Here is a 421,896-nt window from a genome sequence, read left to right as displayed (position 1 = left end):
CTAATAATAGTATTAAGATTAAGAGCTTACCTGTATATACCTATAAACCTAATAGAGGAGTAGAAAGAGTAGGGCAAGAGATTATAACAAAATTTATTAAAATAAGGACTAGAGCTAACCTACTAACAAAGCTCTAGCCTAAAATTATTAAAGCAGTAACTTAGCTCTATAATATAAGCCTATCCTATACTTATAATATAATATTACCTAACAAAGTGCTAGAATATTAGTTTACTAGATACTTTAGGTAGTAGTAACTAGAGTAGATAAGGGAAGCAACTACTAACCTCTGCCCTAATTAGAGCAGAATATACGCCTATAGCTATTAAGCTTACCCCCTTAATAGAGATTAAGCAGCTAGGCGTTATAGGAGGGTTTTTAAGGTAAGCCCTTAGCGTTATATTACATATCTAGTAGGATACAGAGTATTAAATATCTATAGGATACAGATCCCCTTACTTAATTAAATTATTATAACGCAGAATATTACTTTTAATAAAGATCTTTTCTATAAAGAAAAAGATCTAGGGTAGCTTTAATAGTTAGAAGCTTAAAAGATAGTTAATATTATTAGTAAAGATAAGATCTATAATATAGGAGGAGTATATAAAGAGCTTAATATCTTTAATTAGCTTTATATTATAGTAGAGTAATATAAGAAGCCTAGTAAGCAAAGAGGACTAAACCTAGTGTAGGAGCTAGGGGTAAGGTAAACCTAGAGGAGGTAGATAATTTAGAAGGCTAGCCTAGTAATTTATAACCCCCTAAGCAGACACCTCTAGCGTAGGTACTAAGTATAGCTAGCTTAGTATAAAGGATCTATATAAAGTCCCCTAAGCTAATAGGACTTTAAATTCCTAAGCTAATACTAGAACTAAACTTTAGTATAGGAGGTAAAGGATCTATATAGGATATAGATTAGGGATTAACTACCTAAGAGGATAGTAATCTAACCTATTTTAACGCTACAATTAGTAGCTCCTAGGAAACATCTAGAGAAGAGAGTACTATTAGTAGGTTATAGTATAAGAGTAGAGAGATAGGTAAGGGCACCCTATCTAGCTCTTATAGAGGTAGTAAGCAGAGCTCCTACCTACCTACTTCTAGACTAGATACTATATCTTCTATAGATCCCTTAGAAGCAGTAACTAGAGCTCCTAGTAGAAGTAGAAAAGTATAAATTAAAGGATTGCCACGAACGTGTGTTAGTAAGCAAGCTTAGGGACAGGATCCTAAGAAACTAAAACTACTAGGAGGCTTACTAAGTATAGGGATATACATAGTAATAGACTTATTATGTATAGATCTAATTAGAAATCCCTTATATAATCTTTTAGTATATCCTAAACTAAATACTATAATCTACGCTATAATTATAGTAGTAATAGGGAGTAAATCTCCCTAAAACCTTAAAAGGAATACGCACTAGGATACTCTATAAAAAGAGCTAAAATAATAGAAGGATCTCTAGAACTACTAAATAGGATAGTAATTTAGAGATGTAGTAAATAAAGAAATTAATACTCTACTAAAAGGTAGTACCTAGGAGGAGATTAATAGGCTAGCTAAGGGAGAGCGTCTACTCCTACTTAAATAGGTGTTTATGTAAAGGACTTGGGCTTATGCCTAAGCCTAGGTCTAACACAAGACAGACCAAGTCTAACACTACTACTAAGCGAACATATTGCACACCCATAAAAAGGCGCTAAGGGCTTACCTCTCCTTTAAGATACTAAATACTATTATTAACGCTTATTGTATTCTCCCTTAAGGCTAGTCTATAATATTTTAGTATCTTCTTCTAAATATACTATAATAGTAATAAGAGATAAACGCGCTAGATATTTAGAATAACTAGGTGCAACCTAATATAGTAGAAAGGCTAATATAATAGGTCTATAGATTAATAGAATAATAGGCTTAAGACTCTGCTATAATAGCTATACTATATTAACAGAATAAAGAAATACGCAATTAGATTCTATCCTAACCCTCCTCTAAGCCCGCTAGGTTTAATAACATGCTACCTCCGCCCTCTCCTGCCTTACGTTGTAAACCCTTCCTAGTTAGCTTGCTATATAATAGCACTAAGGTAAACTTCTCCTCCTAGTAAATAACTATAGAGTTTAAACTACGTGCAGACAAGGTCTTTATTAGGGATAAGGAGGTAAGGTTTATATATATTTAGTCCTAGTTATCGCCTATAGTCTAGCGCGCTATAGCACTATACTTTAAGGATAGTGCACGTAAGCGTTAGGATATAAGCAGGTTTCTTAACTACCTAGCGTTCTATTATAGCAACTATTATAGGCAGGAGCGCGCCTAAGTTACGTTAGAACACTTATATTAGGGCTAAAATTAGCCTTTTATAGAGTTCTTTATAAATTTTGTACAGCTCCTTATATAGTTAGGAGGTTTACACTAGGATAATAAATAGAAGCTTTTATAACTTTAGCAATCTCTTAATAGTTGTATGCGCTTAGTTTCCCTTAATAGGGGAGTCTCTAGGACAAACTACAACGTAGCTATAGAGGAATATAAGATAATTATAGTAGATATTAAAATAGCCTCTCTAGAACTAGGTTTTCTTTAGGCTAGTAAGTCTAAGGAACCCTAGTAGAAGTTTAACTTAGATTAGGATAGTAATATAAATATAGTAGAAGTAGCAGCCTTATTAAGTGCACCTACTAAACTGCTAATATTACGTCCTAACTAGATCTTACAGGACCTATTTAATATATAGAAACTAGCAAAGGTCTACACCTAGTGTAGATAGGGCGGTTATTTTATGCGTGCATATCCTAATACCCTATTGCTACAACTAGTAGGTGTTAAGATAGTTGCAGTATTAGCAAGTAGCCCTAATTTAGGAAACTAGCCGCCCCTAACCCTAGGCTAAGTTAGGGGTATAAGGAGGACACTATAATAGAGGAATTATTAATAGTAGAGGCTATTAAGTGTCCCCTAGATATTAAGGCAGGGTTAAATAATCCTCCCTTCTTTATTCCCCTCCTCCTAGGTAAAGTAGAGAACGTGCAAGCAATAGTTAATTTAGGGTGCTAGTGTTTTAGTATAGTTAAGGAAAAGTTAGTAAGATAGATTAGTAGGACCTTTATTAACATTCCCCCGCAACCCTTATAACATGCCTAGGGAATTACTAAGGGTACAAGAATTATATAGTTAGTAGTATTAGACTATAATTTAGATAGTTAGTAGTCTTAGCTTTTAGCCTATGTAGTACCTAGTCTCTCCTATTAACTAATACTAGGCAGACTATAGCTGTGCAGAGAGGGCGTTGTTATAGATATTCTACAAGGCAAATTAATAATTAGGAAGGCGGGAAATATAGTAGTATAGGAGAGCAGGAGACGCCTATATCCTACTTATATCTCTATTATCTTAGGTTTAGTTATAGCAGGGTTACTAAATTAAGGACCCTAATAGGAAGATATACAGGTACAAATTTTTGCAATAAATATACTAGATATTTTATAGGCAATATATAACTTGCGCCTAATAAAATATCTAGGAAGTATTAATAAGGGAAGTCCTATTAATATACACACTATCTATATTACTAATAGCACAGTTCCCTATAAGCCTAAGTATAAAACTAGAAAGACAAAGTTGCTACTAGAACTATAAGAGTTTAGGGACCTGTTTAACAAAGAGTTAGCAAGCAGTTTACTACCCTATTAGGGCAGTATAGATTACTATGTTTAGTTAACAACTCTCCTAGATAGAACCTAGCCTAACCCCCTATAGGGTCCCCTATACCCTATATCTTATAATTAATTACTAGAACTAAGAATATAACTTACTAGATTAATAGACAAGGGCTAGATCTAAGCAAGCTCTTCTATAGCTAGAGCTCTAGTATTGCTAGTAAAGAAGCTGTTAGGCAGTTAGCGCCTTTATATAGATTACTAGATGCTTAACAGCATAATAATATTAGACTAATACCTACTACTACTTATTAAGGAAACTTTATATACACTATCTAGCGTAAATTAGTTTATAAAAGTAGATATTTGCGCTACCTTTTATAAAGTTAGAATAGTAGAAGGTTATAAGTCCTTAATAGCTTTCTGTACCTAGTTTAGGATATATAAATAGTTAGTATATCTATTTAGTCTTAGTAGTACGCTATCTACTTTCTAATAATATATTAATACTACGCTTGTAGAGTTACTTAGATTATATATAATAGCCTACCTTAATAATATCCTAATTTACTTAGGAGGAGACTAGGTTAACTATATAGAAAAAGTAAAGCGTATACTTACGCTATTAAAAGAAGCAGGACTATACCTAGACTTAGAGAAGTGTGCGTTTAGTATTAAGGAGGTACACTACCTAGGCTATATTATTAAGGCAGGCAAATTACTTAGACCTAACCCTAAAAAGCTTAGGGTAGTATAGAAATAGGAATCCCCTAGGAATATAAGAGAGGTAAGGAGTTTTCTAGGTTTTACTAACTTCTACTATAATTTTATTATAAAGTTTTCTAAAGTAGTAGCGCCTTTAAACTAACTAACTAGGAAGGACACCCTATTCTAATAGGGAGAGAAAGAATAGAGTATATTTAATACACTAAAAAAGGTATTTATATCTAGACTAGTACTAACGCAATAGGACCTAGCTAAAGAAACGTTATTAGAAGCAGACTATTTAGGATACACTCTTAGGGGTTACTTGTTATAAAAAGTTAGGGGCGTCTAGCGCCTAGTTACTTACTACTCTATAGCACTAACACTAGAGAGACAAAACTATACTATATATAATAAGGAATTACTAGCTATTATTAAGTGTCTTAAAAGCTAGTTAGTAGAGTTATAGAGCGTTTATAAACTATTTATAATATTTATAGACTATAAAAACCTAGAGTACTTTACTAGCCTTTAAAGCTTAAGCAAGTAATAGTGCTGCTAGGTAGAGGAACTTTTAAAATATTAGTACATCCTATAGTATAGACCTAGCTATCTTATAGGATAACCTAATACCTTAAGTAGGTAACTATAAGACTTAAACTCCTCTAAAGTAACACTATAGTTAGTAATACACCCTAAATTAATTTAGGTTATAGTGTTAGAAGCAGAGGAGGCGTCTAAGTTACTAAAGGGCGCTAGCCTTTTTACTAACCTGCACATGTAGACACTATAGGACAAAGCAGTATTAGAAGATAAGATATACTAAGTGCGTCTTAATACAGTTTAGAAAGGCGCTAGGTCTTTCCTAGTTTCTACTAATATAATATAATAGATTAGGGACTATATAATTAGCGCACACAGCACTTTGCTTTAGAGGGGCGTTATTTAGTTACTAATATAGGAACCCCTTATAACTACTATTATATAGCAAGCATATAAATTAGGTTTAGTAGAATATCTAGGAAAGAATATAATATTTTAAATACTACGCTATAACTATTATTAGGATAGAATATTAGGAGACGTTGCGTAGTATATTTAGAACTACTATTATTATAGTGCTTATATCTCCTAGAAGCGCTAATAGGGTCTATTATAACCTACACTAGTTGCGTTATAATACTAGTCCTAAATATCTATAGATTTTATAGTTAACCTACCTATAAAAGATAATAGTAAACCTTAGTTCCTATTAGTTATTACTAATAGATTATCTAAATATATTTAGCTTAAAGTAATAGTCTCTATAGTAGCTAATTATTATACAAGGATCTTCTAGGATAACTAGTAGTAGTTCTAGGGCTTCCTATCCTCTATTATTACTAACTAAGGCTCTAACTAGTTAGGATTCTTCTAGATAACGTTATACTAGATAATAAAGATAAACTAGTTACTATCTACTGCATATCACCCCTAGACAGACAGCAGGATAGAGCGGGCAAACTAAGAGGTGTAGGTGGTGCTACGCATAATAGTATGCTTTAAGCAGACTAACTAGCCTAACTACCTTCTAGCCTACTAACTTGCACTTAATAATAGGGACTCTAGTATAACTAGTATTAGCCTAAATCTACTTTTAAATAGGTATACTATAGACACGCTATAAAAGATAATATTACTACTAGTAAAGCCTAAGAATCCTTATAGAGAGGCTATAGCATTCTTATTACACCTATAGAGGGGTGTAGAGCTAGCGCAAGCTGCTATTATATTCTAATAGCAATAATAATAGGAAGTAATAAACTAGTCCTAACGCCTAGCTAAAAAGTTCCTAAAAGGTAATATAGTTTAGTTTGCAATATGCAATATAAAGATAAACTAACTAAGTAAAAAGTTTAACTAGCTATAGGTAAAGTATAGAGTAATAGAAGTCCCTACTCTACTTATAGTAGTATTAGATTTACTAGGGAACTTATATAAGACTATATATATAGATCTACTAAAGAGAGCTACTAATAACCTACTACTAAGCTAGAGGCTTTAGGACTTATAACTAGGCCTAATAGTTACTCTAGAAAATAAAGATATAACGCTAGATAAATAGGAAGTAGAAGAGATCCTTTGTGCAAAGAATATAAGAGGAAAAGGAAAGCGTTAAGTCCTAGTAAAATAGAAGGGGTATATTAATCTAATATAGCACCTGCTAGAGGTAGTATAGGATGCTAAGGCTCTAGATAGGTTTAAGGAATAGTATAGGGATACCACGTATAATAATAGCCTAATACGTATAAAAGCTAGGAAGTAAGGGTAAAAGAAGACTAGAATAATAACTTAGACCTTTATTATAATTAAGAAGTAGAAAGGTATTAGAGATATCTTTTATTTATCTTAATAATACTCTAAGCAAGTGCCCTACTACTAAAGTTTTATAATATAGCTAATAATTAGGTAGTAGTATCTATACTATTACTATCTATAACTAACCCCTCTCTAGCCCCCCCTAAACTATTGTTTATGTTATTCTAACGCCTCTATATCTCTTAGTAATAGTAGTAACGATTACGCGTGTTGCAGGTAGGGGAAGACTTAGTTAATAAGTATAAGCGGCGGTAGTAGCAGTAGCAGGAGGAGGGTAGTGCTTTAATAGCTTACTAACGCGCAGCACCCTAGGCCTAAAGGAAGCAAACGTTAGAACAAATACAAAGGGAATAAGGGAAAATTAATACTAATAATAAGGGTCTTAATACTATAGGTAGTGCACTTAGCAGCGCTCTTAAGCTTATTAATATAAAGGTTAGTTTAGGCCTAGGTCTTGTTTATACGCTAGTTAATACGCTAGAAAGTAACACTAGTAGTAGTAGCAAGCTATATAACGTTGTTGTTGCTATAACTACTATATAAAGGTGTAATAGTAGACTAAAGTAGAAATACTAGAGCACTAGTAGTAGATAGAATAATAGTACTAAGCTAATACTAATTATAGGCGCGTAAGTAGGTAGTAGGGGCAAGCAGAGCAACAGCGTTATTAGTTTAAGCCCTTAATATAAGATCCTTAAAATAATAGTAGAGCTAGTAGAACTATAGTATAAACTAGTAATAGGTGCCTTTAGTAGGTTTCCCTATAAAGGTACTAAGGGTCCCCTTCTTTGCAATATAGAGGCGATCCTCCTAGTAACTATAATAAAACTAAAGCTAGTTGCAAAGGGCTTAGTAAATATTAGGATTATTAGTAAGGATAGCTTCTAATTAAGTATAGGTCTTGTAGCTATAATAGCAGGACTTATATAAGCGCCCTAGATATAGTTAGAACTTGCTATAGAGAAAATAAAAATTAAGGGGAACTTACTACTACCTTCCTAATAGTTACACTTACTAAAGAGATAAAGCTAGTTAATACACTAATTATAGGGAAGCAGCTTTACAAAGCTACTATTATACTCCTTATTATCTAAGTTACTAGAAATAATAAAGCTACTAAGCAGCTATATTTAGGGAGGCATGTGCTAAGCAAAAGTTAGTGCAGGAAACATAGGGAGAACACTAGAAGTACGCACCTTATCTTAGTAGGCCTAGCGCAGGGTTTAACTGCCTTATAGTAGATCCCTACTACTAGCACTAGTAGCTGTAGATAAAGATATAATAGGAACTAGATAGGCAGGATTAATAGAAAAAGATTAAAGAAAGGGCTAATTAGTAGGGAAAATCTGTTGTATAACAAAGTAAGTTTAGGAAATTTATAGTAGGGTAGGATAGCTATATTAGAACTTTTATAGTAGGGTGCTAAAATAAGCGCATAGACGCTACGCGCGCGTACTGCTTAATATATAGGCCTGTTACAAATTAGGAAGGAATATAAAGATATAACAACAAAACCTAAGAATATATAGAAATAAAGCCTAAAATAGATTATAGGGTACAAAGATATAACCCTAGACCCCTAGAAAGACAATTTTATAATAGTTTATAGGGAAGGTTAGGGGTATGTGAAGGACTTAGGCTTATGCCTAAGCCTAGCTCTAACACAAGACAGACTAAGTCTAACACCACTACTAAGCGAACACATTGCACACCTATAAAAAGGCGCTAAGGGCTTACCTCTCCTTTAAGATACTAAATACTATTATTAACGCTTATTACATTCTCCCTTAAGGCCAGTCCATAACAGTTTATATACAAGCTTAATTAGGATAGTTACCTAATTAAGTGCAAAGCAAGGATAGTAGTAAGAGGAGATCTATAGCTTACTAACTTAATTTATTTAACCTACGCAGCTACCCTAGTAGCTTGAACCTTTAGGACTACAATAGCTATTAGAGCTAAGTTTAACCTTAAGATATATTAATATAATATTATTAGAGCTTTCCTTAACGCCTTAAGGGATTAACACCTAATAGTTATCTGCGAGCTACCTAAAGGATATTAAGTGCCTAGGAAGTGCGTTAAGCTTAAACAAGCTCTATATAGATTAAAAGACTCACTATTATTATGGTATAATAAGCTCGTAACTACACTCTAAGAAAATAAGCTTATTACTTCTAAAGAGGAACTAAGCCTATTGTTTAATAGAAATTGGAGTATCTTATTAATATTCTACATAGATAATATCCTATCGCTCTATTACTAAAACTATACAAGCTAAGCTTATAAGGTTATCTAAGCTCTAAAGCAAAGATATACTATAGAAGAGAAGGGACCTATAAGCTAGTTTCTAGGGGTAAGAGTAATTTAGGATAGAAAAAGAAGGATAATAACACTTATTTATAATAAATATATTAGCAAGATTATAGAGAAATTTAATCTAGTAGAGATAGGAAAGTTCCCTACTACACTACTACTAAGTAGAGATATTAAAAAGAGCACTAGAGAAGCCACTAAAAAGGAGATTAAGGACTATTAGGAGCGCGTTAGATTAATCATTTATACCTTAATTATAGTGCAACCTAATATTACCTATATAGCCTTCTAGCTCTCTTAATACCTTACTAACCTATCTAAATAACACTTTAACGCAGTTAATTAAGTAATTATCTATCTATGCTATGCTTAATACTAATTAATTAAATATAGGAATAGTAATCCTAATAAGCTTAGGATATATAGTAATACATTATTTACTAATAATACTAATACTTAGTAATTATTATATAGATACCTAATCACGCTCTTTAGAGGACCTATTATTTAGAAGGTAGCTTAATAAGTAACTATTACTACCTTAACTACTAAGGTAGAGCTCCTTACACTTAAGTAAGTAAGTAAAGAAGTAATAGTGTTAAAACACTTTCAACTAAAATACACCTTACTTTTGATACTACCTAGATAATTAATTATAATAATTAATAGACTATAAGGTTAGTAGTAGGTAATAATAAAAGGATTACTACTAAGCTACGCTATATAGATATTTAAAAAATATAGCTTAGATAAGAGTATATAAAGGGATCTTTCTATATTACCTACCTACCTACTAGTAAGATACTAGCTAATAGGCTTACTAAAAACCTAACTATATAATAATTTATAAGGTTTAGGGAGTACCTAAAGTTATATAATAGTAGAGTATATATTATAGAGCGTTAATTAAAATAAGGGGAGTATATAAGATTTATTAATATATAATATAAAAATAACTATAGCCTATCTCTCTATTATTAACTAAGTAGCTTCCCTAAGGAGCTCTAGTACACGCGTATAGCGTGCCTTAGAGTCTATAGGGAGCTACCTAGGTTATCCTTACCTAGGATCTATAGGGGGAACCTTAGAGGAGCTAGAGTCCTTATCTTTAGATAAAGAGCTCTAGGCGCCCTTAGCTATAGTAGTAGCCCTACGCGCAAGCTTAGTAGTAGTAGTAGTAGTAGCTTTTACTAGCTCCTGCTATTTAGCCTTACTCTCCTTAAGAAGCACTAAGATTCTCCTCTTCTTATCCTTAAGAAGATCTTAGCTCTTACCTACCTGCTTCCTTGCTAGAAAGGATAGCGTAGAATATTAGGTAAGCTTAGGGCTAAATTAGTTTATTAGTATTTAATCTTACTAAAAGTATTATAAAGGAGAAATTCTGATATAGATAATATATATTAGGATATAGCTATAACTAGAGAAGCACTACTAGTACTAAGTCCCCCTACTAGAAGAGTTATAGCACTTGCTATTAGACTTATTAAAAAGCGTAGAGCGTAGATAATTTAAATAAGTTTTAGTATAATAAATACTAGGCTCTCTACAGTAGGAGGATCTTAGGGTCTCCTTAGAAGCTAGAGAGGGAGTAAAAGTAGGAGTAGGGGCCTTAGTTAGGGTCTAGGGAGGAGCGAGAGCTAGAGAGGGAGATAGAGCTAGAGGAGGAGTAAGAGCTAGGATAGGGACGTACCCCTTCCTTAGCTTCTTAATCTTAGCTAGATATAACTATATATACTTTTTATAAGCAGTATTAATTAGAGCCTCCTTAGTAGTAGTAATAGTAGCCACGCGCTTAGCAGCCACGCTCTTAGTAGCAGCCTTACGCCTAGTAGTCGCGCGCTTAGCCTCTTTAGTAGCTTTAGTAGCAGCACGCTTAACCTTAGTAGTAGCGGCTTTAGTAGCGCAGGAGGTATTAAGGGTAGTATAGGTAGAGTAAGCATAAGTAGTAGATTTTAACTTTAACTAAGAAATAGGTTAGTAGGGATATAAGTATAGGTTAGATCTTTAGGGTTATATAATCTTATAATTTAAGCTATAGTAAAGATTATAGTTAGGTAGATAGAGTTTAGAGCTTAGTCTAGATAATAGGTTTATAGGGGACTATGTTACCTATACCATAGAAGGTGTGTATATTAATAGGACTTCTATTATTAACACTATAATAATTAGTTAGATATTAAGGAATATAAAGCTACTACTTAAGAAGCTACCTAAACCCTAGCTAAATACGTTATAGTTACTAATTCTTAGACTAAAGGTATAGAGGCTCCTAATATCCTTCTAGCTACTTACTACTTTACTATATCTAATTTATATAGGTTTTATAATAGTATCTTTAAGATAGTATTAGTAGTTTAGGGTATTATAACAATAAGGCAGAATTGCTTGCCTATTATTCTATACTAAGTTAGGCCTAATAAAGGCCTAATGTTATTGACTAGCCTTAAGGGAGAATGCAATAAGCGTTAATAATAGTATTTAGTATCTTAAAGGAGAGGTAAGCCCTTTACGCCTTTTTATAGGTGTCTAGTGTGTTTACTTAGTAGTAGTGTTAGACTTAGTCTATCTTGTGTTAGACCTAGGCTTAGGCATAAGCCTAAGCCCTTTATATACCCCTAACCTTCCCCTATAAACTATCGTGAAATTCTCTTTCTAGGGGCTTAGGGTTATATCTTTATCCTCTATAATCTATATTAGGCTTTATTACTATATATTTTTAGGTTTTATTATTATATCTTTATGTTCCTTCCTAATTTATAACAGGCCTGTATATTAAGTAGTATGCGCGTATAGCGTCTATATACTTATTTTAGCACCCTACTATAAAAGTTCTAATATAGCTATCCTACCCTACTATAAATTTCCTAAACTTACTTTATTATATAATAGATTTTCCCTACTAATTAGCCCTCTCTCTACTCTTTCTCTATTAATCCTGCCTATCTAGCCTCTATTATATCCTTATCTACTACTACTAGTGCTAGTAGTAGGGATCTACTATAAGGTAGTTAGACCCTACGCTAGGCCTACTAAGATAAGGTGCGTACTTCTAATATTCTCCCTATATTTCCTGTACTAACTTTTGCTTAGCATATATCTCCCTAAATATAGTTACTTAGTAGCTTTATTATTTCTACTAACTTAGATAATAAGGAATATAATAGTAGCTTTATAAAGCTACTTCCCTATAATTAGTATATTAACTAGCTTTATCTCTTTAGTAAGTATAACTATTAAGAAGGTAGTAGTAAGTTCCCCTTAATTTTTATTTTCTTTATAGTAAGTTCTAACTATATCTAGGGCGCTTGTGCAAGTCCTACTATTACAGCTATAAGACCTATACTTAATTAGAAGCTATCCTTACTAATAATCCTAACGTTTGCTAAGCCCTCTATAACTAGCTTTAGTTTTATTATAGTTACTAGGAGGATTGCCTCTATATTATAAAAAAGGGGACCCTTAGTACCTTTATAGGGAAACCTACTAAAGGCACCTATTACTAGTTTATACTATAGTTCTACTAGCTCTACTATTATTTTAAGAATCTTATATTAAGGGCTTAAACTAATAACGCTATTACTCTACTTACCCCTACTACCTACTCACGCGCCTATAATTAGTATTAGCTTAGTGCTATTATTCTATTAACTACTAGTGCTCTAGCATTTCCTCTTTAGTCTACTATTACGCCTTTATATAGTAGTTATAGTAATAACAACGTTATATAGCTTACTACTACTACTAGTGTTACCTTTTAGCGTATTAACTAGTATATAAATAAGACCTAGGCCTAAACTAACCTTTATATTAATAAGCTTAAGAGCGCTACTAAGCGCACTACTTAAGGTATTAAGACTCTTATTATTAGTATTAGTTTTCCCTTATTCCCTTTATATCTATTCTAATATTTATTTTCTTTAGGCCTAGGGTGCTATATATTAGTAAGCTATTAAAGCACTACCCTCCTTCTAATACTACTACTACTACTACTTATACTTGTTAACTAAGTTGTCCCCTACCTACGCCACGCGTAAGCGTTACTACTATTACTAAGAGATGTAGAGGCGTTAGAATAATATATATAATAGTTTAGGGGGGGCTAGAAGGGGGTTAGTTATAGATAGTAATAGTATAGATACTACTACCTAATTATTAGCTATATTATAAAACTTTAGTAGTAGGGCACTTGCTTAGAGTATTATTAAGATAAATAAAAGATATCTCTAATACCTTTCTACTTCTTAATTATAATAAAGGTCTAAGTTATTATTCTAGTCTCCTTTTACCCTTACTTCCTAGCTTTTATACGTATTAGGCTATTATTATACGTGGTATCCCTATACTATTCCTTAAACCTATCTAGAGCCTTAGTATCCTGCACTACCTCTAGCGGGTGCTATGTTAGATTAACATACCCCCTCTATTTTACTAGGACTTAACGCTTTCCTTTTCCTCTTATATTCTTTGCATAAAGGATCTCTTCTACTTCCTATTTATCTAGTGTTATATCTTTATTTTCTAGAGTAACTATTAGACCTAGTTATAAGTCCTAAAGCTTCTAGCTTAGTAGTAGATTATTAGTAGCTCTCTCTAGTAGATCTATATATATAGTCTTATATAAGTTCCCTAGTAAATCTAATACTACTATAAGTAGAGTAGGGACTTCTATTACTCTATACTTTACCTATAGCTAGTTAAACTTTTTGCTTAGTTAGTTTATCTTTATATTATATATTATAAACTAAACTATATTACCTTTTAAGAACTTTTTAGCTAGGCGTTAGGACTAGTTTATTACTTCCTATTATTATTACTATTAGAATATAATAGTAGCTTGCGCTAGCTCTACACCCCTCTATAGGTGTAATAAGAATGCTATAGCCTCTCTATAAGGATTCTTAGGCTTTACTAGTAGTAATATTATCTTTTATAGCGTGTCTATAGTATACCTATTTAAAAGTAGATTTAGGCTAATACTAGTTATACTAGAGTCCCTATTATTAAGTGCAAGTTAGTAGGCTAGAAGGTAGTTAGGCTAGTTAGTCTGCTTAAAGCATACTATTATGCGCAGCACTACCTGCACTTCTTGGTTTGCCTGCTCTATCCTGCTGTCTATCTAGGGGTAGTATATAGTAGATAGTAACTAGTTTATCTTTATTATCTAGTATAATATTATCTAGAAGGATCCTAACTAGTCTAAGCCTTAGTTAGTAATAATAGAGGATAGGAAGCCCTAGAACCGCCACTAGTTGTCCTAGAAGATTCTTGCATAATAATTAGCTATTATAGAGACTGTTGCTTTAAGCTAAATATATTTAGACAATCTGTTAGTAATAACTAATAGGTACTAGGGTTTGCTATCCTCTTTTGCTAGTAGGTTAACTATAAAATCTATAGATATTTAGGACTAGTATTATAACGTAACTAGTATAGGTTGTAATAGACCCTATTAGCGCTTCTAGGAGATATAAGCACTATAATAATAGTAGTTCTAAATATACTACGCAACGTCTCCTAATATTCTATCCTAATAATAGTTGTGGCGTAGTATTTAAAATATTATATTCTTTCCTAGATATCCTACTAAACCTAATTTATAAGCTTACTATATAATAGTAGTTATAAGGGGTTCCTATATTAGTAACTAAATAACGCCCCTCTAAAGCAAAGTGCTATATACGCTAATTATATAGTCCCTAATCTATTACTTTGTGTTAGCTAGAACTAGGAAAGACCTAGCGCCTTTCTAAACTATATTAAGACGCACTTAGTATATCTTATCTTCTAATACTGCTTTGTCCTATAGTGTCTATATATATAGGTTAGCAAAAAGGCTAGCGCCCTTTAGTAACTTAGACGCCTCCTCTACTTTTAATACTGCAACCTAAATTAATTTAGGGCGCATTACTAACTATAGTGTTGCTTTAGAGGAGTTTAAATCTTATAGTTACCTACTTAAGGTATTAGGTTATCCTGCAAGATAGCTAGGTCTATACTATAGGATATACTAATATTTTAAAAGTTCCTCTACCTAGTAGTACTATTACTTACTTAAGCTTTAAAGGCTAGTAAAGTACTCTAGGTTTTTATAGTCTATAAATATTATAAATAGTTTATAAACACTCTATAACTCTACTAACTAGCTTTTAAGATACTTAATAATAGCTAGCAATTCCTTATTATATATAGTATAGTTTTGTCTCTCTAGCGTTAGTGCTATAGAGTAGTAAGTAACTAGGCGCTAGACGCCCCTAACTTTTTATAATAAGCAACCCCTAAAAGCGCATCCTAAATAGTCTACTTCTAATAACGTTTCTTTAGCTAGGTCCTATCACGTTAGTACTAGTCTAGATATAAATACCTTTTTTAGTATATTAAATGCACTCTATTCTTCCTCTCCCTATTAGAATAGGGTGTCCTTCCTAGTTAGTTAGTTTAAAGGTGCTGCTACTTTAGAAAACTTTGTAATAAAATTGCGGTAGAAGTTAGCAAAACCTAGAAAACTCCTTACCTCTCTTATATTCCTAGGGGATTCCTATTCCTATACTACCCTAAGTGTAACAATGGGGCAGAATTGCCTGCCTATTATTCCATGCCAAGTCAGGCCTAATAAAGGCCTGACTCACTTATGTATATAGAGAACAGCTTACCTATAGTTAGGATAGGTATATTCTTCTTATCCTTTTGTACAAGACCTATAGGTGTAGGAATCTTATCCTTTTCTATATAGACGCGCACTCCTATATACCTTTAAGTTGTATAGGATACCTTTTAGATGCCCTACCTACCTAAGTTATTATATTACAAGAAGAATATTATCCTAGCTAGTAATAGTATTTAAGAATATCGCACTTATTGTTATTTTAAGCTACTAATTTAGTTCTAGTAGCTACCTAACCCTGGACTCTATAGTTAGAATAGCTATTAGAACTTCTAATAACTAAAGCCTATAGGCTTAGACTTCTAGACCTATAGGTAGTGCTAGATTACCTTTAGAAAAATCGCGTTAGATTGCGTTAAGGTAGAGACCTAGAGACTACTAAAAGCCTAGAGGAATTAGAGGTAAAGCTAATATCCTCCTACAACTAAACACCCTAAAAAGAAAAGATTTATTATTCTTATTAACTACAAAATATTAGATAAAGGTAAAGGAAGGGTATCTAGTTTAGCCGCGTTTAAAAGCTTATTTACTAATAGAAAGAAATTAGATAAGGAAGACTTAATTAATAACGCCCTCCTTAAAGGACCTACTTCCTATCTATCTCTTAAGGTACCTTATACTCCTAGGAAATCTTAAAGTAATACCTCCCTTAAAGATAAATATATATTAACCCTATCTAAAAAGAAGAGGTTAAAGGAATAAGTTAAGCAACTTACTAATTAGTTATATAACACCTCCCTCTATAAGGAGATATAGGGTACTACCTAACCTAGCTAGTCTTTAGCTTCTATATTAAACCCTATAGTGTATACTATAAAAGCTAAGAGATAATCTAAAAAGACGCTAAATATCTCTATACTTAGTAATAGTGCTAATCCTACTTTTAGATAATAGCAAGTATCTATTTAGGATAGGCTAGAGATTAACACTAATTACTACCCCTCTTCTAGAGCTTAGATAGCGTTAGTCTAGGGACACTACTTAGGACTAGCAAGAGAATACTTAGAGCCACGTTACCTATCTAATTCCCTAAGTCTTTAATTCTAAAAAGCTAAGGAAATAGTTACCTTTCTTTAAACTTACTTTATTACTAGAAATAAGATAGCTAAGAGTTAGACTATATTTAACTACCTATATATAACTAATATAGAGATATTCCCTGCTTTTAAGTTATAATTCTAGAGTCTTGCTATTAGAGGAGAAGTACCCTAATTAGAGTAGTATTACTACCTCTAGATAAAGATTACACCTTCCCTAAGGATACTAAATCTTGCTTTCTAATAGAATTAGTATAATAATTTTAAGGCTATAGTAGATTATCTTACTACTTTTAATATAGAACGCTGCCTATACCCTACTTTATCTGCTCCTACCTAGACTACTCTATTATCTAGAAAAGGACTAACCCCCTTCTAATACTCTAGAAACTAGTCCTATTTAGACGCTAATTAGAAACCCTATAATAGACCTTTAATAGCTAAACCTTATATACCCTACTTATAATAATAAGGCACTACCCCTTTGTAATAATAAGGTAGAATTGCCTGCCTATTGTTCCATGCTAAGTTAGGCCTAATAAAGGCCTAACTTACTTATATATATAGAGAACAGCTTGCCTATAGTTAGGATAGGTATATTCTTCTTGTCCTTTTGTACAAGACCTATAGGTGTAGGAATCTTATCCTTTTCTATATAGACGCGCACTCCTATATACCTTTAAGTTGTATAGGATACCTTTTAGATGCCCTACCTACCTAAGTTGTTATATTATAAGAAGAATATTATCCTAGCTAGTAACAGCATTTAAGAATATCGCACTTGTTATTATTTTAAGCTACTAATTTAGTTCTAGTAGCTACCTAACCCTGCAACTCTATAGTTAGAATAGCTATTAGAACTTCTAATAACCAAAGCCTATAGGCTTAGACTTCTAGACCTATAGGTAGTGCTAGATTACCTTTAGAAAAATCGCGTTAGATTGCGTTAAGGTAGAGACCTAGAGACTACTAAAAGCCTAGAGGAATTAGAGGCAAAGCTAATATCCTCCTATAACTAACCCCCCTAAAAAGAAAAGATTTATTATTCTTATTAACTACAAAATATTAGACAAAGGCAAAGGAAGGGTATCTAGTTTAGCTACTTTTAAAAGCCTATTCACTAATAGAAAGAAATTAGATAAGGAAGACTTAATTAATAACGCCCTCCTTAAAGGACCTGCTTCCTATCTATCTCTTAAGGTACCTTGTGCTCCTAGGAAATCTTAAAGCAACACCTCCCTTAAAGATAAATACATGTTAACCCTATCTAAAAAGGAGAGGTTAGAGGAACAAGTTAAGCAACTTACTAATTAGTTATATAACACCTCCCTCTATAAGGAGATATAGGGTACTACCTAACCTAGCTAGTCTTTAGCTTCTATATTAAACCCTATAGTGTATACTATAAAAGCTAAGAGATAATCTAAAAAGACGCTAAATATCTCTATACTTAGTAATAGTACTAATCCTACTTTTAGATAATAGCAAGCATCTATCTAGGATAGGCTAGAAATTAACGCTAATTACTACCCCTCTTCTAGAGCTTAGATAGCGTTAGTCTAGGGACACTGCTTAGGACTAGCAAGAGAATACTTAGAGCCACGTTACTTATCTAATTCCCTAAGTCTTTAATTCTAAAAAGCTAAGGAAATAATTACCCTCCTTTAAACTTACTTTATTACTAGAAATAAGATAGCTAAGAGTTAGACTATATTTAACTACCTATATATAACTAATATAGAGATGTTCCCTACTTTTAAGTTATAATTCTAGAGTCTTGCTATTAGAGGAGAAGTACCCTAATTAGAGTAGTATTACTACCTCTAGATAAAGATTACACCTTCCCTAAGGATGCTAAACCTTACTTTCTAATAGAATTAGCACAATAATTTTAAGACTATAGTAGATTATCTTACTACTTTTAATATAGAACGCTGCCTATACCCTACCTTATCTACTCCTACCTAGACTACTCTATTATCTAGAAAAGGACTAACCCCCTTCTAACACTCTAGAAATTAGTCCTATTTAGACGCTAATTAGAAACCCTATAATAGACCTTTAATAGCTAAACCTTATATACCCTACTTATAATAATAAGGCACTAGCCCTTAAAATAATTAACCCCTATCTACTACGCTAGCTACTCCTAGCGCTACTATAATAGGAACCCTAGTAACTTGCTATAATTATAGAAAGCCTAGGCACTTCTCTAGTAACTACCCTAAACCCCCTAGGATTTAGGCTATAGATATAGAACAGGTTATTAAGAATTCTAAGGAAGAAGATACTACTAAATTAACTAATTTAGATAGCTATTAGACAGGAAACAACAACGCCTAGGAGGATCCTCCTTCCTAGGCCTAACTTAATATAACCTATTAAACCTTTCCTTAACTAAATTATTTATTAGTTCCTATTTGCTTATACGTACGACCCTACGCCTTAATAGATCTAGTGTTTACCTAAACACTTTAGTAGATACTAGGGCCTAAGGTTACTTATTTCTTAATTTAAAAATTACTTATAATATCTCTTCTACGCTTAGGGTACCTATCTAAAAGCTACTATACAAGCTTACTATTAAAGGGTTCTAGGATTAAATTACCTCCCTAGTTACCTACTATATTTAGCTTCACATAATAGTTAGTGGCTAAAAGGTTCACAACTGCCCCTTTATAATAGTAGATTTAGGTTCTTAGGATTGTATTATTAGACAACACTAGCTAAAATAGTTCTAAATCCTAATTAATATAGATAAATCTTGACTAATCTAGCTAGAGAAATATCCTCTAACCTACGACCCCGCACCTCCTATTCTGGTACGACTCCACCAGCAAGTGCCGTCTACTCTAGTCTAATCGCTAACCGTTACCCCACCCGCAAAATTCTAAATTGCTACTATTTCTGCTAATGCTTTCTATTTTAATATAAAAAAATCTTCTAATAAATTCTTCACTACTAGCCTATATAAGATTAAGCGTAGGATCTAAACCCTATCTAAATAGAACACTCTTAACCATAGCCTGCTAGATTAGAAGCTCCTATCTAACTATAACTCCTATTAGGACGTCTTTAATAAGGCTAAGGCTAACAAACTTCTAATCTACTAGCCTTATAACTATAAGATAGTCCTAGAGGAACCCCTTCTAAACTACTAGAGTCCCCTCTATTGTTAAAATACTAAGGAACTCTAGGCTACTAAGGAATATGTACAAGAGCACCTATAGAAAGGTTTTATTAAGACTAGTTAGAGCCTATTCACCTCTCCTATCCTATATATTAAGAAGCTAAATAGAGGCCTTAGGATCTATATAGATTACTATAAGCTTAATAGCTTAATACAAAAGGACGCGTATCTAATACCCTATATAGATAATCTATTATCCTAGCTAGCTAAAGCAAAAATCTTTACTAAGCTAGATATTTGTGCTGCCTTTAATAAGATCTAAATAGACCCTAACTTAGAGGAGTACACTACTTTCTGTACTAGGTATAGTACCTATAAATATAAAGTCCTACTATTTAGGCTATATAATAGATATGCAACCTATTAGCGCTATATAAATAATATACTAATAGATTATTTAGATAACTTCTATATCACCTATCTAGATAATATCCTTATCTACTCTAAAAACCTTGCTACTTATAAGGACTATATTTAAAAAGTCCTTAAGCGTCTTTATTCTACTAGATAACAGGCTAATATTAAGAAAAGCAAATTCTATACAACCTGTACCTATTACCTTAGATATATCCTTACTAATAAAGGCTTAGAGGTAGATCCTAATAAAGTTAAAGTACTTAGAAACTAGTCCGCTCCTAAGATAATAACTAGAGTAAAGTCCTTCCTAGGATTTACTAGATTCTACTAGTAATTTGTAGAAAACTTCTCTAAGATAGCTAAGCCCTTAACTACTCTCTAGAGCCCTGCTACCCTATTTGTATAGACTTTAGAATGCTAATAAGCCTTTAACTAGCTTAGGAATGCCCTACTAGCAATCCTAAGCTTAGCTTACTTCTATCCTAAGTACCCTCTAAAACTAGAGATAGACGCCTCTAATAGAGTTATTATAGCTATCCTCTTATAGGAGCATCCTAATAGGAAATAGTACCCTATATCCTTCTTTAGTTAGACCCTTACTAGTTCTAAACTTAACTAGGAAATCTATAACAAAGAATTATTTATAATAATCTACGCCTTTAAGAAATAGCGTGCTAACCTAATAAGTACTTAGCACCTTATTAGAGTATACACAGACTATAGAGTACTAGAGTACTTTATATCTACTAAAGTCCTTAGTGCTAGGCAAGCTAGATAGCTAGAGGTTATAAGTCCCTTTAACTTCTAAATTAAGTATACTCCTAGATCTTACAACGCCTAAGCGGATATCCTAAGTAGAAGGGAACAGGATATAATTAACCTAAAGACTACTTAAAGGGATAATTACTTATAAGTAATAATTGCCCTAGATAGGTTACACCCCTAAATTAACTCTAACTTAGCGCAAGACTACCTAGCTAAGCGTTCCTTACTAATCCTTGCTTTAATTATAGTAGTTTAGAACCCTATAACTCTTAGATCCCTAGAACTTATTAAAACTCTTCTCTAAGAAAATAGGTCCTTATTCCTAATAGAAAGATTAGAGTTGCCTAAGCACTATTAGATAGAAAATAGACTCCTTCTCTACTAGGATTAACTTTGCGTGCCTGCTAGATTAGTCCTATATACTAGACTAATTTGTAAGGCTTATAATTAAGTATCTACTACCTACCTATTAGCTACTAAAACCTATTAGATTCTAGCCTAATATTACTATTAGAAAGGTATAGAGACTACCTATAAACGCTACGTTTAGAACTGTATCCTATATAGGAGAGGGCACCTAAGATAGCACTAACTCCCTAGTATACTCTACCCCCTTCCTATCCCTAGTCTACTAATACAACACCTGTGCATTAATTTTAAGGATTTTCCCTAGGATTAACGTGGTTATAATTAGATTATAGTTATTATTAATTACCTATTAAAGCAAGCTATTACTATCCCTTGCTATAAAACTATAGACGCCTAAGGTATAGCTACCTTATTTATTTAGTAGGTGTACTAATTTAGATATACTCTAGATACTATTATTTCTAATTAAGGCCCTTAGTTTATATCTAGTTTCTAGTCTAAGTTCTATTAGATTATAGGCACTAAAGTTAAGCTCTCTACTGCCTACTATAAATAAACTAATAGACAAACTAAGATTATAAATAAGTATATTAATTAGAGACTAAGGCCTTTTATATCCTATTACTAAGATAACTAGAGTAACCTACTACCTATAATAGCCTATGCCTAAAGTACTCTTCTATATTTATCTATTAGTATAGCTCTATATTAGCTCCTCTTTAGTTTCTTACTAAAGTAAAGTTAGTATTAGAAACTAGAAAAGACCCTATCTACTATACTAGAGAAACTAAACTATAAGGACGCCTTATCCCTTGCTACTTAGATATATAACGCCTAGAAGATTACTAAAGAAAATATAGAAAGAGCTTAAGACTAAATACGCTCTACTACTAATTACTATTATTATCTAGTTAACTAGAAGGTTAGTAACTATATTTATCTATCTACTACTAATCTTGCTATTTTATAACCTAGCTAAAAACTATCTAAATAATAGGAAGGTCCCTTTAAGGTATTAGAATAAGTAGGAAACGCGTATTGCCTCTAATTGCTACCTAGTTCTAAGATCTATAACGTTTTCTCTCCTAATATACTATATAAAGATCCCTAAGACCTATTACCTAGATAAGAGGCTCTAAAACCCCCTAGTACACCTATACAAGGTATAGAGGAATAGGAGGTAGAAGAAATCCTAGCTAGCAAATTATATTAATCTAAGCTAAAATATAAGGTTAAGTAGGTTAGATATAATCCTAATCCTATTTAGTATCCTGCCTCTAACTTTATAGGTGCTCCCTATAAATTATAGGTATTCTACTAATAGTATCTAAATTAGCTAGGTCCCCTACACAGCTTACTAAAATAGATTTAAGCCTAGGAAAAGGGTAAGGAGGATCTAATATTACTTTACAACAATTATACCTAATATTAGAACTAATTTACATCCTATTTAGCTACGCATCCTCTATTAACTACTATCTATTACTATTATTCTTATTACTATTTATTATTATATCCTATTTAGAACTAACCTAGAACCTTAAAGGTACCTAGGATACTACCCCTAGGAAACCTCTTTATTCTATATCTATCTCTCTATTAGAACCTAGTTTAGACTCTATATTAGCTAAGATAGCGCCTAGACTATCTTTCTTAGCTAGCTTCTAGATAACTAGTGCAGTAGGTGCAGGAGTAGGGACAGGTGCAGGGACAGGAGCTAGGACTAATTTAGACTCCTTCTCGTGGAACGCCTTTATCTTAGCCTACACTAGGAAGGTTACCTCCTAATTTAGTGCTAATTCCTCCTTAAGTTTATTAATAGCCCTTATTAAGCCCCTAACTACTAAGACTATCTTATAGATACTATTCTAAAGCTAATATAAATTAGATATAGTAGTATAATAGGTAGCTATAAGGATTTTAGTAGCTTTTATACCCTTAGTCTAAGTATTAGTAATAGTAACGCACTTAGCTAGGTTTTAGGTAGTTTCTTAAATAGTAGCCTTAAACTACTTAATATCCTTCTAATAAGTAACTATAGCCTCTTTATCCTTATCCCCTTTAGTAGGGTTTCCTATTAGGCTATAATACTCTTCTAGGGCACCCCTAAGGGCAGAGTACTCTTAGCTAATAAAAGAAGGAATCTACTAGAATTAGTAAAGGAACCCTATTAGACTTAGATACTTACTAGATTGCAATACTTATTCTAGGAGATACAGTACTAGCACTTCTTAGAATTCTTTAACTTAAAATTAAAATTATTAAACCTGCCCCTAGCTAGAGCCCTAACTACCCTTATATAGAGAGCGCGATAAGTAATAGGGAGAACTCCTAGTAGTACTAGTACTAGTATAGCTAAAGGTTCTAATTTAGATTAGTAACTATTTAATTATATAGATTAAATACTTACTAGATTTTAGATAGATTAGGTTAAATATTTAAAAAATTAGGGATATAGGAATAAGAAAGTTAGTAGGTAGAGGGCTAGTTATATACAGGCTAGGGATAGGGGTCTATACCCTAGGAAGAGGAAGTAAAGGTAAAGGTAGAGGTAAAGGTAGAATTATTTTGCAAAAAGCTCTTCTTTAATAAGGGATCTAAACCTAATCCTAAGGATAGGGACTATCCTTTCTCTACAGGAGGGGGTAGTGTAACAATAAGGCAGAATTGCCTGCCTATTATTCTATGCCAAGTTAGGCCTAATAAAGGCCTAACTTACTAATGTATATAGAGAACAGCTTGCCTATAGTTAGGATAGGCATGTTCTTCTTGTCCTTTTGTACAAGACCTATAGGTGTAGGAATCTTATCCTTTTCTATACAGACGCGCACTCCTATATGCCTTTAAGTCGTATAGGATACCTTTTAGATGCCCTATCTACCTAAGTCATTACAATAATAGTTGCGGCGTAGTATTTAAAATATTATATTCTTTCCTAGATATCCTACTAAACCTAATTTATATACTTACTATATAATACTAGTTATAAGGGGTTCCTATATTAGTAACTAAATAACGCCCCTCTAAAGTAAAGTGCCGTGTGCACTAATTATATAGTCCTTAATCTATTACTTTATATTAGCTAGAACTAGGAAAGACCTAGCGCCTTTCTAAACTATATTAAGACGCACTTAGTATATCTTATCTTCTAATACTACTTTATCCTATAGTGTCTATATATGCAGGTTAGCAAAAAGGCTAGCGCCCTTTAGTAACTTAGACGCCTCCTCTACTTCTAATACTGTAACCTAAATTAACTTAGGGCGTATTACTAACTATAGTATTACTTTAGAGGAGTTTAAATCTTATAGTTGCCTGCTTAAGGTATTAGGTTATCCTGCAAGATAGCTAGGTCTATACTATAGGATGTACTAATATTTTAAAAGTTCCTCTACCTAGTAGCACTATTATTTGCTTAAGCTTTAAAGGCTAGTAAAGTACTCTAAGTTTTTATAGTCTATAAATATTATAAATAGCTTATAAACGCTCTATAACTCTACTAACTAACTTTTAAAATACTTAATAATAGTAAGTAATTCCTTATTATATATAGTGTAGTTTTATCTCTCTAGTATTAGTACTATAGAGTAGTAAGTAACTAGGCGCTAGATACCCCTAACTTTTTATAATAAGTAACCCCTAAGAGTATATCCTAAATAGTCTACTTCTAATAATATTTCTTTAGCTAGGTCTTATTATATTTATACTAGTCCTAATATAAAAGCCTTTTTTAGTATAGTAAATATACTTTATTCTTCCTCTCCTTATTAGAATAGGGTATTCTTCCTAGTTAGTTAGTTTAAAGGCGCTACTACTTTAGAAAACTTTATAATAAAATTATAGTAGAAGTTAGTAAAACCTAGAAAACTCCTTACCTCTCTTATATTCCTAGGGGATTCCTATTCCTATACTACCCTAAGCTTTTTAGGGTTAGGTCTAAGTAATTTGCCTGCCTTAATAATATAGCCTAGGTAGTGTACCTCCTTAATACTAAAAGCACATTTCTCTAAGTCTAGGTGTAGTCCTACTTCTTTTAATAGCGTAAGTACACGCTTTACTTTTTTTATATAGTTAAACTAGTCTCCTCCTAAATAAATTAGGATATTATTAAGGTAGGCTATTATATATAATCTAAGTAACTCTATAAGCGTAGTATTAATATATTATTAGAAAGTAGATAGCGCACTACTAAGACTAAATAAATATACTAACTATTTATATAACCTAAACTAGGTATAGAAAGCTATTAAGGACTTATAACCTTCTACTATTCTAACTTTATAAAAGGTAGCGTAAATATCTACTTTTATAAACTAATTTATACTAGATAGTATATATAAAATTTTCTTAATAAGTAGTAGTAGGTATTAGTCTAATATTATTATGCTATTAAGCATCTAGTAATCTATATAAAGGCGCTAACTACCTAATAGCTTCTTTACTAGTAATACTAGAGCTCTAGCTGCAGAAGAGCTTGCTTAGATCTAGCCCTTGTCTATTAATCTAGTAAGTTATATTCTTAGTTCTAGTAATTAATTATAAGATATAGGGTACAGGGGACCCTATAGGGGGTTAGGCTAGGTTCTATCTAGGAGAGTTATTAACTAAATATAGTAATCTATACTACCTTAATAGGGTAGTTAACTGCTTACTAACTCTTTGTTAAACAGGTCCCTAAACTTTTATAGTTCTAGTAGTAACTTTGTCTTTCTAGTTTTATACTTAGGCTTATAGGGAACTATGCTATTAGTAATATAGATAGTATATATATTAATAGGACTTCCCTTATTAACACTTCCTAGATATTTTATTAGTTGCAGGTTATATATTACCTATAAAATATCTAGTATATTTATTACAAAAATTTATACCTATATATCTTCCTATTAGGGTCCTTAATTTAGCAACCCTACTATAACTAAACCTAAGATAATAGAGATATAGGTAGGATATAGGCGTCTCCTGCTCTCCTATACTACTATATTTCCTGCCTTCCTAATTATTAATTCGCCTTATAGAATATCTATAATAACGCCCTCTCTGCACAGCTATAGTCTACCTAGTATTAGTTAATAGGAGAGACTAGGTACTATATAGGCTAAAAGCTAAGACTGCTAACTATCTAAATTATAGTCTAATGCTACTAACTATAAAATTCTTGTACCCTTAGCAATTCCCTAGGTATATTGCAAGGGTTGCAGGGGAATATCTATAAAGTTCCTACTAATCTATCTTACTAACTTTTCCTTAACTACACTAAAACACTAGCACCCTAAATTAACTATTACTTGCACGTTCTCTACTCTACCTAGGAGGAGGGGAATAAAGAAAGGAGGATTATTTAACCTAGCCTTAATATCTAGGGGACACTTAATAGCCTCTACTATTAATAATTCCTCTATTATAGTATCCTCCTTATACCCCTAACTTAGCCTAAAGTTAGGGGTAGCTAGTTTCCTAAATTAGAGCCGCTTACTAATACTATAACTATCTTAACACCTACTAGTTGCAGTAACAGGGTATTAGGGCATACACGTATAAAATAACTGCCCTATCTACACTAGGTGTAGACCTTTGCTAGTTTCTATGCATTAAATAGGTCCTGTAGGATCTAGTTAGAATATAATATTAGTAGTTTAGTAGGTACACTTAATAAGGCTACTACTTCTACTATATTTATATTACTATCCTAATCTAAGTTAGACTTCTACTAGGGTTCCTTAGACTTACTAGCCTAAAGAAAACCTAGTTCTAGAGAGGCTATTTTAATATCTACTATAATTATCTTATATTCCTCTATAGCTGCGTTGTAGTTTATTCTAGAGACTCCCCTATTAAGGGAAACTAAGTATATATAACTATTAAGAGATTACTAAAGTTATAAAAGCTTCTATTTATTATCCTAGTATAAACCTCCTAACTATATAAGGAGCTATATAAGATTTATAAAGAACTCTATAAAAGGCTAATTTTAGCCCTAATATAAGTGTTCTAACGTGACTTAGGCGCACTTCTACCTGTAATAGTTACTATAATAGAACGCTAGATAGTTAAGAAACCTGCTTATATCCTAATGCTTACGTGTACTATCCTTAAAGTATAGTACTATAGCGCGCTAGACTATAGGTAATAACTAGGACTAAATATATATAAACCTTGCCTCCTTATCCCTAATAAAGACCTTATCTGCACGTAGTTTAAACTCTATAGTTATTTGCTAGGAGGAGAAGTTTACCTTAGTGCTATTATATAGTAAGCTAACTAGGAAGGGTTTGCAACGTAAGGCAGGAGAGGGCAGAGGTAGCATGTTATTAAACCTGGCGGGCTTAGAGGAGGGTTAGGATAGAATCTAATTGTGTATTTCCTTGTTCTATTAACATAGTATAGCTATTATAGCAGAGTCTTAAGCCTATTATTCTATTAATCTATAGACCTGTTGTATTAGCCTTTCTACTATATTAGGTTGCACCTAGTTATTCTAAATATCTAGCGCGTTTATCTCTTATTACTATTATAGTATATTTAGAAGAAGATACTAAAATATTATAGACTAGCCTTAAGGGAGAATATAATAAGCGTTAATAATAGTATTTAGTATCTTAAAGGAGAGGTAAGCCTTTAGCGCCTTTTTATGGGTGTGCAATGTGTTCGCTTAGTAGTAGTGTTAGACTTGGTCCGTCTTGTGTTAGACCTAGGCTTAGGCATAAGCCTAAGCCCTTTACAATTAGCTAGTAGTATCTATACTATTACTATCTATAACTAACCCCCCTCTAGCCCCCCCTAAACTATTATTTATATTATTCTAACGCCTCTATATCTCTTAGTAATAGTAGTAATACTTACGCGTATTATAGGTAGGGGAAGACTTAGTTAACAAGTATAAGTAGTAGTAGTAGTATTAGAAGGAGGGTAGTGCTTTAATAGCTTACTAATATATAACACCCTAGGCCTAAAGAAAATAAATATTAGAATAGATATAAAGGGAATAAGAGAAAACTAATACTAATAATAAGAGTCTTAATACCTTAGGTAGTGCGTTTAGTAGCGCTCTTAAGCTTGTTAATACAAAGGTTAGTTTAGGCCTAGGTCTTATTTATATACTAGTTAATACGCTAGAAGGTAACACTAGTAGTAGTAGCAAGCTATATAATATTATTATTACTATAACTACTATATAAAGGCGTAATAGTAGACTAAAGTAGAAACGCTAGAGCACTAGTAGTAGATAGAATAATAGCACTAAGCTAATACTAATTATAGGCGCGTAAGTAGGTAGTAGGGGTAAGTAGAGTAATAGTGTTATTAGTTTAAGCCCTTAATATAAGATCCTTAAAATAATAGTAGAGCTAGTAGAACTATAGTATAAACTAGTAATAGGTACCTTTAGTAGGTTTCCCTATAAAAGTGCTAAGGGTCCCCTTCTTTATAATATAAAGGTAATCCTCCTAGTAACTATAATAAAACTAAAGCTAGTTACAGAGGGCTTAGTAAACGTTAGGATTATTAGTAAGGATAGCTTCTAACTAAGTATAAGTCTTATAGCTATAATAGCAGGACTTATATAAGCGCCCTAGATATAGTTAGAACTTGCTATAAAGAAAATAAAAAATTAAGGGGAACTTGCTACTACCCTCCTAATAGTTACACTTACTAAAGAGATAAAGCTAGTTAATACACTAATTATAGGGAAGTAGCTTTATAAAGCTACTATTATATTCCTTATTATCTAAGTTACTAGAAATAATAAAGCTACTAAGCAACTAGGTTTAGGGAGATGTATGCTAAACAAAAAGTTAGTGCAGGAAATATAGGGAGAATATTAGAAGTACGCACCTTGTCTTAGTAGGCCTAGCGCGGGGTCTAACTACCTTATAGTAGATCCCTACTACTAGCACTAGCAGTGGCAGATAAGGATATAATAGGGGCTAGATAGGCGGGATTAATAGAAAAAGAGTAGAAGAGAGGGCTAATTAGTAGGGGAAATCTATTATATAATAAAGTAAGTTTAGGAAATTTATAGTAGGGTAGGATAGCTATATTAGAACTTTTATAGTAAGGTGCTAAAATAAGTATATAGACGCCACGCGCGCGTACTGCTTAATATATAGGCCTGTTACAAATTAGGAAGGAATATAAAGATATAACAACAAAACTAAAAAATATAGCAATAAAGCCTAATATAGATTATAGAGGATAAAGACATAACCCTAGACCCCTAGAAAGACGATTTTACGATAGTTTATAGGGGAAGGTTAGGGGTATGTAAAGGACTTAGGCTTATGCCTAAGCCTAGGTCTAATATAAGATAGACTAAGTCTAACACTACTACTAAGCGAACACACTAGACACCTATAAAAAGGCGAAGAGGGCTTATCTCTCCTTTAAGATACTAAATACTATTATCAACGCTTATTGCATTCTCCCTTAAGGCTAGTCTATAACACAGCGTAGTATTTAAAATATTGTGTTCTTTCCTAGATATCCTACTAAACCTAATTTATATACTTGCTATATAATAGTAGTTATAAGGGGTTCCTATATTAGTAACTAAATAACACCCCTCTAAAGCAAAGTGCTGTGTGCGCTAATTATATAGTCCCTAATCTATTACTTTATATAAGCTAAAACTAGGAAAGACCTAGCCCCTTTCTAAACTATATTAAGATATACTTAGTATATCTTATCTTCTAGTACTGCTTTATCCTATAGTGTCTATATATATAGGTTATTAAAGAGGCTAGCGCCCTTTAGTAACTTAGACGCCTCCTCTGCTTCTAACACTACAACCTAAATTAATTTAGGGCGTATTACTAACTATAGTATTGCTTTAGAGGAGTTTAAATCTTATAGTTACCTACTTAAGGTATTAGCTTATCCTATAAGATAGCTAGGTCTATACTATAGGATATACTAATATTTTAAAAGTTCCTCTACCTAGTAGCACTATTACTTGCTTAAGCTTTAAAGGCTAGTAAAGTACTCTAAGTTTTAATAGTCTATAAATATTATAAATAGCTTATAAACGCTCTATAACTCTACTAACTAACTTTTAAGATACTTAATAATAGTAAGCAATTCCCTATTATATATAGTGTAGTTTTGTCTCTCTAGTATTAGTACTATAGAGTAGTAAGTAACTAGGCGCTAGACGCCCCTAACTTTTTATAATAAGCAACCCCTAAGAGTATATCCTAAATAGTCTACTTCTAATAATATTTCTTTAGCTAGGTCCTATTATATTAGTTCTAGTCTAGATATAAATACCTTTTTTAGTATATTAAATACACTCTATTCTTCCTCTCTCTATTAAAATAGGGTGTCCTTCCTAGTTAGTTAGTTTAAAGGCGCTACTACTTTAGAAAACTTTATAATAAAATTGCGGTAGAAGTTAGTAAAACCTAGAAAACTCCTTACCTGTCTTATATTCCTAGGGGGTTCCTATTTCTATACTACCCTAAGCTTTTTAGGGTTAGGTCTAAGTAATTTGCCTGCCTTAATAATATAGCCTAGGTAGTGTACCTCCTTAATACTAAACGCACACTTCTCTAAGTCTAGGTGTAGTCCTACTTCTTTTAATAGCGTAAGTACACGCTTTACTTTTTCTATATAGTTAAACTAGTCTCCTCCTAAATAAATTAGGATATTATTAAGGTAGGCTATTATATATAATCTAAGTAACTCTATAAGCGTAGTATTAATATATTATTAGAAAGTAGATAGCGCACTACTAAGACTAAATAAATATACTAACTATTTATATAACCTAAACTAGGTATAGAAAGCTATTAAGGACTTATAACCTTCTACTATTCTAACTTTATAAAAGGTAGCGTAAATATCTACTTTTATAAACTAATTTATACTAGATAGTATATATAAAATTTTCTTAATAAGTAGTAGTAGGTATTAGTCTAAGGTTATTATGCTATTAAGTATCTAGTAATCTACACAAAGACGCTAACTGCCTAATAGCTTCTTTACTAGTAATACTAGAGCTCTAGCTATAGAAGAGCTTGCTTAGATCTAGCCCTTGTCTATTAATCTAGTAAGTTATATTCTTAGTTCTAGTAATTAATTATAAGATATAGGGTACAGGGGACCCTATAGGGGGTTAGGCTAGGTTCTATCTAGGAGAGTTATTAACTAAATATAGTAATCTATACTACCTTAGTAAGGCAGCAAACTGCTTACTAACTCTTTGTTAAACAGGTCCTTAAACTCTTGTAGTTCTAGTAGTAACTTTATCTTTCTAGTTTTATACTTAGGTTTATAGGGAACTATATTATTAGCAATATAGATAGTGTATATATTAATAGGACTTCCCTTATTAACCCTTCTTAGATATTTTATTAGTTGCAGGTTATATATTACCTATAAAATATCTAGTATATTTATTATAAAAATTTATACCTATATATCTTCCTATTAGGATCCTTAATTTAGCAACCCTGCTATAACTAAACCTAAGATAGTAGAGATATAGGTAGGATATAGGCGTCTCCCACTCTCTTGTACTACTATATTACCTACCTTCCTAATTATTAATTTGCCTTATAGGATATCTATAACAACGCCCTCTCTATAAAGCTATAGTCTACCTAGTATTAGTTAATAGGAAAAACTAGGTACTATATAAGCTAAAAGCTAAGACTACTAACTATCTAAATTATAGTCTAATACTACTAACTATGCAATTCTTGTACCCTTAGCAATTCCCTAGGTATATTATAAGGGTCGCGGGGGAATATTAATAAAGGTCCTACTAATCTATCTTACTAACTTTTCCTTAACTATACTAAAATACTAGCACCCTAAATTAACTATTACTTACACATTCTCTACTCTACCTAGAAGGAGGGGAATAAAGAAGGGATAATTATTTAACCCTGCCTTAATATCTAGGGGACACTTAATAGCCTCTACTATTAATAATTCCTTTATTATAGTGTCCTCCTTATACCCCTAAATTAGCCTAGGGTTAGGGGCAGCTAGTTTCCTAAATTAGGGCCACTTGCTAATACTACAACTATCTTAACACCTACTAGTTATAGTAATAGGGTATTAGGATATACACGTATAAAATAACTACCCTATCTATACTAGGTATAGACCTTTGCTAGTTTCTATATATTAAATAGGTCCTATAGGATCTAGTTAGGATATAATATTAGTAGTTTAGTAGGTGCACTTAATAAGGCTGCCACTTCTACTATATTTATATTACTGTCCTAATCTAAGGTAGACTTCTACTAGGGTTCCTTAGACTTACTAGCCTAAAGAAAACCTAGTTCTAAAGAGGCTATTTTAATATATACTATAATTATCTTATATTCCTCTATAGCTATATTATAGTTTATCCTAGAGACTCCCCTATTAAGGGAAACTAAGTATATATAGCTATTAAGAGATTACTAAAGTTATAAAAGCTTCTATTTATTATCCTAGTATAAACCTCCTAACTATATAAGGAGCTATATAAGATTTATAAAGAACTCTATAAAAGGCTAATTTTAGCCCTAATATAAGTGTTCTAACGTGACTTAGGCGCACTTCTACCTGTAATAGTTACTATAATAGAACGCTAGATAGTTAAGAAACCTGCTTATATCCTAATGCTTACGTGTACTATCCTTAAAGTATAGTACTATAGCGCGCTAGACTATAGGTAATAACTAGGACTAAATATATATAAACCTTGCCTCCTTATCCCTAATAAAGACCTTATCTGCACGCAGTTTAAACTCTATAGTTATTTGCTAGGAGGAGAAGTTTACCTTAGTGCTATTATATAGTAAGCTAACTAGGAAGGGTTTATAACATAAGGTAGGAGGGGGCAGAGGCAGTATATTATTAAACCTAGCGGGCTTAGAGGAGGGTTAGGATAGGATCTAATTGCGTATTTCCTTATTCTATTAACGTAGTATAGCTATTATAGCAGAGTCTTAAGCCTATTATTCTATTAATCTATAGACCTATTATATTAGCCTTTCTACTATATTAGGTTGTACCTAGTTATTCTAAATATCTAGCGCGTCTATCTCTTATTACTATTATAGTATATTTAGAAGAAGATACTAAAATATTATAGACTAGCCTTAAGGGAGAATATAATAAGCGTTAATAATAGTATTTAGTATCTTAAAGGAGAGGTAAGCCTTTAGCGCCTTTTTATGGGTGTGCAATGTGTTCGCTTAGTAGTAGTGTTAGACTTGGTCCGTCTTGTGTTAGACCTAGGCTTAGGCATAAGCCTAAGCCCTTTACAATTAGCTAGTAGTATCTATACTATTACTATCTATAACTAACCCCCCTCTAGCCCCCCCTAAACTATTATTTATATTATTCTAACGCCTCTATATCTCTTAGTAATAGTAGTAATACTTACGCGTATTATAGGTAGGGGAAGACTTAGTTAACAAGTATAAGTAGTAGTAGTAGTATTAGAAGGAGGGTAGTGCTTTAATAGCTTACTAATATATAACACCCTAGGCCTAAAGAAAATAAATATTAGAATAGATATAAAGGGAATAAGGGAAAACTAATACTAATAATAAGAGTCTTAATACCTTAGGTAGTGCGCTTAGTAGCGCTCTTAAGCTTATTAATATAAAGGTTAGTTTAGGCCTAGGTCTTGTTTATACGCTAGTTAATACGCTAGAAGGTAACACTAGTAGTAGCAGCAAGCTATATAATATTATTATTGCTATAACTACTACGTAAAGGCGTAATAGTAGACTAAAGTAGAAACACTAGAGCACTAGTAGTAGATAGAATAACAGTACTAAGCTAATACTAATTATAAGCGCGCAAGTAGGCAGTAGGGGCAAGTAGAGTAATAGTATTATTAGTTTAAGCCCTTAATATAAGATCCTTAAAATAATAGTAGAGCTAGTAGAACTATAGTATAAACTAGTAATAGGTGCCTTTAGTAGGTTTCCCTATAAAAGTGCTAAGGGTTCCCTTCTTTATAATATAAAGGCAATCCTTCTAGTAACTATAATAAAACTAAAGCTAGTTATAGAGGGCTTAGCAAATATTAGGATTATTAGTAAGGATAGCTTCTAACTAAGTACAAGTCTTATAGCTATAATAGTAGGACTTATATAAGCGCCCTAGATATAGTTAGAACTTGCTATAAAGAAAATAAAATTTAAGGGGAACTTACTACTACCTTCCTAATAGTTATATTTACTAAAGAGACAAAGCTAGTTAATATACTAATTATAGGGAAGTAGCTTTATAAAGCTACTATTATATTCCTTATTATCTAAGTTACTAGAAATAATAAAGCTACTAAGCAACTAGGTTTAGGGAGATGTATGCTAAACAAAAAGTTAGTGCAGGAAATATAGGGAGAATATTAGAAGTACGCACCTTGTCTTAGTAGGCCTAGCGCGGGGTCTAACTACCTTATAGTAGATCCCTACTACTAGCACTAGCAGTGGCAGATAAGGATATAATAGGGGCTAGATAGGCGGGATTAATAGAAAAAGAGTAGAAGAGAGGGCTAATTAGTAGGGGAAATCTATTATATAATAAAGTAAGTTTAGGAAATTTATAGTAGGGTAGGATAGCTATATTAGAACTTTTATAGTAAGGTGCTAAAATAAGTATATAGACGCCACGCGCGCGTACTGCTTAATATATAGGCCTGTTACAAATTAGGAAGGAATATAAAGATATAACAACAAAACTAAAAAATATAGCAATAAAGCCTAATATAGATTATAGAGGATAAAGACATAACCCTAGACCCCTAGAAAGACGATTTTACGATAGTTTATAGGGGAAGGTTAGGGGTATGTAAAGGACTTAGGCTTATGCCTAAGCCTAGGTCTAATATAAGATAGACTAAGTCTAACACTACTACTAAGCGAACACACTAGACACCTATAAAAAGGCGAAGAGGGCTTATCTCTCCTTTAAGATACTAAATACTATTATCAACGCTTATTGCATTCTCCCTTAAGGCTAGTCTATAACACAGCGTAGTATTTAAAATATTGTGTTCTTTCCTAGATATCCTACTAAACCTAATTTATATACTTGCTATATAATAGTAGTTATAAGGGGTTCCTATATTAGTAACTAAATAACACCCCTCTAAAGCAAAGTGCTGTGTGCGCTAATTATATAGTCCCTAATCTATTACTTTATATAAGCTAAAACTAGGAAAGACCTAGCCCCTTTCTAAACTATATTAAGATATACTTAGTATATCTTATCTTCTAGTACTGCTTTATCCTATAGTGTCTATATATATAGGTTATTAAAGAGGCTAGCGCCCTTTAGTAACTTAGACGCCTCCTCTGCTTCTAACACTACAACCTAAATTAATTTAGGGCGTATTACTAACTATAGTATTGCTTTAGAGGAGTTTAAATCTTATAGTTACCTACTTAAGGTATTAGCTTATCCTATAAGATAGCTAGGTCTATACTATAGGATATACTAATATTTTAAAAGTTCCTCTACCTAGTAGCACTATTACTTGCTTAAGCTTTAAAGGCTAGTAAAGTACTCTAAGTTTTAATAGTCTATAAATATTATAAATAGCTTATAAACGCTCTATAACTCTACTAACTAACTTTTAAGATACTTAATAATAGTAAGCAATTCCCTATTATATATAGTGTAGTTTTGTCTCTCTAGTATTAGTACTATAGAGTAGTAAGTAACTAGGCGCTAGACGCCCCTAACTTTTTATAATAAGCAACCCCTAAGAGTATATCCTAAATAGTCTACTTCTAATAATATTTCTTTAGCTAGGTCCTATTATATTAGTTCTAGTCTAGATATAAATACCTTTTTTAGTATATTAAATACACTCTATTCTTCCTCTCTCTATTAAAATAGGGTGTCCTTCCTAGTTAGTTAGTTTAAAGGCGCTACTACTTTAGAAAACTTTATAATAAAATTGCGGTAGAAGTTAGTAAAACCTAGAAAACTCCTTACCTGTCTTATATTCCTAGGGGGTTCCTATTTCTATACTACCCTAAGCTTTTTAGGGTTAGGTCTAAGTAATTTGCCTGCCTTAATAATATAGCCTAGGTAGTGTACCTCCTTAATACTAAACGCACACTTCTCTAAGTCTAGGTGTAGTCCTACTTCTTTTAATAGCGTAAGTACACGCTTTACTTTTTCTATATAGTTAAACTAGTCTCCTCTTAAATAAATTAGGATATTATTAAGGTAGGCTATTATATATAATCTAAGTAACTCTATAAGCGTAGTATTAATATATTATTAGAAAGTAGATAGCGCACTACTAAGACTAAATAAATATACTAACTATTTATATAACCTAAACTAGGTATAGAAAGCTATTAAGGACTTATAACCTTCTACTATTCTAACTTTATAAAAGGTAGCGTAAATATCTACTTTTATAAACTAATTTATACTAGATAGTATATATAAAATTTTCTTAATAAGTAGTAGTAGGTATTAGTCTAAGGTTATTATGCTATTAAGTATCTAGTAATCTACACAAAGACGCTAACTGCCTAATAGCTTCTTTACTAGTAATACTAGAGCTCTAGCTATAGAAGAGCTTGCTTAGATCTAGCCCTTGTCTATTAATCTAGTAAGTTATATTCTTAGTTCTAGTAATTAATTATAAGATATAGGGTACAGGGGACCCTATAGGGGGTTAGGCTAGGTTCTATCTAGGAGAGTTATTAACTAAATATAGTAATCTATACTACCTTAGTAAGGCAGCAAACTGCTTACTAACTCTTTGTTAAACAGGTCCTTAAACTCTTGTAGTTCTAGTAGTAACTTTATCTTTCTAGTTTTATACTTAGGTTTATAGGGAACTATATTATTAGCAATATAGATAGTGTATATATTAATAGGACTTCCCTTATTAACCCTTCTTAGATATTTTATTAGTTGCAGGTTATATATTACCTATAAAATATCTAGTATATTTATTATAAAAATTTATACCTATATATCTTCCTATTAGGATCCTTAATTTAGCAACCCTGCTATAACTAAACCTAAGATAGTAGAGATATAGGTAGGATATAGGCGTCTCCCACTCTCTTGTACTACTATATTACCTACCTTCCTAATTATTAATTTGCCTTATAGGATATCTATAACAACGCCCTCTCTATAAAGCTATAGTCTACCTAGTATTAGTTAATAGGAAAAACTAGGTACTATATAAGCTAAAAGCTAAGACTACTAACTATCTAAATTATAGTCTAATACTACTAACTATGCAATTCTTGTACCCTTAGCAATTCCCTAGGTATATTATAAGGGTCGCGGGGGAATATTAATAAAGGTCCTACTAATCTATCTTACTAACTTTTCCTTAACTATACTAAAATACTAGCACCCTAAATTAACTATTACTTACACATTCTCTACTCTACCTAGAAGGAGGGGAATAAAGAAGGGATAATTATTTAACCCTGCCTTAATATCTAGGGGACACTTAATAGCCTCTACTATTAATAATTCCTTTATTATAGTGTCCTCCTTATACCCCTAAATTAGCCTAGGGTTAGGGGCAGCTAGTTTCCTAAATTAGGGCCACTTGCTAATACTACAACTATCTTAACACCTACTAGTTATAGTAATAGGGTATTAGGATATACACGTATAAAATAACTACCCTATCTATACTAGGTATAGACCTTTGCTAGTTTCTATATATTAAATAGGTCCTATAGGATCTAGTTAGGATATAATATTAGTAGTTTAGTAGGTGCACTTAATAAGGCTGCCACTTCTACTATATTTATATTACTGTCCTAATCTAAGGTAGACTTCTACTAGGGTTCCTTAGACTTACTAGCCTAAAGAAAACCTAGTTCTAAAGAGGCTATTTTAATATATACTATAATTATCTTATATTCCTCTATAGCTATATTATAGTTTATCCTAGAGACTCCCCTATTAAGGGAAACTAAGTATATATAGCTATTAAGAGATTACTAAAGTTATAAAAGCTTCTATTTATTATTCTAGTATAAACCTCCTAACTATATAAGAAGCTATATAAAATTTATAAAGAACTCTATAAAAGGCTAATTTTAGCCCTAATATAAGTGTTCTAATATAACTTAGGCGCGCTCCTGCCTATAATAGTTGCTATAATAGAATACTAGGTAGTTAAGAAACCTGCTTATATCCTAACGCTTGCGTGTACTATCCTTAAAGTATAGTGCTATAGCGCGCTAGACTATAGGCAATAACTAGGACTAAATATATATAAACCTTGCCTCCTTATCCCTAATAAAGACCTTGTCTGCACGCAGTTTAAACTCTATAGTTATTTAATAGGAGGAGAAGTTTGCCTTAGTGCTATTATATAGCAAGCTAACTAGGAAAGGTTTATATTATAAGGTAGAAGGGGGTAGAGGTAGTAGATTATTAAACCTAGCAGGCTTAGAGGAGGGTTAGGATAGAATCTAATTGCGTATTTCCTTGTTCTATTAATATAGTATAGCTATTATAGCAGAGTCTTAAGCCTATTATTCTATTAATCTATAGACCTACTATATTAGCCTTTCTACTATATTAGGTTGCACCTAATTATTCTAAATATCTAGCGTGTCTATCTCTTATTACTATTATAGTATATTTAGAAGAAGATACTAAAATACTATAGACTAGCCTTAAGGGAGAATACAATAAGCGTTAATAATAGTATTTAGTATCTTAAAAGGAGAGGTAAGCCCTCTACGACTTTTTATAGGTGTCTAGTGTGTTCGCTTAGTAGTGGTGTTAGACTTGGTCCGTCTTATGTTAGACCCAGGCTTGGGCATAAGCCTAAGCCCTTTACAAAGAGGATCTAATATTACTTTATAATAAGTGTATCTAATATAGTACCTAATTTATATTATATTTAGATATAGATTAAGCTATTAACTACTATCTATTACTACTATTCTTGCGATTATTTATTATCTTATCCTATTCACACCTATCTTAGAACTCTTAAGGTTCCTAGGACACTACCCCTAGGAACCCCCTTTTATTTAGTGTCTATTAATTTATTAGAACCTAGGTTAGAATCTAAATTAACTTTAATCCTGCCTATACTAGATTCTTTAGCTAGCTTTTTAGTAACTCGCGCAGCTAGTTTTAGAGTAGGGACAGGAGCTAGATCAGATTTAGACGTCTTCTTAATAGTCTTTTCTAGCAAAGCTAAAGCTATCTAGGTTGCCTCCTAATTTGCTACTATTTCCTCCTTAAGTTTATTAATAGCCCGCGTTATACCTTTAACTACTAATACTATCTTAAAGATACTATTATAAAGCCTACCTGATTTAGATAAGGTAGTGTAGTAGGTAGTTATTAGGATCTCTATAGCCTCTATACCCTTAGTCTAAGAGTTAGTAATAGTAATATATTTAGCTAGGTTTTAGGCAGCTTCTTAAATAGTAGCTATATATTACTTAATATCTAACTAAAAGGCCTCTAGAGTTTCCTCTTCCTTATACTCTTTATAAGGGTTTATAAATAGACTATAGCATTTATTAAGAGCACGTCTTAGGGTAGAGTACTTATAGCTAATATAGGAAGGAATCTATTATAATTATAAAAGAAACCCTATTAAACTTAGATACTAACTAGATTATAGTACTTATTCTAAGAAATATAGTACTAGTATTTCTTAGAATTCTTAGACTTAAAGTTAAAATTATTAAACTTGCCCCTAGCTATAGCCCTAATAGCTCTTATATAGAGAGCGCGATAAGCTACTAGTAGAACTCCTAGTAGTACTAGTACTAGTATAGTAAATAGTTCTAATTTAGATTAGTAATTACTTAATTATATAGATTAAATACCTACTAGATTTTAGATAGGATAGGTTAAAAGTTTTAAAAAATTAGGGATATAGGAGTAAGAAAGTTAGTAGGTAGAGGGCTAGATATAGTTAGGCTATAGATAGGGGTCTGTGCCCTAGGAAGCTAGAAGTAAAGGTAAAGGTAGAGGTAAAGGTAGAATTATTTTGCAAGAGCTTTTCTTTAATAAGGGATCTAAATATAGTTATAAGGATAGGGACTATCCTTTCTCTATAGGAGGGGGTAGTGTAATAATAGGGTAGAATTGCTTACCTATTATTCTATACTAGGTTAGGCCTAATAAAGGCCTAACTTACTAATATATATAGAGAGCAGCTCGCCTATAATTAGGATAGGCATGTTCTTCTTGTCCTTTTGTACAAGACCTATAGGTGTAGGAATCTTATCCTTTTCTATATAGACGCGCACTCCTATATGCCTTTAAGTTATATAGGATACCTTTTAGGTGCCCTACCTACCTATATTATTATAACTACTAGGTTATTAGTAGTCTCTAAGTTTCTACCTTAGCGTAATCTAATATAACTTTTCTAAAGTTACTCTAAATATAGTCTAACTAATTATATAGAAGTTCTAAACCTATAGGCTTTAGTTATTAGGAGTTCTAGTAGAGTTCTAACTATAGATATAGAGGTTAGGGCATAAACTAAACTAAATTAGTTATAAAAACTACAAATAATAATATAATATTCTTTAGAGGCTATTACTAGTAGGGATAAAGTTCTTCTTATAATATAAGAATATAGGTAGGTAGGAGCATCTATAAGGGATCTAATATAACTTAAGGGTATATAAGAGTGCGCGTCTAGATAGAAAAGGTTATAATTCCTATACCTATAGGTCTTGTATAAAAGGATAAGAAGAATTTATCTATCTATCTATAAGTATAAGGCTCCTTGTATATCTAGAGGTAGTAGGGGAGGGGCCTTAGACTAGAGTTAGAGCTATATTCAGGCTTGCAATATCTTAGCTAGTCTAATACTGAACAACTTAGGTAGGTAGGGCATCCAAAAGGTATCCTATACGACTCAAAGGCATATGGGAGTGCGCGTCTGTATAGAAAAGGATGAGATTCCTACACCTATAGGTCTTGTACGAAAGGACAAGAAGAACATGCCTATCCTAACTATAGGCGAGCTGTTCTCTATATATATTAGTAAGTTAGGCCTTTATTAGGCCTAACTTAGTATAGAATAATAGGCAGGCAATTCTACCTTATTATTATACTACCCCCTCCTATAGAGAAAGGATAGTCCCTATCCTTAGGATTAGGTTTAGATCCCTTATTAAAGAAGAGCTTTTTGCAAAATAATTCCACCTTTACCTCTACCTTTACCTTCACTTCTTCTTCCTAGGGCACAGACCCCTATCCCTAGCCTGCATATAACTAGCCCTCTACCTACTAACTTTCTTATTCCTATATCCCTAATTTTTTAAATATTTAACCTAATCTATCTAAAATCTAGTAAGTATTTAATCTATATAATTAAATAGTTACTAATCTAAATTAGAACCTTTAGCTATACTAGTACTAGTACTACTAGGAGTCCTCTCTATTACTTATCGCGCTCTCTATATAAGGGTAGTTAGGGCTCTAGCTAGGGGTAGGTTTAATAATTTTAATTTTAAGTTAAAGAATTCTAAGAAGTGCTAGTACTGTATCTCCTAGAATAAGTATTGCAATCTAGTAAGTATCTAAGTCTAATAGGGTTCCTTTACTAATTCTAGTAGATTCCTTCTTTTATTAGCTAAGAGTACTCTGCCCTTAGGGGTGCCCTAGAAGAGTATTATAGCCTAATAGGAAACCCTACTAAAGGGGATAAGGATAAAGAGGCTATAGTTACTTATTAGAAGGATATTAAGTAGTTTAAGGCTACTATTTAAGAAACTACCTAAAACCTAGCTAAGTGCGTTACTATTACTAATACTTAGACTAAGGGTATAGAAGCTACTAAAATCTTTATAGCTATCTATTATACTACTATATCTAATTTATATTAGCTTTAGAATAGTATCTATAAGATAGTCTTAGTAGTTAGGGGCTTAATAAGGGCTATTAATAAACTTAAGGAGGAATTAGCACTAAATTAGGAGGTAACCTTCCTAGTGTAGGCTAAGATAAAGGCGTTCCACGAGAAGGAGTCTAAATTAGTCCTAGCTCCTGTCCCTGCTCCTACACCTGCTCCTAAGCCTGCTGCACTAGTTGTCTAGAAGCTAGCTAAGAAAGATAGTCTAGGTGCTATCTTAGCTAATATAGAGTCTAAACTAGGTTCTAATAAAGAGATAGATATAGAATAAAGAGGTTTCCTAGGGGTAGTGTCCTAGGAACCTTTAAGGTTCTAGGTTAGTTCTATATAGGATATAATAATAAATAGTAATAAGAATAATAGTAATAGATAGTAGTTAATAGATAATATATAGCTAAATAGGATATAAATTAGTCCTAATATTAGGTATAATTATTATAAAGTAATGTTAGATCCTCCTTATCTATTTCCTAGGCTTAAATCTATTTTAGTAAGCTGCGTAAGGGACCTAGCTAATTTAGATACTATTAGTAGAATACCTATAATTTATAGGGAGCACCTATAAAGTTAGAGGTAGGATACTAAATAGGATTAGGATTATATCTAACCTACTTAACCTTATATTTTAGCTTAGATTAATATAATTTGCTAGCTAGGATTTCTTCTACCTCCTATTCCTCTATACCTTGTATAGGTGTACTAGGGGGTTTTAGAGCCTCTTGTCTAGGTAATAGGTCTTAGGGATCTTTATATAGTATATTAGGAGAGAAAACGTTATAGATCTTAGAACTAGGTAGTAATTAGAGGCAAGACGCGTTTCCTACTTATTCTAATACCTTAAAGGGATCTTCCTATTATTTAGATAGTTTTTAGCTAGGTTATAAAATAGTAAGATTAGTAGTAGATAGATAAATATAGTTACTAACCTTCTAGTTAACTAGATAGTAATAGTAATTAGTAGCAGAGCGTATTTAGTCTTAAGCTCTTTCTATATTTTCTTTAGTAATCTTCTAGGCGTTATATATCTAAGTAGCAAGGGATAAGGCGTCCTTATAGTTTAGTTTCTCTAGTATAGTAGATAGGGTCTTTTCTAGTTTCTAATACTAACTTTACTTTAGTAAGAAACTAAAGAGGAGCTAATATAGAGCTATACTAATAGATAAATATAGAAGAGTACTTTAGGCATAGGCTATTATAGGTAGTAGGTTACTCTAGTTATCTTAGTAATAGGATATAAAAGGCCTTAGTCTCTAATTAATATACTTATTTATAATCTTAGTTTGTCTATTAGTTTATTTGTAGTAGGTAGTAGAGAGCTTAACTTTAGTGCCTATAATCTAATAGAACTTAGACTAGAAACTAGATATAAACTAAGGGCCTTAATTAGAAATAATAGTATCTAGAGTATATCTAAATTAGTACACCTACTAAATAAATAAGGTAGCTATACCTTAGGCGTCTATAGTTTTATAGCAAGGGATAGTAATAGCTTGCTTTAATAGGCAATTAATAATAACTATAATCTAATTATAACCACGTTAATCCTAGGGAAAATCCTTAAAATTAATGCACAGGTGTTGTATTAGTAGACTAGGGATAGGAAGGGGGTAGAGTATACTAGGGAGTTAGTGCTATCTTAGGTGCCCTCTCCTATATAGGATATAGTTCTAAACGTAGCGTTTATAGGTAGTCTCTATACCTTTCTAGTAGTAATATTAGGCTAGAATCTAATAGGTTTTAGTAGCTAATAGGTAGGTAGTAGATACTTAATTATAAGCCTTACAAATTAGTCTAGTATATAAGACTAATCTAGTAGGCACGCAAAGTTAATCCTAGTAGAGAAGGAGTCTATTTTCTATCTAATAGTGCTTAGGCAACTTTAATCTTTCTATTAGGAATAAGGACCTATTTTCTTAGAGAAGAGTTTTAATAAGTTCTAGGGATCTAAGAGTTATAGGGTTCTAAACTACTATAATTAAAGCAAGGATTAGTAAGGAACGCTTAGCTAGGTAGTCTTGCGCTAAGTTAGAGTTAATTTAGGGGTATAACCTATCTAGGGTAATTATTACTTATAAGTAATTATCCCTTTAAGTAGTCTTTAGGTTAATTATATCCTGTTCCCTTCTACTTAGGATATTAGCTTAGGCGTTGTAAGATCTAGGAGTATACATAATTTAGAAGTTAAAGGGACTTATAACCTCTAGCTATCTAGCTTACCTAGCACTAAGGACTTTAGTAGATATAAAGTACTCTAGTGCTCTATAGTCTGTGTATACTCTAATAAGGTGCTAAGTACTTATTAGGTTAGCACGCTATTTCTTAAAGGCGCAGATTATTATAAACAATTCTTTGTTATAGATTTCCTAGTTAAGTTTAGAACTAGTAAGGGTCTAACTAAAGAAGGATATAGGGTACTATTTCCTATTAGGATGCTCCTATAAGAGGATAGCTATAATAACTCTATTAGAGGCGTCTATCTTTAGTTTTAGAGGGTACTTAGGATAGAAGTAAGCTAAGCTTAGGATTGCTAGCAGGGCATTCCTAAGCTAGTTAAAGGCTTGTTAGCATTCTAAAGTCTATACAAATAGGGTAGCAGGGCTCTAGAGAGTAGTTAAGGGCTTAGCTGTCTTAGAGAAGTTTTCTACAAATTACTAGTAGAATCTAGTAAATCCTAGGAAGGACTTTACTCTAGTTATTATCTTAGGAGCGGACTAGTTTCTAAGTACTTTAACTTTATTAGGATCTACCTCTAAGCCTTTATTAGTAAGGATATATCTAAGGTAATAGGTACAGGTTGTATAGAATTTGCTTTTCTTAATATTAGCCTGTAATCTAGTAGAATAAAGACGCTTAAGGACTTTTTAAACATAGTCCTTATAAGTAGCAAGGTTTTTAGAGTAGATAAGGATATTATCTAGATAGGTAATATAGAAGTTATCTAAATAATCTATTAGTATATTATTTATATAGCGCTAATAGGTTGCAGGTCTGTTATATAGCCTAAATAGTAGGACTTTGTATTTATAGGCACTATACCTAGTATAGAAAGTAGTATACTCCTCTAAGTTAGGGTCTATTTAGATCTTATTAAAGGCAGCACAAATATCTAGCTTAGTAAAGATTTTTACTTTAGCTAGCTAGGATAATAGATTATCTATATAGGGTATTAGATACGCGTCCTTTCACGTTAAGCTATTAAGCTTACAGTAATCTATATAGATCCTAAGGCCTCTATTTAGCTTCTTAATATATAGGATAGGAGAGGTAAATAGGCTCTAACTAGTCTTAATAAAACCTTTCTATAGGTGCTCTTATATATATTCCTTAGTAGCCTAGAGTTCCTTAGTATTTTAATAATAGAGGGGACTCTAGTAGTTTAGAAGGGGTTCCTTTAGGACTATCTTATAGTTATAAGGCTAGTAGATTAGAAGTTTATTAGCCTTAGCCTTGTTAAAGACGTCCTAATAGGAGTTATAGTTAGATAGGAGCTTCTAATCTAGTAGGCTGTTGTTAAGAGTGTCCTATTTAGATAGGGTTTAGATCCTACGCTTAATCTTATATAGGCTAGTAGTAAAGAATTTATTAGAAGATTTTTTTATATTAAAATAGAAAGTATTAGTAGAAATAGTAGTAATTTAGAATTTTATAGGTAGGGTAATAGTTAGCAATTAGACTAGGGTAGGTGGCGTAATAGGTTTAGTAGTAGCCCTATAAGTAGCTAGAATTTTAAGTATACCACGTATCCTATTAATTAAACTAGGACTATTTTAGTTCTAGTTCTCCTCTTAATCCTAAAGGGCGTCTCTTTGTAAGATATTATAGGTAACTAGAGTAGATAGCACTTGCTAGTAGAGTTGTACTAGAATAGGAGGTGCGGGGTTATAGGTTAGAGGATATTTCTCTAGCTAGATTAGTTAAGATTTATCTATATTAATTAGGATTTAGAACTATTTCAGCTAGTATTATCTAATAATATAATCCTAAGAACCTAAGTCTACTATTATAAAGGGGTAGTTATAAACCTTTTAGCTACTAACTATTATATAAAGCTAAATATAGTAGGCAACTAGAGAGGTAATCTAATCCTAGAACCCTTTAATAGTAAGCTTATATAGTAGCTTTTAGATAGGTACCCTAAGTGTAGAAGAGATATTATAAGTAATTTTTAAATTAAGAAATAAGTAACCTTAGGCCCTAGTATCTACTAAAGCGTTTAGGCAAATACTAGATCTATTAAGGTATAAGGTTATACATGTAAGTAAATAGGAACTAATAAATAATTTAGTTAAGAAAAGGTTTAATAGGTTATATTAAGTTAGGCCTAGAAAGGAGGATCCTCCTAGGCGTTGTTATTTCCTATCTAATAGCTATCTAAATTAGTTAATTTAGTAGCTTCTTCTTCCTTAGAATTCTTAACAACCTATTCTATATCTATAGCCTAAATCCTAGGGGGTTTAGGGTAGTTACTAGAGAAGTGCCTAGGCTTTCTATAATTGAAGCAAGTTACTAAGGTTCCTATTATAGTAGCGCTAGGAGTGGCTAGCGTAGTAGATAGGGGTTAATTATTTTAAGGGGTAGTGCCTTATTATTATAAGTAGGGTATATAAGGTTTAGCTATTAAAGGTCTATTATAGGGTTTCTAATTAGCGTCTAAATAGGACTAGTTTCTAGAGTATTAGAAGGGGGTTAGTCCTTTTCTAGATAATAGAGTAGTCTAGGTAGGAGTAGATAAAGTAGGGTATAGGTAGCGTTCTATATTAAAAGTAGTAAGATAATCTACTATAGTCTTAAAATTATTATACTAATTCTATTAGAAAGCAAGATTTAGTATCCTTAGGGAAGGTGTAATCTTTATCTAGAGGTAGTAATACTACTTTAATTAGGGTACTTCTCCTCTAATAGCAAGACTCTAGAATTATAACTTAAAAGTAGGGAACATCTCTATATTAGTTATATATAGGTAGTTAAATATAGTCTAACTCTTAGCTATCTTATTTCTAGTAATAAAGTAAGTTTAAAGGAGGGTAATTATTTCCTTAGCTTTTTAGAACTAAAGACTTAGGGAATTAGATAGGTAACGTGGCTCTAAGTATTCTTTTGCTAGTCCTAAGCAGTGTCCCTAGACTAACGCTATCTAAGCTCTAGAAGAGGGGTAGTAATTAGCGTTAATTTCTAGCCTATCCTAGATAGATGCTTGCTATTATCTAAAAGTAGGATTAGTACTATTACTAAGTATAGAGATATTTAGCGTCTTTTTAGATTATCTCTTAGCTTTTATAGTATACACTATAGGGTTTAATATAGAAGCTAAAGACTAGCTAGGTTAGGTAGTACCCTATATCTCCTTATAGAGGGAGGTGTTATATAACTAATTAGTAAGTTGCTTAACTTATTCCTCTAACCTCTCCTTTTTAGATAGGGTTAACATGTATTTATCTTTAAGGGAGGTGTTACTTTAAGATTTCCTAGGAGCACAAGGTACCTTAAGAGATAGATAGGAAGCAGGTCCTTTAAGGAGGGCGTTATTAATTAAGTCTTCCTTATCTAATTTCTTTCTATTAGTAAATAGGCTTTTAAAAGTAGCTAAACTAGATACCCTTCCTTTGCCTTTGTCTAATATTTTGTAGTTAATAAGAATAATAAATCTTTTCTTTTTAGGGGGGTTAGTTATAGGAGGATATTAGCTTTGCCTCTAATTCCTCTAGGCTTTTAGTAGTCTCTAGGTCTCTACCTTAACGCAATCTAACGCGATTTTTCTAAAGGTAATCTAGCACTACCTATAGGTCTAGAAGTCTAAGCCTATAGGCTTTGGTTGTTAGAAGTTCTAATAGCTATTCTAACTATAGAGTTGCAGGGTTAGGTAGCTACTAGAACTAAATTAGTAGCTTAAAATAATAATAAATGCGATATTCTTGAATGCTATTACTAGCTAGGATAATATTCTTCTTGTAATATAACAACTTAGGTAGGTAGGGCATCTAAAAGGTATCCTATACAACTTAAAGGTATATAGGAGTGCGCGTCTATATAGAAAAGGATAAGATTCCTACACCTATAGGTCTTGTACAAAAGGACAAGAAGAATATACCTATCCTAACTATAGGCAAGCTGTTCTCTATATATATAAGTAAGTTAGGCCTTTATTAGGCCTAACTTAGCATGGAACAATAGGCAGGCAATTCTACCTTATTATTACAAAGGGGTAGTGCCTTATTATTATAAGTAGGGTATATAAGGTTTAGCTATTAAAGGTCTATTATAGGGTTTCTAATTAGCGTCTAAATAGGACTAGTTTCTAGAGTATTAGAAGGGGGTTAGTCCTTTTCTAGATAATAGAGTAGTCTAGGTAGGAGCAGATAAAGTAGGGTATAGGCAGCGTTCTATATTAAAAGTAGTAAGATAATCTACTATAGCCTTAAAATTATTATACTAATTCTATTAGAAAGCAAGATTTAGTATCCTTAGGGAAGGTGTAATCTTTATCTAGAGGTAGTAATACTACTCTAATTAGGGTACTTCTCCTCTAATAGCAAGACTCTAGAATTATAACTTAAAAGCAGGGAATATCTCTATATTAGTTATATATAGGTAGTTAAATATAGTCTAACTCTTAGCTATCTTATTTCTAGTAATAAAGTAAGTTTAAAGAAAGGTAACTATTTCCTTAGCTTTTTAGAATTAAAGACTTAGGGAATTAGATAGGTAACGTGGCTCTAAGTATTCTCTTGCTAGTCCTAAGTAGTGTCCCTAGACTAACGCTATCTAAGCTCTAGAAGAGGGGTAGTAATTAGTGTTAATCTCTAGCCTATCCTAAATAGATACTTGCTATTATCTAAAAGTAGGATTAGCACTATTACTAAGTATAGAGATATTTAGCGTCTTTTTAGATTATCTCTTAGCTTTTATAGTATATACTATAGGGTTTAATATAAAAGCTAAAGACTAGCTAGGTTAGGTAGTACCCTATATCTCCTTATAAAGGGAGGTGTTATATAACTAATTAGTAAGTTATTTAACTTATTCCTCTAACCTCTTCTTTTTAGATAGGGTTAATATATATTTATCTTTAAGGGAGGTGTTACTTTAAGATTTCCTAGGAGCATAAGGTACCTTAAGAGATAGATAGGAAGTAGGTCCTTTAAGGAGGGCGTTATTAATTAAGTCTTCCTTATCTAATTTCTTTCTATTAGTAAATAAGCTTTTAAACGCGGCTAAACTAGATACCCTTCCTTTACCTTTATCTAATATTTTATAGTTAATAAGAATAATAAATCTTTTCTTTTTAGGGGGTTTAGGTATAGAAGGATATTAGCTTTACCTCTAATTCCTCTAGGCTTTTAGTAGTCTCTAGGTCTCTACCTTAACGCAATCTAACGCGATTTTTCTAAAGGTAATCTAGCACTACCTATAGGTCTAGAAGTCTAAGCCTATAGGCTTTAGTTATTAGAAGTTCTAATAGCTATTCTAACTATAGAGTTATAGGGTTAGATAGCTACTAGAACTAAATTAGTAGCTTAAAATAATAATAAGTGTAATATTCTTAAATACTATTACTAGCTAGGAGGATATTCTTCTTATAATATAACAACTTAGGTAGGTAGGGTATCTAAAAGGTATCCTATATAACTTAAAGGCATATAGGAGTGCGCGTCTATATAGAAAAGGATAAGATTCCTATACCTATAGGTCTTGTACAAAAGGATAAGAAGAATAATGCCTATCCTAACTATAGGCGAGCTGTTCTCTATATACATTAGTAAGTCGGGCCTTTATTAGGCCTAACTTAGCATGGAACAATAGGCAGGCAATTCTGCCTTATTATTACAAATACAAACTAGAACAAGGGCTTGCACTTGTTATATTAATATTTGTATGTATTTATATATAGGCTAAAGTGCCCCTTAAAAGAATCTGTATTCTATGTTTTTATAGCATGCTAAGGCTATAGAATTCCCGAAGTGAGTCTGATCTTGTAAGTGAAAGCACACGGTCGTGCTCTAAGGCCTCTTCCTCCTTGAACTTGGAGATAAGGTCGATCGTACTCGTTCTCACACTAGCCATACTCGTGTTATCGTCTCTCGCTCCAACATGATTATCAGTCGATCTAAAGCTTGGTCGTACATTTTGAAGGCTGCAAGTACTCCTATGACTCCATTGGCTTGGTTGGCGAGAATGCCCGAGGCCTTGGGAAGTGAAAGGGGTCGAATGCCTGGTTACCCGTCTGTCGTCTATGCTTCTTCGCATCGCCAGACCGAGATTTGTGGAACCAGGGTCAGCTTCGAAACTTGCACGAGGAAATGAGGGTATACAATCGTCATAGTAGACTGACCAAACCCGTGCTTGATCTTGGGCATGCTCCAAGTCATCAGCCCCGTCGCGAAAGGAAAGTTCGTTGAGATTCGGTGCAGAGGAATTGCGACGTGGGCGCAGCGTCGCCATGGAGTCTCCTGCTAGGAGATTGCCGCATCTGACATGATTGCTAACCTCACCCGGATTCTCCGTGCCGGTCCATACGTCGGGGACAAGCTCCAATTCGGGAAATTCCAGGATGCCACCCGATGCAACGGAGCTGCGATGGCCCCTGCCATGCCGGCGGAACTCTGTACTTTGACTTCGAAACATCTTTGTGTAATTCTTCATCAACGCTTTACCGAAGGTCATGGAGTTACTTTTTGCCATTCGGCCGCTACCGACCTTCTTCTTCGTCTTCTTCCTCTTTTCGCCGGGGAGTAACACGGGCGAAGGCAAGCATTCAGTAGGATCGATGAGATCGTCGTCGTGGGTCTCATTCCTCGCTGATGCAAATCTGATGGCAGCCTCCAACGCAAAATCACGAGTCTCGACACGATCCATTCTACCTGCAGAGAAGGTACGGTCATGGCGTGTATGCGATGGATAACGCCCCCATGCACCTACCACCTCAGTGGCATCACCCTGCCCTTCGAATGCGGCCGACACAATGTGCTCTGATTCCACGTCTTCTCTCCCCTCTATGGCGCGGCGGCGAAGCATGGAAACGGGAGGTAATCCGGGATTCTGGCCACATCCCGGACCTGGTGGAAACAAAGGTCTGCAAGATTGTTCAGTCCCACCAAGGACTGAGAAAGAAGGGTCCAAGTCCTCCATGACGCTATTATGCCGGGCGTTGACGCTTCCACTACGCTCGCGAAAGAGGCTGTGAGGCAGTGTAAGATCCCTATCTCTTTGAAGGAACATGGAGGCTTTCTCCTCCTGATGCGCTTGCATAGCACGATCCCATACTTGATTTGCACCTTTGCTCCTTCCCAGAACCTCATGTTTAGCCTGTAAGCTAATCAACGGATGTGATTGCCGGTGTTCTCTATCGAGAGGAACAAGCAATGTGTCGATAGGACCGTCCGTGGACATGATAGTACAATTTGGCTGCAGGTTCGCCTCGCTCTGACTACGCAAACTGAGCCGCTTTGGGTTCAGAAACTTGGCGATCGATGATGAAGGTGTCAGCCGCTTCTTTGGCGGGGACGGGTTGAAGTCTTCTCGAAATTTAGACGTCTTCGTATCTGCAACGCTGTTTTTGCGCGCCAACGGCATAATTGTTGCAAACTTGGAATTCTCAGCACTTGGTGCGCGAGCGCATGTAGTGTCATCCACGGAATGTTGTAGAACAGGTCGCCGGCTTGCCCTGTCGGTATGCATTGCCTCGTCAGTAGATGGGCAAGATTGTGAACGTCGACAAGTTTTGTTATCGAATGCCGAGGCACTGAAGGTACGGTGGTGGCATGCACTTTGCGGAAGGTTGATTAAGGATCCACCAAGACTTCCTGGCGGACTCTGCGGTCTACTTAAGTATAGCGAGGACGCTGCGTCCGGCCGGTCGTCTCGATTGATAGGAATGACTTTTCCCCACTTACTGGGTACTTTGTTACTTGCAAAGCCGGAGCTAGAAGTTTGACGGTCGTGCCGAGGGATTTGCCTATGGCTGAGTGTATGGCGACTCTGGACTGGAACAGTGCGTTGCTGAAGCGGGGAATGCGTAGTAGGGAGCTCTGGGGCGTCAACAAGCTGATCCCACGACAGAAGTGAACCAGATCGTAGATGATGCGAGATACGCATGCTGTAGAGGTGTACAGAACGGCGAGGATTCTCCTCACTCTCCACCTCCTCCCCATCTTTTGATCCTTGACCATACTCTGTGACTCCTCCGGACATGATATTATCTCGCACGGAAGCACAAACTGATCTTGATGGCCGAGGGCTTTCGGTCAGTGTTGGCTGTTGCACACGAATTTCTACCGCGTGGGCTGAGCTGTCAGCGGATGGTTTCAGATCTGTACAATTCACAATTGTAGCGGAACCTTTTTCAACGACCAAGAAATTTCCGCTTTCGTCCCACCCATGGGTAGTGTCTGGCTTTGTCTCACCTGGTCTCGAATGTGCAAGATGTGGCGGAGCCGGAAATTGCGAGAGACGTAGACTTTTGTGCATAGCCTCGGACCATGGCACACCGTCAGCGTCATAGGTAGATAGACTAGGCAGCCTCAATGGCGAAATTGGTGACGGCTTTGGCAGGCCCATGGAGGTCGCCGAGTGCGAGCGTCTTAGCCTGTGGTCTTTTTCTCTGGGAGCATCTGATCGAAAATTGGGAGTGCTTAGAACTTGACTAACCCGATTTGAGAAAGACATTGGTATTGGCTTTTGCACATAGGGTGGTAGGATACAATTGGACTCTGCGCTGATGCGACCCTTGGTAGACGAAGATGGTGTAGGCTTGCTACATACCATTAGCAGGCGTAAAACTAGGCAGTCTGCGTGAAATACAGTACCTTCCAATAGACGGTGTCCACTCGATGCTATGTACGCTCAATCGTTTGCTTGTTGTCTTCTTGCCAATTCTGTTGGCAATGTCGTCCAGCATCTCGGCGTCCGAGTCATATCCGCCCTGTTCGGACTTCTTGTCACTGAGAAGATGTTTGCGGAGCTCCTTCTTTGCAACTCTGAACTGTTCATTGGGGGCCTCTCTCGGTTGTACAATCATCGTGCTGGACTCCTCGGTGATGGTCTCGTCGGCCTTGTGAGACACTGCACCCGGAACTGTGAGGTCATGGGCTGACGCTTCTTTGGAGAATTTGCGCCTGATAATAGATCGCATACTTGACATCTTGTGCAAACTGCGAAGACTCTGCATTGACGGCCGGCCAAAACGTGGGCGAGGTATGGGAGCGGGCAGGGCCCGTTTGTCAGAGCCGGCCTCAGCACTGTCGAATAACTCGCGAAGCACATGCAGATCCTCAGAGCGCGCACTCGTAAAGTGGGACGTAGGGGAGCCTTCTGCTTGTAGGAGAAGAGGACGGTTTGCAGGCGTAGGCTGGGGGACACGTGCGTTTGGTAACTCAGGGGAGTCGGCTCGAGCCTCATCCTCCTCTGCTATGCAGCATAACTTCGAGGCCATTGCTGCGAGGAGATTCGATTGTAAAGGCGAACGGAGACGGTGAGAGAGAAATGGGAGAGTCGTTACAGGCCGAGAAACAAGAGCACCAATGGCCAGGTAGGAAACATGAAAAAGTCTGCACGCTCTCCAAACAAAGAGGAGAATGGCTCTCCAAAGAAAGAGAAGAATGGCTCTCCAAAGGAAAGCAAATACGCTCGCAAAGAAAAGGGAAACTGGGGTTATGTCAGGTGAGAAGACGACGATGATGCATCGTGGCGTATGACCGCGACTGCCTGTGCGTCTAGATGAGCAAGAGCGACCAGATCTCACAAGCCGTTACTGCCTCGCATTTTACAGACTGTGGATCCGATACATCAATGTCCTCCTTCTAGGTGTGTGCAGGTGAACATGAAGAAACAGGTAGCGGCCGACTGCAACTTTGCTTCTACCAAGGCTATGTTTTCGGTACGGAAGCCCCAGACTCGAGTCTGGCAATTTCTCAACCCGTGTCTTCTTCCCCGACGCGGCTTCGGCATACAATTTCTGATGCTCAATCCACTCCGCCACACCTTTGGTGCATAGCTCGCCCACCTCATGCCATCTGCCCTCGCTCGCAGCTTTCCGTATGCGGGTAGAGCTCACCCCGACAGATCCCACAGCCTTGGTCATGATGATGTTGCGTGCCCATGCGGGATCAAAGCCCTGATCCTCCAATCCTCCCTCTCGGAGATTGCGTAGAAACTGGTCCTGCTCTTCGATTGTGCCGAAACGTGAAGAGGATGCGTCCCTCGCATCTGACGGCCGCTGTGTGACGAGCAGCTTGTGGTTGGCGGCGAAAAAGGGCTTGAGCGCAGAGAGGGGTGGGTTGTGGTTTGGATAGTATTTGGCATCGCAGAAGCGGATAAGCGTATCGTAGCCTACAAGGTGGACATGACTGGGGTTCGACGTGTAAACCAACGGTTTGCTTTCTGCTATTGCGGCCGATTTATCACTGTAGTATGGCTCTTTGGTAAGGCCGATGTCAATGGATACATTGCCTGTGTCAGTGTCCAGCTGCGGAGCTATACCGGTACCGGTACTCTTTAAGCTATGTGACAAGTCTTGAGCGAAGAGGGTCATGAGCGCGATGCGCTGCACGAAGCTTGCGGGACTCGGCGCCTTGTCTGCATTGTGTGTACTGAAGAGGAGTAGCACTCTACAAGGACTGGGTTCTAAAGGTGCATGCTGTCGGAGGGCGCCTGTAACGAGGGCCAAGTGGGCGACTGAAGGCGGATTGAACGATGAATCGAGAATGTATAGCGTCTTGGGCTGCGTCGCTGTTGCATTCACGGTTTGCACCACGCGGAATCTGGCAGACGACGACCGTGTAAAGGCGTGAAGTACCGCCTCCAGCTCAGGTAACAGTCCGCTCACGAATGCGGTTCGTGAAGCCATATCAGCCATTCGTGACGCGCAATGCTATCCAGTCGCAGCTCTGCATCTCCAAGTAGGTATCTGATAGTTTTAACTTATCTCATGAATCAGATGCTCTGACTGAAATTTGGCGTTCCGCCTATCCTATTTAGGCCTGGTGGCACGCAAGCGCGCCGCTAGTAAACTTATGCAAACTTCTAAACTAATAGGAGGGCAGGAATATATTTAATTATCTTCTAAAAACTTCTAGGCTAATAGGAGGGTAGAATAGCTATTTTAGCTAGAGCGTCTAAGGGAAACTAGGGCTTAGTTTAGTAATACGTGATTTTAACTTATTAGTAGCTAGGATTCTACCTTTAATACTATATATTATATCTTTAACTATATTATTTTCCTACCTTACTAGCACTATCTAATAGCCTATCTTCTATAGTGTAACTTTTGTTACCTCTTACTATCCCTATAACTATATACTATTACTTAGCGTGTCTAGAAATAGCATATTATTATATTACTAATGCTATATAATTAATAATATTTAATATACCTATTACCCCTATTAGACCTAGGCTAGATAGTAAGACGCCTAGTTAGTTACTTATTAACTTTATGCTACTATAAGGATACTCTTAATTTAGTATACTATACTAGAGCTATTATAGCACCCCTATTAAACGCACCTCCCTTAATTATATATAGCAAAGATCTACCTCTAATAGATAGCTTATATTCTCTTCCTGCACTTACTATATAAGTAAAGATACAAAGATAAATAAGGTCCTCCTATTATTTAGAGAAATAGGGTAGTTATTTAAGATATTTATAGCTATATTTACTAGTATTAGGGAGAATAAATACTTAGTTATATCTACTAGTTAATAATATAATACTATTAAGAAGTAATATAGGATTATAAAGGACGTCTTTTTAGAGCTCTATAATAAGGATATATTTAAAGAGTAGCCTATTATTATATAGTATTAGCAAGAATTAAGCGCGTTAATCTAGTTACTACCCTTTAGAGTATATATAACTAGGACCCTAGTAGAGGATTTTAACTTTAGTAGTGTAACTTATCTTATAAAGATAGACGCTCCTATTTTATACTATATACTTTATAGGTGTCTATAAAACTAATATACCTTTTTAACCTTATACTAGGCTAGTAATATAACTCTTATATATATAAAGCGCCTCTTCTTAGTTACTATAATCCTATACTATTTATTTACCTAGGAGAGCTCTAACGTGTTTATTACGTGTTTAGGTTTATATTTTTAAGCCTCTAGAGTTCCTTAATAAGTTATAGAGATATTATCTAGCCTTAGACTTATATATTTATATAGGTATATTAACACCTAAGCCTTAAGGCTAGCTAACTTTACTATAGTACGTATAACGCTAGGTTCTTAACTTATATAATTCCCTAGCTACTAGTAGCACTAGCCTCTACTAGTCTTCTATAACCTCCTATAAACTTTTATAAACTTCTATAACTTCTATAAACTTCTATAAACTTCTATAAACTTCTATAAACTTCTATAAACTTCTATAAACTTCTATAAACTTCCTAGGCTAGCTAAGCCTACTAAGCCTTACCTCCTCTAAACTTCTATAAACTTCTATAACCTCCTAGGCTAACTAACTAGCCTACCTACTAGTAAGCCTTGCCTCCTCTAAACTTCTACAACCTCCTAGGCTAACTAATAAGCCTACCTGCTAGTAAGCCTTGCCTCCTCTTCTTTATAACTATAAACGTATACCTATAGTATATACTAATATATAGTATAGTCTAAATTACGCGCTAGTATATTAGATCTATAGGTAGTTATTATTTATAATAATATTAACTTTACTAATTATAAGCGCTATAAAGACATTAGAAATTAAGTAGTATTCTAGTTATTTACTAACACTACGTATATTATATATCTAGAACTTCTAGTTAGTAGTCTATATTAAGGTATGCATAACCTAACCCTCCTACTATCTCTTACTAATATTATTCTAAGCCTAGTAGTATCTAGGGGTAATAATATAGGCGTGTAGATATTATAGTTTTTAATTATAGACGCCTTATAATATCTCTATCTAAGCGCTGTACATAGTATATTTAAGCAAGATCTAGACCTAGAGCTAATATTTCCTACTATTAATATACTACTACCTTATAAGACTAAGATAGTCTAGTTTATAGGAATTAAACATAACAAGAGCTTAATAGAAGGGACCTTTACTATTTATAATAATATATTTCTAGATTAGTTAGGCTATAAGATCTATAATAACCCTATACCTAATAATATCTTCCTTAAGTAGATATTCCTCCTATATAGTAACTAACTTACTATTAACTATATCTATATAGTTATATATAAAAGCTAGCAGGCTTAATATACCTATAATTAGTAATAATAGGTGTAGCCTATATTAGTATAGTTTTACGTATAGATAAACCTTTTAAACACTATTATCTATATATATTAGGCACTAGAGAAGGGCTAGTTAAAGTTAGATTACTACCTTATAATTAATATAATACAATAGGGCTGTATAATAAGTACTTAGGATAATGCAAAGTTCTACTTAATAGACCCTATTATTACCTAAGGATACTAGGTATAGATTATATCTCTCTTTTACTATTATATAGTCTAGATAGGAGTCTTAATAGTAGATAGCTCTAGGTTTAGTAGCTTTAAAGAAGTAGATATAGTTATCTCTCTATTAACCCTAGAGTAGTTTATATAAATAGTTAAGGATATCTACTAGTCTATTCTATTATATAAGGCGTAGAAAAGTCCTTATTCTAATAAGGACTTCTATTCTATATATTACCTCCTATAAGAGGTAGAGTTATTCCTTACTCTACGCCACGCTATAAGAGCAGGTAATATTAGTATACTCTAGCGCCTTATAGACCCCCTTACTATTATATTCTATAGCGCTAGCTAATAGAATTACGCAAAAGAGATACTATATTATTATTAGAACCTATCCCCTGTTAATAATAACGTCCTCTAATACTTAATCTTAGCTTCTAGTTTAGTAAATATAACTAGGTTACTAGGCAAGTTTAAGCTAATTAATCTTGTACTAAAGTATCTTAATAGTAGTTATAAGCTAGACCTCTATAATAAGAAAAACTCTATATATAATATTAAACACGTATTCTAGTAGACTGTGTTATATAGCGCGTATATAGGCAACCTCTAGAGGTAGATAGAGAGGATATTTAGCAAAAATATAACTAGTAAGCATACCTCTAATAATATAGTAGATAATATATTTTATCTTATATAGTTACTACTTATAGATAGTTAAGTAGTATAGTAATCTAACCTTATCTAGGATATACTATTTAATTTACTAGATATCTGCTAGAAGGGCTATAAAATACTAGAATAGAAGATTATATAGTTTAACGTGTAATATATTATTATACCTTTATATACTAATACTACTATAGGCCCTATACTTATATTAGATGTAGGTATATTTATAGATATTAGTAAGTTTATTTTTAAGTAGTATATATAATTAGATAGACTAGACGTTACCTTATAATATAAGGAGATTAAGTCTTTAGACTTAACTTAGTACTAATATAAGAGGGACTAAACTTAATTTTATTAAAAGTAACTATCTAGTATATTTACCTCCTATAGCTTCTAGCTACTACCTAGTACTCTAGGTGCCTTTCTATTTATTACTATAACCTATTAGTATAGTTTATAGATATAGTAATAGATATATATACTTAGAAGGGGGAGGTCTTTAATAGTGCGTACTTAAGGTAGCAACTACCTATTAGATTAGGTAGTGGCGCCTAGAGCGTAACTCCCCTTAGGTAAGGCGACGTGCCTACTATAGTAACATTACCTTACCCTTCTTAGGCGTGTAGGCAGGCGGGGCGTTATAGGGGTAGAAGGTAAGGGGGTAGGGTATTAGTAGGTAGTAGGTAAGGCACCACGCCTAGAAGTTATTAGAGGGGGGGGGTAGGGGCGTTATATTATTATTACTACTACTACTATTATAGTTATAGTTATAGTAGTAGTAGCAGAAGGAGGAGAAGGAGTTATAGATAGGAAGGGGTATATATAACTATTAAGTATTACTACCTATATAAGTAGGATATTAGTTAGGGCACTATAAGCACTCTTCTAAGGCGTTATATTTACTACCTACTTACCTTTATTAGATAATAGTATAGTAACTTTATATATATAGACCTAATAGCTAATTAAACTATAACTATACCTATAACTATAACTACACCTATAACTATAACTATAACTATAGCTGTCTACTCCTGCGTTATTATTGCCCCCTTCCCCTGCCTCTACTATAGCTCTCCCCCTGCGCCCTTAATATAATTAGCTAGAGCGCGTCCTAGGCGCTACTATACGCCCTACTAGCTTCTCCCTTGCTATAGCAAGGCATAGCTACTAGTTAACGTAGTAAGGTTACCTATAGGCTAGATATGCTCTAGCTAGATACGCGCCTACTATTAAGGCGTACTAGTACTACCTAGACTCTACTCCTAATCCCCCCTTTACTAAGTATAACCCCCTCTTATAGTTACCTTTATAGATATTATTAACTATATATAGTCTAGATAGTAGAGCATAATATATAGAAAGGCCCTTTACCTACTAGTTTTAACCCTTCTCTAGTTAACTATATACCTATATAGGAGATAAGGCTAGGTGTTTAGAGAGGATTATATATAGTAAGGTGTTATAACTACGTAGCGTAGTAGATAGGTCTCTAGCAAGTTAACTATCTATAGGGGGTTATGAGTTTAGTTAATAAATATATAAATAAAATAAGAGAGGAAATTTAATACTATATTACCTACTACTATAACTAGTATAATGAAGTGTAGCTTGCTATTATATTATAGAAGTAGAGGAGATATAATAGTTATAAGCCTATAGTTAGTTAATATAGAGGATAACAAAGGCTATAGGTAATAGAACTCTACTAGATATTTATTAGGTTAGCGCCTACTATATCTAATAGTATCTTATTAGCCTAGAAGATTACTAGTTTTAAGACTAATAAGAATAATTAGCTTAGAAGTCTTAAGAAGATTACTAGCCTTAAGCCTAATTAAAATAATTAGCTTAGAAGTTAGGAGAAGTTGCTAGCCTAAAACTATAGAGGTAATAGCTACATAGTTACTATTAACCCTCCTACTACCTATAATATAATAACTAATAACTCTAAATATAATAGTATTATTTATATTTCTATTACTTAACTATCTATATTTAATAGCTATATTAGGTATAGGCTTAACTTATAGGCTTGCAGGGCTTATACTTTAAAGACTAGTTGCCTTGCTTTGTGTTGCAGGAGGGATATCAACCGGATCACGGAGCATCTTGATCCGATCAACCCTGATCAAAACCCCTGTAGGACCCACTATCTAATCAACTGCCAGCTTACTGCCAAGTGCCTAACAAAAAAAGCAGGAGCTCTAGTAAGGAAGGTTTACTAATTATTCACCTTCTAGTAAGGGTAGCTGAAGCTCTATATATATAAGTACGATCGTAGTAGATATAATCTAATAATCTATCTCCTAAATTATTCCTAACCTTAGTGATCTAAATTTCTATAGTTATAAGCCTAGTTCGCGCTTTACCTTATTAAAGATTGTCCTATCTATTTAAGCGTATTGTTTAACTTAGACACTAAGCTAGCAAGCTTTACTCTTTCTTTATACTATTTCTTAAGCAGAAGCTTACTTATTACTCTTCCACTATAAGTAACTAAATCCTAAAGGGGGATATCCTACTTACTAGATTAACTAACTGGCCTACCTAGTACATTTAATTTAGATACTATACCCTAACTAAAGGGATCTAGGTAGAGGTAGACCCTAAGGCTTAGGATGCTAAAAACCACTTTAAGAATAGACCTATTAAGCCTAACATGCTAACAGATATCACGCTATCTAATAAAACGAGCGAGCAGTACAAACTTAAAATAGCTTAGTACTAAGCCTGCTTATTAGATTAGGTATTAATGTTATTAGCAATCTAGAACCTTTTTACATAGGTTAATAATATAGTAGATTAAGGGATCCTTACCCTAGCCTATATAGAGCTTATTAATTAAGGAAGAGTAACCCTCTAAGCACTTATCTAAGTGCTCTGTAATAACCTAGCGCTAACTAATTTAAGTGCTGCAACACTAGCGAGATTATAGTACAAAGCTTATCTTGCTAAGGCAAAGATAAGTAGATAAGATACTAATCGCTAGTAGAAGGAGTAGACAATCCTGTATGCACAAGCTAAGGTATATAACGTTCCTAATATTAAAGGACAGCTTATAGTACAGGATTATCTTAAAGCTCTATCTACTAGGATCTTACTAGATTAGGGTTAAACTATGTTTTAAAGGATTATTAAAAAGTTAGTAATAGGAGAGCTAACTTATAACCTCCTGCAGGTTACTAAGATCTATTTATTACTTCTCTAAGAAAATAATATAAGATTAAGCTCTAAAGGTCCTAGAGTCTTTACAATAATAGGAGCTCCTCCTTCTAATTAACTAAAGAAGGAGTCTTTATGCCTATATAGTAGATCTTACCTATAGAAACCTCCTAAATACAAAAATATTATTAAAGCTTAGACTAATATAAGTAATAAGCTTACTACTACTTAAAGATTAGAGATTAAGAAGAAGATTAATAGGAATTAAAAATTCAAAGAGTTAAGAAAAGCTCTAATTAAGATTATAGTAGTAAGGCAAGCGCGATTACCTATCTAGGCAGTATCTAGGCGGCACTAATTAACCCTATATTAATAGCGGAGAAAACGAACAGGATCTATTTAACTATAGACTTTGAAGCTTACGCTCTATTAAAGAGCACTATCTTTAACAACAGGGGTGTAGTGCACCTAGTTAATAATATAAGCTACCTAGAAGAAAGCTTGTTTAGATTAGTTAAATATAAGATAGTTAAAGCAGGAACTTAAGCTTTTCTAATCTTAGGCAGAGGGACTAGAGTGATCCCTAATACTCTTAATGGACCAAGAGGTCTAAAAACAGAAGATTTAGTGCTCACTAACGTAGTGTTAGTAGAAGGTTTTTATATAAATATTATATTAGAAGCTTAATTACTTAAAGCAGGAGTTTAGTTCCTTAGGCTAGATGCCACCTTGCAGTTTAGATTATTAGGAAAGAGCGTTGTATTAGCTAAGTTACTACGCAAGTTTAACTTAACTTTCCTAGAATATAAGCCCTCTACCCCTTATTAAATAATCTAAAGCATGGTGCCTAAATAACCCTAACAATCCTAGACGACTTACCTAAGACACGATAGTAAGGAGCTTTAGCACTAATAATTAGGCTATTTAGGACCTAAGGCGCTTAAAGCTTTAGTTAAGTTAGTAATAAACGTTAGGATTAAAGGAACTCCTAGGAGCAAATACAAGCACTGCGCTATTACACATGCCTAATAGGTTATATTAAGATGTGAAGGACTTAGGCTTATGCCTAAGCCTAGGTCTAACACAAGACGGACCAAGTCTAACACCACTACTAAGCAAACACACTAGACACCTATAAAAAGGCGTAGAGGGCTTATCTCTCCTTTAAGATACTAAATACTATTATTAACGCTTATTATATTCTCCCTTAAGGCTAGTCTATAATATTTTAGTATCTTCTTCTAAATATACTATAATAGTAATAAGAGATAGACGCGCTAGATATTTAGAATAACTAGGTATAACCTAATATAGTAGAAAGGCTAATATAACAGGTCTATAGTTTAATAGAATAATAGGCTTAAGACTCTGCTATAATAGCTATACTATATTAATAGAATAAGGAAATACGCAATTAGATTCTATCCTAACCCTCCTCTAAGCCCGCCAGGTTTAATAACATGCTACCTCTACCCTCTCCTGCCTTACGTTGCAAACCCTTCCTAGTTAGCTTGCTATATAATAGTACTAAGGCAAACTTCTCCTCCTAGTAAATAACTATAGAGTTTAAACTACGTGCAGACAAGGTCTTTATTAGGGATAAGGAGGCAAGGTTTATATATATTTAGTCCTAGTTATTACCTATAGTCTAGTGCGCTATAGCACTATACTTTAAGGATAGTGCATGCAAGCGTTAGGATATAAGCAGGTTTCTTAACTACCTAGCGTTCTATTATAGCAACTACCATAGGCAGGAGCGTACCTAAGTCGCGTTAGAACACTTATATTAGGGCTAAAATTAGCCTTTTATAGAGTTCTTTGTAAATTTTATGTAGCTTCTTATATAGTTAAGAGGTTTATACTAAGATAATAAATAGAAGCTTTTATAACTTTAGCAATCTCTTAATAGCTATATGCGCTTAGTTTCCCTTAATAGGGGAGTCTCTAGGACAAACTATAATATAGCTATAGAGGAATATAAGACAATTGCAGTAGATATTAAAATAGCCTCTCTAGAACTAGGGTTTCTTTAGGCTAGTAAGTCTAAGGAACCCTAGTAGAGGTCTGCCTTAGATTAGGACAGTAATATAAATATAGTAGAAGTGGCAGCCTTATTAAGTGCACCTACTAAACTACTAATATTACGTCCTAACTAGATCTTATAGGACCTATTTAATACATAGAAACTAGCAAAGGTCTACACCTAGTGTAGATAGGGCGGTTATTTTATGCGTGCATGTCCTAATACCCTATTGCTATAACTAGTAGGTGTTAAGACAGTTGCAGCATTAGCAAGTAGCCCTAATTTAGGAAACTAGCCACCCCTAACCCTAGGCTAAGTTAGGGGTATAAGGAGGACACTATAATAGAGGAATTATTAATAGCAGAGGCTATTAAGTATCCCCTAGATATTAAGGCAGGGTTAAATAATCCTCCCTTCTTTATTCCCCTCCTCCTAGGTAAAGTAGAGAACGTGCAAGCAATAGTTAATTTAGGGTGCTAGTGTTTTAGTATAGTTAAGGAAAAGTTAGCAAGATAGATTAGTAGGACCTTTATTAACATTCCCCCGCAACCCTTATAACATGCCTAGGGAATTACTAAGGGTACAAGAATTGCATAGTTAGTAGTATTAGACTATAATTTAGATAGTTAGCAGTCTTAGCTTTTAGCTTATATAGTACCTTATCTTTCCTATTAACTAATACTAGGCAGACTATAGCTTTGTAGAGAGGGCGTTGTTATAGACATTCTACAAGGCAAATTAATAATTAGGAAGGCGGGAAATATAGTAGTATAAGAGAGCAGGAGACGCCTATATCCTACCTGTATCTCTATTATCTTAGGTTTAGTTATAGTAAGGTTGCTAAATTAAGAACCCTAATAGGAAGATATATAGGTACAAATTTTTATAATAAATATACTAGATATATTACAGGTAATATATAACTTACGCCTAATAAAATATCTAGGAAGTATTAATAAGGGAAGTCCTATTAACATACACACTATCTATATTACTAGTAATATAGTTTCTTATAAACCTAAGTATAAAACTAGAAAGACAAAGTTGCTACTAGAACTTTAAGAGTTTAAGGACCTGTTTAATAAAGAGTTAGCAAGTAGTTTACTACCTTATTAAGGTAGTATAGATTACTATATTTAGTTAATAACTCTCCTAGATAGAACCTAGCCTAACCCCCTATAGGGTCCCCTATACCCTATATCGCGTAATTAATTACTAGAACTAAGAACACAACTTACTAGATTAATAGACAAGGGCTAGATCTAAGCAAGCTCTTCTATAGCTAGAGCTCTAGTATTGCTAGTAAAGAAGCTGTTAGGCAGTTAGCGTCTATGTGTAGACTACTAGATGCTTAATAGTATAATAACCTTAGACTAATACCTACTACTACTTTTTAAGGAAACTTTGCGTATACTATCTAGCGTAAATTAGTTTACAAAAGTAGATATTTGCGCTACCTTTTATAAAGTTAGAATAGTAGAAGGTTATAAGTCCTTAACTACTTTCTACACCTAGTTTAGGTTATATAAATAGTTAGTATATCTATTTAGTCTTAGTAGTGCGCTATCTACTTTCTAATAATATATTAATACCGCGCTTATAGAGTTACTTAGATTATATACAATAGCCTACCTTAATAATATCTTAATTTATTTAGGAGGAAACTAGTTTAATTATATAGAAAAAGTAAAGCGTGTACTTACACTATTAAAAGAAGTAGGACTACACCTAGACTTAGAGAAATGTGCTTTTAGTATTAAGGAGGTACGCTACCTAGGCTATATTATTAAGGCAGGCAAATTACTTAGACCTAACCCTAAAAAGCTTAGGGCAGTATAGGAATAGGAATCCCCTAGGAATATAAGAGAGGTAAGGAGTTTTCTAGGTTTTGCTAACTTCTACCGCGATTTTATTATAAAGTTTTCTAAAGTAGTAGCACCTTTAAACTAACTAGGAAGAACACCCTATTCTAATAGGGAGAGGAAGAACAAAGTATATTTAATACGCTAAAAAAGGTGTTTATATTAGGACTAGTATTAATATAATAGGACCTAGCTAAAGAAATGTTATTAGAAGTAGACTATTTAGGATGTGCTCTTAGGGGTTGCTTATTGCAAAAAGTTAGGGGCGTCTAGCGCCTAGTTACTTACTACTCTACAGCACTAACGCTAGAGAGACAAAACTACACTATATATAACAAGGAATTACTTGCTATTATTAAGTGTCTTAAAAGTTAGTTAGTAGAGTTATAGAGCGTTTATAAGCTATTTACAATATTTATAGACTATAAAAACTTAGAGTACTTTACTAGCCTTTAAAGCTTAAGCAAATAATAGTGCTGCTAGGTAGAGGAACTTTTAAAATATTAGTATATCCTATAGTATAGACCTAGCTATCTTATAGGATAACCTAATACCTTAAGTAGATAACCACAAGATTTAAACTCCTCTAAAGCAACACTATAGTTAGTAATGCGCCCTAAATTAATTTAGGTTTTAGTATTAGAAGTAGAGGAGGCGTCTAAGTTACTAAAGGGCACTAGCCTCTTTACTAACCTATATATGCAGATACTATAGGATAAAGTAGTACTAAAAGATAAGATATACTAAGTATGTATTAATATAGTTTAGAAAGGCGCTAGGTCTTTCCTAGTTTTAGCTAACATAAGGCAATAGATTAGGGACTATGCAATTAGCGCATACGGCACTTTGCTTTAGAGGGGTGTTATTTAGTTACAAATATAGGAACCCCTTATAACTACTATTATATAGCAAGTATATAAATTAGGTTTAGTAGGACACCTAGAAAAGAACACAATATTTTAAATACTGCGCCACAACTATTATTAGGATAGAATATTAGGAGACGTTGCATAGTATATTTAAAACTACTATTATTATAGTGCTTATATCTCCTAGAAGTGCTAACAGGGTCTGTTATAACCTATACTAGTCGCGTTATAATACTAGTCCTAAATATCTATAGATTTTATAGTTAACCTACTAGCAAAAGAGGATAGCAAACCCTAGTACCTATTAGTTATTACTAACAGATTGTCTAAATATATTTAGCTTAAAGTAATAGTCTCTATAATAGCTAATTATTGTGCAAGAATCTTCTAGGACAACTAGTAGTAGTTCTAGGGCTTCCTATCCTCTATTATTACTAACTAAGGCTTAGACTAGTTAGGATCCTTCTAGATAATATTATACTAGATAATAAAGATAAACTAGTTACTGTCTACTATATACCACCCCTAGATAGATAGTAGGATAGAGCGGGTAAACTAAGAAGTGCAGGTAGTGCTGCGTATAATAGTATGCTTTAAGTAGACTAACTAGCCTAACTACCTTCTAGCCTACTAACTTACACTTAATAATAGGGACTCTAGTATAACTAGTGTTAGCCTAAATCTACTTTTAAATAGGTATACTACAGACACGCTATAAAAGATAATATTACTACTAGTAAAGCCTAAGAATCCTTATAGAGAGGCTATAGCGTTCTTATCACACCTATAGAGGGGTGTAGAGCTAGCGCAAGCTACTATCGCGTTCTAATAGTAATAACAATAGAAAGCAATAAACTAGTCCTAACGCCTAGCTAAAAAGTTCCTAAAAGGCAATATAGTTTAGTTTATAATATATAATATAAAGATAAACTAACTAAGTAAAAAGTTTAACTAGCTATAGGTAAAGTATAAAGTAATATAAGTTCCTACTCTACTTATAGTAGTATTAGACTTACTAGGGAGCTTGTATAAGACTGTGCATATAGATCTACTAGAGAGAGCTACTAATAACCCGCTACTAAGCTAGAAGCTTTAGGACTTATAACTAGGTCTAATAGTTACTCTAGAAAATAAAGATGCAACGCTAGATAAATAGGAAGTAGAAGAGATCTTTTATACAAGAGGAAAAGGAAAGCGTTAAGTCCTAGTAAAATAGAGAGGGTATATTAATCTAATATAGCACCTGCTAGAGGTAGTGTAGGATACTAAGGCTCTAGATAGGTTTAAGGAACAGTATAGGGATGCCGCGCATAATAATAGCCTAATACGTATAAAAGCTAGGAAGTAAGGGCAAAAGGAGACTAGAATAATAACTTAGACCTTTGTTATAATTAAGAAGTAGAAAGGTATTAGAGATATCTTTTATTTATCCTAATAATACTCTAAGTAAGTGCCCTACTACTAAAGTTTTATAATATAGCTAACAATTAGGTAGTAGTATCTATACTATTACTATCTATAACTAACCCCCCCCTAGCCCCCCCTAAACTATTATTTATATTATCCTAACGCCTCTATATCTCTTAGTAATAGTAGTAACACTCGCGCGTAGCGTAGGTAGAGGACGACTTAGTTAACAAGTATAAACAATAGTAGTAGTAGTAGTAGGAGGAGGGTAGTGCTTTAACAGCTTGCTAACGCATAGCACCCTAGGCCTAAAGAAAACAAACGTTAGAATAGATACAAAGGAAACAAGGGAAATTTAATACTAATAATAAGAGTCTTAATGCCTTAGGTAGTGCGCTTAGCAGCGCTCTTAAGCCTATTAATACAAAGGTTAGTTTAGGCCTAGGTCTTATTTATACGCTAGTTAATACGCTAGAAGGCAACACTAGCAGCGGCAGTAAGCTATATAACATTATTATTGCTATAACTGCTACGTAAGGGTATAATAGCAGACTAAAGTAGAAATGCTAGAGTACTAGTAGTAGATAGAATAATAGCACTAAGCTAATACTAATTATAGGCGCGCAAGTGTGCAGTAGGGGCAAGTAGAGTAATAGCATTATTAGTTTAAGCCCTTAATATAAGATCCTTAAAATAATAGTAGAGCTAGTAGAACTATAGCATAAACTAGTAATAGGTGCCTTTAGTAGGTTTCCCTACAAAAGTACTAAGGGTCCCCTTCTTTGTAATATAAAGGTAATCCTCCTAGTAACTATAATAAAACTAAAGCTAGTTGCAGAGGGCTTAGCAAATATTAGGGTTGTTAGCAAGGATAGCTTCTAACTAAGTGCAAGTCTTGTAGCCACGACAATAGGACTTACACAAGCGCCCTAGATATAGTTAGAACTTACTATAAAGAAAACAAAAATTAAGGGGAACTTACTACTACCCTCCTAATAGTTATACTTACTAAAAAGACAAAGCTAGTTAATATACTAATTATAGGGAAGTAGCTTTACAAAGCTACTATTATACTCCTTATTATCTAAGTTACTAGAAACAATAAAGCCGCTAAGTAGCTATGTTTAGGGAGACGTGTGCTAAGCAAAAGTTAGTGTAGGAAACATAGGGAGAAACCTATAAACCTAATAGAGGAGCAGAAAGAGTAGGGCAGGAGATTATAACAAAATTAATTAAAATAAGGATTAGTGCTAACCTACTAATAAAGCTCTGGCCTAAAATTATTAAAGCAGCAACTTAACTCTATAATATAAGCCTGTCTTATACTTATAATATAATATTACCTAACAAAGTGCTAGATTATTAGTTTACTAGATACTTTAGGTAGTGGCAACCAGAGCAGATAAGGGAGGCAACTACTAATCTCCGCCCTAATTAGAGCGGAATATACGCCTATAGCTGTTAAGCTTACCCCCTTAATAGAGATTAAGTAGCTAGGCGTTACAAGAGGGTTTTTAAGGTAAACCCTTAGGGTTATATTAGATATCTAGTGGGATATAGAGCATCTAACATATATAGGATATAGATCCCCTTGCTTAATTAGATTATTATAACGCGGAACGTTACCTTTAATAACGATCTTTTCTATAAAGAGAAAGATCTAGAGTAGCTTTAATAGTTAGAGGCTTAAAAGATAGTTAATATTATTAGCAAAGATAAGATCTATAATATAGGAGAAGTATATAAAAAGCTTAATATCTTTAATTAGCTTTATATTATAGTAGAGTAATATAAGGAGTCTAGTAAGCAAGGAGGACTAAACCTAGCGCAGGAGCTAGGGGGTAGGGTAGAGCTAGAGGAGGTAGATAATTAGGCTAGCTAGCCTAGTAATTTATAACCCCCTAAGTAGACACCTCTGGCGTAGGTACTAAGTATAGCTAGCTTAGCACAAAGGATCTATATAAAGTCCCCTAAGCTAATAGGGCTCTAAACTCCTAAACTAATACTAGAACTAAACTTTAGTATAGGAGATAAAGGATCTATATAGGTTATAGATTAGGGTCTTACTACCTAAGATAGTAGTAATCTAACTTACTTTAACGCTATAATAGGTAGCTCCTAGGAAAGACCTAGAGGGGAGAGTGCTATTAGTAGGTTACTCTATAAGAGTACAGAGATAGGTAAGGGCACCCTATCTAGCTCTTATAGGGGTAGTAAGCAAAGCTCTTACCTACCTGCTTTAGGACTAGATTCTGTATCTCCTGCAGATCCCTTACAAGCAGCACCTAGAGCTCCTAGAAGAAGTAGAAAACTATAAGTTAAAGGACTACTACTAATATATATTAGTAAACAAGCTTAGGGATAGGACCCTAATAAACTACTAGGAGGCTATATAAGTATAGGGATATATATAGTAATAGATCTATTAGATATAGATCTAATTAGAAATCCCTTATATAATCTTTTAGTATATCCTAAACTAAACACTATAATCTACGCTGTAATTATAGTAGTAATAGGGAGCAAATCTCCTAAAAACCCTAAAAGAAATACGCACTAGGACGCTCTATAAAAAGAGCTAAAATAATAGAAGGATCTCTATAACTACTAAATAGGATAGTAATTTAGAGACGCAGTATATAAACAAATTAATACTCTACTAAAAGCTAGTACCTAGGAGGAGATTAATAGGCTAGCTAAGGGAGAGCGTCTACTCCTACTTAAATAGGTGTTTACATACAAGCTTAATTAGGATAGTTACCTAATTAAGTGCAAAGCAAGGATAGTAGTAAGAGGAGATCTATAGCTTACTAACTTAATTTATTTAACCTACGCAGCTACCCTAGTAGCTTGAACCTTTAGGACTATAATAGCTATTAGAGCTAAGTTTAACCTTAAGATATATTAATATAATATTATTAGAGCTTTCCTTAACGCCTTAAGGGATTAATACCCTATAGTTATCTATAAGCTACCTAAAGGATATTAAATACCTAGGAAGTGCGTTAAGCTTAAACAAGCTCTATATAGACTAAAAGACTTACTATTATTATAGTATAATAAGCTCTTAACTATACTCTAAGAAAATAAGCTTATTGCTTCTAAAGAGGAGCTATACCTGTTCTTTAATAGAGATCGCAGTATCTTGTTAATATTCTATGTGGACGATATCCTATCACTCTATTACTAAAACTACGCAAGCTAAGCTTACAAAGTTATCTAAGCTCTAAAGCAAAGATATACTATAGAAGAAAAGGGACCTGTAAGCTAGTTTCTAGGGGTAAGAGTAATCTAGGATAGAAAGAGACAGACAATAACGCTTGTTTATAATAAATATATTAACAAGATTATAAAGAAATTTAATCTAGTAGAGATAGGAAAATTCCCTGCTACACTACTATTAAGTAAAGATATTAAAAAGAGCATAGGAGAAGCTACTAAAAAAGAGATTAAGGACTATTAGGAGCGCGTTAGATTAATCCTTTACACCTTAATTATAGTGCGCCCTAATATTGCCTATATAGCCTCTTGGCTCTCCTAATACCTTACTAACCTATCTAAACAACACTTTAATGCAGTTAATTAAGTAATTATCTATCTATACTAAACTTAATACTAATTAATCTAATATAGGAATAGGGATCCTAACAAGCTTATAATATGTAGTAATGCGTTATTTGCTAATAATATTAATACTTAGCAATTATTATATAGATACCTAATCACGCTCTTTAGAGGACCTATTATTTAGAAGGCAGCTTAACAAGCAACTATTACTACTTTAACTACTAAGGCAGAGCTCCTTGCGCTTAAGCAAGTAAGCAAAGAAGCAATAGCGTTAAAACAATTTTTAACTAAAATACACCTTATATTAGATACTACCTAGATATTTAATTATAATAATTAATAAACTATTAGGTTAGTAGTAGGTAATAATAAAAGGATTACTACTAAGCTACGCTATATAGATATTTAAAATATATAGCTTAGATAAGAGTATATAAAGGGATCTTTCTATATTACCTACCTACCTACTAGTAATATACTAGCTAATAGGCTTACTAAAAACCTAACTATATAATAATTTATAAGGTTTAGGGAGCACCTAAAGTTATATAATAGTAGAGTATATATTATATAGCATTAATTAAAGTAAGGTAGTATATAAGATCTATTAATATATAATATAAGAATAACTAACTATAGCCTACCTCTCTATTATTAACTAGGTAGCTTCCCTAAGGAGCTCTATTACGCGTGTAAAGCGTGCCTTAGAGTCTATAGGGAGCTACCTAGGTTACCCTAACCTAGGATCTATAGGGGGAACCTTAGAGGAGCTAGAGTCCTTATCTTCTAATAAGGAGCTCTAGGCGCCCTTAGCTATAGTAGTAGCCTTGCGCGCAAGCTTAGCGGTAGTAGCAGCAGCTTTTACTAGCTCCTGCTGCTTAGCCTTACTCTTCTTAAGGAGTACTAAGACCCTCTACTTCTTATCCTTAAGAAGGTCTTAGCTCTTACCTACCTACTTCCTTACTAGGAAGGACAGCGTAGAATATTAGGTAAGCTTAGGGCTATTAGTTTATTAGTATAAGATCTTACTAAAGCGTTATAAAGAAAAACTCTTGTATAGATTATATATATTAGGATATAGCTATACCTAGAGAAGCACTACTAATACTAAGTCCCTTTACTAGAAAGGTTATAGCACTTGCTATTAGACTTATTAAAGAGTGTAAAGTATAGATAATTTAGATAAGTTTTAGTATAATAAATACTAGGCTCTCTATAATAGAAGGATCTTAGGGTCTCCTTAGGAGCTAGAGAGGGAGTAGGAGCAGGAGCAGGGATAGGGGGTAGGGTCTAGGGAGGAGCAGGAGCTAGAGTTAGAGCTAGAGTAGTAGGAGCTAGAGTAGGAGCACCCTTCCTTAGCTTTATAATCTTAACTATAGTAGTAGTAGCTACGTACTTAGCTGCTACACACTCTGTAATAGCCTTACGCTTAGTAGTAGCACGCTCTTCTTTAGTAGTAGTAGCTTTAGCAACTATAGCTTTAGCTACGCAGGAGGTAATAAGGGCAGCGCAGGTAGAGTAAGCGTAAGTAGTAGTTTTTAACTTTAACTAAGATATAGGTTAGTAGGGATATAGGTATAGTTTAGATCTTTAGGGTTATATAATCTTATAATTTAAGCTATAGTAAAAGATTATAGTTAGGTAGATAAAGTTATAGAGCTTAGTCTAGACAATATCTACGCGCGTAAGCGCAGGCTAAATAAGGAAGGCGCGCTAGTTAGTATCTAAAGGGTAAGCTAATTTAACCCTTTAGATATACAACGCTCTAATTAGCTACACTACCTACTAACTATAAGCGCAACTATAATAACAAAAGATCTACCTATACCTAGGGGGTGTGTTGCAGGAGGGATATTAACTAGATTACAGAGTATCTTAATCTAATTAACCCTAATTAAAACCCCTATAGGACCTACTATCTAATTAACTGCTAGCTTACTGCTAAGTGCCTAATAAAAAGTAGGAGCTCTAGTAAGGAAGGTTTACCAATTATTCACCTTCTAGTAAGGGTAGCTAAAGCTCTATATATATAAGTACGATTGTAGTAGATATAATCTAATAATCTATCTCCTAAATCATTCCTAACCTTAGTGATCCAAATTTCCACACTTTGTTATATAGATAACAGCTATAGCAGGCACAGCCTTAACTTATAGGCTTATAGGGCTAGTTATAGCTAGTATTATAATATACTAGAAGAAGAAGGTTAGTATAGCCTAGTACTTAATAGCATATGCTAACTTATATAGGGTCTTAACTTCTTAGAGAATAGGAGGCTATGCTATATATAACGCGTTTTACTAGTCTACCCTAGTATAACACGCCCTAGTGTAATATAAGGTTCTTTAGCCTTTAGGAGAATAGGAGGCTATATTATATATTAAACTATAAGCTATTAATCTTAATATTATAATCTTCCCTAATTTTAGTAATATCTTCTTTATACTAATACTATAACAAAGTAATCTACTGTTAGAGTTCTGTAATAAACATAAGCTATCCCTAGAACCTACTAGCTAGGAGCGCCTCTATAGGTTCTAGGGACAGCTTATACTTATTATAGAAGTTAGGAGAGGGTATAGATAAGTTAACTATATTAATTAGGTATATTAGCTTTCCTAGTAGTAGTAATTAAACTACCTAGCTCTAAAGTTTGTAGTAGTTTATAGAAGGCTATAGGGGGTAAGTCTTACTAGTAATAAGGTAGCTAGTTAGTCTAAAAGATTGCAGAATATTATAGAAGTTTAAGAAGTTTATAAAAGTTTATAGGAGGTTAGTTCATCTCCTAGTTAGAAGGTTAGTAATATACCTACTAATACTTTGTAGTGTTAATAACAAGGAGATAGACTACGCTAAAGTTAGCGCCGTCGCGCATAGATATGCACTTAAGTCTACTACCCTAGGTTAGAGCTAGGAATTTATTAGTATTTGTCACGCTAGAGACGCCTATAATCCTTAAGACTTATAAGGCTAGAGCCTATTAACGTTAATAGGGCCCTCCTCTAGTAGGCACTAAGAGTACACTACTTAATAAGAGCCTACACTCTACTTATTACTAGGATTTAACACTAGATAATTGCTTACCTAGTAGTAGAGTAAACCTAGATATTAATATACTCTTTAGGTACTTACGCTATAAGGCCTATATAGACACTTAAGTTTAACTAGCTAGTACTATAGAGCCTCCCTAAGGTCTATAACCTTGCTAGTAACGCAACAAGGATCCTAACTAACTAGTAGAGCTAGGTCTATTCCCCCTTAAGGTCTGCTAGCTTAGTAGTAATATAGTAGGGTTCCTTTTAGATAAGGACTACTAGGTATATCTAGTAGTTAGACTAATAAGAACTAATAAGAACCTAATAACACAAAGAAACCTAGATTAAAATATTAATATATTAGTTTATAGTACTTACCTTTACCCTCTATATACTATTTAACTTTATAATATTATCTATTAAAAATACCTAGCTTCTTTACCTATATAGGTATATTAAACTAACTAGGGAAGATTAGAAATAAATAAAGTAGAAGCGTCCTAGTTATATAATACTACACCCTAGAAGGCAATACTACTTAATAGTAGTAGTAGAGGTAGGGGTAGCTTTAGGAACAAAGTTAAATACCCTAGAGGTAGACTACCCCTCTTAGGGTGTAGCACTAGCTTACCCTTATATAGTGTTAACATTGTAGAGTTTAGCTACTGCGTAGTAAGCTGTGAAGGACTTAGGCTTATGCCCAAGCCTAGGTCTAACACAAGATGGACCAAGTCTAACACTACTACTAAGCGAACACACTAGACACCTATAAAAAGGCGTAGAGGGCTTATCTCTCCTTTAAGATACTAAATACTATTATTAACGCTTATTACATTCTCCCTTAAGGCTAGTCTATAATATTTTAGTATCTTCTTCTAAATATACTATAATAGTAATAAGAGATAGACGCGCTAGATATTTAGAATAACCAGGTGTAAAGGGCTTAGGCTTATGCCTAAGCCTAGGTCTAACACAAGACGGACCAAGTCCAACACCACTACTAAGCGAACACACTAGACACCCATAAAAAGGCGTAGAGGGCTTACCTCTCCTTTAAGATACTAAATACTATTATTAACGCTTATTGTATTCTTCCCTTAAGGCTAGTCTATAACATTTTAGTATCTTCTTCTAAATATACTATAATAGTAATAAGAGATGGACGCGCTAGATACTTAGAATAACTAAGTACAACCTAATATAGTAGAAAGGCTAATACAATAGGTCTATAGATTAATAGAATAATAGGCTTAAGACTCTGCTATAATAGCTATACTACATTAATAGAATAAGGAAATACGCAATTAGATTCCATCCTAACCCTCCTCTAAGCCCGCTAGGTTTAATAACATGCTACCTCCGCCCTCTCCTGCCTCACGCTATAAACCTTTCCTAGTTAGCTTGCTATATAATAGCACTAAGGCAAACTTCTCCTCCTATTAAATAACTATAGAGTTTAAACTGCGTGCAGACAAGGTCTTTATTAGGGATAAGGAGGCAAGGTTTATATATATTTAGTCCTAGTTATCGCCTATAGTCTAGCGCGCTATAGCACTATACTTTAAGGATAGTGCACGTAAGCGTTAGGATATAAGCAGGTTTCTTAACTACCTAGCGTTCTATTATAGCAACTATTACAGGCAGGAGCGCGCCTAAGTTGCGTTAGAACACTTATATTAGGGCTAAAATTAGCCTTTTATAAAGTTCTTTATGAATTTTATATAGCTCCTTATATAGTTAGGAGGTTTACACTAGGATAATAAATAGAAGCTTTTATAACTTTAGCGATCTCTTAATAGTTGCATACGCTTAGTTTCCCTTAATAGGGGAGTCTTTAGGACAAACTACAACGTAGCTATAGAGGAATATAAGATAATTATAGTAGATATTAAAATAGCCTCTCTAGAACTAGGCTTCCTTTAGGCTAGTAAGTCTAAGGAACCCTAGTAGAAGTCTAACCTAGATTAGGACGGCGACACAAATATAGTAGAAGTAGCAGCCTTATTAAGTGCACCTACTAAACTACTAATATTACGTCCTAACTAGATCCTACAGGACCTATTTAATGTATAGAAACTAGCAAAGGTCTATACCTAGTATAGATAGGGCGGTTATTTTATGCGTGCATGCCCTAATACCCTGTTACTATAACTAGTAGGTGTTAAGATAGTTATAGTATTAGCAGGCGGCACTAATTTAGGAAACTAGCTGCCCCTAACCTTAGGCTAAGTTAGGGGTATAAGGAGGACACTATAATAGAGGAATTATTAATAGTAGAGGCTATTAAGTGTCCCCTAGATATTAAGGCTAGGTTAAATAATCCTCCTTTCTTTATTCCCCTCCTTCTAGGTAGAGTAAAGAACGTGTAAGCAATAGTTAATTTAGGGTGCTAGTATTTTAGTGCAGTTAAGGAAAAGTTAGCAAGATAGATTAGTAGGAACTTTATTAACATTCCCCCGCGACCCTTATAACATACCTAGGGAATTACTAAGGGTACAAGAATTTTATAGTTAGTAGTATTAGACTATAATTTAGATAGTTAGTGGTCTTAGCTTTTAGCTTATATAGTACCTAGTCTCTCCTATTAACTAATACTAGGTAGACTATAGCTATGTAGAGAGGGCGTTGTTATAGACATTCTATAAGGCGAGTTAATAATTAGGAAGGTAGGAAATATAGTAGTACAAGAGAGCAGGAGACACCTGTATCCTACCTGTATCTCTACTATCTTAGGTTTAGTTATAGTAGGGTTGCTAAATTAAGGATCCTAATAGGAAGATACATAGGTATACATTTTTGCAATAAATATACTAGATATTTTATAGGCAATATACAACTTACGCCTAATAAAATATCTAGGAAGTGTTAATAAGGGAGGTCCTATTAATATACACACTATCTATATTACTAGTAATATAGTTCCCTATAAACCTAAGTATAAAACTAGAAAGATAAAGTTGCTACTAGAACTATAAGAATTTAAGGACCTGTTTAACAAAGAGTTAGCAAATAGTTTGCTACCTTATTAAGGTAGTATAGATTACTATATTTAGTTAATAACTCTCCTAGATAGAACCTAGCCTAACCCCCTATAGGGTCCCCTGTACCCTATATCGCGTGACTAATTACTAGAACTAAGAACACAACTTACTAGATTAATAGACAAGGGCTAGATCTAAGCAAGCTCTTCTATAGCTAGAGCTCTAGTATTGCTAGTAAAGAAGCTATTAGGCAGTTAGCGCCTTTGTGTAGATTACTAGATGCTTAATAGTATAATAATATTAGACTAATACCTACTACTACTTATTAAGGAAACTTTACGCACACTATCTAGCGCAAATTAGTTTATAAAAGTAGATATTTACGCTGCCTTTTATAAAGTTAGAATAGTAGAAGGTTATAAGTCCTTAATAGCTTTCCGCACCTAGTTTAGGTTATATAAATAGTTAGTATATCTATTTAGTCTTAGTAGTGCGCTATCTACTTTCTAACAATATATTAATACTACGCTTATAGAGTTACTTAGATTATATATAATAGCCTACCTTAATAATATCCTAATTTATTTAGGAGGAGACTAGTTTAACTATATAGAAAAAGTAAAGCGTATACTTATACTATTAAAAGAAGTAGGACTACACCTAGACTTAGAGAAGTGTGCGTTCTATATTAAGGAGGTACGCTACCTAGGCTATATTGTTAAGGCAGGCAAATTACTTAGACCTAACCCTAAAAAGCTTAGGGCAGTATAGGAATAGGAATCCCCTAGGAATATAAGAGAGGTAAGGAGTTTCCTAGGTTTTACTAACTTCTACTATAATTTTATCACGTAGTTTTCTAAAGTAGTAGCGCCTTTAAACTAACTAACTAGGAAGGACACCTAATTCTAATAGGGAGAGGAAGAATAGAGTGTATTTAATACACTAAAAAAGGCATTTATATCTAGACTAGTACTAGCGCAATAGGACCTAGCTAAGGAAACGTTATTAGAAGCAGACTATTTAGGATGCGCTCTTAGGGGTTACTTATTATAAAAAGTTAGGGGCGTCTAGCGCCTAGTTGCTTACTACTCTGCAGCACTAACGCTAGAGAGACAAAACTACACTATACATAACAAGGAATTGCTAGCTATTATTAAGTATCTTAAAAGTTAGTTAGTAGAGCTATAGAGCGTTTACAAGCTATTTATAATATTTATAGACTATAAAAACCTAGAGTACTTTACTAGCCTCTAAAGCTTAAGCAAGTAATAGTGCTGCTAGGCAGAGGAACTTTTAAAATACTAGTACATCCTGCAGTATAGACCTAGCTATCTTGCAGGACAACCTAATACCTTAAGCAGGCGACTACAAGATTTAAACTCCTCTAAAGTAACACTATAGTTAGTAATACGCCCTAAATTAATCTAGGTTACAGTGTTAGAAGTAGAGGAGGCGTCTAAGTTACTAAAGGGCACTAGCCTCTTTACTAACCTATATATGCAGACACTATAGGATAAAGTAGTACTAGAAGATAAGATATACTAAGTATGTCTTAATATAGTTTAGAAAGGCACTAGGTCTTTCCTAGTTTTAGCTAATATAAGGCAATAGATTAGGGACTATGCAATTAGCGTATACAGCACTTTACTTTAGAGGGGCGTTATTTAGTTACTAATATAGGAACCCCTTATAACTACTATTATATAGTAAGCACATAAATTAGGTTTAGTAGGATATCTAGGAAAGAATATAATATTTTAAACACTGCGCTATAACTATTATTAGGATAGAATATTAGGAGACGTTGCGCAGTATATCTAGAACTGCTATTATTATAGTACTTATATCTCCTAGAAGCGCTAATAGGGTCTATTACAACCTATACTAGTTATATTATAATACTAGTCCTAAATATCTATAGACTTTATAGTTAACCTACCTGTAAAAGATAATAGCAAACCTTAGTTCCTATTAGTTATTACTAATAGATTGTCTAAATACGTTTAGCTTAAAGCAACAGTCTCTATAGTAGCTAATTATTGTGCAAGGATCTTCTAGGATAACTAGTAGCGGTTCTAGGGCTTCCTATCCTCTATTATTACTAACTAAGGCTTAGACTAGTTAGGATCCTTCTAGATAATATTATACTAGATAATAAAGATAAACTAGTTACTATCTACTATATACTACCCCTAGATAGACAGCGGGATAGAGCAGGTAAACCAAGAAGTGTAGGTAGTGCTGCGCATAATAGTATGCTTTAAGCAGACTAACTAGCCTAACTACCTTCTAGCCTACTAACTTGCACTTAATAATAGGGACTCTAGTATAACTAGTATTAGCCTAAATCTACTTTTAAATAGGTATACTATAGACACGCTATAAAAGATAATATTACTACTAGTAAAGCCTAAGAATCCTTATAGAGAGGCTATAGCATTCTTATTACACCTGTAGAGGGGTGTAGAGCTAGCGCAAGCTACTATTATATTCTAATAGTAATAATAATAGGAAGTAATAAACTACTCCTAACGCCTAGCTAAAAAGTTCCTAAAAGGCAATATAGTTTAGTTTGCAATACGTAATATAAAGATAAACTAACTAAGCAAAAAGTTTAACTAGCTATAGGTAAAGTATAAAGTAATACAAGTTCCTACTCTACTTATAGTAGTATTAGACTTACTAGGGAGCTTGCATAAGACTGTACATGTGGATCTACTAGAGAGAGCTGCTAATAACCTGCTACTAAGCTAGAAGCTTTAGGACTTATAACTAGGTCTAATAGTTACTCTAGAAAATAAAGATGTAATACTAGATAAATAGGAAGTAGAAGAGATCCTTTGTGCAAAGAATATAAGAGGAAAAGGAAAGCGTTAAGTCCTAGTAAAATAGAAGGGGTATATTAATCTAATATAGCACCTACTAGAGGTAGTGTAGGATGCTAAGGCTCTAGATAGGTTTAAGGAATAGTATAGGGATGCCACGCATAATAATAGCCTAATACGTATAAAAACTAGGAAGTAAGGGCAAAAGGAAACTAGAACAATAACTTAGACCTTAGTTATAATTAAGAAGTAGAAAGGTATTAGAGAAATCTTTTAATTATCCTTACAACACTCTAAGTAAGTGCCCTACTACTAAAGTTTTATAATATAGCTAATAATTAGATAGTAGTATCTATACTATTACTATCTATAACTAACCCCCCCCTAGCCCCCCCTAAACTATTATTTATATTATTCTAACGCCTCTACGTCTCTTAGTAATAGTAGTAACGCTTACGCGCGTTATAGGTAGGGGACAACTTAGTTAATAAGTACAAGTAGTAGTAGTAGTAGCAGTAGGAGGAGGGTAGTGCTTTAATAGCTTGCTAACGCGTAGCACCCTAGGCCTAAAGAAAACAAATATTAGAATAGATATAAAGGAAACAAGGGAAATTTAATACTAATAATAAGAGTCTTAATACCTTAGGTAGTGCGCTTAGTAGCGCTCTTAAGCCTATTAATATAAAGGTTAGTTTAGGCCTAGGTCTTGTTTATACGCTAGTTAATGCGCTAGAAGGTAATACTAGTAGTAGCAGCAAGCTATATTACGTTGTTGTTGCTATAACTACCACGTAAGGGCGTAATAGTAGACTAAAGTAGAAACGCTAGAGCACTAGTAGTAGATAGAATAATAGTACTAAGCTAATACTAATTATAGGCGCGTAAGTGTGCAGTAGGGGCAAGTAGAGTAACAGTATTATTAGTTTAAGCCCTTAATATAAGATCCTTAAAATAATAGCAGAGCTAGTAGAACTGTAGTATAAACTAGTAATAGGTGCCTTTAGTAGGTTTCCCTATAAAAGTACCTAAGGTCCCCTTCTTTATAATATAAAGGCAATCCTTCTAGTAACTATAATAAAACTAAAGCTAGTTGCAGAGGGCTTAGCAAATATTAGGGTTATTAGCAAGGATAGCTTCTAACTAAGTGCAAGTCTTATGGCCGCAATAATAGGACTTGCACAAGCGCCCTAGACACAGTTAGAACTTGCTATAAAGAAAATAAAAATTAAGGGGAACTTACTACTACCCTCCTAATAGTTACACTTGCTAAAAAGACAAAGCTAGTTAATATACTAATTATAGGGAAGTGGCTTTATAAAGCCACTATTATACTCCTTATTATCTAAGTTACTAGAAACAATAAAGCCGCTAAGTAGCTGTGTTTAGGGAGACGTGTGCTAAGCAAAGTTAGTGTAGGAAATATAGGGAGAATATTAGAAGTACGCACCTTATCTTAGTAGGCCTAGCGCAGGGTCTAACTGCCCTATAGTAGATCCCTACTACTAGCACTAGCAGCGGCAGATAGAGACATAATAGAGGCTATATAGGATAGATTAATAGAAAAAGAGTAGAGATAAGACTAATTAGTTAGGAAAATCTGCTATGTAACAAAGTAAGTTTAGGAAATTTATAGTAGGGTAGGATAGCTATATTAGAACTTTTATAGTAGGGTACTAAAATAAGCGTATAGACGCTACGCGCGCGTACCGCTTAATATATAGGCCTGTTATAAATTAGGAAGGAACACAAAGATATAACAACAAAACTAAAAAATATAGTAACAAAGCCTAATACAGACTATAGAGGACAAAGACATAACCCTAGACCTCTAGAAAGACGATTTTACAATAGTTTGTGGGGGAAGGTTAGGGGTATATAAAGGACTTAGGCTTATACCTAAGCCAAGGTCTAACATAAGATAGACTAAGTCTAACACTACTACTAAGCGAACACACTAGACACCTATAAAAAGGCGTAGAGGGCTTATCTCTCCTTTAAGATACTAAATACTATTATTAACGCTTATTACATTCTCCCTTAAGGCTAGTCCATAACATAAGCAAGTAACTACTACCCTAAGGTTTAGCACAATACCTTATATATATAGATCTAGTATATTTTACTAGATTATATATAAGTTTTATATATATCTAACACTCCCTCTTGCTACTATAATAGGAAGCACACTAGTTATTACTAAAGAGCTACTTACCTAGCTTAGACTCTATAATCTAACTAATATAGTTAGCCTAGGCGCGCCCTTTTAAGTTACGCCTATTATACTCCTCCTTACTAACTAAGTACTATTTTGCAGAGTTACTAGCATACTAGTATACCTAGTAGCTAGTAGCCTTCCTTAGGGGCCTATAATAGGCTATATAGTTAGTAAGAGCGTTATTAAATATATTATACTTAGGTATAAGAGGAGTAGTTAGTCCTACTTAATCTAGAATAGGAGCCTACACTAGGACTATAGGCCTAGACTCTAACCTATTAAGATATTAGTATATAAACTCTAGTAACCTAAGGTAGACTACTTATAGACTAGGGGAGGGGGTGTAGATAATAGGCGCACTAACCTCCTTATCCTCCTCCTTGCTCTTAATAACTAGGGTTGTTATTATTATTATTATTATTATTATTATTGTTGCTACCTCTACTACTACCTATAGCAGCAACGGCAATAGCGCAGACATAGACGCAGGCGCAGACGTAGGCGCTAGAGGGGGGGTAGGATAGGGGGGGTAAGGCTAGGGGGGTAGGAGTAGCCTATATATAGTTAGTGTATATAAGTCTTAAATAGTGTTATAAAAGCTATACTATTATTAATAACTAGACTATAGGCGACCCTAGGGGATAATACGAGTAGTGTCTACTATATCTTGCTTATTTAGGGAGACTACAAAGGATCCCCTAAAGAGGGTGTAGTTAATATGTGTAGGGGGGTTAATAGCTATATTATTGTTATTATTGCTATTAATATATTATTATAAAGTAGAGGATAAGTTAACCCTAAAAAATATGTATATTTTACTAATAACGCTAGTATCTATAGTAAATATAAATACTAAACGCGTATTACTATTATATTAACTCCCTACCTACCTAATTAGCTTATACTACTAAACTTCTAAATACTTCTTAGCTAATTAGCTTATACTACTAAACTTCTAAATACTTCTTAGCTAATTAGCTTATACTACTAAACTTCTAAACACTTCTTAGCTAATTAGCTTATACTACTAAACTTCTAAACACTTCTATAAACTCCTTTACACTTCTATAAACCTTTAAGCTAACTAAATAGAGAACTATTATTACTTTACTATAACTATAAATAGTCTAGCCCTATAACCCCTATACTCCCTAACTCTTTAGTATTAGCTATATTTCCTGCCTGCTCTGCGAATACTATAGTGTAGTTATTACCCTACTATAGCTTGCACCTGTAGGCGTCTAACAAGCTAACTAGGTTTAACTTAGTCTATCTACACTACCTTAATCTATAGTTAGAGTTTAGGGTAACTAACTAACCTAAGGTAATAGTATAGTCTATAGTATATAAGGTCTATATAGTAATATAGGGGTATTATATAGAAGGTATATATAGCTACTCCTACTAGTTACTATTAAATATACTAACGTTAGCGTAATAATAGTCTCTGCGATATCTATGCCCTCTATAGCCTATAGTATAAGGACGTTATCTACCTCTTAACTACTAGTGTCTATAATATTAGATAGAGGATAAGGTAATAATATTCTACTACTTAGTACCTCCCTCTACTTCTATATAGCTACCTTACGCTAAGATTAATAAGATATATAAGTAGATACTAATATATTATTAAGGCTACGTATAAAGTTAATAATACCTTCTATAGTAGAGGTAAACTAATAGCTATACACGCTTAGAGCCTTAACGTAGAACTTAGTAGTAAAGAGTTTAGATAGTTTAGTAGGATTGCTACTAATATCCCCTATAAACTTATTATAGGCGTTGCTTACTTTAATATAAGCTAACTCTAGTATATATATGCCTACTAGTATAGGAAATGCTATATTAGGTTATATATATAACTTAGTCACGTGCTCCTATATAAACCTCCCTAGCTCCTTATACACAAATTAACTTATCTTTCTAATTCTTAGTTTTATAGGTTACTCTAGTTATACTAGTAGTAGAATAGGGACTAATTTAAGAGCTATATTATAACCTAAATAATAATACTCTAGTGTAATAGAAGGTTGTTTAGTAGCTAGTATTAGGTATTTACTAAGTGTCTCTAAGAAACTATAATAGTAATAAGGGTTATTTACTAACTAGATTAATTCTAGTAGTACCTTATTACGTAGATTAAGTTTAGTATTAGTCTAATATACTAGTTAGCCCCTACTATTAATAGCTTCTTCCCTACGCTAGTCTGTCCCTTTGGCAAGCTATAATAGATTAACAGCATCGTCCTAATTACCTAGAGTTGCGACCTGTAACAGCTAGCTATAGCTATAGAAAAGAGAGGGCTAAATCTAGTTTTTCTTATAACAATTACTTAGCCTAGCTATATCTAACTTCTCTTTAGGTAGTTAAGTTAACCTAATACTAAATAACTAATATAGTAATATTGTTGCAGGAGGGATATTAACCAGATCACGGAGCATCTTGATCCAATTAATCCTGATTAATACCCCTATATGACCCACTATCTAATCAACTGCCAGCTTACTGCTAAGTGCCTAATAAAAAGTAGGAGCTCTAGTAAGGAAGGTTTACTAATTATTCACCTTCTAGTAAGGGTAGCTAAAGCTCTATATATATAAGTCCAATCGTAGTAGATATAATCTAATAATCTATCTCCTAAATTATTCCTAACCTTAGTAATCTAGATTTCTATAGTTATAAGCCTAGTTCGCGCTTTACCTTATTAAAGATTATCCTATCTATTTAAGCGTATTGTTTAACTTAGACACTAAGTTAGCAAGCTTTACTTTTTCTTTTATACTATTTCTTAAGCAGAAGCTTACTTATTACTCTTCTACTATAAGCGACTAAATCCTAAAGGGGGATATCCTACTTACTAGATTAACTAACTAGCCTACCTAGTATATTTAATTTAGATACCATGCCCTAACTAAAGGGATCTAGGTAGAGGTAGACCCTAAGGCTTAGGATGCTAAAAACTACTTTAAGAATAAACCTATTAAGCCTAACATGCTAACAGATATCACGCTATCTAATAAAACGAGCGAGCAGTACAAACTTAAAATAGCTTAGTACTAAGCCTGCTTATTAGATTAGGTATTAAAGTTATTAGCAATCTAGAACCTTTTTATATAGGTTAATAATATAGTAGATTAAGGGATCCTTACCCTAGCCTATATAGAGCTTATTAATTAAGGAAGAGTAACCCTCTAAGCACTTATCTAAGTGCTCTATAATAACCTAGCGCTAACTAATTTAAGCGCTGCAACACTAGCAAGATTGTAGTACAAAGCTTATCTTACTAAGGTAAAGATAAGTAGCTAAGACGCTAATTACTAGTAGAAGGAGTAGATAATCCTGTATACGCGAGCTAAGGTATACAATATTCCTAATATTAAAGGATAGCTTATAGTATAGGATTATCTTAAAGCTCTATCTACTAGGATCTTACTAGAATAGGGTTAAACCATGTTTTAAAGGATTATTAAAAAGTTAGTAATAGGAAAGCTAACTTATAACCTCCTGTAGGTTACTAAGATCTATTTATTACTTCTCTAAGAGAATAATATAAGATTAAGCTCTAAGGGTCCTAGAGTGTTTGCAATAATAGGAGCTCTACCTTCTAATTAACCTAAGAAGGAGTCTTTATGCCTATATAGTAGATCCTACCTATAGAAACCTCCTAAATATAAAAACGTTATTAAAGTTTAGACTAATATAGGTAATAAGCTTACTACTACTTAATAATTAGAGATTAAGAAAAAGATTAATAGGAATTGAAAATTTAAAGAGATAAGAAAAGCTCTAATTAAGTCCTATCCTACTAATTAAGATTATAGTAGTAAGGCAAGCGCGATCACCTATCTAGGTAGTATCTAGGCAGCACTAATTAACCCTATATTAATAGTAGAGAAAACAAACAGGATCTATTCTAGTATAGACTTTAAAGCTTACGCTCTATTAAAGAGCACTATCTTTAACAATAGGGGTGTAGTACACCTAGTTAATAATATAAGCTACCTAGAAGAAAGCTTATTTAGATTAGTTAGATATAAGATAATTAAAGCAGGAACTTAAGCTTTTCTAATCTTAGGTAGAGGGACTAGAGTAATCCCTAATGCTCTTAATAGACTAAGAGGTCCAAAAATAGAAGATTTAGTGCTTACTAACGTAGTGTTAGTAGAAGGTTTTTATATAAATATTATATTAGAAGCTTAATTGCTTAAAGCAGGAGTTTAGTTCCTTAGGCTAGATGCTACCTTGTAGTTTGGATTATTAGGAAAGAGTATTGTATTAGCTAAGTTACTGCGCAAGTTTAACTTAACTTTCCTAGAATACAAGCCCTCTACCTGTAACAATAAGGCAGAATTGCCTGCCCATTGTTCCATGACAAGTCAGGCCTAATAAAGGCCCGACTTACTAATGTATATAGAGAACAGCTCGCCTATAGTTAGGATAGGTATATTCTTCTTGTCCTTTCGTATAAGACCTATAGGTGTAGGAATCTTATCCTTTTCTGTATAGACGCGCACTCCTATATGCCTTTAAGTCGTATAGGATAACTTTTGGATGCCCTACCTACCTAAGTCGTTACACTACCCCTTATCTAATAATCTAAAGCATAGTGCCTAAATAACCCTAATAATCCTAGATAACTTACCTAAGACACGATAGTAAGGAGCTTTAGCACTAATAATTAGGCTATTTAGGACCTAAGGCGCTTAAAGCTCTAGTTAAGTTAGTAATAAATATTAGGATTAAAGGAACTCCTAGGAGCAAATACAAGTACTACGCTGTTACACATGCCTAATAGGTTATATTAAGATAACTAAGGGAAAGATTACTATATCTATACTACTAGGTATTATAGGATCTATTTAACATGCTAATAGGTATAGCTTACAAGCGATAGATCTTGGTATTAAAGTGTAACTACTTAGGAAAGCTTTATACCTATCTACTGCAAGCTAAAAACCTTAATAAGATTATACAGGTGTTTAAAAATTTTAAGAGCTTAATACTTAACTAATATAAGCTTAGTATAGTTAAGATTATGCAAGATAATAACGTTGTAACGCTCCCTTAGCGTAGTAAATCTTGCTTTTAGATCTAGGCAGCTAATAATAGTATTAAAATTAAGAGCTTACCTGTATATACCTTATAAACCTAATAGAGGAGCAGAAAGAGTAGGGCAGGAGATTATAACAAAATTAATTAAAATAAGGATTAGTGCTAACCTACTAATAAAGCTCTGGCCTAAAATTATTAAAGCAGCAACTTAGCTCTATAATATAAGCCTGTCCTATACTTATAATATAATATTACCTAATAAAGTGCTAGATTATTAGTTTACTAGATACTTTAGGTGGTGGCAACTAGAGTAGATAAGGGAGGCAACTACTAATCTCCGCCCTAATTAGAGTAGAATATACGCCTATAGCTGTCAAGCTTACCCCCTTAATAGAGATTAAGCAGCTAGGCGTTACAAGAGGGTTTTTAAGGTGAACCCTTAGGGTTATATTAGATATCTAGTAGGATATAGAGTATCTAATATATATAGGATATAGATCCCCTTGCTTAATTAGATTATTATAACGCGGAACGTTACCTTTAATAACGATCTTTTCTATAAAGAGAAAGATCTAGAGTAGCTTTAATAGTTAGAGGCTTAAAAGATAGTTAATATTATTAGCAAAGATAAGATCTATAATATAGGAGAAGTATATAAAAAGCTTAATATCTTTAATTAGCTTTATATTATAGTAGAGTAATATAAGGAGTCTAGTAAGCAAGGAGGACTAAACCTAGCGCAGGAGCTAGGGGGTAGGGTAGAGCTAGAGGAGGTAGATAATTAGGCTAGCTAGCCTAGTAATTTATAACCCCCTAAGTAGACACCTCTGGCGTAGGTACTAAGTATAGCTAGCTTAGCACAAAGGATCTATATAAAGTCCCCTAAGCTAATAGGGCTCTAAACTCCTAAACTAATACTATAACTAAACTTTAGTATAGGAGATAAAGGATCTATATAGGTTATAGATTAGGGTCTTACTACATAAGATAGTAGTAATCTAACTTACTTTAACGCTATAATAGGTAGCTCCTAGGAAAGACCTAGAGGGGAGAGTGCTATTAGTAGGTTACTCTATAAGAGTACAGAGATAGGTAAGGGCACCCTATCTAGCTCTTATAGGGGTAGTAAGCAAAGCTCTTACCTACCTGCTTTAGGACTAGATTCTGTATCTCCTGCAGATCCCTTACAAGCAGCACCTAGAGCTCCTAGAAGAAGTAGAAAACTATAAGTTAAAGGACTACTACTAATATATATTAGTAAACAAGCTTAGGGATAGGACCCTAATAAACTACTAGGAGGCTATATAAGTATAGGGATATATATAGTAATAGATCTATTAGATATAGATCTAATTAGAAATCCCTTATATAATCTTTTAGTATATCCTAAACTAAACACTATAATCTACGCTGTAATTATAGTAGTAATAGGGAGCAAATCTCCTAAAAACCCTAAAAGAAATACGCACTAGGACGCTCTATAAAAAGAGCTAAAATAATAGAAGGATCTCTATAACTACTAAATAGGATAGTAATTTAGAGACGCAGTATATAAACAAATTAATACTCTACTAAAAGCTAGTACCTAGGAGGAGATTAATAGGCTAGCTAAGGGAGAGCGTCTACTCCTACTTAAATAGGTGTTTACATACAAGCTTAATTAGGATAGTTACCTAATTAAGTGCAAAGCAAGGATAGTAGTAAGAGGAGATCTATAGCTTACTAACTTAATTTATTTAACCTACGCAGCTACCCTAGTAGCTTGAACCTTTAGGACTATAATAGCTATTAGAGCTAAGTTTAACCTTAAGATATATTAATATAATATTATTAGAGCTTTCCTTAACGCCTTAAGGGATTAACACCCTATAGTTATCTATAAGCTACCTAAAGGATATTAAATACCTAGAAAGTGCGTTAAGCTTAAACGAGCTCTATATAGATTAAAAGACTTACTATTATTATAGTATAATAAGCTCTTAACTACACTCTAAGAAAATAAGCTTATTGCTTCTAAAGAGGAGCTATGCCTATTCTTTAATAAAGATTATAGTATCTTGTTAATATTCTATATAGACAATATCCTATTGCTCTATTACTAAAACTACGCAAGCTAAGCTTATAAAGTTATCTAAGCTCTAAAGCAAAGATATACTATAGAAGAAAAGGGACCTGTAAGCTAGTTTCTAGGGGTAAGAGTAATCTAGGATAGAAAGAGACAGACAATAACGCTTATTTATAATAAATACATTAATAAGATTATAAAGAAATTTAATCTAGTAAAGATAGGAAAATTCCCTACTACACTACTATTAAGTAAAGATATTAAAAAGAGTATAGGAGAAGCTACTAAAAAAGAGATTAAGGACTATTAGGAGCGCGTTAGATTAATCCTTTATACCTTAATTATAGTGCGCCCTAATATTACCTATATAGCCTCTTGGCTCTCCTAATACCTTACTAACCTATCTAAACAACACTTTAATGCAGTTAATTAAGTAATTATCTATCTATACTAAACTTAATACTAATTAATCTAATATAGGAATAGGGATCCTAACAAGCTTATAATATGTAGTAATGCGTTATTTGCTAATAATATTAATACTTAGCAATTATTATATAGATACCTAATCACGCTCTTTAGAGGACCTATTATTTAGAAGGCAGCTTAACAAGCAACTATTACTACTTTAACTACTAAGGCAGAGCTCCTTGCGCTTAAGCAAGTAAGCAAAGAAGCAATAGCGTTAAAACAATTTTTAACTAAAATACACCTTATATTAGATACTACCTAGATATTTAATTATAATAATTAATAAACTATTAGGTTAGTAGTAGGTAATAATAAAAGGATTACTACTAAGCTGCGCTATATAGATATTTAAAATATATAGCTAAGATAAGAGTATATAAAAGGATCTTTCTATATTACCTACCTACCTACTAGTAATATACTAGCTAATAGGCTTACTAAAAACCTAACTATATAATAATTTATAAGGTTTAGGGAGCACCTAAAGTTATATAATAGTAGAGTATATATTATATAGCATTAATTAAAGTAAGGTAGTATATAAGATCTATTAATATATAATATAAAAATAACTAACTATAGCCTACCTCTCTATTATTAATTAGGCAGCTTCCCTAAGGAGCTCTATTACGCGCGCAAAGCGTGCCTTAAAGTCTATAGGGAGCTACCTAGGTTACCTTAACCTAGGATCTATAGGGGGAACCTTAGAGGAGCTAGAGTCCTTATCTTCTAATAAGGAGCTCTAGGCGCCCTTAGCTATAGTAGTAGCCTTGCGCGCAAGCTTAGCGGTAGTAGCAGCAGCTTTTACTAGCTCCTGCTGCTTAGCCTTACTCTTCTTAAGGAGTACTAAGACCCTCTACTTCTTATCCTTAAGAAGGTCTTAGCTCTTACCTACCTACTTCCTTACTAGGAAGGACAGCGTAGAATATTAGGTAAGCTTAGGGCTATTAGTTTATTAGTATAAGATCTTACTAAAGCGTTATAAAGAAAAACTCTTGTATAGATTATATATATTAGGATATAGCTATACCTAGAGAAGCACTACTAATACTAAGTCCCCTTACTAGAAAGGTTATAGCACTTGCTATTAGACTTATTAAAGAGTGTAAAGTATAGATAATTTAGATAAGTTTTAGTATAATAAATACTAGGCTCTCTATAATAGAAGGATCTTAGGGTCTCCTTAGGAGCTAGAGAGGGAGTAGGAGCAGGAGCAGGGATAGGGGGTAGGGTCTAGGGAGGAGCAGGAGCTAGAGTTAGAGCTAGAGTAGTAGGAGCTAGAGTAGGAGCACCCTTCCTTAGCTTTATAATCTTAACTATAGTAGTAGTAGCTACGTACTTAGCTGCTACACACTCTGTAATAGCCTTACGCTTAGTAGTAGCGCGCTCTTCTTTAGTAGTAGTAGCTTTAGTAACTATAGCTTTAGCTATATAGGAGGTAATAAGGGTAGCGTAGGTAGAGTAAGCGTAAGTAGTAGGTTTTAACTTTAACTAAGATATAGGTTAGTAGGGATATAGGTATAGTTTAGATCTTTAGGGTTATATAATCTTATAACTTAAGCTATAGTAAAGATTATAGTTAGGTAGATAGAGTTATAGAGCTCTGTCTAGATAATATCTACGCGCGTAAGCGCAGGCTAAATAAGGAAGGCACGCTAGTTAGTATCTAAAGGGTAAGCTAATTTAACCCTTTAGATATATAACGCTCTAATTAGCTATACTACCTACTAACTATAAGTGTAACTATAATAATAAAAGATCTACCTATACCTAGGGGGTGTGTTATAGGAGGGATATTAACTAGATTATAGAGTATCTTAATCTAATTAATCCTAATTAATACCCCTATATAACCTACTATCTAATTAACTGCTAGCTTACTACTAAGTGCCTAATAAAAAGTAGGAGCTCTAGTAAGGAAGGTTTACTAATTATTTACCTTCTAGTAAGGGTAGCTAAAGCTCTATATATATAAGTCTAATTGTAGTAGATATAATCTAAAATCTATCTTCTAAATTATTCCTAACCTTAGTAATCTAGATTTCTACAAATATAATATACGTAACGCTAATATAGCTATAACCTTACCCCCCTTAACTAATATGCTACTATATATTAGTAATGCTCTATATAATAGGTATGTTATATATAATAATTTAGATAATATCTACAATATTAACGCCTATACCTAGGGCTATAGTTATAAAGATTATATAGATAGTTAAATTAGCCTTATAGAAAGCCTTATACGTCACGTCTTTATTATAATCTAAGTTTGTAGCTTTATATATTTTAATAATATTAAACACGTATCTCTTACTAGTACTAACCTTACTAGTAGTATACTACTATTTAGTAGCATAACCTATAGTAAGGGATACTAATATCTTTTATACCTAGGTTGCTACCTCTTTAATTATACTGTAACTATTAATAAATATAATTATCTTTAGAATATTAGAGGGTAAGGCTTACCTATCTATAGTTATACTATCTAGAAGATAGAAGAGCTTATCTAGGTTCCTTAGTTAACTACTTAGGATAGGATATATTACAAGCTTAACGTCTAGCTAGTTAATTAATATCTATAAAACTAATATATAATATATCCCTATTCCTACTAGGTAGAACCCTATATAGAGTAGGACCTTCCTAGTTACCTAGATATCTAGTATACTAGAGTAACTAAACTATATAATATCCTTATAAAGTATTATATAGAGTTCTGCTAGCTATATAAATATAGGTTAGAATAGTTCCTATTATAATATAAGGTAGCACTTATTAATAGTAACTAACCTAACTTTAGCCTAGAAAGAAGGCGTCCTTATAATAACCTAGAATTTCTAGCTTGCTACCTACTTAGGGCCTAAGAGTATATAGGTGTAGCTGCCCCTAGCTATCTTTATAAGGATATAAGCATACTATAGTATTTAATAATTAAAAAGATATAGCTATAATCTAGGTAATATTTATATAGCCTTAAACTACTTATTACTAAGCTTACTTAATAGTATTATCTATAGGGTTATCTTCCTTATTAATACTAAGTATACGTAGAATATTATACTTTTTCTATAACTAGTATAAGTAATAAGTAGGATATCTACTCCCTAGCTATATATTAACTACTATAAGGTTTAAACCTAACCCTCCTAAGGTATAATAACCTACTTAGTGTATAAAGATAGGATATACTAGAGGTAAGCCTAGATAACACTATACTAGTGCGTATAGAATAACGCTAGTCTTACTATATTAATAACTATAGGTATATCTTAAATATCTATTTATAGTATATATATAATTAGCTTATATAGCCCTCTTCTACTTATAGTTATATATAGCTAATTAGTATTCCCTTTATTCTATATTTAAGCTTAGTAAACGCGTGCCCTAACCTTATAACTATCTTTCTACCTTTTTAATAACCTAGGTATACTATAAAGTTAGGCTTGCTAACTATAGGTTAGCTAACTAGCCTAGGAGGTTGTAGAAGTTTATAGAAGTTTAGAGGAGGCAAGGCTTGCTAGCAGGTAGGCTAGTTAGTTAGCCTAGGAGGTTGTAGAAGTTTGTAGAAGTTTAGAGAAGGTAAGGCTTGCTAGCAGGTAGGCTAGTTAGTTAGCCTAGGAGGTTGCAGAAGTTTATAGAAGTTTAGAGGAGGTAAGGCTTACTAGTAGGTAGGCTAGTTAGTTAGCCTAGGAGGTTGTAGAAGTTTATAGAAGTTTATAGAAGTTTATAGAAGTTTATAGAAGTTTATAGAAGTTTATAGAAGTTTATAGAAGTTTATAGAAGTTTATAGAAGTTTATAGAAGTTTAGAAAAAATATATAATATACTATAGTAGGGAAAAAGGAGGAGGTTATAAAGGGAGGAGGTTAGGGAGGGAGGAGGTTAGGGAGGGAGGAGGTTAAGAAGGGAGGAGGGAGAAGATTAGGGCCTATAGTAGCTAACTCTATATACGCAAAATAGTTTGTAATAGGCTTATATAATAATATAGTTTATTATTATATTATAGTTCTATTACTATACTTATAGTTATAATATAAAATTAAGATCTATTAGTATAATCTATTCTACCCTTAAGGATTTTTACTTAATAGTTAATAGGTATAGTATTATTCTAAAAATAGCTATATTATATTTTAAAGTTATATTATACTAAAAAAATTCCTAGTTTCCCTTAGATACTCTACTAAAGCTACGCTAACCCTTTATATAAGTAGCCTGTAATTAGCCTAGAAGTTTATATCTAGCGCTAACTATATAATTAGCCTAGAAGTTTGCAGATATTTGCTAGCGCCGCAGGCGTGCATTTAGCGGAGCGTCTGATTCATGAGATAAAGTTTTAACCAGGTAACTACCGTACCATACCGGTACATCCACGCACGGACGGTTCCCAATCCCCCACTCCCGCCACACCCAATCTCCTACACACCAACCAACCAACGCCTTTGCTGCCAAGCTATCACTATCCTCCTCCTTCACCACCTGCCTAGCTATCTTCTAGCCTGCCATCGTCAGCATGACAAGTATGAGCGCTTTCGAATAAGTTGGGAGGCAAATGTCGAGATTCCAACATTCTTTCTCCATGCAGTACCCAAGGCAACTAATTAGATAATCACTTGTCTGGCGAAATGTCACCACTGTCCAATACACTCATCCGCGCTCTTGTGTCTAAAGTGCATACTGCCTGAGGCTCTGGAGCATTTCATATCGGATATGATGTGGATAATGCCACTTCAGAAGTATGGTCTTGGGTATATCATGACTATATACCTAGGTATCACAAAAAGCTAATTCTGCCAAGGAGCACCTAGGGCCCGATTCAAGTGCTCAATTTCAGTCCACAATCTCCTAAAACGACTAGCCATCCAACTCCGTGCGCTAAATCCCTGGATCAATTTGCAAGCTGGCCTGCAGTACACACAAAATTTCAGTCGACCGTTGATCCGCTATTTCCCCTTGATCTGCGGATTTGCACCACTACTAATTCTTGAACTCTGTTGACTCAATGAGGCAGTACTACGCTGTGTTCGAATCTTCATGGACTTGATGGAGGGTGATGGCGAGGGCCTTGGAGACGGGCGAGGTGATCTGCGCGGCTCAATCATCTGTTCAAACCTCCCTGCGAGGTCTTTCACGCGGCTCGACGAACTTTTCCCTTCCTCTCCAACGCCATCCCCATCTCTTGGACTTTCATATGGCACGGATAGCACGCTGCTTCCATCGATATCCGCATTGACAACGCGTAGTTTTGACTTTGGTACAGTGAACATGACCTGCACTACTCTCCGTTCCACCGCCGCTTCCACATCCCAATCGGCTTCGCTAGCCGGTGTACAGGGTCTACCTTCGAACGTCTGTACGCCGAGATGGTCTGGTCCAATCGGTGTACGCGGAGTGGGTAACTGTTGGTCAACATCATCAATGTTGATGAGAAGATTCCCCCGTTCACGCCACTCTCGACGCTGGCGCTCCCTCTTCGCCATGGCTACATCCTCTGGTGCCCCCCAGTCGTCTCCCGCGTTCCGTCGCCATGTCGGGTCTTGTTCATCCTCCAACCAATCTTGCTTACCTCTCCTGTTACGCCAGAAACTAGCGTCTGAGGCTGCACGACGTGGCGGGAGATCAGGAGCCGGGAACGACTTCCTAGCATCAGATGTCACGTTGCCCACAGGAGGGATGCGAGCGTCTTGGTAGGGTTCATGATGGGAAGCGGTTATCGTCAGAGATCTTGTGCGTTCGGCACTAGAGACAGATCTTGTCAACACCCTGCGTACGCTCCCTAACCAGCTGCGACGTCGCTCCCTGGTTGCTGGTCGCGAACTAGTCGAATTATCTACGATGTACGAAGTTCCTGGAGTGGCAGTATTCGCATGACTGCTACTTCCATCGGTATCACGATAGAGATGCGAATATGAGGAAGAGGTTCCAGGTCTAGCTCGCTCGGGGTTGCCGCCCAACAAGGCTTCACCCTCTGCTTGAAGATGTGGGAAAGATGAATGAGCGAGATGCGCTGCCTCATGATCTCCGCAGCCGTTGCTACGAAGACTTGTTAGTGACTGTGTTATCGGATCAAATGGAGAATGTCGCCCAGTTTCGCTTTTCCTGCCTGGTCTGTCACGAGTAGGACTTCCGGTAGGTGTCTTAAAGGGGTTTGCATGAGCTACACTCTTAGTGATAGCTGCAGAATGCACAGACGTGCTTCGCAAGACATCTGCACTCGAAGATGTCCATGACAAGTCAGATTGAGTACTTCTCTCACTCAGGTTCGAGCTCGTTCGTTCTGATGACGACCTATCTGGTGACAATCTCACATCGAGTAGTGGGCTCTGTCGTTCAGGTGTAGTAACCGGATCCTTTGGGGGTTTTGATGAAGTATGCAATGCACTCGTGTGCTCGCTTCTACGTCCTTGGGTGTCTGTGAACAAATTTAAAGCAGCAGTTGTCGACAGGAGTGAAGCCCCCTGACAATGATTTCTTTCCATCATCTCAGCTTGCCTAGGTCGGCCAGTATCCGCATGCGATTGCTCCTCGTCCGGTTCTTCCTCAAGCTCGTCGATTGGGTGAATCTGGCCCGGGCCATGAACTTTTCCCATGGTGTACGCTGGCCTCCCACTGAGACTGCGTCGTAGTCCCCTTGTAGGACTTGGAATTTCGACCAGTAGTCCAGTTCGTTCTGCATCGCCTCCGGTGGCTGCTCGCCAGCCTCGAATTCCTTGGGTTGCGGAAGGGAAATAGTATGAGCCGTTCAGGCCAACCGGGTATTCGGATCCATGAGCTTGATCATGGCGACCATCGAAGCCCGGGGAATAATTTTCAATGGTATATCGCTGTGTCGTGAAACTGAGGTCCTGGAGCTGCTTCTCCCGCACATTGCGATGTCTCTTTAGGCGCCTGATGTACCACATGTAAAATGCAAACAGGCCACAGACCGCAGCTACTCCGATGCCTAAACCAATACCTAGGCCTGCTTTTTGGCCGGGACTAGACAACGGCCCCGACTTGGAAGGTTCCGGATATGACAGATCTATAGGAGGTATGTAATCCTTTGTCCACGTGTTAGAGGTGATGTTGAAGAAATAAGTTTGAGCATTGGATATTGGTGTAGCTCTTTTCCTCCGTTTGCCCGCTGCTGGAATGGAATATCCTCCAGTGATCATGAGTATTTCACCTGGCAGCATGACCGCGCCATGGCCATACAATCCAGACCCTTCGGGAAGACCACTGCCAGACGTGACAGGCACGACCCACTCCCAGTCACCCTCTCCGCCGTACCCATTGGCCACGTTCAAAATGGCAAGCTGAGGATCAGCTGCTGTGTGAATGTCACCGACCCAGCCTCCTATGACGATGATCCTTTGTCCATCTGGCGTCAGAACGGCGGTGTGTCCTGAGCGGGGGTCGACGTTGGTCATGTCTGCACGCATGGCCAAGCCAGTACGGGAGGCGTCCGGCTGCTGCACCCCGATGAATGTCCAACCCTGCTCTGGAAGCGAAAAGAGCGCAATCTGTGACATGTTGATGAAAGCCGTACTAGTATGACCACCCAACAACACAAAATTCTGCTGTTGGGTCTGTGTGCCATCGCTTCGGTTCGAAAAAGTAGGCGAAAGGCCGGTGATACTGAATCCTGCCTCTGGTATGGGTGGCCCGCGACTAGGAGACATGTCTAAATTGTACATAATGGTTGCACTGTCTATCTCGGAAGGCTTTAGGGTGACCATGAGATTGGAGTAAGCAGCGGAAGACTGCCAATCCTCTAGAGTAGCGGACTGATTTGGGCACATTCCGCCGAAGATGTAGGCGCCCATGTTTCCAGCATCGCCTCCTACAATGGAGGAGAAGGCGACGCCAGCACTGAGGTAGTTGGGGCCCATGCTAGATGCAGACAGTGTGCTTCTGATATTAGCTTCTTCCTGTATCCAAGTGCCTGCGCCTTTCTTTTCCAAAGGATCAGGCGTGAAGCTCCAGACCTGCGCTCCCGCAGCGCCCTGCGAGCAGTTGCCAGTGTAGACGGTGAGGTTACCTTGGTTGCCCAAAACGGGGGTGAAAGCGCGTGGAGCCCGGTCGTCGAGAAAGGAGAGTGTCGAATCGAGAGTTGTATATGGGATGTGGGCGACGTTAAGTTGGGATGATAAATCGACTGAGCGTAGCTGGAACTGTGTCGAGGACTCTGGGGATGGTTGGAAGACGTAGAGCAGATTGTCGTATCGAAGGATCCTGGTCGGATTGTAGGGCATCTGGGCTATAGTGACGGGCAACAGGAGGAGCCATTGCGGCCAGACCGCCCGCGGCCATTGGAGCGGAAGCATGGTGAACAGACTGGAAGATGCTGCTGTCAACAATGGCAGGAGGGCCCAGGACCTTTACCGCAAGCGCTGACGGGCAGGCTCCATACAGCGTACTGTGGGTGTTGTCGAGCCAGCCTATACTGAAAGAAAGAGAAGTATCGAGACAGGGTGTGAGTGTGTGTGTATGTAAGAGAGAGTGTATGTGAAAGAGAGTACAGATAGGTGGGTGGGCGGGAATAGGATGACGGCTGTGGATCTAATGCTGGGAGAGTCCACTTTGCGGGCAGGTGGCCAAGTGGATGGATGGCAGATGCTTAGATGTCCAGTTCACGCACGGGGTGGCACACGGTGGCGGGCACATGGACTCAATAAACAGTGTGAGCCCCCAGCCCTCCCGCCAGCCGCTGGGTGCCTACATACCTGGCCCTGGAAGCTTCGGGGGCGCAGGCAGTTTTGGTGGAAAACGGACAGTAGGAAGTCCAATGACGGGCGCCAGACAAGACTGGAGAGCCTGGTCTGGAATGCGGCACAAGGCGAAGAAAGCTGTTGGCAGGCTGAGCCGTAAACACGCGTCGCCCGGAGCAACGCCCGCTCCCCCACAACATGGATGCAGCCGCATTCACATGATGCTGCGAAACAAGGTTTCTGTTATATGTTATAAGGGTAGCATGGACGGAGATGGGATGCGAGATGAATTTTGCACGAGCCCTGGAGAGTGCAGCAAATGAAGGCGTATTGTGCACAAAGGGAGGGAGGAGAGGAAAGAGAGGGGGAGAGAAGGAGAGAAGGAGAAAGAGAGAGGGGCTGGGGCCTTGCGCAGGGCTGGTCCCGGGGCGGGGCAGCACACAGCACGTGCCAAGACAACACCGAACACCGAGTCTGGTGGGGGGGGGACGATGGACCTGGAAGACTGGGAGCGGAGGCGGTGATTCCCAGCAACATTGTTACCTACTTTGTCCGCACCGTCTCTATGGATCTCATCTGCTACTCAGTCCTGTTGTACATACGCAGCCTGGGTGATGCAACTAGCTGCACGGTACCGTACCGGTAGAGCCTAGATAGTGAACCTACATGGCATCTTTGGCATCTCTGCATCTCCAAGCATTTCTAAGCACCTCTAAGCATCTAGACGCTAAACTTCATACCCCCGTTGGCACAGATCACGCTACCCGTCGTCCACCCAGCCTCGGGCAGACACAGCATACCCACCACTCCAGCAACCTCTTCGCTGTACGCTGGTCGGCCTCCGGCATTCCGGGATGCCTCGTAGATCTTCTCTGGGTCGATGCCCTTCCTCGGAGCGGCCAGAGGCGTCGTCTCAATAAAAGGCTTGTTCTGCGCAATGAAGGCCTCATCGTTGCTCCAGTACATGTCCGTCGCCACGGGGCCTGGGTTGATGGCGTTAACCGTGCATCGCTCGGCTAGCTCGCGAGACCATGTGCGCGTCATGCTCTCCAGTGCGGCCTTGGTGCCTCCATAGATGGACTGCCCTTTGTATCCCAGCGACGAGCTGACCGACGACAGATTGATGATGCGACCAGATCGATCGGTGGGCAGATAGGGTAAAGCGGCCTGTACGAGGAGCAGCGGGCCCCGCACGTTGACGTTGTATTGCCTAGCAAAGTCTTCGCAGTCAACCTTATCGACCAAGTTGTTGCCCGACACGCCTGCATTGTTGACGATGATGTCAAGCTGGAATTTGCCCGTCTTTGGGTGTTGGAACTGGTTCTTGGCTACGTCGACGACGTGCCTGGGTCCCTTTTCTGAGCCCATACTGGCCTGCACGCTGACCGCCCTGACCCCGTACTCGGCTTCCAGTTCCAGGGCAAGTTCTTGGGTTGCCTGTGTGGACGAGTCGGACGTGTAGTTGAGCACGAGGTGGCTGCCTTTGCTTGCGAGGTTACGTGCAATCTCAAGGCCGATGCCTACGACTGTGAGTCTGAGGAGGGCTAATGGCAGGCTTGCACATACCCCTTGATGCCCCTGTTACTATGGCCACTCTGCCCTCCAAAGGGCGCTGACTGGCATTGGTGCCGAGATTGGTGGACGCTGTACGTGTGTGAGAGGGTCTGGTTGCCATTGTGTGGGTGGTAGGTGGACTTGTTGTGAACAAGTGTGTGCTGCAGTACTCTAGTTGTGAATGCTGTTTTTATTGTTTTTGTTGATGATTTTTGCTTTTGCTGCCGTGTTTGTGATTATGGTTGTGGTTGTGGTCCAGCTGTGTGTCTAGGGCTCATTGGTGGTGGGTGCATGCTGCAGGCCTCCGTCTCCGTGGCGGGGTCAGAGGGACGGTGTACGGTGGAGAAAGGAGGAGTAGAAGGAAGGCAAGGCAAGTCGGCGGTTCTGCCGCAGCATCGTGCACATTCGCTCGGAGATGGCCCGAACGTGGCAATGCTTTATATACTTGGTCGCAGTCTTTCTCTGTCCAGTCTCCCTGCCAGTGCTTGAGTGTCCAACATCGTTAGCAAGTTGTAGGTAAGTTGTCAGCAAGAGAGTCTGGTGTTGAGCCGTTAGTGGTTGGCCGAAGGAGGGCCACTTGGATCATGCAGGATAATGACTAACTGCTGTGTGTTACTATTGTTTGTATGTACATGTATATGTACATATATAGGATGATGATCCTTCCCCCACCCCCTCTATGATCTCTTCAAGCTCCCAAGCTGAGTGAGACGTGGCATCATCATCGCAGAAGTTTGTCCACTAAGCTGGCACGGAAGACGAGGCATGCGCTGAATATGCTTTTGATAGTGCCTGTTGGAGATTGCTAACAACTCTGCGCTTTTCTTTCTTCTTTTGCTGTCCCACACTCTCAGGCCCTTGCGCTGCTCCCTCACATCCCGCACTGGCGGTACTGACCCTGGCCCTGGCCCTGGCCTGGGGGGCTTGGCCAAGAACATGGAGGGGCATATCGATAAGAAGAGGCAGTAAGCAGTAGTACGGTAGTAGTACAAGTGGGCAGTATACACAGTATTAGTAGGAATGGCACAGGCTGGTGGCAGAATCCCAACCGCTCGTTGTGCATCCGTCCACCCACGACGGCTGTGTTCCGACTTCGGGCACAGTAAGGCTCCTTTATATATATATATATATATATATGTATGTGTGTGTGTGTGTGTGTGTGTTGTGCGTGTGCCTCTCGCTCTGTCATATGTTTCGGCTTCAAGACAGGTGCTAGCAGTACAACGAGAAATGCTGTATGCTGTTGGTACTAGACCTGGCATGCAGTCTGGCCATCCATCAGCCAATCTGCCAGGAGAGCCAGCAAGGGCGAACTCTATGCTTGCAGCTCTCTGCCAACCCAACCCTGGTTCGGGGCAGAGCTGGAGGCGGTGTGGTTCAACGTGCTAAGTGCTAAGCGCGAGAAACCCCGCGCAGAAAAACATCGCTGCATACAAAAGCACACCATCCCGCCCAACTGATATTCTCCTCCCTTCCTCACCCTCACCTTCGCCCTCACCCTCTCACTCTCCTTCTCTACCCACTCCCCCTTCTTCTTTCTCTTCCCATCTCCTAAATCTTCTTCTTCATCAAAGAATCCACCTTATTTGCACAGCTGTTGCCCAGCACACCCACATCCATAATGGTTCACTCTTCAGTTCTTGGTTTCCCCCGCATGGGTGCAGACCGTGAGCTCAAGAAGGCGAACGAGGCATACTGGGCCGACAAGCTCTCACGGGAGGAGCTGCTCAAGGAGGGCAAGCGTCTGCGTCTGGAGCACTGGAAGATCCAAAAGGACGCCGGTGTCGACATCATCCCCAGCAACGACTTTGCTTTTTACGACCACCTCCTCGACCACATTCAGCTCTTCAACGTAAGCATCGATTGCCATCCGTCATAGATTGCCGTAGTGCTAACGTACAAAGGCCATCCCAGAACGCTACTCCAAGCACTCGCTGCACGCTCTCGATGAGTACTTCGCCATGGGCCGTGGCCACCAGAAGGATGGCGTCGATGTCCCCAGTCTGGTACGCCAAGTAAACTCGGCACTTCATGTCCACGACTAACATTTCTACAGGAAATGGTCAAGTGGTTCGACTCCAACTACCACTATGTCAAGCCTACCTTCCAGGACGGTCAGACGTTCAAGCTCTCGGAGAACCCCAAGCCCGTTGCCGAGTTCCTCGAAGCCAAGGAGGCTGGCATTATCACTCGCCCAGTCCTCATCGGTCCTGTCTCCTTCCTCGCTCTCGGCAAGGCCGACCGCGACCAGACTGTCGACCCCATCACACTTCTCGAGAAGCTCCTTCCTGTATACGTGGAGCTCCTTGAAAAATTGAAGGCTGCTGGCGCCGAGAACGTCCAGATCGACGAGCCTGTTCTCGTCTACGATCTGCCCCAAAAGGTCAAGGATGCCTTCAAGCCTGCATACGCGAAGCTCGCTGCCAGCAACTTGCCCAAGCTTGTTCTCGCCACCTACTTTGGAGATGTTGTACACAACTTCGACGTCTTCCCCAGTCTGTCCAACGTCAGCGCTATCCACGTCGACCTTGTCAGGAACCCTGAACAGCTCGAGAGCGTCATCAGCAAGCTCAGCTCCAACCAGGTCCTCTCTGCAGGTGTCGTCGATGGGCGCAACATTTGGAAGACCAATTTCAAGAACGCCATCGAGCTTGTCGAGACTGCCATTCAGAAGCTTGGAAAGGACCGTGTCATCGTGGCCACATCCAGTTCCCTTCTCCACACCCCACACTCCCTCGATAGTGAGAAGAAACTGCCCGAGGAGGTCAAGGACTGGTTCTCCTTTGCTGTCCAGAAGGTCTCCGAGGTGGTCGTCATCGCCAAGGCTGTGACTGACGGCCCTGCTGCCGTCCGGGAGGCGCTCGAGGCCAACGCCAAGTCCATGCAAGCTCGCGCATCATCCGATCGCACCAACAACAAGGCTGTCAAGGACCGTCAAGCTAGCGTAACTCCCGAGCAGCACGAGCGCAAGTCGGCCTTCCCGGAACGTTACGCCCAGCAGAAGAAGCACCTCAGCTTGCCCATGTTCCCTACGACTACCATTGGCTCCTTCCCCCAGACCAAAGAGATCCGTATCTCGCGCAACAAGTACACCAAGGGTGAGATCACTGCTGAGGAATACGAGAAGTTCATCGAAAAGGAGATCGAAGATGTCGTGAAGATTCAGGACGAGCTTGGCCTGGACGTCTACGTTCACGGTGAGCCTGAGCGCAACGACATGGTTCAGTACTTCGGTGAGCGTCTGGACGGATATGTCTTCACTACCAAGGGATGGGTCCAGTCTTACGGTTCCCGTTGTGTTCGCCCTCCGATCATCGTCGGGGACATCTCCCGTCCTGCTCCCATGACGGTCAAGGAGTCCAAATATGCGGCATCCATCTCCAAGAAGCCTATGAAGGGTATGCTTACTGGACCCATCACTTGCTTGAGGTGGTCCTTCCCCCGTGACGACGTTCACCAGTCCGTTCAGGCGCAGCAACTTGCTCTCGCCCTTCGCGATGAGGTTGTTGACCTAGAAGCCGCTGGGATCTACGTCATCCAGGTTGACGAGCCTGCCCTTCGCGAGGGACTTCCACTCCGTGCTGGCAAGGAGCGCGAAAAGTACCTCGCATGGGCCGTGGACTCGTTCAAGCTCGCCTGCGCTGGTGTCCAAGACTCCACTCAAATCCATTCTCACTTCTGTTACTCAGAGTTCCAGGACTTCTTCCATGCCATCGCTGCGCTCGATGCTGATGTTCTCTCGATTGAAAACAGCAAGAGCGACGCCAAGCTTCTCAAGGTGTTTGAGGATAAGGCTTACCCTCGCCACATTGGTCCCGGTGTCTACGACATCCATTCTCCTCGTATTCCCTCGGAGCAGGAGATCAAGGACCGCATCGCCGAGATGCTAACCTACCTCAAGCCTGAGCAGCTTTGGGTCAACCCTGACTGTGGTCTGAAGACCCGTCAGTGGAAAGAGACCAAGGCTGCGCTGACCAACCTTGTCAACGCAGCCAAATTCTACCGCGAGAAGTACTCTTCTTAGATTCTTTTGCCATTCGGCATCTCTTGGGACTGCATTTCATCAATGCAGTCGCTTTGTGTGGCATATCAACATGCTACCATGTAATGTGTGTATGACGTTATTATGATACCCAAAAGTTCAACCTGCATCATGGGTCGTTGGACGAATTAAAAAGGCATGGAGATCTGAAGTGCATGGACGATCTCAACATCGGCGTTCATCCTTTGCAGATCAAGGCTATCTGTGGCGTTTACCTGATTTATATAGAAGCGACATTTGTCGTAGCTCCCAGATGACAGCAACTGTTCAGGATCTGGACAGTCAATCATCTCACCTTGAGCAGAATCTAATCAAATTTGGAGTTTCGAGATCAATATCCTCTGGCCTTTGCTTATGATATGGCCAGCCCTGTGACCACATGCCAAGATGACATACGTGTGCATGGGAGGCCTAATTTGGGTCTGGTAAGCACATCTATTCCATATAATGTACCTGTCTTCTACATTTCGTGTTGTAATAATACTGGCATATTTCCTTGCGATGTTTCCCTACATCTATAAGCCACTAGATGCCGCCCGGGAGGAGATCAGACTGATTACGATTCTCCCGGGGTCTCGCAACGACAATATCAGCATCTCGATTTCACACATACCATTTCGAATTTCCGAAAGAGACTCATCGAGCCGTGCATGTCCCAAAATTTGCTGGAGCAGCCTACAAGCATCCTTACCATCTGGATGGTTAGCTGGGGAGACGCTCGAGGGTAGAACTATATTTCACTGCAACGGTCTGTCGAATGAAACATATCCCACCGAAACTCAAAAAACATCAACGGTACCTTATGCTTCATGGGACCACCCTGATCCTACATTTGCCCAAGCAAAGTACGAAGGAGCCTATCCTGCAAGAAAGACTGATCAGCACCACCCAAAATTTGAAGCGCTTTCGTACACATGGGGCGGAACGCAAGGCACTCGGTACATTCATCTTGTGGATGGGAGCACCCTCAAGGTTGGACAGAACCTATATAATGCGCTGCAGGATCTCCGCATGGCGTTCCAGCCCCGTGTGATCTGGATTGACGCTCTCTCTATCAATCAGGATTGGGAAGAGGAGCGGAACCAACAGGTGAAACGCATGCAGCACATATACTCTCGCGCCAGCCGTGTTGTCGTATGGCTTGGACCTGAGTCGCAGAATTCTACACTTGCACTGCGCACGCTAGAGTACCTTGGACAGCAAGTTGAATATACAAAGTCAAACTTCTGGCTGCCAGCACCGTTCCGCAAGGAGAAGGACTGGTGGCTTCCAGAGCATCGAATCGATTACAGTCCCGAAGTATGGGATGCCATTGTACAACTCGTACAACGCCCATGGTTCGGCCGGCTTTGGATCATGCAGGAGATACAGCTTGCGAATCAGGAAGCGATTGTACAATGCGGCGACGTCGAGATACGCTGGTATCACCTGAGAAGGGCTTTCCTGAAGTTTCGACGCATCACGAGCGGAATACCACAATTTGCTGCCGGCACCTTTGCATTCTACAGGATGCATCATCTCCTTGATCTTGCGTTGAACATGAATGACGGTGGTTTTGAGAGCATCATGACGACATCTCTGAACTGCCAGTGCACCGAACCTCGGGACAGGATCTATGGATTGGTAGGATTGCTTCCTCGGGCCATGGCCAAACTCATTGAACCCAACTATGCTCTTCGCGTGGGAGAGGTATATGCGCAGACTTTGCTCCAAACAATACGTGTCACCAATCGCTGGCTTCCCATGTGTATTGAGAAATCCGGACGGGGTCCTTGCGTGGATGACCTTCCATCCTGGGTTCCCCATTACTCAGACCCCGAGACGTACAGCGCCATCGAAGCTCCATTGGCTTTTGCCAGTTCCTCATCAGCAGCACAAATTACTCACAACCCACCCAACGAGCTCGAGGTGGCTGGTGTATTTTGTAGTGGTATTGCCGAGCTGACGGAGCTCATTCCTAATGAGCCTCGAGTTGCTATACTGATGATCCGCCGTTTCTGGGAGGAGACGCTATCAGCCGGTTCATATCCTACCGGCGAATATACCCTTGATGTGTACGCCTGGACACTGGCTATGGGCAAATTGAAAGAGTGCTGGACTCAGACCGACTTCGATCCTAACCTCGCAGACGCAAAAGCAGTACTAGAAGAGCTTTACAATGGCGATACAGGCCACATGGGTAATTGTGAGAAGTGCTTCAAGCCTTGGGTGCTGCGTACATTCCAGAGGTTGAGTGGGAGAAGACTGTTCCGTACACAGAGTGGTTATATGGGTATCTGCAACAAACATGCGCAGATTGGCGATCAAGTCATAGTCTGTCTAGGCTTATACTTTCCAATTCTTGTTCGGCCGGCTCCACATGGGACACATGAACTCATAGGCCGATGTTTCGTTCATGGTATCATGTACGGTGAAGCGATCCTTGGACCCATACCTAAACCTTGGAAGGTCTCGGTTAGTAGAACGACGAGCTTATCTGGTGTTTCGGTTCTGGAACAGAGATTCGTTAATCTGGAAACCGAGGAAAATACGCATTCTGATCCAAGACTAGGGCCGTTACCGGATGAGTGGGAAGAGGTGGAGATGGAGGATGACGTGCAAATGGGTGTATTTTTGCAGCATTATAGGAGAACAGGGACCGAGGAGATCTTCAATTCGGACCCAAGATTGTTTCCAGAAGCGTTGATGGCTCGTGGTGTTAGTCTGGAGACTTTCACCTTGACATGAGGCTAAAGTGACTTTGGACTTCGTATCACATAGTCGTACAGTTGCAGGAGAAACAGTGAAAATCTGCGAGACAGTGACTAAAAGAAGCGAAATTGGTTGAGATGTGTATACTTGGTCCTCAGCAAACGGAACCCCTTGCTATTTTGTCGTGCCTCTCCATGTTACGCGTAACTTACACACTTCACGCCGCCGGAATAGCGCAGAGGCAAGACAACACGAGATTGCGACAACGTTTGCATCAGAGTCATGCTCCGAGAAGAAAATATGGGTTGGCCGTTCTTTTCACTCTCGAACTGTCATAAGACTCCCAATAGTAGACTGCATGAAAGCGAAAATGATCGTCGGCGCTGGTGTGAAGCAAACTTTGGTTGGCCATCTTCCTCCGTGGTCGAACTCCGCCAAAGCGCACAAGTCGAGGCTTGTCAGGTACTAGTATGAGCTTGATTGATCGCTTGATGTTTAGTGGCTATCTTTCCCAACTTAAGAAGGGCATGATGGAAAAAGTCCTACGCCGTCGTTTTGCAGGCGCGATATACAAAGACAGCGTATCTGATACTAGAGTAGTTCCTCACCCAGAGCTTCTTCTATTCTAGATCTAGGTTTCATGTCATTGCTTAGCATATCAACTTTAGTTCGACCTAGTGTTACCTACTACTCGCTTGGCTGGCCTCGGTGCTGACCACGAGAGGGGACACGCATTTGTGAGCTTGTAACTCGTCTATAGCAGAGCATCTTCTTCCCCCGAAGCAGTCGACCATAACATTCCAAGTCACTTAGAGTACAGCGCTGATATCGACATCCCCGACGCCAAAAATGTCAGTAGCGTGGCAAAACTAGCATTACAATACGTTGTCGCTGTTAGTTCAACTCCCAAGGCTGCGGATTCAAACTTAGAACCATGGGCCACGGGTTTCCCATATCAACCAGCTAGATCTCGCGACTTGTGCTACCTCGACCTGCCCGGACTGCCTTCAAAGAAAAACTCCCGTCAAGCTGTCTCAGCAGGATCTCTCTCAAGTCATTTCTACACTCAAAGACGAGTATAAAAAGTGCTGTATTTCTAACATGACCCGTAGAACTGTAAGAACAAGAGACATGACGCAAATGTGGCAACCCTTGTCAAGATATCTATACCAAGCACTCTTGCCATGCTCCCACTACTGTACTCCCTACCACCTTGGCGCCACGCCAGTCGGCGAACCATAAGACTGACTCCACGTCGCCGTGTACTTCTCACTTCCAACAATGGTTTGACTCTTCACATCCGCAAAGGTCACACTTGTGACCATCGAGTCTGTCCCAATCCACGTCGACCATGGCGTCGCCGTCCTAACTCCCTTGACCGGCCCTACACTTACCGCCGTCGTCTCGGGCCAGACACCTGACCAGACCGTAGGACCGGGGATTGTATATTCGGTCACGCATGGTGTGGTTGAAGTTCTGGCCTTTGTAGTCTCGGTCGAGCAGTATACCTGTAGAGTGTAAGCAGTGATGGGATGGAGACCCAGGTATTGGAAAGAAAAGGTAGAGGGGAGAAATGTACATTGTGGACAACTCCTGGGTCGTCATAGCTGTATGCTCCAGGGAAGGATACTCCTTTGGGAAGCTCAACACTACCGTCACCGGTGACTTCAATTTGTACACAGTCTGGGTAGAACTGGGCACCGCGTCTTGGATTGGCTTTGTAGGACACATCGCCTTCGTGAAGGGCGATGATCTCGGCGCGGATCAGATAACTGTTGTATCAGAGTTGGTAGCTGCGCTCCTATGATGGCCAAAAGGTTGTCGAGTCAGAGATTTAGATGGACTCACTATCCAGCTTTGAGGTCTCTCGGTATGCGAGCATTCATGTGCCCGAAATTTCTCGCAATGTCTGATGTTGCAGACCATTTCCCGGGCTGGGGGAACGGATTACTTTGATACTTTCCTGAATGCCAAAGCTTGACAAAGGAGTCCTCGATCGGTGGGTCGGGGGAGATGTAGACGAGTGAAGGTCCTGTTATTGATGTCAAATCTCGTGCTTTGTTTCCATGGAGCATGTACTAGTGTCGCACCATGGTGACTTGACGCAATCACATCATCAGTATCATTTCTAATCTCATGATGCCTACAGCAACTCGTTAGTACATATCTTCGTAGCGCAAACGAGAGTCCCCATATGCGTACCAGTCAAACGTCAAATTGTCGCCAGGTGCAACCTTGATGGTGTCGTGAGCTTGTATGTCGCCTAAGACGTTGCAGCGGAGATCGACGGAGTCTAGGTCCTTCACTGGTCCGTTGTTGTAGCCTCCCTTGCCATTCTGACCGTTGTAGGCTGGTATGCGGATGCCCTTGAACGTGCCCTGATCGACACCGTTGACGAAAACGCCCTGCTCCATGATTAACAACCAGTTCGACCAGATGACTCGAACAACAGACCCAGATAAAGGTATGGGCGCATGCTTGAGTGGCAGCAAGTGACGCAATGAGCGTTGAAGTGCGAACCATATTGACCAAAGATCAACGACCCCAGAGATGGACAGAATGGAAGAGAGAAGTGACCATCGAGATGTTAGGATGCTATATAGTGCAATTCTCCTTTGCGTTTGTTTTTGCGGTAAAACATTGAGACATGCCGTCGGTGCTTGAGCCACTACCGCTATACCCTACTGAATCTCAGATTGTTAATCTAATTTAGACCATGGAACCGGCAATGTATAGCCACGCGAATGGACGACCAGTTCCGGGAACATGGGCTTCTCTTCCGCTTGCGCCCACATTTGCCATCAGGTGTAGTTTCGGTTGCTTGTCAATCCATGTAGTGCATACATCTCCAGATTCATTATAACATTTTTAGAGGGTATACATAGCACTCGATACAACCACATCTCGTTGTGCTTTGGATTAGTAAGCCAGGACCTTTGGAAAAAAAAAGCAACTAACATACCAATCGGTACATAAAACGACAAAGCCCACTCCCTAGTCAATTACAGGCCATTGCATCCATTATATACACATCCTCCGCCTTCCACCCTGTCCACCTTGCTTCCTCTAGACTCCCATCACTTACAAAAGACCAGCAACACCAAGAAGGGCAGCCGCCGCAGCCGCAGCCGAAAAGCCGACAGCATTTGCCGCATCCGCAAAAGTACTGGCAGTCGGGCTAGCTGCACTAGCAGCGCCTGAAGAGGTTCCCGATGGCGTGGGTGTCGCGTTTGCTGGAGTAGGAGCACGGCTTTGGGTAGCCGCGACACTCGCAGCGCTAGCCATGGAGGCAGACTGGGCAGCGAGAAGGGGTTCAGCCGCCTGGCAGAACTGAGTGACCTGGTTCTGAACTGGGGGTTTCTCATTGGAGTCGGGGCAGTTGTTGTAGCAGGTGAGGACATCGGTGTAGACAGTGCACATGCAGACGTAGTCGTTGGGCTTTTGGTTGCAGGCGTCGATGCGGCTCTGGAAGCCGGAGACGCAAGCATCGACGATGCTGGAAATCGTGTTAATTGACGGACGGTTGATCAGACTTGTGTGATTGTAGAAGACGGTGCTGGTGATAAGAGGAGAAGGGAAGAAAGGGATGAGGGAAAGAGGGTGAGCGTTGAACGTACTTTTGAGCCTGGCATTTATCCTGCGCAGCAACCAGACTGGCAGTGGCCGAGAAGGTGAGGGCGATGGCGGTAGAGAAACGCATTTTGATTAGGTATGAAGGAGTCGCGTCGGGTGCGCGTGTTACGGCAGTCTACTACGGATGCGAGGGAGGTGAGCGGACCAAGATGCAAGATGAATGTTGTCAACCAACGAATGGAATCTTAGTCGTATTCAAGTGAGGGTGGTAGAAGATAGTCTCCAAGCGAGTGGATGGAACGCAGATGGTGTTTGATGTTTGGGTTTGTGAAGTTGACAGAACAACCAGGTAGGGTGGAGGAATGCAAAACCAGGAAAAGACGGCCCAAGAAAATCAGCGGAAGCCCAGAGTCTTATAAGACCCGCCGAATTCTGACGCCACCCATTTACACTGTACAATATTAGAGGCAAGGTCCGAGCCTGTTGAGGCCAGTGCAGACTGCAGAACTGACACTGACCCGACGACCCCTGTTGTCGCTATGCTCAGTTCAAAGCTCTACCGTACTAGTCATCAAATGAGACTAGTCGTTCTCGAATTAAGACTTCGTGGAGCACCAACTTGCTCCGTGCTTTATGAGTTGTGCTTCAGCTCTCCCCCTATTCAATAGTAGTAGGTAGCACGGGCTGGTTGCTTGCTGAAGACTGCTTTTTGAGTGGTCACCGGGAGGGGATACCTACTCTCTACTGTGGTGTCCCATGCTGCAAAACCTGCAACGAGTTTTCTGGTAGTTGTCGAGTTGGGCATGCAACTAGTCAGCAGTCGTCCATGCAGTTCAGTGTTCAGGTCATGCAACCAAGTACAAGTGTGTACAGTATCTGTAAGAAAAATGATCCGATTTTGTATAGTATTGTACACTCTCCATTGTACTGAGACAGGATCAAAGCGGGGGGCGGGGGGACGGGGGGACGCGAGAAGAGAAGGACGCTAACTAGGCTAGGTAGGTACAATGTGTTGTCGTCTCTGATTGGGCATCGAGATGACAGCTTCCTTGTGTCCGATCCCGAGCCCTTTACGATTTTGAAGAGAGACACTCGATGATTTATCGGGCTTTTGCCAGCTTACTGTACATCCTATACGAAACCAAACGTACATCTACCACGCCATGTGCCGTACTACAACATGCGTGTACAGTATCTGTATATGCGCTGTTCTCTGCTCGCGGCGGTAAAAAAAAAAAACCCCCTACCTACTATATATATATATACGTGTGTGTGTGTGTGTGTGTGTGTGTGTATATAGTACCATAAGTATGTACTATATAGTTACAGGACATATCCCATGTACGATGCAGAACAATCCAAACGCTTGGACTGCAAGCTGGTCTCTGTCGTCCGAACACGGTCAATGATCTCGCTTCCCATCCATTGAGTGATTTAGAGTTATTGTACTTACTGCTCACTGCTCAGTCGACTCACATCTTTCTCTTATCCAATCTCCACTCCTATCCCTTGACGCCCAGGTACCGGTAGAGTAATCATCTCCCTCCACTCTCATGCTTCAACTTGAAGAGCTCATCTACTACACACTGCCTTGGAGAGCACTTGATCAACCTCGTGTATCGACATGAACCTCTGTTGTCACAATCTGAATATCGTTCCTTATTCAGCTTCTTGCATAACGCTAGACAGGCGCTCAAAAGCAAGGGCAAGCGCTTCGGTCTTGATTTCTTCACAAAACGCCCTTTGCAGACAAATGCACCATGCCTGGTGATCAACCCCAAACTAGACATGCCGCCACCAAAACGTCCCGGTCAACATGTTCAAAGAGTCTGCCTCGTCGCTCCTTGCCATGCTCCTCAAGCTTTCCCATGTTTTGTACACGAGTATATAGCCGCACCATCTCAACCTTGGCTTGGCGAGCTGTTGCCAAATATTCCTCTTCAAGCCATACGCATCATACCAGCGTCGATTACCCTACTCCTGACCGAAGCCCACGGTTTCCTCCACAGCGATAGTAAGCTTATTGTTGAGCGCTTCATACGTCTTATACGGTGGTAAATCGAGACGATTGAAGCTATACCCAGTGTCAGCTTCGTCTGCCTCTGACAGGCTTTGGAACGCATGGGAAAAGAGAGTGTACGTACCATGTGTGCGACTTGGGCAGTTGATTGGGTTCACCCGCCTTTTCAATCGTAAATCTTCTCGGCCCATCACTACCCTGCAGATCCTTGAATCCATTGACAGGAATACGCGAAGTGCCCGTAGCAAATTGCAAGAGACGCGACTTTTGTTCAGCATCCCAGCTGCGGATACACTTCCAAAAGTTCTGGATAACCTCGTCATTCTCCGTGTAACCACGATAATCCGTATGCTTCTTCCAGTCTTCCACATCGATATCTGCAATGCCACCAATGAGCAGTTCGAGCTCACGTTCGTCAAAGACATTTACTAGATCAGCGGGGATAAGCTCGTGGAACCCAGTGATGAAGGCCTGGAACTGTTCCTCTACACGCTTCTGGATACGCCACTCGGTGATGAGTCTATCGAACATCAGTCACGGGTCCCAAAGACCGCAAAGAGGGCATACATACTCGACGTATTCGTGTTTATTTTCGTTTGTCACCTCAATCTCATCGCCACCCGGCTTCAACTCAATGCTGACAGTCTCACCGAATCGCTCGTCATCGGTAGCAAAAGTCAACTCCAGTGCATCGGTAATGTCGTTATTCCTGAATTTCGTTAGATCACACTTGCATATATGAGTAGTATCAAACTTACAACATCCATTCCAAGTTGCGGTGGAAATCAGCGTCCACGCCCTCCATGTCCTGCAAAGCCACCTTCTTTCTCAAAATCATCTTGTAGAAGGCACCAATGAAGAAGGCGTCCAGAAAACGGCGATGGAAGATAGCGAGGCCGACAACACGACCAATGAATTTGAAGTAATTCAGATGCTCGGGGTTGATGCCTGAGTGGGGATTGATCTGAAGCGTATAGTTGTCATGGGCCGAGTACTCAAACAGACAGTAGAAGGGGTTGAACATTTCGTGAGAAAGCAAGAAGAAGAATTCTCGCGAAAGACCTCCGTAATCCAGGCCGTCTTCGCCATCGAACTTGATCATCAGTCGCTTCTTCAAATCTGCTGCACTTTGGCGCATAATCTCATGATACGAGTCTTCAAAGATATGGGTACGTCTGACCTTGACGTGGCATTGCCCGGACACAATGCGGAGCGCTGGTTGCGATCGGAAGTAGATGAGTTTTCGACGGAAGTCACGCTTGTACTGTGGGACATTCTGGTCCAAAGAAGACGGCAACCTCGGATCGTCCCATGTCGTAGTCTTCGTGTTATGGTCGACAAAGTAGACTCTGGCGGTGTTGGTAAGGCGCATTTCCCATCCTGAGGGTAGGGGACCTAGTTGTGAAACGGGCTGCTGCTGGATGGTACTGCCGTTTGCCGCCTGTCCACCATACATCCTAATATATTGCTGTCTGCGTGGGTCCACCCATGTGGTCGTCCTCGTGTTGTGATCAACAAAGTATGGCCGTCCTTCAGGAGTGTGACGCTGCTCCCAGCCAGAGGGAAGCTCTCCTGTGCCAGCCGTTGTTGCTCCTGTGGCCATCATACTCACTGCGCTCGCAGAGCCAGCCGGTGGCGACGGCTGTCTTTCAGCAAGTGTGGGCGAGTTTGCTCCTGTTCGATCCTCGGGCAACATGCGGTTCTGATGCCTAGTGCGCTCCTGTTGCGTTTGTGCTGCCATGGCGGTGCGTTGATCTGCCTCGTTGAAGCCCGCACCAGGCCTGATCCACGTCGTTTGCCTCGTGTTATGATCGACGTAGTAGGTTCGGCCCAAATGGTCCTCTCGACGTTCCCAGCCCTCTGGTAGCCGTCCTTGAGCATCTTCGAACGCACTATATGCACCATTGCGAGCCGGTGTCGCTCCGCTAGGAGCGGGTCCCGAGGGCGGGCCCGTTGCGGAAGCCTGGCTGAGCCTCTGAGCGCTGGACTGGGCCGAGACGGAGGGTCGTTGCTGGCCAGGATAGACGTCGGGAGGGTGGAGGTTTGTGGTTGAGGCCTGAGGGGTCGAGGTAACAGCGCCTGGGACGGCGCCATTGACAGATAGGTGGGGGGAAGCGGTCGGACGGGTCGCACTTTGCGCGCCTTGGCTGATGGGCGCACTGAGGTTCGTAGACAAGTTCAGAATCAGCTTGCCATGGACGACCATGTTGTCGTTTGACTTTTTGAGGTCGCGCGTGAGCATTTCTGCGAGACGTATTAGCAGATCATGTAGCATTATGCGATGGTGGTGGCGGTATGCGCATACCATCGCCGCCTGCATCCAGATCGATTACGGAACCAATGCGGACATTGATGACGCCCAAGAAGCCCTGGTCCTTCTTCTTGAACTTCTTCTGGTCGAAGATCTGGACTGCCAAAACGCTCTCCTCATTGACTCGCCTGTGGTATGGATTAGCGCTGTGCTGGGATGCGGTCGCTGGGCAGGAAAGGGGTGGAAAGAGGCATGGGGCGACATGACGTACATGTCGAAGCTCTCGTTCCAGTACGGGTTCAGCGTCTTCTTGATGACATTGGTGGTGCGCGTCTGCTCGCCGTTGATGGTGGCCACGGCGAAGGGGTCCGGGAAGCCTGTTATCGAACGAGATTTATGTAAGCGACGGACGGACGGACAGACTATTCGGTGGAGGGGAAGCAGCGAGCAGCACACTGTATACAGCGCCCAGCAGATGGTGGGGGGCGGGGAGGGGGGGGATAAACGTACGGAAGACATCGCGCTTGTAGAGTCCATCGGCGGCAATAACTACAGCTTGGTCAGAACCAACCTCGGGCGTGAAAAGGTGGGGGAGAAGGTAACGAACTGGTGATGCGCAGGTTGGGTTGTCCGGCGGCGTCCATGATGCGCGCTTAGGTGGGTGGGTGCCGCAATGCGGGCAGTGAAGGACACGCAAGTACAGGAACAGTAGCAATAATGACGACGAAGACGATAGCAGAAGCAGCAGCAGCAGCAGCGACAGCAGTAGGAGCAACAGGAAGAGAGGAGGAGGAGGAGGAGGAGGAGGAAGGTGAGGAGTAAGTAAGAGTAAGTAGGAACAGCGGTAGCAAAGGGGCGGAAGGAGGGGGGTGTGGGGAGAAGAAGGAGCAGCAGGAGCAGGAGCAGGAGGAGGCGGAGGCGGAGGAGGGGTGTGGTTTGGAGGAAGGGTGCGCGGTGCGGCTCTCAGAGCTCGCTGCTGCTGTTTGGTAGGAGCGAGAGAAGGGAAGGGGTTGGATCCTCTGCTCTTCTTTGCACCAGAGTTGAAGTTGACGCTGCGGTCGGTCGATGTGACGAGAGAGTGGAGGCTGAGCCGCTGAGCGAGCGCAAAGGCCGTGCACGCCTTCCAAGGTAGAGAGAGAGAGAGAGTAGCAAATGCGGCGGGCAAGGCCAGGTGGGCTCGCCGTCATGCGCCCGAAGAAGATCCGCCCCGCCACAGCCAACGACAGGTATCTAGACTATACATTCTATAACTAGGTATACACTATACCACACATGCATACACACAGATGTATATATATGTGCATAGAGAGAGAGAGAGAGAGAGAGAGAGAGAAAAAGAGTACTCACACCCATCATTCAGTGCACCTACAAAAGTATTACCGTATTAGCCAGAGCGTCTGATCCATGAGATGGATAACTATAGGTTCTGTAGGTATAGCTGATCTTTTGCGACATCATCCAGCCAGGATCGGGTACATGTAAGCCAGAGTGATTCATGATGCTGTCTAGACACTACACACTGTCAAACACGTCGAAACACCTCTTCAAACGTGCAAAGCCTGCCATACCGCTACGCTACCCTTTCAACATGCCTGCTCCACCCAAAAGATGCTGATTGCACCGCCACACTCCACCTACTCACAGTACCTTTTGCTTCCCACCTTCCGCCTCCACCACTCCCTCACCCTCCACCCAGCTGGTTTGCCCATCTGCCTTTCATTGCTTTCTGGCTGCTGTCAAAAGGGCCGGCCCTCGGTCATCGGTCATCGTTCTTCAGAATGCATCAAGGCTGCGCTACATCGAGTGGACCAAGAGCATGCCAGACTAGTCCTTTCTGTCATACTCTAACATTACTGCATGCACAACTTGGAATATAAATGCTTTCCAGGAGACTATCCTTTTGCTATCCTATCAAAAGGCACTGTAGGTAAACAACGTCGCACCCAGCTTACCCCAATACACCAACAGCCTCAACCAGCCTCCTCCCCTGACATGTCGCCATAATCGTCACACTTTGGTATTTCCATCCCCATCCCATCGCTCCCCCATATTTATTTTTTCACCGATGGCCGGGCAGATTCCACTCCTTGCTGCGCACCCTCCCATCAGAATCCTCCTCCTCCTCCTCTTCCTCTTCCTCGTCATCTTCCTCTTCTTCGTGCTCACTTTCCTCACTGCTGCTCTCGTCCGACTCATCGTCGCCGTGTCCGGAGAAGAAACGGTCCAAGCGGCCACCATCCTGGCCCCAAAATTCTAGGCCCTCAGGGTCATGATCGTCCGAAAGATCCAATGCCGGGATATCTTCCATAGCTGGGTTGAGATCATTTCGAAAACGTGCCAGCGAGGATGTAAATCGCTCCAAGACGTACTGGGGGAGAGAGGGTTCTCTAACGGTCGTGCCGTCCGTCGCTCGACGCTCACGACCATCATCACCGCCCAAATCGATAAAAGGAACGTTCTCGGCCCGGATGTCTCCAGTCGGGTTCAGATAGGCATCAAATGATCTACGAAGTCGCTCCACCATTTGCTGTGCTGCATCTGGCATCTGCGGAAACGGAGGTAGGTTGCGTAGTGGTGGGAATGGTGGGAGCGAGGGAAACTGCGGCATTCGAGGTCTTCGCGGCATCTGGAACGGAAAAGAAGGTAATTGTCCGGGTAGCCAAGTTTCTTCTGGTTCATCTGGGGTAAAGTAATACCTGGGAGAACGTAGCGGCGCTTGAGAGGACGGAGAACCTGTGTTGGCTGCAGCCCGAGGCGGTGAGCCGACTTCAGTGTCTGCCTCTAGTAACGCATTGGCGGCTTCTTCGCTCTCGGGGCCGTTGAGAATACGAAGCTCGTTGGTATTGTACGAGTCGCAAGATCCGCATTGGTTACCCAACCAGTGATACTTGACTGAAGACTTGGCCGAACAATCATTGCACTTGACCACCGCCCGAGTGTGTTCGAATTGCTCAGGCATTGGCTGACTCTCAATCGCCTGGGTCAACTTCCGCCATTGCAAATCCATGTTGACGGCACTTTTGGCGCATAACGGACATTTGTAGGCAGTCTGCATGTATAGGCCGTAGCAGCCCTTGTGCAGGTAATGTCCACAGGGCATAGATACGACAGGTATGGACGAGGTGAATAAATAGTCGCCACAGATTGGGCAGTTTGAATCCGTGGCCCGTGGGAGGCATTTGTGGGAGGTGGCGTGAGAGATGGAAATGCAGACATTGCAATTCTACATCAGTGTCAGTGCTTGCTTGTCACATGTCGAAGACGACCATACCTTGCAATGATAGAAGTCTTTCCCCAGGCCCTCCCCTCTTCTGCAAATTCCGCAATCGGGGCAGTGGTAAATCTTCTTCCGGCTATCGTTGTCCCAGAGCTTGCAGATGTCGCAATAGTAGCACGCTGCCGCTATCTCACAGCTTTTGCAGTACTCGGATGCTTCTTGAGGTGTCCCACATGCCATGCACAACATATTCTGCGTCCTCTTGCGGTTCAGGTTATGGTCCTCGACTGCGTCATGGCAATGCCGACACGTGTACCAGTGCTTACATTGGTAACATTGCACCTTCACGTTCCGCTTGTAGTGCTGGCAGCCTAGGACCATCTCTCCTTCTGCCACTTCGTCCTCATCTTCGTCGCCGTGGTCGGCGCTGTGTTGAGTGTTGGGTCGATAGGTTGGATTGCTGTCGCCTTCACGAAGGCTGTACGGATTCTCGGGGTCCACATCAGATGCGGACGAGTATGGCGAGGAGGTGTGGATTTCAGAGAAGACGGATGCTCCGCCATCAGTCGGTGTCACGGGGCGGTCGTTTGATACGAAACTGCTTGGAGATGTCGGCCGCATGATGCGGTATCGCTCCGTCATCAGACCATGGATCAAGCGAGCTCGCTCTTGATCACTGACTTGGAGGTCTCTGATTTCGTGGATGCGCGTGCGGAGATGGGCCATGCCATCGTCTGCGGGTAGGGATTCAGACATGACGGCCGTGACGCCCACATGCTGGCCGTCGGATGTTGGCCTTGTTGAGCCGTGGATCGAGGATGTTGCAGGGCCACTCAGGAGCGAAGGGTCCACGTCCACGCGACGAGGCTGATGGGCGGATGTGTGCAATGGGTTTGAAGACATATCAACGGGGATGCTTCGTGGTTCCGTGAGCGCTGGATTCGGCAGAACGTCATCGCCCTCTTCTTCATCCACCACCACATCGCCCGCTCGCCGGCTGAAGGATGAATCGTCTCGAACTTCGTCTATCCAAGCTGATGATCTGGCATCTGTGCTTCCAGACCTTTCGCCATCTTCGGTCGTGGGAGAGGCGGCCTCCCCACCACCGGTCGGATGGTTATCTGGTGATGGCTGGCTTGCGGAGTCGTGACTGTCACATGCTAGAGGTTGCGCGTCGTCATGGCTCGCTTCGGCAGGCCAGACACCAGAAAATCGCCGTGCATGGCGGACCACAGGGTCAATAATAAAAGAAGAGAAGATGCTCATTGGATCATGGTGTATCACAGGGAGTGGAGTGTAGTGAAGAAGAAGAAGGAGTTTCCTCTCGCACGCCGAAACAAGGCCCACGGCGCAGCGGTACCAGAGTACTCCTACCCTCTGTGGCTGGAGCCATCACATGGCTTGTATACGCCACAACTTGCCACTGGGAACTTTGGGATTGAACAACGCTCGCGGACAGAGTGGTACCGTCTACGGCCCGACCGTCACCGTCAATGAGTGGTTGTGGCATGTGCTTGTAAGAGCGGGCTGAGATGCGGCCCACTTTGTCCGCTTTCAGTCTTTAGGTACCTAGGTACCTAGGGTACGGCGGTACGGGTGGCTGGCACTTTGGCACACTTGGAACCTCTCAGGCTCTCACACATCGACCACCGTCATAGTAGTCATAGCTCATGTTCCTTTTACAATCAATCATGCGTATGCTTGCCGAAGTACATGTACCCATACCGACCAAAGACTTGAGGGGATGGCGTCTGCGGCTTGAGTTCCTGTCGCCACTATGACATGCTTTTCAATTAACATCACAACAGTTATCTCATCGAACATGTCTCGGCTACGCTTCTTTTTAAAAGCACATGGGAAACAAAAGTGCTCGATTGAATGTAGCTCGCCTTCACCACGCTGATTTTGCCTCTGACACCGCTCTGGAACATGCACCTGCTGTGTAGGAAATCAATCTAGCAAGCAGAGAAATCATTAAGCAAAGAAGAAGAGCCGTTCTCAAAAGGACGACCTTCAACTAGCTTTAAGTAGTCTGTGCTTGCAACACATGTGAAATCGGGCACTCATTTTTGCCCGAACCATGGTTCAGTCTTCACGCCACGTCCCTCCACTTCGTCACCCTGCGAGTCTTGCACCAGGGTCAATTCCTTTCCTTTAGCCGTTCCTTTAGGGACTTCCCTAGAGCTGGCGGTTCCAGACGAGGAGCTTTGCACCCTGTAGCATATGGTGATATGAATGATAAAAGATGTGAAATGAGCCTAGTCCGAACTCGTCGGTTGCATCGTATACCACCATTGAAAGATTTTCATTCTCTTCGTGTAGGTATACGCAGTCTTCATTAGCGGTCTAGGTACCTGGACAGACAATCATGCTCGCACGGCAAGACGTGACTTTGCTCCTCTGATTCAAGTCAACCGAATATTCTCCTGCTGTCATGGACACCTTCGGCTTCACCTTCCTATCACAGCAACATCATATCCGGTTAAATTACGGTGTAGTGCATGAGGGTGGCAGAAGGCGTCAAGTAGTATGCGTTATGCGGTGTTGTTTCAATGGATGGAGGGCTTCGAATCATCGCGGAGGCTATTGCGACAACCACATTTTGAGATGCTGTAATCAATGCTTTTTGCCATCTCTTGCTCAATGGAGGAATTTTGTTGTTACGCAAGGACTTGACTAAGAGCACAAGGTTAGTTTCCGACTCATGATTTGCGCCGTCACTCACACTATGGATGGAGGAAATTGCGCAGGCTTTCCGGACAACCATGTTTCGACGACTACAATCAACACATTTTGCTGCAAGATACTAATTCCGGTATACTTGCGGGGAGTAAAGACTTTGATCGTGCATGACGTATTGCTGTATTAATCACTACCGGTACTCTGAGTCAGGTAGTGTTCAGAACAGAGATGCAAATCAAGTCTCATGAAACCTATACTTGTCATTTCAGAAGTACTCTTCTTCCAGGGCATTAGATATTTTTGAGCTATTCACATTCCCAAAATTTGTCGATATCACCTTTCCACTAGACTTGAACATGTCGCGTGTGTACTGCAGCCATATCTACAAACTCAATTTAAGAAACCGATCAATGAATATGCGATTATATGTCTTCCATGTAGCCTCTGAATGACCGTTTCAGGGGGGCCGGGGGTAACGTGATCCACCACCGAGCGCCCACCCCCACCGAGCGCCCACTAACACCAAAATCACCAAATTTTTAACACTAAATTTCTTAATAACTATAGCACCTATTAATAACATGCTTATAGTAATTAAATCCTTAACTCTTAGAGAAGATTTTATATACTTAGAAATAGTAGAAAAGTATAGTTACTTATAGTTAACCTTATCTAAATACTACTAGAAAATTTAGTAGGTATATACTACTACTTTATTAAATAATTAAATACTTAATACTATATAAGAAAGTAAGCTTATAAAGTATATTAAAGAGCTTTATAAGTAAAGATTACCCCCTATATAAACTATTATTTAAAATTTTATAACTAAAATATTAAGGAATCTAGTAGGTAAAAATTAGGTATAGTACTTTATTAACTATTATAATTTTAATCTTATCTCCTATTAGGCTACTAGGCTTAATTATAACTACTTTAAAGCTAATTCTACCTTTAAGTATAGCTTATACTTTAAGCTTTTATACTAAAAAATAAAGTAATATAATATTAAAAGTTAGTATATTTATAATATAAATAAAAAGGGTTTTCTTATTAAAGTACTATTAAAAACTAAATATATATTTAATAAAAGTACTTATAAGTAAAGAAAGATTAGAGCTATACTTTAAGATAGTAATAGGGAGTAGATTACTACTATAGCTTATATATACGCTAATAGTACTACACTTACTTTTACCCTTATTTATTAGTCTTAATCTAGAGCTCTATAAGATACCTAGTTATAAGATTTTAACCTATTATAATACTAAACTTTCTTTATAGGATTACTAAGTAGGTAGATAAGCTATACCTTAGGGGTATCCTAGCTTAAGAAGGTATTTAATTATAAGATAAAAGCTAAAGCTTATACTTTATACTAGCTCCTTATTCTTAATAGCTATAGATTTTATATAATAATAGAGATTATTAAGTACTATAATAAATATAAGATCCTACTTATAATATATCCCCCTTATAGTACTTATACCCTTTAGCTACTTAATATTATAGTATTTACTCTCTTTATAGCTTTATATAAAGCTTAACTATCTAGTTTTCTAGATAGCTCCTAAGGGCTTATAAGTATTACTAAGAAGGATTTCTACTAGTTATTTAATACTATATAAAGTAATACCTTTAAGGAAAAGCTAATATTAATAGCTTTTAAAGTAATATGTAACAAGGTAGGCGCCCTGCCTGTGAAATGAATACTACGTCATCTCCCCTGCCTGTACCACTTGGCCATGGTCCAAAAGGTACGCACGAGAATACTTAAGCTAAGTAATCCTCGCATAGTATAATATATATATCTTAACAGATAATAGTGCTAGACCCTAGCGCTAACCCATGAACCTTGTTCAAGTCTAGCCTAGGCATCTAGTAAGCGCTAGCTATTTTAGCCTAGCCTTGTTACATAATAGGTATTTTACTACTTAACCCTAATATTATCCTTTTAAGGTTTAAAGCACCTATAAATAATAATAACTAGCCTTCTTTAAGTAATAGTATAACCTTAATATTAAGTATAAGTAATTAAAGAAAGATAGAGTAGTTACTCTATAATACTATAATTAATATCTATAATAAATAGTTAAAGAAGCTTAGCTAGATAATCTATACTATATTAGTAAGAAATACTCTACTTAACTATAAAAATAAATACCTAAGGGCTACCCTAGCTAATAAGAAGAAGTATAGGAAGTATAGTAAACCTCTATTATTACTTCCTAATAATAATTATAGTAGTAGTACCTAATTTATTTTACTATTAAAGGTAGAGTAAGTATTTAAGCTTTAGAAGTAAAAGAACCTTAAATAATAGGAGCTATAATACTAAAAAAGTAAGGTAATTAAGCTTTATAAGTAATAGAAGCTTACTAAAGCTTAACTTATAAAAAAGTATTACCTAAATTAAGTAATTACTAAGAAGAAGTAAGAGAAGAAAACTACTTAAAAAGCTACTATATATAATAAGTAGAAAACTACTAAGTAACTAAAAAAGTAACTCTAAAATAATATTAAAATATCCTAAATAGGTAAAAGGTAAATCCTTAAGCCTCCTACTATTATACTAGCTAAGGTAGTTAATAAGGAGCTAGTAGAAGAGGATATAGTAGTAGAGGCAACTTTATAGCGTAGGCGCCTAATTAGACCCCCTAAAAAGCTACTTATATAATCTAAAATATTTAATCTACTCTAATAGATCTAATAATTATAACTCTAAAAAATCTTATAATAATAGCTATTATAGGTGGCGCAATATCCTTATTTAGTGGGTGGTGGATTTTGGTGTTAGTGGGCGCTCGGTGGGGGTGGGCGCTCGGTGGTGGATCACGTTATCACGCAATCAACACGTGATTTGGTCTGGCCTGAACTGCCTCCCCAGTGATACTGCACTTGCTGCACTTTGAATTTCCTACCACTCAGATCTAGAACGATGGAAATTCACACTATGAAGCTTGCAGCAAGATTCTGTGGTTACTGTAAAGCTCCACGCTAGGATTTTGAGCCATGTTCTCATTACCGACACGCGCTTTTAGTCCAGCCCTTGTCATAGTCACTACGCAGTCAATAACGCTAGCCGATGCAGTTCGCTGTGTTATAAACCATGTGAAAGTCGGAAACCATGGTACAGGGCTTGAAGAAGTTGCAATTTTTGTGTTAGGCGACCACAGTTTCATTGACAGTGATCAATAGTTCTTGGTCAAGATCCCGATAAAATGAAAAGAAATTAACCCATCGAGTATCTTTATCAGGGACTAAATATCAGCTGAATAGAACCAGAGGTTGTGCAGGTAATCGAGACACTGTTTACATTATGCCAATGTCGAGTTTGGCAAGGCAACAGTCGTCTAAATTACCATAGCCAGCAACGATAAGTATTTGAAAGGGTTCAGATTCGCAAACGGTCCTGTACATCTCTTATAACACATACAATGTTTCTACACTCTTTTTACTGGTTCAGTGTCTTATGAAATCTTTAACGCTTCCCCAGATTTCATGTTGCACACAGCGAGATGTACTACAGCAAGGACTGGAGAACATAGTTTCCTACGTGCACTTGCAGGTGTTCCCACGTATTGACCAGAGGAAATTGAGTACTCAAGGGTGATATTTAATGATCTCTAGTGAGAATAATAAGAAGGACCATGACTTAGCAACACAGCAAGCCCGAAAGATACTTGTCAATTCTGTCTATCAGAAAGTGTTTTTTTTCACAGCACCTGGTTAATCCTATATACGAACAATAGCAGCATACTCGCATCAAAACGCCGCGCTGGCTTGAAGTTGAAGTTGAGACTTCATCCCTATCTTGTCGGCCAACTGCATAACAATACACATAGCCCCCTCTGTCACCGATCTATTCACACACTATGTCGTACTATGCCCCCACCAGGAAATGAAAACAGGAAAAAAAAACCTCTATTTATTCGCCCGGCTTTCATCTTGAATCATCGGATTGGTTCCCTTTGGATACTTTGAATCGCTCTCCAACAACTCATCCGGTTTATCTGCAAACACCTCGTTAAGCCTGATCCCAAACGCAAACAAATCGCCACAGGACTGTTCGTCGGAACGTAACTTACCATGTCTAGCATAAAGCTGATAGTCCTCATCCGCATACTTGCCTACATGCCCACTCTCCACATCCTTCCTCGTAAGTGTAAGTTTGGACTTGGGAAGACCCATGGAACCCAAGTAAGCGACTGAGTTTTTCCACTCATTTTCCTTGCGCGACTTGGACCAGTTGAGTTCTTCCGCCATAATGTCGATGACAGTAGGAAGAGATTCGAGGGCAGCTTGTGCGTTAAGGAACGCAAGACGCATACGACGGGCAATCACATCTGTAGCCGTCTGTGCGTACTCGTGACGTACGCAGTACCTCACCTCGCCATCAATGTAGGGGTAGAGCTGTGAAATCTTCTTGCCGCGAACAGGGAACCGGGCATTTGTTGGTGCGGAGAGCGCGGCAACTGTCCACGCACGGTCGCCGTAGGCCTGGCAGAGGTATTTGGCCACATCAGTTTCGAGGCCATAATGTTGAACGAGGTTGATGTAGAGGGTTTTCGAGAAGCCATGGGCGCCGACAAGGCGGACGCGATGTGTTTGGCAGCTTCCGTCGAGGGGAAGTTCGTCTTTGACGTGTGTACCGCTAACAAGGGTGGCGTTAGTGATGGACTTGGTTTCCAACCCGAATTCTTTGATTGCCTCATCCACTGTTTCCTCCGCCATTTGGCGATACGTAGTCCACTTGCCGCCGGAACAGGTGAGCAATCCAGAGGGGGACGTCGTGATGAGGTGGTTGCGGACAAGACCTTCAGTCTTGCTAGCCTTGGGGTCGCGGACCAAGGGACGGATACCAGACCATGCAGCCAATACGTCGCCGCGCCTGACGTTGATTTCGGGCTGGAGGTAGCGCTGAACTTCATTGAGAATCCAATTGATTTCATCTTCACCAGCGACAGGGTCCTTGGTGATTTCGCAGCCAGTGTCTGTGGTGCCTGCGATTGTGTTCCCTTGCCAGGGTAGGAAGAAGATGACACGCCCATCAGAAGTATTGGGGTCAATGAGTCCCATGTTGGCGGGGCTGTAGTATCCAGGGAGAATGACGTGAACACCAGAGCTGGGTGCGACAATTTCTTCAACCTTTTGGTCGTCCATTTTCCGAATGGAGTCTGTGAAAGGTCCAGTGGCGTTGATGATGCCCTTGGCCCGGATGTTGAACTCCTCGGACTTCTTGCCATCCAGTTCGGGTATGCAGTCCCTAACGCGTGCACCGCAGAGCTTACCGTTAGCATCCTTTTCCAGGCCAGTGACCTCGACATGGCTGACGACAGTTGCGCCGTACAATGCGGCTGTCATGGCAAGGGACACGTTCATGCGGGAATCGTTGTGTGCACCATCTGCTCTTAGTCAGCCTCCCATTGTGACGCAACTTTCTCCACCACTCACCGTAGTATACCAAAGCTCCAAGCAGACCTTCCTTCTTCAGCATGGGAAATGCATCTAGAGCCTTGCTCTTGGTCAAGAAGTATGAGCTCTCAATGTTTTCCTTGCCAGCGAGCAAGTCGTAAAACTTTGTGCCCGCCCAGAAATAGGGGGCTTGCCACCACTTCTGAAGCGGAATCATAATTGGTAGCCATTGTGAGAGATGGGGTGCGGTGTCCAGGAAGTAACGACGTTCGCGAAGCGCCTCGACGACAAGGGCGTATCTGCAATCAATAACTTAGCACCCCTGACACATCTGGCCACATGCTGACGGCTTTCGAGGATACTGACTGGTTATAGTCCAAGTTCCACACGGCCTTCTCGAGGTATCGTACTCCTCCGTGCACCAACTTGGTACTCTTGCTGCTAGTACCGCTGCTGAAGTCATCACGCTCAACCAGAGCGACCTTTAGACCTCGTGTGGCAGCATCAAGCGCAATACCTGTCCCTGTAGCGCCACCACCAATCACCAACAAATCATAAGGCTCACTCTCTGGCTTCTCCGCTGCCTCTTCCACAGAGCTGCCACCAAATAGCCGCCTGGACTTTTCTGAGATTTTGCCCACGATCCCCGCGCTGCGCTTCAAGTCGGCAATCTGCTCGTCGCGACTCTTTGCAACAGGGAACTTTGGTGGGCGGAAGACGCCACCCTCGCCATAGGTGGGAGGAGGGACGGCAGCGGCTTCGGTGCCGGGGATATCGCGAGGACGTAATGTGACGTATAGTGCTGAGACACCCAGTGCGCCCGCACCAGCCGTGTAAAGCAGCGGCTTGATGAAGCGACTTCCTCGTCGGGCAGCCATGATGACCTAGGATCTATGTCTTGAGAAGGGGAGGGGAGGAAGGATTGACGGTCGGACCGTCGTAGATATACTCTAGCAAGTCTTTCGTTTCCAGTTGAAGGAGAGTAAGAGTGGCGTAAATGTACAGGGAAGATGGATTTTGAAGGAAATAGTGCTCAATGCATCTGCTGAGGCTCAAGCCTGAGAAGCCAGCAGCCTCCAAGTTAGTCCAACTGAACGGCCGCGCAACGGACAACGGAGAATTTCCTGAGAGAGTGCTGCCTACCTCGAAAACCGGTTACAACAACATGTTGCGCGTCGCGCTGGTGCAAAGTGATTTATCCGGAGTGCTATGTGAAGAGAGAGTGTTGGGGGGTGGAACAGTGGAGCGCCAAAGTCTGAAGGGAAGATGGCTCTTAGAATGACGAAAGGTAGTGCTGCCCATGTGGGTTTCGCGGCTCTGCTGCTCCACCCTCGGTTTGCGGACGACATTACACCGATTGAGCTGTCATGTCCCGCCCACCAACGCCGTAATAGTGCCATCAACATGTGAGAGCAAAGGGCAGACAAAAGTGGCCGAGGTGGCCAAGGTGATGAAAGGTGCCATTTGATTTGTAGAGCTGCCTCTGGGTGTGTCTTTTATGTTACGGCCGCGCAGTTGAGCTGCTTTGCAAATTGCGACTTTTCTCGACACTGAGGAAAATCAACTTCACGACGATCCGTAGGTGGCATTGGTCGAGGAAGCGCTTGACCGGTTCGGGCGATGGACCCCCACTATTTCTTGGCCTTGGCGACCGGAGTCGGCACGTCCACCCCCCCGCACACGTTAGTAGACAGCACTCCTGTCGCTGGGACCATGGTACTACTACATGTACTAGTAGAGTAAGGCATGTACTCCAAGGGAAGTTGGGATCGTCTCTGCAAAAGTCAAGGTAAGGGTGAGAAAAAGAAAGAAGAAATAATACAGTTTGCACAGTAGAGTAAGGATGCGGAACTCTGTAGTATTGTAAACAACCAAAAATGCCAGTACTTCACCCCCGTTGTTGTTATTGCTGCTCCGTCATGGATACAAGGAGAAAGCTCAGCCGTGATATCGGTAGGCTGCATAGATGCCAAAAAAAAAGACATGCCACCTCTATCCTTCTCATCACCAGCTTTGTAAACGTTGTCGCTATCGCCTCACATTCATCGCTATAGCCTCACATTCGCCCCAATCTGGCCGCCCTTGAACCAGATGCTCTCTCGCCACTCCCCAATCCTAATCCCCACATGTGCAAATGCACTCAGCTTCAACTTGCCCCCCAACGCCTGCTTGATCGCTCCGTATCCTACGGATCCCAAAGACCACTCCACCGGCAGTCGGGGTGTCTCACTTAATCCAGGGGGGACGGCAAATGGCAATTCGTACAGTATCTTTCCAGAGGGCTGACCGTCGTAGTAAGCCGTGGCGTTGAGTCTAGTGATGTACAAGGTGGTTGCGGAGAAGGGGGAGGCCAGGGTGAAGATGGCTGTCGAAGTGATGAGGTGCATCGTTGCATCATGGATGAAGTGGGATTTTCCGTCGTCTTCTGGCTCCGACGGCTCATCTGGGTCATCCGAGGGTGCTTTGGGCGTGGAGAGATGAGGGGCTGGGAGGGTGACAGGGAAATGGGAGAGGAGGTTTCCTAGGCCAGGCTGGGCGGGTATGGTCCCATTGTGGGCTTGAAGGGTCACGGACGTGTTGAAACCTGACAAGACATGTTAGTATGGCTTCCTCACCCACAGTGAGCATGAAATGGCGTAGGTACCCGAAACGTATTGTGAGAGTAGCTCTGCGCCCACTTGCTTGCCCTTTGCGCCTCCGTTGGTCATGGGATCCCAGACAGCTGACACCAACAGATTGGTATTGTTCTCAGGATGAATCTCGATATCCCTCGCAGTAGCATGTCCGATATGTGTTTCATTGACCAATATATTAATGTCGAAATAGGGCACTGTCGCCGAATAATTCGTAGGATTCGTCAGATTCACATAGGCTTGCAGCGTGATCGAAGTCGGCGACGTGTCCACAATGGATAGGTTTCCGATTCCGAGATTCAATCCGCTGAGCTTGCTTCCACTATCGTCGCCTTTGTCGCCTTTGCCACCGCCCCGAATTGCTGCATGGCAGAGATTAGCAGTTGTGTTGCATGGTGGACGAACATGGACCACGAACTGGTTACGAACGTTTGACTGGTACGACCCCCTGTGCGGGAATGTCTCGTACGGCGAGTTTACCCATGGGAGTCTCTATCCCCACACTGACAGCAGCCTTGATATCCATAAACACGGGCTTGCCACCAAAGAGCAGAGCCTGTACCACTTGGCTGAACAGGTCGTCATCGAGGATATCGATGGGTGCCTCTCTAATGTCCGATTCAACAAGCAAGAGAGGGCCCTCTGAACCTTGACCTTCTATTCTTGTCGAGTTGGCCTTTTGCCATTTGTCCAAATTTAGCTTTCCAAGCAGCTTCTTGTGGTAGAAGATGTCCGCATCCGCTTTGACCTGGTTGACATGGAGCGGAAAATTCATCTCGTGTGGCAGCCCAATATCTACCTTGACGATGGCAGAAATCTTGGGCGAAGCGTCTGGAGTTCCTGGCTCAGCCCACGGACTCGGCAGAGAGAAGTGCACTTGGGCGAGCGAGAAGTTCTTAATCAGGTTACCCATATCGCGGCCGGCAAAGGGCACGGGAAGGGTGATGTCCTGTAGCAAGTCGCGAGCCCAAGCGGGTGTCGCTGGATCAGGAAACTTGCAGCAGTTTATGTAGATGGTCGCATCCTCGCCCTTGACATAGTCGCCCAGAAAGGCGTCCAGTGGAGACTTGGCCGAGTTGGGACAAACCTCAGTCAAGGGCTCCGAAAGCTTCTCCACGTTGCCCGTCACGTCGATGTGGACCGGCAATCTTGGTCTCACTCTCAATTCGCCCGTCTCGGCTGTTCCCACCATGATGTGTTTGTCCGATGGAGCGCATCCATCAATGAGCACGTCGACGGCGACAGGTGGAAGGGTGATTTGGAGGGGAAAGTCGTTTGTGACGACGAGCGAGGCATCGGCGCCCAAGCCTTTCCGGCCGTGCTTGGCCTCGCGCAAGTTCAACTTTGTGATGTTGTAATGCGGCAGGGTTGGCACATCAGCTCCTTGGAAGACCATAGACCGCTCTACCATCTGCCTGCCAATGTTGATGAGGCCGGACCTGAGGGGAACGGTAGCTTTGCCCTTGACCTTGATCTCGTGTAGTCGGCCATGAATCCAGTCGTGGGCAACATTGCGAATCCCCTCAGGCGAGCCGGGTTGCAGCGTGGCAACGAAAGTAACATGGGTCGTGTGTCCGTTTCGGATGCTGACCTTGAGGCCCGGCACCTGGACGGTGCTCACGAGCACATTGCTGTACTCTGGAAGCCGAATATCGACATCGGTTGGCCCGCTCTCGACCTCTCTGGCTATCCATGTTCCGAAGCGGCCCAGATTGCGCACACTCTTCCTCTGCACTCTTGACGCATCCATGCTGAAGTCTCCCTCGACATGGATCTGGGCGCCGTGGTCTGTCAAGCCGTCCAGCGACAGCTTGGTGGGCTGGAAGTCGGCGGCCTGCATGGCGTATTCCTCGATCCCCTCTGTGGCCAGGAATCCGAGCAGGATGGCTATGACAAGCAGACACAGCATGACGAGTGCGAGCAGGCTCGGCCACCGCCTCTTCCACAGCGGGGCCTTGCTGCCGCTCCCAGACGAGCCGCTCAGGGTGCGCAACAACGAGCGGGCGGCGGGTGTGTGCTGCTCGGTGTCTGACTCGCCATGGTCACTTCGGTCATCTTGGGCAAGCAGCGGCGTCTGCTCTGTCGTCCGGCTTGACTGGTGGGAACGCGATGAGGGCGAGGGCGAGGAGCGCGTGGATGGGTGGGAGGCGGGTTGCGAACTAGGGGTGCGGGTTGAGCCCCACGTTGCCTCAGGCGTCTCCATGGTAGTGTGTAGGAGGTGTAGGAGGTGAGATGTGAGTTGTGAGTTGTGAATTTATGAATTGTGGGGTGGGGGGAACGGAGGGGAGGACAACGGGGAACGGGAAGCTAGGCGGGCGATGGAAGCAGTTCAGGGCGTCATGCGTTGCCGCGAGATGGCGATGGGGTCGCGCAGTTGAAGGGACATGAGATGAAGTTGAAGTTGCCGTTGCTGTTGCTGTTGGCGGAGTGCATGGGCCGACAAGGGTTTTGTTGGCAAGCCGGCCAGGTGGAGGAGGTGGAGGTGGAGGTGGAGGTGGTCGAGGTACTTGGACAACAGCTGCTGGTGGTTGGCTTCGTCATCTTAGCCTGGGCCTTCCGGGAAAGGCAGGGCAAGGGAGCTCAGACTCAGCTCAGCCTCAGCTCAGACTCAGCTCAGCCACAGCCACCGAGTCATTGAACCCTTCCTTCGCTAGAGTAGCACTAGCTAGGCTAGGTAACTCTAGTCTTTTCTATACCACTGTTTACAACATGTAAGAATACAATACCCGTCCGTCACCGGAGATACTATGTAGCTATAGGCCCGTTATCGGATTTTGGTACATAGACATTCTACGCCTACGTAAAGCCACGAACCGTGAGGGCATGCGCTCCCGATAATTAACAACACCCAGTGTCGACAGGCGAGGAGGTCAATTCGACCACCTGCACCCCCCCCCCCCCAGACTCCAGTCAATTCACACCAATCATACCAATCAATCACACCATGCCCCCACTCCTCCGCCCGTCTATTGCAGCTCTACGAAGCTTGCGCCGATACTCCGCATCCTCGTCCTCGACCTCACCCGCGACGCCGCAAACTTCCCCCTTCGCGCCGCGCCATCTGCTCTCCGTTGCAGACCTCACTCCCGCCGAGCTCACCAGCCTCGTGCGAAATGCTGCCTCGCACAAAACAGCCATCAAGTCGACGGGCGAGGTGCCCCACACCCTGCGCGGCGCTCTCGCAGGCAAGACGGTCGCCATGACCTTCAGCAAGCGGAGTACGCGCACCCGTGTATCGACTGAAGGCGCCATTGCCGCAATGGGCGGTTCTCCCATGTTCCTGGGCAAAGATGACATTCAATTAGGTGTACTGGTCCCCCTCCCCTCCCCCGCAATTACCCCAGTCCTCTTTTGTGGTTCGATCCTGCTACCTAACCCCCTACTGCGACTGACAAAGGCCCAGGTCAACGAATCTCTCTATGACACCTCCCTCGTCCTTTCTAGCATGACGGCCGCCATTGTCGCCCGCGTTGGCCCCCATTCCGACGTTGCTGACCTGGCCAAACACTCGGCCGTGCCTGTCATCAATGCCCTCTCCGACCTCTATCACCCCCTCCAAACCATCGCCGACTTCCTCACCATCACCGAGATCAATCCGTCTTCGTCGTCTACCTCGCTTGGTCTAGAAGGCATGAAGATTGCCTGGATAGGTGATGCGAACAATGTGTTGTTTGATCTAGCCATCGGTGCCATGAAGTTGGGCGTGGATATGTCTGTTGCCACCCCAAAAGGCTATGAGATCCCTGCTGCTATGCGCCAAGTCATCAATCACGCTGCATCCACCTCTCCCCGTGCTGGCCGACTGATCGAAACTACAGTGCCAGAAGAAGCGTGCAAAGGTGCCGATATCCTCGTGACAGACACCTGGGTGTCTATGGGTCAAGAAGAGGAATCGGCCAAGCGCCTCAAAGCATTCTCGGGTTTCCAGATCACGTCGGACCTTGCGACGCGCGGAGGTGCCAAGGAAAACTGGTCGTTCATGCACTGTCTACCCCGCCATCCAGAAGAGGTGGCAGATGAGGTCTTCTATGGACCACGCAGTGTCGTCTTCAGAGAGGCAGAAAATAGACTGTGGGCCGCCATTTCGGCCATGGAGGCTTTTGTTGTCAACAAGGGCAAGATTCAATGACTAGACCCATGGTTTGAGTAGACTTCATCCTATCTCCAAAGAGCTCTACTAGGTTCCTAGTCGCCAAAGACTCGCTAACTTGTCTACTTCTTCTCCTTTTGACCTTTGGTCTGTGACTCACTTTCTTCCTCCTCTCTTTCCTTTCCCCTCCCTCTCAAGCCTTCTGGGCCTTGACCCCAGGCGCCGGCTTTCTTGCCCCATGTCATCATGCCCCAAGCATGTGTCCAGCTGAATTTCGGCGGCGCATCCGGGTGCGTTCTGAATGGACTGGCCCCATGCGCAAACATGTCGTCTAAGTCCCTTTCTTTGTCCTTTTTCAGCTCCTCCTTCGACAGAATCTTGACATTGGGAGGTAGTCCTTCTGCTACTGCAGATGAAGCCGCATGGGGTGGAGAACTGGAGCTGATATCGGGAGTGATGCCGCACTCCCAATGCCTCGACTCTATGGGTAGAGGGCGCCACCAATCCGTGTTTGACCCTTCACCCAACCCAGCCCTCTCAGTCACGGTTTCAGAACCATTCCCAGCACGATCCCACCACCTCCCCGAACACATCTCCCAGATTCTACTCTCAGCCCTCTTGACAGCAAACACCTCGTCTTCTCCCGTCAACCCTCTGATATTGGCAAAATCAGGCGCCTTACTTTCCATTCTGGCAGACCGTTCATCCGTGCACGAAGACCCTTCGCGGCGCGTACGATTTGGAGGGTCGTCTTCAAGTGCATCGTCGGAGAGCGATGAACCAGAGCCATAGGATGCGATGTTGGGTCGGAAGGGGGAGTTCAAGTCTTGGTAGATTTCGGAAAAGGTTTCGCTGTGTACTGCGTCTTCAGTCAACGCGTCTGTAAAGGAAGCATCGGTATTCGATGTGGATTTGGGGGGTTCAGGGAAGAATAGATCATCTGGTCCTGTGACGGCGACGACAAGAAGCCGGCATCGTGCCTCGTACATGGCGTCTAGCAAAGTGATGAGTCGTCTTGCCTCATTCTTATTCAAGAAGCCCATAATGGGCACGTCGGTCAGGATAAAGGTATGGTATGTCGAAGTGAGGGTAATGTAATCTGCTGGGCCGAGGGTAGCACCACAGAGCTCTTCAAAGGTAAAAAAGGCAACGTTATTGTACTGAGCGGGGACATGGATAGTACGGCCGTAGACGCGCACCGTAGCAGGCTCCCAGGGGATGGGGTATGAATGCTGAGTGGCACGCTCGACATGAGTGTTGAATGACTCGGCGAACGGGACCATTTCCTCGGCCGTGGTGGGTTGTATCAGGTAGTTCTTTGGTACCGCAATGGTCGAAGAGGGCTCCATTGCATCCGCCGGTTTGGCATCGACAGTCTCGTCTTGCTGAAGAGTGGATAGCGCCATGCTCGGTACTGCCGAGGAAGACGAGATGTTCTCAAATGACGGAGCCTGCACGCTCACGTTTCTAACTGCCTCTTCTCTTTCAATCTTTCGATAATCGCTTTTGCCTTCCATCTCCCAAACCTCACATCTCGCTCGTAGGACTTCTAGAAAGGCGGAGAATTCCCCCAACTGGCCAGCCCCGTCATCCCTTCTGCCTACTGAGTTTTTCCCCATGCTCCAACCCAGTCTACTCAATCTGTTCACGGGACGTGCAAAGTCCATACCCGCAGCTTTGGCTAGCTCTTCGGGCATGCGATTACTAGTGGCGATGAGAACTCCTCCAAGCTGGAAGAACGAAGTCATCAGGTTCGACAGAATCTTAGATGCCGCACGATCAGGTAACTGGAACTCATCCAAAAATAAAATTGGTGACTTCTCGATAAGATCACGTGCAACAAGTAGCAGCGAGTACTCGTCCTGCGCTGGGCCATGCCCAGCTAGTACTGACCGAGACCTACGAAGTTGTTCTAGACGCGAGATCGTATCCAACATGAAGGTATTGAAATGCCATCGCCGCTTCTTGCGATTGGGAAGACATTCCTGGAAAAGGTCGATCAACATGGACTTACCCGTGCCTACTTCGCCGTGAAGCATGAAGCCTTTCGGACTCTGCAGTTGCATAGCCTGTTCATGGTCGGTCAGGACTCTTGTCAGAGCCAACGAGTCCCTTTTCTCTTTTTGGGCCAGTAGCGACGTCCATACACCCTGTCGGCCGAACCGATTGACATGGGGATTCTCAGATGGGGACGGTGAACTATGGCCATCTACCGCTCGACTCAGTTGTTGCAGTCGTTTCGAGTATTCCACGGTCGGCTCATAGTCAATGAGGCGCTCATACAGTTTCTGCAGATGTAAAGCTGCGAGCGAATCAGCGCATGAATATACTCTTGGCACCCACGAAATGGTAGACGTCATGCATACCAAGGCGATGTTGCGCAGGATCGGGGCGGATCTTTTGAGTAGCGACGAGACTGCGATAGAGTACGAGGGGATTTGTGATGGTCACACCGGTTGAAGACATTGAGAAGCACTGATTCGTGAGAACAAAGTTGGAGGTGACTTGAACTCGAAGTTCCCTACATATGGCCGATCGACCTATGAAGTGAACTAGACTCAAATCGGGGCTAGTGTGTTTGATTGGTTGAAGAGGTCTCAATGATCATTCGGACCATGGTACATGTCGAAGAAAGCTAGTTGTATGGAGATAATCTGTATCGCAAAGAAAACCTCAATACAAGATTAATTGAAAGAACGCCAGCTGATGCATCATGTTAATGTGCGAGACAGTTTGACAAATGTTGGTCAGATATTGGTAACACCAGGGTACCAAGTATCAGCGATCCTCTTGACTTCTCGTATGAATTTCCGGCTGGTGATCTGAGTTGACCCAATTCTTTGCTCGACATTGGCAGCAACAGGCGAGTGCTCTGCGGGGTCATAGAATGGATTTCTCCTTTGAATGAAGTCAGTACATAGCTCTCAAGCGTGTCCACTTGTCCAATTGGGGCGTAACTTACAGCAGCATGATATATGCTGTTTGCAAGGCTCGGAAAGCCTGAACGAGTCAACAGTCTGTCGTTTTCCATTATTCAGACGCACTCACTGGTTTCACATCCGCGTCTCGCAGTCCAACAGCCGTCGCTGATTTGCTGTCTAGATTCGTTGCAGGCCTACCCTCCATATCCACAACAATGACGAACTTGACTCCAGTGTTTGTCAACCAGCCGTACATGGCTAATCTCTCGTCGACAGCTTGTATAAGGCCGAAGTCTTGGTCTGCCGTCTTGTGAGGAAGGCGAGCCTCGAAGATGTCGAGACATGATGACAACAGAAACTGGAACTCCAAGGGAGCTCGTTCCTCTGCCGGGAAGAGGGATATATGCAATGGGTTATTCTATGACGGTCGTCAGAAGAAATGTATGGTAGTCAATAGAACATGGATGCAACTCACGTGTTTGCCAATCACCCCTATACACGCGATTGAAGGCACTCTGACGTTGTCAGTGTACACGACGCAGAAGTGTGAGCACTGGCTCTATGGCTCTCACCTGCCTGTCATGGTGTTGCATATCACTTGAAATCAAAAGCGTCGGGGACAAGTGAAGAACACTCAACGCCTCTACCGACTCTTCTACCCCGGACAGGTGATGGTGGGGGGGGGGGTTTAGGGCAACCTTGGAAAGGGCACCGCCTCGGCCAATGAAGGAGCCGTGAAATGGGCGAACTAATCGAGAGGCTTGGCATGCGCCTCCGGAATTACTTGTTACCTACTTACTGTACACTACGCCACGCCTCTGTTCAACTTGCCCGTGACCTCACGATTAGAGTCGCACCCCCGTCCGCCACCCCACGTTCCACCTCTCCACTCCTTTCCTTCCTTCTTCCCCCCTGTCGTTAATTTCACCCTTTGTCTGTCACCAAGAATGCTGTCGACGACAAGGTCTGCGGCCTCAATGGCCCTGCGAGGTTCGTCATGGCCGCCCGGAACGCCAGCTGCCCGCGAAGCTAACTTTTCTGTCCACAGCGAGACCTGCGACCGCACTTATGCCTTTACGCGCCGCTGCCGGAAACCTCGCCTTCCTCTCATCGAGTTCTTCGGACAAGGCAACGGCCTCCAAGTCGCCTGCCATTGTGCCTGGCAATCTGGGCGCACCGCCACCCATGAAGCAGGCGCGGCGGGAAGTGCCATTGCCGAGCCAGGAGGGGAAGAAGGGTGCCATGCAATACGCGCTGTATGTCACACCTCTCCTACCTCTCTCTCTCTCTCTCTCTCCTTGGCTCCCTCGGATTGCGTATAGAAGCAACCTAGGGCTACGAGGACGTCCCATGCTCATGCCTGTGCTCATGTTCGCTAACTCACGGATTAATATAGTACCACACTGGATCAAGTCGCCAACTGGGCGCGTCAGAGTTCACTGTGGCCCATGACGTTTGGTCTCGCGTGCTGCGCCGTCGAGATGATGCATTTGTCCACCCCGCGGTATGACCAGGATCGTCTTGGTATCATTTTCCGTGCCTCCCCGCGACAATCCGATGTAATGATCGTCGCCGGCACCCTCACCAACAAGATGGCTCCGGCACTGCGCCAAGTCTATGACCAGATGCCCGACCCGCGATGGGTCATCTCCATGGGCAGCTGCGCCAACGGGGGAGGATACTACCACTACAGCTACTCGGTCACAAGAGGTTGCGACAGGATCGTACCCGTTGACATTTACGTACCGGGATGTCCCCCAACTGCAGAGGCGCTCATGTACGGCATTTTCCAATTGCAGAAGAAGATGAGGCATACCAAAATCACGAGGATGTGGTACAGAAAGTAAAAGGTGGCATGTGGCTAGCAATCGAATCGGATCCGGGCGTAGAAATCATATCAGGCGGTCATCATACGTACACGCTCTAGACGTATTACAATTCTTGTGCAATTCAATGCTATTGGCAAATCCTATTTACGGGGAAATTCCACATGTGAGGCAACCCATCTAGCTGCCCGCTTACGGATTCTCGATACCACCCATCCCTTCACAATGTACATATTGGTCTCACTTTGTTTCGTCTCTCGCTCTCGCTCTACTTTCCCCGAAAAGGACTATGTTCCCTCGAAACACTTGCACTATGGAACCCCCAATTATCCTCCACTCTCCTCGAGCCCATACCCAACAAACTCGTATGCCATGCATGTTTTTGCTCCTCGGATGTGTGTGGCGACAGCCATGGATGGCTTTGTGAGCCTGATGGTTGCCAACTTGATGAGTTGGACTGGGTCTGTGGTTGGTCTTGGGGCTTCGCTGGTATGGCCGAATCTATCTTCATGGAGGATTGTGTGCCAGTCTGGTCACAGGTCGGTGCCGTCTTGATCGTTGATAGAGAAGAGGTGACGTCAGGGTTAGGCGAGTTGTCCATGGCGTAGACTCGCCACTGTGTCTGCGGCACTCAATACTATTGGTAATATCCTGGGAATCAGACGAAAAAAAGTTTTCTTGTTTCTGTGCGATCAGTGAACAAAACAAAAGAACAAATCTTTCACAAGTGGGCTCATCCCATCCTTATACCGAACCGATCTAATGACCTTCGCGTGAAATCGGATACTACCAAGCACGCGACATCACTCCACAGAACCACTCCGCACACCGGCAACCATGGCTAGTTCCAAGGATTCAAAGTAAATCACCACACTTCTGGCATTTGAGTTGGCACAATACAGCGGGCTCTTCTTCCTAACGAAGTTTGACCAATCAGGCCCTGAAGCCAGATCAGAAGCCAGCCGTCCGATTCGCTTAACTTCTGCCACAACCAACATGCAAAGATGCTGTACTCGTATGATTGTGCCTAGAGGGTAATCTCACGCCACCTGGACAGAGTCTGGACCTCTCTTCTTAAATGCGCCCCGCGCGTGGAGAAAGCAAGTCGTGAAGACAGGTAATTGAGCACTGGGTGTTACGAATAGGAAGGTTGGAAGAACGGAATAGCCCCCGTTTCAAGACTGTGTGCGCATGCTGAACACATGAATGGCTGGGAGGACACAGAGGATGAAGATTGCAACATCCGAAAATATGTAATGGCAGCTGCTAACATACGAGCTAGAGGTATTCCGACTGTCTGAATGCTCAGAGTGAAATGCCTGAGTAGCAATATTCCGTCACTCAATCTGGGGATACAGTGACAAGACTCATACGCTACGCACAAACGCCTTTTGATTCTCCACATTCTTGTAAAAGAACTTGTGGACGCTCCCTCGTGGTGGTAAGTCCAATACACCTCATGCTTTAACCTTCTTAGCCTTCCTGGGCTTTGAGGTGACCTCAGGCTTCGTCTCCTCTATGACCACATCGAGCTTTGCATCCTTCTTAGCCTTCTTACTTTTCAGAGCTGCCTGTAGAGGGACTGCTTCCTCAGCTGTTATCTCGAGAGCAACGTCAGACTTTCGTTTCTTATCTTTCTTGTTCTTCTTGCCCGCGAGGGGTTCGACTGACTCAGGAGCCGCTTCAACTGTGCCGCTGGCCTCGTCCACGGTATTGGGCGTTGCTTTGGCTCCTTTTTTTCCTTTCTTAGTTGTGATCTGCTCCGCAACGGGTGCCTCCTTGAAAAGTTGTTCTTGGACCTTGTCCTCCACATCCGAGGTCGGCTTTGGAACATCCTTGACACTCTTCAACGAAGGGGGAGTGAACTCATAGCCAAGTTCGTCTTTCAGCATTTTAGTTGTTCGCGACCGCTTCATTTTCTCTGCGGCAACCCGCTTCTCCCACTCTGGGCGCTCCGCACCGCGCGCCATGGCGAGACCAACCTTCTTATTGCGAGGGTCAACCTTGAAGCGCTGCCCAGCGCCCTTGAAGAGATCAGGATGAACCTGGTCCGTAGGTAGCAGCTTGCACTTGAGAATGTGGCCGAATAACAGGTAGTTGTCCATGGTTCTCGCAACGATGTCTGCTACCTCCGAGGAGGCGAACTCGACGAAAGCAAAGTGCTTGGAGGCTCCGGTCTTTTTGTTGCGGGAAAGACGCAGGCGATTGACTTTGCCAAACTGGGAGAAGTATTGCTTCATCTGTTTCTCGAAGAAACCTCGAGGTACGCGACTGAAGAGCTTGTTAGTAGATAGTAATAGCGACAAATGTTCAAGGATGTACAAACCCGACGTAGATGACACCAGGCTCGTTTGACTTGGCTGCCTGCTCTGCCTTTGCAATTGCTTTTCGCTGTTTGGCGTTGAGCTTAGGCACGGCGATATCTTCGTCGAAGTTCAGGTCTTCAGAAGGATCGTCTGAATCGTCGTCGCTGCCGAAACCGGCCAGGAGAGCAGCAGTCTGATCGTCCACCTCGCCATCGTCGTCTGCCTCGTCTGCTTCAGTTGCGCCCTCGGCAGCGATTTCGTCTGTCTCTACCTGCTTGCCGTCCCTGTATTTCTTTGATTTTGTCTTGGAAACAGTGAGATGTGCAGGCGCCTCATCCTCATCGACAGGACCGAACCCAGCTTGCTTTCCTTTCTTCGTCTTTTTCGTCTTTTCTTTGGACTTCTCTTCCACTGTAGAGAATTCTGTCTTGGTGACAGCGAGCGCGGGCGCCTTGCCAGTCGTGTCTTTGGCGTCTTTGGCAGCTTTGCCCTTCTTTGCTTTGGTCTGGGCAGTAGCTTCGGGTACAGGTGCGGGCGCAGCATTAACCTCAACGTCAACGTCAACGTCAACGTCCATGAAGTCAGCTGCTTGCTTGCGCGCAGACTTGGCCTTGGTCGTCTTAGTCTCAACAGGCGTCAAAACTGCGGGGGACCCCTTTGAGGCTTTGACGGGCTTGGTGGCTACCGTGTCCTCAGATGACTTTTTGGCCTTCTTCGCTTTCGGCGACGAAGCTGGTGCGCCTGTTTTAGCCATGGTTAGAATGGGTACTGGGTCGATGATCGGCTGCAGGCACTTACCCTTGCGCTTCTTGTTGCCCTTGGTGTCTTCGACAGCCATTGAGTATACGCGAAGTTGCCAGTGTGCGTGTAGCTATTGTTGTTGTTATTGTTGTTGTGACTGTGGGCGATGGCGCGCAGCTTAGATCGCGCTTCGAAAAGTTCGAGGTATTTGAGCTTGGACCCGCGACTTTTTTTTTGAGGAAGGCGCGCTAACTTTTGACTGTTGACTATTGACGTTAGCGGACGACTCTCGCCAAGGTGAACCAACTCTCTCACTCCCAGGAACAGGCACATATGCACACCGTCAATCCACTATCACGCGAGCATCACTGTAGGAGAACAAGTTTCGACCGCTTCCTCGAGCGCTCAATTTGGCCTGCATTCTCACCTAAAGATCCCCCAACTAAAATCGTCGGCAAGGCATTCCGCCGTCTTCTACTTACTTGAGCCCCTGCTCTGGTCTGCTATTCACCGCATCTTGGCCACTCAAAGTTCTTCGCCATGTCTGCAGATTTCATTGACATAAGCGATAAAAATGCGTGGGATGATTCTCTGTTGATAAATTCTTGGGATGATGCAGTAGCCGAATACAAGGTAGCACTTCACTGTCTTCGCTTCCAAGGCTTATAAGGCTTGTCTTTGCCTGCTTTCTGACACGTGAGCAGAGGTACCACAGCATCCAGAAATCTGGCAAGAAGCTCGAAGATGTGCTTACCGAGGAAGAATTAGAAGAATTGCGAGAGTAAGTGCCTTTCGGATAGCTCTTATGGTTGACACTAAACCCTTCCAGAGACCATGGACATCTGATGGAAGAGGCCGAGACGCCCATAAGCAGAGCAACTACGAACGGTGACGCGGAAGATCAGGATGCCGATATGGAACTTGAAAGCAGCGAAGAAGATCATAGTGCGAGTCAAGTGCAGGCCCAGCAAGTACGACATGGTCCCAAAAGCGAGTCTGCACATCTAAGTCTGACGCAAATAGGCACCGGAATCTGCAAAGCCCCAGCCCCAGCAGGATCAACCGCCGAATATCGCGGCTCCCATGCTCCAGAACGAACCTCTTGGGGCTTCCATGCCCCAGGCACTTCTCGGATCAGGTATGCTTCCCACTTGACAGACGTTGGCCCAGACAGTGTGGGGAAGTCATTGACTGCTGCTGGAAGATACTAACGTTGGACAGTGCAAGATGAAAATCTAAAGAACATCATGATGTCGTGGTACTACGCTGGATACTATACCGGCTTGCACGTGGGACGGCAACAAGTATCCAAGAATGCCGCACCAAATGAATGAGCAGGAACCGGCACAGAAGACGATGACTCGTGGAGGCATGTCCAGGGGAATTGTGCTTCTGGAAATATGCCTAGCACTTGACGAAACAGTTGATGGTGCTAGGCTCTACGATGGCTCTTATGAGCCAATTAGAGCAAGGAAGCCTTTTGCCTAGCTCCTCAAATGTGGCTGATCGTCAACGACATGTGCATCAAGATGCTCGGGAATGCAGGTTGCGAGATGATGCCTGTCAATTCTTTCATGCGGCAAAGCTTTTCCCAGACTATCCTTTCAGGCATCCTTACTGGTTATGTGCTTGTTCTAAGAGGCTAAAGTGACTTGGGTTTCCTATCTGGGACCACTTAGTGTGAAGCGAGACGGATCTGCGACACTACCGCGACACTCTCGAACCCACCTCCAACAGTTGCGGCTTCGAACCACGCCCATCAACACTCGAACCGAGTGCACATCGCCAAAATCTGACTATTGTTGCAGCCGTTTTTCCGTTTGCTGCGGTGAGCGACCAGAGAGAGGGGTGTAATGTTTCGCCATGGGCGTGGTCTAGTCTGCCGCCCAACAAGAGTCCAAATTCTATGCATGGATTTAAGCAATGGATGTCCCAGGCAACTAATGAACCCGTTATTCACCTTCTTGCCTCATAATCGTCTCGGTGCCGGTGTTTCTTAACTCTCATTCCATTCATTCTTCTCTCCTCGATCTGTCCGAGCCGACCCTCGTAGTGCCTATTCAATCCTTCATCACTTCAGACAGACTTTTTGTTTCTCGACATATTTTATATTACTTGCAGCGCAAGTTTACATTCTTTACTCAGGACCTCCTACAGGCAAATCAGACAAATCTACTCATAATGAAGTACTTCGCAGCACTACCCGTCGCCGCTAGTATTGCTGGCGCCCAAATGAACGTCATGAGCCTTCACCCTGCTGAGGCGGCTGGCCCGATGACACACACTGTAAGTATAGTGCGGATCGATTATCTGGACATCTCAGTAACATCCCTAGGTCACTGTGGGTGGTCTCAAGCCCGTTGCTACTGGCATGGCGCCCGCCTTGGTCTACACTCCCGAATCTATCACCGCTGCCGTCGGCGACATGGTTATGTTCGTCTTCATGCAGAAGAACCACACCGTCACGCAGTCCACTTTCGAAGACCCCTGCCGAAAGATGGACGGAGGTATGGACTCGGGCTTCCAGCCCAATCCCGAGGGCAAAGACGGTGTGACCTGGAACATGACTGTTGAGACAACAGAGCCTCTTTGTACGCCGGTGCCCTGATAACACATGAGGTCAGGATAGCTGCTAACGAATAGGACCAGGGTTCTACTGCAAACAGCAAAACGGCATCCATTGCGGCAAAGGCATGGTGATGAGCATCAACGCCGCCACCACGGGCGACAAGACAATGGCCAACTTCAAGGCACTCGCCATTAGTACGAACGGTACCTCCCTCACTCCTGGGCCTCTCCAGAATGTCGACCCCGGGGCGGCCGCCGCCCCCACCACCGTCACTGTCGAAGCTGGGGGTGCTGGTGGTGCTGGTGCTGTCGAAACTGGAGCGCCTCATGCCGTTGCTCCCCCTGCTGGTGCTGAGGTCGTTGCCGGTGAAGGCATGGACGGTCAGGGACAGGCTTGCTCATGCCAGTGTTTGTGCGGCATGAACTCCTTTCCCGCGAACGCTGCAGTGAACAACTTTGGCGGATTCCCTGGTATGATTGCATAAGCACTTTCGTCGACGAAACATACGTGATAGAGGTATTCAATAATGGCTGGTTGGTGGGACATGGGAGTGGTTTAGGCATAGGTGGGGAATGGCTGTGTAGAACGTGGCCTTGAGATGACGAGGCAAGGTTGACACGTACTTTATACCACTACTATTGTTTTGCTGGGGAGGAATCTCTAGGAGGGGTTTTTTTTCTTGCGCATTATACCAATATACCACCATGCGCGGTGACAGGGTCGCGAAGTGGTGAATAGCCTAGTCTGAAGTTGTACAGTATGTTTGAAGAATTAGAGCTAGATCCAAGAGATCGCACTTCTTTTAAATTCCGTCTTCCGTCACGAGAAACACAGTTGTGAACTGACACGCAGCGCTGAGGGGGGACATGAAGGTTACAGCATGTGCGGAATGAGCGAGAAGTCACAGCCTTTCAAAAATCACAAATTGGTATATTCGCTATCCAAGCCTACGGCATCCATCGCAATACAATTACCCAGTCAATCTAATCAGAAACGCCGCTAATAAAGCCATCAAAGCTCGTCGCACCCAAATGCGAGGCATGGGCCGACCCGACTGTGACTGTGTTGTTGCTGCCCAAGGGGCCGACTGACGGACATGGGACAGACAGACAGACAGACTGACTGACAGACAGCACAGTGCAGCAGCACGAGGACCATGTTATTTCTTGGCGGCGTCGGCGGCCCTCTTCGCCTCGGCTGTCACAGGCAAAGAACTGTTAGCGGAGCCAGTACGTGCAGCAGCCTATATCTCGAAGAATACAGATCTTGTGGGAAAAGACGGAGACAAGAAAATATCGCAAGAGGGCAAAAAGAAAGGAAAAAAAGAGAAGCACACATACCAGCAGCCTGCTTTGCGCGCATAATGGCAGCTTGTTCTTCCTTTGTGCGGGCAAACTGTGTGCCGGATTGCTGATGTGGCCATGTTAGCCTAGGGACCACGTCTTACACCGACATATGCGCAACCCAAGGCAGAAAATGGAAACAACATACAGTGTTCTTGGGTTTCTGTAGGATTCCATTAGCACCATCGTCGTCTTTGGAATTTGGCAAGTGGATCACAGTGACGTCCAAGGGTGATTCTGTGTTGAGGGCGAAAGGGCAAACATACAACCCCAGCTGCAGCCTTGAGGGCCTTCTCCCTCGCCTTGTCACGCTGATTTCCACGAGCCATGGCTTGGCTAATAGGTATTGCTGTTCCTTTCCAACGTTCTTGAATACTCTCTCGCTTGGCCAAGTCCAATCTGTTGATGCGAAATAAAACGAGCTCGACGAGTTCTTGCTGCGATTGCGGCTTTCCTCCTTGAAAACAGAAATCGAGGATTTAGGAGAGCAGGTGCAGTCAGCGCAGTCGAAAGGTCTGATAAAAATAGCGTTTTGTTTGTTGCTGAGTTGTGTCCGGGCGGCCAATAGGAGGAAGCTGAGGAATGGCAATCGGGGCTAGAATGTACGGCAGGCAGCTACGATCGCGATGCACATGTCAGACAAAGATCAGGGCGACATCTTTGCCAGTTGCAAACACTGGATCGTGCTGTGAAGAGGAACAAAGTCCACAAATGGATCACAATCACCACATTCCCCATGGTCACAGGACACACGCACACACACACACACACACACACACACACACACTCACACTCACACACACTCACACACACACACACACACACACACTCACACTCACACTCACACACACTCACACACACACACACACACACATGAACAAACAGGTACTCGGTTTGAAATAAACCACGTGAAGAATGGCAACGTGTGCATTCGAGTCGGAAATCGACTGGACCCAGAAGTGAGATTTCATCCTGTCTGTATCAAGTATCAAGCCCGTTCCTCCAAATTCAAATGCTGCGTGTGCCACAAAGTCGATGCAGTACGCCCTCCAAACGCCTTGCGACCTGTTCCCATGAAAAAATGCCGGGGGTGACCATAATAATACCAAAAACGACGTTCCTGTCAAATTCGCAAGCATACCAGACAAGAACAAGGAGTAGACAGCATCAAGAGGATGCATCCGCTGCGGATTCCTCAGTCTCCGCGCTGGAAGAGCGACGGAGCTCTTCACCCTCAACACCCAGTCTTTCCATCTCTTCCGCAATCTCCTCGTACCATTTGCCGTGGCACTTGCGATCCACCTCGCCAATCTTGCCCAACTGCTCGCAAATCTCGGCAACTTGGGAGCCGAACTCTGGGAGACCTGTTGTAGCCAGGCCCTCCGTCGCTGTGCTGGCAGCCTTGACGCGCTCGCCCGAGCTGCTAGCTGAGACACGATTGAAAATGTGCGTCTTCAAGCGTTGAAAAAGTACCTTCAACACAGGATCAGCCAGTTTTCCAGACTCGGCTTGAGTGAGCAAGCGAGTGACTGTGGAAGAGAGCTGTGCTCTTGTGGACGGGGGCATGTTGCGGGATGATTCGAGGAGCGACGAAATCTTCGATGGCGTCGAGGGATCCTTCATGTATCCATCCTTGAGAACTAGCCACATTTTGCTGGCTTCTGACTTCCACTGAGACCGGACATCTCGTTTGAGCAGGTTCTTTGCAGTGAGGAGTATACCACCGATGGTAGTAACTCGCAGCGCATCCTCGCGGATACGGGAAATGCGAGCCCGATCGAGCTCGAGTGTCTCTGGCAACTCCGAGTCTCGCAGAGGTGGCGTGGCTACTGCGAGGTCTACTAATCCACGGGCGTAAATCTTGTGAGCAGTTGGACGGTTCACTGGATTGGCTTGACCCCAAGGATCCCGACGATCTGCCTCAGTGTGCATATTCACAGCCGCGTTGTGCCACCAGCGTCGCGTACGTCCAAGTGTAATCTTGCCTGCCTCGAGGTCCTGAGCAAACATGCGCTCTTCGTACCCGGTAGCCTCTTTGATCAGAGTTGGGGCCGCATTCGTGAGTAAAAAGTTGGAGTAGTCTAAAGACAGAAGATCGATGACATGTAGTAACTTGAACAATTTCTCGACCATCTCTGGTAGCTCTCCTTCCTCTTGTAGTTCCTCAGCCAAAGCTTGCACCTGCGCATCCCGGAAAGGCGCACAGAGTTTGGGCAGTATGCCTGCAATGAATTCAAAGAATTTGCCGTAGGAAAATAACCCCTGACTGCACTGCCTGTTGATGAGCTGCGGATCCAATGTCTCCGAAATCAGCGTGTGCATAGAGTTGCCAGCCTTGAGTAGACGTAAGAGTTTGGCGCGTATATTTTCTGCCATGGCAGCGGTCCAGTTTGCGCCATCACCAGCTTCAAATCCACTGCGCATTGCATCGCAAAGCTCACGGTTGAGTGCGTCCCTCAAATTAGCTGTCGGCGATGCATCAATGCGATACTCTTTGTCAATAGACAACTCATGTACCAAGATGCGGTTATCTGGAACGACGGTGAAAACCTTGGAGAGCGATTGTGCTTGATGCCCTTGCGTGGACGATTCGTTGTGGCTTAAACTACCAGATGCTGCAAGTTCTGAAGCGGCTTCTGCTTGGACAACTGCACTCTCGGCAGAATCTGGCGAAGTCGGTGACGCATCGATGGCAACGCGTGGTCGTACAGTCTCTCCAGCTGGTTTCTTCTTTGGCCTTGATCTCCTGCTCTCACGGATAGCCTTCCTGATGAGGGTAAGAGCCTTGTCTGGGCCAGCCAACTTCTTGATCTTGCTCAGCAAGATCGCCTGGTTATCCCGAATGCCGTTCCTGTACTCGTTCGCCACCTCGTCCACAGTTGCGTCTTTGACACTTTGCCAGATCTCATCAAGACTGACGAAGGAAGCAACCATGGTTTCAACCAAAGCCGATGAATCTCGGGCCTTCCAGTCATTGAAGGCAGCCAGGAAACTGCCATGAGCCAACAGCACTGTCTCTGTACGCGTGGGTGAGGGCATGAAGGAGTTGCACGATGACAGCTTGGCTAATGCGGATTCGAACGAGATGATGAGGTCTTTAGCCTTGGTGATGAGATCCTGCTCTTGGTCACCGTCTCGGCTGAAGACATGTGCAGGGTGGCCCAGGATGAGGTATGCAGAAAGGAAAGTGCGTACAGCGGCACTGCGCGACGTTGGATCCGCATCTGGTAGCAGAACGAAGAGCGTCATGATCTTCTCCGTAATCTTCAGGAGCTTGTCGTCGGCGAGCATGACGGTAATGACCTCGAAGCTGGTCTCTTGGACCATGTCGATGCACAGTCCAAGCTGTAGCCACGCCTTCACAATATTCTTGCGTGTCCTAGCCCTCCATACCGACTGTATCCTAATGGCAGCGTCTTCATACGTTGGAGCTGGACGCTCAGCTGGTGTCTTCACAGCGGCAGGGGGCGAGCTGGCGGTCCTTGGTCTCCTTGGGTTGCGCTTGTATTCCAGCCGCCTCTTCTCAGCCTCTGCTAGTTTCTCCTCCATCTCTACGCGATACCGTCGCTCCTCGGCAGCTTTGCGCTCCTTCATATCCTCTGCAATCTTCTTAGCCCTCCTCACCTCCTCAGCACAGGAGGCTGCCACCTGAGCCAGGTGGCGCTCGCGTGCGTGCTGCGCAGCCAACGCTCGTTCTTCACTGTTTGAGGCACGTGGAGCTGCCTTGGCTAACGCAGCGCGCAATCGCACCTGTTCGGCGTGTGCTGCGCGGTCCGCCAGTCGGGCCTTGCGGTCTTCGAGAATCGAGGCACGGCGGAGGTGCTGGGCGACATGGTGGCTGTGGCAGAGGTTACGAAACGATCGGCTGGAAGTGTGCGATTGTGTCGACGACAGCGAGTTGCGGCGCGAAGAGGCAGCAGACGACTTGCGACGGTTGCTCGCATGGTGGTAGAAACGGGCAGCGATGCGTGGGGGTGGAGCGAAGGACTGGCCCTCTTCAAAATGCGAGGATTGGATCATGTCGGGTTCCTCTGGAATGTCGTCCGTCTCCCGCTGCAACTGCGTGCTGACCAGTTCGACTTCGGAGTCGGTGAGAGACATGATGGATAGGAGAGGCCTCGGAGGCTTCGTTGTGGGCGTCTGGTCTACTATGGTTATGAAACAAAGCACGTCCTCGGGCGCTGATGCTTTGGTGTGACCCAGCCGCAAGCGGAAGGGGATCCCAGGCAAGAGATGATGCCTAAATGGCACAGTATAGTGCAGTGCACATGCGTACTTCAAGAATATATATGAGAAGCGAAAGGCATCCGTCGTAGCCCTAGGCGTCAGCCCGAAGCCGTGGTGGTGGCTTGGGAAGGTCGGTTTGGATTGATAAGCCTGGAATGCGACGGTGGGCAGTGGAGTGGGCAAAGACGTATGTAGCGCGATATGAATACACACACCTTCACCTACGTACGCAGAAAGGTAATAGATGAGATGCGCTCGCTATCTGGTAGAGGTCGTCGTCGTCGTCGTCGTAGAATGGTGCGTGGCTGGTGAGGGGTTCCTTCCAGGATTCTAGCTCGTGCTTCGTCCGGAGCCATGACGCCTTCAGAGTCCACCTGCAGCCTCGGGCATGCCAAGACATACAATGATGAAGGTACCAGATTGACGTCGAAGCTGATCGACCCGACAGATCCCATGCTTGACGAACTCCCCACTTTCAGCCTTACCCATCTCAGCCGTCTCATCTGTTGCCATCAACCCGCGATCGCACATCCAAGGCCGACTGGAGGCTATAGTTGACCATTTTTGAACGCTCACCATGTAGCCGTCTTTGGGACTCTGATAGACATTATGCGCACGTCAGATTCCTTGCAGCAAGTCCTGTCCTCTCCTTGGATGATATTGCACTGGATCAATGCTATCAACCAAACTTATAGTATCCGGTCTCTCCAGCATGACAGCCATCATTGCAAAGCAGACATAGCCCTAGCGCTTCTCGCTGCGAGCGCTTCGAATACACAGATACGCAGAAAAGGACGAGAATTGTCGTTGTCGCGCTGTACCATCACGGGCGAGACATGAATTACTTGTTCCTGTGGATGAACAGGGTCATGGGAGTGGGACTCTGACTTCAAAGACTCAATTCTGTACACCGATGATTTGAACACATACAAGCAGACCTATTCGACTTGCCCAGTCATTATCAATGGGTATATGCTCCTTCTGCTCCCCAGAAAAATGTCATGTTCAAGTCCACCGAGCGAGCATAGACTTAGGTGCACAATACATTGCAAGACGATATAAAACTTCTAAAATAGCAATTAGGACTTCGTTGTGTAACATCACCTGCACCAGTGTTTATAGGTATTGTTATCAATTATAAATGACATCCATACCAAATTGCAATACACACAGATCAGTATTTGGGCCATGTAAGTCCGTTAATTCAAAACCGCGAGACGTCCTCGTGGCTGTCGTAGTATAGTAGACATGTCTTGACCCCCGAGAGAACACTGTGATGGTCACCAAGAGCGGGGCTCCACATGTATGCGATGCGGTGATCGGTACCTAGTGGACTTGAGTAACAACTAGAATGTTACTCTGCAGGGCCCGTCGGTATCATCATATCAAGACTACACTAAACACATAGCCACATGTGTTGCAGATGATGGCGTCTTGGTGGATGCTACCACCTCTCAGATGCTGCCCAACTCCAGCGACCGCTAGTCTTTTGAAGCGATGAGACTGCGATGAAGGAGACTGACTCTCTACAAGGAGCCTAACTCACAGGTAAGCGAGGGTCGCATGTCACACCACGTCCTCCCACAAAAAGGTAGTTGGTCCAACCGACGCGTTGACAAGGTCGCTTTTCGATATGAGCGACCTAAAGAGAAAGATGGGGGCGACATAGTCTCACATCCTTGGCCGATGGATTCCCTGGCGTTTGAGTAGTATGCTCGCGGTACTTCTGCTGCATAGACTACTGCGCAGAGGTGTCACAGAACGAGTATGTTAGCACATGCGCCAGCTGCCAGCGAGATAGAGTAGAGCAGTAACATACGAACTACTTCGCACAATCTCGGCGTCCAACACAATCATCACGTAATCTGGCCCAACATGTTGACCATCTTACAAGTTGATGAGTCACGGCCCCATGCAAAACTGCGTTGGTGAAGGCAACTCTTGACAAAAATCTTCCATACAATTGCGTCACAGGTAGACTGTTGGGCAGTCTGATGATGCAGGCCGCACTGCATGCACGATCTCAGAGACGACCATCTCCGACGACGCCAATGCCGAACGCCTGGAACGTAAAGGGTCCAGACGGCGAATGGCGCAGCACGGTAGTGTACCAAACAATCGGCAGACGTTGCACGGCGTATGTTTGTCCATGATCAGGCTTCTAAGATAGTCAGGTTCGCCCTCGGATGTGCACCCTACACCGCTTCAGAGAAAGCCGGGCAGTCAAGATGTCGACATTTTCTAGTTACGCTTGGAAGGGTGTTAGGTGGACTGTGCCAGTACACCGATGACTGTGTAATGACGCGTGGACTGGTTGGGTGGGAAAAGGTTGGGATTACTCGATATGTATGCTAGTCCGTGAGAACAAAGAAGTCTCTGTTCAAGTCCAGAAGCACAAGTCAAGCTCTGAACCCCACTGTCGACAGGTTCGATGCGACAGCGGCTGTGGAGATCGATAGCTATCGCTATCGACAAGTGGATAAGATAGGGCTCTGGACTGCTGCACGTGGCTGCCGCGCGGAACCGCTACGGCCCAGTGAAAAAACGACGAACTTGCATTGGCCCCAGTTTTCATTTCTTGTGCGTTGCTGACGAAGCTCATGATGGTGTCGCGACAAAGTCCAGACAGAAGCAGCGGAATCAGCTCGCCGACAAAGCGAGCGAACGACAACTCGGCTGAGGCAATCCGGCTCTCTCAGCATGCGCACACGCAGGATATGTCACATTGACGCCGTCAGGCTTCTTCGTCGACCGGTCCCACGTCGCAAATCGGAGCACAACAGGTTTGGGTATGGCAGTGGGAGTGGTGCCGCCACTTGGCCAGCCAATGATGACAGAGAGAGCGAGACAGCGTTGAAGTGGCCAAGCCAGTGTCCAGTGCTACTGCTTCCAGACGCTGCGAATGGGGATGCCCGATGCCCGCAAACTTGGCCAGCACGGCTTTGAGCCCTTTGACTCGCTCTTTGTTCCTCGCGCCGAACAACGTGGGCTCACGCGAAGTCAAAGAATACCTACACGTGTTGGGCCCCGTCAAGGGCACTCTGAAACAGGTCCCCCATCTGGCTCTCTGGGCATCTCATTTCCAGCCATGACATGGTGTGAGGCGCAGACAGCCATTTTCAGCCCTTGTCGCTCGCCTTTTTTCCACTTTGGGCTATTTCCCCTGGCGCGTTCCTGAAGATCAGTGCAGTGATTCGCTATGCGTTGCCTGCCTGACCCTGTTCTCTCACGCCTCGGCAAGCAAGGGGGGAGGAATCAGCTTGCTGCTGCGAGACAAGGGAGGCCGGAGACGCAAGTCAGACCCAGGGAAAGCAAACAAAAAATAACTTTTTCATTGATGAAGAGAACAATGTAAAAGAAGAAGAAAACTAAAAGGAAAAGAGGGAAAAAAGGACATTAGTGATTGCATCCTTGCAAGTGGGCAGCAGCACGCCGAGTGCATGGCAGCGGTCTGCAGATAGCGGACAGACTGTGATGGCTGCCAACTATGACGACCTCATGTCGCGGTGATGTTGCTGTGCTGTGCTGTGCTGTCCTGCTTGCTGCCACTGCCAACAGGGCGGCGTCGAGCTGTAAAGATGGCGCAGACTAAGGCTCTGGGCGCGCCGTGGTCTTGTTGAGCACACGACGGTACGAGATGTGGGGAGCGCGTTGGGTTCCACTTCAGCTCTCGCAGGCCGGGCCGGAGAAAAGAGGCATTGGCATGGTTAGCATGCCATGGACATTGGACGGTCGAAGCCCCGTGGTGCGTGCGGGCGTGCGGGCGTGCGGGCGGAGGATTCGATCGGAATATCACGTATGTAGTATGTAGTAGGCCAATGTGTACCATAGCATGTGTGCGCAGTCTGTGTCCCACCACGCACGGCTGGTCGGGTGGCGTCGTTGCTAGGCAGGGGTTGAGCCAGCGCTAGGCAGAAGACCCGCCAAGTCTGTTCTGTTAGTCCTGCGTTTCCCTTTGCCCACTTCTTCCACTCTTTTTCTTTCTTTCTTTCACCAAGCCCTCAATCGTTCCCTATAAGTTTTTGCAACCCCCCCCGCCCGCTTCAAGCTCCTATCCACTCCCTATAGGCTTGAAGTCTTCCCTTTTTTTTTCCACTCTCTTTATCAAACCCCACCTTTGAGATATCGCATCTCTCTCGTCCTTGTCACTCCTGACAACCCACAGTCTCTACGCAACATCAATCCAACCACTCGAACTGCTAGCCAGTTCAGTCATTCCCTGCGGACTCACCCCTTCAAACCCACTCCTTCGACCTTTTCAAATCAACCGAAAAACAACCACCTACTCTCACGCCCAAAATGAAGACTTCTGCCGTCCTCGCTTCCCTGCTCCTCAGCCTCTCCGCTGTTGCTGCACCTGTTGACAAGCGCGCCCTCGTTATCCACACCGAGACGGTCGTCGAGACGGTCGTCGTCTATACCACCGTCTACGAGGACGACACCGTGCCCGAGACTGCTCCTACTCCTGCCCCAGAAGTGGTCTCCCCCGTACAGCCCAGCCCCAGCCCCAGCCCCAGCTCCAACCCCCCAGTGGCTCCGGCTCCCTCTCCTGCGCCCCCGCCTCCTCCGGCTCCCGTCGTGCCTGTTGTCGAGCAGCCCACCAGCGTCAACACACCTGCTCCTGTCCCGGCTCCGGAGACTCCTTCCCCAAGTCCTACTCCTGCACCCGTCGCGCCTGCTCCTGTTCCTGAGGCCCCCAAGCCAACCACTTCAGAGGCACCTGTCGTTCCTCTTCCTGCTCCTGCTGCCCCCGCGCCTGCCCCGCCTGCGCCTGCGCCTGCCGCCCCCGTTGACTCTGCTCCTGCAGCTCCTGAGAAGCCTGCCGGATCTGGAAGCACATCATCCGGCCAGACTTTCTCCAACGTTGACATCACCATCTATGACAACAACGGCAGCTTCGGCGCTTGTGGCACTGAGCTCCACGACACCGACATGATTGTTGCCCTCGCCAAGCCTGCCTGGGGAGAATCTACCTATGATGTCATGACCGGAGCATCTACCAACCCATGGTGTGGACAAAAGATCAAGGTCGAATACCAAGGCAACTCTATTGAGGCTACCATTATGGACATGTGTCCTGGCTGCCTTAAGCACGACATCGATCTCTCTCTTGCGGCCTGGAAGGCGCTCACTGGGCTCGATGAGAAGACCCGTCTCAAGGCCTCCTGGTCCCCAATCTCTTAAGCATCGTATTCGCTACCCTACGCTTCCACTTTGGCCAAAGACTTGCACGAGTTCTTGCTGAGGTCATGCCACGATCCATATACCCAAAGATGTTCTTCATCTCGCTAGCGCAGGCAGGTCAGCGCTTTGCACGACCACGTTATGATTGTTTTGATTTTGTGCCTCACCAATGCGGTCCACCGTGATCACAGGAGTTCCAAAGGAAGAAAATTATGCCATCTTGACCATGCAACTTGAGGTTGAGGCACTGTTCGGCCAGCCCATAGATCTGGTCATTACGTGGAATAGACTCCATGATGTATATGGGGATGTTTGCGCGACTGACGGCACATGCTTTTGCGATTCTCTTCTTGTCACTCTTTGATCCACCGTCGGCGTACACCGGCGTCTGGGGACACAATTATTTTTTCCTTCTTGTACACGACTTTAGGGTTAGGCTGGTGTATGGGACAATGTCTTGGATACCCATGTATCACTGTTTTGGGGGAGGATTATATACCTATGAAAAAAAACAAATACACTGCGCCCTGTGCGATTATAAAATCACTGTCACTGGCCATGTACCACCGTTGATTAGCATTTTGTTTGACATGCGTTGACCAGCTCCCATTCAAAGCTGGATGGTGTAGAAGCACGTCAAGAGGGCCGATGGCCAACGCCACCAGCTGGGGTTGTGTTATTTTCCAATGTGGCTGTGTGCACGCACGTCCTCACCCGTGAGCCCAGCAGCGGTCGGAATGCTGCACCGCCAGCCACGACCAACCAAAAATACACTGACAAAAAGCTACCTCACACCGCAACCCCACGGCACGACTCCAGACGGCGTCTGTGGTGCAGTGTTGCACATTGCCTGTTGGCACAACAGGCTGTAGACTTGACTCTTCCAAAACAGATGGGAAATCAAAAGAGAAACGACGAGTCAAGAAAAGCATTGTGATCGTCCAAGCACAAACCGACCCACGCGGATAATGGAGATCAAAGCGCGCATGCGCACGCGGCAAAGAGAGAATAAGGTTTGTTCTGGTTTACCAGATGCTTGCTGCCTGTTTCATGTTTGTGTGGGTGGGTGAGGCTCTCTTCCCTCGATGGTTTTGAAAAGGGGGGTTGGCTGGCTAGAGAAATGGTTTCGCGCCTGTGCGGGTGCGGAGTATGTACACCCTAGATAGATACAACAGGCTTTGTTTGTTTCAGATGGTCATCGTCGTCGTTCGGGGGGCTTTGAGACGGCATGGGCTGGCTTGTGCGCTTCGGGTTGTTAGAATGGGGTGGTGCAAGCTTGTTGGGTGAAGTGATTTGAGCATTGTTTCTCGTGTCGACTGGGATGGGTGCTTTGATTGCGTGATGGTATTTGTTGTGTGATTGGCTATCATGTTCGAGCATTTAGTTTGATGAAGACGAGTAGAAAGGAAACTAGCCATCAAGAGACGAGGAATTTTGTGATGCTTGCCAATGGGAAATTTCAGAGCATGCGTAGTCGAAATCGCAAGTCCATGCATCTACAACCGCAGCACCAAAATCCCTCGCCTGACTGTGGTATCAGCCCACTACATGGCGTACATACAAAAAGGTACTTCACCCACTCATACCGTTGTTGAGCTCAGCCAAAAAAGGTCTTCCTAGACTGCGTGCTCCACATCCAGCCATCTTTAACCGCCGGAAGAGACTACAATCGACAGCTCTCAACCTCCCCTTTCCATGTCGAGTACGTCACACTGCGTCCTTCCAATTCCAATTTGTTATTTCACTTGTTAGCCTTTTTGTGCCGTTGGGTGGGAAACGAGGAGACGTGTGGACTGTTGAGTGGACTGGTGGATGGTGGGGGAGAAGGGACGATCCGGATGAGCATCACGAGCATGTGAGGAAGTTTGGCCGAGAATTGTGGCATGCCGATAGGGCCGAGACTTTGCCGGGCGATAACGCGCTTGCCTGAGCATGATTTCAAAGGTGAGTCCAATAACTGTAACTTGTCTACTGTGTAAGTAGGGGTTACCGGTAGGGTGCACGTAGACATCGTTGGGATGCATGTGACTTGTTGTCACTACTCGTACACCCGTAAGCTATTTCACCCGACCTGCGACCGATCTTTTCTCATGTGATCACTTGACTGGCGAAGTAGCATGCATGTGCGCTTCAGCACGTCCAAGCCACCGTCAACTGAACAAAGTATATCATATGTGCGCGCGCCTGACGCTATGCCGTTGACCTCTCCGTGCATGGGATGTGTAGTGTTCGTCGTATTTCATGTTGGGTCTGTAATAAACATAATTACAATCGCAAGCCATGTTTGTGAAGCTTAACTCCCATGCTCAATCCCAACCACCATGCCCTCTTCCTCTACTTCTCCGTGTTCGATACCGGCCTTGCGGTGTACATGACGAGAGTAACACCTGTTCTCTTCGCCTTTTAGAAGCCCAGCCCATATCCTTCGTGACAACTCATACAGACTCTTATCGTCCATTCATCCGTTCCCTACGTAGGCATATCTGCAGTGGTCCTGGCCAGCACGTGTCCAAAATGTATCGCTGTCGCTCTGTCACATGCATGGCCGATCAGGCGAAGAGACTGGCGCCACCAGACTCGATGGCCTCTATCTCAGCCTGCGACCAGGACAGCCTTTGAAAGCGCTCGGGGAGCTCGGAGCGGTCAAAGTACACGCCGTTTCCTGCCTCGACGGGACCGAGCGACCTGCCAGCCTTGCCGCCAATGAGACCGCCAACGGCAGTGCTGTTGACTGTGTTCAGCGGACCGTGCTGCTGTGCCCTCTGTCGGTAGGATGCGAAAGACGAAGGGAGCTCGTGGGTGGGAGAGGCCGGATGGGGATGAGGAGTGTGGTCGATCTCTGAACACATGGTGGCATTAGCAAATTGATGGCTAGGCAACGTGGCCGTGATCGGGTCGCATACTGGTGGGCGGGGTGCGCTTGCCCAAGAAGCGGATCATGGGCTGGCGGGCGAGCATCTTGGTTGCATTCATTGTCGATGTGAGGGGGAAATTTGGTAGTCACGGAGAATGGAGCGAGATGGTGGTAGTTTAGTGTAGGGGTAATGCGGTGCAGACAAGAGCTATGGTGTTGGAGGCGTCAGGTAGACGGGTGGGTAGGTGGGTAAGTAGTAGGTGATGATGATGATGATGATGATGATGATGGAGGATAAATAATTCGCGGTGCAGGCCGAGGCGATCCAGTAGGTAGGTAGGGGTACCGCTTGCCCGAATTCTCCCCCACGCGCGCGACCACACACGCACAACCTACGGCTGGGTGGTGTGGTGAGGCGGGGTGGGCCGACCATCGAATGAGCCCAGAAGCCACTCTTAGCTAGAGTACACCACCCGCACACACACACACACACACACACACACACACACACATATATATATATATATATATATACATACACAGTCCGGCGGCCCATGACTATGCTATATTGATAAGCTTCCTCTTCCTCTTTGACACAGACGAAACTGGGGAGTGCAGCAAAACATTTGCATACTGTGAATTCGGTCCTAGAGTAGAGTAGTATACTTTTTGCTCTTGACCATGGTTAACTCATGCGCTCGCGTAGTTTGAGTATCATGTGATTTGCCACTGCTACATCCTGGCTATTTTCATAGCACAAGACAAGTAACGTGATCCTCAAACTAGCCGAGACAACTAGTATGCTGGCACCAGCAAACCCATTGGCCAATGATAGCTACTCTACAACATGCACACACTGAATGCCTCCCCCCCCCCCCCCACGAGAGCCGACGCCCGCCTCGCCCCCTCCCCTGGCTGTCTTATCGAGCCAATCCCCACGACGCATCTTCCCCCTCCCCTCCCCCCGCTGACTGGCGGATATTGCATATCGATATTGTTGTGGTTCTCCGAGTGCGGCTCCACCCATCCAACGTCTCCAATCTAGGTTTTGGATTTCTTCCTCCATGCATGAGCTGCTGTTGTATGGACAGGTGCCGGTCGACCGCCATGATCAGGTCCTGAAGATCCTCGCCGGCGTTGCTGCCATGCAGCCTCGTCACGTTATCGAGCGCTGCGTCATCTACAAGCCCACACGTGAGCCCGAAGAACCTGGCGCCAACCTCCGTCGCGGTGGCTCTCAGGCGGTTGGCATCAAGCAAGCCAAGCAGACGGCCGCTGCAACCCTATACTACACCAGGCTGGTTCAGAAGCTGACCGAGGACGACTTTGGTACTCAAGACGGTCTGCCCCATGAGCAAGGAAAGCATCTCGTCGCCGACATAGCTTCTGGTGAGGAGCCCAAATGGTCGGCTCTGTTTGAAGACATACCGGACACGGGAGACCGGGGCGTCTCCATACGCTTCACCAACAGCACTGACTTGCTCTCTGGCGATCCACACGCATACATGGTCGCCTCGGGCCCAAATCAGTGAGAGAGTTCCACCGAATCCCTCCAGCTGCATCTGACCCTGTGCAGATTCATCACCGAGTACTATGTCGAGGGTCACCGCTTCGTCCACAGAAACGTGGTCATCTACCTTCACCGCGTCTTGCACGAGCCTGGTGTCCGCAATGTCCAAGATGCGCCCAAGGTCACTTTGCCCTCCTATGCTGCACTCCGGCTACTCGATCCAAGCGGTGCCTACATAGTTGAAGCCAAGGTGCGCATACAGGACTTCAACAACAGTGCGGTGCTAGAGAGCGGTGTGAATGAGTTGAAGAAGTTCCAGGCACAGATGAAGGGTTGCGTAGAGTTGTTCCTGCCAGATCGACTAACGCTCGATCCTCGTGTCAAGTACCGGGCTCCACAAGCGCCAGCTGCTCCGGTGCGGAATCGCTAGTCGTTACCTTGTATGTCCATGTCAAGAGAAAAGTGCATCAGGGTGCAATCAAATCCGGCCCTCCCAAATCTGTCATGGGCTGAGCCAGGTTCAAAGGCCTGCAACTTCAGTCTGGCCTCAGTGGCTTACCAGCAAGCGAGACGGAAATGATATCCAGGAAATCAGTCATGAAATCATCAATACAATACAATTCAATGTTACCAGATTCTGATAATCAATACTCAGTTCCTACACAGGCCGAGATTTCCCTGCCAGTCAACCAATACATCCTTGCTGTGGCTCAATTCCTCATGTGAAAATGAGCATTTCGTCTGAATTTGATGCTATCATCAAAATGAGAACACAATTGTCCACTTACCACAGCTCTGATTTGTTTGTGGTTCATCGCCCTGAGTATTCTGCTAACAGGGAAAGGTTCGCTTTGTTGCCGGTGCTGGGCACGTGCTAGCGCGATAGATAGTACCTCGCGCCTGCCAGACTTTCGTGGCAGCAACAAGCGAACCTCATCCATGTCTTCGCAGACCGGTAGCATCAAGCCATGTTCAACTAATACATCACCTTCACCAGAAAGTTCGACCAAAACAGACATTGGGAAATGGCCGAGAGGCCAACATTGGGAAAGCGGCCTAGTTCAAACGGCAAGGAGGTGTCTCCACCTCCATCAAAGCGACGGCATCAATCCACAACGACGAGTACATTGTGTCTCTTAGGCTGACTAGATTTGCACTAACGTGAATACAGATAAAGTTATTGCGAACTTCTTCACACCCTTATCCAAGCAGGAGCCCGAGAAAATGTTGTGGAGAGTGCTCAAGGACAGCCTACTTATTGGGCGGTATGGTGCCATGACAGCAACATCTGCAGCTTCAGCAAGCAAACGAAGAATCGCTGGCTTTGATCTGGACTCAACATTAATTACTTCTGCTTCCGGTAAGACCTTTGGGCGTGACGCCAGCGATTGGAAGTGGTGGCATGGCAGTGTTCCCGCACGTTTGAAAGAGTTACACCAAGATGGCTACCTTCTAGCTATAATCAGCAACCAGGGTGGCATAAGCCTGAGACCAGACCCAAAAACCGTCAAATCTGATCAAAAGCGTCTAGCCGAATTCAAGGCAAAGGTCTCTGCAGTGTTCAAGCAGCTCGATCTACCAATCACATTGTACGCTGCAACCAGCCGAGACCAATATCGCAAGCCTAGAACCGGGATATGGCAAGAGATCGTCGAAGAATTCGATCTTGACAGCGCAGACTCTCTTGACCTGGAGCACTCGGTCTTTGTCGGAGACGCGGGCGGTCGTGAAGCTGTGGCTGGAGGGGTTAGCAAGGACCACTCATGTGTTGACAGGTTTGTCTAGCTATAACGGTATGCATGAGCAGGTACAGCCGTGCTAATGGCATTTAGAGATTTTGCAGCCAATGTCGGCTTATCATTTTATACCCCGGAAGAGTTTTTCCTGCATGAGGACCGACGGCCTTTCGTGAGAAGCTTCGATCCCGTGGAATATCTCAAGGAGCGAGCCGAGAAACCGACGAGTGCATGTATGTGTTATCCAAGCTGCAGGGCGTACTGTTCAGACCTTGCATCTCTGATTCGAGTCGTAGTGATATTCAGCAAGACAGAGAGTCCTGAAGTCGTTCTGTTTTGCGGCAGTCCAGGGGCTGGCAAGTCGTCGTTCTATTGGAAGCATCTGCAGCCGCTCAACTACGGACGAGTGAACCAAGACATACTCAAGACTGTAAGTTAGAATACGTTGCCTGTACATGTGTGACCTTCGCAGTGCATGTGGGTAACCTTATGAAACAGCGCGAGAAGTGTGTCAGAGCAGCTACTACGCTCCTTGAACAAGGTACCAGTGTAGTTGTCGGTAAGCATGCTTGGAACTCCATGCTAACTTGGGTGTGGATCTTGAGCAAGGGGTTAGTAGGCTAATGTTGCCAGACAATACGAATGCGGATCCAGAGACCAGAGCAATCTGGATAAACCTAGCGCGGAAGTTGAAGATTCCTATTCGTTGTGTTCTTTTCACTGCACCTGTCCAAGTGTGCCAGCACAATGACGCATTCCGCGCATCGAATATTGGTCAAGAAGTAAGCTTTCCCAACATTCAAATGTTCCACGTTGTTATTGCACCGAGTCGGCCTCGCTTACATCTGCTGGGAATTACCGTTGCACCAGCCCAATGGGGCAGTAACGTGCAGTAGAGAAGCGGGGATACGTACTGGCGACGGCGAGACGGAAGACGTCCGATGCTAACAGATACTCTCAGACAAATCCAGAGAAGCGCAAGATGCTGCCGCAAGCTGCATTTTCTGGCTTCGCGTCAAGGTATCGCGAGCCTACGAGGTCGGAAGGCTTTGCAGATATCATCACGACTGCATTTGAGGCACGTATTATGCAATTGTGGCTGGCTACGAGATGCAGCCTCTGGAGTAGGTTTTTGGTGATACATGCTGACCGAAACGTAGTTCCACGGCTCAGACGAGCAGAAGAAACTATGGAGCCAATATTGGATATGATTCATCATTCGGCAAAAGGCCGCGTCGGACGGGACACTGGACACTGGACAGTCGCTGTGCAAAAGCATTATCGATTACGACGCTTATCCACAATGAACCAGATATGGGTCGAGGTCAGACGGTCCGAGAGGCTTTGATTGGCCGCAACGCTGTATGAATTATCGAGAGACTGCCGCCGAGCACATGCTCACAGTTCTAGCCCAAGTGTTGCCCTATTCGCCACTACAACCGATCGTGAGCCAGCAAGATTCCATAAGCTCGCTTACCCGAATGCTTGTCGTTGACTTTGCCGTTGCATCTAGCGAGTTTTACAAAAGTAAAGCTGCCGTGTCCATAGCAAGCCTATCCCATCTGGTCTGGTGCAAGATACACAGGGAGGTGCAGCAACATCAATCAACTGCATACACACACATGTATATATAATGCACCTATTGAAGAGAGAGAGATGTATACACCTATCGAAGACGAGAATCATTTGACCGATCGTACACAGTATGCACATGCTATGTGTTCTGACCGCGTTGTTGTAGAGTCAGTGTGCCGAGGAGAGAAGATTTGCATTTGTCGGCATGAATGTGCTCGGGCCGTGAAATGGACGTTGATTCGCTGTCGACGGGACTGCGAAAAGCCGCGGTACTTGATCCATCGCACTTGTTGCAGCAGCCAGCAGCCACCGTCCCAAAGAAAAACAAATCGCTCCAAAAAGGATCAGCAAGACTAGGTCAGAACGTTGCAGGGTGGGCGGTCTCGACCGCCAGACGTGACGCTCTGTCGGCCGGCTGTTCGGAATGTTTGTACACACGTTGTGACATGGGCTGAAGCGAAATCTGTTCAGGTTGGCTGTTGGCAGCGATTCACCGTCTGGGTAAGTGCATGCATGCATGGATGGTCTTGAGCCCGTGCATGACAGAGGGATCGGTATGTAGATGCACATTGTACAGGTGACATAGTAAACTCTGGCTACCTGACTGGCTACCTACCTATATGTCAAGATGATCACCTTTAGCCCATGGAATGGTTCACCGGCTGTTCCTGATCCTGATGCACGTGGAAGGCGTTGGGAGCAAGCGGTGTTCTCCCGCCCGCTCTGCATATGGGCAAGTTGCCGTTGCCGTACATGTGTGCGGCACATGGCGTCTCGCCAGTGACGGAGAGAGACTTTCTTCTTCAGCTCAGAAGTCGGGCTGGATGTGCCGGGCTGACTACCGAATTGGGACTGGACCGAAGGGAAACGCTGTAGCGCGCCTATCGTCATGATCGGAGCCCCTCACCAAGCCCGCCGCGGCTGTTCATCCTTTCATCCTGCGATTCCGAGAGCCCGGGCACCAGAGTCTACATGGCCGACTAGCGCGCCCAAACAGGGTAAGTTCGCTTGGCAAAAGAATTTCTGCGCTGCCCTTCTTCGTCAGAGGCGTTCCTGACCCATCTACTGTCAATCACGATGAACAACTGGCCCAGCCCAGTCGGCCACCAACCGCCCGCCCTAGAGGCTGACAAGGACCTGTGGCAAAAAGAAGAAGAAAAGAAAGAGAATGCAGGAACCCGTGTGTGAGAGCGGGTTTGTGGGAGAGTGAGATGGCACACACTCTATGTGGCTGCCTACCTACCCATAGTACTTACTTCAAGGACCTAAGCAAAACAAAAGCCCGCTGCAGCAGTGGCACACAAACAAGCGCTAGGGTTTGAGACCAGCTTGGAGTATAGTACTCTATTGCCATGTTTTCTGTCGGCTACCCGATTCGTCTGGAAACTTTTAGTTTCCGTCAGTGGGCTGAAGGGTTGTCTGTCCCAACCTCCTCGAGCGCCTTCCGTCAGGCACCATGTCGTGTCCTATTTTGGCCCAGGGCTGAGTCGAATGAAAACCAAGTGGTGATGAAGCGCAGACAGTGGGGTGGATGGATGGGTGGGATGGGCATTTTGGTAGAGATGGGGAATTTATGACGGCGACTGCATGCGTGTTCCTCGTCGCCCTCCTCCTCCTTCTTCTTCTCTTGCTACTGTTGTTGTTCCTCGTCCCCATGTCCCGTCCTTTCCAACTATTCCAGCCAATCGGCGGGCAGGGGAGGTTGGGACGGGACAACGGTGGAAGAACGCCATCGCTTCTAGGTGCCGGTTTCCCACTAGATGCTCGTCGATGTCATCGCTCCGACACAGCAAAGGGCAAGACAATGGCGCCTCCGGGGCACGAGCGCTGGTGGTACCGGTACTCTAGAGGGGTATGAGGGTAGGGTGTTCGAAGCAGGCCAGGCTTCTGCATGCACTGCCCCATCATCCGTCCATTCGCCGCCACGGTGACACTTGCATGGAGTTTGAATGGTAGACAGCCCTTCAGAACCACCTTGCTGGTAGCACGACAAGACGGCGCAATGCCAAATAGATTGTTGGCAGCTCAAGTCGACAGAGGGAGCAGAAGGCTCTACTACATGCGCTGTAGAGTACACCATCTACCTATGCTATCTATGCATGCAAAGTCGTTGCAGTATGGCCAAGTGGACCGGGGGGTTTGGGCTCTGAGCAAGACTGAACGTTCCTGCATGGCTTGCTCAACCCTTTTTTTTTTTGCTCTGGACGGGGTGGAGCCAGCCAGGGATGCTGTGTACAGTACATAGAGAGCTTTCTCCACACCACCACCACCATCATCGGCCTTTTGCTTAGGATATTACAATGTACATACTATACAGTACAACCTATCTCTGCTGTTGGCTGGACAAGAAAATTCGGCCTCTTCCAAGCCTGGTGCGTTGCAGTGAAGAATCTGGCAGAATCTGGCCTGCGCGCTGCCGTGCTGCTGCGGCCTCGGTATGCTGGCTTGGGGGGGGGGAAGTCGGTGGTGTCGTGATGGTGATGGTGGTGGTGGTAGTAGTAGTAGTAGTAGTAGTAGTAGTAGTAGTAGTAGTAGTAGTAGTAGTAGTAGTAGTAGTAGTAGTGTTGGTGGCAGCGCTCTCATGTGTGTCTGGGTGTCACGGTGGTTGTGTACCGATGCAGGCAAGGCGGTGGTGGTAGTGGTGGTGGTAGTAGGAAGTCGTTTGAAACCGGGGAGGTCAGTCAAGCTGCCGCCACCCAGCGAGGCATGCCAGTCAGTATACTCTATACCCGTTGCTCTCTAGCCGGCATCAAGGGGGCCCTGGGTTCTACTAGAGGACAGGACCTTATTGTGGATATGTAGTGACAGTGAAGGAAGCGCTTGGCGTAGTAGCCATCCTAACGCGATGGAAGAGAGAAGCTGGGAGGGTGGGCACCTGGTCTTGGTCTGGTTCTGGTTCTGGTTCCAAGGAAGCAGGCGCCGTGCGCCTTCCCGAGGGGCGGCTGCCCAGTGCATTGCAAGTGCCCACAGACACACACAGACACACGCAGACACACCCACACCCACACCCACAACAGACACACAGACACACACACACACACACACACACACACACAGACTCTCATACCTACTGTAGAGTACAATAGTGTGGACTCACAAATGGTCCACCTCTCCCCCCCCCTCCCCACCCATCCGCTCCCCTTCCCCTCTCCCTCCCCCTCCCCCATCGACTTCCACCGACTGTCACCGATCCCATTTCCCATTCTCTCGACCGCCCACGTCAGTCATCCTCAGTCTTACTGCCAATATCCGCCAGCCCGCCAGCCTGCCCAATCTGCGCCATCTGCCAAACCTGCCAAACCTGCCATCACCAGCATTTGCTGCGTTGTCGCTCGCTAGTGCCACCGCCTCGTCTTTCCAACCACGCTGCCTCTGAAGAGAAGGGCTCCACCACCCCCCCCGTCACCGCTCACGTGCTGTCCCCAATCGAGTGTGGCCGCCAGCCGACGGGCGCTGACTTTTGCAACCAAAGCCCCTTCGCTGGATAAACAGGCCAAAAAAGAACCTACGTGGTCGGCTTCGTGGCACCCTCGCAGGCTACCCACCCCCGCCCTCTCCAAACAAAACATTTCGCGACCGCCTCCTCTGCTTCCAAATTGGTCCTGCCCACCTGCCGCCTCGCTGGCCCCACGGCGCGCGCACTTGGTGTTCTTTAACTGGGAATGGGATCCCAGCACCCTTCGCCAAACTTCACGTCACCACCATCCACATCAGCATGCACGATCTTAAACCACTCGTCTTGCCCAAGCTCGTAGCTGCTCGCAAGTCCTCCAAAGGCTCTCTCAACATGTCAGACGAGCCAACTTCGTCCATCTACTCCAATGCCGACTCTGGCTTCTACTCGGCCTCGGAGTGCTCCACGCCTCCCACGCCAAGCATGTACTCTTCGCGAGGTCACTTTCGCTTCCCCAGCTCCGTCTCGTCCTTGTCGTCGAGCCCACCAACCTTCGAGCCCATTGAGCAGCCAAATGCATCGGGGAAGCTCCCCAAGCTTACAGAGGAGCCAATCGAGCGCGACTACGACTATGACAACGGGGACCCTTATCTCTGTTCATGTAAGTAGTCCTGACTTTTGACTTCGAAATCGACATGTACTTATAGAGACTTCAGGCGATGTTGATGCCTATGGACATGCGCAAGATTGCCGCATCCTAAAGGCCTATGACCCCCAGGACGAGTACTTCACCACGTGCGACTCGGAACTGCACCTTGCCAAGCGGCATAGGTCGTTGGAAGCCTCTGCACATAGCATTGCCGGTAAGCTGGGCAGGCGTTTTCCCTCCTTGTCGCGCAAAGTCCGCGATCGTAGCTCCACTCTGAGCAAGGTCGCTCGCAGTGCCACTCCCTCGAGGGTTCCATCCACGCGTTCCTCATCACTGGCTGGCTCCATTCACCACGCCTCCACGGTAGATCTTACAGAAGAGTACGCATCGCCAACACCGGTTTCCCCTCTGGCAAGCCGTGAACAGGTGGATGACGAGGTGCCAACGCCAATGGCCATTGACATTGCAAAGGCCAATGCCATTGAGATCGATGTGGAAGAGATTGAGCGCGAGCGATATGCTACCACTCCCCTCCTGCCTCCCCTCCTGGTCAATTGCCGCAATGAGGGTCGCAACGATGATCTACCCACATCTTCGCCCCTGCAATCGCCATCTGTTGCAGACGCGACGCAATCAGCAGCCTGGACACCCGTGGGCACACCGCCGCAGAGCGCGTTCCCCACTCCGCCGCTATCATCCAAACCCTCAATCGCGTCATTCAAGGCAACACGGAATGGCTATTCGACAGCCACAGACATACCGCCAATGATGCTTCCAGATCAGAGCGATACTTGGGCTTTCAGATTAGGCCATGCAAACTTCACCATACTGCCAGAACCCTATGTGCCCGAAGTCTGCAATGCTGGGTCTGTCAAAGAGCTACTGAATGATTGGACGCAAGCCCGGCTTAACTATGCGAAGCACCAAGTGCGAACAGCGGAACATTACGGTGTGACATCTAAACACTACCTGCTGACGGAGCAAAAATGGGCCGAAATCGACGCCAAGTGGAAGGAAAACCATGAGCTGGCTAAGTCACACGCAGTAGCCATCGGCCAAGACCTGGAGCCGACCTCACCCACCGAACCTGGACCCCTCAGCAAGATGCCGACGCTCAACGACCCCAAGGGTGCGGGCAAGTTCCCTAAGCTTGGTGACGAGGATATTGTCGGTCCCATGCAACAAGCTGCAGCACTACTACCTAGGACACCGTCACGCAAGCGTGCATTTTTCAAGTTCCTTAGCGACTTGCGCTTCCCTGGTACCTTCTTGGGCCGGTCTTCGGCTGGCGTTCGAGGCCATTAGACCCTGGGTGTCGTGACCCCTTTCACGGTTTTTTTCCCTGTCAATATTCGCGTGCGATTAATATTCATTGCTCCCCAAATGTACCATTACATGGCTTCATGGCGCTCAGGGCGGTTTCTGGTGTACGACTGTATGGCAGCGTTCCGCTCGTTTATTCGAGCCACGACTTATACCTCACGTTCTTCAACAATCACGAATTTCCTTTGTCGCATAACGAAAACTAGAGAGGCTTTCCTGTTCATCACATCACGGAGCGGCATTGTTGCTACCGGTTCCTCAACCGGGGCTTTTCTATTGGGTTTAGAAATCATGGCGGGTAACTAAAAGCGAGAGCATCATGAGGACACGGTCAGCACAGCATTGGCCATTCAGCCACATTTTCATTTAATCCGTTGCGCATGCTCACTATTGAAGTGGCCAGGACATTGCGCTCTGCTCGGCGGCTATACCTACTCGTCCTTGTCTGGGACTCGAGAGGGCAAGCGCAGTCGTGGGTCATTTGACCCTTGGAAGAAGGAAACGTTGAGCTTGTTAGAGTGTGTTTCAATACAATATCGTTAATCTCTATTGGATGAACATGGGAGTGGCCATGGGACCGGCCATGGGACCTGATCAGTGGCAGGTGGGACGGCTGGGCTCGCCATTGTGTGTGACACTGATGAGGGCGTCTGCAAGGGCAGCACAGCTTTTCCAGATGCCCATCTGAACTTGATCCAATGAATCAATGAAAACATTCACATCCAATACTTTGACTCTCTCTCTGTCTCTCTCCAATGCTTGTGCTAAAGAAGACTTCGTGACCTGCAAAAAACGGGTCGTGGCCTGCTCAGTGTTGATGTGCCATCGCTTCATCTCATGCTGCACTTGGTCGCTACAGAAGCTACACAGTGCTGTGCACCATCTGTACGCTCCTAACCCCTCCATCCGTCCAGACTCTTGCATGACACCTTGCCCGCTTTTTGCCCAGCCTCCTCGTCGCCCTTATTGCCGTGCCGTTCCCACATTGATTGTTTCAAACTCAGCGACAAGTCGAGATGTCGCCGCTTCCAGAAGAGTGCCCATGTCTCATCCCGTTTCCAAAACCCCGGGCGCAAACATCATCGTCGTCCGTTGACCCCATGCCTCTTCCTATAGTGGTGGCTGGCGCCGCCTCCGCAGTCGTACGACATTAGGCTTGCAATAGGGCAGTGCTGGCCGGGGGATATTTTTGTGCTATGTATGGCGCAAGGATGGGCTTGCTGTGCAACGAGTATGTACGGGCAAAGTGATTGCATGCCAGATGTCATTGTGCTTTCATGTGCGAGTCAAGGAGGAAATGGGTGATACCGGTACTCTACAAAAGGAACTTCTGTAAGCGAGTGCCTAATATAGGGAATAGTGCAAAGAGAAAAGCTTCATATGCACGGAGTATCCGCTTATTTCGACTTTGCAGACCTGTTACCCTCATGGTGGTCAAAGTTCACTTGTGAGCCTAGACATCATTGTGTGTGCAGTCTTGTAGGAATTGGGGTAAAAGATGGGTACACACCTCCGATTGCCGCTACCGGTACGGGTCGGAGATCGAGCCCCACAGATCATCGGAATGCAGCGAGGCTTTCCTCAGCGCCAGGCCATCTATGTGTTGACAAGCTCTATCGCCAGATTTCGGAAGACCTTGCAGGTCAGCTGCTTGTTGTTCCAAGTTGAGCCCTGCACCACCGTCTTGTTATACTTTCCATCTCTACCGATTCTCTGCCACGATTGCCGTCACTACCGCGAATCTCACGTCCTGACCAAACTGTGCAGCGAAGCCTACGTATATGACTCTCATTAGGGTGTCTCATTCATTCGGCGGTGTTTCGGTCCACTGCAGTACTGCCCAGATATGACTTCCGGAGAAGGCTGTGTTCGTTCTCTAGGCACATGATATTTGTAGACGAGAACATGTCGAATCTACTTCTGTGCTTCGAATCCGACCATACATCTCTCTCCTCTCCCCTCCATCACCACATCCTCAACGCGCCGATGCCGCATACACCCAATCCTGTACCTAATTGCCCACTTCTCATGATTTCTTGCACTGCCCAGACTTTAGTTCTACTGAATTAGGGTGAAGGGGGGGGGGGGGGAAGCTCTTACGTAGTGGATAAGCTACGTAGGATAGTACATAATTGTAACAGCGCAGGAGACTAGTCAGATGAGTACTTACACCTTCTCCCCCGGTCGGGCAGGCAATGTCTATCTCTGTGCCCCCATTGGCATTGTAGATCAATTCACATTCTCCTCGAGAGACGTCTAGCCCCTTCAGTTGTCTCCGCTCACACTATGCCAGGCCAGGTGTTAGAATTTTACTTTAATAAGTTTCCATGCCTGACTTAACATACACAGAAAACATCTCGTTCGTCACGTCCCTACTTCTATTAGTGCTTTAAAAGGCTCGTTACGGGATCAATACATACTTGACAACTATGAAAGACGGGCATACCCACTCCATGGCTTGTACACCATGCTTGTCCACCGCCAGCTGCTACTGCCAGGGCCTATGCTAACACGGCAGTAATAAGAATAAGCTTCATGCTGATAGCTGGTAAGAACAGTGGGGTTGAGTGTGTAGAAGAGTTGCGAATACCTAATTTGTACTTTTCCGGTCTGGACAGGAGAGTGGCATGTTTATGTCTATACAAATATACTAGTAGATACTCGCCCAAGCTTTGATATGGATTGGCCGAGAGAGCCATGACAGAAATCTCGGGCTAGTATTAATAAGTATACGCAGTTACGGTAGCGTCGAAATTGGCGTGTTCACGTACCATATACTATGTACGCAGGACCTGACCGATGGGTTTGGCCATCAAAATAGTAAGTAAGCCTGGTCAACATAGTATGTAGCGAAACTATGACAGTATGAGGAGTATACACGTACGATGGTATGTACAGGCCAATGATTCACAGAGGAAAGGAGTAGGTTTCCCGGCCGATCGGTCCGACGACCATCAAAAGACACCGAGTAGGATCCATCTATGGTATATAGTTTCCATAGTGCCTTGACGCTTATTGTATTTCATTGCCTATGTGGACCTGTAAATATGATGAGCCACTCGCATCACTTGCGGCCTTTTCTCTAATTGAACATTCACCCTCTCAGGCTGCTTCAAATAGGCGCTAAGCTCTGTAGAGCTCTAGTCTGTCAGCTCCTTATCGCCAATGATTTATCAGTATTACATGCCAGACGCAAGAGTTTTTTCGTACCAAGGCTATTCACACTTGTACAGATTATGAAATGTTTACTTGTATTCAATAATAAAAACTTGTCTAAATAAAATGCCTTGATATCTTCACAGACATGTAACTATATGAATGATTATGACCGACCCGTACGTACGCGCTCCTCCTCCAAAGCTCACGGCCCTTCTCGACCCGCGATTACAAGCAGTCCAAAGCCACCTTCCGTGTCCCGCCATCCTCGCGCCCCAGCCTCCAAACCCCACCACCACAACCAGGATCAAGACTCCGGGGACCAGGAACACGGTTACCAAAATCTGCAGGTCAACCCTCCCTCGCCTACACCCGCAGAACCGCCGTCTCATTACTTCCACCTCGCTTCGCTCTTGACGAAAAGCGGGGGAGATGGGAAACCGGAGAACCTAGGTGTGTCGTGTCACGTATATGAAACTTGTTGATATGTAAGAGTGGGTAAGCGAGCTGTGCCCGCCTTTCTTCTATTCGAGCGATCTAGACGTCGAGGGCATGGACGGAGAGAGTGGGGATGGCGGATAGTGGTGGTGGCTCCACCGGAAGACGGCGTGCATGGACGGTACTGTATGTTACGCATCATCCAGGCTGCATGTGGCGTTGTGCGGATGATGGTTGGTGGAAGGTAATCGAGGCGGTTCACGTGTAGGTTGCTGAACGTTGAGTGGCACATGATGGCTGGCTGGCGGCTTCGGGAATTAGGAGGATTTTTTGCGGTGTGGCTTGCATGGAGGGTCGGGGAGTGTGTTTAGAATTTATGAATTGGGACTGACTGATGACATGGATGCTTGGCTTCCAGGGTCTTGGATGGTGATTTCTAAATACGGTTGGTTGTGTATCTGCCTTGGAATGATGAGCTGGCCATGCAGAGGGAAGTTGGTCGACTGTACTGTGTAACGAAATAGTATGGTATGCTCATGTACTACTATTGATACCTTGATGCTTCCTGCAATGACGTCTCGCTATGCCCACCCCACCTCTCTGCGACATCGTCCTTCACCTGACGCTCACCGCTTGAACTTTGAATTGCCGTGAACATGAAATATCGCCCACTGTTCTCTTGGCAGTCGTTCCATCAGGATCTCTCCTAGTATGGCCGTGGTATCATGGGAAGATGTCACCGCGGAGACCGTTTACATACCAGCTTCTTCATGTCCATGTCCACTTCACACTCTTCTCAGAGTATCCGAAATTGTAAGTTATTGGCGTGCGTACCAGACAGGGAAGTCATGGTTCAAGGGCTTCCTGGATATACTATTATGTAAGGAACCGACCGACCATAGTAGCTATATGTCAATTGTGCTACGCAGTTTTTATGGAACAGCTATCATCTGGCGGGAAAGAGATGCATATGAAAATTTACGTCAATATGTCGACGATGAGTGAAGATACATACTGGATATTATCATGTATTGCTAGCATCGCTTAGAGCTCCACAACCCAAGTGAGTCCAACTACAACGGCAAAATCTACCCAGCTCAAACGACGATCAATTGATGGTTGAAATGCTAGTCGTATTCTCCGCCATCCATGTTGTTTCAATCTTTCTTCGTCTGACCGAACCTCTAGCTAGTGCCTGAAACAGCCAGTTTCATCAAGTGGTCCATGAACGTTTGCAGACTGACGTCATCGGTAAAGATAGTCTGCGCGGTCTGAGCTACACCACCATAGCTGCCTGTAGTGTGCGTTGTCGAAGGGTTGAGCTTGGAAAGCAAGAAACGTGCCTGTGAACCACCAGCATCGCACACAATGAAACGCGGCAGTGGGAAGCGGTCCTGAATGAGTTCCTTGGCGTCCTCCTTTGGGGCTTCCAGGAGCGCTCGGAAGTTTTCGTACCCCTCCTGCTCTTGGTAACCAGCCTTTCGCCATTCAGCCATAGTTTCTCCATGGAAGATGAGAATGTGGAAGAACGTATCGAGGAGTAGGACGGTCTCGGGCTGAATGGAGCTCGAATCTAGTAGAACAGGTTGCCCGCCCTCGTGATCGAAGCCGTAGCTGTCGAGTGTTGGCTGAATCATAATGAGAGAATTGCTCACGTCCTCATGGTTGAGTACATGTCGATAGAATGCAGTTTCATCTGGTGAATTATTGAAGACTTGTAGGAACTGCGATCGTCGAAGATGGAACATGAACTGTGGGTACAGTGTGAAGTTCTTCTCGAGTCTGGAGTAATGTTAGTTATACGTTCAGTAAGATAATCACATATAACCTGCCTGAATGATGACGGATCATCTTTCCTATATTCTGCAAAGCGAGAGCACAGACGGATAAGCATTCGATCGACCCATCGCAGAACGTCTGGACCATCATCAACCTCGGCCTTGAAGACTGCTATTCTTGACATGAGCACAGCAGCAGCTTCTTGATCGAACGATTGGGCGATAGCAGGGTCGCCTGATGGCCCACTCAGGTTCCGAGCGACGGTGGTAACTCGAAGATGGTATTGACCAGCGGCGTGTTGGTAATATGTAAGGAATTGCATCATCGCCTTTTGAGGGCCCGCCTGCATTTGGTTTGGCCCACCCTGGCTGGCGATCTCGAAGTAGATACCGTAGGACGACTCAGGGTCGATACCGCACATCTTCCATGCGCATGTGTTTCCAATACCACATTCAGTCTCGCCGACTGAAACCGACTTTTTGTTAAGTGATACGGCGTGGCCGATGAGACCAGTGACCTTTAGCTCCTTGGTCGTGAGAACCTCAAGGTTCGCGTTAAAAGCCATGAGCAAGTTGTCCTCAGCATCCTTGTTGAAGACTCGTGCGAATGACTGCTTGTACATGGACGATGTAAAACTGTCGGTCAGGATCATATGTCCACCGGTTGTGTTGGCAAGGCCCCTCATCTCGAGTAGACCAACTTGATCGAGGCATCCGGCGAATATATCAACAATATGCCCATTGTGCGAAACGCGCTTCGCGAGGCCTTCGTAGAATTTCAGAGCCTTCTTGTAGTATTTAATGTTGTCGCGATCGATATCATGGTGCGAGCGCATGGGCTCTCGTAGCTCAGGCCCGACTACCATGCCGGGACCTTCTGTGGCTGGACCACCGCTGAACAGCATGATGCGCGCTCCCGTGTTCACGAATGGAGGCACTTCCAGAAGCCCTGCCGCTACACTCAATGCAACACCAGTACACCTCAGGGGACGTTTATCATTCGCAACTGGCCAGGGGTCCCTCTGCAGCTGCTCGAGAGCATTGGTCAACTGGAATTCGCATTGTGACACAGGGAGAATGAAGCGGGCGCCGGCCCCCCCTGGGGGCACAACTGGAGGCCGTCCAGGCTGCTGCTGAACATTTGGACGAGCACCTAGTTGTCCCAAGCCAAGCATATCCTGGACTTGCTTGGTGGAGTAGTCCTTGCTGCCGCGGAAGACGTATGACTTGGCGCATTCAGTGTAGCCAAGCTCGTGGACTTGCGTCTAGATTCATTAGAAGACGTAGCCATGTATCTCGATCCAAAGCACATACCATAGTGCCAAATGTGACCAGACCAACCAACGCATACTGTGGGAGCAGGCTCAGGCTCATGATGATGGAGTCCTTAAGCGCCTTCAAGCTGTCCTCCTCCTGGCAGGTATCTACAACAAAGATGAAGATGGGTGGGGTCTGAACTGGCTGGGGCAGTCGGTATTCGATGGTGGTGCTGTTAGGGTGCAGTTCCGGGGGTATCTGTTCTGCTGAGATGTCCTTGTAGTGCGGTGGCAGGTTGTTGCGCTGGAGACAAAAGGGACATATCCACACGCGGGCGCGCATATCAACCTGGCTGTACTCTTTTTAGCAAGCATGCAAGAGGAGCAATGGGTTGACTTTGTAACGTACCAGAAAGGATTGAGGACAGCCTTGCAGGGCGGCCGACAAGCAACAGGCGCATACTGAAGTAGAGGAGTATCCGTCTTCTCCTTCAAGGGTGTATACAGGGCGCCAATGGGTACTGGAATGGTCAACCATGCTATGAGAAGAGTTCTGCCCGATGCGCTTACCAACAAGGCGCGACGCTTCCTGCATCACATGTTAACATTCGACAATGGCAACAAGAGCCCCAGGCCTCTTACCATGCGTGAGCTAGGAAACGTGTTCCAGCTGAGGCGGATGCCATCTCTGTCCTCGATCTCGCTCCATTGATCCTTCAATGCCTCGAAGTCGGCCATGGTGGATTTGACGTCGAGTAGGCGTGGGAGGGTTGGTGGTGGGACCGAGGGCTGCCACAGCTTCAGTTGGCGGGGCGGTGTGGATAGTGGTAGGGACGAGTGTGCGAGGACAGATGTCGCGGCCAAAAGATGTCGGAGATGGAGGGCGACGTGGCCGCTGGAATGGAAGGCCTTCGCGCAGAGGCTAACAACGAAGACACAGAGTTGTTGCTGCTAACGCTTGTACAGCTTTGGGAGTCTGCGTCCAATGCGCGGGAGGGATATCATGGAGGCCACCTTGGAACAAACCAGACGCTAATCCCGACTCGGACTTAGCAAGCCCATCCGTGAGCCCGAGCGCTGGATGGAGTACAAAATTGCCAGAACTTCTCGCTCCCTCTCTTCCCTCATCTAAACACCGCCAGCTCTACAAAACACTACTTAACGGCAGCCTCAAGTCTTCCCTATGACGAGCCTGTTTTCGCGCTGCGCGTAGAGGAGACCAGACCCATGGCTGGGCACCCAATCTGGATTGACTCGTTCCGAGTGTACTGATAGATGGGGAATCAGCAGAGGTTACATAGATTATGCTACACAGTAGTACTCGCTCATGACAACTTTACTTTTTTTTTCCTGCACAAAAATGGGACTTTGGACCCACAATCTGTACATGGTTGTGACGACACCTCTGAAGGGGGAGAGGCAGTGATTGGTAGAGGAATGAAAGAATCTTTGCTTGACTTGCACAGGAACGAGCTTTTGGATCTACTCCTCAATGCTTGATGCCACGAAGTGAGTTCATTGCGTTTGCCTCACTCACTCGTGTCTTGTGTGGAACCTGGCGTTTATGATAGATGATGTGCTGTATAGCTACTATATAGGTAGCAAAGGGCTCATCCTTCAAAGAACCAAACTCGTTCCGTACTGCGCATGGCAGGCAATCCATCATGGCAGTGTGACTTGTGCATTGCGCAAACCTTACTATAGAAGTCTTAAGCCCGCCTGCATGTCAACGGAATAATACACAGAGTACCATAGACCCATACACAGTGGACTTTTAAAGTTCACACGGGCGATACGTCCATATCAGCTTAGCGCGTAACCTGGGTCTCGGCACGGCGCGTGGTCGACTTTGATGATACACTTCTTGTGCCTCCAACAACGACGTCAGCCTGAACCATTTAGCCCATAGCACGGAGCCCATCCAGCAGCTCTACCGTACCCTCGCCGCCGACCGACCTCTTACCACGCCTTCTTCGCCCTCTCTCCGGTGCCCGCATCGTCACCCCCACCGCTCAGCTGCCCCGCCATCCTCTTCACTCTCCCCCCTCTGCAAGGCAACGCTTCTTTGCGCGCCGCCTCGACACGGCCGCTACTGCGCCTGTACACCAAGGACTTGGATATCAGGCTGTGCCCAAGCCTTTTCTTTCTTTTTGGGGGGACGCACCCATCATCTCCAGGCTGATTGGGAGCTCTTCCCGCCGCGCAGCAGCCCGCCATGTCTGTGTCAATTGAAGAGCTCGATGCCACCGTGCGCACCTTCTATGAGGGTCGCGGGGATATTGTATGTGCAGCCCGATTTGCCTTGTGCATTAGTGTACACGCAGGCTAATACACAGTCTTCATTAGCAAAAACAAGCTCAGGCTACTTTGAATCAGGTAGGACAAGACATGTCCGTTTACTCGGCTTGTAGGATAGCTGACAACTGCTTAGTTCAAAGAGAATCCGGATGCCTGGCTTCTAGTGGACAAGATCCTGTCCGATGCGCAGTACCCGCAGACAAAGTGTAGGCAACAGCCCGGCCCGAGACTGGACAGAGGCGGTGCTAACTTTGGGAACAGATCTCGGGCTTCAAGTACTTGACAATGTCATCATGACTAGATGGAAGGTGCTTCCCCGCGACCAGTGTCAAGGGATCCGAAACTTCATCGTCAATTTTATCATCCAGCTATCCAACAACGATGACAGTCGCCGCACAGATCGCACCCTACTACACAAACTGAACCTCACACTCGTATCCGTCCTCAAGCAGGAGTGGCCGCACCACTGGCCCACGTTCATCAACGAGATCATCTCATCTTGCCATAGTAGCTTAGGGATTTGCGAGAACAACATGGTCATCCTCCGATTACTGTCCGAGGAAGTCTTTGACTACTCGGAGGAACAGATGACATCGGCGAAGCGGAAGGAGCTCAAACAAAGCATGTGTGATGAGTTCACTTCGATTTACCAACTCTGCTCTGAGGTGCTGCGGACCGCGACCGAAGCTTCCCTCATCAAAGCGACGCTGGAGACACTACTCCGCTTCCTCAACTGGATCCCTTTGGGCTACATCTTCGAGACCCCGCCCAGTGGCCAGAGCTTGATCGAGACGCTACGCAGCCGCTTCCTCGAAGTGCCGGACTTCCGCAACATCACGCTCAAGTGTCTCACTGAGATCGCAGGTCTGCACACAGAACCTGCTTACGACGATAAGCTCGTACAGATGTTCACAGAGACTCTGACCGCCATCTCGAAAATCATCCCCCTGTCGTTAGATCTGAAGAGCACATACTCCTCGAGCAACAGTCGGGATCAGGAATTCGTGCTCAATCTCGCACTCTTCCTTACCAACTTTTTCACCATGCATCTGAACGTCATCGAAAATTTAATGAACAGGGACTTCTTGACCCATGGCCACTTCTATCTCATTCGAATAAGTCAGATCGATGACCGCGAAATCTTCAAGATCTGTTTGGAATATTGGACAAAGCTCGTATCCGAGCTCTATGATGAGATGCAGGCACTTCCCATTACGGATCTGAACCCCCTCTTGAACATGAACATTCCCGGCAACGGTGCACGAGAGCTCGCAAATTATCCTTTGCGAAAGAACAAATACACCGAGATCTTGTCGAATCTACGCACAGTGATGATCGAGAAGATGGTCCGGCCCGAGGAAGTGCTCATTGTGGAGAACGATGAGGGCGAAATTGTGCGCGAATTTGTCAAAGAGAGCGACACCATTCAACTCTACAAGTCTACTCGAGAATGTCTGGTCTTCCTTACACACTTGGATGTCAATGACACTGAGCAAATCATGTCTGAGAAGCTGGCACGTCAAGTTGACGGAACTGAGTGGTCATGGGCGAATTGCAATACCCTTTGCTGGGCTATTGGATCCATCTCCGGTGCTATGAACGAAGAGACCGAGAAGCGCTTCTTGGTCACTGTGATTAAAGATTTACTAGGTCTGACCGAGATGAAGCGTGGGAAAGACAACAAGGCCGTTGTCGCCAGTAACATCATGTACATTGTCGGGCAATATCCTCGATTCCTCAAGGCTCATTGGAAGTTTTTGAAGACTGTAGTCAATAAGCTCTTCGAGTTCATGCATGAAACCCACGAGGGTGTTCAGGACATGGCATGCGACACTTTCATCAAGATTGCGAACAAGTGTAGACGGCATTTCGTCGCGTTACAGCCAGGGGAGACGGAGCCTTTCATCGACGAAATAGTGCGCAACTTGAGAAAGATCACCGCTGACCTCACGCCTCAACAAATTCACACTTTTTATGAGGCTTGCGGTTACATGATCAGTGCTCAGGGGCAAAAGGGAATGCAGGAGCGGCTGATAAATGATCTCATGGCGCTACCCAACTCGGCTGTAAGTTCCTCATGTATAGTACTTACATAAATGCCATCTGACATTATCACAGTGGGACAATATCATTGCTCAAGCCAATCAGAACCCGGCATGTCTTCAAGATGCGGAGGTCATCAAGATCGTGGGCAACATCATGAAGACGAATGTTGCAGCATGTGGCTCGATCGGATCATACTTCTACCCCCAAATTGGACGGATATACTTCGACATGTTGACAATGTATCGTGCGAGCTCACAGCTTATTGACGAGGCGGTTCAGCGGGATGGTATGTGAAGTTTCAATATTTCGGTATATCAAATAGACTAACTGGTGCAGGAAACATTGCTACTAAGATGCCTAAAGTGCGCGGTCTGCGTACGATTAAGAAGGAAATCCTCAAGCTCATCAACACCTACGTTGAGAAGGCTGATGACCTCGAGATGATTCACAACAATATCGTTCCAAAGCTATTGGAGGCTGTCCTCATCGACTACAAGAATAACGTTCCAGATGCCCGTGAAGCAGAAGTACTGAACGTCATGACCACGATCATCAACAAGCTACATGTACGTTGGAGACCCAAGTTATCCAAACATAATGATTGAGCCTGCACAACTCTCACAGGACCGATGGCTAACATACATACAGAGCATGATGGAAGACCAGATAATCAACATCATGGACAGTGTTTTCGAGTGCACACTAGATATGATCAACAAGGACTTCTCCGAGTATCCCGAACACCGTGTGGAATTCTTCAAGCTCTTACGAACGATCAACCTCCGCTGCTTCCCGGCACTACTACGACTGGATGCGCGCTCATTCAAGTTCGTCATCGATTCGTGCATGTGGGCCAGTAAGCACGATAACCGGGAAGTCGAGAGTGCTGGTCTGTCCATGTGCTTCGAACTCGTGTCCAATATGGCCGACACGGACCCGCAGACTTGCAACACATTCTTCCAAACCTTCTTCACGACTATTCTTCAAGATGTGTTCTTCGTCGTCACCGATAGCGATCATAAAGCTGGATTCAAGGCGCAGTCCATGTTGCTCGCGAAGATGTTTTGGCTAGTCGACTCAGACAAGCTGCAGGGCCCGATCTACACATCTCCTGACATGGCGCCAGCAGGAACGTCCAATCGCGAATTCCTGCGCAATTTCGTTGGCAACCTCCTGGCCACTGCTTTCCCCAACCTTCAGACGTATGTGATCTTGGATGCACCAAAGCCTCAATACTGACTGCTGCTAGTGCGCAAATTGCCTCTTTCATCGATGGCCTGTTCGCCACCAACTCTGATCTCAACCGATTCAAGGTTATTCTCAGAGACTTCCTCATCTCGTTGAAGGAATTTTCAGGCGACAACGCCGAGTTGTTTGCAGAAGAGCGTGAGCAGGCGGCCAAGACGGCCAAAGAGCAAGAACGAGAACGAGCGATGAAGGTCGGTGGACTGCTGAAGCCGTCAGAGATGGACGATGACGAGCTGTGACTGGATGTCGAACTGGGTACGAATGTTGCGACACGCACGCCGTACGATGCTTGGTCCTCGCTGCATCAAGCAAGCAACAGTGAGGGTGTGGGTGATTTGGACGGGTGGGCGGCCTATGGAATATGATGGGCAGGCGAGGGAGGCTGAGCTGTTGTTGGGGTTGTGCATTTGCTTGGAGTAGGCCATGTGCGCTGCGTACTAGCATTCGACGACAAGAGCCGATCTTGTAGAGGTGGTCTCGAGCCAATAGACAGACGTCTAGCATTTTCATTTGATGCGTAGAAACACCGCTGGCAACACCGCTGGCCTGGCGAGTAGCTTGCTTGCGCTGGAAGTAAAAAAAAGTATAGGATAGTAGCATACGCACAAAGATGGGCAGTCTGTGAGCGCCTCGATGGCGAGCCAAAGCAAGGGGCGTGGTGTGTGTATATATAGCAGGTATATACATGACCAGCTCTACACAGCATGTACCTTTCTTCCCCCGGCCGTTCCATGTGATTGTGCCCCTACCACCACGGGGCAGGGGGTGTGAATTGTGGTGGTGGTAGTGGTGGTAGTGGTAACTCTAGTGAGTGCATGCTTGTTCAGCATGACGGCGATTTGGCCAGAAGAAGTTCTGCCTTTTGTTGCCGTCATGATCCTTCACAGCCCATGCACCCCCACTTGGGGCCACAGCTTCTGCGCGATCTAAAGTCCAGTACAAGCAAGCTACGCCAAGCATTAGTGGTGGCCACTTGACTGTGTGCCCTGCTTTTTTTCTTCCTTTTCTTTTCTTTTCTTTTTGGGTAGTGGTGAAGTAGATACCTAGTATGTACTGTACGTACTCTGTCCAATGTCCATGGCTCCATGGCTCTGGTGGTGGTGCGGCTAAGCTGCCTAGTCTGGCATAACGTTCGCGGCTGCCGTGCCGGAAACCACCTAGTCTCGCCTCCCACGACAGCAGCGAATTCTTCGATTGGGAAGGGCGAGGGCGAGGGCGAGGGCGTTCCGGGCAAGGCCCCCTCCCCTCCTCATCTTTGGAGCATTACCATACCGTACTCTACTACTACTGTACCCTACCGTGAACATAGCCAGCCAGCCAGCCCACTTGCGACGTTGGCCCATTTCCCCGTCGTCCACCCCTGCCCCCCTCCTCCTCCTCCTCCTCCTCCTCCTTATCCACCCACACCCCCCTGTTGCCGATCTAACGACTTCAGCGCCAGAGCAACTACTGAGCCCGTGGCAGCTACGCGACATCTCATTCGCCCGTTTCTTTCATCGTCTCAACGACATGGTGGGCACACTGCTCCTCAGCCAACGTATGCAGATTCTCGTCACCCTCTTGTCATGAGCCCTCGGCTTCACAGCAAAACCTGTCCCCTCCATCTGGTACCTACTTGCAAAAGCCAGTTGCTAACACCCAAATTCGGTCAGGTCCAAAGCGAGCCGCTTGATCGAACCGTCTGATACGCCGGGACGGGGGGGGAACTCAGTACAACGCTACAAGCCCCGACTGACTGAGGACTCTCTACATCTCGACTTCTCTTTCATCTGCGCGCCTCCGTTTCTGGGCATTTACCGAGGAGCCTCAGACTCCCTCGTGTTTTTTTTCCTGTACCTACTTCTTGCCGAATTGGCGCCCCCCTGCCTACTGCGCACCTGTCATAGCGGGACCTCTATGGTTAGATCTGCACGGTGACCAGGCTAGCATCCGTCGCTTGTGCATCATCATCCTACGCATTACTGTCAAGGCTCGAGAAAGACCGCTGTAGGCTCCTCTCACACTTGGTGACACAATGTACGTCTTCTCTCCTTATGGAGACACTTCATCCCCAACCGCTGGTGGTGCTGAGGAAGACGGCTTCATCGACAAGTCTGGCATCAAAAGAAGACACGACTGACTCAGCACGATTCTCCAGGAAGTTCGGAAAGCATATCCAGAAGCGGCAGCTGGAAATTCCAGAATATGCCGCCAGTTTCGTCGACTACAAAGCGCTCAAGAAGGTCTTGAACTCTAATAGCGTGTCTCTGAGCAACGGCTGATGGTCCGCTCTAGCTTATCAAGAAGCTTAGTGCTACTCCAATACTACCACCGCAAGGCGACAGTAGCCATGGACATGATGCATTAGACCCGCAAACGTCCTTGCAGGCGAACAAGGCTACATTCTTCTTTCGAGTGGTACGCACAGAAACAATACGTCATGCCAGGATGCCCAACTGACAGATCACCCAGGAACGCGAGCTGGAAAAGGTCAACACCTTTTACCTCCAAAAAGAGGCAGAGGTAAGCACAGCCGCGTCTGAAAATTGGATATTTCTCACAGTGCGTGCAGTTGCGCCTCCGCTTGACTACCCTTCTCGACAAAAAGAGGGTCATGCAACAGCATCCCCACTCGGTTTCAAAAACTTCTTCACGGTATGTCGCTCTTGAAGAGGGACTAAAGCAATTTAGCACGGATCTCAACAAACTAGAGGTGATTGGCTCACGTGCACTGAAGAGTTGCTGGAACTAATCCGAGCCAGCAATTTGTCGAAGTAAACGAGACAGCCTTTTCCAAAATCCTGAAGAAGGTTTGAACACTCCATCACTTCCACCAATCAGCATGCTAACTCTTGCAGTGGGACAAAACTTCAAAGGTAGACTTCCACGTCGCCAGCACACCGTCACCGCGACTAACTTGGATTTTTAGTCAAGAGAGAAGCAATTATATCTCTCGCGCGCTGTTGAAGTCCAGCCATGCTTCAATCGAGAAGTCATCAGCACTCTTTCCGATCAAGCCACCCAGGCATTGCTCGACTTCTCCGGTTGGGCCGAGGGAGAGGGAGTGCAAGCGCCGCACCCCACTGCTGAACCACGCGTTTCTGAACCCGCCTTTGAAGCGAAACTGGAGCTGGACAATCAATTTGTACAGGCGATTAATACAGCAAATCAGAGCAAGATCGAAGAATGTCTTGCTCGACTGTCGACCCTCCCGGATGCGCGCGATCACGTCTCTCGAGCATTCCTTAGCACAGTCGCAGAGGCCCCTGAATCTGCCCTGAAGATTCTGCTGGACTCAAACCTTGTCAATCTCGGGCAAGAAGATGAGATCAATGAACGCAACTGTCTGCATAAGGCAGCGATCAGTGGACGTATCGAGGTGTTGAAGCTTGGCCTGTCCAGTCAAGTAGATGTGCACGCGACTGATGTCTATGGTCGGATACCACTGCATTATGCATGCATGCACGGCTATGTGGAACTGGTTCAAGAACTCATCGACGCTGCGCCAGAGACCGTCAACTATCGCGACCAGGACAGCTTTACTCCGCTTATACACGCCATTGTTCACTCGCAGCTCGCCTGCGTCGAGACATTACTCTCAAGGGGTGCTGATCTTACCCGATTAGGACCTGGAGAGCATGTGCCGCTCAACCTCGCTTGCCAGTATGCCTCACTTGAGATACTGGAGCTGCTTTTGCAACGATCGTCCGAGATGATATCCGATGCCGAAGGGCTCTTCCCGCAGCATTTGGTCGCACGATCCGGGAAAACACCGCAGTCGTTACTCATGCTCCAGAAATATGGTGCCAACCTGGACCAGCCCGACAAACTATATCAATGGACGCCGCTATTCCATGCTGCTAGCGAAGGCCATGTCGAATGTCTTCAAACGCTGCTCGATTGTGGAGTCGATGTGGATATCGTAGACGAAAAAGGCTTGTCCGCCATGTACTATGCAACATGGGAAGGACATTTAGAATGCATGAAACTACTTGCTTCCGTGGGTCGCGGGATTGGACTCAAGTTACAAAAGCAGGTGTCACCGCAGATGGCTGGTCAAATGTCGAGCTCAATGCCTGCGCCCATGGACTTGGAACATGACGCGGATGGTATCCCCGAATTCATCCTACCGCCACCCATCATCCCGTTTCGAAGATATGGACACAATTTCCTCGACACGAAAACATTTGTTGTCATCAGCTTCGAAAAAGTTGGCAAAGATGCATTCAGGTTCTATGACGAGTCCAAATACCCGGCTGCAAGACTTACCATATCCTCCAAGAGTTCTGATCTGATCCCAAGGAACATTCTCTTACCAATTCAAGACGAGTTCAAGGTCATCTCATTCCAGATTGAGAATCTTGACAGTTTCTCCATCGACTTCGATGTCTATCCGACCATCGGTTCAAAAGTCATCGCACGCAGCGTTGCATCGTCCAAAGTCTTTACCGAGCTGTCGAAGAGCACTGGGCGATGGCATCTCGAGTTATTCGATCCCAGGCTACGGTCTATTGGTCGTGTCACTTTTGACTTTCAGGTGGTGAAGCCATTCCATGGTATTCCATTGGAGATTACGCACTTCGCAACGTATTGGAAGGCTACAAGTCAACTTGACTCGCAGCCACACACCTTGATCACTGGTTCAAGTCTATCTGGCGAGTATGTGCGCTTGTTTGTACAATTGACAGCTGATGGTATACCTGTGCTACATCCGAGGTGGAAAATCAATCACCAGGGACTCGAAGTTCCCGTCAATATACTCACCTATGCACAGTTTGCGGACATCGGCGCCCACCAAAATGCAGCGTCTGCTAGTCAACTCGCAGAAGCTTTCCTAAAGGACGAATCGATCAGCATACCCACAATCTACCAGGCGCTGGCGGCATCATTCATCACATTGGAAGACGCTCTGGCACTCCTGCCGACACACATCCATGTAGAACTACATGTGTTGTTTCCCTCAAGGCTCGATGAGGAACGGCTTAAGCTTGGCCCAACACATGATATGAACACCTTCGCAGACCGAATACTGTCTGTGGTCTTCGAGCATGCACGTGTGCTGAGAAAGCGTGGAGCGGGTGAGATTGATGGAACGCTACGCAGTGTGCTGTTCAGCTCCTTCAACCAGGACATATGCACAGTGATCAACTGGAAGCAGCCGAATTGTAAGCAGACTTGCCAAATTCTATCCTTCCGATGCTAATATTCGCCTAGATCCAGTCCTTTTGTGTAACGAACTTGGTGCAGACAGCTCACAATCACCCTCTGGCAACACGCATATCGTTCAGAGCAGCGGAAGAACTACCATCTCGGTCAAAGAAGCCGTACAAATTGCGAGAGATAACAACTTTATGGGCTTGATATGTAGCTCTCGTCTGCTCGTAAGTGAACTAAAGGTACACGGCCTGTGCCAGGCTAACAAGGACTAGTCCCTTGCACCAGCCCTAATCGAATCGATCAAGACGGCCGGCCTCGTTCTCGTAACAGATATCTCAGACTCTCCGGCCGACGCTGGCGTACAGCAAGATGCTCATATTGCTCAACCCCGTCAACAAAAGACGCCAGATGGGGTCGACGGTTACTTGAAGGGCAATGGCGTGCTTTGCTTCAATGAGACTGTGGATATGTAGAGCAAGAGACCGAAAAGTGAGGGAGCGGGGTTTGTGGGTGCTCAAACGTGGGTTGTCCTTCTTCACACCAGGGAGAATGGTATCCCGCATGCGTTCCATAGCTGTAGCCCTTGCTTGGAGCCCGGAACATGATGGTGATGACAGCTCAGGTGATGGAAAGCACAAAACAGCCTTAGATAGAGGAGAAATAGATGTCGATGGGATTAGTAGATGTATGGCGTTGTGGATAGTTTTCTTGGAGATAGGCAGGACCGTGGTTGTATCGTTGATAAGACAGGAGGCATCATGATTTTGATTGACTCTGATGTTTGATGAAAAGATACCCTTGTTACAGTCTTTTGTTGGCCTTTGCCGAGGTCTTTGGGGAGTTTGGTCAGTTGAGAGTGTATATATATACATATATCTCGGACGCGGTGATAGATTAGGAGACCATTATACCCACGTGTGCAAGTATAACAAATGCGTAATTGACAATTAATCAGTGTGGCTTTCATGTGCCAGCTCCACACCAATGTACCGGGTACCGGTATGGTCGCAAAATACAGCTGCAAGGGTCTCTCTGCGTCTTTGCCGTTCCGACATGCGCTAACTAGAGCATGACCCTGAGAAAATGTCGAACGACATCATCTACAGCCATGGCGCGCCCGCCCGAACAGCCTTTCCCCACACACGGTCGTTCTGCTTAGATTTAGGCGTGGCTTTCTGAACTCTCCTTCTACTGTCAACATGCACGTATAATGTCGGCTATCAATGTCTTCACACCCTTCCTGCGACGCTCGTGGTTGTGCCGAGCATGTCTCCGATCGCAGCGCCAGGCAATACCCCAACGACCGAGCCCGTGGCAACAGCGCTCGTCATTCGCACAGCAGAGGGCGACCTTCGCCAGCAGAGCAGCAAGCGAGGCGCAATCTGCAGTCAAATTCACCACCAAAGCTTTCAGCAAGAGTAGCAGGAGAAAGCGAAGGCTGCTGATTGTTGGGGGTACAATAGCGCTTGGTGCTGGGGTGGTCACAATCAACGATGACGCGAAACATGCATATGTGGCAGCGCAGCGTAGTTACAGGGTGTTGACTACGCTAATACTGAACATCCAAGAGTACGGCGATTGTACAGCCCTATGATCGACTGCTCAGTAGCTAATGTACTACGCTCATAGCTACCGCACCACACTCAAGCGCGATACCGACCCAGACTACCCTGAACAATTGAAGGCCTGCCACCTACGATGCGCAAAGCGAACCTTGAGAACACTGGAGAAGAATGGCTCCATCTTCATCAAGCTGGGACAACATTTGAGCAGCATGAATTACCTCCTTCCCAACGAGTGGTGCGATACCTTCATTCCATTGCAGGACCAATGTCCGATATCGTCCTTTGAGTCTATACGAGAGATGGTAAAAATGGACACGGGCCATGAGTTGGCAGAATACTTCTCTGAATTCGAGGAATTGCCCATAGGAGCAGCCTCTTTGGCGCAGGTGCATCGTGCAACAGTTCGCGAGACAGGGCAGAAAGTCGCAGTCAAGGTACAACACCCGGCGCTAGATGAGTGGGCAAAACTGGACTTGGCCTTGACGAGCTTCTCTTTTACTACGCTGAAACGCTGGTTCCCGGAGTACGATCTCACTTGGCTGTCTGAGGAGATGCAAGCTTCTCTTCCGCAAGAACTCGACTTCGCACGCGAAGGCCAAAATGCTATTCGCGCGCGCGAATACTTCTCACACGTTCACGATGTGCCAGTTGTAATCCCAAGAGTAATCTGGGCGAAGAGACGGATACTGGTGATGGAGTACATTTCAGGCTTCCGGACAGACGACCTCAAGAGTCTGGATGCTCACGGTATCGACCGGGATGAAGTGTCCGCAGCGCTGGCTAGAATTTTTAATGAGATGATCTTCGGTAGAGACGCACCACTGCATTGCGATCCACACGGTGGCAACATTTCGATTCGATACAATCCCAAACGGAAAGGAGCCAATTTCGACGTGGTTCTATACGACCATGGACTATATCGCGATATCCCCCTGCAACTGAGGAGAAATTACGCAAAGCTTTGGCTTGCGGTACTGGACGCTGATGAGACTGGCATGCGCAAATATGCGCACGAAGTAGCTGGCATTGGCGAAGAGCATTTTCCACTCTTTGCCTCTGCAATCACGGGCCGCGACTACACGGTACTAGCCAGGAAGGAGGCAGGCACAGGAGGCGTCATGACATCTCGGACCAGCGAGGAGAAAAAGGTTATTGGGGATGCGCTTGGAGAGGGGCTGCTGGAAAACTTGATTCATCTTTTAGGACAGGTACCGAGAGTGATCTTGCTTATCCTCAAGACGAATGATTTGAGTAAGCCATCTCCTTTGCTGCGACCAAACAGACAAGGTTGCTAACTTGCCCCGAGCACGCTCCCTAGACGAGGGTCTACACACCCGCCAAGGGCCCATGCGTACCTTCTTGATCCTAGCACGCTACGCATCACGCACAGTGTACGAAGAACAACTCGATAACATACGTGGAAGTTTGCTGTGGCCGAGAAATTTCTTCATTTGGCTCAGTGCATGGTCCAGGCATATGCGTGTTGAGCTACAGCTCGGCTCCTACGAGACGTATCTAAAGCTAAGAGCGATGCTCGGATTCCGGAAAATGGAGCTGAAAGACAGCTTTCGGGAGTAGAGGCATGGTAACTAGAATTCAGTGGCACGGTGTTGAACTTTTGATGCAGCACGTTTGTAGAGTGTAGATGTTTGTGTGGGGTGTGAGACTCTGAAGGTCGACGATGATATATGAGTCTTTGCTCCGATTACTCTCACTTTGAAGTCATGATGATGCCTGTGCTAGCTGATTTGTTTAGAGACGTGCCGTCTGGTACCGGTTCACATATGTGTGCCGAAACGCACCTTGGTTGTCAAGGCACATGGAATTCCAACGTGAACGGGTCGAGTGGTGCTGATATTTGCTTGAATGACATGTATTGCTTATTGAAATTTCAATCAGAACCAAAAGAGCTGCCAGGATTCCATGATTTCTCCCCAAAGCATTCGTCTCGCGTGAGTTGGTTCGTGGTCTACTTTGCCCATGGACTAGGTGGTCTGTGCCCCACCACGCTAATTAAGCGACTTCAGAAATCGAAATTCGGGCGACCGACTTGACTTCACGAACTTCAAGCCCGTACTTCGCACCTCATCGTCGACTAACTCCATAGCGAAGACTTCTGTCAGTACGTATTCAAATCCTTGGAGATGTTGCAGACCGCCCGCAATTGGTCCTGATTGGCATTGTTATAATCGCTGTGACACCACGCGCAGCTCCTCGAGATTGGAGATAGACACATGCTAACAAGACTCTGTGCAGAAAATGGCCCCCTCCGCAAAGACCTCCACCAAGAAGGCTGGCAAGACCCAGCGAAGCGCCATCGCTGATGTCGTCGCCCGCGAATACACCATCCACCTCCACAAGCGCGTATGTTGATTCAGTTTTGTGAAGTCCATCGATGGTCTCGCAGAGTTCTGAGCGGACATTCCAGTAGTGATGAAACACTTCTGGGGTGACTGTTCTTGGCGATGCAGGCATCGGGCGGAAGACTGAAGGTGAACATAAGGCTAATACATGGGTTTTCAGGTCCATGGCGTAGCTTTCAAGAAGAGGGCCCCCAGGGCTATCAAGGAGATCCGCGCTTTCGCTGAGAAGGCCATGGTACGTGGAGGAGCCTTGGCTTGATCACAGCCAGTGTATAAATAGTTTTGCTAACCGTGGCACTCTAGGGCACCAAGGACGTCCGCCTCGACCCCCAGTTGAACAAGAAGGTCTGGGAATCTGGAATCAAGGGTGTTCCATACCGCCTGCGTGTGCGCATCTCGCGCAAGCGTAACGACGAGGAAGGCGCCAAGGAGAAGCTTTACTCCTACGTCCAGGCTGTCAATGTCAAGGACCCCAAGGGTCTTCACACTCAGGTCGTTGAGGATGCTTAGATTGGAGGTTGAAGAAGTAAATGACAGACACGGAGGGCTTGCATACCAAAATGGCGTTCCGGCGGGTTGCGCTGAGTAGCTACTACATTTATCGAGAGCGAAAGGCTAGTGAAATGATACCTCAAATGATATATCATGCCCGCCATGTCGGATGATCTTCTCACAGTATACTCTCCGTTTTGTAGGGTGTTCTTAACATGTTTGACCTGTATGTACGACTACATGTGTCCGTCATGGTGCCACCGCGTGTCGATCTCTCAGTCTTCAATACCCACATTGATGTCGGGTTGTAAAGTCCTGTACGATGGCGACAGTCGAGCATTTACAGCTCCGAAACGTTAGGCTGCTGTGATGCCCCATGTTCAATCGTGCATGTATAGTAGTATCGTTGTTTGAAGCTCTCATGACTATATCCACGAGTCTAGGCTCATGATCCAGACCACAACAGTGTGCATAAACCATTCGTTTTCCCTTCGATTCGATGCTTCATGTCCGGCCTGTATAGGCACCACGGCCGCTGACGCTCGAGTAGTCAGCCTGATGCGTGATCGGACTTTATGGGGCCGAAGGATTCACATCTGATCTTTGCAGTGTGATAATCCGCGACACGGGGTATAAGGGGAGCCTGTCTGACAATGTCGACGGCTTGCATTCAATTTTTTATCTTCTTTTTCACCGCTTGTAGGGCTTCAAAGGTTGTAGACTGATTGACTAACTGACTGGCTGGCTGACTGACTGACTGCCTGACTGCCTGACTGACTGCCTTACTGACGTCAAGACGACCCCGCTTTCCCTCGCTCATTATCCATTGTGTTACGGTACACATCTCGGCTCGCCAACTTGTTGCACTGAATTTGTCTTGGAGGAGAACACGAGTCTCTGGGAAGTAGCACTAGGATTTAGGAGAAGAAGAAGGAGGACAAGAAGAAGAGCAACTTTGTCATCTGAACCAACAACTTCATCACCTGGAGAAGATATCATAACCACACGTATTGTTCTTACCCCACCACCCCAACATCCACCAATATACTCCTACATCCCTCCCCCATAATCCCAGTCCCAAACCCCAGACAAGAAAAAACAAGAAAACATGGTGACTTTCCACCTCTCCCACACCTCCCCCATCAACCCCCCCTCTGCCGCCCCCGTCCTCACACAAGCCCAACTCTGGGCCGGCCTGCAGCGTAAAATCCGGTTTGCGCAGGAATTCGTGCCTGTGATTGAGGGGTGCGAGGTTTTGGGGGAGGAGGCTGGGGAGGGAGGGGATGTGGTGGTGACGAGGGAGGTTAGGTTCAAGGCTGGGGCTGGGCCGAGGGAGAGGGCGAGGGAGGTTGTTAGGGGGTTTTGGCCGTGTTGGGTATGTTTTGTTTTTTCCGTGTTTTGTGTCTTGTGTTTTGGTTCTTTTTGGGGGGGGTTTTGTTGTCCTTGGATGGACTTGTATGGTCGGTGACGAGTGGAGAGAATGAAAGAGAGGGCGAGAGACAACACGCAAACTCGATGGAAAAGAAAGAAAAACTCCCAATCCAACCCAACTCCAGCAAAAGATATGTACCAATACTAACCCCCCATCCCCTCCCTCTAGATCGATTTCGAACAACAAGACGGCTCTCACATCCGCAACATCATCTCCACGGGCTCCTCGGGCTCGCCCACAGATCTCTACATGACGTATACATTTGAATTCAAATTCCCCGACCTGCAGCGGGGATCCGACGAGGCGCACAGGCAGCTTGGGAAACTCAAGGAGGTGAGAATTGTTTTTCTTTTTTTTTGCTTCTCTGTATTTTGCATCTTTCACCCCACCAACGTACCTACCTACCTTCCATCCCCATGTATCCCTACAACACAACACCTTTTCCCCTCAGATCCACCACCTGAATTCACAAAAACACCCACATCTTCCCCTCTCCACATCATCCATCCATCACCCAACACCCGACTAACCAACAAACACCAGATGGCGCAGAAAGCAGTAGACATGAGCATCGACGCAATCAGAGCCATGGTCCTAGACGGGCGAATCACCGTATAACAGGTGGAGAGAAAGCAAAATAGCATGGAAACCCCAAAGAGGGAAACCCCAAAGAGGGAGGAGGAGAGGAGAGGAGAGGGTAATTTTGGATTCATAACACGTCACGATATACGCGGTGACCAAATCGTGGAGATTTCAGTCGTTTTTTTTGGGGGGGGGGGGGGTTTGCGCAGGACTGGGTTGGGTTGGATATGTCATGGTACTCTTTCATCCATCCATGTACTAGAATAAATCTATAGTAATATAAAAAGCAAGCAAACAAGGTAGACCCTTTTATCTCACTGGAAGTGGTAGTCCGTGGTGTGTATAAAGAGTGCTACGACTCCTTTGGGTACAATCTGACTTTTCAAGGGTTCTTTTGTGTAATCAGATGGCTGGTCGAAAAGAAAATGTACTGTTGGAGAGTAGGTTCTGTCTTTTGTTTTTGTGGAGTCGATAGGGGAAAGTTTGATGACTAGGACATGAGCAGTCCAGTTGTTACAATTACAAGTTGATGAAATCTAAATTCCTGTATCATGTCATCTTTGCTCGCAGACTTTGGCTCTGACCATCGCCACCAGAAGTTCTCGTCGCCATGATAGTATTACAACTATAAACACATATGCCATCCAATCTCTACATGCCAAGACACATTCACGTAGATGAATCCGTGTGACGTGTTTTAAAACAGATTCTATGCCATGAAGCCCCTGGGCTACAATAACCAACGCTCTTGCCATCCATACGCATTCAGGAGTAAGCAACTGGTTCAAGTGCACACTGCAGGCTCAGCTGGGCCGTGTGCGAAGCTCGAGCACGACCGAGACACGTGGTCGTATCGAATCTCGTAACGTAGCCCTTCCAAGCCATTACCCCAGCGACAGTTGGACATTGCAACACAAATGTTGCTAAGGCAGCATATTGATGAGCCACGTGAACACCGGCGGGCGCCTTGCACGATCCGTGCTCACCTCTTTCGCTGTCTTCCGTTTGACATGTAGCCTATGCAACAAGGCCGACGCCGTTCCCCGAGTGAAGCGGTAGATGAAGTGAGACATTTCGAACATGACTTTGGCTGGCATTTGCTCGAGTTCTAGTCGTCAGTCAGGCAGGTAAGGCGACGGAAGGGTGGCACCGTGAACTCGTGTAAAGGGAATTAAAGACATTGAAGAGGAAGTTGACTGTCGGATATTAATGCCGCCGGCGGTGTAGAGCGTGGTATCCACCTATAGCAGACTCCTGATGCCATCCTTTATGGACCTGCGCAGACATAGCCTGACCACGATGCTGGTGATGGCGACTGGAGAGCCTATAATGCAAGATGATATATATGTAAGGCGGCGGGGAAACGGATAGACGTTGAACACAGATCGCCGTTGGTATCAGATGAGGGCCGATACATCGGACATATACCCATCGTAAGCACAAGGTAACATATACACGCCTCTTGGCAGCCAAAATAGTGTTTGAAGTCTGGACGATAGACCTTGGGCTCTTGAAAACTTTCTGGTGCAGCCCTCTACAGGTTCTCTTTGGCGGGAGCCGCACCTGAAGTTTCTGGTGGCCGCCGTATGCCATGACTGGCTTTCCTTGCTTCATCGATTCGTCCTTTGGAAAGACTGATTCCTGGTACCCTCCATTCTCCACAACTGCATTGCATCCCTTGCCAGGCGTACTTTCCTACGTTGGTGTGGCACTTGGGGCACTCTAGGCGTCCTTCTAACTTGCCTTGTTCAAGCTCGGGGCGCATCCAGGACAATGGGTCAAGGAAATAGTGGGCACACTCTCGAGATGCGGTGACTGGAGGCGTTCCTGTACTCTCACTCTCCCTGGCGGAGGCCGACGTGTGTGGTAGCAGGTACTGAGAGGTAGCCAGTGGCCGTCTGGGGTCATGTAAGCGCTGAGCGGGCGAGACAGCGGCAAAGATGCCATGACCGCCGCATCGAATCCCTAACCAAAGGGGGGGAGGGGACTCCACTCACCTGCATTTGCGACATCTCAATTCGAAACCAGAAGCCTGACTGGCGACATGCTCGTCTTCAAAGCGTATCTTGTCTGCCTCTGGTGCTTGCCCGCACGCACGACTCAGCTCAATTTCTCGTTGATATACCCAGCGTTGATAGGCAGGGGTCTCTTCGACATTGTCAGGCATCTGCATCTCGCCATAGAGTTCCAATTGTCTCATGAAGCCATCGTTAGGCTCGCATATGGACCGCGCTTGTCGAACATGAGACAGCGCTTCTAATGGATTGATGTCGTGCTTTTGCATCAGATAAGCAATGACGACAGTAGCTGAGCGTGATTTACCCATGGCACTATAGAGGACATGTTGGCATAATGACCTCAGTGGCTACAACCAAACGAGTGGCAAGAGAGCGGTGTGTATCGGATGGTTGCAAGAGAGAAAAAAGGAGGACAGTGATGGAAGTAGGAAGAGAAATGTCTATCAGAAATGGATGCAGGACGCGCGGAAAACAGAAAATAAGTGTGTGCATGACAATGCAGTGAGGAGACTATGCAAGCCAACGTATAGTCTGAAGATGGCAAATATGCCAAGCAGAGCAAATGGTTGGTGAGGATCGAGTGTTGAATATGCGAGGCTCAGCTTGACCAGGTTTGTTGGACGTACCAGTGCACGAGGACTCCGCCACCTCCGTCCAGGCCTTCCTGTATGAAGCGATTGGTGGCTGGAAAATGTTCCAATAGATTTTCATCGTCGACATCGTCCACCTCGACTACCATGTGCTTGAAGGGGGCGAACAAGTCCCGATCCAGTGGCGTGCGTAGTACGGAGAGGACATGGGTGATGTTGGCTTGTAGAAGGGCCTCACGCCGTCTCAGTGTGAACATGCTATACAAACAGACGACTGATTAGTTGCTTTCTTCCCACCCCTGGACAGTTGGGCCATGGGAGAAGGCGGGGGGAGGGGTGCACGAAACGATGATTGCGTTACCGTCACGTACCCACCAATGTACAGATTCAGAGGACCAGGCACTCGGTCGATGAGAGCCATGGCTACTCCGATCAGGTTGACCGGAAAGGATTGTTGGAAGTCGGAGATTGGAGGGGGGTGGTTTCTGGGTGAGGAAGTCAAGCGAGGTGGTAGAGTAAGGTGAGTAGGAGCGTCGGAGCCTTGAATTTTCACCGAGGCGCCTTGTGTACAACCCTTAGCGTGCGATGCCTTGCTGCCTTGGTTGACAGGTGAGGGCTGAGGGGTAGGTACCGGTACGGTAGGAGAGAACCAAAAAGGTGATCAGGTGAGCGGCGAAGCGACGAGATGGTGAGACAAGATGAATGCACAAACCACAGAGGCAAAGTGAATTGTCAACGGGGAACCAGATTTGCAACTACTATTGAGCTCTACTACTACTACCGTATAGTACCGGGGGGGGGGGGGGGGCGGTAGTTCGTGGAGGGGTTTGGGTTTGACCTTGGAGGCTTGGATGCGCCTCGCCGAGTTTACCGTACCTACCGTGGCACGGAACCGGTAGGGCACAGTTGGGTGCCACAAAAAAACACAGCCTTACGGGGAAGCACAGCCATGGGCAAAGCACATGCACGACCAAGGCGCTATTTCTGGCAGCAGCAGCAGCGTCTTCTTCCACAGAGCACCAGTGCAGCAGCCCATGCACGACAGCATCTAGAGTAGAGTGAGACATGGTGTAATCTACTGTGCGTACGTACGGGAAAGAGCTGGTTGACATGACATGCGTCCAAGACGTCAAAAGGACTGCAGCATGGGCGCCTCTCCACTCGCCCGTCCTTGGACGGAAGGCTCCGCGCCCAAGGCACAACGACCATGTACTAGTAGAGTACACAGTGTGCTGCTGTGGTACCCATTATGAGCATGCCTGGCTATACTATAATCCATGTAGGCAAAGTGCAGAGTCCAGACAGCCCTAGCAGGCTAGGCCTGGTGGAGGCAACCTTCAAGGTGCGCGCACAAACAGAGTGGGGAGGGGCAGAAGGGAGGGGGTTTAGTAACTACCAGGGCCAGGTATAGTACAGTACAATGCTGCACTTGCGACTGGTGCAGCTTCTTCGGCGCATGGCAGCTGGACGGCTGCCATGGTCAGGATCAGACATATTCGTGTCAGCTGCAGACAGTAGTACTACCTCTTACCCAGACTACCTACAACCAGCAACCGCTTCCAACGGCACGAGGGCGCCGCCGCGGCCTCCTATAAGCCGGCCCAACTCGCGGGGAATGTCACTACATCTTTCCCAAAGAAGATTCCAATGGATAGGAGCCGACCACATGGGGGGGGGGCTGCATTCCGCCCTTTGTACCACCATCTGTCGGCCAGAAATATATGCTGACATGGAAGAAGGAAAGAAAGAAGGGAAGACAAAATAAAAGGTCAAGGAATGCTGGACAGCAGAGCGACCATCTAGTTTCCCGCATCTCGTCCACGACCGATGATGATGATGGGGTATGTATATGTATGTATGCAGTATGTATTGTACACACTCTGTCAGCATGTGCGTGCGATTCGATCGCTGTACCCCGGCTGTACTAGGTGAGAGATAGTCGCCGGGAAGGCGTTTTGTCTGCAAGTCTAGCCGCGCGCGAGAGAGAGCGAGGGAGAGACAGAGAGAGAGAGACACAGATAGACAGACGGCCAAGTCAGGCCCCCACGCCGCAAAGCACGTCCTTGACATGGAGAGAAAAGAAAGCAAGACCGTTTGGGGGTGCGTGCAGTCGTGGACAGCGTGGACAGGCTGATGTGGGCCGAGGCAAAAAGCTTGGCATCCTAGGTACCTGCCCACTCGTACTTGTGCCTAGTGTTCCAAGGTTCCGTCTTGGGGCTGGTAAGGCTGAGGGCTCTGCTTGGTCAACGACGCGGTCCACTCCCGTTACCCGCGTTCGAGTCTAACCACGGAGCGTTCATCTGACAAGAGAGTGCCGCGGACTGCCTTTTCCTCTCCAATCGGGTCCACAAGGGAGAGAAGGTGGCCTTGGGGTGTGTGTGTGTGTGTGTGTGTGTGCAGCCTGACGTACCGTGTGGTCAGATCCCAGGCCTGTAGGTACATACATAGATGTGCATGTGTGTAGATACAGCATGTAGACTTCCTACTCGACTCTAGCATGTATTTTCAGCGTTGCACTCCCGCCTGATTCTGTGCCGATCGCCCATGGTTTGCGTAGGTAGGTGGTATCGTCCACCTGGTCACGGACAGATGGACGGCTCATTGATTGCTGTGGGCTGCGGGCTGATGATCAGGGCCACAACGGCCAGGGCAGGGCGCAGGGTCAGCCAGGCTTTACAGTTACATGTCTTGACCAGCACACACTCGCTATGTATGTATGTACTCTAGTACAATATGTACATGGCTACATGGATGGTACTAGGTGTGTATGCACAGGCAGAATTGGCCGGATTGGCGGGGGAGCGTTGAAAGTTCGGATGGAAGAGAGAGTGGAAGAAAGAAAGGAAGAAAGAAAGGAAGGAAGAAAGGAAGAGAGAACAGCAAGACAGGGGAGGGAGGGAGAGAGAGAGGGGGTAAGCGTTCAAGGCAGGGGCGGGGCAAGGGCAGGGCAAGAGCAGAGGGCAACAGGGCAGGGGCAACAAGGGCAGGGGCCAACGGTGTCGATGAGAGAGAGAAAGGAAAGAAAGAGAGAGAGAGAGAGAGAGAGAGACAGACAGACAGACAGACCGACCCCTGTAAGCAACGGCTCCACCAGACTACAATAATCAGCGCTGCTGGCCGTGGGCCCAACCATGACCAATCACCGACTTTTCGAGCACAGGGCAAAGTCCAGGTCGTGGCTTGCTTAATGCTGAGCTGGTCCCCCGCCCCCCCCCCCAACCGGGGGCTCTCTTGACCGTTTTGTTGCAGGTTATCATCCCTTCTGTGTTGTTTCTTGTTGATGATTCTTGTTATTGTTGTTCTTGGTCCCCTCTCGGTGCGTTTGTCTGTGTGCTCGTGCTCGCCGTTGGCTGCCCGCTTTTTCTCTGGCCTGGCTGTTTGAAGTGAGTTTGATTCTCGCTCGCGTCCACCGCTTCCTCCTCCAGCTGCCTACTTACTCCTGCTGGACGGCGTGTGGGCTCATCTTGTCTCGTCTCATCTTGTCTTATCCTGTCTTGTCTCGTTTTCGCCGCGTCTCCAACGACCGCAGCCCTCGCTCTTTTCTTGCACAACGCTAAAGGCGCCGCAGCACTCCCGACGGGCACCTGCTCCTTGGGCGGCGGTACCATGCAAAGGGCGCATGCGACGACTTGAAGCCGTGAGCCGTTGAGCCGTGAGCCGTGAGCCGTACAGCTACTGCACTGTACTGTACTGTACAGTACTGTACTTGCACACACGCACACAGCCCAACCATTGATCCCCCTTGTCATTGATTGTATCCTCGCCAGCAGTGTGCGTGGCGGTGGTGTCTGGCTTTCGGAGCTCGAGCAAAAAAAGAAAAGAGCGCCTACCTACCCAGGACGCATCCAAGAGGGACGTGGACGGCTGTGGGAACATTGGAAGGGTCCTCCTGCCAACTGATCCTAACAAAAAAGTAGGTACGGTAGGTAGCTACTGCCCTACCCTAGCATTCAGCCCTACGGACCGCGCCCCCGCGTTCACTGGCCGCCTCCTGGCAAGCCTCCTGGCAGCCTCGCCCCGTCCAACATCCACCCACCCACCAGCCGCATCGCCTTCATTGACCCAGTGTGCTGCCACACCCACTGCTGCACATATTCTCACCACCCTCTACTATCTACTACCTGCCATCTATCACCTACCACCTACCCAACCACTACCACTACTACCACCACCACCACCACTACGGACACAACCCACCCGTCAGCCATTGGCGTCACACCCTCGCAAGGGTACGTAGGTAAGCGGCTCTGTCTTTGCACGCATCGCTTCAGCCTCACAGCCTCAGCCTTCAGCCTCACTCCAGCTGACCATGCCTTTCCCTCCTTCCCACGCCCACCACTTCTTCTTCCCTTTTCCTTTCCTTTTCCATGGAATTCCTTTCCTTCCCTGCCAGTTTCGGCCATGCCGTTGCCTGCGACGCTCTCGGCTAACCTCCATTTAGACGTGGGGTCCGTGCACTCTCATCCCCCATAGGCTCGTAGCCACCGCCATCCCACCTGGTCCCCTACCCCCTCGAGCCTGAGCAGTCTCTTGCCGGCAAAGGGGCAATCTGGTGCTGTGTTGCTGCTCGCCGCTTGAGAGCTCGCCACAGTTGCGCTGCTTGCGTGTGTGCTGCGAGGCACGCTCCAGGTGCCAGTGAGTGGCGGCCTCTTGTTATTCCCCTTGGCTCTCCTCCGGCCGTCGCTGGCACGGCCATGTCGCCTGCGAGTTCAACCCCGAGAATTCGGGTATATGACTCTCATCGCTACGCGCTGCCACACCACCACCGGCCCTCGAGCCCCAGTCCAGCGGTCGCCATGGCTATTCCTAGAGCGCGAGAAGAGGTTCCACCGCCCTTGCCTCCTCCACGTCACGTCGACCTTCGAGGCGGCCAGGATCCTGGCTGGCAGTGGGGTAACACAAACAGTCCGAGGGATACTGGCTTTGGCGGCAACCGGCTGGCAGCCGTCAGGCCTGGCTCGAGCTTGTTGGGCGGTGGGCCCAGCAGCAATCAACCGCGCCCGCGGGAACCATCGGTCGACTACATCTTCTGTCATGACCGCAAACCCTCCATCTCTCGGTCCCACGACGACATGAGCTCCGAGAACAGCGGGGATCACAACAGTGACGAGGACCGCGCCGTCAAGTCTCGGTCATCGCTCCGTGACCACAGGTATGGTCTTTTTCTCTTTTTCTTTCTTTGCTTTCTCTCTCCCTCTCTCTGCTTTCTCACTCACACCCACCCATACACAAATACGCACACTTATATATCTCCTCTTCTCCGTCTCAGAAAAGGCATTGCCAGCTTTTCTTTTCGCCGGCTTCGTGCTTGCTTCTTGATAGACATACGTCTCGGCTGTCCACCCAGCAAGACCTGGCCACATGTGCACGTGGTGTCTGGCTACCAATGGTTCCCAAGCGAAGCAGAGCAGGTTTACCTACTACCTAGACTCTATCAATGGAGATACACTTTCTCAGACAATGCACACGTGGCTGATTGGATATGAGCCACAGATTCACCAGCGAGCGACAGCTTGGCCAAAAGGCACTGCAGAATTCATCCCACGCGTACGACAAGCAGCTCCTCTCCAAGATCGGCGGCCCCAACACACCCACGAGAACTACCGCCCCTCCTCTCTCCACTAGCAGCCAAGACTCAGCCTCTGACCCCCACGCTCCGCTGCATAAACTGAACGGGCAATTGAAGCCATTGTCGGTGCCTGATCGACGACATCCAAGCATCGACTCGCCCGGTCCAAAGTGGCCGCCCTCTGGGGCCATATCGCCTGGCTATAACGGCTTTCGCAGCCCCGTTTTTGACGCTAGCTCGCTAGACTCACACAGGCCACGATTCGGCAGCATCTCCACACCGGGGCCTCTTGACGACGTTTCCTCCCAACACCGTGGCAGTTACGATCACAGCATATTTACCGAGCCCGAATTTGCCATGGAAGAAAATGGCCTTCGCGAATTGAACATCAACGATCGCAGCCCTGCCGATGCAGACGACTATTACCTGGGCTCCAAGGGTGGCCTGAAACGGCGCGCCTCATCACCTCCCTCGGAAGCCGCGCGCGAGGATCGCCCGACCACCAGTGGTCACACTGACTTGTATCACCGCCGCTCACAGCAGATGCTAGTCAACCGCAACTGTACAGCTTCGCGCTTTCAGTCAGGACCAGGCTCTGTATCGTCGAATGGCTCTCTGGGTCCGCGCACTGGCTCCATTGGCTCCTCACTTGGTTTTTCTACAGCTGCAAGTAGCCTGACAAGCTATGGCGGAGATCAGCGTCTCTCACCCAATGCCTTATCCCCCTTGGGCGAAACAGATTCAGGGCCTGTCTCACCGTATGCAGCTAGCAGGTCGTTGGAACCCAGTCCCCGCGGCTCTTTATCGCGGCCGCCCCATCAGCGAGGCTTTTCGGAGACCGAACAGCCTCAAATTCGGAAATTGTCAACAGAAAGCATGCTGCATTCACGACAGAATTCCATAGCAAACCGCATACCAGGCGCCTATATTTGCGAATGCTGTCCCAAGAAGCCAAAGAAATTTGACAGTGAGGAAGAGTTACGGTAAGTATATCATCCGTGCTTCCTCCCCCCTCCGTCTACCCACCGCCATTTGACCAGCCCACTTTTAGCCGAACTTAAAAAAGCTAATATCCCAACTTTAGTCTGCACGAATTAGAAAAGCAGTACATCTGTCAGTACTGTCCCAATCGGTTCAAGAACAAGAATGAAGCCGAGCGTCACCAAAATTCGCTCCATCTGCGCAGACATTCGTGGTCGTGCGCAACACTTGCTGGTGTTCAAGCCGCTTTTCATCCATCGCCCACTCGACCAGCCGCGGCAGATGTGTGTGGGTACTGTGGTGAAGAATTTCCCAATCCTGCTGATTGGGAAGCACGGTCTGAGCATTTGAATCACGTGCACAAGTTCGGCGAATGCAACCAGGCCAAGAAATTCTTCCGCGCCGACCACTTTCGCCAGCACCTGAAGCACAGTCATGCTGGGACAAGTGGAAAGTGGACAAACATGTTGGAAAACGCCTGCATGAGAGATGAGCCGCCACCAACTCCAATAGATCGTGTTGGCTCCATAAGTTTGATGACTGGTCCCCCGAGTGGGCCTCTCGCACCCAAACCGGGTGTCATTAACGAAGTACACAACGAATCATGAGCATATCTGATCAAGCGTAGCATTTAGCGATGGTTTCTCGGGGCTGATATTGTCCGCGGCTCCTTCTCAAGTATCATTCGCCATTGGCGACAGGCGGAAGTGGCCTGTGTCTCGCATAATCGCACCGCCGAGCGGGCATCTGCATGTTATCCTATCTGGAATCTTTCGTGTAACTATTCGACACGATAACCGAGCCGAGATGGGCGTTCCCTTGCATGACGAAGTTGATGGGCAACGGCCGTATTACTTTTTTTCTTGCACATGGGGATTTTTTCCGCGTCACGCAAAGAGAATCCAAAATATTTTCAGCCACGGGGTTTGCTGCATTCAAGGGGTGTTTTACATGGAGAGGGCGTCAATTGGACAAAATTTTGGGAATGTTTTTACGGCATGTCAACTTTCAAGATCATATACCGACTCTCAACCTATCATACCGTACAACAAGTGCGTCATCTAATATATAAGAAGGATCTTGAGTTATCTTCGCCACTTTGACCCCCTAATGCGACTTTAAACTTGCTTCGCCTCTCAATGAGCGGCTACAGGCGAGAGGAGGGAAATAACGTCGATTCAGCTCGCCAATTGCCGTGGCCACTCTTCACTTTTACGATATATTTGCCTGGGACCACGACGGCGTCATCATCGTCGTAGTCCTCTTCAGAGATCTGCAGCTAGCTCAAAGATCTCCTCGAAAACGTCTTGTCTCTGTTTTGTCTTACACTGAGCATCAGCTGACTTGCACAACAAGGGCCGAGTACCAGAATGCCAAGGCTATTTCGCGCTTACACAAGTTTACAGTCGTCTTCTCTCCAAATCCTCCACCTACCACAATTGGATTTGCAACCAATTGTTGTTTTGCTAGCACTCGGTAAGTCCCCAGGCATGCATAATACCGGCAATATCCGCGTCATCCATCCTCATATGTAACAAATATGTTCCGACAAACACCGCTGATAACGACACAGGAAGTTGTCCAATAGAGCGGAAAAGTGAGCGGTAAGAAAGAGGTTAGGCAGGCTGGCTGGAAGAGACGCATATGGAAGGGGACCAAGGCTTTGGAGAAATAAAAGTGATCAACATCAGCATCAGCATCAGCCCATGGACGTCCCGTCACACAAATGGACGATGGGACCTTTTGGCCTGAACAAGATAATTGTGACTCCACTGGCTATGCCGTAAGAGGTGGTGCCTCAGCTTCTTCAGGCGTGGTAAGCCTGGCTGGAGCAGGCTCATGATCATCTGGTGATGTACTCTTGGCGTCTGCTCTTACATGCTGGGTAAGGACTGTATACATAGGGGATTAAGAACAGGGCTAAGGCAGCGTCATTGGGCCATGTAATTGTGGAAGTGGCGGAGGCTTCACAGAGATGGAAGGTAACAGGCTTGTAATACCATGCCATCATAGGATATCACAACAACACGCGGCGATGCATGCTCGAGAGTGAGGAAGATCTTGGTACAATATTTAGTATTGGCGCGAAATCGGTGCGTTTTGTACCTCTATTCCCATTTCCTCACATCTAGCACTGGGTAGGCCCTTTCCCACCCTCATTGTCCGTCCAGTTAAATTTTACAAGGACATATTACTGTACTTTCTTTGAGAAATACGCTAACACATGATGGTGTAATATAGATATGCATTGGAAAAAGAAATAGTGAAACTTGCTCAGCCCAGCACAGCTCAACAAAATCTCAGTCTAGACTTTCCCTCCAAGTCCCCCCCTGGCGCCTGCATGAGAGAATACTGTACACGTATACATACATACACACCCATATATTGATCAGGCTCAAACATGGACAGACACAGGTGAAATTAAAGAAAAAATTCCGACAAGCGAGGCTAGGACACTTGTCGCACGTACGGCAGATAGAGCAAATCATGTACTTGCAATTGCGAGTAAGCGGGGGTCGATGGGTCTGCCCTATCATAAGGCTGAAACGTGTCTAGACACACAACATGGCTAGCTGTGTAGTTTTTGGCAAGGTATGTCGTTAGTAGGGAAATAGTGGTGGTGTAGAAGTGGTGTTTTTGACATGCCGGGGGTTGGGGAGGAGTGTTGCTGCTGTGTGGTTTTGCAAGGGAGAAGGGGGATGTCTCAATTGGTGTGCAGGTAGATTGATCATCCATGGATGGATGGTGTGCGTGGGGTTTGTTTGCGCTGCGTTGCGTTGCGGATGAATGGATGTTTTGGATATACGAGAGGGATAGACGGGATGGTGAGGGTTGGGGTTCAACCCCTTACTATACCGTACGTACCATATTGTAGATCTCGAGCTTTGTTTGCTCAGACTACAGACGCGATTGGTTTTAGGTAGGGTTGTGAGCACGTTGTCCCAGGCGAGAAACACGTGATATCCGAGAAATAACTACCTATAGTTGGGTATGATAATGCTATGCAACACGATATGACCACGGTATGATTGACTACTGCTCTCTCTGTCTCTCTTTCTCTCTCTCTATACGAGAAATAACATATCCCGACCAAATATACGATGCATCTTGCCGAAGTATGCATCCATGCCAGTACGCACACGGCCGTATATTTCAAGAAGAAGAAAAACACTTGGATGTTATAACATGGCGACTATCTACTTGTGTACCTAGTTTATTATCATCCAAGTTTGCTTTTCTCGGTTTTGCTTAGGTACCTAGACTCGGCTAACTCCCTCTGGACATGCCGCTTTCGAACATGCCGAGCCTGCCCAATTGCCCCTTGGCCTGTCAGCACCGGAATTGCGCAAGAAATGAGCTGATGTTTGGGAGGGAGGTGGAGCCGTGAGCACTAACTAGACCTTGCAGAAGGGAAAGGGATGGTGATGGTGGTTGGGAACGGCCTGTGCCGTACATGTGGTTAGGTATAGGAGGTACCGGTACCTAGGCTAGGTAGGTGCGTTACATCTTGTACCTGGTAGATTATGTATGCTTCATACCGGTAGCTGTAGATCTGGAGAACGTGTGGAGCATGCTGACATGATGTGGGCCTGGGAATCCGATTGGAGGATTCCAATCCGTCAGACGGGGGTTCTTTTACTTTTCTCGTTGAGGGAAAGATTGTGGTGATGGTGAGATTGGTTGCATGGGGGGGAGTTTACAGTGGACATGGGAAAAGCAAGTAGGCGCGAATGCAGCATCCGATGGGCACGGCAGTTGGCTTAGGTACACGAACAACTTCTCCTGCCGTATTATTCTGCCGCAAGTTCGTATCTGACAGCCGTATTCCAACGGTATCAATACCAACATGAACGGGACTTGGGCCTCCAGGCAAAATGCGGTTGGACACTTGGGGAGGGCGGAGTTTTCCACAGCATATCGTGCTGTGCCCCGTGGTACATTACCCAACACATGGACATCTCAAAAGTGCTATCATGACATGTATGCATCTTCTTCTGACCGCAATGATGAGCACTAGTAACCTCGTACATGCAACTCATTAGACCCCGGCACAGGACACATCAACTTGCGCATCAATGCATGTCATACCTTGGATATAATACTCTCCTTCCCTCACTGGCCGTAGTGGCCATTGTCCAAAAGGCTCTCTTACCGATGTACGCAGTCTATGCTGATCACTACAATGTGGGTCGGAATCGCGTGTCATACACTCTCGCCTCGGTGAGCTGTACTACGCTCCTGTGCTGCACGCTGGAAATGGCATGTTCATGTCCATCATACCCCGCTCGCGAAACGGGTGCGGTGGAAGAGGTGTCATACATTGCGTTACGGTTGATTGAAAGAAGCCAGATTGTAAGTTGGAGAGTTGGTCGGACAAAGTACCTACTGGTCGGATGCTTGCATGGGAAACGTCTACAGGGTTGCGGGTATACCGGTATGCTCGGCCACGCACGAGCACGTCTTATTGCTCGCTCTGCATCCGCACAGGCCTTGCTGGTTGGCCAAGTCAAGTTACCAAGGATATTGGTGTCTCTTCTCCTAATCTTCCGGTTCGAGGTACGAGTACCACAGTTTGGATATTGGATCAATGCCAAGCATACCTTCTACTCATTCCACCCAACATCAGTGGAACCGCCATGTGGGGGGCCTACGAGATACGGCCCGGAAGGTAAGAGAGTACAAGGATCTCTCCCACCCGTTTCTGGTAATCGTCGAGCCGCATTGCCCACAGCGTTTTTCCCCGAAACTCTAACTTGGGCGTGCGAAACACCGATTGCTCCACCTTGGTCCATGGACCCCCACTGTCCACCAAACAGACTGGTAACCGGTGTCGCGCACCATTGGGGCCTGACAAAGCAGACAGCTAAAAACAACATCAATATATCGTGCCACGCATTGTGTCACCACCCGACAGCATCCGGAAAGTTGCAAAGTGTCAGACCGGCTACTAATTGCTGACTGCATTACCCGGTTGAGAGGTACCACCACACACATCACAAACCAGACAACCCGTATCCATTCCATCACATATCATCACATATCATCGCCTAAAGAGTTGGTAGATCAATTTCGCCGTGGAGCAGGTATGTACAGTAAGCCGACATGTCGCTTGGCGACAACCAGTGCTACCCAGGCCTGTCATCTCCCCCGTCTCTCCTGGAATCCTGTCCGTGAACAAAAGTGTACTACACGAATGGAAAGACAACACGAGGAGTTTACCAGGTGACAAGATTGAACATCTTTTGCCGCCGGGGAGTATTGCTCCTTGGCAAGAGAGGGCTGGGTTTTGGGAGAGAAGAATGGCTGACTAGGGGAGGTTTGAGGGAACCGAAGGGAAGTTTGCAGGGTTGGAAAGGCGTTCGCGGTTACGTTTTGCGATTTCTGCGCTGCGGAGTTTGTCGACGCGCATTTGGTAGAAGTTTCTGGGCGGTTGTTACGATAAATATGATATGTAGGAGTTTGGTTGTCACGTACTTGTGGAGATGAAAGATGCGAGGGCCAAGCTCTGCCTCTGATTTCTCTTTGCTCTTAGTAAGCTCCTTGATCTGATATACTGGTTAGACGAAATCCACCAAAGTGAGGCGTACTGCTTCACCTTGTCTTCCTTGGCTTTCTCGTCCTGTTTGTCTTCCTCCTCGTCCTTGCTCTTGGACTCCTTTTCCTTTTCTTTGTCTTTCTCCTTGTCCTTGTTCTTGCGTTTTTCTCGCTTAGCTTTCTGCTTCTCCTCATATTCTTTCTTCACAGCTTCAATCTCACGGTCGAACTCTTCCTTCTTCTTCGCCTCAATCTCCGCCACTTCATCGGCATCGGGATGGCAAAAGCCCCGATCTTTCAGATGACCGGAACATGTGTAGAAGAAATCCTAATTGTCATTTCAATGCTGTCACGTCTGTAATGAGACTTTACACCAACCTTGTTGTTGGGAGTGATGAGCACATTGGTGGTGGGCTTGTAGCAGATCCAGCACGCCTTGGACGCGTTGTCTGCAACTCGGCGGAGATGCCAAGTATTCTCTAGGGCCATTTCACACCAGCTACTGTTGAATCTGTCCGCAGTCAATTGGGGAAGACTATGTTGTTCGCTCAAGGTGCAAAGAGGCGCAGGTCGTCGTTCGCCAGCAAGCTCAGGGGCTAGTCTTGAAATGGAATAGTTGCATATACTTCTGGCAACTTTGGCCAGCGACCAGTCACTTACATTCACCCCCTCGTCGAATTCATGTTTGCCAATTCTCTGAGAGCAGTGAAACCGAATCATTCGATTTTCCTTTTGAAGACGGGTCAAGCATCACAAGTCTCTGTTCGATCTGCTGCATATCTACATAGTTTTTCGAGTGCGTCACGTTGCATGCAGTATTTTTTACATGTCGATTCAGTCGTCTGCCAACATTGAAGAGCTCAATTGAAAGCTCAACTCAGGGATTTCCGAGGCAGAGATTGAATGGATATGCGGTTACTGTACTCATTGATATGAAATAATCCTAACCTCTATCAGATCAATACTCAAACCGACCATCTCACCATCAATTCCTCTCCACCATGTCCTCAGAAGCTCCCCAGCCAGCCCCAGCAGCCAAACCAATCCGATACATTGATGTCCATCTACCCCCGTCTTCTCCTCCTCTTCACACCCACAACTAACCACCTCCCACCAGATTGGCATCAACTTCACCGATCCTGTCTTCCATGGCCTCTATCACGGCACCCAACGCCACGCCTCCGACTTCCCCTCTATCCTGCAACGCGCCCTAGATGTCGGCTGCCAGAAATTCATGGTCACCGGCTCCGACCTCGCCGAATCCAAACACGCCATTGAAATCGCAAAAGCCCAGCCAGGCCTCTGCTACGCAACCGTAGGCGTCCACCCTTGTTCCGCACACCAATTCGACACCTATCCCGGTGGACCCGGCGCCCTGTTATCCGCCTTGAAAGAAGTGGCCCTGGACGCAAAAGCAACGGGTCACGCCGTGGCCTTTGGCGAAATCGGCCTCGACTACGATCGCTTGTTTCTCACGCCCAAGGAGCAACAGCTCAAGTACTTTGAAGCCCAGCTCGAGCTGGCAGTGGAATTGCAACTCCCGCTCTTTCTGCACTCGCGCGCTGCAAGCGAGGATTTTGAGCGCCTGCTGACGGCCAAGCTCGAGTCGTTGCCCAAAAGAGGATTGGTTCATAGTTTTACCGGCACGGTTGAGGAGATGCAGAGACTGGTGGATTTGGGCTTTGATATTGGGGTGAATGGGTGTAGTATGAAAAGTACGTTGTACTCCTTTTTTTTTTCTCGTCTTCCTCCATCATATTCCTACCCACCCCTTTCAATCCCTCTCCCCACCCCCCAATAAACCCAACCCAATCCTAACCCCACCTCTCCACCAACAGCACCCGAAAACATCGCCGTAGCCCAGAAAATCCCCCTCTCGCACCTACATCTCGAAACCGACGGTCCGTGGTGCGAAATGCGACCCTCGCACGCCTCGGCCGCCTATCTCAAGGACGCGCCACCGCTCCCCAAGGCGGTCAAGAAGGAGAAGTTTGTAGAGGGGTGCATGGTCAAGGGGCGGAATGAGAGCGTGGCCATTACTCATGTTGCGTGGGCGGTTGCGGGGATCAAGGGCGTCAGTGTCGACGAGGTGGCGGAAGCGTAAGTGGTTTTCTTTTGTTTTCTTTTTGTCGAGGCGGCGAGTTTGGACTTTAGGGGGAAAGAATGCGCTAATGTGTAAATGTGAATAGGGCATGGAGGAATTCGGTCAAGATGTTTGGGTTGGGAGAGAAGGTGGAGTAAGGATTGTGTGGGTGGGACTGCCGCATTCACAAGGGACGAGTATGAGAGTGTACGGAAATGCATTAGAAGGATATGGAGTGGGGTATCCATCTACCAATTGGCCGAGCATTGCATCAACTAGTTCAAACCAAACTCATCTTTCTCTATATTGGGGACAAGGCTTTGCTAGATAACCTTTTGTACCTGTCTCTAAAGGCGAGCTTGTCCAAACCGCCATCATCTCTTAATCCAGTCACCCAGATTACGTGGACGCATTCCCGGACTTCTCAACATCACATCCCTCCGAATTCTCCGGCTCTGAGAAGTCTGGAGGTACCTCCTTCGCCTCCTCAACATCATGCCCCTCCGAATTCACCGGCTTTGACACATTCGGTGTCTCCTCCCTCGCCCCCTCTTCTTCAGCATCGTCGGTGACTATGGGAGGAATTCCGGCAGCAGTCTCGAGTGCATGCAACTTGGCTCGTATGTCATTCAAAGATTTGGCATACTGTCGCTGCAACGGCGTTGCCAAAGTCGCTTCGGACTTGTCTTTTCCATCTGATTTCGACGCGGACTGTGTGGCAGCGGATGCAACAGACGACAACGGGGAGATGGACTGCTCAGCCTCTTCAAGACGCTTCAGCTCCTCATCGAGCGTTTGGATCTGCTCCTTCATGAGTTCGCGCTTCTCACGTTCCTCGTCCCGCTTCTTTTTCTGGTCGGACAACGTTTTCAAAGAGGTGACCTCATCAAGAGATGTACAATCTCGCGAGAGCGAGAGATTAACTCTAATACGCTCTTTTTCCAGCATTTCTTGGAACATGGCTCGGTCCGCCTCGTGCCTATTGTCTGTCCAATATTCCCTTCCAGTCCTAGATCGTATTTCGCGATGGAAGTCGCCGACCAAGTACAAACTTCCGGTCAATACAATGGGCTGTGCACCCTCAACCAGGTGTTTGGCTGCACAGAGCGCTCGCATTGGTCCGCCTTCGGGTATGTGTACACCAGAGATTCCAGGTTGCACAGACAATGCGATGTCCAGCAATTCTCTTGGATCCATGGGTTTGACCCAGGGCATGCCATCGACTGGGCTAAAAGACGTAGTCACTACATTGTCGCCTGGCTTAAGTAATTGCGTTAGATATGACCGTGCGTCTTTGCCTTCTGTCATGGCAAGAACCCATGTGACTGGCCAACCACCTATTGGAGGACGCCGATCATCGATGGTCCTCATCCTCTCATGTGCATGTACATGCTCATTGAGCGCTCTAGCTGCATTCGCATTGTGAGCTCCGTCTAGAAGAATCCTTCGTCCTAGTTTCATGTGCTCGCCGAAGACGGGTTGTGCATAGACACCTTCGCAACGCCCGGGAATTGGGACTTTTCTTATTGCCTTCAAACACGAAGCGATCTGACTGGGGAAGAAATGTAACTGTAAGCTTTTGGTTGCTTCTCTGGCTGCCACTATGGCCATGATTACATTGTCCCGCTGAAATGGCTGTTTATGCCGGGCGAATTGGATCCAACCTGGTGTGGCACGCAACAGCTGCGTCTCCGGAGAATCGCCAGTGAGGCGTGGACCGGCCTCGATCTCTTTGGCATATTGATCGATCACATCATGGACAGCCCATTCATTTGAAGGATTGACTATGTAAGGTATGCTTGGCCTGAGGATACCAGCCTTATGCAGAGCGATTTCCTGCAGTGTAGTGCCGAGGAAGGCTTCATGGTCTCGTGCAATCTTCGATATGACGGAAATGATTTGGTTCTGAAGGATGTTGGTGGCGTCGAGCTTCCCGCCCATGCCCACTTCGACTATGCCGATGTCAACACGTTCTTCATTAAAGATATGGAAAGCAGTGGCGGTGAGGATCTCAAATGGTGAGGCGTTGATGTTTTCCTTGTCGTTCAGTCCCGTGTAATGCTGTTCAATCTTCCTAAAAAGACTTTCATCGACAGGCTTATCATGGATGGAGATGCAATCCCATCTGTTGGATAGGCGCGTTAACAAGCCATCACACCAAGCCCATGTAGCAGCAGCATGCGTACCTATCTACCAGATGCGGCGAGGTGAATTTACCGCATCTTACCATTTTCTTGGTAAGAAGAGACGATGTATAATGGCATATGGACCCCTTGCCATTGGTGCCAGCAACGTGTATCGCCTTCCATGGGAAGTGAATATTTTTTAAGAGCTGGCTGATGCGGTCCAATCCGGGCTGAATCTTGGCCATGGCCGCTTGAGCTGATGTTCTCTATGGTAATGGCATAGGCAACCAGGAGTCAAGACAAACAATGTGTCTAGAATTAATTTTGGCGATCTGAAACGTCGCTGTGGTAGAAGGTGTCGACTCAAGGCAGTGAGTGGACCTGAGCTGCAGGTGCCATCGCCTTGTCCCGAAAGAGGCGATTAGGTAAGTCTTGGCGATCATAGTTAGAGTATGTTAGGAAGACGGGCAATGCACTTGCAGTGGAGTGAAAGACATTGTCAGGCACACTTATTTCTGACCCGACATACTCGGGCTCTGGGGAGAGAGAGAGAGAGAGAGAGAGAGTGTGTGTGTGTGTATATGTGTGAATGAGTAAAATAGAGAGAGGGGGAGAAAGAGAGAGAGAGAGAGAAGACTCAGAGCAGGTAAGTGCGTCGAGAACGCCTTCCCCAGGTTCAGCCTCACGCTGTGCTGTTTTAGGCAGTGGCAACCCTGCGCCCGCCTCGCCTAGTTCTCTCTCGTCGACCCCATCCATCAGCCGCCCGCCCCCATCAGCGAGAACCGCCCGCCAGACGCGTTCCATCATCCAACGCCATCACACGCATCACCACAGCCCGTCCATTTTATTTTCTTTGTTCACAACCTGCACGCTCTCAAATCTCATGCGCCATGGGCATTCCAATCGGATGGAACATTAAACGGGACGAGCCCAAGGGAAAAGACGTGCTTCGAGCCGACCTGTCTGGCCAGCGATCACCCATCAGGCGTCGCGCCCGACCTCACAGATCGCCGTCATCGCACACTGCATCCGACAGCGATTTCCTCGTCTTTCCAAGCCGCAGAGGGGGCGCGCAGCCAGAAGTCTTTGCGCGCCCGTCACATGCGCGCACGCGTTTGGCCCCGCCGCCTGTGCCTGAGGTGTCGAGGACAGACTACCGCAGTAACAGTAGCAGCAGCAACAACCCCAACGAGTCCTCGAGGGAGCCGCCTACTCTACAGCGCGATGAGAGCGCCATACACAACTACACTCGCGCTGGAGCGCCGCGCTTGATGCGCTCATGGAATGCCCGCGCCGACTCGGCAACAAGGGGCGACACGCCGGATGGCTTTGAGGATGCGCACGACAATGGCGACAACAACGCCGTCGGATTCCCACCGCTGCGCAGAATGGGTCGCCGTACGATTGCCGACGGTCCGCTGCCATCGAGCTCCCTGCGCGAGTCGTGGACTCCTGTTTCCACACTCGATGGCTTGGGCGACCGCGACCGCAGCATCAGCCCCCTAGACGACCATCCACCATGGCATGCCTTTCTGGGCTCTGTTGTCCCCGATCCCGTCGCGCCCACGGCCGAGTCGTCGTTTGCATCCGCCGCCGCGTCTGCCTCCTTCTCCAACTCACATCCCAGCTCTCGGGCCGGTAGCTCCAACTCGGCCACATCATCTCAAACACACCTCACAGTCCCCTCGCGAAGAGACTCGCTACCCCACAATGAGCAATTCCTGCGCGCATGCGATACCTCCGAGGACGGCACCGCCTCTGACACGGAGGAAGACGAGCCCGCCGATAGAGCACAGCAACTCGCGCTTGCCCAATACAGACACCAACATCAGATTCACCTAGACCAAGGAATGGCGCGGCGGCGCCGTATCGACGCCGCCGAATCTCGTCGCCGCATGCGCCCGTCCTACTTCTCCAACGAGCCTCCCATGCGCGACTCGGAACGCTACTCGCGCCGGGTGCTCGAACGATCGCGAGACGCAAGCGCCTACGTCCGCAGCTTCTATCACTTGCCCGCGCCCGCCTCTCACACAAACGACGAATCCACGCATATCGAGCAGCTAGATGGTCCAGCAGAGGAACAGCCGAGCGCGCCAGAAGACGACACCGTCGCCCTGGGATCTCTCCTCGATCAACAACTTCGCGATGCCCGCTCGCTGCTCGAGCGCATCTCGCGTCGCGCCGACATTAGCGACGACTTTTGGGCTTCTGTCGGCTTGTCGCGCTCGTTTGCCGATCCCGTGGAACGGTTCCAGGAGCGCGAGCGCCATTGACTGGACTATACACGCATATGACTAAAAAAATACCTTATTCTACTTGTTTCTTCTCCTGGACACGTCTGGGCTGGGCTCTGCTCTGTGTTTGAATTTCCCTCTTCTGTTTTTTCTTCTTCTTTTTCTCCTATGATACCGATGGTTGAATGTCATAATATACCATCACATCAGATCCCAATCGAGATTTTTCATGACTTTGATCTTCCTGCCAGCAGGCTACGTATCTACTATTGCTGCCACGCCGCTTACGCTTGCGTCCATGTCGGAAAGAAAAACCTCTCTTCTATGCAAAAGAGAGGAGCTGGCAAAGTTGAATTACGCTCGCAAGGAAACAAGGAAAAAACTAGCCGTCATGTGTTTTCCAGGTCTCTCAATTTCTCATGCTAAATCTTCTGTGGGGGAGATGAAAGTTAAAGGATACAAATTCTCTGGCTACATCTGGGTTACGCTACACAAACGTGATGATGATTTCGGATTTGGGTGGACGCACTTTGTTCGTTTGTATATATTGTCGGGGAGATGTTTTTTGTTGGTTGGGTAGCCGGTTAGCCTCTATGGAATGGCAGACGCAGGTATTGAGCGGAAAGATGAATATAAATTCAAGTCTTATTATACACAGACATGAACGCTCTTGTGCAGGTGTATTATACGCATAGGCATGCACATGTGCTTATTTTCTACCAACCCATCTGTATAGCACATTCCACAACCCACCCACCTCTTACCTAACCCCCCCCTTCCTCCCCCCACAAACCAAAAAAACCCCCCTCTCTCTCCTCCCCCCTAACCCCACCCAAACACTGCCAAAACAAAAAAACTGCCAAAAAAACAAAAAGCATCTCGGGCGGGGCTCGAACCCGCAGCCTTTGGATCACCAAGCAAACAAACAAGCTCATCCCCGTTTATTTTCAACAATAGTAGAAGTCCAACGCGCTACCATTGCGCCACCGAGACTGCGACTTGTGCAGAAATTAGAGACTTCTGGGGTTTTTGGCGCAGTAGGAGTATTATATAGGTGAAAAAGAATTGGGAAATGAGGTTTCATGAGGAATTTGGGGTGTAAGGTGGGGGTGAGTTAGCGGGAGGGGCGTTTGGGTTTAACTGGGCTGGATTAGACTGGGGTGGGGTGGGGGTTGTGGGTGTGTGTAGGGCTACGTTATAGTGTACCGGGACTTTGTTGGATGGAAGGGGTTATTCTGCACATTGACAAACTCCTACATGTACAAGTTTCTAATTAAACATGATTAGCCATGGTAATTACAAGAGTGTGACTTCAAGGACTGTGATTTCAAGTTTTGCCTAATCTGCGAGGATGGTACGGCAGGTTGATCTTGCGCGTCACCTTGTCCAACGTCTACTGGTGATGCAAGCCATGCCTACTTTTCTATGTTATGCTGTGCTACCTACTATATACTACGTTAAAATATTCCATCTCCTCCGTCCCGTGGCATGGCATGGTAAACCTTGTAAATTCAATCTCGAGCTTGTCCGCTAATCACGCTCATCATATGCAACAACACCGCATCGTCTACACTCCCCAGGGCCGCATCGTCTTCTTCCCGCCGCCGCCGCTGCTGCTCCACTACATCCCGCAACTGCAAACGATTTGCCTCCCAACTGACCCACGCCGCAGCCTGGAGAAAGCAATCCGTCACATCGTCCAATTTGCGCAGTTCAATCTGCGGCAGCACGTCTGGTGTCTCCGCGCCCTCTGCATCATCGCTGGTTTGGCGCTTCCGGGTCCGTCGAACGGTCTTGGTGGGTGAGCAGAGGGCTTGGCGTATACGCTCTGCGCTGGCGCCGAGTTTGAATGTGATGCGTGGTGTGGTGGTGCCGGTGGTGGGTGTTGTGGAGGGAGAGGTCGAGGCGAGCCAGGAGCGGAGCATGTTGATTTTTGCCTTTTTCTCGGCTTTGCTGCGGGTGAGGTTTTTTGGTGGTGGTGGTGGCTCCGTGGTTACTTCTGCGTCTGCGTGTATGCTCATCTCTTGCTCGACTTTCCGCGCTCTCGATTTCCTCGCTGTGGGCTCATTGTCAGTGGCATCTGCCACGAGTGCATCCTGCTGTAGCCAATATTGTCCCACTCGCTTGGGATCTACGGCGAAAACCTCATACGGCTTGATAGCCTGGGGATGCGTCTCCCCATGTGTGTTTGGCAAGTGTGCACTTTCTCCCTTGAGCGTTGCGAGCACAGCCCACAACATACCTTCGAGCGTATTCACACGCACAGTCCACTGCTGCACTGCGCTGCCACCGCCGGACCGCCAGCGCTGTCTTTCAATGAGAATGACATCTGGGGCACTGGAGAGGATGGTCCGTTTGATAAGCCGATAGGCAGTCTCTGAAAGAACAGGGAGGGAGTAAGGGTCTACTTCTTCGTCTTCTTCCTCACTTGAAATCTTCGACCTGCCAGCTTTGCCCTTGGACGTGACAATGGGAAACGCCTGTCGTGGGTCCTGCGTGTTTGCTACAAGATCCACCTTTTCCCATCGTACAATTTCCATGGTTGCATCCCACTCCTTCTTCACCCCCTTTGCCCTTTTCTCTTGCATGGACCCGGGATACGAGACCAGGGCTTCACAAAAAGCGAGATTCTTGATGCCCATGTCTATACTCACAATTCGTAGCTTGCTATTCGAATTCGCAGTCTGTTGCGTATCCCCTTTAGCATGAATATTGCGGAACCGGGAGACGGGCAGGTCGCGCAGGAGACGTGAGTGCAGCACTGATTTTGTACCCGATGAGGCAGAGCCAATGCATGTGAGGAGGGTTTGCAGCGCTTTTGCGGTTATGGAGGGAGTTTTGGGCGGCTTGGGAACTTTGGCTGGCATGATTGGGGCCGGAGGGTCATGTATGATCCCAAATATCTGCTTGCGAAGACTGCTTGCCCCTATGGGAGTTGCTGGGATTTGGGGACTACCGGTACGTGTATACAAAATGGTTGTGTGCGAAGCACATCCTGAAAGAATGCTGCTCACCAAGTTTGTAGATGCATCTCACAGTACAAAAAGTCGTCTGTTAGCAGGAGAGCTTGATTAGATCTGAAGTCTTTGATGGCAATTCGAGAAGAAAGTTTGATTGGACAATGGACGTGGTAGGGGAAGGAGGGGGAGAGGGGGGCACATCGCGACCTGGACGCGTCGTGAACCGATACCGGTACGCGACCACGTGAGATGTATCCACATATTAGAATTGTCCGTGAACATGACTGACATCACAAACAAGCATGTTGCACTTTTGTACTGGATCAAGATGCCATCCTTCTCAGAAAACGCCAAACCTACAGTAAAATCTATGGATATCGGGTACACTACACCAAGACGAGGCTGCGGGTTATCGCAAACCCAATCAAACCCCAAACTTTTGTTGGCTATACGAGCCATGCCATTACCCATAAATACTTGTACTTGTAAAATCAAATTCATCTACCTCTCCACAGCATCCTTCACACCGGGTGATGGGTGCTCAGTTTTCAAGAGCAGATGTGGATTCGCCGTTGCCAAACATGCGGAACTGGATGAAGATGGTTGCATCTTCCACCATGGTACCGAGGGATCCAATCAACCAAGGGAGATTTGTGAGGATATACTCCTTCTCTTGCGAGTGGAAGATGATCTGCGCAGATTAGCAAAGGCCGTCTGAGGATCTCTCATGACCGACTTACTCCCGCACCGTACGTGGCATTGCCCAACAAGCTCAACATGAAGAAGAGCAAGGAAAGACCCTCGCAAGATCTTTCGCGTTGGTTCTTGATGATCTGGGGGATTCGCGCTCCCAGATAGCATATCGCGCTCGCATAGCCAAGAATCTCCGCACCCAGCGCAATCTCGCCTGGATCCTCGGTGTTGTGGGTGGGCTGAGGTGCCCACACCCCCGTCTTCCATGCAATCGCCCAAGCAGCTGTTCCGACCAAACAGACACCCATGATGCTGAGGGCATTCTTGATCCATTCTCTCCCGCCCTCCTCGACGTCTGCAATGGTGGGCAGAGAACTGGCCCTGCGTCTACGGCTGGCGACCGAGTCTCGGCGGTGGCTTCCCGGCAGACCAATGTTGCTCGAGTCTCGCCGTCCCAAGAGTGGTGCCTCGACACTATCTGTGCTGCGGGTGGACGTCTTGCGCGAGCGCTTCGAGTTCTTCGTGTTGTAGTAGAGGCATTGCGCGATGAGAACGAGATCAGCGAAGCCTATGGATATCGCATTAGTGCCAAGGCCAGATTCTACATGTGTCTGGTCAGAGGCATACAGAAGTAGACGGCGAGAGCGGTCACAGTCGGTACCAGGCCAGCCCAGAGCGAGCCAGCGAGATTGGTGATGTCGCCCAGGAACCAGACGCAAAGAAAAGTGAGGGAGATGCCATCTGCAGAGCCAGACTTGTAGTTCTCCATCAGTTGGGGCAACTAGAGTGGTCAGTATGCAAGTCTGCTGGCTGTCGCGTGCTTTGCCAATGGGGGCGTGTTGGACGAGTCACTGGACACTTACCAGCAAAAAGACCCAGGCGGCCAGGGAGATGGAGCCAAAGACACCGGACAGGGCCTCATGGGTGGTCAAGGCCGGGATCTGTGACATGATGGCTGCGATGGTGTTTAGGCTGCAGGCTGTGCGACGCAGGAATAAGGGAGAGCAAGCCGGCAGATTGGTAGAGGATGATCCACAGCTTTGCGCAGCGAAACAAAATTCCTCGCCCAAAGGTTATGACGCAGGTCCCAAGGCGGACGTGTTTCCCAGCAAGGGCATGAGTAGCGCCGATGATGCGATGGACGAGGAGACGAGGGCAAGTAGCGAATAGGCGGAGCCAAGTCTAGTGGAGAGGGCAAGAGGAACAAATAGGAGTCGGTGGATTCACAAGCACACGACGTCTGGAGGTAAAAGCAAAGTACTCTACTGTAGAGGGTAGAGGGCATGGCCTATAGAGTACTGTAGCAGTAGGTAGAAGCAAAAAGCAAGCCTACTCTTGGTACACAAAGGATGTGTGTTGTTTGGGTACTCTAGTAGTTTGCAGTCTCTGTGGCCTATTTTTGGTTTTGCGACAGTAGTAGGCTTGCAAGTTGCAACTGTTGTTACCTAGGGTAGAGGATACCTGTTGGGCACAGCACATAGTCTCTACAAGGTGCATGCATGGTGTGCAGATTGCGCATTGTGGGCACATCGCCCGTGTTTCTGTTGAGAAACAGGACTGATTTTTTTTTAATCATCTCTCTCTTGGTGAAGCTCGGTCAGGAAGTTCAGGATGGGAGGGAAAGGGTGGATGTTCAATGGGTCCTACTCTACTATGGGCAATCAGCATCAGCTTGGCATCGGCAGGCTGTATGGGTATGTAACAGTACCAGTACCGTGAGTATTTTTCTTTTTGCCGTTGGATTGGGCATATTGGGGGCCACCCACTGGCACACGCGTGGTACACACTCCCAACACGGTCCAATACAATACAATACATTACATTACATTGGCAACAGTACTCTAGAGTAGGATCGAGAGGGCCCACCTAAGGCTAAATTTGGCCCTTGTCCTGTGCGGCAAGTCTCCTCCTCACTGGCCACCACTTCACCCGGAACCGTCCGTCTCTGCCGCTCCCACCACTGACTGATCTTCCTTCATGCCCGCCGCCCAAGTCTTCAAGGTCACACGCACGCCAAACACTCGTTTTCTATCCTTTCGTACATGGGCTGCTACTATAACTAATCACACAAACATAGAGTACTTGTACTTGTCCTCTCTCCCCGCCCTCTTCCTCTCGTTTTACTCGGTTATTTTCCCTCGCTATACACACAACACCTGCACCCCCATCATACAATACAACCCATACGCCCAAACCATACTCTGCCACTCACTCATACAAATACGACTGCGATAGCCGCCTTCACCCTTAGCTCCCTTAATAGCCAGTGGCACACCTGTCTGTGAAACACGTCAGCCCCCATCGTAAAAGGCCCACACGAACCTCACGGCGCCTCTGCTCACATCCGTCACTCTCCGTTTTTCCCATCCTCCACCTCCTCTCCAAACAAACACACACACACACACACAAAAGAAAGAGACATGTTGCACAGGCTGTGGTTGTTGTTCGCCGTCGTCGCGCTCGCTGCGCACGCGACGGCCTTTAGCCTCGACGACCTCAACATCGACGGCATCGAGGCCTACCTGCACCACGGCGAGAAGCGACAGGCCAGCGGCACAGGCGCGTCACCCGCACCCTCTACGCCTTCTCCCACATCACGACCACCACCCCCTCCACCATCCTCACCATCCACACCCTCACCCCAGCCTCCATCAACGCCTGATGCCGAGTCCACCACTGAGCGCACTTCTGATGCCCCCACGCCCACCCAACAACAGCCGCCCGCCACGCCAACAGGAGGAGACGACGACGAGAGCCCTTCCTCTGGGTCTACGCCTGCATCCACAACGCCACCGGCCTCGATCACCAGCGCTCCTACAGCTACGAGGACGTCCGCTGTCGTCAGGACGAGTGCTCTTGTGCTGACCTCGCTGCAAGAGTTCGTCACCGTCATCACCACGGTGAGCAATGGCCAGCAAGTCGTGGCTACCTCTACCGGTACCAGCAGCATCGTCACCACCACCGGCCAGACCCTGATCACAGATGCGCCCACCTCACAGGAAGGCTCGGGCGACAACGGTGGCGGCCTGAGCGACTCCAACAAAAAGGTGATTGGTGGTGTTGTCGGCGGTGTTGGTGGCGCCCTCCTGCTGGGCGGCATCGCCCTCGTTTTCTGGCGCATGAAGAAGAGGCAGAACCGCGTCTCGGAAGACGACGACGACATGACCCTCGGTACCGGCGCTGCCCTCGGCGACAAGACACAAAACGGAACCGGCGCCTCGCCCTTCCAGTCCAATCTCGAACAATACCACAATCCCGGTGGACGTCCCAACGCGGCAGCCAATTTCTAGCCCAGGCTGCACAAGCCCACGTACACTTACGGGAGACCCAGACATGGTACCGTTCACGACATCTACGATATCCACCGACCTACGGGCGTTTTTCCTTTTTTTTCCAACCATCTACGAAGAGGACTCGATGTTGCATCGACTTGTTCCCCCGTGCCATGTATATAACAGTTATGCCACTAAAATACGGCCTCTAATACCTTTTGTACCGGGCGGTCAGGCTTCTCATGGGGTCCGACTTGCTTTCATAGCCATGTACTGCATTTGCATTTGCATTTATATTTGCATCTGCACAACCCAGCGCTGCGATGCCAGCAACTCCCTCCACCAAGCACTTGGTTGCACCCCCTTTTCCAACCTTGCGATCAATCCTCTTGCTTGCATACTCGAGCTACAAACAGCAAATAAGCTGTAAAAGGATTGTGCAAACCTAGGCTGTAGGACTAGATATTTTTGCATCTTACATCAATTCCATTGTAGTCTAGTTGTTTGGTCAAAGAAGAAAATGAATGGAGATTATTGTTCTTTTTGGCACACTTTTGACTCGTGTTTTTTTTTCCTTTTTGTAACTCTGATGAGGCGCGGGATGTGGGGTTGTGAAGTTGGTCTTGATACTCGAGCTGATTTTGGTGTTGGTGTTGGAAAGATGGATGAGAGATGGCTAGATGCGCAAACGCAATCTAACAAAGTATCAAGATTATTATAAGAAACTAGGCGTACAATCCTGCCTCTCCCTTATCCATCCTCTCCCACCATCATAGCCCCCGAGTTCTCCCACCTTCTATACAGCACTTCCCATCCCATCCCAAAACCCACCCCAAAACTAAACACAAATACACGGCTCTTACATCATTCATACCCATTCTTATCCATGCCCGTATCCCTCTTCCCCCTTCCCCCTCCCACACAACAAACAACCAACAACCAACAACGCCACCTGCTCGCTACGTCACCATCCATCCCAAACCCCGGCCCCGACGTTTCAGCACTGTTACAAATACCCCTGTCTCACGCCCACACGTGCCTGCAGGACGCAGGAAACGGAGATGTTCGCGGTTTGAGGGAGGATGTGTGTGGTGTGTTGTCTATTAATTTAGCTGGGTTGGTTGGATGGATGGTGGATTGGTCATTTGATACATTACCGTGTCCATCTACGACTACCTAGCCCTGGTAGCGAATCTCCTTTTTTTCCTTTTTCTGCCTTCTTCTTCTTCTTCTTCCTTTCTAGCCCACCCTTTTTCTGGAGGAGTAGCTATTTTTTGGGGGTTTTGCGTCTGCGATTGGATTACGGACGGACGACGGGATACGTACACGACAGCGAGGAGGATTTAGTTCGAGCAGGAAATTGATGGGATTGCGCTGTGCGCTTGGTATTGTGTGTCAACCGAAATCACACACGTACACATACACATTCTTTCCCTCGTAACCACCAAACCCAACCCCCCCCCCCCCCCTCAAAGAAAATGCCCATCCGTGCCCTCCTACTCCTCCTCCTCCCCGCCCTCTCCACCCCCTCCCCCTCCCTCACCGCCCACGCCTCCCCCTCCCCCCCCTTCCTCCGTGACCGCTTCCCAAACGAACAAGCCGCGGGCCCAGCCCTCCTGCCACTCCACACCCTCTTCCTGCGCCAGCTCTCCGACCTGCAGACGTTTACGGGCGCGCTGGGGGGTGCAGGCGCGGCGCCGATTGTGGCATCTGGAGATCCGGAGCGGCCGTTTCGGGTTGGGGGGGATACGTTTGATCGGTTTGAGGGTGCGGGGGAGAGGAGTTGCGATGTGCAGTTTCAGGCGTGTGCGGATGTTGTTAATGGGGGTGGAGGCGGGAATGGACAAGGTGGGAATAGGCAAAGTGGTGGAGAGGGGAATAGGCAAAGTGGTGGAGAGGGGAATAGGAACGCTGATGGGAATGGCGATCGCAATGGAAATGGAAACGGAAATGGAAACCAAAACAATGGCCAACAGAGATTCGACAAAAGTGACAACAACGGCAACAACGGGGGCAATGGAAACGACAGGGACAACGGCCGAGATGGCAGAAATGGCAATGACGGGAACAGAGCCAACGGAGGAAACGGAAACGGGGACAACCGAACCGGAGCCAACGGCAACAATGGAAACGCAGACGGCGACACCAAGAACAACAGAGACGACCGCAACAGAAAGGAACCAAACAACGGAACCCCAAACCAAAACAACAAGAACAACAAACGACAATCCAACAACAACAACCTAACCATCCAACAATGCGAAGACCAGAGAAGTAAGTCCCCTCATCAGACCTCCCAAACCCTTTCCTCCTTCCTCTCTTCCTCCAAAACCACTCACCAAACTAACCATGACCCCCCAGACGCCTGCAAACAAGCCCAACAAGCGGCTCCAGTAAAAGACTTTGAATCGGCAGTGGCGAGCACGAATATCGGGCCGGACCCGGAGTTTCCAGACTTTGATTTGATTTGTGAGATTTGAGGGGTTGAAAGTTGAATGAATGGGTGGATGAGCGGGGGAGGAAGGGGGAGGGGGAGAGGGATGGGAAGAAGAAGGAGTAGAAGACGACGACGACAGAACGAGAAGAAGCAACCTGCCTATCATCCCAACCACCGACACCATACCATCACATCAACATACCCAAAAAGTCCAGCCCAGGAAGACATATCACACAAACACAAACACTGGACATCTTCAACTCCACAAACCTCTCCCTCTACCCCTCCATCAACAACTCGCACCAATCTGCTGCAACATCTTTGATCGGAAAGAGCATGATAAAAGCCTCGATTCTACAGAAGCACCAGGACAAAGAGACGAAAGAACAGACATGTACACATCTAATCATCTATAACCCCCACATTGCCTCCCCTGCCCTCCTCTATTGCAATGTTTATTTCGCATCCTTGTATTTTTGCTCGTGCACACCAATCGCACTGTCGTCGTGTCAGTCCTGAGTTTCTTGTTCCATTCTGTCCATGCTAGAATTGGGGGAATACATACCGGCCAGAGGGATCCGTCTGGTTACTCCACGTGGGCGTCCACCTCATGACGGTGCTGGCGCAATAACTCGGGAAATGCTCGTCAAACATGCAGCGGTACCAATACGCCTCCTTTGAATCTGGGATGTCGGTTCCCCACTCGGGCTTGGGGTTCTTCATCATCTCATCCGTGACGTGCAATTCGGCCGTGTCCTTGAGCGCGTCGATCCAGCCGTAGCCCACGCCGTCGGAGAATTGCTCCTTTTGTCGCCAGAGAATCTTCTCGGGTAGGTAGGGCTGTGTGTCTGGCTCGTCGGTCGTGTCAAAGGCCTTGCGGAGAATATACTTTTCGATGCGGCCCGGCTTGTGGAGTTTCTCTTCAGGGTCAATGGCCATGGCAATGTTGAGGAAATCCTTGTCCAGGAAGGGAACGCGAGCTTCGACACCCCAGGCAGATGTAGACTTGTTGGCGCGCAGGCAGTCGGACAAGTGCAGGTTCTTGACACGACGAATGCATTCTTGGTGGAAGGACGACTTGTCGGGCGCGTTGTGGAAGTACAAGTATCCGCCAAAGATCTCGTCACTGCCTTCTCCAGACAAGACCATCTTGACGCCCATGGCTTTGATTTTCCGACTGAGCAGAAACATGGGGGTCGAGGCGCGGATGGTGGTCACGTCAAAGGATTCGAGGTGGTAGATGACGTCGGTCAGCGCGTTGAGACCATCTTCAATGGTAAAGGTAAATGTGTGGTGCTTGGTTCCGAGAAAGTTGGCCACTTCCTGGGCTGCAATGGCATCGGGCGCATTGGGCAGACCAATGGAGAAGGAGTTGAGCTGACCGAGGAGGAGATCCGTCTGGAGCTCGTTGGAATCGTCGATACCAACAAGTTGGCCCTGCGAGTCTTGAACGGAGCCCTTGTTCTCAGCTGCACGCTTCCTCGTTGCCTCGTTCAAGCGCAGAGTTTCCCGCTGCGCAATCGACGCGACCAAACTCGAGTCGAGACCGCCAGAAAGAAGGACACCAAAGGGTACTTCTGCCATCATGCGTTTTCGCACTGACCTCTCGAGCGACGTCCTCAGTTCCTTGTAATCTACAGGCTTTGTGGGAATGTTGGTCGGCTCAACAAGCCACTTGGGGTCGTAGTAGCGCTTCAACTCGTCCGTCTTCGAGTCATAGACGTGGCCGGGCGGGAAGGAGATGATGTTGTCGCAAACTGGGTGAAGACACTTCAGCTCAGAGGCAAAGTAGACGGCGCCGGGTGTACTGCTTGATCGGCCCATGTAAAATGTGGTGATTCCAATGGGGTCGCGTGCTGCAATGACACGGTCTTGCTTCTTGTCGTGAAGAACCCATGAGAACATGCCGTCCAAATGGCGCGGCGCATCGATGTCATGCTCGAGGTACTGTGGGTCATCAGTCCAATCCTGCGTCTTGCTACAGCCAATCTTGCTCACCAGAGGAATGATGACCTCGCAATCTGAGTGTGTCTTGAAGTTGTATGGGTTCTTGAGGCTCTTGCGGAGGATGCGGTGGTTGTAAATCTCGCCATTGACGGCCAGGGAGACGGTTTCGTCGTCGTTGATCAGTGGCTGCGCGCCGGTGTCTATGGTTGTAAGCCTTTGGATAGTAGCAAGCTACCCAGCTCATGGCTACGCACCAACACCAACGATACTCAGACGCTCGTGAACAAGGACTGCAGACGATTAGTACCGAGATTGCCAACCATTGCATTCTCTGGACTCACTCGTATGGTTCGCAATGTGGTTGCCACCTGCAAAACATCAGTGCCCATGCTCTTCGGCGCAAATCGTCGTAGTTATGGCTTGCTCACTCCAATCGGGACCCCGATGTCGGACACTGCATATCCTGAGTCAAACGCGGCGTTGCAACAGTGCTCAGAAGCTGGACTTACGCCTTGCCCATCTTCAGGGCCGTGGGCTTGAACTTTTGTACATCAGGATGCCTGGCAATCAGATCAGCCAACCTGTTCTTCCCACCCCACAAATAAAGTTCGGCGGGGAGCATTGGACAGTGATTGCATACTGGTGACAAGCAAAGATACCACACATGGTGGGCGAGTGGAAGAAATCCGAGTTTGTGTGAAGGAGGGGAGAGGATCAATGGGAAGGCGTGGATGATTAACAACACCCCCCAAATAAAAAATAAGCCGACCAGCGTGTGTGACTCTTTTTGCCTTCGGTGGTTGAAATTATCTGAAAGCCCATCCGTCCAACGCCTGGCCTACGGCGCCCGCATCGGTAGTACTGCCCCTCCAGTCTAACCGCTTACGGGCGTGTTATCCATACCGCCAAAGATAACACAACCTAGTTTCGACATGCAAGCAAGCATGGGGCGTGAGATGAGTCCAAGGAAACGGATCCTATGCACATGCGAGGTTCCACTGAAAGTATCCGTTGGCTCGCTTGTAGCGGGACGAGGTTACCTACTCTACTCTTATTGCTCTTGTGACTGTCCGCGTGTTTGGCAATTGAATCGTGTCCTGGATCGACAAGCGCGCGGTAGTTTGGTTTTGCTGCTTGTGGGCAAGAAATTCTCAAACTCAACCGCTCGACAGCCCAGATCAGAGTTGGAACTGCTAGCCTGGGAACATGAGTACACGGAGAAGGATCATTCTGTGCTAGACGAAAATGCTACCATGTTGATACGACGACAGCTTCGTCACCACACCCATGGATCCCCAAGCCCGCCATGGGGAGAGCAACAGCTGCGGATCCATGTACGTAACCAACTACCAATCTAGCTCCAGCAACGAATTACACACACAGAAATTAATGACCTTCCACCCATCCCCTTTGCCGCCCGACTACCTTTCTCCACACTCCTTGCCCAAAAGTTTCGCTTTGCCCGAAAGAAACGTCATTAGATGATCCACGTTCCTGCCTCATAGATCCGGGGTCGTGTCGGGGATCGCCATCTTCCCAGCTCATGCAATCCCCGTAGCTGCGCGGAGTAGAATCAAAACAGGAAGTATGCGATGAGGAAGCTCAAAAGACACAGGATAGCCGTAATGTGCACTGGTACGCCTCCCGCATTCACGGGCGGGCTCACAGTGGCGGCCGAAGTTGTCGCTGTCGAACGGGAGCTGGGGTCTGCCCTTCGCTGGCGAAGACCGGCGCTCTCGCTGACTTGTTGCGTGAGTCTTGCAATCTCTGCCTTGGCCTCGTCGAGCTGTGCCTGGAGCGATGCTGTACTCGGGAGCGCATTGGACACGCTGGCTGCTGCGGCGTTGACGGTCGATCTTAGGCTGCCAGTGGATGCTGAGCTAAACGTCTCGTTCTGGATTTCGCCCAGATGCTTGCTGCCTGACGGCCTCTCTGAGGGGACCGATACAGGCCCGGAAGCTTCCGGTACACCACGCTGAGGAGTGACGGCTTCAGGCGAAGGAGAGGATGCGAGGAGGGAATCGCGGCTGACCCCGTTGGTCCTGGCCGGGGTGGACGCCGAGTCATCTGCGGGGAGGAACAGAACCCTAATCTTCTTCTCTTGAATCGACGACTTTGCGGTTTGCTCAATGTGTGTCCACTGTAGACGCGTTAGTACGCTAGTGTTGTCGTGGCACGCATGTGCGCATCCAACACGAGCCAACTCACCAGCGACCCAACATTGGCAAACTCCTTGTCAGCGGTGATGAGGACGGACTGGACGAGGAACTTGTCACGGCATTTCGCGTCGGGAGCGGGGTCCTCCTTCATGGCCTGGAGCAGGACTGCAGATGTGTCAGTTTGCTGTGCGCATCCTGTGGACTAGGCGTGGACAAGGCTGGTCGTACTTTGGACTTGGACATCTTCGCCGGGCTCAATGCGTCCACTGTTGGGGCGAACGCAGTATCTAATGGGTTGGCATCAGTCGGTGACACGTGGTGAGGAGGGGGGAGGGCGGGGGGGGGGGGCTGTCGTACTGCTTGGGAGCCGTGGTTTTGACCTGGCCATGTCAGCTATGGTCATGGAGACGAGTGGCAGCACAGCGGTGATGGCGTGCAATGCGCCAGAGGGGAGGGCTGCCTACCTTGAAAGCGACGGGGTCCGAATGTGGGTTCTTCAGGCGAAGGGTCTGCGACACCTCGTGCTGGAACGGGCCTGTGGCCAAGATTAACCATTATTCAGACTCGCTGCCCGCATGCTCTCCATGGCAAGCGGCTGACTACTCACGCTTGAAGCCAAGCTCGACGGGATCGAGTTCGAGAGACATGGCTGGGATGCGTGGGGTGGTGCGTGTGCAGCAATGACGGCGGCGGCGACGGCGGCGGCGTGTTGTTGGTGGTGATCGGGAGTGGAACGCCGGTTTGTTGCTGCGAGCGGCGCGCGACCAAGGCACGACCGAGGGTGACGGGCAGGGGCGGGCAGGGCAGGTACTCTCTAGTATCTACACAACAGTGCGACCACGACCACGGTGATTGCGTGGTTGTCGGGAGAAGGTAGGCGTCAACGGCAAACAAAAGAGGGCTCTAGTGGCACTGTGGCTGAGGTGAAGCGCGTAGAGTACGAGGAGGTCTAGGTAGGTGTACCGCAGGGGGTGTGTCTAGAAGTACCTGAAGATGTTGTTGGATATTCTTGGATGATGATGATGATGATGATGATGATGATGGCGATGACGATCTCGCTTTCAGTGAGAGGAGAGGGAGTATGAGCCAGTGCTGGTACCTAGTTGGAATGACGAAACCAGTGACGCTCCATTGCACCAGGTTGAATCGCTTGTAGTAGCAGCCCGCTTGTACTATTAGTGACCCTGGCCAGCGTGGACTGCACAAGACAAGACAAGACAAGACAAGACAAGACAAGACACTACTCGACTGCTGCACACTCAACACATAGGCATGGGGATGGGTATACACACAAGTACACAACTACTGCTAAACGTCCTATCTGCAGCCTGACATGCATGTCCGGATCTAGCAATCGCAGTGAATGAAAGCCCCCAAAGAAAGGGTGAACCGCATTTCCTAGACCCAGTACCACGTGAACAGATGCAGTACCGGTACCGTACCTACGGGGTACCTAACCACGGTAACACCCCGGCCTAGGAATCCCCATATTCCATGGCTCACCATGACTTGCCATGACTTAGCCCTCCAGGTACCGGTACCGGAACACGCAGCACCACCGTTTCTGCCTGCGTTCACTCCAAACTACAAAGACCACTTCCCCTCGTCACTCCAAATCCTCGACCACTTCTCGACACGCCACCCGAACATTCTCCCATAGACTTGGTATCCGAGCCACCCCTCACCTGCACCATAGTCGCCCCACCAGAGCTCTGATAGCTACCTCTAGCTCTCCACCATTCTTCCAACACTCTCCCCACACTCCCCACACCAAATCAACCAACGCCAACATGCCCTCCGACCTAGACCAGCTCGTTGATATGGGCTTCGACCGCGAGCGCGCTACCATTGCCCTCACAGTCTCTGGCAATCTCTCTGGTGCCATTGACTGGCTGGACAAGAATCAAGAAAAGTCCCTCGACGAAATCAAAGCCCAACGTGCCTCCGCCTCCTCCGCTGCCTCCTCCGCTCCTGTCGCCGTCGATGCCTTCGCCTCGGAGGAAGCCCCCGCCCTTTCCGCCGGCGAAGAAGCCAAATCCCTCGTATGCGACGACTGCGGCCGCAAACTCCGCTCCACCACACAAGCCGAATGGCACGCCTCCAAGACGGGCCACGAGAACTTCTCCCAATCAACCGAGGAAATCGCGCCCCTGACGGAAGAAGAGAAGAAGCAGCGCCTGGAAGAGCTCAAGGAGAAGCTCGCACTCAAACGCGCCACCCAGGCCGAGCAGGAGAAGGAAGAACGCAAGAGGAACGAGCAGATTCGCCTCAAGGCCACAAAGGAGAGCCAGGAGATCAAGGAAGAGCTACAGAAGAAGGAGCGCCTCAAGGAAGCCCAGGCCAAGCGCGCAGAGAAGAAGGCAGACGAAGAGGCCCGCAAGCGTGTCCTGGCCAAACTCGAGGCAGACAAGCAAGAACGCAAGCGCAAAGCTGAACTCGAAAAGGCTGCTCGAGCAGGCCAAGCACCTCCCCCTGCCCCCGCCCAGGCACCACTCGCCACCTCCTCGGGCCCGACGACGAGTAAGCCGGCGAGTGCCTACACCGAGGCCAGGCTGGCGCTGCAGACGAGCCAAGGAAGAGTCATGAAGACGTTCCCCGTCGAAACGACACTGTTTGAGGTGGCACATGCCTTGGAGACCGAGGGCGTGGTCGTGCAGACGTTTACGACGAATTTCCCCAAGAAGACGTACGACAAGACGGATTTTGGCCTGACGCTCAAGGAGGCCGGTATGGTGCCTAGTGCGGCGCTGATTGTTGGCTAGGCTGTGAAAAGGGCGGGAGAGAGGAAGCTGTTGGGGAATGGTGCGCATGGGATGCTAGATGGGGATACAAGACGGGGATGAGGTTACGATGTCATGCATACAACGGCTATCATAAACGACTTTGATGAGAAAGAGAGCATGCATGTAACGGCGTTGATGAGCGCCGCAGTGGTACTTCATCTAGACTGTTTATTCGGATGATCTATTTGGATACAGAAGACATGATACTTTCAACAAGAGATTCCAGAGCCACCATTGCATACAACTTTCTGCTGCTAATCATGCTCTTCACCTCTCAATCCCCAACAAGCCGAGAAAACCCATATCCATAGTCATACCCAACACACACACACACACACACACACATACACATGACTCAATCATACTCATCAACATTATACCTCCCCTCCGCCCTCTGCGTACTACACCACTCCTCACTCGCTAACCCGCCCTCCTTGCGCCTCACCAACGCCTCAGCATCCTTGCACCAATCACACGCAAAGTCGCACTCAGGCACCTCCTCGTCGCCAAAATACCGTGCAATGAGCCCATGCCTACACGCATCCGTCCTCTCACAGTACTCGACCAGCGCCTGCAGACTTTTTGCGCGATTCTGCAGCATACCCTGCTGCGCCGAGACATGCTCACCGTAGCCAGCAGTGCTGCCACGTACATGTAAATCTTTCTTCGAGGCCGGCCCGCCAGCCTGGCGTGCCTGATCGCGCGCAAGTAAATTGGCAGCGCGATCGCGGTCTTCGCGGCCGTAGTAGAGGATGCAGACGCTTGCTTTGCCGTCGCGGCCTGCGCGCCCGGCTTCCTGGTAGAAGCCTTCAAAGGACTTTGGAATCTGCCAGTGGACAACGAAGCGGACGTTTTCCTTGTCGATGCCCATGCCAAACGCCGTGGTGGCAACGACGACGTCGTAGCCTTCTTTGTTGGCTACCCAGCCTGCCAGTGCGTCTGCGCGTTCTGCGTGCGATAGGCCGGCGTGGTAGGGTACTGCGCCTATGCCGTCGGCGCGGAGGCGTGCAGCGAGCGATTCGCAGTCGCGTCGGAAAAGGGTGTAGATGATGCCTGCGACGTTGGTGGAGCGCTGGTTGGTGCTTGCGAGTTGCGAGGCTCGGGCTGCGTTGTCGGCACGACGTGCGTGTGCGGCCTTGAGCCAGGAGAGGAAGTCGTCGTAGTGGTCTCCGTTTTCTTCGGATTTGAAGCGGACTTCGTAGTGGAGGTTTGGTCGGCTGGTGGTCATGCGGAACATGCGCAGTTTCTGGGGGTTCAGGGCAAGGGTTTTGATGATGTCGTCGCGGACCCGCGAGGTTGCTGTCGCGGTGAGACAGATGATGGGAACATCGGGGAACTCCTTTTTGAAGAAGGATAGTTGCTGAAAGGATGGACGGAAGTCATGGCCCCATTCGCTGACGCAGTGGGCTTCGTCTACAGCAATACGGGCTAGTTCACGCTGGGAATGGATGACCCGGAGGATCTTGCGGAAATGGTCGCCCTGGCAGAACTCTGGGGTAACATATAGGAGACGGGTCAGAGGGTGGCCACATTGGAGGTCCTCGATGATTCTGGCACGGTCCTCTTGAGAAGTTGTGCTGTTGATGGTTTCGACGCGGATGTTGGCGTGACGCATGGAAGCAACTTGGTTGTTCATCAATGCTAGTAGTGGAGATATTACAATCGTAACTTTCATCTTCTTAGTGCAAGATCGGATGGTGTAGATGTTCCACTTACTACCAAAGTCTACGACAGCGGGGAGTTGATAGCACAAGCTTTTCCCAAACGATGTTGCAGCCTGAAGAAAGACATCTTCGCCTTCTAGTGTAGCTATGATGACCTCGCGCTGAAGTGGACTACGATGTAGCATTAGTAGATATCTTCTATAGCAGATTTCATCCCCATTACCGGAACACAGGCTTCTTGAACACACGTTTAAGAGTAAAGTCAATGTCCGAATATGGCCTCTTTCGTTTTCCTGGCATGACTCCGTGATTTTGGGGCTCAAAGCCTATGTAGCGAATTTTGACGTGACTTCATCACTGGACCGTTAAATCTAGGCTCGTTTGCAGTGTGAGATCAAGGCTCAAAGGCTCATGTTGATCCGACGGCTTGACGTGACGTTAGACGCGTCAACACGGAAAGAGTGGCCGCCTGTGTCGCGCTAGCACGTGCTCTCCACATTCGCCATCTGGCAATTTAAACGACTTGTTGCTACTCCGATAATCGGGCAATCACAACGACTTCGGGGGTTTGGCAAACTTCGGGAATTGGAAATTTGAATCGCAGGTCATCTGGCAGATGAGATGAGTACCGCATACCGGTAGCAACACGTCTGCGCGCCACTACCAGCCAACACCAAGAGCGTGTATTCCAACGGTAGGGTTCCCCTAGCCATGCCAACGACAATCAGCCAAGCCTCATCAGCAATGGCTGACTTCGTCCTCCGCGACTTTACTTCCTTTTCCACGAAAGAGCGTGCATCAGTCGCAGAGAAAGTCGCGAAGCTCGAACGCAAAGTCTTCCCAGCCATCGAACATTTCAATTACGATGTTGAGCTCAAGAAGAAGAATACTAGCCTTATAGTGGCATTTAGACACGATGATCCCATCAATGTGGTCGCATATCTTGTGTACCAGCGAATAAAGCGCCTAGTATGGCTCCACAAACTTTGTGTCGTGGAGCAAGAGAGGGAAAGGGGTCTCGGCAAGCACCTCGTGCTCGCCCTTCGTGCCCAGATGGAGCAGAGTGGCTGTCAAAGTATCCATCTGTGGGTGGATGAGAGCCGCAAACCAGCTAGAGCCTTGTATACAGCATGCCAATTCCAGCAAGCCGAGTATCGCGCAGCTTACTATGCCGAAGGACGATCGGGATTGAGGCTGGTGCTGGAACTGGGAAAATGAGCGCACTCGAGCGCATTTGCCTAACTTCATCCACCTCCGCAAAGACGACAGTCGGAAAAAGTGCCTCCTGCCCTCGCAAACAGACTATACACTGCGGATAACTCCTCTAGATATCGAACACGTAGACGTGGCGTTCGTGTCCATTTCTAAGACATCGTGCAAACTGGGCGCAAGTGTGCTGAGGTGGGAGGATAGTCCATCCCTTGCCGTAGCAACCCCTCTACACATTCTTCAGATATCTCCTGGGGAGAATGTAAGGCACCACCCACTTCGACGCGATCGCGCGTTATCAGCGCGCGATCGAATTCCTGAATTCCTGGCAAAGGTGGCTGCGTGTGTGGGATGCTTTGAGCATGTGTGCACCTCTTTTGACCCACGCCCTCCAGATTTTGCCACAATGGCGTTCTTGCTGTAAGCGCATACGACAAACCTCCTGAGAGATATCGAGCCAGCAGAAAGTGCGATGGCAAAGGTTGTGCTTTGTATCGCCCTGATGCCGCTGCTGGCCGCAGCGGCAGCGCAAATCAACTATCCTTGGGATCAACAGCTTCCGCCAGTTGCTCGAGTTGGATCATCTTTCACCTACCAGTTTGCCCCTACAACTTTCTCGGGATCAGAGATACTATACTATGCGCTGACAGGGAATCCTTCCTGGCTGTCGCTCGATGACGAAAGTCGGATGCTTACCGGTACCCCAGGCTCCAGCGATGCAGGCTTCGCAACCTTCAACATTACGGCGACTGGAGACGATGGTTCAGTCGCGAGTATGGCATCGAAACTATACGTATCTACAGATAGTGAGCCCGTTGCAAAAGCAGACATATCTGAGCCACTGTCTGCCGCTGGCCAACTCACCGGACCCAAGACTGTCACGCTGAAGCCATCCACGCCATTCACGGTGGACTTTCCTTCCGACTCATTTGATTCTAAAGGATTGAAACTATCTTACTATGCGATGCTATCGGATCATACTCCACTCCCCGCGTGGATTCGATTCGACCCATCATCGATGCGCTTCACAGGAACTACAATGGCAACAACAATCTCGCAATCTTTGGAAATACTCATGATAGCCAGCTACACTCCCGGATTTACTGACTCTTCACTCTCTTTCACAATATCAATCAGCCAACATACGTTTGGCTTTAGCCCATTCGGCCAAACGATCAACGCAGCGAACGGGCAGAGTATCAGCGTCAACAACATCAAGTCAAAACTGTTTCTAGACGCTGCTTCAATCAGTGATAGCGATATAAAGTCTATCACGGCCGACACACCCTCTTGGCTGATATTCGACAAGGAGACGTTTGCGATATCAGGCGAGGCGCCCGCCGACGCGACATCACAAGACTTTGTCGTTACTGCGCAAGATCAGTTTGGAGACTTTGCCGATTACACTATTCACCTTATACTCGACTCGCAATTCTTTGCAGGTAATATCGATGACTTGAACGCCACGCTTGGCGAACAATTCAACCATGTATTACCACGGACTATCCTTGCAAATGGCGATGAAAGGGTTACCATCGATTTCTCGGCTCTGTCAGACCATCTCACTTTCGACCCTGATACTTTCAAAATTTCAGGCGCCATACCGAGTGATTTTGCGACGCAGAATGTCGAGTGTTTGATCACTGCGACGTCGGCAGATGGTGGTTCACACGACACTCAGGCATTTCACATCAATGTTTCCAAGGCCATTGCTCCCCCTAATTCTGATGCTTCGACCAGCTCTAATACTCAACATGGAAGCTCTAAAAGAAACAAAGATGGTATAATCGCCGGCGCTGTCATTGGCAGTATCTTCGCGGCCCTTTTATTGGTTGCTCTTGTTATCTGTATATTCCGAAGGAGAAGAAACTCGGGTAGCTATATCAACCGGAGGCGACCCAGAAGTCCAAGAAAGTCGGAAATCAGTCGACCAATGTTCATACCATACGGATGGCCGGACAATCACATGGATATGCACGCGGATGAGGACCTAGAGAAGGGCAAAGATGCACACGACCCATATGTTGAGCGTACCCCAGAACAGCCGCCAAAGCTTGATCTCAATCTCCCCGCCAAACGAAACAGGAGTAATAGCCATTCGTTGACTGATTCGATCGGGGATATCAGTACCCGCATACTGGATATCTTCGAAGAGTCTCCTTTTGGAATACACAATGACATCACCCCATCACAACACCCACCTGACTCGATGAAGATTCCTGTGGAGCTAGCAAAGCGAGGATCACAAAGATCTGATGACTTCCGCAAGCACAAACGCCGAACCACGACCGTGTATCATGATCAGATCCATCGCAGCACGGGACTTCCAGTCAATAGACGTATCACGGGAATGGGCCACGGACGTCACACCTACTCGCCCTCTCGGAGCAACACAAACTTTTCGTCTATTCGTCGACCGATGAGTACCAGTTCATATACTACCAGGTGCACGAGCATCTTCTCTATGGCACCTTCGGCATTTGCACAATCACCTGCAGCACGGAAACACAAGACCTTTGTCACAACACCAACCGAAGCCCGTCGTAGCATCAGAGTAGTACCCAGCTCGCGTCGCAGCAGTCTCATGGATCGACGGACGATAGATGAAAAGCGGAGCTCATATATTCGGAAAAGAGCCTCTGCCCAGTCACCGTTCTTCAGCGCTGGATTCAGGGCATCATCATCCACTTACACATCGCCACCTGCCTTCATCAATGAAACCAGGTCTACTTCTAGGAATGCATTATCACCTCTCTCGCGGAATACCATTGTCAGGCCAGATGACAGTGTTATTGATGGAAGGGAAAACACGCCAGATGTTCCAGATTTGGTAGAATCACCTAGCCAGGAGTTTCCAGGAAGCCTTCGTAAATACCGAACCAACCGACCACATACAGCGATTTCGCCGCCACGGAGCAAAGTAGAAAAATCTTACAGTAGACCGGGGACTACCGTTGGTCCAGCGTCTGGTGGATTTCGTCGCCGTGCAAGTACACGCACGAGTCTTCGAGCGTATGATCTGAAGGCCAGCCTCAATGATCTCACGGGTGAGTTTGTAGAAGCTTTGATCGTCTCGATGCGTAATACTAACTACGACTATAGGTAGCAAGGTCTTTGAGGATGCTGAGATGAGCGACAGTGTGTATTCTGCCGAGGAGCACGACATTGAAGAGGCTGAGCGGCGCAAAACAGTCACGCAAAGCCAATACACCCTACCGCCACTGAATCTTGACAGGGTTGACACGAAGCGTAACAACAAGAGGAACAGCAAAGCCGAGAAGAAGAGCAAACGTGAAAGTAAGCGCGATAGCAAGAGGGAGCTCAAGCGTACAAGCGAACGTGATCCTACACCTTACTTCCACCTATCAACTGCCCATGAGCATGGCGGCAAGGAGAACGCATCTTCATCTTACAATCTGGGTCATCGTAGCACGCCTGTAAGAAGTGAAGCAAATGGAAAATCCACAGTGCTTTCATCTCCAGAACGACCCAAAACGATGGCCGCTCGCAACTCTCGCACGACCGAAGCCAGAAAGTCCAAGTGGATTAGCCAAAAACCCATGATCCGCCAGGACTCGAACAAGGAACGACACTCGCGCAAATCCATCCATTCACGCACCCAATCCCGGCACTCTGGTGGCCCAGCCGCCTATGCCAAGAAAGACACGAAAAAACGACGTAGTCATTCTCGCTCCCAATCCTCCGCCTACCCCTTCTTCGACACTTCCGTGCTCGACACTACACCTTGTACAAAACCTCGAGCTAGCCTCATCACCAACAATCCCCTCACCCCAGCTCCCACCACCACTACAACCGCCACCACCGCCTTACCCGTCACTACCAGCACTAGCCCCAACACTCCCCACGCCAACAACAAAGCAATCAACAGCAACAACAGAAAGACGGGCACCACGAACACCAAACCCACCCTCATGACCCGCGACCTCTCCGGCAACCTGACCTTTTACGGCGCAGACGAAGAACCAACAATCGAACACCTAGACAGCAGCTCCATTGCCTTTCGCTCCCGTAACGGCACCCTCAGTCCCACCGCGCGTCAATCCCGTCTCGCTTCCCTACACCTCTCCTCGCAGCCACCCACGCCCTTGTCCATGCCTGTGAGCCCGGACCCTACGCCTACGCCGCCACCCCCGCCCAAGAGCGCGAGGCGCGAGACTGTGAGTAGTCGGACGAGTGGCGGGTTGGGATTTTTCCCCGGACAGACGGTCGGGGATGAGAAGACGAAGGGTGTGGGTGGGAGGACAGACGGAGCAAGTGCGAATACGAATGGGGATGCGGTTGCGGGTTTAGAGGGAAATGCGAGAGCGAGGGAGAAGAGCGAGGGCTTGCAGGAGATGCAGCTGGAGCAGGACAAGGACAAGGGTAGGGAGCAGGAGGCTGGGAGGAAGACTTGGGGTAGTATAAGGACTGTTTTGGGGAAAAGTGGGAGATGGGTTGGTGGCGGGTATTGGGAGGGTCGGGGGAAGGAGGAGAAGGTTTTTATATGAATTGGATATTTGGAGGGAGAGTGTGAGTCGGTGAATTGCAAGAGTGGGCTCTGGAAAAGGATGGATGGGATTGTTGTACGACAATGGAGAATGAAGATGAGAATTCCAGTGAGAGGTGATTTCGATGGTTAACCCGGTTTTCGATTTTACTCTTGGACAATGCGCTGGAGTCAGGGTTGGCAAGTTGGCACGAGTGCCCCCCCTTCTCGCCCTGCGTTGCGTAGCTTAGAGCGAATAGTAGTAGCCTGCAATTTCGAATTTCATACATGTAGGTTGGTAATCAATCCACATGTATAATACAATCATAGACCCTTACTCATTCTGCATCGCAATTGGCAACGTCGACAGTCTAGCCCATTCCTAGTACGCCCAGTATACTCAGACCAAGGCCAAGCAGACACCCGAATCTCTATTCCAAAAAAAAACCCCCCCATCGCACAAGTCCCTGAATCTCTTCAGTCCTGCCCAACCAAAACGCCAACCATGCAATGCGAATCATCTCATCTTGCACTCAAAGAAACCTCGCCCCCTCGCCCCTCATCTACAACTGGATATCATTATTCAGCAACCTGACCTCCTCTCCGGGTTTAAAAGCCGGTAGACCAATGTACGGGCAGCCGTCACAGCGAAAAGCATCACCAAGTGCGCAGTTTCCACAGCTGCCGACCTTGCCCTGGACTGTAAAGTCGACTTCTGCGAGGTCGTCTTCGTCCAGTTTCAGGCTGTTGAGCGCCTTGTCGGCCTCTGCGCGTTTCGCGGCGTCTTCGGCCTCGAGTCTCTCCTTCATGCCGCAGGTGCAGTCTTTGCAGGCGCGTCGGCGCTTGCCGGCTTTGGGGCGGCACTCTGGTGCTGTGAAGGGGACTGTTAGTGAATTGATTGTGGGGGTGGCGGGGGTGGGGGAGGAAGTGACGTACGTTGGAGGACTGGTCGTGCCATGTCTTCTTCTGTGATGAGGTCGTCTTCGTCAATTAGGTCGTCGTCCTCGCCTGTGATGATGGGGTCGTCGAGGTCATCGCTGAAGTCGACGAAGCCGACGCCCAAGGGCTTAGCAGGCTCGGGATTGCCGCGTTTGCCATTGAGGTTTAGGGGGACTGAGGCGGCTACATTAGCTGTGCCGTTGACGCCATTCGTCTGATTTGTTCCATTGGTTCCATTTGCAGACTTGTTCTTGCCAAATTTGAGGGGTATGGACACGCTCTCTGCTTGCTCTGGCTTCACCATGCCGTCTGCCGTCTCGGTGAGGCCGGCGAGAATGGCCTCGGTCCTCTCCGAACCTTCAAAGGCGCCAGCCTGACTCTTCAGAAGGCCGCCGACCTTCAGGGCGCCAAAGATTCTGTTCATGACATCCCTAGTCAGAAGTTTGTGCGCCTCACGTGTGGTACCGTCGGCGTCGGTGAGGACAAGGATGACGTCGTAGGTGGCGGCGGGGAGATTGACAAGGCCGGCTGCGATGCGGTCAAGCATCTGAAGTTCTGTTGCATTGCGATTGTAGTTTTCAAGAACCTTGTCCAACTGTTCGGGGTGCGCAGCGACGCTGGCGGGTGCAACAAGGAGTGTGTGGGCCATGGCGGGGTACGGCGAAGTATGGGCGAAATGAGCCGGTGTTTGTGTGAGAGCGAGGATTTTGGCGCTGGCAGGAATCCAAAGGTCGAGGTCGTCACAGAAAAGAGGGTGTTGTGAGTGGAACAATGTAGGTTCAAGAAGAGGCGGTATGTATCTGCACTGTGACGGTAGTATTTCTTGTTGGGAGTTGTGTCTTGCTATCGCTGAGCAATCAGCCCGAGACGCGGTCGCGCAACTTGTACCGGTACCGTACAAAAGCAGTCAGCGTCAGCCGGCCTCGGAGAAGGCGTGTTTGGTGGGGTGATTACGCCCGTCTGCCGTGATTCGTCGGGGGAGTGTCAGACTGGTTAGTGCAGCACCGACCGGAGGTGTCTCCCTACTTGTGGTCTATGGTTTACTACTAGAGTTACATAGTAGAGTAGAGCATGAGGATGGTGCAATTCTGGTAGAGCGTAGGTATCGGTGGGAGTGTCGGCGTGACGGTCAGGTGACACCGAGTGAGTGCCCAGTAGCGTGTTTGCTTACCCCAGGTTTCTGGCCGAGCTCACTTCACTTCCAGAAAGCTAGCTACATTGTACCCGGTAACTCGACTTGCACCTCATGGACCCAACTCGCGCTGTCGGGAGATGACTGTGGACTGTGGACTGTGGACTGTGGACTGTGGACTGTGGACTGTGGACTGTGGACTGCTGCCGTATGTTGCCACAGTAATACGACACCTGTTGCCCCTCACCGTCATGAGCGAGAAAGAAGTCGACAGTACACCGCACCGTAACGCTGAGCCAAGAATACTGACTCGATCCATGGTCGTCTCCCCCTGTACCAACGCTGGGTAGCTCGATAGGTAAGGCCTTCATGCAGGTACCGATGACGTTGTTCCATTCCATCCTCCTCCGATGGAAAGGATACACAGCACAATTGACAACAACGCCAACACCCATCTGGCGGTCCAGCGCGCTCAATGTACCGTATCTACAGCAGACAACAAGATGCGCTGGAATCTTCCCAAGACGCTGCCGAAACTTCCAGAGATCCTTGTTTGCCTTCCAAATAGCCGATCGTTGCCATGCGAATGGAGGGGAAGTTGACGCAACTTCCCCGCCTTTGCAACTCTACTACTTGTCGCGTGCTCGGATCACCCTTCCCCTTTGTCCCCCCCCATAAACACTCCCACTTCCAGACTCCCTTCATTTGCATTTCTGACACAATCGAAGAGGCACGACATACTGCACTGAGACTCAACCTCCCTCCAAAGCCGTTTCTGCAAGGTACGCTGCACCCTACGCCCGTCACGCTGCTTTCACGCACGACGACGCCATGGTGGTCCAAGCTCCATCACGAGACCATGTACTGACCCACCAAAGCTTCCTGTGCCTGCTCGCATCCTCTCCGTCTCTGACTACTTCAACTCAGCTTCGCCCAAATCTGACTCTGACCCCATCTCACTCAGATCTCAATCAATCTCAATCATCAAACAGCATCAAACAGTACGTATTGTATTGACCCCCCCCATTGTCTCCATCGCTGTAGTGTAGTCACCATGTTTTCTTGCATGAGCATGCCACAACCCTCTCCATCTCAATGCCTCACGTAATCTTCAGCAGTTTGACATGAGTCATAGGCTGATGCTGGATAGTGACTCGCTCTCACAAGTTTACTGACCGTGACCACGCCGGCATTGCTGAAGGCACTGCTGAGCGTGAAGCGAGGCTTCCTCGTTACTTTGCAAAGTCCGGCCATGCTGACACCGACCCAACCAAGACCAAGAAGGGTGGCAGTGGAAAGGGCAATTGGTAAGTTGAAGCACCAATCGATGGCATGCATCATTCACCTTCCGTTGAACAAATACGTGGCAGCTTTCGCCCGTCTCTGTCAAAGCAGCACAGTTCCAATCCAGCATGTAGTGAAAGCCACACTGACAGTATTCGCCAGGGGTGCCGCCGGTGATGAACTCGAAGACATCAGGCCCAACATGGCCAATGAACGCCGCCGAAGCAACTCGTCCACTCATAACACAAAGGACTTCAAGACCAAGTTCGAGACTATCGAGACAGAGCCCGTCTTTGAAGAAGAACTTCATGGCCCCATGGGCGAGGAGCTTGAGAAGCAGAGCACCACCTCCACCGACAAGAGTGTCGAGGAGGAGGACCATGACAAGAAGTTGTAAGCCTTGGAGCTACGCACAACAAGGCAGCTTCGGGAGGAAGTGAGCATCGATGACATGGAATGTCTTTGGCAAGGCTGCAACTCGACTGGCTCGTCACTTTGTGGGAAGCTATCGTCGGTGTGAGGTTTCCATGGTCTTGAGCTCTACAATCTCGTTTGTATTATGTTTCTCCCTTTCTCAACTGACGACCTTGACACTCTGGAATGGAGTTCAGGGCCCCAGGACCTTTGGATGGCGGCGCTCCATCCAGGGCATATGGATCTGTAATGATATGAATAATGAACAAACTTTGATGTCGTCACAGCTCCATCTTGACAGTGATTTAATGCTCCATGCTCCATGCAACACCCAGTAAGTGCAGGTAATCGTCGTCCCTGTGGGGACACTCCTGCCATATCTGTGGGGAATCAGAGCAAAGGAAGAGGAGTTGCCATGATAGCTGGTCACTGAGGCCTTGCCTTCCATTGTAGACACATACATGAAATGAGCTACGCTATGTAGCTGTTGGTGTCTGACTTGAGCCACCTCATCGCCGCAGGCTGTCTCGTGAATGCTAGAAACTCGCCCTGTCCCGCAGATTCAGACAGCTGCCTCGTTCGTGAATGCAGGTTGTCTGAAGCAGTAAGGGTGAAACCTACGGCTGATTGACGCGCTATTGTCCTCGGCGCGCCTTGGCGACAGCATATCCCTGTCATACTGTAAGCTACGAAAACAGACGCATTCTTAACGTTAAGTTGCCTGTCCGTAACAACGCAGCGCTGAGCGAAAGATTACGGGCGCGACTCTATCGCGTCAGCTCACGCCCATCTCCCATCATGTTCTCACCGGAGGCCTCTGTCCAGAGCGCACGCAGTTCGCTGCGCAACCCGCGACGCCGGCCGCGCAAGAACTCGGACGGGCAACAGCAGCAACATCGTCGCAAACGAAGCAAACTCAACGACGAGACGTTCCAGGACCCGGAAGAGATGCACATGAATGGAAAGAGCCATGATTTGATGAATGGCCATGCGGTGCAGAGTGTGGAGAACTCGGTCGTGCTCGTCGACATGCCCGTCCGCGAGAAGCAGGCACCCCCGAAGCGCGCCGCCAAAGAAGATCATGCTTTATACTTGGTGCGTCATTCATTCACTGAGTTTGTCTGAGTCGCAACATGCTAACCAGGGTCGAATGTTAGACCAAGAATGCAAATTACAGTGTCAAGAAGCTGCCAGCGTTCCCAAATCCGCTCCTCCGCCTGCACAGTACGTTACAACAACACCCAAGTCAGATGCGTGTCTGCTGACCTCACTCTCTAGCTCCGTTCCATGGGACAGCTCTCTCCTCTGCTGGGCTTGCACTTGCCCTCACGCACGAGCGTGCCATTGTATGGGACTACAACGCCATCAACGATCCCACCAAAGTCGTCGCACTACCTCTTCGTTTCGGCCTCAAGGCGTCGGACCCGTTGCCACTCGGGGCGATTGTTCGAAATGGTCCTACAAACGACTATGGCATTGTTGCACTCGCACCTTCCTCGGGCAGGATCAGCTTCTGGGAGAACATTGACAGCGCAGACACCCGGAGCATGTATCCACAGCGCAGGCAGGGCGTAGAGGGATCCGCGAAGCTATACTCTGGCGAAAGTATCACGGCATTGGTGGAAGCGGAGCATGCAGGCTATGTACTCATCTTTAGCAGCGGCAGGCTCGCACACTTGACTCTCCGCGATGCGCAGGGACGACCGCACATCACGACGACTATTATGAGCGCACTCAACCATTCTAATGGTAGCTTCTTCAGCTTCAAAGGCCTGCTTGGAGCCCCGGTCCGCAAAGCAATCGCTTCAGTCAAGGCCCGTCCATCCAGCTCGAAAGGTCACATGGAGGTCATTTCGGCGACGCGGAATGGACTTTTTCAGACGTGGGATTTGAGTTGGTCCGGACAACATAACCACCAGCGAGATATTGACGTACAGGCTGATATTCTAGCTGCAGTCCAAGCAGACGTAGCAGTGGAGACGCGCGGTCAGCAAGACGTCCGTGTACTAGATTTCGCCATCATGGAAAAGCAGCAGAGCCGAGATGTTACCAGTCTTCTAGTCTTGGTAGCTTTGTCTGGAAGAGAGTCCCTGAACTACTCGCTCCTCGAGATTGATCTGGGCAAGGCTAGCGCAACAATCAACAGGGTCATACCGGTCCGCAACTTCAACCAAACTACATTACCAAAGGAGCCAAAAGGGACCCTGCTTCTGCCACAGCCTGGACACACCGCATACGTTGAGTTTCCCGGGGCCATCTTTGTGGCCTCCCTCGTCCAGCCAGAAGAAAGTCCCGAGGCGCAACTGCTCGCTGATTCGGGCAGTGTCAGCCTCCCATTTCAGGACAGTATATACTTCCGTGACGACATGTCTATCGTTCTTTCAGGGACCGCACTGGAGCAGCCAACACGAAAAGATCCACGAGCGGCTGCTCTAATATTCGTCCAAGGATTCGGGCTTTTACAAATCAGTGCGCAACCACCCACGACGAACGAGGAAGAAACGGAGAGAATGAAGGTTACGGCGCGCAGCAAGCTCGAACAGGCCACTTTCTTCAGCACAGTCCCAGGTAACATCCTCGATTTCTCCGTTAAATCACGCTTTTCGTTCTCCGAAGAGGAGACGGCGAAAGCTGCAGTATACATTAGTTCTGAGATTTTGAAGTCCTCTTACGAATACCTTGACAAGGTCACATCGTCCATGGATGATCAGTTCCGCAAGCGAGCCTCTGCACTAAAGACATTGGCATCTCAATTACAGTCCGATTATACACCTCTATCCACCCAGACGAAGTGGCGACTTCTCTGGCACGCCGAGAAGCTTGCTGCCACACATGCGTTGTGGACCTGGTATCAGAAGAAACTTGGAGAACAGCAAAAAAACCCCGACGCCTTTCCAGAGCCCATTCTGATGGGGGACATTGTGAGAGCGCTCAACGAGCGCTACAAGACTGCTATCAACCCGGAGATTGGCGAAACAGACGCGATTAGGCAATTCTTCCTGAGGGATGTTGAATCCCTGGGTATCCTTCTTCCCTGGGCTTGGTTTTACTTGCGCACGTTCTACATGAAGGATGGAGTCAAGGAGCCGCGATCCATCATGCAGAGAGTCAGCGAAGGAAATGACGTAATATACGAAACGTTGAGCGAAGCCTTCAGGTTCCGAGCAGCTAACCTGGAACTCTATGGCCTCGATCCAGACTGCCTTGAAGATGGCGTTCTTAAACCCAACCATGGCTACGATCTACTGCCCCAGTTCTGGACATCGTCTCACAACATTGTCAGCTCGATTCGCAGTCTGATCGATGTTGGGCGTAACCTGGCAGTTGAAAACTTCGAGGAAGGTCATCAGGAGAGTCTGGCGCAAAAGATTGGCAACGACAATCCTAAGCTAGTCAAGCTCGGCTGCCAAACTCATATCGAGCGGTTTCAATGGGCGCTGGCTCAAAACGACGAGAAGACGAGGGAAACAGGGCGTAACGTTAGGTCCGAATGGAACAAGAACGTGCGACCAAATCACATTCTCGGTCTCATGGAGATTGGGTTGGCGACCGAAGGCATGTCACTTGCCGAGCAATACCATGACATGGACACCCTCGTCGACCTTGTCTGGGAAGAGTCGAACTGGCTGGAGAATGAAAAGGCCAACACACGAAGTAAGATGGAGCAAGCCGAGAGCACCATCAAGCTAGGCCGAATCAAGGATCGCATCACTCGGTACTTCCAGACCTATGGTGATGAATGGGCTAGGGCATTCTACTCCAAATACATCAAAGAGAACCAAGCTGCGCAGCTGTTTATGAGGGAGTACCTCAACCAACCCGCGCTCACAAAGTTCCTGCGTGCAGATGCATCGCGTGCCAGAATTGCATGGATCCACGAAGTGGCAACCGAGAAGAATTACGAAGCTGCCGCGGCGTCTCTCTACGAGGCTAGCACAAAGCAGGAGACGAATGCATGGTGTCAGCGTGTGGAGCTCTCGATTGCGAAGCTTGCAATGCTTTGCAAAGATGAAAAGAAGGAGGGCGAGAAGTTCAAGACGACTACGCCCCCCCCCAAGAACAAGGCGGAGAAGATGCGTGAAAACCAGTTCCAGAGCATCAAGCAACAGCTCGAGTTTACGAAGATTCAAGACCAAGTCTACGATAGCTTGGCCCACGTTATTGAAGGGGCTGCTGACAAGGATTTTGCTGTTGACCTGCTCATGACCGAGTTTGGGCAGGGTCGCCTCAAGGACCGGCCGGCACATCAAGCGATCCTCAAGGAAGGTTTCGACAATCTTGTTCATCACCGCGTGATTGATCCAGCACTCATGATTGACATTTTGACGCTGATGAATACGGATGACAGTGAAGAAGGCGTTTTGCCGCTGCAGGGCAATGAATTTTTGTTTGCCTTGAGGGTGCTCGTCATCAGCTGGCACAACATCCACCGGACGACCCGCGACGGTCTACTCAAGCTCGTCTGGAAGCGTCTCTGCCTCAAGGACGACTGGGTCGCCATCAACAATACGAAGAACGTTTCAGACGCGACACTACACGACTTCCTCCGGCACACGGCGGTAGGGTGGACGTTTCAGGGTCTCACCAAGATGATTCGTGAGTTTGGTATGCCGCATCGAGAGTCGGAATCTAGCTAACCATTACCCAGACGAAGACCCGTTCGCCAAGGTTGCCTGGCCCAAGAAGCTCGAGGAACTTTTGGGTGCGGGTGCCACGCACGGCGAGCTCTGCGTCCGCTTTGCCAACGAGGACATTCGCAACCCCATCATCAAGGACAACCTCCTCGACGACGACTTGATGCGTGAGCATCTGGACAAGCACCGCCTTGCACAGTGGTTCACGGCCGCGTGCCGAGCCGGCCAAAAGACGTTTCAGGACAGTATCCTGCCAGTCCGCAAGCCGCGCCCGTCGAACGAGCTGGCCAACGGGGTGGCTGCTCAGAGCGTGCTCAACGAGACTGTTGCCGAAGCGGAGCCTGCACCGCCGGCGCCAGGACCCATTGTGCTTGATAGCGATATGCAGAGTATTGCGGATCAGGGACAGGAGGATGTGGAGATGCAGTATTCGTGAGGATGTAGTGGTCAAGGGAACTTGTGGTTTATTTCATCTTTCTTTTCTGTTTCTTTTTTGCTTGAGAGAAGACGGGATTTGGGAGTTTTGATGGATTGGGAAATTGATGAGTGGGTGGGGATGAAGTGTGTATCTTACTTGGGATGGGGCTAGTAAGGCGGCAATTGGGGCGGGAGGGGGGATACATAATAGCATTGGGCAACGGCGTTGCATGTGTGTTTGTCTGCCTACCAAGCATGGTCTGCGGTATGCGCATTAGCGGTGCTGCAGCGATTTTCCACTTCTTTCCTTTTTATTCCTGCTTCTTGTTTCTTTTCCAGACGATCTTTTCATGGTATCCTTTTTTTCCTTCTTGCTCGCTTTGAATCCTCGTCGAGCAGAATAGCAAAGGAAGAAAGAAGAGAGGAGAGGAGAAGAGAAGAGAAGGAAAAGGGCCGCCCCTTGGACTTGAACAGTTTCTTCTTGCAGCTGGTACCCCCTAGGCAGTCTGGCAGGCTGGCTATGATGGCAAGAAACAAAACTCCCATCCATCGGGTCTAGAGTGCACATGGGCAAGAGAGACGGTTGTGTCGGATTTACGGCTGTGATCAAGGTCATGTCTGTGCATGTAGGTGTCCATGATCTATCGTGTCATGCATGATTCCCAGATTGACATGGTCCACAAGAAGTATACTGTTTTCTGGGGGGTTACCTGCTAGAGTGAAAAGTGTAAACACGCTGCGTGAGATTTGATTGGGAAGGGGAATGAGAATACATGGTTGGGCGTTGTGTGCGTGAAATGCAGAATGAGAGGAGAGAGAAAGTCAATCGTGGGGGTTTGGGCGAGGTTGTGCATTGGTACTGTTGTTTCCAATCCCCCTTGTCCCCTGTCCTGTCCCCCCCCCCCCCCCCTTCCTCATCCATCCATCCATCCATCCATTCCAAACAAAACATGAAATCTAATCAACGCACGACATAACAGTACACATGTCAATGCATGGATGATGCATAACACCACCTACCCGTTGCATTTTGTACAATGTGCCTGAAATGTTTTTTGTGTCATTTCGTTTGGGCTGGGCTCGGGACGGAAGGGGGTTGGAGCGTGGGTGGGGTGGTGGGGCCGGTTGGGGTCTGGTCTGGGCTGGTCTGATTTCTGTTTCTGGCTGGGGTTCTACGGGCTTTTGTACTTTCTTGTGTTGTACTCTAGGCGCTGGTGGGTTGGAAGGGGAGCGAGGTTATTTACGGGCGATGAGCCACTGGATTGCGACGAGGGAAACGAAAGGATGCATGGGGCGAGGCCAAGGGCAGAATCCACACAGGGCTGCCTCTTGGTGTGGGCTGTGCTGTGTATGGACATGTGGTGTGTATCGTGTATGGGTATCTTGAATGTGTCAAGCAGGCAGGCAATTGCGGTGACAGCAGCGGTGAGGGAGGGAGTGGGTGATGGAGGCTGGGTAGGACGGTACCTGAAGTGCACAGCTAGTGACAGTCTTCAGGTGCGACGACCAGTTCATGCAGGAAAGCGATGAGTGACGACGGCAACGACGACGACGACGGCGGTGGTTTATGGGATGGGCTGCGAGTCGTACTGCTTTCGCTGGTCGTGTGCCGCGCGTGTTTGCTGGCGCGAATTTCCGAGACAAGAGGGTGGTCGGTCGGAGGAGAGGCTCGTTTCGGCGTGGCAGGCGCTGCAGGTACAACGAAGACTTGGTCACGCTTGTGGGGACTGGCCGCCCGCTGCGCTGCGCTGTTTTGTTTGTTCGTCGCGAGTTGCACAACAGAGCCCACACACACACACAAACACACACAATAGACATTGTACAGTGTAGATGGAGTAGATGAGATGGGTGGGTGGGATATAGCACGATGCTGGGCTGGCGCAGAGAACGGCTGATTCACCAGTCTTCTTGCAGTGTCGCCACGCCAGATACAATCATGGTAGGCTGGCCAGGTAGATGATTGATGTGCCATACACACAGACATACTACAACATACTGTCATACTTTCTACATACCATACCATACTATACACTCACACACAGCACCATGATTGACGGCGAGCAGAGCGGGGGGGGGGGTGCATGGCTTCAAGTGCAGCACAGATACTCTGGCCTATTCATGCACATGTCTGTAAGCAGCCTGGCGCAAATAGCCTCCTGCATGCAGGCAAGTGAATGGTAGGTAGGAGGTCGGAGTCGCCAAGTCGAGCGGTCCGCCAAGTCGAGCAAAGAGGCCCATCCCAGCCGCCTTTCCCCTTCTCCCATTTCCCACGCCTCGAGTCGATCTCTCTCTTCTGCACACCCTCCCCCCCCCCCCCCCCGACCCCCATTCTTCTCGCGACCGTCTGCTGCCTTTTTGGCACTCTCCTCCCCCGCCAGGCATTTGCACGTTGCCCGCTGCCCGCTGCAGCCTCCGTGTCGCCCCCAAGTGCCCACTTTGCCCTCCCCCCCCCCCAGGGAGCGCTGAGCCTCTGCCCTCGGCCTGACATAGCCCCCCCAACCGACGTGCCGGCTACGGTTACGCCTCTTCTGTTTCGCGTCTGCTCAACATCCACGACCACCACGACCACGATCCACCCGTCCTCTCTCCCCCTCCTCCTTCCCGCAGACAGCATCCTCCGCAGTACTACCAGGCCGTCCACCATCGTCGCCTATCATGGCTAGTGGCAGCACATCGTCGAACGTCGTGGGCGTGCACTACCGCGTCGGCAAGAAGATTGGCGAGGGCAGCTTCGGCGTCATCTTCGAGGGCACCAACCTGCTCAACCAGCAGCAGGTCGCGATCAAGTTTGAGCCGCGCAAGAGCGACGCCCCGCAATTGCGCGATGAATATCGCACCTACAAGATCCTCGTGGGCTGCCGTAAGTCTACTCTTCTCGTTGCCCCCTTTACTACATCCATGGCCTGGACCCTGATGTCGGTCGAGACCATGCTTGGTCCCATATCCCATCATCGGTCGCCCTAGATTGCACATGCGCCGTCTGCCGTATCCATGGCCGTCACACCGTCACCGAGTCTTGCACTGCGCTGTGTCGGTCTGCTGTCGTCGTTGCATGCAGCCACTAGTCTGATCGTCGGTCGCCTGACCAGACTTCACCGACCTTTTCTTATACACCGTCCACAAACAAACGCGTATCAGTATGACAAGCATCGTCGCTAACTTTCTGCAGCCGGGATCCCTAATGTCTATTACTTTGGCCAAGAAGGCCTGCACAACATTCTGGTCATCGACCTCCTCGGGCCCAGTCTCGAGGACCTGTTCGACCACTGCAACCGCAAGTTCTCGATCAAGACGGTTGTCATGGTAGCCAAGCAGATGGTACGTCGTCTCTACAGGGGTCACGCCATCACCTACTCACATGAATTCTAGTTGTCTCGAGTGCAGACCATCCACGAGAAGAACCTCATCTACCGCGACATCAAGCCCGACAATTTCCTCATTGGACGCCCTGGATCCAAGAGCGCCAATGTCATTCACGTGGTCGATTTCGGTATGGCCAAGCAGTACCGCGACCCCAAGACGAAGCAGCACATCCCGTACAGAGAACGCAAGTCCCTGTCGGGAACTGCCAGATATATGAGTATCAACACTCATCTTGGCCGCGAGCAGTCGCGACGTGACGACTTGGAGGCTTTGGGTCACGTCTTCATGTACTTTTTGCGCGGTGGCCTTCCATGGCAAGGCCTCAAGGCTGCGACAAACAAGCAAAAGTACGAGAAGATTGGCGAGAAGAAGCAGACTACTCCCATCAAGGACTTGTGCGATGGCTTCCCAGGTATGTGCATCGCGTACAAGCCGTCCCTCTACCTTTACTAATCATTATGCAGAGGAGTTTAACAAATACCTGAGCTATGTTCGCAATCTCGGTTTCGAAGATACCCCCGACTATGACTACCTACGTGAGCTTTTCACGCAGGCGCTCAAGAGCACGGGAGAGGTCGAGGACGGTGAATACGACTGGATGAAACTGAACAACGGAAAGGGATGGGAGGTTCTCAAGAGCCATCCATCAGCCGTCCAGGCGATGCACCACTCGAATGCCAACCAGAACTCCTCCATGGCTGTGAACCTCCAAGGCGGACAACACAGGCAACAAAAGACTCACCTCCCCATCGACCACCACCGTCTCAACGAGCCACTACCCAAGCCCGGAGCGACTCGCGCCCAGCCCGGACGCAGTCCACGGGACAATATGAACCGCGATTCACAGGTCAAGAGGAAGAGCATGGGAGAACTTGCACCGCCAGAAGGAGCCTCTACCCAGGCCCAGTTCCAACACAGCCAACCGAACCTGGCAGCAAATCGGGTGAATACAGGCGCGAGCCCCAATGCGCCTCAGCAGAGACGACAGGAGCCCGAGAAGCCGAGCTTCATGCAAAAACTATCGAACATTCTCTGCTGCGGCGGCGGAAAATAGTAATGGCCGCCTGATTCACCAGTTCAGTTCCTTTTGCGTTGCATCCTGGAGTCCGTCCTTTGAGCGACAGCTTTTCCTCGGTCACGTTCGTTTCCTGTATAGGTATATTGTAATGAATGATAGACGGGCTCGAAAATCTCCTTCTACGGGTATGTTGGGTTTCCATTTACGACCACGGACCGACCGAAGCACCTCCAGCCAAGCTTGGACTCACTCCCTTCCTCCCCCCATCCCACCCCTCGACATCATCCATCCTTTTCTCCCACTCTGTGCTCCCGCGTTGCGAGTCTACGGCAGCAGCTGGCAAATTCTGGTGGGAGTGGTTTTAATCTGGCGTCTTTGGCGTAGTGCGCGCTTGGAGAGATTTCGCAGTTGTAGCATCTCATATTAGTACTTTTCCATCTTTTTTTCGCGGCATGGGCAACGATAAAAACATAGCGTGTAGAGGAGAGAGTTGTTTTGGTAGCGAAACGGGGGGTTTGCGGGAACTGCCAGTCATGCGACGGTACCAGGGCGAAGGGCGAGGTTGTGGGGATGTAGGTAGCCCGAGCCTGGAGGGTAATGTAGTGTAGACGGCAGTTGAAAGCGTAGACGAACCCCCCAAGTAGTAGTGCCTTGCCGTGTCATGCCTTGCCTTGCCTTGGGTACTTTTACATACCTTGCCTTGATGCAACCCGTGATGATCCGCCCAAGCCCAGCCTGGCCGCAAACGTTCTAGGTCAACAAGTCCACGACGCAAGCCACGCTATCAGAGGGAGCTATGACCTTGACATGTTAGGTTTCGCAGTTGCTCCCTCTGCGACAGACACTATTGACGACGCCCACCGCTCTTCTTTCTTTTTGCACAAATAAACTGGGGGCCTGGCTCATTGCATAAACCGGCTAGGTACGTACACACGACCCATGAATTCCCTCGTCGTCGTCGTCGTCGTCGTCGTCGTCGTTTGTTGCTTTGGTGGTTGTGATTCTGGCGTGCAGAGTGCTGACCGGCGCAAGGTTGGGCGACGACACGTGATCGAAGTCCCGCCACAAGGGTCTCTGTGCGAATTGGCGGCCATCTCAACAACTGTTGGTCTGCTCAGTGCTCAGTGCTCAGTGCTGTCTGCTGCTGCTGTTGTTTGTGTCCCTGGTGGCCCGCGCAAGCCACGGTGGTCAGAGAAGAGAAAGAAAAAAAAAAGACAAGCCTCCAAAAAGCCTTGCATCGCCAGCACCAGTAGCCAGCCAGCACCAGAGTAGCCCAGAGCCCACACACACACACTCTCTCTCTCTCTCCCTTCCTGTCGAGCCTGCCTCATCCGTCGGACCCGACCGTTGCGACAGTTGCGATGGCGTCGGGACGCGATGTGCGCGACATGCTGGGGCTGCCGGCGGGCGGTGATGCGCCCAAGGCAGCCTCTGGTGCTTCAGCGATGGCCGCCGCTCCGGCCGCGCTGAAGCGACCTGGTGGCAAGCCTGCTGGGGGAGGAGGCAGCAGGAAAATCCGTACGTTTGGCAACTCTTACGTCTATCCCTGGGAAATGGTCAAACGGGCGAGACTGACTCTGATTCGACCAGAGGGCGTTGCGCGCGAAGTTGCTGCGCTGTATGGCGAACGGCCGCCTCCGGTGGCCGTCTACGAGGAGAAGAAGGCGTATCGGGCGAAGAGGCAGAGTACGGGGCCGGCGAAGAAATGGTATACTATCATTCTATCATCTCCCTTTCCCTCACCCTCACACATGGCCATCATCACCCTCTTGAGTGAGCCACGGCTAATCCAATCTCCAGGATCCAACAACCCTTTACCAACCCAGCCCGCCACGATGGCCTTGTCCTCAAGCACTGGCGGCGCAAACCGACCACTGCACCGCCCGTCCAGGAGAGCGAAGACGCGCCCATGCAAGACCCAGAGACATCAGATGGTTACGTCGAATCGTGTACAGAATACGTCAAGTACGACATCAAGGTGGACATGCCCACCTTTACAGACGAGGAATACGATGCGCATCTACGGAGCGACGACTGGAGTCGCGAAGAGACCGACTACCTGTTCGAAGTCGTGCAAGACTACTCCTATCGATGGGCTGTCATATGGGATCGTTACGAGTACGAGCCATCAAGAAATCGCGTGGCATTCGACAGCTCCAACTCGGAAGAAGCCCAAGCGCTGGCCACAATGCCATTTCCGCCTTCGAAGAAGCGGTCGGTAGAAGACCTCAAGGCCCGGTTTTACGAAATCTCCGCAAAGCTCATGAAACTACGCATCCCCGAAGTCAGCATGGACGCCGACCAATACAGCACCTACGAAATGCTGACAAAATTCGATCCCGTCATGGAACGGAACCGAAAAATGCTTGCGACTGCGCTGATCAATCGCACCATGGACGAAGTCAAGGAAGAAGAATTCCTCCTCACAGAACTCCAACGCATCAACATGGCCGCCAACCGCCTCGACGCAGAGCGCGAAGAGCTGCGCGCCCGTCTTGAAGCACCCACACCCAATCCATCAGTCTCCGCAGGCCTGCAATCCTTTACCTCATCTCAAGCCTTGCAAGCACTCTTCCAACAACTCTTCCAGCAGGATCGCAGCAAGAAACGCGCGTCCGGTGCCACCGGTACAGGACCCGGTCGTCTCAGTCTCAGTGCAAACGACATGGTACACACGCCCGGCTCCGCACAACAGCAACTCAGTGCGGCCAACCGAAGGACCAGCATGGCACAACACACACACGGCCTCTACTGCCCAAACTCCGGTCAAGCATCTCTCACCACACCAAGAACATCGGTTCAACGTCTCTACCCACGAACGTCTCACCTCTGGCGTCACCTTTGGTTCGGACAAGCTGCTCAAAATGCGTCAAGCAAAGTCGAATGTGCAAACCCAGAAAATCGCCGCTATGCTGGCTACCCTTGGTGTCAGCGAGGTCATCAGTATACCCACGAGCAGAGTGGCCGACGTGTTTGAAGGTCTAGTCAGCAAAGTCAGCAAGTTACTCGATGTACGCAAAGTCCGCGAAAAGGAAGAAGGCGAATGTAGAGTCCTCTTGGCCATGAAGGAACGTCGTGCTGCCAGTGGCCATGGTAACGGTGGCAACGGTGGCAGTGGCAGTGGTGGCGGAGGTGGCAGCAGCAGCGACAACAGCACAAAAACAAAGCAAGAAGTCGGCTCCACACCTGGCGCCGACGCCGACGCCGACGGCGAAGCCGAAGACGACGAAGACGACGTGAACAAAGACTACGAGGACGCGGATGCGAAATCGGAAAACGACGAGGACGGAGACGCAGAGGCCGATGACGATGATGAAGAAGAAGAAGAAGATGGCGGGGGCTTCAACGGCCAAAATGAAGACGAGGATGACGAGGATGACGAGGGTGATGGCGATGGCGATGTTGATGCCGAGGGCGAGGATGAGAGTAGTAAACAGCAATCTAGGGCGACTAGTCAGGGGGCTAGTACTACGATGGCGGCGGCGGCGGCGGTAGGACATAAGAGGAGTGCGAGTGTGTTTAGTGCGGGGAGTGGGGAGGATGTGGTGGGTAAGAAGGCGAGGAAGTAGATGGGGTGTGTGGCTTGTGGCTTGTGGTTTTTCTTTCAGCTTTGGAACTTGAGCCTGGGCTTTTCTTTCTGGTGTGGGGGGTGGAGGGAAGAAGGGGGTTCTTGCTGTTGATGCATAGCGTTGGCGTTTTGCGGTCCGGGTTGCGGGTTGCGGGTTTGTCGGTCTTGTACTGGATACTATGGATAGGGATAGGGATATGGGTGGGGGGGTTGACATGTTTTGGGGGTTATCTTGGTCGAGCCGAGTCGAATCCGGTCAGGGGAATCATTTTCTGGCATGCATGCGTAGGGTAGGGTAGGGATGGGGTTGGCTTTGTTGGGGAGGGTTGTGTATGTTGCATGGCTTTTTGGGGGGGAGATTCATGTTATTTTTAGTGTTGTGTTGAGAATACATGGTCGTTTTTGCATGGGCTTTTTTGGTGATGTGGTGTGTATTTTGTTGTTTTGGGGGGGTGTTGCTGGATTGGAGTGGATTGGGCTGGACTGGGCTGTATGCATTCTTTGGGTTTTACGATGGGGGAGTGCGTGTGGAGTGCATGGAGAATGCATGGGGAGAGTTGGTGATGGGAGTATAGAAAAGATAAAAACAGACAGTGTCGTCGCAACCACCATCACCATCCCACACCACCCCCCCTTTCCACACCTCCACCCTCACATCTTCGCCTTCCCCCCCTCACCCAACCGCTCAAACAACGGAGCCCCCCTCCCACCCCGAAACAACGCCAACATCTCCCTCCCCATCCACGCCTCCCTACTCCGCGCCAACCCACGCTCCAAATCCGCAAACCGCCCACCCTGCACAAAGATGCCCGCCCCGTTACCCGCCCCCCCTTGCTCAAACAGCCAACACACAGCCAGTGCAACATCCTCGGCCTTGTTGATCGGCACGCCCGCGCTCGCCATGTCTCTTGCATACGCGTCTGGCGTCGTCGTCGCCGTGGCCGTGGCCGTGGGACTGCGCCGGCTGGCTGTTAGAATCGGTGTGACGGTGATGCCGGGGGCGACGAGGCTAATGGCAATCTTGAGCTTTGCGCATTCTTGCTTGAGTGCGCGCATCAGGCCCACGATGCCGTGTTTTGCGGCGGAATAGAGGGGTGCGCCGGCGCTGGCGAGGTAGCCTGCTAGACTGGCTGTGAGTACAATGGCGCCTGCGTCTGCGTCGTCGTCGTCGTCGGCGACCTGGGTCCTGTTTTTCCGCAGGTAGTGGATGGCGAGTTTGGTGGTGTCGACGGCGGCGTCGAGGTCGATTGCGAGTACGCGTTTGTCTGGTTGGGCGAGGAGGCCGTCCTCTGGGTCGAGGGTGTCGGAGAAGAAAGGGTCGCCGTGTTCGGCGATGCCGGCGTTGACAAAGACGTAGTCTATTCTTGAGAATTTCTCGAAGCCGGCGGCAAAGGCGGCGCGTTGAGAGGGCCAGGAGGTGACGTTGCAGGGGTGGAAGAGGGTGTGGGTTGCCGGGTGGGTGAAGGTTGGGGGTGGGGGGTGCAGGTCTAGGAGGATGAGGTTGTGGGCTGGGTTGAGGGTGGAGAGGAGGCGGGCGGTTGCGAGGCCGATTCCTGAGGAGGAGCCGGTGATGAGGATGGTTTTGGGGGTGGATTGGAGGGTGAGGAGGGAGGAGGGGGTTGGGGTGAAGAGGGTCATTTTTCTTTAATGAGGTTGAGTAGGGATGGAAGATGATGAGGAGAGGGGTTTGATGCGGATGCGAAGGTATGGCATGAAAAGTAGTTGATCATGGAGATGAGTGGTGTGTATTTTGGAAGAGGAGAAGATGGAACAGAGATGCGAGTGAAAGTGATGCCGGCTAACTTTGGTCGACTCGCAACTTATTTACCTAGGCAAAGTCGTCGTGTTCCTGGCAACATGCGGGGTCAGCTTGTGAGGAGGTGCTTCTGGCCGTAGATCTGGCCGTAGACGATAGGAGACGAAACGAAACGGAAGCTTGTGGTTTCTTTTGGAGATGCTATATCCATACTTTGCCATGGACGGTAGTAGCAATGTCCCAAAGGTGAGGATGAGTTGGGGTGTACGACATGTTGGAGCGACTCGATATCTCTTTCTATGATAGATCTACAGGTGATTCCATCATTTTGAAATTACCTGACCGTAGTCCGGCCACAGACGACAAAAGATGACAAAGTGAACAGGAAAGATGCAAATGCTGCAAGATACGAACGCGCCAAAGAAGGAGAGCATGCACCAAACAGCGCCTAACCGCTTTGGGAACGACACCTGGAGTTTCCCAAATGTTCGCAACCAACCGCGACCTCCAGCTTTCAAGTGAAACCTCCAGCAATTCGCTCCCCTCCTACTCAGACTCCGCGATACGGCTATTTCCCCCCGGCGGAGCATCTCCATCAACAAAAATGTGGAAACCCACTGTACTGCTTGCCGCTGCGCTGGCCGTGCCCGCCCATGCCTTGCACTTCTTCATGGATGGCCCGGTCCAAAAGTGCTTCTACGAGGAATTGCCCAAGGACACATTGGTAGTTGGTAAGCAAGCACCTTTTCCTTTCCTCTCTTATCCATTTCTCGGGCAGGATATTCAAGGAACATGTGGAAGGGGTGTCCAAGGGCTAACATGACCCGCGCTCCAAGGCCACTACCACGCCGAAGCCTGGGACGACGCAACCAAAACCTACCAGACCAAAGCCAGCGACAACGTCTTCGTCACGGTGGAAGAAACCTTTGACAACAACCACCGCATCGTCGCCCAGCGTGGCTCCGCAAAGGGCAAGTTCACCTTCAGCGCCGCAGACGGCGGCCAGCACCGCATCTGCGTGACGCCGCAGAATGTGCCCAGCGGCGGGGGCTGGCTGAGCAGCGGTGTACACGGCACCGTTCGTTTTACGCTGGACATGGCGATTGGCGAGACGAGTCGCATCCAGAGCGCGGACAAGGACAAGGTGGAGACGTTGGTGGAGAAGGTCAAGGACTTGAACTCGCGGTTGCAGGATATCAGGAGAGAGCAGGTGTTTCAGCGGGTACGTTTGTTGACCGACAATCTACGGCTGCTGTCCATGGGACAGCATGCATGCTATGAGACGACATGACAACTAACACGTGTACGCGCATACAGGAACGTGAAGCGGAATTCCGCGACCAGTCTGAACACACCAACTCTCGCGTCGTGCGCTGGACCATGATTCAACTCGTTATTCTGGGTGTGACTTGCGCGTGGCAGCTATCGCACTTGCGCGCCTTCTTCATCAAGCAGAAGCTCACTTGAGCTCCGACTTGAGTCTGGTAGCAGTAGCAGTTCTGCTACTCTAGCGAAAACCATAGAACGAGGCGTGAGGAAGCGCGGACGGGGGGGAAGAGGGCACTGAATCCATGGGTTCGGGTATGCATGATTACAAAACACTGCATTTGCATAGTACGTACTGTAGGATAATGGCGTTTTTGAACAGGGACACTGGGGGGTTAGTTTAGCGGCCTTTGGTGTTTGGGAAGAATATGATGTATGATGCTAAAACTCTCTCTCATTGCTAAGTTAATTGCTCTCAGTGCAAGTGAGGAGTTGGTAGACTACAAGGTCACACTGGAAACGTCCAGTTCTTCGTACTGCTCATTCAGTCTCTTTTTACAGAAAAAAAAATCTTATTTCACGTGGCGATAATTTCCTAATTGCGCTGGAGGCTATTATATGCAAATCTCGACACTACCTCCCAACTCAAAAAGGCTCAAATACTATATACATTCTCCACTCCAGACCTGCATCATACTATCACGAGGCATGATCGGTAGTCAACCCCCCCTGTGCTAACATGATTTCGACGCCTCAGCCTCTAATTCCCGGGAAACGTCTGATCGGGCTTGAGCGCACATCCGACATTCCTAAAGACGGGATTCAACTTGGCGACGCCAAAGTTCAAGAGGGAACCCGTGATATCAGTGACGGTGCTCAAGCTAGCAGGAACGACACCGGTACCAAGCTGATACAGCAGACACAAGAGGTCAGACTCAGTCGCTTCGGTAGGGAGCTTGCCATCAGCAAGGATGCCGATAGCGCCGGGAAGGGCATTGAAGTTCTTCTTGCCAACGTTTCCACCAAAGAGCTTGGGATATTGCGCATACATGGCTAGGGTCTGGGTGGTGACGTTGACGTGCGAGTAGGGGGACCGGCGATTGAACCAGTTGGAGGGAATCTGCTCGGCGACATGGCGCCAGCCGCCTGGGGCAGACAAGTCTTCGACTGCACCGAAGAAGCTCTTCATGGTGGCCAGATCGGCGACGCCCTCGGGACCGTAGCTGGGGAACAGCTCGTACAAAAAGGAGGCGGCTCCGTAGAGAAGCACGGAAAAGGGGCCGAAGAAGAAGTTGTCGTTGGTCGCTACGGACTCGTCGTACCGCTGGCTGCGGTATGCGGCGAGGGCATTCAAGTCAAACTTGCCGCCAGAGACGCGGTCGGCGACGCTCTTCATCGAGGCGAAGAGGGTGCCGTTGAAGCTGTAGTTGTCGCCGTTGTTGAGGAAGTAGTCGTCCCGGGTCAACGAACTGTCAGCTTCGAACTTGAGACGTGTGTTTAGACCAGGCTGTCTGCCGAGAATGGGTAGCAGAGCGGTGCGTGAAGTGGCATCACAGCCAATGCTCAACTTGCCAGTGACGACGTCGCCGCCAGCCTCAATACCGAGCACGGCGAGGAGAACGGCGAGGTCGTAGCCGACGTTGTAGACATTCTGCTGCGCGTCGACAAGCTCAGTGAAGGTCACGACTCCATCGTGGGCAAGGAAGTTGTGGTTTGCTGCTGCGTTGAGACCAGGACATGGGCCACGAATGTCTTTGGGGCCTGGGGGTACGAAACGATGTGCGGTATCACCGTCAGCGGGTACTTTGATGCCACCCTTCCCTGTTCCTGGCCGACCATTCTTGGCGCCCACGTAGGTGTAGGGTGCCGTGTAAGGCGCTGCGGGTTGGTGATTGGCGTTGAATGGGCAGGCAGCCTGCCTCTTCTGTGTGACAGCGCGTGCTTCACGTGCCTCTCTGAATAGGGACGAGTCGACACCGGGACTGCCAGCTACCCATGGGAAGGCAGCGGCGGAGGAAGCAAACAAGAGGAGAGAAGGAAGAGTAAGCATGATGAAAGGTCTTGCTGTTGTCTAGAAGGAGCGGGGGGGTGCTCAGCGTGCAAGGCCTGCCGTATCCATCTGCACATCCTCATGGACGTCTTTATGTTTGACTTTTTTCACACAACGTGGGTACCACTCCCGACAACAGGGCTCACTTGGATCGATAGTCCAAATGGCCAAGGTATATTTCATAAGATAGTCATTCTGCGAGGACTTGCTGCAACGCCATTTTTGAATCCGGTCTTTGTAATTGGGCCAGTGGCATGGTCGCGCGAGTGCTAGCGAATGATCGACAGTATCTGGGGGAGATTGACGTGTATGAGGTCATATTCGGGGTGTGTCGTTGGTTTTTAAGCCTAGAGGCGCTGTCCAGATGAGAAATGATCTCTCAGGATTCAGCTGCAGTGCACAGGCTCACGTTCACAATGTGGTTGTCAGGGGTCAAGTGGCGTACGGAAGGTTTACATTCGGTCTGTGCTAATTCACCCATCTCACTTAATTCGTTACCAGCGCAAGGCTGATGTAGATCTCCTTCTGCATTGAGGGTGCTTCCATTTTATGATCCAGAGTGACGGTTTGCGGGGGATCTTCCTATCCAATTGCGTGTGATGCATTTCTACTCGCAGTGACAATAGTTCCTTGCATTGTGGGTGGGTGATCGACGAGAACGACTACACTTGGTACTGGTTACACTCACACATACCGACGCAGCGTCAGTGAGCTGTCCCCAATCCGCATCACTTCGCCCTGGCAGGTAGATAGGAACACATTTTCGGGCAACGACGAAATCCAACACAGTAACCCGCGTGGAGAGTGTCTCTATAGCAGGTTTCTTGCCATCGATTCATGACAAACCGAATGAACTGCATGGAGACTGACGAAATTGTCAAACGTTAATTTCTCTCACAACAATCGATCAATTAGCCACAGCTTACATCACACACATAGATTGTGGCGTACAATAGCCATGTTGAGATACATGTCACTGCTCAAACATTCGCGCCACCCCGTTCTCTTCGCAGTCATTTCGCGAGGTCCCCAATGTATCCCTTACGAGATGGTTGGGCTGAAATTATGAATGTGCATGGTCTCCTCATTCGGAAATAAGGAGATACTCTAAACAGCCACCGAAAAAGTCCCACACTTGGGCGTGAACAGCGGCTGTTACCACACTCTTCTAGACCCACTCCATGCTATTGACGGCCCCAGTGGCAGTGGGTTCGAGAAGCAGGTGGGGTACCGCAAAGGATCTCCGCAAAATCTCGGAATTTCATCAAAGTATGGTAGACTACCAGTTAGGTAGATCCCGCTCGATGCATTTGATTGGGTAGCATGACAAAGTAAACTCCAGCCAATTGACCGAAAGTGTGCCTATTAGTGGTATCATCTAGCCCACATCATGAAGAGCATCAGCCAGCCACCATATAGCATATGCACAATCTCGAGAATCTGTTCGAAGCAGTGGTGTACTAGAATGTCCCGCTCAGGGATTCTCCTTCCTGGATCGTTCTGCCGTCTAGATCTCAACATTGAACTTAAGACGTCGATTGTAGTTCCCAGCTCATGCAGAATAGTTAGCTAAACTCTTAAACCTGAACCATGGCCGTGCGTGTGCATTGCATGAGCTGCCCAGAACGCGTGGACTCAGTCTAATGGCAAGTGGACGTGATGTGCGGTATAAGCTCGGTTTGATTGGCAGATGAGAGCACAGTAGAGTTTCACTAGTCCCTTTGGAGCAGGCGATGCGAATGCATTTAGGGATGAACAAACTCTACTTTAGGAGACATGTAGGCAGAAGAAGTGCTGCTGCTCTATTCCATTAGACAGACATGAAAGTGTAAGCGGGCTAATGGCTACGTCATCCGTTGAGGAATATTGGATTCCTCGCATAATTTGCCATGGTGATGGGTGGTAGAAGAAGAATCCAGAAGTTAGCCGGGCCAGAGGCATGGATTGACTGAGGTGCCATTGCCTCGATGAACCTTAAGTAAGTATGAGAGGACTCAATGTGGAGGTCGTAGTAGAGGTGTTGGTAAGGAGGCTATGAGGCTATGAATCATGTTAAAACTTTCTGTCATTAGCAACAAGCCCACCATAATGCCTCATTATCAATGACTTCTAAGTCTCTTATTCGAGAGCGGTATCTTTATCGAATAATGCCCTCAGGGCTCCTATGCAGACCAATGTCCAGGACAATAAATGGACGCAAAAACCAAAGTCTCTGTAGTGTTGAGCGGCCGTCGTGCATTCCGACCCTAATCATAGCCAATATCAAAGAGATTACGAGCAAAACTATTTATTAGACATCTCATTTTTTGTGCGTACATACACTACAGATCAACCCCATGATGACCAGCCAACGCACAAGCACGTGACCATGTAAACCTATCCCACAACGTCCGTCCACGAGTCACAACGAACCAATATACCGCTTACCAACCACGTGGAAGCGGGGACAAAAGCTACCTGCAAGTAAGACGGAAACCTCACCCGACAATGCGGTAAGATCGTCCTCAGCTAGTAGAGTATGAGGCGAGTCAGAAATGTCAATCGTTTCCTAAAACACGGACGGTAAATTTTGATGAGGGAATACGTGAGTACAGAAGCGGTTGGTGGACTTTTCAGTTGTTGAAATGAATTAAGGGGATGGCTGAAGGAACTTGAAGGAGCGTTTATCCTGTCCCTGTGTTGACGGGCAGATTTGTGAGTGCAAAGTTAAAAGCTTGTGGAGATGTTACATGTGACAATCATCATGAGGTACCTAGCAAGTAAGCACGTACGTCCATCATAAACGTAGAACCTGGTCTATGGAGACTGTGGATCTTGCCTCAGACCATCTGCCGATAGAATTTGTGAATATGAATCAGCCAAGAACCGGAGATATTCTCTGCGTGTGAGGACGGTCGACGAACCATTCGGCGCTCACTCTACATCAATAATTTCTCTTCCAATGACCTGGAAGTAGTCAGAGGTACTAGATTTCGCGAGTAGCTGCACTCTACAAATCATGGGCGTCGTCGGCGAATTGAGTATTAACTCAAAAGGAGTGCCACTACAGTCCGTCCATTCCAGGATTCCTGTGCCAATTTTTTTTTAAAAAAAAGCCCAAAAGGCGACTGAACTGTAGTACAACAACTACAATCCTCCTCCGATGCAGCAAATGGATCCTTCATCCAGGGTAGCAAAGGTGGTCATGATACCACATCATTGGAGGAGGACGAGATCTGGCAATTGGCTGATCACCGACAGAAAACAGAAAACAGCTTCGATACTCACGCGAGTCTACCCAACCCATGCATGCACATGTCCATTTCTCAACGCACACACCACAAAGCACACCACAACATCCCAGCGAATCGATACGACAAGCGAGAAACACACTGCAGAAGCGCAAGGCTGGCAAGAACAAAAAGAGGGAAAAGCCATTCGGGGGGTGGTGTTGAAAAAAGTATCGAAATGATCTAAATTTGGCCCATCAGCTGCTGCTCACCTGTGCACGAAAGCGGCCGATACGAGGATTCGATGAAAAAATTCTCGGCCAGAGGTACCGGTATGTATTGTACAACTGTCCATGTGTACACTCGGGAACGAATGTCCCTTGTCAGCCGTTCACGCCGGCTGGCAAGAGCCGGACCACACACGGGCAGGGCAAAGTGAGAAGCCAACCAGCGGGCTGTCCTAGACGGTACCTACATGCGGTACCTACTGTACCTACCGTACCTACCTGTAAGACTGACCGAGACTAGAGATTGTAGATTACCGAGACGGAAGGCAGATCTGGGAGTGGGGACTGTAGATGGGGGGCTGTTTATCGTCAGAGCCCGTGCATGCACTATCAAAAGACCTGCAGTATTGTAGTACCTAGTAGATACCTGAACCTATACGATGCAGAGCTGTAGGTAGGTATTGTACGTTGCCAGCTGCAACCTTGTCAGCTGACAAGAGTACAGCTGACGAAGAGCTTTGCAAGCGTCCACGCAAGCCGTGTGTATCTACCGACCGACAAGCCATCCCTGGCACGGTACTGTCCACTCACCACGCCAGCTTATTCTGCCCTTTTGCCTTCTCCCAACATGCGGTGGAAGTTCGGAAACAAGAAGTCGTCTGTCTCGTACCAAGACAATGCAGTCCAATGTTGAGAAGCATTCATGGACCAAGCATCTGTCAGCAACGGTCCGACAAGAGAAAGGGAAAACCGCGGCTGAACAAGGGGCAATGCGGACGGAAATAAAGTAGTGCCGAGGAAAAACTGGTAAGAAACGGATGCTCCGATCGGCTAGAGTTCTGTTTGGGAGGGGGGGGCCGACGACAACAATGCAATGTTCGGGGATGGTTGTCTTGTTGCCGATGTGAAGCCGATGAGCCGCGGAATGCCGTGCCCAGCGAATGATGACGAGGATGAGGTGTCTTGCCAGTTTTGGCCGCGATGCAGGATGACTGTGTGTTGAGCTCCGAATTTTCAATTTTTCCTTTTTTTGGCGAAGAGACTGGATAGCCTGGTCAAACTATGTCTGGGAGGAGGACGAGGACTTGCTGCTTTTCCGCCTCCTCTCGTCTTTGATTTGTTCACACAGGCGATGATGGGACAGAAGTTCTCTGGGCATGAAGAGAGGAGTTTAGCGGGTGACAGAGAGAGCAAGGAGGCTTTACGGATATGCAGGGAAAGCCGACGACGACGCAGGAAAACGGTCATCGACCAGGGTCCAGTCTTGGCGCGAACAGGTTTTCACAATGGCATTATTGGTGAATTGGGTAAGGGCTGCTGGTAGGAGTAGTAGATGTAGAGTACAGTACTCTATTCTACTATCATGTACTCCACTGTCATCATCTCTTCCCTTCTGCTTGCCAAGCACTGTGGCTGGGCGGGGTCAAATCAACGGTCTCCTGTTCTCCGTCTGCAGTCAGCTAAGAGGACGGGCCTGTGAACAGGTTCTGGGATATTGAAGTACTGTAGGAGTATGGATTTGGGTCCTGCAATGGGCGCCTCACTGCCGTAATAGGAGAACACTTGCTGCAGCCCATCATGGCCAGCGGGGGTCGTTGATAGTATGATTCGTCGTCGTTGTATATTGGCTGCATCATCGTTGTCACGCTTATGACGCAGTTTGCATACGGTTAAAAAAACCTTGGTGCCTTAGGCGTCATGATCGGCAAACAAGAGGCCTTATTGCGTGTCCCCAGGTCCATCAAAGCAATCAGACATCAGGTGGATGCAGGGTCCAGTCCGGCGTGTTTCCACAATTACGTGGGGTCCCATGCGCGTGTTCCATTCCGCGAACCGTTGACGATCTCTTGTCTTCTGTGATGGTCCGACTGGGGTTTCCATACGTACTGTGCTGATGATGTGCCCTTTCGATGATGCCGCGATGAACAAGAAGAAAAGAGAAGCGACAGGAAAGAGGGAGAAACGGGTGAACAGCAAGGATACATTGTTATTAGCAAGAATGCGACAAACCTCGATCCTCTCCTGAAGCTGCATTTTTCCACAGCAGCACTGCATGTATGTACTGTACGGTAGGTCGAGTTGGGTAGAATGGACAAAGACGAGGAATGATGTCATGGACGTCCACTAGCGTCCCATGGTCAGACAAGAAGGCCGGAGAAGCACAGTGTCTCATCACAAAGCAAACAAAAAGGGTTGTAGAGTAGTACTTGGTTGCTCTCGAATATTTCCAACGACTTCTTGGTGACAAATGTTCCCAACAGTGCACGCAGAGGAGACTCGGAAATGCATGCAGCACCGTGGCTTGTAAGCAAGTGTCGTGTGGCTGGTGACGGTGTTCTGCCGGAGTCCAGAAACCTCGGAGCGCCCGCGGATGCAGCCTGTGTGGCCTGTGCATAGGGCTGCACTGCCACAGGGTCCACCCCTCATTGCCCTTTCGGGATGCTTCGATGCGATGCCACGTTGCTGGAGGCTGTCATAACATGCTTGCAGAACGTTACAGAGACATTGTTCAGCACATGCGCCGTATTGTGAGGGTTGCGAATGCAGATTATTCTCAGTGCAAGTCTCAGGGCCGACTGACCGGCATGTTGCAACCTAACACTGACGGTAGGTCGGAGCGTACTACCGGGGCCGAGGACTTCACATGCTCCTGCTGTTGCATAGAGTAGGAGAAAGGTGGCCGAGTGTAGAGTTACTCTACAGAGAGCATTGTATAGAGCATGAACCATTCTACGAATAGTCCACAAGCCCCGCATGCGATAGCCCCATGATTGGGCCGCGGACACATCGGATTCCCAGCATCGTCGCTGGTTAGCCCACAGAGCGGTGCTTGGGCGCCGTTTTGCCACCCAGATTCAGCTTTCCATGGTTCGGGGTACTCTAGGCTTGTTGTTGAGAGCTGGATGAGAGCAATCATGCGCACGTGTAGAGTAGGCACATCCATCCGTCTTGCGTGTCGTGACTAACGTTGAGCTGGACGGACAAGTTGAGTCAGGCGTGGTGGCATGTGACCTGCCTTTGACAGTGCCTGGGCCTGTGGCTGACAGACAGTCGATGAGAATGGGTTATTTTCGGAGCGGCCTATGGATGCGACGGAGGGGTACGGTTGCCAGGATGGGATTTCGGATGGTAACCGAGAATGCAGACTGTCTGGAAATCTCTGTGAGAGCGAAGAAGCTCGTCTGTCGGGCCTAAGAGCATGCGGTACAGTACCGGCACGTAGGGTGTAGGGTAGGGAAGCGTAGTATGCAGTGCACAGCCTTCGGTGCTACAGGGTCCCGGGTGGTCGTACTCTCTATGCAGGTGTGGTAGCAGATCTCTTTCCAGAAGCTAGGCCCTGAACCCGCACTAGTCAACGCCTTGGCGCTTCATGGCGTGTGATCCCTGCAAGGCTGCGTCATAGCCACTCTATGAAAGAAGGGTCAAATCCCGCGCATACAGCATCCCCCAATCCCCGTCTACACACACATATACACACACATACACCCACCCACACACTCTTCACACCGTCTCACATCGTTGAGAGAAGACATTTCATTCCGCTTTACACCACTTGCAAGCCCAGAAAATTCGACTTTGCCGGGCCGAACTTTAGTACGGATTCCTTCCACCCTTATCCACACACTACTACCTCAAGATCACCTCATCGAGTGGTCTCTTGTCCAAATCGGCGAACATACCCGAGTCATCGGTGCAGACAGCTGCTAGTATAAAGCACTTGCCACCCCGCCCTGGGCCCTTACTCTCCCTCCCGATCACCATGCTAGCGCTACCCGCAAGACGTCAGCAACATCAACATCAACATCAACATCATCATACGCCAACCACATCGTCATCCTCACTCCCCACATACCAAGCATACCAACAACTACCTCCCTCTTTCCCGTCACAACAGCTCTTTGACCAAAAGCTGCTCAACGACTATCTCGAGTCTCAGCAGCAAGCATTCGGCAACGCCGTCGTCGACGTTGGCTCTAGCTCATACATGACGACCGCCTGTCCTGACTACGCAAATCCGAATCCGGCCATCCGCGTCCAACAGTGCACGCCAACACCCCCGTCCCAGCAGAACGGGTTCTCGCAAACGTCCATGCTGCCGACCAACACCAGTAGCAGTGGACGTGAGTCCTGGCAATCATCGTATGGTAACCTGCAGCATCAGTCTCTGCAGGCACCAGCACAGAACCGTGTCAAGGGTCACCAGCGTGCATCCTCGTCGTCGTCGTCTGTAGGCTCCAGCGCTTCACAATACCAATCGGCGACCCCGTCGACAGGGTACCAGTACGTTGCCACCAGCGGCTCCCCTTTGCGTTACCTTGCTGACAATTCTTCGAGGCCATTCAACCATCATCTTCCAACACCGACACATACACCGACACAAGACTCCTTTATGAACAGCAACAGCTTCAACAACTACACGCCCACGTCTGGCAACATGGATCAGACAATGGTTGCACACATGTCGATGAAGCAGGCCCTCATAGAGCAGAGCGACGAGGTTCCAGACTTTGCGCATTCGGCACGACAGTCAGTGTCCAGCTACGGCCACGACTCACCGGCAACACCACATACCGCACATGACGAGATGGACTACAAGATGTCTACAACTGGTGAGACTCTCTGCAAGGTGGACTCGTGGCTCTTCAACGAGTACTGTACTTACTATGACGACCTAGACTCGAGGCCGGTGCCCAAGTTCGAGAGGACTTATACAGACATCGCTGCCGACAACTTCTACGATCCTAACGCGGTGGCTGCGCAACCAGCGTCGCAATCAAAGCCGAGTCAGTCGTCATTGTTGTCGCCATACCGAAATAACACGACGGATAATGTCCAACGTGCTCTTCAGGCCGCACAATACGCGCGCTCCCATTCACCCCCCAGCACTGCCTCGAGAGGCGATTCTCCATTCCGTCGAGGCTCACCTTACCGTCAACCGAGCAACAACTTTAACCCTGTCATGATTGGTAGTGCTGCAGCTACACGTGAACAAACTCGTCAAGCGGATGCAGCCTATGCGATGAAGTCGCAGATGCAGAACAACGAAGAGGCTGAGGTCAAGACAATATCACCCAAGGATGCCCTTCTGGACTACCGAGAAAATGATGAGGACTCAAAGGCACCACTGTTCCCGGAAAGTGGCGCTAACAAGTATGATGGCCAATACAACGGTGGCGACCAATACAGAAACGCCACACTATCCAACTTTGACACTACATCATCACAATCCTTCCAACGCGAAAACTGGCAAACACCGCAATACTCTCAGAATTATTCCACTGCTTCGGCCCCATCACTACAGCAGTCACCCGGTTTCAACTTCATCACGCCATCATCCGTGCAAGCCAATCTACACGGGCTACCGTCGGCGGCCACTTCCCAGTATCGCTCCACGTCGTCCAACATGTCATCCGCTGTGGATCAAACACCAGAATTCCCAGCGCATTTGACATCAATGGAATCGAGTGCCAGCGAGGCTGAGCCACCGAGTGGCAGCCAGAACAGCGCTCTCTCCGATCGTCATCTGACCAAGCCGGCGTCGACAGGCGCTGAGTCGGGGACGTATTCGTGCACATACCACGGCTGTTCGCAGCGTTTCGAAACCCCACAGAAGCTCCAGAAGCACAAGCGCGAGGGTCATCGAAATGCCAACCTCAGCAATGCGATGACATCAGCGGCTATCTTGGAACGCAACTCACAGGCGGGGCCCCACAAGTGCGAGCGCATCAACCCAACGACCGGGAAGCCTTGCAACACCGTTTTTTCTCGTCCGTACGACCTGACACGACACGAAGACACCATTCACAACGGGCGCAAGCAAAAAGTTCGCTGTGCACTGTGTGTTGAGGAAAAGACTTTTTCGCGCAACGATGCACTGACACGGCATATGCGGGTTGTGCACCCTGAGGTCGACTTTCCTGGAAAGCACCGAAGGCGAGGGGGGAACCATGACTGAGTGCGCGATGATGCTGTGCACCGAGTCGCCCAATGACCGCGGCGATTCACACACCCCGCAGCTATGACACGCACATTCCGGAACGCCCGCGAAGATTCGACGAGACTGCCCTTGACGGCCCGAAAATTCTGCGCAAAATCCATGAGCAGAATCAAGCTGCCGTCGATGTCTGATGAGCATTCCACGGTTCGGTTGTGCCGAGGCGAATGATGTGGCTAAGCCGCACTTCATTTGCATGTTTTTTCTTCTTTCGCATACCTTGCATCTAATCTCTGCATGTCTTCATACCTGGCTCCGATGTTGTACATTATACAATCGAGTTCGCTGGCCGAAACCCGATGCGGTTCCATTTCAGCTGTACATTATTCGCTTTTCACCCGTTCCACGCTGCTTTCACGCAGCCTTTTCGGGTTTTCCTGTTCTCCAGCGATCAAGCTAGCGGCTGTAGAGATGATTTCATGAAGACATGTGTTTTTTGGGGTCATGCGCAGCGGAAAAAAAAAGTCACGACGTCATAGATGGTTTGGATTTGGGTTCAAGGGGTGGTGTCTGGTTTGATTTGGCTTTGAGCGTAGATTTTTGTGTTGATATATCCGGCTCGAGGGAGCCTTGGTTTAATTTGTAAAAAACTATTTTTTTGGCAATGTTGAGTGCATGCTTGTTTGCTTGTAGTGAATAACGCTGCAACTGTGATGTATCTCTTCCTGTCTCCCTAGCAATCACACCTAGCTGTTCACTTTGCAACTCGAGAACTTGTTACAACACCGTTACATGTGTATAGTAGTGCCACCCGACTACTAGAAAATCAAAATCCATAGCAAGGATCAATCACTACAAAACCATGCAACAACTTAACTCCTACTTCGTCGCCCTCAAATCTTCATACCCAATCTAGCACTACAGCCGAATATCAAACGTTGAGTCACTAGGTACTCGTACACGTCCTCTTAGGCCGCCTTTGTAGTGTAATTGTACAGTAAGTTGACACGGGGTTTGAAATTTCTAGTCTGTGTCTGCGTATTTGGGTATTTATGTATTGTTTAATAGGGAAGAACATAGGGATATGTCTAGAATTTTTGAAGTATATGGTATACTGTAGCTATGCTTTGGTATGCTATGTACTCTACCCTTTTTCTCTGCAGTGTTAGTAGGTACGCTACATACCCTCCTCTACCCTACCCTCAACACAAAGGACGCAAGACACACACCCACCCACCTTACCACACCCTCCCCTCGCCCCTCCGCTCCCTCACCGCTGACTAACACCTCCATCCCCATCACTAACATCCCCACCTGCAACGGCCGCAGCCTTTTACCTACTTCAGGTTTAGTGCGCTCGCGGTGGGGCGGGCAGCTGGGGTGTATGTGTATCTGTGTGTGTGCGTGCCTGTCAGCACTTTAAAAACCCCAACTCTGGCTTATTCTGGCGTGTCAACTTAGTACTAGGTATAGAGTAGGACCTAGCTACATGTGTATGTACAGTGGGTACGGTACCATTATGCATGGGACAGGGTAAGCAGAATCTAAACCAGAACCTGAACCCTGGATATTACATACTCTTACTGTTAGTATCGTGTTATTTTAAGAGTACGGGGGAGGGGGAGGCCGGAATTCGGTGCCGTTGGGGGCTTGTTGGGCTGGGGGTGGTGGTGGGTTACAAATTACAATGTGGTATTGTATTGTTGTATAAGCTTCTGGTGGCGGGGTAGCACCGATCTCACGCGGTTGGCTTGGCGATTTTTTGTTGCTTTTTTTTAGGATGGGGGAGAGGGGTATGCATGGGGTTTTTGGTTCGATATACTGGTAGTACTACCGTTGGTACTTTGTGCGGTGCGTAGATATGGTATGGTATGCTATGGTACCATGCGTAGCTAGGATGGTACTGGTATGTTGCACCTCGGTTTAGGTGGCTATTCTACTGCTCAGTGTGAAATTAACATGGGAGTGGCCGGGTAGGGTTGTTGTTGATGTTGCTTTTGAAGGTGTGCTGGGGGGCTATTTCTAAGCATGGTTTGCTAGGGGAATAGCACATGCATGGGTGTTGTTTGGATGGATTGGAGGTAGAGGGGAGGGACGAAGAGATGCTGCCGAGGCTTCCGGACGGGGCGGATATCTATCATGACATTGTTTTTTCTAGGCTCTGCGGCGTGAGAACCGCGTATAGGTACGGTAGATGGTGGATAGTAGGTAGATGTGTGTGTGTCCCGAATGTGTCCTATCTACGGTATGTACACCATGCCCTCGCCAGCGCTCCAGAAAAAACGAACAAAGGAGCACGTTCGAGTGAGATGTTGAATCACTACAGTGTTCTCTATATGCACACTATTAAAAACCCCCACAGGCTCAGTCCTTTTGAAGAGAGATGATCGTTTCGCACCCAACGCAGGTTTTGGTCTGAAAGGGAAGCGTGGCCGGACCGTGGGTCTCCTTGTCTGCAGGGCAAGACAGGGAGGAATGGGTTGGTGGTTTGGCTTGGGTGTGGGTGTGGATAGGTGCGTTTCGCAGCTTGCTTAGTGCATACAATGGTAAGGTGTTGTCATGTGCGTAGGGCTGAAGATGTAGGGTAGATGTTGGAAGGAAGGAAGGGAGTGAAGTGAAGTGGATGATTAACCAGCTACGTACGCCTATATCTCCTCCTACTACTGTGTGAGATGGTGGTGACTTGGTGGCATCTGGATGATTGGATTCCTAGAAAATGAAGTATTTCCTGCATACCTCGTGATTCACTCACTTTCTTAGGTCTGACATGAACGGCGATGTACCGTAGCATGGTCATGTTTCCTTCATACAAGTCACCCGTACACTTCCACCTGCACTGAGCGGCCCTTCTCTCATTCCCTTTCATACAAGTTACAACCGACTTCCCTACCATATGTACTAGTACTACCCAAGGTGTCATGCATTTAGTCCTACGCAAGCTATACTCGCTACAGAACCATACGCATACTCGCTAACCCAAGACACCGACGCAGGGCAAGATTTCGATGACGACCCGCTTGGTTTTGTACAATATGCAGAGTACTCTATCTGCGTGGTAGCGATTGGTTCGTGTGGGACATGACGAGGGGCAGGGGTGAGGGCCTTGGTGTCGACGATCGTTGCGGGGTGGGCGGGGGTGGACGACTGCTTGGGCAGCGAAAGTGAGAGGATAGGGAAATGATGGTGAGGTTTTATGGTGGGTGGGTCGGTAGGCGGTCAGTTGAGTTGGTTGCGATTGGAGTGTTTCGGTAAGGAGGGTTGGGGTGAATACAGGTGGTCATAGAGAAGAAGTTTGCAGGTTGTACTGGATTAAAGCATGCGTGGTTTTCTTTAATACAATGGCTTGGTTATCCCACGAAAAGACAAGAGGTAGGTAGGCTTCCTTGGCAAGATTTGTGCAGTTTTCAGCAATAAATTTCTCAAGTCTTTACTGAACAAGTCGTTAGATGTCTAGTTATTACTCCGAACGTCCTCTTCCAGCAGTGAATCAAATACTTGTTCACGATTCTATTTCTCTAACAGTAATGTCAACAGGATATTAGGAATACATACTGTCATTAATGAAGAAAGAACTATCACTTGTAAATCATGTCATTAAGGAGAATTGTTCTAGTCAAGGAAAGCATAATGCCGTCAGCCTCTCGACCAAAGTCTTAATAGCAGTATCTCCGAAATGCGCGGGGATCTTCGAAGTAACTAAAATACCGTGCCGTAGGATGTTAAGTATTAAAGAATTCTTTCTGCTCGCGAGACTAAAGGAGGCAACATGCACACTATAGCATAGAAAAAGGTTACCTATACAAGTTTCGTTACACTCAGATAGGGAATAGCTTTATGTAAGTAGAGTTAAGTGATTAATACTGTAGCGATAGATAGTTCCTAAATAATGTTCTAAGGTTCTCTTTACTTCTTCACCTTCTTCACTTTTACCTTTACCCTTTATGAGCTCTCGTTCTTAAGAATTGCATATGTACACCACCTCCCTTAGGGCTATTTGAATTGAAGCGGCAGAGATGTTATTAATATTATTGCACGGTACCAAACAGTCATCTACGCATTTGCCAATTCATCCGCTGATCACGCTGATCTCAAATTGTAAATGGAATTTCACTATCGCCACCTCCAAAAGAAGACAGCTTAGCTGTTTCTTGGTGAGGCTAAGCTTTCACGGCAATGCCTACGTAACTTCCTTGGCAATACCATGAGCTAGCTTATGGAAATACGATAAAATGGCTTTACATCTATCTAGAAGCTTGATTCCTTGCAACTACCGTGGCCACGATAAGGACGATGACAAGCGTAAATGTCCAGGACGAGACATAGGAGACTTTTAGTATGAGGCTGGATCAGACTCGTTTGTAGCAGTTAGAACCTGACATCTTGCTATGATGATTACCACTGCGTACCATCTATCTCAATCTTTATAACAAGGTTTCTTTCACAGCTAGGCTACTGCTTCTACCTTCTAAAGTCTTCCAAGATTGTCCTGTCTTCGAAATGGGCAGAGCGGTCACTTCTACAAGTCAGAACGGCACTTGAGAATGCACCGGAACAATGAACCGGCTTGGAGACGTCTAAATCTTCTTGACAGAAACAATTATGTGATTTCTAACATCCATGCACTAGAACTCACGCGAGTAAATGTCTCAGATGAAGTAGTCATGTGCGTATTGACATTTCCATCTTTTCAATTCATACTATCAGACCCTATTGCAATCTATCATCTTCGCCCACTCGGCCTGGAATCTGGCAATCACTCACTGTATACCAGGAAACCCTCCAAAAAGTCTTTAGAAACAATGTAGGCACCTGATATTTTTCTTCTCTTATACAATGACCAAGGTTCTACTTACAATGCACACATGCTTCGCGTGCCATGAAGGAACAAATCAACACTAATACTAGCACACACTGTATACCATATATCACTATTCCACAATTTACAAGCCCAGTCTCTAAACGCGGAATGTCAGGGTACTGACGATTAGCGACGAAGGGGGCACCGGTTTTTTATTCCTCCTCCTATTTCAATGCAAGATTTTGTTAGCGCTACACCCGCTTTCCGACAGATCTCTCATGTATGCCACTGCCTATCTCCTCTCAAACTACGCCTTACAGTTCACCTGCAGCAGTCCCAAGACCTAGGCCAACACTACGCTGGCTATATAACGATGATGTTGGACCACGTACATTAAGACACGCCCTGACAATCCCGCGCTTTCACGATTGTAATCATTTTGTGCATGAGAATTGGAATGAATGATTGCAAATTGGCACATCCATCCACCTATTCTCCAGTCCTAATCGAAAACACTCGTACACTTCAGCTCACCTTCATTCCCGGATACACGGAGAAATCATGAGTTGCTTCACATAACACCAGCGCTTTGTTCGTGGCATACCTTGCATTCATTACACTGAACGAATATGAGACTGGGCGATGCTGTCCAACTGCGGGTCTTGAATAGTCCAGGGGGAGGTAATGATACGAGTAGGCAATGGTACAGGCTGTGGATCGGGTGGTTTGTTGTGTCGCTGTGTAGAGTATGCGAGTGTGGATGCTGTTGTTACCTGTGTTTTTAGGAATATAGTGAGGGAATGGGGAATTTCTCTCTGATTAGGTGGGAGCAGCCTTGGGATGGGATGGGAGGAAGAGGGAGAGGGAGAGGGAGAGGTGAAAGGAGTGAGGAGATTGTGTTGATGTTGGTATTGGTGGATGTAAATCTATCTCCTGACTGTCCTACTTAACAACCACCACGTTACATGGCGTTGGTTCAATTCCTAGTTCTGAAGAACTACCAGAGAACATTTGTGGATACATAGCCTCTCTGATATTACTGTCATCTAATTTTACCTCATGTTGAGAGCAATGTGGTCCTGGACCTATTACCGAACATGGGAGATTTATGGTGCCATGCTGTTATTTAGGCACAGGTTGCTCTGGATTCTGGCCAATGGGTTCTTAGGAGAATCTGGCAGACAGAGAGCTGGTGCGCTTTCTTAGGGAATTTTTCCTAGGGATTACATAGTTGCTGCGTCATGTGGCCCTGATCATAAATTTTTCCTACATGATGTTTGAACTCCATTGTATCATGAATCCTAGTCTTGTGGCGGAGATGTGAATTCTGTGGTACGGGAACGGCCAAAAGTCTCAGCTGGGGACGTTGAGAATGCCGAGATTACTGGATATATTTTGTGTTGGAATAGCCTTGAAGAAAGCGGTCTGAGGTGAATTCATAGCCACCATGCAATTCCTCTGATATTGGATAGGACCCTGCTTCCTAGGATGAAGGAGCCAGAGTGAGGGGAAAGTTTAATCCCTCGGATGCAGGAAGGGAACGGAACATGCCCCCTCCCGACCAGATCGTTAGCGATAGATTGTTTCTTCGTTTCAAGTGTGCTCGGTTGGCATAACTATGGAACGTTTTTGCAGCTAATAATAAAGAATAATAAAGAAATGACAATCAAATGCTTGGTTCGAGTAGGTCAAGCGGTTGCGAAGAGTTATTTGTGAGACCACGGACTTGCTCGTCGGACCAAAGTACACGGAAGCTGTACGTGTAGAAGAATCATTTCTCTCCACAGTGGGTCAGGATCTATGTCACTGTCGATGGCTTCGAGATGGGTACCTGGTGACATGGATGCGGAGAAATGAAGAAATCCGTGGCTTGTTAATATCTCGCCATAGTACGTCTCGTGGCCCAGATAAAATGGTATAGTGACACATGTTCAGCCTCAATGACAGCCGAGCCTGAAAGACCAGCATGGTGGGCCCCTAATGGGGATGAATGGCACTTTTTGAACCTGTGGATGATGCGATTGTGCTTGTCGAATCGATCGTCCTCGTCGTTGTAGTCATAGAAACAAGGGAAGACCGAGATGGGGATTGGAGCAGACGGTGGCAGTTCAAAAGCCGAAGGGCTAGCGGGGGGGGGGGGGTCAATACCCGATATGGCAATCCGTCATGGCTGGCGTGTGATGATCGAAGAGTTTGGTTGTGAGGGGAGTGGGTGGTGAGGAGGGATAATGAGTGTAGTGGACGGCGGGCGCCATCTGCCATCCAAACAAGCAAACTAGCTCGTAGCCATCTGTGTCTCGGTACAACTGGGCATGGCAAAGTTTCGAGGGTGAAGGAAAAGACGATGCCGGCATTCTCCACCAATCCCGGCGGCGAGAGTGGTGAAGCCGTCAGCCCATGTGTGGATGGAGAGGACGGCGGTGTTTGTAATATACTTGGCACCGCGTTACTCGAGCCAAACCGGGGCGGGGCCATTGGTGCAAAATTAGGCGCCTTAGCGACCGTATGGCAGGCCGACGGATAAATTCGATTCCCGGGCGCAGCGAACCGCACAGGGCCCGCCGTCGCAGTGCGCGTCTGCCACTCACCCAACCTGTGGCCCCAAAGACACAACGCCTAGTGCCCTTTGCCAACGGCATATTCACTCTCCAGCCATAGAGCGCAACTAGAGCGAGCAAACACACGGGCTGGACGGAGGCTTGGTGCTTCCCCTTGGGCCAGGATATGCTGCAATCTCACCATCTCTCTCTCTCGAGCCACCACCGCACCGTCCTCAGATCTACGCCTAGTCTTTTTTTATATCTTGCCTATAGGCCATCATTCGCCGGATGAACCTGGACTGCGACGCTGACACTGTCTGAGAGCCGCCTGCTATTTCTCCAGGCGCAGCCCCCACCCGCCCAACGACTTTGGAGGTTACGGAGATGGTAGAGACAGCTGAAGGGGAGCCCGCCAGCCAGTTGAATACCGCCCGTCGCATTCTCACCGAAGTCCAGTTCCGCATCAACGGCTTCAACACGTACGGCTAACATCACACTCTCGCTTTGTTGTTGTAGTTGCTGTTGTTGCCCATGATGGCGACTATGGTGCAGGCCGAGAGCGTGACCAGCGTGCCCACGCCCGCCCACTTCAAGGATTTCAAAGAAGGCGCTGTCATGGATGTGCAGGAGATTCCGAGTGGCGCCCGGCCCTCGCTCTTGATTGTGCACAATGACGGCGAGGAGGATATCGTGGGCATCTTCGCAGACGTCCTGGGCCAGCAGTGGGCGTCAGCGAATTCGCTCGACGATGCGACGGCAGGACCCCAGTCGACCGTCTACGGCCTCAGCAAGAAGCTGGCCAGCACACAACTCGCCAACTGGGACCGCTCGAGACTGCTCATTAACACGCACCGTGTCGACGGAGAGCACGACCTGGATGAGAGCCTCACGGACCGATGCGACTACGAATATCTCTACACACGCCAGCCCTTTTTTCGCCGCGACGTCGCCCGCTTCCTCTCTTTCATCCTGGGCCAAATTGGCCCTCACCGCGATCTTACCAAGAAGGCGCGCACCACATTGATCTCCACCACCTTTCCCGACGTACACGCCGCACTCCCCAACCTCGACATCCTCTCGGTAGGCGCAGACGCGATCGAGATTCGGGTGGACCTGCTCGAGGAGCCTCTGCAGGACGGAACAGTCAGCAGGATCCCCAGTCTCAAGTATGTTGGGGAGCAAGTCATGGTCCTGCGCCAGCGCACAGAACTGCCCATCATCTTCACGACGAGATGCACAAAGGAGAATGGGCGGTTCCCCATGGACGACCCCAACCTGTTCTACCGCTATCTGGCGCGCGCGATACAATGGGGCTGCGAGTACATCGATGTGGAACTGTGGCTGCCAGAGGAGATTAGACGGAAGCTGTCGGAAAACAAGGGATGTACGAAGATCATCTCCGCGTTTCACGACTTCTCGGGCACGTTCAAGTGGACGTCGCCTGAAACGCAGAGATTGTTCGAGTTGGGAGCGGTGTATGGGGACATTGTCAAGATGTATGCGCTGGTCACGTCGATGCAAGAGAACTACGAGCTCGAGTACTTCCGCTCCACTATACAAGCAAAGTATCCCCACCCTCCCTTCTCCGGCCTCAACATGGGTCCCATGGGCCAACTGTCGAGGACACTGAACAAGATATTCACGCCAATCACACACCCACTGCTGCCCATGATTGCAGCGCCAGGACAGCTAAGCGCAGCCGAGATCAATGCAGCGCTGCACACCATGGGCCAGATGCCCAAGCAGGACATTTATGGCATAGGCAGCTTCCGATCGACGTCGCAAGCCATGTTCTTTGAAAAGTGCTTCAACGAGCTTAGTTTGCCACATTCCTTTGGGTTTGCGGAGAGGGCGCCCAAGGCGTCGATTGAGCACATCCTCCGTCGACCTAATTTCGGTGGTGCGTACATCAACCCGCCCTTGGCAGCCTCGGCAGCGTATCTGCCATCCCTCTCTAATGCTGCTCGTGCTATCGGCCAAGTCGACACGGTGCTGGTGCGGTCAGGGACGGGCAACGGGACGTTTATTGGGGACAACACGAGGTGGAGGGGGATTCGCGCGACATTGACCCGAGATTTTGTGCCCTCTGCATACAGCGGACAGGCAGCGCTGCTATTGGCGAGCAACGAGGGGGATGCGTCGGCGTCGATATTCGCATTGAAGAACTTGGGCATTGGCCCTATTTACACGATTGGTTTCAAGTCGCATGGACCACTGTCGACTGACGTGTCGCCGGTGCGGTCGGTAGAGGACGTGAAACGGCTGGAACAGCCGTTTGTGATCATCTCGGCTCTGCCTGCTGAGAAGTCGCTCTTGGTCGTACCCCTGCTGAAGCACTACCGGGTCGAGGGCAGGCATGGGCACACCCACGGTCACGGGCTCGCAGGAGGCAAGTCTGCAGGCAAGGTGTTTGTCGACTTGGCCAGTGGGCCTCGGAAAGGCGATCCACTGGCGATTGCCACATCGGCGGGCTGGACCGCATATGGCATGGCGGATGTGTCTGCCTGGACGACGGTGGAAACGATTCGGAAGCTGGTGGGACAGAACGTGTGTTATGATTTTGTGCGTTTAGCATCGGGGCATGGCGGGTTCTTGCGATGATTTACACTACAGTACCAACCTTTTAGTAGATAGCAGTACATGTCAATTTTACCTTGATGGCCTCTGTTCTCCATGAACACGTGAGCATGAATCATGTACATGTACACGTGAGCATGAATCATGTACATGTACACGATTACCACGGGATTACGACATTGGGATTATGAGGAAACATATGACGATGATCAGGGTATCATCAGGGCATTACACAGCATGAGTCAAGGCTTGGACAGTACTCAATATGAATCAGACGGCGTGGCCGTGGGACGTGGATGTGAACCGTGTGAAGATTTGGCCATGGTCAGTGTGGTGTGTACAGAATCATGGCGGTACGGTACATTGGTAGGACAGACGCCCAGCGGTGGCCATGGCCATGCATGTGCATGCATATAGTTGCTGTGTATCTACTGTATAGTGTCTACCTACCTACATTGTACATGCCTACATGGTACAAACCTTCATAGTACACATGCTCAGGGACGGCCAGTCATTTCATTTGCCGCCAGAAGCAGAGGGGGGACGATGAGGATGCATGGCATGGCAGCATGGCAGCATGGCAGCATGGCAGCATGGGCAGGGATAGGCGGGTAGCTCGCCGTAACGGGCGCTTCATGATTAGGGCAGTATAGAGTACATACATACATACACACAGTAGACAGACTGTTAGGTGCTATGCCTAGTAGGTAGGTAGGCAGTAATGAGACTGGCACTGGGGGAGGTGGGGCGAGGCCAAGCTGGGGTAGAGGAGGAGATGGTGTGGTGGTGTGGTGGTGGTGGTGTGGGGGAAGTTGGGGGGAGCGGACGACTTGGTAGGGTACCGTAGTGCATGATGGGAAGGGATAGCACTCATGCCTCATGGAAGGAATACAATGGGAGACTGACAAAGGCAAACAACTGACTCCCCTTCCCCTTCCCCTTCCCCTTCCCCTTCCCCTTCCCCCCCAAGCACTTCCAAGACAATGAAAAAAAAAAAAAAAAAAAAGGGCCCACGGCCATGGAGAGGAGGATGACAAGTGCAAGGTTCCCACTAGTCCCAATAATCCCACTAGCTCCGCTAAGCACCCACGCTAACGTAAGCGATTGGACGTCCACGGCCTAGACTCTCTCGTACCCCGGATTTCAGACTTCTTGCCAGAACAAGAGAAGCTTGGGAGAACCCGACACTCGACTCCGGCGCTACACAGGGAGGGGGCCACTCGGGAGAGGGGGGGGCGGCGCAATCTATTCTCTCAAATTACATGAGGTGCCAGAGTAGCTGTACGTACTCTGCTTGAGCAGGTATGGGCGGCCAGTGGAGGGGGCAGTGAAGCACATGGGCAGGTCTGGCTGGCTGGTGGGCTGGGTTGGTAGGCTGGTAGGTAGTACTGTACAGTAGGTAGAGCGGGCGAGCGGGCGGAGACGGTAGGTGGTAAGAGGGTATACAATACAATACAATACAATACAGTACAGTAAACAAACAGGATCTGTGCAGCATGTCAGCCTTGCCTAGTCCCAGTCCCTAGGTAGTCATGTACAGTCTACAGTCTACAGTCTACAGTCTGCAGTCTGCAGTCTTCGAGTCGGTCATGTGTAGAGTAGAGGCTAGGTACTTGGATAGTTGTAGTGGTCCATGTACTAGCCATGTATGTACCGATTCTAGTACAGTGTCTGTACTTCCTACTACTCCATCTATAGACACTGAACCGAGGCTGGCATGGGGCGGCGCACCAACTGTGAGCGAAGAGCGAGTAAGAATGCGTGCTCCCGACTGCTGCCGCCTTCTTTTTCTTCTTTCCCTCCTTGACCAAACAGCTTGTACCTTACTAGCCACCCACTCCTCCGAGGCCCACATCCCTCGCCATTTCCATCCCATTTTCCAGCTCATCCCCATCCCATCCCATCCCATCCCATTCATCCCATCCATCCCATCCCATCCTACCCCATCCTGCTCCCCACCAGTCAACCCCCCCAGTTGGCCTCATGATGCTGTACATATGTACTAGTACCATAGCACCTACCTAGACTACCCTACCCAGACTACCTACCACTACCCACCCATCCACTACATGCCACTACCATTACCATCACCACCACCACGTATCGATTTACTTACCCCTACCCTACCCTACCCTACCCTACCTACACTCCATGTACCTACCCACCTACCAAATCACCCTCCTCCCCCCTACCTAGCAAACCCTTCCAAGACCTGTGTACTCGGCCCCAACGGTTCCCAGGTTGCTTACTGTACTGCTACTACTGCACCCCCCCTCCCTCCCCCCTCCCCACCGCCGCCAGATGTACCGAGATCGCTCACGCGCTCCCCCAGGCTGTGCTAACGCGGGCTTCTGGTCGACGGCCGCGTCTTGAATCGCATCGCATGGGACGTGGGTGCGCGCCCTCCCGCTCATCAAGCCTCGCCGTCTGAGCAACCCCTGCCAGGTCCCACTGCCAAAGGCCTTAATTTGAACTTACATCTCACGCCTGCATATCCACCCAGCACAACTACCTACCCTACCTACCCTACCTACCTATTGGACCTCTTCCTCTCCCTCTCTGCAAACCACTCTTGAATGTCGTGATCATCGCCGCCCGCCCCAACACAACGCCGCCAGAGAATGCGTTTGGCCTGTCCTACTGCTCCGCCGCCATGTCCACCGACGTCTCCCAGTCATTGGCCGCCGCAATGGCGAGACCACAGATTGGAATCGACCGTCTACCCGCCCGCCGCGTCTCCAACGAGCCTCGAGAGGCCATGAACTGCAAAAGCTGCCGCAAGCGAAAGGTGCCTTTTTCCTTTTCTTTCTTTTTCCCTCTCCTTTTTTTCACTATCCCTCTCCCAAGCTAGTCATCTCTCTTTCTTCCCTTGCCACCCGCAATCGCGCTGACAAAGACTTTCAAAAGATCAAGTGCAACCGCACCCGCCCAACTTGTGAGGCATGCCAGGTCTTCAATTGCCCGTGTATCTACGGTAGGCTGTCCCATTCAAAAAGTCCCACTTGGGGCCCATGCAGACGTGAGCTGACGGCCACCTGCAGATGCTGTGCCCAAGAAGAGGGGTCCCAAGACCGATGTTCTTGAAGCATTGCTCAAGCGTGTGGATGGCCTCGAGAAGCGTCTCGTCTCCGAGGGAAAGAGCGATGACCTAACCGACATTGACCCCTCCACCACCACCACCACCAACAACAACAACAACAACAACAACAACAACAACAACAACAACAACAATAACAGTAACAACAACAACGCCACCACCACCGCCAAAAATAACGGCAACAACAAGACCAACACCACTACCGTCGATACCAAACAAGAACGTACCAGCTCCCAGTCCCCTCACGATACCTCACCCACTCACTCCCACGCCACCAATCATGCCAGCCAGTTGATGTCACCAATCGAGCCCAGGTAGTCACTCGTGCCTTTTCCTTCCGCCACTCCACAAGATAGGCTAACAGGACTCCAGCTTATCCACACCAGCGCTCGCACCTGATCTACTGCTGGACACATACTTTGCCAGACTCCATGGAAAACCTTACTACATTCTGGATGAGAGCAACACGAGGCAGCGCCTGCACGCCAATCAGCTCCCAAGCCACTTAGCCTATGCTATTTATGCAGTGAGCGCCAGGTACGCTACCTATAACAGGATCCCCTGGGTCTTAAAGACGCACTCCATTAAATGTTTGTAGATATGCGCCCCACTTTGGGGGATACAGTGCTGCGGTACGCATCGGTCAGGAATATGCCCGACGTGCTCGCTTGGAGCTTGACATTGATGAGCCCTCGATCGAGACTCTGCAGACCCTCATGTTGCTCTCACAGGCCAATTTCCAGCTTGGCAAGGGGAAGAAGACATTCATGTTGCTGAGTAGGTAGTGTACACGGTAGCCACTCGGGCGCAATGCTAACACATGGAACCAGCCTCGGCGATTAGCATGGCTTTTGCCCTGGATCTACACCGCGAATTACCAACGGCAAGCAAGGTGACTCCTGCCGAGCGCGAGGGCCGTCGACGATTGTTCTGGTCCTGCTATCTCATGGATCGGTTTGCTGCGACTGGATCCAAACGGCCTTCGTTGATTTCGGATGAATCCATTGTTCTACGGTTACCCAGCTGGCAGCTTCATCCAGGCGCTCTGCAACTAGAGGGTGACTATTTCCCCAATGGATGCAATTTACAATTTATGGGTGGTAACGGAAAAGGTGGACAAGGCAGCATGGGTATGCTGATCGGCATATCGCGAATCCTGGGCATAACGAATCGCTACCTCGCCGCCGGTGGTGTCAAGGGCGACTCGCACTTTCCTTGGCACTCACTCTCCAACCTATCCAAGATACGGCAGGAGCTCGACATTTGGGCGTCGGAGACGCAAGATACCTTCACCTCCATCGAGGCACTGTTTGGCCAACCTGACAGCACCATCCTCGTCCTCAGCAAACTCATCTACCACCTGATACACTGCCTCATCTACCGACCTTTCCTCCCCGTCAACCTGGCCGAGCTCTCTGGAACATCCCAACATCAGCCCTGGCAAATCGAAGCAACCAACCTGTGCTTTCTCCATGCAAACGCCATTGCTGAGCTTGCTGAGATTGGGAGGGCTTCGTCCATTATCGATTGGCCCGCTTTTGTGGGCTATTGCGTCTGCACAGCCGGCACGATCCACGTCCACGGTGCCCACTACCCGGGCAGAGAAGGCGAGGTGTTCTCCGTGAGTGCCGAGTTTCTGTCGCGGGAGATGCAGCAACTCGCCGAGCTTCGGTTCATCTGGGCGGGCGCCCAACATCAACGAGACACATTACAAGCCATCTACGGATGCCACACGGAGCTGGTGCAATCTTTGGAAAGCAACCCGATGCGTTATGCACCAGTCTTTCAACTCGAAGACTTTTTCGATCGATATCCAACGCATGTTTTTGACGGTGCTCACATCACCTTTACCAACATTGCGGTGGAGTCCATTCATGAAGGGTGAGCACAAGGCATCCACCAAGGGTGCCGCCAACTTTTTGCTGACAGCACGCTAGTCTTGCAACCTTTAACATTGAACAACGCAACAACATGTACATGACAAGCGGCGTGATCGGTGGCGTCTCCGGCTACCAGAAGCAGTCGGCACCATCACAGCAGGGTCAATATGCGAATGGCCACGCGAACAAGAGACGGCGAGCCACCACATCAAGAATATCCTCACAACCCAATCCAGCACCAGCACTACCAACGCCAACATCCGCAACCCACCCACCGATTATCACGACACACCGAGCATCTGACGCTGGCACGTCGGACTCGAATCCCAGTCCATGTGACAGCAGAGCCATGGCGAACAACGGCAGTGTCGCACCTTACACGCCGCCACTGCACAGCAACACTCTAAACCTCCCGACCTCAAACGGGACCGGAATCGCGCTGCCGTTTTCTCCCAACTTTTCGTTTTCGCCTCTGCCTCAGTTTGCGAGTTTGGCGCCCTCGCCGGTGCCTCGGCCGGCGAACCTTCAATCAAACCAAGAGGGCCATGCGATGCATTTCGACCCAATGTTGAGTATGCCGACGCCATACGAGCAGCAGGCAACGCCCGGTGCGGGAAGTACGTCAGGCACGTCTGTACACACAGATGCTGACAGCAAAGACCCGTTTCTTAGCTTGCTAGAGCAGCTTGCAGAGAATGAGGTTAGCAGGGGCGGACCCAGCGAGCTGGACTTCTTTCTGAGTGGACAGAGTGGATGAGACTAGCCAACCTTCCAGAATAGGCTTGGACGGGCGGGCGATGCGAGGCCGCGTATCCAGGTCCGGCACTCGGATCGACGAGGTTGATTATATTGCCTTGGAAACGAGGCGAGGGTGTTGAAATGAAGAAGGCATGCAAAGGCTTCGACAGTCATGCATTGTAGATGCTGCAGGCAGGATCGGCAGGATACAGAAGGCGATGAGGGCGGGGGCGGGATTGCATGTTTCACGACCGAATGACGGCCGGTACCAGATACGTTGTGATGGAGCGTAGTGTGTATGTAATTGTAGGATAGTCTTGTGCAGCCATTGAGCGAGGGCGGTTGCATGCTGCTGGGCGGTTTGGGGCCAGAAGCGAAGCGCGGCCCAGTTGGGTTTACCACGGTCGTCACGAATAGCTCATGTTTGTTGTTTACCTGGATGCATGGCCAGTCTTGTCATGGCCGCATGTTGATGCGGATACTATGGAGGGGAGGGGAGGAGAGCACAGCAAGCAGACCAGCAGACTCCCTCGCCCGCCTCGGCCTCAGCAGTCTCAACCCGTCTCAAGCGGTGTCGGTACTTGAAGCAGTAGTCAGCCCACCCACCCCCCGGCTAGCTAGCTACGGTAGGTCGCCTGGGGTCTAGGGTCGGAGCGGGGAGGTTTCGTTTTGGGCATGGTGGTGGTGGATGGGTGGTGGATGGGTGGTGGATGGGTGGTGGATGGGTGGTGGATGGGTGGTGGATGGGTGGTGGATGGGTGGTGGATGGGTGGTGGATGGGTGGTGGATGGGTGGTGGATGGGTGGTGGATGGGTGGTGGATGGGTGGTGGATGGGTGGATGGATGGTTGCTTGCTTGGTTGCTTGGGGGGGATTTGAGATGGGATGGGATGGGATGGGATGGGAGGGTAGGGTGGGTGATCCGCGGCCGGGCAGGGGTAGGGGGGAGGAGGAAGGGGAGGAGGGTGTGTGTATGGTAAATAGAATACTGACGGTATGGTATAGCATCCTTAGGAGCTTGGCTGTTTTTTTACATGTTTTTTTTTGAGCGAGGACAAGTCGCGAGGAGAATAGAATGGATTGGAATCCGAGTTTGTATGGATGTATCTGACTGGTTGGTTGGCTGGCTGGCTGGCTGACTACACCAACTAGCTCCACCGATGAAACCTACGTGGGCGCCTGGCTGCGTCTACCGTAACGTTACTAGCCCAACACTCCGACGCTCGCCCATGTGCTTCAGGGAAATCCGGGGTCTGCAAATCACTTTGTAGACCAAGGGTACGGTCGATTACAGTGTCGTAGGTGCCGTACAAGACAAACCCTCTACCCCGGCTTTCACCCCGTCCCGCATCCATAACCGGTCTTTTGTTCTTCTAGAAAGAATACAGGTGCATGGTATGCTGTCATGGTGTCATGGGAGAAGCGAAGCGAGTCCAAGCCAAGAGGGGGGGAAGTACCGCTACCCGCCCACACGTTCGCCCCGGGTTTTCTTCTCCCCCAGGCACGACGAGGATGGGGAGGTGGAGAAATTTCTTAGTGGTGGGCGAGGGATTTTCCGGTGGGTGTTGGGGAAATTGCAATGGGTTGGGTTGGGATGGGATGGGATGGGAGTGAATGTGAGCTTGAGCTGGTGCTGGTGCTGGAGTACATGGCGGTACGGTACCGGTACTGGTATGGAAATGCATCCATTCATCCTTCTCTCCGGTAGTCCTGTCGACACCAAGTCGACTAGACGCCTTGTTTCCCCGCACAACTTGGTGTCCGCATGGCGTGCACATGTTCCAGGCACAGACACAGGCACATGCGCTCGACAGGGAGGCGCAATCGTTCAACTGCCTCGGCCGTGTCGGTGCTTGCGCCGTGCGTGCATGCGACAGCCTCGAAGTCCGAGCACGACATGGACGGTACAGGACTACCTGTTTGTTTTGCAGGACTTGGGCGAGTGCGCGAGATTGTGATGGCGTGGTGGGTTGGTGTTGTGTCTACTCTGGTACACCGGTACCTGTTCACACATGCATACGGACTAGGTGGCCGTGCCAGTCCCTACGGTAGGTACCGTACAGTACACCAGACCAAAACCCCCGGCGCAAAGGATCCTCTCCTCGATGACTTTGATTCACCACCTGTCTTGCAAAAGGTTGTTTTGCACTACTGGCTCGCGCTAGTCCACCCCGCAAAATGCAACGCTGTGGAGGAACATGGACGAGGAGATTGGGTGTGTGTATGCGCATGTATGTATGGACATGGACATGTGAGTGTATGGTGTATGGTGCATGTCCATGTCTATACCTATGGGTAGGAGATTACTAGTATGCGGGGAAACCAGCCTAGGCAATATATGCAGGGCAGAAGATGATGCGACTTGGCCACCTAATATCTCTAGTCTTGGTTTGAACATGTAGAGGCAGGAGGGGGGTGGTGTCCCTGTATAACGTTGTGTCGTATTCGCACTCCATCAACTCAACTACCGGACGGTACACCTACCTGGCCATCAACCCCCTCGTCGTAGAAAACCTCCGGCCCGCTAAACCTGTCCCAGGCCTACACCGGTCTCACACGCTCCATTGTCCCCTCTAGCCTTGTTGATATCATATCCACATTTACCATCTATACATACGTACACACAAACCCCACCGGACAGGCAGAAGGGAAGAAGAAAGAAAAAAGACACCCAGGCCACGAGTTCAGCAGCACCATGGGCAAACGTGCACGGTGGCGGTACTCCACACGCATGTAGTAACTAGTCTTAGTTATCTTTTGAACCCCCCAGACTACTACCCATGCCATGTGTGGTATGTACTCCACAAGTAGGTACCAAGCCCACACTAATCCCCAACCTAGACTCCTAGAGTACCCCAGTACCGTAAACCCACTCAATTAACTTTGACAAGTAATTTTTTTTTGCTTTTTTTTAATCCTCCGACGGGCTTGTCCTTGTCTGCTTGTTCCCCTTGTTCCTTGTCTGTGTTGTGCGTTGTTGAGTTCTTGTCCGCGTGTGGGGTTGGGAGGGAGGGGGGATGGTTTGGTGTGGGCGGGGCGTGCTGGGAAGGATGGTTACGTGATACATTGGATCGAAGTGGTGACTACTCTAGATGGACATGTGCATAGCCAGGCAGGTTCTAAAATACAATCTACTCTACTACACAATGTATCCATCTCATTTCCGCCAAAGACTCGAAAAATAACTACCGGTAGCATGTAGCACTTTGCTACCAAACACAGCCACAATTCCATGCCATTCATCAGCATGCCATGCTTGGCACTACTCGCTTCAACGCAGCACGAGTAACAACCAGCTGCATCAAACAAGGTAAACATTACATCACGACACCACCCCCAACCAACACACCAACATGAAAACACAAGGCAGCCGGGTCCTAGTACCTGCTCCTGACTTGTCTCTCATCTGCAAGACGGCGTAAACGGTAAACATGTACGACACATGTGCGGATCCGACACGGGTGCACACGTCTTGGATACCGGTAGGAGAACACGACGCTACTACGTAGTAGTACATGCTATAATGCCACGGGCCCCGAGTGCTAAAAAAAAAGCATCGGGTTGGTTACATAGTACAGTGCATAGTGGGTGGGATTGTGGGTGTGGAGGTCTAGCATCATGTGTGTGTGTGTGTAAACTGTATTGTACTATGCTGTATTGTCCGAGAGCAAGTCTGGTATACCATACGACGACTTTGTCTTGTCTATTCGAATGCATGAGTAGCTAAAGGTCCCAACAACGACAAATGGTCTGCTCATCACATGATCATCACGTCTGCCCAATAACATCAACCCCAACACATATCCACATCCACATCCACACACATTTCACCAAGAGCCTGATTCAAGCTGCAGACAGTACACGCAAGTAATAACAATAGTAATCTATCTGAATCTTGCCACAGGCTCCAAAATCCAAGCATCCCAGCCCATTGCGCGCAGCGGTGCCGGGGGTACCGGATGGGAACATCCGGCTCGCTCCATGCATTGTACATAGCGGGACTGCATTGCACCGACTGCAAAAGACAAGAGCGCTTCGGGAGTCACCGCACAGTCAGGCACGAATCAGGTCATGGTAACCTGCGAGTCGTGTCAGTCTTTGTTCTGTGCAAACGTGATCCAGACTCTCCCTCGTGTGATATGATGTTGAGTTTGAAGCGTCTGTTGGGCGCAAGGGTGGAGAAGGAGGAGAGCACAGAGGCGTCAAGGGGAGGGAACATGACTTACCAGTTCCTCAGCCGATACCGGGTGGATTGCCTAAGAGAGAGCACTGTGCGTTAGCGTTTATTCATCCGTTTTTCCTTCTCATGACAAAAACAATGACCGAAATTGCAATCCTGGAAAACATGCTCGGGCAAGGTTGGGGATGCGCTAGCATGGCGACTGCCCTGCAGGTCTATGTCCTCTACCGTACCCCACAGCCTCAAGCATGTCGCGCCCAGCCCAAGGAAGCGTCCAGCGGTAAGCGTTCCTGCGCGATAGCCGAGGGCGCGTGTCGGGCCTGTGATCCATACTGCATATCCAATCACCGGAGCAAGCCCAATGCATGCGGTACCAAACCAGGACAATGGAGTACAACAGAAGGAGAAACGAGGCCAAAGGGAAACACTTACAACACAGTTATCAAAGTCCTTCTTGGTCGCCCCCATTTTAATCGCCACGCCAAACCCTTGCAGGATCTCACTGCTTCCTTGCCCCAGAATATGCAGTCCGACAACCTTCTCTTCCTTGCCCGCACACACAATCTTGTAGCTCGTTGGGCCCTTGTCCTCCGGGTCCATCATGGCATAGTACATGCCCGTGAACTCGGTCTTGTAGATCTTGACCGCATCACCGTACTTCTCGCGAGCTTCCGGTTCGGTGAGACCGATGGAACCAATTTCAGGGTGAGCAAAGACGACAGAGGGAATGTTGCTGTAGTCTAGCTTGGCATTCGTTTGCCCATTGAACAGGCGGTCCGAGAGGCGGCGGCCCGCGGCGATGGCAACAGGCGTCAGCTCGAAGCCACGATCGCAGACATCACCAATGGCGTAGACGTTGGGCAAGGAAGTGTTTTGGAATTCATCCACTACAATGTGATTACGGTCGTTGAGCTTGATGCCAAAGTCTTTAATGTGCAGGTCTTCGATTTCGGGAACGCGGCCAGTGGCAAAAAGAACTTCTTCAACTTCGACCGTGGACTCTCTCTTGGTTGCCGTCTCCTGGTAGGTCACCCGTTTGATGCCATTGCCCATGTCTTGGACTTTGGTAATCTGCGACCCCTTGTACAGTTGGATGCCCTGGCGTTCGTACTCCTTGGTCACGGCGTCCTGGATCATGGGGTCAAATGTGCGGAGCAGCTTGTCGCCACGGATGAAGAAGTGTGTCTTCGTGCCCAGGGCGTGCAACATGCCCGTCATCTCCACACCAATGTACCCCGCACCGCTGGTGGCGATGCTCTTGGGCTGTTTCTCGAGGTCGAAGAAGCCGTCGCTTGTGATGCACAATTCTGCGCCGGGGATCTCGGGGATCTTGGGTCGGCCACCGGTGGCAACGAGGATATGCTTTGCCTTTACGCGCTGTACGCCTCCGTCATGGAGTGCGACTTCCACCTCATCTTTGGCGACAAACTTTGCACGGCCTCGCAGGTGCTCGATATGGTCCTTGTTGAGATTGTTTTCGTAGATGCCATTGAGGCGTTTGACATAGGCGTCCCGCTTCTTCTTGAAGTATGGCCAGTCGAAAGCTGGCGTCTCGCCGACCTGGAAGCCATACGCTTTTGCGTCGTGGAAAGTTTCCGCAATCGCCGCCGCGTTCCACGTCACCTTTTTGGGCACGCAACCGACATTGACACAGGTTCCTCCGTATCGCGACGACTCGACGGCAATGACTTTTGCGCCATACTTTGCCGCTCGTCGTCCGGATGCAATACCCCCGCTGCCGATGCCAATGACGAGGTAATCACACTCCTTGGTGGCAGATGACATGGTGATTGTCGATGTGGAGAAGTGCTGTGTGAGGTTCGATAGACGGGCAGACGCCAGCTTGCTTCTCGAGGCTTGGAGCTGTGGCTGGGACGAGTGAAGAAGGGCGGGGCGTGCAGATGATGGTGGGGCAATGGTGGAAGAGCAGAGAGCCGAAGACAGAGCTCGCAATCTACAGACTGTTGTTCTGCGCATTGAAAGGGGGCAAGGTCGTCTTCTTATGCAGATGACGCACGCATCAAAAGAGCTAGCTAGCATTGATTTACGAAGCACCAGTGTGGTATAGTTCAAAGCAGTTTGGGTTGGATGGGATGGGCGGGCGATTCCTTAGTCATCCTAGTGGGTAGAGTCTGGATGCAGAATTATATGTCAGACATGTTGGCGGACGAACAAACGGAGAAATGAGGGTGGTGGTACTAGGCTGGTGAGTGGAAGTAAGATGTAAGCCTGCCATGTGCAAAACCCATCGAGATTATACATACAATTGCTTTCCTCTCGCGGATGTGCGAAATCGGAAAAGAGGACAAAGTCTACTACTCTGCCAGTCCTCGATGCTTGACAGGGAACTAACTATCCAGACTCACAGGCTTCCAGCCCTCGTCACGTGCAGCACATCTCGGCGGGGTTCCTCCAAGAGCACTAGGCTTGTTTGGGATAGCTAGGAGACGAATTACCTCATCGATCATACTATAGATTGATGCCGCTGCCTGCACGCGAGCGAGAGTGACTTCGTCTGGCGACAGCGATTCCATGTCTGTCTGATCCGTCTGTCAATTGAAAAGTATATGCGTGTTGGTGGAAGGAGAGCCAAACCATGCCAACAAGCAATAGTAGCAAGCGCTTTCTCCCTACCTAAGCACTGTATCGCACAACCTCGCCAGCAAAGTCACACCACTCCACAACGTCCTCCAAGCTAGTTGTCGCGGTTGGCGCAAAAAGACTATCATCACTTTACCTCAACGTCGTTCTCGGAAACCTTGAAAACCTTGAAATCTTGCCAACATGGGCGGCAGACTCTCCATGCCCAAAGGCCCAGACGGCATCAGCGAAACCTCGAAACCCACGTCAGCCAGTGCGACCGCCCGGCTCAGCAGAAACAAGGGCATCATCAATGGCCGTGTACGTCCGTGTCCCAGCTTGCTCAGTCTCTCCGGCTAATGCACTGCCAGACGGTCATGGCTCCGCTCGCCGCTCTCACAATGGCTGGCCTCCTCTTCGTCTACGCCCGCACCTCGATCCGCGCCGCCAAACTCAACGCACAGAAGCACCGCGAAGCAGATGGCGGGCAAATTAGCTGGCATAAAGAGAGTCTCAGGCGACATGGGCAGTTGGACAAGGTGGAGGATGATCGAGGGACTTTGAAGGAAGCGCTAATGGGTGATATACAGGGCAGGAAGAAGAGGGAGAGGAAGGAGGGGGCCGGCGAGGAAACGAAGGCGCCGGTAGAGAGGTCGGAGAATGACCAGGAGCTGAGGAATATGCTAGGCAAGAAATGATGAGCCTGTACACAGGCCTTGTCATTTTTTGTGCTATCCTCTCTGAGCCTGGGTAGTTCAACGTGGGTCTACAAGTTGGAGGGGAATACATTTATTTAGTCTATTGAATCGTCCATGTACAGCATGTCAACAGTACTTCAAGACAAGACCTTGATTTGGTTAGTTTCCAGGTTCTAACAGCAGCGGTGAGACAAGCAGTTGACACCAATCCAAAAGCTTATTTGTATCCATCCCCAGTACCTTTGTTACTAGAGTCCCACGTTCCGCGGCCGGCATGTAGCTGCCGTAAAACACAACCGTACCACGCTGGGAGTGTAGGTGGGATGCAGGCCTCATAGGTTGTGTGACACTGGCGCACATTGCGTGGATACTCTAGTACTACACGTCCAAGAGTCTTCTTCAAAAGCAAATGGCAAGTTGCACAGCAGCCTGGGTTGTGATTTGCCGACGTCTCACTTCTCGTAGCTGATCTGGGTTCACTGTAGTAGATAATAGTGAGAGTACTCTAGTAGTAGCTGTTGAGCTTCACATGTTCCTAGGTGCATGCAACCCCGCCTTTTTCAGCCCACAGCTGCAGCCCCTCGCCCCTCGCCCTTGTCAAGATGGGGTGAACATGGCAGCAATTGAGGGTTGCCAGAGGCAGCATACGGTCGACACAGCAGAAAATCGCCGTGGTTGCATAAGGGAGTCTGATGGACGATTCCTGTGCGGGTGTGGACGATGGGCGATGAGTGATGAGCGACCATTACCCCCCTCGATCAGACATGGAGGTGTCTATCGTAGTTGTCCATCACAGCGAGTTGCAGCCAATGGTCTGGCATTACTGCGGCCGTTTAGACTGTTTCGGCCATGTTTAGAGTAGCAGCACAAAGCTATGAGCTTAACCCCACCATTTCACCACCTCGCCCTCGTCCCAACCCATCTGCCTAAACCAACACTGCCAGTGCCGGCCGTTGACATTGACATTGTCATTGTCGTTGACACTGCCACTGCCACTGCCACGACCACCACCGTCAATACGCATCGTCAACCTCGGATTGACACGCCACGCCACGCCACGCCCAACTTCACGCACCACGCATCACCCACACCATCCACCATTGAGCACTTTGGCGCGGTGGTCTTGATGGAGCTTGCCCGGCTACTGGCCTCATCGCGATTGCCGTAGGAAGACGAGATTGTCTTCCTCAGCTAGCGATAGCCAGTATGCCCGAGCGCGACGAGGGGAGGCCAACCGTTCAACGCGACATCCCGAATCGTCCGCGAGATCTGAATGAAGTGTCAAGGGCGGTGTTGAGGAGTGAGCAGGCCAAGAGGTGGACCAAGAAATATCGCACCGAGGTGGCCGCCAGCTCCAGTAGTCTGCTGTCTACCTTTGCTGCCGTACGTGCATCGCAATGGCCGCAGAAACAAGGGGCTTGGTTGACAGTGGGGCTGATGAGTTAATCTAGTATCCTCTCGACTCTGTCAAGACGCGGTTGCAGGCGTAGGTTGATCCTCTACCTATTGATGACGCCCACAGTCGACTAACCTCAGCCAGCTACAAGTTCAACTCCTTCACCGACTGCGTTCGCCACACATATAGGACCGAAGGTCTACATGGCTTCTACCGCGGTATGCCGTCTACATGCTTACTGAATAATTCAAAGCAGTCATACTAACCATCGCCTTCTAGGCGTCTGGTCCCCCCTCGCAAGCATCACTCTCGTCCGAACCGTTTCCTTCTCGATATACCAACGCTCCAAATACGCGCTCGATGAGTGGATATACAAGTCTACAGGGAGCTCACCACTGGCTATCGTAAACAGCAAAGACACTCTACCCACACTTTCGACGGTCGCATGTTTTGGGTTGGCTGGTGTCAATGCAGGCGCTGCCATAACAGTCATCGCTTGTAGGTAACTGGCAGTGGAACCACGAGGCTGATTAGACGCTGACTTTGTGTAGGCCCTTTTGAATTGACCAAGCTCAGCGCTCAGATTTCAGTCTTGATGGCCGATCGCAATGACGGAGGCGGCAAAAATGAAGCGATACGCAAAAGCTACCAAAATCTTGGGACCTGGAAGACGGCCCAGAATTTGATCAAGCATAGGGGTTGGAGAGGATTGTACTCGGGCTTCCATTTGCATTTGTGTAGGTGGCTTTGAAAATGGCAGTGCATGTGAGAGGAAAGCGGCTAACTCAAACCTTGCAGTGCGAGACTCGATTGGCACAGGAATCTACTTTCTGACGTACGAGAGCGTGAAGCAAGTCTTGGCGAATGCAAGGGGCACTTCACCGACACATCCTCTGGCTGTGGTAGTGGCTGGTGGACTATGTGGACTCGTGAGCTGGGCATGTGTATGTGACATGACATCTTCCAATATAAGAAGCCAACATGGGGATACTAACACCCCGGGCAGATCTTCCCAATCGACACAGCCAAGAGCATTTACCAACGCAACTGCCTCGTCGGCGGTAAAGACCAGGCCACAAGACCCAAGATCCAATTCTTCAACCGCCGCATGTACCGAGGTGTGTATAACCCGCGTCCCACTCTTGGGAGAACCTCGCAAATATTGCAAAGCAACACTGAACACTGACGCATGACTAGGTCTCGGCGTATCCATGTCTCGCTCCTGCGTCGTAAATGCAATCTTCTTCACTGCGTTTGAGTTTACAAAGAAGCGCATCAATGGAATGACGTATGATGAGGATTTGTTGCGTGAAAGGGGGGTATGAGCGGCAGTAGGAGGAGGTGGAAGATGGGGAGGAGGAGGCATGATAGTACTAGGAGCAGCAGTACAAGGAGTAGCCAGCAGCAATAGTTTGTCTGGCTCGACTACGCACCAAATTTCAGCTAGCAAAGCAATACTTGATATCTTTTTCCATTCTTCTCCTCCGTCTTCTCCACTCCACACCCAGTCCCAGTCCCAGTCCCAACCCATTCAAAAGCAAACTCCTAAACAACAACACCGATGAGCAGCATCTTGAATCAATATTCCTCCTCTCCTTCCGCGTTTTTTTCTTCTTGCCGTTATCCCTTGGATGTTTTTCTTTTACACGCTCTTGTGGGAAAATAATGGTTGCGGGGATGATTAGCGTGGAGGAATCAAGAGGTGGGTTTAGCGGGGTGGGTGTGGGAAGTTGGGTGGGGGGAAGATGGGTTTTCCGTTTGGTCAGTACGGTCTTGAAGTTTTGGGGTGAGTTTTAGGAATCTAATAGAAGGCATGGAAATACATGGAGTTGGCTAGACTTCACTGGATGGAGTGACTACATGTGTGCTTGAAGTAATGTAACACCTCCGTTGCTCATCACTACAACATCCTGTGGGTGGTAGCTCCTCCTCAGTATGACTTTATGGCTCGCCATGCTCTGAATCATGTTTGATTATCAGCCAGGATTCAATAGCATACCGCGCTCCTTCAACTCTGGACATGTCTTCGCCTTTCACATTGCCTCGTCGTCTTCGCCGTCTTCGTCGTCTTCGTCGTCTTCGCCGTCTTCGTCATCTTCGTCTTCTTCGTCATCTTCGTCATCGTCGTAACAATAGTCGAGCGGGTTTAAATCAATGCTTTCCTGAGGACTTGCCAGAATCTCTGCATACCTCATTATGACTCCGACAAGGAATTCGTTTGGGAGTCTAATGTTCTGCAGATCAGCTACGCCATTGTCGTACTCTCTCGGTCTATAGAACGCGCATTGTACGTGGATGAGTAGACGTAGAACATGATTTTCCTTGGGGAGTTGTTCAAAGGCTGTCGTGATGGCGGTATAGGAAGCTGGTGTCCCATGGCAGATCATGTCGGATGCTAGGGATTCCATTATAGTTTGTCGAAACTTGGGTGCAAGGATGCGCTCAGCCAAGATCATCGCCTTGATATTCTTGGCCTGTCCTGCATGAACACAGTCCTTTTCAGATATCCGCAGATTGTTAAAGGTATAAAATTCCGGTAGTCTCTGTGTGTAGAGCCAGTCTGTAAACACATCAACTGTAGATCTCGTTAGTATCTTGTTGAATCTTCACCAGCAGGATTTTTTTTGGCACAAACATGTGGCGCATTCTACATCCTCTAGCTTCACTACGCGCTCTTTTGCTTCTTTCCATGGCCCGTTTAGGGCTTTTTTGAAGAATTTGGAGTGCTTGCTGAGCAACGCAGCGTGGATATGATACTGGGTATGCGCGGGTCCAATCTCGACAACAGCGAAGCGGCCTTGGCGTATGAAGGAGCTGTTTGAGGGATTTAAGTGAGCAGTTCGACAACATGTGCTATTTAGTTGGATGTGCCCACCTTAGCCGACACAATTCTTTATACCCTTCGTACGCCATGGCGAGTGATTGCAGTGAGCTTGTCGGTTCTCTGAACAGCACTGATGTGTTATCGAGGTTGGAGGTAAGTGAAAGGTGCTAGGTGCTAGGTCATAAACTTATAGTGGTAGGTAAGCAGTGGTGAGGTGACGGTCACGTTGAGGTGATAGCAAACGGTTTGCAGACTCACTGCTTCACAGGATTACCACACCACGAAGCCTTCTAGGCCTGATGTGCTATTACCGGACCATTAGTATCTGCGAGGCTCGCCAGGATCCCCATCGACGTGTCTGGATATCGTGTTCTCCAGGTTGTAGTAAAACGAGTTACCCTGGGAGTCCTTCCAAAGACCATTCGACAGACTCGCGCAGTCTCTTCACTCTTGAAGAGCATACTGCAGTTCCGCAACTTTGGCCCTCCTTATACCAAGACTCGCTCCACTGCTGGATGGGAATCAATAGATTATGTGAAAATTTTACAGCTTCGGCGCTGTTGGATAAGTCAGCGTTGTGGTAGCAACGACCAGAGTGACTCGTGTGTCGTACCTGATGAGAACTCTGCGACTCATCACTTATAATTGTACCCCGATTTTAGCAAAAGTGTTCCCAAAATGAGAGAGGGCGCAAAGACACCACACGAGATCAAAGTGATTGCTCATTTTCCTGCTCCTTATTTACCCTGGTATCCTCCCAAGGATTCATGGTTCGTATATCCCTCAAGCCCATACTAAAAAACCATCGGGCTATGCTACGACTAATGCGAATAAGACCTGACGAACCAGCATACGAGTCCATGTATCCACATTGTACAGCAAGAGTACATTAATCTACTCAGCACTTAGTGTAGGCCATAAAGTACATCTGACGCAATACTATCTTGCACATTTTGGCTCTGCTGATTCCTTCAGCGTTCTCACTACATTAGAGAATATCAGATAGCCTTATACTTTGTATATGAGTGTCGATATTCAGATAACACTTTCAACGGCTCCATCGCGCGAAGAGGAACAACTTGCCGTGCTGTCTTATCTGGACCGTAGTTAAACGTACTTGGAGAATCCCTACACGCCCAAGCGCCATGGCGAAAGGGAAATGGGAAACCTTCGGTCAGATGGCGGGCTATGTATCCGAGATTCTTTCACCGCGATGCACGGTTTTTACTACGAGTTTCCGTTTAGGGTAATATCAGGGGAGGAAGTTTGGGTGGGTGGAGATGAGTTCGGCTTTGTTTGCAGAGGGGGTTTGGGTGTGGCGTGCGTTGGAGATTTCTTTTAGGGAAAATGATTGGGTGGGTGGGTGAGAGGGACCGAGGTTGGAGGGATTAAAGATGAGCTTGCTTAGTGATGAAAGAGATGGAAGTGATGGTGAGCTATGATTGTGTGCCGAAGAGTCATCTTGTATGGTCTGCTCTATACTCCAGGGGAGTTATCTCGTGGTAATTTGTTGTTTTAATCTACCACAGTATTATGATCAGTATAGAATTGGGTAAGATGATTGCCGGGTGGGTAGGATCAGGGGATACAATAGTCACACTTCCAATCTGTGCACCCTTGCCTCAAGAGATTTTCCCATTGGATCTTTTCAAAACATGCACACAAGTCCATGTGCCATGTTGTCCGATCAGTTACACTGCCATTTCCCCGTGGAGTACGCTGCGTCTTCGAGCATGACGTCATTGTGGATTTTGTGTTTCGTGGAAGACACGAAGAACGTTGCAAGACTCAAGCCGGAGATTATCCAGGAACATCCCATGCGAGAAACGAGAAAGCCCCACATCTGCCTCGATGGCGATGCCACAAAAAGGCGATCGTGGATATCCCCATGATACGAATCCTTCGAATGTTCGTCTCCCTCATCGTATCACCCACGTACTATACGGTCTCTCTGCTAGAGTCTCTATGGTAGAGGAACAATATCTTGCAATGCTTGCCTACGGAGGTCTCTTTGACCAGCAGACGGCACTTCAATGATCCAAACCCAGGCTCATACAAAACAGTCACAGCGATTCATGCTCACGCAAAAACCCAGGCTTATCGCATGTCAACGGCCTACCTCGGCCAACACTAGCTTCCTAACGTGATCCACCACCGAGCGCCCACCCCCACTGAGCGCCCACTAACACTAAAATCACTAAATTTTTAACACTAAATTTCTTAATAACTATAGCACCTATTAATAACGCGCTTGTAGTAATTAAATCCTTAACTCTTAGAGAAGATTTTATATACTTAGAAATAGTAGAAAAGTATAGTTACTTATAGTTAACCTTATCTAGATACTACTAGAAAATTTAGTAGGTATATACTACTACTCTACTAAATAGTTAAATACTTAATACTATATAAGAAAGTAAGCTTATAAAGTATATTAAAGAGCTTTATAAGTAAGGATTACCCCCTATATAGACTATTATTTAAAATTTTATAACTAAAATAATAGGGAATCTAGTAGGTAAAAATTAGGTATAGCGCTTTATTAACTACTATAATATTAATCTTATCTTCTATTAGGCTACTAGGCTTAATTATAACTACTTTAAAGCTAATTCTACCTTTAAGTATAGCTTATACTTTAAGCTTTTATACTAAAAAATAGAATAATATAATATTAAGAGTTAGTATATCTATAATATAAATAAGAAGGGTTTTCTTATTAAAGTACTATTAAAAACTAAATATATATTTAATAAAAGTACTTATAAGTAGAGAAAGATTAAAGCTATACTTTAGGATAGTAATAGGGAGTAGATTACTACTATAGCTTATATATATACTAATAGTACTACTCTTACCTCTACTCTTATTTATTAGTCCTAATCTAAAGCTTTATAGGATACCTAGTTATAAGATTTTAACTTATTATAATACTAAGCTTTCTTTATAGGATTACTAAGTAGGTAGATAAGCTATACCTTAGGGGTATCCTAGCTTAAGGAGGTGTTTAATTATAAGATAAAAGCTAAAGCTTATACTTTATACTAGCTCCTTATCCTTAATAGCTATAGATTTTATATAATAATAGAGTTTATTAAGTACTATAATAAATATAAGATCCTACTTATAATATATCCCCTTTATAGCACTTATACCCTTTAGCTACTTAATATTATAGTATTTACTCCCTTTATAGCTTTATATAAAGCTTAACTATCTAGTTTTCTAGATAGCTCCTAAGGGCTTATAAGTATTACTAAGAGGGATTTCTACTAGTTATTTAATACTATATAAAGTAATACCTTTAAGGAAAAGCTAATATTAATAGCTTTTAAAGTAATAGGTATCTTACTACTTAACTTTAATATTATCCTTTTAAGGTTTAAAGTACCTATAAATAATAGTAACTAGCCTTCTTTAAGTAATAGTATAACCTTAATATTAAGTGTAAGTAATTAGAAAAAGATAGAGTAGTTACTCTATAATACTATAATTAATATCTATAATAAATAGTTAAAGAAGCTTAGCTAGATAATCTATACTATATTAGTAAGAAATACTCTACTTAACTATAAAAATAAACACCTAAGGGCTACCCTAGCTAATAAGAAGAAGTATAGGAAGTGTAGTAAACCTTTATTATTACCTCCTAATAATAATTATAGTAGTAGTGCCTAATTTATTTTACTATTAAAGGTAAAGTAAGTGTTTAAGCTTTAAAAGTAAAAGAACCTTAAAGAATAGGAGCTATAATACTAAAAAAGTAAGGTAATTAAGCTTTATAAGTAATAGAAGCTTACTAAAGCTTAACTTATAAAGGAGTATTACCTAAATTAAGTGTGGAAATTTGGATTACTAAGGTTAGGAATGATTTAGGAGATAGATTATTAGATTATATCTACTATGATCAGACTTATATATATAGAGCTTTAGCTACCCTTACTAGAAGGTAAATAATTAGTAAACCTTCCTTACTAGAGCTCCTGCTTTTTATTAGGCACTTAGTAGTAAGCTAGCAGTTAATTAGATAGTAGGTTATACAGGGGTATTAACTAGGATTAATTAGGATTAATTAGGATTAAGATACTCTATAATCTAGTTAATATCCCTCCTGTAATACACCCCTTAGGTGTAGGTAGATCTTTTATTATTATAGTTATACTTATAGTTAGTAGGTAGTATAGCTAATTAGAGTGTTATATATCTAAAGGGTTAAATTAGCTTACCCTTTAGATACTAACTAGTGCGCCTTCCTTATTTAGCCTGCGCTTACACGCGTAGATATTATCTAGATAGAGCTCTATAACTCTATCTACCTAATTATAATCTTTTACTATAGCTTAAGTTATAAGATTATATAATCCTAAAGATCTAAACTATACCTATATCCCTACTAACCTATATCTTAGTTAAAGTTAAAACCTACTACTTACGCTTACTCTACCTGCGCTACCCTTATTACCTCCTATATAGCTAAAGCTATAGTTACTAAAGCTACTACTACTAAAGAAGAGCGCGCTACTACTAAGTGTAAGGCTATTATAGAGTGTGCAGTAGCTAAGCGCGCAGCTACTACTACTATAGCTAAGATTGCAAAGCTAAGGCAAGGCGCTCCTGCTCTAGCTCCTACTACTCTAGCTCTAACTCTAGCTCCCGCTCCCCCCTAGACCCTGCCTAAGGCCCCTACTCCTGCGCCTGCTCCCTCTCTAGCTCCTAAGGAGACCCTAAGATCCTCCTACTATAGAGAGCCTAGTATTTGTTATACTAAAACTTATCTAAATTATCTATGCTTAGCGCTCTTTAATAAGTCTAATAGCAAGTGCTATAACTCTTCTAGTAGAGGGACTTAGTGCTAGTAGTGCTCCTCTAGGCATAGCTGTGTCCTAATGTATGTGATCTATACAAGAATTTTTCCTTTGTAACGCTTTTAGCAAGATCTTATACTAACAAACTAATTAATAGCCCTAAGCTCGCCTAACTAATAGAGAGGTAGGCTATGGTTAGTTATTTTTGTATTATATATTAATAGATCTTGTATACTACCTTACTTTAATTGTCGTTATATGATCTGTGCTCTGCTATTATGTAACTTTAGGTGCTCCCTAAACCTTATGAATTGTTGTGAAGTTAGGTTTTTAGTAAGCCTATTAGCTAGCATATCGCTAGTAGGTAGGTAGGCAATGTAGAAAGATCCCTTTGCATGCTCTTGCCTAAGCCACATGTTTTAAATATCTACATAGCGCAGCTTAGTAGTAATCCTTTTATTATTACCTACTACTAACCTAATAGTTTGTTAATTATTATAATTAATTATCTAGGTAGTATCTAAAGTAAGGTGTATTTTAGTTAAAAAACATTTTAACGCTATTGCTTCTTTACTTACTTGCTTAAGCGCAAGGAGCTCTACCTTAGTAGTTAAAGTAGTAATAGTTAATTGTTAAGCTGCCTTCTAAATAATAGGTCCTCTAAAGAGCGTGATTAGGTATCTATGTAATAATTGCTAAGTATTAATATTATTAGCAAATAACGCATTACTATATATTATAAGCTTATTAGGATCCCTATTCCTATATTAGATTAATTAGTATTAAGTTTAGTATAGATAGACGATTACTTAATTAACCGCATTAAAGTATTGTTTAGATAGGTTAGTAAGGTATTAGGAGAGCTAGGAGGCTGCATAGGCAATATTAGGGCGCACTATAATTAAGGTGTAAAGGATTAATCTAACGTGCTTCTGATAGTCCTTAATCTCCTTTTTAGTGGCTTCTCTAGTGCTCTTTTTAATATCTTTACTTAATAGTAGTATAGTAGGGAATTTTCCTATCTCTGCTAGATTAAATTTCTTTATAATCTTATTAATATATTTATTATAAATAAGCGTTATTATCTGTCTCTTTCTATCCTAGATTACTCTTACCCCTAGAAACTAGCTTATAGGTCCCTTCTCTTCTATAGTATATCTTTGCTTTAGAGCTTAGATAACTTTGTAAGCTTGGCTTGCGTAGTTTTAGTAATAGAGCGATAGGATATTATCTATATAGAATATTAACAAGATACTACAATCTCTATTAAAGAATAGGTATAGCTCCTCTTTAGAAGCAATAAGCTTATTTTCTTAGAGTGTAGTTAAGAGCTTATTATACTATAATAATAGTGAGTCTTTTAATCTATATAGAGCTTGTTTAAGCTTAACGCACTTCCTAGGTATTTAATATCCTTTAGGTAGCTTGCAGATAACTATAGGGTGTTAATCCCTTAAGGCGTTAAGGAAAGCTCTAACAACGTTATATTAATATATCTTAAGGTTAAACTTGGCTCTAATAGCTATTATAGTCCTAAAGGTTTAAGCTGCTAGGGTAGCTGTGTAGGTTAAATAAATTAAGTTAGTAAGCTATAGATCTCCTCTTACTACTATCCTTGCTTTGCACTTAATTAGGTAACTATCCTAATTAAGCTTGTATGTAAACACCTATTTAAGTAGGAGTAGACACTCTCCTTTAGTTAGCCTATTAATCTCCTCCTAGGTACTAGCTTTTAGTAGAGTATTAATTTCTTTATATACTATATATCTAAATTGCTATCCTATTTAGTAGTTATAGAGATCCTTCTATTATTTTAGCTCTTTTTATAGAGCGTCCTAGTATATATTCCTTTTAGGGTTTTTAGGAGATTTACTCCCTATTAATACTATAATTATAGCGTAGATTATAGCATTTAGTTTAGGATATACTAAAAGATTATGCAAGGGATTTCTAATTAGATCTATATCTAATAGATCTATTACTATATATATCCCTACACTTATAGATCCTCCTAGTGGTTTATTAGGGTCCTATCCCTAAGCTTGCTTACTAACATGCGTTAGTGGCAGTCCTTTAACTTATAGTTTTCTGCTTCTTCTAGGAGCTCTAGGTACTGCTTATAAGGGATCTGCAGGAGATATAGAATTTAGTCCTAAAGCAGGTAGGTAGGAGCTCTGCTTACCACCCCTATAAGAGCTAGATAGGGTGCCCTTACCTATCTCTGTGCTCTTATAGAGTGACCTACTAATAGCACTCTCCCCTTTAGGTCTTTCCTAGGAGCTACCTATCGTGGCGTTAAAGTAAGTTAGATTACTACTATCTTAGGTAGTATAACCCTAATCTATAACCTATATAGATCCTTTATCTCCTATACTAAAGTTTAGTTCTAGTGTTAGTTTAGGAGTTTAGAGCCCTATTAGCTTAGGGGACTTTATATAGATCCTTTGTGCTAAGCTAGCTATACTTAGTACCCACGCTAGAGGTGTCTACTTAGGGGGTTATAAATCACTAGGCTAGCTAGCCTAATTATCTACCTCCTCTAGCTCTACCCTACCCCCTAGCTCCTACACTAGGTTTAGTCCTCCTTGCTTACTAGACTCCTTATATTACTCTACCGCAATACAAAGCTAATTAAAGATATTAAGCTCTTTATATACTTCTCCTATATTATAGATCTTATCTTTACTAATAACGTTAACTATCTTTTAAGCCTCTAACTATTAAAGCTACTCTTAATCTTTCTCTTTATAGAAAAGATCTTTATTAAAGGTAACGTTCTGTGTTATAATAATCTAATTAAGTAAGGGGATCTATATCTTATATATATTAGATACTCTATATCCTACTAGATATCTAATATAGCCCTAAGGGTTCACCTTAAAAACCCTCTTGTGACGCCTAGCTGCTTAATCTCTGTTAAGGGGGTAAGCTTAATAGCTATAGGCGTATATTCCGCTCTAATTAGGGCGGAGATTAGTAGTTGCCTCCCTTATCTACTCTAGTTGCTACTACCTAAAGTATCTAGTAAACTAACAATCTAGCACTTTATTAGGTAATATTATATTATAAGTATAGGACAGGCTTATATTATAGAGCTAAGTTGCTACTTTAATAATTTTAGGCCAGAGCTTTGTTAGTAGGTTAGCACTAATCCTTATTTTAATTAATTTTGTTATAATCTCCTGCCCTACTTTTTCTACTCCTCTATTAGGTTTATAGGTATATATAGGTAAGCTCTTAATCTTAATACTATTATTAGCTACCTAGATCTAAAAGCAAGATTCGCCGCGCTAAGAGAGCGTTATAATATTATTATCTTGTATAATCTTAACTATACTAAGCTTATATTAGTTAAGTATTAAGCTCTTAAAATTTTTAAACACCTATATAATCTTATTAAGGTTTTTAGCTTGCAGTAGATAGGTATAAAGCTTTTCTAAGTAGTTGCACTTTAATACTAAGATCTATTGCTTATAAGCTATACCTATTAGTATATTAAATAGATCCTATAATACCTAGTAGTATAGACGTAGTAATCTTTCCCTTAGTTATCTTAATATAACCTATTAGGCATGTGTAATAGCGTAGTGCTCGCATTTGCTCCTAGGAGTTCCTTTAATTCTAATATTTATAGCTAACTTAACTAGAGCTTTAAGCGCCTTAGGTCCTAAATAGCCTAATTATTAGTGCTAAAGCTCCTTACTATCGTGTCTTAGGTAAGTTATCTAGGATTGCTAGGGTTATTTAGGCACTATGCTTTAGATTATTAGATAAGGAGTAGAGGGCTTATATTCTAGGAAAGTTAAGTTAAACTTACGCAGTAACTTAGCTAATACAACGCTCTTTTCTAATAATCTAAACCACAAGGTAGCATCTAGCCTAAGGAACTAAACTCCTGCTTTAAGTAATTAAGCTTCTAATATAATATTTATATAAAAACCTTCTACTAACACCACGTTAGTAAGCACTAAATCTTCTATTTTTAGACCTCTTAGTCTATTAAGAGTATTAGGGATTACTCTAGTCCCCCTATATAAGATTAGAAAAGCTTAAGTTCCTGCTTTAACTATCTTATATTTAACTAATCTAAACAAGCTTTCTTCTAGGTAGCTTATATTATTAACTAGGTGCACTGCACCCCTATTATTAAAGATAGTGCTCTTTAATAGAGCGTAAGCTTTAAAGTCTATAGTTAAATAGATCCTGTTTGTTTTCTCTGCTATTAATATAGGGTTAATTAATACTGCCTAGATACTACCTAGATAGGTGATCGCGCTTGCCTTACTACTATAATCTTAATTAATAGGATAGGACTTAATTAGAGCTTTTCTTAACTCTTTAAATTTTAGATTCCTATTAATCTTTTTCTTAATCTCTAATTATTAAGTAGTAGTAAGCTTATTACCTATATTAGTCTAAGCTTTAATAATATTTTTATATTTAGGAGGTTTCTATAGGTAAGATCTACTATATAGGTATAAAGACTCCTTCTTTAGTTAATTAAAAGGTGGAGCTCCTATTATTGTAAACACTCTAGGACCCTTAGAGCTTAATCTTATATTATTCTCTTAGAGCAGTAATAAATAGATCTTAGTAACCTGTAGGAGGTTATAAGTTAGCTCTCCTATTACTAACTTTTTAATAATCCTTTAAAATATAGTTTAACCCTAATCTAGTAAGATCCTAGTAGATAGAGCTTTAAGATAATCCTATACTATAAGCTATCCTTTAATATTAGGAATGTTATATACCTTAGCTTGCGTATACAGGATTATCTACTTCTTCTACTAGTAATTAGTATCTTAGCTACTTATCTTTGCCTTAGCAAGATAAGCTTTATACTACAATCTTGCTAGTGTTGTAGCACTTAAGTCTATTAGCGCTAGGTTATTGTAGAGCACTTAGATTAGTGCTTAGAGGGTTACTCTTCCTTAATTAATAAGCTCTATATAGGCTAGGGTAAGGATCCCTTAATCTACTATATTATTAACCTATATAAAGAGGTTCTAGATTACTAATAACTTTAATACCTAATCTAATAAGCAGGCTTAGTACTAAGCTATTTAGAGCTTATACTACTTACTTATTATATTAGATAGCGCGATATCTATTAGTATATTAGGCTTAATAGGTTTATTCTTAAAGTAGTTTTTAGTATCTAGAGCCTTAGGGTCTACCTCTACCTAGATCCCTTTAGTTAGGGCATAGTATCTAAATTAAATATACTAGGTAGGCTAGTTAGTTAATCTAGTAAGTAGGATATCCCCCTTTAAGATTTAGTTGCTTATAGTAGAAGAGTAATAAGTAAGCTTCTACTTAAGAAATAGTATAAAGAGTAAAGCTTGCTAGCTTAGTGTCTAAGTTAAATAATACGCTTAAATAGATAGGATAATCTTTAATAAGGTAAAGCGCGAACTAGGCTTATAACTATAGAAATTTAGATTACTAAGGTTAGGAATAATTTAGGAGATAGATTATTAGATTATATCTACTATAATCAGACTTATATATATAGAGCTTTAGCTACCCTTACTAGAAGGTAAATAATTAGTAAACCTTCCTTACTAGAGCTCCTGCTTTTTATTAGGCACTTGGCAGTAAGCTAGCAGTTAATCAGATAGTGGGTCATACAGGGGTATTGACCAGGATTGATTAGGATTGATCGGGATCAAGATGCTCCGTGATCCAGTTAATATCCCTCCTGCAACATTAAGTAATTACTAAGAAGAAGTAGAAGGAGAAAGCTACCTAAAAAGCTACTATATATAATAAGTAGAAAACTACTAAGTAACTAGAAAAGTAACTCTAAAATAATATTAAAATATCCTAAATAGGTAAGAGGTAAATCCTTAAGCCTCCTACTATTATACTAGCTAAGGTAGTTAATAAGGAGCTAGTAGAAGAGGATATAGTAGTAGAGGTAACTTTATAGCATAGGCGCCTAATTAGACCCCCTAAAAAGCTACTTATATAATCTAAAATATTTAATCTACTCTAATAGATCTAATAATCGCGACTCTAAGAAATCTCGTGATAATAGCTATTATAGGTGGCGCAATATCCTTATTTAGTGGGTGGTGGATTTTGGTGTTGGTGGGCGCTCGGTGGGGGTGGGCGCTCGGTGGTGGATCACGTTACTCACCCAACCACACTCTCCAAAGCTTACGCTTCACAAAGAACCCCCACATGCACGCCCCTAGCCATGACGTCCCACGTCTCCAGTTTCGAAAAATCATCCATGCTCAAAGAAGAAGAAAAAATCGCCGTCAAGGCCGCAGAGCCTCACTTGCGACCCACTCCATCTCTGATACAATCCAGTAGGATTGCATCGCTTGGTATAGCTTGGAAGAGATCAAGCTTTCGGGCATCGGAGCTTGACCATTATGCAACTCAGCTTTATATCCCATTAGCGGCTTTGTCAAAGAAATGACGTTGTAAAGCCATGGAGAACGCGCATGTGGTCTCACAGACATGACGACATCAAGCATGAGTGAGCGGTCATCGCCCGTTATAACAGAGGACAAGGAGCATGTGGGGGAGTTTAAATATATGGCGTAGAGTCCCCACACGCACATCTCCGTCAAGTCGAGATATCTGCTTTTGACTTGACTGCAACGCCCACATCCTACACAACGAACGTCATGGCGATACTAGATCGGTTCAAGGGCAGGAGGCACGAGGAGTCGCCTGCGTCGTCGGCCATGGCGGCAGATCTGGAGAAGAAGCCCCAGATTCTGCAGGTCGGGATGAAGGACATATTTCGTGTGCGCATTATTGCAATGGCTATCGTTGTGTCCATGGGTGGTTTTATCTTTGGCTATGTAAGATTTACAGTATATCGCCGAATTCAACACAGCACTGACATGGAACGTAGGATACTGGTCAAATCTCAGGTTTCATCGAGATGCCTGATTTCCTCGAGAGGTTTGCCGACGAAACAGACGAACAAGGAGGTCTGAAATTTAGTAACTGGCGATCGGGCTTGATTGTTGCGCTGGTATGTTGGCAATGTTTCTGCTTAAAGGTCACGAATTCTGACAGGATTGCAGCTTTCCATTGGCACACTCATGGGCGCTCTCATCGCTGCTCCCATTGCCGACAAATTCGGTCGGAAATACTCGATTGTCTTCTGGAACATCATCTTCTGCGTCGGCGTCATTGTCCAAATCACCACAACAGGCGTATGGTATCAAGTGTCACTCGGCAGATGGGTGGCTGGACTTGGTGTAGGCGGCTTGAGTGTTTTGACGCCAATGTATCAGTCGGAGACTGCTCCTCGTTACGTTCGCGGTGCGCTCGTGTCATGCTACCAGCTCTTCATTACACTGGGCATCTTCGTTGCATACTGCATCAACTTTGGCACCGAGGCAGATTCTAGCGCGAGGTCGTGGAAACTACCAATGGGTATTGGCTTCATCTGGTCTGTCCTGATGATAGTCGGTATCCTGTTCATGCAAGAGTCTCCGCGGTGGGAGTACCGCAAGGGCAAGATTGACAGCGCGCGACACACCATTGCGCTTACATATGGTGTAGCCGAGGACCACCCAGAAGTCGTCAACGAGATCCGCGAGATTGAAAAGAAGCTCGAGGCTGAGCGTGCTGGCGGCGATCATCACCCGTGGTATGAGATTTTTACTGGTCCGAGAATGGGGTACCGTGTGCTTCTTGGTATCACACTCCAAGCTCTGCAGCAGTTGACTGGCGCCAACTAGTAAGCTCTTTCTCGTCTCTAGCCTACAAGCTATTGCTCACACACTATCAGTTACTTCTACTATGGAACAACCATCTTCAACTCGGTCGGGATCAGCAACTCCTACGTCACCTCCATCATTCTCGGCGCCGTCAACTTTGGAACAACATTCCCGGGCCTCTACATTGTCGAAAAATACGGCCGTCGCCCTTCTTTGATCTACGGTGCGCTCTGGATGTTCATGTGTTTCCTCGTCTTTGCCTCGCTCGGTCATTTTGCACTTGAAAACGACAATGGCACTTCGAGCCAGGGTGTTGGCTACGCCATGATCACATTTGCATGTCTCTTCATTGCCGGATTCGCCATGACATGGGGCCCGATTGTGTGGGCTGTAGTCGTAAGTTCTCAATATACAGTCATCATGGTAAAGAGTTGACGCTGACGAATTTTTCCAGGGTGAAATCTACCCCAGTCGCTGCCGTGCAAAGTGCATGGCTCTAGCCACAGCCAGCAACTGGACATGGAACTTTCTGCTTTCCTTCTGTACGTGCCGGCCTTCTCAGTCCATCCTTTTTCCATGCACTTCTTCTTCTCCCGGCATGCGTACTAACCTACCTCAGTCACACCCTACATCACCTCGGCCATCGACTACCGTTACGGCTACGTCTTCGCAGGCTGCTGTTTCGCCGGCGCTCTCGTCGTCTACTTCTTCGTATGCGAGTCCCACGGCCGCAGCCTCGAGGAAATCGACACCATGTATATTCTCGGCGTGACGCCCTGGAAGAGCAAGCACTGGCATCCTACGCCCGGCGAGGAGCTGCCCACGCTGGATAACACTTATTTGACGCCTGGCGCGAGGGGTATCAATAAGAAGAATGAGGCCAGGCAGCCGGAGATGTTGAGGACGGAAGACGTGCCGCCTGTTGCAGAGGCGGATCTAGTGGCTAGTGGGGCCACGGGGGGTAAGCGATGAAGAGGTTGTTCGTGAGAGGCTGGCTATAGATGGATAGAATAAAGTAATGAGATGCGAGTCAACTCTATCTAGTCTTGACATGTTTGAATGGGTGTCAAGATTTGCGGGCGTAGTGATGTTGTCTGTTTGATTTCATCATGATAGTCGCCATCAGAGAGCGTAAACGTCAATTGCCTTGAAAACTGAGTAAATCGCTCTGCTATCTGTGTGTATCTGTTGCTCCTCTAGTCATGGTGCAGGCAACAATATCCACTAGCCCCGGTAATCCCCCACAAAAACGAATACTCGACAGATACACACGCGAGCAAAAAAAAGAAAGTTCGAAGAATCCCGAGTACAAACTCAGGCACGTTGTCCCCTTCGTGGATCGAACACGATACCTCCAGATTTAGTGACTGATGACTTCAGTCTGGCGCTCTCCCAATTGAGCTAAGGAGACTAGTTGGGTTTTGATGAAAAGTCGTGGGATCGCACATAATATATTGCGACATGGACTGTATTCTGGTCATGGAGGAGCGCATTGGTGAAGTACAAGTGGCACGATGAGGGCTAGAAATTTGCTCGCGGGGGGTTGGGGCGGGTGCTGAAGGATAGGATGTGTGCGAGTCATCTCCGACGACCCAAACCGGACTAGGTCGGCGTCTGGTCAACTGTTCCTTTATAAACGCGCTTCGGCTTGGCGCGGATAGGACTGTTTATGCCATGACCTCACCATTCCACCACTTTGTCACTTTCGCAACCTCTGGAGTTTTTCTACAACACACACTGTTTCCTTGGGCCAGAAACATAAAGAATTCTGGTTTTAATAGAATAATAACTTAACTCGTGCACCTACACACAGGAACATTGTCCATCTTCTCTGTTACCCAACTCTCGACTTAATTTCTATTCAACTAAATTCCCACACGTCTCAATCCTGCATGGCGATTGCGCAGAATTGGTTGCCGCCGTCGCGCGAGAATTGGGAGTTTGTGTGTTATATCTGGCAGTTTTTTCCAATTGTGAGTCTTGCTATTTCTTGATATACATGATTCGTGCTCGTGCCGCACGCAATGGATTGCTTTTTGCTGATGGGTCGTTGTTTGCAGATTACGGCAGTGCAATGGTTGGTAGAGTGGTATCCGCAGGGTAAAACGTCGACGGAATCTCGGTTCAATATCCCGGGAAAGATTGGGTGGGCGACGATGGAGAGTGTGGGTTTCATGGCGTTGCTGTATATCATGTACAGTTTACCGCAGGAACTGGGGATTGAAAAGTTGCCGATTGGGAATTGGACCATGGCGGGATGTTTTGTACGATTCCACCCCTTTTCCTCCTCCTGGTTCACTCAACTCAGGATCATGGATGTCGCTAACGATGGATGGTAGGTTATACACTACATCTACCGCGCGGTGCTCTCGCCGCTGTTTTTGAATCCCAGCATGTCGCCCATGCACCCACTGGTATGGTTCCTGGCATTTACCTTTCAACTCCTCAACGCCGTGTCCATAGGCGGCTACCTAGCAGGCTACGGCCCCACGCACCAAAGCGAATGGGCAAGCCGGGCAGAATACATGTTTGTCGGCTTGGTCATTTGGTGCTGGGGTCTCCTAGGCAACATCTTTCACGACGACGATCTGCGCGAGATTCGACGCAGTGCCGACCGCAAGCAGCGGAAACTGGCAAAGGAAGAGGGCAGGGCGGTGGAGAGCGTGGATAAAGTGTACATGGTGCCTAAGAATGGGCTGTTCAAGTACGTGCTACATGCGCATTATCTATGCGAGTGGATCGAGTGGGGAGGATGGTGGATGATGGGCGGACTGAGGTGTGTGCCTGCGCGAACGTTTTTGGTGAATGAGATTTCGACCATGTTGCCTAGGGCGTTGCAGGGGAAGAGGTGGTATGAGAAGAAGTTTGGCAAGGACAAGTTGGGTGGGCGCAAGGCCGTGATCCCTGGCTTGATCTAGCAGCCAGTCTACTACCGTATCTGGGATGACTTGACGATGGGCAGGCAGATTGGTTTGTGGGATTAATTTGCAGGAATCATGGGACAACACACACACATTTTAGATGTCTGTACGGTACTACCTAGACCCAAGTAGATGAGCTTCTTCGATACATGTCCACAATGTGCGAGATGATGACGACATCTCCAAATCTGCATCAAGCCTCTCTTCCATCGATTCTGCCGCCCAACTAAACACGCCAGCGTCCAACACAATCAGCCCTCGCCCTCTGATTGTTGGTGCTCGCTTCCCCCTTCAAACGGTACCCAACCAATACTAGGAGGAGCACTTGATTGTAGTCCACAGAGTCCTGGCCGCAACCGCATCACGTTAGTCGCTCTCGATTGCCGAACGACGGTTGACCAGCAACATTGCATGGCCCCACCAACGCAGCACACCAAGCTTTCCCCACCCAGATCCTTCAACCTTTGTGGAACAAAGACACTTTGCCTATGGTACGGCCGCGTAAACACATCTTGACCATACGATTTGTGTGTTTTTACACATCCATTGTAGATCGTTGAGGAATCGTTTGAACTAGGGGTAGGGGGAGGGGGGGATGCAAGACGTGCAGACTCCTGTGCCATCTGTCCCAAGCTCTGCAAATCTCCCCCGTTGAATTTGGATGGGTTGGTTTGATGGGGGGGGGGGGTGAGCAATACGCACGCACACGCAAGCATGCACGCACGCGCGCGCAGTGTAAGCAGAAATTTGAGCAGCGCAGAAAAGAAGTGGGCGCGGGGCGAGAAATTACCGCGGCGTGGCCGGGGAATGGGCCGATGCAATGGGCATGGTACCGGATGTATGTATGGCTATGTGTATGTACCTTGGGTAGCGTTGGTAGTTTGTTGGTGTTCGAGGACAGCGCAGCGCACTATTGACGGGAGTGGGTAGTGTACCATGGCATGTGAGGTTGGATGGAAGGTTGGTCGTCATGGACGATGAATGCCTAGACTGGGAATTGCACTATTGAGAGAAGGGCGGAACGGGGATGGTGGAGGCAGAGATTAGAATATCTAGATATAGGTACATAGCCAGCATAGCCAGCATCGTATGTAGGTACACATATCATAGGTGTAGAGAGAGAGATACATGACGCTACTGTATGTACCAAATGGATGAATGAATGAATGAATGAATGAATGAATGTACATGTAACCTCATCGGCCTATCACCATCTCGCCGTAGTACCTAGCTCAATTGCACTAGTCCCGCCAGCCCGAGCTATATTAAGAAAAGTGGCCAAATTGAGATGGACCCATCACGAGCGCACGGACTACTTGGTGAAGATGGAGGAGAGGGGAGGGGAGAAGGTTGAGGTTGAGCTCGTATAGCGGCGGTGGTGTGAATGTATCTCTCTGCGCGGCATGGGGAACTGGGCAATTGGGGTTGCATGTATACAGAGTATCGTTATTGTGGTATGGTAGACAAGGGGGCACGTTTGACCCCCTCGACACGTACCCCCCCGCTCTCCATGCCAGCCATGGGGTGTGTAGATCCATCTCGTGGATCCGCATCCTCGTCGTCGTGTCGAGCTCAGGTGGGAAAGGAGAGAGGAGAGGGCACTGCAAAGGCGCTTGTCTCTATCGGGCTCTAGCGCAGTCGCCGGGATCACCCAGCATCGGCACCTGCTGGTTTAGGGCTGGGGGAGAAAGGAAGCTAGGCCAGATTGGGCCCGTCAGCCTCTCTTCCGGGTGTCTGCCGTGAATGGGTGTGAGTGAGAGTGAATGGATTGTGAGAGTGAATGGATTGTGAGAGTGAATGGTTTGTGAGAGTGAATGGTTTGTGAGAGTGAATAGATTGTAAGAGTGAATAGATTGTAAGAGTGAATAGATTGTAAGAGTGAATAGATTGTAAGAGTGAGTGGATGGGTGTGAGAGTGAGCAGACGACAGACAGGACAACTGTTGGCCCATTCTTCTTTCTTTCTTTCTTTTTTTCCTTATTTCCTTATTTCCTTATTTCTCTGCTTGCGTTGGCTTGTTCGTTTTTTATAGAGGATGATTCTATCCATGGTTCATTGCATGCAAATCGCATGGCTACTGTTCGGGTTAATGAATTCACTGCCGTCGATACAATGTCACAAGTCGTGATTAGATTCCAGGCAGACCCTGTAGAGCGGCTCTCCAAAAGACTACTGCTGCACAATATACCTAACCGTACAGTAGTGTTGACGTTAGTGCTGGCGCTGCTCTCTCTCTCTCTCTCTCTCTCTCTCTCTCTCTCTCTCTCTCTCTCTTTTTTTTTTCCTTTTCTTGGGCCAGCCAGGGCATCGCTTGCATTGACATTCAATTGGCAAACCCGCTCAGCCATTCTCCACTTTCGCACGCTGCCCAGCCGGCCGTCTCCTGGCTCCTGCACCCACCACCCACCTCCCTCTTTGGCACCCACTTCCACCCCCTCCCCTCCCCCCAATCCTTCCCAAAGGTGGGCAGATATCGTAACTCGTGTACATCCTCATCAGATCCATCACTTGTCCTCTCTTCCACTGCATTGGGGCCACTCGTAGCACGAGCATCTCTCTCCTGTCCTGTTGTTGCATGTGCTACTGCATTCCGCCCAACATCCTCCTCCTGAGTGTCTCCCTCACCCAATCGACTCCCCGTTTTTTTTTAATCACGGCGGCTCTGCTCCGCTCCGTGCTATCCATCCAGTGCCCACTCATCGCACCATCGCCTCGCCTCCACCGCCAGCCAGTCCGTCATTGTTGGCTGCGGGTCCATCACATCATCGCTTCTGGTGTTTCCCTCGCCTTTCCTCCTTGTCTCTCCTCCCTGTTCGCCGTCCGACATCTCTGACCTCTTCTCTCTCTCTTGACCTCGCTCTCCGCGTCGAGAAGTCGTCACCATGTCGACCAGCGTCCCTGGCAGTACGTTGCAGCCTTCCCTTGTTCCATCCAATGTCCCATCTCCTCCATCTCTACCTTCTCCTTCTTTGCCCCAGCAGTCTCCTCCCGCTGTCTCGCCTCCTTCCTTGCCGCCTGTAACACCTTCTGCAGCGCCTTCGGCCGCGCCGCCGCAATCTTCACAACCCTCACAACCGTCTCCTGCTGCCCCATCGCCCTCGTCTAACCAATCCTCAGCGGCCCCTCCAGCCTCGAGTCCGCCGGCCCCCGAAAGCCCTTCGCCTCCACCTGCGAGCCAGCCGTCGCCTTCGAGTGCGCCTCCACCGGCACCGTCGCCGAATCCTCCCCCTCCGGCAGCCTCGTCAGCACCACCACCACCACCTGCTGTCTCGAGTGCACCACCAGCACCATCACCATCACCACCGCCGCCCTCGCCGCCGCCAACAGAGTCGTCCGCACCTCCTTCGCCACCACCCTCGCCGCCACCTAGCCAAGACACGACCCAGGTTGTCACTGCCTCACAGCCTGCCCCAAGTACCGAAGTCACGACCATTTTCGTCACCTCGACTCCACAGGGACCTGGTGCGCAACCGACCGTGATTGTCATCACATCTACCGTCCAAGGCCCTAGTCGCGCGCCCGAACCTACCGCCGTGACCACTGGCACCGCTCGCCCGTCCAGCACCGACCCGACACAGCTGCAAAATGCCCAAGGCGGAGGCGGCTCGGGTGGTGGTCTCAGCACCGGCGGCAGGACAGCTATTGCGGTCGTTATTCCCGTAGTCGCCGTCGCCCTGCTCGTCCTCGGCGGTCTGTTCTTGTGGCGCAAACGCAAGCAGCGCAAGACGGCCGAAGACGAGCGCAGAAAGGAGGTTGAGGAATACGGCTTCAACCCCAACCACGACCCGACGCTCCCCGCTGTGGGTGGTCTCGCCATGGCCGAGGACGACAGCGGCTACCGTGGCTGGGGCAACACGGCGACGAGCTCCAATCGCAAGGCCTCGACCACCCTGACCTCTGGCATGACGTACTCGGACAGCAACAGCAACCCTGGTGGCTACAACAGCGCGCCGATCCCCAACTCGCCTACCCAGGGCACCTATTCGGATGTGCAGTCGAACGAACCCCTCTTCGACGGACGCCGCGAAACGCTCGACTCAGACGGCCTGGGCGCCCTGGGCGCTGCCAATGGCGCGGCTGCGACAAACTCTGCCAACAACGCTGTTGGCGTGCGTCGCGGTGTCTCCAACGCTTCCTCGCGCTACTCGGCAGCCGACCACTCGGATAATTCGGCCGACTACCCAGGCATGCCGGCGGCCGCCAACTCACAGGACTACTACAATGACCAGGGCTACTACCAGAGCAATAACCCCTATGGCCAGCCTGATCCCTATGGTCAGCCAGAGCCTTATAGCAGCTCCAACCCGAACCCGCAGCCGATAATACGGGATGTGAGTGCGAGGCGGAACACGAGGATTGAGAATCCAAGTGTGTTCCCCCAACAGGGAAATTCGGGAATTGCTCAAAACTTTTAGATTTCCACTTGTGGCCGGTTGAAAAGTGTCGTCTTTGTGTTTTGACACAATGCTAATTTGTACATTGCAACGCATCTATTCGTTTCATCATTATTACCACCACCATCACCAGACATTATTCCGTATCCGTCCATCTCCCCACCAATCTTTACCTACATTTTCTTTTTTTTCCTTTGTGTTTTTGTTTCCTTGCTAGGGCCCGGGTCTTTTCATCATATACCATAACGGTCGGCGTTGTATTGGACTATTTCTGTTCCTTTGCATGTGTATCTATTTGCTCGACTATCAAACTTTTAACTACCTTTTTAACACAGATTTTTGAAGTTTTTATGCCTCTGGGCTGCTACTTGGTATGTATGTGGTGCGTGTAGAGTACGTGTATGTGTGCGTTTGCATATGTCTGACTGGAGGCTACGCTACGCGCTTGTACACTGCTGTTTTGTGTGGAAAGTGGGGAGTGGGGAGTTGAGAGTGGCTGTGGTAGGGAAGTCGTGGGGTGGAGATGGATTGAGATTGGAATTGGGATTGGGATTGCAGGAGTATTAGTGTTGGATTTGGAATTGATGCTAGAGATTGGAAATGGAATTCAAAGTAATATTGGAGATGAGAGATTGGCGAGAGGGGCAAACATGTGTCGTGTCGTGCTGCTGTTGTCGTGTGGAGGAGATGGACTAGGTATGTGTGTTCATTGTGCATGGTGCGTGGTGCATGCTGCATGCTGCATGCTGCGTGGGGTGTATGTAGTTGTAGCTGTAGTTGTAGGTAGTAGAGATGTAGTAGATGTAGACACTAGTCTAGAGACCAAGAGAAAGACATGTTTAGAGTAGTTGTAGGAAATTCATTACACACACACACACACATATATATATATATATATATATATATAGGTCTAAATTAATCTCCATTATAATTCTAGAAAAGGGAGCGGAAAAGAGAAAAGGCAAGGGAGAAGCGGGTGGATATCTAAGAGGGGTGAGGGAAGTGAGGAGGCTAGGAAGTAGACAAATACAGAATACGATATCCAGGCTTACCGGTACCCTCAAGCACCACGCTCTCCCGCTTTCCCATCTAGCCTTGGCTATAGTAATAGCCCAAGTCCCTCGAGTTCAAGTTCTAGTTCCCGTTCCTCGAGTTCCAGCCCAAGGTCCTCGGGTTCTACCTTCTCCAGCTTCAATACTAATCTCTCCAGCTACAATCCTACTCCTTCTAGCTTCAAGGTCCTTGAGAACTAGGGAGAGAGAGAGAGATAGGCAGCACTGAGAAATGTACAAACATGTATCTTCTAGGCATGGGTCTGATTGCATCTAGATTTGACATCATGGATTCAAACAGCATCACAACAAGGCCATTATTGCTTAATTCATCATCACTGTATTTCCATATATTACTTGTCCCCTGCGCCCGCGTACACGCCCAAAACAAATGACACCGACCCCAAAGCATGACTAGACTAGACTCCGACCAAGCCCCTTTGTCCTCGAAATGCTGCAGAGACCGTGCTTGTGATTACTCAAACAAAACCTTTTCCCGCAACGCCGAAAGCGCCATATGCCCTGCCTGTCCGTCTGATCCGTCAAGGTAGGCAAATCGCCCAAAGAGAATGCAAGCAAAAAGAGTGGCATCATCGCCATACTGCAAAGAGGACCGGTCATGAGGGCATTAATTGAGCGATGGATTATTCGGATTCGGCTGGCCATTGCTGACCATGCCGTTGGACATGTTGCTGGGGACCCGTGTCATCGAGGGCAGAGCGAATTTGGGCACCGACTGCTGAACCGGAGCAGGAGCAGGTGGCTTAGGAGGCAGGTGCGAAGGCGTTCCGTACTTGGCGATGCTGTTCTGTAGCCCAGACTGTTCGCCGGGCTGCGAGGCAATCCTGTTCATCGATGAGCCTGCACTGTTGCCCTGCATGCTCTGAGGAGACCCGAATGACGGCGTCGAGTTGGCCGACGGACTTTGTCGAGGCATTTGGGCATTTATGGAATTCTGGTTTGGGCCTTGAAAGACACCGTAGCCAGGCATCTGGGGAGGACCGTGGCCCATGTATGAGGGGACACCATGCGGGATGAAGGACTGCGTTGCCGGATTGAATTGAGGCCGTGTGTAACTACCAGGAACAGGATGTTGGTTGCGATTCGGCTTCCCATTGTAACCATTGGGTGGGTATGGGTACGGGTATGGCCCGGGCATTGGCGGTTGGTGTGGTGCCGACATGGGTCGATTGCCAGAAGTCGGTGCCATTGGGTACGAGGGCTGCTGAGGGGCCTGGGGCCAGCCTGAGGTCATGGGCGCGTGTTGAGGATGCTGGTAGTTGTCTTGATACGGGGCCATCTGTGGATTGGCCATCTTCGGTGTAACCTGCGAAGCCATGCCTGCGTTCTGAAACGATGACATGCCACGCTGAAAGTCCGCCGAGAGATCATATCCATTCTGCCCCTGCCCACAGCCAGGGTACATCATTGAATTGTTGGGAGGCGGGTACTGCTGATGATTCCAACCGTATTGTGACTGTGACTGCATGTCCGGCGACATCATGGTAGGGTATGGTGCGCTGTAGGATGGTGGCGGAGATGCAGCAACATTCATGCCTGTGTACTGCGCGTTTGGTGCGGGGCCCGGAAAGCCGTTGTAGTAGACTACACTGTCTCCCTGATAGCCGGGCACCGGGTATTGCTGCGGATAGTATGCGTTGAAGTGGGATCGAGCTTGGAAGTCGTCGTCGTCATAGTTTCGCTGTTTCCTAACGGCCTTCTTCTTTCCAGACGCCGAGCTTGACCTCGAGATATCTTTCTTATCATTCTCTTCCCCTGATCCAGTCCCCTCAGCTGTCTCGTTCTCCTCGCTCTTCTCGCCAAAGATGCGCTTTCGAGCTTCGCGGTAGCGAGCTTCGCGTTCTTCACGCGTGAGGGCGCCCTTCTCCTTGCCGTCCGTACCATCGTTACTTCCCTCACTGCCACCCATCTCGGAGGTGGTCTTGGAGGGATTCTGCGAGTTGGCTGTCGTATTCGTTCCCGATTTACCATCATCGCGACGCATAATCTTGCGAGCAGGAAGTTCCACCGGGGGCGTACTGTTGCCCTTTGCAGGGTCGACCATTTGTGAGACAGGAGGAGGGCTACGAGACATTAGCACAAGCCGAGCAAGATATGGGCTTTGTAGCTTACATTCTACAGTATGGTGTGCGCGTAATTTTCACGCCGGTCATTGTGTTATCAACGACGTGGCCCAGCAGGTAATAATCAGCAAGACGATGAGCGAGCATCCTGTAGAAGGTATTGCAGTTGGGCAGAGAGTATTCGCTTTCACTAGAAACCCCATCAGTCAGCCATGATGAATATTCGATTGCAACACATCGCATCTTACCGCGAGTCTTTGATGAAATCGATAAAGTCCTGTTCGATTTTGACCACAAACAAGCGATCGCGAGGGGATTGGAGCGCTTCCAGTAACTTCTCGTCTGGAATGGCAGGCATGTTTGGCGGCCCATTAACCAATGGCTGGGAGATGGGCCTTGCTCCGTTCGCCGACTGACTGGGGTCATATAGGGTTTGCGAACTGTTGGGCAGGTTGGGAAATCGGCCTGGGGGAACACCGCGATGAGGCTGAGGGTTCATGACTGCAATCTCATGGAGCTGGTCGCGGAACGCACGGGCGGCGCCGTTGTCAGAACCCTGTCGAGAGTCTGCAATGACCGACTCTGGGGGAGAGGTGATGTCCTCTTCCTCGACTGCACGGAGGCTAGCGCTATCATCTGGTCTAAGCGACTCCTTCTCGTCGAGAGCAAAGGTTGTGCCCGAAGCGACGCTCTTGCCATCGATGCTAGGAGGCTTTCCAGAGCCATCTGAAGAAGATAGTTGTGTGCTACTGTCTTCTGCAGCAGCGACCTTCACAATCGTGGCCGACTGCGGTCCGTCTCGACCGTCCGTTTTCACTTCGGGTGGCTGCACGGCAGACGATAGCGAAGTGGGTTCGACTGGCTGGACTGCTTGACCCGCTGGACTGCCATCAGGCTGAGTAACTTTGCCATTTGCGTTGTGGCCAACCACCCCCTTGGCGGCCTCGCCATTGCCAGAGGCAGACATGGAACGCGCTTTTTGCGCGTGGACCGATACCCTGGGTGTTGCGACCGGTGGCCGGGGTTTGGGGGCAGCGTCTTTTGAAGCTTGGGACTTGAGGGCGGAAGCCGCGACCTAAGCAGGTCAGTCCCGTCGCGCGAGAAGAAGATGAGACAGGCACTTACTTTTGCAAAAGAGGGTCTCAGCTGGGCCTGTTCAGCAGGTGCTGGCATTGCAGACGCCATGACGGTTCGTGTGCGACGGCTATGGCAGGGTTGAAAGAAGGTCGTGTGGTTGCGTGGCAGCTGCTTGCACGCTGTTGCGCAGCTACAGGCCCAAAAGCGGGGAAGAAAATCGAAGTTGAGAATGTGTGAATAGATCGGTAGCAGCTTCAGCGCCCGATCCAGTGACAGATGCTTTTGCTGAGACGCGTCGAGACTTCACGGAGCTCCAAGGGCCACAGAATAGATGGTTGTGGGAGCGAAAGGAAGGTAGGTTTGGTAACCGAAGTGATGGACTAAAGTTTTTTTTGTTTCAGGAAATGGGATGCTCAAGGAAAGTCGCAATAGCCGTGGCCAGAAAGCAGGACATGTTGGTGTGCCGACATTCGTAGCAGTAGGTTGTGTCGTGGTGGTGGTGGATGGTTGGTGGTTGGTGGTTGTTGTGGTTGTGGTTGTGGTGTTGGTGGTGATGGTGGTGGTGATGGTGGTGGTGGTAGTAGGGCGAGCGTAGGTTGTGGGTGAGGGAATGCGGTGAAGCAGCCGTGACGGCAGACGTGCGTGCAAAAGTTCAAGCTCAAGTTGCGGGCGTCTAGTGGGTGGCGGGTAGTGGGGAAGAAGGACAACAGCAGCCAAGCAGACAGCCTGTTTAGGTAGCAGAGGCAGAGGGCGCAGGACTATGTGCCTCTGTACTCTACAGGCGACTACGGTGAATTGCAGGGTGGGAGGATGAGGCAGCGGGACCAGGCTGAGGGGAGGGAAAGGCGGGGGAGAGAGCTGCACGCGCAACAAGGCTCGACACACAGACACAGACACAGACACAGACACAGACACAGACACAGACACAGACACAGACACAGACACAGACACAGACACAGACACAGACACAGAGAGAACACACACAAACACACAAACAAACAGCGAAAAAGAAGGGGGAGAGCGAAGAGACAGAAGAGGACGCGAGAGAGAGAGAGAGAGAGCCGAGCCGAGAGTGAGGCTGAGGCCGCAAAGTTGGGCGTCGTTTTCCATGTCCGTGCACGTGTCCGACGCATTTCTCCGACACGTCACGTGCCATGGTTTCTCGTCTGCTATAGAGTAGTAGTCGACCGTACTTCCCCCAGTCGCGTCCGCGTTGTGAGTCCTCGATATAGCAACAAGCGTGTGAAACAAAGCGTGGCAGAAAGTGAGAGACATAGTCGACACTCCTACCTCGCCCGCCATGTTCCGTCGTCCAGGCACCGGGCGCTCCAAGGCTTCAGCCGACACGCTCTGCCAAAAATGCCTGAAAAGAGGCCACTACAGTTACGAGTGCACCACGTCTGCGCAAGAACGGCCATACAAGTCGCGGCCCTCGAGGACCCAGCAGCTGCTCAACCCAAACCTCCAGCCAAAACTCACCACCCAAGTCCCCACCGAACTGCTACGCAAGAAGGGCGTCGCCGACGAGATTCTCAAGAAGAAAGAAGAGGATCGACGACGCTCACGCTCTCCCTCGTCATCTGCAGACTCAGTGTCCACCATATCCACCAACCGCTCGCCCTCTCGCTCACCATCGCCCCCACCGCGAAAACACAACGCACACCAGTCCAGAGAAGGCTACGCAAAGGCGCGCGGTCAGAAGCGCAGACGACGATCGGAATCCATGGACTCACGCTCATCCGACAGCGAGGGCGAATACGACCGCAACACTCGACGGCGCATGAGCTCCTTCAGCCCCGGTGAACGCGGCCGCCGAAGATCACGCTCCCAATCCTCACGTCTGCGCCCCTCGATCGAGGATGGCGCCGCCAGATCCCATCGAGACCGAAGCGGCAGCGCACACTCGCGCAGCCGGGGCGCAAGAAGAAGAGGAAGAAGCCACGACAAGCCACCACACCGGCGATTCTCCCCCTTGAGGTCCGGGTCCAGATCCAGGTCCAGATCAAGGTCAAGAAACCCAGATCGCATGGACATATCCGAGGAGCAGCCCAGAATCGGGGCTCCAAGCAGTCGAGGCAGATGGGGCGCATCGCCTCCCCGACGACGACCACCGCCTCGACACAGCCGTGACGACAGGAGCCCAAGCCCATACTCGAAGCGGGTAGCAGCCACCCGACAACTATCGCCCCCTAGTTCCCGGCACCCGAGAAGCAGCGAGCGCGATTACCACAACGGCGAGCCCCGTGCTCCTCCTGCACCGGCGCGAAACCGCTTCGCTGATGAGCCTGCTGCTATGTCGAATCACTGCACCGCGCCACCTGTTGCGCAACCGCCTCCAGCCCCGGTACAGAGACAGCGCAGTCTCAGCCCTTTTAGCAAGCGTGTGGCTCTTACGAGAGCTATGCAAGCGGGTTGATTTGGGGAAGTGGAGGGGGGGGGGGGAGGCCAGAGAATACAACACTATAGTGCAAGTGCATTGCCATTCCAGAAGCGATTCAATTCCCTGCAACTCTAGAAGAGATTCAATCCTCTGTTCTTTCTAGGAGAGATTTCAATTTCCATCCCGCTCATCTCTATGGGAAGAATAACCCAAACCGTGGCCGTAAAATAGACACAATATACAAACTAGCCCCCTTTCTTCTCTGCTCACTTCAACTTGACCCTCCTTTGCTCACCTTGACTTCAACCTCGATCTTGACTTCAACACCCCTTTCCCCCCAACTCCAAATCATTCCATCCTACATCCTACACCACACATTCAACCCGCCAATCCACGAATACAACCAGTCGACCCCAAAAAGACTAAAAAGACCAAACAAGTGACCATATACAGTACAGAACAGCACAACACAGTGCGAGATGTTTGGCCTAGTCAGGGTTTGGATATGGGTCTGGTGTGATACGATGAGATGGGATAAAAGGCAGATGGTAAAACGAAATAAATAAACAAAGTGTATGATGAAAAAAATTGGCTACATGGCTGAAACAAGTCTTGTATATTTGTACATGATGTATGTATTAATCCACCTGATTTCCCACAACCCAGCCAGACTGCTCAAAAGTACTCTTCGCCATTCCCAGATTCCAGGCTCGTCTTCCTGCGCCTCCGCCGCCTTCGCTCCTTCGGCTTGACAGGGGGTACGAACCGACCCTGTAGCTCCTTCACCTGCTCTTCTGCCTTCTGAATCACATCCTCGTCCTCGTCATCAACCCCAGTCTGCGTCTCAGCCTCGAGTTTGCGGAGCTCTGCAACTTCATCCTCGGGGTCGATGAACTCTGGGACAGCCCACCTCTTTGCACGCTCTGCCGCTTCCTTTTTCGCTTGCTCTTGTAGCCTGGCTAGCTTTGCCATGCGAGACTCCTCTAGCACGCGCATCAGCTTCTCGCGGTCGACCATTCTCGACAGCGTCTGAAGGAGATGGGGATCCATTTCGTGCTCTGCATCCACATGCTGCATCGTCTCGCCGATTTGATCGACCAGCTGCGCCTTTGCGTACCCGCGAAGCATCACGCCGTGTGTGTACTGGTCCGGGTCGACACCGCGACTGCGCATAATCTCAAAGACGCGCTCGGCGGCCTGCACTTGCCCGGATTTGAAGAAGGCCTGCATGAAGATGTTCCAGCTGTAGATGTTTGGCTGCGGCGAGTTGTCCATCATGTCCTTGATCACTTGGCTGGCACTGGCAAACTGCAACTTTCGACAAAAGGCTAGAAGAAAGGCGTTCCAGATAATGGGCTGTTTGGCTAACTCGCTGAGTTTCGGATGCTGTCCCAGGAGAACAAGGACTTTGAATTGATCATACAGGATCTGCACAGGTTGATCACCCAGAGACATTGCGTACTTGATCTCCGCCTGCAACAGTATGTAGACCGCCATTGGGGAAGGGTCTATCAATGGGATGCCTGCTTCTAGTGTAGAGGACGCAATTTCGTCCCTTAGACGATGCCTTCGCAAACTCACGAGTGACTCCAACCCTGATGCTTGGAAGAGTTTGAGGTATGCGAGCCACAAGTCAGTCGTGGACTCTTCAACATCCGCGTTGTCCTGAAGACGGACGTAGCAGTAGTATAAGTACTCTGACGCTAGCCAAGCATTCTGCGTCTCTCTGGCGACGTTTTCGCAATGTCTTGCGAAATCTCCGAACATAGCGGGGTTGTCTTGTAGTATGCACCCATGTAGTAAGATGCCGAGGGTGTGCGTGTCTGGGTTGAGTTTATGCTCTTCCAGCGAGTTGTAAAGTTTGAAAGCTGTCGCATAGTCTCCTGCCTCCATGGCATTGTGTATGACGACGTTGTAAAGGGTGAGATCCATCTTCACACCCATGCGCACAAAAGTCTCGACCAGACCCGGCGTTGCGCGATAACCTGATTCCTGACTCGCGCTATTGCGCAATATCAGCGCACAAGTCCAGCGGAGTCTTTGACGATTCACCACCTCATCCCAAGCTCCTTCGCCACGCCAACCTTCGCTGAGCTTCTCCAGACATCGCAGCGCATAATCCACTTCCCCTGCCTCGGCAAAGACATTAGCACAGTGTAGTAGCGTATCGAAGCTGAAGTGGAATTTGCACTCGATGAGGAGGTCAAATATCTCTTTGAGATCTTCCGTTTCTGCAAATTGGGAAAGGCTGTAGATAAGGTCCTGAGGGAGCATGTACGTGCGCTCCGTAAACATGCAAATGAAAATACGGTAAAATCCAGGGACAAACTCTAGCTCATTGATAACAAAGTCTGGATTCCAGTCCGGATCTGTATCGTATTGTCCGTTTCGGTGTAGACTGGACAGATGACCCAAAGCATCTGCAAGCACTGCGACATCTAGGTTCTTTTTGATGCGTTTATCTTGGCAGAGTACCTCCATAAAGTCTAGTGCACGACTAGGCTTGCAATCGAGCAGATAGATTAAGAGTGGCCGCCAGATTGACTCTTGGAGAGGACGTTCGATTTTGACCCAGTTCTTCCACATGCGCGACTGTCCTTCCTCATCCAAGCCCTCGAGAAGTTTCGAGCACCACGTTGTGCACTCTGGATTGTGGATGATCTTGGTTCTGCGTGTGTGCTGTCTCATATGAACAAATGTACACCGATCTAGTGCAGCGAAGGTCCGGATGAGCCAGTCGCCGCGATGCAATTCTGTGGAGACATGCAATTCTTGCATATGCCACTCTTCGAAATTGAGAATACGACGAAGCAAGGATCGGTATTGTCCATTTTTCATCAACTGTTTCTCCTGCAGTTGTCCGTAACGAGCGAGGAAGACCCGCAGACGCTCCTTCTCGATGGCCAGAGCAGCGGAGCGCTCATGGGCTATGTGTTCTTCCTTGGCCTCGTTGACAGGCGGATTGTATGTCGAGTACGGCGATTGGGGGCCTGAGCCGTCTGGATTCCAGGCCCCAACTGAGGCATAACTTCGTCTTTGCTGACGAGCGATGGCGAAAATGTCGGCATAGAGCTGGCAGACACTTGATGGGCTCCATGAAGAATTGGGGGCCGTCTGTCTTGGTGGATGTTGGGCAAGTCCAGAAGCAGAAGCCGCTCCTCGTGCCTGTCGCCAGCGTCCATCTTCTGCGTGACCGTGACCATCATGAATGGATGTAGTGGTGATGGGCTGTAAATCAGCGTTCCTATTTCGTCCCTTCAAGCTCACGTGACTGCCTTCTCCCTTCTCCACCACTCTGCCATGTGTTGTCTTCGGGCTCTTGACATGGTGCTGTGCTCCCCTCGTTCCTGCAGATGGCTCGGTGGAAAGGCTGGGGGCGAGGAAGGGGAGGAGGAAGGGCAGGTCTGCGCGGGCACCGGCGATGAAGCTAGCATTGTTGGGGCGGCGAACGAGGGGCATGGGGGCATGGGATGGATGAGAGAGAATGCTGGACTCGTCCTCATCGGGCCATGGCGAGCACAAGCAAGGCAGAGAAAAGAGAGAGAGAGAGAGAGAGAGAGGCCTTGGGCTGGGAAGGGCGTGAGGTGGGTAGTTTGGTGTGAGAAAAGTTAGCGGGCTGCACACACTCACTGCACACTTGGCTCGAGCTGCCAGCCGGAAACAAAGTTGAGCCTCCTACTACTCTACTCTACTCTACTCCTTGTCCTCTCCAGTACCCTCCACGCTTGAGCTCCGCAAAACTCACCAACCAGACCAGACATCTACCTCCAGTCATACACAAATCACGTGCCTTGACCCTTCACTGCTGCGTAGAGCGCCAAGTCTGAATATAGCAGCCTGGGCACCACCCATTCCCCCCCATTCGCACGCCTTTGCCATGTCTTCCCACGAAAAGCTCTCCGCCGCAGCCAACGATCGCAAAGCGCGTCTCGCACAGCTGAAATCCCTTAAGCGAAAACAGGCGCCAACCTCGGACGAAGCAGACGCCGCTCCCTCTCCCCCCGCACACCAAGCAGAGATCTCCGACGCAATTGTTCGGACAGAAGAAGAAGGTGAGGCACCGTCAGTAGCCACCACCTACCTCTCTGGCCGCAACTACGATCCGACCACGCGCAATGTCAAACTTGGCTTCGACAATCTGCCCATCGCAGACCCCACAAACACGCTCGAGTACAAAGCACAGCAATTAGCGCTCGAAACCAAGGCGCAGCAGGAAGCCGAAAACAAAGAGGACAATGGGCTGGACCTGTTCAAGCTACAGCCCAAGAAGCCAAATTGGGACTTGAAACGCGATCTGGAACAAAAGATGAAGAGCCTCGATGTTCAGACGGAAAACGCAATTGCGAAACTGGTGAGAGAGAGGGTGGAGGCGCAAAAGGTGATACGGCAGAAGAAGCCTGCAGACGGAGAGGGAGAGGAGGTGGGCATGGAGGGAAGCGAGCTGGTCGAGGCTATGCATTTGAAGGAGCAAGAAGAGGCCAGAGATCGGAGGCGGGATGAGGAGGACGAGGATGTGAGTTGAGCCGTTCCAGAGTCAACAGTCCAACATTATACTCCATGACCCAGGGAATCTACCGGGCGAAAGTGCGCATTGGCACAGCCTTCACACTTGCCCTGCATGAGGCCATCAGCGACCGAGGACCATGTGACATATTGGAAAGCGTGAATATCCGCTCGAATCCATCTGTCAGATCCAAAACCAGATGGAAGTCAGTAGCCAGGGCATGGATCTGAACATGTAGCACACGATAGCTATACGTACAGTATCCGAACAGGCGCTTAGATCAAGGCATGTTGCAAATAAACCTGTCTTCCGGTACCCTCTGCAGTATACTGGTGTAATATATATTCATTTCATCAACTCGCTTCTTCGGTGTCTGGCCATCCTGTAATGGAAGCATGATAACACCGCTGCTGACAACATCCTCACGTCTTGTTTCTTTTGCATTCATCACTGCCATGCCACAAGTCGATCGTGCCAAACAACAAAACTGTAGGCATAGTCTCTTTACACCAGACTCCTACTCACATGACGAACCGCGGCACGCCACCTTGCGGCTGCTCTGCATGAGGAGGAAAGACTCGATTTCATCTGACTAGACTTCACCATGTCAGCACGTCAGCGCTCGGTAAAGTCTGGTATTCACGCTTGGTCACTCTCCTACAATATTACATCGCGACCGCGTTGCCCGCTTCAAACAAACAACAAAAATGGCAGCACTCTACCAACTGATGCACTGTGTTCCAGTCAAAAAGTGGTTGTGTAATGTCAAAGAAACAGCATCGTCCACAATGTATTCGTTCGCCGTTCATGCTTAGGTCTCTAGCCGGCTACCTGGACATCTACTGACCGCCGCTTTCCCCAAAATAAACGACCTCGGCATCTCTCCACCCCATCCCATGTGTAGTGTATTGCGGAGGCGGGGATCGCCACGCGACTTGCTTATTATGCGATGCATCGCGCTTTCACGACTTGCAGGATATTCCTGGAGACTTGAACTTGACCTTCCTCTTGACACTTTCTGCCTGCAACTTGTATCTATTTCACTGCTTGAGCCAGAATACCCATCAGCCTCAGCTCCATCACACATCGCGACCGCCATCATGGTATCACAAAAACAGCCCGTCTATGTCCTCGGGGTAGGCATGACCAAATTCATAAAACCTCGAGGCAAGGTTGATTATCCCGAACTTGGCTTCGAAGCCGGTGTCAAGGCCATGCTTGACGCGCAAATCAACTATGACGACGTCGAGCAAGGTGTCGCATGTTACTGCTATGGCGACTCGACATGTGGACAGCGTGTGTTTTATCAGTTTGGCATGACAGGCATTCCAGTATACAATGTCAACAACAATTGCTCTACTGGTTCAACAGGTCTCTACATGGGACGAAACATGATTGCTCACGGTGCTGCGGACTGCGTGCTGGTGGTTGGTTTTGAGAAGATGTTTCCGGGCAGTCTTCAGACCTTCTTTCAAGACCGTACAAACCCCACGGCAACCACGAACCTGATCATGAAGGAGACAAGAGGCATTACCAAGGCCCCTGGTGCCGCCCAACTCTTTGGCAATGCGGGTCGCGAACACATGGAGAAGTATGTGTCCCATCTGTCACTTCCACCAATCGTCTCTAACACTACAACAGATATGGATCTGAATTGAGAGACTTTGCAGAAATTGGACGCATCAACCACGCCCACTCCAAGAACAACCCGTACTCGCAATTTCAAGACGAATACACCCTCGAACAAATCATGAACTCGCCCATGATACACGAACCCCTGACCAAACTCCAATGCTGCCCCACCTCCGACGGCGCTGCCGCAACAGTCCTCTGCTCACAAGCCTTCCTTGACGCCCGCCCCGCGCTCAAATCCCAAGCCATTCTCATCGCGGGCCAGCGCCTCGCAACAGACACCCCCGCACTCTTCAGCCGCAGTGCCATCGACCTAGTTGGCTACGAAATGAGTGCCCTCGCCGCAAAAGAAGCCCTCGCTGAAGCAAACGTCACGCCGGACGATGTCTCCGTCTGCGAACTCCACGACTGCTTCTCCGCAAACGAAATGGTCACCATTGAAGCACTCGGTCTTGCCCCCAAGGGGAAAGCCCACGAACTCGTTCGAACAGGAGGAATCACGTACGGGGGGAAACTCGTCATTAACCCATCCGGCGGGCTCGAATCAAAGGGTCATCCTCTGGGTGCCACGGGGCTGGCACAATGCGCAGAGCTGGTGTGGCATATGCGTGGATGGGCAAACAATCGCAGTGTACCCAATACGAAAGTGGCATTGCAGCATAATCTTGGCTTGGGCGGGGCAGTCGTGGTAACGGTTTATAAGCGAGCAGATGGCAGTGCGGCGAGCGATTTAAGCGATGAAGAGGTGGGGAAGAGGAATGGGTTGGGTTACAATCCTGCGACGCAGGCGAAGGGGTGGACTAAGGCGCAGGTGAATAATGTGAGGAGTAGGAAGGCGAGGAGTGAGTGGGCGTTGCAGGATGTGGAGACGAAGGTAGAGAGTAGGTTTTAGGTCATGTCGTTGAGGAAGATGGGTAGTACAGTTGTGATCAGGTATGGTTCTGTCACTTTCACAACCACATACTATGTTAAGCATTACTTATAGCTTCGGAAGAAACCCTTGGAGTATCCTTAGATTAAACAGTAGAGTGGCTATGCAGTTGGACCAAGAAGAGTCCAAGTGCTAGGAGTCGTCTGGTTCAAGTGAGTGTTCAACTAACGGCTTCTTTGCTTGTTACATGTACTATAGGCATCATCCTATGACAGAAACTCGCTGTATGCCCTTAAATACTGGCTCTCTTTTGAATGGCTTTCTTTTAATAGAAGAGAACTGCTTAAATACCGTAGCAAGGCTCGATGGAGTAGACGACCCGTCTCACTCAGCAATATACTTACTTAGCAGCGCACACAGCGCAATCCCTGTGAATGCCCCAGGTTGATTGCCATACTAACCCATGATACCAAAAACATAGAATTGCCCTCTTTGGAACTTTCTAACTTATGGAAAGTCTAACGACCTAGCGAGACTTTGGCAATAGGTATAAATAATGAGGAAATTGCTCAAGGAGCTCAACATAGCGCCCTGCAATTCAGCAAACTACCACCTTGCGCATCACAACTCCGCCTCCTCCTTTGCATTTTTTTATCAATCTATGCCCGCCATGTCTCTCTACAGAGCATTCTTTTTACTTGAATTTATAGCTCAAGGCTTGCACGCTCTTGAGTCCTATGCTGGTCTTCAGTCACGACAGGACCCCTCTGCGCCAATCATCCACATCAATATTTTAAGAGAAGATTTTGTAAAACTTCACAATCAACACTAGAAACAGCAGCAAAATGGTGTTAAAAAACGCGCTGATGCCCCAAACTACGTTCTGGGCGAGCTGGATAGAATCTGTAAGGAGGAAATAGATCCTAACTGGCGCTTTGAAAGCGGAAGCTGCAGGGACGAGCGATGGAAACAATGGGACTGCTTCATCCCAAACCTACCCAGCCACGGTATTCCCGCAGAGGGAACACACAAAGAACGGCAATGCCCCGAGGGCCACAGGTGCGCAGTCGGCCCTGCCTATAACGCAGAAGACAGCCCGGTTGACGGGCCCTACTGCGAGGAAATCATCCACATCGACGGCCAGGAAGATCAATACGTGTACGAGTTTGACCCACAGGATATCGCATACTTGAACGATCTAGATGATGACTGCTATTATCACTACGGTAAAAAATTGTTTACTGTAGAATGGTACGCTAGGGGTTTACTATATAGGTGTAAACTGCCCTTATGTATACCTATAAATAGGTTTAAAGTAGTAGTTTACTTTTATAGTAGGGGTTTAAATTAAGTATAAAAAGTAGTTTTATTTCTATTATACGCTATAATACCTAACTAAGACTAAAAGGGGTAGAGAAGATTAGGTTCACGCTATACGCACATATAACATAATAATAAGTTATAATATTGTTACTAATAGGAGGTGGTGATAGAGGTGATAGAGGTGGTAGAGGTGATAGAGGTGGTGGAGGTGGTAGAGGTGGTGGTGGTGGTAGAGGTGGAGGTGGTGAAGAAGATTAAAGAAAGGAGGGGTAAAATACTTAAATAGTTAGTAGGAAACTAGTTATTACTACGTAATACTAGTAGATTACTAGAAGTAGAAATAAAAGTAGAATATATAGTATAGTAAACCCTATTTAGGTTTACTTCTTCTACCTAAACCACTTCTTAGTCTGCTTTAGATCAATATAGCTACTGTAAGCCAGTTTTGTACCGTAGTGCCGGTAAACGCTAGGCATCGACAATGGCTACGGCAGCAATAAATTGACTGTCCTTGACTTTTTTATTTACGTTTAAATAAGGGCTTAGCAGCTTCGTAATATGCATTGACAGTGTATTCAATGTATCGTAAAAAGACCCACAGTGGTAACAGTAACATAGTAAAGAGGGAGGAGGGAGCTTATTTGTATGTATTTTATCCCTCATCCTAAGCCTGGCCTACCCATATGTGTCTGTATGTGGGTGTCTGTATATGTATATCAACATGTATCTTAATATTCGTTTTGCACAAAACACATAGTAAGAAGTATATTCTTGCCACCTTGTCAGACAAAGTAGCCAAGGATACCGGTATTGGTACCTATACTTCGGTTAACAGGAAGGGCGAGCACATATGGCCTACCCATTGTGGCGAGGACAATTACAACTTGCCAGTATCACACCGCACATAGTAAGCAGTGGCTCGTGAGCACAAATAAACTCCAGATTGCGGATCTGCTTACACCTCACATACAAAAGCCCATTGCTTGGCGTTTGTATTTAAAGGTTCACGGTCGCTTTGTAGAAAGAACAAAGAAGTTTGAACGGCAGAAGTTCTTCTCTTTTATCAAAATTTTCTTCTCCAAGGCTCTATTAACTGGTCTTTTGCTCTTGGTTGGAGTTGTATACGCGATTCCAATAGGGATTACATGCGAAGAATGTGCTCCAGGGTTTTATGTAAGTCACAACCCAAATTACCAACTTGCCATGGCATCCAAAGATCTGACTGAGCATTTTCAGTGCAAGCCGGGCGCCTGTGGGTTTCAGGGCATGGATATTGGTTGCAACCCAGCCAGTGATTACCGACCATGCGTAGTCCTTGCGGGTAAAGGAAGGAGCCCTAAAGTACGTCGCCCAAAGTTATTATGTACCGGTAGTACAGTAATTTGAAGATGCTAACGTAAAATGTGAAGCCACATGGTGGAGCCTAAAACAAACGACACGGCAATGTTTACTTCGATGGTTCATGGTGTCCAGTAATTTAGATGTTCGAGTACAGTCACACAGCCACCGACCAGCAATCTATAGCCTGCTACGACTAGGTAGGAGAATATATACCACTGAATAAATTTTCTACCATGACTGTAACTATCTCTACTACCACAAATACGTGAACTTAGTCACGTTCAACCACACACTTGGGGACTCCTGACCGGAGCTTTGGCCCAAAATGTAGGCAGAGGTGGGAAAGTCAGCTGGAGTGCCTATGACGGTACGAGTATGACCGGACCTCGGGACGTTCAAATTCCTCTAGCGCGCCAAGCCACGTTTCCACCAAACGTTCCAAGGTTTATTTTCTTGCGCAGCCCTCTCTCTCTCTCTTCTCTTCTCCACATATTATCTACGGTCTCCAATCAACCATAAGGTTCTTTCTTTACATGAAGTGGATTTACCTTCCCAGCGCAGACCCAGATTGAAGCACAGCCGTTCTAATCCTGCAGTTCGTTCGCGTCGACTTCAGTCGGTATTGGAGCTGCGGGTTCGCTTTAGGCCTACATATGCCCTTTTATACCAACATCGGTTGAGTCCAATGGATCAGTCTTATCGATTTTCCTTGTTCGCGCAATGCTGTGGTCAAGCCTTCATTGCATGACTTGAAGGCTCAAGTGCAGGATTCACGATGCATGCTGTCGCGCGACCAGCATCAGATGCCGCCCCCAATGACCACAACGTGTATCTATTGCGTAGTACGATGCGGAGAGGGCGCGACCAATTTTCCCGCCTTTGGAGGTCTCCTTGCACACGACAGTAGTACAGCGCCGAATTGCTGGGGTCACTTGTCTCAGCAGAGCGAGCTGAAGCTTCCCCCAACTCCCCGTCGTGTGCCACCCCACAAGTAGTAAGCGGTACGGCGCAGTGTGCGATGCGAATGATCAAAGGCCTCACGTTCATTATGTTCGATTACTGTCAATACTCATTGCCCGGTTGATCATTCTGGCGAAATCTCTGCCGTGGTCGCTGGTTTACAATAGGTGACTGATACGATTTGTTCCAGATAATCACAAGGTCTTTCCTCTTAACCCAGGTTCAAATAGGCGAGTTGGCTTCGTGTTCTCGCATCCCATGTAAGAATCCGGTTCTCCTTGGAAAACGCCTTTTTTCGGACCTGAAGGCCATTGGCATATGCTGTGCCAGCTTCTGATTGGTGATTCAGTCTGACAAGCTGCAGCATGGCTGAGAAGATAGTCGTCCAGCAGGCTTCTTGTCCTGGTCAGATCGGTCAGCTTCCGCTTCAACCCCCCCAACAAAGTGCGCCACGAACGAGAGTTTCAGCCAGCTATGTGCATGCCCATTGTCTCTCCCGAGTGGGGAATCCTTCAGCCCTGTGAGCTTACTTCGACAGCTGCAGCTTAACGTCGTGATGCCAATCCTTTCAAAGACCTCGTTATCCCTCACTTTACTGTTACCGACCGACAGGTCACTCGCACTTGCTACCCAAATACTGCTATGAGAACAAATGATGGCATTCACACGTCGATCTCTCTTTATTCCGCTCAGTCTTATTGGCTTCGCGTGGTCCCAAGGCGCGCAGGATGATCCAATTAAGGCCTTGTGTGTCGCATCCATCTAAGATTTGAAGGTGCTGGGCTAAACATTCCCAGTTGTCGACGATGGGGCCACTCAACAGCACGCATCGATTCTAGGTTGTATATCGATGGTGGCATGGTTGGCAATATTCCCTTCAAGTCAAATTACTCAAGTACGTTGATGCGAACGGATGCGAAGTCGAGATAACTAACAATCTTGTCTCAGACGACTTTTTGTTGTTCAGCGATCTCACCGCCCAGGGTGGTGATGGCATGCCACCTCAGTCAAATAATCTCACAAAGCCTAAGAACGTACCAAGTGTCTCTGGCGGCTACATATGGGCTGACAACACGAACAAATGCTTCTACCAATTTGGAGGCGAGTATGCCGATGAGCCTCCAACCGACTTCAGCATGTGGACGTATGACGTCCTACTGGATCAATGGAACAGCACCGCTACCAATGGCGAGAAATCGCCCCAACGTGTCTCGTTTGGCGCAGGTACGCAGGTAGAGGACCGTGGTTTTGGATTCTATTTTGGAGGCTGGCTGAACAACAATACAACTCCAGACTGGGAGGGTCCATCACTCGCTACTAGTGGCCTAATGCGTTTTGACTTCTCCACTGGCGAACTAAAGAATATCAGTGGACCTGACGATAGCGGGAGAGCGGAGGGCCACTTGACTTACTTGCCAGTATCAGATGCAGGTATTCTCATGTATTTCGGTGGCATTGAAGACCACCATCGCAATGGGAGCTCTACTCCTGTGAGTCTTTGCATGACTGTCTTTGCTTGACTCTGCTAAATGATTCGTTACAGGCGAACATGACTGTGGGTCAAGCCTTTAAAGCACTCAAGGTCGAGACTTACATGCCTAGGAAATTCATATCTACGATCTTGCTTCTTCGAAGTGGTACACGCAGACGGCATCAGGCGATGTACCTCTGACAAGAAGACAATTCTGCGCCGATGTGTCTTGGCCTAATGACAAATCTTCTTTCAACATGTGAGTGTGGTCTATGTTGAGCATTTCCAGCATGGTTCAGCGGCGTCACAAACAAAACATTGCCCTTACCAGTATTTGGGCATCCGAGTGATCGTACAAATATGAAGAGCCGGAAGAGTCACAACCTGACTGTTTGCACACACGATTGACACCTCCACTCGTCATATCTGGCCAACGCAACTGACAAGAACTAGTTATATGTACGGAGGGTACGGATTTGGCGCACTTGCCGCGTTCGATGACGTGTATATCTTGAGTGTCCCGTCATTCAAATGGATAAAGGCCTTCCCGGAAGGCAACGTCCCTGAGACTGCTGTAGGCCATGGCGGATGCACTGCCAACGTGATCAACGGTGATCAGATGATAATCATGGGGGGCTGGTTTCCAACATATGACCAATGCGATGCCCCTGACAGCCAAGGTCAACACAACATGGTATTGGGTTACAATGGAGGCGAAACAAAGCTGTGGGACAAATTTGACCCGAGTCTTTCCGGATATGTTGTTCCTACGCCTATCATGTCTGCTGTTGGTGGCGGGTACGTTCATCCCGCATTGTGAAGCTGTTAAACGGAGCTGATGGTACCAGACCAACAGGAGGAGCGACTGTCACAGCACCTGCAACGTGGGGCCACCCTGATTTAGCTACCTATTACACGTTGAGGCCTACATTTCCCGCACGAACGGCTACTCGGCTGGTACCATCTGCTGCTGCGTCTTCAACATCGAGTGATTCGGATAGGAGTAACATTGCCGCCATCGCGGGAGGCACGGTGGGAGGCCTATTCGGAGCCATAGCGATAATATCACTGATAATCTTCTGTCTACATCGCCGCAAGAAAGCACCGAAAAACGACGTAGCAGATCAGCATCCACCAACTCCACCGCCTGCCGAGCTTGCGGCCACGGCTTTCCCACATGAGATATCAACATCAACTGCTGGCAAGTATGTTGCCATGCATGAAAGGTCACCAAACTCTGGCGCTACCCAGATCTGCTCACAATCCGCTAGCTATGAACCTTATGCCAACCAGCATCCTCCATCTTATGGCCTCCCATCATCGTCTGCAGATACGAATCTCGCCCAGCCAGTTGCATCCACGCAACACAGTCCACACCAGCAAGACGGCAGCGAGCAGTTTCATGCCCCGAACAACCGTACAGCTCAGAATATCTCGCCTACATGGGACCAGCAAGGCACCATCTCTGTGGCCTCGGCGCGCCAGCATTCGTATCCTACACCAACCTCGCCTGGCCGAGCCTCGCTCGACCTCCCCATACAGCGCCCTCCACTGACCTACTATCCTCCGCCAGAATCTTACGAAGACCGAACTGTGGCGCAGAGGCAATATAGTGAAGGATTACAGCGACAGTCACCCAATACAAGCACGAGCACTACACCGGCACAATTCTATTCACTGCCGGCCCTCCGTCCGCAAAATGAATCCCACGGAACAGGCAGCCAAACGCCAACTGGAAGGAATACAGAGTCGAGATTTGTGGAGGCTGAGTATATTTGAATAATTTAAAATAATTTTCGGGGATACAAGAGAGGTTCAAAAAAGCTACTGCTGTGTATTAGCATGGATCTTTTTGGGCTCCGGTAAATAGCTCATCTAGTAGCGCAGTTTTATGCATACCGTGTCTAAATGTCATTCCTAATTCAGATCTTTGTCTGGCGCACTGGCAATTTCAGTTTCGAAGTTTACCTCGGATAGAAGTGTATGTATCTGCTGCAATGTAACTATACTCATGTACGATTTTGGTTGGGAAACATAAATACCACCAACTCGTACGTATTATGCTAAAGTGCTGTCGCTAGCTTCTCCAAACGCTCTCCTCAAGACGTGCATCCTCAAGAGTAGTCTATTCCTCGTCAATGACCCTGCCCCACTCGTGGCTCTCCATGCCCTCGCTTCCCCACATGATACCCTTCAACCATGTCCTCACAGTATCAGCATAGACACCGCAATTCCCCTTTGCCATGGGAACGTCGATGTCCTTCCCACGGAAATGAATCTGGCTAATAGGAGCAACAAACCATGCCGTCCCCGCCGCAAACGCCTCTACCAGTCTCCCCTCCTTGGCCGCCTGCTCAATCTCGAAGATGTTAAATTTGCGCTCCACAATCTCCAAAGCCTCGAGGTCGCTATCCATGCTTGATGAGGCCGTCAGTCTCTCCCGCGCAAGCTCAAGGATGGACCGCCTCGTCACGCCATCCAGCACAATCTTCTCGTTCAAGTCCGCAGTCATAAGCTGCAGTCTCCCCTCTCTGGTTCTCCACACGACGAAGAAATTACTCGCGCCCGCCTCGGTAATTGTGCAGTCGTCTCCAAACAGCCACAGTATTTGGTGGTACCCGCGCTTCCGCGCCTCGCCCTGTGCCACGAGCGAGGGTCCGTAGTTTGCGCCCACCTTGGCGTATCCAAAACCGCCGGGCCACGCTCGGCACATGTCGTCTTGGGAGGCGAGGAGTTTGATGCCGCCGCTCATGTCACCCATGGGTGCGAAACAGCAGAGGATGACAAAGAGGAGAGCCTCCCTCGGGCGTTCAACGCCGAGTGCTGGGTCCGAAGCGATCATCGTGGGGCGGATGTAGAGGAACTGTCCTGGCCGGTCCTTGGAAAGCCATTTCTTACCGTCGGTAGCGCAGAGCTTGACAATCAGCTTGAGGAGTTCCTGCGGCGGGAACCCGGGCAAAGCGATGCGGTTTGTCGACATGAGCATGCGGTTGCAGTTGAGGTCTGGGCGGAAGAGACGCAATTTGCCGTCGAGACCGCGATACAGCTTCATGCCTTCGAAACACTCGGTGGCATAGTGGAGACAGGAGGCAGTGGGTGCGAGGGAGAGGGGCCCGTAGGGTTGAAGTGTGGGTGCGTCCCAGCCTTGCTCGACCGTCCATCGGGCTTGTATCATGTGGTCGGTGCATACTTTTTGGGAAGCCATTTCTGCAGAACCGACGGCGGGGACGGAACGAGGGGTGTGGGTGTATGTGCATTGTAGTTTTGAGGCATCGAGCTCGGCTAAGGAAGCCTCTGTTGGTTCTTGCGACTTTGAGGCTGGCTCGTTGGGCGGTGTTGCGGTTATGGTAGAAGTGAGAGATGCGGAGTGTAGTTGGGATGGCGCGGCCTTTTCGAGGGCGTGTCGGATCCCATCGTGTGTGAGGTCTGTGACGGTGTCGGTGTGATTGGGGGGAGTGACGGCAATAGGCGCCATTGTTGCTTCTAAGCTAGGGCGTATGATGCGCAAACGGGTGTCAATGTGATGTGCGAAGGACACACTGGGCCTATGGAGAGTGTGAAGGCGAGGTACGAGTACTTTTCTTGTTGGAGTGAGGGAGACGGCCAAGGTAGTCAAGCAAGCTTCTTATACGGTACGTTGTGCACCAGAAATTTCAATCGAAAGCCATCACGCGGCACAAACGATGGAATGCCCAGGCCTAATCCTATGCCAGTCAAGTCTGCCACGGTCCACCACGGCCACTGTTTGTTAGTGCAGATTCCGCCTTGCAGCGTGAGAAGAGATACCGGTAACGAATTCTTTTTGCACCTCGGTGTGGACCCCCAAGTCCGCAACCAGCAGACTTTGCAACACAGCAACGTCCATTGCAATTGACCCTCCACGCCAGCAGGTTATGCTTTTCGCCGACCATGTCCAGAGGGGCAAAAGCATGACGAAGGAGGGATTCAGGAAGCCGTGGAAGCCGGTATGATGGTTGTTGGTCTGCCGCGGTACCAGATGTTGGTTGTTTGGGCGCGGGGCGTGCCGAGCCTGTGGTATCCAAGTACCGCCGCGACTATCCGCTTTGTTTGTGCAGTCAGTGTACGACTTTGCCGCCGTAAGAGTCATGGGGAAGCCAATGTCGACCATCATACATGCTGTACGATTCGGTGACGGTCATGTCAAGTTCAAGCACATGATTGCGATGCTGGAACTCATTGGTGCAACGGTGGTGCTCATTGGAGTTGCTCGCGCAAAACACAATGGTGGGCTTGGGCATGGCCTGCGGTACGACGATGGCAGGTTTCGTCGGCTGTCAGCAGTCTAACAAGTTGGCCGCGCTCTGCATAAAGTTCGCCAGAGGTTCATCAGCAAAGGTTGATCATCTGGGTATCATTTCGTGCAACTACAAAGCTAGAGTAAGTGAATATCGCCAAGGCATTATAGGCATCCCTGTCCTACCGAGCCGCATACTCTACGTATACATTGTGTAGATTTCCGTACTTGGCCTATATGCACCCACCTGTATCCGTCATCAATATCACCTCGGCTCTAAGAGGAACAAACCTTGAGCCTAACCGCTTACTTCACGCTCAGGCATCATCTGAGATGATCGAAGGCCATCGATGCCTCTGAGAATGCCATCTGCAACTTCCCCGACCCGTCCTTGTAGCGAGCTAAAGTCCATTTTGCTAATCGCAGCGTTGATCTGCTCGGCCACGGCCTCGTCCTGGATCGTTTCTGCCATGACTTGTCCTTCTGTCCGCCAGTACTCCTCCCGCACGCCTCGCAATGTTGCATCGCGATTCACCGAGTTGCTGAGCAGACCAAGTGCGCGTAGTTTGTTCAGTGTGTCCTCGGATTGTTTGGTCGCTAGTTCGAGGCGTTCGGCCACAGAAATGGGCTTTGCAAGCCATCGATTCGTACTCGTGACCCAGAGGAGGAGCGCAAATGCAAGATCTACAAGTGCGAAGGCCATGTAGCGTAGGAACCGCACGCGCCAAAAGGCAAAATCTAACTCTTTCGTGGTAATTGCCCGCTTGTTGGCTTGGAGATCGTAGAGCCCCATGTACGAACACTCGCACAAAAGCATGACCAGGCCAACGACAATGGCATGCGTGCGAAACCGCGACCCTTCGGCTCCGACAAGTGAAGAGGTCGCTAGACCGAGTGCACCAAGTTGGAATATATGTGGCGTGAGGATGGCTGGCAGTGTGTAGAGGAAGTAGTACAGCTGGTCGTCCTCATTGGCATCTGCACACCAGATGCAGTTCAGCACCGAATCTGGTCCATAGGTAAGGTACAACAGCTTGTTGCGAGCATAATTGAATTTGACGCGTAGCGCTTCGTCGTCGGCGGTAAGCGGTCGCAGATGGCGGAGTCGTGCAAACAATACGCTCGTCTCTGTCCTTATATGGCTTCGTGTCTGTAGGAAGATGTTCTCAGGCGCGAAGCGTGCAAAGGACAAGACGAAGAAGAGACATGCGCTCAAGAACAACAGGTTCAGTGCATGCTTGACTCTTTGTGGAACCGGTCGTACAGGCGCATGCGCACGGTGATCAGTCGCCCTGGCTGTCGTGAACAAGTCGAAAGCGCGGGGTAGAATGAAGGGCCCGAAGATGATGAGGATGGAATGGATGTTTTGCGGCAGGAAAGTGAGGCGTGGTATCACAACGTAGGATATTCCCATCAAAACGACGGAGCGTAGATTAATCATGGCGCGTGTATCTGCTAGAGAGCCCCGAATGTCCCTCGTTGCTAGGCGTATAAAAAGAGTGTTGTCGCAACATGTGGCCTTGTGGGAAACTTTCCAGGACAGTGACGTGTTGAAGAGCACACATGGGTGAATCGCGGGCGTTGTTTGCACGTGTCCTCCTGATCGGGCTAAGTCAAATACGGTACAGGTACGGTAGCGAGTGAAATGCGCGGACGTCGAAACCTCAGCAAAGCCTTGGTACCTTCACGGTACACCTCCCTCGGCCACCATGATCAGCACGAGGATTGAGCATTCACGCATCAACATCTCTTCCTCCGAAAGCTCATTTCGTCACCTGTGTCCAAGTCTGGAGCAATGTATATCGATCACGACGTGTCTTTCCCTACGACTCAGCAAGACTCCGCAGCACATTCGCACCCATAGTGAGCACTAAACGCCCCAAGTCGTGCAATCACAAGCCGCCGCTCAGGATTGGCAGGTTGACCACTGCATGACAATGGGACAAGATCATCACGCTCGTCACTGCAACGGCCAGCTCGTGCATGTTCAATCTCTTCAGCGATACAAGTGGTAGGTGGTCGGCATAGCAGGAAGCCTTCGGAGGCTGTGTATGCCAAGTGTAGACAGAGTATTGGACAATCTAGATGACAGGAAAAGTATATTGCTGCTTGAAGAAGGGTGCGGTGCCGTCTATGAATGGACAGATGATGCAGAACTTTGCGCAAACCTTGACGATATTTTGCCGACTTGCCAAAGAACAAGAGCAGTGAGCAAAGAGACAATCGGCCTAATGCATACCGTAGTACACTGTGTTGTTTGTACATGACAGAGGAAGGTATGTCCTGATGCAGCAAGTGAGCCGTTGCGCTCGACCGAAATACAGGACCCATAGCCTCCTCACCTGATTACTATACTATCTGGGTAGATGCCAACATTGACAACAACTACTAGCCACTGAACTGCACTTGCTACAGCTCGTTCACGCATAGTAGCACAGTAAGCTTACCTCGATATTGAGAGATTAGGAGAAAACTGTTTCATGCCATGGGGAATCCAATTTTCCGAATTTCCAGGGTCACTACCGGCACTGCGCAAGGGTACCGACTGACTTTTATGTATATTTTCCCCGATCAGCTTCACCACGGCCCGAATCTATAGGTGTAAAATCTGACTTCGAGAAGGCTTAGCAGCAATCAAAACAAGAGCAATAAGCGCGATACGGTGTGGCCACGAAGGATCTATCTCGTCCGAACCGGGAAGTGCTAATTGTCCTCGCCACAATAGACTAATCGTCCTCGCCCTAAGCACTTAGCGCCAGGTACCCTGGCCACCTAGTAAATTAGTAGCAAGCTAAGGTAGCACTAACTATATTATACTTTTAAAATATATTAGATAGAAAATATCTAATAAGGAAAAATTTAAGGTATATATATAAAGTAGACTAGTAGTAAAAACTAAGTAGTAGTATAGCTATTTAACCTAATATATAAATATTATATAGTAATAAGATCCTACTAAAACACGCCTAAATATCTAATTTCTTATTACTTAAATATATTACCCCTAACTTAACTAATATTACCTACTACTATAGAGTTAATAGGCTCTATTAAGCTTATAGAGCTACTATTACCTACTACCTTAGAGGACTCTAGTAAATCCTCTACTAAGGATTCTACTATTAAGGAGCCTAATCTATCTTACTAATATAAGCAGGAAGATAAGGAGTCTAATTTAGAAGTCCTATTAGATACTAAGCCTAAATCTAAGTTAGAATCTAAGCTAGATATTCTAGTTAAAGCTATAGTTATTTAGCCTAGCCCTTAATAAGGCCCTTCCCTATATTATAAGTATTACTAGCCTTACTAGATTAAGCATAGAGTACTATATAGTAAGGTTAGTAAAGGAGTCTATAATCTTACTAATCTCTAGAAGCTATTAAATTATAAGTATAACTATCTCCTACTACTAGAAGCTATATATAATAGCTTTAATAAGGCTATCTAAGCTATAAATAAGTAAGTAAAGTCCTATAGGGTAGCCTATAATAAGTAGTAGTAGTAGAAGAAGGGGTGTTATTAGCTTCTTATAGTATATAATTAGTAAGAAGGTAAGCCTAAGGTAGGTGTAGTAAGGGTTTAAGTAAGGGTAGGTGCTAGTACTATATAGTATAACTATAAAATAAAGTTTTAGATTATAGTAGATAACTATTAAGATCTTAGTAGTTAGTAGTAAGTTAAATAGGTAGAGGATAAGCTAAGTATTACCTATAATTACCTACTAGTTTCTAACCTATATATAATAGCGTAGTACTAATAAGTAACGTATTTAGCTAAAATAGGTACTAAACTCTAGAGTATATTTAAGATAGCGCGTAGTTCTAAATAAGCGCTTTTATTAATATAGGAAAGGTATCCTAATATAAATTTTTTATATAAAGATATTTAAAATAAGTATTATAAGTTCTAGATAGCTAGAATAAGTAGCTAGATATAGGTAGAGGCGTTAGTAAAGGAGATAGATATAGGAAACTATTAGTATTAGTAAGTAGTATTTTAATATTGCAATATTTCTTATAGTATTATAATCTATAAATATATTCACCCTCTAAGCTAGGCTTCTTTAGGTATATACTAGTCCTATTAAGGCTAGATTATATCTATGCCTTAGAATTTCTACTGCTAATTTAGAACACTAAAACTTTTAGTTATAGTATTAACGTAGATAACTATATTACCTCTATTATATTTTTCTATCCTAACTCTATTTAGCTATTCTAAGAGTTACCTAATATCCCCCTTATTAACTACACCTTTAAGATAAATAAATACTACTTTCCTCTAATTAATTTTATTAGCTTAGGTAGTAATAATAAGATAATCTAGCTTAGGGTAGCAATAATCTATAACTAAGCTAAGGCTATATTCTTATAGGTGCTCTAAAACCTCTATAAGCTCCTTAACTATTATAGTATTATAGTATAATTTTAGGCTATTAATTATAATCTAGCATTTCTAAATATATTAGATTAGGTATTTAACATGCCTAGAGTTATTATCTACTACTAGTATATAAATAAGGACGTTCTATTATATCTATAGTTAAAAGTTTTAGCAGAGTTTAGGTAGCGTTATAAGGGTTATAGCTAGGTTAATAATAATAGCACTAATAAATATTTGTAGCTATACTATAACCTTATTACCTTACCTACTAAAGCTAACTATTTAGCTAATCTACTATTATATAAGCAAAGATCTACTACTATAACTACCTACCTCTAGTAGTATTAGCTTAATAACTACTCTACTAAGATTATAAGCTATTATATTAATAAGCACCCTTATTTCTAGCTTACTATAATAAGTAAAGTTAAGGAAGCACACTATATTATTAAGGAGTAGCTATAAGGTAGTTAAGCTAACCTCCTTACACTATTTTAAAGGCTCTACCTATTCTATAAGGAGTATATAAAGTATATAAGGTTAATAAATAGTATTAAGAACTTCTAGCTTTAATTTAACTATTAGAATTTAATATTTTTAGTAGTATTTAGGCGTATAACCTAGTATATACTTATAATAATAGTAAATAACCTAGCTTACACGCGCACTAAGCTATATAAGTAGTAGCTTAATAGTACCTATAAGTTCTTGTAGTGTACTAACTAATATAGTAGGACGCTTAGTATACTATATTAGTATTTTCTAGTAAATCTAAAGCTTTATTTAAAGGTACTATAAGTAGTAGATTACTACCTATATTAGTAGGTTAATTATAGCTAGGCTCCTTACCTTAAAGTTACTACTACTCCTTATAAGCTATAGATAATTATTACTAAACTACGCGCTAAAAAATATTACTATAAGGGCGCGGGCTAGTCTAGCAACTAGTATAACCCTACTTTAGCTAAGTAGATTAATAATAACTACCTAGCCTTACTACCTACTATATTACTAGCTTATATAAGGTAATAGTAGCCTACTAAGCATGTATATATTATCCCTTACCTACCTTAATTATAGCCCTAACCTCTACCTATACTATAACCCTTACCCTACCTACTATAGCTACCCTACCTATAGTAGGCAATTTACCTAGCTCCTTATCCTTACTAGGCTCTAATAGCTTAACTATAGCCCTTGTAATAGTTAGCTATATAGTAGTACTATTACTAGCCTTAATATTAGTAGTTAGGTTAATATATTAACCTACCTACTAGCTATAACTACTAGAATTAGCTTCTAGGTAGGCAATCTAGTAATCTAATAGGTAGGTGGGCAGGTAGGTAATAGGCCTACCTATAGTCGCTAGTATCCTAATATATTAAGCACCTATTACTAGCTTAACTACTTGCTTTATAGTAACTAGCTTATACACTAAATCCCTATATACTATTACTAGTACTTTACTAGAGCTAAAGTACTATTATAGCTTATAGCTAACCTAGGTATTATATTCTATATTATAAACTTTTAAGTATAAGGGCTAAAATATAGCTATGTAGTTAATATAATCACGTGGTATATCCTTTACTCCTAGGCTAGTAAATCTAGGTTAGGTTTAGGTCGCATAGACCTAGTGCTTAGGTTAGGGTTAGGTTATATAGGCTATAGGCTTAGGTTAGGGTTAGGTTATATAGACCTAGTAGTTAGGTTAGGTCTTATATAAGCAAATATTAGTTAAGGTTATATAGGTAGTGTATAGGTTATAGCTATTCTTATAGTTATATATAAAATACACTATATATAGACCTCTAAAATAGGGTTATATCCTTTTATTATAGCTATTAATTATAGTAATATTATAGCTTTTAATATTTACGTGGTAAAGGTTTAGTGTACTCCTCTACTTATTTAGGTATATTATCCTTAGTTACCTTAGAATCTTCTAAACTACTAGAAATTAGAACCTTCTATCCTTTAGCTATCCCTATATTTTATTTCCTAGAGCTAGCTAGAACCTTAAAAAGATCCTCTATAATATTATCTAATATAAACTAACTACCTATTATAGTAGAATCCTATTCTTTATAAGAAATAGCGTGTTTAAGAACTATAAGCTACTAAATTTTCTATATAGAAAGGTAGTGCCTCTAGTCCCTAATAAGGTCCTTACTAGTATTAAATACTCTTTTAATACTAACCCTATAATCTAGATAGGTAGAATATTACGTGCTACCTATATAAGTTAGGGATAGGTAGCTTTATTTAATTTCTACTAGTCTAGGATATTAAAACTATCTCCTTTAATAATATAAGGAGTGCTATAGTATATTTTACCCTCTTAGCGTGTTAAGCCTCCTTTACACTTATTAGGGAGACTTAGGGAGCTACTTAACTAGGAGTAGTCTAGTAGTAGTAGCTTTCTAAACTACTCCTTACCCTATAATTATCTAGTAGAAGCTATTAAAGATTAGGGAGAGCTAGGGCGTTAGGTGCTATTATATTAATCTAGGTATTTAAGGAATTATTAGTAGTAGATATATTTATTATAAAGATCCTAAGTATTATCCTAGCCTAATATTTAGCGTATACTATTATAAACATCTATAATTAATATACCTTATAGACTATAAGCTTTTATAATAGATCTAGGATAGTAGTATAGTTAAATAGGTAGCTATAATCTTTATCTATCCTCCTATAGTATTTTAAGAGTTTTCCCCTACCCTTTTTAGTAGTAGCTTTTACTACCTTTAGCTATTTAATATTTTCTTAGTTACCTAAATCCTCTCCTAAGTTATTATTTATCTTATCTAAGAAGTTAAAAAGCTAGTTATATATTAACTATAAGTATTAAACTTAAGGTTTCTAGTTTTAGCTAAGGTAGGTAGTAATATCCTTAAATCTTTCTAGTATAGTAGTAACAAGCTTAAGGTAGTGCTATTCTCTAGAGGATAGTTAAAGTCGCTTAAGATTACAGGCGCTAATATAGTTATTATCCTCTCTAGAAGCGCTAGTAGAGTTTATTATAATTTCTTACTAAAGCTAATTATTAATATAGTATTTAAGGTAAAGAGCGTAAGACTATATATTATATATATAGTTCTATTAAGTTAGTATATCTTATATAACTAATAGACGTTCTTTTAGTAGTAGGTTCTATTAGGTAGTAATAAAATACTTAAATTATTATAGCAATTAATTAATTATAATATATATTATTCTAATCTAATAGTAGCTTAGTATATAATAAAAAACTATAATAAATATATACCTTCTTAAGTATCTTTAGGACTAATATATTAGAATTAATTACTTATATCTACTATTTAGGTATAGACTTATCTAGGCCTAAATTATAAGGGGCTACTATCTAGAGGTGCGTAATAATATCCTAGACTACTAGGTTAATAATATAGGCAAGGCATAGCACTATATTTTTACTTAGGCTTTACTAGATCCTATTCTCCCTAAGCTTAGCCTTAAGCAACTAAGCTAGTGTGCTATTATTACTAGTATTAGTAGAAGTAATAGCTAATAGCTTTTATTTGTAGCCTATCTCTCTAAGAAGCTAGTGTACTTTTATTACTATTAATTTACTAGTGTGCTATCTATAAAGGGGTATAAAATCTAGAAGCTTCTTATAGAGCTACAATTAATTAGTAATATAGTAGCCTTTTATAGCTAGGAAGCTAAGATAGTTACTTATAAACTAGGCGTCTAAGGTAAGGGAGATCTTTAACTTCTTACTAAAGTTAGTAAGAAGGGAAGATTTAGTAATAGTATATTACTCCTAGAATAGCTTCTAAAATCTATAATAGATAATTATTATAGAGTTAGGCCTAAGGAATTAAATAAATTATTAGAACGTAGGTCGCTTTGTAAAGGGCTTGGGCTTATGCCTAAGCCTAGGTCTAACACAAGACGGACCAAGTCTAACACCACTACTAAGCGAACACACTAGACACCTATAAAAAGGCGTAGAGGGCTTATCTCTCCTTTAAGATACTAAATACTATTATTAACGCTTATTGCATTCTCCCTTAAGGCTAGTCTATAATATTTTAGTATCTTCTTCTAAATATACTATAATAGTAATAAGAGATAGACGCGCTAGATATTTAGAATAACTAGGTGCAACCTAATACAGTAGAAAGGCTAATATAATAGGTCTATAGATTAATAGAATAATAGGCTTAAGACTCTGCTATAATAGCTATACTATGTTAATAGAATAAGGAAATACGCAATTAGATTCTATCCTAACCCTCCTCTAAGCCCGCTAGGTTTAATAACATACTGCCTCTGCCCTCCCCTGCCTTATATTGCAAACCCTTCCTAGTTAGCTTGCTATATAATAGCACTAAGGCAAACTTCTCCTCCTAGCAAATAACTATAGAGTTTAAACTGCGTGCAGATAAGGTCTTTATTAGGGATAAGGAGGCAAGATTTATATATATTTAGTCCTAATTATTACCTATAGTCTAGCGCGCTATAGTACTATACTTTAAGGATAGTGCACGTAAGTATTAGGATATAAGCAGGTTTCTAGACTACCTAGCGTTCTATTATAGCAACTATTATAGGCAGGAGCGCGCCTAAGTTATGTTAGAACACTTATATTAGGGCTAAAATTAGCCTTTTATAGAGTTCTTTGTAAATTTTGTGCAGCTCCTTATATAGTTAGGAGGTTTACACTAGGATAATAAATAGAAGCTTTTATAACTTTAGTAATCTCTTAATAGTTATATACGCTTAGTTTCCCTTAATAGGGGAGTCTCTAGGACAAACTATAACGCAGCTATAGAGGAATATAAGATAATTATAGTAGATATTAAAATAGCCTCTCTAGAACTAGGTTTTCTTTAGGCTAGTAAGTCTAAGGAACCCTAGTAGAAGTCTAACTTAGATTAGGACGGCGATATAAATATAGTAGAAGTAGCAGCCTTATTAAGTGTACCTACTAAACTACTAATATTACGTCCTAACTAGATCCTACAGGACCTATTTAATACACAGAAACTAGCTAAGGTCTACACCTAGTGTAGATAGGGTGGTTATTTTATATATGCATACCCTAATGCCCTGTTACTACAACTAGTAGGTGTTAAGACAGTTATAGTATTAGCAAGCGGCCCTAATTTAGGAAACTAGCTACCCCTAACTTTAGGCTAAGTTAGGGGTATAAGGAGGACACTATAATAGAGGAATTATTAATAGCAGAGGCTATTAAGTGTCCCCTAGATATTAAGGCTAGGTTAAATAATCCTCCTTTCTTTATTCCCCTCCTCCTAGGTAGAGTAGAGAACGTGCAAGCAATAGTTAATTTAGGGTGCTAGTATTTTAGTATAGTTAAGGAAAAGTTAGCAAGATAGATTAGTAGGAACTTTATAGATATTCCCCTGCGACCCTTGCAATATACCTAGGGAATTACTAAGGGTATAAGAATTTTATAGTTAGTAGTATTAGACTATAATTTAGATAGTTAGCAGTCTTAGCTTTTAGCCTTTGTAGTACCTAGTCTCTCCTATTAACTAATACTAGGCAGACTATAGCTGTGCAGAGAGGGCGTTGTTATAGACATTCTATAAGGCGAATTAATAATTAGGAAGGCAGGAAATATAGTAGTATAAGAGAGCAGGAGACGCCTATATCCTACCTATATCTCTATTATCTTAGGTTTAGTTATAGCAGGGTTGCTAAATTAAGGACCCTAATAGGAAGATATATAGGTATAAATTTTTGCAATAAATATACTAGATATTTTATAGGTAATATATAACTTACGCCTAATAAAATATCTAGGAAGTGTTAATAAGGGAAGTCCTATTAATATACACACTATCTATATTGCTAATAGCACAGTTCCCTATAAGCCTAAGTATAAAACTAGAAAGACAAAGTTACTACTAGAACTGTAAGAGTTTAAGGACCTGTTTAACAAAGAGTTAGCAAGCAGTTTGCCACCCTATTAGGGTAGTATAGATTACTATATTTAGTTAACAACTCTCCTAGATAGAACCTAGCCTAACCCCCTATAGGGTCCCCTATACCCTATATCTTATAATTAATTACTAGAACTAAGAACATAACTTACTAGATTAATAGACAAGGGCTAGATCTAAGCAAGCTCTTCTGTAGCTAGAGCTCTAGTATTGCTAGTAAAGAAGCTATTAGGTAGTTAGCGCCTTTATATAGATTACTAGATGCTTAACAGCATAATAATATTAGACTAATACCTACTACTACTTATTAAGGAAACTTTGCGCATACTATCTAGCGTAAATTAGTTTACAAAAGTAGATATTTGCGCTACCTTTTATAAAGTTAGAATAGTAGAAGGTTATAAGTCCTTAATAGCTTTCTATACCTAGTTTAGGTTATATAAATAGTTAGTATATCTATTTAGTCTTAGTAGTGCGCTATCTACTTTCTAATAATATATTAATGCCACGCTTATAGAGTTACTTAGATTATATATAATAGCCTACCTTAATAATATCCTAATTTATTTAGGAGGAGACTAGTTTAACTATATAGAAAAAGTAAAGCGTGTACTTATACTATTAAAAGAAGCAGGACTATACCTAGACTTAGAGAAGTGTGCGTTCTATATTAAGGAGGTACGCTACCTAGGCTATATTATTAAGGCAGGCAAATTACTTAGACCTAACCCTAAAAAGCTTAGGGTAGTATAGGAATAGGAATCCCCTAGGAATATAAGAGAGGTAAGGAGTTTTCTAGGTTTTACTAACTTCTACCACAATTTTATCACGCAGTTTTCTAAAGTAGCAGCGCCTTTAAACTAACTAACTAGGAAGGACACCTAATTCTAATAGGGAGAGGAAGAATAGAGTGCATTTAATGCACTAAAAAAGGCATTTATATCTAGACTAGTACTAGCGTAATAGGACCTAGCTAAGGAAACGTTATTAGAAGCAGACTATTTAGGATGCGCTCTTAGGGGTTGCTTATTGCAAAAAGTTAGGGGCGTCTAGCGCCTAGTTACTTACTACTCTATAGCACTAACGCTAGAGAGATAAAACTACACTATATATAATAAGGAATTGCTAGCTATTATTAAGTATCTTAAAAGTTAGTTAGCAGAGCTATAAAGTATTTACAAGCTATTCACAATATTTATAGACTATAAAAACCTAGAGTACTTTACTAGCCTCTAAAGCTTAAGCGAGCAATAGTGCTGCTAGGTAGAGGAACTTTTAAAATACTAGTACATCCTATAGTATAGACCTAGCTATCTTATAGGACAACCTAATACCTTAAGTAGGCAACTATAAGATTTAAACTCCTCTAAAGCAATACTATAGTTAGTAATGCGCCCTAAATTAATCTAGGTTATAGTATTAGAAGTAGAGGAGGCGTCTAAGTTACTAAAGGGCGCTAGCCTCTTCGCTAACCTATATATACAGACACTATAGGACAAAGTAGTATTAGAAGATAAGATATACTAAGTGCGTCTTAATGCGGTCTAGAAAGGCGCTAGGTCTTTCCTAGTTCTAGCTAACACAAAGCAATAGATTAGGGACTATACAATTAGCGTATATAGCACTTTGCTTTAGAGGGGCGTTATTTAGTTGCTAATATAGGAACCCCTTATAACTACTATTATATAGCAAGCATATAAATTAGGTTTAGTAAGATATCTAGGAAAGAATATAATATTTTAAATACTGCGCCGCGACTATTATTAGGATAGAATATTAGGAGACGTTGCATAGTATGTCTAGAACTGCTATTATTATAGTGCTTACATCTCCTAGAAACGCTAATAGGGTCTATTATAACCTATACTAGTTATATTACAATACTAGTCCTAAATATCTATAGACTTTATAGTTAACCTACCTATAAAAGATAATAGCAAACCTTAGTTCCTATTAGTTATTACTAATAGATTATCTAAATACGTTTAGCTTAAAGCAATAGTCTCTATAGTAGCTAATTATTGTGCAAGGATCTTCTAGGATAACTAGTGGCAGTTCTAGGGCTTCCTATCCTCTATTATTACTAACTAAGGCTCTAACTAGTTAGGATCTTTCTAGATAACGTTGTGCTAGATAATAAAGATAAACTAGTTACTGTCTACTGTATACTACCCTTAGATAGACAGCGGGACAGAGCGGGCAAACCAAGAAGTGCAGGTGGTGCTGCGCATAATAGTATGCTTTAAGCAGACTAACTAGCCTAACTACCTACTAGCCTGCTAACTTGCACTTAATAATAGGGACTCTAGTATAACTAGTGTTAGCCTAAATCTTCTTTTAAATAGGTATACTATAGACACTCTATAAAAGCAAATATTACTACTAGTAAAGCCTAAGAATCCTTATAAAGAGGCTATAGCGTTCTTATTATACCTATAGAGGGGTGTAGAGCTAGCGTAAGCTACTATTGTATTCTAATAGTAATAATAATAGGAAGCAATAAACTAGTCCTAATAGCTAGCTAAAAAGTTCCTAAAAGGCAATATAGTTTAGTTTATAATACGTAATATAAAAATAAACTAACTAAGTAAAAAGTTTAACTAGCTATAGGTAAAGTACAAAGTAATAGAAGTCCCTACTCTACTTATAGTAGTATTAGACTTACTAGGGAACTTATATAAGACTGTGTATATAGATCTGCTAGAGAGAGCTGCTAATAATCTACTACTAAGCTAGAAGCTTTAGGACTTATAACTAGGCCCTATAGTTACTCTAGAAAATAAAGATGCAACACTAGATAAATAGGAAGTAGAAGAGATCCTTTGTGTAAAGAATACAAGAGGAAAAGGGAAGCGTTAAGTCCTAGTAAAATAGAAGGGGTATATTAATCTAATATAGCACCTGCTAGAGGTAGTGTAGGATACTAAGGCTCTAGATAGGTTTAAGGAATAGTATAGGGATGTCACGTATAATAATAGCCTAATACGTATAAAAGCTAGGAAGTAAGTATAGAAGAAAACTAGAATAATAACTTAGACCTTTATTATAATTAAGAAGTAGAAAGGTATTAGAGATATCTTTTATTTATCCTAACAACACTCTAAGCAAGTGCCCTGCTATTAAAGTTCTATAAGGTAGCTAATAATTAGGCGGTAGTGTCTATACTATTACTATCTATAACTAACCCCCCCCTAGCTCCCCCTAAACTATTATTTATGTTATTCTAACGCCTCTACGTCTCTTAGTAATAGTAGTAACGCTTGCGCGTAGCATAGGTAGGGGACAACTTAGTTAACAAGTATAAGTAGTAGTAGTAGTAGTAGCAGGAGGAGGGTAGTGCTTTAATAGTTTGCTAACATATAGCACCCTAGGCCTAAAGAAAGCTAATATTAGAATATATATAAAGGGAATAAAGGAAAATTAATACTAATAATAAGAGTCTTAATACTGCAGGTAGTGCGCTTAGCAGCGCTCTTAAGCTTATTAATTTAAAGGTTAGTTTAGGCCTAGGTCTTGTTTATACGCTAGTTAATACGCTAGAAGGTAATACTAGTAGCAGTGGCAAGCTATATAATATTATTGTTGCTATAACTACTACGCGAAGGCGTAATAGCAGACTAAAGGGGAAATACTAAAGTACTAGTAGTAGATAGAATAATAGCACTAAGCTAATACTAATTATAGGCGCGTAAGTAGGTAGTAGGGGCAAGTAGAGTAATAGTATTATTAGTTTAAGCCCTTAATATAAGATCCTTAAAATAATAGTAGAGCTAGTAGAACTATAGTATAAACTAGTAGTAAGTGCCTTTAGTAGGTTTTCCTATAAAGGTTCTAAGGGTCCCTTTCTTTATAATATAGAGGCGATCCTCCTAGTAACTATAATAAAACTAAAGCTAGTTATGGAGGGCTTAGCAGACGTTAGGATTATTAGTAAGTATAGCCTCTAACCTAGTATAGGTCTTATGACTATAATAATAAGACTTGCATAAACGCCCTAGACATAGTTAGAACTCGCTATAAAGAAAATAAAAATTAAGGGGAACTTACTACTACCCTCCTAATAGTTATACTTACTAAAAAGATAAAGCTAGTTAATATATTAATTATAGGGAAGTAGCTTTACAAAGCTACTATTATACTTCTTATTATCTAAGTTACTAGAAATAATAAAGCTGCTAAGTAGCTGTGTTTAGGGAGACGCGTACTAAGCAAAAGTTAGTATAGGAAATATAGGGAGAATATTAGAAGTACGCACCTTATCTTAGTAGGCCTAGCGCGGGTCTAACCGCCTTATAGTGGATCCCTACTACTAGCACTAGCAGCAGCAGACAAGGATATAATAGAGGCTAAATAGGCAGGATTAATATAGAGAGGGTAGAAAGAGGGCTAATTAGTAGAGAAAATCTATTATGTAATAAAGTAAGTTTAGGAAATTTATAGTAGGGTAGGATAGCTATGTTAGAACTTTTATAGTAGGGTGCTAAAATAAGCGCATAGACGCTACGCGCGCGTACTACTTAATATATAGGCCTGTTATAAATTAGGAAGGAATATAAAGATATAATAATAAAACTAAAAAATATAGCAACAAAGCCTAATATAGATTATAGAGGATAGAGATATAACCCTAGACCCCTAGAAAGACAATTTCACGATGGTTTATAGGGAAGGTTAGGGGTATGTAAAGGGCTTAGGCTTATACCTAAGCCTAGGTCTAACACAAGACAGACCAAGTCTAACACTACTACTAAGCGAACACACTAGACACCTATAAAAAGGCGTGGAGGGCTTATCTCTCCTTTAAGATACTGAATACTATTATCAACGCTTATTGCATTCTCCCTTGAGGCCAGTCCATAACACGCTTAATTATCTAGAAAGACTAATTACTATCTACTACTACCTATACTAGTTTAGATTTAAAGGCAGCCTAGGTATATAGTAGGATTATCTTATTACTCTTATAGGGAGTAATATAAGGACTAGCTGTTTTTCTATAAATAGGAGTTATAACCTGCAGGTAGTTTTATAACTTTAGATAGTTAAGAAGGTGCTTTATACTAATTACTTTTAGTAGTAGGTGCTATAAGGCAAACCTATAGTTATAGTAGAAAATATATAGATAACTATCTAATAGTTATATAGCCTTCCTAAAATCCCTCTATATCTAGCCTATATAGGTAGGGCTGTCCTATTATAAGTAAATAGAGGTAGAATCTATAGCCTACTTAGTATTTTCCTACTATATATTCTAGATTTAAAGTAGGTCCTTTTTACTCTTACTTAGATTAGGATTTAGGAGTAGATATTTAAGTAGGGTTAGGGTCCTACGTAGTCTACCTTTTAAAATATAGGTTGCTATAACCTTAAGATTATAGAGGGTATCTAGAAGATACAAGAGATTGTATAAAGAAGCTATAGATAGTATTAGGTAGTAATAGAAAGTAGTAGAGTAAATATAAGATTAGTAGTAGAATAATGTATAGGGATAAGCGCTCTTTATCTCTAGCAATTAAGTTTATATATTAAGTAAATAGGATACTAAGTAGGTTTTTATATTTATAAAGAGAAATAGAGTAATCTTAGTAGTATAAGACTACGCGCGTGATTATTAGCTATACTTAACCTTATAAGTTCTATATAGCGTTAATTATAATAATAGACCCCCTAAATTCTACTAGTTAAACTATATTAAAGTATAGGCTAGCTAAGTATATTTAAATTAGAAAATCTATTAAAATTAGTCTCAGTATTATTATTATTATCTCCTAAACCTAGATTATACTTATTACTACTACTATTATCTATCTTAAAATCCTTATTAGCTTCCTTCTTATATTTACTATTACCCCTAACTATATATTAGTTACTATCATTAATAGTAGTATCCTTATCAACACCCTAAATTAGTGTAAGTTCCTATTACCTAGTACTATTAGTATATTTATATAATTAAGGGCTATAATAAACTTACTACTACTCTTTAGTTATTACTACATATAGCTCTTATTTTATAAGACTAGTAATAAACTCTTACTAACTATCTCTTGCCTCCTTATTCTTAAAAGTGTTATTTATAAGGTTAACTAATCTATCTTAATAGATTTTGCGTATTATTTTATAAAGAATTCTACTAGAGCCCTATACCTAAGTAATTATATAGCTTATAGTTAATTCTTTGCTAGACTTTCCCTTAGTATATTACACGTCCTTAATAGATTTCTAGTAGCTTCTAAGCGTAGTTTAATAATTAATATAAGCCTACTTTTTATAGATAATATCTAAGGCAGTCTATAGCTACTTACCTACTAATTATTAGTATAGGTATATAATAATCTACTATACTAACTTATAGCTTTTCTTCTTATTATATCTTTTCTAGTTTAGTTACTCCTAGCGTTCTACTAGATACTACTACTTATCCTTTTTACTAAGGCGTATATATTACTATAACTTTTTAATCTTTTTCTTAAGCTAGGATTATACTATATAGTCTAATATATTTATAACCTTAATTTCCTTTACCTCCTAATCTTAAAGTGCTATATAATCTCTCTACTAAATAGCGCGCGTAGTATTACTTAAGGGACCCTTATATAGAACTAATATATAGGTAGGTCTACCCCTATAAGACCTACCTTAACCGCGCTACTAAATTATAGCCTAGATCTCTTGCTACTTAGAGGCAAATCCCTACTTAAATTAGCTAATACTATAATAATATACTAGGATAATTATACTTATTAGACTCTCCTATTCTGCTACCTTAAATCTATTAGGTATTTTATACTTAGTAGGGGAAAGTATTATAGACTAGCCTTAAGGGAGAATGCAATAAGCGTTAATAATAGTATTTAGTATCTTAAAGGAGAGGTAAGCCCTCTACGCCTTTTTATAGGTGTGTAATATGTTTGCTTAGTAGTAGTGTTAGACTTAGTCTATCTTATATTAGACCTAGGCTTAGGTATAAGCCTAAGCCCTTTATATACCCCTAACCTTCCCTATAAACTATTATAAAATTATCTTTCTAGGGGTTTAGGGTTATATCCTTATACCCTATAATCTATTTTAGGCTTTATTTCTATATATTTTTAGGTTTTATTATTATATCTTTGTATTCCTTCCTAATTTATAACAGGCCTGTATATTAAGTAGTACGCGTACGTAGCATCTATACGCTTATTTTAGCACCCTACTATAAAAGTTCTAATATAGCTATCCCCCCCCTACTATAAATTTCCTAAACTTACTTTATTACACAATAGATTTTCCCTACTAATTAGCCCTCTCTCTACCCTCTCTATATTAATCCTACCTATCTAGCCTCTATTATATCCTTGTCTACTACTACTAGTGCTAGTAGTAGGGATCTACTATAAGGTAGTTAGACCCTGCGCTAGGCCTACTAAGATAAGGTACATACTTCTAATATTGTCCCTATATTTCCTACACTAACTTTTGCTTAGCACACGTCTCCCTAAACATAGCTACTTAGCAGCTTTATTATTTCTAGTAACTTAGATAATAAGGAGTATAATAGTAGCTTTATAAAGCTACTTTCCTATAATTAGTATATTAACTAGCTTTATCTTTTTAGCAAGTGTAACTATTAGGAAGGTAGTAGTAAGTTCCCCTTAATTTTTATTTTCTTTATAGCAAGTTCTAACTATATCTAGGGCACTTATATAAGTCCTACTATCGTGGCTATAAGACTTATACTTAGTTAGAAGCTATCCTTACTAATAATCCTAATATTCGCCAAGCCCTCTATAACTAGCTTTAGTTTTATTATAGTTACTAGGAGGATTACCTTTATATTATAAAGAAGGGGACCCTTAGTACTTTTATAGGGAAACCTACTAAAGGCACCTATTACTAGTTTATACTATAGTTCTACTAGCTCTACTATTATTTTAAGGATCTTATATTAAGGGCTTAAACTAATAATACTATTACTCTACTTGCCCCTACTACCTACTTACGCGCCTATAATTAGTATTAGCTTAGTGCTATTATTCTATCTACTACTAGTACTCTAGTATTTCTACTTTAGTCTACTATTACGCCTTTATATAGTAGTTATAGCAATAATAATATTATATAGCTTACTACTACTACTAGTATTACCTTCTAGCGTATTAACTAGCGTATAAACAAGACCTAAGCCTAAACTAACCTTTATATTAATAAGCTTAAGAGCACTGCTAAGCGCACTACCTATAGTATTAAGACTCTTATTATTAGTATTAATTTTCTCTTATTCCCTTTATATCTATTCTAACGTTTGCTTTCTTTAGGCCTAGGGTACTACGCGTTAGTAAGCTATTAAAGCACTACCCTCCTCCTCCTACTACTACTACTACTACTACTGCTTATACTTGTTAACTAAGTCTTCCCCTACCTATGCCACGCGTAAGCGTTACTACTATTACTAAGAGATATAGAGGCGTTAGAATAATATAAATAATAGTTTAGGGGGGGCTAGGGAGAGGTTAGTTATAGATAGTAATAGTATAAATGTAACGACTTAGGTAGGTAGGGCATCCAAAAGGTATCCTATACAACTTAAAGGCATATAGGAGTGCGCGTCTGTATGGAAAAGGATGAGATTCCTACACCTATAGGTCTTGTACAAAAGGACAAGAAGAATATGCCTATCCTAACTATAGGCGAGCTGTTCTCTATATATATTAGTGAGTTAGGCCTTTATTAGGCCTAACTTGGTATAGAATAATAGGTAGGCAATTCTACCTTATTATTACACTACCCCCTCCTATAGAGAAAGGATAGTCCCTATCCTTAGGATTAGGTTTGGATCCCTTATTAAAGAAGAGCTTTTTTTGCAAAATAATTCTACCTTTACCTCTACCTTTACCTTTACTTCTTCTTCCTAGGGCACGGACCCCTATCCCTAGCCTGCATATAACTAGCCCTCTACCTACTAACTTTCTTATTCCTATATCCCTAAATTTTTAATTATTTAACCTAATCTATTTAAAATCTAGTAAGTATTTAATCTATATAATTAAATAGTTGCTAATCTAAATTAGAACCTTTAGCTATGCTAGTACTAGTACTACTAGGAGTCCTCCCTATTGCTTATTGCGCTCTCTATATAAGAGTAGTTAGGGCTCTAGCTAGAGGTAGGTTTAATAATTTTAATTTTAAGTTAAAGAATTCTAAGAAGTGCTAGTACTATATCTCCTAGAATAAGTATTGCAATCTAGTAAGTATCTAAGTCTAATAGGGTTCCTTTACTAATCCTAGTAGATTCCTTCTTTTATTAGCCTAGAGTACTCTACCCTTAGGGGTGCTCTAGATAAGTACTATAGCCTAGTAGCTAACCCTGCTAAAGGGGATAAGGATAAGGATACTATAGTTACTTATTAGAAGGATGTTAAATAGTTTAAGGCTACTATTTAAGAAACTACCTAAAACCTTGCTAAGTGCGTTACTATTACTAATACTTAGACTAAGGGTATAGAAGCTACTAAGATCCTTATAGCTATATATTATACTACTATATCTAATTTATATTAGCTTTAGAATAGTATTTATAAGATAGTCTTAGTAGTTAGGGGCTTAATAAAGGCTATAAAAGAACTTAAGGAGGAATTAGCGCTAAATTAGGAGGCAACCTTTTTAGTGTAGGCTAAGATAAAGGCGTTTCACGAGAAGGAATCTAAATTAGTCCTAGCTCCTACTACTACTCCTACACCTGCTCTAATCCCTGCTACACTAGTTGTCTAGAAGCTAGCAAAGAAGGATAGTCTAGGCGCTATCTTAGCTAATACAGAGTCTAAACTAGGTTCTAATAGAGAGATAGATATAGAATAAAGAGGTTTCCTAAGGGTAGTGTCCTAGGAACCTTAAAGGTTCTAAATAGGATATAATAATAAATAGTAACAAGAATAATAGTAATAGATAGTAGTTAATAGATAATGCGTAGCTAAATAGGATGTAAATTAGTTCTAATATTAGGTATAATTATTGTAAAGTAATATTAGATCCTCTTTACCTTTTTCCTAGGCTTAAATCTATTTTAGTAAGCTACGTGGGGGACCTAGCTAATTTAGATACTATTAGTAGAATGCCTGTAATTTATAGGGAGCACCTATAAAGTTAGAGGCAGGATACTAAATAGGATTAGGATTGTATCTAACCTACTTAACCTTATATTTTAGCTTAGATTAATATAATTTGCTAGCTAGGATTTCTTCTACCTCCTATTCCTCTATACCTTATATAGGCGTACTAGGGGGTTTTAGAGCCTCTTATCTAGGTAATAGGTCTTAGGGATCTTTATATAGTATATTAGGAGAGAAAACGTTATAGATCTTAGAACTAGGTAGTAATTAGAGGTAATACGCGTTTCCTACTTATTCTAATACCTTAAAGGGACCTTCCTATTATTTAGATAGTTTTTAGCTAGGTTATAAAATAGCAAGATTAGTAGTAGATAGATAAATATAGTTACTAACCTTCTAGTTAACTAGATAGTAATAGTAATTAGTAGTAGAGCGTATTTAGTCTTAAGCTCTTTCTATATTTTCTTTAGCAATCTTCTAGGCGTTATGTATCTAAGTAGCAAGGGATAAGGCGTCCTTATAGTTTAGTTTCTCTAGTATAGTAGATAGGGTCTTTTCTAGTTTCTAATACTAACTTTACTTTAGTAAGAAACTAAAGAGGAGCTAATATAGAGCTATACTAATAGATAAATATAGAAGAGTACTTTAGGCACAGTCTATTATAGGTAGTAGGTTGCTCTAGTTATCTTAGTAATAGGATATAAAAGGCCTTAGTCTCTAATTAATATACTTGTTTATAATCTTAGTTTATCTATTAGTTTATTTATAGTAGGTAGTAGAGACCTTAACTTTAGTGCCTATAATCTAATAGAACTTAGACTAGAAACTAGATATAAACTAAGGGCCTTAATTAGAAATAATAGTATCTAGAGTGTGTCTAAATTAGTACACCTACTAAATAAATAAGGTAGCTATACCTTAGGCGTCTATAGTTTTGTAGCAAGGGATAGTAATAGCTTACTTTAATAGGCGATTAATAATAACTATAATCTAATTATAACTACGTTAATCCTAGGGAAAATCCTTAAAATTAATACACAGGTGCTGCATTAGTAGACTAGGGATAGGAAGGGGGTAGAGCATGCTAGGGAGTTAGTGCTATCTTAGGTGCCCTCTCCTACATAGGATACAGTTCTAAACGTAGCGTTTATAGGTAGTCTCTATACCTTTCTAGTAGTAATATTAGGCTAGAATCTAATAGGTTTTAGTAGCTAATAGGTAGGCAGTAGACACTTAATTATAAGCCTTACGAATTAGTCTAGTATATAGGACTAATCTAGCAGGCACGCAAAGTTAATCCTAGTAGAGAAGGAGTCTATTTTCTATCTAATAGTGCTTAGGCAACTCTAATCTTTCTATTAGGAATAAGGACCTATTTTCTTAGAGAAGAGTTTTAATAAGTTCTAGGGATCTAAGAGTTATAGGGTTCTAAACTACTATAATTAAAGCAAGGATTAGTAAGGAATGCTTAGCTAGGTAGTCTTGTGCTAAGTTAGAGTTAATTTAAGGGTATAACCTATCTAGGGTAATTATTACTTATAAATAATTATCCCTTTAAGTAGTCTTAAGGTTAATTATATCCTATTCCCTTCTACTTAGGATATTAGCTTAGGCGTTATAAGATCTAGGAGTATACTTAATTTAGAAGTTAAAGGGACTTATAACCTCTAGCTATCTAGCTTGCCTAGCACTAAGGACTTTAGTAGATATAAAGTACTCTAGTGCTCTGTAGTCTGTGTATACTCTAATAAGGTGCTAAGTACTTATTAGGTTAGCACGCTATTTCTTAAAGGCGTAGATTATTACAAATAATTCTTTATTATAGATTTCCTAGTTAAGTTTAGAACTAGTAAGGGTCTAACTAAAGAAGGATATAGGGTACTATTTCCTATTAGGATACTCCTATAAGAGGATAGCTACAATAACTCTATTAGAGGCGTCTGTCTCTAGTTTTAGAGGGTACTTAGGATAGAAGTAAGCTAAGCTTAGGATTGCTAGCAGGGCATTCCTAAGCTAGTTAAAGGCTTGTTAGCATTCTAAAGTCTATACAAATAGGGTAGCAGGGCTCTAGAGAGTAGTTAAGGGCTTAGCTATTTTAGAGAAGTTTTCTACAAATTGCTAGTAGAATCTAGTAAATCCTAGGAAGGACTTTACTCTAGTTATTATCTTAGGAGCGGACTAGTTTTAGAGTACTTTAACTTTGTTAGGATCTACCTCTAAGCCTCTATTAGTAAGGATATATCTAAGGTAACAGGTATAGGTTATATAGAATTCGCTTTTCTTAATATTAGCCTGTAATCTAGTAGAACAAAGACGCTTAAGGACTTTTTAAATATAGTCCTTATAAGTAGCAAGGTCTTTAGAGTAGATAAGGATGTTATCTAGATAGGTAATGTAGAAGTTATCTAAATAATCTATTAGTATATTATTTATATAGCACTAATAGGTTATAGGTCTATTATATAGCCTAAATAGTAGGACTTTATATTTATAGGCACTATACCTAGTGCAGAAAGTAGTGTACTCCTCTAAGTTAGGGTCTATTTAGATCTTGTTAAAGGCAGCACGAATATCTAGCTTAGTAAAGATTTTTACTTTAGCTAGCTAGGATAATAGATTGTCTATATAGGGTATTAGATACGCGTCCTTTCGCGTTAAGCTATTAAGCTTATAGTAATCTACACAGATCCTAAGGCCTCTATTTAGCTTCTTAATATATAGGATAGGAGAGGCAAATAGGCTCTAACTAGTCTTAATAAAACCTTTCTATAGGTACTTTTATACATATTCCTTAGTAGCCTAGAGTTCCTTAGCATTTTAATAATAGAGGGGACTCTAGTAGTTTAAAAGGGGTTCCTCTAGGACTATCTTATAGTTATAAGGCTAGTAGATTAGAAGTTTGTTAGCCTTAGCCTTATTAAAGACGTCCTAATAGGAGTTATAGTTAGATAGGAGCTTCTAATCTAATAAGCTATAGTTAAGAGTGTCCTATTTAGATAGGGTTTAGATCCTACGCTTAATCTTATACAGGCTAGTAGTAAAGAATTTATTAGAAGATTTTTTTATATTAAAATAGAAAGCATTAGCAGAAATAGTAGTAATTTAGAATTTTGTAGGTAGGGTAATAGTTAGCAATTAGACTAGGGTAGGTAGCGTAATAGGTTTAGTAGCAGCCCTATAAGTAGCTAGAATTTTAAGTATACCACATATCCTATTAATTAAACTAGGACTATTTTAGTTCTAGTTCTCTTCTTAATCCTAAAGGGCGTCTCTTTGCAAGATATTGTAGGTAACTAGGGTAGACAGCACTTGCTAGTAGAGTTATACTAGAATAGGAGGTGCGGGGTTGTAGGTTAGAGGATGTTTCTCTAGCTAGATTAGTTAAGATTTATCTGTATTAATTAGGATTTAGAACTATTTTAGCTAGTGTTGTCTAATAATATAATCCTAACAACCTAAGTCTACTATTATAAAGGGGCAGTTATAAACCTTTTAGCCACTAACTATTATATAAAGCTAAATATAGTAAGTAACTAGGGAGGTAATCTAATCCTAGAACCCTTTAATAGTAAGCTTATATAGTAGCTTTTAGATAGGTACCCTAAGTGTAGAAGAGATATTATAAGCAATTTTTAAATTAAGAAATAAGTAACCTTAGGCCCTAGTATCTACTAAAGCGTTTAGGCAAATACTAGATCTATTAAGGTATAGGGTTATACATGCAAGTAAATAGGAATAAATAAATAATTTAGTTAAGGAAAGGTTTAATAGGTTATATTAAGTTAGGCCTAGGAAGGAGGATCCTCCTAGGCGTTATTGTTTCCTATCTAATAGCTATCTAAATTAGTTAATTTAGTAGTTTCTTCTTCCTTAGAATTCTTAATAACCTATTCTATATCTATAGCCTAAATCCTAGGGGGTTTAGAGTAGTTACTAGAGAAGTGCCTAGGCTTTCTATAATTATAGCAAGTTACTAGGGTTCCTGTTATAGTAGCGCTAGGAGTGGCTAGCGTAGCAGATAGGGGTTAATTATTTTAAGGGGTAGTGCCTTATTATTATAAGTAGGGCATATAAGGTTTAGCTATTAAAGGTCTATTATAGGGTTTCTAATTAGCGTCTAAATAGGACTAGTTTCTAGAGTGTTAGAAGGGGGTTAGTCCTTTTCTAGATAATAGAGTAGTCTAGGTAGGAGTAGATAAGGTAGGGTATAGGTAGCGTTCTATATTAAAAGTAGTAAGATAATCTACTATAGTCTTAAAATTATTGTGCTAATTCTATTAGAAAGCAAGGTTTAGTATCCTTAGGGAAGGTGTAATCTTTATCTAGAGGTAGTAATACTACTCTAATTAGGTTACTTCTCCTCTAATAGCAAGACTCTAGAATTATAACTTAAAAGTAGGGAACGTCTCTATATTAGTTATATATAGGCGGTTAAATGCAGTCTAACTTTTAGCTATCTTATTTCTAGTAATAAAGTAAGTTTAAAGGAGGGTAATTATTTCCTTAGCTTTTTAGAATTAAAGACTTAGGGAATTAGATAGGTAACGTGGCTCTAAGTATTCTCTTGCTAGTCCTAAGCAGTGTCCCTAGACTAACGCTATCTAAGCTCTAGAAGAGGGGTAGTAATTAGCGTTAATCTCTAGCCTATCCTAAATAGATGCTTACTATTATCTAAAAGTAGAATTAGCACTATTACTAAGTATAGAGATATTTAGCGTCTTTTTAGATTATCTCTTAGCTTTTATAGTATATACTATAGGGTTTAATATAGAAGCTAAAGACTAGCTAGGTTAGGTAGTACCTTATATCTCCTTATAGAGGGAGGTGTTGTATAACTAATTAGTAAGTTATTTAACTTATTCCTCTAACCTCTCCTTTTTAGATAGGGTTAATATATATTTATCTTTAAGAGAGGTGTTACTTTAAGATTTCCTAGGAGCACAAGGTACCTTAAGAGATAGATAGGAAGCAGGTCCTTTAAGGAGGGCGTTGTTAATTAAGTCTTCCTTATCTAATTTCTTTCTATTAGTAAATAGGCTTTTAAAAGTAGCTAAACTAGATACCCTTCCTTTACCTTTATCTAATATTTTGTAGTTAATAAGAATAACAAATCTTTTTTTTAGGGGGGGTTTAGTTGTAGGAGGATATTAGCTTTACCTCTAATTCCTCTAGGCTTTTAGTAGTCTCTAGGTCTCTACCTTAACGCAATCTAACGCGATTTTTCTAAAGGTAATCTAGCACTACCTATAGGTCTAGAAGTCTAAGCCTATAGGCTTTAGTTGTTAGAAGTTCTAATAGCTATTCTAACTATAGAGTTGCAGGGTTAGATAGCTACTAGAACTAAATTAGTAGCTTAAAATAACAATAAGTGCAATATTCTTAAATGCTATTACTAGCTAGGATAATGTTCTTCTTGTAATATAATAACTTAGGTAGGTAGGGCATCTAAAAGGTATCCTATACGACTTAAAGGCATATAGGAGTGCGCGTCTGTATAGAAAAGGATAAGATTCCTACACCTATAGGTCTTGTACAAAAGGACAAGAAGAACATGCCTATCCTAACTATAGGCGAGCTGTTCTCTATATATATTAGTAAGTTAGGCCTTTATTAGGCCTAACTTAGCATGGAACAATAGGCAGGCAATTCTGCCTTATTGTTACAAAAGTTTCCTTAATAAGTAGTAGTAGGTATTAGTCTAATATTATTATGCTATTAAGTATCTAGTAATCTATATAAAGGCGCTAACTACCTAACAGCTTCTTTACTAGCAATACTAGAGCTCTAGCTATAGAAGAGCTTACTTAGATCTAGCCCTTATCTATTAATCTAGTAAGTTATATTCTTAGTTCTAGCAATTAATTACGCGATATAGGGTATAGGGGACCCTATAAGGGGTTAGGCTAGGTTCTATCTAGGAGAGTTATTAACTAAATATAGTAATCTATACTACCTTAATAAGGTAGCAAACTACTTGCTAACTCTTTGTTAAACAGGTCCTTAAACTCTTATAGTTCTAGTAGCAACTTTATCTTTCTAGTTTTATACTTAGGTTTATAGGGAACTATATTATTAGCAATATAGATAGTGTGTATATTAATAGGACTTCCCTTATTAACACTTCCTAGATATTTTATTAGGTGTAAGTTATATATTACCTATAAAATATCTAGTATATTTATTACAAAAATTTGTACCTATATATCTTCCTATTAGGATCCTTTATTTAGCAACCCTGCTATAACTAAACCTAAGATAATAGAGATATAGGTAGGATATAGGCGTCTCCTACTCTCTTATACTACTATATTTCCTACCTTCCTAATTATTAATTTACCTTATAGAATATCTATAACAACGCCCTCTCTATATAGCTATAGTCTGCCTAGTATTAGTTAATAGGAGAGACTAGGTACTATATAGGCTAAAAGCTAAGACTACTAACTATCTAAATTATAGTCTAATACTACTAACTATAAAATTCTTATACCTTTAGTAATTCCCTAGGTATATTATAAGGGTTATAAGGGAATATTAATAAAGTTCCTACTAATCTATCTTACTAACTTTTCCTTAACTACACTAAAACACTAGCACCCTAAATTAACTATTACTTACACGTTCTCTACTCTACCTAGGAGGAGGGGAATAAAGAAAGGAGGATTATTTAACCTAGCCTTAATATCTAGGGGACACTTAATAGCCTCTGCTATTAATAATTCCTCTATTATAGTGTCCTCCTTATACCCCTAACTTAGCCTAAAGTTAGGGGTAGCTAGTTTCCTAAATTAGGGCTACTTGCTAATACTACAACTATCTTAACACCTACTAGTTATAGTAATAGGGTATTAGGGCATACACGTATAAAATAACTACCCTATCTACACTAGGTATAGACCTTTACTAGTTTCTATATATTAAATAGGTCCTATAAGATCTAGTTAGGATATAATATTAGTAGTTTAGTAGGTATACTTAATAAGACTACTACTTCTACTATATTTATATTACTGTCCTAAATCTAAGTTAGACTTCTACTAGGGTTCCTTAGACTTACTAGCCTAAAGAAAGCCTAGTTCTAGAGAGGCTATTTTAATATCTACTGCAATTATCTTATATTCCTCTATAGCTGCGTTATAGTTTATCCTAGAGACTCCCCTATTAAGGGAAACTAAGCGTATATAACTATTAAGAGATTACTAAAGTTATAAAAGCTTCTATTTATTATTCTAGTATAAACCTCCTAACTATATAAGAAGCTATATAAAATTTATAAAGAACTCTATAAAAGGCTAATTTTAGCCCTAATATAAGTATTTTAATATAACTTAGGCACGCTCCTGCCTATAATAGTTACTATAATAGAATACTAGGTAGTTAAGAAACCTACTTATATCCTAATACTTACGTGCACTATCCTTAAAGTATAGTGCTATAGCGCGCTAGACTATAGGTAATAACTAGGACTAAATATATATAAACCTTGCCTCCTTATCCCTAATAAAGACCTTATCTGCACGTAGTTTAAACTCTATAGTTATTTACTAGAAGGAGAAGTTTACCTTAGTGCTATTATATAGCAAGCTAACTAGGAAGGGTTTGCATTATAAGGTAGAAGGGGGTAGAGGTAGTAGATTATTAAACCTAGCAGGCTTAGAGGAGGGTTAGGATAGAATCTAATTGCGTATTTCCTTATTCTATTAACGTAGTATAGCTATTATAGCAGAGTCTTAAGCCTATTATTCTATTAATCTATAAACCTGCTATATTAGCCTTTCTACTATATTAGGTTGCACCTAGTTATTCTAAATATCTAGCGTGTCTATCTCTTATTACTATTATAGTATATTTAGAAGAAGATACTAAAATATTATAGACTAGCCTTAAGGGAGAATATAATAAGCGTTAATAATAGTATTTAGTATCTTAAAGGAGAGGTAAGCCCTCTACGCCTTTTTATAGGTGTCTAGTGTGTTCGCTTAGTAGTAGTGTTAGACTTAGTCTATCTTGTGTTAGACCTAGGCTTAGGTATAAGCCTAAGCCCTTTACACTATATATATACTTTAAAGGATTATATAGTTCTCTTATAAATTAACTAAGCTCTATACTATAATAAATACCTATAATAAATACCTATAATAAATGCCTATAACACATACCTATAATATATACCTAAGATAGATACCTATAATAGATGCCTATAATAGATACCTATAATAGATACCTATAATAGATACCTATAATAGATGCCTATAATAGATACCTATTATATATATACTATAAGTAGATTATATAAGACCCTATACCTAACCTAAGCCTATAGCCTATATAACCTAACCCTAACCCTAACCTACTTTTATAAGACCTAACCTAAGCCTAAGGTCTATATAACCTAACCCTACCCTAAGCCTATAGCCTATGCGACCTAAACCTAACCTAAGCCTATAGCCTGTGCGAAAATTTGTGGTTAGGTTTAGGTTAGGTTTAGGGTCTTACATAAGCTAACCTAACCCTAACCTAACCTATACCCATTTACCACCCTATTTACTCCTACCCTAGGTTTGCTAGCAAAAGCTGTGACTTTACTACTAGCAATAGCTACAAAGTGAATTAGGTAGGTATTATATCTCCTTGTATTATAGAAAATTACATACAACGCCAAGACAGAGTACTCAGGCGATTACCCCTTGGCGCTTCCCTATTAGGAAGGGCGAGGACGATTAGTCTATTGTGGCGAGGACAATTAGCATTTCCCGTCCGAACCCCAAACACTGCCCCACCGTGTAAATGAGGAGGTGCTTCGGTTGCGTCTCTGCAATAGGCATGTCTGTACCAGAAAGGTCAATTCGCCAGGCCTCCAGATCAGATAAGGATACCAGGCAGTCAAAAACCAACATAAGACTGCACAAGAAATCACTGCTCGATCCTTCTACGGTGCAATTCCCTTTACCGGTAGTGTCCTTGTCCGAAGCTTCCGGTTGGAATGGTGTGAGAATGGCCAAGCCTTGGCGTTTGTCGCACCAGGCACAATACCACGCACCGAGATGCACCGAACAGTTTGAAATTCAGTGTACACTTAGTGATTGCATACGAGAAGAGCCCCTCATATATTGCGGAAGAGATTAGCCAGTTTGAACATGTACATAAGGAAGCCAAGTTCACTTACGATTGCAGATCACGCTCTCGTAGCCCAACTCCTACACGGTCTCTTTTTCAGCATCTCTTTCTCTCATTAAATTACGCCATGGCGCCCAAGTTTTCAAAGCAGCCATTGTTGGCTTTGCTGTGTCTCACGTCAGCTTTTGCCTGGGGACAATCAGATAAAGGAACCGCCGTTCATTCTTGCCTTGTAGAAAAGGGCGTTCGCGCAATTCTATCCACAGACGCCGGCTGGGCCAACGCTACCAATGCCTTCCAACAAAGAATTCCGCGAGCACCAGCTGCCATTGCTTTCCCCCAGAACAAGGATGAGGTCGCCCTAGCTTTGGAGTGTGCCCGTCAAGCTTCTATCAAAGTTTCGGTTACTGGACGGGCACACTCATTCCAAGGCTTCGGCTTCGGTTTCGCTGGCAATCTAGTGATTGACATGGATGCTTTTACAGATATCACTTTTGATGAGTCTACAAAACAGCTCACCTGTGGCGGAGGCGTGAACATTGGACCTGCAGCCAAGTTTGCCTATGACAAACATCACTACCACTATCCTCATGTGCGAGGCTCTCACGTTGGAATGGCCGGTAGCATCTTCGGCGGCGGCTTTGGAACCACAAGCAGACTTCTCGGCATCCCGAGCCAAAACCTTGTGTCCGTTGAGTTTATGCTCGCTAATGGCACAATCGTGAACGCAACTCCTGGGTCTGATCTCCTTTGGGCGGCTCAGGGAGCGGGACCTAACTTCGGAGTCGCACTCTCTACAACTACCAAGACCTTCCCAGTTCCGTATGAGACTCCTCTGAATTACACGCTTTCCTTGGGCAAAATTGACGACGATCGTGCTACTGCTGCGGCTATGGCTGTTCAGAAGTGGGCCCTTGATGGACTTGCACCTAATGAACTCTCACTTCGATTTTCGCTTCGTGAGGCAGATTCCACAGGATTCTACTACGGGGATGAAGCTTCATTCGACAAAGCCCTCGCCCCGCTTGTTAACTCGCTCAATGCAATCGGAATCAACGCCACCGTGACCAAGACTATCCAACGATCCTTTTGGGACTCTGAGATAGCTGCTGCAGGCCCTGGAATGAACGATCCCCAAGGTGGTACTCTTGGAGGCCGCGCTTCCCACGTCCAGTCTTGGGTCAAGACTACCGACAGCCCATTCACTGCAGAGCAACTCAAGCTTCTGATTTCAGCTATCCGCGCCTTCAACCGAACTGACATGACTCGCACCGGCGTTATGGATTTATGGGCGGGTGACAATAACGACGTCAAAGACAGCGAGCATGCCTTTGCCCATGGCAAGAACCTTTGGCTCGTGCGTGTGGACGGTATCGGAAAAGATGGTGTTTGGCCTAGCGATGGCATCAAGTACATGCATGATCTTTTCAAGCCATTTGAAGCCGCTCTGAAGAAGGCGGGACTGCTTCGCGGCTTCGTCAACTACGTTGACTCCGAGCTTAGTGTGAAGGAATGGAGTTCAAGACTATATGGCAAAAACTTTGCTAAGCTACAGCAGATCAAGGCTGCTATTGACCCATCGGAAATGTTCTCAGGTTTCGCTCTGGCGATTCCTCTCCCTCGTCGTCGCTAAGATAACCTAAAACTTCCTTGACAATACTTCGTTATCTGCCTGTACATAGAAGTCTATAAGACTATTGTGGGTTTAAAGAACAACTATGAAATCTTGGTTCAATCGGCATCTTCCTTAATAGATAGCTTAACATGATGGAATAGGCAATACGATTACATCTTCGTGGATTGAATATCTCACCTTTAATACCTCCCATTCGTGAGTCCATCAATTCCATCATTGTCCGAGCGCCACAAGTATGCCCCCAGAGGAATCAACCTGAAAACAATCGGTATCGCCAGGTCATGACGGCAGGAATGATAGCACATAAAATAGAGCATAGTAACGCGACAGCAATGCCTCTTCGCGCACTGCCCTATGCTCACCCGATAATGACATGGTTGTGGGCCGTGAACCTACGAGCCTCCTCCACGGGGTCTTTCCAGCCACCAATATCTCGGGAACCTCTCAAGTATCGCTTTCGCCAATTGATTCATAGTGCGGGTTTCTATCGCAACGTTTCTACTACCTTAGAGCTGCATTAGTAATTTAGGGGTTGAATTATCAGGGCGGCCCGCTGATAGGTAAATGCTCGCATAACGCTAAATTTAGCACTCCTATGTTGACTGGAACCATGTATCATCTCCAACGACCATCCATGCTTGCAGCAGGTTCGCGCAAGGTATCAATATAACACCCCGGCGTCAGATTGGGTATCTGCATAGTCCGAATCCTGACCTCATGTATCACCCCGTGTTCTTTCTGGTGCACGAAGTATTCTGTTACGGCTTTTTTTAACCTCTGCTCTCTCCCATGTTTTATTAACGCGCCGACCAACCTAGGTTAATACAAGGATTAAATTATCACTCAGTGACTTGGAAGTCGTCTTATGCGGCTTCTGCGGCGCAGGGAACGAGCTTCTTTTTTGGTCACATTTGTTGAAGATTGCGACATAAGAGCATTCATACCACCTCACGGGCGATTTATTCACGACGTATCAATTTGAGAGAACAGGAGCCCGATATCACTTTGAGCGGATAGCATGGTGAATTGTACCAGTGGGGCTTAGCTTTGATCAGCCTACCGTATCTCTTGTCCATATGGAGATGCGCAGAACCGTTACGAGGGATTATAATTCATGGTCAAAAATGACGGCGGCTGACAGAATAACGCAAATAAGAACTGTAAGTAGTAGAAGGAGTGTACTTAACATTGTTATTAACTTCGTGAGTAACATAGACAGGTACGCTTTGCAACAAGCTCCACACTCAGATTAGTATTGCACTACCTTACGAAATCTCTTATGCTCTCCGATGATTACTGTGGCTTGGAAGGGCGTTTATAATAAATTTCAAGTATAAATGTGTATATGTACGAGTTCTGAAAACTGAATGAAGGCCCAGATGCTATGACAACAAGATGAAATATTGATTTCTTAGGGAATGAAGATGATTTTGACGGTAGTGCATGTCCTCAGAATGTCTTGAATGTACCTTGATCATTTCAGCACGGCATAAATCATTGGCTTCTACAACATCCTTTTTCCAGGTCGTCCGCTATAAATTTCATTTAGGTACCATATACAAGGCAGGGTGAAAAATGGAGGTTATCAAGGATATTCGCGCCCGGTATAATGAGAATGACCAAGTCTCCATCTACTGATGAAACTGAGAAAAAAATGTGGATGTCGACATCACCCAGACGGCTTTGTGAAGGCATACATGGATGCAGCAGATCGGCCATACCGGTACCGGGTCTAGTAGGCACGAGGCGCGGAGAGAAGACCCCACACGATCAACAGTGAGACTGTGGACTTGAGCAATGATTAAGCAGCAGAGCTTGGATCTCGGTAGAGGCCGAGGTTAATCGGGCCTTACCTACACCGAGAGCCAGGGCCAGGACTGGGAATGCATGCCAAGAGTACCCCTGATATGTACCACTTCCTTTGCCTTATGTGGAAAGACCTCCCGACGAAAATTGTTCATGAGATGCTTACTCGAATAGCTCACTATGGTATTGTGATTACGGTCTCCAAAATTTGCGATTGTTTCAAGAGAATATGCTTCTAGTACTTCGGTGAAACTGACTGCTTTTTTGCTCTAAGTGCGTTTACCTACATCTCATAACAGTGTTTGATGTGTATGAGTCACGCATTGTTGACCGCGGCTTGCTTAACGACTCCTGGCATCAGCACAAACGGTGGCAGTGCGATTGAACAAGAGGTTTTTCGATACATATTCTATCATTGAGACGTTTTCTCTTGTTGCAACGTAAACAGAAGCTATTCCGTTCAAGTGCGTGCTGGAGAGTTGCGTATTTGTTTGATCGCCTCGTAACTTCATGGCCTCATACCGTATAAGCAGTGTCCAGGTGCCATGAACATGGTTTGTCTTCAAACCCGCTGCGTGTCACACAGGATTTCAGCAAGATCCCTTCTCTTAAACAATTGCTAAAAGATTAATGGAGGTAGGTTGTCATAGTACTTGCACACAGGACGTAGCCACAAAATAGAGAGGAGCATGTTGACCTGATTGTCGCTTGAACTAATTCGCAATGTCCAGTTGCCGCTCCCAAGACGAGGAGTTACTTCAAGATATCTCATTATTTTTCAAGTGAATGTCATTCATCGACACTTACTCGTTGAGAAGCCGATGTTTTGAAAGCACAAGTCTTCAACGTTTGTGTCTTTGACTACCAAAGACAGCCGTGAAGGCGAAGCGCCTTTACCACCCATTCAGCATGCATAACACATTCCCATGGCCTGAGAGCAGTATGTGCCAGAAATCAATGGAGCAAATGCGTGTAGATTTCAAAATTATCACGACAGTAAGACATTAAATGCAGCAACGCGCTTCTCATAGATAGATGGAGAATGTTCAGAACTTCTGGAAATATCTAGTGGTCGGCTAGCATGTAGGTACCTCTAGCTGGAACTTCGGTTTTCCGGTTCCTTGGACTCGGTCGAAACATCGCCGCGGGGAGTGTATCCAATTAGGGATACGCCTATGTACATCGTGAGTTCCAAAGAAGTCAAGACCACATATATGCTAAGAAATTCTGCGGCCCAAGTGAATGCTCGGCAACAGAACACAGCGAGCAGCCTAGGGTGCCAATGTTCACTCCAAACCAATCTAGGATCTTCACCGATGAAGCGCGGTAGATTCTGGAGCATGAGCCTTTTTCTAGATCACAATGGGCCGGCCTATTCGTTTAGTGTACAGCCAAGTTTCCAAGCAATAGCGCCGAAGATTAGAGTCTTGGGCGGTCGGAGACCCCGCACCAAGCCATGCGATCGTGGGGAAAAATCTGGGGTTGTGCAAATGTTGCACGTTTCACGTTGACGGTAACCTACTATGGGTACTGCTAGGTAAATCAGCATCATGAAGACCGTCCACACATGCTGTGTACTCTGCTCGATTAATTCACATCTGATAGCTAGACATCAGATATTCGGCTAGCTAAATCACAGCTCCGACGGTCTTGCCCATCTGAAGCCTCGTTCTGTCATTCTTTTTTTACCCGGGTGTACTTCGGCCACTAAGCTAGTTTGCGTATACATAGCGTCTTCGTATCCTCGAAGGCGTTTATCCCAAGCCGAACCAAGACATGGCTTTGCTATCTTGTGGACGAAGCAAGCTGCTATGTTCTTGACCAGCCTGGGACGGCAATAGGCGCCGATGTGCGACCTATATAATACTTCCACCGCCATTTGGTTTTGTGTGCGGACGCTCACATCTTACTAGTACGGTACGCAATCTGTTCAGCTGCCCTTTCTCTTTTCTTGCACCACGGTCGAACTGAGGCGACATGACTACCGCTGATCATGTTGGACAACAAGACCCCGGTCATCTTGAGACCACTGAGCACGCAAAAATGGACATTGCGACCGCAGAACATGTTGAACGCACTCGAACAAGGGAGTCCGACATGGCTCCAGAAAAGGTGGCTGTGGATGCAAAACTAGATGAGTTCGGAGCTCGAAGCAAAATCGACCCCAAGGAGATCGCTTTGGTAAAGAAGCTTGATCGAACCATTCTTGTAAGACTATCCCACCATGCTGAAGGAATATCTTACTAACTAGGGTTCGAATAGCCTATGCTCTGGATAATGTACTTGTGAGTTTCCACGATTCACAGAGAACATGCGAACATAGCCTAATTATCTATAGCTTCAACTTTCTGGACCGAAATGCCCTCGTCAACGCCAAACTCAACACTTTAGACGAAGACCTGGGTCTTGTAGGAACTCAATACAACACTCTCATCTCTATCTTATTCGTGGGATATATTGCTGGACAGATCCCCTCCAACATGATCTTGAACCGTGTCAGACCGTCGTGGTACTTGGGTGGTGCGTATGACATCCCGTTTCGGCTCAGCCCAAGCTAATTCTCCAGGCTTTTGCATGGCCTGGTCTCTTACTTGTCTTCTAACTTATCTGGCCAACGATTTCGGGAGCATGTTAGCATGCCGCTTCATGCTCGGTCTCACAGAGGCTCCAGTAAGTGCATGTCCATTCTGTCAAAGGTGGGGTCTAACAAAGTTTCAAAGTTTTACCCTGGTGCTCTCTTTCTCCTGTCTCTGTTCTATACCAAAAAAGAAATCGCCACACGCATGGCCATATTTTACACTGGAAACATGATGGCCTCTAGCTTTGCTGGCCTCATTGCCGCTGGTGTGTTCGCCGGTCTCGACGGTAAACACGGTCTTTCTGGATGGCGATGGTATGTTTAAAATCCCCACCACCGTATGAATGCATCAGAGCACTGACATGGCTTCATTCAAGGCTCTTCATCATTCAGGGTACCCTATCCATCGGTGTCGCATTCTTCTCGATCTACCTGCTTCCGGACCACCCTCTGAACACTCGCTGGCTTACACCTGAACAACGTCAACTTGCCCACACACGTATCGCAGCCGACACCACGCAGCGAGAAGAAGCAACCAGCGTCATGGTCGGTCTTCGACAAGCCCTCGTCGACTGGCGCACCTGGGTTTTCTGTCTCATGTACAATATGCACGTATCCTCCGTTAGTTTCCAGAGCTTCCTGCCCACGGTTGTACGAACTCTTGGATATGATACCACTACAACTCTGGCATTAACATGCCCGCCATACTTGCTGGCTGCAGCTATGGCCGTTGCCATGTCGTACACTTCAGGTCGTTACAACGAGCGCACATGGCACATCACCGTATGCAAAGCTGTAATCATTATCGGTTTCATCATCCCTGCTGTTACAACAAACGTGGCAGCACGCTTTGTAGCCATCTTTCTGTTTGTTCCCTTTTCATTTGGTATCAACAACATCATGCTTGGCTGGACATCCGCAACCTTGGGCCAGACGCCAGAGAAAAAGGCAGTGGCTCTGGCCATCTGTAACTCCATCGGCAACCTTTCGAGTGTGTATACGCCCTATCTATGGCCGTCAAGTGACAATCCGCGCTTTCTGAAGGCCTGGATGGCGGCTATTGCGTTCTCGGTGGTCGCCGTGATGGCAGTTTGGCTCATGCGGTTCAGTCTGCAATGGAAGAACAAGAAACTCCGAGAGACCAACCCAGAAACACTAGTATTCTACGTCTACTAGTGCAAGAATATAAATCAGCAGCGTTGATAGCTGCTGCCGCGGGGAAAACAAGCGTCACGAACATTCACGTAGGCGCACACCGATGTGCTATGTATATATCATGAATTGAATCCGCACTGCCCATAGACGCCAGAGTTCAATCATATGTACGAATGCAAGACGTTTTTTTGTTATGCACTACGAAACACATTTATTGTGCGCCATTGCTCTGCAACATTTCACAAATAGCTCCACACCTCGCATTGTAGGAAATATACAGTGCTGTGAACCTTTTCCACCTGTTGTATGTCTCATTCTTAGAAGCAAGGCAATTTATTGGTCACAACCTAGGAAATACATATACACCGTTTTCACTTTATATATACAAGTGTAGAATTGTAGAATTATAATCTTACCTAATTCCCCCTGATTTACTGCATAATTGATACAAGTCGACTTTTAACACTGACTATGACCCATAAAGGACTCAAACCTTAAGGGCAACCTAACTTTCCAAAGGTACATTTATTAATTTTCCTCTCTTTAAGAAGTATAATTAAGAACGAAGGTAGAGTACGGTTTTTAATAATAACTTTGATGCTAAGTTTTTTTTATAATAACGGCCCGTAATACGTTCACGATTTATCTATTCCTGCGCCCCTAGTAATGTTACTATTTTCAGTTAGTTAAGATTACTTTAGGGGTTTCCCGTGATTCTGACAATCTTTAGTAGAAGGTTAACTTCTACTTAAGCTAATCAAAGAGGCTCATTGCTTTATATTACCTATTCGACCTTTTATAAGCCTGACCATGGTAAGATCACTACTCTTTCGGCCTCTAATGAAATATTAATTCTTTAAGAAAGTAAACATGGGCTAGACCTATGGAATCCAAGAAGAAATCTCGCACTATAGGAGAAGGCAGCTTCCAATCAGTGGTGGCTTAGTCATAAACAGTCGCATACTCATAGTCCCGACTAAATATATGGTGGTTTAACGCAGACTGTCCTGGCCGTACTAAGCTAGTATTCTGCCAGAAACTAATCTAATTGTTCTCTAATAACTCTAGGATTATTAGGGTTCAAAAAAACAAGGTTGCCTTTAGACTCTTCGATGGTATCCCAAATCTTCTGGTAGTCTTCTACAAGTTTCTTTTTCTTGAGCAAATCTTCTATAACATTCTTGCAGACTAGGCGGAGAGCATTCGCCGCGCTTTTAAACTATTCCTATTGGCTATGTTGCAGATATACTTCAATCGCTTACTACCTGACAGATTCTTTGTATGAGGAAAGGATATCATTCCCAGAGCCAAGAATGTTGATGAGGTCCTCACTGCAGGGCATGCATACATGCAAATATTCCGTCTCGGGGAACATGGTATTAGGGAGACAAAAGTGTGCGTTAGACGTATATCCTGTCCTCTCAGGGAATCTTATTAAAAACTTCTTCGCGCCCACGGGTGACACTATATTTGATTATAGTAACGCTCTAAAATGTAGCTAGATACGAACTTGATCGTGGCCTGGGTGTTTACAGCTGTGGTATAAGGCCCCATGTGCTTGCTATTCTCCAGTAGGAAAACAACCATAGATTGTAAGCTGGGAGCTTCAGTGGCCGTCTGCTTACAAGACGAACTTCCAATTCGTCAAGTGCGTCACCCATTTCGTGGACGATGCCATCAATGAACAAAACATAGGTCGCATGGATGTCATATGCGGTCTGGATACGCTTCTCTACAAATAGGTAGATATTCCTAGAACTGTTGACATCTATTTTGCCATGCCAATAGTGTTCTAAGTGAGGTGGAAAGGCCAGTTTATTAGACTGGTAACATGACCTATAACTATGCTTTTAAGCGAACTATCGTATCTAAATATTAGCATGTAAACGTCGATTTCAAAGAGAAGTTTTAACATAATTTTTCCACGTTCCTTCCTAGTGTGTTTCTCTAGTTATCGAAAATCTGCGCCTGAACCTTGACGAGAGTAAGACATAATGCTGAGTCGAGGATCTAATTAAATTTGCTGACTAGATTGCTGGAAAGTATAATGTGACTGCTAAAGAAATTATCGCATTAGCAATGGATAAACAGATTATTATACTATCTATATACTCTCCTCCAAAACTTCCCAAAGGATGCGATCAAGAATAGATAATACAAGAACCTACAAGCCTTCATAAATCGGTAAGAGCAAATGATGGTGTCAAGAATCAGTCTATGGCCTGATTGATTGACCAAAGTTCCACTCCCAAACGGAAAGTGCTACTTGCTACAATTTGAACAACGTGCAAAGCATGTTTTAAGTTTTGATTTGCAGTGAGTGCTGTAAATGTACATTTCTTTGCTTTGAGATGCAAATTACCCGGTGCGATGATGATTTGTTCGTATGACAGGGCAAATTTTCACTTTACTATGGAACTACGAAGAGGCTCTATTCTAACGGCGCATGGCACAATCTAAATTCAATGTCTAGCAATAACGCCTTCTCAAGAATCAATTTTCACGTCGTGTGAGCTATTCTCGTTTTGTCTCAAACCCTTCCATCCACTGCTTTAAATCTGCTAATTACAGGTCAGGCTTATCCCATTAAGATTCTCGCGAAACATATGTAGTGAGTTTGCGTCGCGGGACAGTTGGCAAATTTCAGTGCCTATGGAATGTATCCTAACCAAATTTAGGCCGCGCTTGCACCAGTCCTACAGTTAAAATACTAAGAGGAAAGATATAGGGATTCCACGTAAAATTGGAACAGAATGGAACAAACGTATTCCATATAGATAACCAATACGAGCCCGCAAAGCATCCTGTCTTATAATACGAATTGTGCGGAATGCAAAGAATGACTCCATGCATTACCCATGCGGTTGTAATTTGAGATGTATTATCGCGTTCTCTCTAGTGGGGGTAACATGTAACTATGGCTAAGAGGTACAATAATTTGGAAACTGTTGCTCGTTCAAACAGCATGTGTACTCGCTCACTGAGGGTGATTATAGTCAATCAGGGGTATTTTGATTGAAATCCTGATTGGTATATCCTATAGCATCAATGCACGTTTTATCACTCCCTGTCTTTCTTTGAATTTAATGCGTAAGGCGCCCCTTGGTCTAATAATTAAATAATTTCCAAGCCGTATTTTAACTCCTCAACCTCAGATTCAAAGTTCCCTATAATAGTTGTTAGGGTTGCCTTAAACGCCAGCATAGCCCAACAATTCCCTATACAAACCCTTAACCTGCCACTGAAAGACTAGAAGGCATAAGGCGTTGCTGATTGAGGTAGAGGTGATTCTCAACAATTTGGTTCAAAGTTCTCTGGAGATAACCCCAAATGAACAAGTGAAAGTAGAATACCTAAGATTTTAACTTGACATTCGTACACACAAGAGTTAGCGTATCGTCTATTGAAATAGTTTCAGTGGCTTGGCGCCATATCATAACAGTTGTTACCATCCTGTCAAATGTTCATAAGAATCTAAAAGGCTCAAGCATTACATACCAGAAGCATATACCCTAAAGACCTCACGACATAAATTATTAAGATAGCGAAACGCTTCTGTTTCAGCGTAATCAGGGCATGGATGAGTTGGTAGCTTTAATACATCGGCATGTAGTCGTTCTAGAGCCTTTGGATGTGTGGAGAGAATATGAAAAGGTAACGTTAGAGTGGCCGCGAAGCTTTCACGCCCTAAATATTACCAACTTCGCTTCGACTATACAATCTTAAGAATATTAGTACCCGCCTACATAAAGTTGAGAAGCTATTAATCTGTCAGTGAACAAATACCTACGAGTATCGAGCGGATATTTATATGGCCTAATAGCTCGACCTCAGAGCATCCACATTTCCCGTCATTTTCTGGTTGCCTCTGGCAATGTCCCTTCCGCTGTACCTTCGCTAAGCGTGTAATAAACTCTTGAACATTATCATAGCCATAACGCTGGCTACAAAGTTAGAGCAGCCTTCCTTGTGCTATCCAGAGTTATCAACAATCAAGCCAATCAAGCTAGGTACCCCAGCTTGGATTGGCTTGATCTATCGGCCAAAAAAGACAGCTTAGATTAGCTTGATAAGGTAAAATCAGGCGGCTTGATTAGCTTAATTAATAAGCTTAATAGTTATAGCATTTTTAAGGCTATACAAATAGGTAGTATAGAGGTTAAAGTTACTAAGTTTTTTTAAATAGCATTTAGATTATAGTAGTAGTAGTTTTATTTTAAGCCCTTTATATATATATAGCGTTATTGTAGGATTTTTTATATATTATTGCTATAGTATCTAATAGGATAAGAGGTCTAAAAGTAGAGTGTAACGTGATTGTATTGTCCTAGTCTAGGAGGATAGGAGCTATCTATAGGCAAGCACCGCCAAGAGGCTAAGCCTATTCATAAGTCACACGTAACTAAGGCATTTATAACACAGCAATTGCCTAACTCTTAACACTAGAAAAGTATTATAGCCTTGCTACTACAGCAAACCTAGTAGCCTCACGTTACTAATTAAGCTTATTAAGCTTATTAATCAAGCTAACTTTACGCAGCTTGATTAATTGTTCATTACTAAACCTTAGCTTGGCTTGCTTGAGTATACAGCTTGACAATACAGCTTGACAAGCCAGCTTGATATCAATCAAGCTGGCTTGATTGTTGACATGTCTGGTTCTATCAAATGCATTTTTGGTCGTTTACGGCAGTACGGTAATGTCGCAACGAACGAAGCGCATACAATACCAGATGTTGGGCATGGCCTCATTGCAGCAAAAGAGATGTCTGGGGCATGAGTTTGCATCGCCTTTTCACCTGCATTCCCTGCAACTTTCTCCGCAAGAGCCGCATACCGACTTGTGCGACCACCCGGGGGATAACTCAGGCCTTGAACAATTTGAAGTTGATGACGATGATGTTCATGCCCTTTCCACCTTTCATCGTACAGAGCTGGCCTTCGCGATGTCATTTCCATAGATAGGAGAGAGCTGCCGCTTTCTTCTTGGCGCGTGGGTAAATTTTGTATCGCTGGACTTGTTACCTCGGGTCCGGTATTGCGATGCACTCTGCCAAGACTGGTCCATTAGCACGGCACTGCGCATTCACATTGTGGCTTATGGCGGTTCTTTTTAAAGCCCAAATTGCCATCGACGTTTTCTTTACCATAAAGGCTACTTAGACTGTTGGACAGAATGCTACTTGTGTTGCAAAATGAAGCTCGTGGATGAAAACTTGTCCTAGATTTGGGCCCGAGCAGATGATTCGATTTCAGTGAACTCCCTCTGGGATTCAATACTCGCTAGAACATTGCCACTCTTGCTTATGTGCTGAACTCCTTGGCGTATGCCAATACAGCTGACGTTACCACAGTCTCTAACAGCGGTACATCGTCCTTCTCAACACCGACAGAAATACGAAGGAAAGGATCTGTATTCTCGGCCATAGAAGAGCTCGCCGAAATCCTGGAGGTGGAAAAGCCGAAACTAACACCTTTGGTCATGGGCAGCGAATGCTCCTTTGCCGTGGCAATAACAAGCTCAATACAAGCATCAAGACCCTCTTTACTATTTAATCCTTTTTCGAGAAACTCGATGGTGATGATGGAACCTCCGTGACGCCAGCCTAGCTCAGACCAGCCCACGGGGAAGTCCACGGTGGCTACGTTAGCCAGAGATTTTACAAGATGGCTGCACAAAGTCTGCGAGTTTTGTGTGAGCATGGCCAAGCGGGACTGGTAATGGGTAAAATCCAATGGAGCGAAGAGTGAAACTCCGCGCGAATACATGACTGAACCAAGATTCCGTCTGATCCTTCGCATCTCTTCATCGAATTCGCTGGGGAAAACAACGAAACCTGCCATTTGAATATCGAGTCCCCACTGAGGGTACTTGCTTGCGCTCTCCGAATACAGGACCAGGGGAGCGTGTGGACCAACGAACCAATCATAGATCGGAAGACCACCCGAAATCATGGTCCCATCAATAACGACAATACGCTTCTCCCATCCAGGCCGAATTGATACTTTGTGTGCAAAGTCACGGACATCAGTGATGGGCAAACCGGCCATGTTAGCAACAGGATCAAGGAAGACGACGCGGGAGTCACGTTCCTCGGCTGTAGAGATCAGGCTTGCAGAGTCGAAGCCCTCGGCTTGAGAAAGATGAAAGAGACCAGTGGATGCGATGCTCTTGACCTGCTCAGAGGCCTCAAAGTAGACGTATGGAGGCATGAGTACATGATCGCCGGGACGAAGGCGCTGTAGAAAGAAATGCAATAAAATCTGGAACGCTGCCATGCCGCTTGAAGCAAGAAGCAGGCTAACAGGCTGTTGAGCGTGTTCCACGGGGCGCACAGCCTGGAGGAGCATGAGCTCTGTGCTGCGGAGTTGGATGGCGCCGTATCGGTCGTAGTTGACCATGGTTGAGTTCTGGGAAGCGGTGTCGCTGAACCAAGACGTAAGTGACTGATCATACGAGGGACTTGCGCGATCGAACATGCACGAAGCAGCCGAGAGCAGCTGGACGAGGACGCGATATCGCTCCTCGAGGACCCAGAAGGGAAGGGTGTGATCGGCCACATGACGGGCAAATTCAACAGCGAGGGAGCGGACGTGGTCAAAGAGAGTGTCGACGACAGAGTAGGACCAGGTATCGGTACGAAGTTGCAGTCGGATGGACAGCAGGCGGGACTGTTCAAGCTTGTGCATGGTGGCATCAACCGACTCCAGCAGTCGTGAAGCCAGGAAGGCTAGGATGGCTCGGGGCTCTGATGATTGTTGCTGCACAGCACCAACCCTGGGCTCACTACCTGTACCGGTAGCATTCGTGGTAACTGTCAATTGGTCGAGAGCACCATAACGCTCGGTCGGGTTGACAATGTTGCGTAGGCCCATGGACCGACGTTGGTCGTGATCGGAGACGTGTGTGACCAAAGCACGTGCCACTGCATTAGCGGCAATGTTGCTGCCCGTCAACATCAGCAGCACACGTGACTTGCGACCACCGCTGGTCGACGGCAAGTGAAGCTGTGGTATGGCGGCGATAGCAGCAGCCGCGGAGCCTTCAAGAAGAAGAGATTGAGAGCGGATGGCCTGCGCAATGGCGATGGCCACGTCCTCTTCGCTCACCTGGACCACGTCGCTGATGAGCGAGTCCAACACGGAGGCCAAGGGCGTCTCCTGTACCAGCTGGACAGCCAGGCCATCGCAGTAGCTGGCCTCGACCGGCCGCCGCAGTTGGGTCGAGAGGCGTGCGGTTTTGTCAAAGGAGCGTCCAAAAACACGGGGATGTACACATGTAACCTGCGTCTGTGTCGCATACTCTGAACACCATGCCGCTATGGCCGCCGCGAGACCTCCACCACCCAAAGGCACGACTATCTGGTCGAAAGGCCCTGCATCCTCGAAAGCCTCAACAACGGACGTTCCCGCTCCCGCCGCTACCTTGGGATCTGCGTAAGGCGAAATATAGTGTGTACTGGTGTGCGTCCGTCCTTGTTCCATGGCCACACTGGTAGCTTCGCCCAGGTCGTTACCGAAGAAGCTAACGTGCGTGGCATTCGATACAAGACGTTTCGCCTTGACCTCAGACACGCCTACAGGAGCAACTATCGTCGACTTCTTACCCAGCAGCTGTGCAGCTGCACATATCGCCAACGCATGGTTCCCTGCCGATGCCGTGACGATGGTCTCTGCCGGACTTTGCATCATAGCATTGAGAGCCCCGCGATACTTGAATGAGCCAGTGTGTTGGTGGCACTCCAGCTTGGCCCACACTTCAACACCGGCTTGGTCAAGCCACGGCAGGCGAATCGTGGGTGTGCGGACAACATGGCCCGCCAGCCTACTTGTTGATTGCCGGACCTGGCCCGCTAACGATTTGCCGCTGATCTGTTGATCAATGGTCGGAAATTGCTTGCGCTGTGTGAGCGGCTCGATGGGGGCCAAAGGCATGGAAGCGTTGAGGACAACCATGGTGAGATTTGGTTATAATGTCGAGGTAGGTAACTTAGCGACAAAATTAGGCTTCCAGTACTTATTGATTTAGAGGAGTTGAGAGACGTCCAAAGCTGTCCTTATCTAGCTGTTAGAACCCATGGAACAGTCACCCTTAAAGTATAGGCAGGTGCCATAGATAATACCGCCTTCACATCTTGAAAACAAAAACCGCAATCTATATTTCGATCAGATTTTTGGAGACCGAGCCAAGTGGTGCAGGTTTTACTCTGGTCAAGGTATGCAGCTCTATTTTGCATGGGCATCTCTATCACCCATGTCCGATGTATGCCCTGTCGAAAAAGGCTCTCTACAGATGTGAAGGCGTCGAAAAATTATCAACCCTGCAACGATGCTAGGGTCCGAGTCGTCATGGAGCTTCCGAAGACATAACAACCAAACGCTGACTCGCCAAGTATCTCTACTATACCGTAATAAATCGCTCTTCTACGGAGCCTAGAACAAAGCTAGGATCTGAGTCATTATTGGAACATATGATACATAAACCCTAGCTTCTCCGGTATCCTTAAATCGCTCTTCAATACATCATCAAGCTCTGTTCAAACCATCCATCCACTCTCCCCACGATCATCAATCAATTACTCACGCCAAGAGTAAGCCTTGACCGCAACGTCAGCACCTTTGCACATCTCCGTCCTAAGCCCACACCAACTAGTGCATTATGAAGAAAACGTCTGCTATGGTTGCGGCATTTTCTACTGCCCTAGCCGCTACATTTGGTAGCTCCATTGCTGTCGGCGCTCAAGATGCCATCACCGCTCAATTCGATATTGCCTCTTCTAAAGGAACCCTGATTGTAGCATTATATCTCATAGGCTGTTCAATCGGACCTTTCCTTTACGCACCCATTGGAGAAATCTACGGCCGGAAACTAGCAATAGGCGGAGGACACTCACTCATGCTAGTCTTTGCTATAGCTTCTGCTGTCGCGCCCAGTTGGAATTCCCTGCTAGTCTTCCGCTTCTTCGCAGGTATGGGATCCGCCGCCCCGATGACGGTTTCTGCCGGCATCGTGGCTGATATATTCCCCAAGCCAGTTACCCGCGGCTACATCGTTAGTTGCCTGATGGCCGCTACGACAATTGGTTCCCTTGTAGCCTCTGTTGTATCACTACAGGTTATGGCAAAGTGGCGCGACTCCTGGCGCATCTGCTTCTGGATTCAAACGGCTGTGACTGGGTTGTCTTGGTTGACCTTATTCACTATGCCCGAGACGAATCCTGATTCGGTCTTCGTATCAGGCGCAAACCACAACTATACTATGTCAATTTCGCTCCAAAGGTTCCTTCTACCATTTCGGATGGCCTTTTTTGAGCCCATAGTATTCACCATTTGCATGTTCCTGAGTCTCGAATATTCAATCTTCTATCTTTTTTTCCAGCTAATTCCGCCTTTATTCATCGAGCTGGGATATGTGAAAGATCAGGAATCCGGCCTACTATTTGTTCCATTCATCGTCGGAACAATTATCGCTTGCATTGGATATATCATGATTGATACACCCCTGCAACGTGTTGCAGCACGGAGTATGCAGACATTAGTCAATGCGGAGCGTCGTCGGCTTCCACCAGCCTATCTAGGAGGCTTTCTAATTGTTCTATCCCTGTTTCTCATCGGGTACTCCACAGCCCGGAGAGCGCATTTTGCATATGCTCTCATTCTCGAGGGTGTCTTTGGCTTGGGCTTTCTCTTGATCTTTATCGGGCTTACGGTCTACATTGTGGACGCTTACCAGGTATGTTGACTCTTTCTCCAGATAGTAAATATCATCCTGGACACGCAATGTAATGACACTACTAGACTTTATCTTCATCCGCACTTGCATCCTCTTTCTTTATTCGAAACATCATGGGCGCTAGTTTGCCATTCGCAGAGGAGCCCATGATACGTAACTTAGGCGGAAAATGGTCGTTCTACATCCTTGGACTTGTCAGTCTTCTGTTGGCGTTTGTAATATGTGGATTCCACTTTTATGGGCCCTGGCTACGGAAGCGAAGCCCGCTGTGTCAAGATTCTTGATGGTGACAAGGATATCATGTCACATTATGGCAGGGTGTGAGGCACAATCTGTCTATCTAAATGATGACCAAAACCAGTCAATGATCATCCTATCATTGTGGGAATAAGCGTCGCCGAATGATATATTAAGAGTAAGAACCATACGCGCAATCAGAAAGCTGCATATATGTCATTGGTAAGATGGAAACATACGTCCATAGATGGCTTAAAACATATTCTATCTACATTATTCTTTGAGGAGTTCGAGATGATCATCCTTTCGCTTTAATGTCTGGAGGCTTAACTTCTTTGACACTCCACCATAGCGGCTTCAAGAAGATCGGCATATATGATCTTCCCGCATTATAAGCGAGAAAATTAGTTTACATCCGTGCAGTTCCACTTCATTAGTTTGATGCTTCAGCTAAATCATTGTCAGTCAGCCTGAGCCACGGTGGCTCGGAGATCTTACCAAGTTTGCCTAATCCACATAGTGGTCAATAGTCACCAACTTATACCCCACTTCTGTCTTTGAGTATAGATAATCTTCTCTTCACGCTACTAAACCTATTCTAGCATTATCTGAGCGCGATTTAACAGCTATAGTTAGACGATAGCATGTATCCAATATGTAACCATCTGATCGATGATTCAGTTGCTCCACTTGGCGCCATCCGGCTTACTTACCCTAGTGGTACCTATGAGTCGAAGAACCGTACTCTTGGTTCTTAGACCCAATTGGAGTTTGCTAATGATATAAGGCCAGAAAGACCAGCAGCTTTAAATTCATCTCTAGTCTCACCCAAGTTTTCAATTCTACGATGCATATCCAGCCAGCAGAAAGCAAGGACATTGCACAGCTCGCCTCCATAGGAGCTGCCGCATTCGCGACAGAAGCTATATACGGACACTTTCATCCACTTCGAGAATTTTACCCTGAGGACTTTTATGATGCGATTTTCAACACGCTGCGTCGCCTGATGGTCACTCCAGGGGGAGTAATCATGGTTGCTAAGGTCTCCAGAGATGAACTGATGCATGGCACCACAAGTTTGCCTAAATCTTCTCCACAAGAGAAAAAGAAAATTGTTGGCTATTTGACTACCGTACGTTACGGAGCGAAAGAATCAGTAGCCGTTTGGAATCCAAATACGAAGGAAAAGCGTGGGTCACGACTCTAATTACAAGACTCAGCACGGTTGCTAACTAGCTGCCCAGAACTTCAACGTGAACTCCTAGATATCGAAGCAGCCAAGTCGCACATTCGATGTGCAGCCCCAGATGTGATAAAGGAGTTCAGTGAGGCGGAAGAAACGCTGATAGGCGATGTACCCGAGAGAATCGAGGCACCTTCCTTAGCCATACTCCCTGAATTCCAACGAATGGGTGTCGGGAAACGGCTGATGGCATGGGCTCTTGATCGAGCGAATGCAGAGCAAGTTCCGATATTCGCAGATGCGTCCACGAAGGGCCTTCCGCTCTACCTTAAGGGGGGATTTGAGATTATTGGGAGGGTCAAGCTTAGGGCTAGAACGGTCCAAGTACCTAAGACTTTACAGGTAATTGATGAGAGCAAAGAGGTTTCATTACCAGAGCTAGATGTTCCAATTATCAAGTATGGACCAAAGACAGGGGCAAATATAGAGAAGCGGCTAAATTACCACTTATGAGATTATGTGTTCCACCACCAAACGTACGTCCCCACCAAACGCACGCGAACACTAAATCTATCAGGTTATTGTCAGATAGCAGTGTTCTAGGAGGAAGACCAAAAGGAACACGTAATCTCAAGCTAGCGCCCCCTCTATTAAAAAGGGGGTAATAGGTATAGCTAGTATATTAATAAACATATAATAAATACTAACTAAATAGATAACATAACTATAATTCTTAATAAATATGTATTTATTATACCTTTATACCTTTCTACTATAAGTATACTTTTTATTATAAGGTCGTTAGTTATAATTTGTATCTAAAGGTAAGATTTAGCGCACCCTTTAACTATAATATGCCCTAATTAGCCTAACCTACACACTATTATATTGTAGCCTAACGATAATAGTAGGTAGGTATAATCTAGTATTTAATAGTTCTAGAATCCTCTTAGCTATTATATACTAGGCTATTTCGTTATATTTAAAACTATGCCTCTATCTAACGATAGTAGTGCTACTAGTACCTACTAGGCACACTATATAAGAGTAATATAGTAGAGTATAGTAGAGAATACTAAAGTAGACTACTAGAAACAACTCTCTCTCCTAAGTATCCCTTAATACATAGTATAGTAATGCTACTAGAAGTACTACAAAAATGCGTATTTTACTCCTAATTAAGACTAGCGTATTCACAAATTACTTATAACTACTACCTTTACCTACCTTTAGCTCTATAGCCACACCTAATATAAATGAACTAGATACGCTGTTTATCTTAGAATTAAATTATGTATTTATTATAAACTCTATTAAAAAATTCAATTCCCTTAGCCTAACCCTATTTTTAGCGTTTATAACTTTGTAGTTATTATTACTATTAGATATAGGCTATTTATTTAATATTCCTAAGCTATAAGGACGTCTTACATAGAGTAAAGTTCTAAGGGAGGGCTAAAGGAATTCGTAATTGTAAGCTAGCGCTCTCCCTAATAAAAAGGGGGCAGTAATAGCTACAACCTAAAAGAATAATCCTAATATATATAAATAAATAATATTAGTTCTTAGATCTTATATAGCGCTAACGCTATTTAAATACTATTACTAGTATATATTAAACTATTAGGGAGAGTAACCTATTTAAACAAGGAGAAGGAGGAAGGGTAGAGCTTGGTGGAAGAAAACATTTAGTCATTGGCTTAATTTAAAAGAAGGATTAAGGTGAAGAAATTTTATCAATAAGTTGTGTTAAGGTGTCATGAGGTGTCGTTCTATCCTATAATCCTCCCCCCCTTTATACCTTCAACCTATCTATTTCAGACTAAGCCTTGCTTATCATCGTGTCCTCCGTGCCACGGCACAATATTATCCCACAACATCATCCTCAGGAGTACAATAATGGTCTTCGCACCATGCTCGAGGGGTTTCGCAACGAGATCCATCAGCTTGAGCTTTCTTACAGTAGTAATGGACCTAGTGTTGTTACTAAGGGTGCACAACTTGAAAATGTGTTAATATAAACTTACTTCGTCCCCACCAAGGTGGTAGTCTGGAGACTGGCAGGATGCAGGCTCTGGGTGCGGTTTTAGAAGAATACTCTCTTTGGTGTATTGACAGTCAGGACATGTATTCGATTTCTGTTTGCCAGGAGTGTTTCTTTTCTTATAAGCATCGCACATTATAGCTGTGCTCGCATCATTAGCAATGTACTATAAGGATATTAATACACTTCTTAGTAGTTATGTGTTTAGGGAGATACGTACTAATCCTTTAGGTGATTTTTTATAACAATAGCATTTGTTATGTAAGTCAGCTACAGCGCTATATAAGAATTAGCCAACTCTATCTAGTAAGTGTATAAATTCAGAGATTACCTAGAACTAAGCGCTGCGACGATAGTAAGAAGTAGCAGCTTCATCGTAGCAAATCTGAGCCAATATTTGTGTGCGATAGAGTAATAGAGTAATAGAGTAAATAACACCTCTTGCTGTTAATATACTGCAAGGTAGAAGCTAACAGAAGCTTTAGGATTCTGTGAAAAAGGGTGACTATAAGCGTAGGAATAACTTAGGAGATTGGTATTAGATTATAACTATCAGGATAGAGCTTAAATATACTCTTGTAGAAAGGAGAACGTAAGCTCGATCAGTGCTAATTTTCTACTTACCTAATCTACATGAGGATCTGCAGTGTCCTCTGCTCGCCAGTTGTCTAGAGGGAAATCTTAACGCCAACTTACCCCTTAATAGAGCTTAGGCTAAACTAGAGCATAGGCTTATATGCTCCATTCTGCAACAGGTTTAAACGAGTAGCGGGACTACTTCACCGCCTCACCAATAAAGTACTTAGTTTGTGGAGCGGTGAGCGCACTGCCACTCGTTTACCTAACCCTTATTGTCTTCGCAACTCGTGTCGCATCTACCTACAATCTTTCTAAACTCCTACCTATAGTTTGAAGTTATTGTAGAAAGTATTGATTTAAACTATCATAGGGGTTGGGCCGCTCTATATACGCGTCATCCACTAGTCCTAACTAGGACATGTTAACAACCTATCCATCATGGATAGGATGAGAGCAGTGACCATGGTCGGGTGTCAACCGGTGAAAGGTAGGTGCTAGTAATGCAAAAATAACATAGTTCTACCCACTAACTTTCCACTCACACCCACTCTTTACTTTGAACGTGGTAGTGTGCACCATTTATGACTTGTCCAACTCTATAGGTAGAAAGTCAATACGTGTTAAGTATGGTCCCGTGATAGCTTCGATCATTAAACCACGCTTGGCTTCGTGGCTAGAGTTGTCGCACTAGGCTTGCTATCCTTGCTAAAATCTAGCTTGTCTTTAGCTAGCATGGGCGGCGGGTTAGGCTTCTTAGTCGTGGTGGACTCCGCCGTCTTAGTGGTTGTGGGCTTGGTTTCTTGGTGGTGGTAGGTTTGCTATCTACCTAGTTCCTTGGTCGAACTAGGAATCAGGCAGAAGTCGTCCTCATCGTCTTCTTCACCTTTCTCTTCTAGCTTATTAGGGTCGTTAGGCCTAATAACCAGCGGCTTTATTAAAGGGTTAGGTGCTAGTCCTACCACCATGTTCGTGTTCTTTGGTCCAGGTAGGCCTGGAGGCGGAGGGCAGTCAAGCGCTGGGAAGACACATGGCTTGATAGTAGGAAAAGGTAGACCAAAGACAATCGTTAGCTTGGGAAGCTTGATGTCCAAGCTAGGTAGTGAGACTAGTAGTATAGTAGGTCTTACTGCTGTCCTGTATGTCTTAGCAAATGTTATTCGTCTAGGTCACAATAAGCTAACTGTCTAGGTTACAAGCCTATATATTGTGGGAAAGTCGTTTCTAACCCAAAGAGGACTGTGCGCTACTAGCGTGTGGCAGGAAATAACCATACGAGGAAAATTAAAACCTAAAACCTGTTTCCTACAAACCTAGACCTAAAACCTGTTTCCTGCAGACCTAGACCTAAAACCTGTTTCCTGCAAACCTAGACCTAAAACCTGTTTCCTGCAAACCTAGACCTAAAACCTGTTTCCTGTAAACCTAGACCTAAAACCTGTTTCCTGCAAACCTAGACCTAAAACCTGTTTCCTGCAAACCTAGACCTAAAACCTATTTCCTGCAAACCTACGGAGGTGGCTTTCAAAAGTTCTTGCTAGCGTATTTGTTAGCGGCTGATCTATCAGCCTGACTTTCTTGGCCTACACACACTCAATTTTAAAGCTGTAGATAGTAGTAGTAATAGTCTATCTACTTAATCCTTTAGTGTTTTTACTCTACTATAGCTCCTAATACTAATCCCTATACCTGTGCGCTTATTGTGACTCTAAAGTTACCTTTTAGTAGCAAATCTACTACCTAAATTAGTGCTATTATAGGTATTTTACCACGCACTATTAGGAAGGGCGCTCTTAAGAGTAGAGTAGAGGGTACAAAAGTATAGTTAAAGGCTTAGGATAAGCTACCTTAACACTAAATCTAGGCTTGGATAGAGCGTATATAGTATTATATTTAGCAGATTATTAGACTAGAAGGTAGTAATAAGTATAAGGAGGGGCAGCGTAACAGAGTAGTCTAAGCTTTAGTGGTATCACGGCGGTAATATAGACACCCCTGTTAGCAAGAACTTTTAAAAGCTACCTCCGTAGACCTAAAACCTATTTCCTACAACCCCTACCACCTATGTCCTTATAAAAGTCCTACCTTTAGTAAAGAATTCTTCTTGCACAGACTATTATTTAAGGGTCTAGCATTTATTAAAATTATTTCTATTACTAATAGAGTAATATAGAGGTCTTAATATACATAGAGGGTTTACTTAAGGGTAATATAGTTAGTAGCTGCGTTATAAATACACCCTATTACTATTACTAAAACATCCCCCTCCTATACCTACATATTGTGGGAAAGTTATTTCCTAGCAGGAAATAACTATAAAGAGGACTATGCGCTACTAGTGTGCTGTGGCATAGGGTGTATAGGAGAAAACAAGGCTTAGCGTAAAAGGTTAGGCAGGTTAAATAGTATAAAGGCATGAAGGATTAGAGGATAGAATAGTATCACTCCTAGGGACTTTACTTTAACTCTAGAATATTAACTTTTCTCTTATAATCCTGTATAAAATTTATATCCTTTATTATAGGATTACTACTATTAAACCTTACCCCTCCTACCTCTCCTTATTTAAATAGGTTACTCTCCCTGTTAGTTTAAATAGCAAAGCCTAAGGGAAACTTATCTTATCTTAGTAAAGGGGAGGGCCTAGTAGTATATAACTAAGAGGACGTTTCTTCTAGTATAAGGGGGGTAGGGAAAAATTAGAAAATAGGTAGTATTAATAATTAATATTATTAAGGCAAAAATAGTAGGCCTATATTAGGACGTGGCTAACGCGTATTAGTAGGAATAGAGTAATAATACTAAGAGGCTAACTAGAAAATATTAGAAATACTAGAACAACTAGAAGTAGAATAACTAGAACTAGAACAACTAGAACTAGAATAACTAGAACTAGAATATCTAGAACTAGAATAACTAGAACTAGAATAACTAGAACTAGAATAACTAGAACTAGAACAAGCAGAACTAGAACAACTAGAACTAGAACAACTAGAACTAGAATATCTAGAAGAACTAGAATAACTAGAACTATTAGAATAATTAGAACTATTAAACCGTTAGGGAGAGTAACCTATTCAAACGAGGAGAAGTAAGAGGGGCAAGGTTTAATAGTAGGGATCCTATAGTAGAGGATATAGGTTTAATGCAGAAACATAAGTAAAAAGATAATATTGTAGAGTTAAAGTAAAGTCTACTAGAGTTATCCTTATCCTATCCTCTAATCCTTTATACCTTTATACTATTTAATCTACCTAACCTTTTAGGCTAAGCCTTGTTTTTCTCCTATATATCCTATACTATAGCACAAACCTCCCCCTCCTTTAAGCTTAGCCCTATTAAGCTTGGCCCTTACTCTCCTCCTCTAGGTCTGCGACCCTAGTTCCTAGCTTATTAAGCTTTAGGTAAGGGAGTAGGAGTATCTAGGGTCTCTAATCTTAAACCTAAACTTAATAAGATAGTTCTCCTCTATACCCTTACTACGCTTCCTGTATAGCCTAGCCCTAGGTGCCTAGATCCCTCTACCTTTTATTCCTCTTTAATAGCTCCTAGATACTTTTTAACTATATCTAGAGTCTCTAATTGCTTAATCTATCTATTATACCTCTACTACTCTCCTACCTTAGTAGGCTATACCCCCTTTATACTAAAATAGGATTAGTCTAGTACCCTAGCTTCCTTATCCTTACTAAATATAAGCTTCTTATTCTTAATATAGATAGCCTAATTCTTCTTTAACTCCTTTACTATCTTAACCTAACTCTTCCTAATCTATACTCCTATCCTTTCTCTATTTAAATCTCCTATTAGGTACTTCTAGATCTCTACCTTTACTAAAGGGTTATCCTATTAAACCTAATATATAATTGCCTTTAAGACCTAGGTTAGATAGGTAGCCTAGATATCTCTAGGAAATTGCTATTAGACTTTACTATATTTAACTAGGTGCCCTAATAAAGTCTTTAGGGCTATACTTATCTATAGGTAGGCTAGTGCGATCTCTATATATATCCCTATCTCTAGCACCTCTATTATTATTATATTATCCTATACTTTTATATACTATAGTAAAACTATACGCTGCGTTTAAGTAGTAGGTCTAGTAGATCTATATAGTATTACTAGGCTTATAATCCTTGCCTATTCTTTTTAATAGATTTCCTTCTCCTATCTTACTATAGGGCACTTCTCCCTTAGCTCTTTAAGCTAGTGCACCCTATCTTCCTATGCCTAGATATAGGCCCTCTTGTTCCTCCTTAACCCCCTATCTATCTAATTTACCTAATTCTTCTATACTTCTTTAAATCTAATTAGGAGCTTAGTATAGTTATTTTAGTCCTTATTATTAAAAGAAACTAAGCCTTAGATTATCTTAAGCCCTTATCCTAACTACGCTGCCTTAGAAAGGTTTACGTCTACGTAACAAAAGAATATCTAGTCTCCTGCCTAGGTATACTTAGTGTAGTATAAGTATAAGATTAGGTTTATAGTTTCCTAGATTATAGTATATTAGAGCTAGTATCCTATATCCCCTTATACTAGCTATTAAATAATAGAGTAGTATATAGTCCTACACTACCCTAAATTAGCTACCTACTTTATCTCCCTTAAGTGCTATTTATATATCTTAAAGCACTTATCTACTATCCTTACTAGTTCTAGGTCTTTATAGATCTAGGTAAAGGTATCTAGGGTTATGCTTCCTTTCTATAAGAAGCCTTAGTAACTCTACTTAAATCTTATTACCTATTATAGTTAGGCCTAGTTAATTATTAGTGCTATCTTCTTTAGCTAGTAGTAATAAGCTTATAAATCCTTAGAGGTGTAATCTTAGTTAAATAGCTTAGTAAAAGCTACTGTAGTAACTAGGTTAGCTTGTAAATTTCCCTATTCTCTAGGCTTATAGTATAGCACGTTTAGCTATCTATTACTTGCCTCTATATTTAGAGTTTAAGTGTAGAGCCCTATCTTGCTAGTAATAAACTTTAAGTAGCTAAAGCATACCTAATTTAAATCCTACACTATCCTCCCCTTAGCGTCCTAGATAGTGCTATAATTAGTAACTTTATAGTACTATACTTTAACTAGCTTCCTTTACTTAGTGTTATTAAGTGCGCTACTCCTAATCCTAGTAGTAATTAATTATAGTGTAGAGCGTTAGTTTTTACACTAATAGGGCGCTTTATTCTTAACTATAGTATACTTATCTTTAGTAATACCCTCTTCTTCTAGTATTATTATCTTAGTATCTAGAGTCTTATTAAGTTCCTTAAGTAGTCTAGGTAAAGAGTTGCGTAATTTATTTATTACCTCTATATTAGTATCTTATAGTTATAGGCCTGCTACTATATATTAGCTAATAATTCTAAACTCCTAGTAAACGTTCTCTTCTATCCTTTTTAAGAGCTAGGCGGCGTGTCTTCCTTAGGCTCTTATTATCCTTTGTATAGGCGATTCTACTAGGGATTCTTCCTCTAAGATATAGGCGGCTAATTTAATTTCTCCTAGGGTAGTATCTAGTATATCCTCTATCCTCTTCTTATAACTCTATAACTCCCTTACTATACTTCCTAACCTTAATAGTCCTCTATTCTAGACTACACTCCTATCTAGTAGTATAGTCTAGGCGCGTCTAGTGTAGGATATAGTCCTAGGTAGCTAGTTATAACCTAGATTCTTAATCTCTTATATTACCCTCTCCTCCTCTACTTTCTTTTTAGCTACTTCTCTGCTTCCTTATAGAGAGCTAGCTAGAATATCTTTAATTTCTTTTAGCACTAGTATCTTATAGTTTATAGATAACCTTATACCCTCTTTCTATATCTATTTACTAGGGGGGATTATACTAAGTAGCACCCCTACCTAGTTCTCTAACTTCCTATACTATTATAGCACTAGGCGCTAAATCTTAGTATAAGTACTATCCTCTTCTCTATAGTATATATTAAAGTTATAAGGGTTGCTTATACCTTTAAGCGTTAGTCTAGGTAGGGTATATAGGCCTATTACGTAGTAATAAATAATTGCCTTAACACGTTGCAAGAAATAGTCCTCTAGTTCCTCCTTAGCCTTTAAGATAGTATCTACCTTTCCTATTAGCTTAGCAATTATAACCTAGACCCTGTGCTAGTTAGTAATATTAATAAAATTATCTTTTAACTAGTTTTGCCCCTATATTCTATAGTATACCTCTAAGTTTAGGAAGCTAGCAAGCTAGTCTAGACCTACGTAATATAGGAGGTACCTTACGTCTATATATCCTTAGTATATCTAACTAACTTATAGGGTAAATTAGCTTAGGTATTTCTAACTAAATTTAGCGTAATTAGCGTAGATATACTATATTACTAAGCGTATTTTATTAAGTTGCTTCTTATATATATTACGCGCTTTCTTTATAAATAGGTACTATAACCTAAAATTAGCTACACTACTATATAACTATATAAGTGCTAGGCTAGACTTTATAAAGCTCCCTACTACTATTATTAATCCTAAAGTTTTATTAAAGTGCTTCCCTAGTGCTCCTATAAAGTTATCTATAATATTCCTCTATTATATAATAGTGCTTATATGTATCTTATTAATCTAGCTACCTATAGTTGCACCTTCTTTTTATAGAAGAGGGATACCTTTATAAAGTGCCTAGGTCTATGCGTTAAACTCTTTAGGCTAAACTAAGTCTAACTTTTTAATAGCTAAAAAACTCCTCTATTATAACGTATACTAATAGTCTAGTATAAAACTTCTAGGTGTTATAGGCTATAGCTATAACCCTCTAGGTTATAGGCTTAACCTTAGGGACTATAGGGAACCTATTAATATTAGGGATCCTAGTAAGCCTAGCTTAACTACTAGCTGTTTTCCTTTCTAGACTTCTAATAACTATTTAGGGCTTATTATTTTATTTAGGATCTTCTAGTAGTAGCTTTATTAGATACTTATAGTTTTGTTAGAGATCTAAAGTTTTTAGTGTAGTTTATTATAGTAGTAGTAGCGTAGGTAGAATATATGCAGGAATATGCGTACCTTCCTATTATACTCGCGCCTTCCTATTATTCTCCTACCTTTACTTTATTCTACCTTTACTTGTTTATTATCCTTCTACCTTTACTTATTTATTACCCTTCTACCTTTACTTTCTTATTATCCTTATTATAATTGCTTATCTATGCGCAGGTAGGTAGTTAGTGTAGCTAATTAGAGCGTTGTATATCTAAAGGGTTAAATTAGCTTACCCTTTAGATACTAACTAGCGCGCCTTCCTTGTTTAGCCTGCGCTTACGCGCGTAGATATTATCTAGATAGAGCTCTATAACTCTATCTACCTAACTATAATCTTTTACTATAGCTTAAGTTATAAGATTATATAACCCTAAAGATCTAAACTATACCTATATCCCTGCTAACCTATATCTTAGTTAAAGTTAAAACCTACTACTTGCGCTTACTCTACCTATACTACCCTTATTACCTCCTACGTAGCTAAAGCTATAGTTACTAAAGCTACTACTACTAAAGAAGAGCGCACTACTACTAAGTATAAGGCTATTATAGAGTGTGTAGTAGCTAAGCGCGTAGCTACTACTACTATAGCTAAGATTGTAAAGCTAAGGCAAGGCGCTCCTACTCTAGCTCCTACTACTCTAGCTCTAACTCTAGCTCCCGCTCCCCCCTAGACCCCGCCTAAGGCCCCCGCTCCTGCGCCTACTCCCTCTCTAGCTCCTAAGGAGACCCTAAGATCCTCCTACTATAGAGAGCCTAGTATTTATTATGCTAAAACTTGTCTAAATTATCTATGCTTAGCGCTCTTTAATAAGTCTAATAGTAAGTGCTATAACTCTTCTAGTAGGGGGACTTAGTGCTAGTAGTGCTCCTCTAGGTATAGCTGTGTCCTAATATATATAATCTATATAAGAATTTTTCCTTTATAATACTTTTAGCAAGATCTTATACTAATAAACTAATAGCCCTAAGCTTACCTAACACTCTATACTATCCTTCCTAGCAAGGAAGTAGGTAGGTAAGAGCTAAGACCTTCTTAAGGATAAGAAGTAAAGGGTCTTAGTGCTCCTTAAGGAGAGCGAGGCTAAATAGCAGGAGCTAGTAAAAGCTGCTACTACTACTACTAAGCTTGCGCGCAAGGCTGCTTCTATAGCTAAGGGCGCCTAGAGCTCCTTATTAGAAGATAAGGACTCTAGCTCCTCTAAGGTTCCCCCTATAGATCCTAGGATAGGGCAACCTAGGCAGCCCCCTATAGACTCTAAGGCACGCTTCGCGCGCGTAATAGAGCTCCTTAGGGAAGCTACCTAGTTAATAATAGAGAGGTAGGCTATAGTTAGTTATTTTTATATTATATATTAATAGATCTTATATACTACCTTACTTTAATTAATACTATATAATATATACTCTACTATTATATAACTTTAGGTGCTCCCTAAACCTTATAAATTAATATATAGTTAGGTTTTTAGTAAGCCTATTAGCTAGTATATTACTAGTAGGTAGGTAGGTAATATAGAAAGATCCCTTTATATACTCTTGCCTAAGCCACATGTTTTAAATATCTACATAGCGCAGCTTAGTAGTAATCCTTTTATTATTACCTACTACTAACCTAATAGTTTATTAATTATTACAATTAATTGTCTAGGTAGTATCTAAAGTAAGGTGTATTTTGGTTAAAAAGCGTTTTAACGCTATTGCTTCTTTACTTACTTACTTAAGCGCAAGGAGCTCTACCTTAGTAGTTAAAGTAGTAATAGTTAATTATTAAGCTGCCTTCTAAATAATAGGTCCTCTAAAGAGCGTAATTAGGTATCTATGTAATAATTGCTAAGTTTTAATATTATTAGCAAATAACGCATTACTACATATTATAAGCTTATTAGGATCCCTATTCCTATATTAGATTAATTAGTATTAAGTTTAGTATAGATAGATAATCACTTAATTAACCGCATCAAAGTGTTGTTTAGATAGGTTAGTAAGGTATTAGGAGAGCTAGGAGGCTGCATAGGCAATATTAGGGCGCACCATAATTAAGGTGTAAAGGATTAATCTAACGCGCTCCTAATAGTCCTTAATCTTCTTTTTAGTAGCTTCTCTAGTGCTCTTTTTAATATCTTTACTTAATAGTAGTGTAGTAGGGAATTTTCCTATCTCTACTAGATTGAATTTCTTTGCAATCTTGTGAATGTATTTATTATAAACAAGCGTTATTATCTATCTCTTTCTATCCTAGATTACTCTTACCCCTAGAAACTAGCTTATAGGTCCTTTTTCTTCTATAGTATATCTTTGCTTTAGAGCTTAGATAACCTTATGAGCTTAGCTTGCGTAGTTTTGGTAATAGAGCGATAGGATATCGTCTATATAGAATATTAACAAGATACTGCAATCTCTATTAAAGAATAGGCATAGCTCCTCTTTAGAAGTAATAAGCTTATTTTCTTAGAGTGTAGTTAAGAGCTTATTATACTATAATAATAGTGAGTCTTTTAATCTATATAGAGCTAAGGATATTAGTTTGCAAACTTTTGCTATCAAAGTACGAAAAAATTGGCTTGTGCGTTAGGACGCTAGACAGCAAAAGCTGGCTTGGCAAGGAACATCAAAACTTTTGCATGAACTTTGCCGCCAAAACTAGCAAAAGGACGCTAGATAGCAAAAGTACGCTAGATAGCAAAAGCTAGCTTAGCGAGGAACATTAAAACTTTTGCATGAACTTTGCTACTAAAACTAGTAAAAGGACGCTAGACAGTAAAAGTACGCTAGACAGCAAAAGCTAGCTTAGCAAGGAATACTAAAACCTAGACGCAAACTTGGTCGTTAAAACTAGGGAAAGCTGTGTGGCAGCTATTAACACTATAGTTTCCCACACTTATAGTAATTTAGCAACGTCTATTTAATCCCTTAAGTAGCTAGAAATTATAGAAGAGGCATAAAATTGTGGATATGCAAACACTGTAATAGTGTTAATAGGGGATAATAGTAGTATAGTAAGTGCTAGCAACTATAATAGGCAAAGCTAGCGATTATAGGGATCCTTAGGAATTTTCTACTTACACCGCGCCCAAAATGCTAGGCATAAGAGGACTAACAACCTACTAGGCATTTCCACGCTCTAAGGTAACCTAGAATAGACTAGTTAGCTATAGGGCATTTGCTACTTGCGCTGTTATATTAGGTAAACTAGGGACTTTCTAGCTAAGTAATTTCCTGCTATTAGCTAGCTAAGCTTACTTTACTATAAAATTAAGTATTAGTTACATAGAATAGCATAGTTTGCTAATAGGTGCTTTACTGTATCCCTACGTTATATTAATAGCTAGGAGGCTACTAACTAAGAGTTAGGAACGTCTATATTATCTAATACTACCTTAAAGTTTCTCTACGTGTCCACTATAGGTAGAAGTAAATCTAGCAAGTTGTACTCTCTAAGTTCTCTACTATCTACTATTTCTAATAATAGCTCCCCTAGTGGCTATTCTTCTTGCAGATAGCTTAGCAATAATAGTTTAATTGCCTTAGCTATGTCTTTAACCCTCTTGTTATATCGCGTAATTATTTTAATCTATTCTTGCAAGACCTATAGGGGTCTTCTTTCTACAAAAGAGTTTAGTACGCCACCTCTTAGTAGAAGGGCAAAAATCCTAACCCTAAACCTATCCTTTAACATTTTCTATTGTTTGCTATATTCTAGGTACTAGGACTAGGATTAATAGCTTGTTAGATTGTCCTGCACTAATATAGTGTTGCTATTCTTGTCCTAATAGACCTTACTAAATAACTACTCTCTTGCTACTATAGCAAGGCCCCTCCCTTACTAACCTATTAACTTTACTCTCTGCTATAAGAGGCCTTCTAAACGTTTATACTCCTTGTATAGTGCTGCTATTACCTACTAGTGCTATATATCTCCTAAGATATTAGCTATTTTACTCTACTTTACTATAGCTAATAGCTAACAAAAGCTTGTAACCTTAATTCCTATAAGTGTAAGGCTTGTTCCCTGCCCTACGCTACGTGTCTAGGTAAGCTAGGTTGCTAGCATACTTTTGTTACCTATGGCACATTCTATTATACTAGCGTCTATTAGCCCTAGCACCTGCACCCCTATATTTGCAAAGAGCCTCTTGCCCTCTTAATAAAGTTCTTGCTAGGTATCTAAGATAACGCGCTAATCCTGCAAATAGTTAACTGTGGCTACTATACTTACCTAGTGTATTATTTTAGTAACTTCCTTTATACTAATACCACGTAATAACTTTGCAAACGCTTAGTATTATTGCTTAGTAGAATTATATATAATATATTCTTGCTTAGCTTTAATAAAGTCCTATATATTTATAATAGCCTCTAATATAGCAATGTTAAACTTCTCCTTAAGTTACTTGTTAACTTAGCGAGTTATAGGTTCTTTGCGGGTATAGGTACGTTTTGCAGCGTTTTTATTAAAGGAATCTAGCACTACGCTAATAGCTTCCTTATAGATATTGTTAATAAGTTATAAAAGCTAGTCCTTGCTAATATATTAATATATCTATTTTAGTGTAGCGTCTAGGTTGTGTGCAATAAATACTTAGATAGGCTCTGCTGTGTGTATAATAAAGCAGAATTTTAGTTTGTCCTAGTCTACCTTATTAAACACACTATAGACTAGGTAAGAAAGGTTAGTGTTGCCCTTAATCTCTACTAGAGATAATCCTAGAGTCCCTTAGGTTATAGTATAGGTAGTAGTGTCTAGGAAAAGTGCTATAAAGCTGTCTTGCATACAGGTTAAGCAGTTAGGAGTAGCTAGTAGGGTTACTAGCGCAACGCGCGGCTAAATTATTATACTAAGGTTAGTTAGTGCTAACAATTTGCTAACGCAGGTATATAGAAATCTACCTAGTAAGGGGAATCCTTATACTACACACTCCTTATTCTAGCTATAGTTTTGCAATATTATCTCCCTTAATACTACCTATTATATCTCTATTATTTCTATATTCTAAAATATCCTCTACTATATCCTTACTCTCCTGCTATCTTAACCTAAACAAAGTCTATAGGATCCTTATCTACGCTTTGCATAGAACTATTATCCTACCTAGCTATATTAAAAAACACTTTAACAAATATTATAGTTAAGATATTATACCTAAGGACTATATCTAGCTTTAAGTAGAAGTAGATAAGCTATATAAGACTACCTAACTTAAGTTAGCCTATACTAACTTCTAGTTCTCTAAACTAGATAGTAGCCCTCTTAATAAAATTACCTTTCTTAAATTACACATATGTATAATCTACAAATCTTGTAGGTATATCTATACTAAGAAAAGTGCCTATAAGACTATAAGGGAGTATATACGTAAAGCACACAATCTACCTAAAGCTAAGTATTCTAATACTCTAGAGGATATTACTAACCTTATATAGTTAGGTTTTAGCTAGTAATACTTTACTAGGACTTTAGGCGAGGCTAGTAGCCTAAATGCAAACTGCTTTTTTAAAGTAATCCCTTCCTAGATAACTAGCACCCTAGCTCCCTCTACACCTACTAATAAGTAAATATAACTATTACCTACCACGTACTAGCTATAAGACACCCTAGAGGAAGACACTGCCTATATATCTAGAAATGCATCTCTAGGCCTATTAGAGTGGCTCTAAGCGTAACTAGAAAGCGCAACCTATTAGGCCTAGAAGGAGCAGAAGGATTGTATTAATACTATGCCTTAAGGGGATGCTATACAGACTAACCTATAGCTTACCTACACCTAGTTCCTAGAGGTTTTGCCTATAACTTAGGATAAAGGTCTCTAATATATACAAACCCTAATAGCACTATAAGACCTTACCCTGTACTATCTCTACTCTACTGTTAAAAGTATAGTGTGTATATAGCAAAATTTAATAGTAAAAACTTCTTAATATACCTAGATCTAGGTAATATAAAAGGATGTGTATAATATCCTATTATATCCTCTTAAGACCTATTAAGCCCTCTCCCTTTAGTATGCACTACTATTATAAAAGATCTTTGTCTTCTTCTACTAGGTGTATATACAGAAACTAGAGGCACCTACCTAACTATAACTATCCCTGCCCTAATAAGATGCTTAGAATTAAGTTGTGTATTACTTAGATTAGGACACCTATCCCTTAGAGGTGAACGTATTCTATAACTAGACCTACCTAGAGCCACTTAAATAGCTTTACTACACCTTCTTTCTCTCCCTTATTAAGTAGACTAGCATAGAGGACGACTTTAAGCTTGCCCTTATAGTAGCTATAGCTTTTATAATAATCTCTTTATAAGCTAAGCGTTTCTAGGAAGGATATAACTTTGTAACTAATATTACTACTCTAAAGAAAATAATTTGCCTAGCTAGTATCTAAAAGTTTAGAGAGTAGTTTACTAGTAACCTAAAAGTATTGTAAGCTACTAGCATAGATAGCGCTGTTAGCCACAAAGAAGCTATGCTATTATTCTAGGAATAACTATAAGCACACAAGGACTAAAAGTTACCTTTATAGGACCTATAAGAGGTAGCATACTAATCTCTTGTAGATATGTTTAAGATATAGGTATGCAACTACCTAATAATAGAGTACCCTACTCTAATAAACTAGTTAATTAACACAGCCTAGTACCTTAGCCGCTTTTGCTATAGTAAGAACCTAGATACCTTTATCTACTAGAGTAGCGATACTATAACTATATATGGCACGCGCACTACACTCTCTAAGTTTATATCTATAGTCTATAATAAGTATAAAAGGGCATCTGCTTTACTATATAAGCTTGCTTTTATAGTATAGTATAGTATACTACCTAATATTCCTTAGGATAATCTTATTAAAGACCTAAATACTAAGGCCCTAGGATTTAGTATCTTCTTACTAGATAACCTACCTCTTACTAAGCAGTTAAAGTTTATCTTAGAGCAGCTCCTTTCTGTATATAAGCAGGGACTCCCTATGCTACTACAAGACCTATAGAGTTCACGCTAGGTGCTTAAGTATTATAAGAAAGTACAAGAATTTCTTTAATATCTAGCTAGACTTTTCTACTATAGTAGTAGTTAACTAGCTAGAGGCATAGAACTACTTAGTATCTACTATAAGAATCCTAGCAATAGCATGCTGCGTAATATCTTCTTGTACTAAGGACTTATTGCTGTAGTTCTATAGTACTATAAGGGGTATAATAGAGATAAATTACTTAAGGTAGTCTACTACTTTTTACCTTAAAGTATTAGTAGTCTCTTTATATAGTACTTATAGCTTATACGCCCTTTCTACACACTAATTTAATATAACGCCCACCTAAGTGTCTAAGAAAGCTATTTAGCGCATGCTACTAGCTCCCTACTCTAGTCTAAAGCTAGTGGCACCTAACACACTTCTTCTAAATAGCTAAGGTAGAGCATTAAATAAGTAACTAAATAATAGATAGGCTAGAAGATTAATCTTAGCATAATGCAACACTTGCTAATTGCTATAGGACAAAGGATTAGTGGCGCTAATTAAATGCTAGGCGAATTATCTAAAGAGGAAGTAGATAAAATAGTAGATATAGTAGAAGATAAAGAACGCAAGTTATAAGCAGGACACACTACACTAATAGTACGCACAATTTACGCCCTAGATATCTAGCATATATTTACTAGGCGGTTTAATTAGGCCTATAGATAGTACTAGGTATTAAAAGAGTGGCACGCTGCCCTTAGATTTTAACTAGTAACTAAGCTAGATAAGTCCCTAGACTTGCTAAAGCCTAAACCTAAAATAAAGGATATAGCAGACCACATCTAATGTAACTATAAATAGCTGCTATAGGAAAACTTTAGGAAGCAAGTAGTCTTCTAGCCCCTGCAAGAAAAGGTAATTAGAGCTATTATAAGTGGGGAAACTGTAGTTACCTTTATTGCTAGGACTAGTAGTAGCAAAAGCTTAACCTTTCTCCTTCTAGCATGTTTTCCTAGCTATAGTTAAACTATTATTATTGTGCCCCTAGCTGCCCTTTAATATAATATTGCAGAGTAATGCAAGTAGCATAGTATTAGGGTTAGTATATAGGTAGATAGATATTGCAATTAAAGCGTATTAATTATCCTAGCCACGCCTAAATACATTGCTTAACCTAGCTTTATAGAGATAGCACAGCGCCTTAGTAGCACTAGTAGCCTAGAGTAGATTGTTGTTAATAAGTTCTACTATATGCTGCTTCCTAACTACACATACTAACCCTACCTACTTAATTTAAGAAAGGTAACTTAGTTTAGGGTAAGGCTTACCCTCCTTTTAGCTACTATACTAGCCTAGTAGCAAGTAGATACCTTTTAACTACTAGGCGTGCTAACTAATATAATCCCCTTTCGTGTCTCTACTTTATAACCTAATCTTGCCTAGCAGGTATAAACTATTAACCTATCTAGCAAAGAAAATATACCTAATATAGCTAAGTACGTTAGGGCTTAGCACTAGTAATATAGCAAGGTATTAGTTTATTATAACACGACTACACTTATAGAAGCACTAAGTAGCTAAATCTAATATAGCAAGTTTTATAGCAAAATGCCCCTAGGGGAGTAGTAAGCTAGCTAAGATGCATTCTCTATAGCGCCTAATAGGATCCTTATTATAACTACTACTTTCCTAGTTAGAGTCTATGTGCTAAATATTCGCGTGGTCCTTTAGTTTAGGCTACTAGACTACTTAATTAGCTTTATTTAGAGAGGTAGAAGGGGCAGGCAAGATAGGCAACTATATATTGTACGTATAATCCTCTCTATATAACTGCCTAGTCTATATTACTATAAGGTAGATGCAATAGCTAAGGCTATAGTAGATATATTTGTCTAATAAGATATACCTTAACCCTCCTACTAGCGCTAAGTGCTTAGAGAATACTTTAATAATAATATAACACGCTAGATATACTAGGTAGATAAATAGGTATATAATATGTGTAAGAAACGTATACTGCGCAAACCTAACTCTATAGATAGTAGTATAGCTAGTAGTTCTATAGAAAAGCTAAGTTAGATATTACAAAACTTGTTCTAGTTAGAGTTGCTATCTATACCTGCATAAGTAGCATAACGCTACACTATATCCTCTCTAATTAACCTTACTATCTCCCCCCTACGCAGCACCTATAGGGTCCTATTAGTCTGCTAGGGAACTACTAAGAATAGTTCCCTAGAGCCCTAGTCCTTAATATAGTGACTATAAGAGTCTAGACCTTACGTGCTATCTTAACTACTACCTAAAAGTATCTAAACCCCTATAAAGTAGGTATATAAAGAAAGTAAGTTTTACCTGTATAGGTTATTTAGACTATAACTAACCACACACTAGTTGCTAGCCTATAGGATCCTAAAGGGAGTGCAAGTTAAACCTTTAGAGCTACACAATAAGCACAAGAATTAGATTTTAATATAAACGCCCTAATAGAAGTCTAGGCTAAGCGCACTTAATTATTCTATAAGGAACTACTAGAGATATAGCGCTACTAGATTATATATTATATAGTTTATTTTATAGATAGAAAGAGCCACAATTACCTACTTACTAAATACTCTATCTTGCTTAGCTTACTTGCTATCTAATATTAGCAAAGGATAAACAACTTCTAGGGTAAAGGCATATATTAGAAATGCATAATGCTAATAAATAGTTACCTAAGATAGAGTAATAATAGCAGTAATAGCAAGTGCGTTAATAGACAGGCGATTATAGACGCTTAGATCTGTCTTTAGGAGTAATAGCTAAAAGCATAAACAGGTTAGCTAGAAAGAATCTAGAAGGTTAACCTAAACTTTGTGCCTATAAATAATAGCAACTTTTATAGCTATTTTTAAGAAATAGTGTACTATAGAGATAACTATAAAGTTAACTAGCTATATTTAGATGTGAACTAGATTACGCAAATATATTTCTTATATAGTAACTAGTAGAGGGAAATTATACTAGAGAAAAAAGATCCCTTAGTTAAACTAAAAGAAGATATAGAGGAGTGAGTATTTAAACCTGTATAGAGGAAGAAAAGCTAGACCTTACACTAGCCTAGCAGATTCTAGGTTAGAGAATATAGGACGCCTATGATAATATTATAGCCTTACTACTAGCGTTAATAGTATAATAACTAGGCCTATTCTAGATTTATATAGCTATGCTACCTAGCGTGAAAAGGAGGTTATATAACTAGATAGTAGTAGGTTTTAATAGGACTAGGCTATTGCTAGTGTAGTAAATAGTACCTATTAGGTAGCGCAGTTAAATAACTACTACTGCTACGTATAGACATATTGTAATAGATATCTATTAGCTACCTGCCTCCCTCCCTCCTATCCTCTAATCTGCTAATTGCTTTTAACTTATAGATTTAACAAGCAAGATTAACCTAGAGCCCCCTAAGGTAACAGACTTTTAATCACAATTACCTAGCAATCCTACTACTAATAATCCTAGAAACTCCCTTCTTCTTATAGAAGCTAACCTAAGTATAGCTAAGGTAAATATCTAGTATTATATTAACTAGTATAATAGTGTTATAATATAGCATAATAACTATTAGTTTTAATTAGAATTAACTGTGTTTATAGCACCTATATTTACTAGTAGTGCCCTAGCTAATTCCTGTTGCCTACTACACTATCTAACTAAGCGTTAGGTATTATAGCAACCTAGTTAAATCTAGGAGGATATTAGTCTAGAATATCCTGCCTTACTAATAGGGCTTAGCGCACCTGCGTATAGTAATTATGTTAGATAATAATATAGAGTTCTTAAGTAATAATAAGTCCTAAAGTCCTAATCTACTTCCTATAATAACCTTAAATCTACTCTTATACAAGAGCGTAGCTATTACTAAAGGTAACTATAGGCTATATAACTCTGCTAAGGTACTTGCCCCCTACTTTAGCCTAGATAATGCCGCTACTTTAAGGTATCTTCTTAATAACTAGCTAGGCAATAACTTCTAGCAGATATATAGCGCGGTTTAAGGCATTGCTAAAGGTAAGTAGGTAACCTTCCTTAAGGTCTAGCAGGTGCTTAGCTAGGCACGCTCTACTCTAGGATCCTTGTTAGTTATCCTAGGCTTTTATAGGATACTAAGTTAGCTACTAGAGGAGTAGATTGCCTATTTTATCTACTATGCACGTCTAGCTCTTTTTAAGGAGCATAGTTTAGTTAGTTATATAACTAACACTATACCTATTTATCTCTATAATAATAGGGCCTATATAGCGTACTTATTAATATTAAAGTAGCGCTAGGATTATAACTATACTACAAAGAAGAAGGCGACCAGGAATTAGGCTATAGATTAAGGCAAGTTAGCTATAAGTGTAATATTAGATAATAGCAAAGATAAGCTAGCTACTAGCCCTGCTATATTAAGCGTGCACACTACCTAGTTAGAAGAGTTAGAGGATAAGTCCTTAGATAAAATCTTAGATAAATCCTTAAATAACACTAATAAAACTTCTAGTAGTAAGGTAGATAATTAAGAAGCTGTAGTAGAGAGCGCCCTTATAGGTCCTTTACTTAACAGCTATATACTAGGTAGTAATAAGGACTTAGACAGGCCTAAGGGCAAGGCATATTTAAGCAAAGACTTTGTTCCCCTATCTAATATAGATATAATAGCATAGTTAACGTTTATAGATAGATTTATTATAGTAATTAACTAGCTTACTATTTAACGCCTGCTACGCCTAGCCTGTAAGTTATAAGGTATAGAGGGTAATAACACATTGCTTAATCTATTGTATAAATATTTCTACTAACTTTGCAGTATAGAAGGTAACCTAGCTCGCCTACTAGGGTCTAACTACCTCTTTAATATTAACCGCACCTAGCTAGTAGACTTTTAAGATAACTAATAGATTAATAAGAAGAACTATAGTAGCTTGCTAATTACTAACTACGTTACTACATTAACTAAGTTAGACCTATCTACTATATAGTAGCTTGTAGATAAAGTAGAGGTAGTAGCACGTTATAGTAATGTGTTTACCTTAAAGTATCTTAAGATACTACGTCCTACTAGCACTACCCTACACAATAACCTTAACTAAGTAATTAGAGAAATATTTCCTATATAGCTAGAATTTGCTAAATCACAATTTAAGCTATTAGAGAAGTGTTTAGAGTACTATAAGAAATCTACACATCTCTGCAGCGTTATAGGTGTAGCTATTATTATAGAAGATATAACTATTAAGATTTTTAAAGCAAATACTAATAAGAACTTAGTAGTTTTAGATCTAAAAGAAGTTACTAGAGACATGCCTACTTGTAGTCGCCAGTATCTAAGTAGTAGTAACACTAAGGGAGGCAAGTTAGTCGCTATTAATACAGATAATGCAGAGTAGCAAGAGCGCTAGAAGCTACTTTTAGGCGTATTTGTTTCTCCCCCTATTTAATAGAGTAAGTATAGGAATGCCCTATCTAAGCTATATATTAAGAGGCGTTTAGTTCTACTAATACTAGGCTAAAATAGAGAGACACTACTATAGAGCTAAAGCGTAGCTATTGCAAAGAGTGTTAAAATAGTATTATAGCGAATAAGGAACAACAGGGGACTAGTTAGTATCTGCCTTAGAGATAGTACTAAACTTAGCAAGTCTAATATTATAGTTAGTACTATACTAGGCGTAAGTATATATTATATTCCTGTCCCTATCCCCCTATAATACCCTATGATTTTCTAGCCTACTATGTCCCTTGCCCTTTAACCCTCTAGCTATTTCTAGTAGCTCTATTAGTACCTAGATTTTGCTAGGTAGCTATAAGGCTTAGGCTAAATCTATTAGCTTTATATGCTAGAAAGTCCTGCTATATTATAGGTAGTAGTTTTAACACTTACTAACTTGCTATAGGTTAATAATAAGCGTGCCTTTAACTTAAACGCTTTGCGTTAAGCTAAGCGTTTTAACTAGATTAGTATATACGCCTATAATATGCTTATAAGAGTCTATTTATAGATTACTAATTTGCACTTAGTTACCTAGGCTACTAAGGATATTTATTAATTCTCTAATACCCTAATTATCTATATATACTAGAATAAGCGCAACAAGGCCTTTACTTATATTTCTATATTAAACCTATATCCTCTGCTATAGGATCACTACTATTGAACCTTGTAAATTGCCTGCTAGCATTTAACAGTTAATAGAGCGCCTAGAAATTAATAACGCGCTGTTAACTAACAATAATCTACTTAAGGTGTACGTTGTTGTTATAATAAGTAAGGGAACATTAGCCTCTAGATATAGCCCTTATACTATAGTAGATTTTAGATATACTAAGCGTTAGTCGCGGTCCTTATATAATAAATCTCTTCTAAGGATACTATCTGCCCCTTCTTTATAGTTTCTATATTCCCTTTAAGGTTAAGTTAGTATTACTATAATTAACAAAGCTTATAATATTAGTAGTAAGGGCGTAGATGCTTAGGTAGCTATCTGTTAGCTACGGGCATCTTTTTACTATCTTTTAATAGCTACACCTATTATTTAGGTAGGCAACAAGCTTATAGCGCTGTTAATAGTTCTGCAAGATCTAGCTCTAGATACTAAAGCTAAGTGGCTTATTATAGGTAGAAAGCTTACTAACGTCTATAGCCCTAGATTCTTGCTAGATAACCTGCACGCAAAGTACTAGGCTACCTATAGTGCCTTTGTTAAGTTTTTTAACTATAACGCCACTAGTATTAAATAAGGATGTGTATTAGCGCTTATTTTTTAATTAGTTATGCTTTGCAGGACGTACTAGAGCTAATATATTACTTACCTATCTAGTAACACTTATTCTATAGCTAATTTAATGCCGCTAAGTCTGCCTATTCGCGTGTATATTACTAACAATAACGCAGTTTATAATATTTAGATTAATAAGAGTAGCCCTACTATATAGAAGCTCTATTACCACAACTACTTAGATATAACTAATACTAACAAGCTCCTTGTTAATAGCAAATTCTAATATATCCTTAACCTTAGCTCCTTCTACGTGTTGCTTTTCTTTACTACTAACATGCATAACGTTAGGGAAAATAATACTATACTAGAGTACTAGCGCCTCTATAATAACGCCTATTATACTAACTACCTCTTTAAGGTTCTTTAGAATATATTTTAAGAGGGGGTTATTACTAAGGGCTACTTATATTTATTCCTGTATATAAAGCCTAGTAATAACAGCAACTAGCCTACTGCCTATATGCCTTCCTAGTCTAAGATAGGTAAGATTATTTAGACGTTTGTTTTAAGGTCTAAGTAGATTAAGCTAATTCTAGCCCTTATTATAGACTAGGTAGGTTAGCAGGGCTATAAAGTCCTTATCTAGGCTTTAAACCCTGCTAAGTAAGAACTACTTAACGCTATCCTAAACCTATATAGGGTCTAATTAGTCGCTCTCCTAGCTTAATATAGCACTGCTAATAAGGTATCTATACTTAACTATTTTAAGTAGCCACTATCTATATCTTCTAGATAGGCCACTATAGCTATAGAGGTAGACTCTAAGATTAAAGTCTTAATTATAAGTATAAAGGCAGGTACTAGTACTAATTGCTAGAAGTATTGCTCCTATATAATTTTTACTAGCCCCGCACCCTCTAACGCTACCTACTACTAATACTATAGTTATATTATTTGCGTTAGATAGTCTTATATATATGTTATTATTAAAGTCTTTAATAATAACTCCTTTAATATACGCACCTTTACACAGGCTATTAAGTACGCACTACCTATGCTATATACTTACCTAAATACTAAAGTTCTATCCTAGATCTTTTCTAGTTCTTAAGATAATAATAAAGTTAGCTAGGATATAGTAGTCTTAGCTAATAGTTTAGATAGCTTTGTCTAACTTAAAAACAGTAACCTAGTAAAGGAATCTAGCCTATAGGAAGATAACTTGTTAACTGCTATATAACTAGGCCTAAATAAAGTACTAACTATAATTTATACTTAGCTTAATATATAGAGTTACTAGGCCACCTAAGATGCTAATAATATAGTCTAGCTATCTTAGACTAGTTATATTACTAAGGCGTAGTCTTCTATCCCTAACACCCCTTAGAAACTACTAGGTATTTAAGGCTAGCGTGCCTACTAGCATTGTACACTAGAAGGTATAATAGAGGAGGTAGACTCCTTATAGATAGACGGCGTTCTTACTAAGGTGCTAGATACTAATTAAGCCACTAGTAGCTAGTTAACGTAAGTGCGTAAGTTATTAAAGTAGCGCTATAAGGTAGTAGATAATATAGCAGTTCTAGAATAACTTACGCTAATTCTTAAAGACGCTAATATAGAACTTGCTATAGAATTAGACTTTAGGGAGTATAATATTAGAGAAATTGTACAAAGTAGGTATAAGTATTAGGGTTTTCTATTTAGGGCTAGGTATTAGTTTTTATAATAGAGTTAGGGTAGCTAGGAGGTTAGGTAGTGGTTAGGATATAGTAGATAATAGGTTTACTACTATAATATATTTTAAAATTAACACTTATATAATAATAAAGTAATATTAAATAATAATCTTATTTGTAATTATATAAATAGCCTTATATATTTTTAAAATAATCCTAAATATACTTATATACTATTATATAAATTCCCTTATATATTCTTTTAGACCTTATATAATATACTTTAAAACCTATAAAAAAGCCTATATTAAGGTCTATAAAGTAGTATTCCTATATAAGCAAGCAGGAACTTCTAGTTTCTTCTTTAATAATGTTATTGTTTTTAACTAAGCTATAGTACTAGCCTAGCTATATTAGGGCGTATGTTACAAGACTTTAATATTTACCTTTACTTTAGTTACTAGCACTACTAGTAGCGCTGCAGGTTATATTATCTGCCCTACATAAGCCCTAGCGTGAATATATAAACCCCCCCTCCCCCCCTCCCTCCTTTACTCTTTCTTTACTCTACTATCCTACCTATTTTATACCTACTATTTAATTAACCTTAGCCCTACCCTACCTATTAGCCCTACCCTACCTATTAGCCTACCCTACCTATTAGCCTAATCCTACCTATTATATCTACTACTATCCCTACTAGGCCCCTATAGAGCGAGGTAATCTTGTGTGTTAAGATATTTAGCGCTATTATAACCTATTACAAGTATCCTAGAATTTACTAGTTAGCTATAATAGACTTATATACTAACTTCTACACAGTCTGCAACACCCTTAACTAGGAGACTATATCTAAGAATAAAGTAGTAATATTTAGTTACTTAATAAAATCCTTAAGTATCTAGAATAGGATTAACTTAGGGGATATATTCTATAACTCTACTATAAAAGGTATATATAAATATATTTAGTATAGTAGTTACTAATACTACCTAGCCTAGGCTACTAAGAAAGTAGAGTGTGCTGCCTTACTTGCTTACAAGTCTACTACTTATCCTATTAAGCTAACTCGTAAGGTAAACACTAGCAAGGCTAACACTAGCAAGGCTAATACTAGCAAGGCTAACACTAGCAAGGAACTAACCCTATTACCCCTTATCCTAGCAAAGCCTACTAAAAAGCCTACTAAACTAAGCCCTATTAGCGCTCCCTTATCTAGCAAGGCTAGTCCCTTATTTAGCAACGCTAGTCCCTCTAGTAACGCTAGGCCCTCTTCTAGCAACGCTGGTCCCTTATCTAGTATAGCTAGTCCCTCTTCTAGCAAGAAGACTAGTAAGAAGACTAGTAAGAATATTAACACTTAGGATCTACTAGGACCCCTCTATAAGAGGCTTAATTTACTATCTAACCTAGCTACTAGAGTTAGGTCTAAAGACTTAGCCTACTATAGTAAGGGGAAGGGAAAGGAGACTGCTATTACTATAGATTCTAATGCTACTACTTCTAATAGCCTAGCTAACGCTCTACTTCTACTTAATTATAAGCGTAAGGGCACTAAGACTATATAAGATACTAAACTACCTACTAAGTAATAGAGGCTATTTCTCTCTAAAAAGATAGTTAATAGCAACTTAGATATAGATATAATAGATGCTATACTAAAGTCTATATCTAAGGTTCCTAGTCCTGTTCCTAAGAAGAAGATTACCCCCTAGCCTATTAATAAGGAGACTAGAGACTGCTTAAAGGCAGAAATTGCTACTAAAGTAGAAGCTACAGCTAAAGACCACGTAAAGGCAATGCTCGCGGTAATAACTAATAAGAGGAAGGTAGTAGCAAAGGACACTAGCAAGGCTATAAAGTAAAAAGCTAAGGATAAAGAGGTACCTAAAATAATTAACATTTATAAAGACAAGTCTAAGGAAGAGGTTAATTTTAGAGCTAAGTAGGCTAAGGTTAAGTAGTTTAATAATAAGGATAGAGAGGAAGAGGTTAAAGATAATAGACAGGTTAAAGATAATAGATAGAATAAGGATAACAGACAGAATAAGGATAATAGACAGAACAAGGATAATAGCAAGGAGGATTATAGTAAGGATTGTGGTAAGGATAATAGTAAAGAGGACAGAGACAAGGGCAATAATGGCGAAGATAAAGAGGAAGATAATAGCAAAGAGGGTAACAAGGGCAATAATAGCAAGGAGGGTAAGGACGAAGATAAGATAGTTAATATCTCGTCCTTAACTTATCCTTACAGGACTCTTAATATCTAAGCTAGCTAAGCAAGCATAACAAAACTAGTAGTGTTAATAGCCCTGTTAGTCTAAATTAGATTTAATTAGGTTTTAGTTAGTCTCTAAGTTTAAATAGGGTTTCTGCTAGCTATATATTAAATACAACTAGACCCTATCTATAATAACTACTAGAATTCTAGAGGTTAAATGCATGTTTACTTACCTAGAATAAAGTTTTATCCTACAGGATCCTAGGCAATTCTAGTTCTACTTATTTACTATCCTAGAATACCCCTAGCTATTATATATTGTCCTGCGCTGTCTTCTTTATATAAGATTATCCTATATTTATTTTAAAGTAATAGTTTATTCCTTTACCCTTTGCAAACTAATAATAAGGAATAAGACACTATAATAGGTCTAGATACCTTGTAGTTTAAGATAGGGGAGTTTAGTGTTCTATCCTTTATAAGGCCTAGTGTCTTATAAGTTAAACTATACTATAGAGAATATTTACACTTATTAGTTATAGTAAGAGATAATAGGTTAAGTATAATTACTATATATAGAATAGTTTATTATAGAATATATTATATAACTATTACTATAGTAATATTACTAACTATATATACTATTAGGTCTTTAAACCTATATAATTATATCTTTTAGCTAACCTTAATAACTACTTCTTTCCTCTACTTTGTTTAACTAAAAATAGATCCTATTTACTTCTATAGTAGGTAGGGCGAGTATGCATGCTTTAGCTAAATGTACCTATCTAGTTTTACCTATAATAGAGTACTATACTATAGTATAGAGCACTATTTCTATGCTACTAAGGTAAAGCTATTTAGTAATATAGTATATATTATAAATCTATCTTTACTACTATATACTAATACTAAGTGTATATAACTCTTTAAGCAATTCTATAGATACTAGACCCCTTTAAGGTAAAGCATCTTAGTTAAAGAGTTACAAACTTTAATAAATATAAGTAGAGTAAAGGTATTTATACTATAAGCAATATTATAAAGCGTATGCTAATTAGGAAAGTTATATATAATATTATACTTAAGGCAAATTACCTAAAGTTTATAATTTCCTAACACGCTAACATAATTATACTAGTTCTATTAGGTATAGGAAAGGCTAAAATTTAAGAGGCTGCTCCTTTAGATTGTGTCTAGGGTATTAGGTGCACTGCTAGCAAGGCTTGTTAATAAGGATACTTTCTAGGAAGGAACTTGCTTAGCAAAGCATTAATGGATGTTTGTACTATCTTATTAGAAGAGCTAGAGTAGTCTTTATAAAGTAATATAATATATTTTATAGGTTATAGTTTACTTTCTATAATTATAGGACTACTAATAATACGTGTATAAAAATAACTCTGTATAACCCTTATATATACCTATAATATAGAGATATATAAAGTTATAGGATAGAGCTAAAGGTATAGGATCTAGGTAAAGTTATATAAGATATACTATACTATTCTATAGTTACCTAATTAAAATTCTTTAAATAACTTCTAGGATACCTATATATAAAGTAATCTTAATTATCTACTTATTATATATACTATTCTATAGTCTATAAAAGAGTTTAAAAGATAACTATTATTTAAAAGATATATTTTAGTTATCTACTTATTAAAAATTATAAAAGAGTACTAATTTAAAGATATATATAATCTAAAGCTATAAGAGATATAATAATTTAAGCTTCTAGTAGTATTTACTTAGGAAAGAAATATAAGATAATTTATTAAATATAAAGTTTAAAAGTTAAATATTAAAAAAAAAACTCTAAAGTAATAGTAATCTAAAGGAATTTTATAAATAAGAATACTAGTATATAAAGAATTAACTATTTTAAATTAATAATATTATAACCTTTTAATATATTAATACCTAAGAATACTAGGTTTAAGTAATAAAAGTGCCTTAATATATATATTTCCTAATATATAATTAGTAAATACTAGCTATTTAAATTTAGAATAGTATAAATAATAACTTACTTATATTCTAATACTACTATATATATAAATAGGTTTTTAATTTTTATATACTCTCCTATTTATAATATTTTAATACTTATATTAACTTATTTAGTTATATAGTATATTATAATATATATATTTTAGGTAAATAAATAGCTATTTATTTATAATAGTAATATATAATAATAGTATTTATTTATTTAATATTTAGTATATATTATACTTTATAACTACTTCTAATATAAAGGTTATTTCTATAACTATTTTAAAATTATAGATATATAGTATATTAATATTATAATATTCTAGGTTAATCTAAAATATAAAAATACTATACTATCTTTTTATCTTATACTAGTTTAGTAATAATATTTATATTAGAATACTTAAAATAGGTTTTCTTATAAAATATAATATATATATTAGGGTTATAATAGATAGTTATACTAGCCCCTAGAAGTAACTAATATACTCTTCTTAAGGGTAGCCTAGGTATCTAGTAAGTATAACCTTTATAATTAAAGGTCTTAAAACTATACTTATACTAGTATATATACTAGTATTAGTATAAAATAAATAAATATAGAATAATTAATATAGTATAGTATTATTTTAAAACTTATACTATACTAGACTATACTATACTTAAATTAAATTATATTTATATTATATAGTAAATTATTACTAATATACTATTTATTTTAGTATAGTAAAGATATAAACTAATAATATAAGTAGTATTATAATATAATATCTTATTAATATCTTACTATATATATTAACTTATTAGGGTAAGGTAATAGTATTTACTTTTACTCTATTCTTAGTTTATAATAGTTATAAGCCTACATATTATAGGAAAGTCGTTTCCTGCTAGGAAATGACTCTAAAGAGGACTGTGCGCTACTAGCGTCTTGCAGGAAATAACCATGCGAGGAAAATCAAAACCTAAAACCTATTTCCTGCGACCCCTACCACCTAAAACCCGTTTCCTGCGACCCCTGCCTAAAACCTGTTTCCTACAAACCTAGACCTAAAACCCGTTTCCTGCAAACCTAGACCCAAAACCTGTTTCCTGCAAACCTAGACCTAAAACCCGTTTCCTACAAACCTAGACCTAAAACCTGTTTCCTGCGACCCCTACCACCTAAAACCTGTTTCCTGCAAACCTAGACCTAAAACCCGTTTCCTGCGACCCCTGCCTAAAACCTATTTCCTGCAACCCCTACTACCTAAAACCTGTTTCCTGTAAACCTAGACCTAAAACCTATCTTCTACAACCCCTACTACCTATTTCCTTATAAAAGTCCTGCCTTTAGTAAAGAATTCTTCTTACACGGACTATTATTTAAGGGTGCAGCATTTATTAAAATTATTTCTATTACTAATAGAGTAATATAGAGGTCTTAATATAGATAGAGGGTTTACTTAAGGGTAATAGGGTTAGTAGCTGCGTTATAAATACACCCTATTGCCCTTGCTAAAATATCCCCCTCCTACACCTTACTATACCTACACTTGCACAACTAATTATATGTGTTAATAATAACTACTATCTATATACTTAACTATAGGATAGTAATGCCACTATATATAGTGCCTATCTCTAAGGCAGTCTTAGCCCTAAACGCCCCCTTAATAGTTAATTTAAGGGCCTTGTCTTTGTTAACTTGCACCTCCTCTACTCTCCTTATTATAGGGGGGGTGCCCTAGTAACTATATAACTATTAGCTTTAGAGTAAATTATCTTAATATATATATACCTATTAAGCATTAGTAGTAGTCGCTCCCCTAGATACTAATTAACCTGCTCTAAGAAGAGAAACTCTTATAGTAGTAGACGCTCCTTAATAAATGCTATAAAAAGTAGCTTAATATATTACGCTAGGGATATTATATCCTTATTATACTCTACTACTATCTCTAACTACTACGTAACTTGTGTCTAGGTTACCTATTTAAACTAGACATTTACTCTAATACTCTTTAGAAAAAGCCTAAAGATCCTAACTATACTAAAGCGTTTCTTTATAGTATTCTACTTCTTACTCTAATCTAGTAAACCCCTAAATAGCTTGTATAGTTCTAGGTTATCTCTCTTATTAGGTATATAACTATTATTAGACGCGTATATAACCTTAAAGAGGTAGTCCTTTACTATAGATCTATATTCTATACCCCTCGCACCTATGCTATAGGCTATGCTGCAAATTATCTTCTTAAGAGAAAGATATTCCTTATAGAGGATATCTAGCTTCTATCTTTGCTATATCTCCTCTATAAAGCTCTTAATCCTACTCTTTTATACGTCTACAAGTTAGTACTAGAATATCTCCTACTATAGTATAGTAAGCCCTATTTTGTCTACTACGTTATATCCCTCCTACTAAGAGTAGATAAGTTATAAGTTTATTAAATTAGGACCTAAATTATCTATCTAGAATGCGTGCGCTGCTAGAGTTATATAGGCTATTATTACTTATTTAAACTACTTCTTTGCCTTATAATACTGCCTCTTCTACCTAATAATAATTGCCTGCTAATCTAGAAAGGCCTCTCTAGACCTAACTACCTCTATATTTAATATTATCTAGGCTATAATATTAACCTCTACACCTAGGAGGCTCCTTGCAAAATTCTAATAACGTTACTACTTATTTGTGAGGGTTACCTCTACCTTTGCAGACTCCTAATCCTGTTTGCTAGCAATAGTTTAGACTAATACAAGGTTTATCTTTTTAACTAGGGCCTTATTTACTTACTTTGTACTTTTTTCTTTTATGCTACGTTTCCTTTTACGCCTACCTATATTTGCTACCTTGCTCTCCTTAGGTACTATTACTAGAATAACTAACTAGCTATAACCCTATGTACCTTAACTATTACTATCTCTTTCTTTAGCTTTAGTTACTAGGTTGTTGTAGATATTATTAATTGCCTTAATTAACTTCTAGTGGTTTGTGTTGCAATATATCTAAACTAAGGCGTAGTATAGATCTCTAGTAATTAAAGCCTTAGTAGGATTAAAATTATTAGCAACCTAGCTATATATAACTAGACTAGCACGTAATAGCACACTATCTACGCCTAAGATTGCGTTTACCTGCTTAATATTATTTAATAGGTTAACTAGTATAAATAGTAGTTTACTTATTACAAAGAGAGTATAGTATTATGTGCTAAGTAAAAGGTTATAGTGTGTAAGGAAGGAGAAAGGTTCAAAGTTACAAGGTGTAAGTGTTCTGCTACTGCCCTAACGCTAAAATAGTTAGATTAGCCAAGTTAGACATTTTATAGCAATTTAGGGTCTAATTCTTAGTTAAAATAAGTAGTGTCCTATCTTTACCCTCCTTTTTAAAATCTTTTTACCTTACTTGCATACCACTACCTATTAGCTTCTATCTCTTCCTCTATTATAAGTATTGCTAATTATATTACTATTTATCCTAAACTAGGATTTAGGATTATAGTATACAAATATTATTATTATTGCCTTATCCTATCTTGTGTCTTTTAGTACTTTTCTAGCAAGCATGCTAATTACACAGATTGCCTTAAGCGCGAAATGCTTTAGGAATTTGTTAATAGCTAGATAGATAATCTTTACAAAGATATTACTAATATCCTGCTACCTCCTTAGCTATATACTATTATTAAGTCCCTCTAACTTTATTATAATTCCCTTAAATACAATAATTATAGCTACATTATAATAGAGTAGAGTGTAGAGGGAAATATAAAAACCTATCTACGCTCCTATAGTATCTTTGTATCTAATATTAGGACTCTAGTTAGGAAAATATAGGCTACCTACTAGACTATTATTACTACCTAACAAATGTTCTAGAGACACAGCCTGCCTACCTAAGCTACTAAGCATTTTAAGGTGTATAACCTAGTTACCCCTACTATAATCCTAACCCTAGAGCCTACGCTCTATACGCTAATTAACCTAGCTCTGCTTACTATAGACTCTAGACCTATAACCCCGCCTACTAAACTAATATAATATAATAGAATTAATAACTTAAAGGCATAGCTAGAGGCTGTATAAACTTAGGCAGATATAGAAGAGGTAATAGCTACTGCTATTATCCTACTAGCCCTACTACGCTAGACTAACCTATACCTTAAGCACACAAAATTTTAGCTCTACCTAGGGGGGCTAGACTAGGCAGAAATTTAGGAATATATTATCCCTACTACTACCCTAGCCCTTAATTACCTTAAAAAGTCTATTTAGAGCACCACGCTTATATACTAGTATATAATAGTATCTACACTATATTAGGTATATATCTAGGTTATGTAAGAGCATCTCTAATATATTCCTATAGCACCCTTTATCCTATACTTAGCTTTTAATAATAAGCATAGTAATACACTTGTCTATATATTTATATTCTTTTACTAGGTTCTCTCTTAATAGCTTCCCTCCCTAATAACCCTTTCCTTTACTAAAAGATAAGTAGTAGCTTAGACTACTATTTAGATATACTTAGATAGCCTAAATAATAAATACCCTACTATTAATACCTACTATAAGCAACAAGCATTTACACTATTTAAAGAGCTCTATTATAACTTCTAGATATCTCTTACTAAGCAAACTAGCGTATATAGCGACTTTAACCTTGCCCTTATTATACCCTTAGCTTTTATAGCTGTGGATATCTAGCAAGACTAATTTTAAGAGGTATATAACTTTGCTATAGACTACTTAGCTATTAAGAAATATGCACGCATAGTAGGGTGCTACAAATTCTATAGAGTAGATAATAATAAGGATACTTCTACCTATATAAAGGTAGATAGCCTACTTAGTAGTAAGGAGCCCCCTATAAGTTAAGCAGAAGCTACCTTTCTTATCTAATAACAAGATGCCATAAAGCTAGAATATACCTAGGACAAGGAGAACGCCTAGGCAAAAAATACTAACTTTAAAGCTTAGGTTCACTATTACCTTACTAGTAAATTTTTAACCTCTATTAGCTAGGTTATTACTACTATATATTATATTGCTAAATTTAGATATAGATAAATAGTAGACTCCTTTACTTAATAGAATAGCTTAACTATAACTATTTAATATATTACTACCTTATTTAAGTAATACTATAGTATAGTATAGGCTATATATAACTAGGCCATAGATACTCTACTAGATATTACCTTTATAGTAGAGGAATCCTTACTACTAGTAATTCTATAGGAGGACCTGTCTTGCAATCCCTCTAATAATTAACCTAGCTACACCCTATTTTTAGTAAAAAGTTTAGCTCTTACTTACTACTCTAGTTTTACTAGCTAATAAATGCTCTAAGTAATACAGGCTATCTATCCCTCTAAGGTTCTTATTATAGACCTGCAAGATTTTAACTAAGTAAAGCAATATTGCGCCTAGGTACAAGAGTTCCTAGATCTTCTTTTCCTACTTGTGCATTTCACTAGTGGATAGCCTAGACGTTTAACTAAGGTTCTTAGTATTTAAACCTAGAATACTATTAGTAATAGGAGCTAAAACCTATTTATATTTAATAGATTAGTAGCTCTAGTTCCTTAATACTATAAGGGATATAATAGGGATAAGTCTTTAAAGGTAGTATATTACTTCCTCCCTTAGAAGATTAGATTATTACTTATATAGTATCTTTAGCTTATAAAGCTATTTTATATTACTATTACTATAAACTAGGCTAAAGGAGATAAGATACCTGTATAGTACTAGGCAAGAAGCGCCTTTCTTTAGCCTAATAAGAAAGGTAAACACTACTAGTCCTCTACTAGGTTTAGATCTAGAATAAAAGACGCTACCTTATTACACCTTAGACAAGAGATTAGCCCTAGTATTATGCAGCATCTGCTTATTACATTTAGGCGTAATTAAGACTAGACTAAGTAAGGAAAGCTAGTTGCGCTCTTACTAGAAGAAGTTAGGGAGGCCTTAGATAGCTAAGAAGATAAGGTTGCAGAGCGTTAAGTAGCGCATAAACCTAACACTAGCCTCTAAATTTATAGCTAAATAATAGCCCTGTAGTTTTAATTAGTAGATAGGGATACCTAGGTATTCTTCTCTATATTAGCTAAATAGCACAGTACGCTTACCTTTAAGCTGCTAAGAGTAAGCAAGTAGTATATAGAGGATAATTAAGTGCGGCAGTTTGCAAAAAGGATAGATATTAACCTTAAGCAAGTCCTAAGAGCTAACATATCTTAGTTAGTAACCTTCTATAGTTAGCAAAGGGTTATGCTTAAAAGTATTATAGCAGGTAAGCTAGTAGTATCCTATATTGCTAGCATAGGCAGCAGGAAGAGTCTTGTATTCCTACTACCTGCACTTTATAAGGGTTATAGCTAAGCTATTATTATTATACTATTAGTAGCCCTACGCTCTAATCAAATGCAACAATACTATATATTAGGGGTTACTACTTTAGTCTTTAGTAGCAAAAGCTTTACTAACACTACTTAAATTATCTTTGCTATACTAGAACACCTTAGTAACAAGAAGTTTGTTAACTTAGTTAACTAATTACGCGACACTAGTAGCCTAGATAGGATAGTAATTAATAAATATTACTACATCCTACTACTAGACTATAAATATTAGCCTAGTTTACTAGATATACACGACATTGCTATCTATAGTGTTAGAATTACTCTACTATTAGCAACAATACTAAAACAGCGAGAAAAAGAAGCATTTTAACTACTAGGTATTAAGCGCAGTGTCTAGTCCTTCTAGGAACCTACTAGCTAGTCTAATATCTAGTATAAGGTGGAAAGGTTTCTATATAAGGAACTAGTTATAATAGAATATATAGCAAAGTATATAGAATAATTAGAGCTAGAGGCTAATAAGGTAATTATCTATATTACTATAGCCTATAATACCTAAGACCTTAGCAAGGTATTAGGATATATATATTACTATAGAAAACTAGAGAAGGCTAAACGTAACAAGATTTAACAAACCTTCTTAATATAAACTAATAGAGTCTTAATTACAATAATAGCATTTAATATAGGAGTTAATATAGCTAATATTAATATTATAATTAGATTTAGGATACCTAACTATCCTATTACCTACTATTAAGAAGTAGGGCAAGTAGGACGTAATAGGAGGAAATGCATTGCAAGAATTATTCTTAGGAAGAATATCCTATCTTTTGCGCACAAGCTGCAAGGTATAGAAAAAATTATAATAGAAGAGTATATTTACTAAGGAGAAAAGGATACAAGATATATAAGGATTCTACTTAATAATTACTTTAATAGACTATAAAGCTAAACATATTACTAGGAGAATAAGGCGTAGTATAGTGCCTGCTAGAGGCTATATAGATATTAGATAGAAAGTTAAAATACTATAGCGCAAAAATATTTAGCTATTATAGCTACACTAATAAGGGAAGCAGGCTGCAACACACAATAATTAAAGCAACACTCCTAGGCTATAGCTATAGTATTAGACTCTAATCTTTTGTTATCCCTACTAGGCTTATAATTTATAACTGCTATCTTAACCTAATAATAAGTAGAAAGTTCTAAGGTAGTAGGAGGCTATTATATTCCTGTTACGCTATTTACAGCGCTTAATATAATAGAACCTAGTAGCGTTAAGCGCGGGTCTCTAGCGTTACGGCCTACTCTACTATAATTATTACCTTTAGGTTTAAGAGGATATAAGAGAACTGCAAGCAAGTAGGCCTAGTTATCTCCTACTACCCTAGAGACTATAGACTTAACGACAATAGTAATAATTAAGAAGGTAAGAGTTAATTAGATATTAAAGTAGAACTAGCAAAGTATAGTAGTATAGAATAAAGAAGGCGCTAGGATTAAACAAGAGGAGCTTAAGGAAACTAGATAGTAGTAGATAGATAATTGCGTAAAGTGCTTTGTAGATAGGGTTAGGGTTAGGGTTAGGGTTAGGGTTAGGGTTAGGGTTAGGGTTAGGGTTAGGGTTAGGGTTAGGGTTAGGGTTAGGGTTAGGGTTAGGGTTAGGGTTAGGGTTAG

General features: G+C 44.4%; 106 protein-coding genes across 106 annotated transcripts; 64 read left to right on the top strand and 42 right to left on the bottom strand.

Annotated features, from left to right (window-relative positions):
- Positions 1 to 50,325: 50,325 nt before the first annotated feature.
- Positions 50,326 to 53,705, bottom strand: IAQ61_000108 (uncharacterized protein; the record flags this gene model as incomplete). The annotated part of the gene is made up of 3 exons (XM_066094535.1): positions 50,326 to 50,486; positions 50,545 to 53,027; positions 53,080 to 53,705. 3 exons carry the CDS (start codon positions 53,703 to 53,705, stop codon positions 50,326 to 50,328), a joined length of 3,270 nt encoding a protein of 1,089 aa, XP_065955388.1.
- A 330-nt stretch (positions 53,706 to 54,035) lies between these two features.
- Positions 54,036 to 55,127, bottom strand: IAQ61_000107 (uncharacterized protein; the record flags this gene model as incomplete). Its single annotated transcript, XM_066094534.1, has 1 exon — positions 54,036 to 55,127. The coding sequence occupies one exon, from the start codon at positions 55,125 to 55,127 to the stop codon at positions 54,036 to 54,038; it is 1,092 nt and encodes a 363-aa protein (XP_065955387.1).
- Positions 55,128 to 94,869: 39,742 nt separating this feature from the next.
- On the bottom strand, positions 94,870 to 98,232 carry IAQ61_000106 (uncharacterized protein; the record flags this gene model as incomplete). The annotated part of the gene is made up of 1 exon (XM_003835212.1): positions 94,870 to 98,232. One exon carries the CDS (start codon positions 98,230 to 98,232, stop codon positions 94,870 to 94,872), a length of 3,363 nt encoding a protein of 1,120 aa, XP_003835260.1.
- An 883-nt stretch (positions 98,233 to 99,115) lies between these two features.
- On the bottom strand, positions 99,116 to 100,836 carry IAQ61_000105 (uncharacterized protein). Its single transcript, XM_003835210.2, has 3 exons — positions 100,774 to 100,836; positions 100,183 to 100,707; positions 99,116 to 100,136 (listed from the first exon to the last, which is right to left on the bottom strand). The coding sequence occupies exons 2-3, from the start codon at positions 100,289 to 100,291 to the stop codon at positions 99,337 to 99,339; spliced, it is 909 nt and encodes a 302-aa protein (XP_003835258.2). The 5' UTR covers positions 100,292 to 100,707; positions 100,774 to 100,836; the 3' UTR covers positions 99,116 to 99,336.
- Positions 100,837 to 101,791: 955 nt separating this feature from the next.
- On the top strand, positions 101,792 to 104,194 carry MET26 (homocysteine methyltransferase Met26; the record flags this gene model as incomplete). Its single annotated transcript, XM_003835207.2, has 3 exons — positions 101,792 to 102,022; positions 102,075 to 102,176; positions 102,227 to 104,194. 3 exons carry the CDS (start codon positions 101,792 to 101,794, stop codon positions 104,192 to 104,194), a joined length of 2,301 nt encoding a protein of 766 aa, XP_003835255.2.
- Positions 104,195 to 104,713: 519 nt separating this feature from the next.
- Positions 104,714 to 106,939, top strand: IAQ61_000103 (uncharacterized protein; the record flags this gene model as incomplete). Its single annotated transcript, XM_003835206.2, has 1 exon — positions 104,714 to 106,939. The coding sequence occupies one exon, from the start codon at positions 104,714 to 104,716 to the stop codon at positions 106,937 to 106,939; it is 2,226 nt and encodes a 741-aa protein (XP_003835254.2).
- A 322-nt stretch (positions 106,940 to 107,261) lies between these two features.
- IAQ61_000102 (uncharacterized protein) lies at positions 107,262 to 107,985 on the top strand (the record flags this gene model as incomplete). Its single annotated transcript, XM_066094533.1, has 2 exons — positions 107,262 to 107,365; positions 107,667 to 107,985. 2 exons carry the CDS (start codon positions 107,262 to 107,264, stop codon positions 107,983 to 107,985), a joined length of 423 nt encoding a protein of 140 aa, XP_065955386.1.
- A 123-nt stretch (positions 107,986 to 108,108) lies between these two features.
- On the bottom strand, positions 108,109 to 109,426 carry IAQ61_000101 (uncharacterized protein; the record flags this gene model as incomplete). The annotated part of the gene is made up of 6 exons (XM_003835204.2): positions 108,109 to 108,411; positions 108,483 to 108,675; positions 108,752 to 108,935; positions 108,994 to 109,046; positions 109,106 to 109,308; positions 109,358 to 109,426. The coding sequence occupies 6 exons, from the start codon at positions 109,424 to 109,426 to the stop codon at positions 108,109 to 108,111; spliced, it is 1,005 nt and encodes a 334-aa protein (XP_003835252.2).
- A 558-nt stretch (positions 109,427 to 109,984) lies between these two features.
- Positions 109,985 to 110,603, bottom strand: IAQ61_000100 (uncharacterized protein; the record flags this gene model as incomplete). The annotated part of the gene is made up of 2 exons (XM_003835202.2): positions 109,985 to 110,399; positions 110,521 to 110,603. 2 exons carry the CDS (start codon positions 110,601 to 110,603, stop codon positions 109,985 to 109,987), a joined length of 498 nt encoding a protein of 165 aa, XP_003835250.2.
- A 167-nt stretch (positions 110,604 to 110,770) lies between these two features.
- Positions 110,771 to 111,144, top strand: IAQ61_000099 (uncharacterized protein; the record flags this gene model as incomplete). Its single annotated transcript, XM_066094532.1, has 2 exons — positions 110,771 to 110,825; positions 110,942 to 111,144. 2 exons carry the CDS (start codon positions 110,771 to 110,773, stop codon positions 111,142 to 111,144), a joined length of 258 nt encoding a protein of 85 aa, XP_065955385.1.
- A 1,306-nt stretch (positions 111,145 to 112,450) lies between these two features.
- Positions 112,451 to 115,391, bottom strand: IAQ61_000098 (uncharacterized protein; the record flags this gene model as incomplete). Its single annotated transcript, XM_003835199.2, has 8 exons — positions 112,451 to 112,550; positions 112,621 to 113,016; positions 113,068 to 113,205; positions 113,255 to 114,740; positions 114,802 to 114,935; positions 115,019 to 115,124; positions 115,258 to 115,296; positions 115,355 to 115,391. The coding sequence occupies 8 exons, from the start codon at positions 115,389 to 115,391 to the stop codon at positions 112,451 to 112,453; spliced, it is 2,436 nt and encodes an 811-aa protein (XP_003835247.2).
- A 1,051-nt stretch (positions 115,392 to 116,442) lies between these two features.
- On the bottom strand, positions 116,443 to 119,457 carry IAQ61_000097 (uncharacterized protein). The gene is made up of 2 exons (XM_003835196.2): positions 118,019 to 119,457; positions 116,443 to 117,970 (listed from the first exon to the last, which is right to left on the bottom strand). The coding sequence occupies exons 1-2, from the start codon at positions 119,228 to 119,230 to the stop codon at positions 116,807 to 116,809; spliced, it is 2,376 nt and encodes a 791-aa protein (XP_003835244.2). The 5' UTR covers positions 119,231 to 119,457; the 3' UTR covers positions 116,443 to 116,806.
- Positions 119,458 to 119,634: 177 nt separating this feature from the next.
- Positions 119,635 to 119,843, top strand: IAQ61_000096 (uncharacterized protein; the record flags this gene model as incomplete). Its single annotated transcript, XM_066094531.1, has 2 exons — positions 119,635 to 119,659; positions 119,728 to 119,843. Coding segments are annotated over 2 exons (141 nt in total), but the record flags the coding sequence as incomplete, so codon positions are not given.
- Positions 119,844 to 124,570: 4,727 nt separating this feature from the next.
- Positions 124,571 to 126,939, bottom strand: IAQ61_000095 (uncharacterized protein; the record flags this gene model as incomplete). Its single annotated transcript, XM_003835194.1, has 3 exons — positions 124,571 to 126,051; positions 126,101 to 126,360; positions 126,428 to 126,939. The coding sequence occupies 3 exons, from the start codon at positions 126,937 to 126,939 to the stop codon at positions 124,571 to 124,573; spliced, it is 2,253 nt and encodes a 750-aa protein (XP_003835242.1).
- A 155-nt stretch (positions 126,940 to 127,094) lies between these two features.
- IAQ61_000094 (uncharacterized protein) lies at positions 127,095 to 127,410 on the bottom strand (the record flags this gene model as incomplete). The annotated part of the gene is made up of 2 exons (XM_066094530.1): positions 127,095 to 127,119; positions 127,205 to 127,410. The coding sequence occupies 2 exons, from the start codon at positions 127,408 to 127,410 to the stop codon at positions 127,095 to 127,097; spliced, it is 231 nt and encodes a 76-aa protein (XP_065955383.1).
- A 699-nt stretch (positions 127,411 to 128,109) lies between these two features.
- Positions 128,110 to 130,897, bottom strand: IAQ61_000093 (uncharacterized protein; the record flags this gene model as incomplete). The annotated part of the gene is made up of 3 exons (XM_003835193.2): positions 128,110 to 128,645; positions 128,706 to 129,056; positions 129,124 to 130,897. 3 exons carry the CDS (start codon positions 130,895 to 130,897, stop codon positions 128,110 to 128,112), a joined length of 2,661 nt encoding a protein of 886 aa, XP_003835241.2.
- Positions 130,898 to 131,083: 186 nt separating this feature from the next.
- Positions 131,084 to 131,332, top strand: IAQ61_000092 (uncharacterized protein; the record flags this gene model as incomplete). Its single annotated transcript, XM_066094529.1, has 1 exon — positions 131,084 to 131,332. The coding sequence occupies one exon, from the start codon at positions 131,084 to 131,086 to the stop codon at positions 131,330 to 131,332; it is 249 nt and encodes an 82-aa protein (XP_065955382.1).
- A 306-nt stretch (positions 131,333 to 131,638) lies between these two features.
- IAQ61_000091 (uncharacterized protein) lies at positions 131,639 to 132,823 on the top strand (the record flags this gene model as incomplete). Its single annotated transcript, XM_066094528.1, has 2 exons — positions 131,639 to 132,007; positions 132,098 to 132,823. The coding sequence occupies 2 exons, from the start codon at positions 131,639 to 131,641 to the stop codon at positions 132,821 to 132,823; spliced, it is 1,095 nt and encodes a 364-aa protein (XP_065955381.1).
- Positions 132,824 to 132,906: 83 nt separating this feature from the next.
- Positions 132,907 to 135,144, bottom strand: IAQ61_000090 (uncharacterized protein; the record flags this gene model as incomplete). Its single annotated transcript, XM_003835191.2, has 1 exon — positions 132,907 to 135,144. The coding sequence occupies one exon, from the start codon at positions 135,142 to 135,144 to the stop codon at positions 132,907 to 132,909; it is 2,238 nt and encodes a 745-aa protein (XP_003835239.2).
- A 387-nt stretch (positions 135,145 to 135,531) lies between these two features.
- Positions 135,532 to 136,288, bottom strand: IAQ61_000089 (uncharacterized protein; the record flags this gene model as incomplete). Its single annotated transcript, XM_003835190.2, has 5 exons — positions 135,532 to 135,682; positions 135,747 to 135,784; positions 135,833 to 136,123; positions 136,181 to 136,220; positions 136,278 to 136,288. 5 exons carry the CDS (start codon positions 136,286 to 136,288, stop codon positions 135,532 to 135,534), a joined length of 531 nt encoding a protein of 176 aa, XP_003835238.2.
- A 242-nt stretch (positions 136,289 to 136,530) lies between these two features.
- Positions 136,531 to 137,552, top strand: IAQ61_000088 (uncharacterized protein; the record flags this gene model as incomplete). The annotated part of the gene is made up of 3 exons (XM_003835189.2): positions 136,531 to 136,695; positions 136,754 to 136,961; positions 137,102 to 137,552. Exons 1-3 carry the CDS (start codon positions 136,653 to 136,655, stop codon positions 137,550 to 137,552), a joined length of 702 nt encoding a protein of 233 aa, XP_003835237.1. The 5' UTR covers positions 136,531 to 136,652.
- A 1,436-nt stretch (positions 137,553 to 138,988) lies between these two features.
- On the bottom strand, positions 138,989 to 140,675 carry IAQ61_000087 (uncharacterized protein; the record flags this gene model as incomplete). The annotated part of the gene is made up of 2 exons (XM_066094527.1): positions 138,989 to 139,771; positions 139,854 to 140,675. 2 exons carry the CDS (start codon positions 140,673 to 140,675, stop codon positions 138,989 to 138,991), a joined length of 1,605 nt encoding a protein of 534 aa, XP_065955380.1.
- A 443-nt stretch (positions 140,676 to 141,118) lies between these two features.
- Positions 141,119 to 141,912, top strand: IAQ61_000086 (uncharacterized protein; the record flags this gene model as incomplete). Its single annotated transcript, XM_003835186.1, has 5 exons — positions 141,119 to 141,211; positions 141,283 to 141,359; positions 141,408 to 141,549; positions 141,602 to 141,716; positions 141,800 to 141,912. The coding sequence occupies 5 exons, from the start codon at positions 141,119 to 141,121 to the stop codon at positions 141,910 to 141,912; spliced, it is 540 nt and encodes a 179-aa protein (XP_003835234.1).
- An 847-nt stretch (positions 141,913 to 142,759) lies between these two features.
- IAQ61_000085 (uncharacterized protein) lies at positions 142,760 to 143,631 on the top strand (the record flags this gene model as incomplete). Its single annotated transcript, XM_003835184.1, has 3 exons — positions 142,760 to 142,864; positions 142,914 to 143,169; positions 143,228 to 143,631. The coding sequence occupies 3 exons, from the start codon at positions 142,760 to 142,762 to the stop codon at positions 143,629 to 143,631; spliced, it is 765 nt and encodes a 254-aa protein (XP_003835232.1).
- Positions 143,632 to 144,005: 374 nt separating this feature from the next.
- IAQ61_000084 (uncharacterized protein) lies at positions 144,006 to 145,116 on the bottom strand. The gene is made up of 4 exons (XM_003835183.2): positions 144,757 to 145,116; positions 144,639 to 144,653; positions 144,488 to 144,557; positions 144,006 to 144,344 (listed from the first exon to the last, which is right to left on the bottom strand). Exons 1-4 carry the CDS (start codon positions 144,817 to 144,819, stop codon positions 144,307 to 144,309), a joined length of 186 nt encoding a protein of 61 aa, XP_003835231.1. The 5' UTR covers positions 144,820 to 145,116; the 3' UTR covers positions 144,006 to 144,306.
- Positions 145,117 to 145,657: 541 nt separating this feature from the next.
- Positions 145,658 to 148,591, bottom strand: IAQ61_000083 (uncharacterized protein; the record flags this gene model as incomplete). Its single annotated transcript, XM_003835182.2, has 1 exon — positions 145,658 to 148,591. One exon carries the CDS (start codon positions 148,589 to 148,591, stop codon positions 145,658 to 145,660), a length of 2,934 nt encoding a protein of 977 aa, XP_003835230.2.
- Positions 148,592 to 153,016: 4,425 nt separating this feature from the next.
- IAQ61_000082 (uncharacterized protein) lies at positions 153,017 to 153,901 on the top strand (the record flags this gene model as incomplete). Its single annotated transcript, XM_003835180.1, has 1 exon — positions 153,017 to 153,901. One exon carries the CDS (start codon positions 153,017 to 153,019, stop codon positions 153,899 to 153,901), a length of 885 nt encoding a protein of 294 aa, XP_003835228.1.
- Positions 153,902 to 155,059: 1,158 nt separating this feature from the next.
- On the bottom strand, positions 155,060 to 155,281 carry IAQ61_000081 (uncharacterized protein; the record flags this gene model as incomplete). Its single annotated transcript, XM_066094526.1, has 1 exon — positions 155,060 to 155,281. The coding sequence occupies one exon, from the start codon at positions 155,279 to 155,281 to the stop codon at positions 155,060 to 155,062; it is 222 nt and encodes a 73-aa protein (XP_065955379.1).
- Positions 155,282 to 155,386: 105 nt separating this feature from the next.
- On the bottom strand, positions 155,387 to 157,167 carry IAQ61_000080 (uncharacterized protein). The gene is made up of 2 exons (XM_003835178.2): positions 156,805 to 157,167; positions 155,387 to 156,740 (listed from the first exon to the last, which is right to left on the bottom strand). The coding sequence occupies exons 1-2, from the start codon at positions 156,872 to 156,874 to the stop codon at positions 156,451 to 156,453; spliced, it is 360 nt and encodes a 119-aa protein (XP_003835226.1). The 5' UTR covers positions 156,875 to 157,167; the 3' UTR covers positions 155,387 to 156,450.
- Positions 157,168 to 157,723: 556 nt separating this feature from the next.
- On the top strand, positions 157,724 to 158,943 carry IAQ61_000079 (uncharacterized protein). The gene is made up of 2 exons (XM_066094525.1): positions 157,724 to 158,283; positions 158,332 to 158,943. Exons 1-2 carry the CDS (start codon positions 157,820 to 157,822, stop codon positions 158,693 to 158,695), a joined length of 828 nt encoding a protein of 275 aa, XP_065955378.1. The 5' UTR covers positions 157,724 to 157,819; the 3' UTR covers positions 158,696 to 158,943.
- Positions 158,944 to 159,010: 67 nt separating this feature from the next.
- IAQ61_000078 (uncharacterized protein) lies at positions 159,011 to 161,726 on the top strand. Its single transcript, XM_003835177.2, has 7 exons — positions 159,011 to 159,387; positions 159,437 to 160,040; positions 160,098 to 160,234; positions 160,298 to 160,431; positions 160,500 to 160,560; positions 160,635 to 160,783; positions 160,963 to 161,726. The coding sequence occupies exons 1-7, from the start codon at positions 159,291 to 159,293 to the stop codon at positions 161,347 to 161,349; spliced, it is 1,569 nt and encodes a 522-aa protein (XP_003835225.2). The 5' UTR covers positions 159,011 to 159,290; the 3' UTR covers positions 161,350 to 161,726.
- A 1,741-nt stretch (positions 161,727 to 163,467) lies between these two features.
- On the top strand, positions 163,468 to 164,378 carry IAQ61_000077 (uncharacterized protein; the record flags this gene model as incomplete). Its single annotated transcript, XM_066094524.1, has 3 exons — positions 163,468 to 163,813; positions 163,894 to 164,011; positions 164,198 to 164,378. 3 exons carry the CDS (start codon positions 163,468 to 163,470, stop codon positions 164,376 to 164,378), a joined length of 645 nt encoding a protein of 214 aa, XP_065955377.1.
- A 913-nt stretch (positions 164,379 to 165,291) lies between these two features.
- Positions 165,292 to 166,924, top strand: IAQ61_000076 (uncharacterized protein; the record flags this gene model as incomplete). The annotated part of the gene is made up of 2 exons (XM_066094523.1): positions 165,292 to 165,631; positions 165,687 to 166,924. The coding sequence occupies 2 exons, from the start codon at positions 165,292 to 165,294 to the stop codon at positions 166,922 to 166,924; spliced, it is 1,578 nt and encodes a 525-aa protein (XP_065955376.1).
- A 3,342-nt stretch (positions 166,925 to 170,266) lies between these two features.
- Positions 170,267 to 170,515, top strand: IAQ61_000075 (uncharacterized protein; the record flags this gene model as incomplete). The annotated part of the gene is made up of 1 exon (XM_066094522.1): positions 170,267 to 170,515. The coding sequence occupies one exon, from the start codon at positions 170,267 to 170,269 to the stop codon at positions 170,513 to 170,515; it is 249 nt and encodes an 82-aa protein (XP_065955375.1).
- A 565-nt stretch (positions 170,516 to 171,080) lies between these two features.
- IAQ61_000074 (uncharacterized protein) lies at positions 171,081 to 171,577 on the bottom strand (the record flags this gene model as incomplete). The annotated part of the gene is made up of 4 exons (XM_066094521.1): positions 171,081 to 171,214; positions 171,297 to 171,319; positions 171,371 to 171,400; positions 171,552 to 171,577. 4 exons carry the CDS (start codon positions 171,575 to 171,577, stop codon positions 171,081 to 171,083), a joined length of 213 nt encoding a protein of 70 aa, XP_065955374.1.
- Positions 171,578 to 171,720: 143 nt separating this feature from the next.
- SEC23 (GTPase-activating protein S23) lies at positions 171,721 to 174,308 on the bottom strand (the record flags this gene model as incomplete). Its single annotated transcript, XM_066094520.1, has 6 exons — positions 171,721 to 172,318; positions 172,369 to 173,579; positions 173,629 to 173,923; positions 173,980 to 174,091; positions 174,141 to 174,159; positions 174,213 to 174,308. The coding sequence occupies 6 exons, from the start codon at positions 174,306 to 174,308 to the stop codon at positions 171,721 to 171,723; spliced, it is 2,331 nt and encodes a 776-aa protein (XP_065955373.1).
- Positions 174,309 to 174,437: 129 nt separating this feature from the next.
- IAQ61_000072 (uncharacterized protein) lies at positions 174,438 to 174,623 on the top strand (the record flags this gene model as incomplete). Its single annotated transcript, XM_066094519.1, has 1 exon — positions 174,438 to 174,623. One exon carries the CDS (start codon positions 174,438 to 174,440, stop codon positions 174,621 to 174,623), a length of 186 nt encoding a protein of 61 aa, XP_065955372.1.
- Positions 174,624 to 175,278: 655 nt separating this feature from the next.
- On the top strand, positions 175,279 to 180,124 carry XPO1 (Exportin-1). Its single transcript, XM_003835169.2, has 8 exons — positions 175,279 to 175,851; positions 175,917 to 175,946; positions 176,002 to 176,074; positions 176,130 to 177,934; positions 177,987 to 178,200; positions 178,251 to 178,480; positions 178,563 to 179,116; positions 179,164 to 180,124. The coding sequence occupies exons 1-8, from the start codon at positions 175,786 to 175,788 to the stop codon at positions 179,399 to 179,401; spliced, it is 3,210 nt and encodes a 1,069-aa protein (XP_003835217.1). The 5' UTR covers positions 175,279 to 175,785; the 3' UTR covers positions 179,402 to 180,124.
- A 1,071-nt stretch (positions 180,125 to 181,195) lies between these two features.
- Positions 181,196 to 184,771, top strand: IAQ61_000070 (uncharacterized protein; the record flags this gene model as incomplete). The annotated part of the gene is made up of 9 exons (XM_066094518.1): positions 181,196 to 181,384; positions 181,437 to 181,559; positions 181,614 to 181,664; positions 181,714 to 181,854; positions 181,904 to 181,951; positions 182,000 to 182,017; positions 182,071 to 184,306; positions 184,356 to 184,522; positions 184,571 to 184,771. The coding sequence occupies 9 exons, from the start codon at positions 181,196 to 181,198 to the stop codon at positions 184,769 to 184,771; spliced, it is 3,174 nt and encodes a 1,057-aa protein (XP_065955371.1).
- Positions 184,772 to 185,508: 737 nt separating this feature from the next.
- Positions 185,509 to 187,441, top strand: IAQ61_000069 (uncharacterized protein; the record flags this gene model as incomplete). Its single annotated transcript, XM_003835167.1, has 3 exons — positions 185,509 to 185,867; positions 185,928 to 187,114; positions 187,170 to 187,441. The coding sequence occupies 3 exons, from the start codon at positions 185,509 to 185,511 to the stop codon at positions 187,439 to 187,441; spliced, it is 1,818 nt and encodes a 605-aa protein (XP_003835215.1).
- Positions 187,442 to 187,551: 110 nt separating this feature from the next.
- Positions 187,552 to 187,917, top strand: IAQ61_000068 (uncharacterized protein; the record flags this gene model as incomplete). Its single annotated transcript, XM_066094517.1, has 1 exon — positions 187,552 to 187,917. One exon carries the CDS (start codon positions 187,552 to 187,554, stop codon positions 187,915 to 187,917), a length of 366 nt encoding a protein of 121 aa, XP_065955370.1.
- Positions 187,918 to 188,374: 457 nt separating this feature from the next.
- RPL31 (60S ribosomal protein L31) lies at positions 188,375 to 188,736 on the top strand (the record flags this gene model as incomplete). The annotated part of the gene is made up of 2 exons (XM_066094516.1): positions 188,375 to 188,461; positions 188,539 to 188,736. 2 exons carry the CDS (start codon positions 188,375 to 188,377, stop codon positions 188,734 to 188,736), a joined length of 285 nt encoding a protein of 94 aa, XP_065955369.1.
- A 1,057-nt stretch (positions 188,737 to 189,793) lies between these two features.
- Positions 189,794 to 190,919, top strand: IAQ61_000066 (uncharacterized protein; the record flags this gene model as incomplete). The annotated part of the gene is made up of 3 exons (XM_003835164.2): positions 189,794 to 190,093; positions 190,319 to 190,483; positions 190,694 to 190,919. Coding segments are annotated over 3 exons (540 nt in total), but the record flags the coding sequence as incomplete, so codon positions are not given.
- Positions 190,920 to 192,725: 1,806 nt separating this feature from the next.
- On the bottom strand, positions 192,726 to 193,058 carry IAQ61_000065 (uncharacterized protein; the record flags this gene model as incomplete). The annotated part of the gene is made up of 1 exon (XM_066094515.1): positions 192,726 to 193,058. The coding sequence occupies one exon, from the start codon at positions 193,056 to 193,058 to the stop codon at positions 192,726 to 192,728; it is 333 nt and encodes a 110-aa protein (XP_065955368.1).
- Positions 193,059 to 193,348: 290 nt separating this feature from the next.
- Positions 193,349 to 194,407, bottom strand: IAQ61_000064 (uncharacterized protein; the record flags this gene model as incomplete). Its single annotated transcript, XM_066094514.1, has 3 exons — positions 193,349 to 193,583; positions 193,712 to 193,956; positions 194,276 to 194,407. The coding sequence occupies 3 exons, from the start codon at positions 194,405 to 194,407 to the stop codon at positions 193,349 to 193,351; spliced, it is 612 nt and encodes a 203-aa protein (XP_065955367.1).
- A 3,729-nt stretch (positions 194,408 to 198,136) lies between these two features.
- IAQ61_000063 (uncharacterized protein) lies at positions 198,137 to 200,498 on the top strand (the record flags this gene model as incomplete). The annotated part of the gene is made up of 3 exons (XM_066094513.1): positions 198,137 to 198,492; positions 198,834 to 199,892; positions 199,994 to 200,498. 3 exons carry the CDS (start codon positions 198,137 to 198,139, stop codon positions 200,496 to 200,498), a joined length of 1,920 nt encoding a protein of 639 aa, XP_065955366.1.
- Positions 200,499 to 204,147: 3,649 nt separating this feature from the next.
- IAQ61_000062 (uncharacterized protein) lies at positions 204,148 to 204,849 on the top strand (the record flags this gene model as incomplete). The annotated part of the gene is made up of 1 exon (XM_066094512.1): positions 204,148 to 204,849. The coding sequence occupies one exon, from the start codon at positions 204,148 to 204,150 to the stop codon at positions 204,847 to 204,849; it is 702 nt and encodes a 233-aa protein (XP_065955365.1).
- Positions 204,850 to 205,198: 349 nt separating this feature from the next.
- On the bottom strand, positions 205,199 to 205,914 carry IAQ61_000061 (uncharacterized protein; the record flags this gene model as incomplete). Its single annotated transcript, XM_003835158.2, has 4 exons — positions 205,199 to 205,313; positions 205,366 to 205,436; positions 205,487 to 205,753; positions 205,804 to 205,914. The coding sequence occupies 4 exons, from the start codon at positions 205,912 to 205,914 to the stop codon at positions 205,199 to 205,201; spliced, it is 564 nt and encodes a 187-aa protein (XP_003835206.2).
- A 192-nt stretch (positions 205,915 to 206,106) lies between these two features.
- Positions 206,107 to 207,666, top strand: IAQ61_000060 (uncharacterized protein; the record flags this gene model as incomplete). The annotated part of the gene is made up of 5 exons (XM_003835157.2): positions 206,107 to 206,221; positions 206,383 to 206,483; positions 206,543 to 207,140; positions 207,264 to 207,525; positions 207,615 to 207,666. The coding sequence occupies 5 exons, from the start codon at positions 206,107 to 206,109 to the stop codon at positions 207,664 to 207,666; spliced, it is 1,128 nt and encodes a 375-aa protein (XP_003835205.2).
- Positions 207,667 to 207,907: 241 nt separating this feature from the next.
- IAQ61_000059 (uncharacterized protein) lies at positions 207,908 to 209,879 on the bottom strand (the record flags this gene model as incomplete). The annotated part of the gene is made up of 2 exons (XM_003835156.1): positions 207,908 to 209,633; positions 209,695 to 209,879. 2 exons carry the CDS (start codon positions 209,877 to 209,879, stop codon positions 207,908 to 207,910), a joined length of 1,911 nt encoding a protein of 636 aa, XP_003835204.1.
- Positions 209,880 to 210,524: 645 nt separating this feature from the next.
- IAQ61_000058 (uncharacterized protein) lies at positions 210,525 to 211,907 on the top strand (the record flags this gene model as incomplete). Its single annotated transcript, XM_003835155.2, has 1 exon — positions 210,525 to 211,907. The coding sequence occupies one exon, from the start codon at positions 210,525 to 210,527 to the stop codon at positions 211,905 to 211,907; it is 1,383 nt and encodes a 460-aa protein (XP_003835203.2).
- A 1,472-nt stretch (positions 211,908 to 213,379) lies between these two features.
- On the bottom strand, positions 213,380 to 214,735 carry IAQ61_000056 (uncharacterized protein; the record flags this gene model as incomplete). Its single annotated transcript, XM_066094511.1, has 1 exon — positions 213,380 to 214,735. The coding sequence occupies one exon, from the start codon at positions 214,733 to 214,735 to the stop codon at positions 213,380 to 213,382; it is 1,356 nt and encodes a 451-aa protein (XP_065955364.1).
- A 404-nt stretch (positions 214,736 to 215,139) lies between these two features.
- IAQ61_000055 (uncharacterized protein) lies at positions 215,140 to 216,931 on the bottom strand. The gene is made up of 4 exons (XM_003835153.2): positions 216,385 to 216,931; positions 216,149 to 216,302; positions 215,569 to 216,089; positions 215,140 to 215,519 (listed from the first exon to the last, which is right to left on the bottom strand). Exons 1-4 carry the CDS (start codon positions 216,469 to 216,471, stop codon positions 215,370 to 215,372), a joined length of 912 nt encoding a protein of 303 aa, XP_003835201.1. The 5' UTR covers positions 216,472 to 216,931; the 3' UTR covers positions 215,140 to 215,369.
- A 1,010-nt stretch (positions 216,932 to 217,941) lies between these two features.
- IAQ61_000054 (uncharacterized protein) lies at positions 217,942 to 218,811 on the top strand (the record flags this gene model as incomplete). Its single annotated transcript, XM_003835152.1, has 1 exon — positions 217,942 to 218,811. The coding sequence occupies one exon, from the start codon at positions 217,942 to 217,944 to the stop codon at positions 218,809 to 218,811; it is 870 nt and encodes a 289-aa protein (XP_003835200.1).
- Positions 218,812 to 220,271: 1,460 nt separating this feature from the next.
- On the top strand, positions 220,272 to 221,273 carry IAQ61_000053 (uncharacterized protein; the record flags this gene model as incomplete). The annotated part of the gene is made up of 1 exon (XM_066094510.1): positions 220,272 to 221,273. One exon carries the CDS (start codon positions 220,272 to 220,274, stop codon positions 221,271 to 221,273), a length of 1,002 nt encoding a protein of 333 aa, XP_065955363.1.
- A 412-nt stretch (positions 221,274 to 221,685) lies between these two features.
- Positions 221,686 to 223,843, bottom strand: ASN2 (Asparagine synthetase; the record flags this gene model as incomplete). Its single annotated transcript, XM_066094509.1, has 8 exons — positions 221,686 to 221,728; positions 221,796 to 223,177; positions 223,229 to 223,377; positions 223,432 to 223,467; positions 223,519 to 223,545; positions 223,606 to 223,631; positions 223,687 to 223,737; positions 223,818 to 223,843. The coding sequence occupies 8 exons, from the start codon at positions 223,841 to 223,843 to the stop codon at positions 221,686 to 221,688; spliced, it is 1,740 nt and encodes a 579-aa protein (XP_065955362.1).
- Positions 223,844 to 224,106: 263 nt separating this feature from the next.
- Positions 224,107 to 226,503, bottom strand: IAQ61_000051 (uncharacterized protein). The gene is made up of 6 exons (XM_066094508.1): positions 225,944 to 226,503; positions 225,801 to 225,871; positions 225,694 to 225,716; positions 225,565 to 225,623; positions 225,386 to 225,501; positions 224,107 to 225,317 (listed from the first exon to the last, which is right to left on the bottom strand). The coding sequence occupies exons 1-6, from the start codon at positions 225,981 to 225,983 to the stop codon at positions 224,751 to 224,753; spliced, it is 876 nt and encodes a 291-aa protein (XP_065955361.1). The 5' UTR covers positions 225,984 to 226,503; the 3' UTR covers positions 224,107 to 224,750.
- A 255-nt stretch (positions 226,504 to 226,758) lies between these two features.
- IAQ61_000050 (uncharacterized protein) lies at positions 226,759 to 228,098 on the top strand (the record flags this gene model as incomplete). The annotated part of the gene is made up of 2 exons (XM_003835147.2): positions 226,759 to 226,785; positions 226,890 to 228,098. 2 exons carry the CDS (start codon positions 226,759 to 226,761, stop codon positions 228,096 to 228,098), a joined length of 1,236 nt encoding a protein of 411 aa, XP_003835195.2.
- A 376-nt stretch (positions 228,099 to 228,474) lies between these two features.
- On the bottom strand, positions 228,475 to 230,083 carry IAQ61_000049 (uncharacterized protein; the record flags this gene model as incomplete). Its single annotated transcript, XM_066094507.1, has 3 exons — positions 228,475 to 229,787; positions 229,836 to 229,954; positions 230,007 to 230,083. 3 exons carry the CDS (start codon positions 230,081 to 230,083, stop codon positions 228,475 to 228,477), a joined length of 1,509 nt encoding a protein of 502 aa, XP_065955360.1.
- A 411-nt stretch (positions 230,084 to 230,494) lies between these two features.
- IAQ61_000048 (uncharacterized protein) lies at positions 230,495 to 231,001 on the top strand (the record flags this gene model as incomplete). The annotated part of the gene is made up of 1 exon (XM_003835145.2): positions 230,495 to 231,001. The coding sequence occupies one exon, from the start codon at positions 230,495 to 230,497 to the stop codon at positions 230,999 to 231,001; it is 507 nt and encodes a 168-aa protein (XP_003835193.2).
- A 463-nt stretch (positions 231,002 to 231,464) lies between these two features.
- Positions 231,465 to 234,098, top strand: IAQ61_000047 (uncharacterized protein; the record flags this gene model as incomplete). The annotated part of the gene is made up of 1 exon (XM_066094506.1): positions 231,465 to 234,098. One exon carries the CDS (start codon positions 231,465 to 231,467, stop codon positions 234,096 to 234,098), a length of 2,634 nt encoding a protein of 877 aa, XP_065955359.1.
- A 22-nt stretch (positions 234,099 to 234,120) lies between these two features.
- Positions 234,121 to 235,500, top strand: IAQ61_000046 (uncharacterized protein; the record flags this gene model as incomplete). Its single annotated transcript, XM_003835144.2, has 1 exon — positions 234,121 to 235,500. One exon carries the CDS (start codon positions 234,121 to 234,123, stop codon positions 235,498 to 235,500), a length of 1,380 nt encoding a protein of 459 aa, XP_003835192.2.
- A 541-nt stretch (positions 235,501 to 236,041) lies between these two features.
- On the bottom strand, positions 236,042 to 237,066 carry DRE2 (electron carrier; the record flags this gene model as incomplete). The annotated part of the gene is made up of 2 exons (XM_003835143.1): positions 236,042 to 236,349; positions 236,415 to 237,066. 2 exons carry the CDS (start codon positions 237,064 to 237,066, stop codon positions 236,042 to 236,044), a joined length of 960 nt encoding a protein of 319 aa, XP_003835191.1.
- Positions 237,067 to 237,800: 734 nt separating this feature from the next.
- Positions 237,801 to 239,230, top strand: IAQ61_000044 (uncharacterized protein; the record flags this gene model as incomplete). The annotated part of the gene is made up of 6 exons (XM_066094505.1): positions 237,801 to 237,895; positions 238,319 to 238,331; positions 238,428 to 238,454; positions 238,514 to 238,550; positions 238,700 to 238,856; positions 238,996 to 239,230. 6 exons carry the CDS (start codon positions 237,801 to 237,803, stop codon positions 239,228 to 239,230), a joined length of 564 nt encoding a protein of 187 aa, XP_065955358.1.
- Positions 239,231 to 240,045: 815 nt separating this feature from the next.
- On the top strand, positions 240,046 to 244,317 carry IAQ61_000043 (uncharacterized protein; the record flags this gene model as incomplete). Its single annotated transcript, XM_003835141.2, has 4 exons — positions 240,046 to 240,342; positions 240,405 to 240,471; positions 240,526 to 243,843; positions 243,896 to 244,317. 4 exons carry the CDS (start codon positions 240,046 to 240,048, stop codon positions 244,315 to 244,317), a joined length of 4,104 nt encoding a protein of 1,367 aa, XP_003835189.2.
- Positions 244,318 to 246,614: 2,297 nt separating this feature from the next.
- Positions 246,615 to 249,659, top strand: CKI1 (bifunctional choline kinase/ethanolamine kinase cki1). Its single transcript, XM_003835139.2, has 5 exons — positions 246,615 to 247,158; positions 247,468 to 247,616; positions 247,668 to 248,073; positions 248,126 to 249,333; positions 249,378 to 249,659. Exons 1-4 carry the CDS (start codon positions 246,954 to 246,956, stop codon positions 248,713 to 248,715), a joined length of 1,350 nt encoding a protein of 449 aa, XP_003835187.1. The 5' UTR covers positions 246,615 to 246,953; the 3' UTR covers positions 248,716 to 249,333; positions 249,378 to 249,659.
- Positions 249,660 to 249,790: 131 nt separating this feature from the next.
- On the top strand, positions 249,791 to 252,248 carry IAQ61_000041 (uncharacterized protein; the record flags this gene model as incomplete). The annotated part of the gene is made up of 3 exons (XM_066094504.1): positions 249,791 to 250,387; positions 250,480 to 251,306; positions 251,383 to 252,248. Exons 1-3 carry the CDS (start codon positions 250,041 to 250,043, stop codon positions 252,246 to 252,248), a joined length of 2,040 nt encoding a protein of 679 aa, XP_065955357.1. The 5' UTR covers positions 249,791 to 250,040.
- Positions 252,249 to 252,898: 650 nt separating this feature from the next.
- Positions 252,899 to 253,885, bottom strand: IAQ61_000040 (uncharacterized protein; the record flags this gene model as incomplete). The annotated part of the gene is made up of 1 exon (XM_003835137.1): positions 252,899 to 253,885. The coding sequence occupies one exon, from the start codon at positions 253,883 to 253,885 to the stop codon at positions 252,899 to 252,901; it is 987 nt and encodes a 328-aa protein (XP_003835185.1).
- Positions 253,886 to 254,487: 602 nt separating this feature from the next.
- On the top strand, positions 254,488 to 255,470 carry IAQ61_000039 (uncharacterized protein; the record flags this gene model as incomplete). Its single annotated transcript, XM_003835136.2, has 3 exons — positions 254,488 to 254,734; positions 254,840 to 255,225; positions 255,321 to 255,470. The coding sequence occupies 3 exons, from the start codon at positions 254,488 to 254,490 to the stop codon at positions 255,468 to 255,470; spliced, it is 783 nt and encodes a 260-aa protein (XP_003835184.2).
- A 559-nt stretch (positions 255,471 to 256,029) lies between these two features.
- On the bottom strand, positions 256,030 to 257,319 carry IAQ61_000038 (uncharacterized protein; the record flags this gene model as incomplete). Its single annotated transcript, XM_003835135.2, has 1 exon — positions 256,030 to 257,319. The coding sequence occupies one exon, from the start codon at positions 257,317 to 257,319 to the stop codon at positions 256,030 to 256,032; it is 1,290 nt and encodes a 429-aa protein (XP_003835183.2).
- Positions 257,320 to 260,317: 2,998 nt separating this feature from the next.
- On the top strand, positions 260,318 to 260,775 carry IAQ61_000037 (uncharacterized protein; the record flags this gene model as incomplete). The annotated part of the gene is made up of 2 exons (XM_066094503.1): positions 260,318 to 260,339; positions 260,438 to 260,775. 2 exons carry the CDS (start codon positions 260,318 to 260,320, stop codon positions 260,773 to 260,775), a joined length of 360 nt encoding a protein of 119 aa, XP_065955356.1.
- Positions 260,776 to 264,515: 3,740 nt separating this feature from the next.
- IAQ61_000036 (uncharacterized protein) lies at positions 264,516 to 266,711 on the top strand (the record flags this gene model as incomplete). The annotated part of the gene is made up of 3 exons (XM_066094502.1): positions 264,516 to 265,036; positions 265,091 to 265,365; positions 265,432 to 266,711. The coding sequence occupies 3 exons, from the start codon at positions 264,516 to 264,518 to the stop codon at positions 266,709 to 266,711; spliced, it is 2,076 nt and encodes a 691-aa protein (XP_065955355.1).
- A 2,343-nt stretch (positions 266,712 to 269,054) lies between these two features.
- IAQ61_000035 (uncharacterized protein) lies at positions 269,055 to 269,855 on the top strand (the record flags this gene model as incomplete). Its single annotated transcript, XM_003835130.2, has 3 exons — positions 269,055 to 269,203; positions 269,604 to 269,729; positions 269,783 to 269,855. Coding segments are annotated over 3 exons (348 nt in total), but the record flags the coding sequence as incomplete, so codon positions are not given.
- Positions 269,856 to 273,175: 3,320 nt separating this feature from the next.
- IAQ61_000034 (uncharacterized protein) lies at positions 273,176 to 273,545 on the top strand (the record flags this gene model as incomplete). The annotated part of the gene is made up of 2 exons (XM_003835129.2): positions 273,176 to 273,377; positions 273,424 to 273,545. Coding segments are annotated over 2 exons (324 nt in total), but the record flags the coding sequence as incomplete, so codon positions are not given.
- A 287-nt stretch (positions 273,546 to 273,832) lies between these two features.
- On the top strand, positions 273,833 to 274,012 carry IAQ61_000033 (uncharacterized protein; the record flags this gene model as incomplete). Its single annotated transcript, XM_066094501.1, has 1 exon — positions 273,833 to 274,012. The coding sequence occupies one exon, from the start codon at positions 273,833 to 273,835 to the stop codon at positions 274,010 to 274,012; it is 180 nt and encodes a 59-aa protein (XP_065955354.1).
- Positions 274,013 to 274,559: 547 nt separating this feature from the next.
- IAQ61_000032 (uncharacterized protein) lies at positions 274,560 to 276,629 on the top strand (the record flags this gene model as incomplete). Its single annotated transcript, XM_003835128.2, has 1 exon — positions 274,560 to 276,629. The coding sequence occupies one exon, from the start codon at positions 274,560 to 274,562 to the stop codon at positions 276,627 to 276,629; it is 2,070 nt and encodes a 689-aa protein (XP_003835176.2).
- A 2,629-nt stretch (positions 276,630 to 279,258) lies between these two features.
- On the top strand, positions 279,259 to 282,339 carry IAQ61_000031 (uncharacterized protein; the record flags this gene model as incomplete). The annotated part of the gene is made up of 7 exons (XM_003835127.2): positions 279,259 to 279,393; positions 279,513 to 279,579; positions 279,647 to 280,016; positions 280,075 to 280,239; positions 280,301 to 280,479; positions 280,533 to 281,583; positions 281,640 to 282,339. The coding sequence occupies 7 exons, from the start codon at positions 279,259 to 279,261 to the stop codon at positions 282,337 to 282,339; spliced, it is 2,667 nt and encodes an 888-aa protein (XP_003835175.2).
- A 598-nt stretch (positions 282,340 to 282,937) lies between these two features.
- Positions 282,938 to 283,327, bottom strand: IAQ61_000030 (uncharacterized protein; the record flags this gene model as incomplete). Its single annotated transcript, XM_066094500.1, has 1 exon — positions 282,938 to 283,327. The coding sequence occupies one exon, from the start codon at positions 283,325 to 283,327 to the stop codon at positions 282,938 to 282,940; it is 390 nt and encodes a 129-aa protein (XP_065955353.1).
- Positions 283,328 to 283,821: 494 nt separating this feature from the next.
- Positions 283,822 to 285,056, top strand: IAQ61_000029 (uncharacterized protein; the record flags this gene model as incomplete). Its single annotated transcript, XM_066094499.1, is given in 3 exon segments — positions 283,822 to 284,179; positions 284,197 to 284,534; positions 284,859 to 285,056. Coding segments are annotated over 3 exon segments (894 nt in total), but the record flags the coding sequence as incomplete, so codon positions are not given.
- Positions 285,057 to 285,938: 882 nt separating this feature from the next.
- On the bottom strand, positions 285,939 to 288,875 carry GTR1 (GTP-binding protein gtr1). The gene is made up of 4 exons (XM_003835125.2): positions 288,764 to 288,875; positions 286,932 to 288,631; positions 286,546 to 286,575; positions 285,939 to 286,398 (listed from the first exon to the last, which is right to left on the bottom strand). The coding sequence occupies exons 2-4, from the start codon at positions 288,537 to 288,539 to the stop codon at positions 286,384 to 286,386; spliced, it is 1,653 nt and encodes a 550-aa protein (XP_003835173.2). The 5' UTR covers positions 288,540 to 288,631; positions 288,764 to 288,875; the 3' UTR covers positions 285,939 to 286,383.
- A 34-nt stretch (positions 288,876 to 288,909) lies between these two features.
- On the top strand, positions 288,910 to 289,991 carry IAQ61_000027 (uncharacterized protein). The gene is made up of 2 exons (XM_003835124.2): positions 288,910 to 289,400; positions 289,451 to 289,991. Exons 1-2 carry the CDS (start codon positions 289,284 to 289,286, stop codon positions 289,775 to 289,777), a joined length of 444 nt encoding a protein of 147 aa, XP_003835172.1. The 5' UTR covers positions 288,910 to 289,283; the 3' UTR covers positions 289,778 to 289,991.
- A 518-nt stretch (positions 289,992 to 290,509) lies between these two features.
- Positions 290,510 to 292,634, top strand: IAQ61_000026 (uncharacterized protein). The gene is made up of 8 exons (XM_003835123.2): positions 290,510 to 291,160; positions 291,229 to 291,263; positions 291,318 to 291,391; positions 291,453 to 291,671; positions 291,725 to 291,910; positions 291,972 to 292,117; positions 292,180 to 292,291; positions 292,371 to 292,634. The coding sequence occupies exons 1-8, from the start codon at positions 290,984 to 290,986 to the stop codon at positions 292,496 to 292,498; spliced, it is 1,077 nt and encodes a 358-aa protein (XP_003835171.1). The 5' UTR covers positions 290,510 to 290,983; the 3' UTR covers positions 292,499 to 292,634.
- A 158-nt stretch (positions 292,635 to 292,792) lies between these two features.
- IAQ61_000025 (uncharacterized protein) lies at positions 292,793 to 294,086 on the bottom strand (the record flags this gene model as incomplete). Its single annotated transcript, XM_066094498.1, has 3 exons — positions 292,793 to 293,748; positions 293,809 to 293,987; positions 294,073 to 294,086. The coding sequence occupies 3 exons, from the start codon at positions 294,084 to 294,086 to the stop codon at positions 293,207 to 293,209; spliced, it is 735 nt and encodes a 244-aa protein (XP_065955351.1). The 3' UTR covers positions 292,793 to 293,206.
- Positions 294,087 to 305,068: 10,982 nt separating this feature from the next.
- Positions 305,069 to 305,377, bottom strand: IAQ61_000024 (uncharacterized protein; the record flags this gene model as incomplete). Its single annotated transcript, XM_066094497.1, has 1 exon — positions 305,069 to 305,377. One exon carries the CDS (start codon positions 305,375 to 305,377, stop codon positions 305,069 to 305,071), a length of 309 nt encoding a protein of 102 aa, XP_065955350.1.
- A 66-nt stretch (positions 305,378 to 305,443) lies between these two features.
- IAQ61_000023 (uncharacterized protein) lies at positions 305,444 to 307,465 on the top strand (the record flags this gene model as incomplete). Its single annotated transcript, XM_003835121.2, has 6 exons — positions 305,444 to 305,623; positions 305,677 to 305,799; positions 305,852 to 306,513; positions 306,565 to 306,889; positions 306,948 to 307,035; positions 307,113 to 307,465. 6 exons carry the CDS (start codon positions 305,444 to 305,446, stop codon positions 307,463 to 307,465), a joined length of 1,731 nt encoding a protein of 576 aa, XP_003835169.2.
- A 1,421-nt stretch (positions 307,466 to 308,886) lies between these two features.
- On the top strand, positions 308,887 to 309,411 carry IAQ61_000021 (uncharacterized protein; the record flags this gene model as incomplete). The annotated part of the gene is made up of 1 exon (XM_003835120.2): positions 308,887 to 309,411. The coding sequence occupies one exon, from the start codon at positions 308,887 to 308,889 to the stop codon at positions 309,409 to 309,411; it is 525 nt and encodes a 174-aa protein (XP_003835168.2).
- A 2,885-nt stretch (positions 309,412 to 312,296) lies between these two features.
- IAQ61_000020 (uncharacterized protein) lies at positions 312,297 to 313,829 on the top strand (the record flags this gene model as incomplete). The annotated part of the gene is made up of 1 exon (XM_003835118.1): positions 312,297 to 313,829. The coding sequence occupies one exon, from the start codon at positions 312,297 to 312,299 to the stop codon at positions 313,827 to 313,829; it is 1,533 nt and encodes a 510-aa protein (XP_003835166.1).
- Positions 313,830 to 315,488: 1,659 nt separating this feature from the next.
- Positions 315,489 to 318,129, bottom strand: IAQ61_000019 (uncharacterized protein; the record flags this gene model as incomplete). Its single annotated transcript, XM_003835117.1, has 4 exons — positions 315,489 to 316,944; positions 316,994 to 317,134; positions 317,193 to 318,019; positions 318,070 to 318,129. 4 exons carry the CDS (start codon positions 318,127 to 318,129, stop codon positions 315,489 to 315,491), a joined length of 2,484 nt encoding a protein of 827 aa, XP_003835165.1.
- Positions 318,130 to 318,297: 168 nt separating this feature from the next.
- Positions 318,298 to 318,627, top strand: IAQ61_000018 (uncharacterized protein; the record flags this gene model as incomplete). Its single annotated transcript, XM_066094496.1, has 2 exons — positions 318,298 to 318,375; positions 318,454 to 318,627. The coding sequence occupies 2 exons, from the start codon at positions 318,298 to 318,300 to the stop codon at positions 318,625 to 318,627; spliced, it is 252 nt and encodes an 83-aa protein (XP_065955349.1).
- A 694-nt stretch (positions 318,628 to 319,321) lies between these two features.
- On the top strand, positions 319,322 to 320,437 carry IAQ61_000017 (uncharacterized protein; the record flags this gene model as incomplete). Its single annotated transcript, XM_003835116.1, has 1 exon — positions 319,322 to 320,437. One exon carries the CDS (start codon positions 319,322 to 319,324, stop codon positions 320,435 to 320,437), a length of 1,116 nt encoding a protein of 371 aa, XP_003835164.1.
- A 639-nt stretch (positions 320,438 to 321,076) lies between these two features.
- IAQ61_000016 (uncharacterized protein) lies at positions 321,077 to 323,860 on the bottom strand (the record flags this gene model as incomplete). The annotated part of the gene is made up of 1 exon (XM_003835115.1): positions 321,077 to 323,860. The coding sequence occupies one exon, from the start codon at positions 323,858 to 323,860 to the stop codon at positions 321,077 to 321,079; it is 2,784 nt and encodes a 927-aa protein (XP_003835163.1).
- Positions 323,861 to 324,116: 256 nt separating this feature from the next.
- IAQ61_000015 (uncharacterized protein) lies at positions 324,117 to 325,135 on the top strand (the record flags this gene model as incomplete). The annotated part of the gene is made up of 2 exons (XM_003835114.2): positions 324,117 to 324,914; positions 324,968 to 325,135. Coding segments are annotated over 2 exons (966 nt in total), but the record flags the coding sequence as incomplete, so codon positions are not given.
- Positions 325,136 to 325,316: 181 nt separating this feature from the next.
- IAQ61_000014 (uncharacterized protein) lies at positions 325,317 to 327,739 on the top strand. The gene is made up of 3 exons (XM_066094495.1): positions 325,317 to 326,496; positions 326,547 to 327,470; positions 327,523 to 327,739. Exons 1-2 carry the CDS (start codon positions 325,802 to 325,804, stop codon positions 327,427 to 327,429), a joined length of 1,578 nt encoding a protein of 525 aa, XP_065955348.1. The 5' UTR covers positions 325,317 to 325,801; the 3' UTR covers positions 327,430 to 327,470; positions 327,523 to 327,739.
- A 1,842-nt stretch (positions 327,740 to 329,581) lies between these two features.
- On the top strand, positions 329,582 to 330,158 carry IAQ61_000013 (uncharacterized protein; the record flags this gene model as incomplete). The annotated part of the gene is made up of 4 exons (XM_066094494.1): positions 329,582 to 329,638; positions 329,707 to 329,904; positions 329,968 to 330,072; positions 330,141 to 330,158. The coding sequence occupies 4 exons, from the start codon at positions 329,582 to 329,584 to the stop codon at positions 330,156 to 330,158; spliced, it is 378 nt and encodes a 125-aa protein (XP_065955347.1).
- Positions 330,159 to 330,535: 377 nt separating this feature from the next.
- Positions 330,536 to 331,067, top strand: IAQ61_000012 (uncharacterized protein; the record flags this gene model as incomplete). The annotated part of the gene is given in 2 exon segments (XM_066094493.1): positions 330,536 to 330,747; positions 330,767 to 331,067. Coding segments are annotated over 2 exon segments (513 nt in total), but the record flags the coding sequence as incomplete, so codon positions are not given.
- Positions 331,068 to 331,684: 617 nt separating this feature from the next.
- Positions 331,685 to 334,282, top strand: IAQ61_000011 (uncharacterized protein; the record flags this gene model as incomplete). Its single annotated transcript, XM_003835110.1, has 6 exons — positions 331,685 to 331,779; positions 331,830 to 331,927; positions 331,981 to 332,522; positions 332,635 to 332,762; positions 332,957 to 333,301; positions 333,352 to 334,282. The coding sequence occupies 6 exons, from the start codon at positions 331,685 to 331,687 to the stop codon at positions 334,280 to 334,282; spliced, it is 2,139 nt and encodes a 712-aa protein (XP_003835158.1).
- Positions 334,283 to 334,628: 346 nt separating this feature from the next.
- Positions 334,629 to 335,978, bottom strand: IAQ61_000010 (uncharacterized protein; the record flags this gene model as incomplete). The annotated part of the gene is made up of 1 exon (XM_003835109.2): positions 334,629 to 335,978. One exon carries the CDS (start codon positions 335,976 to 335,978, stop codon positions 334,629 to 334,631), a length of 1,350 nt encoding a protein of 449 aa, XP_003835157.1.
- Positions 335,979 to 336,609: 631 nt separating this feature from the next.
- IAQ61_000009 (uncharacterized protein) lies at positions 336,610 to 336,810 on the top strand (the record flags this gene model as incomplete). Its single annotated transcript, XM_066094492.1, has 1 exon — positions 336,610 to 336,810. The coding sequence occupies one exon, from the start codon at positions 336,610 to 336,612 to the stop codon at positions 336,808 to 336,810; it is 201 nt and encodes a 66-aa protein (XP_065955345.1).
- A 246-nt stretch (positions 336,811 to 337,056) lies between these two features.
- Positions 337,057 to 338,199, bottom strand: IAQ61_000008 (uncharacterized protein; the record flags this gene model as incomplete). The annotated part of the gene is made up of 1 exon (XM_003835108.2): positions 337,057 to 338,199. The coding sequence occupies one exon, from the start codon at positions 338,197 to 338,199 to the stop codon at positions 337,057 to 337,059; it is 1,143 nt and encodes a 380-aa protein (XP_003835156.2).
- A 28,219-nt stretch (positions 338,200 to 366,418) lies between these two features.
- Positions 366,419 to 367,924, top strand: IAQ61_000007 (uncharacterized protein; the record flags this gene model as incomplete). Its single annotated transcript, XM_003835106.1, has 1 exon — positions 366,419 to 367,924. One exon carries the CDS (start codon positions 366,419 to 366,421, stop codon positions 367,922 to 367,924), a length of 1,506 nt encoding a protein of 501 aa, XP_003835154.1.
- A 3,400-nt stretch (positions 367,925 to 371,324) lies between these two features.
- IAQ61_000006 (uncharacterized protein) lies at positions 371,325 to 373,536 on the top strand. Its single transcript, XM_003835105.2, has 6 exons — positions 371,325 to 371,941; positions 371,996 to 372,018; positions 372,072 to 372,253; positions 372,300 to 372,403; positions 372,454 to 372,626; positions 372,689 to 373,536. Exons 1-6 carry the CDS (start codon positions 371,711 to 371,713, stop codon positions 373,485 to 373,487), a joined length of 1,512 nt encoding a protein of 503 aa, XP_003835153.1. The 5' UTR covers positions 371,325 to 371,710; the 3' UTR covers positions 373,488 to 373,536.
- A 4,663-nt stretch (positions 373,537 to 378,199) lies between these two features.
- Positions 378,200 to 378,427, top strand: IAQ61_000005 (uncharacterized protein; the record flags this gene model as incomplete). The annotated part of the gene is made up of 1 exon (XM_066094491.1): positions 378,200 to 378,427. The coding sequence occupies one exon, from the start codon at positions 378,200 to 378,202 to the stop codon at positions 378,425 to 378,427; it is 228 nt and encodes a 75-aa protein (XP_065955344.1).
- A 343-nt stretch (positions 378,428 to 378,770) lies between these two features.
- On the bottom strand, positions 378,771 to 381,422 carry IAQ61_000004 (uncharacterized protein; the record flags this gene model as incomplete). Its single annotated transcript, XM_003835102.1, has 1 exon — positions 378,771 to 381,422. One exon carries the CDS (start codon positions 381,420 to 381,422, stop codon positions 378,771 to 378,773), a length of 2,652 nt encoding a protein of 883 aa, XP_003835150.1.
- A 697-nt stretch (positions 381,423 to 382,119) lies between these two features.
- Positions 382,120 to 383,483, top strand: IAQ61_000003 (uncharacterized protein; the record flags this gene model as incomplete). Its single annotated transcript, XM_003835101.2, has 2 exons — positions 382,120 to 383,199; positions 383,265 to 383,483. Coding segments are annotated over 2 exons (1,299 nt in total), but the record flags the coding sequence as incomplete, so codon positions are not given.
- Positions 383,484 to 384,283: 800 nt separating this feature from the next.
- Positions 384,284 to 385,132, top strand: IAQ61_000002 (uncharacterized protein; the record flags this gene model as incomplete). Its single annotated transcript, XM_066094490.1, has 2 exons — positions 384,284 to 384,572; positions 384,651 to 385,132. The coding sequence occupies 2 exons, from the start codon at positions 384,284 to 384,286 to the stop codon at positions 385,130 to 385,132; spliced, it is 771 nt and encodes a 256-aa protein (XP_065955343.1).
- A 2,760-nt stretch (positions 385,133 to 387,892) lies between these two features.
- On the bottom strand, positions 387,893 to 388,207 carry IAQ61_000001 (uncharacterized protein; the record flags this gene model as incomplete). Its single annotated transcript, XM_066094489.1, has 2 exons — positions 387,893 to 387,969; positions 388,069 to 388,207. 2 exons carry the CDS (start codon positions 388,205 to 388,207, stop codon positions 387,893 to 387,895), a joined length of 216 nt encoding a protein of 71 aa, XP_065955342.1.
- Between the last annotated feature and the right edge of the window lie 33,689 nt (positions 388,208 to 421,896).

Source organism: Plenodomus lingam (assembly GCF_022343315.1).
Source record: "Plenodomus lingam strain CAN1 chromosome Unknown contig_1, whole genome shotgun sequence".
Classification (NCBI taxonomy): Eukaryota; Fungi; Ascomycota; class Dothideomycetes; order Pleosporales; family Leptosphaeriaceae; genus Plenodomus; species Plenodomus lingam.
Note: the sequence above shows the minus strand (reverse complement) of the source record. Positions and strands in the feature narration are given on the sequence as shown.

What these genes read in the sequence shown, in the direction of transcription:
- IAQ61_000026 (XM_003835123.2), top strand. Translation starts at nt 290,984, where the DNA reads ATGCCCGAGCGCGACGAGGGGAGGCCAACCGTTCAACGCGACATCCCG. An exon ending in GTCAAGACGCGGTTGCAGGC is followed by an intron (nt 291,264 to 291,317) that starts GTAGGTTGATCC and finishes AACCTCAGCCAG; the next exon opens with CTACAAGTTCAACTCCTTCA. An exon ending in GGGCTTCCATTTGCATTTGT is followed by an intron (nt 291,911 to 291,971) that starts GTAGGTGGCTTT and finishes CAAACCTTGCAG; the next exon opens with TGCGAGACTCGATTGGCACA.
- IAQ61_000105 (XM_003835210.2), bottom strand. Translation starts at nt 100,291, where the DNA reads ATGGCAACCAGACCCTCTCACACACGTACAGCGTCCACCAATCTCGGC. An exon ending in AGTAACAGGGGCATCAAGGG is followed by an intron (nt 100,137 to 100,182) that starts GTATGTGCAAGC and finishes TCACAGTCGTAG; the next exon opens with GCATCGGCCTTGAGATTGCA.
- XPO1 (XM_003835169.2), top strand. Translation starts at nt 175,786, where the DNA reads ATGTCTGTGTCAATTGAAGAGCTCGATGCCACCGTGCGCACCTTCTAT. An exon ending in CTCAGGCTACTTTGAATCAG is followed by an intron (nt 175,947 to 176,001) that starts GTAGGACAAGAC and finishes ACAACTGCTTAG; the next exon opens with TTCAAAGAGAATCCGGATGC. An exon ending in GCTTTCCCCAACCTTCAGAC is followed by an intron (nt 179,117 to 179,163) that starts GTATGTGATCTT and finishes GACTGCTGCTAG; the next exon opens with TGCGCAAATTGCCTCTTTCA.
- IAQ61_000078 (XM_003835177.2), top strand. Translation starts at nt 159,291, where the DNA reads ATGGCCGAGAGGCCAACATTGGGAAAGCGGCCTAGTTCAAACGGCAAG. An exon ending in CGAGAAACCGACGAGTGCAT is followed by an intron (nt 160,235 to 160,297) that starts GTATGTGTTATC and finishes TTCGAGTCGTAG; the next exon opens with TGATATTCAGCAAGACAGAG. An exon ending in CATCGAATATTGGTCAAGAA is followed by an intron (nt 160,784 to 160,962) that starts GTAAGCTTTCCC and finishes AGATACTCTCAG; the next exon opens with ACAAATCCAGAGAAGCGCAA.
- IAQ61_000084 (XM_003835183.2), bottom strand. Translation starts at nt 144,819, where the DNA reads ATGGCTCGTGGAAATCAGCGTGACAAGGCGAGGGAGAAGGCCCTCAAG. An exon ending in GCGCGCAAAGCAGGCTGCTG is followed by an intron (nt 144,345 to 144,487) that starts GTATGTGTGCTT and finishes TGCCTGTGACAG; the next exon opens with CCGAGGCGAAGAGGGCCGCC.
- IAQ61_000027 (XM_003835124.2), top strand. Translation starts at nt 289,284, where the DNA reads ATGGGCGGCAGACTCTCCATGCCCAAAGGCCCAGACGGCATCAGCGAA. An exon ending in AGGGCATCATCAATGGCCGT is followed by an intron (nt 289,401 to 289,450) that starts GTACGTCCGTGT and finishes ATGCACTGCCAG; the next exon opens with ACGGTCATGGCTCCGCTCGC.
- IAQ61_000079 (XM_066094525.1), top strand. Translation starts at nt 157,820, where the DNA reads ATGCATGAGCTGCTGTTGTATGGACAGGTGCCGGTCGACCGCCATGAT. An exon ending in GTCGCCTCGGGCCCAAATCA is followed by an intron (nt 158,284 to 158,331) that starts GTGAGAGAGTTC and finishes GACCCTGTGCAG; the next exon opens with ATTCATCACCGAGTACTATG.
- IAQ61_000055 (XM_003835153.2), bottom strand. Translation starts at nt 216,471, where the DNA reads ATGTCACAGATCCCGGCCTTGACCACCCATGAGGCCCTGTCCGGTGTC. An exon ending in CCGCCTGGGTCTTTTTGCTG is followed by an intron (nt 216,303 to 216,384) that starts GTAAGTGTCCAG and finishes TGACCACTCTAG; the next exon opens with TTGCCCCAACTGATGGAGAA. An exon ending in CGCTCTCGCCGTCTACTTCT is followed by an intron (nt 216,090 to 216,148) that starts GTATGCCTCTGA and finishes CGATATCCATAG; the next exon opens with GCTTCGCTGATCTCGTTCTC.
- IAQ61_000097 (XM_003835196.2), bottom strand. Translation starts at nt 119,230, where the DNA reads ATGAGCATCTTCTCTTCTTTTATTATTGACCCTGTGGTCCGCCATGCA. An exon ending in AAGACTTCTATCATTGCAAG is followed by an intron (nt 117,971 to 118,018) that starts GTATGGTCGTCT and finishes ACACTGATGTAG; the next exon opens with AATTGCAATGTCTGCATTTC.
- CKI1 (XM_003835139.2), top strand. Translation starts at nt 246,954, where the DNA reads ATGGCTAGTGGCAGCACATCGTCGAACGTCGTGGGCGTGCACTACCGC. An exon ending in CAAGATCCTCGTGGGCTGCC is followed by an intron (nt 247,159 to 247,467) that starts GTAAGTCTACTC and finishes AACTTTCTGCAG; the next exon opens with CCGGGATCCCTAATGTCTAT. An exon ending in CTTGTGCGATGGCTTCCCAG is followed by an intron (nt 248,074 to 248,125) that starts GTATGTGCATCG and finishes ATCATTATGCAG; the next exon opens with AGGAGTTTAACAAATACCTG.
- IAQ61_000080 (XM_003835178.2), bottom strand. Translation starts at nt 156,874, where the DNA reads ATGAATGCAACCAAGATGCTCGCCCGCCAGCCCATGATCCGCTTCTTG. An exon ending in CAAGCGCACCCCGCCCACCA is followed by an intron (nt 156,741 to 156,804) that starts GTATGCGACCCG and finishes CCATGTGTTCAG; the next exon opens with AGATCGACCACACTCCTCAT.
- GTR1 (XM_003835125.2), bottom strand. Translation starts at nt 288,539, where the DNA reads ATGCTAGCTAGCTCTTTTGATGCGTGCGTCATCTGCATAAGAAGACGA. An exon ending in AGGACTTTGATAACTGTGTT is followed by an intron (nt 286,576 to 286,931) that starts GTAAGTGTTTCC and finishes GCTCTCTCTTAG; the next exon opens with GCAATCCACCCGGTATCGGC.
- IAQ61_000014 (XM_066094495.1), top strand. Translation starts at nt 325,802, where the DNA reads ATGTGTAGTGTATTGCGGAGGCGGGGATCGCCACGCGACTTGCTTATT. An exon ending in GGTCGCGAACACATGGAGAA is followed by an intron (nt 326,497 to 326,546) that starts GTATGTGTCCCA and finishes ACACTACAACAG; the next exon opens with ATATGGATCTGAATTGAGAG.
- IAQ61_000006 (XM_003835105.2), top strand. Translation starts at nt 371,711, where the DNA reads ATGACTACCGCTGATCATGTTGGACAACAAGACCCCGGTCATCTTGAG. An exon ending in TCGGTCTCACAGAGGCTCCA is followed by an intron (nt 372,404 to 372,453) that starts GTAAGTGCATGT and finishes AAAGTTTCAAAG; the next exon opens with TTTTACCCTGGTGCTCTCTT. An exon ending in GGTCTTTCTGGATGGCGATG is followed by an intron (nt 372,627 to 372,688) that starts GTATGTTTAAAA and finishes GCTTCATTCAAG; the next exon opens with GCTCTTCATCATTCAGGGTA.
- IAQ61_000051 (XM_066094508.1), bottom strand. Translation starts at nt 225,983, where the DNA reads ATGTCTCTCGAACTCGATCCCGTCGAGCTTGGCTTCAAGC. An exon ending in CGTCGAGCTTGGCTTCAAGC is followed by an intron (nt 225,872 to 225,943) that starts GTGAGTAGTCAG and finishes TCTTGGCCACAG; the next exon opens with GCCCGTTCCAGCACGAGGTG. An exon ending in TTGCCAATGTTGGGTCGCTG is followed by an intron (nt 225,318 to 225,385) that starts GTGAGTTGGCTC and finishes ACGCGTCTACAG; the next exon opens with TGGACACACATTGAGCAAAC.